This window comes from Cydia strobilella, chromosome 3 (genome assembly GCF_947568885.1).
Source record: "Cydia strobilella chromosome 3, ilCydStro3.1, whole genome shotgun sequence".
Taxonomy (NCBI): domain Eukaryota; kingdom Metazoa; phylum Arthropoda; class Insecta; order Lepidoptera; family Tortricidae; genus Cydia; species Cydia strobilella.
Window position 1 is genome coordinate 2,590,485 of NC_086043.1, and position 576,716 is coordinate 3,167,200.

The 576,716-nt window shown below is 38.3% G+C and overlaps 19 protein-coding genes and 1 long non-coding RNA gene across 29 annotated transcripts; 8 read left to right on the forward strand and 12 right to left on the reverse strand.

Moving 5' to 3' along the window:
- Positions 1–6,318: 6,318 nt before the first annotated feature.
- Positions 6,319–25,784, reverse strand: LOC134755604 (U2 snRNP-associated SURP motif-containing protein). Its single transcript, XM_063692090.1, has 20 exons — positions 25,647–25,784; positions 25,432–25,548; positions 25,137–25,230; positions 23,841–24,027; positions 22,702–22,870; positions 21,923–22,088; positions 21,214–21,377; positions 19,025–19,090; positions 18,121–18,164; positions 17,536–17,756; positions 16,596–16,707; positions 15,874–15,979; positions 13,653–13,789; positions 12,909–13,104; positions 11,288–11,510; positions 10,524–10,689; positions 9,852–10,047; positions 8,952–9,040; positions 8,750–8,821; positions 6,319–6,699 (listed from the first exon to the last, which is right to left on the reverse strand). The coding sequence occupies exons 1-20, from the start codon at positions 25,650–25,652 to the stop codon at positions 6,549–6,551; spliced, it is 2,682 nt and encodes an 893-aa protein (XP_063548160.1). The 5' UTR covers positions 25,653–25,784; the 3' UTR covers positions 6,319–6,548.
- A 1,313-nt stretch (positions 25,785–27,097) lies between these two features.
- Positions 27,098–325,496, reverse strand: LOC134755662 (beta-arrestin-1). Of its 3 annotated transcripts, none has more exons than XM_063692195.1 (13): positions 325,485–325,496; positions 107,244–107,294; positions 46,598–46,664; positions 46,133–46,231; positions 44,989–45,049; positions 43,440–43,582; positions 42,984–43,210; positions 41,278–41,410; positions 40,201–40,361; positions 37,651–37,794; positions 36,655–36,741; positions 35,470–35,592; positions 27,098–35,066 (listed from the first exon to the last, which is right to left on the reverse strand). In XM_063692195.1, exons 4-13 carry the CDS (start codon positions 46,202–46,204, stop codon positions 34,979–34,981), a joined length of 1,239 nt encoding a protein of 412 aa, XP_063548265.1. In that variant the 5' UTR covers positions 46,205–46,231; positions 46,598–46,664; positions 107,244–107,294; positions 325,485–325,496; the 3' UTR covers positions 27,098–34,978. The 3 variants fall into 3 exon arrangements, with proteins under 3 accessions (XP_063548265.1, XP_063548266.1, XP_063548264.1); XM_063692196.1 differs by lacking the exon at positions 325,485–325,496 and adding an exon at positions 156,400–156,717 and having other exon boundaries at positions 46,133–46,228; XM_063692194.1 differs by lacking the exon at positions 325,485–325,496 and adding an exon at positions 156,400–156,717.
- LOC134756191 (uncharacterized) lies at positions 63,513–64,844 on the reverse strand. The gene is made up of 2 exons (XM_063693018.1): positions 64,709–64,844; positions 63,513–64,423 (listed from the first exon to the last, which is right to left on the reverse strand). The coding sequence occupies exons 1-2, from the start codon at positions 64,842–64,844 to the stop codon at positions 63,513–63,515; spliced, it is 1,047 nt and encodes a 348-aa protein (XP_063549088.1).
- On the reverse strand, positions 137,971–138,706 carry LOC134756256 (uncharacterized). The gene is made up of 2 exons (XR_010129112.1): positions 138,366–138,706; positions 137,971–138,328 (listed from the first exon to the last, which is right to left on the reverse strand). It is a non-coding gene; the product is annotated as an uncharacterized LOC134756256 (long non-coding RNA).
- LOC134756257 (protein FAM8A1) lies at positions 157,965–160,779 on the forward strand. Its single transcript, XM_063693083.1, has 4 exons — positions 157,965–158,420; positions 159,222–159,360; positions 159,792–159,918; positions 160,335–160,779. Exons 1-4 carry the CDS (start codon positions 158,051–158,053, stop codon positions 160,656–160,658), a joined length of 960 nt encoding a protein of 319 aa, XP_063549153.1. The 5' UTR covers positions 157,965–158,050; the 3' UTR covers positions 160,659–160,779.
- On the forward strand, positions 165,751–186,543 carry LOC134755683 (ras-related protein Rab6). 2 transcript variants are annotated; one of them, XM_063692228.1, is made up of 7 exons: positions 165,751–165,959; positions 166,263–166,321; positions 168,077–168,236; positions 175,831–176,036; positions 177,050–177,116; positions 185,966–186,075; positions 186,364–186,543. In XM_063692228.1, exons 1-6 carry the CDS (start codon positions 165,890–165,892, stop codon positions 186,034–186,036), a joined length of 633 nt encoding a protein of 210 aa, XP_063548298.1. In that variant the 5' UTR covers positions 165,751–165,889; the 3' UTR covers positions 186,037–186,075; positions 186,364–186,543. The 2 variants fall into 2 exon arrangements, with proteins under 2 accessions (XP_063548298.1, XP_063548299.1); XM_063692229.1 differs by lacking the exons at positions 185,966–186,075; positions 186,364–186,543 and adding an exon at positions 180,865–184,661 and having other exon boundaries at positions 165,752–165,959.
- Positions 192,835–317,594, reverse strand: LOC134755657 (neurogenic protein big brain). Of its 2 annotated transcripts, none has more exons than XM_063692188.1 (6): positions 316,843–317,594; positions 309,484–309,610; positions 198,793–198,988; positions 195,908–196,260; positions 194,875–195,110; positions 192,835–194,381 (listed from the first exon to the last, which is right to left on the reverse strand). In XM_063692188.1, the coding sequence occupies exons 1-6, from the start codon at positions 317,171–317,173 to the stop codon at positions 194,263–194,265; spliced, it is 1,362 nt and encodes a 453-aa protein (XP_063548258.1). In that variant the 5' UTR covers positions 317,174–317,594; the 3' UTR covers positions 192,835–194,262. The 2 variants fall into 2 exon arrangements, with proteins under 2 accessions (XP_063548258.1, XP_063548259.1); XM_063692189.1 differs by having other exon boundaries at positions 195,932–196,260; positions 316,843–317,593.
- Positions 218,217–221,383, forward strand: LOC134756161 (transient receptor potential channel pyrexia-like). Its single transcript, XM_063692991.1, has one exon. It carries the CDS (start codon positions 218,435–218,437, stop codon positions 221,381–221,383), a length of 2,949 nt encoding a protein of 982 aa, XP_063549061.1. The 5' UTR covers positions 218,217–218,434.
- LOC134755605 (uncharacterized) lies at positions 244,671–247,096 on the forward strand. 3 transcript variants are annotated; one of them, XM_063692093.1, is made up of 3 exons: positions 244,671–246,466; positions 246,561–246,775; positions 246,893–247,096. In XM_063692093.1, the coding sequence occupies exon 1, from the start codon at positions 244,866–244,868 to the stop codon at positions 246,321–246,323; it is 1,458 nt and encodes a 485-aa protein (XP_063548163.1). In that variant the 5' UTR covers positions 244,671–244,865; the 3' UTR covers positions 246,324–246,466; positions 246,561–246,775; positions 246,893–247,096. The 3 variants fall into 3 exon arrangements, with proteins under 3 accessions (XP_063548163.1, XP_063548162.1, XP_063548164.1); XM_063692092.1 differs by having other exon boundaries at positions 244,671–246,775; positions 246,888–247,094; XM_063692094.1 differs by having other exon boundaries at positions 244,766–246,775; positions 246,893–247,095.
- Positions 321,428–335,670, forward strand: LOC134755642 (cullin-4A). The gene is made up of 14 exons (XM_063692167.1): positions 321,428–321,801; positions 321,872–322,014; positions 324,249–324,469; positions 325,178–325,366; positions 326,537–326,683; positions 327,187–327,373; positions 327,966–328,158; positions 328,790–328,940; positions 330,132–330,282; positions 331,219–331,440; positions 331,856–331,963; positions 332,818–332,988; positions 333,469–333,621; positions 334,128–335,670. The coding sequence occupies exons 1-14, from the start codon at positions 321,567–321,569 to the stop codon at positions 334,221–334,223; spliced, it is 2,367 nt and encodes a 788-aa protein (XP_063548237.1). The 5' UTR covers positions 321,428–321,566; the 3' UTR covers positions 334,224–335,670.
- A 6,157-nt stretch (positions 335,671–341,827) lies between these two features.
- Positions 341,828–367,317, reverse strand: LOC134755694 (histone deacetylase 6). The gene is made up of 20 exons (XM_063692241.1): positions 367,180–367,317; positions 366,920–367,063; positions 363,623–363,712; positions 362,265–362,395; positions 361,469–361,652; positions 360,578–360,780; positions 359,381–359,449; positions 357,878–358,070; positions 357,075–357,134; positions 356,969–357,028; positions 355,478–355,671; positions 354,157–354,407; positions 353,350–353,431; positions 352,913–353,059; positions 352,621–352,744; positions 351,360–351,584; positions 346,648–346,773; positions 345,609–345,738; positions 344,652–345,415; positions 341,828–342,806 (listed from the first exon to the last, which is right to left on the reverse strand). Exons 1-20 carry the CDS (start codon positions 367,180–367,182, stop codon positions 342,585–342,587), a joined length of 3,402 nt encoding a protein of 1,133 aa, XP_063548311.1. The 5' UTR covers positions 367,183–367,317; the 3' UTR covers positions 341,828–342,584.
- A 587-nt stretch (positions 367,318–367,904) lies between these two features.
- On the forward strand, positions 367,905–389,445 carry LOC134755606 (mitochondrial intermediate peptidase). Its single transcript, XM_063692095.1, has 15 exons — positions 367,905–368,077; positions 369,565–369,707; positions 371,459–371,617; positions 373,147–373,247; positions 373,512–373,653; positions 374,555–374,664; positions 375,040–375,228; positions 376,405–376,721; positions 377,482–377,645; positions 378,283–378,378; positions 379,843–379,968; positions 381,572–381,685; positions 382,892–383,014; positions 383,457–383,639; positions 388,166–389,445. Exons 2-15 carry the CDS (start codon positions 369,576–369,578, stop codon positions 388,286–388,288), a joined length of 2,079 nt encoding a protein of 692 aa, XP_063548165.1. The 5' UTR covers positions 367,905–368,077; positions 369,565–369,575; the 3' UTR covers positions 388,289–389,445.
- Positions 389,446–392,370: 2,925 nt separating this feature from the next.
- On the reverse strand, positions 392,371–395,580 carry LOC134756258 (uncharacterized). Its single transcript, XM_063693084.1, has 2 exons — positions 395,460–395,580; positions 392,371–393,333 (listed from the first exon to the last, which is right to left on the reverse strand). The coding sequence occupies exons 1-2, from the start codon at positions 395,468–395,470 to the stop codon at positions 392,457–392,459; spliced, it is 888 nt and encodes a 295-aa protein (XP_063549154.1). The 5' UTR covers positions 395,471–395,580; the 3' UTR covers positions 392,371–392,456.
- A 960-nt stretch (positions 395,581–396,540) lies between these two features.
- LOC134755607 (GPI mannosyltransferase 4) lies at positions 396,541–401,105 on the forward strand. Its single transcript, XM_063692096.1, has 3 exons — positions 396,541–396,796; positions 396,946–397,885; positions 399,746–401,105. The coding sequence occupies exons 1-3, from the start codon at positions 396,631–396,633 to the stop codon at positions 400,608–400,610; spliced, it is 1,971 nt and encodes a 656-aa protein (XP_063548166.1). The 5' UTR covers positions 396,541–396,630; the 3' UTR covers positions 400,611–401,105.
- Positions 401,106–404,821: 3,716 nt separating this feature from the next.
- LOC134755661 (methyltransferase-like protein 25B) lies at positions 404,822–409,738 on the forward strand. The gene is made up of 6 exons (XM_063692193.1): positions 404,822–404,977; positions 405,204–405,655; positions 406,111–406,525; positions 406,980–407,089; positions 407,974–408,149; positions 409,446–409,738. The coding sequence occupies exons 1-6, from the start codon at positions 404,882–404,884 to the stop codon at positions 409,523–409,525; spliced, it is 1,329 nt and encodes a 442-aa protein (XP_063548263.1). The 5' UTR covers positions 404,822–404,881; the 3' UTR covers positions 409,526–409,738.
- A 2,933-nt stretch (positions 409,739–412,671) lies between these two features.
- LOC134755658 (peptidyl-alpha-hydroxyglycine alpha-amidating lyase 1-like) lies at positions 412,672–425,264 on the reverse strand. Of its 2 annotated transcripts, none has more exons than XM_063692190.1 (9): positions 425,054–425,264; positions 423,893–423,986; positions 421,300–421,537; positions 420,509–420,637; positions 419,851–420,002; positions 418,696–418,896; positions 417,343–417,526; positions 416,278–416,366; positions 412,672–414,609 (listed from the first exon to the last, which is right to left on the reverse strand). In XM_063692190.1, the coding sequence occupies exons 1-9, from the start codon at positions 425,141–425,143 to the stop codon at positions 414,437–414,439; spliced, it is 1,350 nt and encodes a 449-aa protein (XP_063548260.1). In that variant the 5' UTR covers positions 425,144–425,264; the 3' UTR covers positions 412,672–414,436. The 2 variants fall into 2 exon arrangements, with proteins under 2 accessions (XP_063548260.1, XP_063548261.1); XM_063692191.1 differs by lacking the exon at positions 412,672–414,609 and adding an exon at positions 415,917–415,974 and having other exon boundaries at positions 425,054–425,263.
- Positions 425,265–426,572: 1,308 nt separating this feature from the next.
- Positions 426,573–441,652, reverse strand: LOC134755636 (uncharacterized). The gene is made up of 6 exons (XM_063692146.1): positions 441,465–441,652; positions 439,842–441,372; positions 437,706–437,772; positions 430,217–430,340; positions 429,384–429,521; positions 426,573–428,382 (listed from the first exon to the last, which is right to left on the reverse strand). The coding sequence occupies exons 1-6, from the start codon at positions 441,471–441,473 to the stop codon at positions 426,736–426,738; spliced, it is 3,516 nt and encodes a 1,171-aa protein (XP_063548216.1). The 5' UTR covers positions 441,474–441,652; the 3' UTR covers positions 426,573–426,735.
- Positions 441,653–445,094: 3,442 nt separating this feature from the next.
- Positions 445,095–449,624, reverse strand: LOC134755682 (uncharacterized). The gene is made up of 5 exons (XM_063692227.1): positions 449,471–449,624; positions 448,542–448,757; positions 446,789–446,925; positions 445,981–446,091; positions 445,095–445,232 (listed from the first exon to the last, which is right to left on the reverse strand). The coding sequence occupies exons 1-5, from the start codon at positions 449,618–449,620 to the stop codon at positions 445,175–445,177; spliced, it is 672 nt and encodes a 223-aa protein (XP_063548297.1). The 5' UTR covers positions 449,621–449,624; the 3' UTR covers positions 445,095–445,174.
- Positions 449,625–465,487: 15,863 nt separating this feature from the next.
- On the reverse strand, positions 465,488–488,465 carry LOC134755689 (chromatin accessibility complex 16kD protein). Of its 2 annotated transcripts, XM_063692237.1 has the most exons (3): positions 488,269–488,465; positions 487,887–488,182; positions 465,488–465,500 (listed from the first exon to the last, which is right to left on the reverse strand). In XM_063692237.1, the coding sequence occupies exons 1-2, from the start codon at positions 488,392–488,394 to the stop codon at positions 487,925–487,927; spliced, it is 384 nt and encodes a 127-aa protein (XP_063548307.1). In that variant the 5' UTR covers positions 488,395–488,465; the 3' UTR covers positions 465,488–465,500; positions 487,887–487,924. The 2 variants fall into 2 exon arrangements, with proteins under 2 accessions (XP_063548307.1, XP_063548306.1); XM_063692236.1 differs by lacking the exon at positions 465,488–465,500 and having other exon boundaries at positions 486,851–488,182.
- Positions 488,466–490,388: 1,923 nt separating this feature from the next.
- On the reverse strand, positions 490,389–494,444 carry LOC134755664 (arginine kinase). 2 transcript variants are annotated; one of them, XM_063692200.1, is made up of 3 exons: positions 494,290–494,444; positions 492,119–492,297; positions 490,389–491,484 (listed from the first exon to the last, which is right to left on the reverse strand). In XM_063692200.1, exons 2-3 carry the CDS (start codon positions 492,282–492,284, stop codon positions 490,583–490,585), a joined length of 1,068 nt encoding a protein of 355 aa, XP_063548270.1. In that variant the 5' UTR covers positions 492,285–492,297; positions 494,290–494,444; the 3' UTR covers positions 490,389–490,582. The 2 variants fall into 2 exon arrangements, with proteins under 2 accessions (XP_063548270.1, XP_063548269.1); XM_063692199.1 differs by lacking the exon at positions 494,290–494,444 and adding an exon at positions 492,721–492,987.
- Between the last annotated feature and the right edge of the window lie 82,272 nt (positions 494,445–576,716).

The following is a 576,716-nucleotide window of genomic DNA, read 5'->3' on the forward strand; positions in this document are numbered from 1 at the left end:
CCCAGGCGCCATCCAAGAGGGGGCGCCAAAATGGGCGGCAGCAGGGAAACTTTTGTCAGTCGTCAGGGGGCGCAAATTTGGTGACTGCCCCGGGCGCCATATCCTCTAGCTACGCCCCTGAATACAATACACAAAATAATTACCTACCAAGATTTTAAAGATTTATACTGTGAATACTAATTATAATAAGTTAATAACCTATCATTGTGGTAACTTTTTCACTTCATAGTAGTAAAAAAGGTTCGGAACTTGTAATTTTTTTTTTCTACAGCAATCTCGAAGTTACCAAGGAAAAGTAAAAGTTTATAGGCACATCACTTCATTTCTAATAATACGTTATCTCTGATTGAATAGAGGTCAAATTCTAAATTTGAATGTATTTAAAGTATCGGTTATCGATACTTTAAAATAATCATTAAGATGCCACCGCATCACTTTAATAAAATTATTCTTTATAAATCTTGTGATTACGGCCTATGGATACCTCGGAATATTTCTAGAATCGATCTCTAAATAATCTAAAAATGTGCCATTTTCATCCAAAAGGGTTGTCAATAAGGCGCTATTTCCATATAGCTTCAATTTGAAATCAACCTTATCGGCAAGCGACAATGTGGTACCTTTTGGTTGAAAACGTCACAAATGTGTTTAAAACTTGAAACTATCGTGTCATACTAATTTTGTACGATTCATGTCACGTGACTACAAGAGTGACTAAAAATATAAATAATTTATAAAAAAATATATATACCTAATCTGACTGTACTTGAAGCTATGCCAGTTTAGGCTCACTATAGACACTTCAATTAAGTACCCTGTGATTAACCGAGCAAATATTTTTGTACATTCCTGAGTTACGGGTAGGGAGACTAGGTAGCGTATCACGTAGCATTTGTAAGCGTAGCTGCCACTAGTAATCGGTTGTATGGGCTAGTTATATTGCGATAATACTAGTGTATTAGAAATATAACACTACACTCGCGTTTCGTACACATATTTAGTGAATAGAACGAACTAATTGCTGCAACCCAGTTGAAACGGAGAAGGTAAAAATAATGAAATTATATCGCATTAGTCCCGTTCTAATAACTGAATACATTAGAAATATGTCCAATTTATAACAGGACACAATAGACCTGTGACAATAATTTGCCCGGCAACAGTTTTGAATATCAAATAAGCTGTTATTCTTTGCAAATAAATACTTACTTACTGTCAGTTTTAAAATGTCATTCCGTTTCTTAGTACATAGTTTTATTGCGAGTTTCTTTTTAATTTCCGCATTCTTGAGTCATACCTAAGCCGCTAGCCAGACTTGCATAATATTTACATATGTATGTATAGTATACGGAACTCCGTTTTAAGGTAGGCGTCCACATAGCCGCATCGCACGCATCGGACGCAAAGGATTTTAGAATTATTTGTGTGGAAAGTCACACAAGTGCGTCCACTGATCCGCACCGTGGATGCGGCCCTGTGGCCTACCTTTATATGTATAACGAATAGTGGAAAGTAGGTAAATGTTTCTATGCACTAGTATTATGATTATTACTATAATGATGGTAAGGCATGCTACGGTAGCCCTTGCTATTCGGGCATACGGTAGCATGGTAGTACTACCTATGATAATTATAGTCCCTAAATTATTTACGTACTATGTCCAAATATTAACCTAGAAAAGACTAAGAAAGATATAATTTTATTAAAATTTTATTTAAGCTTATTGCGTTTGTGGTGATTTATTTTAAATCAATTTTAAAGTTTATTTTAAAAAGGAAATTATTATATTTTTGTGTGTTTGCTGTGTTGTGTGTATTTTCAGTATTATTAAGATTTAAATTAAGTTAATTTGAAACCCATTATGTCTTATTGTTATTAACTAAAACGGGACTTATCGCGTCCCGGTCGATTTTTCACAGGTTATGTTAAATTTCATTTAAGTCCCGTTTAGTTCATAATATTGTGTAAAAAATTATCTGTTTCGATTTGATCAGATTTGAGAGATCGGTACATTTCACATTTGTTAAGCGAAAAGCTTTAAATAGTTATTTACGATACAAGTGCGAAATTCGCAACGAGTGGTGAATTTTCAACAACGACCGAAGGGAGTGTTTTAAATCGACACGAGCTGCGAATTACCTATTCGCACGTGTATCGTACAACGTTTTACAGTACATATGGCCCTTTAAATTTCCGACGTAGTTACGTAATGTGCTTATTATAGCACCGGGTATCGTAATGGAGCACCGGATGTACTGTAAAAAATATTTAAGTAGGTATGTCGCGTTTTTATTAAAAATGGCTGTTTGCAAAAAATATAAGCTAATATATGTTTTAGTAGCGTGTATTGAAAAGTATTAAAGTATAATTTGCCTTAACGTCAACAGGGGTGAGAACTTCTGAAGATTATAAATATTATAGTATATCTACAGCTAGTACAGCTGCAATATGTATACGTATTTGGGTCGACTTGTGGGTCAAATTTCTAAGGAAAACAACTGACTGAAAGAAATAAATTCTTATTTCGTGGTCGATGAAACCCTTACAAAACACAAGGTTATCTTTTTTCGAAATTTGTCAGAATGCGAGCGCTACGGCGCTATGCTATTTCCAGTGTTGACCCATAGGTAATATAAACATGCTGAGGCTATGATTATCGCTAGGAGCTTAATTGATGATATATCTATTAGTGTTACATTTGAAATATATAACGTATTGAAATTAAATATATATATATCGCCTAGTAACTAGTCAAGTAGTGACAACGGGACCCCGTTTAAAATTAATGCTCCGTAAATACTTGTTAAGGCCCTTTACTAGAAGTATATTTAATTTCAGTGACTATATGGGGTCAGAAGTACTAGCACACTATGGATGGGGTTAGAAAATATACATCGATACGAAGTATAGTAACAAAATATTTAGATCACTACGGTTTCACTCACTAGTATTTTAAGTCGCTTTTGGCGACATATTTCGGACTCGTCGGGAGTCCTTCCTCAGGCACGAGTGTCCGCGGCGGCTGTACTCCGTGCACTGCCCGCGCCGCCCGCCTCGTCGCTCGTCGTCGTTAGTGATCCTAATATTTTGAAATATGTTTCACGATAGTTTAATTTCGAACTATAGTAACGTTGGTTTATAAAAGAATTTTACAGCATTGAACTATTCTTTCTAACTATAAAGAGTCAAAGATTTATTTGTTCAACATAGGTAAGTTACAATAAGTTATAGAATCGGCACAAGGCACCAGTATTTTGCGCCATGAGTTGATGTTATTTTAACAACAAACCATAGAAGCGGAGCGTGAGTCTCGCGACCTAAACGCGTAAACGCCATGAATTTGTTCGCGTGGTACAGGTGCGATTGCGACAATTTCATTGTTTATCGCTTCTATATAGTTTATATATCAATGTTTTACAGTATCGCTTCAAAATACTGTTTCATATCCTATTGAAGTATTATCCTGTAAAAATCCTGTTAATTATTTACATTTGACAACTCATGAAAGATATTGTAAAACGGAAAATGTGATCTTATTCCCATGATCACAAGGTAGAATTTATTTCAACCTACCTAAATAGAAAACAGCCTTTAGGAAGTGACGATTCTCACCAAAAAAAAAGTTTTCTTTAGCCTTGTTTCGATACCTAGTGTGCTAGTTCTTCAAGATACCTACAGTACCGGCCAATAATATATTATTATCACCTCCATGTTTTTACGGTATAACTTTTTTTTATTTGTGAGTGGCTTCCACCTCAGTCTAGTAGTATTCCTTTGTACGGGCGATGAGAAAAAATGGTCTCATATAATGGTTTTTTCATACAGGTTTTTTTTAATGTATTGTTGACTTAATTTTTTTGCTAGAGGATTTTTAGTAATATGCTGTGTATCCTATTGTAATTCACAGTATTTCATTGCAATATTCATCATATATTTGTATAAAATGACTAGTAAAATATGCCATCTACAAACTAACCTATATTGTTTACTCTATACAAGCTCATACAAAAACACTCAAAGTTATTGGCCGGTACTGTATTTGTGCGTAATTTTAGAAAATGATCATGGTTTGCTCAGTTTTCATGGATCTTTTATTTTACTTTAAGCTCTCTATCTCTACTTTGAACGAATTTTTACGTGTGAAATAATGTTTTGCTTCAAAAATATTTGACAGTGTAATCGAATTATATAAATCATTTAGAAATATTTTATTGATTTGTGATTAAATGATTTTTATAAATGTTTTCGAATTATGTTGGTTTTAGGTGAAATGAGTAAACTGCAATGAAATTAAATGTTTATTTAAATAAAAATTTACAATCATAAATTGTAATTTCATTTAACCTTTACAAATTACAATGTAAGCACAAGAGTGGTTACAATACCTTGACACATCGCACACAAATCCCGTTCACACACACATTCACATTTTTAAAATGAATGGCGTAAATTATAAACGCCTGTTAACCCTTTTCCAGGCCGCACCAATCTACAAGGTTTTACAAAAAAACAAACAATTAATCCAGCTTTGAAGATTCATTTGACTGCCCTGCTAAGTCAATTAGCGGTATATAAATTAAAATGGAATGCGAACATATAAAGCCTGACCAGTAATATATGATCACGCGCCATGTTGCGGAACTTCACTGGAACTAATTTTTCCATACTATACTGAACTGTCACCATATAAATAAGAATGACAGCGCCCTCCTGACAATGATTATATATTTATTATTATATATTACTGGTCGGGCTTTACCTTAAATTCTTTATCTCAAAAATCAATTTTATATTTCATTTGTTTATATGATTGGGGTTCTGAGGGCAGCAGCGGACAAGACACATTTCCCAAAAGTGCAATCTAATTTGAACCGTAAATTGGAAGGCTAATGTTGAATGTCTATTGGTGCGAATGTGGTCGATAAATCGTACTATGCCTGGAACGGGTTAAGTCTAACAAGCCCTTGCTAGTCGTTTGTCCTTAACGTAATTTCGACATTTGTTTTACACAAAATTTAACAAAGGTTTGCCAAGTTTTATATAATATTAACATTGCTGTTAGCACGAAGCAATGCAAAATACGCTACTGCGTAACACAATGAGGGCTAACGCGTATGAATTCGCCGCTAGGGGCGCTAGTGTAGATGGTGGTCTTTTCCATAGTTCGAAATGTCAAATGTCACTTGTCACTTCAATGATTGACAGCTGTTCTTTAGTCTTTTGGACCACCATCAACAGAGGCGCCAACTGGTGAGCAAAAAAACGATAGCCCTCATTCACGGCTTTGAATAAAAATGCAAAGATATTGGTGGCATTTGATATGTTAAAACATAAATCACTTCCGTACACGATTTGTTATTTTAATTCATCTCAATTCTATTTATAAACACATAGTGTATTCTTATAAAATGTTTATAAGGTAGTAAACTCACCATAACATAGCTCGGAGCCTATTATTATCAATAATACAACTAACAATGTACATACTTAATTGTATATCATCACTACTTTGGAAGACACATTTAGTACTGTCAACCAAAATAACAAATAGCACAGTCGCCATCGCCGGGGTCCCTTTGTTTGACATAATTATTGAAAGTCATAATGTAATAATTGTCATATTATCATTAGTCATAATTCTGAAACCGCTAACTTTTCAGAATTTTTCTCAGGTTATCCTATAGATAGGTTAGGTTAGGTTTGTTTTATGGCAATCCTGAAAAGTTACGCGTTTCTGAGGAAAACCAAATTATGACTAACGAAAATGTGGACAAACAATACATTATGACTTCGGTTACCGCGATAGTTACTCATGAAATAAAACTATGAAAACGAAACGAGTTAGAGTTCGAAACGTCGGGATGTATTATAAATTCAATATACGCGATATAATCCGTTTTCATAGTTTTAATACATTATGACTTAAAACTATATGGGAAACAATAGAGACCCGTGAGCACCTCGGCCGCTCAAATATATGTAATGGCGACTGTCAGTCGCCATCAGATATATCGGAGCGACTCAGGCGCTTACAATATCTGAACACGCCTCTATTTTCAGGGCGTTAGAGTGCGTGTTCAGATATTGTGAACACCTCGGCCGCCCCGATATATCTGATGGCAACTGTACAAGTAACTGTGTATGAGTAGTCGTATAGAGTTACCGCATCTTTGAGTAACAGTACGAGATGTTTTCAAAGTAGTCAAGATATTTACCCCGTGATCGTGGTAGCCAAGCGGGGCTAGCACATGATTGGCGCGAGAATATCTCGCCGCGACATAGACTACCCGTCCCCCTTTAATTAATACAGTTAGTGAAAGACGGGTAGTCTATCTCGCGGCGAGATACTGTCGCGCCAATCATGTACTCGGCCTAAAGGTCACAGTGGTTTGTCGACAACGCCAGTCGAAAAGTATGATAGATCGAACCAAAAGTCACGTGATTATTTCCATACATTTGTTACGACTGTCATTTTCTAAAAGTCAGTTGGCTAGGTCCCTTGATCTAGTTATTTCTGTAACCGTCCTTTTCTAATATGGTAATACCCTCTAGTATTTGTATTTAGAGTGTTTGGCGTGTTTCCTATGATGGTGCGAGGGAGGTGTGGTGGGCGAGCGGCGCCGCCGATGTTCGCGCTCTCGCTCGCGGCGCTCGCCCGAACGTTCGCGGTCTCGGGAACGGGACCGAGACTTGCGGTCACTGGAACAAATGTAAGTTGCTATAGAAGGGCTGCGAAATGTGTTTTAAACGAATGAGCTCGGTGCTGCCAGTTGGTCATGATTAATTAACCATTTGTTTTTAGATTGGATCGTACTGTATAAACAATTTGGGTTCAATAAGTGCAATATGTTTGGCAATGTTTCCCATAAGAATACAGGGGGTGCAAATGAGATAATTTATTTTTTCATCACACTCGCTCAGTAAATGTGGAATTGCACGCAGACTTAGCGGGAACTATAGAAAAAGCGTTTTCCCTAGGGAGTTATGAAGTTTCTAGTATTATAATTAAACAGTTTTTTGTCTATATACTTCATTTTTGTGTCGCAAGTGTGATGAAAATCATGAAAACCATTGTGTGTAACTCGGGGCGTAATAATATTGCAAGCCCAAGTCTATAAATCGCTCCGGCAAGCCGTCGCAATTTAACTAAAAGTACTCTCGTTTAAGTGGCAGTGGGCGGGGCACATTGCTCGCAGAACTGATGGCCGGTGGGGCCGGAAGGTTCTGGAGTGGCGTCCGCGTACCGGAAGACGAACTGCCGGGAGGCCTCCAACGAGGTGGAGCGACGACCTGGTGAAGGTCGCGGGAATTCGGTGGATGCGAGCGGCACAGGATCGGTCGGAGTGGCGAGCCTTGGGGGAGGCCTATGTCCAGCAGTGGACGTCTATCGGCTAACATGATGATGATGATGACTCTCGTTTGCAATATTTAACTTACGCCCCATGTTGCACAATGTACTATTATTTTATTCAAATAATCACACAATAAGATTTAACACATCGCCCCATCATATCAGTCGGAGATTCCGTTGCGTGATCGTCTTACGAATAATGGGAAGGTCCCTAATATGATAGTAATAAGAATGAAAAACAATATTTTTTTTATTTATTCAATGCAACCATGGTATTTTACAAAGGTGTTAAGAGGCCGTAGTCGATTTTGGAGCAAAAATGTAAAATTGATAGATTTAGTCGTTGAAATTATACACGTTTTGTTACGTAATATCTAAATAACAAGTATTGATTTATATTAGCACGTCTTCTCATCTTGCCTTTTAATAATGAGGTCGCGAGCGTGCGTCACCGGTAATGCATGAAGAGAAGGGGCAGTTTTTAAAAATTCATCAAAAAATCATGGTGGTAAATTATACAAATTGATGTATAAGAATAGTTTCAGCAAATGTTGTAGATTGTTTAAGTATCAAAATTATTGAAATTAAGTCGATTTTCAGAGAAATTGTCACTTGTTTTGAAGTAATTTCTGGAGAAAATTGATTTCGTCTAACTTTCATTTACACTACTTCAAAGTCATAATAATAAAAATGTAGTCTGATAAATGTCAAGTTCCTGATATGTGTAATACAAAATTACCATGTTTAGCAGTCCAAACTTTACGAAATTTACAAATAAGAGCGACAAAATCAGTGCTTTACGCGCGTTTACCTAAACGTCCATCAGAAAAGCAAATATTACTAATTTTGTGAGTCTGTTTTCAAAAAATTTATCTGATAAAAGGTAAGATAAGAAGACGTGCTAATAGAAACCAGTACTTGTTATTTCAATTAGGTAACAAAAGGTGTAAAATTTCACGGACTAAATCTATCAATTTTACATTTTTACCGGCCTCTTAAAAGTCTAATCAAGTACAAACATGGACCCTCCTAGTAGTTTACATTAGTTTATTATATTCGTAATACTGACCCATGACCTAGAAGACAACATATTTATTTTAAAGCGAGGTTTAGACTAGCAAGAACTTACATGCAATTTACGTTACATTGCCGACTACTAAGGTAAAGTGCATTCAAAAGTTTGATCAGATACCGGAATGTAACGAAAACTGCAGGCAAGTTCTTGCTAGTCTAAACCTCGCTTAACAATGAAACGAGTGACGTTGACCATTTCCTGAGAAAAATTAAATATGCCTATACTATGCCGGATTAGGCATAAGAATATTATTTTATGTAGAAAGAGGGATAAAATTGTTGCTGGTATAAAAATTATGGATGGGCTACAAATAAACAACATACCTGTGCCGCGATCTCTTCACAGGGGGTGACAGGGATGTATCGCGAGATTTCTTTGACTTTTTCGATGAAATCCTGTAAAACATCATATTGAGAATAAGAAGAAAAACACAATTTAGAATTAGTTAGATCGACTTCAACGACCAAATATGAGCTTAATGAAATAATTCCGGTTTTGTACCAAATTGTGAAAGAAATAACTTACGAGTATGTGTCGTCTTCGGGAGAAAGCCGCCGTCTCGGCGAGGGCAACTCTAATGTTTCTTCTACTGCCTCTTTCGCTTCTCGGGACGCCTAAAATTATAGGAAGTTGTAAAATATTTCAATTACAAGTAACGTACACAGAGCTAGAACCATGCTGTTCCCGAAACATTCTCTGTTTTGTACGAGGAACATATTCGTCGGTGATGGCAAGCTCGCACCCATTCTTCGTATTATGCAGACGCGCGCCTTATGTGCCATTACGGTATACTATTTTGGGGCTCGACAACAGTGGCGGAACTACGGACGGTGCGGTTATGTAAAGTGTTTAAGCTTAGGGTCGGAAGGTTTATAATATCATAATAAGAGCATTATTTATTAGTAAATCGGATTCCCTAATAGGAAAGATAAAAATTTATTCTAAGAACAGTAAACATCTCGAGTGGACGTGTTGTTTAATTAAATATTAAATGACGTGTTTCCAAAAACAGACTCTAATTACAGCTAACTAGAATTTTATCTGCATTCTAATCATATAAATGCATTCCAACGTTTCAACGTGTACCGTACCGCTATTAAAACTAACGGCTAAAGATAAATTAGAATAAGACCTAATTTATTTGAAAGCCTTTGTTTAGAAAACTAAGTCGAACCATATCAAGGTTGAGTGCGAGTTTATGAGTTGGTTTGGAGTTTGTTTTTAATTAGTTAATTTCTTACATGTACCTTCTTAATAAGCTTCCGGCGGTAGTGTTGTAGCTGCCGCTGCTGGGTCAGTCCGGTGCGGCAAGCACGGTGCCCGGCCTCGAGTTCATCCGCGGACTTTCACTTTGATATCTCGCAACACTGAGAGTTTCATTCCAAGTAGGTGTAGCTCCAGAGGTAGCTAGTCTATTATTATTACCTTCTTGATGAGCTTGCGGCGGTAGTGCTGCAGCTGCTGCTGCGGCGTGAGGCCGGGGCGGCGCGCGCGGTGCCCCGCCTCGAGCTCGTCGGCGTACTTCAGGACTTTCACTTCGATGTCTCGAAGTACTGAGCGCTTTAAGGACAGCTCTTCCGACATTGATGTATTGGCGGGGGTGCTTGTTATGGTAGCGGTACTGCAATCATAAGGAACGGACAAGATTTAATAATAGGAACTCAGCCTTCTTAGTATATTGCACGTCTGCGTGAGTGGCCAATTTCAGAGCTGCGCCAGCTAGATGTCGAATTCCCGTCTCTATTTGTGCGGCACATTCATATACCGCAGATCTGAGATTCACTCAAGCAGTAAGCATATGAATGCATGCAAGGGATTCGTGACCGATTCAAAATAATTTTACAAAAACAATAAACAAAAGTTAATAGAATAAAAGCTATAGTTATATCAGTCAAAAGTTGATGAGTCTGAAAGTGCATAGTCCCGTATCTCTGTTGCCTGCCGGTGGCGTGGAGGTGATCGAGAATGCAGGGGGGGAGGGGGGCTCTGGCTCGGCCAGGTGTCGGCGGGCTCACGCTCCCACGCGGAGGGGATGAAGCCTTCACTGGACGGGACTTCACTTCTAGCGGTACTACTGTAAGACAGTGTACTACTTACTTATCTGGTGGCGTGGGGGTGATGGAGGGTGCAGGCGGGGGCTGCGCCGGTTCGGGCCAAGTATCTGTGGGCTCCACGCTCTCCCACTTGGACGGGATGAAGCCCCCCACTGGACGGGACTTTTCCACCTCTAGGGGTATACCGTCGATGTCCTCGTCTTCTTCCACTGTACGACAATATGAAAGGAAAAGTTGTACTCGAGATGCATCAAACGCTACCCTAATGTTTGTCATGTAAACTATTTGATAACAGCAACGAATGGTGCCACATTAGAAAAATCAGTAGTTATACCGCTCGCGTCAAAAGATAAGCCTTATGATAGGACATTTCCTTCAAGCCTCTTTTGGTTGAGCTCAATTTAAAAAAAAAATGATTTTATCGTAATTTTATGGCGGAGGTGCAATATTCTTTCTTCTTCTTAGGTAGATAGCTAACTATAAACTTGTCGAAAAAATATTACCTACATCTTTAAAACAATTTAATAGTACCTACGTAGCTTGTAACTATCATAAAAATAATAACAGGAGGTGTAAGTACCTATATTGAGAATGTCTACTTACTTTTCCTCATCTGTCGAAAGAGGAAAAAATGATATTTTTTATTTCTTTTGTTGTTTCTGCATCCATCCACACTACAAGCCGTGTTATTTGTTCGTGACGAAGACATTTCTTTGGGATTGCGCGCGGTGACGTGCGTGCGGGAGCGCGCGTGGCAACAGACTAGCTGGTTTTGTACCGCCGGCGGGTGAGATAGGTGGTACGTACCCGGCACGCCGTCGATGTCGTTGCCCGTCTGGGGCGGCTGGCGGACGGCCCCGGCGGCCCCGGCGGCCCCCGCGGCGGCCCCGGCGGCGGCCCCGGCGGCGAGGCGGCGCAGCGCCGCGCCGTCCAGCGGGCCCGCGCCGCCGCCGTCCCACGACCCGCCCGACGCGGGGGACGACCCGCCCGACCCCGGGTCCGACACGCCGTCTATGTCCTCCACCTCCGTCTGTACAATAACATGTTTATACATATAGTTTGTCATAGGACTGTCTCATTTCAAACATAGACAGAGATAATCATACTATATTTGTCTTACACTAGTACTAGCACCCGAAAGAAAAGGACGAGTAGTTTTTTTTCTTCTTATTACTGACAATTTGGCAATATATATCATTCTATACGATAACATTATTAGAAACTGGTTACCCGTAAACGACACAGAGTAAAAATAATAGAGTAGTAGGATCAAAACGGCCTTTTATCACACAGGTTTCAAGAAGTACAAAGGTTGAACGTGTACCGTCAACCGGGGTGAATATTAGGAACAAAAGTTATGTAATATCATTTTCAACACACTTGCTCAAAACGACGTTTTTATTCCACCGATTTTTGGCTCATAATCCTAGATATTAAACACGCGTGCTCTTTCAGTGTATTATTCCACTCGTGCTTTTTAATTATATTATCCGACTGAGTTAAGAAGGTAAATTGCAAATAATATGCATGGAAAGGGAGCCTTCTTTAATTGGTCGGACTGGCGGGCACGGGCGCGCCCGACCGCCTGCGCAGTGCGCGGCCGGGGCGAGCGAGGGCCGGCCGGCAGTACGAGTATGACAGATGCAACACACAATACTAACTGTTTCAACTATTAACCCTTAAATGCATAATGATGTATATATGCATCGTATATTTGATGGTCCGTGGCTCAATATACAGCTATCCAAAATCACATTTATTACTTTTATACAGCATGACACATCTATTTCAATTTATTAAAAAGTTATACAAAAAATCATGCATTTAAGGGTTAAAATTTGATTAATATGAAAGTTTCTTTTTTTTTCTCGCAAGTGTGTTGAAAAACGTCGTATGAAACGCGTGTGCATTGGTCATTACACACATCGGCTTTCTTATTGCGCGCTCGCTTACAGCTCGTGCGCACAATATCGCCTCGTGTGTAATGACCAACTTAGCACACTTGTATCATAATGTACTATTACCTGACAATTTCTTAATAACTGCCCGCAGAAATTACATCATACAAAGTTTACTATTAATTAAATTAAGACCGGAGCGACATTCAATCTCAAAATCTGTTCTTGATTTTTAGTTCGAATGCCGCTAGAAATAGGTTGACAGGGTATATGGCCCAATCGGCCCAAGCTTATATGTATAAATAGTATGAATTTTATGAAATAATTTTTTAGCTCGAACCCTAATCTATTATGACGATTCCACATATTCGGCCAACGTAGGCCAATCTAAGGGACGCAGCTATGCGGTGGAATGAGATAGCAATATCACTTGCTCCCTCTAACGCATAAATGCGTCCCTTAAATTAGCCTACGTTGGCCGAATATGTGGATGGCCCATTAAACAAAGAAACACAGCTCAGTATCCGTACCTTGTCCGCGTCCGTCCGTCCGCGGAAGGCGTCGCTAGCGGCCAGTAGCAGGTCGGCGGGGTACACGGCCCAGTCGGCCCAGGCCTGCAGTATGCGGGTGACGCGCGCTCGGAACCCTTCCTGCTGCAGCCGCGAGCTCATGCGCGACCACGCCACGTGGCAGTCGCGCATTATGTCGAGGAGACGAGATTGGATACTGTGAAATAAAAACTTAGGATTGTAACTTATTTCTTACTAGCCCGCGACTTCGTCTAATTGGACTTAGTAACAGCAGCTAAAGTAAATATAGCTCCTGAATAAAGTCTCATGGCAATCATTCAATCTGTTGTTAACAATGTTTTCTGGCAATAAACATTTTAGTATTTTTTTTGGTTTAACAGATTAAGGTCTTTGGCGAAAAAATCATTTAAGAAGATGCAGACTATAATAACTATTTTTTTTATAATAACTTACGCGCTGCAGTCCGTGACGTAGCGGAGAAGCTCCAAGAATGTCACCTCCGGTGGTTCGGACACGTTTGTCGCAGGCCAGCTGACTACGTAGGAAACATATGCCTTAACCTAGCCCTTGACTGCCGACCCCAGGGCAGACCAAAAAAGCGATGGCTCGATGTCGTGAAAGCCGATATGAGCGTAAACGGGCTCACACGAAAGGACGCCCAGGATCGCGCACAGTGGAGGAAGGCTAGTAGGAAAGCGGACCCTGGCAAAGGCCGGGATAACGCTAGGTAGAAGAAGAACTTACGCGCTCCTAAACGCGCTGGCATTAGTCATCTTCGCTTGGGCGTTGTGCAGTATGTCGGACACCAGGTACAGCCTGGCCACTCGCTTGTGCGGCGCGGTGTGCTCGCCCGCCAGCGACTCGGCCAGGCACTGCGTCACCTGCAACACGTGCAAATAGGGATGTTGACATTTTTAGAACTGTTTTCATTTTATAGATAGACACGTAATTGTTGCAAAAAAATTTTTTTAATGCAGTTGCTCAAAAACCTCTTCATCATTATAAGTATTATAACACGTTTATTTTTTAATGTTGAAAAACCGTTCTTAATAAGTTGTCTGAATGGAACGGAACGCCTGTCAAAGAAGAGGCGTATTTTCTTACTGCAAGAATGTTTTAAGTTTCCAAAGGCAACATTCGATATTGTTTTTATAAATATACGATACACAAATAATCGTAAATAACGATATTTAGGTAATAATAGTACAATGTTTTAATATTTACAATTTTTTCTCTTATAGAACATGCATTTGAAAAAAAAAACTTTCATTGAAGTGGGTTCAATAATAATAACAAAATCTATTCTAGTCGAATAAAAGCTAGAAAAACATCTCTTAATACTTGTTGCTTTTCTTATTTTTTCGCAATTGTATTAAAAACGTCGTTCGATACACGTGCGGATATGTCATTCTTCACTCGTCCCGAGTCTTGCCACTCGCCTACGGCTCGTGGCAAGATATGTCGGTGCTCGTGGGGTAATGACATACTTTCCGCACTAGCATCGAAATGTACTATTTTTAATTTTTAATAAAAAATCGATTTTAATTAGTTTAGTATTTAAATTTCGCGCAAAAACGCTCCAAGCTGTCACGTGATCTAGATGACGTAACGATGTGATCTGATAAACAAACTGCTGTCAGTGCCAGAGGACCACCAGGTTTGACAACTTGTCTGTGCGTGTTTCTCACACCGTGACGTCACGCGCTCCGATTTGCGTTTGCAGTCACGTGATGCTGGGCATTATTTTAAATACTTTTAATTTATTTTTTTATTACGCATTTTTATTTTTATACTTACAAAATATGATTTTCAGCATTCTAATATTCCCTGCTATGGTAAAAACATAACATTTTATATATTCGCGATTCATGTCAACATTCCTATTTCTATCCCTCAAGGAAGTGTATTTTTAAGGTTCCATACCCAAAGGGTAAAAACGGGACCCTATTACTAAGACTCCGCTGTCCGTCTGTCACCAGGCTATATCTCATGAACCGTGATAGCTAGACAGTTGAAGTTTTCACAGATGATGTATTTCTGTTGCCGCTATAACAACAAATACTAAAAAGTACGGAACCCTCGGTGGGCGAGTCCGACTAGCACTTGGCCGGTTTTTTTATGATATAGGAGGCAAACGAGCAGACGAATTGCCTGATGGTAAGCAATTACCGTCACCCATGGACACCCGCAACACCAGAGGGGTTGTGTGTCGCCGGATGTTTGCAATACATTTCGAATCTAGGTATATTAAGAGAAAACGGGACGACCGCTTCTATATACAAACGTAGTCCCCAACTGTGAATATCGACATTATGGAAAATATTCTTACACAATTTGATGTACAATTAGTAGACTTTTTTTCGATTTTTTTATTACCTATTATAAAAACTTACCTAAGGAAAGGTGGACTATCACCGGGGCAAGACAAACACTTTGTATGGAATCCTCATACTGTCTGTCTTGCCCCGAGTAAAATGAATTATGTTCGTCTTACCCCCACCTTACCTTATAATATTAACGTGTTTGTAATACCTGCGATGTACATGTGAATTGCAATAAATATAGTTATTTGTGCAACAAGAGAGGAAAGTTGGTTTTTCTTGCGAGTGATGATTTTGAGTCCCAAGTAAGCGAAAGATTCTATAATGGAATCACAAGCGAAGCGAGTGATTCTAAGTTAGAATCTTGAGCGTAGCGAGGGACTCAAAAACACGAGATGTAAAATAACTTTGCTCTCGTGTGACACGTATAATTTTTCTCCCCAGTAGTGAGAACATATTAAAGGTTAAAATGTATTTCGAATTTGTAATAGACCTCGAAGTATGAAATGGCAGTTCACGGCCTTCACTAAATTAAAAAGTTACTTTGTTTCACTCCCTGGAGTGACGAAAGACGCACTTTCGTCACTCTCTGAAGTGACGAAAGTAGGCTTCTTCGAGCTGCTGTGAAAAATACAATACAATACCTCGCCGGCCGCCTCGGCGTGTTCGAGGCACCACGCCATCGCCTCGCCTATAGCCGTGCGGGTTGGGGTGAGCCCCCGTATTAGTTCTTCGAGCCGATCGCGTTGGCTGTATGGAAAAATCATTGTTATTTTTACAAAAAGAAATATACATACAGGTTTTTTTTTAACATGGCACTGAGAGCCACCAGATCACCTGTCGCTACGCCAAAATAATAAGATAATACTAGGAGACCTTCCCTAACTTTTTATTTCAAGATAAACAATTGTGATGACAATAGATTCCATTTATATACAGGATCAAAAGCTTCTTAGAGAGCAAGGCCAACCTACGTTAGGGCACTAGAAAAGTCACAAATAAAAGAAAATGTTAATAATATTGTCTTCGGTTACCGCGACAGTTACGCTATAAAGGGTTCGAAACGTCGGGATGTATTATAAATTCAATATACGCGTTATAATCCGTTTATATAGTTTTATTTCAAAAGAAAATGTTTTTAAAATAAATAAAAAACATGTTCCTTTTTCCGAACCAATCAATCCTATTATGCTTCAAAACCATAACTTATAATTTTATTGTATTTGATTCAAAGAATTTGTTTGCATACAACACAGTTATGAGTTTGTGTAGTAATTCTGTTTGACGCATTTCTTTTTGCCCTATGGCTGATAGAGAATTGATATTATTATGAGCAATACATTTTAAAATAAATAAACATTCTCACTTAATAGACAGCGTGCCTCTAATACTATCCTTCGACTCGTCCTCGTCCACCAACTCGTCTGGCATGCCCGCGGTATACAGGTTCATGACCGGGGGACGCCATACTGAACCACCTGCAAAAAATGTAACAAAGTTAAGAATGTGAATATGAAGTGAATGAGTATGAGTTTGGGGCGCTTGCTATAGAAACTATGGGTCGTCCGACACCAAAAAATATATTAAAAAGGTGTAGGAACGTCTGATAGGGGGGACCACAGAGTGGGCTCCTTCTTTGCTCAGAGATCAGAGATTGAGTCTGGCGGTGCAAAGAGGTAACGCTGCCAGCATTCTGGGGTCTGTGCCGGCAGCAGGGGATTTGAGGGAGGGTTTTTTTTATATTTAGTGGTATTTTAGTTTTAGTCCCTTAGGTTTTAAGGTTTAGTTTTAAGGTATTCATTTTTATCTTCCTTACTGTTTGTGTGTATTGTGTATTTTTGATCAATAAAGACAAAGTTAAGAGATGGAAGACTATGTACAAGGTTGTGGTTTCGGATCGAGATGTAAGATGTTATTTTTGGTTAATGGGAGAAGGTTGGGAGGGAGAGTGGGCGGATGGTATTGAGGGAGGGCGGGAGGGATAAACCTTCATATAGAGATAGAGGTGAGGAGGGTGATATGGACCGACGGAGGGTTAGAGGAAGGGTGATATGAAGGGAAAGAGGACGAGAAGTAGGGTGAAATTGAGGGAGGGTGATATTGAGATAAGGAGGGTTAGCAGAAGGGTGATATGGAGGGAGAAGGGTTAGAGAGAGGGTGATATGAAAGGAAGGAGAAGTGTTAAGGAGGGAAGGGTTAGGAAGAGATAAGGCTAAGGAGAGAGGAAGAGGGAAGGGGATGGAGAGGCGGGAGTGTGAGAGAAAAGGGGGAGCGGGAGAGGAAGATAGAGAGGGAGAGCGCTATACCTTTGAACATGCGGAAGTCGATGTTGGTCCACTGTTTAGGTGAATCGCCTTGTAACATAGAGTACAGTTTCCAGCGGTAGTAGACGTGCGCCGGCGACTGGTTCTCGAAGAGGAAGCGGAAGAACGGGTTGTTCATCTCCTTGTTCATGATGATGGCCTCGAACATGGGGCCCTCGCGGATCACAAACTCCACCATGCGGTGGATCAGCATTAGGATGTTTCTGTGGAACAATAATAATTAGTATGCTATAACTATTTTCACAACACCAGCTGGTAAAGGTTTACATGATACTTCAAAATACTGTTTAAAGTTGCATTTTATCCACAGGAGTGGCAAAGTAATTAGATGCAAATGGAATTGGTGGCATTGACAAGTGCTGATTTTAAATGATAAATATATTTAATTTAGGTTTAAAGAACTTTATTTCCCAAAGAAATTTACATTTCGCTTAATGAGAAAATTGCATACAATACAAGTGTATCTTGAATTACAAGAGCATCAAAAGAGCAGTTTACATTAAATGTAAGTACTCACTATTATATCTATAAAATAAAAATAAAAAACTAATTTACCACAAGCCTTACCTCTCAGTTGGAATCACTACTTTGACTATCGACTGTGAAAGTATCTGAAACAGAAATATTTCATGTATAAAGTAAAAGTAGTAAAAGTTTTAGTTATTACGTTAAAAGCTCCCATATCAATTCTCTGTGTGACCGCCTTACTGCCGCTTGCTTCGCGCTCTCAAGGTTGCGCCAAAGTCTGCACCCCGACAACGTCAAAAAGGCTTACTTTGACTATTTTCACTCTCTATTAACGTATGGTATAGACGTATGGGGTGACGCGAGAGAGTCTTCAAACTACAGAAGCGCGCAATTCGTGTAGTCGCCGGTGTCAAATGGGACCACCCTGTCAAAGAACTGTTCACTAGTAACAAAATACTAACACTACCCTGCCTTTATATCCTAGAGGTAGCTAAACAGGTAAGGTTTAATTACGAACAGTTCCAGTCTAACGCTGCGGAACCCAAATATAACTTAAGGCACCGCCACGAACTTCGTCCACCCCGCACACGGCTAGCTAAATCTAAAAAATGTCTGCACACAATCGGCCCTAAAATCTATAACCGAGTCTCAGAAGACATAAAAACTGCGGATAGCTACAATTCTTTCGTACTCAAACTTAAAAAAATACCAAGTCTCTGCTGCCTTTTACTCGTGAAATGAATTCTTCCGATAGAAATAGAATGTCACATGAGTCCTGCATATTTAAAACATAATAATATTATATATAATAAACATTTGGTTAACAATTGTGTAACAAATTTATAATTTAATGCATATGAATAATAATGTAATTTAGAATAGCATTGTAATATTATTAGTATGACGTGTAAAATTGTAATTTTATAAATGTATTGTATTGTATATAACGCCACATATAACGTTTCTCCGTGAGTAAAGACACCCTGTATTCCAAAACCCGTACCTCCTCGTAAGCCATCCTGTCCTCCGGGTCGCTCGGGTAGTACTCGCCCGGCCGGACTCGCGGTATCTGCAACAACACGAAAACCTTAATACAAGGCCATAGAGCCGATAGTATGTAAAACTAATAAGTAAGTAATACACTTCTTTTTAATCCATAGTCAGCAAAACCCAACCAACCAAACTAAACCAGTTGGTGGTTACCAAGGCAGTAATTTTTCGATTTTTAAATACTATCATAATCATCATAATCATAATCATTTTATTCATAAAACCAATTTACATGTCAAACACTTATAATTACAATACAGTTAAAATATAAATCGAGATAAAACTTAAAATGAATATCTAAACAATAAATATACAATTAGGTGTAACAAAAACAAAAAATTAAATAAAGTAAATCATGGTCGAAATTAGAAATAAATATCAAAAAACAAAAAAGAAAACAAAAGTCAATTCACATGTCACAAAAATTATATTAAATTTATTATAATTATAGAGGTTTTTTTTTCTTGACTACAATGCTAGGCACTGACCTTGTGTGCAACGAATTCCCTATAGGTGTAGAACGAGCGTTCGACGAGCCACTTTTTTAAGCGATGCTTAAAGCTGCACAAACTTGGCGCGTCAATAATGTTTTGTGGCAGATTATTATAGACAGTAGGTCCCATTACGTGAGTTAATTTATTAGATTTTTTTATTTTCCTACTAATTCCTACAAGTTTCTTGGCGTTACGGGTGTTGCAATTAGAACCCATCTCTCTCGTTTTATAGGAGTCTAAGTTTCCCCTCACGTATATAGCTACCTGCATAATTATTATTGCAGGCAGTGTAAGAATGCCAAGTTTTTTGAAAAGCTCTTTGGCGGGGGTATCGGCAGGCACCCGCGCAATGATCCTGACGGCACGTTTTTGCAGGCGAAATACTCTCTCCCATTGCGCACAGAGGCCCCATAGCTCTGCACCATACTGTATCAGTGAGTGTACAGTAGCGAAATAGCAGGTTCGGGCTACCTCTGGAGTCACTGTCTTCGCAACACGACCCAAAGCGAAGCATGCACTTCCTAATTTGCTACACAACCTGTCAACGTGCAGATCCCACTTTAAGCCCTGATCGATTTGGAATCCTAAGAAGGTTGTGGAGGTGGTTTGCTCGAGCATTTTTCCATCAATCTGGACACTCAGTGGTCTCATACTGCGACCCGACAAGTTGAAGTGTAAGAAGTGCGTCTTTTTTAGATTCAAGGCTAGCCCGTTACATGCGAACCACCTAGACAGCTGTGCTGCCGCGATGTTCAGACCCTGCTGTAAACCGTCAGGGGTAGGCGCTGTAACAATTGCGGCAACGTCATCAGCGTACATTAGAGTTTCGGCAGCTTGAATTGACTCCGGTAGGTCATTAAGAAGTAGGGAAAAGAGGATATTTGATACTGATGATCCCTGCGCAACACCCATGGTCGCTTCCAAGGGATCTGATCTTATCTTTCCGCCGTCGCCTACTACAATTTGGGATCTATTTCTGAGTAGGCTAGTAAATAGACAGCGTTGAGCCGTGAATGCCGTAGTGCTGCAGCTTTGCCGCTAGCACAGCATGGTCAGCAACGTCGAAGGCCTTGGAAAGGTCACAGCACAAGATTGCGACCTGCTGTTGACCTTCCCTGGCAGCCATGATACGCCGGACTAGTTCTCGAGTTAGAGACGTTGTCGAGTGCCCTGTACGGTACGCATACTGGCGTTCAGACAGCGCGTTCGTAGCGGCCAAGAAGTTGGAAAGGCGGCTGCTCAGGCCACTTTCGAGAACCTTCGATACCGCTGGGATGATAGAAATAGGCCGGTATCCATCCATATTTTCTCTCTTACCTTTGCCTTTGAAAATCGGAGCTACTTTGCTGGTCTTAAGCAAAGGGGGCATACTGCCCTCATCTAAGCAGCGGTTAAAGAGTTCCGCCATAGCAAACGCGAGCGGGATTGGGGCTAGTCTTAATAATTTCATGCTTATGCCGTACACATCCTTCGAGGCCTTTGGAGGTATTGTTGTTGTTATTAGACGATGAACCTCATCCGCAGTAAATGGCTGGAGAGAGGGTTCCTGTCGCTGCTGGTCTTTACTACTTTAAGTTTACTGGCGAAGCCTTCGATCCTCTAGCTAGACTGCCTCAGTTAAATGATTGTGCTATAGCCTACGACATGCCTTGTTGGCCCTATGTTTAGGCGGTTGCGCGTTGAAGGGCAAGCCGGAGGGCGGCGGCGGCTGGCACGGCGTCTGCAGCACGGGCGGGATGTATATGGGCACGGGTGGAATCACCACGGCTTTGCCCCAGCCGAGTTTCATCTCGTAACTCATAATCTCCTTGCCTGTAACAACACATATTATTTTAAGTTTTGTTAACCTCAAGGCGCGTAATCGGTTAAAGATATAGATAGAAAAATCTTATCTTATCTTATTGATAAGATAAGATTTATCCCTATAGGCCCTTGCGGATACACTTCGACCCATAGTAATCTATAAAGAACTTGTGTCGCAGTTTGACTCTTTATCGTTACAGTGGTGTTCCTAGGCTTCAAGAAACTCGATGTTGCCAGGCTGATAAGTAGTGCCGTTACCCCCACCAGCCCTTCGAATTCCCCCCTTACAATGGGGTTGGGCGGTCGAAGTATTTAGCAGATGGTGCCAGCATAGCTTGCCCTGTCAATCCCTAGGAGTGTGTCAGTTTTGTTTTTTTAATGGAATTTTATGCTCCGGTTGCCAGCCCTTTAAGCCAAATCTCATAGAAAAAGGGGCAAACTGTGGCGCCATCTATGGAAACCTTTGACAGTTGCCAACCCCATTCTCATCCATTCGCTGTCGAAAAAAAATGTTCTAGAGGGCCCGGTTTAATAGATTTGATTGCAAAGTATACCATTGATACAGCGCAGCGCACGTTCGCCATCCCGACGGCTCATGAAGGCCACGAAGCCGCAGTTGCGGCCGCGGGCCTTCTCCTCGTCCGAGCGAGGCCACATGATCTTGATGCTGGCTAGCGGCCCGTAGCGGCCGAAGATCTCCATTAGCTGTTGCTCTGTTATCTGCAAAATGTTAAAATGAGAATTTAACCTGTTTAAAAACCATAGCTGTATCACAACGTTTTACCTAAAACCGCAAATAAATCACTAAAGTTTTGGAGAAAAATTAAGTCATTTATTTGTCTCACTCTTAACTATATGCTGAAATAAATGAATTGATTCATTCATGTCTCCCTTCCGTAAGGAATAAATATGATATTAAATATATTAATAACGGGTCACTCACGTGTTTTAAGTCGAAAACGCTCGACATGTTTCACTCCGTACCGAGGAGCGTCATCAGGAGCTTGCGTCGACGGTGACGGACCGGCGCTCCTCGGTACGGAGTGAAACATGTCGAGCGTTTTCGACTTAAAACACGTGAGTGACCCGTTATTAATATATTTAATATGTCCATGTCTCATGGAAGTTTTGTTATTAAAATAAATATGATCTTTTATTTAGTTACAAAACGTAGACCGCAGTACGTTTTTGACAGAACGGAACTAACTACAGAGTACATAGTTTGAATGTGACGTCACAAAACTGGTTTTACAAATAAACCAACTTGGCTGATCGTTGTGACAGTTTAAAAAGTAAGGCTGATTTTTTAGTTAAATACCCCCAAGGACTTTACCTTAGGATTGAGGTTGCCCAGGTACAAATTGGTTGTATTTGGGTCTCCAGTATCGTAAGAGCCGACGTCAGGCAGGAGCTCTAGAGACGCTGGCTCGGCGCCCACTGGAGCGCCTCGTTCTCGGAGAACATTCTTATATTTGTGCCGTTCTGAGCGCTCTTCCTGTATCCTAAAATGAATAAAAAAATACTGAACAGTTGCAACATTGCAGATGACTCTATCAATGATTTCAGCAATTTGAATGTGTATCAGTTTTAAATCAATGCTTTGCTTGAAATTCTAGAACTCGCAGTCCTCATTTGAGTATGATTTAAGGTACATTAAGCATGAGAACTAAGTGGGTCTATTCATTTACTGTTTTTACATAGTCAAGGCATGACTTAAAACTATTTCCGTATGTCATCTAGTTATAAAGACAAAAATCCTCACCACAGTGTACCCATTTGGTTTGGTAGGACAAACTTTGAATATTACAATATTTTGCACCTTATGAAATTAGCTGCATCACCAAACTGCCCTGAATGCAATAGAATAGAAGATGTTCACCATGTGTTGATGGAATGTGTCCGCAACGAGGCGCCGACGAGTGACATGGCATTTATCAAAACTACCAACATAGGTAGCTGCAACATCTTCCTGACATCAGACGGGGCCAGGATGATGTGCAATCTTTACTTTAAAATAATATAGTGGTGTAGGCACTACTTTTTTTTTACATTATTAGGGTTCCGTACCCAAAGGGTAAAAACCCTATTACTAAGACTCCGCTGTCCGTCCGTCAGTCCGTCTTCCCGTCTGTCTGTCTGTCACCAGGCTGTATCTCATGAACCGTGATAGCAAGACGGTTGAAATTTTCACAGATGATGTATTTCTGTTGCCGCTATAACAACAAATACTAAAAACAGAATAATATAAATATATAAATCCATACAACAAATGTGATTTTTTTGCTGTTTTTTTTCTGTAATGGTACGGAACCCTTCGTGCGCGAGTCCGACTCGCACTTGGCCGATTTTTACTAAAGAACTGACATCCATCATTCTTAAAAAATATACAGATTAAAATAAAAATGAAAGTTTCAGCATTCTGCTATTAGAAACATACCATAACCTAAATTTAAAAGGTTAAAACATTCTTACATTCTCAATTCCTCTTTAAAGAGTTCAAGATTACTCTTCTTCTTATCTTTGCTCTGCTTGGCTCTGAGCCTGGTCTGCTCGGTGGAGCGCTGCGCCAGGCTGCGTACCACATCCTCAGCACTAGGGCGCTTGTCCTCAAACCTTGATGTTGGCTTGTAGAGCTTACCGCGCTCTGAGGTGTCTTCCTCTGTAAAGCACAATATTAGACATGGTTCTCATGCAAATGTTGAAACCAAAGATTTATTAATTGTGTAAGATGAGGAAAGTCTGAAATAATTTTGTGCTTCGAATTTGACAGCTAAACGAGATAGCACTGTATGGCACTATACCAGGCCTCCTTCACTCGCTCAAGGCCACGTGCTATATGCCTACCGCTCGGCGTATCGTCGACGATATAATCGACAGAGGGCCGCCGAACGCCCGCCTGAGCGCTCGCACCGCACGTTTCCCGCGCTTACGCTTCGAAATACCAAAACCACGTAATTATTGTGCAGTAGATGGGTGTAAAAGTCAAAAAACAAAAGAAAATTTGTCGTTTTTTTAGGGTTCCGTACCCAAAGGGTAAAAACGGGACCCTATTACTAAGACTCTGCTGTCTGTCTGTCACCAGGCTGTATCTCATGAACCGTGATAGCTAGACAGTTGAAATTTTCACAGATGATGTATTTCTGTTACCGCTATAACAACAAATACTAAAAAGTACGGAACCCTCGGTGGGCGAGTCCGACTCGCACTTGGCCGGTTTTTTCATTTCCGAGAGACGAAGAAAGATGAGTAGTATTTTAAATCTATCTTTATGAATTTTTCACTATTTATTTCTTTGAACATAAGTAGATAAATCGTAAATTAAGGAGTTTTTTGAGTCAGGTATTATAAGTGTTGTTTTTAAATATTTGATTGACTAATATAAAATATGGTTGATTCGCAACATTCGTTTTATTACAATAATAACATAAGTAACAGTACAACCCTAGCGCATTCTTACGATGACGCGTTGGCACGTGGCTCGCACGGCGAGCAAGGCAGTCTCGACTCTTTGTGCGCGTACTTATGGTACATTTCTTCTCGTCCTGAGCAGCAGGTATTATTATTAAGATTTTGTAGGCTATTATAGCGTAGGTATTTTCGCTTTTGTATCGGAATGATGTATCTGTTACGTAGTAACTATTTATTAATCTGTGACTATACTAGGGATGTTACGGAGCTCCGGTTCCGGTTCCGTCAAGTCGGAACTTCCAATTGGTATTACACATCCGCTTCCATTACTTTTGAGCCGGAAGTTCATGCAAAACTCACTTCTAGCACCAGCATCATAAGTTCCAGCTTTCACCCAAACCTTAGAGGTGGTGCTTGGTGCCTCTTGAAATGTCTCCACAAATTCTTTAAACACCTGCAAATACACAACATTTATTTAGTGACTAAGTACAGAAGAAAACATTAGAAGCAAATGTATCTTAGGTTCAGTGTAACAATGTGACTAGGAAGTTCAAATCTGTGCCAAAGACTCAATCCAAAATCTGTAGTAGGTATAGTTCGTGGTCTCTGCCGGGAAATAGACGTGATTATATGTATGAATGTATGTACAACTTACATGAGCTGCAGCTTCCTCTTCTTCCTTCTTTCGTAATTCTTCTAGCTCTTTCTTTGATAGATTCCGGGCTCCCATTGAGCCAGCGGAGAACGCTTGCAATTTCTGCTCCGGTATTTTCTAAAAATATTGGAGACAACGTAAAAACATTTGTATATCGCCGATTAGACGGCTACAGTCCAGGGTAATTTTATTATTAATAATGACTAAGAACTAACCTTCATGGTTCCATGAACCTGATTCAGACTATTTTATTAGAAATTATAACTAAAAAAAATATAATTTTAATTGAAAATGGGAAAAATATCACTGTTTTGTTTTATAAGTTTATAACCTCAATTTCAATTTCATTTGCAGAAATTAGCTGTCACTGCTGACACTTCTGACAATGTAGTCGACGCAACATACGTTCTTTTGCACGCAGATTTTTCATTGAATGGAAAAATCTACCAATAGAATAACATGAATTCCATACATACAAAGTTTAAAACTAAAATGAATTTTCATTTAACTACTTCATAATATTGAACTGTAAAAAATGCTTCGTCCTTTCTTACTACTGTAACCTATAGAACAATTATATTATTTACTATAGAACGAACGCATTTGATTAAAGTTTAAAGCGTAATGGAACGTCGGCTTCTCAAAATGGCGGGAACATTTAGAAAGAAAATTTTAACAAAATGAACAAAACTTGACAAATATAAACTAAGTAATGAGTGCAATAGTGATTACTGTTCCTATTTTATTTTAATGGTCGAAATGATTGTGGACTATTAGCGTTTCATCACCAAGTCATAAGGTAAGGGCAATCCACTTTCTATCACGATTGTATAAAATTCTATTTTTTATTGTTTATGGCGACTACCGGTTGTTGAACGTCTTCATTCAACAACCGGTAACAACAACAACAACCTCACTGTGATATTTTGAAGGCCGGCTTCCTACTAGTGTTGTGAACTTCAGAAGTTTTAAAAGGTTTGCGTTAGCCTCGACGCCTAGTTTTTATGAATTGATCAAGGCTCACACCACCGATCGCCCCTTTAGTGTGAACACGCTCTCATCTTAAAGCTTTGCATAGTGTTAATTTTAAACGCCTCCTACAGGGTTGGAAACGAGGCTTCCGGCAAATTTTACCTAGTTAGTTTCCGACTTTATGTGTGACGATTAGGTTTGCCACCAAATTGTAGGTATTATGCTCTGACCTCAAGGCTGCCTCTAAGTCATTTGACATTTATTTCAATATTATTTTACGATAATACAACAACAATCGTAAGTTACATTGGGCAAATCAGTTTTTAACCGGAATTTAAGAATACCTACAAGCAATTGCAGTAGTAAGCAATTGAACGAGTTTTGAATAGGTGCATATCAACTTAGTCACTGAGGCCTCATTCTCTCGAGCGCTTTTTCAGAATTTTCAGTTTGAATGACACAAATGAAAACATGTGTATGTATTCACACGATGGCGGTAGCGCTTTTTATCAAGCGTTGTTGGATTTTCAACTTTAAGCCTTGGTCTTTAAATCGAATTTAGCGTGCGGGCAGATTCAAGTGCTTTTTTAAAGCGCGTTGAAAAAGCGCTCGTGAGAATGAGGCCTCCGGATGCATGCGTGCTTGGGCAGAACCCTGGCAACTTTTAGCTAAAAGGACACATTCAGAAAAACAATGTTATTGGTTAAATATTTATTGAAAAAAGTATACATCAAAAAGTTTTCGATGTAAAATTATAAAATAATGTGTAGGAAGTGCATTTTACTATTCATGTTTTTGCAAAGGATTTCGTGTAACTTTAGAGCATGAAAAAATCCAATTGACTAAATTCGATTTCCATTGACTCCCAAAGAACGATTTCACATCACATTTTGAAGTAGAAATAATACTATGATTTCTGGTACTGAGTTCATTTTACAGCCAAGTGGTAGATATATTGAACTGCAAGGCGAGAAGAAAGAAAACTATTTGTTCAAAGTCTGAACTAAAGTACAAACATTAAGACGGACCCCACACTTAGTGTCTTTTAAGAGTCGGCGTCTAGTCAACGTTAATTGGCGTCACTGCGCAGACGCAAGTCGGGCAGCAGCCATAGTTGAGTAGACGCCGACGGGGAGTCTCTAACATGTTTTCAAAGCTTGACAAAAACAGAGAATGCGGCTTTGCTCTTTTACTATACATATGTAATATTTATATTGATCTATCTACAATGAGCTATTATTCTCTCGTGTTATATAATAATCAGTTAATACCAAGTTAAATAATGTTAGTCAACGAAAAGATTTAAAGCACCCATCTTTTGTTCCTGTCTTTATATTTTATCTCAACTTAAAGACGAGAAGATTTGCTACATTTTCTATTTAGTATGTTGAGATAGACACAAACAGTCACAACTAATGTCATATCTTTTATTATAATATAAACACCGAACTGGCTTGGTACTTGTACTTATTTCTGCCACATAGGCCTCAATAAAATTACCTGTTGGCTGTAAATCCTCTTTAAAATTAACCATTTAGGTATACAAAACCGTTTTAATACTTACATTAGAATACATAAATAATACAACTGTATAGCAACAGAAACATTAACCATTCAGAGTAAATAATGCATTGATATTCATAAAATAACGACATCACATCATCTTTGTCCTATAGGGTTACTAAGTACTTTTAATTTCAAGTTCTATACGCAAATGTTTGTGCCATTCTCAACCAAAAGGGTACTTATTGTCGGTTGCCAATAAGGCGCTATTTCCATATAGCTTCAATTTGAAATCAACCTTATTAGCCGGGTCCACACAGAGCGAACATACGCGCGAAGCAATTTCCTCGCGCACAAAACGGCCAGTGTAGACTTGCCCCGGCGGAGGCGGCGCGCGCGAGGCACGTCTAAAAATGTCGATGCAACACGCGCGCCTCGGCCGAGGCACGTCTACACTGGCCGTTTTGTGCGCGAGGAAATTGCCTCGCGCGTATGCTCGCTTTATGTGGACCCGGCTATTGACAACCGACAATGTGGTACCTTTTTGGTTGAAAACGTCACATTTGTTTGCTACAGAACCCTTTTATAACCACGAAGACAATGTTTTAGTAACCCATATTAAACATATTAATAACGGGTCACTCACGTATTTTGAGTGACCCGTTATTAATATGTTTAATATGTCTGTGTCTCACGGAAGTTTTGTTATTAAAACTTTAGTAACCCGTTGTAAAATTAGATCATATTACTTATAAAATTTTAGTGCAAGTATCAAGCTCCTTTGTGCGTGGTTTGACATTACGCCATACCATCGCTGTATCTTTCTCAATTTCAACCACATCTAGTATGTACAAACCGTCAAAGAATATTTTAACTTGTCAATCCATAAAATCCAAAAGATACAGCTTCGAAAATTGTGCATTATAAAGCTTAGTACACAAGTAAACATGCCACGTAAATTACACAACTATTTGTACAGAACAAATGTACACCAAACAGATACTTTATCATAAGACTGTGTGTACTGGCCTTTTGTCGCGCCTAAGAATACACTCACGGAATCAATATACATTTTTACAGTTACAGATTAGAAGGGCGCTTATCTTCAATTTTATACTTACAGTTGGCCAGTGATAATATTTAGCAGAAATGTGCTTTGTACAAATTTGACACTTGTTAAAAAATCAAAACTGAATGTTTCCTACACTTACGTTCATTATTTGGCCTGACGTTACGTCCGTGTCCGTGGTCAAAGGCAGCCTCAGATAATTTAGTTCAGTTAAAAAATTAACAAGCTTCTATTATTCGCAATTTAGAAATAGGCAAAAGAATCGATTGGCTGTCACGCGTACATTACGATACAAATGCGAAAAGAAGGAAATTTGCAACGAGTGCCGGTAAATTGAAACACGACCGAAGGGAATGTTTTAAATCAACACGAGTTGCGAATTACCTTTTCGCACGTGTATTGTAGAACGTTTTACAGTACATGTGGCCCTTTAAATTTTCGACATAGGCACGTATTGTGCTAATTACCGCACTAGGGCGTAAAAAAAGTTAAATATCAACTTTAAAATGGTGCTGGCCGTTAGATGTCTGTAAACGTTTCGTTTTGCGCAGCGTGTGGCCATCTAAGGTGCAATTGCAATACCTATAAAAGTGCTCAATATTTTCACAGGCTAAATGTAAGTACCTACAAATTTATAACATAAAACATACTTATAAAACGCCTATTACGAAAAAATATTTTGTGCTTTGTAATTTGAACACATCACGCACAAAACGATAAGGATATGTAAGATGTACGGAATCATAAACTGCGTTTACATTTCAACTAAAATGACGGTCCATGGATAATTTTCTACAAAATCATAAGTACTGATTTTGTATCCTCATGCCGCCCAATGTACATTACAATGTACATTCTGTTACAATGGAATATCAACTTTATAAAAGCTAAATAGATGCATTTCGTTTGTCTAATGAAATTTTCGAACAAACGAAATTCAACCCAATTCAAAATACAAGTAATACAAATAGATTCAAACATTCCTAGCTATAATTTTGTACAGTAGGCAGCATGAGGATATTTAAACCTACCAATTTTGTACTAAAATAACAGATCAGGCCCCTATTTCACCTCGTAAGCGCCGTATAATTCATGGCACTTACGCGTTTAGGTCGCGAGACTCATGCTCCGCTTCTATGGTATTTTGTCAAAACAACATCATGGCGCTAAATACTGGTTCTGTGTGCCAGTTCTATACGTAAAGTAATAGTTCAATGGGGCCAGTTGGATTAATAGAACTGTCATTTTCGTATCTGTGATATAAAAGTCAACAAATATAACGTCTAACGATAATAATTCAGCTAGAGAATAAATTCTGTCTCGAAGGCCACAGCATATCTCGACCGCCCTACCCCCGACTACAGAAAACACCGACTACCTTAGTGACTATAGCGACGGACGCGGCGACGCCGAGTACCGAATAATGGCATAGGATTTAAACAATATACAATATGTAGTGTAGGTAAATATAACCTTATACGTTTTGGTGGACAATCTCTTTTCTACTCTTTTTAGAGCGATTTCAGATTAGCGTATTTGTCTGCGCGTTTACGGTCGTTTTGGCGTTAAGAGTCTACACGCGCGTTACATTTCCCTACATTTTATCTATACGCGCGTACGCTCGTATAAAACGCTAGTCTGAAACCGCCCTTAGACGTACAATACTGCGTTAGCTAAAACTTACATATAAGCCACGCAAACGTTGTAAAATTAAAAAATTATACCTTATGAATATATAACAATATTTGCCTGTGCCATGTGTGAACATGTCAGTCTAGCAATTATAACAGGGTCTCAAAATAGAATCCAAGTTTCACAAGATAGCCGTGAAATCATACCAATAAACGGCCTTTACTACTAACAACATACTTAATGGTACAGTCGCCATCAGATATATCGGGGCGGGCGAGGTGCTCACAGATATCTGAACACGCACTCTAACGCCGTGACAATAGAGGCGTGTTCAGATATTTGTGAGCGCCTTGGCCGCTCCGATATATCTGATGGCGACTGTACACTAGTAGAACTTATTTCAATGCATTTGGGTTTACCAATGATCAATTTAAATTTATTTCAATGATTTAAGGGATATTACATATGGTCTTTGCGTAAGTTCATACATCAATATTTTCACTATTGTTTCTACATCTCACGGTGTTTTTTTTAAAGTCCGTTAATTTCAAAGGTGCATTCCCGAGTTTAAATTAAGTAACTTTCTCAAATAAACCGGTATTCTAACTAACTCCGTTTTGGGGATAATCAATGATTTATATTTTTAATGATAAGGCCCCTACGAGCGTGTACACTTGCCTTAGGGCCTGTTACCATATTGATTAGTGTTTAGTATGAGTTTATACATTTGCTACACGCAAGTAGTATCTCGGACGATTGATATTCGAAATGTCATTGATATGTTATAGTTTTCAATTGTTTCGTGGATTTAAATATAATGTCCGTGTCACAACAACCCTATTAATTACTTTTTAAGAAAAAAAAACCTAAATATATACACGGTAGCAAAAAAATAAGTGCATTCCCGTTGCCAGGGAGGTTTTGGGATTAAACTGAGCAACTTTTACTATAGGACTAACCACGAAATCTCGAAAAAATTTTGGCTGTTTCATACATTTAGGCTGGTCCATTTTCTATAGGAGGGTAATGTTTTTTTTTTCGCGATTTCGTGGTTGGTCCCATAGTAAAAGTTGCTTAGTATAATCCCAAAAGCTCCCTGGCAATGGGAATGCACTGATTTTTTAGCCACTCTGTATATATTATATATATTACCTATTCCATTCAGTTTCCTCAAATGTACTTTTTTTTTTTATAAACTAATCGGCGATTGGCCCTAGTCACACCTGATGGAAAGTGAAGACAGGGCCTAAGATGGAGCTCACCGGTTCAGTAACAGCCTATTCACTCTTGTTTTAAAGAGACCGAGGTCATATTACTTAGCCATAACCCGACGTTAACGGAGTTTAAAAAACTATACCACCATTGGTACTAATATATTGCTTTGTTCTGGAACCAATACCCAAAATAGACAAGTCCCGCGGCGCCGCCTGCGTCGTCAGCGCGATATAATCCCAGTATATTTCGTAGCATATAATCCAACCACAATAAGGAAATATATACTTACAGCGCTACTTCAGAAATTAAATTACATTATAGAGGTAAAAACTATTTTAATCTATTAAATGCATATTACCAACATATTGTACTATTTAAACATATCGATGACCGATCGTTTAAAAAAAAGAAACTTGTACTCGCATAATTTGGTCAATAAAAAAAACTATTAAAATAAAATTTCACATACAATATACATCGAATACAATATAAAATCTCCATTACATTAATTGAATTGTGAATAGTCAAATCCTCTCGAAACATTATACACTGTACATTGATAGAGAATATTCTTGGACAGTCGCTCATCGGTCGCTTACGTGTGTGAGCGAGACAGCGATATGTACGTATACCGAGTGTGGCCAGTAATACAAGCAAAAAAATGTTTGCCACTGACATAAACGCTATCGAGAACTTAACTTACTTTCTATGCATCTCGCTCGCACTAGCATATTAGTGCGAGCGAAAGTAAATTACGTAGATGTTAGCGCGTATATGTCAGTTTTGACACTGTCAATGACTCATGGTACGGGTACTGTAGGCCGTACTCGCACTTAAACTATCGTGAGACATATTTCTAAATATTTATCAGTACGGTTTTTACTCACTATTATTTTTAGTCGCTTTTGGCGACATGTTTCGGATTCTTTGGGAATCCATCCTCACTGAGGATGGATTCCCAACCTCAGGCACGAGTGTCCGCGGCGGTTGTACGTCGTGCACTGCCCGCGCCGCCCGCCTCCGTACTGATAAATATTTTGTAGGCCGTACTCCTCAAACTAACCAACATTTGTTCAGTGAATTTGAAAAATTACTTGTGCTTGATCGTACCTGGTTCAACAGATCTCAATTTCAGTGCAGCGAGGGAATGCTGCAGGCATCATGGGAACTTTTGAGCCTGGTACGATGCAGGGTGGAGGCGCATATTAGACGTTTAGTTTATTATTAGTTTTAATTCTTGTGTTTTGATTTTTAATACACTTTAAAGTTTATTCTAAGACGCAATGTATTGCGAATTTTGTTATGTTCAAGGCGTGACAAAGTAACGTCAATCACAATGATAATGGCGTACATTGAAGATATTTATTTTGTACGAAAAATTCATAACTTTTAAAAGTCATTGAACAAGTGTCTACGTTTAAGGAGTACAATATATGTTTTAAGGGTCCCCGGCATGCTCGGTTCTCCATAAAAACGTAGTTACGCTCTCATTTTAAAACGAGTAGCTAGTTTGCTCTGACACTTTGTACTTACAATAGGATAAGGTATATCTATATCTGCAATTATTTTATGTAGCTTCAGATACGATAGTTAAAAAAATACAGCGAATTTAAGTGTTTCATACAAAACTTGTTTTTGCTCTATTACGTTTGTTTTATAAACTGGAGCTATACAAACTAATTACAGCCTAGATAAACCTCATGTGCAAAGTTGCATTAAAATCCAACACGTAGTTTTAAAATGAAAACGAAACTTCGTTTGTATGGGAAGGTGAAATTCGGCCGAGCTTGCCGGGGACTTAATTATTTGCTCGTTCAAATTCAATACGCGATATAATCCGTTTTCATATGTAGTTTTATTTCATGAGTAACTATCGCGGTAACCGAAGACAATATTATTTGCTCGTGTAACAGGCCACACCCATATAGCGACGTCCCGCTCGCTCATCGACGCATCTAACGTAAAGACGCCTAACATTCGATTAGATCGGGCATTATGTAAGTTTTTACTACCAAATCAGTCAACAACATTGATAGTATTGATACATTTATAGATCAAACAAGAACGCACATAAATATTTAAACAATTTGAAATTCGTTCACTCACACTGCGCGTTTGGGTCGACAAAAATGCTTCCCGTCGTGAAAAAACATGAGTATGATCAAAGGTAAAGAAGACATAGTGCTCACTCCATACATCGGGTTTGTTATCAAAAATGCTATTATTTGCGTAGTCAACATCTAGCGTCAAGTAGCGGAACTATCAGTACTGCTATTCGACACTAGATGTCACATGTGTCGCGACCATAGACATAGTATATACAAGTAGTTATAGACGCGCCACCGAGCGACCGGCGGTAAGAGAAAGAATATTCATATAAAGTTTGGGCAGCATAGGATTTTTTTCTCTTTCACTCTTATAAATTTCGGTGTTTCGCCATCGCCTCCTACCTATGATGCCACCCGGTCGGTGATAAGGACAAAGCATGGCACTATTTCCTCTTTCCTCTTATAGGAATCGCAGTAAGACTATCTTTCTCTAGACGAAAAGTGTATTAATATTAAGCAGAAGGAGTTGAAAATAGAGTTCCGGTTAATACGGTTATTAGCTGAAAATCGTTGAGCATTAGACTTTCCGTTTGCCGCGACATCTATTGTCGAGTAGCAGTACTGAGTTCCGCTAGTTGACGCTAGATGTAGACTACGAAAATAGTATTTTTGGTAAGAAAACCGATGTAGGGAGTGAGCACTATATCTTCTTAATTCTCTTTGGTATGATGATAAGTAGAAATAACCAAAAATATAAGACTGACATGGAGTTTAACAACGATAGAATGAGAACAAATTGGAATAAATAAGACGGTGACCGCTCACCATCAGGCGAGTCCTATACATGTTTGCCACTGACGTATAAGAAAAAGTTATAAGTAATTTTAAACAATTAAATTTTTGCTACATCCCTAGTTAATCTTCGGTATTCTGCTAATGTCAAAATTTAAACACATTACACTCGAAAATAAAGTTCAGATTTTTATGGAAGTATACACCTGAAAATAGTCTTGAGTCTTCAAACGACGGGAAACATTGTCCATGTGTGCGTTGCCGCGTTTCTGATACACGGTGTGCTTGTAGGCGTGCGTGCGTGTGTGTGTGGCGCTCAGTTGTCGGCGTCGGCGCCCTTCAGCCGGAGACGCGCGAAATCCTCGAAAATTATATCGTCGTCCTGCTCTTGCCCGTTCTCGTCACTGAAACAGAATTATTATATTGTTAGAAACTTGATTTGTGAAAGCATCATTATTAAAACTGGCCACGTGAGAGTCGGACTCGCGCACCAAGGCAAAAAAATCACGTTTGTTGTATGGGAGCCCCACTTAAATATTTATTTTATTGTTTTTTTTTTTAGTATTTGTTATAGCGGCAATAGAAATATCGCGTTTGCTTTAATGCGTTGCGTTTATATATATAAATATATATATGTATATATATTATGTATGGGATTTTGGACAGCGCGCCAAGCGGGACATTTTGAAAACTCAAGATCCCATACAAAATTACACTTAACGCAAACGCGTACGTCACGACACTAATGAAATTGACACTAGGGATACTGTAGTTTAGTATTATTATACATTCTGTGATAATACTGACGGCTGCGGGTCCAGCTGTATGAGGTCGTGGTCGACGTTCGGGTCGGGCTCCGGCAGCGGCCGCGGCGGCTCCTCGTCGGGCTTCGGGTGCATCAGGATGAAGGGCAGCTCGGCGCTCAGGTCGCTGGAACAAAACTCACAACTTACACTAAAAATTAAAAAAAGCCGGCCAAGTGCGAGTCGGACTCGCGCACTAAGGGCACCATTACGCAAAAAACGGCAAAAAATCACGTTTGTTGTATAGGAGCTCCACTTAAATATTTATTTTATTCTGTCTAGTATTTGTTGTTATAGCGGCAACAGGAATACATCATCTGTGAAAATTTCAACTGTCTAGCTATCACGGTTGATGAAATACAGCCTGGTGATAGACGGACAGTCAGACAGATAGACAGACAGACAGACGAACGGACAGTGTAAGGTAAAAAGACGTGAGTATCGTGGAAGTGGAACACTCGGTTGGAACGAAGTTAAGAAAGGGTCGTGACGGAAAACTCTTACACGATTATTCGCCTAGCCCTCCATCCGCCAAGTCCGTACCGTCCGAAAAGGAACTTCGTTCCATGTTCCAAAAATCAATTGGTATTCTAATATAAAAATGCCATATAAGTGAAATGCAATGGGTACATTAAACATCATAAATCTTGACGATTAATCGTCAATTTTCCTTAAGTGCTGTATGCGCAATGTGCACAGTAGGTATATCTACTCCCGACTAAATAATACAATTTTCACTTCTCATGCTCGTAAAGTTCGACTTTAAGTCGTTATTATGTTCTAGAGTATAAAGTAAAATCCTTAGCAATAAAGTCATGCATCTGTCATACAAAGTGCCAGCCCTGCCGGGGCGCCCCCGCCCCCGAAACTACCGAGTACAAATTTCTTTAGTCTTGAATAAATACAGTAAAATAACCTACAATATTGGATATTTTTCTATATTTTACTCACAATCGAAGTGAAAATTAGAGTGTATAAATAATATGTGTCCATTTTTATCCTCGACTATATTGGTCCTCGCTGCGCTCGGACCAATAAATTACCTCGTATGAAAATGGATCGCTTTATGCCCTTGTTGTACAATCTACTATTTATACTTAGAAGTACATTTTTTGTAGTAATTCAAGCTTTTGACTTTTTGCATTTATTACTAACAGTAACAGTATGAAGTGTACAACTGTATCCTTACCCTCCTAGTGGTCCCAGACACAATTTCACTTTGACCTTGTATTGTACTATAATTCCCAAGTTCTCTCTTTGCGCCGGATCCGCGATTCTGTAAACAATTCACATCAAAAATTATACAATGTTATTCAGATACGGATACGGTTAAACATTTAAATACTTGAAAAACTTTTAAATAGGAAAGACACGCCACGTGCTTTGGAGACATTTACTGCATTGTGTATAAAAATATAAATCGCTGATATATACCTACAATTTTATTATGCTTAGTCAAGTAATCGCTGCAACTGCCGATTGAATCGACTGTCACACGAATTACAACAGTTTTTGACCACTACAAAGCACTTAGCTTAAACAAAGCTAACGGATCCGTAATTAGCAGAGTTCGGACAAATTATCGCAAAAATAAATATGGTATGGAACAGGATAAAAAAAATTGATACGAGTTTAATAAATCTTGTCCTAATTTGAGATATAAATGATTTTTGATGGTTTTGCGATGATTTGTCCGATCATTGGTAATTATTGCTAAATCTGCCCCGAAACTCAATAAACGTCAATTTCCTATGCAAATCTGACGTTTCTAGTGGTATTGTACACTTTCAAGCTCGCCAAGTCGGTGCAGTGCCACAAGATGCACGCTTGCATGCTCCGTACACTACATTAGATTTCACCAATGTATGGCGATCGGTGTCAGAACAGAACTAAGTATACACGGTGTACTGGACGCCCGGCGGTGTCCCCGTGCTCCAGCTGTCCGTCCAGCGCAAGCCTCCATTGGTCCTTGTTGTTTTAATGATATACTCACAGTGTGCCGGAGGCCAGGTTGGTGTCCCCGTGCTCCAGCTATCCGTCTAGCGCGAGCCCCCATTGGTCCTTGTTGTTCATTCATTCATATACTCACAGTGTGCTGGAGGCCAGGTTGGTGTCCCCGTGCTCCAGCTGTCCGTCCAACGCGAGCCCCCATTGGTCCTTGTTGTTCATTCATTCATATACTCACAGTGTGCTGGACGCCAGGTTGGTGTCCTCGTGCTTCAGCTGTCCGTCCAGCGCGAGCCCCCACTTGTCCTTGTTGTTGGCCAGTAGGGGTGTCAGGGTGAACACCTTGCTCAGCGTGAAGCCGGGGCCCACGGGGCAGCCCTCCCTGTCGACAACCATTTGCTGAATACATAAACGCCAATATACATTACAGACTGTCTTTTAAACGTTTAACCAGAGAGGTGAATGTGTAGGAAAAGATGCCTGTATACGGTTCGAAACTGGCCTACGAGTTAATGATTTAGGTATATGTCATTTTTTGGTAATCTTTAGGCGATGGTGCCACAGTGAAAGGTGTACAATAAGTACACATTCAATTCGCAATTATGGCTAAACGTTGCAAAAACACTGTTAAAAGCTAATAGGCAAACTCACTTAATTTACAAGCTGTTTTCAGATATATGCCTAGCTGAGTAGCCATTGGATATGTCCAGCAATTAGGATTATTTATTGATTATTTATTATTATTGACATTGCTTCTTAACACTTCGAATCTGGGTTCTGAACCTGACCAGATGGCCTATCGTGAGTTAAATATAGGTCTTGGCCTATTACTAATCATGTCAAGTTAATAGAATGATATCTAGTAGTAATATTTAGTAGAAGAAGATCCCTTTCCCATATTACCCAAATCCAAAAGCCCCTGAATGTTTAAATCCATGATATTAAATCCTTGAAAAACCATTTCCTAGTTAGAGGGTCGGTTTTTGTCTAGAAGTCTTCTAGAAATCTTTTTTCGCCCATGTCGTTTTGGACATGGGTACCTATATTTGGTATCAGTGCAGTCAGTATGATGTCCTCAACACAAATATATGAGATGACAAGCGCGAAAGTGGTGGGGGTAGTTGCTGTGACGTCATAAAGTCAGCAGTACAAAGTTTTTTATTTTTCTTTCTTTTAAACATACCAAATATACCGACATGAGCGAAAACTAACCTAAAGCCTGTTCAGCCACCCTACTAAGTATAAAATAATCCTATTATAAATATTTCAAACTGTGAAACTATGTGTATGTTACAAAAATGGTATAATTTAGGTAGTGATGTCTAAATTGTACTAGCAGTTTGCAAAAGATTAACTACGTGCCTAAGTCCCAGCTTCATTAAAACTAGTGCGAGTAAGCGACCAAATTCATTAAGTAATTAAATCTATGGGAAGGGGCACAACACTCCAAACCAAGGGAAATATTAAACTTCACGTATACTAGAACTAAACCCCATTATCTTTCATTCGGCCACGTTAACAAAACGGGTAGAAAAAAAAACTCACAAACTCATAAAATGACTAAATTCGAAGGTTAGTGAAATACACTAAGAAAAGAAGTACCAAAATTGTGATATATTGTATGTACAGCTTAGAACCTTGCACATGCAATGAAAAAAGCAAACAAACTTACAGAGACTCAATTTTTAAGTTCTTATCAGAGATTCCGATAAATGGGAATTTAAACTTTTTCTTCACCTTCGCTTTTGTTTGCCTGAATAAGAAATACAAAGTAAGAAAAGTGTTAACTGTTAAGAGTAAGCGTTGTCGGGTATACGTAGGAAGTAATATGTTTCTTTGACACAATCGAACAAAATTTAAAACGAATAAGATCTGTTATGTGTGGTCTTATACCACTGAACTTACTATATTTATTTATTTATTTAAAAGTTTATAATCCGGTTATAACGCCCATATTACAAATACCTTACAGACTAACATATATATGCATTTTATAAACTTAAAAACTAAACACTATTTAAGCGACAAAATGGCGTGGCTTCGTTGAATAGTTCGTTGTTAATAATGCAGTAAAATTGACATTAGACATAGCGATGCTCGTAACCAATCAAATCATTCCTAATTAGAAAGTATGCCTTGGTCACTGTGAACTTGACTTTCTAATTAGGACCGATTTGATTGGTTACGAGCGTGGCTAGGCCGGCGGACAATAATAATTGTATTGCATTTATAACGCGAACGAACTATTAAGCAGTTTCTTTTTGTGAAAATGATGATCTTTTATATACAAAAAAAAAATGAATTTGGCAAAATCAAACCCTAATTCATAAAAATGCGCAGCGACTATGAATGTGGGTTCATGGGTTGCTTTTACTTGTTTCTGTGGTAGTTAGTATAATTGTGTAACAACTAAACTTACCTACAAGTATCACTAACTTGGCAAATTCTATACCACCAGATCAAAGTATCACACAAAGCCTGATTCCTATCACCGAGCGGGAATTGTTCGCCATGTTATAGTGGCATACTGTATTACTCCCATCCTCTACCACATGTGGAGTGGATCGCGACACCATATCAAGATTAACTACCCTATCCTCCTAAGGCCCAAGGTCCTACCTATAGTAACTCTTCAGTTCCATGAAATTTAAACCCTATTCAATTGGAACAGTCGCTTTTACTATATTTCGTTTAATTTTCCAACAACGCAAAATCAACTCTATTTCGTACACAATAGGTTCAAATTTCAATTTTGGATTTTTCATCTGTATCGCAAGAATACACTTACTCGCTCTCCGCCTCGGCGACCGTGCACTTGTACTGCGCGGTAGAGAACAGGCAGATGTCCGCAAACTGCCGCACGGACACTTTGATCCTCTTCACGGACCGATTCGAGTTGTTCGCTATGTGCACGTTCACGGCTATGTTCTCGCCGTGGTGGTACAGCTCCTGAAATAAAAAAATCGTCACAATTAGGCTTAGAACGCACTGCGGTTTTGTTACAAAAATGTAACGTACGGCATGCTTTATAAGCGCACGCACTTAAAAAACTGAAACCGCAAGAAATTAGACTGAAACCGAAAGAAAAAACCGCAGTGCGTTCTAAGCCTTAGGTACCAACACGGCAGCATTCATGTTGGTGATATAGAAGATAAACTGATCTTCGCTGGTACTACCACGAAAGTCAGTAAGTTAGATGGGTAATAAATGTCTGCATAAACCTCGACCTGGTAGAAAGGGAAAACTTAAGAAATACTGGCAGAACCTTATGAGGGATGATTTTATTTATTTATTTAAGTTAAAGAGCGGACCCGGGCTCCGAAGCAGTAGTTGAGGACTCTTTTTTTTTTATTTTATTGTGTGTGTCCCACTGCTGGGCAAAGGCCTCCCCTCTTCCTTTCCAATCCTCCCTGTGCTGAGCAAGATCCCGCCAATCCCGCTGGAACGCATCCAAATCGTCCCGCCATCACTTTCTCGGTATGTATCTGCCCCGACTACACTGGGGATGCCAGCTAGTGACTATTTTGGCCCATCTGTTATCATGCATCCGGCAGACATGTCCAGCCCACAGGACTCACTCGAGATAAAAGCTAAGAGTGATAAAGGAATGGTTAAAAGATGACCGAGATAATATTACGTTTGTTTGCGTAACGTTCAATTTGAGTTTAACTTTTTACGCTATAACATTATTAAACATGTCATAATTATAGAACATACCTTAGTAGAGAAGATTTGACATAATAAGTACTTGTATAATAACCTGCTGTCTATTTTCAGTATCAATTATATCAATATAATAGTTACTGTCACGATTAAAAAGTAATAAATCATTAAAAATACAGGAATTAAATATATCAAATGATACCTTATCGAGTGACGCTTCTAAGTATAATTTGTTCGGACTCATCATGAATTCTTTAGAGACTTCGACCGACGGCTGCTCGCCCTGCTTGCTCGGCGCGTACATTATCTTCCTTATGGCTAGACGAACGGAATTCCTGGAAATATCATTCAGTTCATTAAATATTACGTTTAATGTTTCGGCTGATTAGTTTTACCTCGTTAGGTTAGACGTCTCGTTGGCAAGGCAACAGTCTTTTCTTCATCTTTTTTGATCTTTAAGAAGTGTCCGTTAGCTATGTGCATGCCAAATTTCGTGCTTTCTGCCGGATGGAATCATACCTCCATTCGAAATCGAGCTAAGGAGCCGCACTTTTAAGAGAAAAAATGGAGCAAGTTGCTTTTTGAAGTTAGAAAATTGTACTGATAATTCGTATGAAAAAGTAGGTGAGTAGTTACTCCTAACTATGAGTAAAATAACCAAATTTGAAGACAAAAGTAGTAGAAAGTACACGTTTTACTGAAAACTCCCAAATAACGAATTCTCTATCTGCACATATGAAGTAAATAGATAATTTATTCTTAGATAATTCGCTTTTCGGTGAAGGAAAACATCGTGAGGAAACCGGACTAATCCTGATAAGGCCTAGTTTACCCTCTGGGTTGAAAGGTCAGATGGCAGTCGCTTTCGTAACAATTCTTGGGATTAGTTGTCAAGTGGACCCCAGGCTCCCATGAGCCGTGGCAAAATGCCGGGACAACGCGAGCAAGATGATGATTCTTAGATAATTCGCAACATAAGGTCTAAGTCAACAGTTATATTTTGTACTGGTTAAGTAACTCTTCAAGCAAAACAATGAAATTTATAAACAATAACCAAGGTTACCCTTAAGCTACTACATAACATTACAAAAATATTACGGAATTTCTCATATGATCGTCGTGTTCCGTACGTCCCGCTCGTAAAATAACGTACAAGGTTGCGAGAGGTAAGATCCGGGGAAAGGCGCGCCTTAAGGCAAACGTTTGCATACAAATATTGTCTCGGTACGTAATTTAACCGACCCCGAGCTCTGTTGTGTATTTATTATATTTTGGATGTCTAATGTTAATCAATCATGCATAATATCGGGCATATGAGGAAAGGAAGTCAGGAGTCAACACAGGAAATGTAGCTGGCGTCACAGGAAATTTGTTTCGTATTATTACTATTATAAGATACGGTCGATACGGAAAATTGAGCACGTTACAAATAAATATATATATATATGATGAGATTTTAAACATATGACATCCCTGGATCACGAGAAAATGTTATCCTATGTTCATATATTATGAAGTTACCGTTATGCGGGCGATTCAGCATGTCTATTATTAGCCGAATTATTATCAAGAGAAATTCTCCAGACTCAAAAGGCTTTAGGTATTTTGTTACCTTTTGTGCGGCTTGTCATCCACCGAGTCGGCCACGAGCTCATACTCCAACCCCGCACGGTTTCCCAGTGTCCCCCGGAGCGGGTTGCAGCGTCATTGAGGCATGACAGTGAGGGGGCAGTTCGAAGTAGAAGGGATGCGCGAATGGCCCGAACTTGTGAACTAGTCTTTGTAGATTCTCCAGTCAAACGGCATCAGGCTCCAGACAGAGCAGACTAGAAGTGACGCGCGGATAAGCCGAGCTTGTTAACTAGTCTGTGTAGTTTCTCCAGTCAAAAGGCATCAGATATGTTTTACCTTTTATGCGGCTTGTCATCCTGCGAATCTGCCACGAACGCCTTCAGCTCATAGTCCACCCCGCATGGTTTCCCAGTGTCCCCTGGAGCGGGTTGCAGCGTCACTGAGGCCGGACAATGAGGGGGCAGTTCGAAGTAGAAGGGATGTGCGGCCGGGCCGAGTTTGCGAACCAGGCGCTCTTGCAGCCGCGTTAGCGGTCTTTTCAGGGTGGTCGTTGCTGGGTATATCTGGAAGCATAAAATGTAGTAGTAAGCTTGGAAAATAATGCAGCAATATTGCATCAAATGCTATGACGCCAATCTATAAACTGATGGTGGAATAATTTGTTTTTTTCTGAGACTGTTATCGGTAGTCTCATTATAATTGAAGTCGTTCTCAACTGGTCTAAGCAGTGGTCATTGATCAGCACGTTACCTGAAGTGAATGTATAGGTGATATAAGATAACCTGTTCTCACCTGTTCCGCTGCAAGGTACAGATCCTTCCTGAAGGTAAGGCCGAGGACGTCCAGGTCCTCCCGGCCGTACCTGAAAGCTGCCAGCACATGTCCGAACACCTTTCTGTCCTTAACATATTCTGGATCGATTAGCACCACGCCGTCTGCGAGGAAAACCGTGATATTTGTATAACAATACACTAATATTATATTTCTAGTAATTTTAATGTAATTACAGAGAAGAGAAAAAAACAATAACCAAGTTTAATCTTCAACATTACATGGTAATGATAAGATTTCCCCCTATCTACTATTATATTATTATTATATTACACTAGCAGCTGAAAGCTGATGCGTGTATATCACTGCACTTGTTTTTTTTTACTATTAGGTCTATTACTGTTCATTTTGTGTGTTTTTTTGACCCCGATTATAGAACACAATTGGCAAAGATTAATTTAGAGACAATTGCTGTATACATATATGATTCCTTCACACGGCTTAGAAGGATTAACTAAGTAGGTAGGAACCAAGCCCATGCATGCTTAGAAACTAAATTAACGTAATACTCAACTTGTACAATTTGTACACTTTGTACAGTTGAATTGTATGTATGTATGTATAAACTCTTTATTGTACAAAGACATAGAACACAAATATGGCACAAAAATAGGCAGTACAAAGGCGAACTTATCCCTTATCCTTTTATCCCTTGAATTAAATTTACCCTTTAGTCAGGATCTTTTTACACTTTACTTCACGATATTAGAAGTATGAATTGCAATAATTACATGTTAGGCATGGAATATTTGCATAAAGTTTTATATAGTTACTAAACATAAATTTCAAACCCCACCTGGCGCTGTAGATATAAGCTCTAAACCAACTTAAAGTACACAAAATTAGTCGGACTAGGAAATTAGAAGGTTCTACAGTTTCGGAACGGACTGGGTGAACATTATTTCAAAGTTACCTAAATCTATTTAATTTATGAAAGCGAGTAGCTCGCTTATAAACGTTTGGCGTAACCCAGATTTCGTCAAATGGAATTTCTATAGTGAACACAAACTGGCTTCATTTATACTAAAACGTTCCTATTCCTCAATTTGGGGCGGCCCGTTTCAATTCAAACACTCTAATCATAAGTTTCGGGCGTTAAAACTGGGGCAATTTACTAAAGCCATTGTAACTCGCACGAGGTTTCAATTACATTTACAGGTTAATTTAATGCTCGTATGCGTTAAAGTATGATACTTGTTTTAAGTAAGGACATTCTATTTAGTCAATTTTCCAATCGTTTTAAATTTTTTTTTCTATATTTTTATGCCTGTTTTAAGAAATGCTACGCTTTTACTCGTACTTATCACACTCTTTCGTCCGGACAGTCTTGGATGCTAATAGACGAAGGTTTTAATACACTGGCGCTGCAAATTATAAAACCCCTGCAAAATATCGTTTCGTAAGGTTTCAGCGATTTATAATAATATGCTCTATTTCCTAAATTGTGGATATAAACGTGAAAATCGAGGGTGGATAGGTATAAACGTGAAAATAGTAAAGCGGGACATACCAATCGGGTCTACATGTGAGATGTGGTCTACGAAGTCTCTCTTTCCTAAGTATACTGTTATCTGAAAAGGAAACAAAAACGTTGATTTATCTACAAGTATCATGCGGTTCTGGTTCAGCATATACGGAACACGGTCAGCGGAGAGGGTGGTTTATGTATAGGGGTGGGTTATTTTTAACAGAAATTTCATAAAAGAGTTTTTAAAAGAAAAATTCAAACGTATTTAACAAAGTTCTCTCGGCCTGATTCTAATTTAAAATTTAATAAACGTCAAAAACTGACAGATCCGATCCATATCGTATTATGAAATTTTTTAACGTTTATTAAAAATAGAATCAAGCCGTCTCTCTTAACGCTGTGATTATACCTAGGTATTAGTGCACTTATCTGTGTGGTCACTGATGCTTGCTCTCCTTATGTACCTAATATACATTTTTGGAATTATATTACCTAGTATCGCCCACCATACAAAATTTTTGCTATGGAAGATCGAATCTAGTTAATTGGGTTGAAGTTCACTTATTCGAAAATTTTACGAGACAAAATAAATGGTACTTTAAATGTTTTAAGAAATATTTAAATTCATTTGAAACCAAGTGTACATTGGGCGGCACGAGGACAGAACTAAAATCAGCAAAAAAAATGCGTATGGACAAGACAGTAATGGCTCCTCTACACCACAGAATAATATCATACAGAACAGCCACGCACCGCCCCGCCCCGACTCGAATTACCTCGCCCCGCGACACCAGATTCACGGCCGTTTGCCGGCCGCTCAGTACTATTTTTAAGCAACTTACTCACACTATGACGCATGCCGCGTGTACAGTCATGCCGTTTACACATAGAAGGGCAAGTGATTTTATATGTATGGCGTATCCGCCCTGTGTCTACACTATCGGCGATGAAAGACGATGATTGGCGGGCACGATAGTGTAGAGGGCATACTCGGCAGTCCCCGCCAGTCATCGTGTATCATTACATCGCCTGAGACCCGTGAGTTGTCGGTTATTTGGGCACGCATCAAAGGTAATCGCCGGGTGGTTGCGTTGTACAGGCGATCATGTGGATGCTTGCACGATGATCTTGCCGATGATACTATCAAAGATCATCGCCGATAGTGTACAGGAGACATAAGACTTACCTTGCCATTCGGGGAGCTCTTCTTGAAGACCCTCGTGGCCTGCCGCTGCTTGTTGCTTCCGGCGTCGTCCATGCTGCTGCCGCGCCCTCCGCAACACTGCTATCAAAATTACTAAACTTTATCAACATTCTACAGGGATATCCAGCAAAAATGTTATCATTTTATAGTCTACGTATTTAACGTTCTTTCTGATTTTTAAATCGCGTTTTCTACTTACTTTGTTATAGAAAAAGAAAAACCTTAGATCTTAGGTTACAACAGTGGTAGAAAATTTAGTGGGGAGTGGCTTCCATTCCCATTTCAAATATGGTAATTTTGAGTTTTGCTATTACTACATGTAATTAACGTCAACTGGGTTATCAAATTTAAAGAAACTGCCTTCCAACATCTTAATTGCATAGAACTAAAATTTCCGTCAAACTTAACTATTCTATTGCTATATTTTCAAATAAAGCAGATACTTACGTGGACCCTCGCGTGGCTCCAGGTTTCGCGCCACCGCTACAAACTAACTCTGCGCAGCCTCGCCGCCCTGCAACAATATTATAAATATTGTATAAAAGCTGAAAGTAAACGAAAGTTTCAAATATTGGCAGTGCATCGTGAGAAAAACCTGATTTAAAATGTGTGTGAATAAGTCAACATTAAGCTATTAAAACTATAAAAGAGTACCCTCCAACAATCTATCGCCCTTTTTACAATCATCAAAATTGGTCAAGCCATCTTGGAACACATTCATTTGCCTCTTTTTAAACTAATATAGCAAATGTGTTCCGAAAAAGGAAGCTTACGGGCAAAAAGGACTCAATTTTGAGCATCAAAAGTGTCGCAACATAGACAAGATACCTCTTTAAGCTACAAGCTATGGTTTTCAATTCCAAATGAAACAGTTTATTCTGCCAAAACACGAACATGTCCACGAAATCTTTTAACTCTGTTAAAAAAAAATCTTTCAATGGCAATAAAATTCGTATTTTAGATCGACGAAGTATCTGAAAAACAAGATAGATTATGTTTTTTGTTACGTATTTTCACAATTTCGCAGATTTCAGATAATCTTAAAGCTTCTGAGAGCTTGTGTAGAAGGAATAGCGACTTTACAGAAACTCACGTAAGAATCAAATTACATTCACGGATAAAAGTTTCTTTGATATTGTACCTTTTTATTATCAGGGCACGAATTAGGCGGGATAAAATCAGGTAATACGCTAAACCTACATAAATACAAGTTTTGCGAAACATTTAGTCTGTTACTGAATAAAACATGTTATTCAAAGCATTCATGCTTTATATTGTTACGAAAATGTCCTGCGGTCGCGGTAACGTTACATAAACATGTGGTTTTTATTTATAAGCTTCGAAGGCTGTGTGTATATTTACGGTATTTACGTAGACATAATTAAGGACATCGGGCTCACTAGTGCTTTTTGTGTACGGACTGCGGTCACTAACAATAAATGACCAAGCCACAGGGCTTGAGTCAAGCAGTCATGTCCAATTCAGTGGTTAAAACGCATCGGAAGTTTGCTTGTACAAAAAAGTTAGAACTCCTATAAGAAACTTGTACAATGGAGGTACAACGCTGGCATTTATTATGTCGTAAATCAGGTTACCCAGTACGACTAGCACAAACCATATTCTAATCACTTTTGATACTGACACTATCGTATCGATGTGACATCTTATAAGCATTGTTTGAATTGGGCCGTATATCTAAAACCTAACGATACAAGTAACGCAACCTCGTCGAGTTGATAGTCAAGAACTCAAGATGATTCCCAAAGAATAGACGTTGGCTTAGCAAAGTAAAATGCTTGTATCGAAAATATTTGACAGTAACATGTTGGTTGCTGCGACACTTCCGAGGACGCGAATATATTCCCAACATCCCGGATCACAGCTATGCCGGTATAATCCATCAAAAACTGATGTCCCGCTACGCCGAGCGTTACAAATTGCGTTAAGGCAATTCTCACCTACGCGTATCAAGTCCGTGCATAAACCAGTGTAAAGTGACTGTGAGTTCAGTAACAAAGGTGCGTAATGAAAGAGCAAATTAAGACTGGTTATAGCGAATAGAGCGATCAATGAAATGCAGAAACTACCACCTATAGACTACGCATTATAAAGCTCTTATGAATACGTAGACGGAGAGGTGACCATAAACAGGCGCCATTTTAATTGTAAAAGCAACGCGGAACTCGATTGTACCATAATACCTACACAACAAGCCAAGTTTTCCAGACCTCATTTTTGTTGATATTTGCAAGTCTCTCTCGTCTTAGCGTTAGTAGCATCTTGAGCTACTGCTTAGGAGCGCAGGATCAGCTTAAATTTACATGAGCACGGGTCGTAAACGTAGATACAACTGGCAATTTTATTATGCTTATACATCATATATACTAAATTAGTATGTTACTACTTTTTTGTGGCTTTGTTATTTAATTTAGTGTAAGTTGTATATTTTTAATTTTATTTGTATTATCGGCATCCGGCATCCGAGCTACATCATATGCTAGAAGACCTTAGCTACGCAAGCCTCGAGGTTGGACTGAAGATGAATATGTCAAAGACCAAAGTCATGACTAACAGCACAAAACGTAGGATTGAGGTAAACGGAGAACACATTGCATATGTCCATGAATACCTTTATTTGGGCCAAAAAGTCTCTTTCCAGGCGCGACAAGAAAAAGAGGTCGACAGACGGATCGAGAACGCCTGGAAGAGCTATTGGTCCATGAAACACCTCATGAAGGGAGACCTACCTCTATCACTCAAACGTAGGCTCATGGACATGTGCATACTTCCAGTCCTCACCTACGGTGCTCAGACTTGGTCTCTGACGGAAGCTCAGAAGTCCAAACTCGGGGTTTGTCAGAGAGGTATGAAGCGCAGCATATTAGGTGTGAAACTCGGGGATCGCATCCGGAATACCACGCTGCGCTCTAAAACCCAAATAATAGATGTAGCTCGGAAAGTGGACAAGTTAAAGTGGGACTGGGCTGGTCATGTCTGCCGCATGCCGAATGACTTGTGGGCCAAAATAACCACAGAGTGGGTGCCCCATGAGTCAAACCGGGGATCCGGCAGACCTCGTCGGCGATGGCGGGATAACTTGGACTCCTTTTTGAGCGACTGGCCAGATGTAGCTCAAAACCGGGAGGAGTGGAAGAAGAGGGGGGAGGCCTTTGCCCAGCAGTGGGACACAATAGGCTCGTAATAATAAATAATTTGTATTATTGTAGTTTTTGATATGTGTTTTTGACATTAAAACCCATCACAGACGGAGCGATAATATATCGGCAAATACCGATAGATACGGCATCTGCCGATATCTATTACGTGCTAATTGACAGAGCCCACACACGAAGCTGTAATATATATTTTGGTATCTGCCGATATCTTATCGCAAGGCATCTGCAGATACCTTAAGATGCCTTGCGATTTATCGGTCGGTATATTTCGTCTCTCTCACAATGTAGGTGCTAGATCTGTCTATATATATATTTTGAGCGATATATATTTTGGTATAGTTTCGTGTGTGGTGTTTAACGATACTCACAGATATCTGCCGATATCGGCCGATATATTATCGCTCCGTCTGTGACGAGCTTAAAGATATTAATTGACTGATTGATACGGGAACCACAGTAAAAAATAAAATAAAAATAAAATAAAATAAAATTCATTTATTTCGGACAATTCGGAATCCATATACAGTTTACATATCAAATATTAAAATTAAAATTAGAATTAAAATTAAAATACAATCAACTATAATCATGAGTATTGACCGGAAGTTACAACATTGGTAATAAAGCTATTGATTTGCGATAATGGAATGGAAAAGAGTACATAAATATCAGAATCTTTAATTTTGCAATAGAAAAAGGCATGATGGTATTGTAGAAAGATACAGCAGATCGATTATAAGGGTGTACGAAATAATTTCATCACGCATTTTTTGCCGGAAGGAATAAACGCGGCAGATTATTAAAGATGAATGGCGTTATTCATAAACGTCTGTCAAATCTATTATTGATAATCATTTATCCGTATGCCATTTTGACATTTGAGAACTAAATTAAGTAATCTTACTCGCAGGTAAGTGGTCTATGCTGGAATGACACCCAAGGATGCATAGCATATTATCCACGTGCCCGGGGTAATCATTTTATGCAGATACGAGTGAATGTCGCCAAATGGAAAAGCGAACAGTCAGTGAGGGCGGTTTCAAAAAACGATTCACTTTGTAAGCGGAGCGTGGTGGCGAGAAAATGAATGTCTACTCTATATTGGACTGTACCTAAAAGCCTAGAAATACTTCCGCACAAACAGTATAATTTTTATTTTACAGTCGGTTTTTCATACGAGTGGTATGATAGAGTTTTAACGATTTTTCCACCACGATGACACGCGATTAGTCTAAAGGGGCCCACTGACTATCAGTTCGCCGAAAGATATCGGCCTGTCAGTTAGAACAAAAATTTGACAGTTCCGAACAACTGACAGGCCGATATCGTCCGGCGGACCGATAATCAGTGGGCCCCTTAAGACTATGCAAACAAATGGGTTCCAGGATGGCTTGGCCAATTTAGACGATGGTTTTTTACAAGGCGATATACCCCCCACCCACCCAACCAATAGTGGACGTTACAGATTGACAAAGTTTAAGTGCGTGTTTAGTTAGTTTAGTGTACTTACTTTATATCGTACAAATATTTTTAGTGGCTACTGTGCAAAGAATACACATTACACACACAATAACTACCGTCAATTAACATTCCTATTTTTTTTATTGAAGAAAATTCAATGCTTATACCTGGTAATAATAAGATTTCGTGTATTAATTTAACCCTAAACGTTCAAAAAGTGTTAGGAGAGATGTAATATAAAAGGCGAAAACTTAAATTCGCCCTTTTACTTTAAATACGATTGTATTTGATTTTAAAGTACCTATCTACAGATTACCATAAAAAACCGGCCAAGTGAGAGTCGGACTCGCGCACGAAGGGTTCCGTACCATTACGGAAAAAACAGCAAAAATCACGTTTCTTGTATGGGAGCCCCATTTAAATGTTTTTATTATTCTGTTTTTAGTATTTGTTGTTATAGCGGCAACAGAAATACATCATCTGTGAAAATTTCAACTGTCTAGCTATCACGGTTCATGAGATACAACCTGGTGACAGACAGACGGACAGACGGACTGACAGACGGAGAGAGGAGTCTTAGTAATAGGGTCCCGTTTTTACCCTTTGGGTACGGAACCCTAAAAATGCACTGCTTAAAAATAATTACAAAATATAATGAAAAATCCACATAATGTGCTGGCTCTATTTTTCCGAACCACTCCTTAATATCGGGTTACGATTTCGCATTATCCGCCGGTATCACAAAGAGCTGGGTAATGGCATCTAGGTGACCTAAGGTAATTCTAGAAGTCGTAAACGATATTAACCTAGATAGCTTCGGTTTCTCGGTACGGTTAGCACACCAACTAACTACGAAATAAGATAGAGATTAACAAATATATTAAAGCGTTTCTAGTTATCCGTGAAGCTATCCGTATTTAGTTCACGGTCAAGACTTTGTTTATAAACAGTTTCATAAGCGGATTCGTTTTTTTTTTGCCAATTATGTTGTACCGAAATGAAATGAAATATTTATAAAAAGAGGATACCCGAAAGCATTATGAGCTGCTTATTATGTAAAACCTTTGGCGGTCATACTATTTAAATAGGTAACTATAGTTATTTTATAACATTAGTTCTGGTTTTGCGAATATAAACCTTAAGAGACACATGAAAATAGTTTCAGTCACATTGCTAGAATCGTTTTGTGTGAAAATTAGTTAGCACTCACAGTTCTAGTATATGCTCAACTTCTTCATCGCAATAAAATCTTCTGCACGTATTTTGAGTAGGTACAGTTAGCAATACTATTCGCTTAGCACCTTTGCATACAAACTTCTATGAAGGGGGGGTACCTTTTCTCTGCAGCTGACTGTACTACGGTTAGTGTTACTTCTGCTGCTAATTGTACTGAAAATACACTATCCTCCTACTGTTACAAATGTACAATATTTGGGCGAATATATGGTACAGAAATCCGAAACTAAAAACTAGTTGTTCAAAGGAACTGTTGTCATAGTCTAATGGTACCATCTACACCTACCGCATTGACGTTCATGATCAGAATTGACAACCGATATAAATATCTTTTACCTGAATCCGTCACAATTTTCATTAGCGTTTGCGAAGGAAAAAAGGGTAACTTAATTTACTGCCAACTTTGTCATTTTCCGAACAGTAATTTGAATTTTTCATCAGGATAAAATATTCTATAACTTTTATTTTGCCTGAATTACCTATCCGTGGTCTGACTGGATAAATGGAAAAGCAAATTAGGCAAACAGGTCAACCAACCTCGCTCCTGCATATTTAAATTCGTCACTTGAATTAAATACGAATAAAGGTAATAATTCTAAAAGCAAAGTATGGCGTTGTAATATTAATTTATTTGGATAATTTATAAGAGTTGTGAGTACCTATGAAACCCTGTTGTATTGCTAATAGTTTAAACTTTAAACTAACGTACCTTCTCCATTTAAATAAGATAATAATGAACATTCCCGGTATGACAGGGGCAACATGTACCAGTGCTAGTGATTACATTCACTGCCAGCGACCCGTTAGGCGGGTTCTCTGTTCGTAGGCGTTTTTCACTACATACGCGTTTTTCCATATTATCGGCTACGCTTGTAGCGCGTAGCTCGCGCTGGCACTGAATATGTCAATTGAATATCGAGTTAAGTGTTACCGATATCGATGCGAAGTGATTTCTAAATCATAATAACAAATGTGACTCATCCTTGAAATAAACAATATTAATTAAGAGTGTTATTTCCTTTATTATCTATTTGGCAACCTCTTCGATTTATAAAATAGGTCCATGCGCTGGCGCACACAGATATAGGTGTCTAACATATAACATCACTTTTTTTGTGTAAGGGGTTAAAAACGAAATATTGAATATTTAGTTAAGTACATAACGGTACGTTTTTTTTTATACCACATCGGTGGCAAACAAGCATACGGCCCGCCTGTTGCCGACCTTTTAAAAACCTGTACACTCTTTTTTTGAAGAACCCCCATAGATCCTCGGGAAAACCTCGGAAGGGAGTTAATTCCACAGCCGGAGCGTCCGCGGGAGGAAATTCCTCTTAAACCGCACAGTACGCGACCGTTTAGGTTCTAGGGTGTGAGGATGAACACCCTGCCGACGGCGAGCGGTTCGGTGATAGATAGATAGAAAGCGGCCGTTGGCATCATGTCAAACAATTCTTCAGAGCACAGCCCACATTGTACAAGCGGTAGAACACACAAAAAGGAGGTAAAGTCTCTCCTTAAGACTTAAAGGTTCAATACCGGTTCAATATCGACGATTCGTACTGCAGCGCGCCTTTGGACTGAGTAGAAACTGTTACTTGTCTTTATGTTTAAGTTTCACTTGTCCTCGCACATTTTAAACGTCAAACCAAATTTGTAGGATCATGAACGACAAACCCGGGTAGGACCATGAACTTCATCTTCGTAGGAAGGCCAGCAATATCTCAAAGTCTACTGTGACATAATTGGTGTGACAGGCGTGTGACAGCCATAAATTTCCGACAGCCAGAAATTTACGTAAACAGTATCTGTTTCGTTTTGATAACAGACAACGAATTAAATTAAAACATTAGTCTGGAGCTTGAAACCGCCTCGAGTCTGCACCAAAAGTAAATTCAATTACCTTATGTTTTGGATGAACTGCAGATTTATTATTGCGTCGTGTTTTATTATACGAATTACATAATATAATAACAGTGTAGTAATCAAAACTAACAATTGGGATTAGGGTCTCCCCGCACCTAACGACGCGGAATCGGCAAAAGCCGTATTGCGTAGACAAAGCTTTTTCCTATCGGTTATTGTCGATTCCGCGTCGATAGGTGTGAGGAGACCCTATTAATTTTATTGCGTCGTGTTGAGTGCTTAGGGATGTCCCAGGTCAGGCAGCGAATTCACAAAACATTAGTGATTTCTTAACTATTCCACAAATGTCCTAAATGCATTTTTTTTTGAAAAAGGAATTTTTTCTTTCAGGAAATTGAGAAAACTTCAACAGTTTGAGACGGATGGATGTGTGACAGGAACGACATTATAGTATTGACAGTGTGTTATTATGTTGTCTTGTCACAGGGTAAAAAATATCCTGTATTTATTTTCACATTTATCCTGTTATTTACTTACAGGCTAATTCATTATTAAAGATCCCCAATAAATCAAACAAATTTAACAATAAGGAAAAAACGCTGCTATTTTTTGGAAAAGCGGGATCATTGTTTACCTTGGCGTAAACTTTCTTTAGCGAGGAATAATGACGCGATAGATAAATCATCCGCTCAGATCCGTGTTTACTTTACAAACTCTCTCAATATTAAAGTTTTGTGGAATGAAAATGGTCCTGAAATCTGGCTATATGATTCATGTGACTTGCCGAGCGTGTACTAGTCGAAGGCGCCGGTAAAACAAGTTAACTGTGATATGGGCGTGATGGCTAATTAAGAACAAAGTTGTAGTAGTAGTAGTGGTAGTACTAGTAGTAGTAGTAGTAGTAGTAAACTCTTTATATTGTACAAAAAGACATTAAAAATAGCATACAACTAGTAAGAATGTACAAAGGTGAACTTAACCCTTTGAGGGTTCTCTTTCAGTTAACCTTTGAGTAGATGATAGTAGAGGGTGAAAAGAGGGTGACAAATGCAGCAAAATGTACAACAAGGTACCAGAAAGACAAAGGTACAATACATACAAAATTTATAGGATAAACATATTTTACACACAAAGGAATGGGGAAAATACACTAAAAATTAGAAAAAAGTAGAAAAAATATAAAGCAACTATACAATAGAAATATAGGCAATTTGATCAGTCAGATAACCAGAGCTTTTTTAACTTCTCCTTGAGCGCCGCAATTTTCAGAATAATTGACATAAAAGGTAAAAGCCCGCAAGATGACCATGTCATGCGTCGCAGTTTCGCGCGGCCTACTTATCTTTTGTTTCGCCCCCTCTTAATCAAACTTTTGAGCGAATTAAATAAAATGTTGTCTCTACAGTCCTGACGAGTGACGTCACATTTTAAACATAACTAGAAACTTTAGGTTTAGAAAACGTTACGAGTGGCCGACTAAGGACCCGGACTGGAGGGCTTAGTCACTTTTTCTTTAAAAATGACATCTATTTTAGTTTTAAAGCTATATAGAGTAGAGTATTAGGTAAAATAAAACAAACCAAAACATAATAAAAAAAATACTAGTTGACTCGCTTTAAAAAAAAAAGCGATCGGAATTACTTTAAATACGACACGAAGTTCCAAACACGAGACCAACCCTTCCACGGTCGGAATTATGACAGATCCCGCAAATAGTTGCCGTTTAGTTCTCACACGGCTTTTCCATTAGCAAAAAGGTTTTGAGCACGAATGATAACTTTGTAACTCAAATTAGTTTAGTGTAGTTTTATTTTTATTTAGATTTATTGTAATTTTAAGTTGTTTTTATTTATTGTTTTTTACCTTATATATTAATTATGAAATAAATGAAAGTATTTCCACTCTCAAATAAAACTAAATATTTTAATAAAATATAACTTCAGAGTACCTACAGATTATTTATTTAATCGATGGAGCGTAAACAAACCCTGCAAAGTGGAATCATAAAGTGTATTATGTGGACGAACTATTTCTGAAAAAATAAATGAGCCATTTACTTTTCCGAATTTTTTATAAGTTTTCGGTTATTTCTACTCAGAATTAGTACAGTCGGTGCCCTTACATTATCCACTTTTCTATAAAACTAGTATATGTTGACGTGTAGGTACTATTGATAAAGAAAATAAGACCCAATATTTGTGTCACATTTTGGTCTTTTTTCATATATTTACATTTTGTATGAACCATCACAAAACTGACTCATACATTTAGTATGGAAAACTTGATGATACCATTTCGTTATTTTTTAATTCCTGTATTTCTAAAGAAAATGTCGAAACAAAGTACTAGTACCTAAATTGTGGACTTTTTCATTAAAACCCCGGGTGGTGGTTTAGAGAGCCATTAAAACATTTTTGGTATAAAATTACAGACGATATTTCGGCGGAGCGTCTCTAGTCGCTAATGTATTTTCGTGGAAATCAATCAAAAGATTGTAATGGAGTCGTTACAGTATTAAGGTAAACGGAGAGTAATCAAAGTTTGATAGCCAATATTAAAGCACTTAAGGGCATCCATCATGGATCCATCTCGTGTTGGAGCCATAGACGTATAAATAAATAGACGCCGCATAGCTAACGCGAGTTACGAAAGTCGCAGGGTAATTCAGGGTTAGTAAAAAGATAAACCCCTTTATAGGCCAGGAAATGAATGCTCAAAAAAGTTATAGAGCGAAATGCTTGGAACACAATTATTGACTAACGTAACTTTGTTTGGACTAGTTAGGAGGTGAACATATCAAAAGTCCCCGCCCTAGATATGAAAACGATACCAAACATGGCCTAGTAGCTTCACTGATATAAACTTTCAATAGAGGATATCTCGAAAACTATTCAAGATATCGAAAAATTTGACTAAATTTAACTTGTAGCAAATTTAATTAGCTTTAGTTTTATGTAAGTAGTCATGTCGCTAAGACGCAGTTTCCAAGATATGTGAAAAACCGAAAAATGGGACCCTCTAACATAAATGTTCTCTTGGCACGGGAAGCTGGTGTTATTATAATTATAAACTTCTATCAAACTTAAAATGCCGTCGAAATTAGTTAGACCTTTTCGAGGAGACAAAATTTTACTATGCTATTTAATGTTTACGAATAAGGGGCCTATAATAAAGGGTCGATAGGGCTAGCCTAAAAATATTTGAGTATTCCAAACCAAATATGTCTGTGGTCGTGGCAATGACCCCGGTTGGCCCTTTTCAGCATTCGAAGAGTGTCTCCATCCATCACGGGGGGCAGGCGGCAGGCAGGTGTCGCGGGTGCGTGATGGAAGGGGGGTGGAGGGAGGGGGCGTTGTTTAGAATAAACAACGCTTCCATGTTAAGAAATGGCTAGGGCTACCTGGGCGATTTCATGAAAGCTTGCAACTTGTTACAAGCGGAGGCCTCTTTTTTAACTGTTTTTTTTTTTTTAAGAGATTTTAACTTGTGTTATTCATTACAAGCTTTCATGAAAGTGACCCCTATACCCGTACCACGAGTCACTGACAGTGTCACTGCATATTATACGCTAACATCTACGTAATTTACTTTCTATACATCTCGCTCGCACTGATATGTCAGTACGAGCGAGATGCATAGAAAGCAAGTTACGTTCACGCTAGCGTTAAATATGTCAGTGCCAAACTGGCGGTAGCCGCACTGAAATCAGGCTTAATAATTGTGCTCTGTTGATAATACTGGTAACCCTACACCGGGTTGCGTAATTACAATACCCGATACAAATACCAGGACAGCTTAAGTTTACGACAATACTCGTATTACCACAGTGGAACCTCGATAACACTCAAGGGAAACGCCAAAACTATTTTCATCTTATGAAGGTTTAGCTTAGAGAGCTTCTTGTTCGACTTTTAAACTATTTCGAATTAAATAAGTAAATGAATCAAAAAATGTATCACATAGGTACAAAATAACACAGAGATCATAAAGAACGTTTCAGTTATTTAGGTCTACAACACCTAGAGGTGTACACCAAGTCTATTCAATATTTTTAATTATTATATTAAGGCGGTTCCCTGAGCCAGAAGGCGAAAAATCTCCTTATATGATCATGTTTTTCTAAGAGGCGTTGATATTCGTAGACGTGGAAAAAATATATGTAGTTCTTGACAATATTATCTTTAATAACATAACACGAATTATGACACTTCGCTCGATACAATTAATTCCCAAAGTAACCTCTAACTCGGACTTTTAATAACTTTACTCGGTTATTTATTATGTGATACTATAAACAACAAAAAAAAAAACAAAAAACAATCTTAACTTAAATAGTAATTTCATAGCTTTCGAATTTCGATATTGTAAGGTAACGTTTTTAAAATAAATAAAAATCGACAAAATTCGATCAAAATTGACACTTGGCGCGCATGATCTTTCCCGCTCTTTCTTGCGAAATGTGACAGTGACAGCGGCAAACCGATGGAACGGCCTTAAATAGTTTAGGTTAAAGAGGAATGTTTTGATTTATGGAGCTATTAAAAATATTTCTAAATTCTAAGTAGCGATTCGTTGATTACTTCGGCTGAGTTCGGTTTAATGATGTTGTTGACGAGAATTTAGCCTTATCCGTTCCACTTTATAAGGAACGGAATCTCCAATACCGCGATATTAAATCTAATAATAAAGCTTTACCATAATGAAGCTTGCTTCTGATAATAAACTTCATTAATGAGCTCCAGTTCATTGTTTTGATTTAATTGAATTCGATACTACGGGTAATTAAACCGACCTGTGATATCCAGTAACATCATCTGAGTGAGTCGTTTGAGTGAATACTTAAATTAAATTAAATCTGTCTCTATAGCAGCCTTTACAGCGCGGGTTCGGATATCGGCCTCTTCTCCATTTCTCCACGCCCGTCAATTCTGTAACGAGGTTTCGATCTCTCGTTGACAGATGCTGTCCTTTCACCTCAATTCTCGTGGATCTTTTTATTTTGATCATCTAAGACAATAGAATTTTACTCCGAAGCATCATTATGGATATATCTATCCGCTAAAATCAGCCTCATTTCACGTTATGAATGTATTTGCGTATACTGATAGACTGTGCTTATACCGAACTGGCGCATCCGGTAGGATTGTTTTTAGCAATAGCAACAAGGCAAAAACATAGATATCTATAATATCTATCGCTCAATACGCCTAGCGGATTTAGTATCCTGTATCTCTACCGTTGATCGAAAATCATAACATCCCGAAAGCATACAGCCACAAGTGCGTATTCTATTACTGATAGCTATCAATCTCGAATTTAAATAAAATATCGCCATTCCCTTTTCCTTAATCATCAAGTTTCCATTCGGCGCGTTGAGCGAAAATCGCTTTATAGGACCTCGATAAACTTTGATTGCGAGATAAAAACGTGCCCCGCCATTGATTGATTTCGGCAATAAATAAACATGCCGGGCCTAACGAAATTCCTGAGTTTCGTGGGCCGCATACAAGAGTTATCATTTCCCGTTAACTTTTCTAATCACAAATTTCAACGTTGCCGAGTATTATTTTACGTCGAAACGTTTAGAAGTTTACGTCTGGGAGTGACAAGAGCGTCCGATATTAAAAGACTCGTACCTAGAGCGGGTGTTTTTTTTTTGTTTTAATGAGTGTGATACAGTGGAGACGTGATTTAGGTTAGAAAAGGCTTACGTATTTATGAAAGGACACGTATTGAGGCGAGGCTATTGAGGCTGGAGTGCGGCTGTAACGAGCACGTTGGAGATCACGTGTTTCTAAAGGAGTTGTTACACTTATTGATGTTAGCCGTCATGCAATGTTAGTGACGACTACAATCTCGATCTGCCGGGTTGAAATTTTGGTAAGCAATATCAGTTATCTAAGTACCCACAACATTAGGATAACCCAATACTGCTGCCACATAATAGGGAAGGAAGTGAGTTGAAGTCTCTTTGGTGATTCTGGTTAGGAAGTAATGTAAACAGTTCGTATTTACTTCATTGCCTCATTAGAGGCTAATTGTGTATAACTTTTGTCGGATATTTTTTTATTATTGTTGTTGTTATCCTTTTCTTTTATTTTTCTTTCATCTTCTTGTCCTGGATATGTGAACTTTATGGAATACTCGTAAATGGCTTTTAATTTAATTACTTTAGTATTAATGACATAAGATGTACAAACATAATATATGATCAAACGAACTTAACAAGTGAAGTTCGATCGATATTATATAAGTACGCTTTATTCGAAGATATAAACACAACATGTAGTACTTTTCAATGTACTGGCAACTTCGCACTTGTCAAATTTAGAAAAAAAATATTTTTTGATTTCCGTCTCCTGTCTGTGGGCACCCCACGCCGCCCAAGGGCGTGCCCTCATTATTTCAGAGAGAAAGTGCCCACAGTACAAAATTTTCTTAACGGGTTGAGATCAGGGTGGGTGGGACCTTATATCTTCGAATAAAGCGTACTTATATAATATCGATCGAACTTCACTTGTTAAGTTCGTTTGATCATATATTATATTACGTCGCTTTATTCTTCAGATATAAACACAACATGTAGATGTTTAGAGATGAAAATTTTGTAGGTAAATAAATTAAAATACAGAAAGAATGTTTAACAGTAATGGGCTTTTATTACCACCTTATTATCACAATCATCTTATTAGTATTCAGTCTTATTTTAATTATTAATCAACTTATTATTAGATACACAGCCTGTGTTCAGTCGTTACAATATAATATACCTAATTATACTTTGCAGCTAACTTAAATTATCCTGCGAAAGTCTGGGCATTAATATGGATCTAGCAAAATTGCCCTCGGCTTGCTTGATCGGCCTATTATAAAACTTTGCAAAAGTTTCAGACGAACTAGAGCAACCAGCAGCTTTCCTGATGGTATCTAGAGAAATACCAGAGGCACGCGCCGCAGACGTGGCAGCATGCCGCGTGCTATGCGCGCTGAATGTTGCCACGTCCACACCACTTTCGCCTAGGACTTGTTTAATCCATCTGCTTATGGATTGAGCAGAGGCTGGTTTGTGTGGTCTCTGATATGTTAATATTAATCTGTTATCAACTGATTGGGATCTTATATTATTTGTTACGAATATATAGTCTTGTACAATTGTAGCCGGACAGATAGCACTATTTTCTTTAAAATAGGGTAAAAAGAGCACTGGTTGTTCCCGTCCGGCCGCAGATGTTTTTATTATATCTGTAATACCAATTTCGATTCCGGAAGGACGTAACACGATATTTTTTAACTTGATGAGTGAAAGTGTTTGTACTCGATGTGCAGTACATAAAGCTAGAAGGACGACCAACTTTTTAGTAATTTGTTCAATAGATAGAGTTCTATTTGGTATCCACTTTCCGATAAAATCAAGAACTATTTGTGGATCCCATGTATTCGAATATTTTGGGAGAGCTGGTCTCAACTTATAAACACCCTTAAGTAGTCGCTTAATTTGAATATCCGAACCTAGATCGCTACCTAATAATAGTGACAGAGCTGAGCGGTGACTATTTAAAGAACCGTAGGCATCTCCATTATTAAACCGCTCTGTTAGAAAAAGCATTACATCTGAAGATGTACCTTTAAAAGGATCCAAACAATGACCCTGACAGAACTGCCACCATGATTTGTAGGTAGTGCCATACTGCAGTAGAGTATTATTGGAAAGTGAACTAATCATTAGCTCTAGCGCCGCATTTGGAGTTCCTCTTGATGTGAACGCCTTCCCGAGAGCCTCGCGGCACCCAGGGTAAACTGCGTTCGCGAGCGGCGTGGAGTCCTGGAAGAGGACGAATGGAAGATTGGAATAAAATATATAATAGTCGACCGCAGTATGCTTTTGAGTAGGGGAAACCACGGCTGGGAAGGCCAAATTGGGAAAACTAAGATGCCCTCTGCCTTATCACTTATAATTTTTTGAACACATTTCAATATGAGTGAACATGGTGGAAATGCATAAAAATCTAAGTCTTTCCAGTCCAATGTGAAAGCGTCAACTGTATAAGCGTCAGGATCCGGTTTCCAGGAGACATAAGTTTTACACTTTGCATTAGTGCGAGAAGCGAAGAGGTCTATTGTCGGTTCACCAAGAGTCTCTACTATCTTGTGATATTCTGTGTTACTTAATTGCCATTCTATATCAGGATTCTTTCTTCGAGATTCCTGATCAGCTTCTACGTTATCCTTTGTATTAATATACGAAGCAAAAAGCCATATACCTCGCTCCTCGCACCATTGCCAAATGTTTTTTGTTAGGTCATTCAAGTGTTGGAACTGAATACCGCCCATTCGATTCACATAACTTATTGCTGTGGTATTATCGACTCGTAACAATATATTACAATTCCGTTTATCACGCGCGAAACTTTTAAGCCCGAGAAAGACGGCAAGTAGTTCCAGATAATTTATATGGGAACCACGCTCGCTGTCTTTCCATCCACCGTTTATACGCATATTATTACAGTAAGCGCCCCAGCCAGTTCGAGACGCGTCTGTAAAAATTTCTAAGTGGAATCTAGGTATTGTGAGAGGGTTAAATGTCGATGAAATGTTATTAACCCACCATTGCAAGTCAGGTAGAATGTCAGTGGACAACTTTATTTTTGCGTCATATTTTTTATTTTCCACAAGAGCAATATATTTCTCTCGTTCTAAGGCCTTGGTGTATAACCAACCGTATCTAACGGCTGGACAGGCCGACGTAAGAATACCTGTTAAGTGAGCCAAATCTCTTATAGTACAATATTGCAAATGAGAGAACTTTTTAACTAATTGTAAAATATTGTTACGCTTGTCTGTGGGAAGAGAAATTGACATATCAGTTGAGTTGTACATAAAGCCTAGAAATTTACAGCTCTGCGCAGGTAATAGGCAACTCTTATCATAGTTGACTACGAAACCCAAACATTCTAGTAAGCTAAGTGTTGCGTTAATGTTGGCTAAACATTCGTCATAAGTATCTCCAATACATAATATATCATCTAAGTATATAACAGATGTATGGCCCAAGCTTCTTAAATGAGTTACCACTTCTTTCATAATTTTCGTAAATGTTCTAGGGGCCGAAGACAAGCCATAAGGGACTGCTGTAAACTCATAGGTTGTGTTATCAAAATTAAATCTGAGATACTTGCGATGAGATTTAGCTACAGGTACATGCAAATACGACTCCTTCAAATCTATGGTGGCCATATATCCATTATTGGGAATCAATTTTGATGCGGTTCGAAAATCCTCCATTTTAAAATGATCATTTGTGACGAATTTATTTAGTCGTTTAAGATTAAGTATAAATCTATGGCCACCATTAGATTTTTCTGTCAAAAAAATATTGGATATAAATTGATCAGGTCGGGGAGTGCATTTTGAAATGGCTCCTAATTCTATTAAGTTATCAATAGCTTTCATCATATCCCGTTGTTCTTTAACTGAGAAACAGTTGCGCGGAGGGTTAGTTTGGACAACTCTTCTAGCAAAAGATATTCGATAACCATTACGGATCCAATCTAATATTATGGGATTACTAGTAATGTCTAACCAGCAATTATAGTAATGTTGCAGTCTGCCGGCATGTACCTGAGTTACTGCCGCGTCTTTGCATGTTTGTTGTTTGTCGCCGGCGTCAGAGAGCGCCTTGTCGCCGGCTGAGCAGCTCGCGGCGTCCGGCGATACGAATGCGGAAGCGGTGTCGGCCCTCGGTAGCTCCAGGTGTGCCCCCCCCTGCTCGACGATGGGAAGCGAGGAGGGCCTGACCAGTTTCCCTGCTGACGCGGCCGGGGTGTAGAAGATGATGCATTAGATGCGGGCACCTTAGGGACGAAAGTCTTTTTAATTTGTAGCCCCTGTTTCTCAATAATCTTTGCTGCTTTGATTTTTTCTGATATTTTTATGCCAAAAAGTGTTTCGTCTCGGTCTTGGTCTTGTATGACGGAGAGAAACGCTTTGTCCAGTCCCGGAGTAATAAGCTTTGACCTCACTTGCGTTTCGACAAAATGTAGGTCTGTAAGTATTCGGCAGCTATCAGATAATATTTTTATAGTTTGTACTTTATCTTCACTTGTTAGTAAAACATCCATGGCTCGATTGATGGCAGTAATTCCTAAGCCCAGTTGATCTTGTTTGACTTGAATTTTCTTGTCGCGAGACCTTACTGTCTCAGCGATAGCGGCGGAAATTTCCGCATTCAAAGTAGGTGCTTTCAGTAGCTTACAGTTACCTGGGACTGTGTATTCCTTTAAAAGTTGCTCTTTTGCTTCTTTAGGCATGCCTTTTCTAAGAATAGGAAGCCATCGTTGAGCGAGTTTTTCGTGTATATCTGGGCCGTAAACAGGAGAGTCATCTGACGGGTCACCCAAGGCTTGTAGCAGCTCTGGATCGAGTTCAGGTACAGGCACAACAGCGTTTCCTATGTCGCCGTCGGCTTCTTCAGCCGGGAACGGGACGGGTGCCTCCCCTAACGCGGGTGCGTCATTGTGTTCCTCCACGTTTTGTTCTAAAACCAAACGATAAACGAGGTTAACTAGAGAATTAAGACACTTTGTTCATAGTCACGGCAAAAGCCGGCCTATGTTAAAAGTTTAAAACCCTCGTGCTGACCCGCAGTCGAGCCTCCAGGTTATTTTTCATAGCATCATGCTTATCCATCGTGATAACCCGCAGTTAACCTCCCGGAAAGCTTACAGATGCCGCAAGATTCGATTACAATCGAATCGAATAAGAGGAACATTATAGGAGACCAAACACATCACTTTTTATTTCACACGTTTTGTAGACTTACCTAAGTTGTCCTCGGAGTCAGACGAGGATGAATACACAATCACACGATGAAAACGTTGTTGTTGTATTTTCCTGATTTTTGCATTGTAATAATCAATTCTTTCTTCTGCACTTCTTTTCGACATGGTGAAGCACATGTTGAAACTTGTTGAAAGGGAGCGTGCGTCGTTGCCGCGCACAAGAAAAGAATGAGGGCACGCCCTTGGGCGGCGTGGGGTGCCCACAGACAGGAGACGGAAATCAAAAATTTTTTTTTTTCTAAATTTGACAAGTGCGAAGTTGCCAGTACATTGAAAAGTACTACATGTTGTGTTTATATCTGAAGAATAAAGCGACGTAATATAACATAAGTATAGAAATAAGTCATTGTAATGCCCTCGCAGGGTATAGCATGTACTATTCCTAAGATTATGTTTAACACCGTGTATTCTGATGCATGTACTGTACATGTATAAAATAATAAACAATAAACAATTTATTCATTTCATTTATATTACTTTTTTGTGAAAATAAAACGATTTCTGAACGCGTCTCCACATCGATATGTGTGTTAACTCCATACCTCACTTGGCACTTCTTCATTCTTCAATAGCAAAAGGTTACACGGGGTATTAACTAAGGCTTCTCAAGTGACAAAGGCCTTTTTTGGACCCTTGACCTTCGTTAACAGGAAATAAACGAGGTACTTAATTAGGGTAGGAAGAAGGCAATTGTGTTTAAATATGTAATATTCTCATTCCATGTGATTCGTCGTGGTAATTTTGTGATTTAGTAGGGGTAGGTATAATGTAGGTTCTAGTTTTATGGTCGTGTTAATGTCTATTAAATTAATTAACGGTAGTATACAAATGTGTCAAGTATCAGCTATAAAAAAATAAAATTACATATTTTTGTTAGTACACTAAAAAAACACATACACACTATATTAGTAGGGTACGGTAGGAAACAGTGGCTCAGCTCGAACTGTGGCTCAGTCGCTCCAATACCGCCTCTATCAAGTAGGAATTACGTTAAGTGAGCCACTGTACCCGGCTACTTTTTTCCGAGCCACTGTTTCCTACCCTTATATAAAAACACTTAAAATTTCAAACTAAGTTAATATTATAACGACTGGGAGCAGAGAGGATCAAGAGACAAGATTTGTTATTTGGCCCTGCCTAACACCACCTCTACCCAATAATTTGTGAGCTGGCAATTTAAGCGTTCAGACAAAGTCCTCAAGAGGCCGTTGCTACTGCTGCGCACGCGCTTCAGCAAAGACGCTATTTTTTTACGCCTAATGGCGTAAAAGTCATCCATTCGCGCCTCTGCAAACATGCCCGAGCTATGAGGTAAGTATGAACGCTTAAACAGCAATTTTATGTTAACATTTGATTTACACGTTTTTCCATGCTACATAAGCTAATGTCATCGAAACGAGTTATTTTCAACTTATAAGAGACGCGAGTTTTTTGTAGAGACGAGTCCTATTCAGCGACCTCCCATTTAAAAAAACTAAATGAATTGTCTTCATATAAAATTCATGGATTAGGTACACCACACACTAACGTTTATTTTCATTACTGGTACTAGTATTTAGATAAAACCTACAAAATTGGTGACGGAATTCTTCAAATGTAGACTTAAAACACTCGAGATCCTACCAACACGAGAATTACAGGGCTGGTTGCATGTAGTTTACTTTACGTCACTACAGCGTATTTTCAAACTAAACAGTCTAATACTATTCCATCGTACAACCGGTACGGCACCGCGTATACTTCTGAGAACGAACCTGAAATAACATTTCTATTCTACGGTTAAAAAACACACCTGGTTGAAGAAAATGAGAGTATTTTTTTTTTCACCTCAGCAGCTCGAACAAGCCTACTTTCGTCACTCCCTGGAGTGAGGAAAGTGCGACTTTCCTCACTCCAGGGAGTGAAACAATGTAGCTTTTTAATTTAGTGAAGGCCATGAACTTCATACTTTTATTACATTTTTTTATGGTATGGTACGGTACGGTACGGTCCGGTACGGTACGGTCCGGTCCGGTCCGGTCCGGTCCGGTATATGTACGATACGATAAGATAAGATACGATACGATACGAGACCGGACCGGACCGGACCGGACCGGACCGGTCTCGTATCGTATCGTATCTTATCGTATCGTACATATTATAATACTTTTTTTTTCTGTTTATTCTGTGTAATTCGAAATACATTTTAACCTTTAATATGTTCTCACTACTGAGGTGAAAAATTATGTGTGCAACACGAGAGCAAAGTTATTTTACATTTCGTGTTTTAGAGTCCCTCGCTACGCTCAAGATTCTACCTTAGAATCACTCGCTTCGCTCGTGATTCAATTATAGAATCTCTCGCTTTCTCGGGACTCAAAATAAACACTCGCAAGAAAAACCAACTTTCCTCTCTTGTTGCACAAATAACTATTGCACACTGAAATGAAGCAAAGGAGAAACTATTCAGCTGAAATTCATTTTGCCGCTTCAGGGCAGGCAGGTTACTAAATCTATTAACTTTTGTAAAAAAAATTTTACTAGCCTACTTTGGTGTCCCACTGCTGGGCAAAGGCCTCCCCTCGTTTTTTTCCATTCGACTCTGTCATCGGCATTTTCCCACCATTTGGGATAGAATGCGTCCAAGTCGCCCCGCCAACTTTTGTAATAGAATAGATTAGAAATTATTCAGGACATAAACAACAACTAGACTAACAAAAGTCATAAAAACATTTTATAACGTTCCACTCTGCTGGTTGTCAACCTTTTGGATACTTTGGTCTTTCGTGGAAACGTGGATAAAGAGCTTCAAAATAATCAAATCAGCCTAAACCAGTTAGTATACTTATCGCGTGAAAAATCATAAATTCGAATTAAGTCCCGATATTAGTCGATATACAAATACGACTAAAAGAATATTTTCTCCTCGCGGAAAATTGTGCACCTTAGGAGTAAGAATAGAATTCTTGTCTTGTTTTATGAATGGACATGGCACTTTTTCATTTTCTCTTTTATGCCGTACATTACATTGTTTATGGGTAAACTGTCAACAGGTGGCATATGAAATTTTTCAGAAAATAATAATACACTTGTGTATACATATAGACGCGTAAGTGATATCAATATTAAAGATGACATCATTAGTGTTTCATGAAGCAAGTTTGGTACGAAACTAATAAAAAGAGTTTACAGAAGTGACAGTTGTGCAAAAACTGCAAAGGTTAACGTTCTTTTATAAGCCTGATTGACAAAAACTGGCACAGAATCCCTATAAAATAAAATACTTATTGACAGTTCCGTATACGTTCTGCGAAGCTCTGATAATTCTAGCTGGTGTAGGTATATACACTTTTATAGTAGGTATGTTTAACTCGTTCATGTCCTTCCTGTAGACATCGCAAAGTTAAGGGAATCTAAAGCTATTTTTTTACTTATACCCTTACAGGCGTGATACATTTCTTCAGATTCGTGAATTTATTATTACATTGTTTACAGTTTACCTAGCTGTATTTTCATATGCATAGAAAATTGCACCTAGGTAACCTACAGTTAAAACGGTATAAATATAGTAAGACTGCTCAATAAAGCAACAACCAAGCTTAACAACCGATATTCCAATAACTGCTTCACGTAATAAAGTTCAACGCGGACGCGATATATCGCCTATAGGTATACCTAGGTATAACAGTTTATAGGCAGCACGTTTGCAGTGATATCGAGCCGTGGCACTTAGGCGGAGCACTTTATCTAGCTAGATCACGGCGCCTAAGTCATTAGGCAACTTCGCCATCGAGACTTCGAGAGACGTGCACTTGGGGCCGTGCTCCGAACGAGGTGTCCCATACTAAGCGTATTTCATATCAACTTGCAAGTTTAACCTTAAGGCCGTTTCATCGGTTTGCCGCTGTCTCTGTCACATTTCGCAAGAAAGAACGGGAAAGATCATGCGCGCCAAGTGTGAATTTTCATCGAATTTTGTCGATTTTTATTTACTTTAAAAACGTTACCTTACAATATCGAAATTCGAAAGCTACGAAATTACTATTTAAGTTAAGATTGTCTTTTCTTCTTTTTTTGTTTATAGTATCACATAATAAATAACCGAGTAAAGTTTGATTAAAAGTCCGAGTTAGAGGTTACTTTGGGAATTAATTGTATCGAGCGAAGTGTCATAATTCGTGTATCAGAAGCTATGTTATTAAAGATAATTTAGTCAAGAACTACATATATTTTTTCCACGTCTAAGAATATCAACACCTCTTAGAAAAACATGATCATATAAGGAGATTTTTCGCCTTCTGGCTCAAGGAACCGCCTTAATTATATACTCGAGCCTATAACGTAGTCAGTGATATCAGGCTCCAATTAGAGCGATAAAAATTGATGTTATAGTAAACGGGGGTTGCGATCCCCGCTCCGGATAGTGCCTGGTTTAACAGATTATCCCGTGGCATCGCTATTAGTGTCATGGAGACTTTTGAGCTGGCTTGGTTATTAATTAGTGATTAATATTGATAAAGCCTGTTGCGGATTTCATAATTGATCTTCATTGTGACTCAACCACATTTGCAGCTATCTGATGAAGAGCGAATCCTGCTTTGCGAAATAAACACCCTGTATAACGGCCTCCTTGCCTAGTTGGCAGTGACGCTGCCTACGGAGCAGGAGGTCCCGGGTTCAAATCCTGGTAAGGCCATTTACTTGTGTATTCATCGCAAATATTTGTTCCAGAGTTGTGGGTGTTTTATATGTATTTAAGCATTTATCTATATCTATCTATTTTATACATACTATATATTATCATGGTCTAGTACCCGCCCGTCACAGAAGGAGCGATAATATATCGGCAGATATCGTAAGATACGGCACCTTACGATATCTTTTACGTACTATTTAACAGGAGTCCACACACGAAGCTGTAATATATATATTTTGGTATCTTACGATATTTTATTGCAAGGCATCTGCTCGGTCATCATCATTCACTTGGAGTCGGCGAAGCATGTATTCTTCCATACCTCGCTGTCGCCCGTCATCTCATCATTCACTTGCGTTCGTTTCATATCATCTCTCACACAGTCCGTCCACCTTTTCCTCGGTTTTCCTCTCCTCGTACCTCCCTCCACACTCATTCGTAATACCTTTATCGTCACATGACTTCTTCTTCTTCTTTCTTGTTCTTAGGCATCTGCTTGGTATATTACGATATATTTTGGTACATATTTCATTTCTCTCACAATGTAGGTGCTAGACAGAAGGCGATATATATTTTGGTATCGTTGGCGTGTGTGGTGCTTAGCTATACTCTAAGATATCTGTCGGTGTCTTACGGTATCTGCCGATATATTATTACTCCGCCTGGGACGAACTTTATTGAGCTTACTGTGAGGCTAGGTAGATTTGTGTAAGATTGTTCCATAATATTTATTTATTTACCTCCGAAATATAATAGAAAATCTAAATATAAAAAGTTATGTGGCAACCGGAATACCGTTTCAACCCTGCACCGCTGTCCGGGGCGTAATAGACAGCGGGTCACGAGGTGCAAGACGTCTCCGACACGTGCAATGGGACGCCATTACTGGGACTATAATACCTACCCTACCTTTAGGTAAGTGGATTGGAATGGAACCGATCTAACTTAAATTGGAACACTGAACTATATTTGTAACATGAACCGCAGTTGAGACCATTAGCAATTTAAACGTGCCTAAATTTACGTACGTTATGTACACCAACGAAAGATGTCTTTTTTTTTTACAAAATATAAAGATAAATGAAGCCTTACTTCCTGACGTACTATTCATATATGAACTGTTGACTATTGAATTGTTTTTTATTTTCTTTCGTTCTTTTAATGGAAGGAATACATACAAAGTTTTAAATACAAAAACTTCGACTTGTTCTATTTGCTTTGACAATTTTTAGCAACGAAAACTAGTACCAGACAAAGATGATATCTTGATGATATGAAGTTTCATTTCATGTAATTTAAGCGTTTCAAAATGAGTGCGTAACTTCGATTAAGTGTATGGCGGCGGCTAAGTTCGCGTGGCCCTTAGGGAAGCCCTTAAAACTCATTGGTCGGAATGGTCATCCTTCGGTGGCAAGTGCATTAAGTGCACGCTTACAGTAAGGGTCTCCAGCAAGCTCGGTTCTCCATACAAACGTAGTTCCGCTCTCATTTTAAAACGAAGTTAAAAAAATACAGGGAATTTAAGTTTTTCATACAAAACTTGTTATTGCTCTATTTCGTTTGTTTTATAAACTGGAGCTATATGTTTAAACTAATTCCAACCTAGATATAATATACCTCATGTCATTGTATGTGCAAAGTTTCATTACAATCCAATACGCAGTTTTAAAATTAGAGCGGAACTACGTGTGTATGGGAAGGTGCAATTCGGCCGAGCTTGCCGGGGACACTTAACGTCCTAAGACCAGGTAAGGACATTCGGTCTAACTTTAATTGGAACTGTCCGTAACTAAATGTGTATATCAGGAGGGGAGGTGTATTTTGATTGTAATAGCAGGTTATTTTAATCTAAATTTGTTATGGACATGATCTGTCCGTTTCAAAAGAGACATTTCCTCATCCCGAAACGTCTACTATCGTCGCTACAGTTGATATCAGAAGTGGGACGCTGACAATTTAGCCTACTGAATTTCCCTGGCAGTCCGCATGGGACTGTTCAGCACACATTTTAACCTTTCAACCGTCATGCCTGCCTCGGCGTCCCTTGTGAAATGTAAATGAGCTCCACGTCACTTTGCATACTGACTACGGGGCTAGATTCCTGATCTAATGTCTTGGAAATGTGAAGGACCGCACAGTCCGCACATTATATCAACTCTACACCGTTCTAACACCAACTCAGCTCCCTTTTGGTTTAGAATAGTGGACGACGCGTAAACCACCCGTCGTACACTACAGTTACATAAATTCTGAAAATTGTATTGTAGGGAATACGACATAAGGCTTTAAGTTGATATAGTGTGCGAAGACCTTAACTCTGTCACATTAATGACAAGAGTAAAAAACACACATTATTCTCCGGTTTGGATATTTAAGCCCTGTTTTTGTTTTTTTTTCTAACTTGATCATTTAGGACAGTTCAGCATCAAGGAGGATTGAACTCGATGCCTTGGTTATTTTGTGCGCTTTAAAGGGTAAATTAAATTAAGGTTAAGGACAGATTATAAGCTACAATCTAAAAGTGAGACCATCTCGAGGCCCCTATTATGTGTAACATTTTAAAAGAATTGGAAATTAGACTTCCTTTGGATTTTTGTCAAGAGTAGAAAACAATGTTTGTCCATAGAAATATATTCATTAGATTCAGAGCATCTGGCACCTTTTTGGAATAACATATATTCTAAATATAAAAAGTGCAGACGTCGTAAACACACCTTGTAAAGTTTCACCCAAATCAATCTCTTTGATTACCGCTCAATCAGCTTTTTCCCGCTAAAAAAGGCCGAAGACAGAACCTTTCATGCCCCGTTGAGTCCGAAGATAAAATCTGAAGCGTAAGCCGCTTTGCTACTGAAACTACAGGCCAATTCGAACGTACACTAGCATCAGAATGATATTCGAATCATGTTATTTAGTTATAGTGCGTCTCGCCCGCGCCTGTACATGTACGGACAAGAACGAGCGAAATGCACGATATCTGAATGACATCTGTTAGATGTCATTCTGATATCAGCGTACGTTCAAATTAGCCTGCTAGTTCAGCTAGTTGATACAAATTGAAGGACTCAACAATTTCAGGATTTAGAGAGCAAGGCGGGTTAATGTTAAATAAGATAGATCAGGACTTATTACTATTCACTAAATCGGGAATTAATCGCGTATAAATAAGCTTGAAAATTACCTCCAAAGTGATCGTTTCTGTCTTCGAAATGTCATAAGTCCCTGCGTATATGGTATAATCTACTAAAATAACTCCCCAGCCAGACAGCGAAACCATCCGGTCTTATCCTCCTAAGGCCCGGCCATACAAAAGAAATGTCCAAAATTTGCCATTGAAATTTGAACCTAAAGTGTAGGAAAAAGAGTTGCATTTTGCGTTTGAAAATTGAACGAAACAAAGCAAAAGCGACTGTTCCAATTAAATATGATTTAAATTTCATCGAACTGAACAAGTACTATAGGTAGGAACTTGGGCCTTAGGAGGTTATTACAAGTCTTTTGTGTCGTGTTATGGCGATATTGTCGTAAAAACTTGTAATATTGTCCTGTGGCTATAAAAACACACATTGTTATAACTTGGGCTATATACGGTTATTAACTATGATAGTAAAAACTTGTGTTGGTATAATTCGGGAGAGTGTATGCCAAGATATTGAAAGATCTCACTTTAGATAAAAGAATTTCTCGCAGTTGTTTTTAGACAGTCATTATTTCATTTCATTGATTCAATATTGTTTTGTCATGTTATACATAGTAGGTGTTACGTTAAATAAAGTTCATGACACCTTGTAAGGGCACACAATAGTATTATTCTATTCTATTTTAACCTAATATATACAGTAACATACTAATCAGTTTACTTATTAGTAATTAAATTAAATTTTCGATCTGCTGTTTATAAACACGATCGTAACGAGCTCTAACTCAATGAGGTATCTCTACCTACTATAAAAAGCTATTACCACAACTCAAAAAATTTGAACTTAATAAACTTATAATTATAAATTTATAACTTTTTGCGATTGTTATGTTGTTATGCATTGCAAAAATTACATAATGTCTGAAATATAGGAAAAATTATAAACTCACTGCCTCGGGTGAGATTTCAACTCACGAGTCCGAGCGCGACGAGTATTGCTATAAGACGTTTCTGCTTTAAGTATATAAAATTAATAAAATATTAACTATTATATATTAGTACAGTGAGAAGGTACCTAATAGTGTCAAAATCACTAGCTGCGATGCGGAAATATAAGAGGATATTTATTTTCTGACCGACCGGCTTATCGCTCACGGAAGTAGGGTTCATAAGTTCGATTCCCGGTGACAAGTGCTCGAATTTGAAGCGTTAACCGTGATGGAACAATTATTTATATTATTATTATTACCTATTTTGGCTCTTAGTTCATATCTAAATTGTACTTTGTCGAAGTGACTACTATGGTTAATTGACATCTTTAAAATAATATGATTAGCATTTTATTTAATCTACCAATAACTTGATGTGTTTTCTAGTTTAAGATTTTTATCATACTGAAATAAATGTTTTTAATATTCATAAGCAAAGCACCATTGTAAATTTTATTTCATGTAATTTTTGAAAAACGACATATTTTCTTTATAATTTTGACACATAAGATACATCTACCACGTAAAATTATTCTAAGCTATGTATAACCATAAATAATAATAAGCATCAAGTATAAATCGCTATGAGACAAGATTGTCTCGCTAAAGGACATGTCCTACACGTACCCTTCTGCAGATTTTCTAAGTATAAATATGTGGACAACTCCCGAAAAGAAACGACCCACGGGGTGCCCGCAGGCGTCCCTCGAGTAAAAAGGATTCTTTATTTTCGGCAGTCCTGTGTCAATATGTAGTAGGTGGTGTAGCAGCCATCGGTATCGTGTGTATAAATGTGTATTTACTCTTAAATAATATTAAGCACTAAGCATACTTCTTTATAGGACAAGGTTGTTAGTAAAGGACACGTTATACACGTTCACCCATATCCCCCGTCTGGACGTTCCAAGTATAAATACTGTCCGCGCGCGAATTCCGTGCACGTCTGAGGAATGTTAGGAATGTTGGGCGTCATGACAGAGTAGTGTCATTTTGTACGTACGGGCGCGGCGCACACCTTCCACTTCCTCGACCTCCGAATGCACGGAATTGGCGCGCGGACAGTACGTGGCGAACTCCCGAAAAGAAACGACCCATGATATAAGCCCGCAGGCGTCCCTCGAGTAGAATATTCTTGATTTTCGCCACGCCTGTGTCTGTGTTGCCATCGGCTATAAGGTATCGTGTATAAACATTTATTTTTTGCTCCACTAATAAATAAATAATAATAAATAAATAAATTTTATAGGAAATTCTTACACAGATTGACTAAGTCCCACGGTAAGCCCAAGGAGGCTTGTGTTATGGGTACTCAGACAACGATATATATAATATATATAAATACATAGAAAACACCCATGACTCAGGAACAAATATCTGTGCTCATCACACAAATAAATGCACTTACCGGAATTCGAACCCAGGACCATCGGCTTCACAGGCAGGGTCACTACCCATTAGGCCATACCGGTCGTCACTAGCATAGTATGACTATGTCTTGTACGGTCAAGTTCACATGACCAGCATTGTTACAACCAATTTTAAGAACTTTCTTATGTGTGGTAGTAGGTAAAATTATGAGTTTAAATTTGGAACAGCTGTCGCAACTTAAGTGGATCTCTATTCTAGTATCCACAGATACTAAAACAGTTACCGATACGAAACGTCAAATCAGTATGTTTTTTTTTTTTAAATAAAAACCGCACATTTGATCTCGAGTGACATGAATAAGGACTTCATTCGTTTGTCTATTATAATTTTTTTTAAACATTCGTCTTGACGGAGGATCGAATTGCCGCCATTACTGTTGTCATTTGTTTGTTGGTTTTTTGCTGTTACGAAAGTAGAATTGTGAAAAGTTGTTTGTAATTTACATTTTAGTTGAAAATATGAGTACTTTGTTTCTGTATTTGTTCAAATTTATTTTTATTGCATTATTTTACTATCTACAGTCTATAGATATTTTACAGGTAGCACTAGTAGCAATGCAAGTCCTTTCCCTACGGCTTCTGAACCCATCTTAGAGTACTTATGATATGTATATAGATAGAATAGTGTATGCAACTGTACATAATTAGGCCTTAAAACACTAGTGTGATTCTATTATGAAACACGCTAACGCTCGTTTCATAAAACCACACTTGTGTTTTAAGGCCTCTCATTATTATGTATCAGTTACATAAACTACTAATATAATCGTATAAGTATTTAAAGTATTCCGGTCCTTTTTCCCTCACTCTATAATAGTTTCAACCCTACCCAGCTTACCTTATTTCATAAAAAGTTTATGAAAAACCAACACTCTTTCATGCACCAGTCTAATTAAAATCCCAAATTGCAGTAAGTAAAATTAAGTTGAAACAATAGTAACTCCACAACATACATGGTAGCTACGCTTTCAACAGTGATTGCATTTCAGGCTGTGTGCTCATTGCTTGCCGGCAAAACGAATCACCAGACGAACCAGCGTGTAGTTTAACAATCAATCTTGTGCTACGAGTAAACGGCCCAGTCATCATCCAGTTTTATGGATCTCGATCTTTGTATCGCTTGTCCGGAACATAATTAGTCACAAATTTTATGCTCTAAGAACCTAGATGAAATATCATTGGAGCTATAGAAACCTTGATACTCGCGAAAAACCGATTTCTGTGACTTTTGACCTAGAATAATTTCTCTCACACACGAGTCTTACTCTGACTTTTAAGGCAAACCTTTAGAACGCCGTAATGAAAGTTGGCATCCAGAGGGTTTTTTTTTTTTTCACGCAGCTCTATTTATTGTGATATCAATGGACATATTTCTTGGTAGAATTATTATTTTAATATTTGAAGCGAAGTTGGGCACGAACTTTGAAGTTAGAATTCACGGAAGATAGGTGCAACATTGGTACGGGGTTTGGTAATCGAAGAGCGCACTTGTACCGGTTCGGGTCCCCGTGCTCTGCGAGTGATTCTAATAATATTCCAGAGCAGGGCTTCAAATGTAATAATAACAGCGCTGAGTTTATAGGGTCGTCACAACAACTCCAATGTTATAACGACTGAATTCAACCCAACTAGGGAACAAAAAAATAAATTATTTTATGAAATATTTTTTGCTGTGTGTTTTTTAAGTAGTCACACTACTATATATAAACAATAAACGGAAATAGATAACATACGCTAAATAAAAAAGTGACCAAGGCCACCGGTAGCCGACCGCGAGAATCGAACCCGCGTCTTCAGCTTACGCTGACCTAGACCACCCGGCCACCGTATCTATTTCAGTTTATGACTTGAATTGAAATTTTATAATACCTAACAGATTCCAATAACCTAATACTTTTGACGAATTTTGTTAAAGAACTGAGATTCGGTCTAGCATTCAAAGAATAGACTTTGGGGCTCCGTATATACCCCCCCCCCAACCCCTCCTTACCAACCCATATTCATAAAGCTTTGCATTAAGGCGGTTCCCTGAGCCAGAAGGCGAAAAATCTCCTTATATGATCATGTTTTTCTAAGAGGTGTTGATATTCGTAGACGTGGAAAAAATATATGTAGTTCTTGACTATATTATCTTTAACAACATAGCTTCCGATACACGAATTATGACACTTCGCTCGATACAATTAATTCACAAAGTCACCTCTAACTCGGACTTTTAATCCTACTTTACTCGGTTATTTATTATGTGATACTATAAACAAAAAAAGAAGAAAAAACAATCTTAACATAAATAGTAATTTCATAGCTTTAGAATTTCGATATTGTAAGGTAACGTTTTTAAAATAAATAAAAACCGACAAAATTCGATCAAAATTGACACTTGGCGCGTATGTTCTTTCCCGTTCTTTCTTGCGAAATGTGACAAAGACAGCGGCAAACCGATGGAACAGCCTTAATTTTTATTTTTTCGTTTTCATACAAATACATAACTCAGAATGACAGATTAAGACTTTACAGACATTAGGTATCTGCTTGGTAAAAGTTAGTTTAAAATAAAAATTAATTATGTTTTACCAACTTACGTAAGGTAAAATCACCTGTTACGCGACATCCTTAGCGGCCCTTAATATTTACCCCAAGCTGCCGCGTCATAATCTATTCCAATATTACGTCTGACATTTATTGCTTTCTTTTAGGTCATATACCGTTTAAGTGTAATGTTTTATATTTGATTTTATCCAACTTCCGAAGGTAGGGGAAACATTTGGCAGGTGTACGAAATTTGATGGTTTTACGGAATATAAATATTGAATATTTTAATTTGATGTAGGTAAGTATTATGCCCATATAAGTATTATGAAAGAACATAAGGTAATACGGATACCTAATGTACGATTCCCACCGAACGGCTGGAATCGGGCCGCGACGGAGCGCATTTTGAATGTGCCTATCTATATTATGTATGGCAGAAGCGATGGAGTCCGCGCGGAGCCGTCCGCGTCCGCGTGAAGCCGACCGGATTGCGGCCACACAAATGTGAAATGCGCTCCGACTGCGCCCGTTCGGTGGGAATCGTACTTAGTGTGTGGCTGCGGGGTAAGTGTGGCCGGACTCCACATTGGTACCTGTTTACACATTGATTAGTGTTTATTGCGAGTTCATACATTTGCCACTAAACGCAAGTAGCAAATGTATGAACTCATACGATATACTGATACTCATGTACGCACGAGTAATACGTAACGTACTTAAGTGATTTGTTTACTATAAAAGTATCACTAATAATAAAGTTTCTGTAAAATCAGCCACAAACGTCTGGGATCAAAATTTTGCGTCTTGTGTTGAACCTAGACCAGACTTCGAAGGTTGTTTAGCGGCCGTATCGATTGCTGTGGTACTGGTACCTATTCGTGTTTAAACGTAGTTTGCCGTATTCGCTATATGTGCAGTAAGGTTTGAACACTAAAATAGGTTCGGTCATGTGCTTGCTATTGAGCGATATTGGCATAACAAATGTTTACATTCCATATGTTTTCGGACGTTTATGCTTCCCAATGGCCTCTCCAACATAATGTTAAGGCAGCCATGGTGACTTTCCTAGTAAAAACAAAAACCTGCAGTCTGCACTTGAAATGGTCAATCATTGGGTAGTTTACCCTATTTTACATGGCGATCACGTTTGTAACATGGTAATCTCGGCCATCGGTAGTCAAATTTTGATATGTTTCTACAAGTTGAGTTAACGTAACCGAATGTACAAATAGATCTCGCTAACCAGTCAGATTGGATTTTTTAATGGGGGTCAATTTTGTAATTTTTTTGATGCCAATCGGTTTAATTTACATCCAGGATCAAAAGCCTCTTACAGACCAACCTAGGATAGTGAGGACTAGAATAGTCACAAATGGGAGAATATGTTTTCTATACAGTTATAACTAACCTTGTCTATGGCACATATCTTGTCTATTTTATTGTATGGTTGTTTTAACAACTTCCTTATCGAAATGTAGCTATTTTCTAAGTAAATTAAGTTCCACGTCTCAGAGAATAGAGAAGTTAATATAATATAAGAGCTTTTAGGCCTTCCTGTATCGAGTCTACGGCGTGTAACTGATTAGATTACGGATGGAGCAATATACAGGCCTTTTACATGGAAATAACTGTACACTCGACGACGGCAGAAGCAAATAAGCATAGTCAAGGAATTTGATTTTTGTGCCACTTTGTATTACTACCTACTCGTACGGCTCGTACCTATACTGGTAGGTATTCGAAGGAAGATTCGGGTTTTGGTTTCGGCAGGTTTTAACATAAAAAAACCGGCCAAGTGCGAGTCGGACTCGCGCACCGAGGGTTCCGTACTTTTTAGTATTTGTTGTTATAGCGGCAACAGAAATACATCATCTGTGAAAATTTCAACTGTCTAGCTATCACGGTTCGTGAGATACACCACGGTGACAGACGGACAGCGGAGTCTTAGTAATAGGGTCCCGTTTTTACCCTTTGGGTACGGAACCCTAAAAACTATGTTTCGGCAGTTATTAGGTTCGTCTGTTTTCAGGCTCGGCATTTTTTTGGCCGAAATCGTACCTTCGGCCGCGGCGAAACTTTTATTATCAGTAGTGTAGTGTATCACTACATAGTATAAAAGAAAGTCGCTTCCTGCTGTCTGTCTTCCCTATATATGTGTAGATCTTTAAAACTACGCAACGGATTTTGATGCGGTTTTTTTAATAGTGATTCAAGAGGAAGGTTTACATGTATACATCAGTATTGCACGCTTGCGAAGCCAGGGCGGGTCGCTAGTTTTGAATATAAAAAAACTACAAATAACTAGAGATTAAAAGCACCGCTAACGGTACGTATTGTGGTAACATATATTTGCGGATAACGCTATCAAACTATCCGTAGTGACGTCAGGAAGCAGGACAATAGAAGATATGGATACTTTAGACTGAATTGGATCTCTAGCGTTTAAGTAATCTGAGCGTGCCAGTGACGTAAATATGACGTAAAAACATGTGACCTGCAGAGAACTGTTTGTATTAACTTTTAACCATAGAGTAACTTATACTAGAGCGGTACTGTCATAGTAAATTTTGTAACCACAGTAAATTCACTGCCATCTATCGACACACTTTAAAACTAAAAATGAAGATTTATAAAAATACGATAAAATGTATTTAAATATGGATAAATGATTTTTTTATTTGCGTTAATTATTTTTATAATTTTGACCCATGTTCTTTCACTGATATGCGTAAAAATTGTTAAATAACAAACGAAACCGTCAACGCCATCTATACGACAGTAGGCCAAAGCTAGTAGCGCCCTCTGATCGAGAGTCAAATTTTCTTGATTTTCGAGGCACGTTTTTTCCTTAGACTCTATCCATCTATTACGGAGTTATATCTATCTTTGCTTTTAACCTACCATGCCAAGCATTGTATGGCTTGAAGAAACAATAAGTCCATATTAAACAGCTGTTTAAATCTAATTCCTAATGGGAGATAAGTGAGGTGAGTTAGACAACTTAGACATGGTATAGGCAATGTTAAGGAAGTTTACGATTACGATAGTAGGAAAGGTTGTTAAATTGGAAACACATTCTGGGATTACAATCGCCCATAACCTACGGATTGTACAGACGAGTTCACTGCCGGCATTGTAGCAAACATTCGTTCTCCAATAGCTCTCTTTTACTCTATGCTCTATTTGATCCAATGCAAAGGTTCGTACAACCACTAGAATTTTCCGTGCCCGTTCCCGTTGTACGAAAGTGGAATTTTTAAACAAACCGGTTTTTATTTATAGATGTTTGTTTGGTGCGCAATCGGGTTTTCTCGCTTCTGAAGTTCTGAACGGATGGCGATATGAAAACTATTCGTACGAGTCAATACACGTTTGCAATACAACAATTTTTACGAGTTCCTTTTATAATAATAATATTAAAAGTTCTTTATTTAGATAACGAAGATCCACATTTTGTTAGTTACATATTTTATGTTTTACTTTTAACTAAGGTTAGTAAGTTTATAATGAAATGAAATTAAAATTCAAATTAAATTGAAAATTAAATTAGATTACATTATATTGCCCATTCATGAATCACCGCTGAACACCTCCACTTGAGACTGTGCAGCACCGATTTATGTACGGACAGTCCAGTCTGTTCGAGATCATTTTCAGGATACTGTTGGATCATTTTCAGGATTTATAAACTCTTGGGTCCCAAAGACGGAATAAAAAAAAAAAGGACAAGGTTCCAAAATCAAACTAGATAAAACAAATCTTCTAGGATCCAGGAGGATATTGATAAGAGGCCCTGCCGTGAAAAAAGGAAAACTGTAATTTCTTTATCTGCCGAGAGAGAGCTTTGAGAGAGGCAGATAACACAATTTCTCAGGTAAGCTATGTCAACCCAAGATTATCTACGCTAAAGTGTGTTATATATCCCAGACACTAAATGAAAAGTTAATACAATCTTCAGACTGAAAAATATATGTACAGCATAATACATCATACCGGTTTAACAAAGTACGAAAAATATAATGACTTGTAAATATAAGGACTTTTTATGGTTCCGTACCCAAAGGGTAAAAACGGGACCCTATTACTAAGACTCCGCTGTCCGTCTGTCCGTCTGTCTGTCACCAGGCTGTATCTCATGAACCGTGATAGCTAGACAGTTGAAATTTTCACAGATGATGTATTTCTGTTGCCGCTATAACAACAAATACTAAAAACAGAATAATATAAATATTTAAATGCGGCTCCCATACAACAAACGTGATTTTTTTGCTGTTTTTAGGGTTCTGTACCCAAAGGGTAAAAACGGGAACCCTATTACTAAGACTCCGCTGTCCGTCTGTCACCAGGCTGTATCTCATGAACGGTGATAGCTAGACAGTTGAAATTTTCACAGATGATGTATTTCTGTTGCCGCTATAACAACAAATACTAAAAAGTACGGAACCCTCGGTGTGCGAGTTCGACTCGCACTTGGCCGGTTTTTTCCGTAATGGTACGGAACCCTTCGTGCGCCCGTCCGACTCGCACTTGGCCGGTTTTATTTTATTTAAAAGTGACATCTACTAGAATCCCTAAAGTAAAAACATTGTAAAATAAATTTAAATTTAAAGAGGTCCATTCAAAGAGGTAGCTTTTATGGTACCTAATATCGCGGTAGCAGCACAAAATCTATTCAAGAAATGTCTAAAAACAAACAACACCGGAAAAGACAGTATAAAAGTATTTGGGACACAACAAAAGTTTAGTACAAACATTGGAATTTCTAAAATTCAAGAGCAAACCTTCGAAAGAAACCCAAAGAGTTAATGAATAAAAACTATCCATCGTACTCCAAGCCACGCAATCCGTAAACATTTGTCCTAATCTTAAGAACGTTGGACATGCGAAAGTGAGAAAAACTTTGGACCAAACGAAGAAATCAGGACCTCGTCTCGCGGTAATAAAAGCTAAATTAGCCATGTACGAGCTCACAGAAGTTGTCAAGGGACTGCGTTTGAGTAAATAGGGAACTATTGTGAGAGAAGTTTAACAAACAATTTGTTGGGTAAGGGAAATGAGTCTTTACTCGAGTTGTGTTTCTGATTACTTCTGAAGTTTCCTCGAATCAGCTGTCTTTTGTATGGATTCAGTATAATAAATAGAATTAGTTTTCATGGCTCTCTTTATGTACTTAATTTTCACAAAGATTTTTAAAACGAAATTTATGTATCATTTTATCAACTGATACATATTTAATTCAGTACAATCAAAAAACATTAACAACGTTTCATTTTCCTCAAATGCAATAAGGAAAAATATTTAATATGCTTCTAGTTCAGTTTATTCATACAACAAGTACCTATTATAGTAGACCGAGGCGAATCGAATCACAGGGCGAATCGGGTCAGACTAAAAAAAAATTGTTACTGGAAATATTGCGTATGACTGACGTCGCAAGCCAACAGAAGAGTTGTACAGCGCTATTATAGTACACTCGTAAGTAAGTAAGTAAGTAAGTATTTATTTGCAAAGAATAAGTAGGTACAATAGTGTAAGTAAATAAGTAAATATTCTTTATTGCACCAAAATTATACATTTTACATACATGTAAAACTACAAAGAAATATTTAAAGAAAAAATAGAACCAGGTAACAACAGGCGGTCTTATCGCTAAAAAGCGATCTCTTCCAGACAACCTTTGGGTAGCAGGAAATGTAGAACTCATACAAAAGTCAACAGGTAGTGCAAAGAGCTAAATATGGAGACTATTAAACACAAACACACATACTACAATTACTACTTAGTGCCTTAGGTGGTAAGTGACAATTGGTTGCTTATTCTGCTATTTGTACTATACAGGTTGTACTAGCATGCAAAAATCTTAAAACTATAAACTACTACAAATCTGGCTGTATATCTTGAGAAAGGAAATCTTTTACACTGTAATTGCGTATCAATGCAATATTACAAATATCAACGGATTTTTCATCATGATCCGTTTCACCCTGTGATCCGATTCGCCTCGGTCTACCCTACATATTATGAGTAACTGAATGGATTTAATTATACATATATAGTACATATATGTACTGATACGATAAGAATTGACGTTAGAACATATTTGTGGCTTTTGTAGTTTGTAAGGGTGAATGTCTAATGTTTTAAATAAGTTCTAATTAATACTGTATTTGATGAACTCTAATAAAAATAGGCAAAATTGCCAAAAGAAGTCGTCTGGTTTTCAAATTAGACGTATAACTTCTGCGTTAGATATAATTTAATAAAATAAGGAAGGCCTATTTTTTAGTATTGCCCGACACATGGTACGAGCGTGTTTATACAGAGGCCCATTTGCCCATTGCCAATATTATATGCGTTGTCAAGGAAAGATACGATTTCACCGTTTGCAGAATAAATAATTTTAGTCTAATAATAGACTACGAGGGTGGATCCTTTTTGCAAAAGATCAACATTCTGGTTATAGTAACTTGATACGAGTTTCAACAGTAACGTTCCCAACTCCCCATTATCACGTAAGGATTATACGATTACCCGAGTTCCTTAGCAGTGCAAATAGTTCTATTGTTTGTTTAACTTAGCTCACGAAAGGCGTGGGAAAGTGTGTAATGTAATATGTAATCAAAACATTGTGTTAATTAAGCTAGAAAAATAGTTTTAAGTTACGATACTAGTAAACTAGGGCACGAACAAGATGGTTTAGTACAGTAAAGTCGGTTGACGGCCTGTACTTGAACAGTGATTGGTTGAAATGCTTAGCAACAAGGTAACAGCCTACAACTTATCTGCGTTGCCCGAAGGTTGACTGGTAGAAAATGCCTTTATAGCTGTAAGTCCGCCTTTTGTACGATTGTGTTTTCTTTTGTGCAATAAAGATTTAATAAGTAAATACATAAACGACAAAGAGGAAGGAGAACTGTGCAGGCAACTACGTTGTTGCTACTTTGACTGCTACTGACACGAATTAATAAACTAGTGGATGTGAAATGACTCCTATTTAGTATGAAAACCAGTGTCGCTAAACTCACACATTCATAGCCACGTTAAAATACGTCACACACTTACAAAATTGCTCTGATTCGTAGCAACTTTCCATACCAAAAAGTTATTACCGGTGGACATTTCTCGAACGAATATCAACTGTAGGCTACATGAGTGACGGTTTAAATTATAATGTCAAAGCTATATGACATACGACTCTTTCATTATCTCATTCATCTCACAAAAGTTCGCTCAACGTTCACCTAATACAACTACTCAACACCAGATGGCGTTATTTTATATAATTTTAAAATCACTTACTTATTACAGGCGAAAAGGGCTAAAAAACCAGTATAAGTAAGGTCTAATTACGCATGGTTTGTTACGGATCTCACGGTCACGTTACACTGGTGTTTTCGAGACCTCTACACGCCTGCGAGTAGCTAACCGTTGGAACTTCTTTCCATTCGACGATATAGGGAGGGGACAGTGTAATCGGAGTGTTTTATCGATATTTGTGTGTTCAGTTAGGTATTGATATTTCATTACCGTATGTTTTAACACATTTAGATGATACTTTATTTATGATTATAATATAGGTAGTGATAATCGTGATTGTATGAAAAATAATATGTAGTACAGTACAACAAATATCTAACTAGAAATTTGTTTCTTATTAATTGACCAACTAGGTTGTTAATGTGAACATTAAATATATCTTTAAGTCAAACAGATAAAATCATAGTTCTTTAAAGGTTTATTAACTCGGTATTGCTGTTATTTTGTGATCACAAATCTGCAATTACTTACATAGGTAAGTATTCGTCTTTAACAATATATTTACTTGTAGCAGCATTTAAGGCCAATCTAGACGGGACAACCTGATTAAATTGTCAAATTAATTGTATGGTGTGAAAGCATACATGAAACTGGCTCATCGATCCCACTTGATTTGATTGTAAGATTGTGACCTATCAAATCAGGAAGGGGGGCGGCAAAATTCCAATATTTCACGCTAGTTTGCGTGGTACGGAACACTTTTTATTAATTAAGTGAGCCCGAATGTCACTAATAATTACTAAATTAGTAACTAAGTTTTAGGCGTGTGGACGCTAGATGAGATGTATGGCAATTTTATCCCCAGAAATCTTTCTCTAAGAAATGCCCCTAGCAAATGGTGCTATATTTTTGCGGAAACTAATTTTCTTGCCCAGTAGCATTGACCCATTTATTTTTAATATCGGCATCTTGTGGTAACCTACAATAATTAATAATAAAGAAATAGAAAATATAAAACGTTTATTCATGGCACATTGCATGCATTGTACGCATAAGTGCATTAAGTACCTAGTCTAATTATATTAACGATGAAAATATGATGGGTGTAAAAAACAAAAACGTATGTAAAGGAATACGAAGGTTTGAAAGGTTGCCATGAAATGACCCCGACTTAACTTAGTGCTTGATGACCAGAGCTGCCATATTTACTAAGACATTGATTATCCCAAATAATAATTAGAAACGTGTCTAAAATAATAATTTATTACCGAACTACCAAACATCAAACTTGAAATATCGTAACTTTAACTTTATCGATATAAATATCGACATTGCGCAGCATCTGAGTAGCGAAGTTATTTGACATTTAGGATAGCGAACATTCCAGATAAACGTAAAGAATAGTGACAAAGGATTGTGAACTCTAAGTTCTAACTGATAAAATATAGATTTACTTAACGAACATTCGTAAATAATGCAATAGAAACAGATTTTTCGTATTTATCGGATTATATTTAAATAAATAACCACCGGTGATAGGAAATACCTCCACGTGAAAGATTTTTTAAACCGCTGTGATTTCTGCAGCTTAATACTGCACAATACGGCATTTTAAATTTAATTATCAATTTTTGTTAGACGAGCGTACGTACGACGTGAATGTCATTCGAGCTCATGCTTACACAACAACTGAGCATAGTCTGTGCATAAAGTGAGTCGGTCGCTACTAACTGTCGGATAGACGGGAACGCCCACTTGCCATCTCCATCCTACTCCGTGGCTACTGATGTAGGGGGGGGGGGGGCGTTCGCTTCGCTCGCTTGGCTCGCACGCTATTTGGTCATAGCACGATTACAACCTAATTTTACAGGTATATGAGAGATTACTGTCTGTTGCGGCCTCAGATTATGCTACCGTATACGTATACCGGCATTTGATTAAAAAGAGGGGCATAATAAAGACATCTACCTACATATATCTACTGGCACTGGCTGAATAGATGGAACCGTTCCCATATCACGTGCGGATCATGCGCGCGGACCCGGACACTGCATAACGTCTGTTTGTTTAACTTGGCCCACGGGCGTGGGAACGTATAATGTAATCAACTCGATCAGCGCGTTAATCTGGTTACGTTGGAAAAACAAGATTGGGAAGGCGTTCGGATTATTTGGGTCATCGGTTATTTTTGCATAAACAATGGATGTTCGATTCGATTAAAAATGTTATGTTCACCTATTTAGCAGCATTTCATAATGTGGCTTGCCTAAAATTATTCTTTTATTAATAGCTTAGTTAAAACTGACAAGTGTCAGATAAAAAAACGGCTCCCTGACATTACAGTAGTGCCAATAGTGCCATCGATCGGCGACTCTGCTAATAAGCCGTTGATAATCGTTAGTCCTTATACGGTAACATTTAAAAACGGGTCTATCGCGAATTTATTTTGTTACCTTTATTTACCGACGTTTCGACACAGGTTTCACTGGTCGTGGTCGCGGCTAACTCAAATAGCGTCGGTAAATAAAGGTAACAAAATAAATTCGCGATAGACCCGTTTCTAAATGTGATTTAATATGTGTTTAAACCGCGAAAGTTTTAAATCTTATACGGTAAATTGATAGTTGAGTTCGTTAGAAAGAGACCTTTTGTTTGCTGCTTTATGAATAAGAGGGATACAGTCTATCAAACCATTTCCGTCATGTTAAGGGTAATTTTAGAGTAACGGCATTCTTTTGAAATGCTCATCATTATCAAAAATTTGATAAGGGAGAGTTGAACCAAATTGGAAGAAAGGGAGACCAAGCAAAGCGCACATGAATCAAAGTAAATTCAAAGTAAAAGCGGAGCGCCGACATAACTAGACATGGAAATCGCTCCATTGACAAGAATATATAATGAAAATTAAATATATGATGGTTCATCAAATCCTCCACATTTATAATTTGAACTGAGGCCTCATTTTATAGATGAGTGGGTTTGAGCCACGGCGGGGATCGGGGATGTTACATACCGTTAAATTCGCGTAGATGACAAGGACTTACAATATATATACCTCTTTATTGAATCATCGACTTACCTGCAAAAAAAGAAGATAATTAAATATTGTAAGCAATATACCGGGTGGGGCCTGTAACACAAGCAAATAATTTAAACAGATTTTACTCCTCAAACGGTGACACTTTTGTTCAATAACTTTTAAAATGTATAAAGTTGTTAGACTTCCTATTTTTCATACAAATTAAATATTATCTGTAATATACGCCATCATTATTGTAATTGACGTTGCTTGTCTTAGCAAACGGTCTGCATATGCATGTATTTATTTATCTTATCTTATCTTATGGTTTCGGGGGCCCTTGCGGATATACTTCAACCCATAGGGTTCTTGTGTGCAGTTATTTTATGTATTTATTTAATAGTTGTCTAATTATTAAGCACTTTTCACGTCGACGTGCGATAAATTGTAAGTATAAGTTATAAATTATAGTCAGTATTTCTATATAACATATAATTAGGTACGTACGTAACCATATTTCTATCCTATATGTAAAAACAAAAGTAGGTACACTTTCTCTTCACATTTTTATGCAGCAATATTATTCTATTTTTATTAAAATGCAAAAATAGGCATTAAAATTAATTACGATCTCAGGGAACGTAAAAACTAAGAAAACATCAAAGAAAAAATAAAATTAAAAGGGAATTTTAACCACCAACGAGAGTTGGATGGTTTGGTTGGGAGTTACCAACATTTGAAGCCGAAGCTCGTAAAATATAAATTCGACTAGGTCGCATGAGTTGTTATTCCCCTAGGTTGCTGAACGCATCGGTACAAGATAATTATTTTCCATTTGCAATATAAAAAAAATTGCCTTAGCTGCATGTTAGACTAACTAAAAAGAGAAAATCTATTTTACGCTCGACTTGTCTTGCCGGGTGGTTTTTTCTACGTCCTTTTTTTAACGAATGAATTTGTTTAAAATCACTTCAACAATCCCGAATTCATTCTCCGAACATTCGATTTACACGTACCTACGTAATATTTTCCCTGAGCTTTCATGTCTGATAGTCAGCCATTAGCCGCTCTAATGTTTTAGTAGTTTAAGTGTCACTCTCTCTCTCGTGTCTTAAGTCGAAGATTACTCGACAATCTCGACTTGTTCCCCTATAACGAGAAGCTTCAACGCGTTGGTGGACCGTCACTGACTTGTTATATATGTCACAGAAATATTCGTTTTTTTTTAAATAATTAGCGCAAATTTTCAAGCTTCCAAACTTCAAACTTCCTTTAACGAAATATTCCAGTTAAAACTAGTTTTCATCAAGGCCTTACAGAAAAGTAGTTTCAACTACTGAAAACGCGTTTTCACTGAGGTTATACGGAATAATTATTTACGATACAATTGCGGAAAAGAGGAAATTCGAAACGAGTGGCGATAAATTAAAACACGCCCGCAGGGAGTGTTTTAAATCGACACGAGTTGCGAATTACCTATTCGCACGTGTATCGTACAACGTTTTAAAGTACATATGGCCCTTTAAACTTTCAACATATGCACGAAAAGTGCTTTTTTACGCACTAGTGCGAGAAAGTAGCACCTTATGTACTGTAAAACTTATTTTTCACATCACCTATTCGAAAAGGGAACTTTTCTTCCCTGCTAGGAGGGATCAAAGTGGCACTTTTCTGTTCAAGGACATTTTGTTGCCAGTATGAAATATTGACACAAAGACATATGAAATTAGTATGCATATAATCGATTACAATTTCTTTATAATCGATTACGTGCATACAATTTTTCTAACTTAAATAATATTTTGTTGTAATTGTAAACAATAAATGTAATTAGCGTAAGTAGCATATTTAAATTAAGTAAATTCATTAATTAGCGTAATATTTACAAAGAAACGTAAAAAAACATTAGTTTAATAATTTAATTTTTATTTTGACATTTTAGGTCTCCTTAAACGCAGCCATACTTGTCTATGCAATTTAAAAAGTTTATATTTAAAAAGTTTTGCACAAATATTTCACAAAGCATAATTATGCGGTTCTGTATTGTGTATAAATTTGTAAATACTTAGTTTAAATCAATAACTTTATAATAATAAATATAAGTGATATCAGTCTTCATACAATATAAATTTCTAAGAATTTACCATGTGTAATTTTAAGTGCAATTGTATATTGTGAGATAAATAAATCATATCATATCATATCATAGTGTTCTTCCGAAGATTTGATTCAAAGGGGTAAGAGCTATTAATTTGTTACCAGAAAAATCTACAAAAATAATGTACTTGATTTTCATTGTATCATTTTAGTTGTTTGCTGCTGTCTTTGAAAAGATATTAGGTACATAATTATGAGCTGTAGTTACTTTTAATTTGTCAGTACAGTCACGTCTGAAAATATCGATACGGACAAAGTGCCAGAAGTATGTATCTACTTACCTATACACTTCTATGGGCCATGCCTGAAAATAAATGATTATTTAATTTAATTTAATTTATACTAAGGTCGTGTATACATATTTTTGGCACTTTGTCCGTATCGATTTTTGCTTAAAACAATAATGTTTTGAAACCTAATATATGTATGTAATTTCCTCATAGGTGATGTGAAAAGCAGTATGTGTCACATGGTAGCAAAATTATTTTCACCTTGGGCGTTAACACTTGAATCCCTCACTACGCTCAGGATTCTATGTTAGAATCCCTCGCTACGCTCAGGATTCTATTATAGAATCCTTCGCTTCGTTTAGGATTCAATTGTACGCCCTCGCCGTAAATATGTCATTTTGCTCCCTTGTGACACAATCTACTATTTAACTAGGGAAGATGTGTTTTCCTTAAAAATGTCTGTGTCAGTTGTGTCACACCCATTATTTAATAAAATTGCTAATCGTTACATCTCGGCTGTTTTTCTCCCTAGGAGTCCGCGTATATCCTCTAACTCTAACATCAAAACTTCTTGAACCTATCAGCTCGGCAGGCTATTAGAACACCACCCGTGTAGTCTGTAACAATGTGTCAGTCACAATGAGTCCCGCGTCACACCCAATTCCAAGTAAACTGACACGAGACAAATTATTGCGAGTATGGGTAATCGTGATCGCGCGATAACGACTTTACTACTACAAAATCAAGGCTATTTATCGTTTGAACGTGTCGACGGTAATCAAATTGCTGCTCGTGTGATAGGAGAATTTATTTTGGAGATGAATATCAAAGCTTTGGTAGTCGGTCAATAGGTTTTGATAGTTTATTTTTGTTGTCTAAAAAGAATGGGAGCGGAAGAATTTCTGGGATTTTTCGTGGAGCATGGAATGTATACAGTTGGATGTGTAGGTATGCATGAAACGCCGATAAGCTTGCTGATTGTAATATTAGTATCAACGTTTAAATTTTTTAATTATATCATATTTAGTCGCCAAATTTGTAACATATTTACACCGGGTTTTTGTTGAATTTCGGGAACTCATTTATTAGATACTCATTTAGGGCATGATATAATACTTTAATTTTTAATGGTTTTCCCGCATCACTCTGGGGCCGTAACAGAACTTAAATAACGATATTATATAGATAGGTATAATTTAACTCTCACTGCATCTCGCCCGCGAATAAACGAGTACAGTGTTGGGCGAGCCGCTGCTGCACGTTTACAATATATGCTTAGAGACAGAAACTTTTCCAGAGGTGTGGAAAACAACCCGTGTTGTTCCAGTTCCGAAAGGAGGGGGAAGTATAGGGGTTGAGGGATACAGGCCGGTCGCAGTCTTGTCTACCCCCGCTAAAGCATTTGAGTCCGCGTTGCATAGTATTATTTATAACCAATTGCGGAGTCAACTGTCCGACGCGCAGCACGGTTTTCGGCCGGGTTGTAGTACAACTAGCAACTTGCTCAGTTACGTGGCCCAAATTACACCGGAAGTGGACAGTGGGGGGCAGGTTGACGCCGCTTATTTTGATTTTCGTAAAGCGTTTGATGTCGTTGACAATGATATTCTGCTAAGCAAATTAGCTGGCGTCGGCTTTACCCCCCATTTACTATATTTTTTTGCAAGCTACATGAGCGACAGACGTCAGTATGTTGAGTACGCGGGATTCAGGTCTGAGTCTTATTTCGTGAGATCTGGCGTAAGTCAAGGAAGTAACCTTGGTCCGCTGGAATTTATAGTAATGGTCAATGACTTGCCTCAGGTTATCAAAAATTCGGCTTGCCTGCTTTTTGCTGACGATCTAAAGATATATTTACCCATTAAAAATACTTCGGATTGTGCTAAATTACAGTGTGACATAGATAGGGTGGTTTCATGGAGTAAAGCAAATAAGTTGTATTTTAATACGTCCAAGTGCGTGACTATTAGTTTCACTCGAGCGCGAGACCCCATTGCACATGACTACCAAGTTAACGCGGAGATTTTAAATAGAGTGACAGAAGTTAAAGACTTGGGAGTTAAATTCACAGCTGATCTAAGGTTTAGGGATCATATCGTCAATATCTGTAAAAAAGCCTATAGAATGCTGGGTTTTGTGCTTCGGCGGTCCCATGGCTTTACAAATATTGGCGCTATTATCGCCTTGTACAATGCACTAGTCCGTAGCAGCCTTGAATGCAACGCAGTGATCTGGGCACCCCATGAAACGAAATATAGCTTAATGGTGGAGCGTATCCAGAACAAGTTTGTACGTTTTTTGTACTGGCGGAAATATGGTGTATACCCTTTCTACCCCTTAATGTATCCAACTTTATATGTGCTTGGTATGGTGGGATACAACGAGCTGCGGGTGCGCAGGGAACTATGCCTGGTAACATATATTTTTAAGCTACTCAGGGGCAAATTGTACAACAGTCAGGTGTTGAGTTATGTGAGTGTCTATGTGCCCGACAGGTATGTGTGGCGCCGGCTTCGGCCGCGACTACTGGCCGAGCCGCGCGGGCGCACCAACTTGCTCGGTCTGGCGCCGTTGACGCGCGCTGTGCGGACCCTCAACATAACGGCGGAAAATATTGACATATTCTCATGTTCTCTGAATGAATTCACAAAATCAGCATTGTATATATTATGTTATAGACGTGATGCCATACTCTAGATATGTGTTATTAATAGTTACACTATTGTTTTAGGTTTACCTGTAAAAATAGTTGTAAGTGTGGAAAATAAATAAAATAAATAAAATAAATAAAAAATATATTGGAGCGAGCGATATTAATGCGAGTAATGTTAGATCAAGATGAGAGCTCGAAATTATAACAATGCCACCGGAAATGTTCGTTCGAATTTCAAAAAATAAGGTAAGTAGAAGTTGGGTTTTCTTTGCAATTGGCACAGATAAATTAAATCAGCTTGTAAGAAAACATGTGAATGTACATAAATCTCGATATACGCAAACTTGCGACTGTCACTCGCACGTCGAGAAACTTCCGTGACCCTAATTAACTCAAACACGAGACACACTTCTGTTAAATAATTAGAAACCTTTTAGACCAATTCGCAGATTTGAACTTTAATATTTAAATGAAATCCCTGACAGCGGGCCTGTCACGGAAGATTGATAAGTGTTTTTTGTTGCATTTCAAATTCCTAATGGTTTTATCCTGTTCCTGTGAGTGTTTCTGAACAATAAATTAACATAATACATTTGTTGTTATGTTCAGATAAGGCTAGGTACAGTCGCCATCAGATATATCGGAGCGGCCGTGGTGCTCAAAAATATCTGAACACGCACCTAGCGCCTTGACAATAGAGGCGTGTTCAGATATTTGTGAGCACCTTGGCCGCTCCGATATATCTGATGGCGACTGTACATCATTTACGTTGCTGACACCGGAAAAAGAGTTACAAAACCGTTTCAATAAAATTGCCTTTTTTTTTCGAAAGTAAAACAAAACATTTTAAAAATATGTGATCGTTTTAGCTTAATAATCTGCAATTCTGTCATTAATAACTGTGACATTTTAAGCAACTGGCACAGTTAGGGTATTAAATATCGACACGCAAAATGCAAAAAATATGCACACATCTTACTGTATGGGCAATATACATATTTTAATAACAAAACTTCCGTGAAACACAGACACATTAAATATATTAATAACGGGTCACTCACGTATTTTAAGTCGAAAAACGCTCGACATTTTTCAATCCGTACCGAGGAGTGTCATCAGGAGCTTGTGTTGACGGTGACGGACCGGCGCAGACTGCGGGCCGCAGCCCTCCGCGCCCGATGACTCTGCGTTTTTCGACTTAAAGTACGTGAGTGACCCGTTATTAATATATTTAATATACATATTTGAATGCTCTCTTATTATTATTGATTCATCCGTATCATCATTAGGTTTTTTGCTTACAAATTTTTACAATTATTTGCCATGGATATCCGATTCCTCCAATTTGCAAACTGCTGAATCCATACAAACCTAGCAATAACTTTGGGAAAATCGAGATGCTGAAATTCGTTTCACGAGTTTGTCGAGAAATATTAACCGATTTAGGTTACACGAGATACTCGTTATCATGGAATGTTACGTTTTGAGTTGATATTCGATCGTCAATACTAGGTAATAATAGAATTATTAGACAAACAGTTATCAGGTTTTCAATATTCAATCCTTATTTATTCACTTTCATACAGTACCATACAATTTCAATTCTATGTTATGCCGCTACCTCACTACGGTGCAGAACCGGCTTAATAGTTTTCATTTCTAATTGTGTCTAAAATATTTAAGTTTCTACACGTGCACGGGGCATATTAAATAAAATAAAAAATAAAAAATAAATAAATAAATATTATAGGGACATTCTTACACAAATTGGCTAAGTCCCACGGTAAGCTCAAGAAGGCTTGTGTTGTGGGTACTCAGACAACGATATATATAATACCTATACAAATACTTAAATACATAGAAAACATCCATGACGCAGGAACAAATATTTGTGTTCATCACACAAATAAATGCCCTTACCGGGATTCGAACCCAGGACCATCGGCTTCACAGGCAGGGTCACTACCCACTAGGCCAGACCGGTCGTCAAATATTCAAGCATAACTGTACCATTTTCAGTCTAAGTTACGCCGCTACGACGCTACGGCGCAGAACCGGCTTAATAGTTATCAATTCTAATTATCTTTAAAATATTTTAAGTTTGTAAATATGCACGGAGCATATTCAAGCATAACTATACCATTTCCATTCTAAGTTACGCCGCTACGACGCTACGCCGTAGAACCGTAGCGCGAGGCGTAGCACCGTTAATTATTATAATGGAACGCGGGCCAATTTATACTACCGGTTTATTGTTAGGGCAGTGGCACGGAGGCGTATTCTGATTGTAATTGCAGGTTATAAATTTGATCTGGATTTGTTATGGATATGATGGGTCATGTCGGTGGTCGGTGTTGGAATGGTTTGGCCACGTGGAAAGAATGAGTGAAACAAGGCTAACAAAGAGAGTGTATAAGGGGGAGATAGAAACGGGAGTTGGAAGGGGTAGACCTCGGCGGACTTTCTCGTATCAGATCGGGGAAATCCTGAAGAAAAGCCAGGTCAAGAGCACCCTAAACCGGCGCGCGTGTATGAGAAATGTTATGAAAGTGAAGGAAGCGAAAGAGGCATGTCATGATCGTAGCAAGTGGAAATCCGTGGTCTCTGCCTACCCCTCCGGGAAATAGGCATGATTATATGTATGTATGTATGATCGCGTCAGTGTCAAAAGTGACGTTTCACAGACAAATCATATTTAGTTCAAATCCCGTGCTAACTATTATGAATCAATCTTTTTAACTCCACGTGTACATCTCCACGTGTTGAGATGATCTTGTAACAGGAAAGCTAAATCATTGATCAGTCTTTATAGATTGTCAGTGTTTTTGTTAGCTTATGCTAACAAAAACTCGCCCGGGGGAACGGATGAAACGCCGCCGTCTCGGGATATTAGGTAATGTTGACAGTTAATTTGCTTTCCTTACACAATCATTATCAGAGGTCAGACAGGGTAAGCTATTTACTTTATAATTTGACATGCCTTACGTCAAATAAGGCTCACCCATTTCGACCTATGATGTGTAAAACCTCGCATAGACAAATTCCTGCACGATGTAGTTCTTAAAGGGTTATCTTGGGTATTATCACTACATAGTATAAAACAAAGTCGCTTTCCGCTGTCTGTCCGTATGCTAAGATCTTTAAAACTACGCAACGGATTTTGATGCGTTTTTTTTAAATAGGTTTATATATATAATTTGTAAAGGTTTTGTGTAAATTAGTTGAATTACCCGTGCGAAGCCGGGGCGGGTCGCTAGTCGCAAATAAAAAGGAATTGACAAAAATAGCAAGTAACTAGAAGATCGCCATATTCGCCATCCATGACTAACTTTTACCCCTTAAATCCTCAATTCCCAGGAAAAAAGTACCTTGAAAATTTTAATTTAGAATATAATTTTATCAAAGTTAAAATCTAAAGCTGGCTTGAAAGGTTTGACTGAGGTCGAATTTAAACTATCGTGAGACATATGTATTAACATGATATTTCGCGCGAGTATCTAAAAATACGTGAGTGAAACCGCTAAGTTAGTTAAGATTGACTGAGGTCTCAACTACACTTGAAAATTTAGTTGGAAATATTAATATAGTATAGTAAAATTTAGCATACGCATTGTGAACGGTATTATTGTTATGGATTCAATTGCATCTCATAATGGGATAAGCGTCCATGGAATTGTTCCCGTAGGTTATTGTTAGGGCGAGGTAACAGGGAGTGGATAATGAATAGGCGTTTTAGTATACCTCCATGTCGTAAATTGAAAAGCGTATCATGATTAAACTTTTATTGCTTATCGTGTTGTGCGTGACTCTCGATATTAAATACTTGTTATAGTGGCTGGTGACGGACGACGAAAGCGCAATCGTGGAAGGGCTGCAGACTGGCAATGCCTTTATTATGTGTATAAGCTATCATCATCTCCTAGCCGATTTCGGCCACAGCGACTGCGTTTTACCACTGAGAGAGTCGCTGGTGCGCTCTCAGGTGACTGACATAGACAATTTTTGCAGCGAATGTGCGACCACACTCGCTGCAGGTCAGCACCCCTCCGACATAATTGTAACGTATGGCCACAGGTGGTCTGGCCTTTAGCTCGTCGCGCTTAGCGTCGAGTTCTGTGCGCCGCCTAGCTTCAAACTGACGCACCTGCGTCTGCACAATATGCCTCCAACGTGGACGGTCACTGGCTAGGCTCTCCCATGTCGTTGGCTCTATATGAAAGCTATGATCAGTCCATAAACGCATTAGGGTAACTTTGGAAACGAAATAGACACTAGAAATGGTCTGCCTGACGTAAGAAAAAACCGGCCAAGTGCGAGTCGAACTCGCCCACCGAGGGTTTCGTACTTTTTAGTATTTGTTGTTATAGCGGCAACAGAAATACAACATCTGTGAAAATTTCAACTGTCTAGCTATCACGGTTCATGAGATACTCTGCTGACAGACAAGACGGACAGCGGAGAGACTAGGCTTGAGTAGCCTAGACTTGAAATTTTATGGAGTAAATACAATACAAAGATTCGCCAAACTGCGGCGCAGTTTATTGGCGATGAGCTTATATCTAAATCTACACATTCGATTTCACACGGAAACTGGCGTACATTGGCAACAAACACACAAAACGCCCTTGTATTACACAACCATTGTTTTCCCGTACACGTTGTTTCCGCCCGTAAACTTCAAAACAGATTGGGAGGAAAGCGCACCAACATTATCTAATATCCGGCGTCGGGGTCAGGGGCCGACACTGATTTGATCCGGGTCCCGGGAGATTGTTCGTCCATCGACTGGTCAAGGATTACTCGTTATGTCTAATACAGCTTCAAAACGTTGATGAATTTACACGAGGTTTATTGTAACCTGTCAGTATTTTTTTGTTACAGATGTTACCGTAAAAACCCGTTTAAAGTGAAAACGCGTTTCCCTAGTTAATATTAGTTTTCTGTATAGTCTTATGGTGAAAAGAAAACGAGTTTTCACTAGTTAACTAGTTTCCGCAAAGCAAGGCTCGGAACCGGTTTTTTCTTCATACAAAAAATACCGGTATTATTACGTTCTTTTTCGTTCTTTCGTTTATTATTTAATTTTTAATGAGACAATCTAATAAATACGAAGTTGTTACCTAAATACATGATTCAGTCCTACTTAAAAAGCAAAAAATAATTAAAAATATTGGGTTATTTAGGGTTTTACAAAAAAACCGGTTCCGAGCCTTGCCGCAAAGTGCCTTGGTGAAAACAAATTTGACTTAAAAATCCCAGTTAAAAATAGTTTTCAGCTGTACCCCTAGTGTAAATTTCATTCGATAGCGTGACGTGAGGTACGAGTTTGCGTTATTTTTGTATGGGATTTTGTACAGCGCGCCAATCGTGACGTTTTGGTAACTCTAAATCCCATACAAAATGAGACTGACCATGACGAGCGCGTCACGCTATCGAATGAAATTTACACTAGGGGTTCAGGGTCTACGAAACAAACTAGTTTTAACTAGTGAAAACGCGTTTTCACTAAGACGATACGGAAAACTGGTTTAAACTAGGACAAAACGCGTTTTCACTAAAAACGGGTTTTTAAGGTATCATAGATATTTCGTACCTTAGTAACCAATGAATATTAGTTCTATGAGGCTAGATGCAATCCGGTAACAATCAATCGGTTCCGTTGCATCCAATCGAGTAAACGAGTTCTGGACTGTAACGTATTCTGCGTTAAAGTTTCGCTTGCGCGATGTAGTAATAGCGACATCTCTCGGACAATTGAGTAATCAAAAGAAGTATCGTCATCTTGTACGGGATGTCTTTGTGACGCGAGGTGCGAGCGTTCACAAAACACGCTACTGATAGGCCAATTTGAGTTAGTTATTAGATCTGTTTCCAATATGATATTGATACTGATCTAATAACTAAAACTCGAATTGGCCTGTGAATCGCTACAAAAAGTCACCGTGTGCTACGAGTATGTCCCTAATTCACAATCAAAATAAGCGTTGGCACATTTTTCATTAACTGCGTAAATCAAGATGTTTAATCATATTACGGAACCCTCAATTATCAAAGCTAAACCAACACCAACGGCAATTTAGTAAGCAATGAAAAAGCTAATAAATAAGTTGGCAATTATTCTCATTAACCGAGTAAAAGTTGATAGGCGGACGGAGGCTTACCTATATTTTAATGGAAGAGCCATTTGAGTAATGGCTACGGCCCGCGACAATAGGTTGGGGAAAAATGGCCGCTGATATTACTAGTTACAAGCGCAATTCGACATTGCTTTTTTGACTGTTCGGGACATCATACTCATACTCATTTATTCATAATATTCTTAAAATATTACATGTCAAACATCAGATCAGATCGATGTATTTAAGTCCCATGACGATGTTTCCATGAACTTAGAAAACCTTTTTTAGCCGACTGCCAAAGGAGGAGGGTAATGTTTTTCGAATGTATGTAAGTATGTATGTATGTCTGTTTCTTTGTGGCCTCCTGTAGCCTAAACGGCTTGATGGATTTTGATATATGAGGTATCGTTAGATTCGTCTTGATCACGTGAGTGTCATAGGATACATTTTATCCCGAAAGTCCTACGGGATACAGAGATAATATTTTCTTTACTTTCACTTTGAATTTATTTATATGAGCCTAATGTCCCACTGGTGGGCAAAGGCCTCCGTCCTTCTTTTCCACGTATCCCGCTCTTGACTCGTCTCCCACCAGTTCCTATCAAAGGCGTCAAGGTCATCTCGCCAACGCCGTCGAGGTTCGAGTAAGTAAACCTTACCTGATAAAAAATACAATAAGGTGCATTGGGGTAATTTCGAAAGCGGGATAATTTTGAAGATGGTAAATATCTACTGCAATCTATCAATACGTCGTTATAATGACAGTGAGAATGAGAATGAGAAATTTATTGATAAAATTATTAAATAATCTTACACGTCACACAGCATACACATCATTATCACAATAATACATAATAGAGTAGATTATCACAATATTAAATTATTCAGTTATTTTACATTGTTTTAATTTATTTTTGAAATTACATCAGTTTATCACAAGAATACATTGTTTTAATTTATTTTTGAAATTACATCAGTTTGGGACATCAGCAGTTCTGAATATAAATTCGTTTATTGTGTAACAAGCTAAACACATTAGCATTTTTTTAAGTTTGCTTACAAATATTGCCTCACTAGCTGAGTCAATGACCTCTTTGGGAAGGGTGTTATAAATCCTTACACCCATGACACCGAGTGACTTCCGAGCCTTGGCCAGACGGCAGCGCGGGACCAGCAGGAGGTGCTCGCCGCGCGTGTTGCGGCCATGGTTCTGCCCGCGAGTTGTATATAACCCCAGATTATACAGCATTAGACAGTATATATATACAAAAATATGTCGTACACAAAAATAATGACTAAGATATAAAACACTAGTAAGTAGTAGTAGTAGTAGTAGCAGTAGTAGTGTAGTATTTATTTTTGTAAACATCTGTGTTGTGTACAATAAAGTGATTACTGCTACTACTACTAGTATAATGTGACTTATTGTGGATAAATTTAATATGGAATGTAATTACTTGACTAAAATAGTCACAACCTGAAATTCCCAGTCATTTAACACACATCAATTTTAATAAGTAATGCAATCAATCCAATTAAAATTGACAAGCCGCGAGGAAATGCAATTATCCGAGCTGACTGATGGCTTTAACACAGCTAATCCCATTTAATAACGGCTAAACTTTACGTTTCATAAACGGAGCATGCATGTGATCAACACACGAGGAAATAGTAGATTCACAAGGGAGCAAAATGACATATTTACGGCGACGGCGTACATTGAATCCTGATTCCTTCAGGTTTGAAAAATGATTTCCACCTTGGGCGTTAAGGGTCTCCGGCAAGCTCGGTTCTCCATACAAACGTCGTTCCGCTCTCATTTGCTTTTTTTTTTTGTACAATAAAGTGATTTACTGCGACTACTACTACTTGGTATTGTGGTATGACGTTAATTCCGTAAAAAAAAAATCGCCAAACAAACCGTTTCGGACGCAGAAAATCATGTCATCGATATAATATTTATTTGTACAATATGAGATTACGCACTGTGCTACAAATTAGACTAAATTTTTCCTTTCGATTTTGTGAAAAGCCCAATACATTAATCAGCCGAAATAGGGAATACGTGAGTTCCTAAACAACCTCGCTTACGCTCGACCCGTAATGTAGCGAAAATCTTGAAGGCGTACTCTGATTGTAATAACAGATTATGATTTTGATCTAGATTTGTTATGGATATGATCTGGCAGTGTCGAAAGTTTTTTTTTTTAAGAAAGGTCATTTATGACGCTGATAGATCATATTCATAACAAATCTAGATCCATAACCTGTTATTACAATCAGAATGCGCCTCCTGTTTGCTTTAATGAAAATTTTCCCCAAAACAGGATTGTTTTTAATACAAAAATTTACCTGTACGAGGAAAATTTATATAATTTTTGTTTCGACACAAATAAAGGACATTTTAACAAACGTAAAACTCCGATTCTTCTGACATACAATGATATTAACAATATTATACAGTGTGGAAAGAATGAATGGGCCCTGTAGGCCGAGCACATGATTGACGCGACAGTATCTCACCGCGAGATAGACTACCCATCTTTTACTAACTGTATGAATTAAAGGGGGACGGATAGTCTATGTCGCGGCGAGATACTCTCGCGCCAATCATGTGCTAGCCCGGCTGGAGGGAAAGTGACTTAAAACCTAACTAACCTCAAAAGGTAACTTATGGTTTTAAGGCACTTTCCCTTGAGGTTAGTTAGGTTTTCAGGTACTTTCTCTCCAGGACCCATCCATTTTTTCACACTGTATGTAGTACTGTCCACCAAAAAGCTTGCAATAATAAAAATGTTTTACCAAAAACTCATTTCACTTGACAACCCGCAAGGGACGGCGGCGGCGCGGCGGGGCGCGGTGGGCGCGCTAATATACTTATGACTTTGAATAAAAGTCACCGTCAGAAGTCGTTATGAATGTGGAAAAATATAGGTAAGTTCACATAAAGCTAAACGAAAGGTGACCTTATTAAATTCAAATACACAATAACACGATGACGCACGAAAATTGTTAGCTCATATTTGAATAGGGTCACTTTTCTTACTCAGACTTTATTAAGAAAATACGTTTAATCGAACGAAAAGCCGAAACATTATCTTTTATAAAATATCAGCTTCTTCAGACAATTTTATTATAATGCAAATATTCGAAGTATCTTTTATCTATTTTAAATAACATACAATGCCACATGAACGCAAATTAAATAGAGCGACAGGCGGATTGAATATGTTTATCTTGAAAAAATGTAATGTGACACTTTAATAGAAAATAAATATTTCAGCCATTACCATATATCCCGTAGGGGAATGTAGGCCAAGTTGGGTGAAGACGTGACGCGAATAAGGAATGTGTGACTATAAGTTTCGGTTCAATCGAGCGAAGTTTTGTTGTATCATGTTTATTTTCATACTTTGTTGATATTTCAGATTCTACTTTGGGGCTTTTATAGAAGGGGTAAATTAAGTTTTATAAAAGATAGATATCGGGTGGTTGCAATTAAAATTGATGTTTGAACGTTAAACTAACGAGGAATTGGTCTACCAAATAAAACACCCCGCAAACACACTAATAGCAGCTCGATTAAGATTAATTAGGTTACAAATTTATTACGGTTTCACATACAACCGGATACAACCTTGATTTTCTTTCACGCTGATTGATGCATTCAAAAGCAAGTGAAAGTCGTGCGTGGGATGCGCGCCAATCACCAACACGATCGTTATGGTCGTATCAAAACCAGTTCATAACCATAACAAATTATTAGATTAGAATCATGGTCTTTTACCAAATACATATACACCCCCGCAAACTGTGCTACACACTATCGGCAGGGTAGGCTTACCTCACCCAGGCTAGGCTGTTCAACCTGATCATGGACGAACTGATCGCTGGGCTCAGTAGCACTGGTATCGGATGCTCGATTGGCGGTACTATGGTCAACAATATCAGTTATGCTGATGATATGGTGCTGCTGTGCCCATCGATCAATACGCTTGTCAAGCTGCTGAAGATATGTGAGGAGTATGCCGGGACACATATGGACTAAGGTACAACACCAGCAAGAGTGAGCTTTTAGTTTTTAAAGCAGGAAGTAAGTCCCTAGACATGTTACCAGACGTCTTCCTATGCGGGACTCCACTCACGAAGACTACTCGGTTCAAGTACCTTGGTCACTGGGTCACCAATAACCTCAAGGACGACAATGGACATGGAAAGGGAGCGCAGAGCATTGACCGTTCGCTGTAATATGTTGGCCCGTAGGTTTGCACGGTGTCATTACACCACACAAAAGTGACAAAACTACATTATTTAAGTCGTTTTGTCAAACCTTTTACACGTGCAGCCTGTGGACTGACTATACTAAGAAAACATTTAATGCTCTGCGCGTACAGTATAACAACGGATTCAGGTTACTGTTGGGGCTACCACGCTTTTGTAGCGCATCAGGTATGTTCGCCGAGGCACGCGTGGACAGCTTTATATCAATAATACGCAAGAGAACCGCTTCCCTGATGCGCCGCGTGCAGGAGAGTACCAACAGTCTCCTGAATCTGGTGTCACAGTGCCCGACTAGTGCAGTCTGGCGGCACTGGAATTCCATTCATATGGAGCCAGAGGTACTGTATATAACATATTTTAAGTAGTCTGTAAGTTGCTAACGTAGAAAATAAGTTTTGTTTGTTACTAACATTTCTATGGACTAATTACTATGTCCGATACAAATAAATTGAATTGAATTGAATTATCAGATCGATACACGATCGATACATCGGTCAAAGCTTAACAACTGATTAGAAAACTTCATCAATTGACGATAATTTGACATTGATCGATACGTCGATCGACGACCGATGGGTGATGAGCTGATGAGGCTGATGGGAAAGACAAGGGTCCCGCAGATGTGATTTTGTTAATGGTATAGGTACGTAATACGTATGTTTCATTTAAGGCCCTCATCTATGTCTCTCGAAGACACTGTATCAGTAGTCGCAGCATTTTAAAGTTAAATAGGAGAAGTCTATATGAAATAACATATATTATAAAACCATCATCCCACCTATACGATTTCTAAGAAAATACCTCTGAAAGTCCCCTTCAAATTTTCCAGCAGTTTCTACGTGTTGAACGTGCAACACGTCCGAGGTTAGGTACATTTACGATACAAATTGCCTTTTCATTGGCTGGCTAGACGGAAGGTATAAAATATGTATTTATGTACCCCAGTGGTGCGATTCAAACATAATTCGCACAGATACATGCGCTGTCAGTCTTAGTTTGGTAAACCGATTAGAAGACGGATGCAGTTGCTGGGTGTTTGCTTGTTTACTAGTTTTACTACATATAACTATTTACTTAAGCACCGGGCATGTGTTGCGAAGGGATGAAAATCATGTGACGAGAAAGGTATTACGAATGAAGGTGGAGGGAAGTAAGAGGAAAGGAAAACCGAGGAAAAGGATGACGGATTGCGTAAGAGATGATATGAATTGAACAAAAATTAATGATGAGATTACGGGCGATAGGGAAGTATGGAAGAAAAAGACACGCTCCGCCAACCCCAAGTGATTGAATTAAGGAAGCGAATGATGATGACCTACCCCTTTGTGTACCTATCCGCTATTTCTAAGTGGAAGACAGGATTTGTGTTTACCAATAAAATATTTCCTTTCTATTTCAAAATCAAAATCCTGCCAACACTCAAAAAACAGCATCGTGTTCCGCTCACCTAATACAAACGCGTTAATCTCTGTTTACCGCACACCGGGAACAATACGTTACGCAAACTTGCCGATAAAATTAATCCCGAGAGTTACCAACTTTGTACGTTTTGCACGGGGCTTAGAGTTGAGAAAACGTGGGCTGTTGTTCGTAAGGCTCGTGAGTTTGTCACCTTGGTAAACACCAGTGTAAGTGTACCTTGGAGGTCCCCAGGGGGCCTAGCCATGATGAGAATCATTGATAGACACCGCCAATTGGAACTTAAACAATGTATTGAAATAGTCACGTGACGCGTGAGTCACGTTTTCGTACCATGTGTCATGCCGGGGCGTTTACAGGGGATATATTTTTTCTCTTCGTTTGGTATTTGTCGATGTACGATATTCTTGGCTAGGCGACCGGCGACCCCCACACCACCCCCTGCCCACGGCCACACCAGTTTGTATGGTCAGTCCAGAACTCCAGATCTGACGAAAAAATGCGTCGTTGGCACAACATTCGCGAATTGCTGGACGCCCGTTACGCAGCGTACTACGTAGGCGAACGAAGCGATGCGGCCCGGGGTGAATCAATTGTTTGATATCTATAGAAGCGTCCTACGTGGGCGATCTCGTTGCGAACGCGAGAGCCGTGAGCCCGCCGCGCCGCGCCGCTTCCATTCGCGTTCGCGAGTTGTTAGCTTACGTAAGACGCTGCGTTAGACATCGTAGTACACTTGTCGTATGAGAACCGTGAATTCGGGGCTGAGCAAACTGGAGAGTAGCCCTACGCTCGTGGAGCGTAAGCATACATTGCTCTATATGATGGTCTCTATGATGTTTTAGAGGTAGAGACGCGAGAGGTTAAAGGGGCCCACCCATTACCAGTCCGCCGGACGATCAGCCCGTCAGTTAGAACAAAAATTTGATATAGGAATTTAGCCTACTGTTTATGTTGCATTTAATACTCGGTGGTCAGCTTGTTCGTATTATAATTTAGCTCCTAGATTCTTAACACTTTCCCGTAAAGATTTATCCCAGATTAATCAAGGGAGGTTATACGCAGCAGTTCGTAAGCTTTGTGAATTATCTCATAAAGTTTGATTAAAGCTTATTTGAATCTCGTAATGGTTTTTAACATCGTAATGCAAATGTAATGTAAATGGTTTCTGACAGTCAAATCTTAATTATTTTTGACAGTATAATTTAAGATTATGATTGGTTGGGGATTATAATTGTCATTACAGGCTACACTAGACACGTTCCGTGTCGATGACGATATTGCCGATAGTAATAGATCACGGAACGTGTTAGCCTGTTAATGCCATGTATGTGTTTTTATTTTGGTAATGTAAACTTTAGATTAGATTTAGATTTATTTATTTCAGGATAAAAATTACACTATAAATTTGCATCAATGTCAAAATTATGCTTATTATGCTTTCATTCCTCATTTAAACATTCCATCGCTTGCGCATATTATCATTGGAATTAGGTGTCTGATATCTGACCACTAAAGATTAGGTAAATCTTAGGTCTACGAGTATGTCCATACTATAATTACTATATGTATATACCATATTACTATATACAATTATTATACAGGCTGGCTAAAAAATAAGTGCATTCCCGTTGTCAGGGAGGTTTTGGGATTATACTGAGCAACTTTTACTATGGGACCTACCACGATATCGCGAAAATAAAATTTACCCTCCCATAGAAGATGGACCAGCCAAAAATTTATGAAACAGCCAAATTTTATTTTCGCGATTTCGGGGTTGGTCCCATAGTAAAAGTTACTCAGTATAATCCCAAAACCTCCCTGGCAACGGGAATGCACTTATTTTTTAGCCACCGTGTATACATATTACTATAGGTATATTCATACTAATATTATAAAAAGTATAAAGTATGTCTGTCTGTCTGTCTGTCTGTTACCTCGTACCGCTTAAACCGCTGAACGGATTAAGTTGAAATTTGGCATAGAAATAGTTTGAGTCCCGGAAAAGGACATAGGATAGCTTTTGTCCCGGAAATCATCCCTTAAGAGGGTGAAAAGAGGGTATAAGTGAAATAATTGATGCATCGCCTGATACTCGTAATTCATGTAAGCATATGCTCAAATTGAATGATTACCATTACGCTTTATCTGGGCGTTATAGTTTTCTCTCAAATGAAGAAGTTTAGTCTCAAATAAATAATTAATTATTATTAACACAATAATTAATTATTTATTATTGTGTTAATAATGATGAAATTGATAATTCAATGAATACCTATATTAGGTAATCTGTATTTTTTGACATTTAGATTTTTATTCTAGAAAGTTTCTAGACTAGTATTTTTTATACAATTTTGGTGTTTGACGATCCTTTTGTGAATTCTTATTATTAAGTTTGACATATCTATAAAAATTCAATGTTTTTAAGAATAATAATAACTGCATCAATAAATTGCTCTGATATTTAGATTAAGGTAATATTTAAAACTTGACAATTTAAAAGTGCTTGTTGCTAGGCCTATTTGAATAAAGATTATATTGACTTTGACTTTTGAATGGAGAAATTGGGGAATCAGGTAAAAGCTAGTCTCCTTTTATGAGGATTCTTATTGTACTTACGTTTCTGTTGGCGGCTAGGCGGCTTGGACCAACTTGAACATCGGATTTTATCTGTGGAAATAGATAATAACAAATAAATTCATTTTTATTTTTAGATTCACTAATTAAACCTTACTAAAATAAAACGAATACAATGGCCAGTGTTGGCCGAACGTTAATTGCAATTAACTATTAACAAGTACAAATTGAACCGTAAACCATAACGGACGGTTACAGTTTACGGTTCAATTTGTACTGGTTAATGGTTAATTGCATTAACGTTTCGGCCAACACTGACAATGACAAACATGCCGGCTAATGCTTTGTCGGTCGGTACGTATTTGAATAAAAATAACTTAAAAAGGATTTTACTATATAGGTACAGTCGAAGGCAAAAATATCGATCCAGACAATGTCTCAAAAATATGTGAACACGACTTAATTGTCTAAGGTGTAAGAGCGTACGCATATTTTTGAAACTTTGGGAATGTATATATATTTATGCCCTTGACTGTACTTTGGGTAAGTGTACGTAATATTTCCTTCCATCATGCACGTATTTACTAAGTTTTTCCTGTAATTACCTTTTATGTGACTCCGTACCTATAACCTAACTTCGCGTACAGTCAAGGCAAAAATTTCGATACAGACAAATGGCTCAAAAATATGTGAACACGACTTTTTTGTCTAAGGTGAAAGAGCGTAGACATATTTTTGAAACTTTGGGAATGTATATATATTTATGCCCTTGACTGTACATAACGAAACATACGAGTAAGTATTTCGCTAAAATTGATACACGATAGGCACAAGAATTACATTTTGCTGTATTTTTTCTAATGTAATATAATAAATAATAAAAATACATCTAGGTAAATTTGCACCTGCATGAAATAAGATCTTTTCCGAGCAAGTGTGATTAAATAGAGTATTTCGATCCTAATAGGAGAAAAAAGTGTCCCAAAATATCCATACATGTTTCGTTCCTAATTTCATTCCGCTACCGTCATTCCAATCATATGAAAACTGCTAACGGAATGGATATTATAAAATATAAAAACCTTGGGATACGTTTTTTGCTCCTATTAGAATCGAAAGAGCTCGTGATTCTGAATAGAAATAACTAAATCTCTTGTATAATTACTCTTTGAAAGAACAGTGAATAGTCGTCGTTAGTGGAACTCCGATTCAATATATACCGTCAATCGGGGTGAATAGGGATGGCTGGGGTGAACAGGGACAAAACTTAAAAGGTGATTTACCTGACAATTTAAAGAAAAATATCCACACAAATTGTATCATACAAAACCTACGATTATTTTCAATCGAATAATGCAATATGTGTGTATTTTTTAATTGTCAGGTAAATTACATTTTAAGTTTTGTCCCTTTTCACCCCAGCCATCTCTATTTACCCCGGTTGACGGTATTTTACTGTATAAAAAATTTCAATAAAAAAAAGGTAAAGTGTACAACGTAAAATGAAATGGCTCTTATATATCTACTGAGCAATTTGGTAAATAGAAAATATCTAGGACAGTTCAAAATTTTTTTGTATTGCACTTTTCCAGTTAAAAGAGCAGCCATAGCGCACTAGGTCAGATGTTTTTGGCTGTGTGCCAAAGAAAAACTTACTTTATCCGGACGTAGAAGAGTACAAGTTTCTGCAGTCGGGCGTATCGTTAAATTAGCATTTTAAAAGTTTTATTATTCTAAACTGCTGTTACATAAAACTTCATTTCATTTCTCATGCTCTGAAAGAGGGTCATTGTTGTTCTAAAAAGTGTGCAGAAAGTGATGTTTCTGCACTAGAGCATTTTACTTTCCAAGTACGCTTTTTTTATACGATAAGCAATTGAAATTTAGTTTTAAATGGATTTGTTTTACAATTTCCCTTCTGATATTTAACTCCCCATTCCATAAATAACGATACTTTTACCTACATGGTTAATTGAAAGTAATAATAATAATAATAAAAGTTCTTTATTTAGATAACCAGGAAAGTACACTCAAGAAATGCTATTAAAAACTATACTGAGTCATGTTTTGAAATAATCACATGTATTTTACTTTCCTCGTATTCGAAATAAAAAGTAGTGTTTAACTCGGGTGAAAGGCATCATTTCAGCCTCGGACTATTGGCGCTCGAACGCAGTGAGAAACCGAGCAAACTACCTCGGCAGAAATGAGTGCGAGTGCCTTTCATCCAATTTGGTTTGGTTTGTTTGCTTAACAATCTACTATTTATTCGATCCCGATACAGGTATCCGAACAATTACCTAAAGTTTATAAAAAAACGCTATCATAAAAGTAAACACGTATCAGGATAAAAATCATTAAGAATTGTCAAGAGGAGAGAAATTAATAAATATTTAGGGTTGTCAAAATTCAGGACAGGTATAATTTTAGTATAAAATAGCTAATTATAGTCGAGGGATTTGACAAGCAAAATTTCAAACTCAAAAAATTCCTCATTTACTATGACATTCCAAAGCCATGACGTGATGACGCCCATTGGCGTAACAAAGACACTCATGATATATTCTATTAACCATGAGCTAATTTTAGATCATTTAAAGATCCAGTCCAATGACGTCTACAAATGCTAGATGCTTCTTCAATGAAGCGAACTGCATGTGACGCGCATGTTTGAATACAGAACGCCGCATGCGCATAATGCATTATTACAAAGCACGGAGCATAAGTATCATGTTAATAGTAATATAGAAAGCGACTTGACTTAGACGTAAATAAAGTACAGTAATCGAATTTAAACTGTTGTGAGACATACTAACATTAAATCATTTTACGGTTTAGACTCACTTGTACGCAATACACGGTCGTCGTGAACGCTGCTGGCACTATTAGTGCTTGAGAAAGGAGACCTAGGCTCTCCGAAACATGTCGCGCGAGTGACTAAAACAAGTGAGTCTAAACCGTAAAATGATTTAATTTAAAGTACAGTAAGTTGCAATTATATCTTACATACGTGTATAACGCGCAACGAATTGCGAAAACATATTGACACTATGGGTTTGATACTACTCGAACGATCGGTCTAAACAAATTAAAAATTGATATTATTTGTTCCGCAGAAACTAATTCTAAGATGCTATTTACATCATTTCATATTGAAAGTTTCCCTAACCCAACTGTGGTTACAATACAACCACAATTTCACAGCGTCGACTGGCTTCAAACAAGAATCCCTTGAAATGAATTATTGGGTCAGGGTATAAATCTCTTCATAATTATTTATAGCAGGTCTTAAATTGCACATTCCAGTTACGAACACAATTATGTATAACTTTTGGGCCATTATATTACACACATTAAATTTATATTAAATATATATACATTCCCAAAGTTTACGCCATATTTTTGAGCCATTTGTCTGGATCGATATTTTTGCCTCCGACTATACACTAAACCTTAACTTTTGGAAAATGTTATATCAATTATACCCGATTTTACGCACTCTTTCGATTCTAATTGGAGAAAAAAAACGTGTTCCAAAATGTCAAATCTACAAATTGTTTTTATGTTAACATTACTAACAAATCGTAACAATACATCTCACTCGAACTAATGCATAAGGACGAACGCGATACACTACGCTTCGAGTTAACATTGCCGAAAGCCACTAGTAACGAAACGGAACGTTTATATGACTCTATCGCACTAATATGGAATAGTGATAGAGACAATAGCGTTTCGTTACGTTTTCTGCAAACGAATATCATCTTGGCTAATAGGTCCCCTGATGCATTATGAATAAGTTGGCCTCGAAGCGATAAATCAGTGCCGAAGTATGTCGTATCACGGGGCTTTGTTTTATTCAAAGATTTGCGGTGTTGGTGTGCAGAGAATTTGAATATTGTTGACCTTTTTGGCCGCGATAAGTAACGCAATATTCGACAGTTTTCATATACCTGAAGACAACAGATGTAGCAGAGATATATACTATTTTGGTGTTCCATTATTCACGTTTGTGTTAATGTGTAACAAGGAGATAATACAGAAAGACATTGATGATAATTTTTTTTGTTTAAATTAAAGCTAGTATAGTACTGTTAGAGCGAAACCGACGGTTCGGTTTTGCTCTGGTTTCGGCCAAAACCGAACTTCAGCCGAAACATGGTATTTATACCGAAACGTAAACTTCGGTCAGACACTAATACACACATGTTTATGGTTTACATATAACGGTAATTTTAAACACAGTGCACGCAGCCTCTTCTGTTAACTGTAGAGTCAACGTTATCAGATTGTATAACGCTTCTCGTGTGTATATTTACACTACTTATCACCTGTAACGCGTAATATTTGCTACCGTGCTCATGTGAGCTGAAACAAATATTAGAATTAGAATAAGGCCGCTTCCCCAGTTGGCGGCGCGGTATCGGTGCGGTACGCAGTATTTCTTCCTGATTGGCGCAGAGTCGCGGGCGCGGGCGCGCCAATCAGGAAGAAATACTGCGTTACTGTACGTACCTCTGTACCGATACCGCGCCGCCAAGTGGTGAAGCTTGATTTAGTCGCTCGCCCTACCTAGGCCTAGGCTCTCCGAAACATGTCGCGCGAGTGACTAAAACAAACACAGTCTAAGCCGTGAAATTATTTAAGGACAGCGGAGTCTTCGATTGGAGTTTTCTATCAACGTTTGTCATCCTGGCTTGGCCCCCTGACCATAAAAAAAATATCGCATTAAAATATTTAGATCAGTAGGTACGGTTTCTCTCACTATTATTTTTAGTCGCTTTTGGCGACATGTTTCGGATTCGGCGGGAATCCTTCCTCAGGCACGAGTGTCCGCGGCGGCTGAAAGCACGCAACGAGCGACGAGGCGGGCGGCGCGGGCAGTACACAAAGTACAGCCGCCGCGGACACTTCGTGCCTGAGGAAGGATTCCTGACGAATCCGAAACGTCGCCAAAAGCGACTAAATATAATATTGAGTAAAACCGTACTGATCTAAATATTTTGAAATATGTCACACTATAGTTCAATTTCGAATATCGCATTACTTTAAAACCTGTTCAACCTGGCCAAAAACATTTTTCTTTCGAGCATACTGTATAATCGCTCTGTAACAAGCGGTCACTAAAGCAAGTTAAATAGGGTCCCCGGCCAAATTAGCCATAATTTGGCCCGTAGTAAAAGGCTTTAGGAAAGGTTATGAGCTCCATAAACTTCCTACGACCCTGCCTGATAAGAAAATACGGTCTGTAGCACCTACGCGCGCTTACTGTTATTGTAGCCTGCACCCACGCCTCAATGTTTTTATTAAAGATTAAAATTGTATAAAGAATTCTACATTTGTACTTTACTACAAAGGTTGGGTTCAAATGGAGAACAAACTTCGGAGTAAGACATTTCTTTCTTCTCATTCTGCAATATCATTATTAGAATCAGTTGGTTGCTTTTCGTAAGAAAAAGCATTGTGAATTTCTTTGCAGTTATATAAAGGTGTCCCTTTGCGAATAAATTCTAAGGAGTGTGTACGTATACAGTCTCCTATGCGTATAATTAAGGTGGGGGACTATCGCGAAGGCCTCTCTTTCCGAATTTTCCGATCAGATCGCATCCTCAGCTACTTTTTCAGGACCCATTCTAAATAATGTTCAGCTTGTAAGATTTTTATTACTGTATGTATAGGTATGTTAGTTTGTAAGGTATGTATCTATGGGCCTTAGTTGCCTGATAATAAATTATATTTAATTTAATTTATTCAGGACCCAAGGTACGCTTTCCGAATTGTCTCGTCCACTTTGCGAGGTCTTTCCTAGATATATTAAAGGATACAAAAGGCAGGATAGTTTTTTACCCTTTAAAATAGAATATAATATTTAATCAGAAGAACAAATTTCGGAACATTCGATCAAATTATCCTGCTCATTGCGCATCGTAGACACTACAGCCGTAATATTATCTGATATATACCAGTTGGTTGCTCTTTGGCAGAGAAAAGCACTGACACGAAACCTTCATATATTTGCGAAGTTATTCAAAAGCGTAAGTAAAGTATTCAATGTCTATAGTTGCCGTGGGAACTCTGGCAGCTAATAGAGTCTAAGTCTAGCACAACTTTCTATCTATTTTCCTCTCATTTTAGCCTTTATTCCGGTCGTATCCTCAGCTACCTATCAGAGCCCAAGGTCCGCTGACTTTGTCTCTTCCATTTCGCATTGACATCCTATTATTGACCTGTGGCCTTCGATGGGACGTATAAAGGGTAAGTATTGATGATCTGACCTTTACCAAATATAAGGTGGCTAACCCTAACCTTAACCCAAAAGCATATAACAATATTGTCCATGAATGGTGCATGAAATGAGTAAAATAAACTGTTTGTCGTCATACATGCTGGTATCGGAGAAGTGATATATTATAGCTGTACTGATACTGTTATCGTCAATATCGCCTATTATCCAATAGCGTCACTTGGTGTATTAGCATAGTTGTTGTAGGGGTACCGCTCATCAACATCAATATTTCCCCGACTATGTATTTATGAAAATGTGACTGCTGTCATAATACTTTGTAGAGCCCGTTAAAGCTAAACGCATAGACTTAGGACCAACAAAGTGTGACAGTGTCACTATCAATTTAAAGACTTTAAAGTTGTATGGTGGCATCGCTACCACACACTGTCGCTTGCCATGTCGGCTAGCTTAGATGGGCTCACTGTATGTCTCACATTGTCCAATTAATATCAGTATATATATATATATTTTATATTGCAGTTGCAGCTTGTGGATTTACATCTGGCAACCCTGAACAAATGGCGTGCGATTTGTCGTGACGTTAGCGATAAAACTAATAGAGCCACTTAACACCAATGTTGGCTTTTAATAATACCTACACAGAAGACGGGATAGTGTATATGGAGCAATCCATGTATTTGAGTCGTACACAGCAATTAGGTTAGTTTCAAGTTATAAAACCTATTTTTCTGATTGAAAACTCTTAGGTATCTTATTTTAAGATTTTCAGAAATTAATAACGTGTACAATACAATACAAATCCTCTTTATTGCACAACCTCAGAATAAATGTACATACGAGTAGAAACACAAAAAATACATGAAGACAGAGGTAAACAACAGGCGAGTACCCCTACACAGGTTTCTATTATCCCGAAACACTGAAAATAAATTTCAGGTCATTTCTGTAACTGTAACCCGTGCCGACTTTCATTTGATATTCCCATACATTGTATAATAAATTATCAAACATTATTTTTCATATTAACAGCAAAACTACGTCGATGCGAACAGAAATTCAATAAAAAAATACCAACTTATTGTCTGACAAAATTTCTGCATAATAGTATAGCACAGATGCACGTCGGTACGGGTTGTGGTTATAAGAATGATCTGATTTTTTACCCTAACTAAGAGGTAAAATTTTCCGTTCTATCAAATTATGTAATACAATCATTACTTACATTTATATGCAAATAACTATGACCCACAAGTGACAAGTTTTGATATAACATCTGTGTATGACCTACTTGTAAACCGGGTTCACGTACACACCCAAGTTTTCAGAAGATTTTAGGTACAGGAGTTCTTTTTTTTGTGACTAAGCAGTCAAAATGCTCAGAAAAAAAAGCGTTTTAGGCAAACGTCAAAAAATTGGCCTTTACGGAAGCGCCCATGAAATGTTACATATTTGTATAATTTTTATTACACTTCTTATTGTAAATTTTCATTTTTTTTTGTATACTTTGACGTTCATTTTGTGACTTATGTTATTTAGAATAAGAATAGAATAGAATAATTCATTAATTCATGGCAAACTACATTGCATACTTAAACGTATTAGTTACTAAAAAGTATATAGTTTACCACGAAATGGTCCCGCCTCAGCATAGTGCTAACCCTAAAGCCAGCGCTGGTCTTGCGGCGAGATATTTACTTGCTAAATATCATTTAATGCTCAATAAGAAAAACAAAACAATGAACCATATGCTAAAAACGCTCGCAAACTGTAAGACATCGTAGCATTGTACTAATCTGTAAATAATTGTTCACTGAAGAAACTCACCCGCCTTCTCTTATACAAAAGAAAGCTCATCCCATCTCAACTTTGCCGGACATCAAACAACTATGTTTCTTTACAGTTCGTTTCACATAACGAGCGTTGCGTTCACTTTGTTAAATAAACACAACAATATAAACGTAGATCTTACATTCGTATCCAAATGGTAGCGCAGAGCGGTGAATAGATTTTTATTAGCGATAGTACCTTGGCGAATCAACTTTTTGACTTACACAAATCTGTCCACAACTTTTAAACTTCGTCGTAAAATTTCACCTTAAAACATTGAAGGCCCCAACGCCCCCAACTGTCAACCTTAAAAAACAGAAACTATACTTTACTCCGGGGCAAAGACTGCTGCTATATAAATCGCAAGTCAGACCCCATATGGAGTACTGCTGTCACCTTTGGGCAGGAGCACCTGGATGCCAGCTTGGACCCTTCGACTCAGTCCAAAGGAGGCGCGCTGTACGAATCTTCGACGATCCCAAACTCACAAGCGGTATTGAACCTTTAAGTCTATAAGTCTAAGGAGAGACTTCGCCTCCTTATGCGTGTTCTAACGCTTGTACAATGGGTTGTGCTCTGAAGAATTGTTTGACATGATGCCAACGGCCGCTTTCTATCACCGCACCGCTCACCATCGGCAGGGTGTTCACCCTCACACCCTAGCACCTAAATAGTCGCGTACTGTGCGGTTTAAGTTGGAATTTCCTACCGCGTACGCTTCGGCTGCCGAGGTTTTCTCGAGGGGCTACAGTATGGGGTTCTTCAAAAAAGGAGTGTACAGGTTTTTAAAGGGTCGGCAACGCGCGTGTAATATCTCCGGTGTTGCAGGCGTCCATAGACTACGGTAACTGCTTACCATCAGGCGGGCCGTATGCTTGATTGCCATCGACGTGGTATAAAAAAAATGTATATTAGAAGCCCGATTTCTTGGTATCTCCTGACAAATTTTGAGTAAAGCAAGAGACGGTAAAAACTGTCGGTTGCAAAGTTGATTAGCTCACCTACCCACAGATACCTACGAACGTAGTGTCACCTACCTAACTGTAGTCCAATGTAATAGTATTTTAAAAGTCATCCTGTTTTTATTCCTTGCTATTTATCACGTGTGTCGCAATCCGCAAAGTCGGCGTGTTTAACCGATCAGTCTCCATTATTCAGAAATCGACAGACCGTGTTCGCTCTGATGAATGGCGCGGAAGCGGTGTTTCTTGTACACTTGACAGCCTTTCACAACAATATTACCAGTGTGAGAGCATTATTCAGTAAAATTCTTACAGTAAATTCAAACGTGCTTCACTCCGCATTTTCTTTAGTGCTGGTATACAAGTACATTCGACATCTTGTTGGTTGAGTCATCATCAGAGGGGCACATTTTGTGCAAATTTGAATAAGCGTTTAACCGTTATCGAGGCAGAGGCGATTCAGCAACAGGCGGGTCCACAGAGAACGAGCCGCCTTGCGAGGAAATTGCTTAAGTCTAGACGTGCCTCTCTGCAGCATTGCCACGGGCGAGGCACGTGTCCACCGACCGAGCTCGTTCTGTGTGGACCTGCCTAATCACATACGTTTTATTTCAATGAGTAAGAACGACATTCGATTGCCAGTTTTCAACTGTCAACCCTGATAAATAAATAAACAAATAAATAATTTCTTTATTCAAACACAGTCCACATTTGTTAGTCAGATTCTTATAAGCTAGGTTATTTAGACTAAAAATATTTTTTTTACATTTCATTTCTAATTTAAAAATAAATATAACAAGAGTTTATTAGTGCAAACATCTTTACAGAAGACTATCAGGCCAGGACTAACTGGACGCGTTCTGCGGTCAGCGGTAAGGTCAAACCCGCATTATGTATGAACAACATTGACAGCAACTTTTGAAGTTGAAGTTTGACCTGACCGCTGCCCGCAGAACGCATCCAGTGTGGCAAATCCTTTAGTATGCTGTTGGACTACCCTGGATTCTGCTTTTGATAAAGGTTAGTTACTTTTTAGGTGAGAAAACGCTAATTATCTTTTATTTTGACCGTAGTGTGTAACCAGTTTTCTGGTGTACATATTTCACCATTTCAGCGGCCGTGGCGGTGCGGTGTGATGTTAGTCATGTTAGGTATAGGTACTCAATAAGGAATCCTAGTGTATGTTTTACGTGATTCTACTATTAAGACTTCTATGAAGTGCGTCATTAGTTGCGAATAATTAGTATCCAATATGTGCTAATGAATATTATGAATGTATTATTATTGAAATGGATGTAAATCGTACTGGTGCAATCGATGCTAATTATCCATGTAATTTGCATGAATTATATGTACCATTTTCAACCAAAAGGATACTTATTATCGCTTGTCAGTATAAGGTGCTATTTCCATATAGATTCAATTAGAAATCTACCTTATCGACAAGCGACAATGTGGTACCTTTTGGTTGAAAACGTCACATATTTGACGACATAGATGTTAATTTATGCTTGTCTGTGTACTATTTACTGTTTCATAAATTTACAATATTTAGCTACATCAAGCAGTGTCGTATGATGGCTCAAATGATTGATCCTTACTAAATGCCTAGTTACTAGGCTACGCTCAAGATTCTAAATTAGATTCACTCGCTACGATCGCTATTATAGAATATTTCGCTTGCACGGGACTCAAAATAAGCACTCGGAGAAATATCAAACTTTGCTCTCTTGTTGTACAAATAACCTCAATTGAATGTTCCTATATCTAACATTCTTCTCATTGGATTAATTAAAACTTTTGTGATTATGGCGTAATCAGTATTTAACGAACTTTTACGTTTAAAGTTACTATAAAGTTTAGTACAGACCTGTACGGCTACCATCAGCTTGGCACGGACATAAACGCTGGCGTGAGCGTAACTTACTTTCTATGCATCTCGCTCGTGACATGTTATGATGTTAGTGCGAGCGAGATATATAGAAAGTAAATTACGTAGACGTTAGAGTACATGTCAGTTTTGACACAGTCAGTGACTCATGGTACGGGTACTGAAGTAATTACTGTGTTAAACTTATTTAATTAGTATTTCAATTTCGGGCAACCCAGTGTCCAATTTCATAAATATCTTATTTTGGTTAGGTACAATCGAAGGCAAAAATATCGATCCAGTTCGACTTAAAAAGGTGACAGATGTGTATTTTAGGCTTAGCACATAAAGTTTTATGCTGGAAGAGATCCCTTTTAGGAATAAGTTCGCCGTTGTACATATAGTATTTTTTACTTTGTCTCGTCTGTTTTGTGTAAACTTTTTTATGTGCAATAAAGTGACATACATACTACATACATATCTAATCTGTACCGTAACGTACAGTCGCCATCAGATATATCGGAGCGGCCGAGGCGCTCACAAATATCTGAACACGCCTCTATTGTCAAGGCGTTAGAGCGCGTGTTCAGATGTTGTGACCACCTTGGCCGCTCCCATATATCTAATGGCGACTGTACCACCATTGGCATATTCACATTAAGTGTATTTTTTATATATTTTTAAATATATTTTTTTACATAGGTAACCGTATATACCATCGATTCAAAGCATCCACGCACGTAATCAAAAGCTGTTAAACTGAAACTATTAATGTGTCACAAATACACGAAATAAATGATTTTAAAAGCACATTATCACTAGCTTTACCATTTAATTATTCATATCCAATTAGCACTTAATTGTCAACTATGAACGTTTCCCGGGGTCAGTGGGGCCCAGGGGACCCCTAGACCCTATACCCCAGAAAGAGCACACCCATAACGAAGTTAACAGGGAGCTATTAAATTTGTTAGTTGGGTAACTGGGTCAGTATAATTGTCATATATTTAACAATTTGAGGATCCACGAAGGAGTGGTAATACTTCTACGCTGACAGTTAGTTTAGATATGTAACAGAAATTGTAATATATATATAGCTATATTAGCCATCCATGCCTTAATCGGCAACGGCGACCCTAGCTAATTTCGCGCGTGCTCTAATATGGCTGGCAACGCCGAACTTACTTTTAAAAATTCTATGTAGATGTAGTAGAATTTTTATAGCATTTAAAACTTTCGCGTTTTGATTACACATTTAAACATACTTATATTTATAAATTCGCGATAGACCCCGGTATAAATATGAACATTAAAAAAAATATAATTGACAAATACTTTACCTACGTAGAAAAATGTTACGTAAAATGTCCATGCGAAGTTGTGTACACAACCAACCTTTGCTGCATTGCTAGAACTAGCGGTGGTTATTCCCTGATCCCTGTAAGACTGGTTTACCTAGTTTAGAGCTCAGGACACATTCCTAGGCTTTCTTACAATATAATACTCCTAAAAATTTAATTCTACTATGTAATAAGCTGCATTTTTTATACATAAATAAATCAATTTTCCAGTTTCATATAATTTAAGCATGACACACAAGAGAGCGTCACCACGATTGTATGGCGGCGGCTACGTTCGTGTGACTCTTACAACTGACGTTAATCAAAACAGATGGCACACCATAAACACAAACTCGCAGATAAATAAGCCTTTTGTCCGTCACCGTGCCCTATGCGGCATGCCGCTATAAGGCCACATTGCAGTTAGCATGCTGCACCAACCTTGACTTGACGCCGTCCACCTGGCGCCGGCGAGTCAGCTGCTATAGCTACAACTAGACTTTTATGAGCAAACCTCGTTATCAATATTGCAATTGAAAATGATGGTTGGTAAAAATATCAACCGTAGATAACCCTGAATTCACCCAAATAAAATATTAAAATAATAATTTATACATACTTGCGTAAAAATTGTTTTAAAGTAAATTGCTTTGTGTGCCTGTATTCTGTATAGTACAGGGCATAGATACATAAATGGGGCATTTTTTATGAAAAGGGACCTTATTGTCGATGGCGCTTACGCCGCACAGCGTCGCGCGGCATTGTATTTATATCGGAGCATCGTTTATAATGGCGTAAGCGCCATCGACAATAAGGTCCCTTTTTATAGAAAATACCACAAATGTTACGCAAATGTTTATGCTAACGGGCCAATTCGAACAATGATCTAGATATCAACTGGATAATCCACTAGATATAAAACAGAAACGATAACGAGATATTTAAGAAAGTCATGTCAAATTTCCGTGATACCGAATGTCACCTTGAATGATCTCTTTAAGATTTGCTTAAGATCTTACTTAGACATCCAATGGATATCTAATGGATATCCCAAAACGTCACAATAATTGTAGCGTGAAATGACAATTGGTTTCTCGAATCGAACCGCAAAGGATAACTAGTTGAGAACTAAACTATAACGTACCTATTAGATCTCGTATTGTTCTTGAATCTAGTAATATTACAAGTTGTTCGAATTGACCGGTAAGTTTCATGTAGGTAATTTAAGCATGTTGTTTTAAAATGAGACTTATTTCGTGTCAATACACCATGAATCTAGTATAACTGGATCGGTCATGAGGAGTGGGGGAAAATGACCGAACGGGATAGTCTTATGTATTTTTCAGTAGGAGTAGCAGAGAAAGCGCTGTTATTGTTTGTCCTTGTCATAGTTTCACTTTTCCACCGCTGCCACAACCTCGGTTGTGGCAAACAAATAAGTACGTGACATGTCATGTTTGTTCGTTGCTTGTTTAATTATCGTTGTTTTGTATGAAATTGTGCTTTCTCTTATGAAATATAGTGATGGTTAGCGTTTTGAATGCTTGAACTTTGATAAAATACTGGTGAATTGTTCTGTAATCGGCTGTAATAGCTGCTCTGAGCAAAAATATGAGATCATAACCTTTCACACGTAAGTACGGTATTTTACACCTTCCTCTTAACGCAATATGTGAGAATAACATCGTAAAATTACGTTACACTCAAAGCAACGTAGAATCAAACGATTTCAATAAAAATATCACAATTATTTACGCAAATTAACAAAACATTATTTGTAAAATTATCCGCCCAAATTACGTAGGTAGGTAAGAGTCTGAGGTCAGCCATTTTTAAACTTCTTCTTAATTTAGCTGCATAACAATCATGTTAGGGATACCAGATGAAAATATCATAATTTTATGGGTAATTTTGACCTCGAAGTTTTTTCGTACTTCTAATTCCAAAAAATAAATAAACAAAAAATTGTGAAGATTAAATGTGGTGTACATTAATTGGTGTGATTGCGATTTGTGATTTCTTTAAATTAAAACCCATAATACATTTTATTTTACGTTTTATTTACTAAACATGTTTAGTTTTGTACCACCTGCGCGAATTATAGGAGGTATTTCATTGTTTATACGCCTAAAAAGAACGGCCCATTGACATTTTATTTAACAATTTTTTAATACCGTCAAACAAGCTAACTTTGCCTCCAGGGTAATCGCCCCAACGTGATATCAAATATTGGGGTAATTTTTACCAATATGGTATCCCCACGTTTATGATGTCATCTATGTCTATCCCTTACGGGCGCACGCGTATAGCTGGTCTATGTAATGCTAGGTCTATGCAATACACAAACCCGCCAAAGAGCAAGTACTAATACATATAAAATAACTAATTCTGAGCGTAATTCAGTGTGCATACTAGTAGAAATACATCGTTTTGTTTGCATATTATAAATTATAGTTCAGCTTACTACAGAATGTTATTCCACTCGAACGAAATTGAGTAACGTATGGTTAAATTGCATTCAGTGCCAACCTGAATTCATATACAGAATTAACCTGCTCAGCTCCGCAGTGAAGTTAAGGTGCAGCGAGTTCAGTTTCTTCGCCGAACGCAGCTAGCTGAGCACGGCCCACGGTGGGCTGGATGGCTCGAAAATAGGACATTCGCACTTTTTCAGAAAATCATTTTTTTAAAAATGCTATCCAATAGAGAATTATATGAGGAACAATAAATGTGGTATACATTTTTGCGAAATAAGGCATATTGACAGCAGAAAAAAATAAAGTGTTTTTTTGTATGGGACCCAAAAATAGGTATCTTGTTTCTCAGAAACTATTAGAGGTCCCGTCTTCTACCTTTCAAGACTTTGTTTTTCTACTTTTATAGAGTAAGAAACGATAAGCAGATTTTCTATTCAGGTGCTGTTTTTTTTTTTTTAGTCCAGTAAAAGTTAACACATTTTCGATTTTTTCGTTTATGTCTTTTTTGGGTTTTTACATTATATTTCGATAGTTAAAAGTAAAAATGATAATAACACATAGTATATGTAACGTTTATTAAGTTATAAAAAAATCCTAAGTACATTTTTTACATTTTTCATACAACTAAAAAGAAATAATCTAATGTTTTACAATAGACACATGTCATTTAAAATAAACAATAAACAACAAAAAGTAATATGGTTATGGTATAATAATTACGATACATAAATAACATTTCTTAAAATATACCTAAATACAAAAATTACTACACTTAGTGAAAAAGTTATTCATTGGTATTTTCTAACATTTCAAAAAGATTATATTCATGGTCGTCGCTCGTATTATTTTCTATAATTAGTAATTCTAAAGCTTCGGGTGAGAGTTTTTTTAGCTTTCTTAGTTAGTCGTGGGCTTAGAAGAGTTATTTGTGGATCAGAAGATATAAGAAAGTTGTGCAAAATATCTTCATTCGTCATGGTTCTGCTACATTTTCTAGCATGGTGTTCTCTCACATTGCGAAAATCTTTGTTCCTCGCTTCTTATGCTTCTTCTGATAATTTTCCAATTGGTAACATGCCGAAATGCTTAATTATGTCAGCCCCATGTATTAAAAGCTTGTGTACGCTAGATGGCATATAATACCACGCGTATAACTCTTCACTTGTACACAAAACTGCAGTTTCACGACAATAGTCAGAAAATTTTGTTATATTTACATGTTCTCCAGAAGCAATCACTTGCAAAATTACATGAAATCGTTGAATCACATTGACATCGATTCCCGTAATACGGGCTGTGATTTCAGGGTTGGAGAAGAAGCGTCTGGCAGTGTTACCATCGTTTGTTGTTCCAGCTCCTTGCTTAACGACATCAATTAGTAATCCCAGTTCAGATTTAAATTCGTCTTGAATCCGTTTCTTCGCTTGTTCCTTCAAATGAAAATGAAAGAAAATGTAGCAGAACCATGACGAATGAAGATATTTTGCACAACTTTCTTATATCTTCTGATCCACAAATAACTCTTCTAAGGCCACGACTAACTAAGAAAGCTAAAAAACTCTCACCCGAAGCTTTAGAATTACTAATTATAGAAAATAATACGAGCGACGACCATGAATATAATCTTTTTGAAATGTTAGAAAATACCAATGAATAACTTTTTCACTAAGTGTAGTAATTTTTGTATTTAGGTATATGTATTTTTTTAAGAAATGTTATTTATGTATCGTAATTATTATACCATAACCATATTACTTTTTGTTGTTTATTGTTTATTTTAAATGACATGTGTCTATTGTAAAACATTAGATTATTTCTTTTTAGTTGTATGAAAAATGTAAAAAATGTACTTAGGATTTTTTTATAACTTAATAAACGTTACATATACTATGTGTTATTATCATTTTTACTTTTAACTATCGAAATATAATGTAAAAATCCAAAAAAGACATAAACGAAAAAATCGAAAATGTGTTAACTTTTACTGGACTAAAAAAAAAACAGCACCTGAATAGAAAATCTGCTTATCGTTTCTTACTCTATAAAAGTAGAAAAACAAAGTCTTGAAAGGTAGAAGACGGGACCTCTAATAGTTTCTGAGAAACAAGATACCTATTTTTGGGTCCCATACAAAAAAAAACAGACTTTATTTTTTTCTGCTGTCAATATGCCTTATTTCGCAAAAATGTATACCACATTTATTGTTCCTCATATAATTCTCTATTGGATAGCATTTTTCAAAAAATGATTTTCTGAAAAAAGTGCGAATGTCCTCTTTTCGAGCCATCCAGCCCACCGTGCGGCCGTGCATGCCTGGGATCGCGTTTATCAATGTTATTGAATTGTTATTTTTAAGAAAAATTGTGTAAAAACGTTATTACGCATTTTTAGAAGAATCTGTGTAAAAATGTAAAAAAAAAAATGGTGCGTTTGAGACTTGAGACCTATGTTCGTTATTATTTCTATCGAACTAAAGCTGATTAAACAGTTTTCTAATCAATGAAGGTACTAGAGAAAGGTTGCTGTTGCTATTCATATTTTTGGCAACCGAAACCGCTACGATTTTCTAAAAACAGCTGGCTGAATCCACTTAATCGCCAGCTCCCAGCCTCGGCAATATGTTTATATGGTTGACAGTAAACATTTGATAGCGCACATTAAAACACAAGCGTCTGCGGTTGAACAACAACCTACTTACGTTCCAGGTCATATACGCTGTAATCTTGGAAATAGTTGTGCAGAATTAAACTGAGCTCAGAGCACACCAGATTACGAGTAGGCGCCTATTCTATTACACGAACTTGACAATTGACACCTGACACTGACAATTTCCTGTAGATTTCTAGTACAGGAAAAATAGCATATTTTGGCGGCAAAATATGTACATCCATGAAACTTTGTTTTTATCTTTATTTTGGAACTAAAAATGAGGATCTGCCAAGTCTTATCAAAATCCTATGGTTTGTCCAAAGGTTGACTGGTAGAGAATGCCTTATAGCATTAAGTCCATCTTTTGTACGATTGTATTTTTTTCGTGCAGTAAATATTAAATAAATAAATAAAAGTTTTCACATTGGTTTTATTGATTAAAACCTACTTTCGACTTCAAATATTTGATTTTTTAATTTTAACAAAAATCCATTATGCCCCAAATCCAAAAAAAAAAAGATCAGCGACAAATAATTTAATTCACTCGAGTGGTGAGTGCAACCGTTGTTATCTAAATAATTTAACCCTTGCCTTAATCAATCAGTGTTCCTCACATAGGTTCTGGCAACAGAACATCCAAAGAAATTATAGGAGATCGTAAATTCGTAAACCATCTGCGAGCAAGCGCTGCAGTAAACGTTTACGAGCTGCCACGTAAAACCGTTTGATGTACGGTATTGTCTCCCGTATAAACATAACGTACATGTACTAGACTAGACGTCCATGAAACGTGATTTCCAGGTTTCCTGGTATTTTTCTACTTTGGCGACGAAAATGTCCGCGCTGGCTCTGGAGAGTTATCACAAACATCGAAATGTACTAGAAATGGGCCAGATATGGAGTTTGCTGTGCGAAAATTCGAGTCAGATCTTACAGAACCAAATATTTGGCCGAATTATTCGGTTCATCTGTATCATTCAAGAAACCGTTTGATATGCGGTATTGTCTCCCCTCTAAACGTAATGTTATACAAATACATGTACTAAGATGTCTATGAAACTCAATTACAAGGTCTTCACTTCCAGGTATTTTTCTACTTTTGCTTTCTAAAGACGTAAAATTTCCGTGGAGACTCCCGGGGAGCTGCCACAAACATCTTTATGCAGTATCTTACTTATCCAACTTTATGCATACAGCATAAACGTAGAAAGAATATTAAAAAAAATTGTATGCTATCTGAGTAGATGGACAGATTTTTATTTTGTTGTCAAATTGTTTTTGTGACGTCACGATCAAGTATCGTTTAGTAAAGGTCATTTCGTGCGTAAAGTCTTGTGGGTTTCACTGTAATTTTTAGCTTTTGTATTTCTTCAATGCCCAATTGTACCCCATATAGAAATATACAAAACGTGCCGATTGATACCATGAATAAATAATAAAAATCTCTAGCCCATTTCACGTGAAGTTGTAGAATACCTACAAACCAAAAGGTTATAAAGGAAGGAAGAAAGAAGAAGGATGTTATGACACGCCAAAACTTGGCAAGCCAAATGCAATTTTGATTTGTCAAAATAAAGATTCAAAATAGAATGGAGCCTTTTTTATGGACATTTCTGAAATAAATTTTCTTTCTCTCTGAAACGAAAATTAATGTCATCTTGACTCGAAACGATTTCGGCTTATCGTTTGATGGTTTTCCGCGTTTCCTTATCTTGTACTGACAGCAACGCACTATACATTATAGACCTTATCTCGTAGGAATACGGTTTATACGTTGTCAATTAACGATATACGATATGGACGATGGTAATACTTACTGACGCACAAAAAACAAATTTTCCATAAAACTTTCTAAGAATTCTGACGGGTCGAAAACGCGTTCGGAAACAAAAAACGTGTAAACTAATCATTGAACACGAGTTTAGGTACTTGGTATCGCAAAAATTGTGTGCTTAATTTTACGGTCATCTATGGCAAACAAATTTTGTAAGAATTGAAACCAAGTGATGTAGTTATTGAGATAACTATTAAATTAAAAAACCGGCCAAGTGCGAGTCGGACTCGCGCACGAAGGGTTCTGTACCATTACACAAAAAACGGCAAAAAGTTTTTAGTATTTGTTGTTATAGCGGCAACAGAAATACATCATCTGTGAAAAATTCAACTGTCTAGCTATCACGGTTCATGAGATACAGCCTGGTGACAGACGGACAGACAGACAGACAGCGGAGTCTTAGTAATAGGGTAAATCATTTAGAGAAACTAAGTACGACCATAGTATCGGTACAAGAAACTATGGTGTAAAAGTGTTCACCTTTACCTACAACGTAAGTATTGTTCAAGTAAAGTGTAAGAAATTAGTTCCAATGAAATTCCGCAAGATGGCGCATGATCATATTATATACTAACTCGAAATAACAAAGCATTGAAGCTCCCTAAGCTTAATGATATTTAGAAGCATATCACATTAAGAATGCCAGAGGCATACCGCATACCTAAATAAATTTTAATTCGTCAGCTAGGGACAACAAATTGACAGGGTGACGACTCCTAATTCGCAGCACGGGCAAGTTTCATTTAAAATTCATGAGGCAATTCTGACTCGATTCAATCACCGTAGGTAATCCGTTTTTCGCGTTTAACTACGGGCATTGTCTGTTGCGTACCGTGATAGAGCTGGTTGAATTCATTCTATTTTTGATTTATTAAATGCTCAATCAGTACCTACAGTGACAAATTCTTAAGTTTTTCTAACCGTTCATATGTGTGTGGTGGTCAAAAATGTGAATTCATACCGCGGTTGTCCTGTAATAGAGCAGGAAAAAATCGTTTTTGAAAAAATAATTGCTAAAAGATGACCAATAATTCGGTCAGGATCCTTATCGAGGCTCGGAAAAACGCCCGTCATTTTGAAAACATACAAGAGGTTAATACTCTAATCTAGCATGATTACCTGTCGCATCGCGTGTCATGCGAGATAACAAATTTCTTCATACATTTAATGTAAAAATACGGGTTGTCAACATGTCAACCTATCGTGATGCGCACAAGATACTGTGGTGACGTAATCGTGCTAAAGCCGCTGAAATATTTTCATAGTACAACACACAACAACACAACACAACACAACACAACACAACACATGTAGTGGTGTGTGGTGTGGTGTGGTGGTGTGGTGTGGTGTGGCATGTGTGGTGTGGTAGTGTAACATCAAGTGTAATGAAACTAATGAACCTCGTCCACTCAAGACCAATGAAAACGGTTTTGCTGAAATCGCACGATTTGCTTAAAAGGCGTCAAATCTACTCTCAGACCTAATCGAACGGACACTGACATCAGTGATATTTGAATTGTGTTATTGGAACGAAGTTCCTTATCGGACGGTTGGCGGATGGGGGCTAGGCGAAAAAAAGTTTAAGATTTTGCCGTCACAAGCCATACGATTGAGAAAGAAGGAGAATGAGAATGAGGATGAGGATAACGGACACGGACACCGAATGATACGGACACGAAGAACATTAACATAATATGTTATGACAAAATGAAATTAATGACATTACATAACATAACAGAACTGAATATAACTGAACATAAATGAACATGAACACGTCACCACCCTTTCTGAACTTCGTTCCAACCGGGTGTTCCACGCCACTCACCAATTTTTTTAGGTATCGCGCATTTCGCTCGTATTACTTGTCCGTATTCCGTCTCCCTCCGTGCATATATCATTCTGTCTAAAACAAATAAAATAAAAAATATATTGGCGCACGATAACTGAACATTGATTCAGTTATCATTCTGATGTCAGTGTACGTGTACGTAGACGTTATCGTGTATGTCAGTGTTGACACTGTCAGTGACTCGTGGTAAGGCTACTTGTCTGTGAATTTCGATTACTGTTATCGCGTAGCTCATGAAACAAGTTTTTTAATGCAGCTTTTTTAAGTTTTTTCCAATAATTCTATAAATAATTTTATTTTCCTCTTGTCCGTTCCCGACATTAATATCAGCTGTCACATTGATTAGAGAAGCCATATTTCACAGAGTCTTTGAGTGGATTACTTCTATGTTTACCTTTCAAGTAATTTTATTCCAAGAGATCGATTTATACAGGCTGTTTTTAAATGTATATAAGAAAAAAAAATTCGCGATTGAGAGGTTGGTCACATAATAAAAGTTGCGCATGAGCGTAAAAATTCTAACGATGTTAAATAAGCGAAAACTCGAAAAGATTGCAAAAAGTATAAGATAACAAAAAAAAACTTAAAGCACTCGAGTAAAGAACCCCAACAAAGGTAGAAACCCGTAAATAATACCGCGATTCACAATTCACGAGACTTGTTGGGACTTATAAGCGATTCTGTCTAGTCTTTGTGCGATATGAACATATGGATGAATAATAAAAAAGGCCGCTGTCCTGCCCCTTGTACCGTCGTCATCAGATATATCGGAGCGGCCGAGGTGCTAAAATATATCTTAACACGCACTCTAACGCCTTGACAATAGAGGCGTGTTCAGATATTTGCGAGCGCCTTGGCCTCTCGGATATATCTGATGGCGACTGTACGGTCAAACATATGCTGACAGATTTGCTCCTTACTACTTTATAATAAGGCGGAAAATGTACCTATACTTTTGACGTCGACGGTACGTACGCGGACAAAATGCTTTGTTCTAGTCTCTAGTCCTATTCTACTGTAACAACCTTAGATTTACCTACAATCATTATCTGTATTGGAAGTTAAAAATATACTGGTTTCAAATAGTTTTGTGAATTGTAAAAAGAACACTTACCTTAGTGAATAGAGCATACAAGACGACTAAGGGCTAAGGGTCAGCACACACATGGTGTATACATACATACTCCCTAACTTGTTGTGGTTATACATTGCCAGTGCCACTGACAGGTCTCGGTGTAAACAGCGTAGATGGACTCCTATTTGTATTTAGTGACCTCGCCGTCTTCGTAAATGCTTTATGAAGCTGCCTGCGGGTCTATAAATGCATATCTCCGCTGTCATAATAAAACTGAACAGTTTCATGAAAGTTCAAAGTTAAAGTCAACCACGCATCTAGTAGATGTTTCCAGAAATAGGTCAAATAGTTATTGAACAGGTTAAACCATGTCTCAGTCTCAAATCTCATGAATGTACAGTTTTATTTGGTTAATCACAGACATCACAGTACTTAATTTCTTATAAGTAATTTAGGTACCCTAATAAGAAAAGGGCTTTAAGATAAACTGACTTTTGGTATATGGCATGCTTGTAAATACGCGTATATTTTATCATATTCAATTCGAATTGCCGCGCAACAGTAACCACATGCTTCACACAATGTTATTACATTTTCTTATATCAAAGCAACGTCACAGTCTAAAGACTAACTAAAGATAGTAATCTACCACGGCATTTGAATTTACTCCACTACAAATCCAGTTCGTTCCTTAATCCAGGAAGATAAAATCTCGAGCATGCTGTAGTCAAGTGCTATTTTTTGCCTTTCATCCGTCTGCATGGGTGTTCCCAGATTTGTAAGTATTTTGGAGCCTGATCGGCGAGCGTCTAGCTGGAGTTCTTTATGGCGTCTAGGTAAACCCGTTCTTTTGAAGTCTCCTGCATCGGAAACTTAGGTCAGGCCAGCGAAATTGTTTTGGCTAATTTACGTGGTACAGTTTGTGGTTTGTGGTAGATTTTTACTGTGGCGTCGCTCTCAAAATTCTCGCAGCCGTTCGAGCTCGCTAACGCTCCTGACGGGCAAGCTGCTCCGCAAATTTGATTTGCAGACCCAAATGGACAGTAAAATAAGAGTGGTTTTGTGGTTAGTATTAAAATATTTTTTGTATTGCAAGGAAAAAGCGAATGGACAGCAGGTGATTGCAAAAAAGGGTTTGATATTAACGCATAGGTTGCTCTTAGAAGGTGTAATGTAGGTACAGAAGCTGCATAAAAAAAGCTCTATCGATTGGTACGCTACAGTACCAACCATTTAAATTAGCCGGCGAGCTGCCAAAACATTTTAAAACTCGACTGCTTGGTGGCAAGTTGGCCCGAAAGTGAACCGCATAGAATATAGATCATGCTCCTGCAATGCTCCTTCGAGACAAAGTAATTTTACTGAAACGTCCGAAATTTTTAAACCTTTTTTCCAGCGTCGGAAACTAAAGTCAGGCCAGCAAAATTGTGTTGACTAAAAACTGTACCACATAAATCTACCGTGGCGTCGCTCTTAAAATTCGCGCAGCCGTTGGAGCTCGCTAACGCTCCCGACGGGCAAGCTGCTCCGCAAATTTGATTTGCAGATCCAAATGGTCAGTAAAATAAGTGTGGTTTTGCGGTTAGTGTTAAAAGATATTTTTACTGTAATGGAAATGGGAAGTAGACACCAGGTCTGATGGTTATAAATGTGATGTTATGGGCAGGGACTCGTTGCTAATTTCTAACTCTTAGAAGTAGAATATACAAACACTTTAAAAACAAGCTCTTAATGGCACGATTAAGTACAACATTTTTAGTTCAGCTAGTATGCATTTCGGCTGCATATCTCTTTGCAGTAAGGAATGCGACTTGCAAGAGTTGCGAAGGCAAGCGATTTACTACGGAACGAGCCGGCCAGGACACGTGCTGCATACGCATTCGGTGTAGCCTAGAGCCTAGCCTTTAATGGGTAAAACGCCGAAAGAGAAAATCATGCACTAACACTAACTCTCAAATAATAAAATACACACGCTCTCACTTTGATTGTACCTCTCTAGGATCGCAACCTCTCATTGCATAATTGGGATTCAGGTCCGGACTCCTTGCTGGCCACTGCATAGCTGTGATCCCAACCTGATCAAGGTAGTTCCGAACAATCAACGCTGTGTGGGAGCGGGCGGTGAATGCGAATTCAGGACCGACAAATTTGGCGTATGGAACCACATGGTCCTCCAGGATCTCTGTGATGTACCGATGAGCAGTCATGGATCCCTGGCCTCGACCACCACCAGTGCGGGAATCACAAACGAGCTCGGTTTTGCCGGCGAGGGAAATGCCACCCCAGAACATGCAGGATCCTCCTCCGTATCCGACGGTTTCTTCAAGACAGGCCTGAGAATAACGTTCCCCTTGCCTCCTGTACACTCTTCTGCGCCTATCGTTGCTGAAAAGCCACCCTGGTCTCATCGGAGAAGAGAACAGCCTTCCATTGGTCGACCGTCCAATCCTTGTGTTCGCGAGCAAACTCACGTCTGATTCGCCGATGCTCTGCCGTCAATTTGGGACCCGTAGCCGCTCTATGGGGCATGATCTTCTCCCGCAACCTTCTCCTTACTGTCGAGACGCTCACCACCGTTCTCCGAACTGCTCGTAGCTGCAGCTGGACAGCATTGGAGAAACGGTCCCGTAAAGACGTCGACACAGTAAAGCGGTCATCTCTTTTGGAAGTGCAGCGTTGTCCTCCGGATCCAGGCTTCCTGGTGAAGTTTCCAGTCCTTCGGAATCGATGCACTGCTCGAAGAACTCGGAAACGGCTTATGTTGAGCTGCAACCGCAGACTGCGTCATTCCTGATTCCACCAGGGCTACTGCTTGAGCTGATACTGCTTCCGTGGTATCCATTTTCTTGGGGTGTTTTCTTTCTCCAGCTGTTCCGGTGTGACCTCTGTGAACTCTGGATGCCGAATGACCCATATCTCACTTTTACCCCCCCTTTTATACCTATCCGAGGTAACGCAACTAGCGACCCTTACAACGCGTATTCTAGGTGTTCTTTCAGAACGCCATAATTTCGTGATTATTATTATTTTTTCCAAAAATGCTTTATTCATGCTTTAAAGCTTATTAATTGTACTTTTAAATGATATTAATATTGATAGGGTATATACATATGATAAGAGCTTAGATTCGCTTGAAACAAAAATCGGTGGGTGTGCGATTTCCGAGTGTATATTTTGACCGAATTCCGTCGCAGCGAGGTTCCTATTTCTATGTATATTTTTGTGTGTAATAGTGTGTACGCACTTCGGGCATCTAAAGATGCCCAACGAACCTTAATAGGTTGATAGGCCTATCAACACTACAAAATCTGGTTTTGTACTCAGATTATGTAAGTTATGAACAGGCAACAAAGCCCGCATCCTTTTATCCTAGCGAACGAGTGCTAGGTCTTACTGTGTGTACTCTCTGGCGGACAGCGAAGTGTTTTAAGCCGCGATAATCCCCGCTTGACCGATATTTGGAAGGTCACGCTCTTTGGATCAAAACTAGACAAGCGGCTTAAGGCTATGTGATTGTTTACCCTTTCGTTTCAATCCAGTAGGCTTAGCATGACTACGCTGAGATAATATCTCGCTCGTGATAGACTACCCGTATCTCTAATTATTATTATCATTTTACTAGCGTATAAAAGAGTGTCCCACTGCTGGGCAAAGGGTGGAGGCCTTCTTTCCCGCTATTTGGTCCCTCCTGTCCAATGCACACTCCCGCCATTCTTCACAAGATGTATCTAGGTCGTCACGCCAATCTCCGTTTTGGTCTTTCTCTCCCCGAGATCTATCCTGTGGGATCCAGTCTGTGGCTAGATTGCTTCTAATTATGTATTACATCTTGGAAACGACATTGCGCGACCGGCTTCGGCTAAGGCGACAACGACAACCATAGGTTGGAGCGAGACACAGTGATCGTACCTTTCGTTCCCACTTATGGTTTTCGCTTTAGCCGAAGCTAGTCGCGCAATGTCGTGGCCAAGACGTTACAGTTGAAAAAGCCCGAGGCAACGTTATTGTTGATGTTTACCCTTTCGTTTTAAGTCGAATAAAGCATATTTAATACTCCATATTGAAATTGACTTTGAACCCCAGCGGGGGTTTTGTATGGGAAGGGACTTGCGAGATTGCTTAAGAGGCCGGTGTCGATTTTAGTCGCAAAAATGTAAAAATGATAGATTTAGTCGGTGAAATTGTACACCTTTTGTTACCTAATTGAAATAACAAATATTGGTTTTTATTAGCACATCTTCTTATCTTGCCTTTTATTAGATCAATTTTTTGAAAACAGACTTACTAAATTAGTAATGATTTTTTTTCTGATGGACGTTTATGTAACCGCGCGTAAAGCACTGATTTGTTGCTCTTATTTGTAAATTTCGTAAAGTTTGGACTGCTAAAAATGGTAAATTTGTATTACACATATTCTGTACTTGACCTTTATCAGATTATATTTTTGTTATATGACTTAGAGTTTCAGGAAATGAAAGTTAAACGAAATCAATTTTCTCTAGAAATTACTTCAAAACAAGTGACAATTTCTCTGAAAATCGACTTAATTTCAACGTAATTTTGATACTTAAACAATATACAACATTTGCTGAAACTATTCCTATACATCAATTTGTATAATTTACCACCATAATTTTTTGATGAATTTTTAAAAACTGCCCCTTCTCTTCATATATTACCGGTGACGCACGCTCGCGACTTCATTATTCAATGGCAAGATGAGAAAACGTGCTAATAGAAACCAATACTTGTTATTTAGATATTACGTAACAAAACGTGTATAATTTCAACGACTAAATCTATCAATTTTACATTTTTGCTCCAAAATCGACTACGGCCTCTTAACACGCCATTGTGTAGCTACCTAAGTTAAGAATTCCTGAAGGTCTGCGTACCGTTCTTAAGTTACATAGTGCCTTATAAGTTATAAGCTATAGGCGCCCCTTTACAAAACTATAGGCAAAACATTAGTCACCGGAAACCGATTGCAAGCTTGCTCACATTTGCTAAGTACGACAAAAGCCTCCATCCGAACCCTTGGGGCGTTCTCGATAAACGTATTAATTAACTTGGGACCAAATTCCCTATTCATCTCCGAAAAGTCCTAATTGCCTCGATATTTGTATGAAAGAAACGTCTTTTATCAAGAGGGTTAGATAAATTAATCAGCGAACTCGTCGAGTTATCGACGCGGCCTCATTCTCACAAACTGGAGAACTAATTACCCAAGAGACCTTTTGTTGAATTAACCTGAATATTGTAAGAACTGGCCGAGTGCGTGTCGAACAACGAAAAATGGTGCGTCCACTAATTATAAGCACACCGATTAACACACATACCTAATACGATAAGAAAAATGACGAAAATGTGCGCTTATTAAATAAATAAATATTATAGGACATTATTACACAAACTGATTAAGTCCCACAGTAAGCTCAATAAGGCTTGTGTTGTGGGTACTTAGACATCATCATCATATCAGCCAGAGGACGTCCACTGCTGGACATAGGCCTCTCCCAAAGAGTGCCACAGTGACCGGTCTTGCGCCACCCGCATCCAGCGGACTCCCGCGACCTTTACCAGGTCATCGGTCCACCTTGTGGGGGGTCTACCCACGCTGCGCCTTCCGGTACGTGTGGTTGCCACTCGAGAATCTTTCCGCCCCAATGGCCATCGGTTCTACGTGCAACTTTTTTATTTTTATTTTATGTAATAGGAAGCAAACAAGCAGACGAGCTGCCTGATGGGAAGCAGTCATCGCCGCCCATGGACATAAGCAACATCAGAGGAGCCACTTATGCGTTGCCCACCTTTGAGAACCCTAAATACCTGCTTCTTAGACAACGATATATTCAATTCAATTATTTATTTCAAATCATTAGATCCATATAGTGTTAGTAAGTAAGATTCAGCGGTTTATTAAAATTACGCTTAAGCGTAAAGAGGTAACAGATACATACAGACAGGCAGACACAGACACAGTTTCGCATTTATAATATTATAATTTCATAGGATTTTTAAACGTTATATTTTTTTTATGTAGATCTTTATTATAAAGAATGCCTAATAAAATACCTAACATCATTGTAAAAATGTCAAGTTCTTATATCTATGACAGTTTATAAGATAAATTTCGCTGACAGAAGGGTGACAGAGACTTACAATAATTAGTAATAGGACTTCGTTCGGTTACGGAACCCTATAGACCTTTAGTTGAGAAAATATTGCTTTTCTACGAATACAGCTTTCAAAGGTTTATTTTTGTACCTCCATATTCAACAGCTATTTTAAATTCTGTCCAACAGTCAACAGCCGTGGACATAAAAAAGCACTTTTATAAATCAACCATCTGATCTGTGCTTTGAGTTGGGCTATATACTCAATCTCTGTGACGTACCTGATAAAGCCACGCCTTAAGCCCGCTTACGTGCATAGAGATAGTAGAGGTTTATAGTTTTTCCTTTATTATATTTCTGAGAAAATTGAGTGATCCAGTTTTTAACTTGGCTTTAGGACGTCTGAGCTAAGGATGTACCCAAAATCATCACCATGTCAATCGAAAAGTCTACTGGACATTGACATCTGTCAAGGATTTCCACAACGATCGGTCGCCGCACGCATCTACCGAAAATCATCTTCCATAAAAACCAGCGCCATGGCTAATAATCTTAGTCATCGGTATATGCTGAGTGGCATCCATTTTGGTATTATGTATTAGAATAAGATCATTAGGAATATGTATTATATAAGTAAAGTTTTTATTTCACACCAATTTTTCTATTTCTAACAGTTCTTTACAATTTTGACCGATAAATCCATCTTTTCGGGAGCGTTTCCTTGCTTCGTCCTCCATTTCCATTATAAAATCTCTCGAAAATTTCATACTCCAGCCCTTAAAATTACAAAGGCTCAACCTAGTTCCATAAAACAATGAATGTTCATCTCTCTCGCTACTACAATAATTAACTGAAAAAGCAATATGTATGCATATGTATATGTACCTTGACAAAATGGCATGTTGAAAATGGCTCGGTTGCGAGTACTTGAGCAATTTTATGTACACAACACTTTTATGGGATATTTTTATGTTATTTCTACTCAGAATCACGAGCTCTTTCGATCCTTATAGAAAAATAAATCCCATAATTTTTTCTTTCCTTCCATTCCGTTTAGAAAAACAAAACGAAAAAAAAATCCGTTTAAAAATGGAATAGAAATAGAAAACTTGAGCCACTTTTTTCTCTTATCAGGAACGAAAGAGCTCATGATTCCGGTTAGATCAGAATAGCATATAATAATTGTCTGAAACAAAAAACGTGTAGGTACTGTGCAACTATAAGTAAAGTGACCCATTTACTTTCTAGACATTATTGTTCAAAGGTCAAGCCTTTATCTCTTGAACACGACTGACTAAACATTAAACACGTAACAATAGTAACATCAACGCTTGTTCCAGCCAGTTACCCGATAACACTCTAAATATAAAATAGATAAAGATAAAGATTCTTTATTTGCAAGAATACTTAATTCTAAAATACAGATGTTGTTTTTTTAAAATATGGTGTACAGTATTCAGTCGCATAACGACATGCAAATTTTCAAAAAAAAAAAAAATGTCTAATAGAATAATTAATAGATTAAAATTCCAATATTAAAATTCATAATAAGTAATTGATTGATTAATTAATAATAAGAACACTTAACTTAAATAAATACATTTGTCAACCATTAATTCTTAGGTACTACTGCAAATTACATTCCAAATATTCCTTAACGCTATAGAAACAGTGCTCTAACAGAAAACTATTTAGTTTTTTCTTGTATTCCATAGCGATTAGTTGTTTTATACTGTTGGGCAAATTGTTGTATAGAACTATGCACATATTGTACGCATTCCTCTTATATATATCCAAGTTGCACCGGGGTTGATAAAGTAGATTTTGGTATTGAGTTCTCTGGCTTGAGAAAAATTCAGATCTCATTTTAAACAAATCTGGACGGTTTTTTACAAGTAAACATGCTTTTTTAATATACATGCATGGCAGCGGTAATATTTTTAATTTCTGAAATAGTGGTCGGCAGCTATCAGTTACCCAGGCTCTCATTATTGCACGGACACATTTTTTTGCAATAGAAATGCTCTTTCGACATCTACCGAATTTCCCCACAGTAATAGCCCATAATTTAGCACTGACGATACCACGCCGTGATAGGCTGTGACAGCTGCCTCAAAGTTGACAGTATATCTTAATTTTCTTAATGCAAAGACGAACCTATCTAATCTACTACACACCGCATTTACATGTTCTTTCCAGTTTAGATGCTGGTCAATGAATAATCCTAAAAATTTAATATTTTCACATTTTGATATAGATAAATTATTGTAATTGATATTTAATTGAATTGGAATACTATTATATGAGTAGAATTGAATAAAAAATGTCTTTGCCATATTGATATTTAAATTTTTTTTTTTTTTTTTTTATAAAATATGTTTATATTAATAATTTTATTTATAAAGAAAATCTTAAAAAATAATAATATTTAGTTACATATAAAAAATCCGCAACGCAGGCTTCGTCAGGTGGCTACAAATGCAAATCAGCAACATGCTTCGTCCCAAAATAAATATTAATAAATATTTAAATTATTTTTACATGTCCAATTGTTAATGTCAACCAATGCATTATTTACGATAGTCTCGTATGTATCAACTTTCTCACCCCTTATTAATAAAGTTGTGTCATCTGCAAATAGTATACACTTATGCGAGATTGCCCGTGGTAGATCATTGATGTATACTAAAAACAATAGGGGACCTAAGTTGCTCCCTTGAGGAACACCTAGTTGTACCTCACGAAAATCTGAACGATATTTGGCTTTAACAAAACTCTTACCTACTTTTTCTATTTTTACTACTTCAGTACATTGTTTTCTTTGTGACAAGTAGCTTTTTATCCAATCAAGTGCAACTCCTCTAATCCCATAGCATTCAAGCTTTGCAAGGAGTTTGTCGTGTTCAACACAGTCAAACGCCTTACTTAAGTCTAAAAATATTGACAATATTGGTATTTTGCTGTTCAGGCTTTCAGATACATATTTAACTAAATCAAAGCAAGCCAATTCAGTTGAATGTCCTCTTCTAAAGCCATATTGTTCTGCCTGCAATAGACCGTTTTTTTCTAAAAATCCCGTTAACCTTTCACACATTGCTTTCTCAATTATTTTGGAAATAACTGGAACAATTGTTATGGGCCTATAGTTATTGGGATCCTTACGGTCTCCTTTTTTAAATAAGGGCTTCACCACGGACAGCTTCAACTGCTCGGGAAAAACCGCTTGATCAAACGAAAGGTTTATAATATGAGCTATAGGCTGACATATCCATGAGGCAATCAACTTAAGAATATATGTTGTAATATCATCATATCCAGAGCTCCTACTATTTTTAAGTGACATTATGATTTTAAAAACTTCTTTGGCATCAACAGGTCTTAAGAATATTGAAGAAGAGTAATTATCAATAGTATTTGTTACATTCCTTACATTATTGCTATTTACATTAGATTTCGATACGGTGATGTTAATAAAATAATCATTCATTAAATTACAAATATCTTTTGGGTTATTAAATGTCGCATTATTAAAATTCAAAGAATCAATCTCGTTATAACTATTTGCACTTGATAAATTAGCAGATATTATGTCCCATGTCGCCTTACATTTATTTTTATTGCTTGATATATAATTGATGTTATTGATTTTTTGTGATTTAATAATGCATTTTTTTAGTACATTGTTATAATTTTTGAATTGAGTCCTATTGTATGATTTGTTTGTTTTTAGTAATTTATATCTTAAGTACAATTTTCGCTTTATATAACAGGACTTACGTATTCCTTTTTTTTCTTTTGTTAACCATTTTGATTTCTTATATCGATTATTCATCTTGAACCAATAGACTGAAGAATGCTGCCGACCGAAAACAGATAAGCCGATGAATGGAAGTTATGGTGTGACGTCACTAATGTGTTCTGATAGTAGAGTGGATGAAGACGTCATTGGGTAGGTTACTTTACATTCCAGTTATTTGGTACAAGGTTATTGTTTAGCTGCGACTGAATTGTGACGTTTGGACGTAATATAATAACGCTTCAAGCTATCTTAAATAGTAACAGCACATGAAACCTTTCATTACAAACGTTTGCTCTTAATTTACTAATAGGACTTACAATATACAGCTATGGTGAAATCATCGGTAAACTTACCTGTAAAAAAGAAAACAATTAAATAAAACAACAACACTATAGAAACGAAAAACTTTAGCCTTCTGTCTGAAGGGGCCCACTGACTATCAGTCCGGACGATATCGGCCTGTCAGAACAAAAAATTTGACAGCTCCGAACAACTGACAGGCCGATATCGTCCGCCGGACTGATAATCAGTGGGCCCCTTTACACGATGTTACGTTTCATAGTAACCTTACGGTTTCCAATATTTCTAGTGTTTCGAACAAAGCATTGTTCACGGAGCACTTATCTTATCACTACGGTGTCGTAAATCGGTTAAATGCGTTATTTTATTTAGAATCACAAGCTTCAGTTCCTACTATGAGAAATTCGAAATTTTTCGAAAGGTTTCCCTATAGTTGTTTGGGTACATGTTGTGAACCGGAGAGTAGTGTCCGACCGAAATTTTGATTTCGGCAGCTTTCATGTATCCGCCAAGGTTCGGTTTTGCTCTAGTTTCGGGTGAAATCGAACTTTCAGTTTCGGCAAAAACTCCGGTTTCGGTCGGATACTACCGTAGTAAGTTCTGAGAAAACCCCACGTCATCTATGTTCTCGGATAGCAACCTTAGAAATTCTCGCGTAATTTATGCCCGCTCTCGAGCCTTGAGTCTTGACGTCGGAGTCGGAGTTGAACTCTGTATTGTGTGCCTTTGACCTGATCGACGTAACATGCATCAACGACGGTTGTAATGTAAACATTCAGTAAATCCAGTTATTTCGACAATGATTTATGTGTTTATGATGTGTTATGTAAACAAGTACCTATACTTTAAATAAAAAGGGAATCACCGAATATAAAATTTCTACAAAACTAAGCTTATGATTATAAAATAGTTATAGAATCATCGTAATTAAAGACTGTACACGATGAAACCCGGCCATGCATTGATCTGGTATATTATCTTTTTACCGAATGCACATATTCAAGCGGTTATTTATTTTAATTAGCTGTAATTATTGTAATTGCTAATATAAAATTACACAATATATGGGTTTTAATAACAAAACTTCCGTGAGACATGTCGAGCGTTTTCGACTTAAAACACGTGAGTGACCCGTTATTAATATATTTAATATATGGGTTTCTGTGAATATTCGCTAAATATATTCCATCATAATTATTATACGAGAGCGATGGTGGTCTAGCGGTAAGAGCGTGCGACTTGCAATCCGGAGGTCGCGGGTTCAAACCCGGCTCGTACCAATGAGTTTTTCTGAACTTATGTACGAAATATCATTTGATATTTACCAGTCGCTTTTCGGTGAAGGGAAACCGGACTAATCCCAACAAGGCCTAGTTTTCCCTCTGGGTTGGAAGGACAGATGGCAGTCGCTTTCGTAAAAACTAGTGCCTACGCCAATTCTTGGGATTAATTGCCAAGCGGACCCCAGGCTCCCATGAGCCGTGGCAAAATGTCGGGACAACGCGAGGAAGATGATGATATTCCATCATAATTACATAAAAAAATATTGTCCAGCGTTTTTGATAATCTTCACTCGCTTCGTACTACAATGCTCATTAGAATGGCATCTTACCAAAAACATACTTTTTGAAACTCTTTTCTATTTGAGGTAGCCAGGAAAACTTCTACTCCAAGCACTGAAAGTTGTTTTTATATGGGAGGCATTTTTTTGGCAAAAAGTCAAATTCACGAAAGTTAAAACACCTCAGAACTATCTCAATCTGAACACAATCAGAAAAATGTTAGGTATTGTTAAAAGAGAATGTAATACTCGTAAGGTATGTTGTTGTTGTCCTAGTGACAAGTGCGCCAATTGTCGACGTCACTGTTACTGACGTCACAGGCCTCCATGAGCTACGGTTACCGCTTACCATCCCCCAAAGTCGGCAGTTTTTATTAGGTGGCTCGGAGCCCAGTCAACTTTGGGAACCACTGTATTAAAGTATTAATTTGTTTAGATCAAAGGAATTCACGAAATCGCTTTCAATCAAAGAAAATCTTACTTCAAACTACGTATGAGTAAGCACCAGTTATCCCTTCATAACGAGGGTCCAAGCGATATAGCTGATGTTTTAATTTCACGCCGCCGCCCAGCTTTCGTTCGGAACTTTCTAGATAAACTTCAGAAAAAAAAAACTCTGTTAAATGAATCTTCCAGGGGCCAATTATAAACGTATTAGGTCGTGAGAAGACTTATACTCGAGGGAGATATTCAACGGGCTTATTAAGATTCCGAGAACATATTTGATTTGAGGATCCATAATGACTTGCTTATGATGCGTGGGACGTATATATATTTGATATCCGTACAATATTTGTCCAAAGTTACTTTGATGATATTTATTAATATAGCACGTCTTCGTTACGACGGTGAACCTCCATAAATGGGATAAAATATCATTTAACGAAGTATCATGTTCATATCGTGTAACAAATATCTTGAGCCCATTTACAGATGTTATCATTGTCAAATGATGAACTTGACTAATTTTGGAAAAAATTAAAGAAACCATGATAATCTTGTCCCTGCCTGAGTCAATCATTCTCATATGGCCCTGGACAGAAGTTGTTTTTCCATTCTTGTTGGTTCTTGGTCTGTACTCTCCAGTGAGTTTTTGAGGTTTTTCTGAACACAGTTCAACAAGTCCTCCATCGAGTTTCATAATTAGGCTTTCCTTTTCCTCCACGTCCCTTTTAACCAGTCCTCACTGAACAATATTAGGCTAAAACTACATCTATTAATAACAAATAACTCTTATCTAATAGTCGGAAATACAGTTTGATTGATTAGAAGTACAGTTGTATCATTCGCGACGGATACTATGATTATACGCCCCTAGTTGCCGACGGACGCAAATAAAGCGGAACAAATTGTCATGGTCTGACAACCCAATCTAGACTTTAGTCCGTGGGGATTGGCGCTAAATTAGCACGTCAGTTGGAGGAATGCCGCCCGTGGGAAAAGAGCAGGACGTGTATTGTGATTGGTTGCGGGAGCGACCGCGAGTCGAGGTTTCATAGGGATTAAAGCTACTTGGCCTCGAGGTCCGTTACAGGCATGCGTTGTAAAAGTTCATCCTTAAGCTGGTTCAGCTAAGCCTTTGGCAAAAGGCAAGGACACTTGGAACAAGGCTCTTGGTCCGATGACTAAAAGCCAGTGTAAGTCTGACTCTGATATCTATAAAACAATAGGAAAAGAGAGACCATTTAGACCGGCAGTAATCAGACATCAGATGACGCAGCAGACACTCCCTGGCGAGTTGAGATAAATTTCTGGCTTATTTTAAGATCCTTGCGTAATTAGTAAACAAGGCACTTTAAAGGGTCTAAGTTTTAAAAGAGGGAATGGAGCTGGTAGACATTCTTTCGTGAGAAGGTTTCGTGAACTTTACAGTCGTTATATTTGGCTACAATATTATGCTTAGCTAGGGTGTGGTTAAAAATTTGCCTGCGTGCGTTTGATCCGTTTCATAAGTAAGTTTATTATTAAAATATTTAAAAATTAAAATGTTAACTAGTAAATTTGAAAGTAAATTAGGTGTTTTCTGGAAGAAAACAGCCGGTACTATCAAACATGCGAGTTAAGTAGTAGGAATGTAATAAATAACTAATTAGAGAACGAAGTTAACACAAACATCTCTTTCGACAAAGTTGTGTTCTGTTAGAATAGATTAAATATTTATTCTCATAATATGAAATTACATTATAAATTATGCTAGACTAATCTACATGAATTTATATGTTTAGATATTTGACTTTTGCCTATTGGCTATAGAAACGTGTGCTGCTGACATAAAATTACGAGTCCTCAATTGTGCGTTTCTCCAGAAACTTCCTGACTCGCATAGCTAAATTGTTTAATGAACTGTCTGCCGCGTTATACCTTCAAACCTTCAAGAAAAGCGCGTACTCCCATCTTAAAGGCTGCAACGCACTTGCAGCCCCTCTGGCGTTGCAACTGTCCATAAACAAGGTAATTGCTTACCATTCGTCTGCTCGTTTACCTATATTATAAAAAAGAACAAATAACTGACAACAACCCAGAAATAAAATAAAAAGATCTATTCGTAGCATTTTGAGGTCAATGGCCATTAAACGCTCTAAAGTGCCATTAAGCAAGACAGATGTTGTGTTGTGGTACACCCATTCAGCCGCCTGACAAATTATATAACCATAAAACACTCAGTAATTCACGGTAATCTAGTGCTTATCACAAATGGCGCCATTTGTCGAGATCTAGTATCAAGATTCAAAAGATTCAAAGATTTATTTGTTCAACATAGGTAAGTTACAAGATGTTAAATACATATTTCAGTATCATTGGGTGCGCGAGCGCACGCGTTGATTTTTAGATGAGCCAGTGAAAGCTGATCCTCGAGATAAGCAACAACTACGAGTATTCGCAGCCGGTAATGCTCGTATTAAGGCAGAATTCCACCTGTGTGCGGCACAAGCATATTCAGTACAAAAATGCTTGTGCAGCACCGCAGTGCCGCACACTGGTGGAATCCTGCCTATAGTAAGGTCGCAGTCAGTGCTCGTATTAGTGAACATGGGTTTCCCATGGTGCGTGACGATCGTACAGTGGTCGCAGTTAGTTATACTCGTATTTTCAAACGCCTTTTAAAGTTCTGTGTTTTGGAAGGACTTTAATATGGGGTGCCGCAAGGGTACAGTTCTAGGACCAACTAACCTTAGCAAACATAGGTTTCCCGTAGTGCATGACTATACTAAATAAATAAATGACGCATGACCATCGTACAGTGGTCGCAATCATGATGCTTGTGCTGTGAAAGACTCTGATACTATGAGAAGACCTCGAGTCTTAAAACTAGTAAAAGCTCAGGTCAATTTTGCGAGACTGTCAGCGTACAAGAATTCAGTCTTGATTTAAGTCATGGATCCTTTTTAGTTTTATTGGAGCATAACTCAGAAGCACTTGTGTCTATAATAATGACTCATGACTACGCTAATCCGAGTGATACATAAGGTACTTTAATCGGCTTTTAAAAAGTTCTTAGAATTCCCAATTCCCAAGTAATTAAGGATTTCATAGTCGGTTCGTTTTGAAAACCCTTAATTCGCGCCTCCTTTTAAAAAACAAACGCATGATATAACGAGGTATTGTCTGTCGTAAGGGCTCCTAATAAAGTTGCTTTTCTTGGAATTTGGAAGTGGTTTCTTTCGTCAAGCATACTTTTACTTTGCGTACTGTGTCTTAGCGGGAAAAGTTAAATATTTCTAAGGCTTTTGGTGCTTTATAGAAGAAGCATTTATCTGCAAGAAATTATAAACTTGGGGAAATTTAAGGAAGGGACTTTCAAAAGGATTCTTCGAGAAAAGCAATACATTTTGCGAATAGCCTTAAAAGCGAAAGGGCCGTCTAGTCCATGGGACTTGATTTTGTAATGCGCACTAAGCAATCCGCCTGTGTTCGGTGTGCAATTGTTTTGGCCGCTTGGCGCTTGCAATGAATAATTTGTGTAGTCTGGGAGCCACGGTAAGTTCATTCACCTCGTTAACTACACAAATCAAGCTTTAAGCCCGAAAATAACATAGGCAAAAAGTCCGTCTAGGCCCAGAGTCGGAAGTTTATAAGTATAACGCTCGCTGAATAGGTAAATCAAGCTGAAGAAGTTAGAAAATGCAGTTCACTGTAAGAGCATTAAGTTTGAAAGTCGATAAGTTCATTGAGTATAAAATACAAGTTGTTTTCGTTAGCTCAAACTGCTGCCAAAGAATGGCCTGCACGTTAGACCTAACTATAGTTGGTCAAACCAAATTGTCAGTAAATAAGAACAAAAAAAACTATACGCATCTATTTCTTTTGGCTGCTAGTACTAGTGTAATACAAAGATGGTATGATTGTCTCTGTCTATGTTTGAAATAAGACAGTCTTTTGACAAACTATACATGTATTATATATTCTTAATATAAAACACAAAAACTGCAGTTCTTACTATATGTGTCAAAGAAGAGTTAACATCTACAAAAGCGCGAAATCCTCGCGGACACACTATTTTCTGTAACAAGACGGCATGTAGGTTTATTAACATACATTAATGCCGGTGCCGTACGGTGCGCGTACACGCACCAAGGGACCGCTCGTGCTTCGAATCCTGATTCACGACCTTAGGAACTAAAACAACACAAACTTTTCCGATACCTTGCTCATATACCACCTTCTTCTTCTAAGCTTCAGTCGAAATCTTTAGTAGAATACAGGTTTATGTTTCTTTGATGTGTCAGTCACTTGTAGCGTTTTGATTCTGTCGTTTCTGACCTACTATAATAAATACCTTACTATTGAATGTAAATAATATGTTTACCATTTAGCAGTACGTTGCCGAATTTAAGGGGTATATAAGATGTAGAGGTTACGTACGGTATGACTCTTCAGGTGTATTATTTCATTTATTTATTTGCCATTAAGTGGTTATAATGCCACTTATTGGTGAGACATTTTTAGGAACCATTGGCTAGATGTCGAATACGAAAATAATAAGCCTTTTGCTATCAAAACTGATGTATGGAGTGAGCACTCTATGCTTACTTATTTCTTTATGGCGCGACGAAGATATTTACCTCAAATCTGAGAAGGGGCTCAGCTGATATATCTTCTTAAAAACATGAAGATGCAGTAACTTCTTTTGTATGGATATTTTCCCATTATTTTTGAATTTTTTAAAATAATGTAATAAGTATTATGAAATTAAACTATAGCGGCTCATCCTCTTTATGATGTTTGGTTGGTAAAAGATGAGCTTTGATTGTTACATACCGTATGAGGTATGAGTCTACTACACAAACGCTCAGCTATCGCATAAAGTGGATAAACTGGCAAAAATCTTATAAAACTAGGAATTTTGAACTAGGCGATTGTTTACCACTATTTGCGTATTTTGGCAATGATTCTGCTGTAAATATCGACTTTTGCTACCGGATATGGGGAATTTTAGGTAGACATGACGGATTTCGCGATGAAGTTCTCCTAAAGCTGGTGTAAGTTGATCTCTTGCTCTTTACCAACTAGCCTTCATAGCATTGGTTGGCGTGATTTTTGTGCTACGGTATTTTCTTTATCCGAAACTACATGTGTTCCAGTAGGTAGATATAAGCATTCATCAGCTTCAATAACTCATACTTTCGGCTTCTATATGACCTGGATACCCCAGAAATTTGAGTATCTTCTTGAATACCGAACCTTTAGTGACGGTATGATTCACGCGAAAAAGCATTCTTGGAAACCCGACCCGTGCAACATAAACCTACAGAATAAAGACATTTTTAGAAAGCTTTTCGGGTTATTTACTCACGGGGATGGAGACCGAAACAGACTTGAGCCACTTGAGCCAGACACTCCATCTCAGAATCCTTGACCCGTTGAAGTATTCACAAAAATATTCGTTTCCGGCATGAAGAACAGTGCAATATACTCGTAACTTGCTAGTCAGTTCGTGCTAACCCGTTATACTTACATCTACATGCGTATTTTTTGCATGCATTTATTTTTCCCATCCTCCCGCCGCGAGAAGAAATACGCAAATAAACATAACAAGCCACCTCCAAAAGTACAAAACACGACACGTGTTTCGCCTCTCTACGAGACATCATCAGAACTCAGAAGACGCTAGAGATGGTGGCGGTTGGCGACACTGTTAATTTTCTGTACATTTCCGGGTCGATGAGTAAGGACACTAAGGACAGTACACAACGTCAATACATCTTTAATTGTTGGACGAGCAATGTTCGGCGAATTGTCATTATCAGGTGAAGTCACGGTACTGGAACAGGGGTCTGGTCTGGTGTCCCGGCATCGGAATCTCTAGTCTACAAATTTTTCCTCTTTCCGCAAATATGGCTTTATATTTTTACTAAGAAGTAAGAATTAATATCTGTTGAGATTCTCTTATTATTTCAGAAGCCGTGTCCCATTTTTGAAGCGATAATCTGCTGTTAAGAGGTCAGAAATACAATGGTTTTTAGACTTTTCAGCCTTTCGTTAAGGTTTAAATTCCCGCTGATCTTATCTTTACTTAATTCGAGTCGAGAGTTGACAAATAAAGCTGTTGCCGGGACACTCGGGACTTTATTTAGACACTTGTATCTCTCGAGTGGAAACGTATTATGTTTTGTGTTTTATTGAGCGTGGAGAGCACTTGCTGAGTGAGAACAGAGAGACGTCAACGGTTGCGTGGTCATCGAAAATTTCTGCGATTTATCCTTTTGTTCTGAATCCTCTACATACAGTTATATCATCACCACATAATTATAAACTAAGCTATCACCACATAATTGTAAGCGGTGGTGCTGGTGGTCAAGTGGATCTGACGTCCGACTTTTAATCCGGAGGTTGCGGGTTCAAATCCTGGCTCGTTCCAATGAGTTTTTCGGAACTTATGTACGGAATATCATTTGTTTGATATTTGCCACTAGCTTTTCGGTGAAAAAAAAAACACGAAGGTAAATTCAAGGGTGTATGTGAAGTCCCTATTAACCCACATTTGGCCAGCGTGGGGACTATAGCCTAAGCCTTTTTCGCGCATAAGAGGAGGCTTGTGCCCAACAGTGGGACTTATATAGGCTGAATTAATATTGTTATTTATAATTATATAATTATAAAGTGTCTGTTTGGTAAGGAGACGATATATATAATTCGTGGAAATTAATGTTCAATTTTCTCTCTTATACGATAATATACAGAAATTAATGTTAAATTAATTTAGCCGCACAATAAACAAATCATAAAGGGTAAGTAACAAGAAATCATAATCAAGACAAATTATGTTCCACACTTTTTTTGTTTCTCTAAAAAGTATAGACCAAATTACCGAGAAAAACAAGAAGAATGTCGTAAGCCATCGAAAGTCTAATTTGTTGATTGTTTCTCATTTTTATTTTGAAACTTCTAGGCAAAATTAAGCGAGTGACTTACATTACTATAAAACGCAAGAAATAAGGGATTGCTGTCGAAGTAATATAAAGACGGCCGAGCGTAACGAAAGGCTTAAAATGTTGTACGAATATACATTGTCGGCGTGTTTTATTAAGGCACCTACAACATGATGTATTGCAAATCGCAACCTATTATTACGAACATAAAGATTCTCCAATATGTACGAAAGTTTATAATTTCTAAGTTATTTCATTACCCGCGGGCCTAAGATGTTTGCGCTTTTATTATCTTTTATCGTGACCGTCAGTGTCACTTTTCAACATGTATTTCGTCAGTCATTTGCGGAAGTAAGTTTAAACCATCATTTTATTGATGTTACAGGCCAATGATGAGTGCGAGAGTGACGCGTGGCACGATAGACGACAAAACGAAATCATATCATTAATATCCTGGTAATAATCGTTCATTTTTGTCCTTTGTTTTTAACGCATCAATATTGCACATGGCGTGGAAGGTCAATGCCAAGCGTTCGTGCGAATTGAGCCGGTTTGTGCAGCTTTCCGTTCAAATATTCGTACTTGTTAGTTTTATTACTTACTTGGTTGGCGCGATGACCCAATGAGTCTTGGCCTCCAACACAAGAGCACGCCACTTTGCTCGGTCCAGGGCTATAACCGCGAAAATCGAAATTCGCAAATTGCGGGCATTTTTCTCTGTCACTCTAGTTACGTCTTTATTGGAGTAAAAGAAAAAGATCCCCGCAATTTGCGAATTTCGGTTTTCGCGGTAGCCCCACAGAGCGGTGCCACGCCAGCTTTCGCCGACGCGGAGCTCACGGAGGTCTGCCTCCACTCTGCCCAACGATATTGGATGACAAGTGGGATTACAAACAGGACGGCGTCCAGTTGGTCGACTCAAGTAAGCCCTTTTGGCTGCCCGATCTTGGCTCTTGGCTGCCTTTCGAGGTGGCCAAGCCAGCGGATGCGCTTTGGTCTAACCTATTTCGGCATTCTTTCGGATCCTCCAACTGCCATCGTCTCATTTGACGGGTCCCAGAATCTTCCTAAACACCTTACATTATAATGACTAAAAGGCTGTTCTCCTCCATGAGTGTTAGTGTTCAAACCTTACACCCTCGCCACTCGACTAAATTACTAACGTAGCCCGAACTAGGCTTAACGGCAACTCTCTTAACTGACTATTAGTTGAGCTTTTGTCGTTGCAATAATAGAAGGTTCACTAATAATTAATTAACAGGGTATGGTAGTATGATTGAAGATTGTTATGTCATACCATACGTAAACAGACCAATAAAATGTAGCCGCCCAGAGGCCTACAAACAGGTTTATTATTCCATTCTATTTCCAATCTTTATTTTGATAAATTAAAATTACATTTAATTTGGCATGCGGTCCATCTCGAAATTCTACAAAACCGTCACACAGGAATCCAACTCGCTCTTGACCGTTTCCGATTCTCCGTATCAAATCAATGACTAGCCTAGATACCGTAAACGTCTTGGTCATTATCGCGCGCCTTCAACGTGTGACTCAAGATTGTCTTGTGCAATCAAACACTGACCCTGGATGAACCGTATGGCTTTGTAATAAGGTGTACAATGTGTTAGTTAACAGTGTGCGCGACAAATGATTCAGGTTTATATACCGTCCGCGCGCCAATTCCGTGCATTCGGAGGTCGAGGAAGTGGGAGGGTGTGCGCCGCGCCCGTACGTACAAAGTAACACTACTCTGTCATGACGCCCAACATTCCTCAGCCGTGCACGGAATTCGAGCGCGGAGAGTAGACGTTAGCATTGATTGGATAACTCTTTCTGAGAATATATCCTACTAGTTAGAGGTAAAAGCATCTTGCTCAAAGGGACCCGAAGCTGGGTTTTAGCCAAAAACACAACACTTACCGATCTTTTGTAATGGCTAGTGTTACGGGGAGAAGTTTGTGGAAGACCTCCACTTAAAAAATAGAATCAATATTTGTCTTTTTTGCAATTAATATTTATTTTGGCTTCAATTTTGCAATTACACGAATACTGACGGCTTTCAGTTTTTATTTATATCTCGTTTTCTATTATTGCTAAGTAGACATATATCCTTTACCTGACTTTATGGCAGGCTGGCCATATATGACGTTTTCAACCAAAAGGTACCACATTGTCGCTTGTCGATAAGGTTGATTTCGAATTGAAGCTATATGGAAATAGCGCCTTACTGACAAGCGACAATAAGTACCTTTTTGGTTGAAAATGGCACATATATGTGACCAAACCAAAAGGTACCACATTGTCGCTTGTCGACAAGGTTGATTTCGAATTGAAGCTATATGGAAATAGCGCCTTATTAACAATGATAACCGACAATAAGTACCCTTTTGGTTGAAAATGGCACATATGATTACCATCGTTGACCTACCTATAAAAAGAGGATCATACCGCTTACAACTTTTTGAAATATTCAGACTTAACGACCCAAGTTCACGAAATGAACTGCTCACTGTACCAAATAAAGAATCCTAGAAACTCTACCTAAAGCAATAAAGTAGTTGGCAGTTAATCCTATTCTATTTGCGTCCCTGAATCTGCGATCTGTTACTTTTCCAGATAGATCGTAAAGAACGCTGTTACTCATTTGTGGATTTATTATCACGCTCTAAGGATTATTTTCGTTCTACGGATTATTTTATAGTACGGTGGTGGCAAATTGAAAAACCTTTACCTCTCAAACGCCTAGTCCCGTATACGTCCCAGTCAATTTGGACTGTGATTTACAATTTAAAGGTTATTAATTCAGTAGCAAATTTAAGTGTTATTTTCAGTAGCAGTACAACGGCGTTTGAGGGGTTAACGTCTAGGAGACCGAATAGACAGACCGAGGCCAACACAGGCCAAAAAGCAGATCGTGAAACGATATTCTAGATAATAAAAATTGCCGCCTAAGAAGTAAGAACCGACGATGCAACTACTTCCGGCATTATTGGGGTTAGAGACTCCGCGCTAAGCGACTGCGGCATCGAGAGCCTGACCATCCAGCACATTCATCCAGCGGTGCCCACTCCGCGCATACTCGGAAAGCCCAGATGATCTAATAGACTTGACTTGGATGTTGCCTTATGAATGAAAATATCGTTTTGTATTTTGCCTATTAGACTCTATTGCCATACGATTAAATAAATAACTAATATATGCCAAAGACACAGTGCAAATGGCAGTTTCAAAGGATCGGGCCTCCTCGACCAAGATTATAATCTTGACCAAGATATATCTCACACCACGGGCAGCCAGCACCGACTAAAATACTGTTAGATTTGGCTAGTATAGGTATACTAGCCAAATCTAACAACCGCCAATCTTTTAGTTGGTACTACCTTATCAAAACCATTCTGATTTAGTACCAGGGGTCCATTTCTCAAACGATATTAGACTAATATTATTAGTGTAGTGCCATAGTAACCCATACGACTTGACAGTTCGTGGACTAATAATATTAGTCTAATACCGTTCGAGAAATGGGCCCCTGGTCAGTTTTTGGGGCTGTCATTTTAGAACTGAAATACAAAAACCGGCCAAGTGCGAGTCGGACTCGAGCACCGAGGGTTCCGTACTTTATTGTATTTGTTGTTATAGCGGCAACAGAAATACATCATCTGTGAAAATTTCAACTGTCTAGCTATCACGGATCATGAGATACAGCCTGGTGACAGACTGACAGACGGACAGCGGAGTCTTAGTAATAGGGTCCCGTTTTTACCCTTTGGGTACGGAACCCTAAAAAACAAAGTTTAAAAGAATTAAGATAAGTGAAACTATCTTTGAGATAGCGTTCACATTTAATGAATAATGTGTAAATTTGAAAAGTTATAAATGAAACCGCAACAATACAATACCACATTGCTACATGTCCATCAAACTTTCCATGCATTTCTAACTAGGCATGGCATTCAGCGTAAGTAATCTAACTTTTGATTGTATTTGTGACATGTTCACTGTAAAGTTTCTATAATGAGTTCAAAGTCGATGTAGGATAAACAATATGTAAATAATGTAAACAAGTTGCATTGGGATAACTTCCGACACGAAATCATGGGGTTAGCAACTCTCAAAGGTATTTTACATTCAGATGGCGCAAGCATTAGTTTTACCTGTCTCTAGTTTTGAGATGAGATTAGGCTTAAGGCCGTTCCATCGGTTTGCCGCTATCTCTGTCACATTTCGCAAGAAAGAACGGGAAAGATCATGCGCGCCAAGTGTCAATTTTGATCGAATTTTGTCGATTTTTATTTATTTTAAAAACGTTACGCACAACGTATCATGTGCGAGAAAGCCGCCAGCTCTTCGGTCACCAGTTACGTCAACCAGACGCTTCGCGATTTCTGCAAACAACTTATGCGCGCTGGGACCCCATGGACCTAGAGTTTCAACTCCAAATGGAATGAAATGATACTCTCTACCGAGGCTCTTATATTTATTACGTTTTAAAATTTCAATTATTTTATTAGATATTTTAAGTCACCTAGGCTTTCAAATCCAATTGCCATTTCAATTAAATTGCATATAAGTACTCGAAAAATTGGGACGGGTGCCCCAGTGGCCTAGAGGTTATGGTGTTAGCCGCAAAAGCTGAAGAGACCACTTTGAATCTGGCCTTAGCCACTTGGAGGGCTTGGGAACTTCTCCTTAAGTATGACATCTATTTCAGTTTATTATAAAACTAGGTTCTTGAGGAAGAATATTTGTAGTAGGTACATTTCTCACCTTGTTAGACAGGAAAATTATAAGCAAATTGTTACATCTTCTATTCAATGTTAGCAAAATATAGTGATTTAATTGGTAACTTTTAACTCTGAATAACAACTAGGCATAAACAGGCTTGGTCATAAACATTAAAGAACTTATTAGTAGTAAATTTTTAGGAGTTGAGGTGATTTATAATGTTGAAATATCTATCATTAATGTCAACAATAGTACAATAAAGAAAATAAAGAAAGGTTTTTGTATTGTAGCTTCAGAAATGTTCCACAAAAACATCGATTATTATGTCTAAAGATTAGGTTTATGATGAAGTAAGTTGGGGATAGTATAAAAGAAAAATACCTTTTTAGACATTAAAGATATTGATTGATTGATTGATTTCTACCCACATAGTTATATTTTAAGGACACAATATAAAAGTGATATTACCTTAAGCAATGACAATCTCATAGTTCTCTCATAATTCAGTTAATTATAGGTTTATTTTTATTAAAATCTACCTATAATAATATACCTATACTATAATATAAGTTATAAATAAATCTTGTAATGGTGGCCCAATGTAACACAAAACGAGTTTTTTTTGTAACATATGTACATATACTATACTTTTTTTCAGAATTAGAAATTTTTAAGTTATTTCTACTCAGAATAATGAGCTCATTTGATCCTGATAGGGGAAAAAAGTGCCCCAAGATTAATATTATATTCTATTACCATTTTTCATAGACTGTATGGTAGTAACCAAATGGAAAGAATGAAAAATGAAAGGAAATTTTGTGGCACTTTTAATCTCCTATTGAGATCATAAGAGCTCGTAGTTCTAAGTAACAAAAATATAAGTTTCAAAATCTAAAATAAGTGTAATGTACAACTTTCAATAAAATGAACACAAATGCTCCATATCAATGCAATCTCTGATAATAACCATGTTTAAATACAAACATGGCTGTACTGATAATTATAGGAACATGTGAGAGCCAACTGATAAAGTGTCCCACATATTATAATACACATACCAGCACCGGCTCACACTTACAGTAAACAAATTTATAAATTTAATACACTACTATAAGCCTAATACATTACTAAGACTCCACTGTCCGTCTGTCTGTCACCAGGATGTACCTCATGAACCGTAATAGCTAGACAGTTGAAATTTCCACCGATGATGTATTTCTGTTGCCGCTTTATAGTTTTATTTTAACAAATACTAAAAAGTATGGAAAACTCGGTGGGCGAGTCCGACTTGGCTTGAGAAAAAGTAGTTAGGTGTATTTCGGCCATTTTGAAAATAACAAGTATCTACTAAAGTAGAAGTATTTTCTGCTGTTTAGAGATGCAATGGATAGTTGTTTAGCCGGATACTGATACCGGATGTTCAGCCCGACTATCGGCCGGCGGAATTATACCTACAATTCCGTTTTTCAGGTGCGCACTGTGCAGGTTTTGAGTGTTTTGACCTGTTTCGTAGTGAACGTTTGCACGGACTCATTTCTTTTCTAGGTTCGAAATTAGTGCGCGTGCAAGTGAGTGGAATGTTAAAATTGTTTTAAAATAATAAACAACTGTTTCTTAAATCCAATTTGATACTACTGGTTTAGTAGATATTCGTGATTTTTCAAAATTACCTTGGTTTTACGCTGTTTTAAAGTAACCCCAGCTCACCTAAATGTTTTAGTACAGTGAATTTTGGATATAACGACGATGAAGGGACCACCGAAATTTTGTTGTAATATCCGGAAGTCGTTATAGTCATATGTATAAATTTAAATCCAATACGTGAGTACCATTAGAACGAGTGTTCACGCTATACCCCTACCTAGTTATTATCTAGTATCTACCTATAAACAAAAGGTCACCACAGTTGCTAACCATCTGTCATCTGTAAAGCTCTACGTCCTTTCACGACCGACTCGACTCCTGTCACAATATCTGCATGGGATTTTTGAGAATTTGTTGCAAATGGTTCATTAAAAACCGTTGCTACACCCAAACACAATATCCACATGAATCTTGTACTAAAATATGCAGTCATGGGACTTGGATTTTATTATTATTATTATATTATATTGTATAATACACTAGCAGCTGAAAGCCGATGCGTGTATATCACTGCACTTGTTTTTTTTTTTAACTATTAGGTCTATTAGTGTTCATTTTGTTAGTTGTTTTAAGTGTTTGTCAAGTCTGTTTTTAAAGGTGTTCACTGAAGGAGCACATATCACTATACACATTACATCGCTACATTATTTTACATCGCTATAGCCGAATGGTTGCTACAACCAAGGTCGTAATCAATGAAATCCACTGTATTTTAAATATTTTGTTATTTTACAAATGGATATCCTGATGGGCTACAATATTAGTTATATTAAATATATTAATAACGGGTCACTCACGTGTTTTAAGTCGAAAACGCTCGACATGTTTCACTCCATACCGAGGAACGTCATCTCCTGATGTCGTTGAGTCGACGGTGACGGACCGGTGCAGACTGCGGGCCGCAGCCCTCCGCTATATATTTAATATGTCTGTGTCTCACGGAAGTTTTGTTATTAAAAGTAGTTATATTATTTGGTTTCACAATAAAAACTTATTCAGGCTTCTAAATAATTTTGTATTAAAAAAGGATGTTTTAATATCAATTACACTTTGAAGCCTAAATAAATTAGGTATTCCTTAACACCACATTTTGTGGTCAAATTTTATCTTGAAGTGGTTAAGGATAATTTTAATCATTATCCCCATTATCATAAGTGGTTAGTCTTGAAATGAGGTAATAGGTTCCTTAAATAAATAAATATGTTTAAAAACTTATATATGTTACCTTACATAACCTTGTTTATATAATAGCGTTATCAACGGCAAATACACCTACGTATTTTAATGCCTCACTGAACAAGTAATTACTAGCAATAAAATATTATATTATGGAATTCATATTTATTTTATAATTAGTATTTAATGTAGTTACTAATAGTACTGCTTCAATGCCAAATGCGACATAAACACCAGTACCATTAGATAGTAAAGCCAATTCACACGAGTGTTTACAAAAAACATAGTAAAATGAGATACAATGCAAATTCCGTTGGCAACGTATTCTATAGCGCCAATTTTCCTATTCAAAAGTTTAAATCTAAAGTACTTACTTTAAATAAAATACGCGTGCTTCCTTTATTTATTAAAAGTCCACCATTAAACGCAATGCATTGAACATTGAGCAAAAAACTCAGCAGTTCACCGAATGATCAAGTCACAGCTGTCTTACACGGTTAACAGGTTTAAGACAAAGCTACACAACACTAGTTTATAACCGACACACGCTCCAACAAAAGAAAATGGTAACAATTAATCACAAAGAAGGAGAATTCATTCCGACAGCACAAAATCACTCAAATTCCACCCAAGTCCACACTACACCTCACCACCATTACTGCGCATCCGGCAGTCGTGGTTTTTGTTAAAGTGACATTAGCAGTGTTGCCACAGAAAGAAAGGCGATTCCCGTAAGACTACAAATGTAATGAAAAGCAAGAATTTTAAATCCCATGGATTTCTCTTCATCTCGTATCCAGTTGAGAAGCGAAATATTCACGAAAATAGTTTGCCGGCTTACTTACATACACAACTTACATAATTCAACTGACTGACCATAGAACTGACGACAGGGACGCACAAATTGGTAGAAGTGAGATGTAGATTTATCTGCCATGTCTAACGTATAGAGTTAAACTTAGCTAAGTTGGCAGCGACTTTTATAGCCCAGACTGTGGAAGTGTTATTTAAACTTCATAATTTCATAGAAGTTTGACGTTTAAAGAAATATTTGTACAGTATACGCTATCAAAATCGCTGCCAACTTAGCTTGGTCTAACTCTAGCTGTAGGTAGCTGCGTCCCTGTGGTCAGTGTCGGGTGTCGGTCGTCAGTATCTGAATTTAGTAAGGTATGTGAAGCGCTTAGGAGCAACGAATTTAATCGATCTATTAACTATAAATTGCGATTTGTAGAGGTCATAAGTAGGAGGAAATTAGTTGTTTAATTATATCCATCGATCAATATAATGCCAAATGCATGAGGTGAGGTGAGGTTTGAGATGCCACTAAAACAACTGTTTAGCTACTTTCAAGATAATTATTACGCAGTAGGAGTTGCAAGATTATGTTTTATAAAAGGCTTGTAACCAGTAATCAATGTTTATGAGCGGATTGTATACGCTGCTCAAATCAGGATCCTTGTAACTGTTCTCCCCGTCAAACACAGGAGTTTTTGACGGGGAACAACTATAAGGATATAGTCCTTATCTTTAGTCAATACCAAATAAAAAAAAAATACATAAAACGAATCGTACAAACATAAATTACCAGAATTTGTGGAAATATGGGTAACTTGCCACACTAAAAAGTTATTTAAAAAAAATACTAAACTATGGAACTTTCATATACAGCCACTCATGTACATTGTACTTTCATGTACATTGGTAACTTTTAATGAGTATTAATCCTTACATAAAATAAGTAATAAAAATATGTCCAGAAGTTAAAATTTAAAATAGTTAATTTTAAAATTTGTAAACTATAGTTTGTCAAAGGACTGTCTCATAAAAATATATCCGAATTGGACATTCAATAAATTGTCATTACTAGTAAAATACTCTTAGCAATTGTCACTGTCACCAGTGTCACCATCATATTCTTGGACTGAGGTTCAGCTGCCATTTAAATCCATCAATAAACAAAACTGACGTGTACCTTCAAAACAATATTAAACTAAAATCATTGAAGTTCATGATCTTGTGAAAATGGCAGAGACTCAAAGACTGCCCGACGAACGCGTACCAGGGGACGCTAATCCGATGGGGAATGGAGATGCGCCACAGCCACCGCTCTCGGAGGGTGACACTACTGCTCCTCCACCGCTTTCTGAACGGGAGGCTTACTTCGTAGCCCTGCGAGTGTGGATTCAGCAAGCTCGAATGTATCAGAACCTGTCATCATGCTTTCCCTACTATATGATGGCTTTTCGAGGCCTTAATCCAGCTCAGACGAACGTGCCACTTCTGAATAATAATTATCAGTTTCAAGGGCAACAGTTCCCTTTTCAAATGCCTAATCTGCCGCGGAATGCTCCGCCCAACCAGCCGCAGCAGGAGACACTTACACCAGCTGAAGGTATCCAAAATTACAAATGTACCACAATATGTTTCTTAGACTTACACCTTTTTCTTACAATTACAATCTTGATTTTTGGTCACTTTTGCTGCAGCAATTGGTTATAATGCAATTAAACAGTCATACTGCATCGGGCCTAATTGACCTGTTGCTGCAGCAAAAATGTTACAATAATGTGTAAAACTTCAAAGATTTAATGTATATAACAAATAGTAAAACTTCAGTTTTGTTTAATTATAATTCAAGTTTTGATGTTGTGAAGATATTAAAATGTTCAAAATTTTGCATTATGCAACTAGTGAAGCATATTAATTTAACCTACATCTTCTTCTTCTTCTTGTCCCAACTTCATTTGGGGTCGGGCCTTCTTGTGCGTCTGCGCCAGGTCTTTCTGTCCTGGGTTGTCAATGATGAGATATCTTGGTTTCGCAAGTCTCTATTGATAGTGGACCACCAAGAGGCTGGTGGTCTAACCCCTGTTTTTGTTTGGTCCGGATGTTAAGCACTTTTAACTGAGTAACCTTCCTCCCGCCTCATCACGTGGCCATACCAACGGAGTCTACCCTCCTTAACTTTATCGGTTATTGGTGCCACCTTGAAGGAACCTCTCACGTGTTCGTTTCGAACGAACCTCTCACATGTTAATTTAACCTACATATGTGTAACAAATTAAATTATTTGTTATTTAAAGTTTCTTTACCAGTATAACAAACCTGCTTAACTTAACTTAAACTTAATATAAAAAGGACACAAGGCAATATACACATGATACATATAAAGAACATTTGAATATTGTTGCAGTGATTGCCCGACACGGAGGTTATGAGTATGTGATTCCCCCGCTGTATAAGAGGCTTGCGGCTGAGTTCATTGATTTCATGCTGCTTTTCATACTCAAACTAATTGTCACCTTTATAGCTGTAGATATGTTCGAATTGATGTAAGTATAATCTTATATAAAAGATTGTTTGTAATGTAAAAGTAATTAATTACCAAATTTCATTTTGGATAAACGTTTTTATTGCTTGAAGTGTTGGATCCTACTACATGTTCTATATCATAGATATAGTCAAACATAAAATTGCATTATCACCAAAGTTACATAGGAAATTAGGGATGGTAAATTTCAGCTCAATCAGACATTAGAAAATGGTGCAATTCTTGCTTTTAATTTCACTTGACCTAAATAAAGTAATAGCAACTTGACTAAATTGTAATTAAATAATGTTAAATTGTATACCACGAACGCTACGGATTTTAATAAAATGAAGTGTAATTAAATTGTTTCATGTGATGTGCAGTTTTATGAGTATGTTCTTAGACTTATAGTATTTTGGTGACTGTTAATTTGTTTTCATTGTATTTTTTCAGAGATTTGGATAAATTTGACATCATTAAGTTCACGGAACACTATGATGATTATAAATATGCAATGGAGTTAACATCGGAAATACTGTTTCTAGAAGTAATTTACAGGGTGCTGGTTTGCATATTTGAGGTGAGCGTTTACTGTAAATTTTGAGGTTTTTTTTTTCAAATTTCAAAATTCTTATTGTTTTTATTTATGCATAGTGGGTCTAACAACCCGTCTAAAAGAACATAGTATTTCAGACAATACTGCAATATGACAAATATTACATCATAATAATCCAATTTTGCTGTGTTGAAAATTGATTGGGATTGAGATGTCTGAGCCCAATCTGTATATTTTTTTTTACTTTTAGTGATTAGTTGATGTTTAGGGGAAATTAATTCTGAAGTACCGCAACCCAAACCGCACGGCGACTTTGTTCGCATTTAACCGCCAGGCGCCAACTTAGTTACTATAAGTTGGCGCCTGGTGGTTAAATGCGATCAAATGCGGTTCCAGCTGCAAGTGCGCACGTGATCTAACCAGTATTTTCAATCTTCCAGGCATTCTGTCTCTGCGGCAGCGTCGGCCGCACCGGCGGGGCCACGCCCGGCAAGGCCCTTCTCGGCCTCCGCGTCGTCACGGCCTCCGCCGTCATCCCAGTAGAGGGCCGGCTGCGGGAAACCGTCCTACTCTACCCGGGCCGGCCTCTCTCCTTTCTGCTCGCACTCGTGAGATCTCTTATGAAGAACTTTTTGATCTCTCTCCTTTTCCCGCTCTGCGTAGTTTTGTTTGTGTTTAAACATAATCGTACGGGTTACGATTTGCTGTGTGGAGTGATTGTGGTTGAGGAGAACATGTTTCCTAGGAGGCGGCATGCACCCTAATGTTTTTTTTTTTGTCGGGTTATTGGCAGTGAGTATTAAAACGATTAAGAGCCATCACACAAGGCAGACCCCCAAGAATGAAATTGGGTTGTGTGTAAATACTAAACAAAGTGTCCCGTTGTCCCATTTATATTACTCTGTAAAGGAATTAAAAAAGTTTAAAGTGTAACAATATAGCTTTCATCTATAGCTTGGCCAAAGATAGATATAACTCCGTAATAGATGGATACAGTCTAAGGAAAAAACGTGCCTCGAAAATCAAGAAAATTTGATTCTCGATCAGATGGCGCCACTAGCTTTGGCCTACTGTCGTATAGATGGCGTTGACGGTTTCGTTTGTTATTTCACAATTTTAACGCATATCAGTGAAAGAACATGGGTCAAAATCATATAAAAATAATTAATGCAAATAAAAAAAACATTTATCCATATTTAAATACATTTTAACGTATTTTTATAAATCTTCATTTTTAGTTTTAAAGTATGTCGATAGATGGCAGTGAATTTACAGTGGTTACAAAATTTACTATGACAGTACCGCTCTATCTTATTATATCCTCTTTGGCTTGGCTAATGTTTTGTTCGAAGAGCTTGTCGAAAAAATATTAAAATATTTTTACGAAGAAAAAAAGTACAGTCAGTGATAAAAGCTTGTACCAAAAATTAAATTTTAGCCAAAAACTTATTTGCTTGTGATTTGGTATTCGTTCCTCAGGGTGGTATTCCAAGTCCAATTTTTTTGTCGAATGTGAATTTGCATCTCACATTTTGCTTAGTGAGAGAGTGAGACGCAATGCACATTGGACCAAGATATTGGACGTGGAATACCAACCTTAGCTAGTTGATTTTAAATTAACTAAAAAGCTACACAGGCAGGCAGGTAAAAAGCTACATTTTTGTTTAGGAACGGTTTTAGCGTCAATGATATTATGTAACTATATCTAGATATAGATAGGTTATACCGCTCATAAGCAGGTCTTCTAAAAAGCAAAACGCCTAAGTAGCAAAATGCCTAAAACCAAAGAGGATATAAGAGGATGTCATAGTAAATTTTGTAACCACAGTAAATTCACTGTCATCTATCGACACACTTTAAAACTAAAAATGAAGATTTACAAAAATACGATAAAATGTATTAAAATATGGATAAATGATTTTTTTTATTTGCACTTAATTATTTTTATGATTTTGACCCATGTTCTTTCACTAAGATGCGTTCAAATTGTTAAATAACAAACGAAACCCTCAACGCCCTCTATACGAGAGTAGGCCAAAGGTAGTGGCGCCATCTGACCGAGAATCAAATTTTCGTGATTATCGAGGCACGTTTTTTCCTTAGACTGTATCTATCTATTACGGAGTTATATCTATCTTTGCTAAAACGAATGTTCAAGAACCTGCATAGGTACTTACCTAATGAGCAAAAAACGCTACTACCTAGGCATTATGCGTTTTAGGAATTTTGCTACTTAGGCGTTTTGCTTTTTAGAAGACCTGCTCATGAGCGGTTGGTCCCATAGTAAAAGTTGCTCAGTAATCGCAGTTCATATAATCCCAAAACCTCCCTGGCAACGGGAATGCACTTATTTTTTGCCACAGTGTATATTTTTTGGACGTTGGCTTGTGAACACATTTTGTAGTTGGTGAACTCGACCGTACTATTCGTTTGCCGGTAATTATAGATTGGTACAAATGTAGTGCATAATTATTTTCCATCGTAATTTCACGGAAACGTACGAACGTGTCTTGCTATTTCAGTCAGTCTCGGTACAAAAAGTACTGAGGTTGACTGAAGTAAAATGACAAATACGAAAGTTTCCGAGAAAACACGATGGAAAACAATTATGCACTACATCTGTATATATTAGGTACAATTATTATTAGTGGTCCAGGAATCAATGTTTTTTTTTTTAAACAGAATTAGCACTTTTTTTTTTGTTAGTCTTTAAATGCGTCTCTTTTATGCAATTAAGGTGCGTTTACTGGGTCGTATGCTGCCATTATCTGTCATTTTTTATGCTTTTTTTTTCTTGTTTCTCTGTATACCTGTATGGTGGTCGCGCTTTTATGGTCTGACATCGTGACCGTCACGTACTCGTATGACACGAAATCGATAAAGTCACAGCCATCATATTCCTACTGATTTGATTAGTATTGTATGGTTTGGTCAATTTATGGTTCAAAAGTAAGTATATAAGTTAGGTTAAACAAATATTTTGATTGCAAGTTTTGGAACTCAGTTATGAAAAAAATTAGGTATATTATAATTTATAAATACAAAACAACGTTACCGAATTAGGTTAAGATGTGGCAAGTCTACAGTTTTTCTTATTTTTGCGAAAAATGTTTTTTTTTTGTCTGAAATAAGGATTTTTTTGTGATAAAATTTTGTAAACTTCTAAATCTCCTAGGGCACGTTTATATTTGAAATGGCGTACAGACTCAGATAGATTTGTTCTCTAACAAATGACTCGCCGCGACCGTGAAAGCGCTTATTACTTTTACACAGTAGCCGGGCACTTTTTGTATGGAGGCCTGGAGGCCGACCGACTTTCAGACCGCTAAACTGTTAAATGTGAACGTGCCCTTATAATATTTTTTTACGCTATTAAACTTTTTGCCAAAATAATGTAAGTACCTACAAATTTAAAAATATAGTTTTAAAAGAGTTTATTTTGTGATTAATATTAATGGATTTAAAAAAAACTTTCGTCACCTATGTAATTTAATCTAATATTAACTTTAAACTTCTGCGAGATTCAAACATATTAAAATATATTTATAACGGGTAACTCTCGTAAATTAGGTCGAATTTTGCTTTAATTATATGATCCTAGTAATCCTCGTAACTGTGTGGCTACCACCAGTTTGGCACTGACATAAACTAGCGTGAACGTAATCTACTTTCTCGTACTAACATATATTAGTTCGAGCGAGATGTATAGAAAGTAAATTACGTAGACGTTGGCGTATACCTCCTAAAGGTTGTCTGGCAGAGATCGCTCTTTAGCGATAAGGCCGCCTGTTGTTTACCTCTGTCTTCAATCTTCATGTATTATTTGTTTCCATGTACATTTATTCTGAGGTTGTGCAATAAAGAGGTATTGTATACCTCTGTCAGTTTTGACACTGTCAGTGGCTTATGGTACGGGTACGTTACGAGCGAATTTAGACCTAAATTACGCGAATTGCCTTCAATAAATATGTATATTTTAATACGTAGGTATATACAATATTAGGATTACATTATTGAAAAATAATTAGCGTTGTAAGTTGATTTCTGTTATTAGTTTTGTTCCCTTGTTACTACTATAGCTATTAATAGAGACAAGTAAGTAACAGACTGTTAATATCCTTTTAACAGTGATCGACAGTCTTAATTCCTTGTTTGTCTCTGCTATCAATAAACAAATATTGTAATAGGTGCCATGCTTGTGCTTTGTGTGATCATAAATCAATATAAGGTCGCCAAGACAAAATTGTGACTTCATGACAAGCCGATTTCGCACGCATACATGCCAGTTATCGGGTTTGCGTTTGAGCCATTCATAGCTCAGCCTTCGAGTTGTTTATGTGTGTGTGTGTGGAGCGTAGGTATATTCGACAAAATCGGTATGTTATGGAATCACAGTTTTCTTTTAGCGACCGTAACTTTGCTTATTTTTAAACTATGAAAGTGTTTGTATATCATAATATATCATCCGTACCCTAAATCAATTGATACTTGATACACATACAGAAGAAAACCTAAATTTACAAATTACCTACCTATTTGCTTTAGATATGTTAGTACTTTATTTATTTATTTATTTTTGACAAATAAAACATAATTATTAAACGTTATTCTTCTATGCCAAAGGAATTCGGTGTTTAAAATTTACACAGTATAAATATAAATATATATTTTTACTTAGTGGTCAAGAGGTTAAAACTTTAAACCGCCAAATGAAGTACTGACCATAAAAATACTGTCTTCTGTAGAAAGTAAATGTAAATAAATTAAGTAAGGTTACCTATTTCAATGTGTCTTGTGATACCCGTTGGCTATAATAGTTTATACATATTTATTTTACAATGTTTAGTAAAATCGTTTAAATACATGCTCTCGTTTTATTGTTATCTATCGAAAATCTCGCTAACCGCGCTGCATAAAAGAAATAATGCCTTTTGTTTACAGATTAAGGTAAACCGAAAAAAAAAGTCACCTTAGAAATCTTTAACCATAACCGAATTTAATCCGGGCCGCTACAAGCGGCAGGGAGTGTCTTTTGCTAATGACAACATAGTCTACGAGATTCATATTAAGTAAGGACCTAAAAATCTAAGTTATTACGTTATTTAGAACTCGATGACGGCACTCTCGAATTTCATTTCCATAATTTCTGTCGACAGTGCACACCATTAACCATATTTATTTTACTACTTTCGCTTCATAAAAAAATAACGACTTCAATCGTCTTTAAGAAAGCTTGAACTCTTTTTATGCTCTCTAAAGGTCATATTTTAAACTAAAATTGAATAAAATATTGTTTGCTCATCCGTCCCGTGTAGGTACCAGTGGTACCACACAAGGGTCACAAAGAAGGGTAATCGCGATAGTGAGTCATCAGTGTTCATTCTTTGCTTCGTAACCATTATAATGATCAGGTTACATCACGGTATGTGGGCTAACTGTACCTTGAAATCTGACCCCAAAAATACTTCTTTCGTGCATGAGTGTACTCTATTATAATTTTCAAAAAGAATAGAAGAAAACTTGAATAATATATAAATACCTATATTATAAAAATTAACTTAATCGTATTGTAATAAAGTGCAAATTTGGTTGCCTCCTTTTCAAATTTCTAATTCGTCATTTAATTGACGTTAACCGCGTCTATGTGAATGCACTCGCAAAGTTCCGAAACGACCGTTCAGAAACTTAACTTACATTTCAATTATTATTAAATTATATACAAATAAGAGCCAAATTAAGGAAAAGGAATCATAATTAGAAGTTTTTTACGCTCAAATAAATAAGAACCGGTTTTAATTCGAAAAATACATTAAAAATCAATTTATACAATTTTTGCTGAGTTGGCTTGTGTGTCGCGCCGTCAGTCCGCCGGGTAACGTGGCGGCGCTGCGCTCGTGTGCGAGGAGTGGCTCGAGCTGTCACTGTTCATGTAGTTTTCTGTGATAAGAAATACTGTGAAATTAATAGTTTAGCGAACTAATTTACACAAATCACGATGTCCGCGTCGGGTGAATTCGGTAATCCTTTACGCAAGTTCAAGCTCGTGTTCCTGGGCGAACAGAGCGGTAAGTCGGGATCGAAATAATGGCTCGTACATTTTTAATAGTTAGTTTTTGAATTTACGACACGTAAGTGTAGACTTGATCGAATTGGTGACCTATATTTGGTTGGGGTTTTACGGGTGCTCGGTGTCGGTCGTGATGGTGATGAGTAGAGGGGTAGTGTAGGTACGTTTAGTACGGTACTAGGATGTAGGTTACGCTCCGAACGAATAGTGTACATTGTCGAGGGCTGGGCTGTTCTCACGCGACCGTTACCGACCGCCCGTGTCCCGGCCTCCGTGCTCATGAGATCTTGATGTGTTTCAGTGGGGAAGACGTCGCTCATCACTAGATTCATGTATGATAGCTTTGACAACACTTATCAGGTGAGTCACCCATTTGTTGTTATTAAAATGCTATTCTCATTAGAGTACTGTTAGCTTTGAATTGCTTTAGGATGTATGACCCCAATCTTTAATGTAATTGGCAGAATCAGTTAATGAAGCTTGTACTTGGCAAAAAATGATTGGATACAATAGAGTGGTTATAGGATGTAAAACACAATGCTATCTTGATTTTAATAGACTAGATAGATCCATTAAAATAACATTATGATACAATTGATACAATACTTAATGTGGTATGCTGGTATTATATTATATCAGACTTTATCATACTATAAGAACAAATTAAATTATTTTCGAAAATATTTTAATTTGTGTTTTTTACAAGTAGTCACACTACTATTTAAACTATAAACGAAATAAATATTATATACAAGGGAAAAAAATACCAAGGCCTCCAGTGCCCGGGGCTGGAATTGAACCAGCATCCTCCGTTTATGTGACACATGCCTGAACCACTCAGCCATCCGGGCTCGGTGGCATGGGTTGAAATTTCCAAGTATACAACAATTTCCGAAGGCTTATGGCGCCCCCTGGCCATCCCTGAGGTGGAACAGTATTTTATCATAACAATAATTAACTTATTCATAATATGATAATGTTTAACATCTTTTATACTTTGATTAGTTTATATTATCAATTTTTTAACATGCAGATACGTCTGCGAGCGATACTCCAAATTTTATATTAAAGGAAAAAATGGAATGGAATGGTTTTGGTTAAGAGCAATGCACGGATTGCGGAGGTTGCGGGTTCAAATCCTGCCGGAAGTGTAACTTTTTCCTTTAATATAAAATTTAGTTTATATTATGTTTGTTAATTAAGAATGATCAGACAAGATACACACAAATCCAACTAAAGAAAAAAAAATGTGTTGTCTACTTTACCTATGCATTTAATGCTAATTTATCTAAATTCACTCATCACTTTCATGTTACTTCAATGACATTACGAACTACTCAAAGACTTTGAGCCCATCTATTTGTTACTTGTTTGAGTTAGTAAATGGATCTAATTATTGTACTTTACAACTGAATCTATGTAAAATGTTTTTATGATACCAGTGTAGGCTGAGCATGAGTGTGCTAGAGCAGTATGTACCTGTGTGTTTCCAAAGAGGATATAATATTATAGAGCGGTACTGTCATAGTAAATTTTGTAACCACAGTAAATTCAACGAGGGAGAGGAGTGTTAGGGTCGGCAACGCGCGTGTAATATCTCCGGTGTTGCAGGCATCCATAGGCTACGGTAACTGCTTACCATCAGGCGGGCCGTATGCTTGTTTGCCACCGATGTGGTATAAAAAAAAAATTCACTGCCATCTATCGACACACTTTATAACTAAAAATAAAGATTTATAAAAATACGATAAAATGTATTTTAATATGGATAAATGATTTTTTTAATTTGCATTAATTATTTTTATTATTTTGACCCATGTTCTTTCACTGATATGTGTTAAAATTGTTAAATAACAAACGAAACCGTCAACGCCCTCTATATGAGAGTAGGCCAAAGGTAGTAGCGACATCTGATCGAGAATCAAATTTTCGTGATTTTAGTGGCACGTTTTTTCCTTAGACTGTATCCATCTATTACGGAGTTATATCTATCTTTGGTATTTCTAACTGTATTACAGACTATATCTTGTGTACAAGATACTGTTGTGGCACACTCATGCTAAGCCTACTGCTTCAACTTAAATAAAAAGTTTAATTTTAATTAATCTTGTGCAGGCAACAATCGGTATTGATTTCCTCTCGAAGACCATGTATTTAGAAGACCGCACGGTGCGACTACAACTGTGGGACACGGCGGGTCAGGAGCGTTTCCGCTCACTCATCCCTTCTTACATCCGGGACTCCACTGTTGCTGTGGTGGTCTATGATATAACAAGTGAGTATTTATTATTTCATAAAACGGGGCATTCCATGAGCTGTGCCGTACGTTCGCATTTTATATCGTATATTACCTATATGAACGTTGAAATATCAACGTTTCACAGTCAAGATTTGTTTACTGAGCATTTTTCACATCCGTTGTGACAAAAAATGTGCCATTTTCAACCAAAAGGGTACTTATTGTCGCTTGTCAGTAACGCGCTATTTCCATACAGCTTCAATTAGAAATCAACCTTATCATCAAGCGACAATGTGGTACCTTTTGGTTGAAAACGTCACAAATAAACTATACCTGCAAATCTACAGAAGAAAAGTTTGTAGGGGACTGCTCATGCATGTTGACTAATTATTTTTGGTTATAATTATTTTAAATAAAAAGTATTTATTGCATCAGTTCTCTTTTACAGATAAAAAATAAAATCTTTATTTCAGAAAATTAAAAATTTCATAAAACATTGTAGTAGGTATCATTGAAATTGATTGAAAGATTAATTTATAAAATTGATGTCATATGATAAAATTGATAAGTCATACTAATTTCTATAAACAAAAAATACATAATGATTAATGAAATCAAAGAATCATATGAACCATAAAATCCCACTAAAGCTATAAGTAGGAAACAATTCAAATTATTTTATTAAAATACTACCTTCTGACCGCGACTACGTCTGCGTAAAATGATGATGATGATCTTTGATAAAACTACCCTGATGTCCTTTCCCGGACCTCAAAAGTTCAAGCGGTTTAAGCGTGAAGAGGTAACAGACAGAGATTTAAATTTTGCTTTTATTTTTATAATATTAGTAGGGATTTTGATTTGTGTTATGTTATGTTAGTTTGTGTTAGAAATACCACTGTATTTTTTTTTACTAAATTAGATGTCATATACGATACGAACGAAAGAATGCAGAAAACGCTGTCTTTATCCCAGTCCTAAGCACTGGAGGCCTGGGTCTGGTCAAGCTCTAAAGCTTTTTATCAGCCATAATACATAAGGCCCTCACATGTATTTAATTTTGACTTGAATAAATTTTGTTCGTGACATTCGATTCACTTTTAATAAGAACCGGACAAGGGTCAAATGTTGTGGGATTTGTATGGTCGGTCAGTTGCAAACTTGACAAGGCCCTTATTAGATCTTTCGCTAAAATTTACTTCCTAAACAGTGGGTAGCACCCCCTTAGAGCCTAGCGAGATTGAAAGGGAGGGGAGAGAAAGTTTTAGGAATAAAAATACACGACCGATTTTTTTTACGAACATTCTTCTCCCTTGTGGTATCCTTATGGATGAGGGACGTGACGAGTGTGGTGGACACTCTTCACCAGTGCTCTCCAAGCCCCTCTATCTTAGGTAAAATAATATGTCGGAAAACAATATTTATCCCCAAAACATTCTAGCTGATATATCTAAGACTGCAAAACTATAGACGCGGTATTAAATAGTATCGATCACAATCGCAAAACAATATTTAAGCGCGCAGTTGTTTTAGGTATGCGATAAACGCAGCGTAGAACCAAAGAGGATATAATAAGATAGAGCGGTACTGTCATAGTAAATTTTGTAACCACAGTAAATTCACAGCCATCTATCGACACACTTTAAAACTAAAAATGAAGATTTATTAAAATACGATAAAATGTATTTAAATAGGGACAAATGATTTTTTTATTTGCATTAATTATTTTTATATGATTTTGACCCATGTTCTCTAACATACGAAACCGTCAACGCCCTCCATACGAGAGTAGGCCAAAGGTAGTAGCGCCATCAGATCGAGAATAAAATTTTCGTGATTTTCGAGGCACGTTTTTTCCTTAGACTACGGAAACGGAAACGTTTTTTCCATCTATTACGGAGTTATATCTATCTTTGGTAGAACGCATACGATCAAAAGGAATGTAGGAAAAATGACATTTTACGCTAAGTAGATAATCTAATAAAACTATATTGTTTTACGCGGAAAACGCATTGTAATTTTTCATACTTTTCGTTGACGCATCGCGCTATCGATTCCCTAAAACATTCCGATACAATTTATAGCATCTTCCTACCTTTAAAAGATGTCATCCGCCATAGTTTCCACGCGAATAAAAGACTTTGCGGTGATATAGGTCGGTCGGTGTGAATATTTGATGGACAGCAAGGAGCTCGGGGACTCTGGGGGACATAGAGCTCGAGAATTATGTAGGACGTCTGACTTGTTCAATGTTGGGAACTGTATTAGTTTTCTGGATGGACGGTAAAGGGTACCAAGCTTGCTACCACGACCTTATAGTACACACAGCACAGCACACAGATATTTGTTCCTGAGTCATGGGTGTTTTCTATGTATTTAAGTATTAATATATTATACCTATATATATATCGTTGTCTGAGTACCCATAACACAAGCCTCCTTGAGCTTACCGTGGGACTTAGTCAATTTGTGTAAGAATGTTCTATAAAATTTATTTATTTTATTTAAATTTATTTATAGTCAGTATTTTAGAGGCGTGTAAATATATTTTGTCCTCGAAACGTCGGAGGTAAAACTTAAATACGCGATTAAGTCCCGTTTAACAATTTAATAAATGTAGAAAGGTTAGATGGGGTAAGAGAAACATTGGTGCAAGAGAGACACTTAAGGAATTCTCATACGTTCTTAACCCGAGCAAAATAAACTATCTTGCCCACATGGTCTTACCAAAAAACCAAAAGTAGGTACACAGGCCACGTCTAGCGTTGTCATAAAAATGCTAATGCTACACCTACTGGGTAAAATTGTATTGATTCTCTTTGCATTGCATAACATCAACAACAATTTATGGCTTATGAAAAAAAAAAATGTTTTTGATGAGACCGAAGATGGAGTTGTTTCTTAAGTAGCCTGCCGGTTAAGTGACCTCGGTAAATACAAATTTCATTCCTACAGGGTTTCAGTACTAAAGAAAAAATTAACGTTAAAAAACCTTTACATAAAAAGCCAGTTTTGCAAGGAAAGTTTTGGAGTAAGTCGCTAAGCTTTGGAACCCACGACCTAAATGTTTACGCAACTTTTGTGTTTCTCTCAAGTGAAAGTTCGCGGAATAATGTTTTTTGCAATAAAAACAATGTTTGGGGAATATTGTAAAACTTATTTGTTTGCGGTTTTGCGTCATCGATAGTATTAAGAACAGTGGCTCATCGTAAAAAGCTAATGACAAAATTCCATTTAACGCTTGCTCAGCATTGCGCTGCGTCTCTTTTTCAATTTCCTCTCGCGGACGCTCCGGCTGTGGAATGAGCTCCCTGTCGAAGTTTTCTTGAGGGGATACAGTATGGGATTCAAAAAAGAAGTAATCTTTAAAAGGGTCGACAACAACCCTGGTGTTGCAGGCGCCTATAGACTAAGGTGATCGCTTACCATCAGGCTGGCCGTAGGCTTGTTTGCCCCCGAGGTGGTATTAAAAAATATCGAGGAAAGAGATTCAACTAGCGCTACTTGATAAAATACATACCACTAAGTGGATTGCACCTATACCTACTAACTTTACTGACTTCGAAAGGATTGTAAAGAGTCCATAGACACTCAAAGATTTACGTTTATTGCAGAGTTCCTGAGGATTTCTTTCTTCGGAACATTTTAACGACTCCACAATATTGCAGCAGTGACAATAGCATCTTTTGTAAAAAAAATCGCAATTTCATACATGCTCCAGCTGACAAAAATATGCACAAAATGATAAAACGGTATTACACATACAGGGTGTAATCGTTAAGTGTAGCCAGTAACAATACAATTTGTCACTAAGTACCACCACAAGTTCATAGCCGTAGTGAACCGTATTATTATCCGAATAAGGTTGACTTTTGTTTAATTGTTTTTCAGTAATTAGTGAGTTTTGCTTGTTACTTGACGATATAATGTTCTAGCATAAAGGCGCCCACTGACTATCAGTCCGCCGGACGATATCGGCCTGTCAATTGTTCGGAACTGTCAAATTTTTGTTTTAACTGACAGGCCAAAATCGTCCGGCGGACTGATAGTCAGTGGGCCCCTTAATGAAACGACTAGGAAGCGATTTCAGGTATTGCATGACTTCTGAAACTGTGCCGACGGCCTCCGCTGTCGAAGGTTGGGCAACGGACTGAATTCAGCTCAATCTGGCTAACATTATTATATACTGTTATAATATTGTTGCAAAATTAACCTGCTATTATACATTATCTACTCAGAATTACCCACAATTGATTTTAACATAACTGGCGCTTATTTTACTACTCTGAAAATTTACACCTGACACTAACAATTTTCTGCACATTCCCGCCTAGATAAATTAAACCAGACAATCATTAAGAAGTTTTTTTAAGTCACATTTAATTAGGACCCCGTAATTTTTTATTTATTTACCGAGAACAAAGTACAGTCAAGGGCATAAATATATATACATTCCCAACGTTTCAAAAATATGTGTTTTTTACTTTATTGTCTAAGGTATAAGAATACCTTAGACAATAAAGTCGTGTTCACATATTTTTGAGCCATTTGTCTTGATCGATATTATTGCCTTCGACTGTACTGCAAACATAACGAGACAACATGACATTACGAGATACGAGTAACTTTTGTGTTGCTTTACATTGCGGGCCGAATTATTTTGTATGTTAAATACTATATGGTATTTTTAACCAAAATTTATCTCAATATAAATATATATATCTTCTCTATGCTAACCACCGTTTAAAAGATTCGCCCGTATTGAACTTACTTACATAATGTATATTGACATGTTGGCCAGCAATGCACGGCAAATTGTCATTGTCAGTTTTGTTTTACTTGAGTCCAAAAGATGAGGACTTCAACGACCGACTTTTTGCCAACTCTTAAGTTTAGGCACTTATTTACTGCTGGAAATTTTTTGTACACGCAACTTTTGTTTGTGTTTTTATAGTAAGGCATAACATAAATTGTTGTGCGATTAAATAAAAAAAAGGCCTATTAATTCTCTACATAAAAAAATTAAAATATGTTTATAAAAGTAAAAAATAAGTTATATTTCTATTGTGTAGAGACCCCTCTACGGGTGAAGGCCTCCTCCAGATTAAGCCAGTTTTTCCTGTCCTTGGCCTTCTGTGACTAGTCTTGACCGGCTGTAGCCACGATTTCGTCGAGCCATTTTTCTTTAGGTTTCCCTTTGTTTCTTGTCCCCGAAGGGCCCCGCCATAGGGTGGTTATTTTTGCCCATCTGTCCCTATGCATACGTGCTGTATGGCCACACCATTTCCATTTTAATTTTTGCGCAAATGATAATGCGTCGATTACACCAGTTATTTGCCGTATGTCTTTGCCTTTCTTTTTTTGCGCGATTACTTGCGATTACTTGATTACTTTTAACCTTATAAAAATAACTAACATTATAGCTTCCTATTTTATACAAATAAACTTAATACATTAATACACTTTTATCTTACCTAAAACTAGCATTAACATCTGAAATCCACACTCCAGACGACCTATCCTGACCTCAGCCTAGGTAATCTAAACTAATTGGGACGTTTGAGTCCAATATTGGTTGTGTTCGGCAAATATTTGTCCACACCCGGCCTTCGGCGGGCCAATGTCTCAATAAACCTTACGGGTATTGATCAAATGAAGTGTTGTTGGTTTATGTGTGCAGTGTGCTTGCAATTACATATGAGCGGTCAAGGAGCTCGAAAATATGTTAACTCAAAGATTAATCATGCCTTCTATTGCTTTAAGGGACGGTACAGACAGACAGCACTTGAACTGCAACCTAGCCGCAAAATGGCAGTTCGAGTGTAGTTCTGATGCAGTTGAGTTGACATAATGAGGGGGCTAACCCAAAAATGTAGTTTTTAGGGTTCCGTACCCAAAGGGTAAAAACGGGACCCTATTACTAAGACTCCGCTGTCCGTCTGTTCGTCTGTCCATGTGTCCGTCTGTCTGTTTGTCACCAAGCTGTATCTCGTGAACCGTGATAGCTAGACAGTTGAAATTTTCACAGATGATGTATTTCTATTGCCGCTATAACAACAAATACTAAAAAGTACGGAACCCTCGGTGGGCGAGTCCGACTCGCACTTGGCCGGTTTTTATATTCGACTTGACACGGCTCGGCCAACGCCTTCGGATCCGATGCGACGGCGTCTTTTTCGCTCTTATTGCGCAGACATAAACATCAGCCTTTCTTCTATCGGCTTTTTCCGATTCCGTGTTGATATATGTGGGGAGACCCTAAACTTTACCTGTATGCCTGTAGCAATAACTTTATATAAAGTATGAACATTCGATCGGTTGTAACCTTTACTAAGTAGCGTGATCAACCTTTTCCAGGTCACTTTGACTATAGTAAACCCGACAAGATTTTCATTAAATTTTCATCGTAAGTTGTAAGTGTTAGGGCTAATTTAGATGGCGCGCGAATCCGCATGCAATTTTAGTTGCATTGCGTACTATTGAGGTTACAGTCTGGCAAAAAAAAGTAGAAATTAAAAAGTGGCAACAATGTAGTGTCGTCCCTTTCAAATCAATCTAAGAAAAAACGGGACGACACTACAGTGTTGCCACTTTTTAATTTCTATTTTTTTTTGCCAGACTGTACATCCAATTTAGCCTACCGATCAAAGCAATGAAACTCGCACTGTCTATATAAGCTCTTATGCTACAAAGAGAAAATAGCATTATTTATTTATTTAAGTTTCACCAACAATTGTTGACATCGATACATTAAAAAATTATAAGCTATGTATGTATGTGTGTATATGGTGTCACAAACACTAACAGGTAAACACCGCATGCAAAACAAATATAAGTAAAAAACTATATATATATTATTTGGGGTATTCTTTGTGTAACATTGGTTTTGAAAGACTATGGATCTGTACTTTAATAGGATATCTATTCTGTGTTATGAGGTCAGTAGCATAAAATTATCATAATTGTTACTGCGTATTACGCGAATATGTATTACGTTTGTTTACCACAGACCCGAACAAGTTCGTTAATACTTTTATATCGTTAAGATAAGCCGATAAACTGATTGCATGTAAGCCACATAACAGTTCTTACGATATACTTAAGCTAAGGTATTATTTTATTATTTAAATATATTATTTTACTGCAATTGATTAGTGAAATTTTATCTCGTTTTAAAAAAGTGGTTATACTTTCGTCGGCTTTTGTATCTCCTGAGGATCTCATTTCAATGTCGATTTTGCAGTAGGTATTACATAAATAAATATAGAAATATAAATTATTGTTTACTGCGTGTCAATCATTAATAGATACAGTTTTTTATTAGCTCAACATAAATACCTTGGGCGTTTATCGATTTTCTAGTAGGATTCCTTCAAAATCTTTCCTATTTTTTTACTTAAAAATTTTTAATCAACGTGCAGTGGACGCAACCTCCCCTTGAATTATTTTATGACCGATATCACACGAATAATAAAAACGACGAATAAATAATGTTTACTATAGTAGCAATAATTAAATAGTTACGGTAATCTAAAGTTATGTCAACAGTTACAAAGTAGGTATTATCTTTGAGTGTCCAATAGACTTAATTTTGAACACCAACTCACTAAATCCGTTTATATTTTCGCAGACGCAAACTCATTCCACCAAACCTCTAAATGGATCGACGACGTCCGCACCGAGCGCGGCTCTGACGTCATCATCATGTTGGTCGGCAACAAGACCGACTTATCGGACAAGAGACAGGTTTCTACCGAGGATGGGGATCGCAAGGCGAAGGAGCTTAATGTGATGTTTATAGAGACTTCTGCTAAGGCGGGATATAACGTGAAACAGGTGAGATATTAGATACTAGACAAAAATGTCAAAGGTCATCATGTTGGTCGACAAGACCGACTTGTCGGACAAGAGACAGGTATCTACCGAGGATGGGGATCGCAAGGCGAAGGAGCTTAATGTGATGTTTATAGAGATCAGCGCTAAGGTGGGATATAACGTGAAACAGGTGAGATATCAGATACAAGACAACACTGTTAAAGGTCATCATGTTGGTCGACAAGACCGACTTGTCGGACAAACGGCAGGTTTCTACCGAGGATGGAGATCGCAAGGCGAAGAAGCTTAATGTGATGTTTATAGAGACCAGCGCTAAGGCGGGATATAACGTGAAACAGGTGAGATATTAGATACTAGACAAAAATGTCAAAGGTCATCATGTTGGTCGACAAGACCGACTTGTTGGACAAACATCAGGTGTCTACCGAGGACGGGGGTCGCAAGTCGAAACACCTGAATATGATGTTCATAGAGCACCAACCACAAATTAGATTTATCAATTTTTTTTTAGAAAACGACTAAACGTAGGCAATGGGCATTTAAGTGCTCTGCATGTTTATTGGTAAATGTTATAATACAAAATTGGGTACATGTCGTCAGATAAAAACCAAAACTCACTAATTTCAAAAAAATATTAAACAAAAATCAACCTTGTTTTGATAATACCATACAGTTCAATATGGTTCTGAAGTTGTGATAGTAATAAGTGAGTTTTGGATGTCACCTGACGATATTTTAATTGACATAGGTATTATTGAGACATAAGAAAAGGCACCAGCAATAATAAACAAGTATTATTTATTAATATATTATAAACTATCCAACCAGATGCCAAATGGCTTTTTTATTTAACTGTATTGTGTTTTACCAGCGAGATTACTAGACTACTAGAGATTAAACGTCTGTCGAATAAAAAAATATTTTGATGATGTTTTTACAAAGAGGCATAATTTAACAGAGGTTTCCTTAGTTTTAATAATAAGCTGTTTAATTGCTTTATTGAATATTTCCAGTTATTCCGGCGAGTAGCGGCCGCTCTGCCCGGCATGGACTCCGCTGAGAGCAAGCCTCCTGAAGACAGTATCCTTTTGCAACATATAATGTTGTTGATTACACATACATTCATGAAACACCATTTTGGGACATTGGGATTAATTGCGGTGCCAGAGGGCACAGAGTTATGACAGTTTGTTCAAGTTATGGGAAAAAATTGTGATAGTTTGAGGGCGAACAAATAGATATCATAAAATTTTAACCTAGCTTCCTAGAACCTAAAGTATAAGGCAGTCAAATAGGTACATCTCGGTTTTGCCTACTCTGGTGTTGCAATCGTTTGCCTCATAATTATATAGTGAAAAAAAAAACACGTGGCTCGTTTTCCATTTATTAAAACCTAAAAGAATATACTATAAGCTATAAATTATCTTTGTAATGGGGATTTATAGAATGAGGATGAAGATAATTCTAAAGAGAGTACACAAATACAGCTTGACTTGAACAGTATATTATAACTGCACTCTGACACAATTGTGATTATTATATCTCATGAGATATTTTGACACCATCAATTCTCGCGATATTTATCGATGGCATTGAAAATTATCTGATATATATTTCTCTTTACTTTATAAGAATGTGATTATGACAGTTAAATTTCTTAAGAAACGATTAAAATCGTATTTGTTATTATTAAATTAAACTACTAGTAATAGGTTTCAATATTTTTCAGTTAAAGGTAAGTTTTTAGTAAAATATAAAGTAAAAAAAGTCGCTAGGATGTGACTAATTTAAGACTGGTTGTAGTTCTGGTTCTTACTAGTTGCCATCTGTCAAAATCACTGTCTTAATAGGCAAAGAGTTTTACCCTAAGATCCTAACAAAACCATATTATCCACGCTCGTTTCGCACAGAGTTTTACCACCATTATGTACGGTCTACGTATGTATACATATTAACGCGTGTCGGCTAGAACACATATTTATGTTTAACACGCTAGCCGGAGTTTGGAGTGACAAGCAAGAACAAATGTGACGTCATTTTATTTTACCATGAACGTTTTATGATGTGCAATTAGCCCCAGAAGTTTGAAATGGTCTTAGACAGTCGTACCCTCATATCAAATTTTGTATTTAAATTTTATTAGTCGCTTAAGATGACTGATTCACATATTCTACAAAATTAGAGTTGTCTATAGTAACACAGCAATGATTTTTGTTTGAATAAGTTAATAACTTCGTGTTGATAGTGTTTCTAAAACATCGAATGTTATTAAAAGTTTATGATTTAAAACAATCATTTAGAATCATTCATTTACAATATTCAATTAACTATTAAACCGGTTTATCAAACTTACGTACCCACTTTTAAATTGGTTAATTTGCCGGATAATGTTGACGCCTTTTCTGGGCTTTTCATTAGGATGACAGCTGTCAAACTGACAGCTGACGTTGATGACGTTCTGTAGCTAATTTCACACACCGCGAAGTGCCTGTGTTGGTGATGGTTACCGTCTAACACCGTTGTAAGTAACGTTACTAATACTAATCTATGTCGCTTGTATGTATCACTTGTACGTAACAATACTAGTGCACGGAAGAGAGTAGTGTTGGCGATATCTTGACTCAAACAGGTACGGTATTTGTTCTGGCGATATCCTACCATAGGGTAGACGCGGTGAGCGAGATAGTTTGTCAAAGGACTCTCTCATTACAAACATAGACAGAGATAATCATACTATCTTTGTCTTACTCTAGTACTAGCACCCAAAAGAAAAGGATGAGTATAGTTTTTTTGTTTGTTCTTATTTACTGATAATTTGGTTTGACCAACTATAATTGTAGATGAAACGCGATATACTTTTAACCCTTTAATATTTCTGCTAAAACATTTGCTTTAGAACCGGAATTTGTTTGGTGTATATGCGAGTTTTTTTACTTTAAGGTTAAGACAATTGTTTGTCGAGTTAAATATTATGTTAATTTGTCTATTTATCGAGTGGCAAGATATGAGGTTGTTAGTTTGGGGAGCGAAATAAACCAGTTATTTATTCGTCGTTTATAAGTGTAAATGTTAGTTTACATACAAAATATTTACAAAAAAATCGAGTTTGTCTTACTTAATTGTACATTGAAGATTTAATTTAAAAAAGCTTCGAGTCGTTTGCGTTTAATTTATCGTTGATTGCGTATTTGTATTTTTGAAGGAAATTGATTATGACGTGGATTAAATCTCGGTCACGGCGTCGCTCACCTATCTCTAAATATTGTTTACGTCTTGTCGCTTCTGTATGCTAGTATTATTTACTCTTATCATAACAGCTGAATCAATAACTTGGGTAGACAAAAGAACTGAAATATGTGGTATTTTCTATAAAAAGGGACCTTATTGTCGATGGCGCTTACGCCATTATAAACAATGCTCCGATATAAATACAATGCCGCGCGACGCTGTGCGGCGTCAGCGCCATCGACAATAAGGTCCCTTTTCATAGAAAATGCCCCATATGCACAAAGATCGCGGAACGATTGCTGATTCAATTGTTCTCGTTATAGAGTTATTTGTGTATTGCTATATGGGTAATGTTTTGATATAGATGAATAATAAAACTTACATATCCGGTAAAAGACGATGGAAATGCTAACACTTATTTACTGAAGATCGGCGGCGGATTGTGTTGGCGATTGTTTATACAAACCCAACATAAATTTGTCAAACAATTTCAACATGTGTTTGTAAAGCGTGCGGTTGTTTTATTTATGCGATAAACGCAATGCGTTTGCCTCGCACCCATTTTACATCAGACAATCTAATGACACTACATTATTTTACGCGGTAAACGCATTGTCATTTTCCTACATTCCGTTGACGCATGCGTTCAACGCTGTATATCAACGCTGCGTATCGCATAAAACAACCGCGCGTTTAACTTCAATCATGCGATTCTTTTGAGTTATTGGGTAAACTCTCTAAATTATACAAAGTAGTATCGGAACATTCGGAACATATTAGCAATACATAAAATTTTCTCCCTCAAACGCTTTTATGGCTTGAAATATTATCTATATTTTAAATGTTTGGTGTTCGTATTAACCCTAATGCTTTTTGAATATTTTTTTATAATCTAACGTATTTAGATGCTTAATAAGTTTAACACACATTTCATTTATCATTTTATCTATAATCTATGTATATCGTATGCGCTTTATCAAATTTAAATATAGTTAAGAGGAACGGTAGTATATTTTATGTATATAGGCGTTCCTCTCATTTGCTTCATACATTTTCTGTGTTATACTATCTAAAGGTATTTTGTTACTATTCTTTTTATAGTAGGTATACTTTTGTGTAGATTATCAGCCCTTATAAGTTAAAAAAGGTTCCGCATCTTTTCACTAATTTATTAAGGCCAATAAATATTCTAAATAACGTTATTTTCTACGTTTTCTTAGATTTTCTAACTTTTTGAGCTCTGGCTGGTCTGGTTTTTGGGATTTTTTATAAGACAAACCTCTAATAAGGCGAATGTTGCGTTCCGTTTTACGAATTTCGTCTTTTTTAAACCGTAGATATGGGTTTCATTGGAAACGCATTCTACCAGGGTATCAAAGAGTGTTTCTAAACAATGATACTGATTTCTGGTTTGATGATATTATCATACCTCATTTTAACAATTTAACAGTGTCAAACATTCAGGAGAGAGAAGTTTTTTGAACGCTCTTATAAAATACCTAAAGAAAAAATCACGTAAAACGTAACGCCAATTCGCCCTAACATTTTCTCTTCCTCGCTTATCCATACCATATTTTCCTTAATCTCTCGTGATGTACAGTGCAAGAGGTGATCCTGCGGCAGGCGCCCGGCGACCACAAGGAGCCCGACGGCGGCTGCGCCTGCTAGCCTCACAGCCTTACAGCCTCGCAGCCTCACAGTCTCACAGCCTTACAGCCTTGCAGCCTCACAGCCTTACAGACTCACAGCCTCACACTCACATGCAGTTCCGCACTGGCTGAATGGAATTCAAAAGAAGAAAAGCTTTGTAAGGTTAGATGTGTTGAAATAGCGACCGTAATGCGTTGGGTTAAAGTTTAAATTTGTTGAAGTTACATATTAAAATTGAAATTGGTATGACGCAACACCTTGAAGCGTTCTTTTTTCGAATGAAACGTTCCAGCCAGTCCAACGTTCACAAGTTTCGACCCCGGATCGAAACTGAATGTTCTAGAGGAGTTTAGTGCAGGTCTAAGGCTAAGGCTTGTGCTTTTGTGTGTCTCCACAGTGATACTAGGTTTTAATGTAACTTGAGTAGTTGCTGATAGCTGTCTACACCATTGTGAGCCTAATTATTTTGCTGTACATTGAATGCGACACAAAAGCACTCGAAAATTCACTTGAGGACATAATAAAAAGCGTGAATTCCTTATTATATATTTTAAATTACAATGCAACTAACAAATCTGGCTGAATGTTTTTTTTTTACGTTTCTATTGTGTTCTCAAGTGTACATAATGCAAGACCGGTGAGGGAGCCATACGTTTTGTATGAGATGAATGCTGAATGGGTGAGATGTTTTAATGTGGACTATAAGGTGATGTCTTAGCGCTACTGTATGGAATAATTTGGACATGACTTTAAGGTCTAAGGTCAGGGTCTACCGCGAACCACTTTGTTTTTTCGTACGTCTATTCACCTTTTTCGTTTGAATGTGCAAGAACGGTGAAGCGGTAGATAAAGAATTTTCGATTTTCGCGGTAGGCCTCTGATTTTACGCTAACTTGCTAGAGCTGTAATTGTGATCCGAAAAACCATAAGGAGAATAACGTATAAAAGGCCTTAAGCTAGATGGACTTAGGTCTATTTTGGCGCGGCTCGTTAATAGTTAATAACTATGGCGGATGCTCTGAAACTATCTTAGTTAGTTGATCTCATTCGAAATGGCGCTAAGATTTTGCATAGTTTTATAATAGGGAACAGATTTTAATTCAAAGGTGTACCGTATGATGGTTGCACTTATCGTCTCTCTCGTCAAGCTCACTATCGCACTTACAAGAGTGGTGGCCACGATGACAGACGATAAAAACTCGACCCTCCATACTCGACCATCTTAGGTCCATATTTGGCTTAATAACGGCAAAAGTCCAATTAGTTGTGTAATTGTGTTGACTCTTCATGTAACATGAGCGTGTTACTTCGATGTTAAGATAATGTTGTACAGCTATCATAATACTTAATGTATTTTTATTCGTATAACCATGTGACGAAATAAGTAAATTTTCTACTTATTACCGGATGAATCTGTTCCCTAAGACTGTTAGGGTACTTGGTTTTTAAGTGCAAGTATGCGGCAGTACGGCTCATTCGGGCTAATAGCAAGATCGTACTTTTAAAACGAAAACAATCAAGTGACACGTATAGTCTGACTAACGAATTTCTCAGTTAAGAAAAGGCAGCAAATTTAAAAAATGTAAGCACGAAGGTTCGAGATCTCATATATTTTTTAAATTTCGCGGCCTTTTCTGTCAAGTTCGTTTGCCAGACTGTAACATATTGGAATTCAAATATTTTAAGTAAGTAATTTTGACACAGATACATATTATTTTGAACGCGCCAGATATTGGTTGAAATATAATGAAGAAGGTATATAAAAGTTTCGAATTATATTTATCATGGCTATTATGAATTATCATGGCATTAATACAGTATGTTTCTGACCACGGGGCTTTAAATTCAGGGCTCGATTCTACTTGAACTTATTATCATATTAACTGGAACTTGTGTGTTTTCGTTTTAAGGGTACGATATGATGATAGGACGAAGCTCTGTGTTGTATATAGCACGCGCCGCGGGACCGGGACTATATCATTTACTTAATAAACAAATAAAGATAAAATAAGAGGAAAATGTACAAAAATACTTCTGGCATCTCGGTGCCGAGGTTCCACTTTCTAAAGAACTTTATATTAATACAGTGGTATGGTCAATTAAAACTTTTTTTGTAAAAAACTGTTTTATTACTGACAATTGGCAGCTAAATATCTCTACTCTCTTTTACGATATCAACTATAGCAAAGTGTGATAAAGAAAATTTATAAACGTTCCATTTTTAAGTCATAAGTATCATAACAGACACACGATCTTTTGGCGATTTTTGAGATTTAGCTCCGTTTGGTTCGGTTAAGACATAAATAATTTATTATATTAGTAAAGATTAGGTTCTGAGTCCCGCGGTCCTTGTAATTAGTATTATTTATTTAATTAGTGCTTAAGAATAAAATCTTATGATTCTAATAAATTATATCTAAAAATTTTTAATTAGTGAGATTATCACCGCTCTTGGGCTTTTCTTAATGTTTTATAACTTTTTTAATAATTGTAATACTGTTAAAAACTGTCATTCCAAGCTTGATGTCAATAGTAAAATTTAATGTTTACATATATTTGAGAGCAATACCTATTGTATGTTTAGTAGTAGTTTTGACATTGTTATAACAGATTTTTTGTAATATAATTTATGTGAGATATATTCTTTATTTTCGAATGTTCTTTTGGATAATTGAGTTAGGGGCTAAATTAAATTTGGTATGTTCCGCTGCGCGCGACTTCGGTCAGACACTACTTCAATTTCGGTATTTTCTTCTACATGCAAGTTGGCTGCAAATTGTTTATCAACAAACAACAAAAAAAAACAAGATATAAAAACATCTCCCATTCAATTCTACTTTTAAAAGATTTAAAATATTTTAAAATGTAAAAAAATATTTTTTTTTTAACAACGATATACAAAATTTTTAATGAAATGGATTGGTAGATTATCGATTAATAAACAGATTCCTCTAAATGAACTAAAATACCGCCAAATGTTTCACTTTGACAAATCAAAATTGCATTTGACTTGGTAAGTTATGACGTTAAATGGTCGTTAACGTAAAATCCTGGTCACGGCACCGCACTTACTTTCAATAACCTCCAAAAAATAGTTACAATTAATTATGTAATTGTAATTTTTTTCCACATCTGTACAAAATATAGCACAGTTAAACATTTTTGGAGCCGACTTTGCACAGTGAGAGTGAAAAAAATACTATCCAAATGTCATTATTATTAATCTGTGTATCTTCATGTTTATTACAATGTGACTTGTTTTATTTTATAGGTCTACAGTAATTTTCAACATTGCGTCGATTCATATTATTGTATTCTAGAAGTGGTACCGGTCACTTGGGTACTGTCTTTTTATGAAGGCACACAAGCACACCGGCTGCGTATGCGTAGACGTGCGTGTGCGCGTGGGCTTAAATGTTGGAGCCGTGCACGCACACATCACGCAAGTGGTGTGCCGTCTGTCACAAGGATCTGTATATTACAACCCGCGCATGCCTGCTACGCTTACGCATCCGGTGTGCACATGTCTTAGGTGTTTTACTTTTGTTTGCCGTGGCAAAAAGGTTTATGACAGATCAGTACCGATATCTGAGAACAGCAATAAACAACAAAATTAACAATAAATATAGGTAAAGAATATGAATTGTGTAAACTTCAATGACTGGTTTTTGTCGCGAATCTGGTTTATTGTAAATACCCATAATACACGCTGAATATACATATTTTAAATAAAACATTAAACCCAAATTTCTTTTACTTTCACTAAATTTGCAATAAACGTTTCTTATCCCGTAGTTTGTGATTGTCACATAGTTTTAAAGCATTTAATTTTTTTATCGTTCCGTATTAATTACCTTTGAAATCTTTATCTAATCTTTACGAATGAATAATTGGAACAAATAATTTTTGATGAATGTACAGTGGTTCACACATGCTTTTGTTCTTCACACTATCATAAATTATGATAGTGTGAAGAACAAAAGCGATTATGATTCATAATCGTATCAAACAAATGAAAACTGGCAATGTAACCTAAAAATCTGTACCTTCATTTCACGCTGATGAAAAATGAAGCTTTCTGAAACTGCTCGAAAATTAAATGATCATTATTATTGCGATAGCTACCAATGATGACAAACGAAGGAAAACTAGAGTGGAGGCCCAGGGAAGATCAGAGGGGTAGGAGTCGCCCACCAGAAAGATGGGTAAACGTCTTATGGCGACATGCGGACTACAACTGGTTCCAAGTGACGAGGGAGATAAATTCTTGGGAGGATTTGAAAATAAAATGCTGCATAAGAAAGATAAATATAGTACGGCATCACAATTTTCGTAAACGTTTATTTGGCTCGTACTCCCAAAAACCTAAAACCGTTAAAATATAGGGTGGGCCAGTGATAAATTCTCTTTTCGTATTGACGACATTGAGGTCTTTCGTTAAAATGCATTTATCATTGGCCCACCCTATAGATCAGAATCTATAAAACTGTGTCGTATTATGCATACGATAATTAGACCGCAGTTTGATTTCTGATTCTTGTAGTGGGGTTCCTAGGCTTCAAGAAACTTGATGTTGCCAGGCTGAAAAATGGTGCCGTTATCAGCTCCAAAAGGTGTGATTTTTTCGATGGCAAATGTATTAAAATTGTAAGAGGGAAATTTAAGGGGCTGGTGGGGATAACAGCATTACGGTACTACTTTTCAGCCTGTCATTATCAAGTTGAAGCCTAGGAACCCCACTACAAGGATCAGAATTCAAACCGCGGTCTAACAATTATGAAAACGAGGTATTTCTAGAGATCTTTGTCTAAAAAGTCAAATTTTCGTGTTGACGGTTGCGTTAAATCAACAAGTCCAGTTGCCATTGGAAATATCGGAGCGTTTTAATATGGGGACTGTCCTCTATTGTCAAGGCGTTAGAGTGCGTAGGTATTCAAATATTTTTGAGCACCATGGGTCCGATATGTATGTGATAGCAAGTATACCTAAGCCGGAATTTTGTTCTTTTAAAAAAGTACTTTGCCGATATGGTCTTCCTTAATTCGGCGCAGCTGTGGACCTGCAAACGCAGTCGCCGATGGGCTCGGAGCAGGAGGGCAGCGAGGGCGGCTGCGTCTGCTGAACTCTCTCCCGCACTGCACGCTTCTCACGGAGCATCCAAGTAAGCCCCTCTAAAATATATTAAATTCATTAAACGGTACAGCACGATGCGCATGTGATATTTAGCTGCGTCCTTAACGGACGTACGGCGAACCACCTTCCACTCGAACGAACAGGCTTCGGACCGTACCAAGGTTACGATCCGGTACTCTCGCTGTATTGAAAGGGCCATCCTGACATTAGCATTTGTCCTCTTGTCAACCGTAAAATGCAATAAATACGTTCTCTTCTACCGCGAAACCATCAGATTTTTTAAATTCCTGTTTGTAATTAATGTTTTTTTTTTCAGGATTTGTTAGGTTTAAGTGGTCTACGCTCGCCAAATAGAAGAATACCAGTAGAGTGAGAGGTAATGGAATAGGATGTTCGTCTTCGGAAAAGGCAGGGTTCGGATAAACGCAACACACTTGACTTTATACAAACCACTTCATCCTTGCGTTTGCAGCTTTCGCAGATGTATGTTTTACATTAGTTAAAATGTAGGTAGGTATGCTTACGTATTAATTATATTATATTTCCAGCATAATATTGTAAAAGTTATAGAGGCAAGGATGAAACCGTTATTGAACTGTTACCTTGTCAAAAACATCTGGGGCCCATTTATCGAACGATATTAGACTAATATCGTCCAAGAAATGGGCCCTTGACATAGGTATATACTTGAAAGCATTGAAAATGGCTCTTTTGTATGAATACTTCCACACAAAATAACCAATGTCCTATGCCCTCGGGTTTGGCTTAACTGGTAACAGTCAACTGAACTGGTATATACTTGACGAGTCCAATGGGGAGTGTTAACTATTTTTAATGATTTTATACCCTTTGTTATAAATTTATAATTAAACGAACCCACTTTTTTCCTTGGACTCTTCAATCGTCAGCGTGAAGCGTGAGTTGAAGTAAAATTGTTGACTCCTGAATGATATAGCTCTTTGACTTGCATTTTGTTCGCCATATCGATTTGCGATTTCTCGAATCCATACGGTGCACTTACTCACTGTGTTAAGTATAAAGAGGGTATTATTTAATGTATGAAAAAGTACGGAAAAGTTTCGTATATTTAAATTTACCCGAACTCTACTAAAGTAAGAATTTAATAAAGTTTCCGTTTTATTCGAAGAACATTTTTTGGAGAAGTTTCACGTGGAAAATTTCGTATTTCTGGAAGCTTCAGTTGATAAAAATACATAAGCACTGCATAATGTTCTGTCGTTTGACAAAATCACACCCCGACTGCCCCGCGCCGCAACCGCCTTTAGGTGTACTGAAGGCTTTAGCAATAATAGTGTAGGTAAGCGGAAAACGACAAGCTTTTATAATATTTTTATGCATAGTAAGGTCTGATTCTGATATCTGTTACATATAACAAATGTTGTTTTAATGGCCAAATTGCAGCATGGGTTTCTGGACTCATTTTTTATACAGTTTGTAAGAAATATAGGTAACCGATATTGTTAGAGGGTAAGCGTTTCCGACTTTGCTGATTTCTCAAATAAGCATATTTTATAATAGATAATTGTAAGAGTATATGGTACTAAAACATTCGGCAAAATTATTGTGACGCACAAACACATCCTCGTCAATGCACCCTGCATTAAGTTGTCGAAGTGACCTTTACGTGTTGGCTCCGGCCCTGTGCACGCTACATAAGAATCCGTTATAAACGTGCAAGATGTTGGCTTGTGTTGTACTTACAACATTATGATTGATAATAAATTTAAAGGCGTTAATAATAATAACGAATATGGCCGTTAAGCTACACATTGCAGTATAAATTTGGCACGTCTATAATAATAGACCGCGGGCCAGGAACAGATTTCCATGACCAATCGCCTCCCGGGCGAAAACTCGTATAGTGGTTAACGGCTATGTATGATGAACCCTCGTGAACGTCAGCTGCCGCTCTGTTGGTGGGTTGAGGAATGGCATCAAATAAAGTCTATAAAAAAATAATTTGTCAGATGATAGTTTAGTTGCTATTGTGAATAAACATAATCGTCAGCCGATTGTATCGCTGTGTTAACCGCTATACGAGTTTTCGCCCGGGAGGCGATGACTGACGAAATTTGCGCCTGGCTCGCGTTCCATAAGAGCACCTTTACTAACAGTTTCATGGATTTGCTATATATTAAGGCGATTTCTACTCTGACACCACATCTAGTGACAGCGAACCGCGGTGACAGATTCGACAGTGTAAGCAATGCAAGTGCATCACTGTTAATAAAATACGAATTTGTTTGTTTGATAAGAAAGGATTTGTTCGGACAATTCATAAGTTGTTCCGCGCGCCAGATTCCGGTCTCACTGTATGACAGCCTTGTACTTATAGTAAGAGGATGGAAAAAATATACGTACATGGAACATTGACGAAACTCACACTCATAACATTGTAAATTGTTGGAATGATGAAATATAATAATATAGCTATCATACTTATTTTTAGTATGTGTAGGCAGGTACCTATTACGATTATTACTGAATTATCTTATGACTACAGCTGCGATGATTATATTATAAGCTCAAAACCATTGATAATTTAATGTAAACATGTTGTTTTGTCATTCATTCTGTCGAATAATCTAATTAGTCTATCGAGCATGTAAGAATTGTAAGTAGCATAGGTTAATTTATATGGTCGCTAATAATGTGTCATTTGAGTGCTGCTCATACCTACATTCAGAGAAATTTTGTGACAGCCTACAGGTGTTTTTTCAACCCTTTGCCATATTATGCAAGGTGAATATATAACTTTTACTTTGGAACCAGAACGTTTTGATTAGATGTCGATGTTTTCTACGAAAGAGTCAATTTTTTTTCGCGATACCGGAGTTGGTCCCATATAATAGTGGATCCCACAAAATCGCCTCGTAAATTTTGGATGGGTTAAAAAATGTCCCGTATTCCTAGGACAACAATGGCGTGTTGCCACTTAGACTGTCATTATCTGTATGATGCTGATTGTTCTGTGAAGTAGGTACACACCGAAGTAATTTTGCATGGCAATTGCGACATTACAGGAAGGTAACTGATAAAGTTAAAAAGTTGATGGAAAGGTTAACATTGTAGCGACTAAACTAAGTAAATAAAGTACATCATCACACGACTGATTTTTGTTAATTGTTAAACTTTGCTATGCTTATATCCATGCAAGCGGACTCTCCTGAAAGTACATGTACACTCATGGTCAAATTTAGAGGAACGGAAAAAAAGCCTAATTACTAATTTTGAAATTAGTTTAGGTGCTGTAATTTAGTAATTAAATCTTTTTTTTGCGTTCTTCTAAATTGTCCATGAGTTTTGAGTATATATGTGGCAGTCTCCATTAAATAATGCCTTCGTACAGGGTCTAATCAGCGCTAGATTGTCATCATTTTCTTTTGGTGTATAGTAGATATGAAAAAGAAAATATTTTTACTGTGCTCACGGAAACATTCCAAAATTGCGAAACTCTCATCATGTAATTTCTTGAAAAACCCCATGGGCGAGTTTCTTCCTATCATAAACTGAAATAGATCTCAAAGGCGTTAAAGGAAAAGTGTCAAGCCCTCCAGTTGCTGGCTTCTCAATTTTTAATTTGTGTAATAATAGTGTGACTTTAAAAAACACAATCAATATATTTAATATAATGATTTGATTTGTTTTTAGTTTCTTCCTGTCATTTCTCTAAATATTTTCAGAAATTTTTGAGGTTTCAAACTTTTTGGAAACTATCTGACCTTGCACATTTTTTTATATATCAGTCTAGTTATACTCCAGTGACCCTTGGCCAAACTATACACTAGTGTTATAGTCCCTTGTACGAACGCGTTTTGCCTGTCTTGCGCAATTAACTGTGCACTGCAGCAGCACTCGTTTCATTTTCACTATTATACATTTGTATTAGTTACTGGTTTGCCGCGGGAAAGTTGGCAATCAGGCATTTCAAAAGTTTCAGAAATTTCTCAAAATTTCCTTGGGAAACTTCATTTTGAAAAGATCCTTTACCTCCACAACTCCGAGCGCTGTGAAGCGTAAAAAACCTTTCGTTTTTGACTGTTTAAATTTTTTATGAAAACGCGTGACTCCATGTTGCCCCGATGGGAGGTGACGGTTTAATTCATGTGAAATTTTCTTAACCCTTTGAACGCTACGCTAATCGTATGCGACGCGCCATCGTGAACCTTGTCGAAAGGCACGAAGAAAGGATATTGGGCTGTAGACGCGCGCGTCAAATGACATCTTTGGCGGTCAAAGGGGTTTTCGGGAACTTTCTCAACTTTTTTTGAAACTTGCACAGTGTATGGAGTGAAGCGTGAGCCGGGCCGGTGGCGCTGAGATTGAGCCGCGTATCGATTTAATGAGGTACTCAACGATATGCTTCAAAATAAATCATGTGTGCTGCTGTATCTGCTGTTTTATTGTACCTATGACATATCGTCACCTGTTTTCAAATCTTAATTTAGATTATTTTGCCAACGGTTCAGAAATTTTATAGCTACAAGGACAAAGTGGAATAATTCGTTGAAACTATTCATTTATAGCAAGCATTACTATGATTATAAATACATATATATGCTATAAATGGATATTTTTGAATGAATTATTCCACTTTGTCCAAAATATCCATTTATAGCAAGCATTACTATGATCAAAGATACATATATATGCTATAAATGGATATTTTGAATGAATTAATCCACTTTGTCCTTGTAGATATATAACTCCGTAATAGATAGATACAGTCTAAGGAAAAAACGTGCCTCGAAAATCAAGAAAATTTGATTCGCGATCAGATGGCGCCACTACCTTTAGCCTACTCTAGATGGCGTTGACGGTTTCGTTTGTTATTTAACAATTTTAACGCATATCAGTAAAAGAACATATAAAAATAATTAATGCAAATATTGCAAATAAAAAAAATCATTTATGCATATATAGATACCTTTTTTGATATTTTTAGTTTTAATCGTGTGTCGATAAGATGGCAGTGAATTTACTGTGGCTACAAAATTTACTATGACAGTACCGCTCTATCCTATTATATCCTCTTTGCTATACTATGATGATTAACCCTTAAATGCATAATGATGTATATATGCATCGTATATTTGATGGTCCGTGGCTCAATATGCAGCTATCCAAAATCACATTTATTACTTTTATACAGCATGACACATCTATTTCAATTTATTAAAAAGTTATACAAAAAATCATGCATTTAAGGGTTAATGAATAAAATAGACCAGTATGTTTTGAGTAAAATTTATTTACAATACCAAATACTTTAATCTTAGGTAGATAGCAATTTGGTTTACAATCTTAACGATGCCCAAGACTCCATTTCGTAGTTACAAGTTATTATTTGAAAGAACAAGGCCTATTATATAATCTGTGACATGGCATTAAATCTTGTGACACCTAAAGCGGTCACAAATTGACGTGAAATCACACACTAGGTACCAATCATTAATTTCATTAAAGTTTCCAATGCGTACAATGTGCAAACCAAACCAGCATACAAAAAGGGTTTAGGTACATTTAAAAATGTAAGTTCCCTTAAAAACAAATAAATTCGGATGGAGGTAGTGACTTATACTACGCAACAGTGCCATAATTTGGGATTTATTACTTAATTACGTTTATTTTTAGAATTAAACATCGTGATAGTCCGATAGTGTATTCGAATCGCTATAACTTTACAATTATGGTTTAAAAAGTCATTAAAAAAAGGTTTTTATGATAGATGCAATATAAAATCAATTACATTTTTTTATTTATTTCGAGTTAGTTGAGCAAAGCCTTTTGTGCATTCACAGAAAAAACTATTTATAAATAAAAAGGTTTTAACTTGGTTTAAAAGGTCGCCTGGAGCGCCTTACTATTGTTAGGTGTGTGGTGTGTATAGCTTACTTGATAATTTATAAATTATACTTTAATGTAAACTATTTATAAATAACCTTATATACAATTTAGGTAATTAATTCTCTTATCCTAGTAAGTCTTTAACTTCAAAAAATAGTTGGCACAGTAAAAGGTAGGTTTAAAAAGTGGAAGTTCCGTTATGGCACTAAAACGTCAACATATATGGCAATTCACTGTTCTACGCTAGAGATTTATTCAATTTATAACAGTATCAACAATTACATATACATTTCAGGATTACATTTGGTCCTCATAGCCAAATTTTAAACTCTTATAGCTAGTCTTGTCTACTTAAAGCTATATACTTACATGCCGTATAAAAACAATGTACGATAGGTGTATCTACCTTATGTCTTAGGTTTGCAGAGTTGCATTCCGCATATTATTTTAAACATGTCGGCCTGTATGACCAATTTTTGCTGACTGTACTTACATAGGCAACTCCTCTTAGAGGACCAACGGAGACGCCTTGTCTGTAATTTGCTGTACAAAAAAGTCTGCCAATTTTTGCGGAGGAGGGGAACGTCAAATGTCAGATAAACGTCGGTCCATACATTGTTTATGACCATTGGCCGCCTATTTTCGATAGACGGGAACGCCTGTTAATGGCGTCTCCGTTTTGTTATATCCTCTAAGCGACTCCTATTTAAATTATTTAGTCGGGTCAAATTCTTTTTGTTGTCTTGTTTCTGACCACTCTGGCACGCTTCTATTTTTGTCTTTTATCAAAGAAGTAAAAAAAGTTAAGTGCTATTGCATATCTTTCTAGCTGTAGATTAACTAAATTTCACCCCATACGAAAAGCTTCACTCCGTCACATTTTTTGGGGACAAAAAAAAAACAAGAACGAAAAGAATTTTGACCCAGTCCTTCGATCCGGATAAATGTGACATATATAATTTCCGCAAGAAAATATAATAAATCTTTATCGTTTATATACGAACGAATTAACCCGAAGTTTGGACATAATCGTCACATAACACAAAATGGCACAAATCGGCAGGGTATTCATCCTCACACCCTAGCACCAAAATGGTCGCGTACTGTGCGGTTTAAGAGGAATTTCCTCCCGCGGACGCTTCGGCTGTGGAATGAGCTCCCTGCCGAGGTTTTCCCGAGGGGCTACAGTTTGGGGTTCTTCAAAAAAGGAGTGTACAGGTTTTTAAAGGGTCGGCAACGCGCGTGTAATATCTCTGGTGTTGCAGGCGTCCATAGGCTACGGTAACTGCATACCCGGGCAGTATGCTTGATTGCCACCGACGTGGTATAAAAAAAATGAGAGGTCATTCAATTATAGTTTTATGCAAATGTTTGAAACAATATTAAATGGTCATGTTAAAAAGATAATAATAATACAGTCGTTATACGCTTAATAATACAGTTAGATGACATTTCTACGATACTAATTCGTTGTTATAATACAATAATAATAAGTATTAAATGCATCTTTTACACCTAGTGTTGATAATCAATCTTGTGGTAGGTAGCTAATGTCAATTATAATGTGTCTAATTTTGAAGACTCCAAACTTTTTGACTCGAAGACCTTCCTTATCGCGGACTCGATTGTATGGCCTTTCCCGCTTCGCTCGGAGAGAGCCCATAAGCTTTAGATCGAATGATATAGGTTTATTCACGGATTAAACTCTATTTCATATTTAACTACAAGCAGGTAGAGTTCCTCTAAGTTAATTCTGTACAGACGACTTTACCACTTTCACGTTACGTTTTCATAGGAATTTGACGGTTACCGTGGCACTACTCTGTCGCTTGCCAATGCGAAGTTGACAAGTAGATGCAGAGTTAGCTTTGGACTGACTCTAGCTACCTAGTATACGAGATACGAGCAATATGTTTTGCTTTACAATTTAAATTCTTTATTTATGCTAACTACTAACTACGATACTGAAACATTAGTGTATTGCCTCAGTGGCGAGCGTCCAGCGTAGCGGGGCGTTCGGCGGAGCGTGCAGCGTGCACTGAGGCCGCTAAAAATACGTTTGCATGTGTTCAAATGGAAGCTGCACGGCACAACCCGCTATATGCACACTTTTGGAATCTCGCTTGTCACACAGCGCTGTCTGTACCTAACTACTAAAACTTTGTGCCCCAATCGGCAGCACTTAAAGCCATAGCTTTAAAAATCACTGTTGCACTGTAACGTTTGTCACTCGGGCGTGACAGAGGCGTTAGTTAAGTCAGTGTCCCGATTAGACGTCCAGTCAGACGTAACGCCAACGTCATTAGACGTCGAAGAGCAGCGCAATGTTGTGCTGCGAGGCGCGTCGCTAGTAGTGGTCGGGGCGGTAGTTGGAGCGCGAGTACGTGGAGTAGGCCGAGTCCTCCGAGGACAGCGGCCCGCGCCGCCCGCTGTACAGGGAGTCGCGGCGCTCGGTGCCGGGGGCTCCTGGAAAACAAACTAACTAATAAGTACAATTCTAAGATAATGCAATTGAAAGTTTGTCAATTGTGAGTTTTTTACTTGAACTTAGGGTTATATCTTATAGTCTTCGTCCTGAGGGTTGTAAAGGCGGAGTCCGACTACAGTTTTTAGGGTTCCATACTCAAAGGGTAAAAACGAGACCCTCTATTACTAAGACTCCTCTGTCCGTCTGTCTGTCTGTCACCAGACTGTATCTCATGAATCGTGATAGCTAGACATTTTCACAGATGTATTTCTGTTGCCGCTATAGGTAACAACAAATACTAAACAAAGAATAAAATAAATATTTAAGTGGGGCTCCCATAGATAATTTTTTTGCGATTTTTGACGGAATGGTACGGAACCCTTCGTGCGCGAGACCGACTCGCACTTGGCCGGTCGCCTTTTTTTGTGGCTATAGAATATACCTAATAACTGCGGAGCGGAAACAAGTATAGAAAGAAAAAAGTTAACTTACCAGCAGGTCCCGGTCTGACTCCATTCGCGGTCCCGTACGCGGGCTCCCGCTGCGCGTTGTGCGCATTCTGGTTATGCGTGAGCGCGTGCTGCGCGTGCGGCACGTGCGCGTGCGCGTGCGCTAGCGTAGCGTGCGGCCGTAGTAGTAATGATTGCGCGGAGACCAGTGGCGCGACGGTCGCCGGCCCGTTGGTGGCGGTGGTGGCGCTGCTGCCTTTGCTGTAGACGGATTGCGACCTGGGAATAGCAAGGAAATTATAAAACTTAAAAACATTTGTCCACAAAATAAATTTTTTTCTTAAGCTGAGCTAATAATCGTGTGATAGAGAAGATGATGATTAATACTTAGTGATTGTAATACGTAGATATGAAATCATGATTGTGACTGGAGCAACTAATTTATCCTTGATGTTTCTTTGGTTAGGTTTTAGCTGTCCATATTTGTTCTTTAGCGACGACAGCGTATATACATCGTGGAATAAATGCGAAGTTGCTAAGAACGACATCTTCACACTATTCGACAGTTGCCAACTGTCCGGTAACCTATGTGTCCCATGCCCGTAGAGCAGTACCAGAATTATGCATAGAACGACAATAATTAATTAAATACCATCACGATTAGTGTCAGCCCGGGAAAACAAAAAACTTAGTATATTTACTTGCACATAATCAACAGATACAATTCCATACGCTTAAAAACATTAATACCCTCCCTTTTATGGCACTCCATGCTTCTTTTTCATAACAACCATTGATGCATTCAAAAGGATGGGAATTATCGCGAATATTCTATTATTACACACAATTATTTCATATTTATTTGAGCAATTCATTGTACAGCGATAAAGACGAGTGTGGCAGTATATTAAATAATCTATAACATCGTTAAGATTCCCTTTGAACACACCACCATTGATTTCTTATATTTCAACTGGGCTTCAATTCACCAACTAAAATCTTTAAAAATTCGACTTCAGTTGGTAACTAGTGCAAGTTGTATAAGAAACCAATCACACAAGCACAACAATAATTACATGTGAGCGTGCTGTCCGGCTGACCTGTGAAGCGTGTGCCTCGCTGGCGGCGGCGATCTGCAGTACAGACTCTTCGTGCCCGAATACAGCGGCTCCGCATTATCCGGCCTTGGAGCTGAGGCTGCACAATACGTAGGAGCGTGTCTGTAGTGCGTGAAAGCTGGCTTATCATCGTCGAGGTCTCGAGGGGATGAGGCCCGGGAGGAGGTGCGCGGGCGTCGCGAGCCCCACTCGTGCAGGAGCGCGCACGCCGCGCCGCCGCCGAGCCCGCCGACCCAGCTCACCCAGTGGCTCTCCCAGCGGGAGAGGACGAACGAAGGGCCTAGCGAGCGCGCTGGGTTTAGTGATGGCATCTGGAATAAAGAAAGATAGTACAGAAACCTGTATGAATAAAATAGTTGTGCTTTTATCGTCAGTCTTTTAAGTTTCGATTGTCGTTCTCTATAGTACATACTACACATACGACGATTGTAATCTTGACTATTAGGCTCCCTGAGCAGTCCTGTTCTGTGCTACTGGTATTTAAAATCACCTGCACGCCTTTTTATTCTCGACGAAGATGCGCTAAGATAATTTTTAACACCTCGCCGGCTTCATTACTTCTGCTGGCGAATGTGCGTTGGTGTTAAGTAATAAGTACCTAATTGACAGTCAGGTGTGAGTTATTAAATAAGTGAAATAGGGCCCCAAATGAACAATTTAATTGTAATATGCCGCAATCAAATATGTACATATGTACATAGTATGGTAGATACCATTGCGATTTTTTCACCACCTTTTATACTGCTTTTTGTACCTTGAAATTCTTTGTGAATGCTCTACCATAAATTAAATAGGTAAAAACATCCTTAGAATTTGCGAATTCTGGAATCAATAGATACTGGCTAGTTTAGATACGTTTTAGAAAAATATCTTATCTCACATTCGATTTCTTAAACATACATCCTTTTACAAAATCAGTGCAGAATAGACGACACGTCGATCGTTTTTTGTTGCATTGTCAGGAGACAGATGTCCAAAACCAGCTTATGTTAAAAAGACACCAAAAACATACGAGACCGATACGCACTTACTACCTTTTTACATGTAAGTTTTCTGTAAACCAACCAGCTGTCCGCGTCCTTATAGCACAAAAGCAGGTAGCGGGCGGAAGGAGTAGTCCTGTGTAAAACGACTTATGTCTGTTGGACTTGTATGGCGGTTAAGCCGTTTTGTCCGTGAATGTGCACAAAAGGAGCTATTCAGGCACATGTGGTGCGATTTATCTCGGCGAGCTGTCTGTCATTTTGTACAATTGCACGTGTATCGAGGAATGTGGAATATTGATGTATTTGTGCCGCGAAATTTTAATGTAAAGCCTGACCAGGAATATATATATAATATTATTGACAAGAGGGCGCTGTTATTTTCATGTATAGGGTGACAGTGACAGACAATATTAATTCCAGTGAAATTCCGCAACATGACACGTGATCAACCTATTCCTGGTCAGGCTTTAATATAATACTGTGCTCCCCTGTGGGTAATTAATTATTATGCTCTGATTCTGTACAAAGACTTATTTTTGGCATGCGCCTATCAATTTGCGTACCTAAGCTAGGTAAACTATAGGTAGGACTAAAGATATATCCTAATCTATTGATGTATTTTTGCTCCTTATTAATTGCTTCATACACTTACATATACTTATAATATGGTGTTGCAGGAGTCCATTGGTGTCCATGGTGTCATTTGAATAGAAGTATTTATATAATTATGAATAGTTTAAGAAATATTCATAATGTCCTTTATTTGGAGCAAAGTAACGGACAAGACACAAGTGCAGGACATTGATATGCACGTGTCAGCTATTTTAAGCTGCCTGTGCATTCGTATATAATAATAAAGTAGAAACATACATACAATACATACGTATACATATAGGGAATATAAATATTTTTATTTCTCAGATACTAAAACTTCTATTGCCCATTTTGTCTTACTAATCTGTCATCAAATTGGTACTAAAAGTCTGATTGGGCAGTAAATTGCACGATCGAACTGCCATTTTAGTATACGAGACATAAAAGCCTAACTTAGGGATTAGCATTAAAATGATTCTGGGAAGGTTGCGTGTCTGGTTTATACTGGTCTAAGTACGTTAAATGATCGATCAATACCCACTGAGATGGAATATATAGGTACTGATATAAAACACCTACAGGTCTAGTAGCTAATACCTTAAAGTCCTTAAACACTTGCTTTGTATCAGTAGTACCGCCACCGAACTGAACAATGTCGGTTTCAAGTGGGAAAACGTCAGCGTTTTATCGGAACGGGCACAAGTCTTTTACTCCCAGATCTTATTAACTAGATAGAGTATATACGACTCGAGGTAATGGTAGACTGGAGTGCTGTTCACCATCAGATTTTCGGTGTATTTAAGGTTTGGTCTCTAAACATCAAGACATACTTAGAGATAAAGGTAGAAGTAAGGCCACAGGGCGGACGCTATACATCAAAAATCACTTGCGTTTCTATCTGTGAACGGCACGTCTGTACACGCATCAAGCGTCATAGTGTGAGCAAGTTGCTTAAAAATAGTACCGAGCGGACGGCAAACGGTCAATCTGCTGTCGCGGGGCGAGGTAATTCGACTCGGGGCGGGGCGGTGCGTGGCCGTTCTGTATGATAATACTATTACTTATTCTGTAGTAAGGCACCGATATCAAGTAGTTAGAGTATAGTAGAGTTCAATTGGGCCCGCCTACTAACTGTCAGACTACCAGAATACTTACCTATCCCTTTCTAAACATCAATATATACTTCTTTCTTTCTAGTCTAGTATCATACTAGTCTTCTGGCGTACACATGTAAGCTATCAGGACTTTAAACATGAAACTTACAGAGACAAACGTCGCTGCGCAGTAAGCCGATCCAAGAAGTGCGGGCGCCGCGCCGCTCCATCGGCGCTCCATGGCGGCGAAGTAAGCCGCCGCCACCAACCCGGACAGTACCAGCTCAGCGCCGAGGCGCTCCCACGCGCTGCCGGCGCCGGGCAACGCGGCTGCCAAGCTGCCGCCGTATCCTGGCATGCTTAGGCTGCAAGAAAGAAAAGGAAGGTTAAAATAAAAGGGACTTCTAGCCGAAGGGTATATATTTGGCGGTTAGGTTATTAACAAATTCAAATTAATTTATTAAATATTTTGATTTGTGTTTTTTAAGTAGTCACACTACTATATATAAATTAAAAACTGTAATTGATGTCATATATTAAAGAAAAAGTGACGAAGCCCTCCAGTGGTGAAGGCCGGATTCGAACCGGCGCCTAAGATGGCATATAAAATAAATAGTCGAGAAATTGGGACGGGTACCGCCGTGGCGAGGTGGCCTAGGGGTTCATGGCGTTAGCCGCGATAGCTAAAGACGCCGGTTCGAATCCGGCCTTCACCACTGGAGGGCTTCGTCACTTTTTCTTTAATATATGACATCTATTACAGTTTTTAATTCGTTAAAGTTAGAATAAATCTATTTGAAGAACCTAATATAACAATCTTATGGACTCGATGCATCAGACCAATCGTTAAATAACTGCATGGGTCCGAAACTGTAATAAATTTATGCATTAGTTAGCTCCTAGAATAGACTATGAATTAAGCTGTTATTAAATCCTCACGACGCTGAAAAAGAACGTAAAGCTCCGCGGTGGAAACTTGCTATCCTAACTAACCTAGATTACCTAGACACCTTATATCTTTTCTTGGACGGCGATTATAATAAGATATAATAAAACTACCACGCTCTAGCTTTATAATAACACTCCAGACTCTTGGCCAGAAATATCTCTCCAAAGCCAAAGGAATTTATTGTTTGCACAGGTACACTACTTTGCACTTAGTAGCCTTTATTTTCATCGTTGATTGGTTTAGATTGGATTTTACTCTTTCTTCTGTCTATATAACATTTCAATTTTATTTTGGAGGCATTTAATAAATGCTTATTGGCGAGGCGTCGCCCTGATGTACTTCTTACTTAGAGTAAGTTATGTTACCTAACCTAATTTAGGTACATCAACTTGACTGATCAATCACACAGCAGAGAACTATGAAACTTCCCATAGAATAAAAAAATACGAACATTTTTACGGAGATAGACGGTTTGGTGCAACTCATCCATAATCTTTAATTCTCTAATTCCAAAGAACGTGCTTATACATATGGTACGTGTTAAAAGCGTAATAAATAGCAACTATTTAATTTATTAAAGCCACGAAAAGCCGGGCAAGCTCGAGGCAGGCGACTCATTGCTATGCGTAGCGCGCGAGCAGTAAGATTTACGAATTTTCTCTATTTTATTTACTGCCCTTTTTAGTTTACACCCAAGCTATTTACTGGAGCTCCGGCTAGAAATTTTGTTTCGGAAAAACAATGTCATACATTGTTAGGTACTTTCTATTTTTCCGTTTTAGCGACTGAAACTCTGCTGGTTTTCGGGTCCACGGTACATATTTACCTAATTAAAATAAACTGTTATTTCTAAAACGAAACAGCGAATGAAAATTTTCCGTTTATCTAGCCCTAAAGGGATAGCATACTTCCTTTTTTAAAGGGATAGTATACCTATTTAATTACTTTAATAAATGAATTTGCCCCTCCCAAACCAGGAGTTTTTGGATATGCATGTGCCCGGGACAGTCAAGTGGCAATCTGCATGCTAAGCTTTTGTTTTAATTTGCATAAGTTCCAACTTCCGCTGTTAATGGCATTGTAGATTGTAGCTTCGTTTGGTAAAACGAAACATTGAATAACCAAGCTAACTGTTAATGACTTCTGCATTTTACGTAGAACTACTTTAGTTCTTGCACATAATGTACATAATTTGCCAAGCTTAGGTATATGCAGTTTTTTTTTAATGAAGATTTAAGCCAATTTTTCACTCTAGTGTATAGGTATGCGATACGCAATCACCGTCCCCGACAAGTAGTAAATATTAAAACTGACTACTTAGTGTTTGTCGTCAAATTCTTATTTAAATAGAAGGACGGAAAAAAATATCTATAATCCAGCACACAAACAACGTGCCTACTTAATTACCATAATCATGTTCACTTTACGCGTTTTGTAATTAATATTAGTGGTGCCAAGTATATTGTTATGGTGATGTTTGTTTAGGACTGATTTGCGAATTGAAACCCTCATAAATACACCCAAGATATAAATTTACAAATGCAAATCGGGATACGAGATATATAGGTACTGTAACTGGCTTGTCGATGAAGCTCAATGTTGTGGAAGACGACAATTCACATCGGCACTGCACAATTTACACCTAAGACAGAACCAGCGAAGCGAGCAATTCTTCGCAAAAGGGATTTCATGTCTGCTAAATTCAATCTTAAGTTCTGTTGCGTAATGTCAAATTTTGAAGAACCAAAGAAAGGGGATGAAAGTAAGTGTTCATGTGTGTTGTGGTTTACTGAAGCACTTAGTGCAAAAAGCATGTAGTGAAAAGGTTAAGTGCTTTGTGCTAAATGGTCTTTTAACATGCATCCTAAAATTTATCACTACTTTTCTGTTGTAAGTCTTTTCTGTTTACTTAGCATTTTATCTGGTCATTTTATAAAAAAAATCGAATGATATTTAAACCCAGGGAAACAATTTTAAAACTTGCAGGGGTTAAATACTCTTTCAATGCTAGCAATAAACTATACTTTTTGTAATAATACAAAAAGTATAGTTTATTGCTAGCATTGAAAGAATAATCTTTATACCTAGGGAAAAAATGCAACACGAATTTCTGTAGACAATTAAGTATTTGAGTAGGTAATGAAATTATCGAATACCTATCATTTATTTTCAAAAATTCTGTTGAATCATATCTTTGCAAACACGTGAAAGCTAACGAAAAAGTTACACGGTGTGTACACATTATAAGAATGAATACATGTTATGAATGTAGGTATTGTATCATACACACATGACTGAAGCAAGGATGCGTGACATTGGCATGGTTGAGGTGTCAAGTGGGATCAACATCTGCCCGGATGTCATCGACATTGCCACATTTACGTCTCCACGATCTTAATTAGGCCCCACTAAGAAAGGATTATCACATGTTTTTATTTTTAACTCTATGAGTAACTTATAAATGTTTGAATGAGATTTCATTCATTTAGTAGTGATGTGACGTTTAATCCACCGCATGTGTTACTTCCCGTTAATTTTATGAAACACATTAGTAGACCGAATATAATAATAGTTATTTTCGCACTTGTATCGTACGACGTTTTATACACTCTTTTATCTATTTGTTATACAAGTTAGGATTTTAAACACAAATATACACAAGGTACGGTAATTTTCACAATATTCAAAAATAGCGAAGTATCAGAACTGAGATAATTAGAATAGCACGATTTTTTTTGCGTGTTTTGATGAATGATTATTTGAGTAAACTATGTATAACTACCCAAAAATCTCACGTTCAACTTTAAACAAAAAGAAAGATACTTAAGAGGCCTTATTCCCTGGAGCGTTCATCGATTTCACGAAATAACACTCAATAGATGGCGTTGAAGCGCGGTACGCGAGCGTCGGCAACTATTACGCGTTTTGAACGTAGAGAAGAATAATCTTGATCGTTGTCGATTTCAATAGCAAGTAACATTAATTTTATTGTTATAGCCACTCTTTTATTTTATTACACTTTTATATAGGTATAACACTTTTTTATAGGTATTTTAAATTAACTAATTAGTAGTAGTAGTAGTAAATCACTTTATTGTACAAAAAAAATTGTTAACATTAAATTCATATAAATTTAGGTACAAAGGCGAGCTTATCCCTAAGGGATATATTAGATATTATTCAGCAATTTTGCTACGGGCATTACCGTTGTACTGTACTTGACTATTTGTGTCATCAATTAACAGAACGTATTTATAATTTTAAACTAACACCGGACTTAATCGCGTAAAAATTTACGTTCCCGTGTTGGTTTAAATCAATATAGAACGTAGGTGTGTACAACACAGACATGAAACCATATGAATGTATTAATCACAACAAGATCACAACAGATAGATTCTAGTGCAGTGAAACGTCACAATTGACATAAATAAAGATGTAGTAAAGTGAGCCGCGTCGCGTAACAAAGGCAAACGAGGCAAAGTTGCTGGCAGGAGTGGCAGACTTGAACACAAAGACATTACAACTTCGATAGTTATTACGTGGCTTGTAATGCAAAAGGCAGATTCGCTGGGACTTGCGGCGTTTTGATAGGAATGGGCAATGAAATGGAAAAGACTGATAGCGTGGACTATATTGCACTAAAAACTAAGTTTATGCCACGGATAAAATGCAGAAAATTACTTTTCTATCTGTCCGCAGGGACTGCAACGCTGTATTTTGTGTTACAACGTGGGTTTACTATGGTAAAACCCGGTTACCGAGTAAGTGATGGAATGCAGTGAAGAATATTCTCAGAAAACTCTCTGAAACGCCACAAATTTTAAGCAGATCATCGATTCGCAGACAACGATTTGCCGAACATCGGTTCTCAGTGATTTATTTGTAGATGTAACTTTTGGTCGACTAACGTTACGCAGACTCTTACTAATATACTATACACATAGAGTTCAGTTCGCTTCTGTGTAAATTAGCAGAACTATTATTGGAAAATTATCATTTGGCAGAGTAATGCGACCTATTGTGTTTCGACCAATGGTTTCTCGGGTAATTGTGACAGTTTCAAAATGATCATTCTACGAATATTTAATATGCGTATCAATGCTCTGCTTATTGACTACTCTTGCAATCGAATGAGATTCTATCAATCGTTACTCGGCCAAACAAAGAACCCGTCGGCGAATCGTTGTCGGCTAAACAAAAATCGGCGTATTTTTTCTCGGAACATCAATAGGGCACCAATCAAATAATATGTAGGTACTGGATATTAAGACAAAAGGGGACGACGTGACCGCTTTTCCACGTATATTGTATAAGGGAGGGAGGGGTACTACGTTTGCATAGAGAAGCGGTGGTTCACTATCCTCTTAAATAGTAACCTATAAACATATGACACCTTCCCCTAAACGACAAATAAAATATTAATATCAAACACTAAAGCTCAACATTCGTAAATAGAGATCTAAATGTCTAAAGCAGAGTGGAGACAGCGCGCCGCGCCGTGACGTGAATATGCAGAACGGAAAATGTTCCGAAGCAATGGCTTCAAAGCGAATTCAGAGGATATTTTATGCCATATGTAGCTCCCCGATAAGTGGGTAAGCCTGTTGTGACAGTAGCTGTCTTAGTAAAAATTGATTTACTGTGGAATACGAGTAGTAAAAAAAGTTTAAAAGTGCTTGTTGCTAGGCCTATTTGAGTAAGGTGAGTAAGGTTGCCAGAGCTCAACGAGGGAGAGGAGTGTTACGGTCGGCAACGCGCGTGTAATATTTCCGGTGTTGCAGGCGTCCATAGGCTACGGTAACTGCTTACCATCAGGCGGGCCGTATGCTTGATTGCCACCGACGTGGTATAAAAAAAAAGGAATATTTTGACTTCGACTTTGATTGACTAAAAAACAAAAAGGCATTAACTATAGGTACCTATACCTAGTAATTTTGTATAAAAATATTATGAAATCGCACAGTGGCGTGAACATAAAGAGCAAAACATTACTTCAAAGCGAATGGAATGCAGATGATATAACTTTTCGGGTCCCTTTGTTTGACATAATTATTGAAATTCATAATGTAATGATTGTCATAATATCATTAGTCATAATTCTGAAACCGTTAACTTTTCAGGATTTTCCTCAGGTTATCCTATAGATAGGTTAGGTTAGGTTTGTTTTATGGCAATCATGAAAAGTTACGCGTTTCTGAGAAAAACCAAATTATGACTAACGAAAATGTGGACAAACAATACATTATGACTTATAACTTTGTGGGAAACAATAGACCCATTATTTTTATGTACTCTCCGATAAGTAGGTAAGCCTGGGTGCGTAGCCAACATGCCAATCGTTTACGCGCCATAGCGAACGAAACGCAACTGTCACTGTCGCACTATTTGGAAGAGTGATAGAGAGACACAAAGCGTTTCGTTATCGTAGCGCAAGGATTGCTTGCAATACGAGTGGCATTTAAATTTTAAAATTATGTTATTAATCTGATATTTATCCGCCAATAATCTCGCTCGTCCTTATACACGGTGGCTAAAAAAATTCCCCAAAACCTCCCCGGCAACGGGAATGCACTTATTTTTTAGCCAACCTGTATATTATACTCTAGACTTGTAGAGTAAAATCAAATCAGTATCAAATCAATAACCTGATTGCCTCTCAAGATCGTAACTTGCGTCACCATTCCTTTTGTATTAGTTCTCTATTGTCTCGTAAATTACACCACAGTCAAATTTTGGCGAGATACAAATAGGCATAATAGTTTGGAATACATTGCCTTTCATTTCATTAGCGTTGTAAATGGATAGGTATAAAGTATAGATACTATTGTATTATTGGAACCTGATTTAAATACATCGAATAATTTTAAGAACAAGCCTAACCTAAGCAACAAAGCAATAACCTAATTACGTATATCTCATTATGACATAAGTACTAGCGCATTTCGCTTATACTTGGGACGAATTTTGTGTTTTTAGTCAGATTTTGATACAATTTTGTGGATAGATAAGAGTCCCTTGTCCTAAAAAATACTTTCCCTCAGTTACGAAAACGTATATTTTCGTACTCAACGGAAAATTACTTTTTTCGGGACAAGGTTTGTTTTCGTATTATTTCTGCTCAGAGTGAATAAATGAAAGAGCTCCTTGATCTTCAAACCTGCCAAATTTTATCAAAATGTAACGTAAACAAAATAAACAACAAATTTAATAAAAATAGGCCCACTTATCTATTAGTGCGAGCAAAACATTTAAATGAGAGAAATTTGTAAAGTTTAAATGTCGCTCGATACTGTATAAATATTGCACATCTAAATAAAAGAAATTAATACAGAAAATACACCAACTCAAGTATAAGTAACAGACGGTCTTATCGCTAAAAAGCTACTATTCTTACTAACTTTACTACTTAATTATTGTTACTTTTCCTTTCCATTTTAGTTTTACAGTCCACTCGACTAGCGGTCTTCGCCGTCAGTTCCACAACTTGGAAAACAAAAGGGTTGTGTAAACTTTTATCGACTTGTTGCTATAATAGTATATTGTGATACAAGTGTGCTAGTGTGTGCTACGTTGGTTATTACACACGACGCGATATTGTGCAATAAGAAAGCCGATGTGTGTAATGACCAATGCCCACGTGTTTCATCCGACGTTTTTCAACAAACTTGCGAGGAAAAAACAAAACACATATTAATCAAATTTAAATTATTAAAACGGATAGTAAAAGTCCAAAATCAAAAGCGCCCACCAGCGTCCTTGTTGTAAAGTCTACTCGACCAATTTAAGAAGGCTTCCTCTCCCTACATATTATTACTATTATTAGTTACAATCTTAACTCGATCGGTTATCACACATTACCGCACAAGTGCGATAATATAATAAAGAAAGCACGCAAAGCGGTTCAATAAGTTCCATGTTACGAGCAAGTCGTGTGTTGAAAAACTCCTTACGTATTATTCTAAATACGACACTACAGATGTAAAGGTTGCGGAAAATTTCACAAAGGTTCGAAAAGTTCTCGGAAAACTCAGGAAAACTTCACAGGAAATTAAGCAGGTAGTTTCGGAAATTTACCAAAATGTAAATTTCGAAATTTTGTAAACATTGCGATGAGACAGGAGACGGTACCTTCCTTTTTTTTGACTTAGTTATACGTGTAACTAAAATGTGTAGGTACTTTTTAAACAGTGTTCTTATATAAAATCAAAACTTATTTTCTAACAAGTGTTTTTCTAGCAACAATAGGGGATATTACATGCAATGTTCTGCCACCAGAGTGCAGGACTAGCCTTTTTAGTAAACCATAGAGTAACGTATACATACTGTACTGTACCTTTCACAGGTTTTTGACAAGTTTTCAGAGATAATAAAATATGACATTGATGCATCAAGGCCGTTTGTTTACAGAGGACCTACCGGAAAACGCGAATCCGAAAATTCTATCTGCATCTTTATCGCTCGAATATGCTAGAGTGACAGAGATGTTAGATAAATAAATTTTCTTGTTTCACGATAGACCCTCAGATTGTGGTAGTGGCGCCCTGGCGCCCCCTACGCAGAGTTTCGCGTAATATTCCCTATTGTAGATACTCTCGAGTCTGATAATCTGATTAAATATGCAATATTTTAACTTAATATGCTTGTTAAAAGCATGTTCTATCACATATAGAACATGCTTTTAATAAGCATGAATGAATTATTATTTTTAATCTACATCCAAGCCTACTCGTACATAATATGCTCGTATGAAAGGACTGAAGTATTTTCAGTCGCCGTTTCTCTTTGAATATTTTAATTAAGAGGCTAAAGTGGAATTGCGATTTTTTCAGAGCATTAAAGGCACTGATGCTAATATGTCATTATCTCGACTTGTTATTTCGTGAACGAACCTCTGGCAATGATATGAATATGAAGTAATCATATTTGGGCTTTTCAGGAACACGTGTATCTTTTACTTCAATTTTTATTTCTACTCGGAATCAGGAGTAATCCTGATTTTACTCCACCTTACCTTATCCGAAACAAAAAGCGTTACGCCTCGTTTTTGGAACAACAGATTTGTTTATTTTACAAATTTCAACTTGTAGTGATTCTCCTTTTTAGTAAGAGAAACGCAAGATATCAATTTAATCGTAATTCATTGGCATTGGCCAGTGCGAATTGCTTTCGGGACAGCAAGAGCCAAGCTAATCTATTGCTACGCCTACGCGCTACGGTCGTAGCTATCGTAGCGGCCGTGACTCTACGCGCAATTTTCGTAGGCGATGAAGAAAATTCACGAAAACTGACGAAGTTTTCGTGTTTAGAACCAAAGTTTTACAGTCAGTTTTACTGATTCACTAGTTCTTTCTTTTTCTTTATGTATGTGCTCGTAAATCTGATAAAAATATCGTAATACTAAGTCAATAAAAAAATGGTTTTATAAATCTCTAAAAAAATCTGCTATAAATAACTTTCAAATTTTATCATAGTTCAGTGACATATTTGTTTCCGTATTACAAATATGAATTAGACTGCCAAATATGGGTAAATACTCCGGATTTGATCATGAATCATGATTTTATATATGAGTGAAAACTTCCATCACTTATAAATGCCAGCCGTAACTGCATTGATTTATGGAGCGTGAACAATATTAGGAGAACGAGTAAGTTCAATGCATGTTGTTAAAACTTCGAAAATTCAATTTCCAATTTATCACAGCACAGTTTAAACAAAGGAAACCGTTCAGTGAACCAGACACGAGCACCGGCTCAAAGCGAGAATGACCTATTTACACATAACACCTTCGTAGGAACAACTGTTCTATATTCAATGGAGTTTTTCAAGTAACAAATCGAATGGCAAATTAACTGCTACGCTTTTGAGTGGCGTGTTTTTAATGGAGCTAAGCAAAAAATACCCCTGAGGCCGACCCAAGCGTGTATATTTAGCTTGATTGCTTTCTTGAGCGGGATTCGAAATTTAAAAATTTGTTCTTGGGTTATATTGACTTGATATTACTTTCAGTGAAGCTCACACCCACATATAACTGGTCGATTCGCAAGAGCTGGGACGAATGGAATGAATGAGTGAATGAATATATGTGTTATAGGGAGCGTGCATAAACTGTAGGTGGCAGCACAAAAGCACAGAATAAGTAATAGTATTATCATACAGAACGGCCACGCACCGCCCCGCCCCAATGCGAATTACCTCGCTCTACCTCGCCCCGCGACAGCAGATTGACGACCGTTTGCCGACCGCTCAGAAGCAACTTACACAATGACGCATGACGAGTGTACAGACGTGCCGTTCACACACGTAAACGCAAATGATTTTTGATGTATGGTGTGTCCGCCCTGTGAGCTGTTTATTGGCGCGAAGCGTAAATGTCAAGTTTATGCTTCCAATGTAGCCCACAAGATGGCAGGATCACAAGAAAACGTACGTTAACTGTAGATGGCAACACTTGCTTTGGCATGAACTCATTCAGGCCATTAGATTTGTGCCATCTTTTGTCAATCAACCTGTAAGTGCGGGCGAGATCCAAAGCGCGTAATATATCAAATCTAGTTTAATTTCTTTAAGTTTGAATGTCGCTTCTTGAATTGTATGACGGCGAAAATAATGTGTACTTTTCGGTATTAAGCCTTAATTTTTTAAAATAACGTTTTAATTTCCTTATTGCGAAATTTCTGATGCGATACCAGATTTGAAAAGTAAATTAATTTTCGCAAATTATATAGTGACGAATGTAATTTGGATTCGTTTTTTTAATTCGAAATAAAAACTTGGCAAATTAATTAATTTAAATTAATGGATAGCTCTCAGAGGAGGATAACGTAAATTAATTAATTTGAAAGACTTTTTTGTAATTCTAAAATGTACTTCCTTTTTTTATGCTGACTGGTTATAATTTACATCACAGGTAAAAAAACATCTGAATCTTTTTAATAATGAAGTGCGTATAATTTTATAAAACACATTTTAATTGGTGGATTTAATATATCATTATAGCTAGTAAAATCAGTAATTTGCTAGCACAATTTATCATCACAATAACATTAAATATTATCTTTTAAGTACTTACCATTTCACCCATATCAAGTGCATAAAAAATGCAAAATAAGCACAAAAATCCGCGCCCAAAATTTGGTCCGCCGCCAACCACATTAATATTACCTCTTTAAATATAACCGCGAGTGTCCACAAAATGCAAATGTTGCACCTGCGTTAGATGAAAAACAAACTTTTGAGTCACGTTCGTCAAGCTAAAATAGAGTATATGTGAAGGGAGTAAGAACTTTGCAATGTTACAGATAAGTTTGCTGGGTAATCTTATTTGAAAACGTTTACACGTTAGATCTAACGCTCTCTAGCAGAACCAACATAATTTAGAAAGTAAATTACATGATAATAGACTTTATATCGATGTAATTAGGATTTGTTATATGCAACATTTGCAATTTTATATGCACGTGTGTCCAATGTTTTATTTATGCAAGCTTTTTAGGGATTATTCCTAATTTTGGGGTAAAATAGATCTAAGCGGAGATAAATGAGTTTTTTAGAATAAATCTGCTCCTGTTTTGTTCGGTTCCTCATGTGTAATGTAACGGTTCTTTAGATTCAAATAGTTTACTGATTAGAATTAGATAATTACGTACAGCTCTATCTACAAAAGCTGATGATGTTACATTTATATTTATCTGACAGTATATATAACTACATATGTCAACTACAATTGAGTCCGCTTTGTAGCTAATAGGTTGATTTCAAATGTGGTGACACCATGGTGACATATTCGAATGATAGGAATCAATTAATATAGCTTAGTATGCCTACGGAGGATGTATAATATTTTAGTGTGTTTAAAATATTTTAGTCTTATTTAGACAAATTAGAAAGGCAGGTAGAGTAACACGTTAAATGGCCTAAAAACAAATATCACACTTAGGTAAATCACATTAAACGTTCATTCTCGTTATATACATATTCGTATTATAACAATAATACTTAAATAGAAGTTGCAAAAAAGGCTAAAAGTAAAAAATTGTTACAGCAAGTAAATTTATTTCCCAATAACTTACTTTGGCGAGCCAACTTTCATACACAAGATTTATTATTTAAGATTTATTATTTCATTTCATTCACGAATAGATAATGCAATTTATATCCCCGTTAATATGCTATTCTAAGAACACACGAAAAAGCTCCCTCGTCTATATTCGATATTTAAACTCCGTTCAGATTATCTGCATAATTTATGCGCGGGGGTCAAGTGGGCACAAATGGAACACTGGGAATTTGGGGACATATTAGACCCCTAACACCATAACGGGACATATTCATGGGCTGTATGATGACATATGACGTTATGATATTGAAGTACTGACGCGTGTCATTGAATGGCCAGCAAATTGGTGCACACTCGCACCTTATGTCATGGTGACCGGCCAGTTTTTTGGTCATTGTCACATTTGTTGCGTTTGCTTTGTCACGGACATGACAATGACCGCATTAGGCGTTTTTTGGGCGATTGGTGATTGTTTTATTAATCTGTCCAATAATGCTCTTTTGGCTATTTTTTACGCTCTGCTTAGGTAGCTACTTACTTTATATTTATCGCAAAAAATATTTCTATGGCTAAGTTAAACCCCGCCTACTAAATCAATATATGTATTTAAGAAATATACTATAGGCTACGTTATTGAAATCGTATTAATGGTTTTCAAATACCTGCACTATATCAAATGTAATAAAAATAAATCGCGCAATATGGAAATTTATAACTTCAAATCTGTAACTTTACAGAATATATTGTTTATATTTGATTAATTTGAAACATTTTTATTTGGTGATATTTAATTAGGTATATAAACATAAATGTTATTCACATTCTATAAATAGACAAGATATGCGTCAATATTAAATACGTTTGTAAAAAAATTAAAAACTAAAGTTTTATTTTACAGACATCACCAATCAAAGCAGGAAGACATAATATTACAAGCAATTCTAACCATATGCAGCTTTCTAATAGTAATAGCATCAGTCATAAACGAGACATAAAAAACCCACATCCGTCCCCTCGGTAACGAGAGAACAATTACATTTAATTTACCGCTGCATTTTTAAAGTGGTTTGTTGTTCCCGCACCTCCCCGCGCCATTAACCATTCTTTACTTCTTTTTATTGCGCTCATCAATTATCTTATTACTATCGAATTAAAGTCCAATTTTGAACGATCTGGGTTATTCAATAGATAAAAACCCATATCTCTTTGTGACTCGTAATCCACCGCGACATTTGTTAAAATATATTCAAGAGGGTATCGCAAACCGAACTGTTTGAAAACCCTAAAATTCAATTGTCCCGAAGTGCCACTTGTAATCTGGCCATTTAAAAGTGATCAGGATTAAATAAATTGAGCTTTATGTGGTAGAAGATAAGGGTGGGGTTTAAGAGCTTGTCAAAGCGGCTAATGTATGGAGGAACAAGTGCGGGCGTTATAATTTATTTTTTATTTCACGTTTTTTATTTACAATTGAATAGCTAGTAATGACGATCCATCTTATGGTTGAATTTCGACTTTGTATTTGGATATGTATTTTACAGTATTTTGTTCGACTTATAGGCTTATTGTTTTGGTATGTACATCCCTAGTTAATGTGAGTCTTCTGAAAGTCCCATTTTCTTAACAAAAGAATATTAAAAGAATAAAGAAGTCAGTAAAAATGCTTCATGTCACGTAAAAAGTAAAGCGAGTCGTTGGATAAAATAATATTTCCACATAAAAATAATATTCCGACCATTTGCGCAAAAGCAACAATGGTCGGCGAAATATAGACATCAAATATTTCCAGACAATAATCCTTTTTTGGCCACAAAAAGGACAAAATGACAAAAACCGGCACAGCGGGCGTGCCCTTTGCCCTTTGAACCATAAAAAAACAACGTTGTTTTAATAGTTAACCCTTTTGACACAAATGTTGAGAAACTGCGAATCCTAATCAAAACGAACGTCGAATCACTGCATTTTAAGTCTTCTGCAAACCATGTAAAGTATATGTTTAGTAAAAGGTTAGGTTAGTTATTTGTTTGTTTAGGCGTGAATGCATTCAAGTGCTGGTGTCTGCTGGAGGGATCGCGAATGTCGTGAGCATTACTCGCATTGTAGCAATATTTTATCGCCATATGGTGTTATTTTCGTGTTATTTTGTGGGTTGCCATTGCCACTTGTTATAATGCGATATGTTTTTTGGATCATATGAAAATTTACTGCCTTTAGAAACATTTAATGTGTCTGGCAGTAGTAATGTGGTCTTTGTTTAATAGTTTTGGTACTCATATTAATTATTAGTTTATTTAAGTTTATTATATAGGTATTAAGTAAAAAATAGGTTCTCCAATATCCTTAACTTGTAGGAGAACGTATTTATGATAAACATTCTGCTTTAACTTTTCCATCTATATCATTCGTCATCCTCGCTAAAGTCTGCCAAACCCCAAACTTTGCCAAGTCAATTTTGGCGGAACACGGAGTGTGAGGACTCAATAAATCAATGCTCTGTCCCAAAATCGCATTAAGCAAGATCACACTAACTTCTTTAAATTATCTGCCAAATGGAAGTTTAGAAGTCGTTACAAACAATGGAGCTCTATAGCTTAAATACCACTGTCATTTTAAAACATCTAAAAAACCTAATAGCGACATATAATTGTACACTTTAAGCTATAGTCACAAGGTTTAATTTTCCATGGTAGATTCGAGACGTGTTGGTTATACATTTGAAGTAATTCAATGATGACTTGAGGTTCGGGAGCTTCGTCTCGCAGAAGCCGCAAGGCGATTAGCGGTGAAGTCTCAAATTGAATGTTTGTACTTCGTAAGTTCGTACTTCGCACACGGTGCGTGTGGCGTTTCGGTTTCACTTAGCAGTTTACCATAATGTATATCGGCCTACTTATGTATTTTGTACCTAACCTATTATTACAGAAATGCAAGTAGAAGCAGATGGTAAATATACCTATATTGTCATATATTATTACATTCTTGCTTAATTATGTGTATTGTATTACTATTTGCACTGTATCTTGTTGCGGTGACCGCTTACATACCTATTGGTATAGGTACAATTTTGCATGTTACGGTTTTTATAAATATTATGAGTATTTATGAGTCCTAGTTTAGGGCAAAATAATTAGGTAGGTATTCGTACGTACGTAGAGTATAGGGTTGAGTTCTTTACTAAAATTAGTGTACAGATTTTTTAAGCGACGCGCATTTGACGTCCCTACTTCTTATATAAGCATTAGCAATCATTATTATTTCAATATTACCTACTTGTAGCACGATCATAATTCGCGAAAATGAAATTAACATAAAAGTAGCCGAACTATTGACTAGAATCCACTAAGTTCGTGGTAACACGTCGTGTATATAAATATAAATAGGTACCCAACTTCAGTATTACAAAATGTTTATAATGTAATACCAACATGTTTGTTTGGGTTATAATAACATGCGAAGCAGCAAACAAATATATTTGCTCTGAGCATTACAGTACACACAACAGGGCCGTAAAATACAAACAGCCATCTTAGAAAACCGCACTGATGTAAGGAAAGTAGGCTAATGTGGGAGCAGGACAAAATATTGTATTTGTACTCTTTACTCCTATTTTATATTTGTAAAAGACCTAAAAATTGTACTTATTAACATATGTCACATTTAGCGTAGTGCTGGAGCCCTGGAGGACTAGCCAAGATGACAAATGCCAAAAGTCACGTGACAATTTCAATATATTATTTAAGTTTAGATTAGCTTTTCTATCAACGAATGTCATCTTAGGCACTTAGGAGCATCTAAAAAGGGGTTTGTTTGTAATTTTTCTACATATAAAATTACATTTGAATGTTCTCGTGTTCCTTATTGCGATTCCTATAAGAGGAAAGAGAAAATAGTGCCATGCTTTGTCTTTATCACAGACCGGGCATTTTTTCATGGTCGGGTTATGGCATCATGTGGACATCATAGCAAGGAGGCTATGGCGAAATACCGAAATTTATAAGAGTGAAAGAGAAAAGACATTGGACGTGCAAACCGGATAAATTGCGTAGTATACATTTTATATGAATATTCTTTCTCTTACCCCCGGTCGCTCGGTGGCGCGTCTATAACTACTTGTATATACTATGTCTATGATGCAATAGTATGCTAGATGTTCCACTTTCTATTACTAGTAATAGAGGCTAAACTATGTGCTCACGTGTTACGTGTTACTGTATTGTTTGTGTGCACAGTGAACAAAATGGAGAATAATAACAGTAGGTAGCTAGCCTGGGTTTAATTTCCTGAGCAGGCACTAATGTTCCCAATGCTGCGAGCGCGGGTCATTCAAGTCCTCAGTGAAATGTAGTCACTTTACACCGAAAATCGTTTGTATCTTCAAAATCCGTAACAACTATGGACAAGCGACGTCCAAAGCTTTTTTTATCTTAGAACTCAGGTTTCTCTTACTCAAAGTCTGCTCGGTATCCCTTCAGGTTCATTATTTTAGGATCGTCACATTTTAATATAAACTAAATTTTTTACTAGTTACGACTTGATCTGTGAGGAATGATGATTTTAATGATCAAAAATATCCTATTATACTGTCTACATACCAAATATCATTTAAATCGGTTCAGCGGTTTAAGCGTACAGAGTTGACAAATAGTTACACAGAAAGTTAGTTCACGTGTAGGTATTTTATGTTTAAAAAACGCAAACGTAAGGCGGACGAGGTGCTCACAACTGAATCCTGAGAAATGAGGATAACAGTTACGAATTACTATTTGGAAAGTACCTAGCTAAAAAACTACTTTCAAGGCAAAAAATTGCCCACTTACGCTGGAACACCCAAGCCTGACTCAAAGTAGGTAGGTAAGTCTTTGGAACGGCTGTCGGGCGGAGATGAGATGACGGACTGTCGACTTATCAGCCGTTTGTTCAACCCTGATAACGCCGGCCAATATTTACCGCGCAGACGTAAGGCGGACAAGGTGCACAAATACTGAATACTGAGAAATGAGGATAACATAACACGAATCACATTTTGGATAGTAGCTAAAAAATTACGTAGGTATGAGGCAAAAAAAAGATTAGCTGTATCTTATTTGCGGCAAAATTCTCCGAATGTAAATAAAAAGGGGAGATATCATGCTCTGTTACATATTTCAGAACTTTATAATGGCATGCTTTACTTTGGTTTTTTTTATATTTTAAACTAATTATATTTATTCATGTAATAACAATTAGAAATACATATAAAACTTAAAAAACTAAAACTAAAAATAAATAAAACTAATCTTAAAATAAATACCTAAAAACTAATCCCCTGCGGCACGCGGCATGGTGCCGTAGATGCTGGCAGCATTTCCTCGCTGTATCGCTGTATTCGTGTTTTCTTTGGTTTACATACTGTATAACATAACTAGCGTGGTTTAGAGAGTGGACGGTTGCTTCTGCGTACATCCTCTTAAAAGAAATAGTAAAAGTCCGTCTGCTTACATGATTATTATTTCGTGTCATAAACTATGAAATGACTACAAATTGTAGGTTCGTTGACCGAATACCTAAATAAATCTCGTTCGTTAATGTAGTTTAGATATATCAAGTTATCAACATTGCGGTAGGTATTTTCTACTTAGATATATCCGGAACAAACGATAGTCATTGCCATTGAACGAAGACAACCAATTTATTATTCATTACCCTATCAAGGAACAAATTAGTATTAATTCAGAGCGTTCAGGATATTTCAATTAGTCGTTGTTCCCATGCGGGCCGAACTCGGAGCGGCAATGAATTTGCCATTAACTTCAGTCACAGATTCAGCTGTCATGGTTACTTATGAATTTAATTTAGAATTTAGCTTGAGAGGGATTTAAAATCGGGATCGGTTCAGGGCGCAGTTTCTGAATAACCAATTTGTTATGGTTTTGATCTTGTTATGAACTTTGACACGTCTTACAGTCCATCTCAAGCGTACTAAAGAATTAAATCAACCTCCAGCTTAAGCTATCTTTATTGTAAAAATGCTTAGTGAGTCGTGACTGGTATTAGAAGTATATTTTATTGAAAAAGTTAGATTACTTGAAGGCAGGAAGTGGGTATGTAATATTATTTAAAACCAAATTTATTCGGCAAATAAAATAAATTGAAAACAATTTATGAATTTTAATTTAAAGTGCCTCAATTTTTGCCGATATTGCTATAAAAAACAAACATTTCTTCTGTTACATTACGCCAGGCAATCAAGTGGCTATACCGAAATGGTTTTAAATTAGGAATTAAGGTATACTTTAGTCTTGGCCTCTCTGTATATCATATAACGACGATGACGACAACATATTAAACTATAGGACAAAATATAATAATTAAATTCCACCAAAAAAATGTGTGTCTAATGATGACGGATGTCGTGTAAGCGGTGTAAGACGTGTCGTCGCTAATGCAGCCATTCGTTACGCAGCAGATCTCGCTGGAAGGGTTGATCCCATCACTTGAGGTCCCTAATCAATGACAGCGCTTGGCCTGTGAAAAACTCGCTGATTTATAGATTACAAGTAAAGACGATTAGAGTTCTACAAGGTTTGATACTTGGTCCACTGCTCTCTTTTATGTGTTTTGTCGTTTATAGGTCCATTAGGTCGTACGGTTACTGCGATTGAACGGGTGTAAACAGTTTTTCACAACACTTGCTCGTAAAAATTAATTAATGATCGTCTTTAATTGTAATTTTATTTATTATTTGATTTTTAATGTAATTGTTGTGTAATGTGATTTCAATTTATTTTATGTATTTTTAGGTTTATTTTTTTAATTTTTCTCTATGGGTTTTTGCCTGAAATAAACATACTGATTGATTGATTGTAAAGGTGTCATAACGCGTAGGCGATGCAGTCCGTAAATCCTAAATTCGACCTAGGGCTGTAATGTATTTTATCATCTCACTTGCTAGGCGATGCGGCCCGTAAATCCTAAATTTCGACCTCGGGCTGTAATGTACAAACGAAATTAGGCAGGAGTTTTATTTATTTCCCTTATTTTCCTTTAAGGGCGGCACAGGAATTACGAACTCGTGTTTATTAAGCCCTCGCCTCCGGCTTCGGGCTTCAATTCACAATGTATTACTGCAACATTATTGACTGTAAATCAATCAATCGCTGTCAAGTGGTATATAACTTAAGTGTAATTTATTTTATTTTATTGCGGCATTGAATATAAGTAAGTAAATCACTCGTATGCTATGCAAATATGATCTCAATACTTAACAATGTAAAAGATGTCGAAGCTGAAATTAAACTAACGGAAAACCATAGATCTTATGCAAAATATCAAGATTACTAGCAAATATTATAGCTACCTTTGTGAGACAGGGAAAAGATTGGTCGACCGATAGTCGGACTCGCTTCTTTCCACCTCATTAATCCTACAATGGTACCGATTGACGAGACTAAAAAAACCCTCTACACATTAGAGGTTTGGACAATCACACAAAATAGTTATTTTTGGGTGTATAAGTAAATAACAAACACGTGCACGTGCAAAGTTGGTGAAAGGCAAACCGCAATGTCAAAACTATAAGGAAAAGGTACGCCAGTCATAATTTGCTTACTTCTTAACTACTTTTTTATTCGCCAAATAGAGTAAGAACGATAACAACATTTATCAAATTCATGTTAAGTAAAACTCGCAATTCAACGTCTGACAAAGAAGTATAAAAATATTGTTATAAATTATCATGTCAAAGAAACATCAACATAAAGCCTTAAAATAAACAGAGATAACAGATAAGGCGGACGACGTCGTCTCAGTCGCACACGAGCCATGGACAATTTCGGTTACCGCGAGATGGCTTGGTCTACCCCCTCTACCATTTCCTCGAGCCGCATGTCCACGCGATCTCGTCTCACCAGCAGTACCAGGCAGCGAGATGAAGAATTCCCCCTCAACACATCCTACAGATATCTACGAAACCTCGACCTAGTTGAAGGTTCCCGACAGAAATCTAAAGATTACTTGTTTGTTGGGCCATCTCCGCCAGCTGAAGATGCGGTGCATATGTACCATCATTTTGTTGTTTTGCCCACGGACCCTGAAGCCAAGATCACCGCGGAAACAATTAGGCGGGCCTTGTGCGGACGTGCCTTTACCTTGGGTGCGGGAAGATTCTTCGATGACTTGGAATGTGGACTGGTTACCGTAGATAACATAGAGGAACATATTACATCTGCCCCGGAAGGCGTATTGAATTTAACATTGTTATGGGCGGCATTTCTGTCGCGTGACGAATTGCTGCCACCCATTTTAAGTGCTGGAGCAGACATACACTCGGCAGAACCACTGGGGCTCTCAGCTCTACACTTGGCTGCCTTCAGCGGCGCAGCGAGATCTACAGTGTTCTTAATTTCTCAAGGTGCCGATCCAGATTTTACCCCCAAATATTTCGCTCCCTTACACTGCGCTGCGTTTGGAAATGCCGTGGAAGTAGCTGAAGTTTTAATAGCAAGTGGTGCTTCCTTACATGCAGTCGTACAGAGAGCCGGCTGCGAAGATAACCTCGTTCATTGCGCAGTGAGGTGCGATGCAATAGAGTGCATGGAACTGTTTATAGATAAGGGTGTTGATCCAGGCTACGTGACTTCAGGTGGATTTAATGCATTACATTTGGCAGCCGACCTCGGCGCGCAACGATGTCTCACTTACCTGTTGAAAGCAACCAAGATTCCCGTAAACGGGCTGACAAAGCTGCGAGACAAAGAATGCACCGCACTACACCTGGCAGCCGCAAGAGGTTACCACGAATGCGTAGAAATACTTTTGGCAGAAGGTGCTAAGGCTTATACAAAGAATTTCAAAGGTTTTACTGCGTTACATCTCGCTGCCATGTGCGGAAGTTTGGAGTGTGTCGAATTGTTACTTAGAGATGGTAACGCTGATGCAAACGCAGAGGATTACGAAAAACGGACAGCTCTTCACGCTGCACTCAGTAACTCGGAGCGCGCGTGCGACATCATAGAGGTGCTGGCAGGTTGGGGGGCACAAGTCAATAAAAAAGATGAGTACGGCATATCTCCGCTACACAAAGCGGCAAATGACGGTTTAACACAATGCGTGGAGACTTTGATATATCTTGGCGCAGATGTAACTTCTAAATCGAAAAAGGGACAAACAGCATTAAGCGTAATCGCAAGAAAAACTCCAAAGTCTTTAGCCATTTTAAGACATAATTTGGATAGCGGAATATCACTCAGTATTCCAAAAGCAGCTAACGAAGAAGTTGAAGTAGAATTTGACTTCGGACGTTTGTTGAAGTTCTCATACCCTCGAGAGATTACTTACTTAAACAGTTTGATCGACGAAGGGCAGAAAGACATTTTACTGCACCCACTCTGCTCCGCGTTTTTGTTTATGAAGTGGGGAAAGATAAGAAAATTTTATTTGGCAAGACTTATCTTTTCCTTCCTATTTGTAACATTTTTATCAAGTTACGCTCTAACTGCCGTAGTCATAACCTGTAGAGGTAATTTTACAACGAAATATGGTGTAAAGAATGAACTTTGTCAAAAGCAGTCATTATTGGGTGATATTTTGGAGGAAAATCCGATAGAATTCGAAAGATGGGTGTTGATGGGGATAACTGTTTTCGAAATTTTTCGAAAGCTTACAGGAATAACTGGCTACTGCAGCATTTATCAGTACTTTACCACTTTTGAGAACATGATGGAATGGTTCGTCTTATTGTCAGTATTTTCACTGTATAATCCCCCTACAAACTACAGTTGGCAGAATCATGTTGGCGGTTACGCTGTTTTGGGAGCGTGGACGAACTTGATGTTGATGATGGGTCAGCTACCGAGTTTCGGCGATTACGTGGCCATGTATCAAAAGGTACTAAAGGAATTCCTGAAGCTGCTATTAGCGTATATTTGTTTACTCATGGGGTTCGCTATCTGCTTCTGTGTCGTGTTCCCTAATGAGGAGATGTTCGCTAATCCATTAATGGGTTTCATCAGTACATTGACTATGATGGTGGGAGAGTTAAATTTGAATATCCTTATCAACGAGCCCGACAAAGATGATCCTCCGTTAGTGTTCGAGCTATCGTCTCAAATTATTTTCATTCTGTTTCTTATGTTTGTGACTATAATTTTAATGAACTTGCTCGTCGGTATCGCAGTCCACGACATCCAGGGGTTAAGGAAGACGGCCGGTTTGTCCAAGCTTGTCCGACAGACGAAACTGATTCTCTTCGTCGAGATGGGTATGTTTAGTCGTTGGTTGCCGAAGTGGCTCCACAAGTACGTGTACAGAACAGCTCTAGTGTCTCCGGAGGCTGGCAAGGTCATAATGAGCGTCAAAGCGTTAAACCCTCGCGAGAAACGTCTGCCAACCGACATAATGATGGCCGCTTATGAGCTGGCGCAATTAAATAAGATGAAATGCGGAAAATCCGTCCAAGAGGTGTTATACAAAAACAAGTATTCTTCAAAGCTCAAGAAAGGTGATACATCAGATCAAAACGTCAGTATAGAAATTAAAGGTATGCATGAGAAGCTAGATCAGACTACGTTTAATCTTAAGAAGATAGACCAAGAGATGAGGCATCTGAATACTTTGCTGATCGAGCAACATTCGCTTTTGCAGACCTTGTTGAAGAGTCAGGACTCTCGGGTCGTATCGTGCTACACTGCGTCTACGGCGTACCCTGACTCTCCAGTGTTCTTTTCTTATGATGCTCAAAAAATACAACAAAATCCACAAGATTACGAATGAAAAATGTTCGTTTTTTTAACGTATTTATAAGTATATGATTATAAAGTATTTCCTACGATTATTGTTTGTTTTGCTTATTTTTTATCTTTCAACTAAGATTAAATTCATTTGGGTATTAAACTGTGTAATCAAGTGCCGCAGAGGTTCACGATCACGAGCAAGGTCCGTGTTTATGGCGCAATTAGCGTACCTTAAGTAGGTTTAGTTTTCACAAAATAATGTATGTATGTAAACACTTCGGGCTTCGCACGGGTAGTTTAACTAATTTACACAAAACCTTTACAAATTATACATATAAACCTTCCTCTTGAATCACTATTTAAAAAAACCGCGTCAAAATCCGTTGCGTAGTTTTAAAAATCTAAGCATATACATAGGGACAGACATGCGGACAGACAGCGAAAAGCGACATTGTTTTATACTAATGTAGTGATAAGACAGATTAAAATACAATGAAATCAAATATATAAAATGTAAAAAGGCAAACTTATCCCTATAAGGGATCTCTTCTAGTCAACATTTGAGCAAATGAGAGTAAATTAAATAAAACACGGTAGACACGAACACAATGTACAAAAAGTAAACTATGGTTCTATTATTACGCAAATAAATAATTAAAACCTGTGGCCTATTGCCCTTGTCCCATTCACTTGGAGTAGGCGCAGCATGTAAGTACTTTACTTCCATACCTCTCTGTCGTCCGTCATCTCGTCATTCACTTGCGTTCGTTTCATATCATCTCTCACACAGTCCATCCACCTTTTCCTCGATTTTTCTCTCCTCGTACCTCCCTCCACATTCATTAGTAATACCTTTCTCGTCACATGACTTTTATCCCTCCGCATCACATATATTATATACATATTTAATACATATGAATAAAGATACATTCATAAAATTATAAATATATACATTATCACAATTAAATAAAAATACTTAGTAAATTTTAAATACGAGTACCTACTACAGTTTTCAAGCAGCTTCACACTTAATATGCAAAAGCTGGGTTTCGATTAAGATGCCGGTGTCGATTTTAGTCGCAAAAATGTGAAATTGATAGATTTAGTCGGTGAAATTGTACACCTTTTGTTACCTAATTGAAATAACAAGTACTGGTTTCTATTAGCACGTCTTCTTATCTTGCCTTTTATCAGATCAATTTTTTGAAAACAGACTCACTAAATTAGTAATGTTTTTTTTTCTGATGGACGTTTAGGTAAATGCGCGTAAAACACTGATTTTGTCGCTCTTATTTGTAAATTTCGTAAAGTTTGGACTGCTAAAAATGGAAAATTTGTATTACACATATTCTGTTCTTGACCTTTATCAGATTATATTTTTGTTATATGACTTAAGAGTTCGAGGAAATGAAAGTTAAACGAATTCAATTTTCTCCAGAAATTACTTAAAAACAAGTGACAATTTCTCTGAAAATCGACTTAATTTCAACGTAAATTTGATACTTAATTAATCTACAACATTTGCTGAAACTATTCTTATACATCAAATTGTATAATTTACCACCATAATTTTTTGATGAATTTTTAAAAACTGCCCCTTCTCTTAATATATTACCGGTGACGCACGCTCCCGACCTCATTATTAAAAGGCAAGATGAGAAGACGTGCTGCGTGCGTGCGTGAAACCAATACTTGTTACTTAGATATTACGTAACAAAACGTGTATACCTATAGTTTCAACGACTAAATCTATCAATTTTACATTTTTGCTCCAAAATCGACTACGGCCTCTTTCTGTGCATGTCTGTGCGCCGCACAGTGTGTTAAAAGTCCCCTTATTTTGTCTCATTCAGTTTTTATTCAGTAGCTCACAAGAACTCTGGCTTGCCAAAACTTTCCAGTTTTTATGTTATCAGATGTATGCTATAAGAAATATAATTAATTGTCATAAAACTAAGCGGCCTTATTTGACATAATAATATAGATTTAATATAATTGATAATGTTTAGCCTTGAAACCAATTAGTTTCCTCTTGGGAAATTTAATCCCCCCAAAGATTAAAAGTAAACGTAGCGTTAGATTCGGGAGCCTCTCGTTCGTCTTTCGTTCATTGTGGTGCTTTGTTTATCATGTAAACAACATTTCGGGGCCAAGGATTTGCATTTCTTATACAACAATGGTTTAAGATGCCTTCATTAGGAAAGAAATTATGTATGCGATAACATAAATTCTTGAATATTAATGATTTTTTTTTGTGAAAAATATTATTTTCTAGGGTAAATAAAGATGCTAAGCTAAATAATACAACATCTCTGTACAAACACAATTATGTTCCGCATTTTCATCATTCATGCAGTCTCATAATATGTAAGTACCTGTGGCATTAATACAACAAAAAATTAACTCTCTTAAAAAAAATTGGTTTAATTGCGAAAACCTTTACACCTCGGAAATAAGCATTAAAGTTCCGTAAAATCGGCACTGTTTACAAACCCCCACGCGTTCACCTGTTCGATAATGTAAAACAGATGGCAAATCCGGCAGGCTTCAGCGTACAGCGTAATTTCCGGAAAAAATAATATATCAGGCACTCACGCATTATATGTACCCAAATAACTGAGCCGCGCTGCGTTTTTCCGGGATTAATCAGCCTCAGCTCAGCCTGAAATGTTTGTGTCTAGAAATACGAAGAGAAAAGAGATGCGAAAAGACGTTGACGTTTTAAGTTTTAACTAGTTTATTTATAAGCTAGTTTTAAATAAATAAAGTTGTGAATTTTCTTTATAATTATTTAATGATTGAAAATGTATTTTTCACATCACCAATTCGAAAAAGAGCGTTTTCTTCCCTGCTAGGAGGGATCAAAGTAACACTTTTCTGTTTCAGGACACTATTTTTACATTTTTTTGCGCATTATTTTTTTAGCTTAAATAATATTTTTAAATATTATAATTACCTCATTAACATACTTGAATCCCTCACAACGCTCAGGATTCTACTTTAGAATCCCTAGCTACTCTCGGGATTCTATTATAGAATCCTTCGCTTCGTTTAGGATTCAATTGTGTTCATTCAAATATAAAATATAAATAAATGTTGATTCAAATACGTCATTTTGCTCCCTTGTGACACAATCTACTATTTCCTTCCTTCAAACTGTTTCTTTCTGACGTGTAATGTTTTGTGTGCATTTCCGAAATAAATAAATATGAAAATGACGTATTACGGTAGGAACCTGGGTCCTGGGAACCGTGACCTTATTGCCTTGGACGTTGTGATAACTGAAGTCTGAATATGTGTCGCGTTTGAACAACAGCAGGGGACCATTATGATATTGATGAAGATGGATTGTAGGCTGGGTCGTTAGCGATTATTATGTGATTAAAGGCTATATTTTATGGGTAATTGACGTGCCTATGCATAATATGTGGGTAAATCATGTTGAGAACCCGGTAATGTTATAATGATTTTGGTAATTATCTATTTGGAGTGCCAATTGATACTTATATTTGAAGAGTTTGACGAAGTGATGTCGGTTAGCGCGCGTATAATAATATGTTGATATTACTTAAATCGAGTACTCTTTTTTTCTAAGAGTACTCGATACCTGTCTCCTGCCTAGCCTGACATATGCGTGCCAGACATGGATATACAATCAACAAGCGCAGAATAAAATACAACGCTGCCAACGCGCCATGGAAAGATCCATACTTAATATAAAATTAATTCATAAAAAGAGAGCAAAGACATACGGCAAATAACTGGTGTAATCGACGCATTATCATTTGCGCAAAAATTAAAATGGAAATAGTGTGACCATACAGCACGTATGCATAGGGACAGATGGGCAAAAATAACCACCCTATGGCGGGGCCCTTCGGGGACAAGAAAAACGGCTCGACGAAATCGTGGCTACAGCTGGTCAAGACTGGTCATAGAAGGCCAAGGACAGGAAAAACTGGCTGAATCTGGAGGAGGCCTTCACCCGTAGAGGGGTCTCTACGCAATAGAAATATAACTTTTTTTTACTTTTATAAACATATTTTTTTTTATGTATAGAATTAATAAAGGCTTTTTATTTTTATTTTATTTATTACTTAAATACGGGAAGTTTTTTGTTAATCGTTATCATCATCATTGCATGCAGAGGAAGTCACGGACAGTAGCTAGTATTTTTATGTTGGCAAGTCGCTTTGATTTCCTAAAGGGGACTAAAGGTAACTAAATAGACAACACGCATCAATTATTGAATTGATAGTTGACAATGACAATATTCGGGAGGCAGCCAGTGAGTTGTCACATTCTAAAATTGCTCTAACCTGTTGCATAAATTCAAAAAACTCCTCTTCTTTCTCTTTGCCATATTCCCATTATTTGGGGTCGGCTCTCCTCGTTCTCATGCGCCAGGACCGTCTGTCCTGAGTTGTCCTTGGGGTAAGTTGGGCTCGTTCCAATCCGCGGGTCACAGTAGACCACCACGTGGCTTTAGGTCTTCCTTGTCTGTTTGCTTCCCTCATCACGTGGCCATACCAGCGAAGCCTACTTTTCGTGACTTTATCTGTGATGGGTGCAAGTTTGTAACTACCTCTGATGTATTCATTTTTCACTTTATCGAGTCTTGTTACTCCAGCCGCCCACCTCAGCATCTTCATCTCTGCCACATGTAATTTTTGTTCGTGCGCCTTTTTGATTGCCCAGCATTCAGCACCGTACATCATTGCCGGTCTCACGGCTGTTTTGTAAACTTTGCCCTTGACTTTGATTGGCATTCTTGTATCGCAAAGAACACCAGAGAGGGCTCTCCATCTTTGCCAGCCAGCGTTGACTCTGTGAGTGACGTCGGATTCAATGGCACCATCGGCCGTCAGCATCGTTCCGAGATATTTGAATTGAGATACCTTTGGAAGTTGATCTCCTTCGATATAGATCCTGTTGGAGGTGGTGGTATCACTACTGAACTTGCATTCTAAATGCTCGGTCTTACTTCTGCTGATGCGAAGTCCATTTCTTTCCAGGGCCTGCCTCCATTGCTCTAGGGTCGTTTGCAGTTGTTGCGCACTTTTGTCAATGAGCACGCGTATAAAATACACCATGGCAAGGGAGTTTGGATATCTTTGGTGAGATAGTCAAAAAACTACTACAAAGAAATTCAAAAAACTACGAACAGTTTTTAATATAAAACTTATTAAATTAAGATTGTGATTAATGCCATAATTAACACAGCTATGTCGGAGATGTAGCCGGCGCGCGGCGGTAGAATTGAAAATTATGCTTCAAGTCCTTGAGTCAGTCTATAAAGCATATTATAACTTCGCCCTATCACAGTTAGCGTTTAGTTCCTGTTTTGGCTTGCCACCACATAAATTTATAGCTCTACGTATACAAATGCAAATGTATTTCGATAGGACTTATATCACTTCTATTCAAACTAGAAACAGCACTTTAGTTCTTGGTAAATTAGAACTGACGCAGTTACTACAAATGAGCAAAATTTTTCATTTGTATTGCATTATGCGGTCCCCAGACTTGCTGCAGTGAACATACAGAAATAAAATTATAAAAACATCTGTAAACTGAAGATAGTACAATTGAAGAACACAAAAGCACTGCAGAAGTTAAAATAAATCAAAGAGGTAAAAACGAGTGTGGCTCTAATTTAAAAAGGTTTTTAAGTGCATACATAATAAAAACCGGCCAAGTGCGAGTCGGACTCGCGCACGAAGGGTTCCGTACCATTACGCAAAAAACGGCAAAAAAAATCACGTTTGTTGTATGGGAGCCACCCTTAAATTTTATTCTATTTTTAGTATTTGTTGTTATAGCGGCAACAGAAATACATCATCTGTGAAAATTTCAACTGTCTAGCTATCACGGTTCATGAGATACAGCCTGGTGACAGACGGACAGACGGACAGCGGAGTCTTAGTAATAGGGTCCCGTTTTTACCCTTTGGGTACGGAACCCTAAAAATTGAGCTGGACCAAAACTGTGCACAGACTTTACAGCCACAAATTGTGGCACTCTCATACTTTCTCACTTTAAAGCTTGTCCAGAGGTAAGTTACAATTAGATAAACTCTAATTGTGATGTCATCTCTTGTTATGAAAACGGTACTTAAGTTTCAGATTCACTTAAATTGGCACAAATTAAGCGAAATTCAGTCATCCAAACAAAACAGCGCCAAACAAAAGCTAGGCCGTTTCAGGTCGAATTTGCCTCGAGTTAGCGAAGTTGTTAACTCCATGTGAGGTAGGTAATGCAGTTTGTGTGTTAGACGAGCCTGAATCAGTTACCTGTTCGGATCTGGTTAGGCTCTGCTGAAGTTCTGTTTGAAAGCCGAAAACTTGTAGAAACAATTGAACGTGAAAATATGTCCTCAACCCTCAACCATGTCTTATGTGAGCTGATTTAGAACTTTTATAAGTAGGTAACTTCTTTCTGAGGGTTCGCTGCGCTTGTAAATTCCGATATGTGCTCGATTTTTAAAAATCGAAACGTAACCCGGATAACTCTACTTAAGATTTTCAATTCTCAAGATTTAACAGATCATTGAGAGAAATTTACAAGTGCAACGACGATAGAATATGCGGCTTTCCATCAGAGAAGGGTCCTTATGCTTCATGTACTTACACAAGGACCCTTTTCTGATGGACCATCATCCTCTGATGGAGAGCCACATAATAATTAGTGCTTTTTTGTGCAGGATAATATTATGTACTAGTAATTGTACCTAAGTTCAAGAAAATGTCTCATACCTTCACCCTCTGTGTAGCGTTAACACAACTTTGTTTCGCGGTAAGCAATTAACTTACCTACCCACTTAACCCAATCCTACCCTCATTACGCTTGTATCAAAAATGACATCTTGACTTGATTAAACTGCCAAGGACTAAGCCTCTGGCATCTTGCCCCAAAACACTATTCTTACTCCAGTGAGGGGAAAAACAGTACAAAATAATTCGTTTGAAGCAAATTTTACACCTTAAGTGTTTAAACATAAGGTAAGTTTTCGTTTGGACGTTAAAATAACCTGTCCCGTTTAAACCTGACTTTTTATTTGCTAATGAGACTGAACGCTACGTTTTTTAATTCAATTCTTTTCAGATAGCCCCATTGTTACTGTCCCAGGCAAACTGAAGGAAATAATGAAGCTTTTGAAACTTTTAATATCGTTTTATCAAAGGTATTTGCAGTTTGGAACAGACAATATGAGGCACTTTAGAAAATACATTATGTGCTAGTACCGTTTTCATAACAAGAAATGCTCTTGTAGGTTAAAAGGCCTAGAGAGGTATATAATTTGCCGGCACTTTAAAATTTCGAACATTAATTCTGAAAACCTCGGCTTTGAGGGCCTTTTCTCAAGTTCATTTTATCAAGCAAGTCCAATATTGACACACGTTAAATTTGGGTCGCTACAATCAAATTACAATAACATGGTAGTTTAATGATGAAGTTCACTAGTTAATTCGGTGGAATTAATAAAAAAACAGTACGCATTTAACGTTTAAACAGTTCAAATAGTTATAGAATTTGCATTCCAATTTAATTCAGTCAAATTTTAATTATAAAATGTTAACAAAGTAAAATTACATAGGTACAAACTTGGCAAACCTCGGGTCCTAAATGTAATCTTGGAATAGGATGCACAAATTGTTATTTAATACAATACCTACAGTCGGCATATGTGTCTTCCGCTCTGCATAAACAAGTTAGTTACGTAGAGGGGTAAGTTCCGTGAACTTGCCAAGCCTGGAGTGCAATCTGGAGTGGTATTCTGAGGTTACAATTTGTTAAAGTTTTGATATTGTTATGATATGCGATGATACATCGTAGTTCATTTCACGCGCACTTATTAGCGCAAGCATAAACATATTACATATCAATATCAAAATCTTAACAGATTTGAATATCAGAATGCCGCCCAGAAGTGCAATCTGCACCCGAACCGAACACACGCAGACTCACGAGTTTATTATATTAAAGTCTGTCGGAAACTAATTAAATCTTACTGTTTAGTTTACTCATAGGTAAGCCAATATACCTACTTAGTTGTCTGAAGTTAGTCACCTAACGTATTCTATTTCATTGTCTCTACGGAGTAGTATCGTGGCATAAATAAGAGAAATTAACGGAATGTTTGAAAAACTATTTTTCAACGTAAAGTACCTTTCGTAGAAAATTAATAGTAGCTAATCATAGCTACTAGTTATTTATTTTCAATAAATTATACTTTTATTTCAGTCGTTCGTGAATTTCGTGATCTCGACCTGAACGCTACATATTATGGTCCTTTGAACCGGATTACCTACCGATAGAACACAATTAGAAAATCCATTCCCGTGTGTAAAAAGGGATATTCTAATTGTCGGTAGGTAAGTTGCCTATTGACATTTGAAGAGTCTTAGCCTTGAACCCGATGCAGCGTACCCTATAAGTGTGGTCCTCCTATATGTATAAGCGTGTAACAGAAATTATTTGTCTTCAAAAAAAAATTTTTATAGCGCACCGCTGTCGGCAGTCACTTGTATCGCGCACCACTGGCGATGTCATAACGGCTCATCCTTCAAGCCCGCCGGAAAAGTAGGTACTTTGCTGCGCTTTTCTTCTTCTTTTTCTTCTTTTCTTGCTGTTTTGGTCTTCAGCGGTGAGTTATGAGCACTTCACATAACTTACCGAGTGAAAACTTTAGTAGAAAATAGCCCGATGTTAAGCTTTCACAATTTGTCAATCCAGTCGCATAAAATTTTTCAGACACCTGATATGTTATGTGAAGTTTAAATATGTATGCTTACTGTATTTAAACTTCAAATAATAATCATTGAGATATTATTATTATAGAGAAGCCATACCGAACAATGAAATTGTCGCAATCGCAACCTGTACCACGCGAACGAACGAACGAAACGTCGTAAGCGCTCAAAATTAATGGCGCTTACGCGTTTAGGTCGCGAGAATCACGCTCCGGTTCTATGGTTTGTTGTCAAAACAACATCAACTCATGGCGAAAAATATTGGTTCTGTGTGCCTGATCTATACGACGTTAGTAACAATAGTTCAATGATAATAATTAAGTTTCTCCAACACTTGGCAATCATGAATTTGAAGTCTTGTCGGTGGAGTAATTACTATTTTTCTGTTCTTCTCTCTTGAGCACGTGATACGTCACTAGGTACGCTGACTTTCTCTTTAGCCGGTTCCATAACGCGCGTCTCGGTCTTCATCTGACTCTCATTTTAGGGTTCCGTACCCAATGTATCTCATGAACATAATCAAATATAAAATCAAAATACTAACCCAACACTACGACCTTAAAGATTTCCATAATATGCTAGAACGCAATAGTAACAACCGTCTGAGAGGTCATCAGTATAAGCTGGTGTCTCACAGGTCCTACAATAATCCTCATAGACACTTCTTTAGCAACAGAGTGGTCAACGCTTGGAACAAACTCCCAGAGGATGTAGTAGCGGCCCAAAGTGTCAATGAGTTTAAGAATAAATTAGATAAGCACAAAGCAAATTCTACTCAACACTGAGAACTCGGTTTATGACTCTGGATACAGGCATTATCAGTTGTTTAAACTGCCTGCCTGCATTACAAATAATAATAATAATAAATACTAAAAAGTACGGAACCCTCCGTGGGCGAGTCAGACTCGGACTTGTCCGGTTTTTTCTATCCTCCCTTCAAATATAGTTTTTTTGTAATTTTCGACGTATAGATCCCCAACATAATTATATATCCCTTTTTCCTCAACCCTATCTCGACATTTGGCAGTACAATATGGCTACAATTAATAAATATGTATGACAGCTGATAAAGTAACACATAAATAATAAAGCGCAAAAGGTAGAAAGTACCTATAGGAAGCGATTTTTTAGGTATTTAATCCTTTTCGTATAACAATGTATATGTTATATAAATATCTTCGTTTCCTCCAAATTCCTTTATTTACCCCGTATCGTTGTTATAGTGTGGCACTATTTCCGCCTGTCACTCGTGTCAACCCCTCGCGAGCACCTTTGTTACCATTTGTTACGTTTCGGTTCTCTCAAAAATAATATGTTAGTCTCTCTCTTTAACTGATTTACTAAATTATGTGTATTTTTTAGTGACCTATATATGTCTTACGTTAAAAGTTTCTGAAAATCCTTAATTCTTCACTTTCTTTAAAATAAACTTTAAATATATATATTTTTATTATTATTTATATATTTCTTATTTTCAACTATATTTATAGCTTATTGTTAAATTTGCGGTGGGTATCGTAGTTTCCTCCTATTATACAAAACGTATTCCAAAACATACACAGTTGTGTGTTGATGATGTTCAAAATTTATATACGTAGTGTTTTACAGTAACCTAATTAAAGCTCTTATAATGTTGAACTTGTCTTATAACTGTAAAAATAATTAAGTCGACATTATTCGCAAATCACTTTTTAATGAAGGTACCGTCTTTAGACAACCGAAAAGAGGATAAAATAACCTAATCATCCTCTAAAGCCGAGACCTACTAACGGATGTCTCCAATCTTCTAAAATTATACCCAGACGCTGTTATTTTTAATATATTTTTTGTTAACACCTTTCACAGCTCGACCTTTTTTCAATTAGGAAGTTTAAATTTAGAGTTTACGTAGGCGCCTATAAAATTCATTAGAGGTAATTTTTCCCCTTTAGACGGGACTTAATTGGTAGAAGAGTTTTTAGGCGAGACTTATTGACTTAATGAAAGCGCTTGACCTTCGGACGCTTCGGAGAAAGACTGATTTCCAGTTTTATTTTACATTTCAAATTGCAAATATTGAAATCAAGTTGCTAACTCAATTGATAGTAACGATACGACGTTAGTTATATAGTTTGAAAAAAGTAATTTACGCGGATTAAATAATAACTAAACTATATTTAGGGTCAGTTGCACAATTAACAGACTGATCAACGTCAAGCAGCAGAAAACTATGAATCTTCCCGTACAATAAAATTTAGCGAACGCTAAAACGGTGACAGACGGTTTGGTGCAACCCGACCTTAATATATCTTTTTAATTGTTATCACTGTTAGGCAAACATTGCAACGTTTATAGTGTTATTAAATTAAGTTAAGAATAAACTTACAGGTTACTTATAAGAATGTTGCTTAATTACTGCTGTGGTGCAGCGACCCGAAGATAGATGGATATGCATAGATTTATTATATTTCTATAATTTATAATTAGAGAAACAATTTACTTATTTAATTGGTTCCGAAAGTAGGTGAAGCAAAATCTAAAGTTCGCGCGTAATCTTTTTTATTAATGTGACTATACTATTCAAACCGAAAAAAAAACCTTGTCACAAAAATAAACAATAGTTTAAGTGACCGAAGAGTCACGGAGACGGTTGATAATGTATAATAGGGTATTTGCTTGACTAGTTAAATCAGTTTCTTTTTTCGAACTGTCAAAACGATTAGCCAATTGGAATTTATATGAAACCAGAAGTAAGTGACGTCACGGTCAAGTTGCCTACACTGTGTATACTGTAGGTATACTCTAGGCGCAAATTTCAAAATTTCTATGGGAGGACAACCCTTCGCGCCTACAATTTTTAAATTTGCCGCCTTTTTTTATTGACGGAAATGGCTTGCCAAACTACAGTTCTCTCCGATTTATTAAATAGAAATGCGTCACAAAATTGGTAGGTAACTGCTGTCTACGTTTTTCTTATTATTTCATTCTGGTGCTTTATTTCGTGCATGGTGTGAAATAATTTACAAACGTTCGTTCGCCGCTGGTAAAGTAAAAAAAGCGCAAAGAAAATTAAATCGTAAACTCCATGTAGTTTTTCTCTAGCGACGTAATAGATTTGTGTCTCGAAATAACACCTTTGAGAGGCAAAAATCCTCTAAGATCTCACGCTTTGTACATAACGAGCCCTTCAAGCTTGACGCAATTTAACGCACGGGCTCGTATCTACATAATTGTTTCTATTTTCACCTTTAATACCAAGAAACAAGATTCAAATTTGCACATACATTTAGTCCCGGACATATATGAGGGAGATTTGTTTACCTTTCTGCTAGAGATCCTTTCGAATTAAATATTAAAGTAAATGAGGAGTCGATTTATTTGCTATATGCAAAATAAGCCACCGGGAAATTAATTATTCAGAGAGTTAGAGGTAGAATATATTTATCTAAACTATTTACTTAATGTCAATTAAATTTTAACTGCGTTTGGTCGCAAAGCGCATTTCAGAATATTGAAAATTTTGGAAAGTAAATTTAGGAATTTAGGAACCATTTTCATGGCATTAAGAGGAATATATAATTTAATACCTAATATTAAAGGATCAATATGTTTGCCGAGTTCCAAAACTTTCCGCCAAATTGTTTAAATATGTGTAGGAGTAGATTCTGTGGGAATATAATATTTTTAATTATAAAATTGAGTAAGAAAATATAGTCGAAACTCATATTTTTCGGCATAAGTTACAAAAGTTTGGTTAGCGTGGTTCGGACACATCACTAAGTTGATTACTTCTTCAAAACCATTACTATTCGCTGCAATCACATGGGGGTTGGATATGTATACTTGTATAGGTACATTTTACATATAATCACTCTTATGATCTTATCATTAAAAGGCCCACTGACTATCAGTCCGCCGGACGATATCGGCCTGTCAGTTGTTCGAAACTGTCAAATTTTTGTTCTAACTGGCAGGCCGATATCGTCCGGCGGACTGATAGTCAGTGGGCCCCTTTTGCCTTCGTTATGCCTACAGACAGCGACAACATATAATCTGATTGCTCTATTATCCGCAGCACCCGTCTTTTACGCTCAGTCGGGATTTTAAGGTCTATTCATTCGGGACTTTATACAATACATAATTATAATATATCATCAATATTTTACTAAAAGTTAAAAACTGATAGTAGGTAGGATTTGTAGGATTTGTAATTAAATTAAATACGAGCCCCGATGCATATGTTTTCATCTAGTCAGACCATTTTTTGAGGTTCTCGCGTTTGTACAAAAATAATCGAATTTAAACTGTTGTGAGACATACTAACATTAAATCATTTTACGGTCGTCGTGAACGCTGCTCGCACTATTAGTGCTTGAGAAAGGAAACCTAGGGTCTCCGAAACATGTCGCGCGAGTGACTAAAACAAGTGAGTCTAAACCGTAAAATTATTTAATGTACAAAAATAATGTTTAAGTTTAAAAATCACTAACATTTAATGCTAGTGCTAATGTAGTTTAATTTTATATGGTAATATTCTCCAATAACTAAATCCAAACACAAGAAATACCGTTTGTACTGAAAGAAAAAAATAACGATTTTTCATTTTTTATTTGACGGGTAGGAATATAACAGATGTCAAAAGGGCTATTACTAGGGAAAGCAACACGGCTCTACCAATGTACTGACAATTTTGTTTCGAGCCCATGCATGCAGCAGTGCTAAATGGAGAGGACAATATGATTTGGAGAACGTTTTTGATAAGTACATTTTTTTTTAACAATAAGTCATGCAATTTTATTATACGATCCAAATAAACTAGATTAAACATCTACAACATCTGTCTTTTTTTAGTTTAGTTTTAATTTAGTTTAGTTTATAGTTAATTTTAGGGTAATTTATTATTATGTACGATGTCGATGTATTGTTGTGACTTGGTTTTAGTTTAGTTTACTTTTTAGTTAATTTTAATGTAAATTGAGATAAATTGTACTGTATAAGAAAACTTAATTTAAATAAACTTTTAGCATAATTATTAAATATAGTATTAATTTATAGAACATTAATATTGTTATTAACGTTATAATACCTACATAATATTTGTTGTTGCTATTTATGCTTTTTATGACTACTACTACATAAATTAAACAAACAAAACGTTAAAAAAACTTTACCTCAAAAAAAAGATTAAACATTACTATTACGGTTCCCATTTCTGGGTCATTTTATCTTCATGTGTAAAATTTATTAGAATAAACAAAACTGTTGTGTGGAACTAGACGAACTAATTTGCATCGGGGCTCGTACTAGGACACTCACTGCTGAAATGTTCCATGTATACACATGTATTTTTTTTTTTTACTAGCCTAATTTAGTGTCCCACTGCTGGGCAAAGGCCTCCCCTCGTTTCCTCCACTATATTATGAGAATATTATGAGAAATTTACCCCGCTTTACCCTACATAATATAATGTACAGTATAAGTAACGGTTGTCCCAAAAAGGACGCAAGATTTCAATTTGCCGCCATTTTTGTATTTTAGTGCTGGCAACCCTAAAAAAAAACTATTTGATAGCTGAATGTTTAGGGTTTGTAAAAATGGCGAGTTATACGAAAGATCAACTCGTTTATGAAGGTTTGGCGGGTACGGTTCGAAAATTCCTAGTCGTGTGATCTCTCGATTCGGTGATCAGAATTGGCCCCCTAGATCTTGCGATTTAACGCCTTTAGACTTCTTTTTAGTTATTTAAAGTCTAAAGTCTATGCCAATAAGCCCACAACCACTCATGCTTAAAAAGAGGAAATTCGACGCTGCATCGGAGAAATCTATGCAAAATGGTCATAGAAAATTTTGACAAAAGAGTGCGTATGTGCCAGCAAAGCCTAGGAGGACATTTGCCTGACGTATTATTCCACAAATAACCCTATTTTATGTATTTCAAGATATTATATACAAATGTATTATAACGTAAATAATATGTGTTTTTCATCAATTTCAAATCTTGCGTCCTTTTTGGGACACCCTTTATATAATAAAAATGACTAAGAGTCTTTATACATTCTACGAACGAAGATAAGTTGCCGCGTCTAACAAGTTTGATCGGTTAGCCGCAAGTATATTCTTTATACGTTTTACGAAATGAGCTTTACTTCAAACAATAAATTACGGCCTAAACAATATTAATAAAAACGTTATAATAGCCGGGGTTATCACCCGGAGCCGGCGAGGGTCCCTAGTATATACGAAACTGGAAACTCATATTTCGGTAATAAAATAAACCTTATATTGGAAGTAATAGAGTTCATATTTATGAGCAGTGAAGGATGAATTAGAGGACGTAAACTAGCTGTATAGGAAGGTAATCATAACAAAAAAAACCGTCCAAGTGCGAGTCGGACTCGCGCACGGAGGGTTCCGTGCCATTACGCAAAAAAAAACGGCAAAAAAATCACGTTTGTTGTATGGGAGCCCGACTTAAATATTTATTTTATTCTGTTTTTAGTATTTGCTGTCATAGCGGCAATAGAAATACATCATCTGTGAAAATTTCAATTGTCTAGCTATCACGGTTCATGAGATACAGCCTGGTGACAGACAGACGTGGCGACCACGTACCGGAAGACGCAATGTGGGAACTTGGGAAGGCTCCGGCCCAGACTAGATGGACCGAAGATCTGGTTAAAGTCGCGGGAAACCGTTCGTTGACGGCAGCGAATTACCGTTCGTTGTGGAGATCCTTGGGGGAGGCCTTTTTGTCCAGCAGTTGACGTCCGGACGGACGTCTTTTGGCTGAGATAATGAAATCCACAACAAAACAATACCTATACTTATAGGACGGGAAACATTCTTGGGACCAAATTACGTGATACGTAATTACTCAAGGTTTGTTGTACCATGTCTACGTACAGTCAGCATCAAAAGTAACGGATCAGACTAATACTCGATAAAGTATCTAACATTGCCTAATAACTCACAATTCACTCGCAAAAAATATGTAAACAACAAATTTTTAGCAAGAGCATGCAATATATACAATAAGAAATATTCACACATTGATTTGTTCCAGCATAGGTGTAATAAATTTGTTTCTGTCATCAAACAAAATAAAAACATAAAAAATGTCAAATTTCGTTAACTCGTAGCTAGTAATTGAGATATATAGGAGCCAGGAACACTGGGATAGCTAATTAAAAAGGTCAATGCACGTCTGTTCGTATTCAAAGATATATTCGAAGACAAGTTACAACTACCACCAAATTATGACATCGAATTATTTATAAAAATCTTAACCTACCCGCGAGTTGACTGACCGAGCGATCAGTTGTGATACGTGTCTATGTATGTACCTGCGGTACTATACATGTACATATATCACACCCTACCACTTAACTAAAACTACATAGTATACGGTCGTCGGCCATGTACTAATATGGCAAGTAAGGATCCTGTGAAAACTTCTCCTCCAGGCCAGATGAAATTAACCCTACTAAAACTAATAAATGCTACTAAAACTGACATGGAAAAGCCGTCCCCACTATAGATAGTCGTATCTACTCTATCTCTTACCTATTACCATAATAAACTGACAACAGAACTTTCTTAAATATAGTTATTTATAAAGTACACAATAAACAATTATAATACTGGTTATAATCTACTTTTTTTTATCCTAATAATTGTATTATTACAAATAACAAATAAGTACCTAATATAATATGGGATTACCATATCTTTCTACGGGCAATGGCACACGTTTAGGTATCGGGGCGGGTGGCACAGAGGCGAGCTCCGGTGGCGGGCACGGCTCCGAGTTCTCATGGTTATCGTCATCGTCCGCCGCTGGGCACGCCGTTATAGCTAAGCGTGAGTTATTGCGTAACTGATCTATATGCCTTTTAATAATTTGACCGTCTTCCCTTTGCACCAAATAATTACGCGAACCTAATTGTTCCGTGATCGTACCGCTAACCCATTTCTCCCCCTTGCTAAAATTTCTAGCCCAAACATTATCATCTACACTACACGACCTTGAGACGCCCCCCGCGTTTTCGCGCTGTCGGAGCTGCGCGGCGCGCGCACACTCGTGCGCCGTGGCGCCAGCATCGGCGCGCAGCAGGTCAAGTCGTGTGCGCAGACCTCTTCGCTGCAGCAACCTCGCCGGCGACTCGCCCGTGCTACTGTGAATAGAATTCCTATACGCCAGTAAATATGACTGGAGCGCAGCGTCCACGTCTTGCCTATCCCGTAACGCCTTATAAATTGTTTTTTTGACTAGCTTTACTGCACCTTCCGCTGCTCCGTTTGAAGATGGATGATACACCGGAGAGTAAGTTTGTTTTATGCCATTAAATTGCATGAACTGAGTCAGTTCTCCACTCGTGAACGGCGGGCCATTGTCCGATACCATCATCTTGGGTAGACCGAAACGCGCAAATATCTCCCTTAAAACTCTGATGACGTCATCTGCCGTCGTCCTCGTCATTTGTTTTACTTCGATCCATTTGGACGATGAATCTACGACAACTAAATAGGTCATGCCGTTTAAGGGTCCTAGGAAATCCATATGCAACCTACTCCAAACTTCTTCGAGATATGGCCAAGCTTGTGGTGTAGATTTGGCTGGAGCTGGTGCTTCCAAAGCGCATGTGGTGCATTCTCGACACGTTTTCTCGATTTCAGCATCGATGCCGGGCCACCAAACATAGCTCCGGGCAAGACTTTTCATCTTGACCACTCCAAAGTGGCCTATGTGCAGCTCACGCAGAACATCAAATCTTAATGACGTGGGTATCACCATTCTGTAGCCCCACATGATACATCCTGCTTCTGAGTACAGTTCGTGACGCCTTACCCAATACGGCTGCAGCTCAGGATCGTCGCACTTTGCCGGCCACCCTGACTGTAAGTACATAACCACTTTTCTCAGTAGACTATCTGTTTTTAAATTCGTTTTGACTTGATCACTAGTAATTGGTAAGAAATCCTGTACGAATTGTACATATGTTACCTCTGTCCTGTCCGCTGCTTGCTTCCCCACTGGTAACCTGGACAGTGCGTCAGCTCCATTTTTGTCCGTAGGCACGTATTCTATGTCATACTGGTAACCAGATAAAATTACCGCCCATCTTTGTAGTCTGCTCGCGGCCATCGATGGAATACCTCCCTTATCTCCGAAAATTGATACCAACGGCTTATGATCGGTCCTTAGCAAAAACCTTCGGCCGTACAGGTACTGATGGAATTTTTTTATACCAAACACAATTCCCAAGGCTTCTCTTTGAATCTGAGAATAATTTACCTCCGCCGCATTGAGCACTCTGGACGCGTACGCAACAGGCCTTTCCGTTCCATCTGGCATCTGGTGCGAAATCACAGCGCCCACGCCGCTCGAACTCGCATCCGTAGTTAGACATAAGGGAAGTTCAGGGTCATAGTGCGCCAACACCGAACTGGAAACCAAACAACGCTTGATGGCATTAAACGCTTCCGAACATTCCTTGGTCCAAATAAACGAAGCCCCCTTCCTTAATAATTTGTACAATGGTGTTAAAGTCATACTTATATTTTTAACAAATTTCCCATAGTACATAATCATTCCTATGAATGAGCGAAGCTCGGTTAAATTAGCCGGTATCGCCATGTCCTTTATGACTTTTATCTTTTCCGGACACGTGTGAACCCCTTGTTTACTAATACGAAACCCTAAATACGTCACCGACTCCGCGAAGAAAGAGCATTTTTCTTTCTTTACTTTCAACCCAAATTTCTCGAGGCGTCCTAGCACTTGATGTAATGTACGCAAATGATCCTCCCTGTCTACTCCCGTTATAATTACGTCATCAAGGAAAACACCTACTCGCGGTAAGTCTGCAAAAAGTTGTTCTAGTTTCCTTTGAAATATCCCCGGACTCGATGAAAGCCCATAGATCAGCCTATTATACATATACAAGCCTTTATGTGTGTTGATCACGGTATAAGGTTTGGATGCCTCGTCCAACTCGAATTGTGCATATGCTTGAGACAAATCAATTTTTGAAAACGTTTCCCCCCCGTGTAACTTGACCAGCAGGTCTTCAACCCTAGGCAAGGGAAAACGGTCAATTTCTAAGCATCTGTTCAGTGTTAATTTATAATCGCCACATATGCGAATACCTCCATCACGCTTCACTACCGGTACTATCGGCGTGGCCCAGTCTGACGTTTCGACCGGCGTGATAATGCCGTCCCGCTGCAGCTGGTCCAGCGCGCGCTCCACCGGCGCGCGCAGCGCGTACGCCAGCGGCCGCGCGCGCATGTACACCGGCGCGGCGCCCGAGCGCACGCGCAGCGCCACCGTGCCGCCCGTGTACCGCCCGAGCCCGTCCGCGAATACATCCTTATACCTAGAAATCAATGAATCCATAGTAAGTTCCAATTTGGTATCGATCTTATTACAACTAAACTGGTCCAGACCCATTGTCAATTCGTAAAGCCATTGTCTTCCTAACAATGGGTTTTTGCCCCCTTCTATAACAAATAAATCTAAAGTTATCTCTTTGTTTTTATATTTAACTATCGGTGTAATTTTACCGAATGGGCGAAAACCTCCTCCCGCGTAAAAGTTGAGTAATACATTAGATGTTAAAATAGGTAAATTTTTAAATAATTTTTGATAGCAATCTAGACTTATACATGAAATAGCACTACCGGTGTCAACTTCCATTTCCAAACATATACCGTTAACGTCCAACGTCATTATAAACGGCTTATAACGACTTAAACTGCCTACAGATAAAGCGTTAAATGGTACCTCGTTCAATAACTCCTCCTCATCATCTTCATTCGCGCCCAACGCATGTACTCTCGCTCCGGTTTGTAGTCGGGGACACACCTTCTTCAAATGTCCTTGTTGCATGCATACGCGACAAGAATACATGCGGAATTTGCAAGTTGCCGCGTCATGACTGCCGCCACAAACACGACACTGGCCCTGATCGCGACCGCGCTGCGCTTCTGCCGCTCCCGCTCCGGGCGCCGGTCTCGCCTGCGCGCGTCCGCCCCATGCCTGCGACGCCGCCTTGCTGCGCCCCGCTGCCTGGTTTGCCCCGTTAGCCCTCCAGGTCCCCGACGAGCCCTGCGTTCTGGCCCCGCTTGCCGATGCGTAAAGCACTTCCACGACCTCTTTACTAGTGCCGCGCGTCTTACTATCGACAGCCGCCGCGTCTTTCTCTGCTGCCTCCATGGCAACCGCTAGCTTCCAGGCCTTGGCGAATGACAACTCGTCTTCTACGAACAACCTCTGCCTAATAGTATCGTCCGCTATGCCGCACACGAATTGATCCCGCAGATTATTTTCCAGTTCCGTCTTAAAATCACAATATTTAGTCAACTTCTTTAAATCCGCGACATAAACTGCCAACGACTCGTCTTTTTTTTGTATTCGTTGACGAAATTTGTAACGTTCCGCCATTATGCTCCTTTTAGGTTGTAAATGATTAGTCATCAGCTCTTTTAGCGCTTCAAAGTTCTTTGTTGACGGTTTGTCCGGCGTACACAATGTCACTAGTAACTCGTAACTTGCACTGCCCATCACTGTAATTAACGTAGGGACTTTCAATGTCTCCGTTACGGAATTCACTATGAAATATTGTTCTAACCTATCCACATACAACGCCCAATCGTCCGTGTTAGGATCAAACGGTTGCAACTTTCCAATCGACATTATAACACTGTCTTTTCACTGCCGCACGCTTAATTGTCCGAATTCGTCGCCAAATGAGATATATAGGAGCCAGGAACACTGGGATAGCTAATTAAAAAGGTCAATGCACGTCTGTTCGTATTCAAAGATATATTCGAAGACAAGTTACAACTACCACCAAATTATGACATCGAATTATTTATAAAAATCTTAACCTACCCGCGAGTTGACTGACCGAGCGATCAGTTGTGATACGTGTCTATGTATGTACCTGCGGTACTATACATGTACATATATCACAGTAATAAAATTGTAAAAAAAAAAATATGTAATCTTGTGTTGTCTTGTTATGATTGTTATTGTAATTGTACCTATTTGATTTCAAATTCTAAATTGAAAATTGTGCTTGTTATTTTCCAAATTCTAAATTATGCTTGTTATATTTTTAATCGTGCTCGTGGAATATTACTGGATGTTATTGTTAAATTCAACTTACTACTTATTCAAAATACCTAATAATTGTACTTTTTTTTCGGAGCAAAGGAATTTTGTATTAACTATAAGTGGAAACTCTTTTGGCCTATGTTCTAACTATATCTTTTACCCTATTGTATTATTATGTGCTGTATGTTTCCCAAATAAATAAATTATAAATTATAAATAACTTAACCTAAAAGAACATTTCATAGAACAATTAGACTTTAACAGATACTTTTAAACGTGAACTGTAGAAATATATCTCTACTAGCTTTTGCTTCTGCGTCGAGTTAGTTAATTTGGGTAGCTTATTTTTTATCCAATCTGCTTTTTATCGATTCCCTATACAAATTTCCACCCCCTCCCCCCTTTATACCCCCTTAAAGGATGACTTCTGGAATAAAAACTACCCTATGTCCTTCCCCGGGACTCAAACTATCTATATACGAAATTTCAACTAAATCGGTTCAGCGGGTTAAGCATGAAGAGGTAACAGAAAGACAGACGCACAATATTAGTGTAGATTTGGAAGAGTTTTCCAGGTTAGCAGATACTTTTGGCGCTTTGTTTCGTCAATTGCTATTGTTGCTAACTGTAGACGTATTTTTTATTTTTTATTTTATTGCCTAACCAAAGTACCTACACGAATTGCCAGCTCCTGATTAGGGTTGGCTGAAGAAAGCAGATAGATTAACTCGCTGGAGTGGAAAATTGAACCTCTAATTCTATAATTAGAGTCGGGCTTTATCGAATCATTTGTTTGGTCTGTCTCACCATGAGAAAATCGGATATTTATACGATTGTGTGACTTACCGCTGCATGTGACTTCATCAGCATGGAATGATGATGAAGATTGATAAAAATTATCCAATGTCCGGTGTTGCAGGCGTCCATAGGCTACGGTAACTGCTTACCATCAGGCGGGCCGTATGCTTGATTGCCACCGACGTGGTATAAAATGTCCTACCTTAGGCATCAAATTATCTCTATATGTATAGACTAAATTCATCTAAGACCGCTTCCCCACTTGGCGGCGCGGTATCGGTGCAGTACGCAGTATTTATTCCTGATTGGCGCGGAGACGCGGGCGCGCCAATCAGGAAGAAAGGTCGCGGGCGCGCCAATCAGCGGTTTAAGGTAACAAACAGACAGACAGACTCGTATCTATAATATTAGTTATTTATTTACATGGTCAACAGCATCTCAATCTTATTGACAGATTTCCGAGACCGGTATCGGATCAGAATCAGGGCCAAATATATTAATCCGGTTCTGGGTTCAGATACTTCAGATGTGTTTGCTATCCAAAGGGGACGTTAACTCGAGGTCGATTCAGGTTGAACAATTTGTTACGGTTTTGATATGACCTTGAAGGTCGCACACGCTGTTTGGTGCATGAAAAATTGAAATTTGAATTTTGAAATTGAAATATTTATTGCAGACCGCGGTCGATAGTGTGTTAGTATAGGTACAATTAATATTTACATGTAACATAGTTATTTAAATTACGAAATGCATTGGAAGTCGTGCGTGAGATGCGCACACGTCACCAAGACGATCGTCAAGGTCGTATCGAATGCACAATACGTTTGTATGGAGAACCGAGAAGTCAGAAACGGCCTCACGGAATCCTGTGAGCGTATATAATCCATACTATGGGGGGAGGGGGAGTAGGTACGCCCAGGTATGCGACGCTGGGCTATTGGCCAACTCCTCAAGTCCATCATACACGTCCCAGTCGTCCCCCCCGGGCAATGCTAGTGGTCGTACGGGCGTCGCTATGTTTACCAACATACCCCGGACCACTAGTAGCAGAGTATGAGGGCCTCGCCTGGTGTGGGCCACGCCAAGAGATGTGGCATCCCCACCCGCCAGGTGTTCCTTTTTCCTGAAGCGGGATTTGCATTGCGGGATTGGTGGCGTGGGATTAGTGTAGTGGCGGTGGTTTTTGCCAACGGTTGCACGTGTGATTTTGATTCCTTCATAATGCATGCATTTCGTAATTAATGCATGCATTGCGAAGGGTGTTTGGGCTGCGCGTGGGATTGTTGGTGGAACTCCTGCCGCGGCATTGGTTTCGCGCCGCTGGTCTCGTAATGTAAATCCCGCTTTACCCTAGATTTCCTGTCTTAAGCCGGGTTCACATTTGTCTGACGTGTCGTGTTGTGTTGTGTCGTGGCGCGTATCGGTCTCGTGCATTTGGTGTGGTTGCGTTCGCATTTGTCTGATGCACGCTGCGTCGGACAGATGTGGGCGCGATCGCGTTTGGGTGTGTGGGGCCGGTGTGCGCCGCGGCGCGGCGCGGCGCGGCGCGGAGGACAGGTGTGAACCAGGCTTTAAATCCCATGCTCCAAAAAGTCATTTCCTGTCATCTCCTGTCAAAATTTCCCGTGTCACTTCTCCTTACACTTCCCCTAACCCCCCTTTAACCCCTTCCTGGAGGAGACAACCTCGACTCAAAAACCCTAATCCAAGGTGTAACTCATCGTGCCGATGGATGCATGGCTGAGAGGGCGCTCAGTCGCGAACGATAGGCCTCGGGTACCGGGCGAAACCCGTTGTATATAGCCTTGTCTACGCAAGCGGGGCTCTGCGTAGTACTGACCCTTATATCCCTAGCTACTCGTGGGAACTATATGGAGAGCAACAAAATAAAATCTTTTAAAAAAAAACAAACAAAACGAACGACCTCCTTAGATGAGACGGCAAATGCTGAAGCACTAAGGGGGGCGAAACTAACAGAGAGTGGGAAGGCCGAGAAGGAGCCATCGAAGCTGGAGAGGCCACTGAAAGCCGGGGTACCTATCGGAACCCCGGCCCAGGTGACTAAGCCAGAGACGATGGAACTTTCAACAGCTGGACCCTCGACGGAAAAAACGATGGCGGCGGAGAGTGGGACGACATCTGTTGAACCCTCAAAGCAGGTCATAGATCCCGGCTGGGAGATCAGGTGCAAACCAAGAGGGAAGCCTGCCCAGACCGAAGAAGACGCACCTATGCGGAAAAAACTTTCGCAGAGGAAGAGGCAGCGGCTCCAAAAGCGAAGAGAAGCAGAAAGCCGCCCCTCTGGAGACAAACAGGAGGTTGACGCCCCGGAAGGACGGGCCGAAGGAGCGACGACCCCTGCGGAACAAACCCAGGCTAAGAACAAACCAGAAGGGAAAGCCAAGAGGGCACGCCTGGACGAAACCATATCCCCAAGAGGCGACCACAAAAAACAGCGGACGGACGCCTCGGGCAACAAAGAACCACCCTCCTCCTATGCGGCGGCAGCAGCGACAGACCTGACGGTGGCGATCACCAACGATCGCACGGGCAGACTGACGCAGCAAGACGCAGCAGATGTGGAGAAGAAGATCGGGGATGCCATCTTCCAGGCAGCCATAGAAACCGATCTGGACACCGTAGCGGAGGCCCCAGCGTTCTCAGGTAGACCCAGTTTAGTGGATGGGTACCTGAAGCTGTGGTGCCAGGACGCGAACACCAAGGCGTGGCTGATGAAATGGTTGGAGTCGGCCACCCTTCAGAACGGAGACCGTCTCGTTGGGAAGAGGGAGGACGAGATGGTCCGGAACACAAGGTGCGGTATTCTGATCCCGTCCCTGGAAGACAACCTCACCAAGGTAGGAAGGGTCCTCAACTTCCAGAACCCGTGGGCCATGGTGAGGAAGTGGACACTACACCAGGCGATCCCCCTTAAGAAAAGGGCCTGTACCCTACTCCTGGTGGGAATACCTGAAGACGTTGTCCCTACAGTGATGGAAAAGGGAAGGAGACTGAACTACCTATGTGGGACAGTCTACATTCGTTTCCAACACAGCGGAGGACGCTTCAGAGATTCCCCACCAGAGAAGAACGCAACAGAGGCGAACACAGACGGAGGGGAGGACAAACCCGCAGAAAACGCAACATCATCACCAAAGAATACCCCCTCTGCCATGGACACCGATGTCGCAAACGAACACACCTCAGACATAGAGGAAGGCATTTTGCTGGACTCGGAGGATGAGGATGGACTACCGAAGGGGATCAGTCTCCTGGACCTAAAGGGAAGGGCGGAAGGGACACCCCCCGATGGCGCCTTCCCACTGTAAGGTCCTTCAGGTTAACCTCCAGCACAGCGAATCTGCAACGGCTCAACTTCGAAGATGGCTGGAGGTTAACCCAACATCCATAGCCCTGATTCAAGAGCCGTGGATCAGGAACACACGCATAAACGGCCTTTGTAACACCGGAGGTAATTTAGTTTATAATACACATTACAAACCAAGATCCTGTATATACATATCCCGTAACATAATGGCACAACCACTAACTCAATTCTGTTCCAGAGACGTGTGTGCCATAAAACTCCTCAGAACACAAAACTCAAGTCTACCGGAGATAGTCCTGGCGTCCACCTACATGGCGGCGGAGGACGAACCACCTCCAGTGGAGATGAACAACCTCATACGCTACTGCGAACGAGAAAGGCTCGAGCTGGTCATATCTGCAGACTGCAACGGCCATCACAACCTATGGGGAATGGAAACCAACAACAAAAGAGGTAACGATATTGTTGAATACCTTATGTCAACTAACCTAGATATATTAAACACAGGATCCAAACCAACCTTTGTCACTCGTAGATGCAATACTATAATTGACATTACTCTAAGCACAGGACTGGCAGCTCAACACATATCCAACTGGCACGTGTCGGATGAGCTATCCTGCTCCGACCACAGATGGATTCGGTACGACCTGACAGCCGACACACACACTACCACAACTAGAAGAAACCCGAGACGCACGGACATACCGGCGTACAAGGAACTTCTGGAAGGTAAACTAGACAATAACACACACACAGACAGACCTAGCAATACAAAGGAGTTGGAGGAACAGGTAAACTTACTTATTAATAACATTACCGATAGCTACGAAAACACATGTCCACTATCGACCTTATCAGCTAGAGGAAAAAGCAGTAACAACAACAGCTGGTGGGGACCGGAGTTGGACCGAATGAGAACAAAAATGAGAAGGTTACTTAACAGAGCAATGAACACAAGAGCTGAAGAGGACTGGGATAAGTACAAAACAGCTAAAACAGACTATAAGAAAAGGCTAAGATACAGAAAATCAGCCACATGGCGGAATTTCTGCGACAACATATCCAATGTAACACAGGCAAACAGAACAAGGAAAATCCTTGCAGACCAACCAAGGCAACTACTGGGCACCCTGAGGAGACAGGATAATAGCACCACCAGCAGCCCAGCGGAGACAGAAAGGCTACTGGTTGAGACCCACTTCCCAGGATGCAAGGTAGTAAATGAGCAAGACCCAGAACAACATACAATGAACTACAATCCAACTGAAAGAGAATGGAAGACAGCAGAACGCATAACAGAACATAGCAAAACGACCTGGGCGGTAAATAGTTTCGATAACTTTAAATCGCCGGGAACGGACGGAATCTACCCAGCCCTACTAAAGTGGGGAGGACATACATTAATAAAACATTTATCCAATCTACTGTGCAGCTGTATAGCCTTTAGATATATACCACAGAAATGGAGGGAAGTGAAAGTGATTTTCCTACCAAAACCAGGAAAAACCGATTATTCAGATCCTAAGTCTTTCAGACCAATCAGCCTTACGTCCTTCATGCTAAAAACACTAGAAAGACTATGTGACAGAGAGCTGAAGGACACGGCTCTAAAAAACATAGAAATTCATCCAAACCAACACGCCTACAGTCAAGGTAAATCAACTGACTCAGCTCTCCACGCTGTAGTAAGCAACATAGAGAATGCGTTGGCGAGGAAAAACTCCTGTCTAGGCACCTTCATCGACATAGAGGGAGCCTTTGACAAGACCAATTTCAGCAGCATTCAACAAGCATTACATAGACATGGAACCAACCCGCTCATAATCGAATGGATAATGAACATGCTAAGACAGAGAATAATAAGACTAACAGAAAATCAAAATCACCAGGCACTAGTCATGAGAGGATGCCCCCAGGGAGGAGTACTCTCACCATTGCTTTGGAACCTGGTTGTAAACGATTTGATAACAAAACTAAACAACAAACATTTTATGACCATAGGGTACGCAGATGACTTAGTAATACTAATCAGCGGCCTAGTAATAAACACACTGTGCGATCTCACACAGACAGCACTGAAGATAGTAGAGAAATGGTGCAAGGAGAATGACCTATCGGTAAACCCAAAAAAGACCGACACAATTCTCTTCACCCATAAACGAAAACTGGGTACATACGAAATGCCAACACTTTTTGGCACAAAACTGACACTTTCAAAGGATGTAAAGTACCTAGGCATAATCCTGGACGATAAACTGAACTGGAACAAACACCTGGACAACAAACTGAACAAAGCAACAGTAGCCTTTTGGCAATGCCGGAGGATGGTAGGCAAAAGATGGGGACTTGCCCCTCACATTATACTATGGCTGTACAAAATGGTAATAATGCCAATGATCAGCTACGGCGCGGTTGTATGGTGGCCCCGCACCCAGCTAACCACAGTAATAGACAAACTAAATAAAACACAAAGACTAGCATGTGTGGCTGCAACGGGCTGCATGAGAACTACTCCGACTGCAGCTCTAGAAATAATGCTAGGACTCCTGCCACTACACATGTACATACAGAAAGAAGCGGCTGCCACAGCTCTTCGTTTGAAGAATCTAAACCTATGGACATCTTTCAGCTCATCGCACAAGAAGATCTATGAAAATACGATCTCAAAAATGCCCATGCTGGAAGCGCCTATCGACAAAATACCAAAAACTATGATCTTCTGGAAAGATTACGCCATATCCTTAACAGAAGATCCGAAAGAAGGACTAAACCAAACAAACCTAAGAATATTCACAGATGGCTCAAAAACAAACGAAGGGACAGGATGTGGTGTCTTCTCAGAGGACCTGAACATTCACATCACAAAACCCCTTGGTGAACACAATACGGTATTCCAAGCTGAATGTGTAGGAATAATAGAAGCTTGCAATGCTATTACAAGACGACAAGTGAAACACGAAACCATACTAATACTGTCAGACAGTAAATCGGTACTACAAGCGCTATGCAGCGACAAACTTACCTCAGAGCTTATACTTGAATGCCATCGGAGCCTCACTGAAGTGAGCAAAGAAGGCAACAAAGTAAGAGTACAATGGATAAAGGGGCATAGTGGATCAAGAGGAAACGATGCAGCGGATGAACTGGCCAGGAAAGGTTCAGAAACACCGGCATATGGACCCGAGCCAATTATGCCTCTACCAATATCCTACATACACAACCAGCTAGAACAACATCACAGACAACTGCACAACAAGTACTGGAATGAAATGAAGACATGCAGGCAAACCAAAGAAATTCTACCGGAACTGAACCACAAACTTACCAAAATATTACTGAAAACACCAAGAAGCCAACTACGTAAAATAGTAGGATTAATAACAGGACATAACACACTAAACAAACACCTACATATTATGGGTAAAACGGACAGCCCCATGTGCAGAGCGTGCATGGCAGAAGAAGAAACAACAAAACATATTCTCCTAGACTGTAAACAGGTAGAAGTATATAGGAGCAAATACCTAGGAAATCCATGCACACTAAAGGAAGCTACTAGCAACCTGAAGACCTTGCTAGGCTTCGTGGAGGAGCTGGGGTGGTTAGAGTAGCGCTACCTCGTTTCACGCAAAATAGGCACATTGGATGTCGAGTTGCGGAAAATGCCCAGCAAAACTAACTAACTAACTAACTAACTAATCCATACTATAATAGTATAAATGCGAAAGTCTGTCTGTCTGTCTGTCTTTCTGTCTGTGTGTTCGCTCTTCACGCTTAAACCGCTGAACCGATTTAGATGAAATTCGGCATAGAGATAAGTTCAGTCCCTGAGAAGGGCATAGGATAGTTTTCATTCCGAAAATCATCCCTTAAGAAAGTAAATAGCGGGGTGGAATTGAGATAATTAACGAAGTGCCTGCTAATTTGTGTGCATAATATGCTCCAATTTAGATTGCTATGAGAATTTTACCAGATGCTATACTTATTAGCTGCTGTTACTAAGTCCGCGCAGACGAAGTCGCGGGCAAAAGCTAGTATATATTAATTCGTCGACAGTTTTATTTACTGTCGGCCCGTTATAATCAAATTATTTATGAGTGAATAACTTCAGTTAAAGTTAGTATAGTTCGACCGAATTAACCCCAATTTGCGGGCGTGCCGGACTGAAATATAAAATGTATGTTGTTTATTCAGTTCGGTGTGCCACTCGTGTTTTAACATACTCTGTATGTTTTAGTGGCCATTGGAGCGTTGTTCGGCCAACGGAACAGCTTGCGGTGTAGAGTTACTTAATTAAAAACTACAAACCGTTAAAATTAAAATAGGTACGCATAAAACATTAAATAAAATAAAACAACATCAACATTATATTACATATAACTAGGAAACTGACTATTACAAGACTATTTAAGTTATTTTTTCTGCCCCGTTTGTCACATCCTGAAAATATATTGAATGTTATACGCACAAAGACATCTGGGGAGATGTTTTGTGTTCCATAATACAATAATAATAGACAGTATGAAAGGCATATAACTTTCTCCGTGATCTATCTTACCCTCCACTGCTCTTCGTCACTCTGACAATAAAATACACCGCCTTACGGCCCGGCCACGACATTGCACGACCGGCGGCGGCGGCAACTATAGGTGGGAACGAAAGGTTCGACCGCTGTGTCTCGCTCCAACCTATGGTTGTCGCCGACGCTGCCGCCAGTCGCGCAACGTCTTGGCCGAGCCGCCGAGCCATGAGCTATAATGAGGCAATCAGCGATGAGCGAGTTATTTCTTTACGAACAAGTACGTTTCCTCTTGGAAAAATCCTCGATATATGTGACGTTTTCAACAAAAAGGTACCACATTGTCGCTTGTCGATAAGGTATATTTCTAACTGAACCTATATGGAAATATAGCTAGTGATCATCTTTATTAGGGAACTATTACGAGTGTTAATTTAGATTCCATCAACTGGTGCTGCTTCTGCGTGCATCCCATGACACGGGCAAGGGCAGCATTCGCTCGTTGTACCCCTTACAAAGGTGTCAAAAGGGCATTTACGTGTTGGCTTCGGCTACGCGCTTGCCTCCCAAATGACCGGAGCACCATCGTTCCATGATCGGTAAAGACTAAGATAATCTAAATTCACTAAATTTACGGTGACACAGGTAGTTACTAACAGCTAAGCAATTAGAAACGTCCATAATTATTACGTCAGTTCGCACCTCACAAGAGCCGCCTTTGAGGCACGAATTTACGAGTATAATGACAATTACGTATAAATTACGCTTTATTGCGTCCATAGGCTACGGTGACTGCTAACCATCAGGCGGGCCGTATGATTGTTTGCCACCGTCGTGGTATAAAAAAAAATTATAAACAGGTGGCTTTTTGGCAGGCTTCCAAGCGAGCACTTCCACACGGGGCCTGAAGTGAGTTTATACCATTATTATTTATATTTTTTTCGAGTTTATTTTGCTGGCTACGGTTGATAAGTTGATGGTGTTTTTTTAATTTCTAGTAGAATGCAACTGGGTTTGAGTTAAATTTTACTTTTTAAACACTCAACATCGTAGGCAGCAATAGAGTTAAGCAATTCGCTAATCGGTTGACATTTTGACTTAATATTTATTATTGTAAAGGGATAAAACATAAATAACCAAATTGAGGCTTGTGATTTATCAATACAATTATTGTACATTGAATTTTGTAAATACAAGCCACACTGTCGATGAGATTTAATCGAATTCGAGTTATTCAACACCACATAGCCTACAAATTAACATGAAAGAGCGAGCTTTTAAAACGGAATAAATCCATACTAATATTATAAATGCGAAAGTCTGTCTGTCTGTCTGTCTGTGTGTTCCCTCTTCACGCTTAAACCGCTGAATCGATTTAGATGAAATTTGGCATAGAGATAGGTTGAGTCCCTGAGAAGGACATAGGATAGTTTTTATCCCGAAAATCATCCCTTAAGAAAGTAAAAAGCGGGGTGGAATTGAGATAATTAATGAAGTGTCTGCTAATTTGTGTGCATAATATGCTCAAATTGAATAATTGCTATAAGACTTTCTCCAGGCGCTATTCTTACTTTAGCTGGGGTTACTATGTCCACGCAGACAAAGTCGCGGGCAAAAGCTAGTTTTATAATAAAACAAAAGATTAACAATGTATTTATTCACAGGGCTCACCTTTCAACCTTTTAAAATCCAATTTGATTTGACACAAAGTCAAATCATCAAGATCTAATAATTTTGGAATGCGACTGTCGCGCGGTAAGCGGTGATAATGTAACAAGCAGGTTCTGGTCGGGCCACCTGTGTAGTGGCAGATGATACTGCTGCACCTGGCCCGATCGCGGTCGAATACTGCACTGGGCTAAGAAATTACGAAATAAATAAAACGCTATCTATATAACACGGAATAAATATATCGCTATTTCAATAACCCACTTTGCTTTTGACTTTAATACCGATTATTTACTAATTAAACCACATAATATGTATTTGCAATTCACCGCACATTTTCCAACAACATAATATTACTTTTTTTTTATATTAGCCTATTTTGGTGTCCCACTGCTGGGCAAAGGCCTCCCCTCGTTTTCTCCACTCGACCCTGTCATCGCCATTTTCCCACCATTTGGGGTAGAATGCGTCCAAGTCGTCCCGCCATCTCATTTTTGGTCTGCCTGAACCCCGGCCAGCACCGTCTATGGTGCTCCGTGGGTCCCACTCAGTAACCATTTTGGCCCATTTCCGGGTGCATGCGACAGACATGTCCCGCCCAATATTACTTATTTTAAATTAACTGCGAACCCGGTGAAAATTTTAATCAGAATACAGTTTGACACAGGTATTTAAAACATAGCCTAGATATAGTTTATCACCCTTTAAAATCCTCATATTTCTCAATCGAAAATTTGTAAATGCAACTGTGTTACATACACAATAAAGTTCACTTTTTAAAAGGGCGTATAAGAAGATAGGTTAATGTATGGAGATATAGGTCACATTTTGCGTTCACCGGGGGATACTCGTAGCAAGTCATGTAATATAATGCTTGGTCCCAGACCCAGAGCTTTATTCAGGATGCATTTTGTACTTGACCGTAAGCAAATACCATTATAATAAATAAATAAATAAAAATGTTATTTATTTAGGACCACTAAATGTGGATTATAACTGGACCTCGAGGTTAGCCACAACTACTTGTAGTAAGGGGTCATATTTATAAGTAAGTAGGTAAGTATTATTGATAGGTCATCGAACGGGCGATAGGCGATCCATATATCTAACTTCTGATTACGCATATAAGTGAGTAGTTGATACTTAAGAGACAGTCCATCTAATATACTATCTATAACACACTTATTGGCCCAGTATTTTAAACACTCACTTAATATTTTAATCACTACCAACTTACACCCCAGGCCAAAAGTATGGAAACAACGTTGTTTTCTTTAATATCTCATGTTTCTATCTTTGTTGTATATATTTGTAAACTAAGACTTACATTAGGCAAACCCAAAAGATTAAAAATACACGCTTAATTTTAAAAAATCCTAAAATATTGACAAAAAGCTAAAAATAAAGGAGAAAGTTACATAATTATCCCTACCCTTTAATTCCATAACAAAATGTTGAATTGTCAACTATCACAGCCAGAGTAATTTACTTTTAAAATGTTCTATTATTATTTTTACCAAATTGTCAATGAGTAGTATAAAATCCATCGCTTAAAAGATCACACTTTTCTATTTTAATACAAGCTTGTTTCCATACTTTTGGCCTGGAGTGTAGTATTAAAGTAGTGCTTACTTTTTCATCGATTAACTCATTAACAAAGATTTCAAAGGAGGAGGTTCTCAATTCGGTTGTTTTTTTTTTTTAATGTTTGTTACTCCATAACTCCGTCATTTCTGGACCGAATTTGAAAATTCTTTTTTTTATTGTAAGTATATACATACAGATTGGTCCCGTTTTTGTCAAAAAGCAGTTCTGATGATGGGATCCATGAGGAATCGAGGGAACTCCTCAAATGTTAAAGGCATAATATAGTGATTTTAGTATTTTCATCAACAAATCAAGCACTTACATTTAAAAAAGTGACATTTGATGAAGTGGAACTGCTGATGATGATCAGAACGGAACTCTTCAATGACACATAGTTCATGTTTGGCGATTTGTCCTCTTCGTTATGTTTGTTAAGCAAGTTAGGTTTTTAAGACATATTTTTGTCAAGCTCGAGTACTGATGATGAGACCCACGAGGAATCGAGGGAACTCCTCAAATGTGAAAGGCATACAAATAGTGATTTTTGTATTTTCATCAACAAATCCAGCATTTACATTTTAAAAAGTGACATTTGATGAAGTGGAACTGCTGATGATGATCAGAATGGAACTTTTCAATGACACATAGTTCACGTTTGGCGATTTGTTCTCTTCCTTATGGACCCAAACCCAAACTTGGACCCGGACTCGGACCCGGACCCGGGTCTGAACATGGACCCCAACTCGGACCCGGACCCGGACCGAACTGACCCAAACCTGGACCCGGACAGCCGGACACGGACTCGGATCCGGACACGGACCCGGACTCGGATCCGGACCCAGACCCGGACCCGGAAATGCTACTAGAAAAATGGGTTAGGTTAGCTGTATTACAGTAATGTAAACAGTTAGTTAGGGTGGGTAGCTTTTGAACTGCGATTCTCACAGAAACGAAATGCTACCAGAAAAGTAGGTTAGGTTAGGTTAGAACTACGACCCTTACAAAAACGAAATGCTACTAGAAAAGTGGGTCGGTTTACCTCCTTTTCTACATAATTAGGCAAAAGATGCTGTCTTTTTCATTTCATTGTCTGGAATCTAAGAATGTTTTCAGCGGCATCCCCCATTGAAGTCGGTTTTTTTTTTCTTAAAAATTATAGTAGGGCTAATATCAGATAAACTATCGGCTTGGGCTGGTGGAGTGAAAACAAAAACACATAATATTATCTTGACTAATACCTTTACAGACGCCTTGTTGTGTTTCTGTTGTTGTTTACCCCATAGGGTAAACAAAATGCCATAAACGACGGTGTTTGGCGGCACTCTCCTGATTTCTTTTTACGTTCTCCATTATGTCTGTTATAGTTTTATATTTCGTAAATAAGTGGCATCTCTCGACGCTGGCTGAAGACAAATCTGTCAGGTTTACAGTGCGCTGTTACATACAACGCCACGGCTTAGAACAGCCGTTGAGGGATGTGTGGCCTTTGTACTCCTTTCACGTTTCGAGTGTAATAAATAATAGTGTTTATGAGGGTATTTAGAGGTCGCTACGTGCCAACGCTACCAACAGGGGCCTAAGCTATTTTACCAACGTGACTATTCACACATGACACTGACATGTGCCTACATTTCTGGGTTCGGAATAGAGTTGTGCCGTTCCCGGGAACGTTCCCCATTTTGTATGGGGAACTTCACAATTCTAGTTCAGCAGTAGTAGCAGCAGTAGTAGCGTCAGCGTTTACTTGTTGGAACGGCGATGTAAAAATGTATACCATCGGTAAATTATCAATGTCAAGCGACAAGCATGGCATTTTGATCACATCGCTATGGCATAACTACTTATATATTTATTTGTTACTTTACTGCACATAACAAAAACAAAACAGGCGGACTTGATGCCTCTAAGCATTCTCTTTCTCTACAAAACCAAAGGGCCAAACAACAATGCGTTAACGTGGGTGCAGTGAGAAAAAAAAATACGAATAAAGAGATATATACTTAGGTACCTACAATTGCACGCAATTACGTCTGTTACTCCGGGACGCCGGGTCCAGAGGGAAAACGAAGGCAAGGAAAACCATTAGAAAGATGGTCAGATGAAATTACTAAAATAGCAGGAAAACACTGGATTGAACGGATTGAAGAAGCAAAAACTAGAGATAAATGGAAGGAGTTGGAGGAGGCCTATACTCGAGAGAGGTCCTTAATATCTAAGACATAATTTATATACCAAATTGAAAAATTAAATTTTATTAAAATAATTGAATTATAAATTATATTAAAATCAACATAATGAAAAAATGTTAAAAATAATTATTTTGTAGACATACAGTAAATTATTTAAAATTTAAAATATAAAGTATAAGTTATGCAGGCACTATTAATTCGATATTTCTCTTATAATATTGTAACGATATTAAGGAATAAACGGCTTTTTTATTTTTATTTATTTATTTATTTACGTCTGTTACTGATTATTACGTAGCAACTCTGCGGAACCACCGCTGAGGGATGTACCTACTGTAAACTCTGAAGCTTATCTCCGTTTGTACACTTTGTACTCCTTTCAAGTAACAGCTCTAATAAATTATAGCATTTCCCAGAATGTTTGCCGTAGATCCGTACAGCTCAGACCTACTACAACTTTGATGTGTAAATGTGTACTAGCTTCTGACCTAAACTTTGTAAGCAACTAGTTATTCAATTGTACTTTCAGTATAAATTTCTAGTAACACTATTTAGAGCATTTATTAAAAAAAAGATCATAAGAGAATGATTCTAAGTACAAATAACGTAAATTTTACAGAAATGCCTTTTTTTAAGAAATACTCATTCGATTCCTTTTTTTTTTTTACACAAAGGGTACATGCTTACAAACAAAATTTATGCATCGCCAAACTGTAACCAGTTGTTGGCGATTGAAGCGCTCAATAACAAAATGGAATCATGTACCTGAACAAAATAATTTTGAATACAATCCAACAACCAACAATAACGTAGCGTCATCTCATCTATATTCAAAAGCACGCCGAATGAAATCTTAATCTTAAAACTTGAATGCATAAAACTTTGCTAGAAAGTCTATATAGAAACCAACTAGTGGAAAATAAAATTCTAGGATAACCATGTTGCCCCGGTGACCCACAGCCATTATCATGTCCATCTAGATCGGATCGTTATCCTTCCTTCGTTGGTTTGACATTTCACTTAACTTTAATGCGGGCATTTGAAAAATGCAAGCATGGAGACTATATAAAGGAGCCAAATCTTTATGTATGAAAAGTGTCCATCAAAAAACAGTAATTAGGCGGTGCCACCATACACCGAAATACTACCAAAAACATGCTACGTAATTTGGTCGGGTTATTTGTTGCCTTATATGGTTCATGTTATACTCATGTCCCAGAGCCTAACTAGCGCCACCGGAGAAATTAGGAACTATTATTTAAAGCTGAAAGCGGTCACTTTTGCAACAATTCTGCCATAAGAGATTGGCATCCTTTCTATACCATCCATAAATGCAAGGCTAGGAAAAGTCAAGATTGCAGTTGGAGTAATATTTAGAAACGTCAGTTCAATAAAAAAGGTTAAATTCGTATTCGAATCACGGTAAATAAGCGAACATAAAAAATACAGACAAATGAAACATCATTTTTAAACAAGCTGACATTTCCACGAAAGCATTTAACGAATGGAAACGAATGGATTCATTCAAAGAAATTTACCATTCGGTTAAGCTGCGTCGTTTCATGTGGAAATCATTCGAATACCTAGTGCAAATTAACGAAATCATTCGAATAGTGCAAATTAACGAAATCATTCGAATCTGATCATTATTTAACTATGGTAATTCCTGATCAATGTATCATAATTTTAATTATATAATACATTATAAATTATAATTCTACGTTGATATGATAATAATGTAGGCCAAAAATGATTTTATTCTTTTGTTCAACTCTACACATAATGTTTTGGATTACGAAGAGTTACGCTCTTGATGCTACTATTATTACATCTCATACATTTGACAATTATACATTTAATAGCTATCTCATCACCGACCACAATCGTACTGATCAATGTAACTTAGCAGAGAACTATGTAACTATTACGCGTATAATAAAGTTTAGCGAAAGTTTTAATGGCGACAGATGGTTTAGTGCAACCGACTCTTTAGGACGAGTATGTTAACTCAGTACGTTTGAAATTATTTAGTTTGAATTTATCTTCGTACTACACAAAACCTTAACAAATCATACACCTAAACCTTCCTCAAGAATCACTCTATTGATAGGTGAAAACCGCACGAAAATCCGTTCCGTAGTTTTTGAGTTTATCGCGAACATACATACAAACATACATACATACAAACAGACAGACGAGGCGGGTGTTTGTTTTATGTATAAGGTGAAGTGATACAATTTTTGAAAATGTTACTTATGAGTTAATATTTTGCCAAGACAACCCTATGTAAAGCATACCTATATAAAGACTCAATTTATACGAAAATCAATAGATATTCAGACAACATTTATGCCCTCGTAAACTTCTGATTTGAGTGAGTGCACAACCTATACAGGTCGCAATAAGCGTTGCCGTGTCCCCAGGGGACGAAGATACGAATATAAATACAAGAATAAATCCACAGAAATAATGTTACTCGTAACATACGACACGCTTTTGAAAATTTAAAGCCACCGCACAATGTCGCTGGATTAGATCCTTTGTACGCGTTTGAGAGGCAGATTTTATGTTTTTGTGCATCCGTGTTTGTTATACTATATCTTCTATTTTGACATACAGTCAGAATCAATAATTACATAGTAGGTAGCAGATAAAGCAACGTGTAAGTAGGTATGTTTCTAAAAGTTTTACGAAGACCACATATGGGTCTTCTTCACACTTTCACACTGTGTTTTTCTTATAGTGAGTGAGGCTAAAATTGTATTATAAAATTAAATAAAAATGTATGTAGGTCAAACTTATACTACTTTGTGCTTCAAAATGGCTAGCTATCTTTAATCATTTTATCATACGGGTCCAGATAAAATATTGAAAACGACCTAGATTTAAATTGTCACAAAAAGGTTAAATTTATTTGACGGATCTATTTCTTTTATAACTGGCTGGCTTTTGTAACTTGGTCTACTTAAATTTAAAAGCAATGATTAATGTAATCTTCTATAGTGATTAGAAAGAGTTTTCATTGATTGTAAATGCTTAAGCCAGCTTTTATTGAACGCCAGAGTTTAGACCTAAAATCTATATAAATAGGTACCTAGATTACTAGATCCAAGTCATTAAAATATAGAGTTCATGAGAATCTATTCCGTTTTGCCAGGATTAGGGTTTGCAATCTGAATCCGAAATGTATAAGATTATCCGGATCCGCGGATCTTCACATTCATTTCGGATCCGTCGTGCAAACACGGTATAGGAGTGCGTTAAGTTTAGACTTACAATCGCCATTTTCCGGTAAACTTACCTGCAAAAATAAAGAAAAGAATTAGACATGTTATCAATTTAAACAGTTATTACCTATGTTAACATTACAAAACATAAACAGGCACTTTATTCATTATTTAACCTTTAGCTACCTAATGATGCATTCTGCCAGGTTAACATAATAATTACAATCAACAATCAATCAACTATAATAATTTTAATCAATCATTACAGAACAACTTTTACCATAGGACCCTGAAATGGAGCATCCAATAATATACCTACACATTCACCTCGCATAGTAAGAGTTGAAAAAGCAATAGGTAGGGAGACTGCTATAGTTATTGGCCACTCTTAACAGCAAGACTTCTAATTGGCTTATTTCTTTCTGATTTCTTAAGAGTGGCCAATTACTATGGAGGGGCCAATAACTATACGAGTAGCAGTCACCCAATGTATATAGTTAATGTATAATAGTTTTTACTTAAAGCGCTACTAAATTATAACATATTTGTTCTCTTATGTAGAAATATAAATTGGCATTTGTAATAATTAATGAGGTCCTAACCTAGAGGTCACAGTAATAAGACCCGCGGGAACTTTACAAGCATGCCCTACGCACCCGAGACAATATGTTATAAAAGTTTATGACATTAAATCGCATCAGCCGGGAATTGAATCCAGGACTCCGCGGTGCGGAGCGGTTAATTGATAACCGTACTTGGTAACTTCGTAATTGGTATGCAATTTGTGACAAACCATTCTACAGCCTAGAGGAATGCTGTGAAAGTTACAGTATGCCCTGTCTACAGTCCAAGAGCGGTATTTAGAATTTTTAATTGGTTATAGTTTTGATGTTGTTATGAAACGACCTTCACACGACTAGCAGTGGAATGAGAGCGCACCAAGCAGCGCAAGCGATCTTAAAACCCTAACATAATTTAAATTCAGAATACCGATACCGCATTGGAATAAGCTGTCATCTTGCGTAATTTTCATGTTTCGGGGTTTTGGGCGCGGGAATGTTTTTTAGTAGCCAAAAAATAGGTAAAAACTGTAAAAACAGAAACTATATTTGCATTTCTTAGCACATTTGGAGCTTCACGAAATGATTTCCACGTCCAAAACCCCGGAATATGGTTGTTTTATTATATATTTCAGAATATCTTGGTAATTTCAGATATTTTTTCATGATGTTTCAAGGGTTAAATGTATGATACACACATGCAATAAAATAGTCAGTTTATATGGAAACCTCATACCATTTTTATTGCTCTAGTTTTTTTAAAGAGTTTTATCGTTTGTGTTTCATGTCAGTTTCTCCCAAAGAGGAATGAATGTCCAAACCTAGTTATACTCGCAGATTGCCGGTGTGTGTTAATGGGCTCGTTAGGACAAACTTAATTACTTCTCACGTGTGGCGTTCGTTACGGGCTACACGGTTCTGTGTTTACAATTGTGACAATTCGCGTAGATGTACTAGGTCATATAGTGAGAGAGTGATAGACTGTATATGAGTTAAGAGATTGCACTTGGTAATTTTTTTTGCATGTAATCTAAATATACATACTAGTATACAGTTTGCCCTGATCTGTGATCTCTAGATTTTCAAAAAGATTTAGTACTTCTGCCATGATCATACCCAGTTTTGAATGGAGCAATTGCGGTTTGATTTTTAAATGTTGAGCAGGCGAATAAAACTCACTTAAAAGGTTCATTATAAAACAGGTACTTCCCTCTAATTTTCGTTTCTTCACTAACCAAATTAAGTTTTTTTTTTTTTATTTAACCTTTCGTATGTGTGTGGTTTCAAATCTCGTGGGTTCAAACCTCGGTTGTGCTGAGCAGAAAAAATTGTTCTCGAAAAAAATGGAAAAAGATGATTAAAAATTCGGTCAGGATCCGTGCACAGACAAAAGAGGTTATATGTGTCATTTTCAAGCAAAAAGGTACCACATTGTCACTTGCCATAAGGACGCTCTAACAGGTTTCTCGTATAAAGATACGAGCAATTTCCGTCCTTATGGTAAGCGACAATGTGGTACCTTTTGCTTGAAAACGACACATATAACGTACTTAGTGTAAGCGTCCTGTCTTTATTGCTGTTTGTCGATAAACTTGTGGGCATTGTGTATGGGGCATTCCACGGCCCGGCCTGGCCTATCCTGTAAAAACGCAATTTATTTAGAGTATTTAATTTTTTTTTTCAGGGTTTTAAATCGTCAATTTTTTTTCTGAGCCTTTTCTTTCTAAAGGGGCCCACTGACTATCAGTCCGTCGGACGATATCGGCCGTCAGTTGTTCGGTACTGTAAAATTTTTGTTGTTACTGACAAGCCGATATCGTCCGGCGGACTGATAGTCAGTGGACCCCTTTAAGCGGCACCGACCCAAAACGCATTTATCTAACCATAACTATAACATGTATTCAGAGTACAGTCACCTGCAATAATATGTTACTCTCCGAAGGCCGCAAAAATATGTGACACGCTCTTATGGCTCTACAAATAAGATCGTGTCAGATATTTTATATTTTTTTATATTTTTTATATTTTTGCGGCCTTCGCTGTGTAACATATTATTGCAGGTGACTGTAGATTTGTATGATTTTTTAGAAAATCCACAGAGGAGTTGTTTTTCTCTACAGCTGGCAGTATTCAGGTACTTAATTTTCCTAACTAGAAAACTACAAATTGCCAACTTGCTCACAGTCCCACGAGCCAAAATTCCTGAAAACAGCGCTTGTTAAAAACTGGTTCAACAAAGTCCACTGGGAAACCAAACATATCTGTTGTGAAACTATATTTTGGTGCACCTTATAATAAAGTCCAATTTTGTATGAAGCGGTGTGCCTATACACACCGCCTATATACTAAATAAAGGATAGCTAGGTCACATAAAAGTATTATTCACGGCGGTAACAGCTTTTCGCTGGTCGCTACAGTTTCTATAGCTTATTTATATGTAACTTATATAAGCATTATATTACAAAATAGGTTACTTTACGGTTCCGTACCCAAAGGGTAAAAACCTAAAAACGGGACCCCATTACTAAGACTCCACTGTCCGTCTGTCTGTCTGTCACCAGGCTGTATCTCATGAACCGTGATAGCTAGACAGTTGAAATTTTCACAGATGATGTATTTCTGTTGCCGCTATAACAACAAATACTAAAAATTCAATTTGTATGGAACCCTCGGTGGGTGAGTCCGACTCGCACTTGTCCGGGTTTTTTAATTATCGTCATAATCTTTAAAGAAATTATTGCTAATTTTCATTCTAGCTATGATGATAGAATATATCTTGATGATAACTTACTTTCGACTGAGTTACCTAAGCGACAGGTGTGAACCGTGGTATTGCATGGAATGTAAGTGTTTGTATGAAACCCGTTTTATTCTCACGTGGAGTGGAGGTAAGGTAATAAATAATAACGGCCTCTGTAAGCCGGTGAAACGGAGCAGTTGATGTGGCACGCTTTATTAAATAAAATATTGTTTCTCATATGTATGCGCATATTTAAAGATTTTTACATTTGATTGTCCTAGGTCCAGGGGTTAATTTGCGAATGAATTCGACATTGCTTTATTAAGATCCTATGCCGTCGCTTATTTATGGCTATGATATCACTATCATCACTACGTCAGGTTTAACTTCCTATGATATAACAAAATTTAAATTCTTCACAAAAGCTGCTATTTAGGTTTCGGACGGTTATTAAGAGCAAGAGGACCCTGATACTCCATTCAATAGAGTACCTACCTCCTTATAATTATTAAGAACCACATATTTTTAGTGTGTAATAGTTAGCAAATAGATCTGTTAAAGTGAGCAAATATGTACCTATTTCACAGGGCGGACACGCTATACATCAAAAATCACTTGCGTTTCTATGTGTGAACGGCACGTCTGTACACGCGTCATGCGTCATAGTGGGAGTAAGTTGCTTACGGCAAACGGCCGTCAATCTGCTGTAGCGGGGCGAGGTAATTCGAGTCGGGGCGGGGCGGTGCGTGGCCGTTCTATATGATAATACTATTACTTATTTTTCAACACGCTTGCTCAAAACGACGTTTTTATTCCAACGATTTTTGGCTCATAATCCTAGATATTAAACACGCGTGCTCTTTCAGTGTATTATTCCACTCGTGCTTTTTCATAATATTATCCGACTGAGTTAAGAAAGTAACTGATTGCTAATAATATGCATGGAAAGGGAGCCTCCTTTAATTGGTCGGACTGGTGGGCACCGGCGCGCCCGACCGCCTGCGCGGCGCCCGCGGCCGGGGCGAGGGGCGGCCGGCAGTATGACAGATGCAACACACAATACTAACTGTTTTAACTATTAAAATTTGATTAATATGAGTATCTTTTTTTTTCTCGCAAGTGTGTTGAAAAACGTCGTATGAAACGCGTGTGCATTGGTCATTACACACATCGGCTTTCTTATTGCGCGCTCGCTTACAGCTCGCGCGCACAATATCGCCTCGTGTGTAATAACCAACTTAGCACACTTGTATCATAATGTACTAATGTGCCTATATTTGGCTACTAGCTGTCAGTATTTATTTAATGCTGACTATTTACACACGTAAATAAATTACAAATATTACTCGTACATTTTTAATGCTTAACTTTAAAACATAATTGACTATGTTCGCTCTCTTACCCAAGTTTTGTATGAAAACAATATCCGCTGGTTTTACAGTAACAGTAGAATGAATGTAAATTATCCTCAACCTCAATAGTCTGTTCCAAGCAACGTTCAGAAATGTTCTACATTTCACTATCATCTCCTTTATACATACATACATACATACATATAATCACGCCTATTTCCCGGAGGGGTAGGCAGAGACCACGGATTTCCACTTGCTACGATCCTGACATACCTCTTTCGCTTCCTTCACTTTCATAACATTCCTCATACACGCTCGCCGGTTTAGGGTGCTCTTGACCTGGCCTTTCTTCAGGATTTCCCCGATCTGATACGAGAAAGTCCGCCGAGGTCTGCCCCTTCCAACTCCCGTTTCTACCTCTCCCTTATACACTCTCTTTGTTAGCCTTCTCCTCCTTCTCCTTTATACCTCGAAGATATTCCAGTTGCTTCGTGATTTAAACTTGCAGATGATTAGGCTTAGCCAAGGATAATCGTACATCGACAAACGCCAAACAAAATTAAAAAAAATGTATCGAGATGATAGATGCCAAGAAAAGTCACGGGACTATTTCCAATCATGTTGTGCTGTATATAGGTACTTGTGTGTGTAACTGATATGATGATATGATATGATATTTATTGGTAAATATTTACATTTACACGTCATTTCTACAATTAAGCATTACAATAACAGTTAATAAATGAATTGTAGTTATATTGAATTTTTATAACTGAGAACCTGTAATTGGCTCTGTAATTCTATTGTAGCTTTAGAAATGTCTATAGCTGTTGGTTTTCCATGTATGAAATAAAAATGAAATGAAATGACATTTTTTTATTTTTATTATTCAAATTAGGTTCACAGCATTACAGTATTACTACCAAGGCACTGCGAACTACAAAACAAATAAAAATACAAAGATACAATACCCTACGAGAAAACATAAAAATTTAAGTATTTAAGATTTGGGCGACGACATAACAGCGTGGCTCCGTTGCGTCGTCTGACTTGGTGTAGAATTCGGCAAGTTGCCCCGGAACCGCCGAAACACCACACCCTTCGGCCAGAAGTCCGCGCTAGCGATGGTGTCCTGCAGCGGCCGCGGCACGCGCACCACAAATGAACTGAAGTGCACATAGTGACGCGACTGTAGCTGGTGCACCCTCAGCGTATAGCCAGTCTTCTGGCGGATGTACTCCACCACCTCGTCGGCTCCGGCGGAGTAATGCAGTCGAGACACGTAGAGCGCCTTACTCGGTGTTAACGATTAACGTATTCTATTAACGATTGTGATCATGGCTAGGCCCCTATATCTTTTTCAGGTGATTATATAGCTATCCATGCCGTAATCGGCAACGGCAACCCTATAGCTATTTACGAGCGTGTGCTCTGATATGGCTGGCAAACTTAATACTTTTAAAAACTATCGCAGGTGGGGCAGTAAAGCTGACCTGAATTATTGCAAGTATAATGATAGGACGGTTTCGGCCGGGACTTACGTATCTGACGTTTCGCATCAAGTTCAACATCATTAGCTTGTGCATCGCACTCTTAAGTCATGGTTGCCAGTAAAATGAGTTCCGATTATCCTAAACATACATAACAGTCTCGTTATATAAATGGTCCAAATGTTAGAGCTTTACTAAGAAAGGATATTTTGAAATTTAAGCCCTAAAAATTGAGAGCAATATGTCAAGTTTGAATAAGGGTCTTCGGAGGGTCTACCGCGAATATCGAAATGAAATTCATTTATCTGCCGCTCTATCGCTCGAATATGCGCGGCACATTTCGTGTTTTAGATTTTCGCGGCCCTCTGGCGTTTCAAAACTCGATTTGCCCCGGCTCGTGCATCCAATGAATGACAATGCACATCTTCATCCGCCATCAGCGCCAGAGCTGAGATAATGAGTTTCTACGGCTGTTTAAATACTCGTTACTCGGTTAAATAATCGTAATAATGTGTACCTATGATTGTTAGTTGTAACACTTATAGAGCTACCAAGATATATCATAATGTCATGCGACTAAAATAATATATGTAATGGCATTTGAATAAGATATGAAGCTAAAATTTATTGTAGGTGACACCTCCGACAAAAATATAGTCTTTATTATTCACCTGTAAACTACGCTTCAGTAAATAAGTCTCGGAGGTAAAGTTTAACAGACTGTAAACCTCGCTAATGCTAGTACATTCATAAACGTCCAAATGTACCTACATATTTAAGTAAAATATTATCTGTGAGAAATATGAATACCTATAAGTAGTCATCTCTATTTACCTAACTACTTTCTTATACAAACTTGATAATATATAAAAATCTGTTTAATTTAATTTCCACTGATTTCTATTAACTCTATTTGAATCTAATATAGAATCAAAGTTTCTGGTCAAAGTCAAATGGGCGGAATTTTTTTTTCCACTTTAGTTCCGAAACTTTCCTTTAAAAAAAAGTCATGTTTAGGTGAGCGGATCAGAATTTTTTAAATCCTGTTTCGGTCTTACAGGAAAAAAAGTCGCTCTTCGATCGAATACCAATCACAAATGAAAACAATTGACCTGAAACTCCGTTTGTATGGGAAGGTGAAATTCGGCCGAGCTTGCCGGGGAAGTATAATAATCATAAGAAACGAAAACTGATAAATGACGTTTATAAAATATAGAATAAAATGTTCTCTTCTGAGTTTGAATCCGACTGATTAAAAACTGGAGATATTTTACCTGCGGCCATTTATTTGACAAGGGGCTTCAAAATGCCCGTGTTACGCAAAAGATACATAATTCCTCATATAATTACATAGGAATAGGATGTACGCTGTGGGTTTAAATTTAATTGCCCGTGAGTAATTTGCTCGCATATGTAAATGTAAATTAAATAAGGGCCGAAGGTGTTAGGTAGACAGGTGTGTGAATTGAATTACTTATCATATTTAGAAGATTTTATGGAAATAGTACATCAAAATAAACAGTTTGAACATAATTAAATAGATTGTATACGGCAACGGTTACTTGGAGTCATTTTGGTAGTATGGTAAAACTTAGTTTTGTGTATATTTTCTATAATGACGTGGCCTGTGGTCGGTAAAAATGCTTTAAGACATTGTTTATAGTAAGTTGTTAAACAAACCATCTCACTAGGCTCGCCATAATTACACATTCACCAAGTTTACGACGGACGTATTAATTGCGTTCTTACAAGAGAAAAAACCGGACAAGTGCGAGTTGGAATCGCCCACCGAGGGTTCCGTACTTTTTAGTAATTTTTGTTATAGCGGCAACAGAAATATATCATCTGCGAAAGTTTCAACTGTCTAGCTATCACGGTTCATTAGATACAGCCTGGTGACAGACAGATGGACAGATGGAGTCTTAGTAATAGGGTCCCGTTTTTACAGTTTGGTACGAACCCTAAAAGCCACACGATAAAGGGCGACTGTTGTTTTATTACGGTACTAGCAGAGATTGCCGAGATTGGCAAGAAAAGATAAGTTATACGATAGATCACAAACTTGCAGAGGGCGTTGTTGGTACGAAAGAGCTACGAAATGTGAAATTATACCAATACCACCTGTCTGATTCTGCTTAGTTTGTTCTACATAGTTTCTGTTGACAATTTTTCCCTTCTAATTGTTGTGTTCATAGTTTCTTCTGTTTTATGGCAGTGAGATAGTACGAGTTTTTGGCATAGGCATATTATATTATTTCTTTATATAAATTTTGGTGTTAATGTTTCTTTACCATATCAAAGATAGATATAACTCCGTAATAGATGGATACAGTCTAAGGAAAAAACGTGCCTCGAAAATCAAGAAAATTTGATTCTCGTTCAGAGGGCGCTACTAGTTTTGGCCTACAGTCGTATAGATGGCGTTGACGGTTTCGTTTGTTATTTAACAATTTTAACGCATATCAGTGAAAGAACATGGGTCAAAATCATAAAAATAATTAATGCAAATAAAAAAAATCATTTGTCTATATTTAAATACATTCTATCGTATTTTTATAAATCTTTATTTTTAGTTTTAAAGTGTGTCGACAGATGGCAGTGAATTTACTGGGGTTACAAAATTTACTATGACAGTACCGCTCTAGTATAAGTTACTCTATGACCATATGTATAAAAATTAATAGAGATATCCAGCAATTTCGTAAGTTAGGCAACATCGCGTTCAGCAACATAATGCGACAAACTTTTCAGTTTTTCAGTCTCCTCTGAAATATGATAAAACGTTAAATAGCTCCGTTAAAAATATTATTACAAGAAAAAGTTCCAGAAAATTATTACCTAATCAACAAGTTTTAAATCTCGTAATGAAACCTAAAATGTTATGAAAATCGCTAAGTTTAGCTTTTCATTTTTAATCTTGTAGTCTGAAGCTTTCGGAGGCGAGTCGATTTTTTTTAATTACATTTTATTACGAGTACGTCTTAATTTAATTAAACAGCTTTTGTTGAGGCGTTTAGTAATTATAAATAATGGAAAAAGAAAAGCTACTCTTAAGCACTAAACTTACTTAATTAAATATTTTGAAGCAGTATCTGTCAGGTTTGTCAATAATCACTCAATGTACTTAGAAGGTACATATTTTTAAGCTTAAATAAATCTACATTACATTCGGATTCTGTTCCTCGTATATCGTTTTGCGAATTTTCATTTCGCGAAGGGCTCTTATAGAAAATATTAATTTCGCGCCTTTTTCTACTGACAAAGTGGGTTCGCCAGAGTATAATAACACTAAGTTATAGCTGAAATCAGAAATCAAACATCAGAAATATTTATTGTGTAAACTGTGTAGGTACAAGAAGGATAACTAGGTACATTTTTTGATGAGTATCAACAGTTTTACCCTTTTCAGGCATACAATTTATTTTATCTTAAACTAAGTTTTAATATTTAATCTTAAACTAAATTTTAATATACATCTAGGTTGCTAGGCTGGCTGACGATATTGTGAAATCAAAAGAAGACTTTGAATTTTATCGCTCGTTGTTTGCTGTAATGTCTCGTTCTGTCCAAGACATGCCGGGTGATTAATTCTTTCCAATGAAAGCCCGCTTTATGTCAGACCTGATGGAAGGCGAAATACAAATGCAAATGAGACCCCGAAAGCTTATCCCCTGTAAAACGATTAAGGAAATCCGAAGACTTGCGCTCAATCTGAGAACTTACGTTGACTTAGATATCGTTTTAATTTTGTGAAGCTATCACAGTTTCGCTATGAAAGCAAAGTTACCTGCGACACATTTTATATCCTAGAAGTCTAAACATTCGCTTGAGTTTTGGCCACTTTACTTTAGTTGCTGACTTCGTCTAGGAGTATTTTTATAGATCTACTAAAATAAGTACATATTCAGCTTTTTATGTTTACTTATCACGCCTAGCTGTGTACTAAAATATGTTTTTTTTTCATATCTAGTCGAAATATCAAGATTCAAAGAGCCCCCAAATCCCACAATAGGTACGGTCCATCCATGTCGGTCGTTGTCCTGTCCCGTGAGAAAGAGGAACGAATTCAAAACAAATACCTAACTCCCCCCATTAGCGAGTGCACGTGTGTGCATCTCATTTCATAGATTTTAATTAAAGGGGTCTCGCCTATTAATTGCTCATCAAATGAACCCAAGACAGAGAAATTAATATTGATTTTTCCCATTAAAACTTGTTACGTTTCCCGGCCTTCGCAAGGCTCGTAGAATTGACAAATTTCACTAAGTTTAAAGCGGCATAGAACGCGTTGGTTGTTAGTAATGGCAGTGTAAACTTTCGCAGTATTTTATAAAGAAACTTTTGTTTTAAAGCGTGTTCAGCTGGCGATGTTGAGGCGAACCACACACTTTAGCAAATTGGAAAAGAGTTAGAGAGGAACAAGACTAACGTTACATAATAATGTGTTTGCAACTGTTACAAGCATGTAACTTCGGCCATTTATACAAGATTGCTAAAAAAAAAGTGCAATTCCCGTTGCCAGGGAGGTTTTGGGATTATACCGAGCCACTTTTATTATGGGACCAACCACGAATCGCGAAAAAAAAAAGTACTCTACCATAGAAAATGGACCAGCCAAAATGTATGAAGTAGCCAAATTTTTATTCGCGATTTCGGAGTTGTTCCCATAGTAAAAGTTGCTCAGTATAATCCCAAAACCTCCCTGGCAACGGTAATGCACTTATGTTTTAGCCACCGTGTATATATGTTCCGTCCTATTATGTACTACCACACATGTCAACGAATTTTGGTTCAAGAACGTGTCAAATCAATGGAACTAGCGCTATATTGGGCGCCATGTAATTAATTCTACTTTGAAGCAATATGTCAATATTAAATCCCTGACACAATGTTAAAGTGACAAACACACGCTGTACCTACCAATTTATTTACTAATGGTTCTCATCCTCTCATTAGATATCATTAATAGCAAAGTTTGTTTATAGTTTCCAGCCCTAGCCGTATATGCACATTGCCTGCGCGAGCGCAAGTCAGTCTTAAACCAATCAATTAATCTTGAAAAATTTTTGAATAAAAATCAGTGAAAAATTGCTTGTCTAAATTTTTTACGGAAATTTCGGTTAATAACCGGTTATTAACCAGTTTTTGCATTTCTAGCCTGATGATAAGCCATTACCGTAGCCTACGGACGCCTTGCTACATGCGCGTTGCCAACGCTTTAAAAACCTGTACACTCCTTTTCTGAAGATCCTCATACTGTAGTCCCTCGAGAACACCTCGGCAGAGAGCTCATTTCAAAGCCGGAGGGTCCAGCGGAGTATAATGTTATGCGAATTAATTTAATAATAATGATCGAAAACAAGCGGGCCAGAAGGTTATAGACTACAGATTTTGCCAGTTCCAGTTGAAACCATTAAATATCTGTGCACTTTTAAGCATAGAGAAAAGCGCTCTTATACTCGCCCCAACTCGCCTACACTCAACAAACGATTACAATACCACCCCTGTTGTTTGCGTCTTGCCGTGGGAACCAACCAGCCCATCCACCCACATGCTGGAAGGTAAGCACGTTGTCCAAATAAGCAATTTACCTACAATATACTAACAGGCATATTCTGATTTTAATAACAGGTTATTAATTCGATCTGAATTAGTTACGGAAATGATCTGTCAGTGTCAAGTGACATTTCTTCAACCAGAAACGTCACTTTTGACACTGACATATCATATCCATAAGTAATCCAGATCTAATTCATAACCTGTTATTAAAATCAGAATACGCCTGGAAGTCGACGAGTACACTCCCGATGCAAATGGACTTGTAGAGCGCACAAACCGTACGCTTGTTAATTTTCACTTCTGTTCGACTTTACAAATTGAATTTCGCTTATTCAAATAGTCTGCAGCAAACTGAGCGAAGGAATTACCTAAGTAAATATATAAGATCATTCAGAGAAAGGCGGTGCAAATTGTACGGCGTTATTTTATTTTTTACACTGCATTTTTATGCTTAGTAAAGCAAAAAATGGTTTAAGGTAGTTGCAAATAACAGCGGAGTTGTTGCAACTTAAACAACAAACGTTTGTTTATTTGTTGCTAGTATAATAGTAGACTAGGTTTACTGCAGTTAAATATACGTTGGAATGTTTAATGAACACTGTTTTAGTTTATTATGGAGTATACCGTTTTTATTTATAACAAGAAAGCCAATATATATTTGCTTTATTCAACAGAATGAGCCGATAGTGACAGTGAAGCAGGGAAGACTCCAGGGCGCAGTAGCCACGCTGCATGATGGCTCCTCATATTACAGCTTCAAGGGTATCCCGTACGCCCAGCCTCCTGTGGGACCTTTACGATTTAGAAAGCCAATTAGAACTACATTATGTTGTCAAAATGATATCTAAATTGTGTAATTTTGTTATTATTCGCCAATGCGTCTCGGTCAACGTCATAAATGTACGAAGTACGAGCGAAATGCACGCGGGAACGATTATTAAATGACATCATTTAGTTATCAACACGTTGTTAAGTTCTAATTAATGGCCTCCAGTACCTAATCATTATGAATGTTTTCATATTATGAACTCGAAACAATTAGGATTATGTTATCAACACGCAAGAGCCTTCTATAAGCCAGAGTTATGGTTATTGACTACTTAATACCGACTGTCGGGTTATACTGCTAGCCCTCATGGATAAGTGTTTGTATTATTAATCAGCGGGTTAAGCAAGATTAGTAAGATTACTGTCGAATATATAGCTTATTAGGTACTGGTAATAGCTGCGGTACATATGGCTTCATTTACGATGCATATATTCTTATTAATTTTGGTACGGTGAATTATTTATGGTAATTTCCATATAGTGAATTTTAATTGGTCTTGAGTGTGACATGTAGTGTAGGCGCTTATAGACCCTCATGTCAAATTATTTTAAACGAAGTTGCCATCGTAACCTAAATAATTTTAGCCAAATAACCTAAGGACCACTTTTCTTGCGCTAATACCTACCTACATTACTCACTTAATGCGCGATTTGTACCAAACAGTCATCCCACTATGTTGGGAGCCTTATCATGCTTCATCAACTGGTATAGGTAAGTAAGTTTAAGTACCTACATCATCCATCTTTCGAACACATAGTGATGGAATTTCCCCTCACAAAATACATAGGTCATGTGAATGACGTCAATGCCTTACTGAAGACGCGGCTGCTTACCTGTGTAGGGCATAATTTCAAATTTGATGTTGTTGTATATTCTCTGTACTTATGTATCCAGTTACATAATAAAGCCATACAATAAATTAATAACTAAATAGTACATTAAATAGCTGCCGCTTGAGAAACTTTCAGTCCCAAGACAGCCACTTTAATTAGAAAATATATTTTATAAATACCTTAAAGAGAAACTAAGGCTTGACTTAACCATTTTCATTATCTTTGAAGTATAATCCGCGCTAGAATGCCTAGAATATCGTATGAGAAAAGTTTAGGGCCACCCCACACTACCGTCTCCCGAGCGTCAGCGTCTAGTTAACTGGCCGCTGCTCGACGCAACATCGGCGCAACTGCGCAGTTACGTCATTTTCCATAGCGGTAATTTACGCCGACGCTCAAAAGACGCTAGTGTGGCGTGGCACTTAAAGTTCCAGAAACTTCTGAAAGTAATAAAATATGCCAAAAGATTTTGCCCGCACGGAAAGTTTGACTGGTGAAATAATAATCTCTTTGTAATAACAAACTATTAGTTCAGCTATTAAGAATATCGTTAAATTATTCTTCTCATTACAGGTGTTTTCTAAACAAAATATTGTTAAAACAACAGACAAGTGATAAAAAAATATATTTTCTTTTAAAGTATACTTTAAAATATAATTTAAAAACCCAGATTTTCTTGAATCATAGCTACAACCTAGCAGAAGGTATGTTTAAAAAAAATATGCAGGATAATAAGAGCCCTGTTGGAGGGTTATTTGAGGTTTAAAAATCGCGCAAGATACACTTCTAGTCGTGTCAAATTAGTATCATTTCAATAACTCAAGTAAAGGTTTTTTAAGTTCTAAATGTCACTCATGATCGGTTTCCGAGCACAGCAAGACTAACTGGATTCAAGATTTCCGTGAGGCAATAAAACAATTTAAATTAAAAGTAAAAGGCACTAAATCGGCACTAAAAACAAAGAATGATCGTTTTCGACTCAGTCGGAATGATAATTTTCAACAGTGTTACTAAGTTAGTGAAAAGGTCGTTGCTGAGTTTTGTAGACCAATAAACCTCTCGATAGAACAGAAAAATCCTGGCGTAATGGTCAATAAAGAGCGAAGTGACGGCATTTATACTGAGAGCCAGGGTTGCCAGACACTTTTTTTTTGTGATGTGCTGAAAAAATCCGCGTTTTGAACTTGAGTCTCTCAAAATAGGTTAACACAACTACCCAATGACCAATTGACCCTGTCCTATCTTGAGAGTCCAAACCCTTAAAGAACAGTCATAATAAAATAAATTTCGACACATCAATCACGTAGAGGCGGGTCGGTAACATTACATAAGTACCCCACGACCTACGATGCAGGTAGGTATCTATTATAATAATATTGTCTTCGGTTACCGCGATAGTTACTTATGAAATAAAACTATGAAATCTGATTACTGAACGGTGTAAAGGGTTCGAAACGTCGGGATGTTTTATTAATTCAATATACGCGATATAATCCGTTTTCATAGTTTTATTTCAAGGTATCTATTACATTCCTTGCTGCTAATTTATTTAATGACTTTTTAAAGAGAATCAAGTAATCAACTGACTGACTTTTTATATAAGTAGTCTAGTTTTTACTTTACACTTGAAATTAAACTGTTGAAAATAACTGCTATGGAATCATAAACAATATTTTTTGTTGTTCTTTTTTACATAAAATTCTGCCATTCACGTTCGCTTTTCATCAAAGATAGATATAACTCCGTAATAGATGGATACAGTCTAAGGAAAAAACGTGCCTCGAAAATCAAGAAAATTTGATTCTCGTTCAGAGGGCGCTACTAGCTTTGGCCTAAAGTCGTATAGTCGTATAGCGTTGACGGTTTCGTCTGTTATTTAACAATTTTAACGCTTATCAGTGAAAGAACATGGGTCAAAATCATAAAAATAATTAATGCAAATAAAAAAATCATTTATCCATATTTAAATACATTTTATCGTATTTTTATAAATCTTCATTTTTAGTTTTAAAGTGTGTCGACAGATGGCAGTGAATTTACTGGGGTTACAAAATTTACTATGACAGTACCGCTCTAGTATAAGTTACTCTATGCTTTTCATAAAGGTTTGGAGTTTTCAAAAACTTGGTAACCCTATTAAAAAGTTACTTTTACGAGCCCCTTATAAGCACACGGCGGCCGCGGCCCCTGAATGTTTAATACGAACCGTCATTATCAGTCACTGAAATACACGTGTGTTCTGTTCTGCGACCCGCTCGCTAAATTATTCGGCACATGCCCGTCGACTCTCGTGTTTAAACGCAAATTACTTAAGAGCTAAGGTAATTGCGAAAGCAACTGAATGATGGCTCGAATCAAGTATTGGAACGTAATGATACCGATCCGATAGATTGTTGGAAGGGTTCCGTACCCAAACTAGCCCAAAGGGTAAAAACGGGACCCTATTACTAAGACTCCGCTGTCCGTCTGTCTGTCACCAGGCTGTATCTCATGAACCATGATTGATAGCTAGACAGTTGAAATTTTTACAGATATGATGTATTTCTGTTGCCGCTATAACAACAAATACTAAGAACAGAATAACAACAAACGTGATTTTTTTGCCGTTTTTTGCTCGATATTACGGAGTACGGAACCCTTCGTGCGCGAGACCGACTCGCACTTGGCCGGTTTTTTACCCCGCGAGCCGAAAAGTTCACCTGTAAGTTGTAACTAAAGATAATTATAAGACGTGGGACTTCGTTAAAACTTTTAGTACAAAAAGTTACTGAATTACTTACATACTCAAACTAATGACAAAGCTAACTTCCATAGTTTAATTGCGATTTCTTTCTTTTCTTCTTAGTTATGCGAGCCTGGTTCCTTGTTTTCTGATCATTGCTTTTGTCTACGAATACCGCGATAGAGGAGATATTTACTGTGAATTTGACTTTTTGGGTCTACCCAAAAAGTCAGAATCACAGTAAATATCTACTCTATCCGCCGCTTAATACCTATTAAGCGGTCTTTGTTGCCTTGACAATGGTTAAATCACTCTAATTTGCTTCGTACCCAATAAAGGTTACTATTAGGAGTTTAATAAATTTAAACTGGAGCTTGTTAAATATATTTCCACTATGTGTACTTAGCAATAAATTGCCTGAAGTTCAAAATATTATTTCAAACTATTGTCATTTTACTCTACCTATCTAATTGTGTTACCACTTTAGCCAGCAGATTTCTGCTAGCGTTCGTTTTAATCCAAATTCCATTGTAACCCGTTAACAGCTCGAACCACCCCGCTTAGTTTTTAGGAGTTTGTACAGCCCCTGGCGTGTCAAAGTTGTCGTAACTTGATAACGTTAACTGAATCCAAAAAGATTTAAGTCCATTTTATTATTTATGTGATTATAGGATGTAACTTTATAGGATTAAAAAGCATAATCGCGTGAATTAAGCAAACAAAATTGGGTCGGTCAGGTAAAGAACGATTAAAACGAAAACTCGTTGCGGACGTGATAATGATCAGAATAAATTGCCATGATTATGAAATTTGCGTACTCAAAGTTTAGATAAGTTTGAAGCTGGAACAAATGAAAATGTGGCAGGAAACTTTGTGTATCAAATAACCAACTGAAACGTTTATTTACTTAAGTTTTTTTTAAATATTTTACATCACTGGTCAAAGTCGTACGCATAAGAGCGAGCACCTTAAAATTCAAATATGTATGTATCCGCATGAGACATTATTTAAGTAACTCTTCAAAAAGGTATTTCCTAGCTGTTCCAGGAATTTAATATAAAAGTTTCGTTGAACACGTTAATGTGTTAGTCTAAACACGTGCTTATGTGTTTATTTTTTCAAAGCATATGCGATATGCGATACATGTGGGCCTTATGGGCCTAGTAAGTACTACACAGTATAGGTACTTGTTCACTACATAGGCCAATTATATCACCTAAAGCACTTTAAATCCCGCTCGTATATCTACCTAAATACAATAAAATAGAAGGATGTAATGAAGCGTAGCATAGGACCTGAAGAGTCAACATAAAAAACTTTATACATTTGCCGTAGGAAAATTACACCTTTTTCATGATGAAATCAGAAGTCAGACTGCAATCTAATAGTATAAATAAAAATAGTATTGTATAATAAGAATCAGAAGTCAAACTGCGGTCAAGTGCGGTCTAATAGTTAGTAATTTATGTATAAAACACTTTCTAAAGAGCCTGGTCTACAGACGAATCTTCGATAAATTCGATTATTGATGGAAAATAAGACCAAACCGAAATAAAGCTAATCACCAACAATTTATTCAGCAAGATCCCATATTTTAAAAAAACGTTGCGAAATTGTGGATAGAAACGTGTTAATTATACTTTCTATTGTTTCCCTAATTGGAAGGGAAAATTTTGCGCTAATTACATTAATTATACCATTTCGTACTGTCTTTAGAAGTACAGTCGGCGTGAAGAGTGTCCTACTACATTTCCCCGACAATAATCTTTTATAGTATCACGTATTAAAAAATACCTTAAAAGAATAAGTGCCTAGTTAAATTATCAGGAATTTCTGTGATGTATAAGCATATTGAAATTTTTCACATAGACTATGTGTAAAGAGATGAGGAAAATTATTTCATGTAAAGTTATGCTCTTTAGGTAACAAAACAAAAAAAAGTAATGACAGTGTCTGGAGCTTTCCATATATAAGCAGTTTTATTTTATGAACCGCATAAATAATAAAGATATAAAAGCAGACAAGAAACTTGAAACTAACTTAATTTTATGGAATAAATAGTACCTAAATAAATAATGTAAGAAACTTTTAACCTGAAGGTATAACTTCCCATATATAAATGACGGAATGATCTAGTTTTTATTTTTTAGATTGTATTTTATACGTTCTATTTCAGATTGTAGAAAGTATTCAAAATTACAGATCCTCAAATAAGTATTTGCCAAAAAATCCAAGCAGGAAAGAATGCTTGTTTTTTGTCAGTAAATGTTTCTATTTCTATTTTTTTATTATTAAACATTTCTTCAAAACATTTAAAATTGACAAACCAGGAAACATCCACAAATACATTCAAGAAACATGTCGGTAAGAATTTAAAATAGCTCCGAGAAAACGCTCCAACGTGCCACATATGAAATTACATTTGAAACCGATGGGACGAATAAGAGGCAACTAGTAAAGTTTCGCCAGCTTTTTGAAACATTTTACAGCTTTCCTTTTATGCGTCATTGGAATAATTCTTTGCAACTCTTTTCATATCCGTTTCTCTTTTAATGACGGTTTCAGAATTAGCTGAATATTTTATGTTCGTATTGACATATATATCAATAATCTAACACTGAAAAAAAAAACAAGATTTAAAATGCTTTTATTAAGGTACAAATTTGAAATTAGAATTTTACTGACAAAACTTGTTTGCCATCGCATTTTAGCACTAGAAAAGTAATAAAAAAAAATGCAAGACAGCAGTCACGTATCAAACACAACCCAGCGTCTTACAACTCTGTATCGCTCTTTGGGCAAGTTTTTTTAACGTGTCATTCTAGTCCTCTGGGTCGTCCTTTGAACCCGTATCCAGGTCAGGCGCGCTCGTTACCGCCATTCATTTCATTCAGGATTACGTTGGCAACACTGAATTAATTTTAAAATACATTGCGTTCAGTTGAAAGTTGCGTTATGTAGTTACATAGACGGGACGCGAGTTGGCAGTTCTGGGAACTTGAACACGAATTCGGTGGCAGTTTGCGAATGGTGAATGCACCCAAACTTTATGTGCTATAAAATGGGATATTCAATTTTGAGTCATTAGACTCGTTAGTAGCTTACCTACTGAAGCTAGGATATTTTTTAGGGTTCCGTACCCAAAGGGTAAAAACGGTACCCTATTACTAAGACTCCGCTGTCCGTCTGCCCGCCTGTCTGTCTGTCCGTCTGTCTGTCATCAGGCTGTATCTCACGAACCGTGATAGCTAGACAGCTGAAATTTTCACAGATGATGTATTTCTGTTGCCGCTACAACAACAAATACTAAAAAGTACGGAACCCTCGGTGGGCGAGTCCGACTCGCACTTGTCCGGTTTTTTTTTTGCTTTCGTAATACTAGTAGAGGACTGACAAAGAGATAGAACTATATTACCGCTAGAAAGTTAAGTAGGTACGTGTCGTATAATTCGAAATAACCAAAATAACATATTATCAACATAGAGTTTCGGTGAATAGCAATATTTCCATTAATATGAGAATTTCCATTCCATAAAGTGCATTTTCATGTCCAATGTTGCATGCACCGAAAAACGGATCTCGATTCAAACTAGAATTACTTAATCGCCTGGATTTCAAGAGTAGTTCATCCGTATTTTAGTTTTCTGGATTTAAATTTAATAAAAGAAGAGCGACAAATATTAAATTGGGATACATTGTGAGGAAGTGGACGACCGCTCTTCCATACAAATAATATTTTTTCTGCCCTACGGCTGGAAAGCGTCAATTCGCATCGCTGGGTCAACGGCTGATATAACAGAATTAATAGTAACTAGATATAAAAGGGCTCTTTTGTCTTGCGGAAATATAAGTGGCTGTGAATTGTTGGGAAGTAAATAATGATAAGTTATGGTTTGTATACATATACCTACGCTGTTTGCACTTTTTTCTGTAAACTCCCCACCGTTAATAATTGTAAGTTTATTTATTAATAGCTAGTCTAGTTTTATCAGTTTGTACATATCGTTATCGAATGTAATTATTGTAAGTTAAATATAGTTATTTGTTATACAAGGGTGCAAAGTTGTATTTTACCCGCGAGTGTGGAATTGAAACACGAGCACGCGAAAGGATTCTATAGTTGAACCACGAGCGAAGCGAGTGGTTCTAAAATAGAATCCTGAGCGTAGCAAGTGTTTCAACACACGAGAAGTAAAATACATTTGCACCCGTGTGTAACACAAAACTTTTCCTCTCACTATAGCGAGGAAAGTGCAACATCCACAGGCGTTAGATCATCTTCATCACTGGAATCACTTATTTTGTACGATATTATAACAGAAAACACTGGAAATTCTGATTTTTGCGTGAGTCGGTGAGAATTGTTTTTAAGTAAAAAATTTGTTGACAAATGACAATGTTGACATTTCTGTTCTGACCTGACGTATGAAATGTCAACGATGCGTTTTGAAATTGCATCGACTCAACTTGTGCGTTCAGAATTATATTTAACATCATTATAAAAAATCTAACGTTTCTTATGGAATTTTAAGGTTTATGACTTAAAATTATTAAATAAAGCTAAATTTGGTATTTTTTATTAGATTCTCAAACCATTTATTTAATGATAATTAATATCGAACGAACCATTTTTATGAGCGTTATACGTTTTGTTATCTGTCAAGCTACTTAAACACGCTCCATTCAAGGTCAAATTACTTTCCCCACTAGTGGATAAAATGCGTTTTTCCCCGCTTGTTTTAAAGGATAAAAGACGGCTTTCCGAGCTAGTGAGGGGAAAAATACATTCTTACATCATTGGAATTTATTAAAGGAATGAAATTAATACATGAGCCATTCTACGAAAACTTCTAAACACCGCTTTTTTATTTGGAGAAGATAATGTAGGTATCTAATATAATTTCTACTCAAAATCAAGAGTTTTTTTCGACCCCGTGGTAAGAGAATAAGAAAAGTGTTCCAAGAATTTTAATTAAAATTTAACGACTTACAGGTCAATTTCAACGTACACTGATATCAAAATGATATCATGTTGCCAATTAATCGTGCATCTCGCTCGCGTTAATACATGTACGGAACTACGGACACGTACAAGCGAAATGCACGATACCTAAATGACATTATTTAGATGTCATTCTGATATCAGTGTACGTTCGGATTGGCCTGTAAGTTATTCAACAACATCAATAATGTATTTACCTCGCTTTTCATCGCAGCCTCAACGTGCTCAACCTCAACGTTCACCGGCTATGTTCTCTACGCGACGTATTTAAATTTCAAACTAACAATCAATGCACAACTATCGCAAACTCATATCTCAACAAATGTCAACATTTTAAAATCAACCTTGTCTTATAATGATAGGGTATAAACCGCAATGTGATGCATACATGCAGTAGGTATTTATTAACAGATTGTTCCTCGATTGCTGCTATTATGATTTTGCTTGAAGGCTCTTTCAAGTGACGTCATATTTCATCTAATGAATAGCTATACTATAGTCACATTTAATTACGAAAATATTTATAAAAAAAAAGAAATATAACCATGAAAATAAGAGTAACTCTAAGGTCTTCAAATCATTAAAAAAAATATCCATACCATAACGCGGTTACCAAATTCAAAATTATTTATTTCATGTAATTTACACACATAGAAAAACAATACAATAAACATTTAGCATATCACACATAAACACATAAAAAAATACAGTGGTAGCCAAACTATTCCAATTTAATTTATTCAATTTTTAATTTTTATTTATTTTTATTTTTATTTAAATTTATTTCATTAAGTACTCGTAAAGGCTGCCACACGTCAAATTACGCTTTCTATTCTGAATATCAGTGTACAGTACAGTCGCCATCAGATATATCGGAGCAGCCAAAGCGGTCAAAAATATCTGAAGATGCCCTTAAACGCCATGATAATATAGGCTTTATAAGATATTTGTGGACACCTTGGCCGCTCCGATATATCTGATGGCGACTACACACTCCGGAAAAAAAGTTGAAGAATTTTTATAAATTAATCCAGTTACATCTCACGATTGCGTGTTTGTTTATTAAACTAAATGACCAGCTCGGCGGCAAACAAAGTTACTGAATACCGCAACATGCAACAGCCACACTATACCCACAAAGCTGTATATTTGTGTTAATTCTTATGGATATACAACCATTCGGCATTTAGGAAAGTAGGGGATCAAAGATTCAGGCCAGTTGCAAGCGGTCAGCGGATATACTCGCAGTGGACAACATTCAACAATTTGCTGGAGTTACGATAATAGTTAGGGCCCGTCTAACGCAGCGTACTACGTAAGCGAACAACACACGAACGCGAGGCGAAGCAATGCGGCGCGGGGACAATCAATACTTATCTATAGAAGTGTCCTACGTGGGCGATCTCGTTGCGAACGCGAACGCCGTGGGCCCGCCGCGCCGCGCCGCTTCGCTTCGCGTTCGCGAGTTGTTCGCTTACGTAAGACGCTGCGTTAGCTTAACCTAACACTGACTTGAACAGAACAAAGTGGGGGAGAGTCATTATACAATTTATAAACGTCATATTTTCGTAGTAGTAGCAGCGTAAGTAAAACAGCGCCTTTCAAAGCTCTCGGTGAAACTTGAGTGTCCTAGTAGACTATGCCCGGTCACAGAATAAGTAATAGTTCTACCGTACAGAAAGGACACTTCCTACAAGTCCGAAGTTCGACAGCGATTCAGGGTCGAATCATGCTGTCCCTTTCTAATGTATGGCACTATTTCTTTCGGCTATTTAGGGTTGTCAAAATTCAAGTCATTATCTTTTTTTTTATGATATAGGAGGCAAACGAGCAGACGGATCACCTGCTGGTAAGCGATTACCGCCGCCCATGGACACCTGCAACACCAGAGGGGTTGTAAGTGCGTTGCCAGCCTTTAAGATGGGAGTACGCTCTTTTCTTGAAGGTTTTACACGACCACATCTTATCTGTGGTCGTGTAAGCAAAGGGACGTTAAGTTGTGCCAACCCTAATAATAGCCGAGTTTGCCCGAAAGGAGGAGTGTCTCCCTACTGGCCCGGTGCCCTAACCCGGCCCGGCTGCTGAAATAGGTGCAACAAAAATTAAAATCTTTCTAAACTAAGTCTAAAATGCAACTGCTATAGTCTGTGGGAAAGAGAAGAGTCGTAGAATGTATTGGGCCCCATACATTCCACGATATAAAATGAGTATAATATCTCATCTTTTTGGATTAAGGCGACACCAAAGAGAGCCTACGGCAAAAGCACTTACGTCGTCGTCTGACACCATATACACACCAATATGATAAATGTCCCAGTCTCGGTTGTTCCTAATATATCACGGCCCTGACCCAAAGGGATTTAACCCGCTGCCTAAGTGGACGGATAAAAATATTCCCTAGAGTAAGCAAGACCCTTAAATGTACAGAATAGGAGCGGTAAAAATGTCAACGCGTCATGGCCTATTAGGACTAATAAGATCTTTATCAAATAAACCTCATCTTACTGATATTTGGATCTTTTAAATCGAGAGTGAATAGACATCTTTTAGATAAGCATGATCCATCCTAGACTGCATCGGCACTTACCATCAGGTGAGATTGCGGTCAAATGTTTGCACTTTTGTAATAAAAAAAATATGGACGTAGACTAAAGTATTCACTTTTCTATAGATACAGTACAGCTAATCGCACTTAAACTATCGTGAGCGCAGTGCACGACGTACATCCGCCGCGGACACTCGTGCCTGAGGATGGATTCCCAAAGAATCCGAAACATGTCGCCAAAAGCGACTAAAAATAATAGTGAGTAAAAACCGTACTGATAAATATTTTGAAACAGTACAGCTAGTATAGTGATGCGGGTACTTAAGTTAGGGCACTTACCTATTGTACTATAAAATGTTTTTCATATAAATAATAACTAATTTGTGTAAAATATAACACTACCCACCCACCTAAAAGCGACCTTATAACGCTCACTGTTTGCAAATTTCACATGGTTGCATCCATTCAGTCAGGATTCCATTTTGCATTGTGCACATTGTCTGAGTCACTAAGAGACTAATTAGACCACGCTAAATTTGGTGTCTTAATAATAGCGATCAATCGATAAACGGTTGTGACCCGAGCCCTGTCACCCACGGGGGCCACGGGGCATAGGTTAGTCTTTAAATATCGCCCAGTATAAATAATTAAGAGAATGTAAATTTAGTTTCAGTTGTATTTAGGTACGCAGACTGTACTTACCTACAGACTATATGTGCCATTTTCAACCAAAAAAGTACTTATTGTCGCTTGTCAGTAAGGCGCTATTTCTATATAGCTTCAATTAGAAATCAACCTTATCAACAAGCGACAATGTGGTACCTTTTGGTTGAAAACGTCACATATCTAGTCTTGTATAATATTTAATCTTGGAGTCGCCTTGTCTGTAAATTTTCTGTACAAAACAGTCTTGCCGATTTTTGCGGGGGAGGGGCACGTCAAATGTATGGCTATTTGTACGTAACATACAAATAGCCATGTCAGATAAACGTCAGTCCATACTATAAGTATGACCATTGGGCGAGGTTTTCGACAGAGGGGTAAGCTAAAGGCGACTCCGGTTGTTAAATTCTCTAAGTACAACGTAAATATATAATATGTACCTACTGATAGTACAGATACAATAATATTGGAAGCTTAGAAAAAAAATGTGCTCTACAGCTCTTCACACAAAACATTAGGTAGGTTAGGTACTTATTATTATGCTCTTCATTAAATACAAACCTGCGGGTTTTTGTGAAGTTTAAAGTGGTTGTTAAAGTTAATTATTTCAGTTATATATACAATTTATCATTATGTTTATTAAAGTTATATATACAATTTGTCATTATGTTTATTTCCATGTCAGATATAATCCGTCCAAGCTAACTCTGCAGCGTGTTTGATAGCACAGTGTGGAAGTGTTATTTTAAACATCATCGTTTAAAATAAATTTGACGTTTATGATAACACTTCCACACTGTGCTATCAAATACGATGCACAGTTAGCTTGGACGGACTATATTCAGGTCCAAAAGAGATACCTACCCTGTTTCAGTAATTTCCGATATATTGATACTTACAAACGTTTGTGCGTGGGATGAGGAATTGTGGGCTGACGTGGTTAACATTCCCACGAGCATTAACATCTAATACAATCATAATTATTGAAACTAAACCCGCCATATACCAGCTCTAATAAACCTTGGCTTGTACGTACCGCTATGTACTAGCTTATTTGTTAAAAGTTCCTAACGTAACCGTGAAGCTATGTCTCTTACGACGTTTTAAAAGAGCTTTAGCTTACCGCTAAGGGTAATCCCAGTACATTCCATGCACATAACAGTACGGCGAATATAGCAGGTATTGTCGAAATTAAAACCAACTTGTCTTGACCCTTGTCAAGTATCACGTGGCGTAGCGACCGTGGGTCAATGTAAACTGAATGGAATAGAACAAGCTAAAAATGTTCTAATACAGATTCATGTATTGTATGTGTGTGTAAAATTTCTAGGAGACTTCACCATATAAACCATATTGAAATAAATGGGTTAAATACTTTACAGAAAACTGACATTTTCCCTGTAGATAATATAAAAGTTTGGGTACATTTTCCTGAGGTTCTAATTATACAGATTTTAAGAGGTAGAAGGTTTGAATATGTCTACAAGGGTTCGGCAAGAAAATAAGGCTTTTCACTCCATAATATTGTCTTCGGTTACCGCGATAGTTACTCATGAAATAAAACGGACTGATGGGTTTTCATAAGTTTCATATTATGAAAACCCGTCACCCGTTGACCGCGAAGGCTGTGGGTTCGAAACGTCGAAATGTATTATAAATTCAATATACGCGATATAATCCGTTTTCAGTTTTTTTTTTCACTCCACATCATAATCATAATCATTTATTTCGTAAATGCACATAAAACATTACACGTCAGAAACATTTAAAGAAAGGAAAATACATAAGAAAGACGCATAACCTTAACTCGTATAAAAAATGATAAGATATTTTATATAAGGACTACCACACTGACTGTAATACATAAATCATATACTTAAAAGGTATATTAAGAGTTTGTTACAAATGTTAAAATCAATACTAATACACCGCCTACGTAAAAATTTATAAAATTCAATTTATTTTTATACCATAAAATTACAGCACAAAAGAACAACGCTAAAATAAGCAGGTAACACAGACTGTCCTGCGTGGGACGGAGGCAGGAGGCTATTCAAAGCAGAATTGGGTAGGTAAAGTTTTTTGAAGATAGACAAATTATATTTTTATCCGATAGTATTCGTCATAGCGATCACGGAAATGCAGCTCTTTTATTTTTATTTCGTATTATTTATTGAATATATATTTTTAAGTGACCGAGATGACGTTTGTGAAATTTAACAGCAGATCGCACTAATGCCTGTGCACGTGATTTAATTGATGAGATAGAAAAAAAAAGATGACAAATGTCAGTGTCAGTGTAGGCTATTGTTTGTTGCCATGTGTCTGGATACAGGTTTGCGAGTTCTGCCAAGCTCCGTTCAGGGCCTTTTGAAATATCAACAATTATATCCTGTAATCTATGAATTTGTTCTTCACACTATTGGCAGTCTGTAAATGATTGAAATAACCATAAAATTTATGTAAAATGTAATGACTTTTAGATTTAGATTGTATTGTGTATTAGTTAGATTTTAGGTATAAGCTGTATAATTACTTTTGTGTTTTATGTTTGAGCTGATGGCCAAGTTGCCAATGCTCGTAATAAATGAAAAAAAAAAAAAAAAAATAAATCAGTGTCAGTGTCACTTAGCCTTAGCTGTCATTGCCGAAAAAATAAAAATAACGGCCCAACCTTCCTGTTACCTTGCGTTTTGCGATTTACTGTTATCATTGAGATTTTTGACGACCTCAGCACGACCCAAGGACTTCTGATTCACCACGACATCTGCGAGTATTTGGACAAAGATTGAATCTACTTTCGACAACTTGGCACTGCTTATTGGACAACGTTTTCTTCCCTTACGACGACCCGACCCCTGCGCTGACCCTTGGACTGATAAATTAGTAAATTAAGATCACAGACACCATGGAACCAGAATCTGAAAACGCACGAATGGATCTACAATATTACAGGGATGAACTTCAGTGTTTTGTGCCGTCGTGTAAGAAGCGCAGACGAGACTACCACGTCGGCTTATTTAAGCATACCAAAGTCTTTACAAGCGATTTGGTGCCAAGCATTGGAGATATATTGCCCAAAACGCAACTTATATGTATGTGAGGACCATATCAATGTAAGTATTGTTTATAATAATCTACATATGTGGTATTTTCTATAAAAAGGGACCTTATTATCGATGGCGCTTACGCCATTATAAACGATGCTCCGATATAAATACAATGCTGCGCGACGCTGTGCGGCGTAAGCGCCATCGACAATAAGGTCCCTTTTCATAGAAAATGTCCCATATTAAGATTGTAGTCTTTAATGTAGGTCCTTTTTGGCTACAAAGTTGCCGTGTTCTTTCGTTAACATCATTATTCTTCATTTGTCAAATATTACATATTTTTTACACATTGCTACTGTAGGTATTACTGTCTAAAATCATAACCCTCTAGCTGCAGTTTAAGGAATGCTGTTTAAAAACTTAAAATCACTTTAAACAAGTTCTTTAAGGCTTGTGTAATTAATTTACTCACAACCACCTTGGATCATTTTGTGTTAGTGACAGTATTGAACTTAAGGCTAATAAGTAAACATTTTTAAATGTTATTGAACAAAAGTTTTATCGTCTTCGGTTACCGCGATAGTTACTCATGAAATAAAACTATGAAAACGGATTAACGGATAAAGCCAATCACTCAATCAAGTTTGATAAGCCTCTGGTTCTTGCCAAGGAGAAGCGTTACATACCCAGAATGCTGCGCGAGGCCATTGAGATTAAGAAATATCCAAACTTTAATAGGGAAGATGGCTTTTCTCTACCACCAGCTTGGGATCCTGTAGTCCACCTGATAAAGGAGCAAGCGAGACATAGACTGTAAGACCGTAGTGTTGGATGATGCTGGACATTCTGATGTTTTGAAAAGATGTGTCCCGCCGAGTTTGTTGCCGGTCCCATATTGGGATACCCTCCTACAATTTAGGAGGGAATTAAATCTTCTCGGGTCCGTGGTGTAGGGTTGGAGCCGGCATAGTTTATTTTTATCGCGTATATATATATATCTTTACTTGAAGAATAATTATAGTGTATAACTAGCCTTATGAACCGATTTTGCATGTACAACCAGCCTTAAAGTTTGTAGTCTATGATTGTTCATTATTTTAGTATGTGGGTATTTTTGCATTTTGTAATTTTTCCTCAGTCACCCGTTGACCACGAACGCTGTAAAGAGTTCGAAACGTCGGGATGTATTATAAATTCAATATACGCGATATAATCCGTTTTCATAGTTTTATTTCAAAAGTTTTATCGTTTCAGGAAACTGCTTGCAACTGTTTCTTCGAAAGAGACACCTTCCAAAGCCGAGGTAATACAAACCAAAGTGATCGCCAGCTTGCGGGTACACATGGAACATGTCATACGGCGGTTGAGGGAATCCGCATTCTTGGAACCTCACTCGACTGTAAACCATAATCATGTCAAGTATGTAGATGAAGCCGTTTTGATAGCATGTGCTCTAGTAAACTTGCAAAGCAGTATAATAAAAATCAAATAATTTTTGTCTCGTTTTATTATATAAATCCACAAATGAATATCCTTTTATCATAAACAAACACTTATCAAATAAATCATATAATAAGTATTAGGGGACATCCTACACGAAGATCGACCTAGCCCCAAACTAAGAAATGTTTGTAAGTACAGTCGCCGGCTAAAGTTCTCACAAATATCTGAGCACATCTTTATTGTCAAGGCGTGAGGGTATGTGTTCAGATATTTTTGAGCACATCGGCCGCTCCGATATATCTGATGGTGACTGTACTAAGGGTACTAGGAGACGATATACAACATACCCATATAGATAAGTACATACTCATATACATAGAAAACACCCATGAGTCAGGAACAATATCTCTCTTGATTATTCAAAAACTGATGAGAAAGTTGTATTTTATCCACATGTGGGGCAAAGTAATCAGATGCAAATTTTGAGTTGGTTCCTTAGGTTAGCTGGTGGAATTGACTTTTAAATGATGATTTTGAATGATCATTTGGATTTGGTCTTGTTTGATAGTTAATATTTTCTTCGGGTTGGTGTGGTGAAAATTTTTGTGTTTTACTCGGGGGCAAAATTTGTTTAATCCTCGTGCTTTGAAACCCTTGCAACGCTCAAAATTCCACTTTAAACAACAACTTTGCCCCCTTGTAAAACAAATAACGATTGCTCAACACACAAATACCAGGGGCCCATTTCTCGAACGGTAAGGTACATACCTGCGTCAAACAAGGGCCATTTTAATGCAAATCTAAATATTTTGTAGAAATGAAGAACAAGAATAAAACGTAGGTTATTATAGTACTTAATATTCACTTTATTGACCGTCTGAAAAAGTAATTCACTGTGACCCACTCTCCCCTAATTTGAGATTTAGGTATCACTACACTACAATGATTTGAAGTTTGAAAAAAAAAATACATTCTGAGATTCAGGCATTTAGGCACGAGGTATTCCGTTATAAGATCTAGGAATTTTGGTAAATGGGTAAAATTAAATAAACATTTATAGCGCCCGGCTTCGCACGGGTTACACAAAACCTTAATGTGGGCTGTACACACTCGTTCTCGGCCTGTCTCGGGGTGTCTCGATAACCGATTCTGTGTGCCTTTGGGCACTTATTATAAGACTTTATTTACCAGCTGATGCAGGGCAATCCTCACTATCACATGATGCATCATTGACATTATTATTATTTTCGTCTAAGTGAACGGTCACAATATAATTTTTTTTTTCTTAATTTGGTCTCCGGTACAACTTTAGCCCGAAGAATACATTCTGTGTTGCTTCTTTTTATTTCGACATAGCCTACATTATTTTCCACATATCCGTTCCTTGATGCCCTAAAACAATAAAAAATGAATGAAGTTAAGGTTTAAGGTGTATATGTAGACTAAAAATTGCAGGTAAAATATAAATAACAAAATGTTTAATGTATGTATTTCACTGGTACGTACAGGAGGGCCTTCGCTTCTCTAATTTCGGCGGCATTGTGATAATAATTTAAAATCATAACTAGGTCCATGTGGGGCAAGTTTGTACAATCTGCTCGCATAAACTCGCTCATCCTTCTTGCAAAACTCAGTCCAGGGTCTGCGCAAGGGTCGGGTCGTCGTGAAGGCAAGAAAACGTCCAATATGCAGTGCCAAGTTGTCGAAAGTAGATTTAATCTTTGTCCAAATACTCGCAGATGTCGTGGGGAATCAGAAGTCCGTGGCTCGTGCTGAGGTCGTCGAAAATCTCAATGATAACCATATGATAACACTAAATCGCATCAGAATATGCTTTAGTTATTATTCTGAGGTTATTTTTCGGCAATGACAGCTAAGTGACACTGACAGTTGACTTGACATCGTTTTTTTTTTCTATCTCATCAATTAAATCACGTGCACAGGCATTGCAGTGCCTGATCTGCTATTAAATTTCACAAACGTCATCTCGGTCACTTAAAAAAATATATTTAATAAATAATACGAAATAAAAATGAAAGAGCTGCATTTCCGTGATCGTTATGACGAATACTATCGGATAAAAATATAATTTGCCTATCTTCAAAAAACTTTACCTACCCAATTATCGTGGGAACCACCCTAAACCGTTTTAGTACATATTTGTGTAACCAACAAACGCGCTGTATGAAAAAAACTTTCGTAAACAAGACATTTTGTAGAAAAAAAATGTGTTAATAAACACAGACAAACTTAACACAGTTATCGGTAGTCTGTTCGGAAAGAGAAGAATCGTGGAATTTATAGGGCCCCATACATTCCAAGACTCTTTCTCTTTCCGCACAGACTCTATTGAAAAGTTTTTTCGGCATTTAGAAGTGTTAGCATAGCATACGCGCTAGCTACTGTTATGTTTAGGCACGCTCTGTGGTTTTTTTTCGTCATTATATATTACGCCTATTTTCAAGTCTGAATCAGCTTTCTTTGTTTCGGAAATAACTGCAGAACTAAGTATGAGGATTTTATCAAGCACTACGTGGTAGGTAGGTAATAAATAACGGAATAATGTCAGCGAAACCGATTATTATTTACTTTACAATTTTAGCGCGATACGAGTAGATGCCTAATTTGGAACCTCATGATTATTTATGTAGTGCGGAGTTTAATCCTAAAAACATAAAAAGACAAATATACCTACCTATTCACGCAGTGTTTTTGACTTTTTATCTAATTTATTACATAGAGTAACTTATACTAGAGCGGTACTGTCATAGTAAATTTTGTAACCCCAGTAAATTCACTGCCATCTGTCGACACACTTTAAAACTAAAAATGAAGATTTATAAAAATATGATAGAATGTATTTAAATATAGATAAATGATTTTTTTTATTTGCATTAATTATTTTTATGATTTTGACCCATGTTCTTTCACTGATATGCGTTAAAATTGTTAAATAACAAACGAAACCGTCACCGCCATCTATACGACTGTAGGCCAAAACTAGTAGCGCCCTCTGAACGAGAATCAAATTTTCTTGATTTTCGAGGCACGTTTTTTCCTTAGACTGTATCTATCTATTACGGAGTTATATCTATCTTTGTTTATTAGTACCTATTTAATCTAACATATCGATATTATCGATAACTATCAAAAAAAGGACAGGAAAATTACAACCCGAGCTCAGCCAAAGCGTGTAAAACCCACACACCGCCGTGTTTACACGTGTACTTACAAGTTGTACAACATACTAAATAAATTAAATACTTCATTGGGTTCATTTCATTCACGAATTTCCAATATTTATCCAGCTTGGTAATAAATTTAGAAATTGGGCTCATATACAATTCGTTCTCTGATAAATATTAGCCAGTTACAATAGGACTTCGCAAAGATTATTGTTCATTCTTAAATCTTAAGCTTTTAGACATAGACATAGAACATTTTTATTCAACATCACATGAAATGGCAGAGTTAACAGATAGCGTAATACTTACATAAAAAAAAGAACCACAATTTTTTCCCCTTTTTCACGTAACTCTTTGTGGTACTGTGGTTGCCAAGTAGGGAATGCCATTTGGCATTAAATACGCCATTTCCTGTTGAATTTTGTGTTACAACGTTTAGAATAAGAAATAAACTAATTTTATAAAACGCCTCTTATTTTCTTGTTTACAAAATTTGTAATAGTAATATGGCTGACTGTACTTTTATTATTTAATAATAATGTCTGTATAAATTGGTCTGCTTATACCATCAGAAAACCGGCCAAGTGCGAGTCTGACTCGTGCACGAAGGGTTCCATTACTTATTCTGTGCCATTACGCAAAAAACCGCAAAAAAATCACGTTTATTGTATGGGAGCCCCACTTGAATATTCATTTTATTCTGTTTTTAGTATTTGTTATTATAGCGGCAACAGAAATACATCACTGTGAAAATTTTAACTGTCTAGCTATCACGGTTCATGAGATAGCCTGGTGACAATCGGACAGACAGGCAAGGCAGCGGAGTCTTAGTAATAAGGGTCCCGTTATACCCTTTGGGTACGGAACCTTAAAAAAGACAAGTTACGAGCTCGTAAAGCTGAATCTTGTATTTTACGTAATTTTTGCCATAGTATTGTACCGTGGGAAACCTCCATTACATTTTACAAAACGAAAAAAATTCATCACGCAATACAACCTCATAGTTCTTTGTGCGATAAGTAAAAGAACAAATTATCCTTTTCATACTCAAACATATGACAGGGACAGGTAATTAAGTATAATATCGTGAGAATACCCCGGAATATAATCATCGTGATGTAATTATGTTTATTATGTTCTCCAAACGTAATATACTACATATGAAAGGCCTTCCATTACAACACATTGTTGTTCGCAGGCTTTCGTACTACCTACGTACTTTTTCTTCGCGATTATTGTGACAAATAAATAAAAGTTTTTCCGTTCCAAGCCTCGTTTTCAAAGAGCTATACGATAAGATTTCTCAAAGAAAAATCTCAAACAAAATTTAGGTAGGTATCTTATCAAAAGTGAAAGGAAATATCGAATTAATTAAGAGCTTTTAAAGCTTTCTATTTTATGACTAGGATTACATGTAGGTGGTACACGTGCCTATTTATTGGGCGGTAAAATGACAATCTCCGGGTTTATTTAAATTAAAACCTAGGCTTTCCCCTTATTCATACTTTGTTCAATTTTGTCCCTTTCTAACACAAATGTCGAAATGACAGATAAGGACAAAGGATTATCCAAAGACTGGTAGGCTTGACAAGCATTATGAATAGCACCATTTAGCTAGATCCAAATAAACACATTATTATTTTTACAGTACTTGCATCTGGTGCACCATTAGACCATTACGACACCCTGTGATATAATAAGCACATTACGTAACTACGTCGAAAATTTAAAGGGCCATATGTAGTAGGTACTGTAAACGTTGTGAATAACTATGTAATATATTTTGACGCAGGTCCTATAATAAGACAAGTAGGTACCTGTTGTGTCATAGTTTGCATTAACTTTATCAATAAATGTCAGTAATCAGGATATATGGGGCATTTTCTATGAACAGGGACCTTATTGTCGATGACGCTTACGCCGCACAGCGTCGCGCGGCGCGGCATTGTATTTATATCGGAGCATCGTTAATAAAGGCGTAAGCGCCATCGACAATAGGGTCCCTTTTTATAGAAAATACCACATATTAGCAGAATCGTTTCAACTAATTTCCTAATAAATAGATCCCGATACTCTTGATGAAAACGCTGTACAGTTTCATACAAAGTTACCTATATCACTTCGTATACCAGTAATTCTTATAGCCAACTAAGGACACCGATTTTATTTACTCTTACTACTATAAGCATGATCTACAGTATCGAATAGTTTTTACATTACTCGAGGTCACACTTGTATTTGGTTTGGTTCTCGTAAAACGACGCGTTGGGTCATCAATCGAAGTAAGCACAGTTATCCTTTTAAAAAGGTCATATGTCAACTGATATTTAAGGGCGCAAAAGTCTTTTAGAAGTTACTAGAGTTCAGGAAACACGATCCATCACCGTCGTATCTTTTCGAGTGATTTGAATGGAGCCACGAGATTGAAACAAACCCCAAGTTGGCGGCAATTTGTCTTCGGAGATTAAAACGACAACTAAACAGTAAATAATAGCTATTTATTAAATTCCGCTACCTAAAGGTGGTTTGGAAGTGATCGCTTTTTAGCGATAAAACCGCCTGTTGTTTCACCTCTTCTTTTCTGTATTCTTTGTAAAGTTTTCTGTAATAAAGAGTATTTGTGTTGTAACCTTGTAGGTACTAAAAGAGTCGTTATCCTTCTATAGGTAATCGATAGTTGCAGGTCCGTTAAGGTCCGAATCGATTTTTTATCATTTGACGTTGTTCTGTAACATGACAGCTGTCAGCGCCATTTTTAAAGTTAATTTAGTTCGTTAAATTTAAAATCGTTCGGCGTACTTAAACATTGTTATGAGAAGATTAGAGATAACTAAACATAAATAATGGGCAGAAATTACAAGATAATTGTTATACCTACCAAGATAAGGGTTTTATTGTTTTTGTAATATAGTTAATTGCCACACACCTGCACGGAGAGATGGATAATTTAATAGCTACTCCGCCACCCTAGTTTCTTACAACACTGCTGTTTGGCTCAAAATTCTCGTAACCAGGCCATAAAATCCATAAAAAAATACATTTCTGTTTTAGTACCTGTGGGTATCACACTGGCGCCACAAACGCCACATCCGGAATGAGTGTGTTAACTATGTAGAACCTTAAAGACACAAATTTACACACACTATTCAAATAAGTAGGTACGTATGTGCTGCTAGTCAAAATTTAATCAAGATTAGTCTAACTTATTTTTCAGTATTTGAAGGTGTTTTGAGTACGAACCTAGTACTTAGTACAAAACACTAGGAATATGACGACATTCGCAGATTGCACTGTATTTTTATTAACCTAAACCTGAACTAGTAATTATTTCTTAATCACTATTATAGCTAATAATTATTAACCCCCTTAAAAAATACCGTCATTTTAAGATACGAGTACTTAAGTAGATTACTTACCGCTTCCTCTCATCGTTGCATTCAACGGAACGTCCTAATGAATACTTTTAACACCACATTCTCGCTTTCCTTATTCCCAAGACTTAAAGTCCACTTTAACCAAGATAATCAACACTTTTGTTTTTTTTTATATGTCTACACGTGCTGCATGCACGTGCATGTCGCTTGCCATCTGCCAAAGTTCAGTGCACCACGTCTTTGAAAAAATATACTTTTTAATTTTCGACACACCATAGACAGCCGTAGAAGCTCGCTTTTATTTCTTCTATTATTTTAGGTTGAAACTTAATACGCTTCCATTCCATATTTGAATATTTCTTTTAGTGACTTCATAAGAAATATGAAATCAATTTTATAGTGTATTTAATTTAGTTAAAGGAAATGTTATTGTAATGTAATGTGAATTGCTTGATGAAATAAAATCTAAAACTAGAATTTAAAATACTAAACAGTATCCGAATGAACCGAATTTTAATAAATAACTCGTAAGTATATACAATATAGTATACAGTTTGGGCAGATAATTGCCAAAAATACTTTACAAAGTCGGCGGAGTGCAACCAATTCTCAGGTATAATTTTGTTTCCAATAGACCTTTCATATAATGCGTGAGGGTGGTATAGTCAGTCGCATTATATGGTATACTTTGTTGCTACACGGTTGCTACTTGTAAAAACGAAAGAACATAAAATCTTGGTACTTTTAATAGTTCTTACGGCGTTCTTGAATACGAAGTAGTAAAAACAGCCTTTTTCTGGCAATCGACATAAAAGGTCATCTACAATAGGCAGGTACTGAATAGTGTGAACAGTGAATGTAGTGTCAGACGTAAAGAAAGTGTAGCAATAAATTTTGCCTTTTTATTGAATCCTTTATACCTAGGTAATTTATACTTTTTTTCTATTATTATAAACTTTGTTTATTGTTTAAACATCAAACATATATTATTCAGCAAATAGGCCACAGGGGCACTTTTACATGTCAATTTTTACAAGCAATAAAATTAACCAAATATGGAATCATGCAATGAACAAATATTTGAACATCCTAAGAAAAAAATAATTATAATATAAAAAAGTAAATGTAAGTAATCATCATCATCTTCCTAGCGTTGTCCTGACATATTGCCACAGCTTATAATAGGGACCCTGTGATAATGACTTGACCACCCAATCCTAATAATTGGCACAGGCATTAGTTTGTACTGAATTGTATATGTATGTGTAATATTGCAAAATAAAACTCGTTAATTGCACAAAAACCGTTGAAACGTCAGTATTGACAATCACAAATTTAATGTCGCTATGGCAATAAACATGACAATCGCTTGACAAATGACCGCGCCGCCCCAATTTATCGAGCAATATTGTCGATAACACTTCGGGTGCTTTATCGACATCGAGCTCATCGACATTTTCTTTATTACCACGTCGGTGGCAAACAACCATACGGCCCGCCTGATAGAAAACTTTTTTAAGAATCCCATTCTGTAGCGGTTAGCCCAACGTACGGTACAGTCAAGGGCATAAATATATATACATTCCCAAAGTTAAAAAAATATGTGTACGCTCTTACACCTTAGACAATAAAGTCGTGCTCACATATTTATGAGCCATTTGACTGGATCGATATTTTTGCCTTTGACTGTACCAGGGATCGGATACGGAAACCGGTATTTTTTCGTTCATTGTTAATTATTTACTTTCTAATTGGGCAATCTTATAATACGAAGTCGTTACCTAAAAACACAACTGAGTCCTAGGAGTATAAAATAATTTGAAATATATGGTTATTTCGAAGTTTTTGCCAAAAACCGGTTCCGATCCCTGGTGGGTACACGACCTGCGGCCCGCAGGGCTTTTGTAGGTGGCCCGCCAGATCATCCTGCCTACATACAATTAGGTACATAATTATCCTTGTCGTCCGAACGTCACCTTTAAGCAAATTCACCTTACGGCCCAGGGCCATAAAAGAAGGTTAAATATGGGAGCTCATTCACAGACGCATTTTATTTATTTATTTTATTTTATTTATTAAGTACAGCGACATCGTATGTATTACATATTAACGCACATATTACGCATATTACGCATTAACTTAAAATGAAAAAACAGCTTCAAGAAAGAAGCAATTTTTATTCAATAAACGAAACTCAAAGGCGTTCAATTACTTGCTGATTATACATAGGTAAGTTGAGCGTTTCTTTTTTTTTTGCCTTTTTTTTATGTGACCTGTTTTGCAACTTTTGTGTTAAGTATTTCTACTCAGAATCACGAACTCTTTCGATACTAATGGAATAAAAAAATGTCCCAAAGTTTTTTCCTATTGTGTTACCATTTCCCCATATACTTTGTATGGTGGTAACAAAAAGGAAAGTTTGAAAAATTTATGGAAATTTTGGGACACTTTTTTTCTCCTATAAGGATGAAAAGGACTCGTGGTCCTGACTAGAAATAACACAAAAGCGGCAAAAAAGGTCTCATAAAAAAAGGCAAAAAAAAAGAAACACTCAGTTATGTGTTACATAATAACAATGTACAGTCTGGCAAAAAAGAGTAGAAATTAAAAAGTGGCAACACTGTAGTGTCCCTTTCAAATCAATCTAAGAAAAACGGAACGACACTACAGTGTTGCCACTTTTTAATTTCTACTCTTTTTTGTCAGACATTTATCTCATTAAATCTGAATGTGTAAGAAATCCGCACAGGCTATATGTTACATATACACCCGTGTTACGAAGTTAAAACAACGCATATGTTGCCCGCAGTCTAATTAATTATACGCCTCTATCACAATTCACGCCACACGACGGTTCAGGAACAGAGGCAGTATCTTAACTGTATATACATAGGTTACAAATGTTACAATAGCTGATGTCAAAAATGATTGCGTACATTATTATTATTATTATTGTAAAACCTTTTGACTTGTAACTTTTAAAGGTGTAACTCTTTGACATCTGTTTTTGGCATCGTGAAGCGCGACGTGAAGCTCAAGATGTATAGAAAGTATAAGTATTTTTTTAAACAACATCGGTGGCAAACCAGCATACGGCCCGCCTGATGGTACGCAGTCACCGTAGTCTATGGACGCCTGCAACTCCAGAGGTGTTATATGCGCGTTGCCGACCTTTTAAAAACCTGTACACTCCTTTTTTGAAGAACCCCATACCGTAGACGATCGGGAAAACCTCGGAAGGGAGTTCATTCCACAGCCGGAGCGGCAGCGGGAGGAAATTCCTAGACGTTATCGATGTCAGTTTTGACACTGTCAGTGACTCATGGTACGGGTACTGATTATTTGATTATTTAATCAATGGGGTTGGCCGGTCGAAATAATTAGCAGAGGGCGCCAGCATAGCTTGCCCTGTCAATCCCTAGAATTGTGTCAATTTTTTGTTTTTGGATGCCAGCCCTTTAGCCAAATCTCATAGAAAAAGGGACAAGCTATGATGGCGCCATCTCTGCAAACCTTTGACAGTTGCCAACCCCATTAATAATAACTTTTTTTAAATGTTTTTTTTAGCTAATTGTGACCAGGGAGGGAGGAATGTTTGAATAAAAGTTCGGTAAAGTTAGATACTGGCGGATAGATTTGTGACCATTCCGGCTATCGACAAGCTATTTAGTACGGACTAATCACCCCGCATGGGATCAATAGTAGCTTATTGTAAGATTGTTCTTATGATAACACGACTTCGACTTCGTTCGCGTGGATCTAATATTTTCCTTAACCTATTTAATCGGGATGAATTTATAAAAGCACTGAAATTCGTTTTTTTACTTTCCAATAGATATTTTGTGTTCCTACGAATTTCAAGTCCCTATCTACTCAAATCGTTCCCGTTACAAACTTTCAACCCCTTTAGGGGAATAATTTTAAAAAACGGTGAATTTACTTTTCTTGTCTTGTAATATAGTGCCTTACTACGAAATTTTAAGTCCCGCACTCAAAAAAATATTTGATCCCCATACAAAATGTCAACCCCTTTTTCACCCCCTTAGGAGATGAATTTTTAAAAACGCTGAAATTAATATTCTTGATTTAAACTTTCACGATTTTAACTCATTATTATTCACAATGACGGGACTTAATCGCGTCGGAGGTAAATTTTAAAACTTATTTTACGCGATTAAGTCCCTTCGTTGTAAATAATAATTAATATTCTTGTATTTTAATAAAATACCTTTTTACGAAGTTTTAAATCCCTAGCTTAAAATAAAACATAAACCCATTTAAACTTTCACCCCAGATTTTAACCCCCTTAGAGGTTGAATTTCACAAAATCGCTTCTTATCTCTTGTACACATTATAAATGTAATCTGGTGTGCTAATTTCGTCTTTCTATCTTTTGTAGTTTCGGCTCTGCGTTGATGAATCAGTCAGTCAGTCAGGACACACGCATATAGGTATTATATATAGATTGTCCTCTCTGCTGCCCTCCTAAACTAAAAGGCGGTATCTCAAAAACAAATTAAATTAAGGTACATATTTTTGCATTCAATTTTCATTTGAGATACCACTTTTTAGCTTAGCAGGACAGTGAGGGTACATTATAAGATAAGATAAGATAAGATAAGATAATAATTTATTTCATTTCAATCTTAGTTGGTAAATACATAGTGGTCGAGTCCTCCTATTAGGTATGAAGTACCTGTATCAGGAGACCGCGCTCTTCCAGAATTACATTTTTTTTTAAATCTATACTAAGAGAAGTAAATAAAGTTAACATTAACATTATAAATTTATAATGAATTAACTAGTTTGCCAAATTAACGACTACATTTACATTTATTAATTTTACATATTTACATAGCTAAAATTATTCTTACATATCTATTTTAATCATCGTGTGAGTGCATGCGCGCGCGCGCGCGTGTGTGTGTGTGTGTGTGTGTGTGTGTGTGTGTGTCGTTTTATTTTAAGCTTTTATTTACGAATTATATCTTCAGTAGCTTTATAGTCAAGAGCACTTAACCATTTAATTATTGCTTTTTTACATTCATAGTTATTTAGCGAGTGTATATTAAGTTCCTTATTTATCATGTTATATATGACTGCAGATTGAACCTCGTATTGCCTCCTTGCAAAGGCTGATTTACATCTGGTCTCAGGTACAACTCTGTGATTCCTTCTTTGGGTTAGTAAATTGAGATTAAGCGGTGTAGAGCTGTGGAGTTTTAAGGTCGCAGAGGTTATGTACAATTTACGCATACTAAGTGCCTTACAGTGTGCGTACAGTTCTGTAGTGGGGTATCTTCGAGGCTTGAAGTACATAGTTTTTAGTAAGTACCTCTGCCCTCTCTCTACTTCCAGGTATTTAGTTTTGTCTGCGGCTCCCCAAACTGGTATGCAGTACGACATCATAGATTGCGCTAGCGTTGTATATATTTGTTGTAAAAGAGTTGTATCGGCTACATGTCTTAAGATTTTAAATAACCATACTAGTTTTCTTATGCGGGCAGTTATGTATTCTATATGTTCTATGTGTATTATGCTTGGTGAAAAACGCTTCTATAACCACTTACGACTTTCCTTTCCTTAAATAAATACCGCAACTTCAAAATCTCGATTGTAATTTAAGAATTAGTTCCATATACACGGTGTTTCATGACCCACTGAAAACCTAAAAACAGTTACTTATCGATAGGAGAATCGATTGCGCTATATTTTAATGGGGGTAATTTTTTTACTATTTTTTATTATTTTTACATGCTCAGTCTACAAGTTTGTAATGCAACAATATCAATAACTAGCATTTGACACGTTATTTGTCAATGAGCAACACCATTAACTGGCTATTGGTAAACCTTATCTCGTTGCAGTAAGTAAGGTATGCAAATGGTCAGTTAACAGTGTTTACGATGGTAACTAGCAATTGTTTCATCATCTTCCTCGCGTTGTCCCGGCATTTTTGCCACGGCTAATGGGAGCCTGGGGTCCGCTTGGTAACTAGCAATTGCTTGATGTCACTAAAACGACGAAGTATCTTGTGTAGAATTACCAGTCGAATAGAATTGTTAAGAAAACTAAACAACGAATATTATTTTAAATATTTATCGGATTAAAGAATAAATATTCCGAGTTTAAAATTAAAAAAATCTGTTGGGGTGTCTCAGGTTGTCAGTGGCTCAAGTAACACCGTGTATATTTTAAACTTATCATAGTGAAAGCAATTCCAATATTTCAACCAAATCCTACAACTCAACGAGCGGTTTCGTCGAGATTGCTAAAACATTTATGCGTTCAAATCGATATCAAATTGAAATACCCACACAAACGAATGGTATGTTGAAACAGAGAAATTCCCGTCGTACAACAAACAGTTCCGATATTTTGCGCTTAAAAGAATAAACATGGCTTTCAGTTTTTCATATCTGGCCTCCATCCAAAACATATATCGTATTTTGATATGAATCAATTTCCTAAAATTTGTAGGTTACATGTAGTAAGGCGCCATTTATTTATTACGTATGGCAATTTAGGGGGGAGGGGGGTCGACCGTGGCTTATTTTTACTTACAGGGGGTGGGCGGGAATCTTGATAGTTCTTACGTAAGATCACAAAAATGCGCAAGTAAAGATTATACTTCGAAAAAGCGAGTGCATTCGTGCGAGTGCGCCAAGGAAAAACAATAAAATAAAGCCAAAGTTGATTATTGCCAAAAAAAAACTATTTTGTACTTTTGCAAATACAAAATAAATTTCCTAAAATTGTTTCTTTGAAAATCTAAATAAAAACAAAATCATTTTTCCTTCAGATTCTTACGTAATAAATATTAAACAGGGGGGGTGGGGGTCGGCTATCCTTATTTTTTCTTACATAGCGGAGGGAGGGGGTCAAAATCTGGCAAAAATCGTATCGTAATCTTTACGTAATAGATGAATGGCGCCTAATAGTATGTAGATATAAAATAGATAATAGATATGAGAATTAATTATCATATCAATCATACTTGCTGTTTTCAATTAACGGCTAAGAACGTTTTTAAAAGGTTCGATCCTATATCGGATGCCGAATACGACCTCAAAGAAGTAAAATGTAGAAAACTGCCTTTTCATTTTTATAGGGTTCCGTACCCAAAGGGTAAAAACGGGACCCTATTACTAAGACTCCGCTGTTCGTCCCTCTGTCCGTCTGTCACCAGGCTGTATCTCATGAACCGTGATAGCTAGACAGTTTAGATTTTAACAGATTATGTATTTCTGTTGCCGCTATAACAACAAATACTAAAAATAGAATAAAATACATATTTAAGTGGGGCTCCCATACAACAATGACTTTTTGCCGTTTTTGCGTAATGGTACGGAACCCTTCGTATGCGAGTCCGACTCTCACTTGGCTGGTTTTTATTAATTAATTTAATCAATGATTATCGGTCAAAAGAAAACATTAATGCAAAAATTAAAGGACTTCATGCCATGGCACTTTCTAGCTTTTAATTATCTTCCTCCAAGGATTCTCCGACATCCGATATTAAATCGGACAATGTGAAAACGCTCTTCAAGACGGTTACAGAAGAGAATTACTAAGCTAACCTTTGTGCTCAAACGGTGCATTCTGACGCTTAACCGGGTCCGGAATTAATCGGTTCAGCCCCGATTGGGTAAAGTAATCGCATCTCCAACTGTAGCTTCATTGCGTACTATCATGTTCCCGTGTCTATTGTACTATCGAATAACTTGATCCCTGACCTGACCCACGATGAAGGGTTCACATTTACTACGTATAGACATAGTATATAATATACAAGTAGTTATAGACGCGCCATCGCCACCGAGCGACCGGGGGGAGGAGAAAGAATAACCAAGATAATATAAAATTTGGGCAGCATAGGATTTTTTCTCTTTCACCCTTATAAATTTCGGTATTTCGCCATCGCCTCCTACCTATGATGCCAATGCCACCCGGTCGGTGATAAGGACAAAGCATGGCACTATTTTTTCTTCCCTCTTACAGGAATCGCAATAAGACTATATTTCTCTATCAAAGAGTGTCAGGCCCTTGTCTACGTCATTGCTGGCATTACATTGTTAAAAAAGTACATATAAATTATTATATGATACTTAGTGTTAAAACGTTCTAAAGTAAGTTTCGCTCATTTACTTGAAATGAGCGAAACTAAATGTATAAACAACAGTGATGAATACAAATAAGTAGAGTCGGATCAGCTAACTCAGCGTGGCGAGGGCGTTTGTAATAACAAAGTGTAGGAATGTCATCATTAATGTCAAATTTCTATGAAATTTGACTTTTTTGGGTCAGAATCCTTTTTTTGTCCCCAAAAAATGTGACGGAGTGGAGCTTTTTGTATGAGATGCAATTTAGTTTTAAATTTTTCTCATGTAAAATTTAATCTACAGCTTGAAAGACATGCGATAGGACTCGATTTATTTTATTTATTCGATAGAAGACGGAAAAACAAGCGTGACAGAGTGGTCAGAAACAAGACAACGAAAATATATTTATTCATTTATTCTATATTAAAATGTTACATTAAATCAAACAGAAAAGTGCCGTGAAACCCTATCCGGGTTTGTATCGACACTGCATTCGTGGATACATTTTACACTTAACCCTTGATTTAATTTTGACCCTTTTAATGACACCCACGCACTTTGGTCTATTCAAGTTGTTCAGTTAGCTCAAACGGAATTTACGTATGTAGATATCTAGTTAATTTAATCACAGCTAAAATATCTGTATCAATACGAGTACAATCGCCATAAAGTTAACGCCTGTTGAGCATGATTGTTACGATTTATCCGAGACATTTTTAATTCAATTCATAACTTCGGCTTAACAAATTTTAACTGTTGTAGCTGGGCCCAGTTCACTGAGATTTTCCTCGCTTTTCTGACACGAAAATTTTTGCTGCGGGCTCCGTGTCGTAAATATTCTGGTATTTCATAATTAAAGGTGAAAATTTAATACTTCTATATCTCAAACTGGAATTTCAATTTCTTCATTCCATTGTTTTTATATTTAGCCACAAAATAAAATACACGGATCACTTTATTTCATATCATGGTAAATTAAATGGTGTAAAGAAAAAATAATAAGATTTTCTTGAGGTTACATATTATGCTGTTCTAGAATCCAATTAGCATGTATGAATTTATCACTACACCTTACAAAACAAGATCCACCTGCGCGTAAAACTACTGAAAGGATTTTCATGCGGTTTTCACCTATCAATAGTGGAATGAAACCAATGACGATAGGTATACCTACCCTACGTAATAAATATAAAGGATATTTTGAATCTCATTTTTGTCCTCAATTGTAAAATTCTTAATCCAGGTATATAAACCTGAATCTCATTTTTGTCCTCAATTGTAAAAATATTATTCTTGTTAACTCGCATGACATAAAAATGTACATCTGGTCTCCCGCGATACAGGCCTAGCCTAGTGCGGGGACTCCTGGAACCTCCGAATGTCAATTCAGTTATGCACCAACTCTTTTCTGTAACGTGTGATATGTACTTACTATGTACTACAATTGTATTCGTTCTGTGCAATAAAAACATTTTTTTTTTTATCTTATTTATATATCTTATTTAGTAAGCTTCTTTCCATCCTCCTCTGTGTGGTCTGGATTTTATTTTCGGTCTTGCGATCGTAAGTCCAAGTTTGACAGCCATAGGTGAGACATGGCAAAATGTCTGTGTCCATAACAACTTTCTTCGATGATAACGGGATACTATTAGATGTTAATACTTCTTTATGGGACCAATATTTCTTCCACGTTATGGCTATTCTTCTGTCTACTTCTTCTATATTATATATTCCTAAATTAATGTAATTGATATCTACTGCTTTTATTAATTAATATTATTCCTAAATTAATGTAATTGATATATAGCATGTAAGGTTATAAATCGATATATCTCTTTCACTGCATTCAATCTGTATTCATATATATCTTATTGAATGTCTGGCCCGCATATATTCTAATTTATCGCTCGAATTTAACTTATTGACTATTCTTTAGCGCACGAAATTAATAAAGGGATCACATTAACCATCTTACAAAACCAATTATAACACATAAGCTGAAGCTCATTTTGAACTGAATCACGTAGATGCAAATGCATCCAGGGTTATAAGTTCGCCATCTTGAATACATTAAGGCCCTATTAAGTTTCAGTGAACCATGCCATAGTTAGCAGTTAGCACATAATATGGATTGAATTTCAACGTGGGAATGGTTTCAGAATAATTCACGACAACTCACGAGGCGGCTGACCCTTAATCCCGCTCCAGACTACGCGGCGCGAAGCCGCAAACGCGAGTGTGGAGTATCGGCGGCGACAGGATAACGCTCGATGAAAAATTCTAAGCGGTTAAAAGGTTGAGAGGGCCTGCTCTTACGCAACGCAAAATTGTAGTTTTTTTATTTAACTTTTACGCATTTTAATCAAGGGAAAATGCCATGAATAAAATCACACGGAAATTAGGATATTTACAAGGGCAGATTCCAACGAAAACATTAGAGTTGGCTTGATAAAAAAATCACAAAAACTATTTTTTATTTATTTTATGTTGTATTAGGTATCGTTACCCTGCATACCATAGCAGTACGTTTTACTATAAAATAGGTACCTAGTGATATTCATAGCCGCAGGATCTGACAAAGCGAGAGGTGCCAGAAGTGTAATTTCAGAGTAATCGGCCATATTTTCCGTCGAAACTTTCGCCTTTCGCAGCGCCAAATCTTTTGTCACCTTCTGATTTCACATATTAAAAATCCACGCAAAGCGCGGACAACAGCTGGTTTTATATGTATGTATCGCCCACACTATTAACTGACAGTTCATAAATCTTATTACAAAAGGCATTAGGTCCAGCGCTGGACAGTTAAGAGTATAACTGTTGCTGTTTGTATATACGTTCCGGATGTAAAAGATTCAGAAAGATTTTCAACTTCACTGAAACAGTTGTATAGCGTTATGTGGTTTCATAAATGTTTAATGTTTTCTTAGGAAGTTTTCGCTTGGACGAGTCGAGAACGAGTAGGTACACAGAATAATAAAACAATGGAAAAATAAATGTTGACTTGTCAATGGGGTCAAAGAGCAACTGTTTTTGAATGCAGAACTGGTTATTTTTTTTTCGATTAATTCAAGCAAAATTGTTTTAAAGTATACTACGTAGGTACGTACTCGTCCGTACAAAAAGAGAAAATGTATTACCACTTCTAAATATTTTCCATTCTCCATGATTTTTTAGTACGTTATTGACACGATGAACAACTAGGTTATAGGTTTTCCTTTTTTCAAAATTTGCAGTACAAAAAAAAACAATTTAAAAAAAAGCGAAACCTATTAACCTATAGTATATTATGCTGAAGCGATCGACATCAAAATCAAAGGGATTTGTTAAGATTTAGTTAGTGAAAACCGTTTTTTCCCGAAATTGAATTTTCATAGAAAAAGTACCGTTATTTCGTTATTTTTATTTATTTTATTTATTTAATAAAATATAGAGTATTCTTACAATAATCATAGCCCCGCAAAACTCAATAAAGAGTTTGACTGTGGGGTCATCAATTTTATAGTAGTGCAATTACTACAAAATATTGAGGTAGTGTATTTTTAACATAGATTTAAATTTAGACTTCTTATTTTCACATCTTATGGCTACGGGCAAAGTATTAAGCAAATATGGAATTCTTTTCCTAAGGGTTCTATCCCCGTAGTAGTTATTAATTCTAGGAACGCATAGTTTGCCTGAAGTCACAGCCTTTGTGATGTAAGTGTGATTAACTGGTGTTAATGCATCCTCTGAGCTAAGCTCCTGCCGGCCATGGTTATTGATCGCAAGTAGGTATTTATGTTTTAAACTGACAGGTAAGGATCGCAAAGCTATTCTTCCCTCATAAGTAGGGCGAATAAGATAAGCACCCAACAATTTGTCGAATTGATCTGTCGATCGCAAATAAATTAGTCCTTCATCAGGGTTGCTTTTCTACTATAATTAGAGACATTGTCTCTAAAACAGTAAGTTATGCCAAAAACTGCCGATAAATAGACAAGCCGCCGATTTGTGTTCCCATTACAAAAATGTAGCCTAAAAATGAAATTAGCAGCTGGCATCTGGCGCATCGTAGACTGTAATTACCAGCGTCGCTGGTTGCATTATGCAGTTGTTGGCGAATATAGCGCTGAGCACGAGCTGAATACGCTAAAATTGATCTAAATTAAATTCTATGACGAAAACAGCGTTTTATATCAGGGGTTTACACCCAGAAAGCAGTATTTAAATAATTGAGGCGTTAAGGTCAATATTAATAGCAGGAAATTCGAATGTCGAAGTTAATCCTTTACAATTTCCCTCTTGCATTTTATCGAGTTAAGTATATGTGTCGTTTTCAAGCAAATGGTACCACATTGTTGCTTGCCACAAGGGCGCTGTGACAGGTTATTCGTATAAGGATACAAGCAAATTTCGTCCTTATAGCAAGCGACAATGTGGTACCTTTTGCTTGAAAACGTCACATATAGATAATAATTAGCGTGTAGAAATAGGTGTTGAGTAGATTCAACACCTATTTCTACACGCTAATTACTTATCGTCACTTTTACCTAATGTTTCTAAAGACGTGTTGCCATAGTCTTTCACTAAAATTTTGTATGATTGATATGAAATTTCGGTTGGTATACTTGGTATGGTAACCAACTTGGTTTGAATTTTGTATTAATCATCTTCATCAACAAGTAGAAGTGAAGTGTACAAGGCGAAATATCTAGAATCTCCGAGCACAAAGCATTTCACAGGCTTCGTGATGGGGGATGGGGGTGTTGGAGTGTATAGAGTAGCGTTATTCAGGCAAAATAGAGACAATAGATGTCGATCTCGGATGGCGGAGAATGCCTAGGAAACTTAACCAACCAAATGTCAGAGAGGATTACATAAGCATATATAACTTAAGCTCATTTAAGAGCTTATTAAATGAGGTTAAGGTGGTTCGCTTTCCATACAAAAAACAATTGCGTTTTAAAGTCATAACACACTATTACTACATAAATATGTGCGCATCTATCTATCTATATATTATCCTGAACTCAGATTTTTCTTCCTTTCTTTGGTAGTTTTTGCTTTGTTTTTCCTTATCATATATATTTTTGATACATTTTTCTATTTTTGTTATAATATGTCTCTAAGTTCAGTGTGCCTCCTGGCAAAGGCCTCCTCTAACTCCTTCCATTGCTTTCTATCATTCGCTACTCTTCTCCAGTTTGGACCAGCTGTCAGTTTGAGTTCGTCTTCCCACCTCTTGTACTGTCAAGAACTCAAGACAGTACAAGAGGTGCGCATCTATCTACTTTCTAATATTCGTTTGCGCTAAATTGATAGTAAAACTTTGTTTTATACAGAAATCACGTAAAAAACGTTATTTTGGTGTTACATTAATACAAAATACGTTTTTTGCGTAATTTCTGAATAAAGCAGTTTTTCTATTAATTTAGCGCAAACGAATATTCAAAAGTTGATAGATGCGCATCACATATTTATGTAGTAATAGTGTGTAATGACTTAATAAAACGCAAATGTTTTTTGTATGGAAAGCGAACCACCTTAACCTCATTTAATAAGCTCTTAAATGAGCATAAGCGCTTGAAAGCAGTAAACTCAAGAAAACAGCTGCACTTGCCAGAGCTATTATTTCCAAAGCTAAATAAAAACCAGTATAGTATGATCTGATGCTACATATAGTTATTAAAGATATGGGGTCACACTTATACTAGGTTTCCTGAGATGCAGCGACCGAATGAACAGTAATTTTGTAGCGGAAACGAGTAAGCCGGCAATTGAAGTTGGTATTGTGTTGCAATCTAAGCTAGCGCTCTGAGATTGCTGTGCTAATGCTTAGTAAGTTAGTAACATTGATTATATAACTGTTTTGTTATTTCTACACGTGTTTATTGCGCTGAAATGTTATTTTGATGGTTATAGCGTTAGGCTAACATATCGTTAAATGCTAATTATCACTTTAACTGGATTTTTAACCTTTTGGACGGCAAGATTGCCAAGAACGCTTAGTTGTAGCGGGTAGGAATAGCAGATTCAGATTCAAATAATCGAAGGTTTCGAATAGATTGATCTGATATGAAGATAATCATCGATTATATAGGTATATGTAGTTCCTTTAGAAAAATATCGAATATTTAATACTCCCTATTTAAAACTTGGAGGATATAACCTAACGGAGTAGCCAATAACAGGCGTTCCCCTCTGTAGAAACTCTATGACCAACCAATGGTCATACACATTGTATGGACTGACGTTTATTTGACATGGCTATTTTTACGTTACGTATACATGACGTGCCCCTCCCCCGCAAAAATCGGCAGACTGTTTTGTACAGAAAATTACAGAGAAAGCGTCTCCATTAGGTTATATCCTTCAATATTTAAAAATTGGCAGACAATCGATTCGTTCTTTCGATACCCGGGTTGGGTATCGAAATGTGTGTGCTGTCATCGTTGTAAAAGGCTGTAACCTATAACTATATGCATCAGTACAGGCTGCCATATCTCTTCCCCTAGGGTCTCCTTAGGATCTAAAACTCACCCTAAACTCGCAGCAGCTCCGGCTATAGCTCCTCCGCACTGCGCGGCTACATACAGGATCGCGCGCAACGGCGACACGCGCCTACGCACGCAGAGCGCCGCCGATACCGCCGGGTTGATGTGTGCACCTGGAACACAAACGAATTTATATTCAAAATGTTCTGTTTAGGTGAAGAGTGGCTGAGGTATTCAACCTAAAGGCAATAATCAATTATCAATTTGAATGGTAATTAATTCAACGTAGTTTTCTACGTAGGTACACCCTCAGACCCTCCTCGAGCTCCCTGGTCATCATAATTTTAAGACGGGATTCCACCAGTGTGCGGCACAAGCATTTTTGTGCCGCACACTGTCCCGCCTTTACGCTTACTACTGTTGCAGCCTTTAGGGTCGGGGTGATGTAATAGAACACTAGGCTTTCCTTTGCCATATTAAGGGAAGACGAATATGTATTTGGGCAAATAAACGGCAATAATGTAGGTACCTATTGCCGGCTTGAGAAATGGTAAACCGCAGCAACCTAGCCGTAGGCGAAAATCACATCTGCGAGGCCCTTTTCAATGTGTTTTCCGAAGGTAATAAAAAGGTTGGCTATGCGAGGCCCCCCTTAGTGCGCGAGGCCGTGGGCGAAGGCCCCATTCGCCCACGCCTAGCTTCGCCGCTGGTTAACCGGTAAAAGGATATAAATTAATAACGTTATAGTAAAAAGATATAGACTTGTATTCCCAGTTAACCGTATATTTACTTCATTGCCATTACATTTATTAGTATAGAATTCCAGGAAAAACGCGAATAGAGAGTTCTATTCCGTCTCCGTTTATTTAAACTAAAGTCAGAGTAACACAATAACACAAAATGTATAAAATTGTTATTGTGTTACATTAAAATAAGGAGAAATACAGCGAATACAAAAGGCACTCACACTAATGGTACGGATATAAAGTGTACCTACCTACGCTCTCTTTGATACATTTTAACGTATATTACTCTGGGGTAATGTTCTGAGAAATTATAATAACGTAGGGAGAACATATAAGTAGTCAGCTACAGAGAATAGTTAATCTCTCCGTACTTATAGAGAACTTCCTACGTATAGTTTGTCAAAGGACTCTCTCATTTCAATTATTTCAAATATAGACAGAGAGAATCATACTATATATCTTTGTCTGACACTAGTACTAGCACCCAAAAGAAAAGGATGAGTATAGTTTTTTTTGTTCTTATTTACTGACAATTTGGTTTCACCAACTATATCTACTCGTACGTACTTAGGAGTTGGCAGGACTCTACACACATCTACATAGAGTACCTACTAATTGCAAAAGAACGAATGAGTGAATGTGATTTAATTAACTGCACGATATTTAGGTAAGCCAAATCCCTTAAGCGAAGGGGAGGGAAGCAGGAGAACCAAAGGCTATTCAATCCAGCTCGCGAAAAGGAAGAACGACCAGGTCAGGTATGGCCCTTTGGTCAAAATTTTGATACTGTAGACGAGTGACCAAGTTAGATTGACGTTGACATTTGGTAGTTAATTCAACAAAAACGGCATGCTAACTATACAAAAACACAAAAAAAGACCCAAACTTGCGTCAGACTAATGCTCGCGTATTTTGTGTCGTCGCTGTTTTTATAATGTACTCAGGTAAAGGTAACTATAATAGGACCGGCGGATCTGAATCACAAATGTACCGGCCATTACATTCATGATACATTTTGTCTAGTGTCTTGTGTTACTTGGCCTATAGATTCGCTACATTTATGTGTAATCGGAGATCTAACTTATTATAGATTCCCAGAGATGCGTTGAACTTGTTGCTCAAGTATCAAGATCTTACATTAATAGAAATAGCGTAGCGGATACGTCTTTTTGGATTTAATGTATTATCCTAATGGGGCAATGGGGGTGGCATGTGACAAGAATGTTACTGAAAGGAACAAGCATTTTATGCGTAAAAGTGAAAAAAAAAACGCTTTATTTTATTTACTAGCAAAATGTATGCACTACCTACTTATACCTCATCATCTTCCTCGCGTTGTCCCGGCATTTTGCCACGGAGCCTGGGGTCCGCTTGGCAACTAATCCCAAGAATTGGCGTAGGCACTAGTTTTTACGAAAGCGACTGCCATCTGACCGTCCAACCCAGAGGGGAAACTAGGCCTTGTCGGGATTAGTCCGGTTTCCTCACGATGTTTTCCTTCACCGAAAAGCGACTGGTAAATATCAAATGATATTTCGTACATAAGTTCCGAAAAACTCATTGGTACGAGCCGGGGTTTGAACCCACGACCTCCGGATTGCAAGTCGCACGCTCTTACCGCTAGGCCACCAGCGAAAAAGAAAAATATATGAACAGCAAAATACAAAATGAGGACAAGATCTGAAAATTAATCCAGATCGTGATTTTCGAACAGCAAAGCGAGATGCAGATAGATTTCTGTCGACGGTAAAACAGTCATCATAATGTTATTGTCAATCGAAAGCATAAAATTTTAGTACCTACACCTCAAGGAAAAATACTGTAGCTCTGTGGTTTAAACTCGAACACATCCAGTTTGATTTACGTTTGAATTTCCATGCGGCTGGGACATAAATTTTCCGTGATGTATAATGTATATGTTAATGTCAAGTCAGGGAAGAAATTTAAAACGTAACTGAATTTTAGGCAAAAAAATAAAACTGTTAGGTAGGGAACTGTTTAAATTGTTTAATTAATATTTAAATAAAATAATAATATAATAATAATTATTATTAATATTTATTAAAATACTGTAGTTCTGTGGTTTAAACTCAAGCACATCCAGTTTGATTTACGTTTGAATTTCCATGCGGCTGGGACATAAATTTTCCGTGATGTATAATGTATATGTTAATGTCAAGTCAGGGAAGAAATTTAAAACGTAACTGAATTTTAGGCAAAAAAATAAAACTGTTAGGTAGGGAACTGTTTAAATTGTTTAATTAATATTTATTGAAAATATTTAAATAAGAAGTTAAGGTAAGTAAATTAATCTTAAAGTCAACTAACTAAATAAGCTATTTACAATACAATACTGTTTATTTATTCTATTTGTTTATTGTTAAAACGTTTTGAATCAGTAATTAATCGGCCGTAAATTTGCTGCTTTTCTCTGAAACTTCATGACTAATTGATAAACTAACTGAAACGATTAAATTATTATTTTTTATAAAGAAACTATTTTATATAAGTAGTCTGGGTTTCACAGATGTTTTTAGTTTGTTTAGTACACCTATATCCTTAACAGTAAGTATGTATGTACAGTATGTATGGTGTAGGGCGTCAGAATTCCTTATTTTTTAGGGTTCCGTACCCAAAGGGTAAAAACGGGACCCTATTACTAAGCTCCGCTGTCTGTCTATCCGTCTGCCAGCAGGCTGTATCTCATGAACCGTGATAGCTAGACAGTTGAAATTTTCACAGATGATGTCTTTTTGTTGCCGCTTTAACAACAAATACTAAAAACAGAATAAAATAAATATTTAAGTGGGGCTCCCATACAACAAACGTGATTTTTTGCCGTTTTTTGCGTAATGGTATGGAACCCTTAGTGCGCGAGTCCGACTCGCAATTGGCCGGTTTTTTTTTTATAAGTACGGCAACGCAATCCGAGTAGGTACTTAGGTAAAATTATATTTCCAAAAGCCCCACTGCGAACATCAATTTAAAACTTGAACAATAATTTCCCTTTTGATGCGCAAAAGGAAGAAACCGTGACAAACAAACGCACAAAGAAAACAGCATTTTGAATCGCGGGCAGGTACAAACCACTTCCTGCCATTCAAAGCATTAAACAACCTTTCAAATTGATATAGAAAAAAAACTAAAACTATGCCTGAAAGGCCTTGATTAAAAAAGCATCAACAAAGGTTGAATAAAATAAAACAGGACCGCAAATCAGATGAAAGCGATTGAAACAGCGAATGAAATGTGGATACAACATAACTGTCACAGATAAGCCAAAATGAATGAATGGAACTTTAAATCGAGCCTTTAAATAGGGATGTCCAGTCCCATTAGTGAAAATTAGGGCGGGCCATTCTATAAATTCATCACGGAGTCGCAAGTGGAGAGGCGAGAATTAACCTATATTGTCGTCTCTTGTGATATGATATAATTTAAAATGTCATTGTCCACGGCGTTAAACTTAAAAGAGGGGAAGGGTGCACGTGTCGCGCCCAGAAATAATAACTGGCTATAAAGAGTTATTTTATAGCGAGGAACATGGAAAACAAACTTATGGGGATGGCAATGTGATAGTTTGTTGAGTTTCATTGTTAAACTCCCCATCAATAATGATATTCTATGCGGAAAATAAGCCTAGAATAGAATAGTCAAATTATGGTAAACCTGACCTTCGGATTTCATTGAATAGATGCCCTTATTTAATGCTTTCGCATTCCGCTTCTTTCTCTTTGCTAATTGGATCCGGATTTGCATAAATTCTTATTACTGTCGCGTCTAATAATGTATACCCTCGTTTTTAAATTTATGTCTTTGAAGGATTCTATACGTAAATTTTACGGACATAAAGGTACTTTGGGTGGATGAAATTGCTTCCTGGTGAGTTTAACACTTTCGCTGCTCAGGGTATTTTAGAAGTAAATGTATATGTATATATATTTGAGTTATCAAAACTTGAAAGAAGACTTAGGCTGAGGGAAATGGATACACTTCTCAAAGGACTTTTATCTTGTTAAAGAGTTTTAAGGATTAACTGACGAATATTTTCTCTTTTCCTTAGCTTTTAGTCCGTTTCTGATTACAAATTCAAATATGTATTACATCAAATTGAAGTTTTTTTCTAAAGATAGAAATTGTAAATATTACAAAAATATGTACTTATTTAGATCATAAGATCATAACACTGCGTTAAGTTATTCCACGAATACGGTCTTCAGTAGGAATAATAATGTAAGATATAGACAGTAAAACTCCAACAAATGCAGGACAAACTTATATTTATACTCAGATATAATAATAAACATTTAAAACAAACAATTAGGTATGTCCGCTCCACAATCTTCCGCTCCTCTCCCCTTGTTTTCCTCGCTCACCTTTTTTCTACTTTATTTTTTTAATTTTTAAGTTTCCCGCCAGTGGGCAACGACCCGCCAATTTTCGAACCTACAGCCAACGCTGATATTAAATTTGTTCTCAATTGTCAAGTCGTTTAGACATTATTAAATAAATGAGTGTTTTGTATTTTAAATAAATTACATATGAAACGTATATATGTAACTAAAGTGAACATACATGTGATAACAATTTTGGAACCTTACAATAATAAATGAAGACAATGACATTAAAAATTCGACGACATTTCCCCTTGTAACTTCGGATTCGGACGTTGTATTTACCACGGTATTTACAAAACTCGTACCTGTTTAATACCTATTAAACAAATGGAAGAAGTATTTGCTTAAATTTGCGACCGGAAGTCATCTTCCTTATTTCAGATTACACAAATACCATTTCGTTGTGAATGGAATTTTAATTTGCCAAACAAGCTCTTGGGTCTGTTATATTGCGGTTAAATTACAAAGTTTCGTCTCTTGTGGATATAATCTTAAAACTATAAGAAAGTTTACCCCACAGCTCACTTGGGATGAGTTTAAAAAAAACTTACGCGCGTGTATAATTACGGAAATCACTGATTTTATAACTTATATTAGTGATATAAGATTCAAAATTGTATGCATACGTTTCAAAGTGATAGTATACTTTCGCCAGGCGCGACCCTTGTAAAAAAGTGGGATAATTGTGAACATCTGCACGATACGAGCGGTAACGTAACTCATCCGAATATCGCTCGAGTGGGAATAAATTACATGATGGCGGCTTTAATTGGACTCTAGACAACCCTATTTCTACCTAGAAGAAACAACAGCCAAACGAATATGAAATTTATACAGAGTTGTTACATTTTTGCTCTGAAGTCACCCTATCACGATTCACGGCCGAATGCGTCGCACCTTGCATCAATAAAAAAAATGCAGGTATGTGCACGTGGTCAGGTTTTTTTGCCCGGCTCCTCGCAAGCTCAGTAAGGCAACGGCCAGTCATTTTAATAGGTAGCTTTACGCTTGACGTAGATCGCCAAGTAACAAGCTTTCCTTTGTCTTCCATTTACAAATTATTAGAACGTTTAATTAACAACCTTAAATTACCGTTACTGAAAAGTTATCTTTATTTATTACGAGATAAAGTTGACTTTGAGTCACTCGCAGAGGTTTATTATTTTTATAAATAGACGTTGATAAAGGTAAGCTGCAGGAGCAGGGAGTAAATTGCGTGGGATAGTTGCACGTATGACCTTTCATGAATAAAAGGTTGCGTTCGCAACAGTGTGCTTCGCGTGGGATGCGAATTGCCGTTTTGCACCACCGAAGACACGTGTAACCTTGTGAAGTTTACAGTGTAAACCTTAACTCAATAATTATAAGGTCTACAAATCTTTACTTATCTTATAGTGTCTTGTTTTCGTGCGTACTGATATAAAAGCGGGGTCCAGGTAGGCAGGTGTCAGCTGCTTAGATTTCGGGACTATGTTTATTACGTCCTACATATTGACTTGGAAATTTGTAAGAATACAATGTAATTCAGATTCCTGATGTTATAGAAAATAAATATTGCAGTTTTATACCTACAAAAGTTTTGGAAACATTAAAATTGGGGTGTTGAGACTCGGGGTCTCAAGAAGTAGGTATCAGCCAAATTTAATATCCCTTCCTTGCTAATATTTTTTTTAAATATATATTATAGGACATTCTTACACAGATTGACTAAGTCCCACGGTAAGCCTAAGGAGGCTTGTGTTATGGGTACTCAGACAACGATATATATAATATATAAATACTTAAATACATAGAAAACACCCATGACTCAGGAACAAATATATGTGCTCATCACACAAATAAATGCCCTTACCGGGATTCGAACCCAGGACCATCGGCTTCACAGGCAGGGTCACTACCCACTAGGCCAGACCGGTCGTCAAATAAATAATATTATATGCGAAATTATTTGTCTGTCTGTATACCTATGTGAACTTGGATTCGTGTTTTAGATGTAACTTTGTAATTGTAAACTGAGATAATTCATGAGAAACCTATTTTCCTAGGCTTGTTTTAGGTATTAATTTTTAACAAGCAGAAACGTCTGCGATCGATGCTATTAAGCTTATAATAAAGCTGGAGTATCGATCCAGAGGCCGTGAGTTCAAGTCTCACCCAAGGCAGTAATTTTTTCCACTTTTAAATTTGTTTTAGATATTCCCGTAGGGTACTCAAAATTACCCTGGTGAGAAGTTGTACGGCTAACTTAGGTATTAGTCTTACCAGATATATTGACAAAGCACAGCGTCAGCGTGGCAATGGCACATCCCGAGGCCAATGCCGTGGACAGCAGGATCGCCGAGGCCGAAGCACCGACTCCAGCGCCCATAGCTGCCCCGCACACTATGAACACATACAAGAACGAGGCCGCACACTCCGCCAGCACGGCCTTCCACAGCGATAGAGTCCTCACTTCCAATCGAGCCGGCACTCTACCAGCCAGTCCCTCGTTACCATCTTTCCTCAAACCTTCCAACTTCTCAAACAACGTTACTATATGCTGCTCTATACTCTCATCCGGCATATTTAACGATTGCTCACCCATTTTTCTCATTAATATATCCACTTTTAAAAATACTACTAAACTAATATAATATACCTAACATGGCACGCAAACAGGAATCCGATTAAAATAGTAATTAAAAACAAACACTGACGCTAAAAAAATAAAACTCAAAACTCTATTTTGTTTGTGCTTAAATTTCGCGCGAACGCGTGTAGGCGGGCAACGGACGCCCTCACGCCGCAGCGACCGGTTTCGGAGTGAATCTGAATGAACGAGTTGAATGGCGGGGGCTCCACTTGTTACACCCGGACCTGCTGGGGTGTAATCAAATCACCAACTCGTATCACAATAGCTAGTTAATTGGATAACCATTATTACAACATGCGTTTTAGGTTAGCAAAGTTTGCGGGTTGTTTTTCATTTGCATATGATGCCGATGTGAAATGTGAATGACCTTCCGGCGGTTTTTCGACTTTTGATTTTTGTTAGCTTTTATCAATAAAGTTCATACTTAGGGAAAGGTGGGGTAGTTTCAATAGCTAGCGCTCTAATGAAAGGACTAAAATCAATATAGGAATACCTAAACGTAAATGTCGGTACCATTAATGAAATGGGCCATTAAGTGTGTCATTTACGCCGCTGCAGCGCTCGCTGGCCGCCTGATTTCCCGAAGGATAATTGCATGAGGCGTCCCCGCATCGAACGAAACCGATATACCGTAAAACGGGGTGACCAGAAATCGCGGGGTGAAAAGAGAAAATTTCGGTACTTTCCTTTATATTGTAATATTTTAAAAAATACCTAGTAGATTGTTAACCAAGAGATGAAAGGCACTCATTACTGCCAGTGCCAAGGCATTCTCTTGCTTTATTTTGGCGCTCGAACGCAGTGAGAGCGCCAATAGTCCGAGGCTGAAATGATGCCATTCACCCGAGTTAAACACTCTACTTTTCATTCCGAATACGAGGAAAGTAAAATAAATGTGTTTTATTAAAACATGACTAAGTATACATTTTTATAGTATTTCTTGAGGGTACTTACAATTAACAATTTAGGCAAAAGTATCGTTATTAAATGGAATGGAATGGAGAGTCAAATTATATCAGAATGGAAATTGTATAACAAATTTAATCTATTTAAACTCAAATAATAAAATTCAACCTTTTAGAACAACAATGACCCTCTTTCAGAGCATAAGTAATGAAAAGGATTTTCTGCGCAACTTACGAAAATGTATCAGACAATCAGTACTAGTGGCTCCGTGAGCTAATTAGACTTCGGCAGTTCAAAACCGCCATGTAACAAAAAAAAAACCAAAAAAAAATTCATAGGTTTAGGTACGTAAAACTATCGAATCTGCTCAAAAACTTCACGAGAATCGGTTGAGAAATGCGACCTAGGGCCCGTTTATCAAAAGCTTGTAGCTTGTAATACAATTGGAAGTCCGTTTTTGAGAGCTTTTGTTAGAAAGGGACTTCCACTTGTATTACAAGCTACAAGCTTTTGATAAACGGGCCCCTGGGGTCAGTTTCTCAAAAGCTTGTAACTGGTAATACAAGCGGATGTCACTTTTTGACAGCTTTTGTTAGAAAGGGACTTTCACTTGTATTACAAGTTACAAGCTTTTGAGAAACGGGCCCCTGTAGACGAGAACAGCCTGAAAGCCGGACCTACGTACCTACCTACAAAAGCATTTTTGCCCAATCAGAAACGAAGACGAGACGCTTCGCTCGTGTTTCGGTGCTCCGAATATAATGTATTAGGAAAGTATACCTACGCTTAATGTCTAGGGTTTCGACTGTTTCGAGACTTTCCAATTTAAGACAAAGAAACATTTATTTGATTTATTTACGGCTGAAATTCAGCAAACAATAGCGGCTGAGGAAACTCCTACGTTAGATGCTTAAGTATGTTTAAATATGGTTTAAATAGAATTAATTGACAAAGTTTTAGGACAAAATGAATTCCTGAATTCCATTAGGCAACGAGTAATTGTTCGGTACCTTTATAGGTCCAACGTTTCATTTTGATAATTAAGTAGGTACCTCCTAAGTTATTTAGCAGCTGGTAGCTGCTGCGGTGAGGTAGGCCAAATTTAGCAACTTTATGTAATCAGTATAGGTAACCAAATAGACCAAAAGAGAGAGAGAGAGAGAGAGAAAATTTATTTAACATCACAAAACATGAAACATAAAATATGTAGGTTAATAGTTTACTAATGTACCTAACTAGATACATTACTTCTTAACTAAATTAATTGACATTGGCATTAAAGACAGCGTGATGTTAAAAAGGAGTCTGGACTCAGCATAATGTTGCAGTAAATTTACTGCAACGCTGGTTTTCAGTCGGATCCTATAAACAAAAAGAAACACTAAGTACCTATTACATAATAAAAGGAATAAAGACAAAAAAGTTTTAAGTGATAAAAGAAAAAAAAAAGAAACCTTAAGTATTAAGAACATTAAATGAGAAAAAGAAAGATAAAGAATAGGTATATGGAAGGTGTATGAAATGAAAGTGTGCATTGTGTTGTTGAGTGTGTAGTATTATTATAAGTACTTAAAAATCTAAAGGATTTTTTGTGTTTTTGTTGGTTAAGATATACGTAGGTAAGACTGATACTGAAGTGTAAAGTGTGAATGTGCGTATTTGTAAATAATATTATATTTAATGTCATTATTGTATGTATTATATGGCTGGGCTATAATCAAAGATAAGAGGGTATTGCTCTACCGCCAAGAGGTAGTTCATTTTGAATCTGAAGAAGGTGTCGCTTAAGCTGTGTTTTAAAACTTTTAAGAGAAATTGATTTGACAAATTGACATTGACTTTTAAAAGGGTACTTATTAAAGGCACTATTTCCATATATATAGCTTCAATTAGAAATCAACCTTATCAACAAGCGACAATGTGGTACCTTTTAGTTGAAAACGTCACAACTAATAGTACTGCCGCCTAAGGGGTGTAACAGCAACAACACCTACCTGGGCTACCGGGCATAGAACTTAGGAACCCGGTGCGGTGCTTTGGTGCTAAATTTTTGCTTACCAGATCCAGTTTTACTTGTGTGCTTGTGTGCGAAGATTTTATTCGTCTGGTGTGAAATGCGTGGAACAATTTAAAGCGATGATCGCGCTTTATGTGGCAAAAATGTGTACTTTCGTGGGGTCTGTATCACAGAATAACTAATAGTACTACCGTATGTATATCCAAAGTATATCTTTGGATCAATTACTATTATTTAATACGTCAATTGGCATTTATGATTTATGTCGTGACATTGAATGTGACTGTCGATTACCATTATCAATCAGTCATTACGTCATCATTTAAATTAGCGACCTTTTTGGATGCCTACCTACCTAGTTTGTTTCAAAAACCGGCCAAGTGCGAGTCGGACTCGCGCACGAAGGGTTCCGTACCATTACGCAAAAAACGGCAAAAAAAATCACGTTTGTTGTATGGGAGCCCCACTTAAATATTAATTTTATTCTGTCTTTAGTATTTGTTGCTATAGCAATAGCGGCAACAGAAATACATCATCAGATCTGTGAAAAATTTCAACTGTCTAGCTATCACGTTTCGTGAGATACAGCCTGGTGACAGACAGACGGACAGCGGAGTCTTAGTAATAGGGTCCCGTTTTTACCCTTTGGGTACGGATTTACGGAACCCTAAAAAGGCTAGACTAAAATATCAAGGTGAGTTTTTGACATTGGTTATTTTTACTTTATTCCGCGTCTATTGCGTTCATGAATCTAGTGTATAACTGGATTAGGTATGAATGGTGGGGGGGGGGGGGTAACTGTCAGAACGGGATAATCTTATGTATCTTTTAGTAGGAGTAGCAGAGAAAGCGTTATTATTGTTTGACCTTGTTACAGTCTCATTTTTTTTTATTCCCCTCCGTAAATTTGTATGGTTTATGGTGAGGTACAAATCTACTCGACCAATCATATTGTCGCATTGCGTATGTTCTGTCATTATATTCCATCCTCACGGGCGCACGCGTAGGCCACTTCTATAGGATCCTACCTTCTATGATTGCGTTCTGTAATTCCACTACTTAAAATACAAAAACTTGCATTATAATGATCAGTGTTTTCAAAAAGATGACATGTAAATGAATATCACCTTGTTTAATAAACAAAGAACAAGTCAAAGCATTTTCTAATTTAATTAATCAATTAATGTGTAGCATACAAATGTGTCATTAATTCCATGTAGCGTCAAACGGAACGTAAAAGAACGTAGGAATATCTTTTCTAGATATGTCGCGACCTCTTGCGATTACAATGAAAATTAACATCGTAATGGTGGTGTGATGTGTGATTGTAGTAAACGATTGACTGAATGCTTCTATTTTTATTTGTATTTTGTAGATAATTATTATTAAGCGTACTAAAATAGTGTTGAGGCTGCGGCCCTATCATGCTTTATGTCGCAATCAGCTAAAACACCAGTTTTGGCAGAAGAAGGTGGAAATAAGAGTAGAAAACGTACACATAACAGCGACCTGTGTTCTAAAACAGACGATATGAGTGCTAGTGAAAAGAAATCGAACTTTTCTTTGTTGACCACGAATTCCAATGGAGCCGTTAAGACAACGTTGCCATCTATGCAGTCCAAGCCCGGAGCGACGACAAAGAAGTTGATAATTAAGAATTTTAAAAGTGTGTTTACTCTCGTTGGTTCTTGATTTCTAACCTATGAGTTGTGGGTTACATTAGTGCGTTGTTGCAGGCAAGCCAAAGTTGCCGGAGAACTACCAGGAGACGACATGGAGCAAGCTGCGGGAGGCCGTTGTGGCCATCCAGACGTCGACGGCCATCGCCTACTCGCTGGAGGAGCTGTACCAGGCGGTGGAAAATATGTGCAGCCACAAGGTTAAGCACGTCACTTTATAAAAATACGCAAAAAAAGTCGCAATGTTGCGGAAGAAAGTCCGCCTAAGGGTCGTCCACCTGTCCAATTTCTTTGTCCAATGTCATTGCGTCTCACTCTCTCGTTAAGCAAAATGTGAGACGCAATCAACATTGGACAAAGATATTGGGCAGATGGACCACCCTAAGCTAACTTTGCCTTGATTTTGATGTGTCAATATTGCAACATATTTTTTACATTTGAAGTTTATGTTGGCACTTCCCCACTCTGTTACTGCAAAGTCTGTGCAGAATTAGCTAGTTTTTTTTTATTTAATAAGGTTTTTTAGTTATAAAATAATTGTGTGGTTAATCAGCAAAATAGCTGTTGATAAGGTTTATGTCTTAATAAATTGGTCTTTGGTTTTCTACCTTTAGCACCTTATTGAGTACTGACCAAAAGTACCCATTTGTGTGCACAGTGCTGTTGTATTTCTGGTTTAGCAGCTTGTTAAATGTAATTTTGGTCAAAGAAACATTTAACTTCATCAAAAGCAAATTTAATAAAGTACCAAAGTTACCGTAGGTCACAGGGCGGACACGCTATACATCAAAACTGATTTGTGTCGTGTTCTGTTTGTCAAAACAAAGTTTTGCACGGGACACTAAAAATCACGTGCGTTTCTATATGTGAACGGCACGTCTGTACACGCGGCATGCGTCATTGTTTGAGTAAGTTGCTTGGAAACAGTACTGAGCGGCTGGCAAACGGCCATCAATCTGCTGTTCTAATCAGGGCAGACGGTGCATGGCTGTTCTGTATGCTAATACAATTACTTATACTGTGCCTAAGTGCTACTTTGTACTTGCATTTTCCTGAGATAAATTACGTCTTAAGTTGTTTTGTACTTACAATAATTTATTACTCTGGTGTCAGAAAATTCAACCTCAACAGGCACAGGAGCACCTCAACGGGCACAGGAGCACCGCAACAGTATCTCGTCCAGGAGATAGACCCGTCCCTCTCTAATTAATATAGTTTGAATAGGATGAGTAATTTATCTCGCGCGTGAGTTACTGTCAGGACGCTCCTGTGCTAAGCCCACTGGCTAGGCTTGTGCCTGCTTGGTCACTCGGTCTAATGAACTAGTTCATTTTGTTCCTTTAGTTCAGTTCGGTCGTTGAGCGCTGGGTCAGCTGGGAATGAACAGGAATCGGTTTTATATTTAATTTTTTTAATACTTAGTTACTGAATACAAATTAGTTGTACGAAATTATATGACGATTAAACATTAACGACCTGGACACACTAAGAAGAAATTTATTTTTTATAAAAAATACTTGATTTTGCTATAAACTTTTTAGGCAAGGACTGTCATGTCATTCTTTTACCATTGTGAACCATTTCGTTCTATCTGTTTTCCGTTTCACTCAGTCAATCAACTCACCAATCTCACAGAACTAAAGGACCTAAAGACCGATTAAGTGTGCTAAAAGATTTAGTCCCTTTCGGTCCTTCACGGGAGTTCATTCTTAACAGCTCTTAGTTCATGACCGACACAAGCCTACCTCTCTTTAGCCCTTTTCTACCCTTTGGGGGTAGGCCTCCTTCATTTTGCGCCATTCGTCACGGTTCTGTGCGATTTGGAGCCGTTGCTTCCCCGTCCTCTTGATGTCGTCGTCCCAACGCATCTGGGGTCTACTTTGAGGATGCTATTCCCCCCATGGCCGCCACTCGAGTAGTCGTTTACTCCACGAATCGGTCTTTCGTGCTATATGACCAGCCCATTCCCACTTCAAACTGGCTACGCGTTTTATAACATCATTGACCTTGCTCTGTTGTCTCAGCCATTCATTTTTTTTACGGTCTCTCAATGTGATCCCCACCAGTTTTCTCTCTAATGCCCACTGCGCAACGCTAAATTTACATACCTTCTACCAACAAGCCTACCACTGGCATCTATTTTAAACCAAAGTCTTTGTTTCAGATGGCATCCCAACTATATGTAAACCTAACAAACCAAGTTTTTTTTTGTTGTTTTAATAAGGTTTTTCAGTTATAAAATAAGCCTAATGATAATTGTGTTGTTAATCATCAAAATAGCTGTTGATAAGGTTTATGTCCTAATAAATTAGTCTTTGGTTTTTTCCCTTTAGCACCTTATTGACTACTGACCAAAGCGCAACGCTCAATTTACGTACCTTCTACCAACAAGCCTACCACTGGCATCTATTTTAAACCAAAGTCTTTGTTTCAGATGGCATCCCAACTATATGTAAACCTAACAAACCTCGTAGAAGCTCATGTGAAAGCGAACATCGAACAGTTCCTCTCGGAGAGCATGGACCGGCAGGTGTTCCTCAAGCGCATGGACGACTGCTGGCGCGCGCACTGCCGACAGATGATCATGATCCGGAGCATATTCCTTTATCTAGATAGAACTTATGTTTTGCAGAATCCTAGTATACATTCAATTTGGTAAGGATTTCATGAAGTTTTTATTTTCAAAAAGTTTAATGGGCACTCTTCTTTGTTGGTCCCTCATTACTGAGGACCGTGACCACTTGGTTTTGCAGCTCACGTGATTTGTCTCCATCGATCTCGATCTCCCGTAGCCCTCACCGCTTGATGAAGTTTGCCTGAGGTGGCCTTCTTAACTTGGTCGGACCATCTAGTTGGTTAATGGGCACAATGGTGTCACTATTTTACAATTTTTGAAAAGGCTGTACTTTAGGTTGGCCAGACTAACATACGCCTTACGCAAAACAGACAGACGGCTAGTCGTAGAGTGAAGAAACCTGCCTGTAGCACAATGCGATAGTCTGTTAAACCAAAAAATGTATTATTAAATAATTCTGCGTTTGCATGCTTAATTTTCATGGCCAACGCCCCCGCATTGGTCAAGCATCTGTCAAACAACTTTTTACACCTAGTGTAGAGACCACTGTTAATTTTGCCAAAATATTTAGATCAGTATGGTTTCACTCACTATTACTTTTAGTCCCTTTTGGCGACATGTTTCTTATTCTTCGGGAATCCTTCCTCAGGTACGAGTGTAAAAACAATAGTGAGTGAAACCGTACTGATCTAAATATTTTGAAATATGTCTCTTGATAGTATAATTTCGGTTAATTTTGCCTTTTTTTACTTTGCTGTATAAATATCATGTCTATATTTTATTTCTAGGGACATGGGTCTAGACCTATTCCGTCACCACATCGCTATGAACACCCTGATACAAACTCGCACTGTCGACGGCCTGTTGTTGCTGATCGAGCGCGAGCGAGGTGGTGATGCAGTGGACATCTCGCTGCTCAAGAGTCTGCTGCGGATGCTATCAGACCTGCAGATATACCAGGACGCGTTTGAACACAAGTGAGTAGTAATTAACTGAAAATATTGTGATTACATTCAATTTATGTGGACAGTGACCAGTATCGTCAAAAATTTTAGAAATGTCACTCAAGAATTACAATAACATTTTATCACTTACTTCGAGTATATTCGATACTGCACTTGTTCAATACGGATTAATTACACCTGCCAGACTCGCGGTTTGCACCTGTCAGGGTATTGTCAGGGGTGCGAAACTCCTCGCTTCGGGAAAACTCGGCTCCGTTCGGCTCAGCATTGCTCCGAGCATAGAGTAACTTATACTAGAGCGGTACTGTCATAGTAAATTTTGTAACCCCAGTAAATTCACTGCCATCTGTCGACACACTTTAAAACTAAAAATGAAGATTTATCAAAATACGATACAATGTATTTAAATATGGATAAATTATTTTTTTTATTTGCATTAATTATTTTTATGATTTTGACCCATGTTCTTTCACTGATATGCGTTAAAATTGTTAAATAACAAACTAAACCGTCAACGCCATCTATACGACAGTAGGCCAAAGCTAGTAGCGCCCTCTGATCGAGAATCAAATTTTCTTGATTTTCGAGGCACGTTTTTTCCTTAGACTGTATCCATCTATTACGGAGTTATATCTATCTTTGCTCCGATCAATTATTAGGGTTGGCACAACTTGACATCCCTTTGCGTGCACGACCACAGATAAGATAATGACTTGAATTTTGACAACCCTAAATAGCCGAAAGGGATAGTGCCATATATTAGAATGGGATAGCATGATTCGACCCTGAACCGCTGTCAAACTTTCGGTTTTGTAGGAAGTTTCCTTTCTGTATGGTAGTACTATTATTTATTCTGTGGTATTGTATTGCAATGTAGTATTGGAATAACCAGATATGTATTTGAAATCCATACAGTTTTTAGACCAAGCTTATTAAAGACTAGTCTTTTGTAGAAGTCGAAGTCCTTATTAAGCTGTGATTTTATATTTTAAATACTGAATCGTTCTACGTTTGTCCCAAATTTCTACAAAAAATAATAGATAGATTGGATAAATGGGGCAATTGAGATATCATCATACAAAAACAACATGACTACTTTTTCCTCCGCTATCCCGTTATATCTTTAGATCCCGTCTAATTACCGTATTTTTCCTGGCTTTACACCCTCTTAATTTGTTTCAGGTTCCTCCAAGCCACAGAGCGTCTATACGCCGCAGAAGGCCAGCGTCTTGTGCGTGAGCTCGCCGTACCTTCGTACTTAGCGCACGTAGAGAAACGACTGCGAGAGGAGAACGAACGGCTGTTACACTATTTGGACCCCTCTACCAAGTGCGTATTATAGAATAAGTAGGCCTAGATGTAGATGTAGTGCAGGGACAACCAGCCGGAAACAGGCGGGTTGGCGTAGTATATAGTATAGTAGTTGTACGCTGAAAATCCGCAACATTAGAGAAGGCCAAAAGAAATCATGTCAGGGTATATACAAAAAAAAAACGGCCAAGTGCGAGTCGGACTCGCGCACGAAGGGTTCCGTACCATTACGGAAAAAAAACAGCAAAAAAATCACGTTTATTTTATGGGAGCCCCATTTAAATATTTATATTATTCTGTTTTTAGTATTTGTTGTTTGAGCGGCAACAGAAATACATCATCTGTTAAAATTTCAACTGTCTAGCTATCACGGTTCATGAGATACAGCCTGGTGACAGACAGAAAGACGGACAGCGGAGTCTTAGTAATAGGGTCCCGTTTTTACCCTTTGGGTACGGAACCCTAAAAATTAGCAAATACCCCATGCAAGAAACATGTTATATTGTTTTTTTTTTTTTCAGATGGCAACTAATACACACAATTGAACGTATGCTGCTCAGCGAACACTTAACCGCTATCCTCAGTAAAGGCCTGGAGGCTCTCATGGACGGTCCAAGACACTCCGACCTTACCACCCTGTATAATCTGTTCAGCCGAGTTAAGGACGGCTTGAGTGAGCTCTGTAGCCACTTTAATGCTTATATTAAGGTAGGTGACAATTTTTTTTGCCCTAATACACATGATTGACATGATAGAATATATGCTGCTCAGCGAACATCTAACCGCTATCCTCAATAAAGGCCTGGAGGCTCTCATGGATGGTCCAAGACACTCCGACCTTACCACCCTGTATAATCTGTTCAGCCGAGTTAAAGATAGCTTGAATGAGCTCTGTAGTCACTTCAATACTTATTAAGGTTGGTGACCATGTTTTGAATCGTTTATATAATATTGTCTTTGGTTAGCGCGATAGTTACTCATGAAATAAAACTATTAAAACGGAGTATATCGCGTATATTGAATTTATAATACATCCCGACGTTTCGAACCTTTTAGAGCGTTTAAATACCTTACTTCATAAATCTATTTTTAATTATATTCATAAAATTCACTACAATAGTTACAAATATATTATTCGTTAAATACAGACAATACAGACGCTCAATACATTTAGTTTTTTTTTTATAAATTGCTATTTTCCCTATTTCTCGGCCTCGTCGTCATCTCGGCTTCAGCTTAGAGGGACTAATTATTTCAAATTTAGGCTAATTACAAAACGTCACTATACTTTTTTTTTTAGAAAAAAGGTCGCACGATAGTGATCGAGCCGGAACGTGATAAAAGCATGGTGGGTGAGCTCCTCGACTTCAAGGAGCAGCTCGACCATGTGGTGGCCACATGCTTCCAGAGGAACGACAAGTTCCTGTACTCCCTGCGGGAGGCCTTCGAGTTCTTCATCAACCAGCGCCAGAACAAGCCCGCTGAACTTATTGGTACTTAAACAGTCTAATTCAGCAGTCTCCACTGGCAATCGACTGGTAGTAGACGGTTGGGGTGGCCTCGTACCACATGGAGGCGATCAGTTGAGAAGGAGGCTGGCTCAGCTGGACTCGGCTGGAAGGAGCTGGAAGTAGCTGCTCAGGAAATGGAAAATTCTTCTGCGAGCCCTATGTCCCTAATGAGGGATAACAGGATTACATCATCAGTCTAATTTTTAATTTTCTCCTACGCTGCTATCGGTCGAAAGCATCATACACATACACACACATCATACATCATACACACACAACTAAATTATCCACACAACTGTTCCGAATAGTGATTAGTTTCCCTCTGATAGCCTTTTAGACCGTTGTATGAGGGAATAGAGCTTAAGGCCTGATTGAACGAAATGAAAATGTCGGTTACCGAATGCAACTCCAGTAACATTGCCCTTTAGAAACATGTACACTCCTTAACCCATTCTGTAGTCCCTCGAGAAAACCTCGGCAGGGTTTCATTCCACAGCCGCAGCGGTCACAGAAGGATTCCTTTGAAACAGTGTGCAGGTTCCAGGGTAGAATGAACACTGCTAGTATTCTATTCCCTTCAAGCTCTAATTATAATACTATTTTCTTCTTCCAGCCAAGTTCGTGGACGTGAAACTGCGCGCGGGCAACAAAGAAGCAACGGAGGAGGAACTAGAGAGGCTGCTGGACAAGATCATGGTGCTGTTCCGGTTCATCCACGGCAAGGATGTGTTCGAGGCTTTTTACAAGAAGGACTTGGCCAAGAGGTTAGTACTACTAATGAAACTACACGCGGGCAACAAGGAAGCGACGGAGGAAGGACTTGGCTGCTGGACAAGATCATGGTGCTGTTCCGGTTCATCCCCGGCGAGAATGTATTCGAGACTTTCTACCAGAAGGACTTGGCCAAGAGGTTAGTACTACTACTGAAACTACACGCGGGCAACAAGGAAGCGACGGAGGAGGGACTAGAGAGGCTGCTGGACAAGGTCATGGTGCTGTTCTGGTTCATCCACGGCAAGGATGTGTTCGAGGCTTTTTACAAGAAGGACTTGGCCAAGAGGTTAGTACTACTAATGAAACTACACGCGGGCAACAAGGAAGCGACGGAGGAAGGACTTGGCTGCTGGACAAGATCATGGTGCTGTTCCGGTTCATCCCCGGCGAGAATGTATTCGAGACTTTCTACCAGAAGGACTTGGCCAAGAGGTTAGTACTACTACTGAAACTACACGCGGGCAACAAGGAAGCGACGGAGGAGGGACTAGAGAGGCTGCTGGACAAGGTCATGGTGCTGTTCTGGTTCATCCACGGCAAGGATGTGTTCTAGGCTTTCTACAAGAAGGACTTTGCCAAGAGGTTAGTACTACTACTGAAACTACACGCGGGAAACAAGGAAGCGACGGAGGAGGGACTAGAGAGGCTGCTGGACAAGATCATGTTGCTGTTCTGGTTCATCCATGGCAAGGATGTGTTCTAGGCTTTCTACAAGAAGCACTTGGCCAAGAGGTTGTATCATTGCCGTTAGATATTAAATATCCTATGTCCCTGGGACCGAAACTATCTCAATTAACAAGGACCTGTACATGGCACAATACATCGGCATATCAACATTCTGTCATCACGGTGCCAACCAAACTGAGATTCTGTCAACGGTGTGTTCTGTCAACAAATGGCAATGGACGAGAAACTACGGACAACAAGGATGCCACGGAGATTGAACATAATTTGCCACAGAATATATGGTGCCCATAGACATAGACAAACAATAACAGCGCTTTCTCTGCTACTCCTACTCAAAGATACATAAGACTATCCCATTTGGTCATTTCCCCCCACCCCTCATGCCCGATCCAGTTATACTAGATTCATGATGGTGCCGTACAGCGCCATCTAGATCAATCAGCTATCAGATCTGTATAATATTATCTTGCTCTAAAATGATGTAATTGTTACAGGTTGTTGGTTGGTAAATCAGCTTCAGTGGACGCGGAGAAGTCGATGCTGAGCAAACTGAAGCAAGAGTGTGGTGGCGGCTTTACCTGCAAGCTGGAGGGCATGTTCAAAGATATGGAGCTGTCAAAAGACATCAATATTACTTATAAACAGGTTAGTTTAATGAAGTTTTTTTAGTCAAGTCAACTAAAGTTGTAAAATAATCACTCGACTTCCAGGGATTTAAATTTACTATACGAAAACGACATTTAGGTTTTGAATTTACTATGGAATTTCGTTAGTTAGCGTTGTTTAGGGTGGTATTCCACCCAGAGACTGAAAAACGGAAAAGACCGGTAACTTAAAATAAAGGTATCCAATAAATAGGTATCCAACAGTAACGGTACCCGAATAAAACGGCAAAAGTCCGGTAATCTAAAATAAAGGTATCAATTGAAAAGGTATCCAACAGTAACGGTACCCGATTAAATAACATTTAATAGGTATCTTTTTAAACGGTACCGCTAAGGTTGACCGTTTCAGGTAGAGGTACCTGACCGAAAAATTAGCCGTTTTGTTTAATTTTGACCTCAGATTAATTGATAAAGGTCCTCTCGGATCCTCAGATATCAGTTTCTGAGGATATTTTAATTTTTAATAGAGCAAAAATGCAGAGAATCAAGATGCCAGGCTTTTTTTTTTCTGATTTTGACTTCAGATTCGTAATAAAGATCCTGTCGGATCCACACATATCGATTTTTATCTCGATCAGAGCAATAATGCAGTTCAAGATGCCGAGGCCGTGTTTTCTAATTTTGACCTCAGATTCATAATGAAGGTCCTCTCTCGGATGTTCAGATATCGATTTTCATCTTGACCAAAGACCGGTCAAAACCGTTTTTAAAAGTACCTTTTCAGTCTCTGATTTCATCTGTCCAATTTCTTTGTCCAATGTCATCGCGTCTCACTCTCTCATTAAGCAAAATGTGAGACGCAATACACATCGGACATAGAAATTGGACAGATACCACCCTAAGGGTAATAACGCAATAGCGTTTGCGGGTTTTTGTATCGTCTTCGAAGCCTACAATGATGGACGTTGTATTGTAGCACCTAGCGGGCACACCCGACACCAGCGGCCTGGAGCTGTCCGTGTACATCCTGACCATGGGCTTCTGGCCCACGTACGGCACGGCCGAGGCGCGCCTGCCGGCCGCGCTCACCCGCCAGCAGGACCACTTCACCAAGTTCTACCTCGGCAAGCACTCCGGCCGCAAGCTCACGTGGCAGCCCATGCTGGGGCATTGCGTGCTGCGAGCACATTTCGCACAGGTAGGGTTTTTGTTTAAAAGATCAGCCCTGGCCGCCGCTCTTTGAACGTCACCGGTAACTTGTGTTGCTTTGCAAATTTATTATGTAAAATCACTAAACGCCTCTTGCACCATCCCACTAACCCGGGGTTAAGCGGTTAAACCGTTAGCTCAGTGTCAAATTGTACTGGTGACCATGGTCACTTCAGGTTTAACCGGTTAACCCCGGGTTACTGAATGGTGCAAGTGACCCTAATAATATTAGGTTGTATTTTATTATGCAATTAAAATTCAAAAAATATATTACACCGACGTGGCATGTGATTACGACGATCGCCTTATTCAGAAGACATTATATTCCCTGGTTATTTTTACATTACATTTTTTTTTTTTTTTTTTTTATATAATCATATACCTACACATTTTGTTGTTTGCAGGGTAACAAAGAATTACAAGTATCACTGTTCCAAGCTCTAGTGCTGCTACTCTTCAACGAAGGCGACAACTTATCTTTCGAAGAAGTCAAAGCGGCTACAAATATTGAGGTTTTTTTTTTTTTTAATCTGGTTTTTATGGAGGCTTTGGACACTCTAGGTGAACATGTCAGCCTCATGGGTGCTATCATAGTTCCCTACTCAAGGGAGAGGTCAATAAAGTGGTAAACACTGATTGCTTTGTCTGATATAGGCTCTGCCAACCAACAATTGATCTGTCCATTGTGCATGGAGCCCAGACTACCAAAAATTATTTTTCTTAAGTCCGAATTCCGGACGCATTCCAACAACACGTGAGACAAGTATATTGAGGTATACCTGACACTTTTGTGCAAAAGAGTTTATTGCAATGTAACTTGTTCCCGAAAGAGTTTTCTAAACGTATTTAGACTACCGAATCCCCTATCCCTCCCAACCCCCTAAAATCCCTTGAATCCCTTTCAACCCTATCGTGCGCGGCGCGTTACCGTCAGCCTTCGGAATGTACTAAAACCATTCTTCTGTGCTGCTCCCTACAGCCCATGCACGTTCCCTATCAGTTCGCATTAACGCGTTAGGAGCATTCCATCGTTACGGAAGGGACATTCGGACCCATTTTTTTGACTTTCCGAGCCTGGTTCATTTTTGGCTTGCCTTTTTATAGTGTAATATTGGTATCATCTAAAAGCTGCTTGTTTACTTAACAAACTGTTTAATTTACTTTTACTATAATACGGAAGTCGACAAAGTAATTCGGAATTAAAGCAAATATTTCGTAAGCGATCCGCATGCAAAATACACCAATATTTTGTCCTACACGTAGACATGGCATAAATAAATAATTTTGTACAAAAAAAACTAGATGAAAAAGTTACCGCTTTCATGGAATGGTCCGTTAAATGCTGGCATTGTCGTCGGTGGCGCAGGAAGGCGAGCTCCGGCGCACGCTGCAGTCGCTGGCGTGCGGGAAGGCGCGCGTGCTCAGCAAGGCGCCGCGCGGCCGGGAGGTCAAGGACGACGACCACTTCGCCTTCAACAACGACTTCACCAACAAGCTGTTCCGCATCAAGATCAACCAGATACAGATGAAGGAGACTGTGAGTGGCATATTCATCCTCCTCCTAAAAATTATAGCCCGCTTTAGCCCCGGCTCGGGGAACCTGGATTCTGCTCGGCGACCCCCAGTATTGACACAGACTCTGACTTTAAAATGTGTAAAGACCGTATTATATAATACGAAAACAGAAGGACCTAAAATGGATCCCCGAGGCATACCTTGCCTTACATCGATTCCTCTACGTTTCCTTATAGATTACAATATTTGTTTTGTGTCTTGATAGCTTAAATGGAGAGTTAGAGCATTGTTTTCTGAAATAAAAAAAGCATTCGTAGCTCCTCAGGTTATAACATTGGTATTCCACGCCTATCGAAGGCTTTCGACAAGTCACCGATGACTACCATACCGCAAAGCCACAGTATCTTTCAATTCGTTTTAAAATATTCACATTCAGCGTCTCCTTCGTTTCTATGTCAGAAGAATGAGACCAATATAATAAGTGAACCTTTCCAACCCACAGAGCGAAGAGCAGAAGGCGACAGAGGAGCGCGTGTTCCAGGACCGGCAGTACCAGATCGACGCGGCCATCGTGCGCGTCATGAAGATGCGCAAGGCGCTCAGCCACAACCTGCTCATCTCCGAGCTCTACAACCAGCTCAAGTTCCCCGTCAAGGTACATCCTGATTTTAAAATTAAAAAAACCGGCCAAATGCGAGTCGGACTCGCGCATTGAGGGTCCCGTATGTTTTAGTATTTGTTGTTATAGCGGCAACAGAAATACATTATCTGTGAAAATTTCAACTGTCTAGCTATCACTGTTCATGAGATACAGCCTGGTGACAGACAGACGGACAGCGGAGTGACGGTCTGACCCGACATGACATTCTATAAATTTATTATTATAAGCTTACTTCAATAACAAACGAGGCCAGTTATCTTCATCTAGATAATTTATCTAAATAAAAAAGTTGTCAACGCACTATGTGTGATTTAATTTATCTTCGAATAATTTTATTTGAAATAATTATCTAGATAATGCCCAAGTCTGCCATCAACAATTACCTTTTCACATCACCTATTCGAAAAGGGGCTTTTTCTTCCCCGCTAGGAGGGATCAAACGCCCTCGCCGTAAATGTCATTTTGCTCCCTTGTGACACAATCTACTATTTCTTTTCCAGCCCGCGGACCTGAAGAAGCGCATCGAGTCGCTGATCGACCGCGACTACATGGAGCGAGACAAGGACAACCCCAACCAGTACAACTACGTCGCGTAACGCGCGACACCACGCTTATTTATTAGTATTTATTTACAAGCACGGTGGACGGGGAAATTATGTGAGGACGGCTACTGCGGTAATCGATATTCGAATGTCTCTATCGCACTAGCGACAGGGACAGATAAAGTAAGGCCAACGTAACGAAATAATGAATGTAATGCCCCGCCCCGACTCGAATTACCTCGCCCCGCGACAGAAATCTGGCGGACTTCTGACGTACTCTCAGTACTATTTTTAAGCAACTTACTCACACTATGACGCATGACGCGTGTACAGACGTGCCGTTCACACATAGAAACGCAAGTGATTTTTGATGTATAGCGTGTCCGCCCTGTGCCGTTAGTGTGGCCCCAGCATTAGACTTGACATTTAGAATAGCGCCGTTTATCTCGCTTCGTTGGCCCTACTTTATTAAATTTTCGAAATTAGATGTCCGCCGTAGCCACTCTGTACGCGACCGATAAAGCCACTGCATACAATTTACAACTTGTAATATTAGCCAAGCCATAGATAAATAATTGAGGATAAAGTGCTAACTGCATACATTTTCTTACCAAAACGCGGGTTAATTTCGTAGTGACATCTAGCGTTAAGTAGAGAATTTATCAGTTGACAATAAATATCGCGACGAACGAAGTATAATGTTCAACAATTTTGAGCTAATATTATAGCCGGATTAACCGGAACTCTATTTTCAACTTCTGCTTATAATATTAGTTGTAAATTGTTTTAGCAATGCATTTTTATTCAGTCGCGACACTCGTGACATCTGGTGTCAAGTAGCGGTACTGATAAATCTACTACTTGACGCTAGATGTCTACTACGAAATAATTCGCGTTTTGTTAAGAAATGTAATGGATGTACTTCTATCCTTACTTATTTCTCTCTGGCCAAGCTCTTTCTTATTCCTTTTATTAGAAAGAGAGTGCTAATATTACAAATTGTTGCGCTATATGCCCCATCTATTTTCTATGAGAAATTCAGATCTAATGTCTCGCCAATGGAAATTTGTCACATAGAATCGACAGATTTCCTTAATTATAGAGAATTAGATCAGTTATTTTAGGGCCATAGAAATCAGATCTGAATTTATTATAAAATAGATACCGTCAACCGGGGTAAATAGGGATGGCTGAAATTGTATCATACAAAACCTGCGATTATTTTCAATCGAATAATACAATGTGTGTGGGTATTTTTTTAAGAAATTGTTAGGTAAATCACATTTTAAGTTTTGTCCCTATTCACCCCAGCCATCCCTATTCACCCCGGTTGACGGTATCTAATAGATATCTGATAGATTATCTGAATTCAAATGTTTGTGATGGTTTTAATTCTGTACTTACATGTACGTTTCTGACCAAACAGGCCGGGCTGCACTTTACTGAATATGTACCTAATATTATATTTTCAATAAAGATGCATTATGTATTTAAAATGAAATGCTATTATAATTCATACTATCCATACTAATATTATAAATGCGAAAGTGTCTGTCTGTTACCTCTTCACGCTTAAACTGCTGAACCGATTTAGTTGAAATTTGGTATAGAGATAGTTTGAGTCCCGGGGAAGGACATAGGATAGTTTTGATCCTAGAAATCATACTTTAAGGGGGTGAAAAGGGGGGTGGAAGTTTTGTATGCGAAATCGATAAAAAGCAGATTGGATAAAAAGTAAGCTACCCAAATTATTAACCCTATGCAGACGAAAGCTAAAAGCTAGTTATAACTAACTATAGCCTACAAATTTTGTCTAAAATTAGTACTTCCATTATCCCGCGTCCATATTAAATTTTCATCGACAGATCAAGTTAGCATTTATAATATTATAGGTAGTAAGGATTGTGTTAAGCCGCATTCACATTTGTCTGTCGTGTTGTGTTGTGTTGTGACGGGTATCGGTTTCATACATTTAATATGGTTGTGTTCACATTTGTCTTATGCCTGATGCATATGAAACTGATACCCGTCACAACACAACACGAAAGACTAATGTGAATGCGGCTTAATACAGGCGTATTCTAATTTTAATAAAAGGTTATGAATTAGAATTAAAGGATTTAGATATCAATCTGACCTGTTAGTATCAAAAGTGACGTTTTTGGTTGAAGAAATATCACTTGATATTGACAGATCAAATCAAAACTAATCCATATCTAATTCATAACCTGTTAGTAAAATCAGAATACGCCTGATATCTTCCAATAGGGGGTATTACTGCAATGTTCTGCCACCAGAGTGCAGCACTAGCCCCTTTAGTAAACCATACATACTGTACCTTTAACAGGTTAGGTTTTTGACAAGTTTTCAGAGATAATAAAATATGACGTTGATGCATCAAGGCGGTTTGTTTACAGAGGACCTGCCGGGAAACGCGAATCCGAAATTTCGCTATCTGCCTCTTTATCGGTCGAATATGCAAGAGTGACAGAGATGTTAGATAACGAAATTTCGATTTGCTTGTATATCGCGAATACCTTCAGATTGTGGTAGTGGCGCCCCCTACGCAGTTTCGCGTAATATTCCCCTATTTCTTTGACTAGTAAAGTGTTCATCCGCCCGGCCCGGGCGGTTAGAATAGTATATTAGATATTTAGAAAAGTTTGAACCAACAACACCAATTGACCAGTAAATACACAGAATACCACAATCATAGTAAACTTTTTACTCGTACTGTCACCAGCAGAAGATGCTAAGCGGGGAGGTGTTCAAAATTACCTCGACACGCTCTTATTCTCTTAACGATAAAGTCGCGTCAAGATAATTTTGAACACCTCGCCCGCTTAGCAACTTCTGCTACTGGCTGTGTGTTATTGATCTATTATTGTCTTCCGTTACCGCGATAGTTATTCTCCTCAGATAACACAATAGGATAGATGACACATGTTGAATTTTATAACAAAATCTAGTAACATAGATAGCAAATGGGCAATTCATCACAATTATGTATGTAAATAAAATATGGAAATAATACAAAAATATAGGACTTGAGTTTCAAAATTTAAGTAATTTTTTTAACTTCCAAAAAGGAAAAAGTAATTCGATTCGATTACTTACATTTTATCCAAAAAAAGATTGTATGGCAACTATAAACATAAACGCAATATTTCACCGACAAAGTCGCAATTTTCTTGTATTTTCCATACATTCAAAATGGGCTCTCAGTGACCTTGACGTCACGTTCACTTATCGTTTTGTTAGGAGCGTTTCGCGAGTGAAGTACGACTGTCGACTTTGACTATAATTTCTGACTTTTGTATTGCTTTAATGCAATGGGAATGTTCTCGTGCTTCATACAAAACGGAGAACGTTCTCGAGAACGGCACAACTTTACTTGGGACATTTCATATCGAAATATGCGGTGATTCCCGGAGATTAAAAACGTAGAGAAAAACAGATCAATAATGAAATGGAATTATTTAAATGGATTATTATACGTATGTTTGTATATTGAAATTAATCAGTTGGGATGTAAATCCGTTTGTTTCAGTTTTAGTTTATATATTTTTATTGATATACAGGGTGGGCACAGGGATTCCGACAGACTTTAACCGTGGATTCCTGGCAGTGTTACGAAAGAAAAATGTTATATCAACATGGGTCCAAAATTGCCTAATTAATTTACTTAATTTCTGGAACAAAATAAATCAATTAACGATAGTACTAACTTGTGAACGTATCTTTAGTTTGAAAGAGTGAAAAAGACAACATGCGACACCAATATGACACTTTATAGTCTAGTTTATAGCAGGTGACAGGTAAGTTTACTATTTTTAACACTTCTGCTTTGCATGTGTGATTGTTTGTGTCTTGGTATGTATGATTACGTCACATAAGGGCGTGTTAGCCTTGAGTTTTTTTTAACTTCGAAATTACTTAAATAATTGAATATCTCGTAAATTAGGCTTTCTATGGCATTATTATATTACTTTTTTTTTATCCAAATAGGCACTAGAATTCATGGTTAAAGTGTGTCGGAATCCCTGTGCCCACCCTGTATATATATATATGTCATTATAACAGAGTCAAATGATTTGTTGGTTTACATTTTTTTACATATCACCGTGAAATTGTCCAATTTTGTCTTTAATAGACAGTTTTTTTTCCTTCAAAGAAAAAAGCACATTCTTGACAAGCGACACAATTTGTATTAGAAAATTGTCGCACAAGCAGTTTTATAAATCATTCTATAACAAGATATATCGTATATTACTATTGATGTTACAAGTCGTCGCATCAGTTTTTCGAAGTTACTCCGCCTTCATCATCTTTAGCAGTAGTAGATTGACAGACGAGCTTGAAAATTTCAGTGTCTTTCTTACACTATTAAACGCAAAATTAGACAATTACACGGTATGCGAAGCATTCAACTCTCTCGCACTCCACTGTGTCGAGAGAGACAAGTTATGTCGACGTTGAACCGTGCTTGAGGTTCTGAATCGAATCATTACTTGACCTTACTGGAGGCTAAGTTGGTTTGTGATTTCGGAGGAAGTAAGTTTTCCTCAGTCGTGATGTAAAATTAATAATAATTATACGGAGTACGATTTGCTTTTATTGTTTTATTTCATTACATTTGCAAAAACCGAAGATACTGATGAAATTCTTGTTCTTTTATACTTGATTTTCTACATCATGGCGAACTGTGTTTGTGGCTTGTAACAAATGTTCGCTTTTGCCCGAATTAACCCTTTACCAGGCTAAGGAATATATATTTCCCACTAGGCACATCAAACATGTGTTCTATTTTCGATGAGTAAGACTGACATTCGATTGAACTGTCAGCCTGGTGAAGGGTTAACTTTACGAATATGTACTTACGTTTGACAGAATATTGTACAATCGTGTGAAGAAAAAAAAACTACATATAACATGATATGATTTTATTACTGTGTTATACATTATATACCAATGATTTATGATGAGCAATCCGACGTTTTGGCACAAAAACTGCCATACAAATAAAACACTATGCTACGGGTAAATTCACTAGAAATTAAATATAAATTAAAACATTAATAAATAGTAACTAATCTAAGTTCAGTTTTCCAATTAAATAAGTGTTAATAAGTAGGTGAGATGGCGAACTTATAGATCTAATTTATCGTACTGTGTGTACTGGGATGAGATTGAACTATTCTATTATTTGATGCATTAGAATAAAAATATGCAGTCGCGATAATACTTCAGTTTTGATAGTCTATTTTTTTTATACCACGTCGGTGGCAATCAAGCATACGGCCCGCCTGATGGTAAGCAGTTACCGTAGCCTATGGACGCCTGCAACACCGGAGATATTACACGCGCGTTGCCGACCCTTTAAGAACCTGTACACTCCTTTTTTGAAGAACCCCATACTGTAGCCCCTCGGGAAAACCTCGGCAGGGAGCTCATTCCACAGCCGAAGCGTAGGCGGGAGGAACTACTAACTTCTTTTTTCGCATTTTTTTTATTTATTTTTGCTATGGCAACAAAGTTACAGGGAGAATCGAGATAAAAAGGTGGGCTAACGCGAACATCTTACAATAGTATTTTTCAAACAGCATGGGTACGGTGACAGAAGTCTGTTTGAAATATACTAAAATACACACTATACTTTGTAGATAATTTATAAATTAAAGAAATATTTGAGCGAGTTTACTTTGATGTTCGCCGTAGACGACAAGCTGTACTGAAATGTTAAGAGCCCATCAACGCTCACTAGCGCCACTGCTAAATAATTGTGATTATTTAAATTGAACGATAGATATTTAAAAAAAGGGGCATCTACGTACTGTATTTTGTATTTAAGTACCTTTTGAATACATGAAACTAGTTTTTATGTTGCTGGATTCGTCGATCTATGAACTCAAAACAAAAACGGCCGTTTTAATTTTGCACGCATAGATTGACGAATCTAGCAATGTAAAAACTATTATAATGTATTCAAATGTACCAAAATTCAAAATATAGTACGTAGCGGCCCCTTTTTTAAATATCTGTTGTATATTTTTGGCGTTTGGTTTAAAGGTGCGTTCAGAAACTTAAGCTTTTTTCTGTTGAATCTGTGAGCTGTCCAATGCTTTGTATACATTTGGCAACAATATGCATTTAAGGGTTAAATAATCACAATTATTTACCAGTGGCGCTAGTGAGCACGTTAATGGGCTCTTAACTAGAAATTAGTATTTAGTACCTAATCTGTATGTAAATAAAGTTATTCAGGGTTTAAAGTGATCGCTCCTACAATATTGCAACAATAACATTTGCACAATATGTAAAACTACATATAAAAATAGGTTCTATAATAAAGCTTTATATTTGTATTAACCTTTTAATGGTTAATAGCAATATTGTTGCCTAATATTATATACTTCATTACTATTATTCATTCATGATTTCTAAAAAGTACGATGATACACATTTCTGAAGAAATTAATAATAAAATTAATTCCTGTAAATTTTTGTTAACATCAAAATATAACATAGTAATTAATATTTATAACATATAAATACTAGTGCGTAAAAGAGCACTTTTCGTGCATATGTCGAAAGTTTAAAGGGCCATATGTACTGTAAAACGTTGTACGATACACGTGCGAATAGGTAATTCGCGAATTTCCTCTTATCCGCACTTGTATCGTAAATAACTATTTGATCAAGAGAAACGAATAACGCCTAGAGCGCGATTACTTCTCGATGCCTACTAGGGTGAAGTGGGAGAAAAATCTTGCTCTAAATAACTTCTATCTGAACTTGAAAAAGATCAGGGCTTAAGGCCCATTTACACGGTACGGTTTTTCCTTGGGATTTTGAGCATAATATTTTGTGTTACTGCTCTTAAACAGTATTTTCATATTCATATTTGGGATATAATTCTTATCCCAAATACTATCTAAATATTATAATATCTAAAGTTAGATTAGTCTATTTACTACCCAACCCAATAAAACTGTTTTTGACACAAAACCAGACAAATTAATAGTAGATTTTTCTAACTCTCATTCTAGTATATCACTACACCTAAGGCCAGGATTACACTTGTAAGTTTTACTTACGTAAGTAGGGACACAGCTATACTACAGAATGAGATATGAATATCGTTATCTCATTCTAGCAAATAGCTTTGTCCCTACTTACGTAAGTAAAACTTACAAGTGTATTCCTGGCCTTAGGCCTGAGATACACTTGTAAGTTTCACTCAGGGACCGGACAACCCTTTCCGCGATAAAACCCTTTCAATGGGCGACACTTAAACACGGCTAACACATTGAAAGACTTTCCCTTTTAAACTGCAAGCCCATTCATACCCTTACCTTTGACTAACCCTTATTGAAAAGCTAACCAAATATAAGGCTAGCCCTTAATAAGGGTTACCCTTATCTTTAAGCGCTTTTTATAAAGGTTTCCCTTTGCGTGAAAGAGACAGGATTAGTATATATCTACGGTAGTGTATGAAAAGGAAAGAAAATACGTGCCTAGTCAAAGAACGCCGCCGTCGCCGCCGACGATCGCTCAGATTCGAAGTAATGTGTGCTTTATGAACAAGGTAGACGACTTACATTAGCACGCTTATATGCTAAAAGGGAAGCCCTTTATAAGGCTAACCCTTATAAGCAATATGCAAGGTGTTGGTGAGCGTATGATAAGGGTTTTGTAAGGGTATTTGGGCTACCGATTACTCAAATGTGGTAGCTTTATATAAGGGTTTTTAAAACCAAAACAAAGGGTTTCGTCTGGCAAAGGGTATGGTGAGTTAAGCCTTATGCAATACCCTTATAAAACCCCGATAAGGGATAGCGGGCCGGTCCCTGGTTTCACTTACGTAAGTGGGGAAAAAGCTATTTGTTAGAATGAGATAACGATATTCATGTAATATAGCTGTGTCCCTACTTACGTAAGTAAAACTTACAAGTGTATCTTGGTCCTTATAAAACAAAATCCCCCGCCTCGTCTGTCTGTGTGTATGTATGTTCGCGATAAACTCGAAAACTACTGAAAGGATTTTCGTGCGGTTTTCACCTATCAATAGAGTGATTCTTGAGGAAGATTTAAGTGTATAATTTGTTAAGGTTATATAAAAACAGAGCTAATAATATCGGGTCTCTATTGTTTCCCATAAAGTTTTAAGTCATAGTGTATTGTTTGTCCGAATTTTCGTTAGTCATAATTTAGGGTTTCTCAGAAACGCGTAACTTTTCAAGATTGCCATAAAACTAACCTAACCTATAAATAGGATAACCTTACGAAAATCCTGAAAAATTAACGGTTTCAGAATTATGACTAATGATAATCTGACAACCATTACATTATGATTTTCAATAATTATGTCAAACAAAGGGACCCCAATAATATCTAATCTCTCAGATATGTCGTTCACTCCATATGTAACGTATCACTTCTGTAACAATAAGGCATGTGTTCGTTGAATTTGTGGAAGTGCGCGTTGTCCTTGGCGGGAAAGAGACGAGGATTGTCGACGTACGCGTCGCACTCGTAGCACCACACTGAGAGGTCGGAGAGGGACAGCACTAGCGGGTGCGAGGAAGATGCGTAATGCGACTCCATGTGAGCGTTGACGCTGCGGCCGCATGCTCGCTGAGGACAAATTAGTTCATTTATCAATATTTTGACTAGTCCATTGGTGGGCCCATTGGAATAAGATGTGCGAATTGTGAGTCAAGAGAGTGGATGATGGTACTGGTAAATCGTCATCTTCCAAACGTCACATTTCTGTGCTATCTACACCTATACAGGACATCTAAAACGACTACAATTGACAAGACGTAGTGAATCTTAAAATTTTAATTAAAGTGTTTATGATTTATTAATTTACAGAGACCACGTTATTTCATACAATTTAGTATTAATCTGCATGATGTATGTGTAACTACTAAACAAAACAGATTCTCTAAACAAAGTCAGACAATACAAAATAATTGATTAAAAGTAGAAAATAAATTAATACAAAATCAAATAAAACTTTAAAAAATCATCGACGTAAAAAAACCGCCGTAATAGTTAAGATAGATATTTAAAATGAACCGTGAATCATACAAAGTTAGGCAATAGGCATGCCATGCGTTGTTACTTGGGAATTTAGAAAAAAGTTATCAAGCACTTCATTTACCATAAACAGAACTCACACAAATGTATTTGAATTACATATTATAAAAACAGGTCATTCGCGTGTTTTAAGTCTTAACATAGAGTAACTTATACTAGAGCGGTACTGTCATAGTAAATTTTGTAACCCCAGTAAATTCACTTCCATCTGTCGACACACTTTAAAACTAAAAATTAAGATTTATAAAAATACGATAAAATGTATTTAAATATAGATAAATGATTTTTTTTAAATGTATTAATTATTTTTATGATTTTAACCCATGTTCTTCACTGATATGCGTTAAAATTGTTAAATAACAAACGAAACAGTCAACGCCATCTATATATACGACAGTGGGCCAAAACTAGTGGCGCCCTCTGAACGAGAATCAAATTTTCTTGATTTTCGAGGCACGTTTTTTCCTTAGACTGTAAACATCTATTACGGAGTTATATCTATCTTTGGTCTTAAGTATTTCTTTTATTTAGCACGAGTCTGCGTCTCTGCGTAGGTCAGCCAACGTGTATGGATACTATGGATCGTGATAATGCCTCTCATTATAGAGCAAAACATATCGAACAATGGGGTTGGCAAAACTGTCGAAGGTTTGCATAGATGGCATCATAGCTTGCCCCTTTTCTATGAGATTTAGCTTAAAGGGCTGGCATCCAGAGCATAAAATCGTGACTGACCTGCGTCAAATGTAATATATATCCACAAGAGTCATCTATTTATTTTGCCGTATTTGCTAATACGAATCTAAATATTGTTTTTCTATAGTAATGAGGGTTTTTGTTGCCGGTCCCATTTTGGGATACCCTCCTACAATTTAGGAGGGAATTAAATCTTCTCGGGTCTGTGGTGTAGGGTTGGAGCCGGCGTAGTTAGTTTTTTTTTATTTTATTATCGCGTATATATATATCTCTTTACTTGAAAATAATTGTAGTGTATAACTAGCCTTATGAACCGATTTTGCATGTACAACCAGCCTTAAAGTTTGTAGTCTATGATTGTTCATTATTTTAGTATGTGGGTATTTATGCACTTTGTAATCTTTCCTCAGTCACCCGTTGACCACGAACGCTTTAGGGTTCGAAACGTCGGGATGTATTATAAATTCAATATACGCGATATAATCCGTTTTCATAGTTTTATTTCATGAGTAACTATCGCGGTAACCGAAGACAATATTAAGTAATGAGGGTAATTTATAACGAATACGAGAGCAAATACGCTAGAGTGAATAGTGATGAATCATTTTGCTAGCTGCATTCTCAAAGCCAATCGCAATCTCCACTGAGGTAAGCATGCATTATAATCATAAGTATACTCACTATGTAACAATGCAGGCACACCCACACCTCGCTCCTCTCGTCACACTGACTGCACTTTAGTCCCTGTTCAAACTTCACATCGGACGGCAACTCACTCAAACCGTCTATATGAGGGCACCACGGGAGAGGTATCACTGCGAACATCTCACCGTCCACTATAGCTTGCATGTTCGCCGCTAAATAGTCCACTAACGTTTCCTTGGGCGGTTCACTATTAGATGAGCCCGCTTGAGGTTCCGGAATACTAGTCTCGGATGAAGTATTCTTCGAATGCTCCTGGTCCTCATCGTCGGTGCCACAGTGGATGCCATCTGAACACTTCACCGAGACATCTGGAGATTTTATAGAAGTATCCATCTTTATAGTTAGAGAAGCGAGCGCTTCAATAGTGTCATCCTGAGTTTTGCTAGAATCAAAACTCATTTCAGATCTGTCTTCCTCAGTTATAGTCAAACCGCGGCTAGGGAGAGGGTCCTCCAGAACGTTTTCAGCGGGTAAAGCTAGCTGGAACTTCAAGCTCTTCCAATATTTCTTGTGTGTGGCGATGACGTCGTTGATAGTGTCGACGGCGGACGGGTTGACGGGCGTGTTGTCGTAGTGGTGGGAGAGGGGGTCGCCGAGCAGCGCCTTGGTGCACTGCGTGCAGGCGTGGGAGATGCTGGTGATGTTGTAGCCGCCCTCGAGGCCGAGCACGACGCGCCCGCCCGCCAGCGCGCGCAGCAGCTGCGTCATGCGCCCGTAGCACTCGGGGGACACGGCGCAACCTGGAAACATTATCTACTATTATACTTGCTCTCATTGATGATACTAAACGGCCGAATATACTCTTGTCTTCACAAAGCTGAGCCACCCTGCCTGAACTCGTCTACTCATTTTTTATCCACCATCATTCCTTTTTCTTTTTATCTATAGACTATTTGCTTTTAAATCTGTATGATTTAAATAAGTATTAGTTACCTCCGAGCGGGTCGCCGACGCAGGCGTCGAAGCCGGCCGACACGAGCACGAGCGAGGGGTTGTACTCGTACGCTATCGGAAGGACGATTTGCGTGAACGCCGCCATATACTCTGCGTCGCCCATGCCGCGCTGTAACCCATAGAATTAATGTGGTAAGTTTAATTATGGCATACTCATAAATTCATAATAAACGAGAAAGGAATATAATACAATTGGTTTGAAAATTTTTTGATTCTCATATTGAGAAGTTACACATGGTGGTGATAATATAGTTATTTACGATACAAGTGCGAAAAAGAGGAAACTCGAAACGAGTGGCGATAAATTGAAACACGACCGAAGGGAGTGTTTTAAATCGACACGAGTTGCGAATTACCTATTCGCACGTGTATCGTACAACGTTTTACAGTACATATGGCAGTTTAAATTTTTGACATAGTTACGAAATGTGCTAATTTACGCACTAGTGCAGAAAAGTAGCACAATATGTACTGTAAAAGATATTTTTCACTTCTCATGCTCGTAAAGTACGAGTTCGTGCGTAGACGACATAAAGTTGCTTATTATGTTCTAGAGCAAAAAGTAAAATCATCTATTGCGACCCTTATTGACTTAGCAATAAAGTCCTGCATCTGCCATAAAAACTGCCGGCCCGCCCCCGACACTACCGACTACAATTTACTTTAGTCTTGAATAAATATGGTAAAATAACCTAAAATATTGGATATTTTTGTATACTTTACTCACACTAAGTGAAAAGCAGAGTGTATAACTCAGGCATAAATGTCCATTTTCATCCTGGACTATATTGGTTCGAGCGCAGCGAGAGAATTGCCTCGGATAAAAATAGATCGCTTTATGCCCTTCTACTATTGTTGTTGTGTGCGTGGCGTCTCAATGCGAAAATTTATAAAAAGTTGAGAAACATTTCAGAAAGCGCCAGATTAATATCGAAAAGAGAATTTTGAATAAAAATCTCTGAAAGTGCACATGGAAACATTACACATTTTTAAAAAGTTCGTCAGTATACCAGTTTACCTTGTTCCAAGGAATATTCACGTTGAAGCCCTCCCCTCGTCCCTCGCCTACCGCGGTGTGGTCCGCGTCCTTCGAGTGTGGAAAGAACGAACCGTGGTCGTACCGGTGGATGGACATGTATAGGATCTGTAAACAAAATAGTTTATTATCACAATCTTTTTATTAAAAAAGAAAATTTTATCACCCAAAACAGGCACACCATGAGATCCACAGCGCAGGCTTCGTCACATTACAATAAGCTCAACCGCCTCAGGTTTCGTCAAAACAGCTTAGTCAGCTTTTTATTTAGTTTGTCCTTTTCTGTCTGTATGTTTGTAATCAAATCTTGCAAGCTAAATAAGACCTTTTTGCATTATTCGACTGAACAGAAACTTCATGTATTTGTGTAAAGGTGCTTCTAAACGGGCCATATTTTCACTGCAATATATGCCGGTCACATATTGCAGCTAAAATATGGCCCGTGTGGTCTACAGGCTTCTTAAGTTAGGTTACAAGCAATGTTACGGTACCATCGAGCTGATCTCATGATGGAGACCGGAGGTGTTCATAAAAACTCTGTGATGAAACAACGCAACCTCATTGTGTTTAGGTTTATAAGAATTTTTTCGATGAGTATGTTAAATGTGGGGTATAACTATATTTATACCAATTGAGGCCCATGGCAATTTGGAGCGCCTTTCGAGTCAGGGGAAAATATACCTTAATCCCAAGGCGGAAGTAGCTTATTGTCACTATATGAATTATCCTCTGCGTCCCGTTTAACAAACAGATGTTTAACAAGCGACACTAATACCTTACTCCAAAATTTACTCTTAAGGTGTTCGGTGGAATGCAATTCTGTGCACCTTAGATGCTCGATTAACCCGATTCTATTAGGTGCTCTTTTGTTTGAATTGAAAAAGTGTTTTTTTGCTATTTGTACAGTCAAGGGCATAAATATATATACATTCCTAAAGTTTCAAAAATATGTGTAAGCTCTTACACCTTAGACAATAAAGTCGTGTTCACATATTTTCGGCCATTTGTCTGGATCGATATTTTTGCCTTCAACTGTACCTGTGGTCCCACGTACCTTGTTATCTCCATAAGTGATCCTCTGCGTCCCATTGCCATGATGGACATCCCAGTCTAGTATCATGACTCGTTTGAGTCTATGATTGTGGACGGCGTGGCTGGCGGCGGCGGCGACGTTGTTCAGCAGACAGAACCCGCTGGAGATGCCTAACTGTCTACCAAGCGAAACTTACCTTACTCCAAAAGTTACTCTAAGAACGCTCGGTCATCGCTGGAATGCAATTCTGTGCACCTTGGATGTTCGATTCTATTGTACTGTACTGTTTTGTTTGAAAAAGTGTTTTTTAGCTATTTGTACCTTGTTATCTCCATAAGTGATCCTCTGCGTCCCATTGCCATGATGCACATCCCAGTCTAGTATCATGACTCGTTTGAGTCCATGATTGTGGACGGCGTGGCTGGCGGCGGCGGCGACGTTGTTCAGCAGACAGAACCCGCTGGTCATGCCTAACTGTCTACCAAGCGAAACTTACCTTACTCCAAAAGTTACTCTAAGAACGCTCGGTCATCGCTGGAATGCAATTCTGTGCACCTTGGATGTTCGATTCTATTGTACTGTACTGTTTTGTTTGAAAAAGTGTTTTTTAGCTATTTGTACCTTGTTATCTCCATAAGTGATCCTCTGCGTCCCATTGCCATGATGCACATCCCAGTCTAGTATCATGACTCGTTTGAGTCCATGATTGTGGACGGCGTGGCTGGCGGCGGCGGCGACGTTGTTCAGCAGACAGAACCCGCTGGAGATGCCTAACTGTCTACCAATCGAAACTTACCTTACTCCAAATGTTACTCTAAGAACGCCCGGTCATCGCTGGAATGCAATTCTGTGCACCTTGGATGTTCGATTCTATTGTACTGTACTGTTTTGTTTGAAAAAGTGTTTTTTAGCTATTTGTACCTTGTTATCTCCATAAGTGATCCTCTGCGTCCCATTGCCATGATGCACATCCCAGTCTAGAATCATGACTCGTTGGAGTCCATGATTGTGGACGGCGTGGGTGGCGGCGGCGGCGACGTTGTTCAGCAGACAGAACCCGCTGGTGATGCCTAACTGTCTACCAATCGAAACTTACCTTACTCCAAATGTTACTCTAAGAACGCTCGGTCATCGCTGGAATGCAATTCTGTGCACCTTGGATGTTCGATTCTATTGTACTGTACTGTTTTGTTTGAAAAAGTGTTTTTTAGCTATTTGTACCTTGTTATCTCCATAAGTGATCCTCTGCGTCCCATTGCCATGATGCACATCCCAGTCTAGTATCATGACTCGTTTGAGTCCATGATTGTGGACGGCGTGGCTGGCGGCGGCGGCGACGTTGTTCAGCAGACAGAACCCGCTGGTGATGCCTAACTGTCTACCAATCGAAACTTACCTTACTCCAAATGTTACTCTAAGAACGCTCGGTCATCGCTGGAATGCAATTCTGTGCACCTTGGATGTTCGATTCTATTGTACTGTACTGTTTTGTTTGAAAAAGTGTTTTTTAGCTATTTGTACCTTGTTATCTCCATAAGTGATCCTCTGCGTCCCATTGCCATGATGCACATCCCAGTCTAGAATCATGACTCGTTTGAGTCCATGATTGTGGACGGCGTGGCTGGCGGCGGCGGCGACGTTGTTCAGCAGACAGAACCCGCTGGTGATGCCTAACTGTCTACCAATCGAAACTTACCTTACTCCAAATGTTACTCTAAGAACGCTCGGTCATCGCTGGAATGCAATTCTGTGCACCTTGGATGTTCGATTCTATTGTACTGTACTGTTTTGTTTGAAAAAGTGTTTTTTAGCTATTTGTACCTTGTTATCTCCATAAGTGATCCTGTGCGTCCCATTGCCATGATGCACATCCCAGTCTAGTATCATGACTCGTTTGAGTCCATGATTGTGGACGGCGTGGCTGGCGGCGGCGGCGACGTTGTTCAGCAGACAGAACCCGCTGGTGATGCCTAACTGTCTACCAAGCGAAACTTACCTTACTCCAAAAGTTACTCTAAGAACGCTCGGTCATCGCTGGAATGCAATTCTGTGCACCTTGGATGTTCGATTCTATTGTACTGTACTGTTTTGTTTGAAAAAGTGTTTTTTAGCTATTTGTACCTTGTTATCTCCATAAGTGATCCTCTGCGTCCCATTGCCATGATGCACATCCCAGTCTAGTATCATGACTCGTTTGAGTCCATGATTGTGGACGGCGTGGCTGGCGGCGGCGGCGACGTTGTTCAGCAGACAGAACCCGCTGGAGATGCCTAACTGTCTACCAATCGAAACTTACCTTACTCCAAATGTTACTCTAAGAACGCCCGGTCATCGCTGGAATGCAATTCTGTGCACCTTGGATGTTCGATTCTATTGTACTGTACTGTTTTGTTTGAAAAAGTGTTTTTTAGCTATTTGTACCTTGTTATCTCCATAAGTGATCCTCTGCGTCCCATTGCCATGATGCACATCCCAGTCTAGAATCATGACTCGTTGGAGTCCATGATTGTGGACGGCGTGGGTGGCGGCGGCGGCGACGTTGTTCAGCAGACAGAACCCGCTGGTGATGCCTAACTGTCTACCAATCGAAACTTACCTTACTCCAAATGTTACTCTAAGAACGCTCGGTCATCGCTGGAATGCAATTCTGTGCACCTTGGATGTTCGATTCTATTGTACTGTACTGTTTTGTTTGAAAAAGTGTTTTTTTGCTATTTGTAGGTACCTGTGGTCCCACGTACCTTGTTATCTCCATAAGTGATCCTCTGCGTCCCATTGCCATGATGCACATCCCAGTCTAGAATCATGACTCGTTTGAGTCCATGATTGTGGACGGCGTGGGTGGCGGCGGCGGCGACGTTGTTCAGCAGACAGAACCCGCTGGTGATGCCTAACTGTCTACCAATCGAAACTTACCTTACTCCAAATGTTACTCTAAGAACGCTCGGTCATCGCTGGAATGCAATTCTGTGCACCTTGGATGTTCGATTCTATTGTACTGTACTGTTTTGTTTGAAAAAGTGTTTTTTAGCTATTTGTACCTTGTTATCTCCACAAGTGATCCTCTGCGTCCCATTGCCATGATGCACATCCCAGTCTAGTATCATGACTCGTTTGAGTCCATGATTGTGGACGGCGTGGCTGGCGGCGGCGGCGACGTTGTTCAGCAGACAGAACCCGCTGGAGATGCCTAACTGTCTACCAATCGAAACTTACCTTACTCCAAATGTTACTCTAAGAACGCTCGGTCATCGCTGGAATGCAATTCTGTGCACCTTGGATGTTCGATTCTATTGTACTGTACTGTTTTGTTTGAAAAAGTGTTTTTTAGCTATTTGTACCTTGTTATCTCCACAAGTGATCCTCTGCGTCCCATTGCCATGATGCACATCCCAGTCTAGTATCATGACTCGTTTGAGTCCATGATTGTGGACGGCGTGGCTGGCGGCGGCGGCGACGTTGTTCAGCAGACAGAACCCGCTGGAGATGCCTAACTGTCTACCAATCGAAACTTACCTTACTCCAAATGTTACTCTAAGAACGCTCGGTCATCGCTGGAATGCAATTCTGTGCACCTTGGATGTTCGATTCTATTGTACTGTACTGTTTTGTTTGAAAAAGTGTTTTTTTGCTATTTGTAGGTACCTGTGGTCCCACGTACCTTGTTATCTCCATAAGTGATCCTCTGCGTCCCATTGCCATGATGGACATCCCAGTCTAGTATCATGACTCGTTTGAGTCCATGATTGTGGACGGCGTGGGTGGCGGCGGCGGCGACGTTGTTCAGCAGACAGAACCCGCTGGGGAGGTCGTCGTCGGCGTGGTGGCCGGGCGGCCGCACCACGCACACGCCGGCGCCGCCACTAGAGAGAACTGTGTCTACCATCTGTGGATTTAAGGTACAATTTTGAATGTACTCGTATATGTAAATAAAGGCAAAGCAAATCATTTTCATTTCTCATGCTCTGAAAGAGGTGGTTGTTGTTCTAAAAGGTGTGCAGAAAATGATACGTGTCTGCACTAGAGCATTTTACGTTCGAAGTACGATTTATTTTTATTTTTTTTCTTATTAGCCATTGAAATTTGAGTTTAAATGGATTTGTTATACAATTTCCATTCTGATATTTGACTCTCCATTCCATAAATAACGATACTTTTGCCTGAATTGTTAATTGAAAGTACCCTCAAGAAATACTATAAAAATGTATACTTAGTCATGTTTTTAAAGAAACACATTCATTTTACTTTCCTCGTATTCTAAATAAAAAGTAGAGTGTTTAACTCGAGTGAAAGGCATCATTTCAGCCCTTGGTTAACAATCTTCTGTTATTGTATAACTTTTGTAATATCTAGGTGAACTTCGTAATTCGATTTGAGGTTCAGCCAGCAGTTTTTGAAAAAATTGTAGTGCTTTTTTGGATCATAATACCGTTAAATTGCTTAAGGGCTTAAGGCCTTTCTTTAGTAAGTCGACGATTCGAAACCTGATTAAACAACTTTCGCTCAATAGAAAAAAAAAATACAAACATAGGTCGAAAACGCACCATTAAAAAAATATACATGTAGATTTAACTATTTTTGCACAAAAGCTAAGAACATGAATATTGCTTCTAAAATTGTGTAACTTTATGTTTGGTCAAACTCATTAATTACTTTTTCTGTTAAAAATAACAATTCAATAAAAATTATATCCGCGCAAATTATTAGCGCAAATGATGAATGCCAAGTTTAAGTTTTCGATTTAGGCCACAAGATGGCAGACCGTGTAAAACGGACAAAGAAACGCGCATGAACTAAAGGGGGCACCTGCTTTTTGGCTTGAAGTGACAATGCCAAGTTAACATTTTCAATTCAAGTCACACGGTGGTAGACCCTGCAACACACACGGTCCCTATATAAGTGAAAAGAGAATAAATAGACACCTGTAAAACACAACCAGTGGCGACAGCAGCGCTCTCTAACGAGTCGGGGTGGAAGTACACGGAGTCGAACTGCTCTTTCTGATTGTTCAAATCCCGCAGCTTCGTTGACGCCAACTCTTTTAACCTGTTATAGAAGAATTTTAACATTTTAAACATTTGCTTAATTTTTAGGGTTCCGTACCCAAAGGGTAAAAACGGGACCCTATTACTAAGACTCCCGAAGTCTCTATGCCTTGCGTATAGCTGCAGAGTAAAAAGGCGCTTAAGGAAAACAAAATAAAGTCTAAATTACCTGTTTAGATGTTTGACAGTATGCACAGCTAATATTTCTTCATCTGTAGCCGTTCTAGCATTAAGTTGGTGCACTCGCTCTAACAGACCGAAGTCTCTATGCCTTTCATGTATCCTTTGTATCCGCTCCGGACATTCCACGTGGCCACTGAAAAATAACACTTATATTAGAGTTTTGAATGATTCACGGTTAGTTTCACTAGACTTATATTGACCGGGGGATATAGACCGTGATTACCTTTCAGTCACCCGTGAACATGATGCATGTAACTGCGTCGAAATATCGGGAGCTCACAAATAATACAAAAGGTAATCACGGTCTATATCCCGGTCAATATAAGTCTAGTGAACACTTATATTATATGGGATACAGTCGACATTCGATTAGGTTCTCAAATGTTCGATGAAGTAATTAAATAATATATTGATTGTACTTACGGTTCGCATATATTTTTGTGTTTTAACATTGCTTGATCGAAAATGTAGTTAACTGCATGTTGAGGTATCGTTAGGTCGGTAACTGCAATGAAAACAAAAAAAAACCTTTAACATAATTTTCCAACACTCTTAAACTTTTTTATTAGTGCCTCCTGTTTTATTTGTATCTTTCTGAGACAAAAAAAAACCGGTCAAGTGCGAGTCGGACTTGCGCATGAAGGTTTGTTGTATGGGAGCCCCCCTTAAATATTTATTTTATTCTGTTTTTAGTATTTGTTGTTATAGCGGCAACATAAATACATCATCTGTGAAAATTACAACTGTCTAGCTATCACGGTTCATGAGATACACCCTGGTGACAGACGGACAAACAGACAGACAGCGGAGTCTTCGTACGGAACCCTAATAAAAACGTTTACGAAAATTTTTGAAACTTTCCGGCCTCGTTTCGTCTCCCTCCCACCTAATGGAGACTGTATACTTCTGTTTCACTCTAATTTAATCCTTACCTAGTCTCAAATGCTTCAGCCGCTCCATAATCCCTCTTCGTCTCATTATCTTGCACCAGATAGCAGTCCTTAGTAAGGAACTTCTCCGGCCTAGTTTCGTCTCCTTCCCACCTGACAGAGACTATATGCTTTTGTTTCGCTCTGTCGCACATGTTGGGTACGCCGTCGGTGTTGTACGTGTGTTGGTAGTTGTAACAACGCCAGTGTTGCTTGTGTGTGTATACGCAGTTTATCATCTTGTCACCCTCTCACCTAATAAAAAGGGTATATTTCTGTTTCACTCTAACTAAAACCTTACCTAGTCTTAGATGGTTCAGCCGCTCCATAATCTTCCTCTTTGTCTCATTATCCTGCACCGGATAACAGTCCCTAGTAAGGAACCTCTCCAGTCTCGTTTCGTCTCCCTCCCACCTGACGGAAACGGTATGCTTCTGTTTCGCTCTGTCGCACACATTGGGTACGCCGTCGGTGCTGTACGTGTGTTGGTAGTTGTAGCAACGCCAGTGTTGCTTGTGTGCGTATATGCAATTTAAGATGGTGTCGCGTATTCTGAAATAAGATTTTAGGTAATATACTAAAGATTTTAGGTAATATACTAGACTATCTCTATTGCATTGTCTGAACAGCTTCTACTTACTCATCACTCGGTTCCCCAGTATTTTCCAGCGCTGGTGGAGAATGTCCCAATAATGTCCGGAGGGTGAGCGCCGCTCCCTCTGCCAGCGAGGGGAGACAGTAACCCCCTCTAACACCACGCACACGGACGGACAGACAACATGTTGAGACCAGACTATCTATTGCATTGTCTGAACAGCTTCTACTTACTCATCACTCGGTTCCCCAGTCTTCTCCAGCGCTGGTGGAGAATGTCCCAACAATGTCCGGAGGGTGAGCGCCGCTCCCTCTGCCAGCGAGGGGATACAGTACCCCCCCCCCCTCCCTCCCCCTCTAACACCACGCACACACACGGACGGACAGACAATATGTTGAGACTAGACTGTCTCTATTGCATTGTCTGAACAGCTTCTACTTACTCATCACTCGGTTCCCCAGTATTTTCCAGCGCTGGTGGAGAATGTCCCAATAATGTCCGGAGGGTGAGCGCCGCTCCCTCTGCCAGCGAGGGGAGACAGTAACCCCCTCTAACACCACGCACACGGACGGACAGACAACATGTTGAGACCAGACTATCTATTGCATTGTCTGAACAGCTTCTACTTACTCATCACTCGGTTCCCCAGTCTTCTCCAGCGCTGGTGGAGAATGTCCCAACAATGTCCGGAGGGTGAGCGCCGCTCCCTCTGCCAGCGAGGGGATACAGTACCCCCCCCCCCTCCCTCCCCCTCTAACACCACGCACACACACGGACGGACAGACAATATGTTGAGACTAGACTGTCTCTATTGCATTGTCTGAACAGCTTCTACTTACTCATCACTCGGTTCCCCAGTCTTCTCCAGCGCTGGTGGAGAATGTCCCAACAATGTCCGGAGGGTGAGCGCCGCTCCCTCTGCCAGCGAGGGGAGACAGTACCCCCCTCTAACACCACGCACACGGACGGACAGACAACATGTTGAGACCAGACTATCTATTGCATTGTCTGAACAGCTTCTACTTACTCATCACTCGGTTCCCCAGTCTTCTCCAGCGCTGGTGGAGAATGTCCCAACAATGTCCGGAGGGTGAGCGCCGCTCCCTCTGCCAGCGAGGGGAGACAGTACCCGCCCTCTAACACCACACACACGGACGGACAGACAGACATCAACATGTTGAGGAGGTGCGCGTAGCATGCTGGAGTCACTTCCATTTCGCCCTGTTGGAAAAAGGACGCCATAAGATGCAAAAACTGAAGTCTATCTTTCGAATTGTAGCAATGTAAGTACACATAAGGTTTTTTATCATTTCATCTGTGGCTTGTCAAAGATGTGCTATTTAAATAGTGACCTTGAAGTTCAAATTTTGAATTTAAAATTGTCACAAAAACTGATGCCCGATTCGGGTCTCCCACAGACGAAGGGATACATATAAACAGCACACGGACATACTTGCGCATATACACGAAGTGTATTTTAGACATTTTAATTTTTACATTTTAAAAATGTTAAAATAATTAATCACAAATTCTCCTCTTTTCACAAAACTTCACAATTACTTTGTGAATTTGCAATAAAATATTAAGTATTGAGCATTAAATGATTTACCCTCTATAAATTTTAACTATAAAACTCCCGTGAGACTCAAACATATTAGATTATTTTAAACCGGGTCACTCACGTATTATTAAGTCGAATAGCTCGACATGTTTCGGTCCAATTTACATACACACACACACCGCGCCCTCGACCAGTGAAGACGTGTCGATGTCGTGTCTCTGTGAAGACGGTCCTCGTAAATTGGACCGAAACATGTCGAGCTATTCGACTCTATAAATTTGTAAATGAGAATAAACTTTTTTGTTTTTAACACGAAAAATACAGATTTTTATTATAGGTGTAGGTATTAACTTTTTAATGTCATTTCGTTGCTTTGGTTACGGTTAGTTGTCCAGGGGAAAATCCATTCAAGCCGAAGCTGTGATAAACAGACGGATAAACAGGCAGATGGAGATGGTTAAAAATATTCAATACGAATTTTGTGACACCTTTGTGTTTATCTAAAGATTTTTATGTTAAGCAACATCAAATCTGACTTTCCACGGGTAAACATACCTTATGGCGGCTGGCGCTTGCGCTATTAATTGTGTCGTCTTCAAGCAAAAGGTGCTTTGTCGTTTACCATAAGGACGCTCTGACAGGTTATTTGTATAAAGATACTAGCAAATTTCATCCTTATGGTAAGCGTCAATGTGGTACCTTTTATTGAAAACGTCACATTTAAACACTCCAATAATAATCGCGCCGCACGCGCGCGACGTAAGCGCCGATCACCATAAGGGCCACCACCACGGGAACATCATAAAAGATCTTAACGAATTAATGATTATTCAAAATAATGAAGGCAGTTAAAACTTGTTTCAATAGCGTAATGAAACTAATGAATGGATGACATAAGTCAATGCCCGATGAAGGGGACAGCAATAAAATCCAATTCCATTTGCCCACAAATCCAACCTTTTCATCGCCCAACGCGGCGTCGTACCCCGCCGACACGACTATCAGTTGTGGCGAGAACTGAAAGAGATAGACATATGAGATATTATAAGAGTGAAAGAGATACCTCGGGGCAGCCGACCGCAGCGTCGTAGCCGGCGGATATAATGATCAGCTCGGGTTGGTACTAAAGAAAAAAACAGAAAATTAATTTTGTACACGGAACATACTTTAATTATCATCGTTCGACCTTATTTGCAATATGTCTTACGAACGGTTAGTTAACTGTTAAAACTGTGATATTGAACAAAAGTGCAGATGTCAATTATTTTATTTTATGAAAATCAAGTCTCAATAGATCAGTTAGTACGGCGGTTTTTGGTCTAGAAGTCTTCTGGAAATCGATTTTCGCTCATGTCGTCGCAAACATCCGTCCGTGTTCCGAGCGAAAAGTAACCTAAAGCCTGTTCCGCCAAGCCACTAAGTTGGAAAAAAAGCACAAATTAATGAATGGTTTAAATTGATTAATGAACAGCCCTTAAAAAATATATTTAGCTAAAACTTGAGCTGGTTTAATACCAAAGTAATGATACCCACTACTGAGAGAGAGTATGATGCTATACCGTCATATCTGCCATTTTCAACCAAAAAGGTACTTATTGTCGGTTGTCAATAAGGCGCTATTTCCATATAGCTTCAATTCGAAATCAACCTTATCGACAAGCGACAATGTGGTTCCTTTTAGTTGAAAACGTCACATCCACATACTCAGCTTCCTTTTTGGAGAGAGCGACAAATCATAACTTATTCCAGACCGCGGTGTGAATCATAGTTGATCTAATTGTTTTTAATTTATTTTACTATCATAACGAACCAGCCTACTTAAGATAAGCAGACACCGCAGCCTATAGACGCTATATAGTAAAATACCTCAAGAGCCATGGGTAAGAGCAGCTGCGTCCATATAGCGATATAATCGGCATCGGCCATGCCGGTCTTGTTGAGGGGCACGTTGAACGTGTGCCCGGTCCCTCGGCCGCAGCCCGTGTAGTGGAAGTCGGACTGGCGGAGGTTGGGCCAGAAGGCGCCGTGCTCGTAGCGGTGGATTGAGAAGTATACCACCCTGAGAAATGATTAACGTGTATATGGATACCTGAATTATACTGTCCTTATACTGTCCTTAGCTAGATACAATTACGGCGGTGGCAGAATAACAGCGTCCGTTGCTGAAAACCTTTGGGGCTGCTGTGCCCCGAAGCCTTTTTGGCACAGACATCAGCTGAGCCACCTTCCCTTTCAATTAGTTTGTAAGCATTATCGTGTACTTTTATTATGTACCTATGTTACAACTTCTTGAATAAACGTCTTTTATTATTATTATTATTTGTATCTCCTTCGATATCACGGGCCTATAAATCCCGGTCTTTTGATAGGCTTGCGTGGGGATATAGATCCAACACGTAGAGGCCCCTTGGAGAGCTTTAATGTCATGTAGAACGCCTGCTGGAACCCGTTCACAGGCGCAACAATAGACACCCTTGAACCGGTCGCAGCAGGCATTGGGACTATTGCAGAAAAAGTGAACAGTATACCGGTCTATGGATTGAAGTTTGGGTGGACAATGAGACTGGGCTATTGTAAAGAACTCCGGACACCTGCCATAACAATGTTAAAACACGTTATCGAGGCAGGTGGTGACTTGCCGCTGACTAGATGGGCCCCTGAAACTGCCGTCGTGAAGACGACCAGGAGCAACACCGGTGTGAGCGACTCAGGGGTGTCGAGAGGTGTGCGCCGCTTTCTACCCAGTGGCTGTTACCAGCCACTGTGCCAACTCGCGTCTTATGCATCTTTCACTTCCACCCCTGGAGCATATAGCTCTAGCGACTCCTCTCTGGACAGCCAATGAAGGCAAGCCAGAGCTGAGAGTCCTGCGGGTCCCCTTGGGGTCCACTCCGACCGACGAAGACACGCCGGAGACGGAGACCCTGACCGACTCTCGGGAGCACTCGGGTCCGTGGGGTCGTTACTCCCCAACAGCTTATTATTATTATTATTAATTATTTTCTAGGACAACAGAGCACGCAAACACCAAAAACATTTTCATGTAAAATGTTGACAAGACGAGACCATACGGCGCGCACTGTCAAAAAGTTATCAGAATGTAGAGCCAAGCTTCTAACTCTTCTACACGCCCTTACTCTACAATTTGACACCGACTTGTTGTCAAAATGTTGTTTTGCACAGCGGTATGTTCTGTAACGTATTGAGTTTGAGATCAAAACGGGATGTTTAAAGGAAACAAAATTTTATGTCACATATTAATAAATTACACACGATGGGAAAAGTTCATGGAACAGACCAAAGTCAAAGCCAACCGTTTCAGTTGAAACTCAAACAATTATAATAATATGTTATCATAGTATTACTCACCTTGGTTCGTCGTAGAACATCTGCTGCGTGGCTTGCCCGTGATGCACATCCCAATCGACGATTAATATCCTAAAACAAAACGTGTATTTTTTTACATTGAGTTGTGGAAGATTCTCCTTAAGTCGCGCTAAAAATAGTACCTGTTAGCGCCTATTTGCGCTGTTTAAATAAGACAAGGTATCAACTTGAGATTACCATTTTAATGGGTTTTATTACAATGTACAATAACTATATGTATAGGTTCTATGTCTAGGACACGCGCGTTTATCGCGGTGGTTAGATTGCAAGAGAGCGATGCGATGCGCTCGCAGCGATGCCCGAAGATGCGTCGTATGTGTGAAACTCTGGCGCTAGCATCGCGCTTTCTGGTTGGACGCCGATCCCGCCGTCTATGTTGGCATCTTGGGGCTACAGGGCTGCGTTTCCACACATCATTGGTTGGTGAAGCTAGCGGTGTTGCCACAGCGCTAACAGTACCTAATGTGTACCCAGCTGAAAAAGTGCATAGCACTGTTCGATCTACCATGTCAATGATCTAACAGTGTATAACATGATAAACTAGAACTCACACTTTTATGACCCTCTACACTATCGGCGATTATAGACGACATAGAGTAACTTATACTAGAGCGGTACTGTCATAGTAAATTTTGTAACCCCAGTAAATTCACTGCCATCTGTCGACACACTTTAAAACTAAAAATGAAGATTTATAAAAATACGATATATATATAATATAGATAAATGTTTTTTTTTATTCGCATTAATTATTTTTATGATTTTGACCCATGTTCTTTCACTGATATGCGTTAAAATTGTTAAATAACAAACGAAACCGTCAACGCCATCTATACGACTGTAGGCCAAAACTAGTAGCGCCCTCTGAACGAGAATCAAATTTTCTTGATTTTCGAGGCACGTTTTTTCCTTAGACTGTATCCATCTATTACGGAGTTATATCTATCTTTGTAGACGATGACTGGCGGGCACGATAGTGTAGAGGGCATACTCGGTAGTCCCCGCCAGTCATAGTCTATCATCGTCTGAGACCTGTGAGTTGTCGGTTTTTTGGGCACGCATCAAAGGGAATAAGCGGGTGGTTGCGTTTGCGTTGTACAGGCGATCATGTGGATGCTTGCACGATGATCTTGCCGATGATAGATGATGATACTATCAACGATCATCGCCGATACTTACCTATTTAGGCCTCGTTTGTCGATCGCATGTTTAGCTGCTATCGCGACATTATTATAGAAGCAGTATCCGCATGGTTCAGCGCGCATGGCGTGGTGTCCGGGCGGCCGGACGAATGCGGCGCCATTTTGTATTTCCCCGGACACTATGCGGTCCACCATGTCGATGGTTGAGCCGGCAGATAGAAGCGCGAGCTCGTGGGTGCTCTGGAAAGAAAAATACACAAAAACTGGTAATTGAAATACTTTTTACAGGATTTTGAGTCCTTTGCAATGGCAGTTAAATGTATAAGCTATCGGCACCAGAGTTGAGGTCGCACACGCAATAACATGTTATATAATGACTGTGGGATTTTGAAATGAGTGTTCTTTTTTCGAACCAACCAAAAAGGTGTATTCCCATTTCTCCCCGCCGGGCACTAATGGGAATAGGTGAATTCGCATGAATCATTACGATCTGTCCCTGCTTTATTAGCTTAAATATGGTGCACATGTCATACACAAATAACATTCAGAATGGCGGTAATCGCGGGGTCTATTGTTTGGCTCGGGCCTTTTACAGCTTTTAGGAGATAAATGCTCCTAAAGGCGGAACGCGACCGCTCTCGACGGCATCCCAAACGAGACTCCCACTATGGGACCAACCACGAAATCGCGAAAAAAAAATTTATCCCATACAAAACAGACCAGCCAAAATGTATGAAACAGCCAAATTTTTTTCGCGATTACGGGGTTGGTTCTATAGTAAAACATGCTCAGAATAATCCCAAAACCTCCCTGGCAATAGGAATGCACTTATTTTTAAGCCACTCTGTATATCGGCATCGAACTGTACTTGACAATAAGCTTAAGTCTTAATAAAAAAATAATATATGGTATGAAGAGACATTCTTACCGGGTGTATATAAATGGCGTCGTATCTCGAAGAAACTTCCTCCAAATACTGCAAGTCCTGGTTTTGGTGAGTGGTCTCAAGTAACTCGAAGACTGACTGTGAGTGCATGGTATTCAGTTCTTCTTTCGTCGCCGCACGGGGATCGAACTGCTTGCACTGCTCTATCAGGCCCAGTTCTTGGCACCTGTGATTAGGGTATTTTGATTTCTAAGGTAGTAAGAAGGTAAGGGGGTAAGGTATATAAGAAGTGGATGGTAGTCGGAAACTTTTAACCTTTACGACGCCGTGTCAAACACAAAAGCTGTCACTCGGACGCCACGTCACCGAAATATCAACACTGAAATTGAACTTTATGCACATGCACGTAGGTCTATGTTGCTCTGTGGTCTGTGACTGATTAATCCGTCTTTGGCGTTGGACCTGCGGTGCCGATATATCCGTCATTGGCGTCCAAAAGGTTAACAATGTCAATTTTTTTTTAATTTTTTTTTTACTTTTGCTTTTTACCAAATGATTGTCAAAATTAAGTTTTCTATCAGCGAATTCAATATTACTGCAATGGAATAGAAGTAAAATTCCTATGAATATAGGTGTGTTAGGTGTGTAAAGTTTAAATATCTCCAATGCTGCAAAAAAATTTTTTCACCGGTCACACCATTGTTTACATTAATTCTGTAAGAATAAAATTCAGAGTATACTTAAGGACCATCCACCTTGTCTCTCTTTCTCTCGTATGGAATCTGGAAAAGCGCTACCATACCTCTACCATCCCATTCCCCTGCCCCATAAAACATACCTATTAATAACGCTAGTCAATCTCTCTGGGCACTCCGGATAGTTGTCATCCCAGAGGCAGCGGTGCTCCGCCATTCGGGGCTCTGTCACAAACCCAGTTGGTCCCTTCACTTTGGTCTTGGAATCCATTGCCTGTTGATTTGATGATTGATTAAAAAGGGGCTAGAGAAATATCAAATGGGATTAAAGCGACAACTGGAAGAAGTATTTAACAACATCCAATTATTAAAATCAACTGTTAATGGAATGTTGCCATTTCTCTGTTTTGAAATCTATGCTCTTTCATACTATAAATCGTATTAAAGAGCACATAAAATTAAGGAGGCACACGCACGCAACCCTTCAACTTAATTTTACTAGCTGAATACAAATTGAATTGTGATGACTGATGATCGTAATCAAAAAATCATGGACTCAATAGAGCGCCGGGCTCATACTCTTTGGCGATGACTCATCTGTCAAGTCAAGGATACAGAGCCTTGAGCATCGTCGTCGAGTCGCTTGCCTATCGGTGTTCCATCGGATACATTCCGGGGAGTGCGCACAAGAACTGCACGACCTGATCCAACCTTCCCCTCTCCATCATTGGACATCCAGGCGCGGGGAGTGAATGCACCCGCTCGTGGTCCACGTTCCATTTGTTCGCACGAAACGTTTTACCTCCTCCTTTTTGGTACGGACGGCTAAGGAATGGAAATACGCTCCCGCCATCTGTATTCCCTGATCAATATGACCTCGGTCTCTTTAAAGCAAGAGTGAATAGGCTGTTACTGACCCGGTGAGCTCCATCTTCATACATGCAAACGTATACCTCATTTTCCTCTCTGGATATTAACATTATAGAAAATATTTTGACTAAATTGGTTGTATATCAACCACAGCTATGCCCCTACGTGTGAATTGTTTTCGATTTTTTGATTATTATAAAAGTTAGGAGCATTTAAAAGTTTGTATGAAATCTGTTTTTTGCTCCTAATTTTTACAATAATCAAAAAATCAAAAAAAAGTCAAACGTTGGGGCATAGCTATGGTTAATATACATCAAATTATGCAAAAATATTTTCCATTATGTCAGTATCCAAAGAGGAAAATGAGGACTACGTTTGTATGGAGAAGCGGCCATCCCCTTTCCTCAACCTCCTAAGGCCCATGCAGCAATACAAATGAAAAAGCCCAAAATTTGCAACTGAAATTTGAACCTATAGTGCAGGGAATAGAGTTGATTTTTATTCAACGAAACAACAGAGGCCTTAGGAGGTTAATACATTGTGCTCAACCAATGGTATGAACTATGAACACGTGGCGCTTGCGTCCAGTTCGCAGCCTAATGAAAAAAATAAATTAAAATAATATACTTACAATTTGATAATGGTCCCGGAGCACGGTATCGACACAGTGTTTCTTCTTCTGCTGTGCTCTTCGCTTCACTGAGGCCACTGACGCCGAAGGCTAGAAGCATAAGTATAGAGAGTGAGACATCATTATTATGATAATATCCCACGCTATAATGTACTTACCATAATTATAAGGCAATTTTATTTTGGATGCTATGTGCTCAACTCTTCCAACATAATTTGTCTGCTATTATTGTTATGATTGTTGCTGTTATGAGTATTATTATTGTTGTTAATCTAAGTTTCGTGACGCATTGGTTATTACTATGTCATGTAAACATTTTTATCAATTATCAATAAAAAAATATTGGCCCAAGAAAACAATCACAAAAAAATAATTGAAGTTTAATAATTTCAATAATTTAGTTTTAGTTTTATGTAATTTAGTTTTAGTTTTTAGTTTTATGAAATATGTTGTGCTAATAAATGCTTTTTCTTTCTTTTCTTTCTTTCTTTCAAGTAAGACCTGATTTTCATAATTTTAACTTATATGGTTTTATTGTTTGTTTACTGTTTAGTCATTTATTCAATATTGCATTGTCATGTAAATAATGAGGTGTTACATTTTATATAGCCAGTTCATGTCACCCTGTAAGGGCACACAATAGTACAGTTTTTCTATTATATTAATTCTAATCTACATATTGTAATTAAGGTAACATTATAAAATTAACATATTAGCGTATCAGTGGTTTAGTAACCTATTAGTTAGTCTCATAAATTAATTTAGTAACTTCAACAACAGCAATTTTAGCCACTTTTCTACGACTTTGCCGCCAACACAAGGAAACACAAGACAGCGTATACTTGCACACAGCGTATACACACCCAAATCAACTTGTCAGTAGAAAAAGGCGCGAAATCAGGGGTGCGAAACTCCTAGCTTCGGGCAAACTCGGCTCTGTTTGGCTCAGCATTGCTCCGAGCAATTAATTTAGGGTTGGCACAACTTGACGTCCCTTTGCGTGCACGGTCGTGCACACAGTGGTCACAGATAAGATAATGATCTGAGTTTTGCCAACCCTAAATAGCCGAAAGGGATAGTGCCATATATTAAAAAGGGACATCATGATTCGACCCTGAACCGCTGTCCAACTTCGGTTTTGTAGGAAGTTTCCTTTCTGTACGGTAGTACTATTATTTATTGTGGCGAAATTAATATTTTCTGTGGTAAGTCAACTCTTTGCGCCTACTGTTAGCATGTGTTTGTGTTAACGACGTTGCACCACACACACGCATACCACGAGAAACCTGCTTTAAAGCTGTAACGGTGCGGTGCGGTAGTATGTTACGGCTATTATCAACGCTTGCTTAAGTAGCACCATATGTAGGTACTGTAGAATATACTAAGGATATACATAATTTGACCACTTTGATGCTGACTGTACACACGGTTATTAGTTTTGTTATTTACTTTGCATCCGCTGTAAAAGAAAATTGAATATAGGCGCTAATAGGATCTAATAATAGTAATAGTTGAGACATTTTATTTTAATAAAAAAGAAACATTGAAAGAGTAGTCGATAAAGCAGTCAAACACCGATAAATTATTAATATGTTGTAACTTGACATCACTAGTTTTGATCTCACATAGACAATTTACGCACACACTTGCATTTCATTTTTGGTCGCACTTTTAAAGCCTGACAGTTGTTCTTTGTCATCCTAGTTCTGTGATTAATAATAAAGTGATGATAGCAATATGTCAAGTTAACAGTCTTACATTTTAGAAAGGGCCATAAAATGCACTGACTCATCAATAAATGAATGAATGAAAATATTTTATACATTTGTTTTATAATTAATATTTTATCCAGAATTAGTCAAGCCATTTTCTATATTTTGTCAGGTTATAGTGTATGAAGAGCTAATAGCTCATCTTTTGTGCCAAAATAATCATATGATGGTCAGTGGACCATGAGTCTTGTGACAACCTCAGTTGAACCTCTACAGGCTAGACGTAAAAGGGTGAATCAACTTTTTCTTCTCACTCGTTGCCATGATTACGTTACCCTTGATCACTTAAATCTCAGGTTTCATGGTATTTAAATTAATGAAACATGATTTTTTGTAGTATACTTTGTAAGCCTTTCCATAATGGGCCATCTACTAAACATGTTAAATAGTAGACCGTGGTACAACAGTTCTTCTAACAAACTGTACTAATGTTGTCCCCTGCCTGATGGAACAGATTAACAACAAGAAATCGCGTGACGTTCATAGTTGACAAAACTAAAATGCAGGCAATATTTAGTAGATGATTTTGACAATCTTGACACATTGGCGTCAGCCGTACGACTTACTCAATAAAGGTTCCGGAACCTATATTTGATGGCTCACGATCGAGCGCCGGGTGCCATATCAACCTCCCTTTACTTACACCCATCATCTGCCTAGTGAAGTTGTAAAACTAAACAAATGTTCTATATTTACTGGTGCAGTGATAAATAACTTGTCTAATGTACCTTCCGATGACCATTTTAATTTAGATCCTAACACAAGGCCATACAGTTCATAGAAGTGACAAGAATTCAATTGTTTGACTAATGTTTTCAGGATTATGAAGGCAATTACAAGATATAATGCATTATATGATAACAGAATCTTCATTTTATTTTTATTTACCGAAAGATCACAATAAATCTTTATACCTGCATTCAGAAGAGCCACAAATGGATTGACACAGATAAAAAGGTGCTTAAAAGTCTATTATTGTAAATAATAAACATAACAGCACCAAGCCCGGTGTTATTATCACTATCTTTACTTAGACTATTATAAAAAAAGTATGTTTAGTTAATTAACAAACATACTATTAATATTTACTTTACAATACATTTAAGTGTTTAGTGCATTGTAAGTATAAATTAAAAAAAAACTAATCAATTAGCTTAAATTTAATTGCATTAAGGTTAACAGATAAGACCACTTACATGTCTTTATTGATGGACTGAGAGCAACACTGAATTGAAGTGAATTGATAAATAAAGAAACAAATTATGAAGACTGTTATCTCTAAAACGAAAATGTTGCCCGATTGTAATTGTTATTAAACGGAGAGAAATTAATGTTGTCACACTATTGAGATAACATTTACCACAATAGTAATAGTATTAAAATACTTCAAAGACACAACTACGAATTTCCTCTCTGTAGAACTAAACTCAAGCAGTCATTACAAACACGGTTGCTCTAAACAACAATTAAATAATTATGACTATAATAACATACGTCCGCGGGCAATTTATTTTAATGGACTTACTTTAGCTCCCGACGACATAGCTCGTGTTTGAATTTTCGCCTTGCGGGCACCATTTCTAGTGACTATATTTGACGCCGGTGGGGTGTTCTTCTTACTGTCTCCAGCGGAACGCCGTGCCTGAGGTTGCTGGGGCGGCGGGCTAGACTAAAATAAAGATTAAAACAATAACACAAGATCTACCCACGTTGCCTGCCTATGAATAATCGAGCGCGCCAACTATAAAAACGACAAGCACATTTTATAACAAGAAATAAGCTCACCATTTTAACTAAATTACTGATATCATTAGTCTTTGATTCGCTGAAAATTTAATAGTATATTATTACGGCCACAACCTACATATCAATTATTTTCAAAGAATGAATACACAAACGACCAATTTTCGCAATGACTTATGGCATTTGACATTTATTTTATTGACAATTATTTTTATGAAGTTGTCACTTTGACTACTAAGCGATTAAATAAAGATGTCCTCCGCATCCAATCCACAGTAGTCCGTAATGTGGGTAGTGGATAAGTCCGTAAAGCTACAGTTAATGTTCATATAAGTAAGAATGAGGGTTCGATATTAACCTGTTACTTTTTTAAATTATTATTACTTTTTAATTTTTTTGAAGAATATTATCCTACAAGCTAGAGTACTTTATCGAAGCCAATAGGCAATAGCTATCCTAAACTCTGTACTGTGATTCGGACCATGGTGCTTGATAGGGGTGGCTCCGAATTTTTGTGTTTTTTTTTTCTGATTAATAAGAGATTTCGAAATGATCTAATGTAATATTTCCGTATTTTGTTGAAAATATTTTAGTTTTTAATCAGTGTACTGTACAATAAATGTATTACTTGAAAAACGTAGCATGATTTTATAAATTTTACAGGAATACGTTGATCGCTAAACGTTAAAACCCGTAGTAGTAGTTTTCGAACGTGTTCATAATAGTTGGAGGAAAATTTACAAATTTTGCATTGCAATTGATTGCAATTTAGTCGGATTATAGGAAACAAATGTCAAAGAGCGAGATATTTTATAATTTATTCTTTTTTAAATAATACCTTAACGATTTCTTTATTTAAACGCTCCGGAACAGAAAATATATTACTTCATCTGTGTATCTTACATACTGAGAAGATTCTTCTATGCATTTGTACCATTTGGTAAGTTAACTCACGTCCTACGTAAATTCATTGAGTAGTTACTAAACCTCTCTTTTACCTTATAAAGACCGTGTAAACAAGATGTTTATGTGCTTGACCTCGATCTTGTGCAAATTATTCCATATGGTTGCTCTCATTAAACAAATAATGTAGTTACCTAAGAAGTTAACCTAAGATACTATGTAAACATCATCGTGAAGATTTTTTATGAATTTGTTCTTTGTCTTTTTAAACTGGTTACATATATGTTCAACTTTTGCGATACTCTATCCACTCTGTCCATGACTTCTTCAATCAGCTCAGCTACAGAGTAATAAATTTATAATCCACCTTGAATAGTAATTTCCTTCTTGAAGGTTGCATAGAAGTTTGTATAAAAGTAGGTTGGCAAAAGGGCCAGTACAGTAAAGGTGGCCAGGGGTGCGAAACCCATAGCTTCGGGCAAAGTCAGCTCCATTCGCCTCAGCATTGCTCCGAGCAATTATTAGGGTTGGCACATCTTGACGTCCCTTTGCATGCACAACCACAGATAAGATAATGACTTAGGGATCGTGCCATATATTAGAAAGGGACATCACGATTCGACCCTGAACCGCTGTCAAACTTCGGTTTTGTAGGAAGTTTCCTTTCTGTATGGTAGTACTATTATTTATTCTGTGAGGTGGTACAGTATAAAAGACATGTGCCATGTTGTATTACTTTCTCAAATGAAATAATTAAATTTAAAGCTAATCTGATAATGTTAGAGCTCAAAGCAGGCTTGAAATACAAGGATCGCCCTTGCTCCTATAGCAGAATATTTTTTTTTATTTATTTTTATTTATTGATAATGGGAAACAAACAGCGAAAGATATACACTTAAATACATACATAAGCCAAAACAGTTTCCACTACTGAAATTAGATAATTATGGTTGCTCAGACAAGACTTTTTTGTACAATTCAATTAAACTATCTCTAGATCTAGTGCTAAAGAACTAAACAATGCGACAACAGAATAGATTTAATTCAGCAATTATAATCATAGTTACAGTTAGTTTACAGCTTTGGTTTAAAGTATTGTTTATATAAAGCACCTAATATTACAATTGATGTTTGCTATTGTGCTATAAAAATCTGTTATTGTTTCAACACCAGCACTTTACACTCTTTACAGCTAAAACAAATGAAACTAATAAATATCACAAATTCAGTAAAATATATTGAGGGCATTTTCTTTTAACTAATATTTTGAAAATATGATTTACATATACATTTTAAGATACATCTAACTTTCTATTTAGTGAGGAGACTCCTTTCTTAAGAAGAGTTCTACAACCCTTAAAAATATATTATTTCAAATTTGAAGCTCCTGCCAATCCTACCACTATGTAACTCCTATCACTGTAATGCCAACATAACAGTTTTACATTTATATGCATGTACAAACATAAAACTTTCAAAAATCTGTAAAATAAGTCACAGTCAGTCAGTTGTTCTGATATCCAGATGCATTTCCAATGAAGACACTAAATCCAATGTGGGTGATGCGAGGCCCGCGGCGCTGCGTGTCCACGTGGTCGCCGCTGGCCACCGCCTTCAACACCAGACCCAACTCCAGACCTATCTTCGACTCCATGAGGGAGCGGACAGTGAGTACTCTTTCTTTATAGTCTATGAGTAAAGCAATTCCACTGAAGACACTGAATCCAATATGGGCGCTGCGGGGCCCGCGGCGCTGCGTGTCCACGTGGTCGCTGCTGGCCACCGCCTTCAACACCAGACCCAACTCCAGGCCTATCTTTGACGCCTTGAGGGAGCGGACAGTGAGTACGCTTTATTTCTCTCTCGGATAAGGACTGGTCTAGAACAATTTTACAGGAAACAAAGATCATTATTATTATTATTATTACTAAGTAATCCTCACCACCGAAACAATGCTAAAGATATATAAGACCTACATAAGACCAATTCTGGAATATGGCTTTCAGATATGGAATCCATACTTCAAAAAAGATATTGACATGATCGAGCGAGTGCAGCGTAGATTCACTAAAATTCCCGCACAACTAAAGTCACTTTCATACGAAGAAAGATTAGTCAAGCTGGGCCTGACAACACTGCAAAAAAGGCGTGAACGCGGCGACTTGATCGAAACGTTCAAAATAATTAACGGATATTACGACTGTCCAGAACTAAGCGATCTGTTCGCTCGAAACTCAAACACGCGCACAAGAGGACACAACCTTAAACTAATAACAACAAAGCACAAAACAAATATCGGCAAACACTTTATTGCAAACCGAGTAGTAAAGGCTTGGAACAAATTACCCTCAGAAGTTGTGAACTCTGCAAGTGTTAATCAATTTAAAAATAGACTAGACAAACTATGCTAACTGTGCTAAGTGAACTATGATTTAGACGTACCAGCATCAGCTGCCTGTCTAAAATGAAATAATAATAATAATAATCTTGATGAAAATACTCAAGACAAAACTTATTTGGAAAGTAGGGACTACTAGGGACTTTCCTAAACTTGTTTGAATGAACTACTTGTGGATTTTAGAAGTCCGCAGATTCTCAGGTCTTAAGTTGTTTTTAACATGCATTCCGACAAGTGGGCCAATCTTACCACAGGGTGATTGCCATAAGATTGGTAGCATAGTGTGACTGGAAATGATAAAGGGAATTTTTAGACAACTATTCAGAAGTAGTCATAAGTAGTTCTTTTTTTTTATACTACGTCGGTGGGAAACAAGCATACGGCCCGCCTGATGTTAAGCAGTCTCCGTAGCCTATGTACGCCTGCAACTCCAAAGGAGTTACATGCGCGTTGCCGACCCTAACACTCCTCTCCCTCGTTGAGCTCTGGCAACCTTACTCACCGGCAGGAACACAACACTATGAGTAGGGTCTACCTAGTGTTATTTGGCTGCGGTTTTCTGTAAGGTGGAGGTACTTCCCCAGTTGGGCTCTGCTCTAGATCTGGAATGACATCCGCTGTCCTGTGCCCTACCACACAAAGCGAAAGGTCATTCACAGTGCCCATACCTCTCTTTTGGACGTAGTTTAAGGACATACCCCGGGTTCCGGACGTAGTTTAAGGACATACCCGGATACTTAGGCACAGGGCGGACACGCTATACATTAAAAATCATTTTCGTTTCTATGTGTGAACGGCACGTCTGTACACGAGGCATGCGTCATAGTGTGAGTAAGTTGCTTAAAAATAGTACTGAGCGGCCGGCAAACGGCCGTCAATCTGCTGTCGCTGGGCGAGGTAATTCGAGTCGGGGCGGGGCGGTGCGTGGCCGTTCTGTATGATAACACTATTACTTATTCTGTGGCTTAGGTTAATAAATACCAACACACATCACAGGATTATTTGTTTGTTAATTTACAGGGCTTGTTCAACAAACCAGAGCTAACCACATTTGAGGGTTTCACGATGTTAAAGGAACAGGCGATCTCTGCTACCGATCGGCTGATCGAAGAAGCCACGTCGGGCCCTTCCCGCCCGATGGTCGAGGTTTTTGACGAGCTTTCAGACACACTATGCAAGGTAATTACGCAGCGTAGGCAAATAACACGCGAACGCGAAGCGGAGCGGGGTGAATCAGTCCTTTGATACCTATAGAAGTGTCCTACGTGGGCGATCTCGTTGCTAACGCGAACGCCTTGGGCCCGCCGCGCCGCTTCGCTTCGCGCTCGCGAGTGTTCGCCTACGTAAGACGCAGCGTTAGGGGCACATTAATATCTTCATACTGTTACTTTTAGAGTTAGACTAAGATAAGTTTGCAACGATTTTGATAGCACACGGTACGCAATGCAAGTGTTATTTATACGTCCCAATTTAAAAGAAGTTTGAGTTTTAAAATAACATTTGCACTGCGAGTGCTATCAAAATCGTTGCAGACTTATCGTTGGTCTAACTTCATTTAATTAAACTTGACCTGTGACTTGACTAAGGTTTTACAGTTTACTGTTTTAGGTATTTTTTGATTTTTAGGGTTCCGTACCCAAAGGGTAAAAACGGGACGCTATTACTAAGACTCCGCTGACCGTCTGGCCGTCTGTCCGAATGTCTGTCTGTCACCAGGCTGTATCTCATGAACCGTGATAGCTAGGCAGTTGAAATTTTCACAGATGATGTATTTCTGTTGCCGCTATAACAACAAATACTAAAAGGTACGGAACCCTCGGTGCGCGAGTCCGACTCGCACTTGGCCGGTTTTTTATTAAATGCGTAGGTCAGAGTTGTGATTAAATGTTTAAATACAGTCTGGCAAACCACAAAAAGGCGGCTAATTTATAATTTGCAGGCTCCCAATGTGATTTTAAGTTTTGCGCCTTTTTCTACTGACAGAAGGTTTGCCATACTATAAATTGATCAATCAAGTGAAATAAAGTGTAGACTCACAAAAATAAGTACTTTGGACAAGACAATGGGGTTGGCCGGTCGAAATATTTAGCAGATGGCGCCAGCAAAGCTTGCCCTGTCTGTCCCTAGAATTGTGTCAAATTCTTGTTTTTTTAAATGGAATTTCATACCCTGGATGCCGGCCCTTTAAGCTAAAATCTCATAGAATAAAACCGGCCAAGTGCGAGTCGGACTCGCGCACCGAGGGTTCCGTACTTTTTAGTATTTGTTGTTATAGCGGCAACAGAAATACATCATCTGTGAAAATTTCAACTGTCTAGCTATCACGGTTCATGAAATACAGCCTGGTGACAGACAGACGTACAGACTGACAGCGAACCCTAAAAAACTATACTCATCCTTTTTTTTTGGGTGCAAGTACTAGTGTAGGACAAAGATAGTATGATTATCTCTGTCTATGTTTGAAATGAGACAGTCCTTTGACAAACTATAATTGACGGAACTGGAGAGGGAGAGAGTGATTACATTGTAAAGACAATTGATGAATGATTGTATAGTTGGTCATACCAAATTGTCAGTAAATAAGAACAAAAAAAACTATACTCATCCTTTTAATTCCTTTGGGTGCTAGTAGGTACTGGTGTAAGACAAAGATAGTATGATTCTCTCTGTCTATGTTTGAAATGAGACAGTCCTTTGACAAATTATAGGTGGCAGACTTGGCAGAGTTCGTCCGCATCGCGCACCCGCAGTCTCATTTCGCCTCCGCGGCTGAAGACGCCTGCATTAGTGTTAGTGGGGTAGTTGAAAAGTAAGTAGCTATACCGAGTAAGCATGCGTGGAAGTGAGACGACGCGATCTGACCTCTCGCTTCCACTTATGGCGTCTTGTGCAATTGTCTTACTACCTGTGGCCCTGACCGAGGCTCTGCCTGTTTGGGATGCGTTCCGTGCCATTTCTGAGGGGACGTTTTTCAAAAAAAAGTACCAATGTCAATCCCCAAGCCTTTTTGCATGCTAAATTGAATGATAATCGGGTTAGAAGTTTAGCCGTGAAAACGTAAAATTATTTTCAGATTAAATATCCACAAAGGCCTCTACGAGGCGCTCCGCGACTCAGTAAAGCGCGGCACCTCCGGCGATCAACATCTAGCCGAGCTTTTCCTTTTCGACTTTGAGCAGAGTGGCATTCAACTAGAAAACAACAAGCGGAAAAAGGTTTGTAACGTTTTAATTGGGTTGGCCGGTCGAAATAATTAGCAGATGGCGCCGGCATAGCTTGCCCTGTCAGTTCCTAGAATTGTGTCAAATTTTTGTTTTTTTAATGCCCTGGATGCCAGCCCTTTAAGCCAAATCTCATATAAAAAGGGGCAAGCTATGATGGCGCCATCACTGCAAACCTTTGACAATTGCCAACCCCATTGTTACTTGCTAATCTTGCTATATTTGTCAGCAATACACTTCCCCTTGCTGCGCTCAAGGTGCCTCGCTAGATTAGAAAACCGGCCAAGTGCGAGTCGGACTCGCGCACGGAGGGTTCCGTACCATTACGAAAAATACGGCAAAAAAATAACGTTTGTTGTATGGGAGCCCCACTTAAATCTCTATTTTATTCTGTTTTTAGTATTTGTTGTTATAGCGGCAACTGAAATACATCATCTGTGAAAATTTCAACTGTCTAGCTATCATGGTTCATGAGATACAGCCTGGTGACAGACGGACAGACAGACAGACAGCGGAGTCCCGGGTCCCGTTTTTACCCTTTGGGCACGGAACCCTAAAAAATACTGGCAAGTCACCGCCTGCCTCCATAACTAGTGAAAACCCAGTCTCATTGTCCACCTAAACTTCAAACTATAGACCGTTAATACTGTTCACTTTTTCTACAATAGTCCCAATGCCTGCTGCGACCGGTTCATGGGTCTCTATTGTTGCGCCTGTGAACGGGTTCCAGCAGGCGTTCTACATGACATTAAAGCTCTCTAAGGGACATCTACGTGTTGGATCTTTATCCCCACGCAAGCCTATCAAAAGACCGAGATTTATAGGCCCGTGAAATCCAAAGATACAAATATTATTGGTTTTTCTACTTCAGGTTACAAAATTATGTTTCCTTCAGGTTGTAGGCCTAAACAACTTGATACTTCAAACTGGACAGCGGTTTATGGCCGGGGCTGCGCGCCCGAGGCGAGTACCGAGGGAGGTCGTTCCACAAAACGTTCGCCAGTTGTAAGTATCAGCTATCTTTTTACTCTATTGACCTATAACCAATATAGTGTAACCCGTTCGAATTAAAAAACCGCAAATCGATGTACAGGTTAGCCGTTTGGCACACGCATACTAGAGGTCAAAACAATTTTTTTGACCCGCAGTTCCTAAAAAAAATTCCCGGGGGGGGGATGGTAAAACATTTTTTTTTATTATTTTCAAAATTGCTTTCTTGGGGTTGGATATGAGGATATCACGTATCATTTGTGGTATATTGTACAAAAAAAAATCAGCCATATCGTATCTGGAGGAGCCCAAATATGGTATGTTTCGAAAAACGTTAAACGTTAGATTCGCGCCTGGCGACACTTATAATCGCTTACCATTATATTTCAGCTTCAGCACAGAAGGCGACGACATAATCGTGAGCGGAGTGTACGCGGAGTGCGGCGAGGCGGCCGCACGCGAGGCCGCGTACCGACTGTACCTCGCGCCGGACAGTCAGCAAGACGAACTGTTGACTACCACGTTAGATGCCAGGCACGAGTTGGCTGAACTGTGTGGCTTTGGGTGCTATGCGGACAGGTAGGAAAATTCTCAAAAAAAAAAGTTTAAAAAAACGCCTAGATCTAAGTGTCTTTAGACTTTTGAGAGGTTCGTAACACCTCTCAAGACTATATATTGATATTTCTTCATGATGTCTTCTGATGACACATACCCACACAAATATCATTCTAGTCTATCGGTCCGACAGCTGACGGGGGGCTCCGACATGGCTGAAATTATCGGGAGTGCCGCACTGATATCAGATATAGGAAGGCGCCTACCAGAAAAACAGCTTCAGGAGAGTGCCATATGGCATCAAGTCCGAGTTTTTTTGCGTTAAATAAATACAGAAAAACACATGTTCTACATTTTACTTCCATCCGAATCCGACATTTGATATCGGATCAAGCAACGTGCAAACGCTCTAAGACCTCACTTCGCTCATTTGATAAATCATTCTTGTTACAGAGCAAGGGCCTGACACTCTTTGATAGAGAAAGATAGTCATTATTATTCACAACGACGGGACTTAATCGCGTAAAATAAGTTTTAAATTTACCTCCGACGTTTCGAGGACGGCGTTGTCCCCGTGGTCTCGGAGAAGACTGGCTAAAGTTGACATCAACATCTCCTAGGCGCGCGAGTTTTTCGAACTACCCGCACTTGGTCTTGTTTATTAACTTGAACGTTTTGCGCACTAGGGATGTCACCGGGTCGATACACAACACTCACAATATTCTATTTTTCAACTTTCGATATTTGTTTTCGCTTAGGCCAGTATTACACTCGTAAGTTATACTTACGTAAGTAGGGACAAAGCTATTTGCTAGAATGAGATAACGATATTCATATCTCATTCTGTAGTATAGCTGTGTCCCTACTTACGTAAGTAAAAACTTACGAGTGTAATCCTGGCCTTACACTTACTAATGACTGGGTTGTTGTGAATAATAATGAGTAAAAATTGTGAAAGTTTAAATCAAAGATAAATCTTATTGCAATTCCTATAAGAGGAAAGAGAAAATAGTGCCATGCTTTGTCCTTATCACCGACCGGGTGGCATCATAGGTAGGAGGCGATGGCGAAATACCGAAATTTGTAAGAGTGAAAGATAAAAAATCCTATGCTGCCCAAATTTTATATATTCTTTCTCTTACCCCCGGTCGCTCGGTGGCGCGTCTATAACTACTTGTATATACTATGTCTATGTTACAGAGCAATAAAGGCCAGCACAATGGAAACCGCATCCAACGTCCGTCAGTTCCTAGACATACTCTCCGACAACCTCTACGACCGCGCCAGACTTGACTTCGACGCCATGCTCAAAATGAAAAAGAGAGAAACACCCTATCTAGACACAGTCTCATGCTGGGACACTCCGTATTTCACACACAAGGCTAAGACACAATTACTAAATGTGGCTAATTCAGATTTTAGCCCGTACTTTTCGTTAGGAGGATGTATGGAGGGACTCAATATGCTGTGTCAGGAGTTATATGGAATAAGTTTGCAGTCTGAAGAGATGCTGCCAGGTGAGATTATAGTTTTTTTTACTTAGTTTTTAGGGTTCCGTACCCAAAGGATAAAAACGGGACCCTATTACTAAGACTCCACTGTCCGTCCGTCCGTCTGTCTGTCACCAGGCTGTATCTCATGAACCGTGATAGCTAGACAGTTGGAATTTTCACAGATGATGTATTTCTGTTGCCGCTATAACAACAAATACTAAAAACAGAATAATCTAAATATTTAAATGGGGCTCCCATACAACAAACGTGATTTTTTTTGCAGTTTTTTTTTCGTAATGGTACGGAACCCTTCTTGCGCGAGTCCGACTCGCACTTGGCCGGTTTTTTCTCTTTACAATCCTTATTTTTGGGTCTAACAATCCTTATTATAGTAATCGTATAGCAGAATAGTATAAGGTAGGTATAGCAGTTTATGATTCTGATTCAAAAATGTATGGAGCATTTAAAATTGTTAGTATTTTTTTCTACTGAACATTAAAATGGGTAATAGTTGTTTTATATTATCTACACTAAAGAAATGTATCGGAAAAACAATAAGACCATCATATAATTTGCGTATTTTTCACTGTCTGTACCCCTAGTGTAAATTTCATTCGATAGCGCGTATGGGATTTTGAGTTTCCAAAACGTCCCGCTTGGCGCGCTGTACAAAATCCTATACAACAATAGACAACGCAAACGCGAATGCTCGTCACGCTATCGAATGAAATTTACACTAGGGGTTCGGATCTCATAGGGGTCGCTCAACTTTAAAATTTAACAGGCGAATCATGGGCCCCGGACGTATACAAGCTAGCCGTGGTGCACGAGAGCGAGGGTCTCCTGGGTCACATATACTGCGACCTGTACGAGCGGCGCGGCAAGCCTCACCAGGACTGCCATTTTACCATCCAAGGCGGGAAGCTACTGCCCGATGGCAGTTACCAGGTCCGTTGCATCGTACGTTCTCCTGGGTCACTCTTAAAAGTATTAAAGGCAAAGGGAATATATTTTCCACATGATTTTGAACTCCGATAGTGATATGGTTCAATTTGGCATAATTTCTGACACCATTATGTTTTATGAAGGGTTAAACGACTCCAAACACATGCTTTTTGTGCTAGTTATAAGTCATTTCAATAATAAAACGCACCTTTGTGATCTTACGTAAGAACTATGAAAACCCCCTCCCACCGCCTTGTAAGAAAAAATAAGACATGTTCGACCCTCCCCCCTAACTCGTCTTACGTAATAAATGAATGGCGCCTTTTTGGGAGTTAGATCCTTATAGCCCGGGTCTACATAAATTAGCCACAGGGCGGACCCGCTATACATCAAAAATCACTTTCATTTCTATGTGTGAACGGCACGTCTGTACACGCGTCATGCGTCATAGTGTGAATAAGTTGTTTAAAAACAGTACTGAGCGGCCGGCAAACGGCCGTCAATCTGGTGTCGCGGGGCGAGGTAATTCGAGTCGGGGCGGGGGGTGCGTGGCCGTTCTGTATGATAATACTATTACTTATTCTGTGAACTAGCCAGCCTTAAAACGTAGAGGTTAATGCGATGGTTGTTCGATGGACAGAACCCCATAGTGGTGGTGATGCTGTCGCTGAGCGGCGGCCACCGCTCCGGGCCCGCGCTGCTGTCGCCCGGCGCCGTCGACAACTTGTTCCACGAGGTAACACCAACTTAACCGACTATAACTAAACAGTAACTTCAAGCCACTTTTTAACTGTCACCGTCTAGTCTAGTTGATGTTAAGTTCTAATTTGTATATTTCAGTTTAATTTTATTGTAAATATGGAAATTAATTCCGGAATAAAACAATTTAATTTCATTTAAGAGGCCGTAGTCGATTTTGGAGCAAAAATGTAAAATTGATAGATTTAGTCGTTGAAATTATACACGTTTTGTTACGTAATATCTAAATAACAAGTATTGATTTCTATTAGCACGTCTTCTCATCTTGCCTTTTAATAATGAGGTCGCGAGCGTGCGTCACCGGTAATGCATGAAGAGAAGGGGCAGTTTTTAAAAATTCATCAAAAAATCATTATACAAATTGATGTATAAAAATAGTTTCAGCAAAAGATGTAGATTGTTTAAGTATCAAAATTACGTTGAAATTAAGTCGATTTTTAGAGAAATTGTCACTTGTTTTAAGTAATTTCTGGAGAAAATTGATTTCGTCTAACTTTCATTTACACTACTTCAAAGTCATAATAATAAAAATGTAGTCTGATAAACGTTAAGTACAGAATATGTGTAATACAAAATTACCATGTTTAGCAGTCCAAACTTTACGAAATTTACAAATAAGAGCGACAAAATCAGTGCTTTACGCGCGTTTACCTAAACGTCCATCAGAAAAGCAAACATTACTAATTTAGTGAGTCTGTTTTCAAAAAATTGATCTGATAAAAGGTAAGATAAGAAGACGTGCTAATAGAAACCAGTACTTGTTATTTCAATAAGGTAACAAAAGGTGTAAAATTTCACGGACTAAATCTATCAATTTTACATTTTTGCGACTAAAATCGACACCGGCCTCTTAAGCATTATCTTACAAAACAGAAAAACGGGCGAACTTAATGCCTTATGGATTTCTTTACCAATTTAACTCACGTATTTTAACACACACTCGCGATATTTTAGAGAACTTAGCATTAGCGTGGAACTGTTAGTGATTGAGAATGGAAACCGTGAAATTAGTTTAATGTTCACGACATTAAATTCATCTATGTATTGTTTTTAGAGTAAGTTTTTAGATTGAGAGCATAGTTTATTTATAGTTAGTTTTTATATTGACACTTGGGCCGTGACGTCGCTCTACTCGTCCGGTATTCGTGTTCACCGTTCCGTTTCGCGTGAACATTCTCCCCGCCCTTGAAAGCTCCTGAAGCTTTCAAGACTGCGTCATCTGGGGACGGGAGTAGACAGATGCGGTACACACTACTTTATTATGAACAATGATCGAGAGGACATCACACATAGCTACCTTTTAAATCTCCAAAAAGCATTTGAGTCCCTTCATGAAAAATTTGAGGGACCCTGCTCAAACCCCCCATTGAGTTCAAGCCCCTCCCAAACTAAAATCCTGGACCCGTTACTGTGGGAATAATCCATGTTCACGTCCCTGCAGGTCGGGCACGCCATGCACTCGATGCTGGCACGAGCACGCCACCAGCACGTGTCGGGCACGCGCTGCCCCACCGACCTGGCCGAGCTGCCCAGCGTGCTCATGGAGTACTTCGCGAGCAGCCCACAGGTACAGACACGTGTCCACTAGCACGAGCACGCCACCAGCACGTGTCGGGCACGCGCTGCCCCACCGACCTGGCCGAGCTGCCCAGCGTGCTCATGGAGTACTTCGTGAGCAGCCCACAGGTACAGACACGTGTCCACTAGCACGAGCACGCCACCAGCACGTGTCGGGCACGCGCTGCCCCACCGACCTGGCCGAGCTGCCCAGCGTGCTCATGGAGTACTTCGTGAGCAGCCCACAGGTACAGACACGTGTCCACTAGCACGAGCACGCCACCAGCACGTGTCGGGCACGCGCTGCCCCACCGACCTGGCCGAGCTGCCCAGCGTGCTCATGGAGTACTTCGTGAGCAGCCCACAGGTACAGACACGTGTCCACTAGCACGAGCACGCCACCAGCACGTGTCGGGCACGCGCTGCCCCACCGACCTGGCCGAGCTGCCCAGCGTGCTCATGGAGTACTTCGCGAGCAGCCCACAGGTACAGACACGTGTCCACTAGCACGAGCACGCCACCAGCACGTGTCGGGCACGCGCTGCCCCACCGACCTGGCCGAGCTGCCCAGCGTGCTCATGGAGTACTTCGTGAGCAGCCCACAGGTACAGACACGTGTCCACTAGCACGAGCACGCCACCAGCACGTGTCGGGCACGCGCTGCCCCACCGACCTGGCCGAGCTGCCCAGCGTGCTCATGGAGTACTTCGTGAGCAGCCCACAGGTACAGACACGTGTCCACTAGCACGAGCACGCCACCAGCACGTGTCGGGCACGCGCTGCCCCACCGACCTGGCCGAGCTGCCCAGCGTGCTCATGGAGTACTTCGTGAGCATCCCACAGGTACAGACACGTGTCCACTAGCACGAGCACGCCACCAGCACGTGTCGGGCACGCGCTGCCCCACCGACCTGGCCGAGCTGCCCAGCGTGCTCATGGAGTACTTCGTGAGCAGCCCACAGGTACAGACACGTGTCCACTAGCACGAGCACGCCACCAGCACGTGTCGGGCACGCGCTGCCCCACCGACCTGGCCGAGCTGCCCAGCGTGCTCATGGAGTACTTCGTGAGCATCCCACAGGTACAGACACGTGTCCACTAGCACGAGCACGCCACCAGCACGTGTCGGGCACGCGCTGCCCCACCGACCTGGCCGAGCTGCCCAGCGTGCTCATGGAGTACTTCGCGAGCAGCCCACAGGTACAGACACGTGTCCACTAGCACGAGCACGCCACCAGCACGTGTCGGGCACGCGCTGCCCCACCGACCTGGCCGAGCTGCCCAGCGCCAAAAAGGACTCGCGCACGAAGGGTTCCGTACCATTACGCAAAAAACGGCAAAAAATTCACGTTTGTTGTATGGGAGCCCCACTTAAATATTTATTTTATTCTGTTTTTAGTATTTGTTGTTATAGCGGCAACATAAATACATCATCTGTGAAAACTTCAACTGTCTAGCTGTCACGGTTCATGAGATACAGCCTGGTGGCAGACGGTCAGACAGACGGACAGCGGAGTCTTAGTAATAGGGTCCCGTTTTTACCCGTTGGGTACAGAACCCTTAAAAAGGAAGTGACTATAACCAGTTTGTTATTAATCGTAAATGTTGCGCAGGTGGTCCGTCGGTTCGCGCGGCACTTCCAGACGCGAGAGGCCATGCCGGAGCACATGCTGCAGCGGCTCTGCGCCTCCAAGCATCTGTTCGGCGCTCAGGAGATGCAGCTTCAGGTGATCTAACTTACCTAGCTAACAAAAAAGAAAAAAAAAGAAAAAAAAAAAGTGCCTACCTAAAAAAATAGTTAAATGTATAGGTCTTTCAACATCGACGAAGGTACTTTCAGCTAACGACACAAGCTATGTATACTAAGAATCATATTTATGATGATATAGGATATATGATAAGATATAGGATATAATATTGTTTTTCTTTATGTTATTCTCGAACTCCCCATCGGCACACAAACCTCCATAAGGTTTTGCCTACGATGGGTCTTGTAATGATCTAAAAAACTGTAATTTGCTTCCTTATTCAATAAATTAAAAAAAAAAAAAAAAACCTAACAAACTTTCCTTCAACAAAAGAGCGTACTCCCATCTTAAAGGCTGGCAACGCACTTACAACCCCTCTGGTGTTGCGGGTGTCTATGGGCGGCGGTAATCGCTTACCATCAGGTGATCCGTCTGCTCGTTTGCCTCCTATTTCATAAAAAAAAACAAAAAAAAAACTTTATCCTCATGACAATGAGCTTTACGACACAATCATTTTGGCCAAACTTACGCCGCTTTCCCTCTGACGTCCAGTTTTTTACGGTGTTGTGTGTGTACTATGCCTCACCGCCACATGTACGTAGCTGTAGTATATAAATAGCATGTACGCGTTATTTTTAACAGAATATATTCGTATTTAGACACCAACAGTTGTATCATTGACGCCACACCTTACATGGCGATCCTGCCAGTGCGGCCTTGCGCTGCATGTCATTGTTGCGTGGTTTCTGCAGGATCCAGTTTTCTGTAGTATGCGTGCAGTATCCCGCAAACAGAATGCTCGTGTGAATGTTACTATATTAGCACGTATACTACTAAAACGGAAATAACGCCACGTCACCGGAGTGTTAAAACTGAAATTGAACTTTATGCACATGCACGTAACTCTATGTTGCTCCGTGGTCTTTGACCGATTAATCCGTCTTTGGCGTCCTACAGTCAATATCCCTATGAAATTTAGGTTACGCGCACTAAAAATTAAATAAATTCACATTTGTGGTATTTTCTATAAAAAGGGATCTTATTGTCGATAGCGCTTACGCCATTATAAACGTTGCTCCGATATAAATACAATGCCGCGCGACGCTGTACAGGTCGCAATAAGGTCCCTTTTCACAGAAAATGCCCCATTTTAGAGCCATAACAATCGTGTATTGTTCTCAACAGGTGTTCTACTCCGCACTGGACCAGCGCTACCACGGCGCGGGCGCGTCGCACGGCGGCCGCACGACCGCCGTGCTGCAGGAAGTACAGAAACAGTATTACGGGCTGCCCTACGTGCAGGACACGGTACGTCCTTTGTTTTTTTTTTTTCTATTTTTTTTTTTTTTTAATTATAAACTGATCGGTGATTGGCCCTAGTCACACCTGATGGAAAGTGAAGACAGGGCCTAAGATGGAGCTCACCGGTTCAGTAACAGCCTATTCACTCTTGTTTTAAAGAGACCGAGGTCATATTGATCAGGGAATACAGATGGCGGGAGCGCATTCCATTCCTTAGCCGTCCGTACCAAAAAGGAGGTCCGTTTCAAATTTTGATAATAACAAATAAGTTATATTAAAGTGTCAGTTTTATCGGTCGAAAAGGCCCGCATGCGGGGTGCGGAAGATTTCCTTATCCACTTGTGAGAAGTGCGGGGAGTCACTACACATTCGATTACCTGTAAAATTCGAAGCGCGAAATTGTCTTACAATTTACGCATTTTACCAATCAATGAATCTTTGTTTCTAGGCATGGCAGCACCGCTTCAGTCACCTTATCGGCTACGGCGCTAAATACTACTCGTATCTAATATCCCGGGCTTTAGCGTGGAGCGTGTGGCAACGCAAGTTCTCAGCCGACCCGCTATCTCGCTCCGCCGGCGACGCGCTGCGACACGGCGTGCTGCGACACGGCGGCGCCCGGCCTCCGCAGGTATGTACGCCTACCTGCACCTACTAGCGTGGAGCGTGTGGCAACGCAAGTTCTCAGCCGACCCGCTATCTCGCTCCGCCGGCGACGCGCTGCGACACGGCGTGCTGCGCCACGGCGGCGCCCGGCCTCCGCAGGTATGTACGCCTACCTGCACCTACTAGCGTGGAGCGTGTGGCAACGCAAGTTCTCAGCCGACCCGCTATCTCGCTCCGCCGGCGACGCGCTGCGACACGGCGTGCTGCGCCACGGCGGCGCCCGGCCTCCGCAGGTATGTACGCCTACCTGCACCTACTAGCGTGGAGCGTGTGGCAACGCAAGTTCTCAGCCGACCCGCTATCTCGCTCCGCCGGCGACGCGCTGCGACACGGCGTGCTGCGCCACGGCGGCGCCCGGCCTCCGCAGGTATGTACGCCTACCTGCACCTACTAGCGTGGAGCGTGTGGCAACGCAAGTTCTCAGCCGACCCGCTATCTCGCTCCGCCGGCGACGCGCTGCGACACGGCGTGCTGCGCCACGGCGGCGCCCGGCCTCCGCAGGTATGTACGCCTACCTGCACCTACTAGCGTGGAGCGTGTGGCAACGCAAGTTCTCAGCCGACCCGCTATCTCGCTCCGCCGGCGACGCGCTGCGACACGGCGTGCTGCGCCACGGCGGCGCCCGGCCTCCGCAGGTATGTACGCCTACCTGCACCTACTAGCGTGGAGCGTGTGGCAACGCAAGTTCTCAGCCGACCCGCTATCTCGCTCCGCCGGCGACGCGCTGCGACACGGCGTGCTGCGCCACGGCGGCGCCCGGCCTCCGCAGGTATGTACGCCTACCTGCACCTACTAGCGTGGAGCGTGTGGCAACGCAAGTTCTCAGCCGACCCGCTATCTCGCTCCGCCGGCGACGCGCTGCGACACGGCGTGCTGCGCCACGGCGGCGCCCGGCCTCCGCAGGTATGTACGCCTACCTGCACCTACTAGCGTGGAGCGTGTGGCAACGCAAGTTCTCAGCCGACCCGCTATCTCGCTCCGCCGGCGACGCGCTGCGACACGGCGTGCTGCGCCACGGCGGCGCCCGGCCTCCGCAGGTATGTACGCCTACCTGCACCTACTAGCGTGGAGCGTGTGGCAACGCAAGTTCTCAGCCGACCCGCTATCTCGCTCCGCCGGCGACGCGCTGCGACACGGCGTGCTGCGCCACGGCGGCGCCCGGCCTCCGCAGGTATGTACGCCTACCTGCACCTACTAGCGTGGAGCGTGTGGCAACGCAAGTTCTCAGCCGACCCGCTATCTCGCTCCGCCGGCGACGCGCTGCGACACGGCGTGCTGCGCCACGGCGGCGCCCGGCCTCCGCAGGTATGTACGCCTACCTGCACCTACTAGCGTGGAGCGTGTGGCAACGCAAGTTCTCAGCCGACCCGCTATCTCGCTCCGCCGGCGACGCGCTGCGACACGGCGTGCTGCGCCACGGCGGCGCCCGGCCTCCGCAGGTATGTACTCCTACCTGCACCTACTAGCGTGGAGCGTGTGGCAACGCAAGTTCTCAGCCGACCTGCTATCTCGCTCCGCCGGCGACGCGCTGCGACACGGCGTGCTGCGCCACGGCGGCGCCCGGCCTCCGCAGGTATGTACGCCTACCTGCACCTACTAGCGTGGAGCGTGTGGCAACGCAAGTTCTCAGCCGACCCGCTATCTCGCTCCGCCGGCGACGCGCTGCGACACGGCGTGCTGCGCCACGGCGGCGCCCGGCCTCCGCAGGTATGTACGCCTACCTGCACCTACTAGCGTGGAGCGTGTGGCAACGCAAGTTCTCAGCCGACCCGCTATCTCGCTCCGCCGGCGACGCGCTGCGACACGGCGTGCTGCGCCACGGCGGCGGCCGGCCTCCGCAGGTATGTACGCCTACCTGCACCTACTAGCGTGGAGCGTGTGGCAACGCAAGTTCTCAGCCGACCCGCTATCTCGCTCCGCCGGCGACGCGCTGCGACACGGCGTGCTGCGCCACGGCGGCGCCCGGCCTCCGCAGGTATGTACGCCTACCTGCACCTACTAGCGTGGAGCGTGTGGCAACGCAAGTTCTCAGCCGACCCGCTATCTCGCTCCGCCGGCGACGCGCTGCGACACGGCGTGCTGCGCCACGGCGGCGCCCGGCCTCCGCAGGTATGTACGCCTACCTGCACCTACTAGCGTGGAGCGTGTGGCAACGCAAGTTCTCAGCCGACCCGCTATCTCGCTCCGCCGGCGACGCGCTGCGACACGGCGTGCTGCGCCACGGCGGCGCCCGGCCTCCGCAGGTATGTACGCCTACCTGCACCTACTAGCGTGGAGCGTGTGGCAACGCAAGTTCTCAGCCGACCCGCTATCTCGCTCCGCCGGCGACGCGCTGCGACACGGCGTGCTGCGCCACGGCGGCGCCCGGCCTCCGCAGGTATGTACGCCTACCTGCACCTACTAGCGTGGAGCGTGTGGCAACGCAAGTTCTCAGCCGACCCGCTATCTCGCTCCGCCGGCGACGCGCTGCGACACGGCGTGCTGCGCCACGGCGGCGCCCGGCCTCCGCAGGTATGTACGCCTACCTGCACCTACTAGCGTGGAGCGTGTGGCAACGCAAGTTCTCAGCCGACCCGCTATCTCGCTCCGCCGGCGACGCGCTGCGACACGGCGTGCTGCGCCACGGCGGCGCCCGGCCTCCGCAGGTATGTACGCCTACCTGCACCTACTAGCGTGGAGCGTGTGGCAACGCAAGTTCTCAGCCGACCCGCTATCTCGCTCCGCCGGCGACGCGCTGCGACACGGCGTGCTGCGCCACGGCGGCGCCCGGCCTCCGCAGGTATGTACGCCTACCTGCACCTACTAGCGTGGAGCGTGTGGCAACGCAAGTTCTCAGCCGACCCGCTATCTCGCTCCGCCGGCGACGCGCTGCGACACGGCGTGCTGCGCCACGGCGGCGCCCGGCCTCCGCAGGTATGTACGCCTACCTGCACCTACTAGCGTGGAGCGTGTGGCAACGCAAGTTCTCAGCCGACCCGCTATCTCGCTCCGCCGGCGACGCGCTGCGACACGGCGTGCTGCGCCACGGCGGCGCCCGGCCTCCGCAGGTATGTACGCCTACCTGCACCTACTAGCGTGGAGCGTGTGGCAACGCAAGTTCTCAGCCGACCCGCTATCTCGCTCCGCCGGCGACGCGCTGCGACACGGCGTGCTGCGCCACGGCGGCGCCCGGCCTCCGCAGGTATGTACGCCTACCTGCACCTACTAGCGTGGAGCGTGTGGTAACGCAAGTTCTCAGCCGACCCGCTATCTCGCTCCGCCGGCGACGCGCTGCGACACGGCGTGCTGCGCCACGGCGGCGCCCGGCCTCCGCAGGTATGTACGCCTACCTGCACCTACTAGCGTGGAGCGTGTGGCAACGCAAGTTCTCAGCCGACCCGCTATCTCGCTCCGCCGGCGACGCGCTGCGACACGGCGTGCTGCGCCACGGCGGCGCCCGGCCTCCGCAGGTATGTACGCCTACCTGCACCTACTAGCGTGGAGCGTGTGGCAACGCAAGTTCTCAGCCGACCCGCTATCTCGCTCCGCCGGCGACGCGCTGCGACACGGCGTGCTGCGCCACGGCGGCGCCCGGCCTCCGCAGGTATGTACGCCTACCTGCACCTACTAGCGTGGAGCGTGTGGCAACGCAAGTTCTCAGCCGACCCGCTATCTCGCTCCGCCGGCGACGCGCTGCGACACGGCGTGCTGCGCCACGGCGGCGCCCGGCCTCCGCAGGTATGTACGCCTACCTGCACCTACCTGTCAGTCACGCATCGCGGACGACCACTGCTGGACATAGGCCTCCCCCATAGACCGCCTCAGGGAACGATCTCTAGCACGCTACAGCCTCCCGGCGACCCGTACGAAATCCTCCGTCCATCTAGTTTGTGGTCGTCCGATCCTGCGCTTTCCTATCCGTGGCCGCCACTCTACGACTCTTCTGATATGTGGACAGAGGCGTCTAATACTACCTACTCGTATCTAATATCCTGGGTTTTAGCGTGAAGCGTGTGGCGACGCAAGTTGTTAACCGACCCGCTATCGCAGGGAGTGCTGCCACACGGCGGTGCCAGGCCGCAGGTGGATAATATACTAGCGTCGAATACTATACTCGTATCTAACGTGTACCGCGTTTCCGACTACCGTGGTGTGGCATATAAACAGGCCCACAAAACAAGACACTTTGTCACAAAGACGCTAGGCCGAGGTATGTGGACAGGAGTCCAAAATCTATATGAGTTTACAGTTAAACATATATTATGATGATTACTTGATTATAATTTTTTTTGTACAATTTTGATAGAGACTAGAATCATTTTAACTAAATGCCTTTGACCGCCAAAGATGTGAACAGGCGCACGCGGCTACGGCCCAATATCAACCTTCGTGCATTCCGACAAGGATCACGATGACACGCCGCGTACTATAAGCGACGCGTTCAAAGGGTTAATAATGAAAGGGTTGTCCGATTATACATTCATTTTAACTGACTTGATTACCTTGGTGCAGGAAATCCTCGGAGAATACCTCGGCACAGAGATGACACCGAACACGCTGGCTATGGCCCTCATCGAAGAACTGGACTACCACAAGGACCACCTGGACACTGTCTTCAAAATCGCCGAGAAGTGATTGAAGTGAATCTCTATCCGGTGACAATTAACTTTGTGGTTGTGGACAAGTATTAAACGTGTCCACTTATGTCATGTTATGTGTCTTCCACAGTGAAGCTCCCATTCAACTCATCCAATATCCATCCATCAAATAATGAGGGCTATCGTTTTTTTGCTCACCAGTTGGCGCCTCTGTTGATGGTGGTCCAAAAGACTAAAGAACAGCTGTCAGTCATTGAAGTGACATTTGACATTTCGAACTATGGAAAAGACCACCATCTACACTAGCGCCCCTAGCGGCGAATTCATACGCGTTAGCCCTCATTATCAAGATCTAAACGGGCTTTTGTAAATAGTAATCAAATCACAAATTAATGTCATAAAGCTGTCTTTTTTAAGCGTTTTATGGCCATGATTTCTGAACTCGCAAATTTACTACTTACTACCTACCGTTTAATAATGTATCGTTTTCCCCGCAATGTCATGGCGAATGAGTCTAAAATAATTTGATGGCGTTCTAAAAACACTTGATAAGGTTTCCTTGGGGTTTTTGATAACTATATCAAAAACCGAAAGGAAACCCTATTCATAACAAAGGGCTTACCCAAAATTAACTCTTCATTTGGTTACCCTTTCGTTCGGGTAAGTTAACAATATGTTCGGAATCGAAGTTTGACCTAGTGCAGTTGAAAATGAACCTTAGTGCATTACGCTAAAGTTAGTAATCTCCACGGATACATTGTATACGAACACCCAAGTAGATCAGCCAGATAATTATAATGGTCCAACATTAAGGACTCATTTCTTATATGATCCCACAAATTACGCCCAATTGTACGCCAAACTTCTAACATAATTCCTGTTCTAGTGCAGTAAAATGTCATCTAGCCCTCGGATACATTTTAGCGATTACGGTCGAGCTACTGACTGACAATATAAAAAGACGACGGCTTTAGAAAAAAACGCTAAGTACAAAGGCAAATACGTATGATAGGTAATCTATGGGTTATCCAGTAACATATCCCAATGAATGCGAGGCAAAAGAAGGGTTATGATAAAAAGGGTGCTGGTATTAAATGTTATTTATTTAAGTGTAACATTTACCTTGTCATTATCAATGTCTAGTATTGAATGTTACTACGAATAATTTATGTGCTTGTAAATACAATCCTAGTTGAAAAATGATTGTTTTATTTCAAAAGGATCGATTTCACTCCTCGCACTACATTTGATTTTTGGGTATCTATTTTATTTTGCATTAAGAATGAGCGGTAGGCCAAGATCGTCGCCATGTGACAGCCTAGTACAGGGGTCGGCAAACCGCGGCTCGCGAGCCGCATGCGGCTCTAAGCCACACAAAAAATTTACACTTGAAGTCTCAACTTTATTAGACCACCTAAAGCAACACTTGTGGCCCTTTGAGCTACATATTATTGCTGATATTTGCTGGGCTTGGCTCTTTTTCAAAAAAAGTTTGCCGACCCCTGGCCTAGTTCAAAATTGGGATCAAGCAGACCACTAAACGCCAACATTCCCAGCATCTGATGATGCCTCGTAGTGGCGAAACAAAGTGTCGAGTTTTGTACTTGTGGTGGTGATTTATTTTATATTGTTTATTTCGCGATGGGATGGTGGGAATATTTATTGCATACAAAAAATACGTAAGTATGTATAACGGGCTGGCATTGACTGACTAGCTGGTCATTATATTTTTAGGGTTCCGTACCCAAGGGGTAAAAACGGTACCCTATTACTAAGACTCCGCTGTCCGTCTGTCAGCTGCGTCTGTCATAACAACAAATACTAAAAAAGTACGGAACCCTCGGTGTGCGAGTCCGACTCGCACTTGGCCGGTTATTTATAAAGGTAATGTAATGACTTATTGAGACTAGATTAGTAAAGTTCGTTTATTATAAAAATGTTTCCAGTGCTACTCTAATAATAATAATCATTAATCAAGTATCTATAATATTCATACATAAACTTATGTGGAATTGTGGATGCATGAATGACGTCCGTGGCCAAACAAGCGCAAACTTTGTAACTTGGTCCCTAATTCTCAAACGAGTTCACATAAAAGTACAAATAAATTATATAGACTTAGTAATTAGGTAGATCTAAACAAAACTATAATTATTAATTAATAACATTATTAACATTTCTTATAATATCAGAGGTATTATTATAGCAACTCTCTATCCAAAATTAAGATAAACAAAAAGATAAAGATACTTATAGACTGCTGTAATTTTTTTTTGTTTTTTTTTTATTTGTGCCATTTTCGCAAAAGGTTACTTGTCCGTTGTCAATAGGGTAACACTGCCATAGATATACAATGGGAAATCACCTTTACAAACTATATATATATATATATATATGTGTTACCTTTTGCTTGAAAACGTCACATATCTATATTAATTATGTATAGTTAATGACTTAATTGTGTATGTTAATTATTATGGATAATGTTACTAAGAAAGACATGTTTGTCAAGAGTTGAATGAAAAAATTAATTAGTTATTTTCAGCTTTGGCCACTTTCTTGCTCATTTTCACATCATACAGGCCTTGTACAGTGTTGTCTGTAAATGAGAGGAGACGGCGGGAATAAACCAATAGCATTGATGTAATGCATCAGAGCGGAGAAGATATATGGATTACAACCAAAGATAGATATAACTCCGTAATAGATGGATACAGTCTAAGGAAAAAAACGTGTCTCGAAAATCACGAAAATTTGATTCTCGATCAGATGGCGCCACTACCTTTGGCCTACTCTCGTATAGAGGGCGCTGACGGTTTCGTTTGTTATTTAACAATTTTAACGCATATCAGTTAAAGAACATGGGTCGAAATCATATAAAAATAATTAATGCAAATAATAAAAAAAAACATTTATCCATATTTATACATTTTATTGTATTTTTATAAATCTTAATTTTTAGTTTTAAAGTGTGTCGATAGATGGCAGTGAATTTACTGTGGTATGACAGTACCGCTCTATCCTATTATATCCTCTTTGATTACAACCAATGGTTTTGGGCGATTCCCACACGTCTCTCGTCTCCACCTCAGCGAAAGGCACCTTAGCTCGCTTGTTTCTATCTTATGGCTCCTGTACACCATGGCCCAGTGTAGGCCAGTCCAAGGGACGCATTTATTCATTAGAGGGAGTAAATAATATTGCTATCTCATTCCACCGCATAGCTGCGTCCCTTAGACTGGCCTACGCTGGGCCATGGTGTACAGGAGCCATTAGGATGGTATTCCATCTGTCCAATATCTTGGTCCAATGTGTATTTGCGTCTCACCTTTTGCTTAATGAGAGAGTGAGACGCAATGCACATTGGAGAGGTGGTATACCATCCTTTACTTCAGCCTGAGAATGTTGCTATAGAAAAAATGGGCCGGTACAAACCTGTCCTGTTCATTTGGATAATATTAACTGCTATTATACTTTAAATTAATTTAATTGTTATAAGATCACAATCATAAATTTAGATAAAATGCACAAAACAAACAAATATTTAGATGTACATATTTATAGGGTTGGTCTCAGGTTGCTCTGAACGCATACATTTACATTTATAATAAAACGAAAAAGATTACACAAATACATCACATACTATCTTCATTATGAATAGAGAAAATTATGATTATTTTTGAATTTTGGATTTAGACTGAATCTTTAATTCTTTAATGGTCCAGATAATACAAAACCCTCAATTCAAGCCTCATCCTCATTGCCACCTTATAGTCTTACAAATTCAACTTAAGAAAAAATACAAAAAGGTGACGTTGGATGGTCATTCTTTTCCTTATAATTATCTTCTTGTGCATGTCTTGTGCCCTATCAAGGGTTAAATGGTGAGCACCATTTATAATGTGAAATATTACTTTTCTATTCTTCTTACACAGAGTCTGGCTAATGAAAGTTGAACCTGAAAAAACGAGGCAATTTCAAAAAATCTGTAGTAGGCGGCTCTTTGATTACAACGATTGCATAACTTTTTATAATTTTAATATTCTAGAAATCATAAAAATTATGCAATCCTTGTAATCAAAGAGCCGCCTGCTACAGACTTTTTGAAATTACCGCGTTTTTTCAGGCTCAACTTTCATTAGCCAGAGTCTAGAATGTAACCACAGACTACATATGTAACGAAACATTAAGAAACTTAGTCAAGACTATTCTATATCTTCAGATTTTTTATCTTTAACCTTGAATTGGTAGGCACCATCCAGAACATCATCTGGAATTCTGAACACAAGAGCTCTCATTAGTTGAGGCAGGTTGTTTTGACAGGCAAATTCAATAAGAGCATCAAAGTTCTCTGGCTTCAGTGATGTGATCAGTTGAGTGATGCAATCTGTCTCAAGTTTTTCCATCATGTAGCGAGTAGCAATGATCAGCAATGGCTCAAGTCCCTCATTGGGCAGTGTGCCTAAATACATGTATTGCTTTAAGTCCTGAAGCGTCTGCAAAGTGGTTCCGTCTAACTTCATACTATTTTCTTCTGTTTCCTTCCATGACTTCCTTAGCATTGCTTTAAATGTATAACTGTGGACAACCAGCACAGCTTTGTGCACCGCTACAGTTTGTACGGTATCTGTATCGGATGTTGTAAGTTGAAAGTCAGTAAACTCTGTATCTTCATAAAGTTGATTATTGACATATGAAGTCAATGATGATACAGCATGCGCAGTAATATTTAGAACTATAGTATATGTGTAACCATACTTGCCATTAAAAGTAAAATATGCGTTAGTTCGTATTGTTGGTTCTAATATAATTTCTACCCATTCGCCAGGACAAGATATCTCCTTAACATATTTATCGAAAGTTATTTTTATAGTAACTACTAAATTCTTCGCTTTTTCATTCTTCTTCATTCCTATACGAAGTTGAAGTTCATTTGAAGTATTTGGCCGAAATGTTCCAAGAATTGAAGCTAAACCATCAACATCAATAGCTTCAGTGGTCACTTCGCTATTGTCGTCTGACGACCTAATTACTGATAATATTAATTTCAAAGCTGGGCCACGCTGTTCTGTCCTTACATCCCTGTAAACAAATTAATTTGATAAATTAAAATAATTCCGTATTCCATTACTTTTATAAAATAAAAGAGACTACATTATCCTGTATATCATTATCCAGTTCATTGTTGGTTTAAGTGTTATCAGATTTATCATTGATTTTAGCCAAAGAGGATATAATAAGATAGAGCGGTACTGACATAGTAAATTTTGTAACCCCAGTAAATTCACTGCCATCTATAGACACACCTTAAAACTAAAAATGAAGATTTATAAAAATACGATAAAATGTAGTTAAATATGGATAATTGTTTTTTTTTTATTTGCATTAATTATTTTTATGATTTTGACCCATGTTCTTTCACTGATATGCGTTAAAATTGTTAAATAACAAACGAAACCGTCAACGCCATCTATACGACAGTAGGCCAAAGCTAGTAGCGCCCTCTGAACGAGAATCAAATTTTCTTGATTTTCGAGGCACGTTTTTTCCTTAGACTGTATCCATCTATTACGGAGTTATATCTATCTTTGTTTTAGGCTTTGGCGATTTTACCTCATTGTATGTACCTATACATATAATTTATATGTCTACATACAACAATAAGATTCTGCCCACGCCACAGGCCAAAATTTCCATTATAGACCGTCTATTGGGGGGGGGGGGGGGATATATCCGTGGTTAAAGTTTGTATGGAATGGAACCACTATGAAATAAAGGAGTAATGTCATATCATATCGTTTATTGCATACATGTGTTACAATAGGTCTTTTTTGTAGTTTAGGTTACAACATGCACCCGTCAGGGCATAGCAACACAGGTACTTACACACTACTTAATCCTATATTTAACATAGGTATACCTAATAGTGAAACATGCAAATTCATAGCAGACGTCAACTTTTATACCACACCACCATCCTCAAGGTCACCAAAATGTCATGGTCACCCAAAACCGAATCACATCACCCCACTATCCACATGATCTTGTCTGTCCTACCCCTGGAGAGCAATTGCGAAATCGAAGGGGAGGCCCGTCACGCGAGAATGGAAGGGCTGCTCTTCCGCAGCGCCAGAGCCACCCAGATCCAGAATCCTCCCTCACCCCCTACTGCCTAAGCCCCCGAAGCTATTACATTGCTCTTTTATTTCATAGTAATTCCATACAAATTAAACCATGGATATGTCCTTAACCATGGGGTTCTGCAGGGTGGGGGTTGTACAGGGGGTAGCCCCTAGCAGGGACCGGACAACCCTTTCCGCGATAAAACCCTTTCAATGGGCGACACTTAAACACAGCTAACACATTGAAAGACTTTCCCTTTTTAACTGCAAGCCAATTCATACCCCTACCTTTGACTAACCCTTACCGAAAAGCTAACCAAAAATAAGGCTAGCCCTTAATAAGGGTTACCCTTATCTTTAAGCGCTTTTTATAAAGGTTTCCCTTTGCGTGAAAGAGACAGGATTAGTATATATCTACGGTAGTGTACGAAAAGGAAAGAAAATACGTGCCTAGTCAAAGAACGCCGCCGTCGCCGCCGACGATCGCTCGGATTCGAAGTAATGTGTGCTTTATGAACAAGGTAGACGACTTAAATTAGCACGCTTATATGCTAAAAGGGAAGCCCTTTATAAGGCTAACCCTTATAAGCAATTTGCAAGGTGTTGGTGAGCGGATGATAAGGGTTTTGTAAGGGTATTTGGGCTACCGATTACTCAAATGCGGTAGCTTTATATAAGGGTTTTAAAAGCAAAACAAAGGGTTTCGTCTGGCAAAGGGTATGGTGAGTTAAGCCTTATGCAATACCCTTATATATAAAACCCCGATAAGGGATAGCGGGCCTACCCCATAACCCCACCTAAATTGCCTGCAATTTATAATGTAATCTGTATTATGAAATAAATGAATCTAAATCTAAATCAACAGTCCATAATTGAATTTTTTACCCGAAATATCATTCTATATTTACCTACCAAAGGTATTTCGGTCAAGGAAAACATCGTGAAGAGAACCAGGCTAGTCACAATAAGACCTTGGTTTCCAGTCTGGTTGGAAGGCCAGATGGTACCTAGTCGCTTTCGCATAACTAATTAATGACAGATACATAAATGTATTAGTTTAATTTAAAATTTAATTAAACTACTTACAATTGAACCATTTTTAGGGATTAGTATCCGCTCAGGTTACAGCAATACAATAACAATACCTACGTGATGTGTTATGATAAAATTAATAAAAGAACTTAAAGAACAAAACTATATACTATCGCGATTGCACTGCAGCTATACTATAAAAAACTTCAAATTAAATGTTTTAATCAAAACAAATCGTGTCATGTCGCCGCCGGGTAATCCCCATGTGTAAAGTGTGGTCTGTCTACGCAGGATAAAGGCTGCGTAAGACACCATCGCACCGCACCAAGGTCATTGTGAGACGCACACATAAGTAAGAGCGAGAAAGAGATATTGCTTTCTCGCTCTTACTTATGTGTGCGTCTCACAATGACCTTGGTGCGGTGCGATGGTGTGTTATGGCCATAAGGAATGTATTATAAATTCAATATACGCGATATAATCAGTTTTCAGAAGGGCCCTCCACACTCATCCGCGAATCACGGCGCGAAGCCGCGAACGCGAGTGTGGAGGGCCCTATAGTTTTATTTCATGAGTAACTATCGCGGTAACCGATGCCAATATTACATACTATACTTGGTCAAGCAAATCCTGTCAGTAGAAAAAAGCGGACAATTAAAAAATGTAGGCGCGAAGGCATATCGACCCATAGAAATTTTGAATTTCGCGCCTTTTATACTGACAAGATTTGCTTGACCAACTATGAAATGAATTTACGGTGGGGAATAAAAAAAAAGAATGTGACAAGGAGGAAAGGACTCCACACTCGTGCGCGAATCGCAGCGCGAAGCCGCGAATGGAGTAGTTCCTTAATCAGCGAAATCGACTCCACACTCGCGTTCGTCGCTTCGCGCCGCGTAGTCTGGACCGAGCTAAACAATAATAGATATAGTTGGTCAAACCAAACTAATTGGCAGTAAATAAGAACAAAAAAAACTATACTCGTCCTTTTCTTGATGAATGGATTCATGATGAATGGCTAATCCAAAGACAAGCGTCAAAAATGTCAAAATCAAACCAACTTTGGTGTGGCAACTTTACCAATCAATTGTCAAGTCAATACAAAATACAATATATTGTCAACATGGGGCTTGTTCGCGGTCGTAAATCTCGATTTTAAATCACAAAAAAAAAAAAAAACTATTGTGTTGTGATACTAAATAATTAAATTTTTTCAACGCTCAAAATGTTTCTCAATACTAAAATTTTAAAAGCTATTCCATTTAAAAATCCGGTAAGGTTGCCTCTCACGTACTGGATATTAGTATTTATTCGTTTCGCCCTTACGGTCGCTCCTCAATTAGGATATTTACACCCCGACGAGTTCTTCCAGAATGTTGAGGTCATGGCAGGTAAATAATCATTTTTTTTTGCAATATACATACACGTCCAATGTTATAGCGCATCCTTTCGATTTAAATAACGTTACTTTATCCCCCATTAGAGTTTTTATTATGTAAAGAAATGTTTACTAAATAGATACATTTGTTCATTGTTTCAGGAGATATATTCAACATCGACGTCGCAAAAACTTGGGAGTTCAACCCAAAATTTCCGATCAGAAACATTTTAGTACCAAAAATGATTTTAGCGCCACCACTGCATTTCATTCGCATACTCAATCCTTACAGTAAATATTATTTGGATATAAACTTACGAACACCTTACTATTTACTCATTATCCCACGTCTGTTTGTTTGTTTATTATCGTTTGTTAATGATTACAGTCTATATAGAATATGTGTTTTATATGGTCAAAATTTTAGAAATCGACTGGTTATATTTGCAAGTTCATATATTGTACTTGTTTATTGTTGTAGAAGCTTTTCAAACACTTTTGAAATGGCATTTTTTTCTATTCTACTTCTTTTGGTAGCTGAATGTATGTTGAAATCTGATAAAGTAATATATCATGATGAGTTTTTAAGAGAAAAATATGATAAGGCATCGACTCCAGTTGAGAAAGTTAAACTGTTTAAGCTGAAAATGCATTTACCGGAGCATTCCTTGAATCATGTGTTTATTCTAGCCACTCTGGTGGTTATAGGAATATTTAACCGTCCAACATTTGTAGGGTTTGCATTTCCGCCTATATTCTTCTGGCTGCATCGTGGCTTGGGGTCTAAAGTTGTTGGTTTCAAAGACTTTCATGTTCGTATATTCATGTTTATCCTTTGTGGGGTACCGTCGGCTTTCCTTCTCATACTGGTGGACTCTGGTTACTATGGTTACTTGACGATGGCTGATGTTGAGTTGATGAAGTGGTCATGGGATAACTGGGTGGTGACGCCGCTGAACTTCCTGCGGTACAACTTGGACATGAAGAACCTGACGCAACATGGGTTGCATCCTCGCTGGTTGCACCTGGCAGTCAACGTGCCACTGCTGTTTAGTGTGCTGGCGGGGATGGCTTTCGTCACACTGTCAACAAACACATACAGGTGAGATAGATGTACTCTTTTTTAGGGTTCCGTACCCAAAGGGTAAAAACGGGACCTACTAAGACTCCGCTGTCTGTTCGTCTGTCTGTCTGTCCGTCCGTCTGTCACCAGGCTGTATCTCATGAACCGTGATAGCTGGACAGTTGAAATTTTCACAGATGATGTAAGAATAAAATAAATATTTAAGTGGGGCTCCCATACAGCAAACGTGATTTTTTTGCCGTTTTTTGCGTAATGGTACGGAACCCTTTGTGCGCGAGTGCGACTCGCACTTGGCCGGTCTTTTTTTATACTTTATGCTTTAATTTCTTGATTACTTTTATTAAAATGCTGCGCTGTGCGGCTGTGTTATAGCACAGGATGTGGGAATAACAGGTAAATGCATTAGTATAATAAATATATTACCTGGCATTTTTAGAACATTGCGGCCAAGTTGGATTTAGTTAATGGCAAAAAGAAGAAATTAACAAATTTTCGTATTTCTTTATTCTAAAAATGTGCATTACTAAGTAACACACAAGTAAGTAAGTTACAGGTATAGGACCATCAAAAGCCAACATTCAATAACCAAGAATATTCACTACACTGGGAATATTTTACAACAATGGGATTAAATTGTTTCCACAGTTCGCACAATTATGACCAAACGTGTACTGGGTAATACAGAGTTACAGTACAATAGTACAATGGTTGATTGATAGAATGCCTGAGTCTGCTTGGTAAAAACCATGTATGTCGTAACAAAATAGGTGTATTCCCATTTGTCCCATTCGGGCACAGATTGGAACAGATGCATCATTCATTTCATATTATGCGTATCATTCCCATACGTCCCCGTCTCGTATGGTGGAGGTAACGTGGGGCTGAGGCAAATGAGAATACACCAGAAAATAACGCTTTCGACATTTAAATACTTAACAGATTTTTAACCTTTTTGACGCCGTGTCAAACACAAAAGCTATCGGTCGGACGCCACGTTCACGAAGTGTCAAAACTGAAATTGAACTTTATGCACATGCACGTAGGTCTATGTTGCTCTGTGGTCTGTGACGGATTAATTAGTCTTTGGCGTTGGACCTGCGGGGCCGATATATCCGTCATTGGCGTCCAAAAGGTTAAAGGTTTGGCAGCGCGCCTGTAATTCCTCAAGTCTACGGTGATCACTTTACCTTCAGATGGGCTGTTAGGGCTGTATGCTTTTGTTTGCTACCTACGTAGTATAAAAAAATAGAATATTATATTTTTTCCACATTTGTATGAACTAAGCTTAAGGCTTGCCTTGTGGTAAGCGAGAACAGTTACCAACTTTTGCATATACGTTAGATTAGACAGTTTAGATTCTCTAAATCCTAGACTAGATTATATGCAAATGAATTTTTCACGATTATCATAACACATCACACATAGTACCCATAGTGGCGGTCCGAGCAATGTTTTTATGTGATTTTCACCCCGACGTTACGACCGCCTGCCGCCCAAATGGTAAAATTTGGCGCTTTTTGTTATTTTCAACGCCCCTACCATGGCGCCCGGTGCCGTCGCCCCACCATAGGGTCTGACGCAGTGGTGGGCAAAGTACGACCCGCTGGCCAGACCCGGCAGAGGATTTTATTCAGCCCGCCGCCAGTCCTTTGAAAAAATGTGTATATGGCCAGCGATATAATAAAAATGCCATTTTGCTGTAAATCTGGCCCTCTGAAATTTCTTTAAGTTTTGGCCCCTTATGAAGAAAGTTTGCCCACCACTGGCTGACTTCTGATTACACAACTAAACTTCGAAATAAATACCGCCCATTAGTACCGTACCGTACACCGTACTTAAAAAGCATTGCTAACGTAACTATTAACATTATTCTTCCAGGTTCATCTGTGGGCACTACAGGAAACTGCCCAGGATACAAAGCATCACTGGCTTGATGTTGTTCTCCCTGGTGATCCCTGTGGCGCTGCTTTCCCTCTTCCCTCACCAGGAGGCTCGCTTCATCATCCCCGCACTAGTACCCCTCGTCTACCTCTACGGGAACAGGCTACATCCAAACGAATCCGACCTACCCAATCACAGGAAACTTAAAAAAATACTCCTTTATACTTGGTTCATACTAAATGCCAGCCTCACTCTTTTTTACGGCTTTTTACACCAAGGCAGTATCTATTCCTTCGCTAACACGCTACACAGAGAAATCAAAGGCACGTACGGTACACACACATACGTAATAAGCACGCATAGTTACAGCATACCCTCGTATTTGCTACAATTAGAGAGTACGACGAAAGTGTACAAAGATAGACACACTGGACACAAATATAGGCTCACTCCAACGACCTTTCTATACAAATATGGTTCTATGCCTATGGACGAACTCTTTACGAAAGTAGACGACGTTCTTACAAACGCCGAAATGCTTTTACATGAATATAAGAAGCAATACAGATTCTACGTGGCCACGCCTTGCTCTTTAGAGCTAGAAGTAGAAGAGGCAGCCAAGAAATATTATTACTTTAAGTTGGTGGACGACTTTAGGTATTATCCCCATTTTTGTACGGAAGCGGTCCCTAAGTTCCCAAGTCGCCACGACCAATTCTGCGTGGAAAGAAATCTCTTAAAGAATGAATCTCGAGCTGTAGATCTGAATATGTTCCAGAGAATCTCTTGTTATTTTAAAAAGTTTTGTCTTAAGATTTATAGAGTTAAAACAGTTGGTAAATATGATAAGATTGATAAGTAATGTTATTTATAAGTATATTCTTTTTTCTTTGTCAATAATTTGAGAGGTTATTATATTAGATAGGTAGGTCATATAAGATACATCACATAAACAAAAAAATACTGTAAAATTCTACTTGTTTAGACTACTTTTGTATGTTTAAATGGCATTATTATTGATTTAATATATATATAGTAATCTTCACCACACATTCAGTGTCGACCACACTTTTAACTAAGAATTTTTAAACCTTATTACAAAGATATAAGATCTATAGATGGTTAAAAAGAGTGTCGTGTAGGGGTACTGTTAGTACATATTGTACGCTTAATTAATGTCATTAACGGGTCTAATGCGATTAAATTTCATTATTTTACCTTTTTTCCGATGAAATTTAATCGCGTTAGACTCGTTAATGATATCAATTATGTGTACACAACGCGTGAGTTTAAAGTGTGTACGCTTACTTTATTCGTACTTATTGAAGATTCATTGTGTTCAAGGCCGTCTTAGGCCCCATACGCACGAGAGCTTAAAAAGCGTTGCGTGTGTGACGCACCCATAAGTAAGAGCGAGAACGAGATATCGCTTTCTCGCTCTTACTTATGGTTGCGTCACACACGCAACGCTTTTTAAGCTCTCGTGCGAATGGGGCCTTAAACTATGCTGGGGCCTATGTGCCCTAGCACATAAGAACTTGGGGTTCTTTTGGAAAGTAAAGAAAGCGAATTAAACTAACATTTTTCTACTATGATCTTCTAGTCTTCTAGAGTTCGAAATATCGGGAGCTCACAAATAATACAAAAGGTAATCACGGTCTATATCCCGGTCAATATAAGTCTATGATCTTCTATTTATTATGGGTAATCAAATATACTGTTACTGTCTGTCCTTCGGGGCCCTGGGCACGGGCCTCGTGTGCCTTATTGGTAAAGACGGTATAGATGTGTGTTGACAACTTGGGGACAAATGCACATCTCTCGAGGTCAACGGTCAACACAATTTGTCTCGGGAGCGATTTTACGAAAATGCGTTCATTCTTGGTTGTTATAATGGATACATCACACATGATTTTTTGTCAAATTCTTAGAAATAGTGTATGTTTGTATTGTAGTGACAATTATTTAACCAAAGCTTTAATTATTTTATTCCGAATACTCAATCTTATTCTCTTATTTTTAGAAATTAGTTTTTAGTCATAAAAACCATGATGTAATGAAGTTTTAAACTTGGACACATGGACAACTCTTGTATGGACAGTACACTGTATGTATGTCAGTATTATATTTTGAAATTTTCCTCAATTCTGTATAAAAAATTAAAAATGTATGGAATTTCACTGTGTGAGAGCAATGGACTGCTTTGCTATCAAATAAACGCTGTTTGCAAGTAATGACCTTAATTTATTTTAATTTAAGTAGTAAGGTCCATGTCTCCTTATGGCGCAATCACAATGCTGCGAACCGCATGAAAAAAATGCAATGTCGTTTGCCTGGCTACCTCATAAGTACCTGACGGCCATAAGGTCACGGTGCGGTGCGGTAGTGTGCTATGGCTATAAAGGCCGTTACACACCATCGCACCGCACCGCGACCTTGGAGCAGTTCTAGGAATAGGTAGTACTGGCGTGAACTTCCACACTATCGCACCGAACCGTCAAAACGGTGCGATCCTACCTTACAGACTTCCTCACACGTGCGCCAGTGTTGCCAAGTGTCCCATATTTCCATGTTTTTCATTTTTTGTTTATGGAAATATGGGACACTTGGCAACACTGGCGCACGTGTGCACGCACGCTTAAGATTCGGCGACCACCGAAGACCTGCGCAAACCGGCGAAGCGCAGCGCAGATCATCGAGGATTTCCTCCGCGCAGCGCACACCGACGAGGGAAAATCCTCCGCCATAGTCCATACCTCGAGTGCCCGCCGTGGTATCCTCTAACGTCATGAATCTAGTATAACTGGATCGGTCATGAGGGGTGGGGGAAAATGACCGAACGGGATAGTCTTATGTATCTTTCAGTAGGAGTAGCAGAGAAAGCGCTGTTATTGTTTGTCCTTGTCATAGTTTCACTTTTCCACCGCTGCCACAACCGAGGTTGTGGCAAACAAATAAGTACGTGACATGTCATGTTTGTTCGTTGCTTGTTTAATTATCGTTGTTTTGTATGAAATTGTGCTTTCTCTTATGAAATATAGTGATGGTTAGCGTTTTGAATGCTTGAACTTTGATAAAATACTGGTGAATTGTTCTGTAATCGGCTGTAATAGCCGCTCTGAGCAAAAATATGAGATCATAACCTTTCACACATAAGTACGGTATTTTACACCTTCCTCTTAACGCAATATGAGAGAATAACATCGTAAAATTACGTTACACTCAAAGCAATGTAGAATCAAACGATTTCAATAAAAATATCACAATTATTTACGAAAATTAACAAAACATTATTTGTAAAATTATCCGCCCAAATTACGTAGGTAGGTAGGAATCTGAGTTCAGCCATTTTTAAACTTCTTCTTAATTTAGCTGCATAACAATCATGTTAGGGATACCAGATGAAAATGTCATAATTTTATGGGTAATTTTGACCTCGAAGTTTTTTCGTACTTCTAATTCCAAAAAATAAATAAACAAATGTTGTGAAGATTAAATGTGGTGTACATTAATTGGTGTGATTGCGATTTGTGATTTCTTTAAATTAAAACCCATAATACATTTTATTTTACGTTTTATTTACCAAACATGTTTAGTTGTGTACCACCTGCGCGAATAATAAGAGGTATTCCATTGTTCATACGCCTAAAAAGAACGGCCCATTGACATTTTATTTAACAATTTTTTAATACCGTCAAACAAGCTAACTTTGCCTCCAGGGTAATCGCCCCAACGTGATATCAAATATTGGGGTAATTTCTACCAATATGGTATCCCCACGTTTATGACGTCATCTATGTCTATCCCTTACGGGCGCACGCGTATAGCTGGTCTATTCAATGCTAGGTCTATGTCTAACGTGCTCCTCGATTGCCGTTGCCGCGGAGTATAAATCCTCCGTGATGCTCTGAGGTTGGATTCGGAGCATTCAAATTAATACCTTAGTGTAATTGAAATAGGGAAGAATATACATTGATCAATTTAAAGTGATCTGCGCTGTACTCCGGCGGTTTGCGCAGGCCTACAGATGTAGTGCACAATTGTTTTCCATCGTATTTTCATAATCATTTATTTCTTGAATGCGGTACAATAAAGATGTAATAAAACAATTTCTGATCAGCACATCCTGCCTGAATAGGCAAAGAAATATCAAGTACCTATAACTATGACTAGATTCTTATAACCTATCATGCAGCATGCAAAAATAATAGAATTCCGACTTTATCTACATTATACTCAATTTAATAAATATGCGGCATATAGTCTAAAAAATCTTTCACAGAGTAAAAAGCATTTTGTACCAAAAAGTCCAACAAATATTTCCTAAATAGAGGCATATCGGATATATTATACTACTCTTTGCATATCGGATTCTCTTATTAAATTGGGTACCTTGTTATACAATTTGGGTGCCATGCCATAAACACTTTTTGCACGCAAGGCTGTTTTTGATTGCTGATATGAGATTTTGTGTCCCTGTCGCGCACTATTATAAGCAGGAAATTGATTAATATTTAATTTGACATACATAGCAATTTCTTAAATATATAAACATGGCACAGTTAAAATTGGAAATGTTCGTATTTGTCATGCTACTTCAGTCAACGTCAGTACTTTTTGTACCGAGACGAGACTGACTGAAACAGCAAGACACGTTCGTACGTTTCCGTGAGAATACGATGGAAAATAATTGTGCACTACATCAGCTTCACTGTCTTTCGGTAGTTTTTGTAGTGTATATATAATTGAAATTTCGTTATCTGCCTCTCTATCGCACGAATATGGAAGAGCGATAGAATTTATAAGTTGGTCAAGCAAATCTTGTCAGTAGGAAAGGGCGGCAAATTTAAAAAATGTAGGCCCGAAGGGTTATCGTCCCATGGAAAATTTGAATTTCGCGCCTTTTTCTACTTTTTGCTTGACCAACTATACGTCTATTTTTTTCTATGTATAAATAACAATAAGAAAACACGAGTATGTTTGAGTAGATTAAAAACTCCTTTGACCAGCTGTTTTTGACAGTCACATACATACACATCTCATTAAGTCATCACTTTTGTTTTGAAAGTTTCCAGGTGTCAGATTAATCCAGATGGAAATAAAAAGCTTTTTCATAGTTAAAACATAAGATATATGATGTGTTCGCAAAAAGATACAATTAAAGATGCAATCTTTAAATCTCTGAAAGTAATACGCATGTATGACTGGCTCCTGGATCTGTATGTATTGGTAAGTAAAACATACATATTTTAAACCTTTGTAACTTAATAATGTGTTAAGCGAGGTTTAGACTAGCAAGAACTTGCATGCAATTTAAGTTACATTGCCGATTACTAAAGTAAACTGTATTCAAAAGGTTGATCAGATACCGCAATGTAATGAAAATTGCATGCAAATTCTTGCTAGTCTAAACCTCGCTTAAAAGTATGTGAAAATTATTTTAAATTCTTTGCAGGACTTTTTTGTAGATGATCATTGGGCAAAATTGCCATTATCATGGCAAAAATGCTTCGGAAACGTGACTCCTCAAGACCTAGGGAACATTCTCTCTGGAAACCCAACTAGCCATGTTCTGCCTTTATCATTTCTATCTTTAGTGAAATCAGTGGAAGTTTTAAGCCTTCCTCGTAGGAGTAAATTTGAAAAAAGTAATAAAGTCAATGATGAAGTTTCTTGTGGTGGTCACCCTAAATTAAAGAATTTATTTTTAAAACATGTAAAATTAAAAAAGAGGCATGAGATCATTTCAATGGCTGAAGTTGTGAGTTCCGTAGCTTTAGAGAGTAAATGTAATGCTGTGATAGACTTTGGCTCAGGCTTGGGCCATTTGGTGCGGGTGCTGACATACAAAAATAATCTTTATGCAGCTGGGATAGAATGTCAATCACAACTGACGGAGGAAGCTAGGTCGGTATTGGTCTTGGTATGTATTAGAATTATGACACTATTTTTAATATCATTAGTTTCATCCTTTATAGTAGTTTACTGTGGGTAATATTTAAAAAGTTATTTCTTAATGATGTGATTATTTTACATACTGCTTGGAATAATTACTTACTTCATTAGCTTCATGTGATACTTGTTAATGTTAACCTATGGAGTATGTTTGGCTCCATCCCTATTTTTTTTATTGGCAAATTAATGAAATGAATCCTCATTAGACGGGTCCACACAGAGCAAGCATACGCGCGAGGTAATTTCCTCGCGCACAAAATAGCTAGTGTAGACGTGCCTCGGCCGAGGCATCAATGTCTACACCGACCGTTTTGTGCGCGAGGAAATTGCCTCGCGCGTATGCTCGCTCTGTATGGACCTGGCTATTTAATTTTTTTTTTAAATATGCTCATGTATTATTTTTGCAGGAAACTTGATCTACAATTAGAGTACACAGCCAGTAAACACTTATCAGAAAACAGCATAGCATCTCTTCACAGACCAATCCATTTAAACATGACTCTAACTTCCAATGAACAGCTGCATCAACTTAAACTCCCGGAGCCAATGAAAACCTATGGTTTGGTAGGACTTCACCCTTGCGGAGATTTAGGTCCATTGTTGATAAAGCATTTCATAAACTGCAAACAAGTTAAATACATCTGTGTTGTCGGCTGCTGTTTTATGAAACTATCTTGCGAGGGAAAAGAGAGTGGATACCCACTTAGTGAATATGTAAAAGGATTGGACAGTACATTGTCTTATGTTAGCAGAGAAATTGCGTGCCACGCCATTGAAGTATACTTGGAGAGACTGAGGAAGGACAATTATGATGATTTGAAGGTGAAAAAACTTTTTAACCTTTTGACCAGTTTTCCATTTTGTTAAATTTTGTGTTGTTTTTCTACGGAGTGCAATAAAGATATATCTATTCTTGTGTTGTATGAGTATTACTGATTTTGTTATCTAATCATGGATAATACTGTTTCTATTACTAAAAACGTTAAAATAAATATAGATTGCAATATTATTATAATGGTGTGAATATAAATAATTTAAAAACTTCTTTCTTATACGTTTTTAGCTTTATTAGAGAGAAATCATTACCTCATTTTATAAAGGTAACTTAAGTAGCCTCAGGAGATAAATTTGTGACGCTTTCAACCAAAAGGTACCACATTGTCGCTTGTCGATAAGGTTGATTTCTAATTCAAGCTATATGGAAATAGCGCCTTACTGACAAGTGACAATAAGTACCCTTTTGGTTGAAAATGGCACATTTATAAAAAAATTACAGGTTCATGCTTACCGAGCAGCTCTAGAGAGGATTCTAGTAGAGCATGACCCAAAGCTGAAGCACGCACCCATCAGGAACATCAAGCACTCCAACACCATGACGTTTCAGCAGTAAGTTTGACTTTTTGAACCAAGGGCCTGACTCTCTTTGATAGAGAAAGATAGTCTTATTGCGATTCTTATTAGAGGAAAGAGAAAATAGTGCCATGCTTTGTCCTTATCACCGACCGGGTGGCATCATAGGTAGGAGGCGATGGCGAAATACAGAAATTTATAACAGTGAAAGAGAAAAAATCCTATGCTGCCCAAATTTTATATGAATTCTTTCTCTTACCCCCGGTCGCTCGGTGGCGCGTCTATAACTATTTGTATATACTATGTCTATGTTTTGAACACTATCTGCAAAACCCAAGAACGTCATGCACATGTCAATATGTCTGGCATAAGCTAATAAATACAAACCGGACTGGAAACATTGAAGGTTACTTTGTCAACATACGCCATAGCAACTTGTAAGCGTTCTTGGCACCACGGGAACGACTTCTTACTTCTTTAGGATTCTTGTCATTCAAAGCGTTAACCATTATTTGTACTATACAGAGTACTGTAACTCTATATCTTAGTAACTTATGTTATGACTCATAAGGTACACGGGGTCCCTTTGTTTGACATAATTATTGAAAGTCATAATGTAATGTTTGTCATATTATCATTAGTCATAATTCTAAAACCGTTAACTTTTCAGGATTTTCCTCAGGTTATCCTATAAATAGGTTAGGTTAGGTTTGTTTTATGGCAATCCTGAAAAGTTACGCGTTTCTGAGAAAAAGCAAATTATGACTAACGAAAATGTGGACAAACAATACATTAAGACTTAAAACTGTATGGGAAACAATAAAGACCAGACATAGATATTAAAGATGTTATGGATGGAAGGTTGGCTTTAGCTCAAGATTGATTCATCATTCATCGACCAGTATTGTGTTTCATTAAAGGTACAGCACGTTAGCGCTCGAGCGCCTCAACATCCCCGTAGTCGATGTGGCTCGCGGTGAATCGGATCTGCTGCAATGGCGGCGCGTGGTGACGCTGTACACGCTTCGACTGGCTTTGGCACCTCTCGTCGAAACTGTGGTGTTGTTGGACCGCGTGCTGTACGTGCTTGAACAAGGTGAGTTGTCTAACATACCTTCTTAATTGTATGCTTACTTTGGCGATCTTCACATTGGATTACGCACGCCGTATCGTACCGTACCTACCTCAAAAAATTGCATGCTCGGGCATTAACAACACTTTGTCTAGTATACGCTGGTGCTGTATTTATGTCCGTTGATATTACACTTAACTGAACTGCAATAAATCAAGAACCGAGCCGAGGGTTTTACAATCTTTTCAAATGTGTAAGGTTTAGGTAAAATAAAATAGTTATTTCTCTCCAGTAACAAAAAAATTAAACAAGATATTCACCTTCAATACCTTTAATGCTAAAGGAAAAAAATAAAGACATCTATTATATTAAGTACATTTTTACATTTACACAATCAATATGTACAATACATAACATGAGTAACACGACAGAGACGACGAGGGTTTATTTAGGAAAGCCAAAATATAAAATGAAACGTCGTATAGGGTATGAAGAGTAGACTTCGTGCTTTTTTAGTGGTTGTCCTCGGATTAGTCTTAGTTATTTAATAGTTATTTAGCACTTTCCTTTAAGGTCTAGGTCTAAAGTAAAAAAAAAGAAATTTTACTGGAACGTACATTTTAAGTATAATAAATAGGCAATAGAAATAATTTACATTCCACCTTGCCTAATAAATGCTCTGTGTACTCAGTAGGCCGCATTAGTTGACAAAGACATCAATTGTTTTTTGGCATTAACAATTTGGCACTTCCCAACACAATTTAGGTACAAGTAGACTAGATTAATAACACATAAGATAAGTTACCTCTTATTAGTAGGCCGGAATATTGAAGCATTTGGAACTTGTTTGTTATCCTAGGAACTATCTACAATATGTAGGTTAAAATAACTAAGGAAGTAGGAAGTGTTATTTTTCCCCCGGGCCACTTGCGCCATCCAGTGTTAGCCACTAACTCGGGGTTAACCGGTTAAACCCGGAGTTACCACTACTATTTAACCCTGTGTTAACGGTTAACTGTGGGTTAGTGGCTAACCCTGGATTGTGCAAGTGGCCCTTATGTGCTAAAATAAAGACTTTATTTCTACATTCAGGTAAGGTAAACGTCCCAGAGCTCTACATTCCAATGTCCAATAGTTGACCTATCGTCACCTCCAATACCTCCATAGCTACTGACGTAAGTTTAATGATGACAATTCATGTAATAATGGGACAGTGACGAGAACTCGAGCGTCTACCTTAAGTACAAATTTTATTAAGGACATATACTAATGTGCTTGGTAAATCAAAATAAATACAATTAGTTTGTTGTTTTGTTTTAGGTTTATCCTGTGAGATTCACCCAGTATTCGATCCAAAGCTGTCACCTCGAAACCACATCATCGTAGGCAAGAGAGCGTGATGGGCAGAATTGGTAATTGTGTACCTTTTTAACCTTTTAACCAGGGCAGTATGTGTGTGTGACAACTTAAAAAGCGCTTCTATGCCAACATTACTCAAAATAAAAGTGAGCTATTCAAATAAATAAGTAAAAATTATAGCTGGTCAAAGGGTTAAAATGTGATAAGAATATTTATTACTATAAGTTATACTAAGTTTTATTTTGTTTTGAAGATCAAATCGAACGGAAGGAAATATATAATATGTATTTTGTGAATACTTGTGTCGTTTTATTTCTATTGCTTACGTCTGAAGGTATTTCATTTATTAAATCTAGTGTAAGTAATTGGTGTTAAAGTGAGGAAAACCTTTACATATAACTTTCTATAGGTATATATAATTGCTTTGATATGATTAGTGATTATTTTACAATCAGTATCTATACTATTCACATTCTCGATTCTATATACATGGTCAATACGATTACTATTTTATATCATTCAATTCATTCAAGTTTATGCTCATACCTAATTTAGAAATTTGGACTATGCGTCAAAATGGCCCCAAAACCAACAGAGAGTTAGGTCATTAGATAGGTATTTATATGTACTTTATTTTGTTCTATGGACACCAAGCGGAATTCCATTGCAGAACTGAGATATTTGTATTTTAGTCAAAATGTCGACACCCTTTATTACCTAGGCAATACAGTCTACCGCCGCGCGAGCGCGGCAAGGCATTCGCCGCGCTCGCCCGGCGGTGCGCGAACATCCAACCTGCAGCAATTAATTTACTTACTTGGACTCTATTGCCTAGGTAATAAGGGGACATTTTGGCTAAAATACAAATATCTCAGTTCTGCAATGGAATTTCGCTTGGTGCACATAGAACAAAGTGAAGTACATAGAAATATCTATCTAATAATAATAATAAACCATTTATTTCAGGCAAAGCCCATAAAAGTGTGAGTATTAGGTACATGTACAAAACCTAACTCTCAACTGTGTTGGTTTTGGGACCAGGCTCCATACAAAGTTGCCCATGGTCCTTAAAAAAATATTTCAATTTAAACATAAGGCAATTAATTATAATTCGTTTTTAGATCTTCTATTTTATCCACCAATATTAAAATTGAAATATCTAAAATTTCTACAATTGCAGTGTTACATGACTAATTTTTAACCTTTTGACCGGGTTTACACAAATTAGTTTTAGTCGCTATTGTTATTTTTAAGTTGATTTATTTTATATGTCTGCTTGTATTATAAACTCATTATACTTGTATAAAATAAATTTAAATAAGTAATTCAACTTTCTAATAATATGTTCGTATATAGAGTGGAATTTAGCGTAGACTATTGAAAAAGTACACAAAGTAATCGATGGATTATGGATTGTCATAAGCTGTAGCTTACAATGAGGTGATAGAACTTTTAAAACGAATATTTACTTAATTAATATAACAAACTTCTATAAACATTACTTAACTACGTATTTTTTGCGTTTATTCTTTAACCAACGTTATTTTTTTCAACCTAATTTTGTTACTTTACAATAAGTTTGTACGACAGGCAACTTCTAAATATATCAGACACAACAATATAAATATATATAGTCCGACAAGAAATTGTAGAAAATCATAGAGGGCGCCACTTCATACGTAACTGCCACATTTTTGACGTAAAATGCTTAAACAAGGCAACAATTTAGTATGGATTTTTTTCCATTTTATTTAATTTCTACAATTTTATGTCGCACTATACCTACCTACATAGAAAACTCTCACATCTGTTAGGCGAATTTTATGTATCATTGCATATAAATCATTAAATTCTTGGTACAACCGTTTAGTAGCAGAATAATTAACCACATTCGCTGTCAGAGTAATCCTTTAATTTAGTTAAAAGAGGTTAACCAGGGTAACTATACCTCTCGTGTGGAATGATGGTCCATGACAGGTTATTTTTATATGGACTTATGGAGTAGGTAACTGTCAGTCTTTTGTAGTCATTTTATGGAAGTTTAGAACAATCAGTACTGATTAACATTGAAAAACCTATTAAAAATACGGTTATAAAAAAATATTATTTTTAAAATAAGCCAACCATCATTCATCGCGAGAGGTGTAAGACTTGAATGTATGCTCATGGAAGTCTATAAAAAGGTAAGGTAAAGGTAATGCGAGAGCTTTCTCTAAACATTCATCCCTGATTCCCTATACATTATTTTCTGAACATTACCTTCATTCAAGCAATTCGCATCAATAATCCAAAGTCGAGTCGCAGTGATCACGCGTTAGCAGGGGGCTGGGGCAGCATCGGCGCTGGTTCCTCATCGGAGTCGTCAGAGTGGACGCGAGTGAAACGCCGTCGCTCGAGCAGCCGGCGTAGTTTAAACTCGCCGTGACCGTACTCCCACCGACGTCGCGTGACGCCTTTGCGACCTATTGAACCAGACTTTTGAAGTACCTAGGGAATTTATTTTAGGCTTTTAGCCTCGAATAGTCAGCTAATGAATAACCATTCCTTTAAAAGGAAAATAAAGCAAAGAACAACTTGCCACTTGTCTATGCTCGTGTTAGCTTCTTACGCTTATTTTAACGTTATGGTCTGACTCGTAGATATCTTTTGATAATCAGTTGCAAAATTAATTTAGTCTCGCACAAAGCTGAAGAGGTTTTTTCATGTCATTATGATAATGTCCTGTAGTTTTCGTACATAAAAAAATGGTTGATGAAGTATAATTTGCACGGGTCTCTCGAACAACTTACACAAAATGTTCGAATCGGTGCAAATTTTATTACGTCAACTATAATATAATATCGTCGACAGCTATCTTGCTACCCGAATTCCCAGACCCAAATTGTGCGGAAATCGGGAGCCACACTTGTGGCAATGGAAAACTTCTTTTAATGAAAATTTAAGCTTGGCCTAATCTCAATGAAGGAACTGATAATTTCATCAGTCATGGGTGGGCAGTCGTTTTGCAATTCATGTTTATGATAAAAGGTGATGTATGTATGCGGACCCCTTCCTTACGCATATAAAATGTATTTGGATAAGCACGAGAAATGGAGCTATTTGCTAGTGCTATGTAATTTAAAATTGTGCTAAAACTGTGGTCAAGACACATGCGAGGTGGCGGTGCGTAAAAATAAAAATACAAGAAGCTGCTTCCAATAAATATATTTCAATTAAATATTATTACATCGCATCACTAAGTACTAAAGCATAAGCATAACTAAAAGTAAACATTACGTACTTACTTTGAGTACTACAAAATAAATACTAAGTAGCATTACAAATAAATAAAGTCTGTAAGAAACACATTGTGCTAGGAATGGTAAACAAGCGTAACGTAATATTAAAAGTGTATATAAAGATTAAAAATAGTGTAGGTGTGTAAATTTTAAAAATAAATAATAATAACTTTTTGTCCACCGAATGTCAAAAAATACTTCGCAATTTTTATCGATCGTAATGTGTAAATGGTTAAATTTATCAACGGCGGTCAAAAGGTCAGATCACAAAGTTTAAAGGAGATTATCAGACCACAAATAAAAAAATCTAAAGTTTCTACTACCATAATGATCTAATTACTTATTTATGGATTTAAAGATTCTTTGTTATTAACATAAAATAAATTGGCTATGTAAGAATGTTCGTTTAGTCAACCAATTTATTTTAGTGATAACTTTTTCAAGTAACACGAGAACAAGACCAACACTGATTACAATTTATAATTCGATTTGTAAAAATGCGCAGAAATAATCTCACTTTGCTATTGGCATGCAAGACTAGCTAAGGACATAATGATCTCTTAGCGTGAAAAATGTTTTCGACACGCCGAGTAATGAGATGCCGTGTTCAATCTTGCATTCCAAAAGGATTAAACAACAAATCCCGAAAGCATGAAAAGTTTTAAAACATGCAAAATATTCGTATTCTCATTCAAATTAATTAATAATTACATATCCATTTTGCGATTTCGTTGTAAGTAGGTAACATATTTAGAGCTATATTTTTACAAGGTGTTTAACCTAAAATTAATTAATTTCAGGAATAACGTAATTCACGTATGATTACTGAAATTTAATTTCAAGTATTCATTAATGTATTAAATAAATTTGGATCAGATTTTTAAACTTAATTGCATAAAATATAAAAAAAACAACAACAAAGTAGGTACCTAAAATTGAGACAGAAATTAATTCTACTAGGTACGCGTAGACAAATTAAAACATATTTAAATCATCTAGCTTAACTATATAAAACGAAATACATTTAAGAACGCGTACAAAACGTTTGGTTTAGGATGTCTACTTTTCGAAAGTAAATTGGCTACTTACGTATTGAAATATGTACGTGTAGAAGACGATACTTATTGAAAAAGTAAACATTTATATTCTAATATATTATAACATTTTTGTAAAGTGGACGGGCAAGAGGACTAGGTAAGAAACTGGACACTTCCAAACGTAAAAACCCTATGACATGTGACCTGATAGTCATGTGTTATATACATCCTATGATATGACATATGATTATGAACTTGATGTTTTGTTGGTAAACTGGTAAAGGTTTTCCAATTTAACAAATTACAGACATAGTTGCGCTGTTGGCTTATGTATTCTATGCGTCAAATATTTTCTTTGTATCATCTCTAAAGCATATATTTACGGGTATCACGTCGTTGTACTTAATTTAAATTGGAGATTAGCGAACAGAATTTTATGATCGTAGCTTACACTGAGGTTGTATAAGACTCAAAAAATAATTACCGATTTTACCGAGTATTAAACGCCAATTTTATACAACGAAAAGGGAATGAAGGTGCATTTTAAATTACATGCACTATCAGGAATATAGAGGTAGCGGTAAAAAGGTTAAAATTCCAACTGTTCGGTGTTCGCTAAGCTCCTCATAACCGGGCATTAGGCGACAAGCGGCTCGGCCTGCTCGTCCTTACCTTTGTTCCTCGCCCGCAGCAAGGCCAACGCCGCTACGGCTAACAACGCCGCGCCCGCCGCCCCGGCCGCGCCGCCCACCGCGCCGCGCCAAGTGTCCCAAGTGTCCAGCGGCACCATCGCGGCTTGATCACCGAGCGCTACATCATACCAGCGGCCTTAGCACGAGTGCGTCGCGAGCGCGACAGCATCTCGCGCGCCAGATAAACTAGTAAACTACTCTACTACTAATAATTAATAGATACTACTAATTAAGATACTAATTAAGGCGGTTCCCTGAGCGAGAAGGCGAAAAATCTCCTTATATGATCCTGTTTTCCTAAGAGGCGTTGATATTCGTAGACGTGGAAAAAATATATGTAGTTCTTGACTATATTATCTCTAATATCATAGCTTCCGATACACGAATTATGACACTTCGCTCGATACAATTAATTCCCAAAGTAACCTCTAACTCGGCCTTTTAATCCAACTTTACTCGGTTATTTATTATGTGATACTATAAATAAAAAAAGAAGAAAAAACAATCTTAACTGAAATAATAATTTCATAGCTTTCGAATTTCGATATTGTAGGGTAACGTTTTTAAAATAAATAAAAATCGACAAAATTCGATCAAAATCGACACTTGGCGCGCATGATCTTTTCCGTTCTTTCTTGCGAAATGTGACAGAGACAGCGGCAAACCGACGGAACGGCCTTAATAGATACTACTACTAATTAATAGATAGAAAAGATGAATAGCCTATCCTGCGGGCGAGGTACTGTCGCAGCGCACGCGCACTTGTGTTATGGCCTATGGGTATAGTGGGTACCTACTGGATCACCGGTGTCTCGAACGCGAACATTTCTAAAGAAGTGTTTTACATTTTCTGGTTGTTTGGTAGTAGTCGGGGACCTACCAGATAACCAATATCATCAAAACAGAGAAACACTTCGTTACAAATTTGTACAAAGTCATTAGGGGCACAAAAACGCTCCGATATTGACCCACTTTATGCGTTGCACATTACAATACGCATGCAAAATAACGAGTGTGGAGTCGACTATTCGTGGAATCTTTTTGAAGCTACTCCAAATTCGAGTATCGTATCGCAATTTTGAGCTTGATTTGACTAAGTTTTGAGGGCAGTAGATAAAAAAGCATCATTAGTGTGATTAAAGCGTCTTTCATTTCATTTGGGACTTTATCATTTTTATGAGCGAAAGCATAGAAATACCTTTTATAGAGTTATTGATATACCATATGTATATCAATAACTCTATTAAAAGGTATTTCTATGCTGTATTTCCAGATAAATAATAAAATGTAAATGTATATTTACAGCCACGTTTACGACCACAATTATACATTTCAATCTTTTTTCAATAACGTAAAATAGTAAGCGTATTAATGCGGAAAAAAATATATAGAGATAGGATAGGATAAAACAATAGAAGGGTATAAGGATTTCAGAACGATGAAATTACCTTTTAACACCTAAAGGGGTGAGTTAAACAAAATTCTGAAAACGAAAAAATACGCTAAAGAAAATCTATACAAAATAAGTACTAAGAAATTATTTTAATAAACTACTAACTTAAAGTAATAAAATTAGACATTTTGTAGAATTACGTGAAAATTACGAAAGTAATATTTAAGTATTTTTCATATTTTATAGTAAAGGGGGTTGTATGTGCTTAAAAGGTTAAAATATAACTACGATTTAACCTTATTCTCACATACCATTTTATGATTACTTTTTTGCACATAGGTAATACATAATATAGAGGGCAAAAATACAAGCTAATGTTGTAATATTACTTACCGATAGTGGTTGTAGGTTTGACTGGCACGCTCATATTCTTCTCAATTTTCGTTTCGTTCCGCAAAACATCGTCTTCGAATTTATATACCCTAGAATTAAAAATGGTAAGTTTAATACTAACATTATAAATGCGAAAGTGTGACTGTCTGTCTGTATGTTACCTCTTTACGCTTAAACCGCTGAACCGATTTAGTTGAAATTTGGTATAGAAATAGTTCGAGAACCCGGGGAAGGACATAGGGTAGTTTTTATCTCAGAAATTATCCTTTAAGGGGGTGAAAAGGGGGGTGGAAGTTTGTATGGGGAATCGATAAAAAGCTTAAAGCAAATTACTAACTCCAAGCAGACGAAGTCGCGGGCAAAAGCTAGTTATAAATAAATCTAGATTACCTTATTTCCGATATTTATATAATCCGTTTTCATAGTTTTATTTCATGAGTAACTATCGCGGTAACCGAAGACAGCATTTATTTTGTTAAAACAATATTAAAACACTAATACTTGTACGTGTTTAAGTATTATAGTTGGTCAAGCAAATCTTGTCAGTAAATAGGAACAAAGAAAAATATACTCATCCTTTTCTTTTGGGTGCTAGTACTAGTGTAAGACAAAGATAGTTTGATTCTCTCTGTCTATGTTTGAAATGAGACAGTCCCTTGACAAACTATAATTGAAAGATTTATGTACCCCTGTCTTTGCATATTTAATGTACGTGTAATTGCAATACCCTTTTAGGGTAACATGTTGTAATGGAACTATTGTACTTAGAGTAAGACCTGTACACCAACATGAGAGCAATAAATATTCTATTCTAATCACTTCACTGTGTTTATACTGAGGTGAGCCTAAAGTAGATAATAAAAAATAATCATGGCAATTTTTAATTATCTACTACGTATCTATAATAGTCACCATTGAGCTCAGCGACATAGACCTTAGAGCCATCAGTGGTAGTAATTACTTCATGTGGGTTGCTGAACTCCGTTTCGGGAGCAAAAGTGCCGATGCCAATGACTAATGCCATAGTAACGATAAGGTAGTCACATAAGTAGTCAGAATAGTCACCTAAACGGATTGAGCTCAGCGACATAGACGTTAGAGCCATCAGCTGTAGTTACTACGTCGTGTGGGTTGCTGAACTCCGCCTCAGGAGCAAAAGTGCCAATAAGCCGAGCGGAAGTGAAGTCGATGATGTAGCCTCGGACGGGCACGTTGCCCGACGGCCCGTTGACTATGTAAAGGCGGCCACCTGCGGAAGTTTAACCTTTTAACCAGAGTTACACTAAAAGTACAGAAAGTTCAAGATAATTGTTACCTTCAAGTGGGATAACATAAAGGGTCCCACTATCAGTCGGCCTGTCAGTTAGAACAAAAATTTGACAGTTACGAACAACTGACAGGCCGATATCGTCCGGCGAACTGATAGTCAGTGGGCCCCTTTAGTTAGACAAATGAAATATTCCCGAATAGGGAATATTACGCGAAACTCTGCGTAGGGGGCGCCAGGGCGCCACTGCCACAATCTGAGGGTCTATCGTGAAACAAGAAAATTTCTTTATCTAACATCTTTGTCAATCTCTGATATTCGAGCGATAAAGAGGCAGATAGCGAATTTTCGGATTCGCGTTTCCCGGTAGGCCCTCTGTAAGCAAACCGCCTTGATGCATCAATGTCATATTTGTGCCATTCTCAATCAAAAGGGTACTTATTGTGGGTTGTCAATAAGGCGCTATTTCCTTATAGCTTTAATTTGAAATCAACCTTATCAACAAGTGACCTTTTGGTTGAAAATGTCACATTTTATCCTCTATTATATAAACATGGATGACAGCAGGATACTTTTTATAATATTTGAATCAGGATCAGGATTTACTAGTCTTGGGTTAATTATTCAATTAGCTAGATTTGTACATAGTCAAAAAAATAAAGTTACACCACTGTCCCTAGTGACCCCGCTAGACGCTATCATATATTATTTGCTAAGGGTGTTGTTAATACACATAGACATACAGGGCAGTTAAAGCTGATTTACCTTCCAAAGGAATTATGTTTTTATTATTGTTATGGGAAATAACGAGATTTTGACGACCGGGTTGGCCTAGTGGGTAGTGACCCTGCCTGTGAAGCCGATGGTCCTGGGTTTGAATCCCGGTAAGGGCATTTATTTGTGTGATGAGCACAGATATTTGTTCCTGAGTCATGGGTGTTTTCTATGTATTTAAGTATTTATATATTATATATATCGTTGTCTGAGTACCCATAACACAAGCCTCCTTAGGCTTACCGTGGGACTTAGTCAATCTGTGTAAGAATGTGCCATAATATTAATGCTATAATAATATTAATATTAACGAGGTTTCTCGGCCCTGTAAGCCAGGTATTATGGTGGGATAATATAAAAACAAAATTAAAATTTACCTCTAACTGGAGAATAGGCAACACTAAACAGCCTCGGTCCTATAAGCCAGTTTTTGAATCCAGCGACATAAGTCCCATTATCAGACCGGAAGCAGGCGACTCGACCATTTTCTCTGTCCGCCACGCATATTAAGCCTCTGTCTTCGGCCAGAGTTAGGGCGTGCGGCACGTTGAATGAGAATGGGGAGGCGAATCGGGAATCTGAGGAAGAAAATCAAATTTTCAATTTAGTAGTACAAAATTATAGTGGCTAAAAGTTTAAAATGTTTTTATAACAAAGATAAATAAAATGTATCGTTTATGGATTTCGTTATAAGGGTAATTATAACCTTTTAACCAAAATGCATATTAAATATGATTAACAATTTACACTTAATCATTAAACTTATAATTTAACCAAAAAATATGACCAAAAGGTACAACCCACAATCATTCAGAAGGTTAACTCATTGGCGCCCACTGTACACGATTAGGCACCGTTTCTAAACGTTTAAATTAGGCGCTAATGTGTTAATTATATCCCATCCTCGTCCCCAATGTTAAATTTGGGATTTGTGGCTAAAGAAAACGTCTGTTCGGTTTTCGGTCAGATTAGTTTCGACTGATCGTCGCAAGAACATGTTCATGTATCTATATTTGGTCAAGCAAATCTTGTCAGTAGAAAAAAGGCGCGAAATTACATTTTTCTATGGTACGATAACCCTTCGCGCCTACATTTTTTAAATTTGCCGCCAATTTCTACTGACAAGATTTGCTTGACCAACTATACCTACATAAATATATAACAGGTACCACCACACACACAGGTACAGGTACAGGTAGGGTGTCTTTTATTGTCTGCACGTGTTTATGAATATCATAAATAAATGCTTTTTATTTCTTATTTAAGAATTCAGCAGAGTCGTAGCTCCAAACGGGTACATTGGGGTACTCAAGGCTACCCCACTGCAGTAGTAACTCTCCATCAATACCAAACTTCAACTCCGTCGGGCCCATTCTTCATAATGCGCGTATTACAATATACAGCCACGAAGAACTCGCCAGACTCGAAGACAGCGACGGCGCTTGGCTTGCAGAAGTGGCGCTCATCGTTGCCTCAAGCCAGCCAGAGTACAGGTACAAACGGGTACAGTGACACTAATGTTGGTTACTCACGGCTACCCCACTGTAGTAGTAACTCTCCATCAGGGTCAAACTTCATAATGCGCGTATTGCAATAGCCGTCAGCCACGAAGAACTCGCCCGAGTCGAGGACGGCGACAGCGCTCGGCTTGCAGAAGTGGCGCTCGTCGTTGCCTGGCACGAACCTAGCGAAGTTGAATGATTAGTATAATATCTTTAGAATAGAATAGAATAGAATGAGACTTTATTCGTAAGCACAAACAAACAAGACATTACATAATACAAAAGAAAACATAAAATAAGATTAAAGTGCCACGAAATGGCCTCATCTCAGCATGTTGCTGGTGACTTCTTATAACTTCCAGCGCTGATCTTCCGATGAGACCATCAGGTGAGAAGAATCACGGAAGGTAACAGACAAGAAGAAAAGATACATAAAATAACATGCAATGAACAAATAGTTAAATACAACAAGCAAGAAGATACAACATAACGCTTAAATTAAAAATTATTTATATAAAGTAAGCATATTTAAATGTATCGTTTAAATTTTTTAAGCCACCTTACATTTACATTACCTGTTCTTCGACTTAAAATACGCGAGTGACCCGTTTTTAATATATGTACATTGGATTTTACGAGGATAAATGCCATATTTTAGGAAATAAATTAAAAGTAAGCGTGTACTTACTTTTCCCCTAGAACAAGGGCTGGCTGCTCCCTTTGCCGCGGTGTGAACTTGAAGACCTGATGCAGCGCCACATCAGTCACCCACACGTTACCCTGCTTATCCACCGTGATTCCATGGGGCATGTAGAAACTGCAACACGCGCAGAACTCATTAGCGCCCAACGTACCCGTTTGGGGTCAGCCTGACTTAGGTTACAGTGGGTGCGAATGGGTTAAAGTTACCTTAATACATTCTGTTGTTATAGGCTGAAAGTTGTTAAAACAGTTAGAAAACTGAATGTATGTAGTCATTCCGAAATACTAGACCGCAATCAACATAAATAAGCTAAAAATGGCCTCAAATTTGCAGTCTCACAAGTTAGCCATAAAACAACTTATATCTACGGTTTTTGTATTTTCAAATTAATGGTACAATATAATACAAACGAAACTATCGAAATATTCAAATGAATTTTAATGTTGTCGTAAGCAAATCTTAAAGATATTTCTGGCACCTTAGTAACAATTGTAACCTCCCACCAATACATTGTTATTGTTACGACTATAACTAAAATGGTCTTATCGGTCTATGCATAAACGTAATTAAAAGAAACAATTGAAATTAGTGTTCTCAAACGTGAATTGAGCATATCGTTAAACATAAATTAAATACATGAGAAATAAAAAGGTTCAGGCATCAAGCCATCAATACTCTGACCACGCTAACTTTGCGCAAACTTGGCAGTAAGAATGCATACATGGCATGAAAACTTAGCGCGGTCTCACTCTAGTCAAGTATCTTTAGCTACTTACAGATTCTTCCCCCACATATCCACCAGCTCTCCAGTATCATTAAAGACCAGCACAGTATTATGAGGAATGGGCGGCTCTCCTATCTTCTGATACACATTACGCATGGAGAATGTGGTTTCATCCCAGGTGTTGTCAGCTCGGTGGAAGACTAGGAGCTGACCGGTTGGATCCAGCGCTACTCCAGACACTTGCCCCAGTTTGATGTTGGGGTTCGGCCAGTTTGGGACATACTGGGGTGCTGTGAAATATAATTTGATTAGGAATAGAATTAAGTGAGAGATTTACCTTAATTTTCAGATAAAAATGTCTTGTATCTTGTATCAACTGTCTAACTCAGTGGTTCTCAAAGTTGACTGGGCTCCGACACACCTAACAACAACTGCCGTTTTTGGGGCCCTACTCTTGGACGTCTTAAAAAGGGGGCATAAAATATTATTGGTAACGCTCAGAGTTCCCAGTAGTTTCAGGGCCTACTTAATATTCGCTTGCGACCCACCCACTACTCATAAATTTGGGAAATGTCGATCTAACTGATTAAAAAATAATGCAGTCTTGACTTTTTAGTTTTCCACAATTATCACATTTAAAAAAAAAAATCCTTAAAACCAACACCAACAGAGCTACAAAGTTTTTAATAAAAGATGATCACACTGTTCTTATTAACTTTATACCTAGTCGGCTCATAAGTTCTGTCATATACATAGTATCAAATAAAATCAAAAGTTTAAGTTTATTCCGTATAATTTGTACAGCGTTTGAAAGCTTATAAACTAGAGAATCTAAATGTATAACATTTATTCAAAATGACCGCCATAATTATCTACACAGGCTTGAAGTCTTCGTGGCCAGTCGTCAATGGATTCACGCACCACTTTCATGTCGATATTGGCCACTGCCGTAGCAAGAGATTTTTTCAGCGAGTCTAGATTTGCATGAGGTTTTGAGCACACCTTTTCCTCTAAATACTGCCATATTTTATAGTATAAAGGATTAAGATCTGGGCTAGAGGAGGGCCAATCTTCATGCCGTATAAAGTCGATTTTATTGGAGGCGAGCCAGGCTTGTGTAGACTTTGCCTTATGGGCTGGAGCAGAGTCCTGCTGGAAAACCCAATGCTGGTTTAGAAACATCTTATGGGATAGTGGTTTCACAATATTAGTCAACACCGTGTCTTGGTACACTTTGGCACTAGTTTTTACTCCTTTCTCACAAAAATGCATACTAGTGACGCCCGCATAAGAAACTCCCAGCCAAACCATCACAGATGAAGGGTGATGACCTCTTTGAATACGGGGAATGCTATTAGACGCTTTTTTACTATTGCGAGCGTACACTCTATCATTTTGTTTATTACAGTTTTCTTCTATGTCAAAAATTTTCTCGTCCGAAAACAGTATACAACGGTGCTTATTTTTAGCGTACTTCTTCAATAAAGCTTTAGATCTTTTAAGCCTTAAAGCTTTAAGCCGACCATTGAGAAGATGGCCAGTTTTTCGTTTATAAGCACGAAGTCTCAGGTCTTGATTAAGCACTCTTTTCACCGTGTTTTTGCTCAAACCCATCTGGAGGGCCATAACTTTTTGTTTCCTAGCGGGATTTCTGGCAATGCGTGCCCTAATTGCTTGTACAACCGCTGGAGTCCTAGCTGTACGCGGACGACCGCTTCTTTTCTTGTCATTTAAACTAGAGACCTCACTGTATCTTTCTATGGTACGATACACAAATCTTAGAGATAATTTTAAATTTTCAAGTAGCTTAAAAATTTTAGTCGGCGAGTGACCACAACGATATAGTGCAATTATTGCGGTACGGCTATCTTTAAGCGTCCACTCCATGTTGAAGAAAACAGAAAATTGCAAAATTATACTACTCAAATATTTAATAAAGATTCGAAATTCAAATGCAGAACGGTTTTTGTTTTAGGAGTTCCAAATTTAAATTTTAAAGGCCAGTGACAGAACTTATGAGCCGACTAGGTATACAAATTTTATTGTATTTGTAAATTTTAGTCTGCCATGTTTAGTACTTTTCAGATAGTTACTCAGATTGTGTTATATGTAAACTTACGCCTTGTTTTATAAACTCATCCTTATTGTTATTTCACAACAATCGATCAGACTTATATAATATATATTCTCATTTCTTTTATTAGTTTTATTTTATTTTACCATTTGTAAGAATTTGATATGTTTTCAGAAAGAGCTACGTATTTTGTATAATTTGATGTACAGTCAGTTGCAGAGAACAGTTACCCCGCCTGCATAGAAGTTTGTATGCAAAGGTGCTAAGCGAACAGTAATTGCATGTATTCTATAGTAATTTAAATTGTATTTTTTCTTATTTACTCGTAATGCATGTTGATTATAAGATGTAATGTTTTGAAAAAATGTGTCCCACCGAGTTTCTTGCCTGTCCCATATTGGGATACCCTCCTCCAGTTGAGGGGGGATTTAAATCTTCTAGAAGCAGAGGCGTAAGGTTAGAGTCCGAGGTCCAAGTAGCTTTATTTGACATTCATAAGCGCATTGTAATATGCCTACTTTCAAGTAGGCATAGTTTAATTCATTAAACTATCTTTATATTAAATACTCACCATGTTCAAGTTTTCCTAACGCAGTTTTTATTTTGGCATACTGCGCTTGCTGGGCATTGTAGTAGTCTCCAGGGTAATAACCTTCATCAGAAAACTATAACAAGCAGTAATAAGAGGTATATAGGGTCAGCTTTGGGACTTAGCAACAGTGGCAATTAGCTCCATGCATGAATTTATTTTATTTTTGGATTTATAATTTATATCGTTGGAACACTGGAAATGATAAAAATACTTTTGTAAACCTTAACTTTATTTTATTAAAAAATATTTAAAATGCTGAAATTTTTTGAGCGGTTGAAACGCTCATAATTTTTGGCGCGAATTCGACAGAGCGTGATGACGTCACACGTTGGGCGGTCCAACTGACGTTTGCTACTTGACACTAATCTGTCGAACGCGTGACGTCATGTGGCGTTTCGAGCGTTTCGCTCACTAGCTTTTCGCGGGCAAATTTTTGTACTTTTTATTTATAATTTTAAGTAATTAAATGGTAATTTAAAAACGGAAATGCATTTGTAACATGATATAACGGTAACAAACATCCGAATAAAACATATTTCGTCCAAATATAAACTTCATGCATGAGGCTAATTGGCATAGCGTGAACTAATCTTGCCATGGGCGTAGTCGCATCTGCGAGGACCTTTTCTTTCAATGTGTATTCCCAAGATAATAAAAGTGGTTGGCTTCCGCAAGGTCCCTTTAAGTGTGAGGGCCCACTTCGCCCACGTCTAGCTACGCCACTGCTGGAAGCTGTTCTGATATCGGCCATAAAAAATCAGTAAGTACAGTTGAGTTCACATAAATCTTAGAGACATGTAAATATATTTTTGGAATGTTGGCCTGTAAACACGTTTGTGAAGTCAACTGTACCGGGGGTATACAGTAAGTTCTATGCAATTTGACTGAAGGTAGTGAAGTGAATATTTAGTTATAAAGAAGTTGCACAACTTCATTGTGTTGACTCGTTTTACAGTACATTTAAAATATATTATTAGCTTTCAAATTTCGATACAGGCATAATTTCTTACGTACGTGAAATAAAACGTGACTGTATCATAAAATACACGCTAAGAGGTGCAATAAAATATAAGATTTTAATTTAAAAGTGTTAATAAATGGAATAATTTGTATATAATACGTTTTAAATATAATTCTTACCTTTCGTCCTACAATGGAATTGATAATACAGAAGAACACGATAACAACTTGGACCGCATAGTTTGGTACAAATTTATTCTTAACTTGCATAATAACAATTTTGTGAAATTCCCCGTACGCTCCGCGTTTCCGTTTGTTTTGCTATTGATTCAGTTTTTAATCAACAAGTACTGTGTAGTGTGTGCTTATCAATTTATCACCTACCACAGATAGTGACGGCGACGGCACAGGCGACATGACGTCTTCTGTTTAGTGATGGGCGATGCAAATCGATTATAATCGGTTTTCCAAAATTAGGATGTAGACTTGATGTAGACGTCATTATTCTGAGATGTAGACCGTGTAAATTATACTCTAGTAAGCCAGGTTTGTCAGTAAAAAAAGGAAGCAAATTAGAAAAATGTAGTCGCGAAAGATCAATTTCTCATACAAATTTTGAATTACGCGCCTTTATCTACGGACAGCATTGGCTTAAGAGAGTGTAGTATTCACATAGATCTAGTATATGAGTATTCATGGTGCTGTAGGAGTTAGACCAAGAAAAGTCTGCAGAGATTTTGACAGCACACGCAGTGCCAGTGTTATTTATACGTCATAATTTCATAGGAGTTAGACGTTAAAAATAACACCTGCCATGCGTGTGCTGTCAAAATCTCTGCAGACTTTTCTTAGTTTAACTTCTACTTTACTTGCATAACTTACATCTTTGTTGAGGTGGGAATATGTATATGGGTTCCCTAAAACGTTTGTAGAGTTAGACCACGCTAAGTTGGCAGACTTTTTTTATTTATAGAGGGTTTTAAAAGATGGCATACTTGGCTGCGATGTTGATGGCCCAAACTGTGCAAGTTATATATATAAACGTCATAATTTCATAGAAGTATGACGACGTTTAAAATAACCCTTGCAGTCTGGGCTATCAAAATGGCTGCCAACTCAGCTTGGTCTAACTAACGATTTTGACCATCAATAGGACATAGGAGCTTATAAGTAGGTCAATCGATTAACCTTTTGAACGCCAGTGAATATATCGGCACCGCAGGTCCAACGCCAAAGACGGATTAATCGGTCAAAGACTACAGAGCAACATAGACCTCCGTGCATGTGCATAAAGTTCAATTTCAGTTTTGACACTTCGGTGACGTGGCGTCCGAGTGACAGCTTTTGTGTTTGACACGGCGTCGAAAAGGTTAAGCTAGTTAATCCATTTTCACGGACTTGCAGTAAGCGCCTACCATAGTTCTGAGCGTTTTTGGAAGCCGCAGCCATGTTTGTTAGAAAGAGATGCACCCAGCAAAGCAGGCAGCAAGCTTTTGTAAAGCAAGCATGTATATTTGCATCAAAATGTGATTTGGCGTGTCAAACGACGACGCCTTTTCCAGTTAACTTAGCAATATAATTTACGTCTGCATATATCCACTAATCATTTTATCAAAAATAAGTTAGGCTGGTATAAAGAAAACAAAAAGTTGTGCCATGTCAGGTAATGGCCATGTTTTAGGTACGAATAATTAAGACATTTTATGCTTTACACTAAGTTTGTTTATTAATTCACATACACGATAAAAGTGGCGTGACACATGGCCGGCGCATAACAAAAGCGGATCTGACGACGCACCCTCCTTCTCAAACCTTCCGCTTTCGTCCCACGCCGGACCTATGTGTAACAAATTCCTTACACTTTATTCATGAAAAGTGTTATTTCTTTTCTTTTTCTGTTTTCCCCCGCCGAGGAAAGCTTTTGCTTGCCGCTGTATCTTAAGAGCATTCTTTATATTTTCCGTTTGCAGTTTTTTTGTCTGGCCTTCAAATTCGCTCAAGCACTTTTGTACGCCAAGTATTTTGTAGGCGATGTCGAGTCGCATCGCGTTGCTGGCTTCGTTTCGGGGCTGGTTTTTTACCAGCCGCGAGTAGACGCATGACAGGTTTTTCGTCAGGTTTTTCGTACGTTCGGTGATAGCCTTATTTGGCTGTTGGGATCGCGGTGCTGCCAGGATAGGCATCGGATCGACTTCCGTCGGTTGATTATCCACTATCTCTTTATTTGTCAGAACAGGTTTCTGTTGTTGGTCAACCTTCTTCTTCTTTTTCTTTTTATTTTTGCCCGGTGAATTATTTTTGAGATTAAGAGGGCGTGTGGTGTAAAACTTTTTGACCAAATCCGCGTAGTCGTTGCGCGCCACTGATGTGAATATGATTTGATAATGTTGACTTATTTCCGAGCGCAAGGGACGGGGTACCCTTTGATTTCTGATGTTGATGAGTTTTTCTTGCAAAGAGTAGAGCGCATTCAAACGCTCGGCTCCTCCAGCTAGGCCAGCTTGCCCGAGGAGCACCATATTGAGTTTCTTATGCATGTCATTTAGTCTATCTCTGTTTTTAGTCAACTGCAAAGGACTTATGGCCTTCTGGTTTTTTATAGTCTGATGACGGTTTTGTAAATAGGTCAACTCTTTGAAAATCGCTTTCGGGTCACCAATGTTATTTTTGAGCATCTGGAAAGCGTTCTTAAGTTTGCGCAAAACGTCGTTTTTCTTCGGGGGTATAAGACTGATTTTTGCTTGTTGAACCTCTTTTTCAGCCTCGGGTTCCATGGGTGCAGACCTGCCGCTCCACGCCCTGAACTCTGAATGAAAAGCTTCTTGATCACCTACCGTGCCGACTACAGTTAAGAAAGAATTAGCACTGCTGTATTGAACATCCACGTTGAATCTGTCCATACACCGGTTGAGCCAATCTTGGCCATCCAGCGTGGATAATCTCCTCATTAGACCAAAAGTAATATAGATGCGAGCCGATGTTTTGACCTCGCTCGTATCGGATACCTCATTGTCCTGAATCACCTGTCCGTTGCTATCCGTATTCGTCCCAATAGGGATAAAATCAGGCGCCCTCTCCGCCTCAGCATTCTTGGCTTCCTTCGGTTCGCTAGCGGGCGCACTTGGAGAGTTTTTCCTCATCTGATTTTCACTTTCGGAATTTTTCCTCATCCTCACCTCGCTTTCAGATTTTTTCTTCAAACGATTTTGTTCATTTTCAAAAACCGTCCTTGAGAGATTGAGATCGCTGTCTGAAAAATTTCTCCTCTTATTGGCATGCGTCTCATGCATGGTGGGTGACTTGGAGAGGCGCTTGTGGGTCTTGGGTGTGTCAGTGGGGGGGTAGAGGCGGAAGTAGCGCGCGACGCGGGGGGAGGGGATGGGGAGAGAGCAGAGGGGGAGGAAGGTGCGGCAGTTGTGAGCGAGATGGCCGCGGCGGGTGCAGCCGCTGCATTGTAGCTGGTAGAGCGGCTTTTCTCCACATTGCTCCAACGGCATGTTTTCGTCGATCTGTAACAAGAAATTTTTTATTGAAAGGGGCTGGTAGATATTGATATTTATTATAGAAGAGGGCAGAATGTAATAACTGCAATTTTTATAATATTATCGGCGAAGGCGACTTTAAAACCTAAATATTAAGAAATCAAAAGAAACATTAAAACTTGGATTAAAAAGTTTTGTCGACACAAACAAACATATAGAAAAGTTAACAGTTAGATCAAGAAAATCTGCAGCAATTATGACAGCACACGCAGTCCCAGTGTTATTTATAAGTCATAATTTTATAGAAATTTGACGTTTAAAATAACACCTGCACTGCGTGTGCTGTCAAAATCTCTGCAGACTTTTCTTGGTTTAACTCTAATTAAATGAACTTCCGCGACCTAACGGTTTATAAATAGGAGTTAACTTGTTTTATTTCAGAAAGTTAAATGCGGTTATCAGAGAATACCGGTTTTTTCACATCACTAGTAAAACCCATCACAGACGGAGCGATAATATATCGGCAGATACCGTAAGATATTTTGGTGTATCGCTAAGCACCACACACGCCTACAATACCAAAATATATATCGCTCTCTGTCTAGCATCTACATTGTGAGAGACGAAATATACCAAAATAATATCGTAATATACCGAGCTATAACATCTTAAAAAGGTATCTTAAGATGCCTACCAAAATATATATTACAGTTTCGTGTGTGGACTCAGTCAAATAGTAGTAGTCTGCGGCGTGCTTAAAAGTACACACTCAAATCTTAGTAGTCAGGCCTCGATTTATCATTTATTTATTAGTATTTTTGTTGTTTTTGTGTTTTGTACTACGCATTCTCTTCTACAGAAAAACTCAGTTTTTTTTCCTTCCACCCCTAAGCCGTAATACTAGAAAATTAGGTAGGCGTACACTTTAAATTTCGACAGATTTTGTCGATTAACTTTTTGTCGTTTGAACGGCACTTGTATCGTGTGCGGAGCGTAATCGTGAACAAGGTCATTGGACAGGGTCGTACCGTGGCGTGGTACCGGCGCCACGTGTCCGGGCAGTGGTCGGCGGGGTGTCCGCGCTGGCCGCACTCGGCGCACGTGAGGCCGCGCCACGGCGCGCAGTTGCGGCACGACGTCGAGTACATGAAGTTGGGGGAGCCGCACTGGAATACAAAACAAAGGGTTCCAATTTGTGGCGATTGCATGTCAAAGCTTGTAACAGACGGGCGTACCGGACTGCGAGCTTGGTCTGGTCCGAAGCCTGTCCGATCGAGTGGAAGGTGGTTTGTCGTACGTCCGTTAAGGAAGCGGCTGTAAGTGAGAGTGGGAAAGAGGTATGTTAACCGAACCAAGTTAGCGGTCCTTTTGGCCCGTCTGCTACAGCTTTTTTAGACGTGGGATATTAAAAAAATGGTTCTAATGACTTTTGAACACGGCGCATGTAACTATCATGTTGAGACGTGGCGGTCCATTCAAAACTCTGTCTAATAGCGCTTGTAGCTTGCGTTGAGTATGTTGAGACCCGGGGGGTGACCGAGCGCGTCAAACGTGTTCGTAGTTTTTCCCATGCTTGGAGCAGTCGCGGCCCGAAAGCATCTATCCACTGCAAGCCTTTAAATTTTTTAAGGCTACACATGTGGCACACGGGTGGCTTCAGGCGGCACGTGTCGTCTCGGAGGCCTACGCGGTTGCAGTAGTATGTTACAGTCAAGGGCATAAATATATATACATTCCCAAGTTTCAAAAATATGTGTACGCTCTTACACCTTAGACAATAAAGTTGTGTTCACATATTTCTGAACCATTTGTCTGGATCGATATTTTTGCCTTCGACTGTAGTTCGCAGTATAATACTCACGTTGACGCAGATCTTGCGAGGGCAGCGTGGTTCGTAATGGCCGGTGTGCCCGCACATGTGGCACACGGGCGGCTTCAGGCGGCACGTGTCGTCTCGGTGGCCTACGCGTTTGCAGTAGTTGCAGCTGGAAAAGTAAAACAACAGTTTGATAAAAAAAAAAAACATGCAGTGGACGTAAGTAGGCGTTTTCTAAAATAAATATTGAAAACCTGATTCTCACAGATCCTGTTTTTGGGTTGTTTTAACTTAGAATCATATTCAATCCTGATGATAAAAAAAGTCACAAAAATTTGTATGAAAATTGTACATTCCACTACGTCAAGTACATACAAATAAGAAAAAAATTCTCACTAAAACGTGACGTAATGGAATGGACATTTTGGGACATCTTTTTTTTATGGCAGGATGGAGAATGCTATCGATTTTCAGTAGAATGAGCCCAAAAATGTCCAGATTTGAAAGAATCAGGATTTCAATATTTATTTTAGAAAACGCCCACGTAAAGATGACCCACCAAAAACATTTTCATGTAAAATGTTGCCAAGACGAAACCATAAGGCTCGCACTGTCAAAAAGTTATCAGATCTCTTGTAGAGCCAAGCTTCTAACCGCTCCTCCATACAAACATAGTCCCCATTTTCCTCCCTAGATATTAACGTTATAAAAATGTCATTCCAGATCTAGAGCAGAGCCTAACTGGGGAAGTACCTCCACCTTACAGAAAACCGCAGCCAAATAACACTAGACCCTACTCATAGTGTTGTGTTCCTGCCGGTGAGTAAGGTTGCCAGAGCTCAACGAGGGAGAGGAGTGTTAGGGTCGGCAACGCGCATGTAACTCCTCTGGAGTTGCAGGCGTACATAGGCTACGGAGACTGCTTAACATCAGGCGGTCCGTATGTTTGTTTGCCACCGACGTAGTAAAAAAAAAACTTTTTAGGGATCCGTACCCAAAGGGTAAAAACGGGACCCTATTACTAAGACTCCGCTGTATGTCTGTCCGTCTGTCACCAGGCTGTATCTCATGAACCGTGATAGCTAGACAGTTGAAATTTTCACAGATCTGGGGGCACGGCCGTGCCCCCGCCAAGACGAGACAGAGGGCAAAAGGCAGTGCATATCTTTTCTCGGCACGTTTCGCTGTATTTTCGAACTCTCGTAGCTTCGTCTTGGACAATGCTAGAGAGCTGTAATTTTTTGTATACCATGTACTCAGTAGACTTATCAAAAACACCAAGTTTTATTAAGCTACCTATTATACTTAAAATTTTATAGTACCTTAATTTTCACTGTCCGAAACACATGAAATTCGCGTCATAGAAAATACAGACTACTTCCTGAAGTCTTAGAAGGCTGAAATTTGGCATGTAGGGATGGGTCTGTATGCAGACACATATGGTGACCAGAAATCTGTAACTTTCGCCCTGCAACCCCTTAAAATGGGGGTACCTAAAAATACCTCTAATCCTGAAAACATTGGTTCCTGAAGTCCTAGAATCGTGAAATTTTGTGTGGTAGCAGTGATCGGAATGCTAATTCCGATCCGAAAAACAACAGTAAAAAAAACCAAAAAGTTTTCGAAGTTTCGATTTGAACCAGGTTCACGTAACCCAGCCAAATAGCGCCCCTATATTGGCACTGTTTCTTGTCGTAAACTTTTCAAAACCTTACTTCAAACACAAGCGCTGGTGGCCTAGCGGTAAAAGCGTGCGACTTTCAATCCGGAGGTCGCGGGTTCTAACCCCGGCCCGGCTTAATGTTAACAGAAGGCTGGTTGAAAAAAGTGATCGTATTTACATACATGTAGAAGCTTATATAGCTAAGTGCAGTGCCACACTATGACACTACGGATTGGTTATGAACTATTATATATAATGACATAGCTAAACTAAGCTCATAGAGTACTTCTGCAAGTACACAAGAATTTCGGTAGATGTCGCCTTAATTAGTTTTTATTATTATATCATAGAAATGAGAGACTTAATCTATCTAGATTAGGTAAGTATTAGGTATTTGCTTTGATATTTGTATGGACTAATACCTACTTATTGTACCTTGTTAAGATAGGTTTTAACAGTCGCTTTTCCGGAAAGGAAAACATCGCGAGGAAACGGGACTAATCCTAATAATGGCAGTCGCTTTCGTAAAAAATTGTACCTTGATATTAGTTGCCAAGCGGACCCCAGGCTCCCATGAGCCGTGGCGTGGCTAAAAATGCCGGGATAACGCGAGGAAGATGATGAATTTTAAGCACAAGGGAGGTTCTGTTATGAGCTGTACAACCTCGCGAACAAAGCCTAAATAAGTGTAGCTTATTAGAAAAAAAAAACAAAACTGTATTGATACAAAAATTATTTTACCGAACTTGATTAGCAGTTAAATTGTCTGAATGCGAAGGCCGATGGCGAGCACTTCGCAAGTAGGTGTTTGTGGAAGTCGCAAGAACCATGCATGCATACACTTGTAGGTACTAAAGTTTTGTGTTTGAACACTACAGAAGCGCGTCTCTCTTGGTCACTTCTGACTTTAATATCTTCGCGGAGCTCGACCTTCGGCCAAACCGTTCGCCATGAAGATACTTGGAGACGTTGCGGGTAGCGTGTACCTGTCATACGCTCCGGGCATACGGCCTTCAGTAGCCAAAATGGCAAAAACGGAATCCTTATAGTTTTGTTTAGTCCGTCTGTCCGTCCGGTCTTCCGTCTGTCTATCCATATGTGACAGCCATTTTGGAACATTATGTGTATTTTGTGAGCAGACTATGATAAGTTGTTTTATAAACTACATTACATACTCGACTGATGACGTTCATGTGACTCGTATTCTCACGTAACAAAATATTGTTAATTAAATTAAATTTTCCGTATTGTGTTGCACAATTTATTTGTGCAGTATTCAGCGAAAGGTGAATATATGTAGTCATATCATAATAGGAAGTTTGCAGGCACATACGACTTTTTGTTTTCGGATGTCACAGTACCATCAAACAGTTCCCAACGATTTAGAAACTCGCATGCGTGTAGAGATCTCGAAACACCAGAGTAACGCGACCGTAAGATCCGTAACAATGTATGCATATTCGGAGAGCTCATTTATATACCGGTTTCTTTACCTCTTGACTCGCGTGTGATAAGTGAGCTATTTTAATATTTTTTAAATAAATTCTGCTCACAAAATTTCCCAAAAATAAGTTGAGTAATACGTACGACTTACACAGAAGATCAGCCGGAGACTAGAAAATATTTTTGCCCAACTGTAACGAATACCTACGCTTAGCTCGCACTTCGCACTCGCTAAATTCAAATTTTAATTTAAAAAATACATATCTGGGGATCAAACTCGAATCGTCACACTACAAAGCCGCGTTTTTCCAACAGCACTGCGATAGCACGTACGTACCCACACAAAATTCACAAAAATCGGTTGAGTGAGCTGAATCGGAGACCTTAACTAACGCTTAGGTCATTAAAAACAATTCCGATTATGATAATAATGCTTTAAAATTTCTAGAAACTTACAATTTATAATACATAAAATTCCTGACTTATAATTTATATAGGCTCTACATAGATGGCGCTAGCAATACGTAACTTTTATAAAATTTTGATAAAATCTAATGTTAAAATATTTTAGAATTATGCCTGCTTATATATGATCCTGTATTATCGTAGATTCTATAAACGAATAAGTCATTTCTAGCTGGTATATCAACTCTTACAAAAATTAATGAAATCCCACCAAAAACATTTCATGTAAAGTGTTGCCAAGACTAGGCGCATAAAGCTTTTACACTCAAAAGCTATCAGATCCCGTAGTAGGTACCAAGACTTTTACTCTGTAAGTCCTAACTTTATTAGCTCTAACTGTATAAAGCCAACATCTTGGTCAAACGTACAGTACGGCTTGGCCGTTTCGTTGCTGTCAAATGAACAAATTGGACAATCCCTAATGACACTCAGAATTTGAAAGACTTGTGTAACTACTTTGTACAACAAGTCAACCGAGTGAGTGTTTATGTGACTGCAACGAAACGGCCAAGCCGTACTGTACGTTTGACCAATATGTTGGCTTTATACAGTTAGAGCTAATAAAGTTAGGACTTACAGAGTAAAAGTCTTGGTACCTACTACGGGATCTGATAGCTTTTGAGTGTAAAAGCTTTATGCGCCTAGTCTTGGCAACACTTTACATGAAATGTTTTTGGTGGGATGATGTATTTATGTTGCCGCTATAACAACAAATAATAAAAACAGAACAAAATATATATTTAAGGTGGTTCGATTTTCATACAAAATTCAATCTGCTTTAATTAAGGCACTACACACTATTACTACACAAATATTTGCTCATTTATCTACTTTCGAATATTCGTTTGCGCTAAATTAATAGAAAAACTTTGTTTCATACAGAAATCATACATAAATCAACGTAATTTTTTCATCAATTTTACGTATGTGTGTGTCACAAATGTCGTGTACAAATACGTTGCGTGCGGCGTTGCCACTCTATGACGTTGGCGACGTTGCCTGGCCGACCTGGCAGGATTTGCAGTGCCGTCATGTTTAGTGCATTTTTATTTGACAGTGTTGACACTGACACATAGGGTCATGTTTATTGTGACATCAATTTGTTTGTATAAACTGAAAATGATAGCAACGTCTAAATCAAGTTACAAAAATCATCGGTGTTCTGGTCCGCGAAAATCCAGAAAAATTCAGACTCAATTGAAGCGGAATTCATGATGGTGAAGTTTCGTAAGGTAGGTACAGTTTCATTCCTTCATTGTACATTGTAATTTTCTCGTGCCGATCTTTTTAGAAAATAATTCTCACTTCTTCCGTAATATAAGCAGTGAACAATACCTATATAATGTAATTATTACTGTTTTGGTTGCCGAATAGTCAATGTGTCACTAACTCTAGGTTTTTTTAGGTATTGTGCAAAATGAAGAGGCATTCTTGGAAATAAAATGTTTTCCTTCATTAGCCAGAAAAAATCAGGACATCCTCACTGCAATAAAGGAAAATAAAACATTTCCTGGGGATGAAAATTATGGAATTTTGTCTATGAATGAAAAACACAATTATTACTAGGTAAGTAAATGATAACTTTATTAGAATCCATATTGTTGCATCATCTTTCTTCCTATAACATTAGAGATTTTGTGCTATCATGATATTATTTTTCTTTCAGGTACAGGGACAACTACGGATAACAAATATGAAAAAATGTTATTTGATTTGTTGTGTGAATCCATCTACACCAACAAGACATCCACTGCTGGACATAGGCCTCCCCAGGGATCTCCACAACGACTGGTCTTGCAAGACCGGCCAAAATATCGAGAAATAAATAATATAAATAAACATGATAAATATCCCGTTTTCTATAATAGTTATAATTAGAAGGCCATGCAATGTTGTTACTCACTGTACCTACTTGAATCCAAAAAAAAATATATAAAAAAAGTTTTAATTTTATTTTACAATTACTACTTTATTATTAGTACATTACGATACAAGTGCGAAAAGTAGGAAATTGGCAACGAGTGGCGATAAATTGAAACACGACCGAAGGAAGTGTTTTAATCGACACGAGTTGCGAATTACCTTTTCGCACGTGTATTGTACAACGTTTTACAGTACATAATTATGGCCCTTTACATTTTCGACATATGCACGTATTGTACTAATTACCGCACTAGGGCGGTAACGTATATGTAGCACCATATGTACTAAAAAGTATTTTACAGTACATATGGTGTAACTTTCTCGCCCTAGTGCGTAAAGAGCACTTTTCATGCATATGTCGAAAGTTTAAAGGGCCATATGTACTGTAAAACGTACGATACACGTGCGAATAGGTAATTCGCAACTCGTGTCGATTTAAAACACTCTCTGCGGTCGTGTTTTAATCTGTCGCCACTCGTTTCGATTTTTCTCTTTTCCGCACTTGTATCGTAAATAACTATTTCAAACTGCAAGGGTACGATGATAGATCTCAATTCAATATAATTTTGCAACATTTGGCATTAATAGGTTATAAATTGTATGGAGATGAAATCTATCATCGTACCCTTCTAGTTTGAAAAATACTATAGAGGCTGGGCAGTAAGGGATTGCTTTACTTGTAGAACTATATTTAGCGCTTTAAAAAAAACTGATACCTGACACTTACAAACCTGGACTTCCTTGGGCTAGTGCTACTAAGAATCGTCAGTATTCTCCATCCTTTCTGAGTTGGAAGAACCCAAAAAGGTGAGATTTGTGAAAGTCAGGTTTTCAATATATGTGGCGGTTTCAACCAAACGGGTACCTACTTATTGTTGTCATATTTCCATAAAGCTTCAAAATAAAATCAACCTAATCGACAACCGACAATGTGGTACCTTTTAGTTCAAAACGTCACATATTTTTATAAAACGTTTTAAACTAATTTATTAATAATACTGAATATCTGGGAGAAAAAGAAAACATAAGTAAAAACTCAAAAATGCTCGTTTTCCCAGAGATAAGACCTAGCTAGATCGAACCCCTTACAGCAAATTTCATCGAAATCGTTAGAGCCGTTTCCGATATCACTGAAATATATTTCGGTTATATCGGAATCGGACAAGAATTCGAAGAATAAAAGGTATAAGATAACACAAAAAGGACAAAAAAAAGTACCCCTGACGTACCAGTCTCGAACCCGAATCCTCTTGCACGTATTTCCACGAACATACCGCAACGCCATTGCAGCATAGTTACACTGCATTAAATTGTCTACTACAAGCATCACGGAAACACTTTTTGCATGTGTGAGTAATAGTAGGAAATAGCATGACAGAAACACTCTGTCGACTTTAAAAGTGTTTTTTGCACTAATGAAGTATTCAATGTTTATTATAATAGTTCAATATTTATGTAAAGAGTGCGCTAAACATACTTTTAAGTATACAGATACCAACACTATTCCACAAAAAAATAAAACCTAAAAATTTGCGAAAGTGACGCCATCTAGCGGGGTTTAAGCTTTGGGTAACCTAGTCGAACCACCTTAAGTGCGGCTCCCAGCTCCCATACAACAAAAATGATTTTTTTTGCCGTTTTTTGCGTAATGGTACGGAACCCTTTGTGCGCGAGTCCGACTTGCACTTGGTCGGTTTTTTAATTTAGCAAACGAAAATGACTCGGTCATATTTGCGCAATAAAGTTGTTTAGCAGAGCGTGAAGTTTTTGTAATAATTATTGTAATAAACACAAAAGAAAGACGAATATAATACCGAATGGAAATATATTTCGTTTTGCTTGCAAGCATAACACAAGAGATTAGGAGAGAACATCTAAGGAAGTAAAATAAAAAATAGTATCACCAAACTTATTCGTATACTCTGGCAAGCCAGCTTGGCCATTAGAAAAGTAGACGCGAAAGATTGATAGATCTCCCATCAAAAAAATTAATATATACCTTTTTTTTTCGGATTATAATATACGTGAATGAATACGTACGTGACCCTCCTTTTTGGCGGATTTGGCATTCTGTCCTTTGGGTCGATCACCCACAAGCTCTTATCTCCTGAAATAGAAAGGACTCTTATTTTTAAGTTTGATAAGTATTTAGTAAACAATTAAGGCTATATAAAATATGAACAATGATTCAGAAAGCTGTAAATTTAGTGTAATGCTCTTTTAGGAAACGTTATAATTTGTTTCGAAATATTTTCGGATTGTTATGGGTGATGACGGAATACTTTTGAAATACATGATATATTTTTTTTTATGAAATAGGAGGCAAACGAGCAGACGGATCACCTGATGGTAAGCGATTACCGTCGCCCATGGACACCCGCAACACCAGAGGGGTTGTAAGTGCGTTGCCGGCCTTTAAGATGGGAATACGCTCTTTTCTTGAAGGTTTGAAGGTCAGTTCATTCATTCATTCGTTCATAGTTTTTATGTAAAAAAATTATTAGTACTTTTTGCACTCAGACTTGTTAATACTCGTATTGGTACAAACTAGGATCATTTTAAATTAGTAAGGGATGTACGATCCATTGTTGGACAAACAAATATTTCCATGAACAAGTTTGGGAACAAATAAAATTATTTTATTAAAGATTTTGATTTTGGTGCAAGCGCGCACTGCTTGCCCTTAGAGCTGGTCAAAGACGCCTAGTCTTACTAAGATGGCATATAGTCGAGAAATTCGGACGGGCACCGCCGTGGCGGGGTGGCCTAGGGGTTCATGGCGTTAGCCGCGATATCTAAAGACGCCGGTTCGAATCCGGCCTTCACCACTGGAGGGCTTCGTCACTTTTTCTTTAATATATGACATCTATTACAGTTTTTAAATATTTCCATGTTACATAATAATCCTACAACCATTATTGCTTATCCTTATCACTACAATTAGGTAATGAGAAGCTAACAGTATTTGCCATTAGTTAATGGGCACATTAGGCATCACTTGTTAGCCGGGAACGCATCACAGAGCGAGCATATACGCGCGAGGCAAATTCCACGCGCACAAAACGGCCAGTGTATACGTGCCTCGGCCGAGGCGGCGCGCGCGAGGCACGTCTAAAAATGTCGATACAGCACGCGCACCTCGGTCAAGGCACGTCTACACTGGCCGTTTTGTACGCGAGGAAATTTCCTCGCGCGAATGCTCGCTCTGTGTGGTCCCGGCTGTTAAGGGGCTACCTGAGGTTTTCATCGATTTTTGACAAGTTTTGAATCATATCTCCTACTTTTGCACTACATATAGAATTATATTATAAGACAAGCGGCTATCGGTTCTTCAATCTTTTATCTCCATTTTTGTCTACCGGATTGTGAAAAAAATGAATACTTATTTATTTATGATTGTTTTAAACATCGTCTAAAAAAACACTTTTTTCGTATCTCGATTGCTGTGAAAGATCTTACTTATACGAAATCTACATATTTGGGTTCGTCTTAGACGTCTCTAAAAATTTGTCTAAGGTTTTAATATTAAACTAATTAACACAAAAGTTATGGCCAGAAAACCAGTTTTTTGGCCTAAAATTGTTCAACTTTGATGCCAAATATTTCGAAAACAATGAATTTTGAAGTAAATATGGGATACTATATTGCTAAAATCCGTTACTGTTAATATGATAAGCTAAAAAAACATTAGAAAACTAAGGGATTCAAATCGAAGGTCATTGGGGCATGGGATCCCCTTAACGATAAGTTGTTAGACTAAGATTAAGATTAAGACTAAATTTAAGACTTAAAAATCTTCGAAAATTGCGTTACGTAATATTTGAATGACCCCTATCTTATGTTATTTTGTTATCTGTTGTTATTTAAATTTCTAAAAAAGGTGGGTGGCTAAACTAACAAAAAAACGGTCTCTTTTGTATTTTAAACACTATGCACCTAAATATGACTAAAAATTACCATATTAGCAATGTTATAAAAAGCATTTGCATGGCAACACGTAAAATAACAGAATCTGTAATTCTGAGTGTATAAAAACAGAGTATTATGACTGTAAATGCATTGATTCAATGTTTATATGAAATTTGATGGATTAATTAATAATGTAGAATAAAAAATAAATTGCACCATATTCACAAAGAGACTGCATAGATATATTAAATCAAAAAGAAAACTTACGTGACATGTTTTTCTGAATCTCCTGATGGTTGAAGTTCTCTCCGCCCCAGCTTTCATTGTAAAACTTGTCCATCTCGGCCCGCAGCGTGGTCAGTGAGTACCGTCGGCGCTTACATACTTTATCCTTCCCCTTCAGGTTGTCAAAGTCCAGGTCTTCATACAATATCTGTGGTACTTTCGTTGAACAAAACTCTCCGAGCTCTTCACGAGTGGTGTTCTCAAAACTGTCCCCATATTCATGTACGTTAGAATAGCCAGATATATTACCAATAACAATGTTTTCTCCAATTTGAGTACTATCAAGTGTAGTATAATCATTAGTCAGATCTACAACAATGGTCTTGTCTGTTGCATTTGTAGTGTTGTTTGATAGCTCTACAGATATATTGCTGTGGGAACTATCATTTTCATTTGCTTTCTTTTGTGGTGCTGGCTGTTTTCCCACTACCTTGATAATTTCAGACACACTTGAGTCTGATTCGTAGACATCAGCACTTGGAAAGCTTTTATCCGTAACAGCATAAACATCATGATTTTTATTTATGTCAATAGCTGACTGATTGCTGTCAGAATCGTACACATCTGGGTTTGGAATGATTTTCTCAGACACAGTATAAGACTTTGTCTTCGGTTTCTTGTTTTTCGCTTTACTCTTTGGTGTGGCAAAAATGTTATCTGTATTATTCAGATCCTGAATCGTCTGTTCAGGGTTGATGGGAGTGGATGTCAACCTCTCTTTAGATTTCTTCTTCTTCTTTTTCTTGGCGGGAGTTGAAACCCCAATAAGATCCGATCCATGCAGGCTGAAATCAAAGCTTTGGCTGTCCGGCTGTGCAGAGGATATGTTGAGAGCTAAGCAGTCACCACGGATGAAATCATCAGACATTGATGACTGAACTGACGGAACCGGACTCGCTGACACATCTCTTTTATTTTTATTTGGTGACTTGTTTTCTTTAGAACTGTTCTTGTCTTTTTCTTTGATGTTTTTATCATTTTGTATAATAAGCTCATCTTCATCAGAGCTCTCAATAGTGATGGTGGGTTTGGGTGGTAATGCAACTTCAACAACTTCATCTTCATCGCTTGATTCTAGCTCAAAAACCTTTGGTCTTTCATCGATTTCTAATATTTCAACTGTTTTTGTATAATTCTGAGGTACAGTGTTCTGTAATATGAACAGACCGGCGGGTGGTGAGTCGGGTGCGTCTTTCTCCTCTTTCGGCTTTGGGTCGGAGACGGCAGCGGCTGCATGACTTTTGTTGACGGGCACAGGTGTGTTTTTGTTTACAACTGCAGCTGTTTTGTTATTGGGCGTGTTTCTGTTTGTCGGAGCGTCTTTAGGCGTGTTTACTTTTTGGAAAGCGCTGTTGTGATTTGTACGCCAGTAGCGCCTCACGGTGCTTCGCGGCGCTTCGTCGACACGCGGACTTGCGTCATGGCTCTGTTGTGCGTTCTCATCCGCTTGCGTCCCGTCTACATGATGGATCATAGCATACAGCCGCTCCTCCAAATCATTTTCGTTAAGTTCCTGCAAAAACGTGATTGCAAAATTACCATGCAACACCAACGCTGAACCGTGTTGTTAAAGCACAATGAAAATATGGTAACCTACGAACTCACCTCTTCCATATTTCCGCAGCAAATTTGGGTCGAACAAAACTTTGCACGAAATGAACATAATCGAAAGCAGTGTTTGATGTTACTATTGAAGTGCTAAGAGCATTACAAGTAAATAAAAAGGATGTTTAATTATTTATTACGGACACGTCCTAATCGCACTCCATTTCGTGACAACTAAAATGACATTACAGATTTGGTGTTGCCATACAAAAAGCAAAATATCTTTCTCGTTTACGGATCTGTAGGTAAATTGTGTAGCTCGAACATCTCTAAACGCTAAATAAAATACACTATTCAAAAAATCCAAATATTCCAAATAAAATATTGTTAACAAACTAGAAGCAGTTTTATATCTTTATTTATTCAACATATTTTACGATAATATTAAAGGCAGTTGAGTAGATATAGTATAATTCAAAATTCAGAGCGTTTAAAAATATTTCTTAATATTTATTTAAGTATTTTTGGGAGCCCGGATGTTACTGAATTTGGCAACATTCTCTGTAACCGCCAAAAGAAAAAATAACATTTTCTTAAAATAACCTGAAATGCATATGCTTTTCACTTTTATTTATAATTAGTGATGCGCGACTTCGAATGATTTGCCCATTCGAATGATTAGCGATTACTAATCTCTGTATTCGAATTGGAAATTAGTAATGAACTAATTCTGATAATCGAATGATGACTACTAATTAGTAGTAACTAATCTCCTCTACTAGTTACCGAGCATTAACCAGCGTAAGTCTGACTCTCTCTACATACTTTTCAGGTATGAATGGTTAGTTCCAGTTACGCTGGTTATTGTTCGGAGCGATTTAAACATCATTGTGTCATCAACAGCAGAGAACATAAAGCAAGTCGGACTTGCTTTATGTTCTCTGCTATTCTTGGTAAAAATGGTCCGTACACATGTATGATTTGATTTTAGTAATCTAGATATTCTAGATTTCTAGAATTAATATATGTATTAATAAGTAAGAACTATGGACACAATCATCTGCATTTATTATGAACTGAAAACTACTTAAGTACAGTCGCCATCAGATATATCGGAGCGGCCGAGGTGCTCAAAAATATCTGAACACGCACTCTAACGCCTTGACAATAGAGGCGTGTTCAGATATTAGTGAGCACCTAGGCCGCTCCGATATATCTGATGGCGACTGTACTTAAGTAGTTTTCAGTTCATAATAATAGACGTAATATACGTGTAAAATTGAGTCATGAATATTTTTTTATTAAATACCTACTAAAATTAACCAGAGAGTAGCAAGTAAAACAAAATTTAAATAGCTTTTAATACACACTTACCATTTCAAAATCCACTTGCGACCAGCAAAACCGAAAGCACTGAGCAAAGTTTATGGCCGAATAATATTAATAATTTTTGAAATTGTGTACCTACCTATTTGTGCAAGCTAGCGACTCCAAGGTTGAAGGAATAATTTCCTCGAATTTACCCATAACCAAGGTCTTGCAATTTGTCAGAATGACATAAATTATCGTATTATTCGAGATATTTCTAAAATTATGATAATAGATTAAATAGATTTTGCGGATAGGTTCAACCTGCTCATCTCATCGTATTACAAAAAAAACCGGTCAAGTGAGAGTCGGACTCGCGCACCGAGGGTTCCGTACTTTTTAGTATTTGTTGTTATAGCGGCAACAGAAATACATCTGTGAAAATTTTAACTGTAGCTATGACGGTTCATGAGATACAGCCTGGTGACAGACAGACAGACGGACAGCGGAGTCTTAGTAATAGGGTCCCGTTTTTACCCTTTGGGTACGGAACCCTAAAAACCGGCCAAGTGCGAGTCGGTCGGACTCGCATACGCGGGTTGTTGGGTTACATAGGTTAATTTTACTTATAGCATTTAAATTTAAACGAGGTTTTTATGTGATATACTTCCATTTAACTACTTGTAATGAATGTAAGACCATTTTGTTTCTTGTCCAATTTCATAATTTTATGTTAACGGGAAGTGTCTTAATATGAGTAGATTCTTTCATTAACAGCCGAAAAAATATTTTTATTGACCAAAAGTACATAAAATACACGTACAAGGAATGAAGATAAAATTAATAACTTAAAACTAAACCTTAAAGGTACCAAACCATAATTACATTGCAATACCACTCTAAATGATACACTATTTATTAATTTACAATACAATACCTACAACACAATAAATTTACAATAAAAAAACTGAATCTAAACTAACCCATAAAAACTAGTCGAACAAACCCCCCGCATTAACTTTAACTCATAAGTTCTCATTTAGATACGATTTATTTATTGTTAGCTTGGTCTGGCAACATCAAACAGACTCAAAGAACGACCTCTAAATTAAATACTCAAAAATTATAATTGCTTTTTAAATTAAAATATTATAGCTATTGCACTAACCAGTGTAATCATAACTATCTCATCATAGTAAATTGTACGACGACTAAGTCTTATTTACAGTGGTCATTCATTAAATAAATTACTAGTTTAAGCTAAGCTCCCCTGTCATAGATAAGTATATGGTCAAGAGAGTTATGCTAATGCTGGTCATTCGTTCCTTAGCTCCGAATGCGGAAAAACGCCAACGAAGCACGAACGAATGACTATCGTAAGCGTGACTGTGTCGCCGTATAATTTACTAAGAAGGAAGAGTTTCGCTCATAGTGGCCGACCTTCGGGGCGACTCGCGATTCGTCGTGTCGACTTCGGCTTTTGGTTATTCGACTCGGCCGGGAGTTAGTATATACTAATATAGTGAATGACTACTAATTTTCAACTAACGTCAACTCGACTCGCGCGGGCGTCGACTAGATTAGTATATACTAATATTCGAATGATTTTCAAATTAGTTGAATGATTCGAATGATTATAATAATCGACTAATCGAATTAGTATCATTCAAAGTCGCGCATCGCTATTTATAATTTAATGCTCATATCGTTGTGACATGTTCTTACATAACATATTGAAACAAGTTTGGTACACTAATCTAAAAATATGGATAATGATTGATTTTGTCAATACAACTTAGTATAAGTAGATATAATATAATAGTGATAAGGTAAATAAAACAAAGCCATGTGTTTCGTAATTTTATTGAAAACATAAAAAAAATAGTACATAGTACCTATACCTACTTCACTAAAACGATTAAGTATTTAACAGTTTAACACAGAAACCTACCAAAGAGCCTACCAGTAAACTTACATTAATTTTATAATTCTGACATTGCGCTAGTTTTCGTCCACTTGACGTTTGAATATACATATATACACCTACATTGCTGCCACGGTTATTCTCTCTATAAGTAGGCGTTTTTTGCTACTAAGCGGCTGGTCTAAGCGGATAAACCACGTAAACGGTAACGGTCGTAGCGCGCACTAGCATTGAATGCGTCTAAATTATGGTAGCTCTGAAGCGTGATCACTTGCACTACTTGCACTCACATAATATTTGCACTGGGTTGACTGGGTGTCCATGTACAGTATGTTGCAGAGATAACTGACCCTCCTGTAAACTAATTTCTATGCCGCGGGGAAGGGTAAGTTATCTCTGCAGCTTACTGTACAGTCGCCATCAGATACATCGGAGCGGCCAAAACTCAGGTCACTAGGTGACTTTCTAGGACAGCTGGGCAAACCCTAAAATAAAAGCTAGTATCTTGAATTTGATTAAGATTGAGGTAAATGCAAATTTAAGCTAAGTTCTTGAGCCATCTGCCAAGGTACTCGCCGATTTTGTGAGCTGCATTTCTGTAACAAACCAGACCAAGATTATTAGTTTTTCTCATTTTTCAAACATCTACTCGTCGCTAGAGGGCGGTAGTAGTACGTATGTTGCGTTCGATTTTTCCAAATTTTTCGCATGAATGATTATTGTTCGTAGCAGTTTCACTAGATGGCGTTGACTGCGATTAATTTCTTGTGGTTTCAGTCTTGCAAGTGCTGGCGCTTATGAAGCATGCCGTACGTTTTTTTGCGGTTCTGAAACCGCAAGAAAATCACAGTGCGTTCTAAGCCTAAGGCGGTCTTCACATTAGTTACACATTGCTCCGGTCACTCTGTGGCTGTGGCCCCTCAGTGGCTAAAAAATAAGTACATTCCCGTTGCCAGGGAGGTTTTGGGATTATACTAAGCAACTTTGACTATGGGACGAACCCCGAAATCGAGAAAGCTGAAGTTGGTTCGAAATGGAGGAAAAAAGTCCAGCATGTGGATTGGGTCTACTTTTAGACTCACAGAAGCTTACAACCGGGATAAACGCAGTGACGGATTTGAAGTCTTTGCCGCTCAGGTTCTGCAGCCGCCCTTTACTCAGCACCCATCATAATTATTGACTACATTTTGAGTTATTGCATGTTATCATCAGCGATTATTTTGCCACAATTTGCCGCCCATAATATCTCGCCGCCCTAGGCCCAGGTTATTGGGCCTCGGCAAATCCGCCACTGGATAAATGATAAAATGAGAAAGATTGTTGCTAGTAACAAGTTGAAGCTACCTCACAGAGAAAGCGGATGAGTGTGTGGTACAAGGGACGAGCGCAGCGGCCACGCGCTCCGCTGCCAATGATGTTGGGTGTCGCCCCACCCACACCGGACTGCAGTCGTGCCTAAAAACGTAGACGGTAGACTTAATTTCATTTTTATATATTATGAGCACTAAATAAATTTTCCGATTCTCTAAAAAGGGACTAAAATGGTAAGCTTTAAGAAAGTGTAAACATCTAAGCCGAATACTCTATTGATTTAAGTTTAAATCGTTTTTTTGTCATAAATTACAAAAGTAACAGAAATAAATAAAGTAACGTCAACCATTTTAACTCTGAGCTCACTTGACGATGCTGTGAATCTGTGCTTTAAATTTTTACTACGGAATTCCAACATAGGCTCCAACTTATTCAGAAAACAAGAGACTGGATTTTTTTTTAGTCTAGTTTAACACCTATAGTTCTGAGCCTATGGTTTGACAAATAAGAGTAGATATTAAAAAGTGGCAATACTGTAGTGTCGTCCCTTTCAAATCAATGAATATTAGAAAACGGGACGACACTACAGTATTGCCACTTTTTAATTTCTACTCTTTTTTGTCAGACTATACCTAGTACTGGTAGTGGCCAGGACACTTACAAATGAAGCCAACTATCGGCATCATTTCTCTATCGGCTAGGGAATGCAAACCGAATTTTAATTGTATGGAAAAATCGGTTAATAACCGAATATTAAGTATTAAACGAATTTTCTTACAAATAAAAACCGGTTTTGCATTCCCTATTTTTGACCACCGCGACCGCTCCAATATATCTGTACCTATCAGCGACATGTTGCAGGCTGGCTCTCAGCACGGTGTCGAAGGCATCGCCGGCGCCGCTCACAGCACTTGCTCCTGCGCACGCCCATGCCACGCAGCCGCCGCGGTGCACACGCCGTGATAACGATTGTAATACCTGCAATCAATGGCAAATTATTCTGTTTAGACAGTCATGTTCGTATTTTTCTTTTTAAAATCAATGGTCGGTTAGTCGGTTGCGAAATCCAGTAGAAAACTAGTATGCGTTTTAAAGCTTATTGTTACGTCGCTCGTCAAATTAAGCCGTAAATGGGCAATTAGCGGATATAATTCGTGTAGTTTTGAAAATTGGTATAGTTATACTATACCTTATGGTGTCCAGATAAACATACTGTCCTTGAGGTTAGGGGGTGTCATGAGGGTGTAGAGTAAGTAATTATGCTATTCGTATAGATATTCGAGATATGAGCTAAAATATGAAAAAGGTACCTTCATCCCCCTCCCCCCCCCCCCCGACACCCCCCACCATCGAGGAGTTTTAATATGTTTATCTGCAATGGACATCACAAGATATAACTATACCAATTTTCAAAAGTACACGAATTAATTCCGCAGATTTTTAAAATTTTCTTGGCTTATGTTGTGTTGGGTTGTATTTAATTTTTGTATACCTAGACTTATGCACAGTTAGGTTTCGCGCTAGGGTTATCTCGAATTGAAAGTAATTTCACCAAAAATATTTGCGATATTGGTGGAAAGTGCATTGCCTAATCGTACTTAATTAATCAATAATTAATTAATATGCTACTGCGACGTCCTAGTTTTACCCATAACATAAACTTACATCTGATGTTATTATGATATTATGATGTAGGTCAAACTTCAAAAACGGATTCTGAGGGCCTACATCATAATATCATAATAACATCAGATGTAAGTTTATGTTATAAGTAAAACTAGGACGTCGCAGTAGCAGATTTTAATAATTAGATATATACCTACTAGTTCCGACATATCACTTAGCACTAAGTCCAGAGACAGCGAGTCATTTTCTAACAATGAGATGATTGAAGACATATAATTATGCACTGACTAATAATTATTAGGGCGGCATAGTAATGGTCAAGAAAATTGCATATAATAAGATAGGTTGAGGAAAATTACAAAGGAATAGCTGATGCGCAATATCGTGATATACCCATACCAACTTCCACATTTCGTTATCAGATTATTCGTGGATTATTCCGTTCATTTGGTAAACAAATTATTTTTGAGTATCAATTTACATGCTCTCCATGCGCTCCTTTGTGCTTTCCTACCCTTAAAACAAATGTCATATTTAAAATAAAATTGCTAGTAGAGTAAGACCAATACATATATGTATATTCATATATTATATTTCACTCACTTTCGTTCTAACATGATTTCAGGACGGGTTTTTTTTTACAAACCACAACAAACAGTATCTCGCTACCTTTACGTTTTAACAGATAGTCTAGCTACATGAATTGATTATTTAACACTTTCTAGGCTTAAAGGATGACTCACGCTAGACCGGGCTGGGCCCGGGCCGAGGCGTCCGACATGTCATTTTCTACGACGGCTGATCGGTGATCACGTGGTGCTTTCAATAGAAAACGAAGCGCCGGAAGCTCCGCCCGCCCGGCCCGGTGACTTCTTTCTCAGCCCTCAAGTAGTAAGTTGTACTACTAACTATTAGTTGTGTAAAATAAAAATTATAAATATGAGAAGAAAGACGCTAGTCATAGGTACCTTTAAATTATAATAAATATCTCTCGATACGAGATCCGCCAGGCCGTCCAAACTTTCAACATTGGCGTCTTGTCCTATCACCACTAGTGCGTCGACTTTTCTCGCCTCCGCCTCCGCTTCCGCTCCGCTCGTGTCACTTGGCACGCTCACAACGCATCCACGCGATTCTAGCCGCGTTTTTATTTCTTTTCCTAACGCGCTTGTTGTGTTTGATACCTGAAATAAATTAAGAGGCATTTTTAAAGAAATAATCTTGAAATAATTATCATTTCAGTTTACTCCCGGTTGCGTTTTAGCATAAAAGTTTTTGCATTTTACATCATAAGTGATCCATTAGAATCGTGATTGTTTCATACGTGGTGACTTGGTAAGGCAGATTTTGCGAACGTATTAGTTTTTTCGGAAGGAAACGGCCAAGCCACATATTTTGACTAAGGTTAGGGCTTTTAGAGTTATAAGCTTGGCTCTACAAGAGATCTGATAACTTTTTGACAGTGCGAGCTTTACGGTTTTGTCTGTGCAACATTTTACATGAAAATGTTTTTGGTGGGATTATACTTACTAGAACTGTGTGAACCGTGCGTTGCTCTCGCACCCTCTGCCTCGCTCTGTTATACTATACGCTAGCAGTGCTGACGCGACTAACACTAGCGAGTCACCTTCTAGCGTAGCGAGCAATCGTCATACTAGCTACGTTAGCTACACTAGGCTTTCCAACGAATAATCGTTGCGTAAGCCATTGGTCAGAGTTAGGAGGGAGAGAGACAGTATTTGTAATTTGTGAGATAAATGTCAGTTTTTGTGTATAAACCTCTAGTACCTGTTGACTGAGCTTCTATATTTGCCTTTAGAAAGTGTTCGATATAATGATGAGATATGTCGCGGTCTTGCGGTTAATAAATTATATTATATATTAAGGAATTACTTACTAGAACTGTGTGAACCGAGCGCCGCTCTCGCGCCCTCTGCCGGGCGCTATACGCTAGCAGTGCTGACGCGACTAGCACTAGCGAGCCACCTTCTAGCGTAGCGAGCAACCGCCATGCTAGCGACGTTCCGGTCTCCATCGATTCTGCCATGATTCTGGAATAGAGAGTACGGTCTAATAACAATCATTCAATTTGAGCATAATATGCACACAAATTATCAGGCAATTCATTAATTATCTCAATTCCACCATGATTCCACCCCGCTTTTCACCCTCTTAAGGGATGATTTTCGGGATAAAAACTATCTTATGTCCTTCCCCGGAACTATCTCTATGCTAAATTTCAACTAAATCGGTTCAGCGGTTTATGCGTGAAGAGGTAACACACAGACATACAGAGTTACAGACAGACATCAGACTTTCGCATTTATAATATTAGTATGGATTATAGATTATAGCAGTCAATAAAATATATTCAACACTTTCAACAGAATATATTAAATTTGAAAGTGTTGAATATATTCTATTGGCTGCTAAATATAATATTATGATATTTACGATCCACAAATTAAGTGAGCTGAACATAACCAACAGAACAATTTACTTTATCTAGACAATCTTACTATTGCTTCATATACAATAAACGTAGCCAAACTTGAGCTCGCCGAGATTTCTGGAACCATTGTAACTTGAATTCTTTACGAATATGATGGATGGTAGAAAAATACTTCCTCTTGATTACATTAAAAGTTATTATATAAAACGGTACCGTAAAATGGGGTGAGTAGGGTTCACGGGGAGAGTTGGGTTATGAATGGGGAGAGAAGGTTTGAAAGGGGGGTGAGATGGGATTTTAAGGCTACTGCTACAATCATAGTACAGTGTATTCCAATTTAAAATGGAGCTATAGTAATACTCATAATTTAAAAAAAAAACGATCCAACAATCTTCCAAAATCATCTTTGTATGAAAACCCATCTCACCCCAATTACGAGGGACTATTATATATATTATGAAATGGAACTACCCAAAATAAAATAAAACTAAAATACAAACGTCCGGAACACTTATTATATACACCATTCAGTTTGCATATGTAGGTTTGAATGTCAGTTTTGCTCCTACTCACCCCATTTTACGGTACCCGATCAGTAATGTAGGACTATTCTAACAGTGTTGCTTTTCTAGAGATACTTGTTTAGACCGAAACAAACCACATGCATGCATACAACTAAACACGCATAAACGCCATAACAATCATTCGAAAACTCATTCAATTGTTACATTTATTTATATCAAAAGTTGCCTTCGACATGCCTGTCTTCGGTAGACGGTAACCTATTTGGAATAGCACCAGTGACTAAAAACTTTCAGACTATATCAAGACTGTTTAATATTAAATATTATCTATTCGGCGGTAACACTAACTACTAGCTGTAATCAGGTGTTCGATTTTAAATGCCATTTAAGTCAGTTGGAATTATAATATTTATAATAAATACTATGATAGTAGTTTATTGGACTGCTACATAATGAAAGGCATTACAATACAAGAGGTTTATGAAACAAGCTAAAAGCGAGTTTCATAATAATATCACGCGAGTGCCTAATTATATACCTACAGTTACATCCACTGCTATATCTACACACATATTATAAGCTCTCTGTAATGTGTTATGGACTGCAAGTGCGCAAGTTACGACCACCACTGCGGAATTTGATCATCACACTGTTTGCAACTATAAATTATAATTATTATAACGCAATAGTAACATTGGTTCTAACAAAACAGTTTATTATCTTTATGCTGGTCGTAATTTGCGGTTTTTGAAAGCATCATAGAGGACTTATTATAAAAGATTTAATAATAAACATCTTTCGTAAATGCTGCTCATTGGCGTGGCTCACTCCGCGATTTCGTCGCGTCGCTACAAGTACATGCGGCCCACATCAATTTTGGTGTCTAGCCATAGTAGTTGCCGCGCACCGCTACGGAACGGACGCCTGTTCGCGCTTGCGCCACCTAGCGGTCATATCTGTCGTAATAGACGCGTTTTGTTAGAGATTGAATCTTCTGTACCTAGTACTATTATTTATTCTATGGTAGCGGGAAGATGCGGCAGGGATTATTTACTATAAGTACTTAATCTAAATAATTTCTCGGAGCACTATACGCGTCATATCTACATAAGATGGAAAATTCAGAGCGAGGCCTCCCCTCTTGCCTCCTCTTTACCTCTTGAAGTAGAGTCGAACAATAAAATTACCCTGAATATGTTAATATAAAGTTATAGAGTGAATTGCACATGTTATAGTCTATTGTTGAGAGCATTTCATGCAATCCTTTAAGCCAGAAATACCACTTATGGATATTGCTTTCCGTAACAACTTGGGCAATGTTTAAGATAGTCCTTTCTAATGGATGTGTAATATTTAATACAATTATAATTAATGTACCATACACTTGCCATAATGCCATATGATATATGTCTTAAGTATCATTAGTTACCTACATATTATACCTAATGCAATTTTTTACTATTGTGTAATGACTTTTGTTATATTATTTCTATTCTAACTGATTCTAACCTAGCCCAACCCTTTATAGGATCCTTTTTTTCCAGTCTTAGAATTTATTATATCATGTCACTGCCTCAAAATTTCACATACATTTTTCGTTCCTTCCATTCCGTGTCCGTCATACAAACTATGAAAATGGTAACGGACTCGAAATAAAAATCTTAGCTTAGAACACTTTCTCCTATCAAGATCGAAATAGCTCATTGAGAAGATAATATAAAAATGTCAAAATATGAAAAAAGTGTAAATGTATAGTTAGTATGCCAGTAGGTATATAAAATAGTTAGTATGCCATTCTGACTCTCTCTAAAAATCAGTCCCGCCGAAACGAAATGCTAAATGTGAGTCTAAAGCCCGTTGATGTCTTTTGTTTTATTATGTTCTCGTTATTCCCGAAAGACGTCAAACGCTCACGAGCCGCAGTTCACCAACCATTAGTTCAAGAAGATAGGTAAAGATGATAAAATTCCCCATTTCCTCAGTTTATTTCTTTCACCAGCGTAATTGTCAGCAATGCGATTAAAATACACGAAAGCTGGCTGTCGTAAGCAGACCTTGGGACGTTGCGGAATAAAAAAGTGTCGCAATCATGAATCTAGTATAACTGGATCGGTCATGAGGAGTGGGGGAAAATGACCGAACGGGATAGTCTTATGTATCTTTCAGTAGGAGTAGCAGAGAAAGCGCTGTTATTTGTTTTATTTATAATGGAAACTGCAGACTTGTTATATTAGGTAGTTTATTTCAGGAAGCCATCTTCAGAATGCTTACAAGATTCTCAATACAAATCTAATCATAGACACATATAAAACTAAAACCATAGACAATACGGCCAGTATGAATCATGCCCCTTTTTAATAAAAATAAAACGCCTCATATTGACGTTGACGTAACAGGTGACATCTGACATGACTGGTCATACTGTAACAGAAATTTTACAAGTTATTTTTAATCGAAACAACCCTTATAATTAATACATCTGTGAATAAATGTTAACACAAGTTATGTTAAATATGAGATCAGTGGAAAAGTACTAAGTGTAAATCATACCATTGTTATTGGACAGCAAATCAGTGTTATATGATGTACAAACTATTATTATTGTAATTCCTATTAAAGTTATAAATATTATATCATTAAAGTTATAAATCTAACCGATTTGGTTTTATTATTTGCCTTCCTGTTCTAGTAGTATAGTTACCAGTAGGCACTCTACGTAAAACAGTGTTAGTTATAGGAATATTAGGAGTTGAACTATCGGCACAATTTGGTGTTGAAGATAGAAACGACTGTTGATTATTTGAACTATTGGCTAGATTGGGTGTTGAACATAGTAAAGAGTGTTGATTTTCGTTAGGATCAAAAGCATAAGACTCATGGTTATCATTATTCTCAATCTCTTCATTATTAGTGTCACTTATACACTCACTGCCAGAGTCAAAAGGATAAGAATAATAGTTATGATTATTCTCAACATCTTTAGTATTAGTGTCACTTATACACTCACTGTTCTGGGGACAATAAATATGTTGCTGATTGCGTCTATATAAAACATTATCACTATCTTTTATGATATATGAACGAGGATAATTAGCCTTAGATACTATTCTACCTTTATGCCAGTTCTTGTCAGTAGGTTTCTTTTTGAAATAGACAAAATCATTAGGATTCAAAGGGACAGACATCCTAGCATGTTGATTATAGTGAAATCTAGTTTTATCTAAATTTACCTTCTTATATTCCAAATGTTCCTTAAAGTTTACAACTTTGGGCTTTAAAATAATGGCTTTAACTGGTAATTTAGTTCTTAGTTGTCGTGACATAAGTAATTGAGCAGGAGAACTAAGATTTCCTCTCGGGGAATTCCTATATTGTAACAGACCAATATAAGGATCCGTTCCTGACTCCTCACATTTTCTGAATATATTTTTGACAATCCTAACACTAACCTCAGCGAGACCATTAGATCTTGACAAGTATGGACTTGAAGTAATATGTTCAAATTCCCAATTGATTGAAAAAGCTTTGAAAGCTTGAGAATTGAATGGTGGACCATTATCAGAAAGAAGTTGTAATGGAACACCATGACGAGCAAAAATAGACTTTAAGTTAGCAATAACAGCATTACTATCACTGCTTTTCTGTAAATGAGCAACTTCAATGTAATTGGAATAAAAATCCACAACAAGTAAGTATTTTTTGGACTTATAGTCAAACAAATCTGTAGCTACCTTTTCCCAAGGATATATAGGTTGTTCATGCGACATCATTGGATCTTTGGGCTTATTATTCATGAACATCAGGCAATATTCACATTGTTTTATTTTGGACTCTATATCACTATTGATGTTGGGCCAGTAGACTGTACCTCTAGCCTGACCTTTGGTTTTCTCAATACCTAAATGACCTTCATGTAAAATAGAGAGCATTTCAGATCTCAAAGGCATAGGAATGACAACACTTTGACCTTTAAAAACTAAGTTATTAATGACATGAATTTCATCTCTTATGTTCCAATATGGAGAAACAATAGGATCAATTTCCTTTTTAGAATTAGGCCATCCATTCTTGAAATAAAGTTTCAGTTTTTGTAAAGATTCATCTTTATTAGTGTGTTCAAGAATTCTATTTAACTTGTCTTTTGTAATAGCTAAATGCGAAGTTAATAAATTGACATGAATTTCTACATCTTTTTCTAAATCATTGAAATTGAATTCACAATTAGACTCATTTTGTATAGGAGCACGAGATAAGGTATCAGAAATATACATCTGTGATCCTTTAGTATAAGATACTACTAAATGATATGCTTGTAAGGCAATCATCATGCGTTGTAGTCTAGCAGGAACCTCGGCTAATGGTTTTTTGAATAAGGTCACCAGCGGTTGGTGATCAGTTTCGACATGAACAATGTTACCATATAAATATTGGTGGAATTTCTTAGCACCAAATAGGATAGCAAAAAGCTCTTTTTCTATTTGTGCATAGTTTTCTTGAGACTTGGTAAGGGATTTAGACGCATAAGCTATTGGATTTTTTCCATGAAAAATCACAGCACCGACAGCAGACTTTGAAGCGTCAACTGACATCCTTATCGGCTTCTTTAAATCAAAATGGGTAAGGACTGGTGCTTTACAAATTAATGACTTTAGCTTAACAAATTGTTTTTCATGAGATTCTGACCATTGCCAAAGATTTTCTTTCTTTATCAAATCTCTAAGAATGCTAGTTTCCTCAGCCAAATTCTGAATGTATTGACCTAAATAATTCACCATTCCTAGGAATCTTTGCAGTTCCTTGACATTTGTTGGACTAGGCATTTCAGTAATTGCTCTTATTTTTGACTTATCAGGAGAAATGCCATCTTTGTTAAACATATGACCTACATAATACACTTCAGACATATTAAATTGACATTTTGACCTATTAAACTTGATGTTAACTTCCTGTGCTCTTTTGAAAAGATTGGCTAATCGTTCGTCATGTTCAGCTTGCGTTTTGCCAAACACTAATAAATCATCTATAAATATCTGAACACCAGGTAAGTCACCAAATAATTGAACCATAGTTCTGTGAAAGATTTCTGAACTTGAATTAATTCCGAAAGGCAAACGAAGGAATTTATACCTGCCAAATGGGGTATTAAATGTACATAGATCGCTACTTTCCTCGTCTAAAGGTATTGTCCAGAATCCTGAGCTCGCATCTAATTTGCTGAAAACTGTTGCTCCAGCTATATTTGATCGAAGATCGTTAAATGTAGGAAACGTATAGTGAGGCCTTTTTATAGCTTCATTCAAGCTTCGTGGATCTAAACAGACTCGAAGGGTACCATTTGCTTTTTCGACTAGGACAATAGAGTTGACCCAATCAGTAGGCTTTTCAATTTTTTCAATGACATTTAATTTTTCCATTTTATTTAATTCTTCTTTTAGACGCGTTTGTAAAGCAAAAGGTATTCTTCTAGTGGCACTAATCTTAGGTTTAATACTGGGATCCACATCTAAATGAGCTTTTACGGGTAGACAACCTAGACCTTCAAATAAGTTGGCATATTTGTCAACGATATTGGGTACTGACCTTAATTTTGAAGATTTTAGACATGACTTTTTAGGATTTTGACTGACCTTTTGTTCTTCAATGTTTAATACCCTTTTAACTATCCCAAATTCATCAATGGTTTGTTGTCCAATAATAGTTCGACTTACAATATCTGCTACCACAAAATAGACCGTTGCTGTTTCATTGTTGGAAAATGTGCATTTTAAGTAGCATCCTCCAACAATGGGTATTTTGTTACCTGTGTAAGAATAAAGTTTATGATTAGCACTGACAATAGGTACATTTTTATCCGTGTTTTCTAATACAAATCTGGATATAACATTAATTTCCGCACCTGTATCTATCTTACATGGCAAAGTTTTATTATTCACTTTTAGGTTCATTGTCCATTTACTTTTATAGGAAGGATTATCAATGCTTGCTATGATATATATATCATTATCCCTGCGGATGCTTACCATGTCGACATTCTTGTTGAAGTAGCAGCACTTTTCGTAGTGGTTCTTTCGCTTGCAAATTCTGCAAGTGACTCCTTTAGCTGGACACCTAAACCGATGTATTTGCCCACAACGTGTGCATGTGCCCGTACGCGTGTTGCTAGAATTCCTATCTTGACAATGGTAGTTGGTGCTGGGACTTTTGTCTTGACGGTGGTAGTTGTTGTTGCGTGACATTCCTTGAGATTGTGACCTGCTTCTCCCTGTTGTGCTTGATCGACGATGCTGACGGTACGAATTCGAAACTGCATCGACAGTTTGATTATCATTGTTGCTTTGTATTTTAGCAGACCTTTCATGAGATAATTTCATGCTTTTCGCAATTTTGAGGCATTTATCAATAGTTAAGTTGTCTTCTTGTAAAAGTCGTTGCTTAACTTTTTTATCGGATATTCCGATGACAAATTTATCTTTTATTAGACTTTCTTTTAATGTGCTAAATTCGCAGGAGTTGCTTAGGTTGGTTATCGCCGTAACATACTCTTCAAATTCCTCATCGGAATTTTGTTGTCGCGAAAAGAAATTATACCTTTCAACGGATAAGTTTTTTAATGGGTTAAATTTAGCATCAAATTTATCAATTACTTCTTTGAGAGTGGCAGTCTTTCTATCTACTGAGAAAGAATTAAATATTGTCAAACCTTGATCTCCTAGTAAATTAAGGAATATGGCCACCTTTCTCGTCTCTGGGAAGTCGTCTAACTTGTTGGCTTCAGTATAAATTTCAAATTTTTGCTTCCAGATCTTCCATCTTTCTGGAACTTGACTGTCAATTTTTAGCGGTTTTATGGACCCAATAATGGAAACTTCTTTTTCGTGGCGTTCTTCGTCTTCAGACTTATCACCATCTTCTGACACCATGTTTTATTTATAATGGAAACTGCAGACTTGTTATATTAGGTAGTTTATTTCAGGAAGCCATCTTCAGAATGCTTACAAGATTCTCAATACAAATCTAATCATAGACACATATAAAACTAAAACCATAGACAATACGGCCAGTATGAATCATTATTGTTTGTCCTTGTCATAGTTTCACTTTTCCACCGCTGCCACAACCGAGGTTGTGGCAAACAAATAAGTACGTGACATGTCATGTTTGTTCGTTGCTTGTTTAATTATCGTTGTTTTGTATGAAATTGTGCTTTCTCTTATGAAATATAGTGATGGTTAGCGTTTTGAATGCTTGAACTTTGATAAAATACTGGTGAATTGTTCTGTAATCGGCTGTAATAGCCGCTCTGAGCAAAAATATGAGATCATAATCTTTCACACGTAAGTACGGTATTTTACACCTTCCTCTTAGCGCAATATGTGAGAATAACATCGTAAAATTACGTTACACTCAAAGCAATGTAGAATCAAACGATTTCAATAAAAATATCACAATTATTTACGCAAATTAACAAAACATTATTTATAAAATTATCCACCCAAATTACGTAGGTAGGTAGGAGTCTGAGGTCAGTCATTTTTGAACTTCTTCTTAATTTAGCTGCATAACAATCATGTTAGGGATACCAGATGAAAATATCATAATTTTATGGGTAATTTTGACCTCGAAGTTTTTTCGTACTTCTAATTCCAAAAAATAAATAAACAAATGTTGTGAAGGTTAAATGTGGTGTACATTAATTGGTGTGATTGCGATTTGTGATTTCTTTAAATTAAAACCCATAATACATTTTATTTTACGTTTTATTTACTAAACATGTTTAGTTTTGTACCACCTGCGCGAATTATAGGAGGTATTTCATTGTTTATACGCCTAAAAAGGACGGCCCATTGACATTTTATTTAACAATTTTTTAATACCGTCAAACAAGCTAACTTTGCCTCCATGGTAATCGCCCCAACGTGATATCAAATATTGGGGTAATTTTTACCAATATGGTATCCCCACGTTTATGACGTCATCTATGTCTATCCCTTACGGGCGCACGCGTATAGCTGGTCTATGTAATGCTAGGTCTATGCATGTGTCATGTCAGTTATGTCAATGTCCCAAAAATCAAGAACTAAACGCTTTATGTCATAGACCTAGCATTACATAGATGCGGTCTACCGCGTGCGCCCGTAAGGGATAGACATAGATGACGTCATAAACGTGGGGATACCATATTGGTAAAAATTACCCCAATATTTGATATCACGTTGGGGCGATTACCATGGAGGCAAAGTTTGACGGTTATCCGCCCAAATTACGTAGGTTGTTTGTGGTAATATGTCAGCTACTCAGACGAGTCTGAGGTCAGCCGTTTTTAATCTTCTTCTTAATTCAGCTGCATAACAATCATGTTAGGGATACCAGATGAAAATATCATAATTTTATGGGTAATTTTGACCTCGAAGTTTTTTCGTATTTCTAATTCCAAAAAATAAAATAAACAAATGTTGTGAAGATTAAATGTGGTGTACATTAATTGGTGTGAATAATGTGATTGTGATTTGTGATTTCATAAAATTAAAACTCATAATACATTTTATTTTACGTTTTATTTACTAAACATGTTTAGTTTTGTACCACCTACGCGAATTATAGGAGGTATTTCATTGTTCATACGCCTAAAAAGAACGGCCCATTGACATTTTATTCAACAATTTTAATACCGTCAAACTTTGCCTCCAGGGTAATCGCCCCAACGTGATATCAAATATTGGGGTAATTTTTACCAATATGGTATCCCCACGTTTATGACGTCATCTATGTCTATCCCTTACGGGCGCACGCGGTAGGCCGCATCTATGTAATGCTAGGTCTATGGTCGCAATTGACTTATGGTCGGCTATTACCCGGATTGGTAATGATTTGTTTATGCTTGTGGTGGGAATGTGTGCGTCATGTAAACATGAATATATCTTATACCTTTAAACGAGAAATTCTTGTATACATATATATGTTTATATATTTCGGAGATCTCGGAAACGGCTCTTACGATTTCGATGAAATTTACTATAGGGGTTTTGGAGGCGAAAAATCGATCTAGCTATTAGGTTTTATCTCTGGGAAAACGTGCATTTTTGAGTTTTTATATGTTTTCCGAGCAAAGCTCAGTCTCCCAGGTACTTACGTTTATAGCGGCACCTGGCGACTCTAAATTCTTTGTAGAGTTTTTTAGGACCTTATCCCTGGGTACTTATACTAGTGGCTCTATGAGCTAGGACCTTATCCCTGGGTACTTATACTAGTGGCTCTATGAGCTAGAATCTTATCCCTGGGTACTTATACTAGTGGCTCTATGAGCTAGGATCTTATCCCTGGGTACTTATACTAGTGGCTCTATGAGCTAGGATCTTATCCCTGGGTACTTATACTAGTGGCTCTATGAGCTAGGACCTTATCCCTGGGTACTTATACTAGTGGCTCTATGAGCTAGGATCTTATCTCTGGGTACTTATACTAGTGGCTCTATGAGCTAGGATCTTATCCCTGGGTACTTATACTAGTGGCTCTATGAGCTAGAATCTTATCCCTGGGTACTTATACTAGTGGCTCTATGAGCTAGGATCTTATCCCTGGGTACTTATACTAGTGGCTCTATGAGCTAGGATCTTATCCCTGGGTACTTATACTAGTGGCTCTATGAGCTAGGACCTTATCCCTGGGTACTTATACTAGTGGCTCTATGAGCTAGGATCTTATCCCTGGGTACTTATACATGAATATATCTTATACCTTTAAACGAGAAATTCTTGTATACATATATATGTTTATATATTTCGGAGATCTCGGAAACGGCTCTTACGATTTCGATGAAATTTACTATAGGGGTTTTGGAGGCGAAAAATCGATCTAGCTATTAGGTTTTATCTCTGGGAAAACGTGCATTTTTGAGTTTTTATATGTTTTCCGAGCAAAGCTCAGTCTCCCAGGTACTTACGTTTATAGCGGCACCTGGCGACTCTAAATTCTTTGTAGAGTTTTTTAGGACCTTATCCCTGGGTACTTATACTAGTGGCTCTATGAGCTAGGACCTTATCCCTGGGTACTTATACTAGTGGCTCTATGAGCTAGAATCTTATCCCTGGGTACTTATACTAGTGGCTCTATGAGCTAGGATCTTATCCCTGGGTACTTATACTAGTGGCTCTATGAGCTAGGATCTTATCCCTGGGTACTTATACTAGTGGCTCTATGAGCTAGGACCTTATCCCTGGGTACTTATACTAGTGGCTCTATGAGCTAGGATCTTATCTCTGGGTACTTATACTAGTGGCTCTATGAGCTAGGATCTTATCCCTGGGTACTTATACTAGTGGCTCTATGAGCTAGAATCTTATCCCTGGGTACTTATACTAGTGGCTCTATGAGCTAGGATCTTATCCCTGGGTACTTATACTAGTGGCTCTATGAGCTAGGATCTTATCCCTGGGTACTTATACTAGTGGCTCTATGAGCTAGGACCTTATCCCTGGGTACTTATACTAGTGGCTCTATGAGCTAGGATCTTATCCCTGGGTACTTATACTAGTGGCTCTATGAGCTAGGATCTTATCTCTGGGTACTTATACTAGTGGCTCTATGAGCTAGGATCTTATCCCTGGGTACTTATACTAGTGGCTCTATGAGCTAGAATCTTATCCCTGGGTACTTATACTAGTGGCTCTATGAGCTAGGATCTTATCCCTGGGTACTTATACTAGTGGCTCTATGAGCTAGGATCTTATCCCTGGGTACTTATACTAGTGGCTCTATGAGCTAGGACCTTATCCCTGGGTACTTATACTAGTGGCTCTATGAGCTAGGATCTTATCCCTGGGTACTTATACTAGTGGCTCTATGAGCTAGGATCTTATCCCTGGGTACTTATACTAGTGGCTTCATGAGCTAGGATCTTATCCCTGGGTACTTATACTAGTGGCTCTGTGCTGTAGACCTCGCGAGCATAACTAAAACCTAAATTAATGTATGGCTCTGCCATTTCGAATAATTTATATCAAACGAATAGACAAAAAAAAATCTATTTAATCATCGAAACTGCGCACAAAGTTTCACGAGAATCGGTTGAGAATTACGACCTGTAAAGAAGAACATCCGGACATACGAAAGCATTTTTGCCCAAGCTGAAATGGAGACCTTCGCTAACGCTCGGTCAATTATAAATGCGATAGTAACATTAGTAACTCTGTCTGTTGGTCTGTTACTCTTACTCAGCGTCTTACTTAAGCGAACAACTAGCGATTTCGTTGCGAACGCGAACGCCGTGGGCCCGCCGCGCCGCCACGCGCCGCTTCGCTTCGCGTTCGCGAGTTGTTCGCTTACGTAAGACGCTGCGTTAGACCGCTGAACCGATTTTGATAAAGTTTGTCATGAAGATAGTTTGAGGCCCGAGGAAGGACGTAGAATAGTTTTTATCAGTCATCATCATCATTCTACGCAGAAGAAGACGCAGGGAGTTAAGTATATGACGTAACTTTTATTTCTTAGTGTGTTGATTTTCCTTACCTACTGCCTTCTATATCTAAAAAGTAATAATAATAACTTAGACCTACTTGGTTTTAATGCAGGTAGTTAAATGCCAAGTTCAACTCGTAAAATTGCATACTATAAAATCCAATAAAGCAATAAAAAGTTTATTAGTTATAATTATTATTACATACGTGTATATTTTGGATTATATAATGTATTTAAGTGTCTGTTAACGTCACCATCGACCTTATGGCATTGACCTTCTCTCATTGTATTATTGGAGAGGGACAGTTCGGTGACTACATTAATTAATTAGATATACTTATAGAAGGAATAGGCTAGTACATATAAGTATTACAGTATGTACTAGTTACTTCTATATTTATTTGCTAATTAAGTGATTTTTGTAACATGAACAACAAGATGATAATCCGCAAACCTTTGTAACGCAAAGCGAAAAACTCGCGAACGCGAAGCGGCGGCGCGGCGCGGCGGGCCCACGGCGTTCGCGTTCGCAACGAGATCGCCCACGTAGGACACCTATAGATCAAAGGATTGATTCACCCCGCGCCGCATCGCTTCGCTTCGCGTTCGCGTGTTGTTCGCCTACGTATTACGCTGCGTAATCCGTCAATAGCCGGTTTTTTGCCCATCCAGATTAGCGAGGTCCAACTGTACTAGATCTAATTGAGTATGTATGTATTGTATACCACGTTATAGCAAATAACCATACTAATGGAAGGAATGCGTTGGCAATCAATCATTGGCCACAGGTAAAAAGCGTAGACATTGTTGTTATTGTTGGCGATTTCCCATTATTTGTCAGACAAGCCCTTGCTCTGTTCTCAACTTCTCAGGCCTAATGTATGCATAATTTACTCATTCACCTGTCGTTATAATCTGCAAACCCATAGGGGTCGATTTTATGAGCGATGTTAGATTTTGATAAGTAACTAAAGGATTTCCGTTGAGTAGGAATATTTTAGTTTTTTATTTATCTATTCAATAGCCATATAATGTATGTGTACATGTTAATGTTAGACAATACAGTGAGAATCAACAAGAGAGAGGTCAAAATGTCAGAAACAAGAAAAAATCAACGTCGAAGAAGGTACTTTACGTTGACTCGTTGACTAACGATGTTAGTGTACGTGTATTGGAGGCATTTTCTATGAAAAGGGACCTTATTGTCGATGGCGCTTACGCCGCACAGCGTCGCGCGGCATTGTATTTATATCGGAGCATCGTTAAAAATGGCGTAAGTGCCATCGACAATAAGGTCCCTTTTTATACAAAATACCACATTGTATGCTTCCAAATTTTTTTTTTATTATTTTCTGGAAAATGCTTTATTGAATAATGACATTTAAGACAGCTGCTCGGCCTGTTCGATTAGCGGCGATAGAGAAGTAATATTTAATAGGTATCTAACTAAAGAAAATTAAAGAGAGACACTAGCGAGATTTTTTCACGGGTAATTGCATTTTAGGAAAAGCTCTATCTTTAATTATTAGTACCTACACCTGTCGAAAAAAATCTATGACAGACGGACAAATACCAATTTAAGGATGACTCACGTTAGACCGGGCCGTGTCCGGGCCGGAGCTTCCGGCGCCTTTTTTTCTATGACATGACAGGTGATCACGTAATGCTTTCCATAGAAAACGAAGCGCCGGAAGCTCCGGCCCGGACACGGCCCGGTCTAACGTGAGTCATCCTTTAACACCAAGAATGTTCCGTTTTGGCAATTTTCTCACGGGACACTAAAAGGTTCAAAGGTTTAAACCTGATTGATGATTATAATACATGAGAGTTTACCTATTCGGATATTTTGAAAACTTCCTTGTGACATTTACAAAATATCTGAGAAATTTTTGTTTTTGGTAACTTTCCGCATAGTGCACATCTAATCTGTACTTACAGTAGGTAATATTACAAATAGGACAATATAGTTATTTGTTATACAAGGGTGCAAAATTGTATTTTACCCGCGAGTGTGGAATTGAAACATGAGCAAGCGAAAGGATTCTATAGTTGAACCACGAGCGAAGCCAGTGGTTCTAAAATAGAATCCTGAGCGTAGCGAGTGTTTCAACACACGAGAAGTAAAATACATTTGCACCCGTGTGTAACACAAAACTTTTCCCCTCACTATAGCGAGGAAAGTGCAACATCCACAGGCGTTAGATCATCTTCATCACTGGAATCACTAATTTTTTTACGATATTATAACAGAAAACACTAGAAATTCTGATTTTTACGTGAGTCGGTGAGAAGAACAGTAAAAATTTTGTTGACAATGTTGACATTTCTGTTCTGACGTATGAAATGTCAACGATGCGTTTTGAAATTGCATCGACTCAACTTGTGCGTTCAGAATTATATTTAACATCATTATAAAAAATCTAACGTTTCTTATGGAATTTTAAGGTTTATGACTTAAAATTATTAAATAAAGCTAAATTTGGTATTTTTTATTAGATTCTCAAACCATTTATTTAATGATAATTAATATCGAACGAACCACTATTATGAGCGTTTTACGTTTTGTTATCTGTCAAGCTACTTAAACACGCTCCATCCAAGGTCAAATTACTTTCCCCACTAGTGGATAAAATGCGTTTTTCCCCGCTTGTTTTAAAGGATAATAGACGGCTTTCCGAGCTAGTGAGGGGAAAAATTATTAGCGAGACTCAAATTCGCAGTAAGGTCACTGATGCAAGATGTTTGTGGTCAGTATAGTGGGTCAGTAGGTCAGATTCAGATTCGTGTCGGTTAACCTCGTTGACATGTATAGTCAAGTGTCTTGAGTGCGACTAACACAATAATTGCCTAATAAAAAAATCGCGAGTTTCCGATAACATACTGTGAACCCCGTGACTTATTTGGGAAAGGGATAGAACCCGCGATTTAAAATGTTCCAAGCAAACAATACAACAAACCAAGCAAAAATACATTTTTGATATCGGAAATCGAAAAACTATTGCCAACAGGAGAGAAAACGTGTGTTCGTCCGAACTGTACAGTTTTCTGTCCTGTGGGCATGTAGGTAACGATTTTATCATACTTATCCAAACAAAAGGAGTACCATTTCATGTGGATAAGGGTTAAATAAGAAAATTAACTTTTATAGCCTTTAACTTTTGAACATGTCTACAAGAAAGACGCGAACACAGTATGCAAAAAAAAAAAACTTGATGACATAGGGCTTATTTTAGCAACTGGTTTTCTCCAAATCTCATCCGACATCCGATATAAGATAAGATAAGATACATTTATTGATAAAATTGTACAAAATTTTACTTTATTTTAATATCGGATCGAACAAGCGAAAGTGCTCTAAGGGTAAAACTTTACGAAAAATTTTTACGAATGAGTTTGATTGAATAATTTATATATAGGTATCTCCAGTTTAGGATTAATCTTTTTGCTGACTGTAGGTTTCCTGTGCGGACATTAAATTTCCATTCTAGGCTCGTAAACTGAAAACACTATTAAAACTATTTTTTGTAATGGCAGTACAGCAGATTAATAAAACTTCGAGATACGGAGGCCTAAATAAAGACTAAAGATACTCCAGTGGGGTTTGCGAAAAATTATCGTCCAGGAAATGTCAGGGTTTTTTCGGTAATATATCCGGAATTCCGGACCGTTGTCAGCTGTGGTAACCCTAGCTGGGCCGGACCGTTTCAATGTCTCAAGACTCTCAAGGTGCTCCTAAAGTAAAAGCTCGCTCTAAAAGGCAACCACGGCGAAGGCTAAGGCAGGTTACCTCATGAGTTCAACGTTTAAATTATCTTTATCTTATCTTAGAACATTTCCTGTCATAGGTGGATTTTTTGAGTAGGTAAGTAGTACATTGCGCATTTCGCAGAAATAGGTGAGTACCTGTGTACAGTCCGCATCAAAAGTAACAGATAAGAATACGCGTCAAAGTCAAAAGTACCTACCATTCTCTAATAAGTTTTGTTTATTATCATAATTTATTTAGCAATTTCCTAGTTTGATAATGTATTATTTGTAAATTGTTCAGTACCTAGTATTAAAATTGTTGCAGTGTGTATCATGTATCATGTACCTACTTCATAATGTTTTGTACTATCCTCTGTAATGAACATGATCGCAATAAAATATATGAAATAATAATAATAGCAGGGGTGCGAAACTCCTCCTTTACGGTATTCTCGGCTCTCTTCGGCTCAGCATTACTCCCGAGTAATTATTAGGGTTAGCACAACTTGACGTCCCTTTGCGTGCGCTACTACAGATAAGGTAATAACTTGAATTTTGACAACCCTAAATAGCCGACAGGGATAGTGCCATACGTTAGAAAGGGGCAGCATGATTCGACCCTGAATCGGGTTCCTACAAACTTCGGGTTTGTAGGAAGTGTCCTTTCTGTAGGTACGGTAGCACTATTACTTATTCTGTGGTAAAAGCTCAACATAAAGATATATGTCTCTGTAATTCTAGAACAATTAGATTGAGACAAATACTCTTTTAGTGCGTTGTTTCATCCGGAATTGATTCTGACTATACAACATCGTTGACTAGAAATGTTTTTGGTGTAATTTAATGTTGTACTCAGTAAAACAGTCTACAAACAAAATTATAGTTTTTGAATTGGCTATAGCGTGATTTTAAAAATTCGCGGTTCTGGGACACCGATTCACCGTTTTAACTATCGCAATTATTGTACTATAAAATATAGCTTGACAGCTTTATAATCATAGTCATAATAACAATAAAATAGTAATTGCAGTAACATCATGCGATAGGTCAAAACAACACCTGCTATTAAAAAACTATCAAAGAATGATACTTATAGACATCATTTTAAAATATGTATCTAGAATCAAATCAAATTGGCACCTTCGTGCAATTGCATGAACTTGATACCCGAAGAATAGGTACTTCGAAATATAGTTTAATAATAATCGACGAATCCAGCAACATAGTTTGTCAAAGGACTGTCTCATTTCAAACATAGGCAGAGAGAATCATACTATCTTTGTCTTACACAATACTAATAGCACCCAAAAGAAAAGGATAAGCATAATTTTTTTTGTTTGTTAAAAAAGGGGGCCGCTACGTCCTGTATTTTGTATTTATGTACCTTTTGAATACATTAAACTAGTTTTTATAGTTAGTCAAACCAACTTGGCAGTCAGTAAGGACCAGGAAAGTTATACTCATCCCTTTCTTTTGAGTGCTAGTACTAGTGTAAGACTAAGATAGTATGATTCTCTCTGTCTATGTTTGAAATGAGACAGTCCTTTGACAAACTATGTGTTGCTGGATTCGTCGATTATTATTTAGCAGTGGCGCTAGTGAGCACGTTGATAAGCTCTTAACATCATACTCATCAGTATCAGCTTCATGCAGCCAATCCTCAGGTAAACGGTAGACCTAATAAGTATATCACGAGCTGTAAGTATATACGTTTATGTTACGTAGGTCTTACACGCGACCTATACCTAATAATTGCCACATAAACAATGAAGGTCTGAGTCACGCATGCAATCTGCCGGCCTTCGCGGATGGATACACGAACATATTAGTGATTTTATAAGATAATTTTTAAGAAAAAAAAACCGACTTCAATGGGGGATGCCGCTGAAAGTTCACTTATTGTTGATGGTGCACTCTTAGATTCCAGACAATGAAATAAAAAAGACAGCATCTTTTGCCTAATAATGTAGAAAAGGAGGTTAAACCACCCACTTTTCTAGTAGCATTTCGTTTCTGTAAGGGTCGCAGTTCTAACCTAACCTAACCTACTTTTCTGATAGCATTTCGTTTCTCTAAGGGTCACAGCTCTAACCTAATAACCTACTTTTCTGATAGCAGTTCTGTTCTGTGAGAATCGCAGTTCAAGACCCAACCACCCATCTAACCCACTTTTCTAGTAGCATTTCCGGGTCCGGATCAGAGTCCGGGTCCGTGTCCGGCTGTCCGGGTCCAAGTTTGGGTCAGAGTTCGGTCCGGGTCCGGATCCGAGTTGGGGTCCATGTTCAGAGCCGGGTCCGAGTCCGGGTCCAAGTTTAGGTCTGGGTCCATAAGGAAGAGAACAAATCGCCAAACGTGAACTATGTGTCATTGAAGAGTTCCATTCTGATCATTATCAGCAGTTTCCATTTCATCAAATGTCGCTTTTTTAAATGTAAATGCTGGATTTGTTGATAAAAAAACAAAAATCACTAAAGGTATGCCTTTCACATTTGAGGAGTTCCCTCGGTTCCTCGTGGGTCTCATCATCAGAACTCGAGCTTGACAAAAATATGTCTTAAAAACTTAAGTTGCTTAACAAACATAAAGAAGAGGACAAATCGCCAAACGTAAACTATGCGTCATTAAAGAGTTCCATTCTGATCATCAGCAGTTCCACTTCATCAAATGTCACTTTTTAAAATGGAAGTGCTGGATTTGTTTATAAAAATACAAAAATCACTATATGTATGCCTTTCACATTTGAGGAGTTCCCTCGATTCCTCATGGATCCCATCACCAGAACTCAAACTTGACAAAAATGTTTCTTGAAACCTAACTTGCTTAACAAACATAACGAAGAGGACAAATCGCCAAACGTGAACTATGCGTCATTGAAGAGTTCCGTTCTGATCATCATCAGCAGTTCCACTTCATCAAATGTCACTTTTTAAAATGGAAGTGCTGGATTTGTTTATAAAAATACAAAAATCACTATATGTATGCCTTTCACATTTGAGGAGTTCCCTCGATTCCTGATGGATCCCATCATCAGAACTCGAGCTTGACAAAAATGTTTCTTGAAAACCTAACTTGCTTAACAAACATAACGAAGAGGACAAATCGCCAAACGTGAACTATGCGTCATTGAATAGTTCCGTTCTGATCATCATCAGCAGTTCCACTTCATCAAATGTCACTTTTTTAAATGTAAGTGCTTGATTTGTTGATGAAAATACTAAAATCACTATATGTATGCCTTTAACATTTGAGGAGTTCCCTCGATTCCTCATGGATCCCATCATCAGAACTGCTTTTTGACAAAAACGGGACCAATCTGTACTTACAATCAAAAAAAGAATTTTCAAAATCGGTCCAGAAATGACGGAGTTATGGAGTAACAAACATTAAAAAAAAAAAAAAAACCGAATTGAGAACCACCTCCTTTGAAGTCTTGAAGTCGGTTAAAAATTTACATAATTGTGTCCTTTTCAAGCAAAAGGTACCACATTGTCGCTTGCCATAAGGACGCTCTGACAGGTTTTTCGTATAAAGTTACAAGCAATTTTTGTCCTTATGTTAAGCGACAATGTGGTACCATTTGATTGAAAACGTCACAATTTTCTAAGTGACCAAGCGATTTCTTATCTGGTGACTAACAGAGGCAGCTCGTGACTATATCTTATACACTCAAATAAAAATATAAAATAAATAATGAACTATCATCTGGTGGCTGCCGTTCCTTCACCCACCAACGGAGCGGCACCTGACTTTCACGAGACTTCATTCACATCGCCCTTAAGCACTTTACCAGTTATCGCCTGGGATGTATGACCGAGGAAATTTCGTCATCGTAATTTATTAAAATTTGCTTGTACCTAGGTATAAAAAGCTTGATAGTTTTCTATGGGATGAGTGGGATGACAGCCGGGCGACATCCAAGACATCTTTAACGTAGATCAGTTCGTTAATTTAATTGTGAGTAGTGAATAAACACTAGCGAAATCAGTACCTACTACGTTGTCTATAGTCTATACCAACCTTGAATTCTTGAACTTTAAATGTTAAATGAAGACGTCACCAAACTCGACCTGCAAATGGTCCCAGGTAGCAAAGACGTCAATGACGTCATATTGACGTAATAATGACGTCATAATCAGGTCGCTGACGTCATAATGACGTATAAATGCTACCTGGGGTACAACCTACACTAAGGACCTATCTAGGGACAAAATCGGCCTTTTATACCGCAGTATTTAAGGTGCGGGTGTTTAAAAGTAAAATTTATTCGTTTATCACTTATACACTAAAATCATTCGTTACCGCAATCATTGGAATGATAATCAATGCCGAATAAAGACGTTAACCTTACCTCCCAGTTACTTTTCAAGGCCCATCAGATACCCGCACAAGCCCAAATAGGCGTATCGTACGACTCTCAATATATATATATGACAGCACCAGTCATGGACATGTTAAGCACAGTAGTACCCAGTAATGGACAGCAAAGTTGTAATGACTTATCGCCCACCATGCTTATCTTTACTAGTTATTTTATCCACCAGTTACCTGAACACAGTGTTATTACTTTAAAAATATTGTGTCTGTTTCTTAAAAATTGAGTTTACGGGAAAATATGTCCATAATTGGTTCTTGTCCTTGTCCATTACTGGTGCTACCACCTTACATAGTTTCAATATTGGGGTTTTTTTTATCTCGTACTTTGTAAATTAATAAAATCGTATTTTAACTTATAATAGATTATGTCCGGACCGATCTTTACGCTCTTTTTTATTGCAGTTATGTACGAATATCTTATTAGGTAGAGTTATACCGAGGTAAGTCTGCAACGAGTTTGATAGCACACGCAGTGCAAGTGTTATTTATACGTCATAATTTCATAAAAGTTTGACGTTTAAAATAACACTTGCACTGCGTGTGCTATCAGAATCGTTGCAGACAATGAGGGCTATCGTTTTTTTGCTCACCAGTTGGCGCCTCTGTTGATGGTGGTCCAAAAGACTAAAGAACAGCTATCAGTCATTGAAGTGACAAGTGACATTTGACATTTCGAACTATGGAAAAGACCACCATCTACACTAGCGCCCCTAGCGGCGAATTCATACGCGTTAGCCCTCATTATCTCGGTCTGACTCTATGTGCGTATGCGTACGCACTGAAAACAAGATTTCCCTATGAAAGTCTGGAATATTTATTATTACACATTACATTATAACACGTCCATTTGAAAATCGCTTTTTTCTGCACGAACCGTACCTAAGCTATAGTTTGTCACAATTTGTTAAAGTCTACAGTATATTCGAAATCGAACATCAAGTCAAATTATATAGTCAGTCATATGACGTCTTTTTGTCTTAAACTTGCAGACGACCTCCGTAATCTAATTTCGACCCACTTAGCCGTATGCATTAGGCATTAACGTATTTGATGTTTGAATAGACCTAAAGGGCACTTGGAGGTATTTAGGTTCAATACCTACCTACTTATTAACTTGTTAGTTTTAGGCTTTGCCCAAAAATGTTGAAGACTTGTTTGGTGATAAGGAGTGGCGTTCCTAAATTGGTTTCTGGCGTAGATCAAGTTTAAAATAAACCAAACTACCTCTACCTACATTCGTTCGGCGGCCTTCGGGGTTTTTAAAAGATCTAATTAAGTACTTTAAGTAGGTTTAAAGCAAGAGTGAATAGGCTGTTATTGAATTAGTAAGCTACATCTTAGGCTCTAGGATAGAGGGCTGCCATACGTCAGGATTTTCCAGTCCAGTCAGGGTTCGAAATTATCCAGATAATTATAGTCTTTGATAATTACCGCGATAATTATCCGACAAATATCGGATAATTATCCCAGGTATGGATGGTGCTATATTTATTTTCATTGAATTCTTTAGTAAGTTTTAAAATCTCGTCTTAGAATCTTCGTAAATTTTAGGTTATTATCAAATCGATAATTATCAGGCATAAAAATCACGATAATTATCAAGATAACTCATTGATAGTTATCCTTTCGAACCCTGAGTCCAGTCCAAATGTCTGGAGTTTTAAGTTTTTAATTTTATTAGCGAATGGTAGGTCTGTGGGTGATGTCTGGAATTTTGACAGGTTATTATTCCATATGTCAATCCTAACCATTTTGTACCTAAACAGGAGGGTCCCTAGGCTCATTCGCTGTTCATCAGCCAAAAAAAGGGTAATATAAAGCAGGGGATTTAAATGTATGAGGTTCCGTGCAGTCGCTTTTAGTTTCCGTAGACGGGACGTACTTAATTGTAAAAATATAAAAGCACCCATTAGGTTACCATTTCCCATATACGCTAATGGACAGCAACGTTAAATGTTAAGATCAAATCACACCAAGCCTTGGCCTTGGTCATCTTCCATCTAAAATCCCACGTCCATTCTACGAGTACAGCGAATGTTGCCTAAATTATCACGTAAGAGATTAAACACTAGATTTTACCGATATGCGCAACGATTGCACTACACTACACAATCAGAGTGGAACTTCAGTTGCAAGTTGCAAGCAATAGGGAATATTACGCGAAACTCTGCGCAGGGGGCGCCACTACCACAATCTGAGGGTATATCGCAAAACAAGAAATTAATCGAAATTTCGTTATCTAACATCTCTGTCACTCTTGCATATTCGAGCGATGAGGCAGATTTCGGATTCGCGTTTCCCGGTAGGTTCTCTGTAAACAAACCGCCTTGGTACATCAATTTCATATTTTATTATCTCTGAAAACTTGTCAAAAAACTGTTAAAGGCACAGTATGTATAAGGTACTCTATGGTTTACTAAACGGGCTAGTGCTGCACTCTGGTGGCAGAACATTGCAGTAATGCGCCCTATAGGGTATTTGACTACTAGTCAAATCAGTTTCTTTTTTTGAACTGTCAAAACGATTTTGCTACTATCGAATTTATATGAAACACTAGCATGTGACGTCACAATCAAATGACCTACTCTTTATAGTTTTATACGGGTTTTAAAATAAAAATTGTGTCTAAAAGTAACAGCTGTCTACGTTTCTCTATTAATCTTTTGGTGCTTTATCATGCATGGTGTAAAATAATTTATAAATACAGTCGAATACCCTATTCGCGAGGTACCAGAGAGTACTGACATTTATAAAAAACATTAAAAATATAAAATTATAAACTATAAATTTAAATTAAATAATTAAAATTATCTGATTAAGTATCTTAAGTATTCCATGCCTTGATATTAGTTGATATGTTAATAATATAAAATAAGTAAGTACCTATATTTGATTTATTTTCAATATGTCGTATATTTTGTATTACGTAGAATACGTAGGTCCCACGGCCCCATACTACTAACCACGTAGAAAATAATTAGTATTCAAGAGATTGGTCCTTGTCATGATTAATGTTGTCTGCAGACAGCTAATTACTTGGCCATTATGGTCATATTTGCGATGAGGATGGGTACCTACCTATCTATTCTGTCATTTAGTAGTCATTAGTTACACTCATTACGATAATCGGAACCTAGGAAACGGTGTCACAGAATAGGCAATTAGTTTAGACTTTAGAAGGTAGGTAGGTGTAAAGAGGATATAATAGGATAGAGCGGTACTGTCATAGTAAATTTTGTAACCACAGTACATTCACTGCCATCTAGCGACACACTTTAAAACTAAAAATGAAGATTTATAAAAATACGATAAAATTTATTTAAATATGGATATTTTTTTTTATTTGCATTAATTATATTTATGATTTTTATTTTCACCCATGTTCTTTCACTGATATGCGTTAAAATTGTTAAATAACAAAGGAAACCGTCAACGCCCTCTATACGAGAGTAGGCCAAAACTAGTGGCGCCATCTGATCGAGAATCAAAATTTAGGGATTTTCGAGGCACGTTTTTTCCTTAGACTGTATCCATCTATTACGGAGTTATATCTATCTTTGGTAGGTGTTAGGTTAATTAATATTTTTTTCAGAAAGTTTCTTTTTTGTGTGCAAGCGCGTGTGCATTGGTCATTACACACATCGGCTTTCTTATATACAATATCTCCTCGTGTGTCATAAGCAACTTAGCACACTTGTTTCACAATGTACTTACTATTAAAGAATATGAATTAATTATGATTTTCTCTTTTTCATACATTCATTCATTACCTATATTTTAAAATTAAATGGCTTTAGTCCAGTGGGACTATTTCGCCAGTGTTATCAGGAGCTTTAAATACGACTAAAATTGTTAGTACAAGACAGTGTCCGGTGATTTTATTAGTTCTTGTAAAGCGATAGGTAATAGCTGGACTTTACAAGAAGCACGTGGACTACCGCCGGCAGCAGTCGTTGACTCCAAAGTCCAAAATGGTGGTTAAACGCGTTTTAAGATTAATTCTCCATCAAGCTATCTATATTACACTTTAAATAATATTAATGAGCAAAAAACAAAGGAATTAATCACGAATTCGTGACTATCAAGATGGCGCTTGAGCCGGAATTTCGACTTTCAATCCGGAGGCCGCGGGTTCAAACCCCAGCTCGTACCAATGAGTTTTTCGGAACTTACGAAATATTATTTGATATTTACCAGTCGCTTTTCGGTGAAGGAAAACATCGTGAGGAAACCGGACTAATCCTAACAAGGCCTAGTTCAAGGCCTCTGGGTTGGAAGGTCAGTCGCTTTCGTAAAAATTAGTGCCTACGTCAATTCTCTGGATTAGTTGTCAAGCGGACCCCAGGCTCCCATGAGCCGTGGCAAAATGCCGGGATAACGCGAGGAAGATCATGCAGGTCACGCTTTAACCATAACATACAATACTTAAATTGCGTCTTAGAATAAACTTAGAAGTGTAATAAAAATCAAAACACAAGTTATTTTTATAAGTCGTTGAACAAATGTTGGTCAGTTTGAGGAGAACAGCCTACAGTTTAATGTATTGCTCCTGTTACAGGCAACACCCGGTATATACCTAAACAGAGATAGAGTTAGACCAAGATAAGTCTGCAACAATTTTGATAGCACACGCCGTGCAAGTGTTATTTTAAACGTGAAATTATTACACTTGCACTGTGTGTGCTATTGTTGTAGACTTATCTTGGACCATGACCATGCTAACTCTACATGCCATTTCCAATGATAAAGTGTGTGAATGTCAAATTTCTATGACAGTATGACGTTTATTGACATTCCCTCACTTTGTTCGCTTCATGTCGGTGCTAAAGTTATCTCTACTCTCTCTAGACCCGATCGAGTATCTTTTGTTTTTGGTGATAACTTTACCTTTATCACTTTTTCAAAGACAAATAGGTAATTAATAAAAATTTGAATATTTATGAGTTGGTATACATGACACTAACATCTTTAACTGTACAACAATACATGTGTTAAAGATCAACAAGCTTAGGTAAGAATATTACATACAGTAGGTAGTAAATACAAATACATGCAGGTGATGCAGGTACTAAGTAATTTGGCACGTTATTTATAATTTCGTTATATTTTGAGCTATTTTGTCACAGAAAAAAAATATTATAATAACAAAGTGAAAGAGCGATATCTTGCGATTATGCGGTATGGTCAAAACAGTCCAAAAATAATTAAGTTAAGTATACAGATAAGACGAGTAAGACGACTTTTACTAGAAAATATCATGATCATGACTTTATATATAAAGTGTGTTGTGCGTGTTGATTCGTATATCTATTTACGCACCTTTCGTATTAACGAGTCCAATCCAATAATCCAATCCAATTCACACACAAATCAAAATAATTTGGACAATCTTGCTGTAGATGGTCATTTTTGTAATCGAAAACAATTAAAAAAAAAACACAATACCAACCAATCATAACAAAGCAAAACTTTTTAAATTTAGCGCGACGCCAAATTCGAATTTCGAATATGTTTTCCCGCACAGTGCGTTCGGATACGCGGTCGCTGAACGAATGCACGCGGCATCGGCAGTTTGTTTGGCGCACGCACCGTTTACGTAAAAACCTTGATTTTTATTTCGGACTTCCAGTACAAGATCCATATGGGAAATTATGCCCCGTGCTCACATCTATTCCAGTAGCTGGAATCAAAAGTAGACCATCATTCTAGTCACTGGACTGGAATGATTATATTCCAGTGCCGGTTAACATTATTCCAGTAGCTTTGCAGCGCTGGATTCGATCACTGGACTGGTGGTGGGCATCTACTTTTGCAAAAACCATTTCACATTAAATAACAAAACATTATTTACTCCAATAACTTAGGTACGCTATAATTTAACGCTCCTATTAGGTACATTCCATTCCTTTTGCTTTAAAGGTTTGCTTTATTACGCTGATTACGCAGGTATACTAAATATCAGTAATAAATACCGTAAGTCAGCTTGTTACGTCCTACTATTACAATCTTTACGTAACCGTTAGGAAAGCCCTACCGACTACCGTATTCCTATACCTAGTTACCTACTTAAACAGTTTGAAATTTTGTTTATCAGTCCTTACCATAATTTGGGCAATAAACTGTTGATAGGTAATCAGGGCTCAAAAATAACTGTTTTATTAAAAGGTAAGGCTTTGTGAATTACAGAGCTGACCAAATGATCGCCTGTCCTTTCTTCACAAAGTTCTCGACACTTTACCACAGACCGACCAGTATAAAGCTTTCTACAAATGCAGCACCTTAATTTATTTATAAAACTAAACAACATGCACAATTAATAAAAATAAACTCAAGACTTAACATAAAAATACCTGATTACAGTATTTAAAAATAAAAAAATGGGTGAGCTTGAAACCCGACGGCTTTGTGTTTGTGCCCAGTTGAGTAGTTGTACAGACTAAAGGATGACTCACGTTAGACCGGGCCGGAGCTTCCGGAGCTTCGTTTTCTATGGAAAGCATCACGTGATCACCTGTCATGTCATAGAAAAGTAAGCGCCGAAAGCTCCGGCCCGGTATTTTACAGATGGTGCCAGCATAGGTTTCCCTGTCAATCCCTGGAGTTGTGTTTTTTTTTCGAATTTACGGCCTAGAGGCCCTTTAAGCCAAATTTCACAGGGCAAAACTAGAGAAGCCTATGCTAGCGCCATCCATGCAAACCTTTGACAGTTGCCAACCCCATTCATTTATCACAAGATGCGATTGAGACACGGCTATAAGGGGTTGTAACATGAATACTTTTTCACAATACTTTTTCTTGTCTGCTAAGATGGACAGGTAAAGGTAAGGTGCGTTGGGATAAGAATGAAAGGTTTTTTTCATGAGGGGTAAGACAAAAAATCGTCCGTATGCCGAAGCATTACGGGCGACTTTTCATCTTACCCCGCATGAAAAACCCGTTCAATCTTACCCCAACGCACCTTATAGGTACCTATGTGTTTTCATGTTCCTCTTAATAGTAAGATAGCTGAAACTCCGGCGAAAATATAGATGTAATAGAATAACCCCATTAAGAACCTACATTGCTCTCATTCTAACAGAAAGCTGTGTCCGTCACTCAAGATAAGTTACTCAATATACTTAAGTCTGTTCTAAAATTACTTAAGCAACGTTGTTACTCAAATCAAGTCCGAGTTATCAAAGAGAATATAATAGAATAGAGCGGTACTGTCGTAGTAAATTTTGTAACCCCAGTAAATTCACTGCCATCTATCGACACACTTTAAAACTAAAAATGAAGATTTATAAAAATACGATAAAATGTATTTAAATATGGATAAATGATTTTTTTTATTTACATTATTTTTTTTATATGATTTTGACCCATGTTCTTTCACTGATATGCGTTAAAATTGTTAAATAACAAACGAAACCGTCAACGCCCTCTATACGAGAGTAGGCCAAAGGTAGTGGCGCCATCTGATTGAGAATCAAATTTTCGTGATTTTATTACTATTACGGCGTTATATCTATCTCTGGAGTTATACTAGACATAACTTCTCAGTGAAGATTAGTGTTCGTGAACGATAACTAGATCTAGGTTTTCACTTGTTGCAAACTGGTCTAAGCTTAGTCAACGAACTATTAGGCCATCTGTGTAGCAATGAAGCCAATGAAGAACTAACTATTGCTATTAGGTAATAGCAGGTGCTATTACTACGGTGTAGCTGAGTATGTTGGGTTATTAAAAGTTTTCGAGGAAGCATATATGGGTTATATACATAAAAATAAAATAAAAAACCCCCAATACATTCTATTAGGATACTTTGGTGATACTTTGTTTCGAAATCTCCAGTGAAGTCCATTTTCGAAACTATTTATAGGTAGAGAAGAATTGTCCAAGTTATTCCCGCGACCTGTCTTATAATGTCGTCGTCCAACATTATCTTTGGTCTAGTTCTCTTGCTGTTCTCCCTTCCAAGGGATGGAAACAGGAAGAGAATTTATTTATATTTATAACGATAATATAGTTTAAATCTTCTCAAATGATTTTAACGCCTTAAGGGGCCCACTGACTATCAGTCCGCCGGACGATATCGGCCTGCCAGTTGTTCGGAACTGTCAAATTTTTGTTCTAACTGACAGGCCTATATCGTCCGGCGGACTGATAGTCAGTGGGCCCCTTAAGACTCTAATCTGTTAAACAAAAGCCATTGTTTCTTTTATGCGTGCGGTCGCCCGTTGTGACTGAGCGCGTGGCCATTAGTCTCAGCGCGTGGACGTAAAAATCATTTGAGAAGATTCAAACTATACCTACTTACCTAGTCAGTATTGGTACGAAGGGTAAAACAATGGCGGACACCGTCGGTTACCCAGACGGAAACAATGAGTAGCGTTTTGTTGCACGTTGCGATGTTGCGATTGAGAATTGCAATACTTCCGAGCTAGACTACCTCCTATAACCATAATATACGTACTTACACTTTGGTTGTGGTAAAAAAGTTTAATGATTGCGTCAACAATAGAAGATTATACAATGCAAGAAGGGCATAGAGACCATAGAGTAACCGAATAATCCAAAGCAATTTATCGGTCTGAGCGCAACCTCCTCATATATTAAAAGTTTACTTAAATCCTTGTTTGCACACACGGCGAGACGGGTTAAGGATGACTCACGTTAGACCGGGCCGGAGCTTCCGGCGCCTCGTCTTCTATGGAAAGCGTCACGTGATCACCTGTCATGTCATAGAAAAGTAAGTGCCGGAAGCTCCGGCCCGGTCTAACGTGAGTCATCCTTTATTCCCACTAGTTACCAGTAGTAACTACTGGGAATTTTTTTCCCACCTTTTACCACTGGGAAAAAAACCACCCACCACCAAAAGTTGGTGGTAACAACTGGGATTTTTTTCCCAATAGTTACCACCAAAATTTTGTTATAATTTGTCAAAGGACTGTCTCATTTCAAACATAGACAGAGATAATCATACTATCTTTGTCTTACACTAGTACTAGCACTTATTTACTGACAACTTTGTTTGACTATAGATTTCAATACTAATAAAAATAGTAGAGTATAAATATAGAATATATAGAGTGCTTTAATAAATACTTATAAATCGATTAGTATTTCAGTAAACTGCCTTAAAAATATTAAAACAGTTTAACCGGTACAAGTGCAAAAACTAAAAAGTAGTGGTAAAAAGTTGGTGGTAACTACTGGGATTTTTTTTCCCAATAGTTACCACCAAAATTTTGTTATAGTTTGTCAAAGGACTGTCTCATTTCAAACATAGACAGAGATAATTATACTATCTTTGTCTTACACTAGTACTAGCACTTATTTACTGACAACTTTGTTTGACTATAGATTTCAATACTAATAAAAATAGTAGAGTATAAATATAGACTATATAGAGTGCTTTAATAAATACTTATAAATCGATTAGTATTTCAGTAAACTGCCTTAAAAATATTAAAACAGTTTAACCGGTACAAGTGCAAAAACTAAAAAGTAGTGGTAAAAGGCGGGGCAAAAAATTCGCAGTAGTTACCTTACCTACCACTGGTAACAACTCCGTGGTAACTCGTGGGAAATTCCCACTGGGAATAACCCGGCAAGACCCACCTGTAATTTTTATTGCGACTACCTACAACGAAAGAATAATTTCGCGGCCCCGATCATTATACTACATCCTACATATTAAAGCACACAAAAATAAGACAAAAACACTTTTTTAACTGTCGAAATGTATTCTGCATGTAGGCCTTAAAGGCTCTTTCACAAGTCAATACAAAAATTAAATTGTCATGATGCTATGAGTATGCTTAACATTTTCTTTAACTAACCCCTTACCGCATACAATGCCATATATGGCGGATATGATATTCAACTCTATTGATAGCCATTAAAGTTTAAATTTAAACAAATATTTTTTATTACATGCAGTAAGGGGCTTAATATGATTGAAGTTAAAGCACTTGAGTGTAAATATTAAGTGTCAACATGAATATCCGAACAAATAGTAATATTCTTGCAAATTGGTTATTGAAACAGCCGTATTTGGGCCAAGAACGACGTTCAGCTAATTACAAACAGTTTTGAACATTGTGCACGATTTGATATAAATAATACCTAAATAATTAAAGACACCTGTATGTATGTTTACAGCTTGACCATTTGAATACTTATCCTTTCCTGCAAGTTGTGAAATTTAAGATAGTTAATATTAACATCGTATATACAATATTAACAGGTTATATAGGTCCTATATTATAATGGGCTTTGTCTGAATCGTCGGGTGCGTAACCTGGGGATATGCTCACGTAACATAACGACCTTCACCTCCATATTGCAAGGGCGCGCGTGGTAAACCGCACGGCGGCATACACTGTTTCGTTTGTTATTTATAATTTTAACGCATACCAGTGAAAGAACATGGGTCAAAAACATATAAAAATAATTAATGCAAATAAAAAAATCATTTATCCATATTTAAATACATTTTATCGTATTTTTATAAATATTTATTTTTAGTTTTAAAGTGTGTCGACAGATGGCAGTGAATTTACTGGGGTTACAAAATTTACTATGATAGTACCGCTCTAGTATAAGTTACTCTATGGGCATACTTATACTCATTAATTTACTAACCTTAACAAATCTCGCTAAAAGCACTTAGTACAGTCAGCAACAGACTTCCAGACCGAAAAGTTTTAACAGTCCGACAAGAAATTGTAGAAATTAAAAAGTGGCAATACTGTAGTGTCGTCCCGTTTTCTTAGATTGATTTGAACATTAAGTATTGCCACTTTTTAATTTCTACAATTTCTTGTCGGACTATACTTATACCGATATACTTTTGTAAAAATGCAAGGAAAAATTACGGGTAGCTGGCTATTCGAAAATTTAAATACAAAGAAAGCCTATGTCCAATTGTAGTCACAGTAAATTTACTGCAATCTATCGACATACGATTAAAACTAAAAATATCGAGAAATGTATACAAAAATAAATACAAAAATTTTATTTCGTTACCAGGCATAGATGAAATATAGGATAAAACAATTGGTTTCACTTACAAATATGACAATTTGGTTAGCAGTAGCCCTCACACTAGGTCAAGCCTGTGTCGTGAGGACTAGGAAATTCAGTAGATTTATCAATAAGATGATGCGAAAAAATACAGATAAAACACGAGTTGCAAATATAAATCTAAATTAAACTACTTTTAAAAATTAATAAACAATACAATCTATATCTTATTATTTTAAACTTATGATATGTATAGACTGTGCGAGCGTATGCCTGTGTGTGTGTGTGTGTGTGTGTGTGTGTGTGTGTGTGTGTGTGTGTGTGTGTGCGCGTGTGCGTGTGCGTGTGTGTGTGTGTGTGTGTGTGTGTGTGTGTGTGAAAGAGAGATGTGGTGTTTACTGCAAAGGTTTCAATACATCTTCTGTTGCCTGGTACGAGAGAGAGGTTAACCATCTACGAACAGTGGCCTGAAATTCTTTGACTGTCATATCTTGCACATTGAAGAGTTTTGATATGTGGTTATAAGTAAACGGATGAAGGAATTGTGGGAAGCGTCTTGCATATGGCGTTCTCGTCTTATTTTGAGGGACGCGGAAGATCCTTTTACTACGGAACGATGCGAATCCGGGAGAATTTATTGTGTTGCGATGCATTATCGTGGCTACCTTGAGGATAAATAATTGGCGGACTGAGAGAGTGTTAGTTTCGGACAGCAGTTGTCTTGTTGGGAATTGGAATGGCTTCTTGTACATTACTTTTAGTACTGATCTTTGTGCCCTTTCTACGTCAAGCATCGTTGTAATACCTGCCCCACCCCAGACCGATATACAGTATCCTAGGATAGACTGACAGAGAGTCACATATACTAGTGTTAGGACCCGCTGATCAGCAGAGTTTCGGAGCAGGCGCATTACATACGTGAGCTTCCTTACACGATTAGAGAGAGTTGCTATATGGTGTTTGAAGGAGAAATGCTGATCAATATCCACGCCCAAGTAACGCACGCACTCCACGCGGCCAATCGAGTTTACAGGGTCCGTCGACAGCGAATTAGCGGAACCGTTAACATAGAGTGACGTCGGATGATTTGGTTCAGATGCCTTGGTTTTATGGAAGCAGATGTATTTTGTTTTATCGATATTCAGGGAGAGTAGATTGTTGTCTAGCCAGTCTTTCAGGGTATTCATTCCTGCTTCTGCTTCTTGTAGGGCGTCTTGCCATGTAGAGCCATAGTATAATGCCGCTGTATCGTCTGCGTAACATATGAGCTCACCTGTAAGAGCACTGACTGAGAAAATGTCGTTCATGTAGATGATGAATAACGTAGGGCCCAGGACGCTACCCTGGGGAACCCCGAAAAGAGTTGGTAATTCATCACTCAAATCATTCCCGATCTTAACACGCTGATACCTGCCCGTGAGATAACTCTGGAACCATTGGAGTGGACGTCCCCGGATGCCGTAGTGCTCCAACTTTCTCAGAAGTATCGTCACGGACACAGTATCGAACGCTTTGGCGAGGTCGAGGAATACACCTACACACTTTAAGCCATTATCTAAAGCTGTGGTCACTTTCCTAGTTAGGTGATCAACTGCATTCTCCGTTGATTTGCGGCATCTGAAGCCATATTGAGAGTCCGAGAGCAGGGCGTATCGCTCTAGGAAACTGACCAGGCGACGATTAACAATTTTCTCCAATATTTTAGAAAATATTGGCAGAAGCGAGATAGGCCTATAGTTCTCGGGGGCGTTTTTTGGTCCATTTTTGTGAATAGGAATGACTGTAGCCCTCTTCCAAGCGGCTGGGAATATTCCGGTCTTAAGGCTTAAGTTATAAATAGAAGTAATAAATTGATAAATGTTTTTTTTATTTGTATATATTACTTTTATATGATTTTGACCCATTGTTCTTTCACTGATATAAGTGTTAAAATTGTTAAATAACTAACGAAACCGTCAACGCCATCTAAACGAGAATAAGCCAAAGGTTGGTATTGGTGGTAGCGCCATCTATGCGAGAATCAAATTTTCTTGATTTCCGAGGCAAATCCTTAGACTTTATTCATCTTATACGGAGTTCAATAGGTCTAACTCCTAAAACCTAAAAATTAAGTATTCATACACCGTTTTTATAGGGTTCCGTACCCAAAGGGTAAAAACGGGACCCTATTACTAAGACTTCGCTGTCTGTCTGTCCGTCTGTCACCAGGCTGTATCTCATGAATTGTGGTAGCTAGACAGTTGAAATTTTCACCGATAATGTATTTCTGTTGCCGCTATAACAACAAGTAGGTACTAAAAACAGAATAAAATAAATAATTAAGGGGGCTCCCATACAACAAACGTGATTTTTGCGTAATGGTACGGAACCCTTCGTGCGCGAGTCCGACTCGCACTTGGCCGGTTTTTTTTTACTTTTTTATTAAAATGTCATTACACTATTGCCATAGAGTAACTTACTAGAGCGGTACTGTCATAGTCATAGACCTAGCATTACATAGACCAGCTATACGCGTGCGCCCGTAAGGGATAGAAATAGATGACGTCATAAACGTGGGGATACCATATTGGTAAAAATTATCCCAATATTTGATATCACGTTGGGGCGATTACCCTGGAGGCAAAGTTAGCTTGTTTGACAGTATTAAAAAATTGTTAAGTAAAATGTCAATGGGCCGTTCTTTTTAGGCGTATAAACAATGAAATACCTCCTATAATTCGCGCAGGTGGTACAAAACTAAACATGTTTAGTAAATAAAACGTAAAATAAAATGTATTATGGGTTTTAATTTAAAGAAATCACAAATCGCAATCACACCAATTAATGTACACCACATTTAATCTTCACAACATTTGTTTATTTATTTTTTGGAATTAGAAGTACGAAAAAACTTCGAGGTCAAAATTACCCATAAAATTATGATATTTTCATCTGGTATCCCTAACATGATTGTTATGCAGCTAAATTAAGAAGAAGTTTAAAAATGGCTGACCTCAGACTCCTACCTACCTACGTAATTTGGGCGGATAATTTTACAAATAATGTTTTGTTAATTTGCGTAAATAATTGTGATATTTTTATTGAAATCGTTTGATTCTACATTGCTTTGAGTGTAACGTAATTTTACGATGTTATTCTCACATATTGCGTTAAGAGGAAGGTCTAAAATACCGTACTTACGTGTGAAAGGTATGATCTCATATTTTTGCTCAGAGCGGCTATTACAGCCGATTACAGAACAATTCACCAGTATTTTGTCAAAGTTCAAGCATTCAAAACGCTAACCATCACTATATTTCATAAGAGAAAGCACAATTTCATACAAAACAACGATAATTAAACAAGCAACGAACAAACATGACATGTCACGTACTTATTTGTTTGCCACAACCTCGGTTGTGGCAGCGGTGGAAAAGTGAAACTATGACAAGGACAAACAATAACAGCGCTTTCTCTGCTACTCCTACTGAAAGATACATAAGACTATCCCGTTCGGTCATTTTCCCCCACTCCTCATGACCGATCCAGTTATACTACATTCATGGTCATAGTAAATTTTGTAACCCCAGTAAATTCACTGCCATCTGTCGATACACTTTAAAACTAAAAATGAAGATTTATAAAAATACGATAAAATGTATTTAAATATGGATAAATGTTTTTTTTTTATTTGCACTAATTATTTTTATGATTTTGACCCATGTTTTTTCACTGATATGCGTTAAAATTGTTAAATAACAAACGAAACCGTCAATGCCATCTATACGACAGTCGGCCAAAGCTAGCAGCGCCCTCTGAACGAGAATCAAATTTTCTTGATTTTCGAGGCACGTTTTTTCCTTAGACTGTATCCATCTATTACAGAGTTATATCTATCTTTGACTATTGTAACGCCATCTATTGTGACGTGTGGCACTAGCACTCATATTAGATGAAACTTGTTTTACAATCACATAGTTCCATCCTTATCACATAGATGGCGCATAGGCACAACGTTTCGTTCCTGTAGACCGAACACATGATTGACGCGACAGTATCTCGCCGCGAGATAGACTACCCGTCTTTTACTAACTGTAGGGGGGCGGGTAGTCTATGTCGCGGCGAGATACTCTCGCGCCAATCATGTGCTAGCCCGGCTGTTACCAAAGATAGATATAACTCCGTAATAGATGGATACAGTCTAAGGAAAAAACGTGCCTCGAAAATCAAGAAAATTTGATTCTCGTTCAGAGGGCTCTACTAGCTTTGGCCTACTGTTGTATAGATGGCGTTGACGGTTTCGTTTGTTATTTAACAATTTTAACGCATATCAGTGAAAGAACATGGGTCAAAATCATGTTAAAAAAAAATGTAAATAAAAAAAATCATTTATCCATATTTAAATACATTTTATCGTATTTTTATAAATATTATTTTTAGTTTTAAAGTGTGTCGACAGATGGCAGTGAATTTACTGGGGCACTGGGGTTACAAAATTTACTATGACAGTACCGCTCTAGTATAAGTTACTCTATGATACAGTCTAAGCAAAGTCTAAGGAAAAAACGTGCCTCGAAAATGACGAAAATTTGATTCTCGATTAGATGTCGCTACTACCTTTGGCCTACTCTCGTATAGAGGGCGTTGACGGTTTCGATTGTTATTTAACAATTTTAACGCATATCAGTGAAAGAACATGGGTCAAAATAATAAAAATAGTTAATGCAAATAAAAAAAATAATTTATCCATATTGAAATACCTTTTAACGTATTTTTTTAAATCTTCATTTTTAGTTTTAAAGTATGTCGATAGATGGCAGTGAATTTACAGTGGTTACAAAATTTACTATGACAGTACCGCTCTATCTTATTATATCCTCATTGCCTTTAGTTTGGGTTGGTTAGGGTTATAGTAAAAATAAAATTTATTAGAACGTTAGAAGAAACATAATGGGACTTCAAATACTTCTGGGGTTAGAGCTGAAATTTGGCTGAAATTAATGGTAACTATAACACTTTAAACTCGCGTTTTGTATACATAATCAAACATAATTAATGTCATTAACGGGGTTAAAAGGTAAAATAATGAAATTTAATCGCGTTAGACCCGTTAATGTCATTAATTTTAATTGGTGCTGTGGTGTAACAGATGGCGTCAGCTGTTTGTTATTTATGTCAAAATTGGTCGCGTTCACGTTTTAGTCTGTATCGTGATATGTTTTCTTTTTTTTTTAATTACTGCGATCTGTCATTTATTTCTTTGTAATCTGTTTGCTTTATTGCCATATTGTTTTAGTTTTTTATCGCCCTCTTATCTTTTTAGTTTTTATCCTATATACATAAAATGTAACTGTCATCTGTTATTTATTTCTTTCTAATTTGTTTTACTGCCATTGTTTATTATTCATTTATTCTTTTTTATGTTGTTTACTTTCCGTGCTTCACTCGTGGCCCCGACGGAAGACCAGCGTTGGCCTATCCAGGCTAACACCATGCTGAGTCGGGACCATTTCGTGGCTAATATCGGTCGTGTGATGTAATGTAATGTTAAATATGCGTTGTAATGTTATGTGTAAGTTTGCTTTTGGTTCTTCTTGTGTTATAATGTGCCACGAACAAACTATTTCTATTTCTAATTAATGGTAACTAGTTATTTATATAATATTGCAATTGATTATAAAATCAACAAATATTAAAATACTGTAATAAGAATTACAAGAAAAACCATTTAGGGTTTCATTAAAAGAAATTTCATTTAATTTTTTAGTGAAACAGCTTACAGTTTCCTCTGCATTGTATTGTCACCAAGACTCGACAGTCCTTACAATTCTTACAAAACACTCGAAACAGACAGAACAGTATAGTTAACCTGCCTTTCCTGAGGCGGAGATGAGAGGAGACATACAGAAATCAATCAATAATCCAGTGGTGGGGAAGAGATCAGATGTGGATTATGACCAAAATGGTTGATTTCCACATGTCACCTCTCATCTATGCCTCAGTGAAAAGGCAGCCTTAAGATTTTGGCAGTCTATTATTCTGAACCACTTTGATGAGTGAAGGCTGTGACGCTATAGAGAGTTTTTGTTATGTAGAGGGAAATTAAAATTAAATAAAGCAACTATAGGCAACACATGTCAACATTATAGGGAGTGAATCGTTATATCGAGTGATTATATGGAGTTTACACTGTATGTTACGTTGAAATGAAATATCAATTTTTAATGTGCCACTACTAATAATAATACTTCTTTCACTCATTACCATTTAAATTGGAAATATAACAATTATGAGCTATCAGCTCACAGGTTCTAAAGTAGTTATCAAACTGCTTTAGAAGCATTGTGCTATACATTTAAGTTTGCTGATTACCTACCTACCTAAAAGTATGAATTTCATTATGACATATCATGCATGCAACGGTTTTCAAATCAACTAAGTAACCATAAATCATACACAATAGTGAAACAATGCAATTAACCCTGTGTATTTCCATTCGTCCCTGCTGGGCACAAATGGGACTATTCCCATTCATTCCATCCAGCTGTCCCCACGTCAGGATTGGCGGTGGTCATGTGGGGTGGGGACAAATGGGAATATTCCATTATATAAGAATTGTAAAAATGAGGTGCAGTTATTTCTACTTTTAGTTGCACAACATTGTCTTTGTTCATAGTTGATAATGCAAGTATAAAATTGTATAAGATTATAATGTGTCAATAAATGCCTGGGCTTAGTCATGGTTGTCATTTCAGAAAAATATTTAAGTCCACAGTTTAACGAATTAACGTCTAGATCGCTTCTTTCTTTGTCAGTCTTGGTTATCACTTGAAGTCTCGCTTTCGTCGCTAGACTCGTCGCTTGAGTCGTCGTCCGACCGGTCGCCGCGCGCCGCTTTCTTCGCCATCAGCTCCTTGAACTCCCGCACGGTTATCTTCCTCGGCATTATCTCCCTGAGAAACTCTAGCGTATCGTCCTCTTGAACGACATCAGCGATATGTTTGTATTCCAAAAATTTGTTGCCGCTGTTTTTATATGCTCGCTTCGCTAAGTCCGTCACGAACAGTTCCTGAAGATAGCAAGTGAAAATCAGAGGACAATTAAATGTTTAAAATTAGGTTAACTATGACGACCGGCAAAATAAAGCGAACTTACTGTTACTTTTGTCACTAAATACAGCGATTCCGGGCCAACTGCTTCGACATCTGGAGAGCTTTTCATAATGGTTTTTACTCTAGATAGAGGCAAGTGTAAATCTTTTTCAGGTTTTGGCGTAGACATTGTATTATTTGATTGAATGCGAAATATAACGCACAATAGATAGAGCAATCAGCAATCGACGCCGCGCGTATTCAATCGCTGTCAGTGTCAGCTGTCAGTGTCAAGTGTCATTTGCTCAACGGGTGGTTCTGAAGCGATAATTGTTTCTAACTACTTTATAAGATAAATTATTTGAGTCATAAGATACAGTAAGAGATTTTATTTTCTGTATCACCTTAGCCATAAAAATAAAATTGCATTATGAGTCGTAATTGTACAAAATATAGGGATTGCTCTGATTATTACCAAACCCGCTTTATTTTAATGACATTTGGAACAATCACTATTAAAGTATTACAGACGGCCGTACCGGACCGCGACCTTGGTGCGGTCCGGCGCAACTTCGATCGCGTGTAAGGGTTTCGCCATTCGTCCGTTAAGGACGCGCCTATAAGTGAAAGCGAACAAGAGATATTCAGCCGTCTGTAAACAGTAAACACTATTATACAAGAGGAAGAAGTACTGACAAACAAGTCGATAAAAGAGTTCTCTGTTACATTTTCTTTAAAGCTTTATTTCGCGCGGTAAGAAGGAATGAGAATGACATGCTGAGCGAGTTACACACACGCAAAGACCTTTTATTATATAGCAAGACCGTGTACTTATGCGACAAAACGGGCCGAGTGAGAGGTTACTGAAACGGAGTTTGTCCCTTTCACATGAAAAAATTACCAACTATGTAGGTATACATATAACTGTACTAAACTATATATATATATATATACTGGCAAAAGAACACACTGCGTTCGACTATCCTCTCGCTGGGACCGTTTGTTGTATATTGCTTTGCTTGAGCAAAGGTTGACCTTAATACTAGCATTACTAGCTATATACCGTTCAATTATGGTTAGTCAAGAATCTTTAGTACACGGTCTTGCTATAATATATAATAAAAGGTGTGGTTGCACGAGGGAGACCTCAAACCCACTCCAGACTACGCGGCGCGAGTGTGGAGTCGATTTCGCTGATTACAAACTACACTCGCGTTCGAGGCTTCGCGCACGAGTGTGGAGGGCCCTTCGGAGAGGGCCTACCGAAAATATCGAAAAACGTTATCTGCCTCTCTGTTGCTCGAATAAGCAAAACCGATAGAGGCAGAGGGTCTACCACGAAAATAGAAATTGCGAGGATTTTTCTCTTTTACTCCAATAAATGCGTAATTAGTGACAGAGAAAGATGCCCGCAATTGGCGAACTTCGATTTTCGCGGTTATAGCCCAGATTCGATGTCGGCGGTAAGTTGGTGACGAAGGAAAAATGGGGGAAATAATTCGTGTATAAGCGTATTTTGGCATAGTTGTAGGCAATCGGGTAGGGGGATGTTAAGGTCCCTTTTTATAGTTTTGCGTAAATAATTCGTAAACAGTAGCCCTTAGCAAAAAAGTCTCATACGTAAATGATCTGTATAAAATTTCCTACAAAATAGATATACAGGTGTCCCAAATATAGCACGTCAAACTGACACTGGAGGTAGGACCTCGGTAAAAGCTGCACGGTTTTCGAATAATTACAACCGATTTAGGTTTTTATTACCTAATTTTGCTGTTTTATCACTGACGGTTGAGTGACGGTGCCGGTATTCACTTGGAAAGCCCTCAAAAGTTTATTTGAGAGTGAACATTCACGAGGTATACAGGCTGTTTTTTCATTTAATTTCTACCACCTCCAGTGTTAGTCGTGATATTTTAGGGACATCCTACTTTGTAGGAATAAATTATTTACGTAAAAGACAATTTTTTGCTATGGGCTACCGTTTATGAGTTATTTACGCAAAACTAATTTATTTAGTAGGGCTAGGGACAGCACGATATGTTATCATTATCAGCGATAAAATTTATTACAAAGATTTTTTTGTAAACTCGTCTAATAAGTATCCAAATGAATTACTAGCATGGTAACGGGTCACGCTATCCCTGCTACTAGATGAGTAGATGGGGTAAAATAAATACACAAGGCTTTGCCTTAAACGCTAGCTGTCTTTATTTTCCATTTCCTTATAGAAAATACTTTTGCAAATAGTGTACGGGTCCGGGAGCGCGCCCAGGCGCCCGCGCGGGGCTCCGCTGACTAGTCTCGTGTTGCCGCGACCCCATCCTTCAATGAAAACGATAAAATAATACAAAAAATACTGATAGCGAGATCGGAACTTCTTACAGGCTCTTCTCAATGTTGATGAGCTCGGCGATGCCGTCGTACATCTCCTTGACGGCTTCGTACTCGGTCAGGCCCATGCGGCGCTTGTTCGAGATGTCGTACACGCCACCCTCGGCCTCGGTGTGCTCGCCGCGGGTGCCGCGCACCTGCAAGTGGTACTTGGACGCGACCTCCTCCAGCTTAGCCTTGTCGGCTGCCAGCTTGGGCAGCTTGATGTGCACGGAGGCCCTCACGGTCGTACCCAAGTTGGTGGGGCAGAAGGTCAGGAAACCGAGACGGTCATTGTGCGAGAATGGAACCCTCTTCTCAATGTCGTTGACGGCATTCACCAGCCTCTTGTAGACCTGCTTCAGGTCACCACCCATCTGCATGGAAATGAGGCGGAGATGGTCCTCCTCGTTGCACCAGACCAGGAAGGTCTTGTTCTCATTGTGGTAGATGCCACGGCCGGTGGGCCAGAAGCGGCACGCGTTGGCGGCCTGGAGGAAACGGTCACCCTCCTTGAAGAGGAAGTGGTCATCGATAAGCTGCTGCTGGGTCTCCTTGGACATGCCGGTCAGGGGGTAGAAGGTACCCTTGAGCTCACCCTCGAGGCCAGAGAGGGTGGCGGAGACTTTCTCTTCCATCTCTTTGTACTGGGCCTCAGTTAAGCAGGGGTTGAAGGGGTAGCCCTCCATGGAGCGGCCGCAACGGACACGGGTGGACACAACAAACTCGCCAGCGGGGTCCAGGTTGCCGAGGGTCTCGACATCACCCCAGTTCTTAGCAGGGTGCTTGTCGGTTTTCTTGAAGCCATTGTGGTAGTCCTCGATGATGGGGTCAAACAGATCAGCAAAGACTGTGTATGCCTCAGCATCGGGGGCATAGATTCCAACACCAGAGTCCAAGTTCTCCACACCTGTAAGAAAAAAATGTTAATAAATTACATTACATTAACTTTTCTTTGATAAAGTAATGATTTAGTTCACTTAGCACAATATCACTGTTTTAGATAGGTAAAGGTAAGGGTAAATTGGCTTTTTTCTTGTAAAAATATTTTATTCTAGCTATAAATATTATATTTCATTTACGGGAATTTATGACAGTTAAAGATAAATAATTAAATTGTAAATGATTAATAAAATCAACTAATTATGATAACCGATTTGAACCTAATAAGATTTAAAACGCCAGTGCAAATAAGCTAACTACAGTAACTACCTATATCTTGTAACCGTGGGCTATTGCCAAGTGATACGTGAAAGTCAAGAGCCAAGCCAATCTTATCAGTTAAGTCTGTAGATATTTGGATTATGAGAGACCTTAGAAAATCACCACTGATATAAGCTATTACAGTAAATATTTTCCAAAAAACTAGAAAGATAAAGCAATATGATGAATTCTACACCAGAGCAGGTGACGCCGCAACGGAAAACTGCGTCACGAAAATGATTTTTTAGTAGATTTTTATTATTGTATATAATTATTTTAGTTTGTAAGGTATATATCGACGGGCCTTAGTTGCCTGAAAATAATTTGGTAAAGTGGCTTACCAGACTGAATGACATCCAATAGCGTGGAGCCGAAAGAGGTCTTCTTGTTCTTTAGAGTTTCGAAGACCTCCTTGGTAAGGTACTTCTTCAGCAGCGACTTGGAGTCAGAGGCCTGGAGTTTGCTGAAGCCAGCCTCCAACTTCTCGATGGTTGCGGTGTCCACCATTGCTGCGGCTTTTCTGTAAAAACGCGATAACATTAAACGCATTGTTCAAGAAACAAACTACTAACTACGGCTAAAAATAAACACAGGATTCTAACGCTTTTAAAGCCGCGCATGTCGCTCGTGTGCACATTTTATAAAAGTCAGCTTAAATCTATTTAAAACGATTAAAATCGCACGACGCTTTCACTTTTCGCTCCAACGACTTTGACAAAGAAAAAGCAGACGCTTAGATTTTTTTTTATTTCAAAAAATAGTGATGTGCTTGTCATGTTTAACATAATCGAAAACTTTAAACTTTCAAAACTATTTTTTTTATTTAAAATTAAATCACCTTACTAAAAGGAAGGTAGATGCAATTAAAGACGTGCAAAGGTAAGTTACGGGTGAACTAGTCGGAAATGCAAGTGCATTTGGAAAAAAGGTTCAAGGTACAAACCGCCTGATGAGGTAATACGCAAGAACAGCGCCACCACAAACCACTATTGGAATCGTGACTTTAAATTTATAATTCATGTTTCAGAATCGTAATCAGCCACTTTATAAATGCAGGAATGGTCTAAGAACTACAGGAAGGGGAGTTGTCACGCGGACTGTCGGATTTTGTTTGTCGAACACACCCTAAGTCTACTCGATTTTGTTGGAATTACGTAATTTAGCCAGAGATCGCCTTGACCGGCACGCGCAAGTCGAACGGATGTGTCAGCTCACTGCGCACCGGCGGCGCTGCTTCGTCGTCGCGCGCAGCCGCACCTCCCACTCGCGGCCAGCCAACCCAACGAGCGTGTTATCGCGGTTTCTTGTTACCTACTAGCATTCATTCCTGAAGATAGTGAAGGTACACCAATAATTAAGCGACGATACATAACGGTATCAACTTATCGATGATTCTACGTAAGTCGTCGGATTACCGGCACTACCAATTGCCGCAAATGCATAGCGCAAGTTTACTGTTACATGCTAAAGAATGCAATGCACTCGACCCATATCAAATGTAAGCTAGGTATGCACGTCAGGTAAATGAAACACAAAAAAAAACAAAGTAATTAACCTACCCACAAATTTAGTACTAATTAGTACTTTTGCAAAAAATTAATTTATTGCGAAATATAATCAAAAGATGATAACATCTCATTTTCGATTATAATCAGTGGGAAAATTTTCTTTACAATTTATTCTACACAACACATTGTACCTTTATCGAACGGCTCAAATGTGTGGCAAGTCAATATAGAAACATAATTTACATTGTAATCCGGAAATGACAGCATCCAAAATTGGTTCAATGGCCGACACGAATGAATCATCAGAGCCCGCTCTCACGACCAATGTAACACTATTTTTTGGATGCGTCAAAGTTTTGAACTAGGGACTTGACAGCATTGTAGTACAACGACAAAAAAATTGCACCGGTGATCAGAGATGAACGCCGGCAGGAACATACGCACCCGTCGGCTTCATCCGCCGGTTTGTTTTCCTTGTTTTCTTTCGTTGCACAACCACCCATTTTCACTAATGCCAATTATAAAACTAGCCAATAAACCATCCACTAAGTCACTACAAACTACTGCTAATAAATAAAAGGAATGGAGAAATCTAAATGCAATGATGGAATGATGTTTTGTCCAAATGAATGTATCGGAACCGGGAGCCGGGAGTGGCGAGGGCGAGCCGAGGGGAGCCCGGATCGATGCGCGACGCACAGCACGCAGCCGGTCGCTTCCCGCCCTTTGGGAACCGCTTCAAAACTTTTTCGGAGGGAAATCGTCCGGGACTGCGAGACCCCACAATTGGTTTCGCGGGCGAAATTTAAATGTAACTCCGGAAAACTTGCCGCGCGCTTTGGTTTTATCAGGAAAATTGCACACTTGAACGTTATCTTTGCACATCTTGATGTAGATTAAGTTGTCACTGTATAAACTTGCATTAACCGTTTGTAAGATGTCGGTGGCGCTGAGAGCGGTTCGGTTACGGCGACAAATTGAAGTTAAAAGTGGCCACCGCTTACCTTGCAATTGTACAACCGTCAGAGTCGACTGCGAGGTGCAGAATGGTCGGTGCGGGAGCGCGCGGAGCGTTAAGCCCGCGACGTCCCGCGCCCGCACCGCAGCCCTTCCTCAATCAACCTTGGCCTTGCCGTGGTGCCCCGGCTTGGCTGCCCGCAGCCATGTAGCTAGCCGCTAATTCAACATCAGTTCTAGTCCAAATCGTCGTCTTGACCATCATAATCAATGGCCGAGAACAAAATAAATAATATCGAATCATTAATTCATTAGTTAGATAAGATAGGTACCTACACAATGTAAAAATAATTTTAGAGAACTATCATCAAGTGTTTATGTAAGTACTTATTTATTTCAACCTGTTACAAGCAGTAATACAAATAAACAGTGAGGCTTTGTATGGTTTCCGCAAAATCGAAATGTTACTGATTATACCATTGATGTTGATGGCACTGACAACAGCATTGCATCGTTTTTAAACTATGTTTTTAACCATAATCTACTTTAAGTACGAATAAGTTTTGTTTACTACGTTTTTAGTATTACAATCGATCGATTAAAAACTATCTTGATTGGAAGAACTATTATTCTCCTGATGGTTACATCAAAGTCGAGAGGGAAATTTTAAAATTAGAATGTTACCGGTTCTTTTTTTTTGGTCCTGGATCGGGTCCAACGTTCTATCGCGACGATGCCAATGTCAAGTTTGTTATTTTTCACTTTCATTGCATAACAAACTTCGATCGTTCCTTGGTTGTATACGCGTTTTATTTTAATTTAAATTATACTATTTTGCTGAGTATCGTGCAGACGTGCAGTCATAAATTTAATAAATGCATTATTTTTTCATAAAAGCTTAATATACTCTGGCACCCGACCTTGTCAGTGGAAAAATAAAAAATGTAGGCGCGAAGAGTTGACTTCCAACAGAAAATTTGAATTTCGCGCCTTTTTCTTTAAAACTGTTTTTACGGGATGGGGTGTTACTTTGGTAGGTACCGAGCCGACACACTACAAAGTGAAAGGGTAGATAAAGTGCGTATTAAAAATTCAGGCGTCTACTTTCAACAGTGTCTTGACAAGGCATGGTAGCCCATTAAATATGTATTACTTACTAAGGAAATTGTTCTACAGGTAGCTAACGAATGTGTACATATTATTATGTACCTACTTAAGTAAGTAGGTACAATAATTGTAATTGTAAGTAAAATATGAATTTATCAGCTTTGATTCTATTTTCAGTAAAAATAGGTACCTAACTTACCTACTTAAATACTTAAATTTTCACAATTAAAATGCCGATGTTACCTATACTTGTGCCCTAAACCTATGTCAGTATTTTTACCTACATCTGTGTCTATACTATCTAGGTAAATTAATTATAATATACCTAATTATTAACTACAACAATAGGTAGGTAGTTTCATAAGAACTTTGATATATACCCATACATACGTGCCTTTTAAGAAGCGCTGGTGGCCTAGCGGTAAGAGCGTGCGACTCAATCCGGAGGTCGCGGGTTCAAACCCCGGCTCGTACCAATGAGTTTTTCGGAACTTATGTACGAAATATCGAAATATCATTTGATATCAGTCGCTTTTCGGTGAAGGAAAACATCGTGAGGAAACCGGACTAATCCTAACAAGGCCTAGTTTCCCCCTCTGGGTGGGAAGGTCAGATGGCAGTCATTTTCGTAAAAACTAGTGCCTAGGTAAGTCAATTCTTAGGATTAGTTGTCAAGCGGACCCCATGCAGGCTCCCATGAGCCGTGGCAAAATGCCGGGATAACGTGAGGAAGAAGAAGATATATAGCATCATTAGTTCCTGAATAGAGTTTAATAGATACTCGCTAATCACTAATGCACCTCTGTACGTGATGCCTACTGCAAATCAAATGGCACCGTTTTCCATAACATTATATTATCACAGGCTTTGTCTGTCTTGTAAAATAAATGATTTTCCACCAAATAGCTAGGGTATCTAGTTTGTATTTAAGTCGCCGCCCGGGCCTTACTCAACGAGGCCTTGTAGGCGGCCTTGTTTCGTAGAAACAGCTGAGTAGCTAACCTGTTATATAAGAAGCCCCTAAACCGTTATTAGGGCGGTTTTCCTCAGCAATGATAACGTTTATTAGTCTGGAAAACCAATTTGACAGTAAGAAAAAGCGGCTGTATAATATAAATAAGAAATTAATTTAAACCCTAACCCTAAAAAATTGCGCATCCGCTGTTCTGACCTTTACCCTTTTTAGCATAGCTCATTTTAAGGTGAGTTTCACTGTATTTTTATAAACGTTATACCTATACTAGGTAATAGGTATAATGTATACGTTATGTAGTGAGTCACTTATAGATCACACATTTTATTTTTCTCAGTAAGGAATATATATGGGTGTAGCAAGCATGATAAAGGCAAGATAAGATATCCAATATTTCTGTCATATTCATATGATCTTAAAGTGACGAGATATTTACCTAATATCATTATTAGGTATTAGGTATTATTAGGTAATAAACTCATTGCTCATCAATTGTCAAAGGTTTACATAAATTGCACCAGCATAGGTTACCAGTCTCTAGTTTTGTTCTATGAGATTTGGCTTAAAAGGGATTTGGCCATAACCTTCCCCTTGACCGACCTACATTTCACAGCGAAGCCCTGCAACACCCTCCAGACGGAAATATAGCTATTTACAAAACAAATCACCCTTCGGCGTGGCGCACAACAAATAGTACCTAGTCACATAAGTACAATAGATTCATAGATTTATGATTTTAAAACTGTCGACTAAAAGTGTTAGACACTTACTCAATAAAAGGCAGTTACACTGGTAATCAATAATTAACATTTATTTTCTTTCTTCTCCGTCCTCTTTACCATTACCACACACTTCCCGACTCCGAACTAACTGCCCGATAACTACCCGCTTTCTGTATTCTTTTTTTATTTCAAACCCCCAAACTACCTTCAATAAAAATATTGTCAGTATTACCAATTGTAAAAATATTAAATAAATATAAAAATTGTAATAAAAGTTAGGTTGAAATTAATCGAACCTTACATTCGACCATCCTGACGTCGTGTATGGTCCCCATACACGCGCCTGGTGGAACCTTACATTCGGTCAGTTAGTTCAGCATAACAAAATCATCTTATTATCAGATATATTGACAGTATGATATACTAAATCTACTCTTGGGTTCCGTTCACAAAATTAATAATAATAATTTCTCCTCTTACATTTGAATTTGAGTTTAAATGTTTATGCTAGTATGAACTTACTTCAAACTAATCGTATATATTTAACTTTTACATTATTTATTAAACCTCGACCTAATCTGTTTTCAGGAAACTTGAACTAAAACCTCGAATCAAACTATTTTAAACGTTATCTTCGAACCAATCACTTCTCGAGGGACTTAAACTAAACCTCGAATCACTCAATTCTCGAGGGACTTAATCTTAACCTCGAACCAATCAATTCTCGAGGGACTTAAACTAAACCTCGAACCAATCACTTCTCGAGGGACTTAAACTAAACCTCGAACCAATCAATTCTCGAGGGACTTAATCTTAACCTCGAACCAATCAATTCTCGAGGGACTTAAACTTAACCTCGAACCAATCAATTCTCGAGGGACTTAAAGTAAACCTCGAACCAATCACTTCTCGAGGGACTTAAACTAAACCTCGAACCAATCAATTCTCGAGGGACTTAAACTAAACCTCGAACCAATCAATTCTCGCGGTATTACCATCAGGTATTCCTCGAACCAATCAATTCTCAAGGTTTACCTAATGGCCATATCAATTTTAGCAAACCAATCAATTCTCGCATTTTCATCGTCAAGGTGCAAACCATTCTGTTCTCGCCCTTGACCTGAAACAACAGAGAAACCTCTAAGTACATAGCTGTATACAATAGTTTAATAAGACATAACATAATACACAACTGCCACCTCGCGCTCTTCGGCACAACCTATTGTCTTTGATTATATATTAGTTATCTGTGATGTATTGGAGTCCCTTCTCATCAAGCCCATAGAATATCTCGAATCTTGTGTAACTCACTATCTCCTAGCTGCAGAGTAACCAGTCCTCATCTCTTATCACTGCTTTATATTGATTATTGTTCTCAGTTTCACTCACTCAGCTTTACTCATCAATGATAAATTTATTTGCGTCCACGTGGAACATTTTAGCTCCAGTTCGAACACCATAAACGTTCATTGAAAATCAACTACTGATTGTATATTAACCTTCCCTGGTCGCATTCCCTCCGCGTCAATTTTTATTTTTATTTTTTATTTTTTTCTTGTTCTTGACATTCTACAATACCTAGGTTGACCCTAGCTATTTATACATTGACATCTCTTTTTTTTGTGACATTTTTTTATTTATTAATTTTATATTCTATTATTTGATTTCTGTTCTAATCTTAAGTTGACGATCTTTTAGTGAAAGCCTTTGTTTTATCCCTTTTTGTAAAATACTGTGCCTTTTTCTTTAAGAAATAAATATATCTAATCTAATCTAATCAATTTCATAGGCTAAATAGTCTAAATACTCAAGATCTTATTTCGCTTCGAAAGGTAAGGTTAATAAATAATAAATCGCACAACGTATCGCGATACAACAAGGAAATTTTAGATTTAGGCTAGGCAGATTGTTCCCATGCAAAACAATATTATTAATTTTTGAATAAATCTATTAATTTCAATTAACCTGCTTCTGTCACCGTTTAGTCTAAACTTACCTGGTTAATATCTATCGGATTAGAACTCGACTTATCATTTGGTGAGAGCGCCTTACTGTTAATTTTCCTTTGAGTTTGGTGCTTAATAGTATGTTTCCAGTAATTTCGGGCTCAGAAACGGCCTCACATTAGCTATACCGTGTAAAGTACCGTATTTCTTTATTCTAACCTTAACGCCACGTTCGTTCTTGGAGTTTGGAGTCCTAGTCATGAGTAGGTAGTATTAGGACTATTAGGTACCTATCGCGACACCAATGTAGTAAAACAGTAACCTGGTCGAGTCCTTAACACGTTCACTGCGGTAGGGTGTCTAAAGACCTCTTACGAAGTATGGTTAATTACGAGAGAAGCTAATTGCCGCAGAGAAGGTGTTAATAACAAGAATATGCGGTTGTTCAGTGACGATTGACCAACCAATATAGGCCTCTTTTATAGGTGGTATGGTATTTTACAACATTACATTTAACGGTATTATCTACTCTGTCGAGAGACAAATTTAATTAAACGGATCCTAATGACTTCACCAAACCATACCCAAAACCATCAATACTTACAGCTGATTTTCCATCGTGAGTAACATTAAATAGCAGGAAAATAGATTCTTTCAATACTGTCACCTCACTGCCAAATTCTACAGTAAATGCATCCATTGGCAAGCCATTGACAGTTATATTCTTGAAATATTTTTCGTTTGGCTATTCATTTGAAATACACATAATAACTACTTCGCCGTATCAGAATTTGTAGGTTTTTCTTTTAAGAAACAATTTTCAACTAAGTGTCCTAGTTTGTTGCATCGACTACACTTAAATAAGCAAGGGTTTCGGGCATTGTAAATAGGGGTGCCCCTTTTCCTTACAGTTAAAGCAATATATGCCGCTAATGCTCGTGCTCGAAGGGCTTGATTTGATGGGAGGCTCATTTATTTTGTTGCTATCGACTGAACCAGGTACACCATTAACAGCTTTATTTTTAAATTGTGCATATTGAGGCATATATGATTCTTTATTGCTCATTAGAAACTGTAATAGAGCCTCCGGTTCAATACACCTAAGGGCCAAAGCACTAGCCTTAGTGGTCTTATCCGTAATGCCGTGAATGATGCACTCAACCGCCCGTTTTCCTTTTATTTCGCAGTTATTTAAAAGGGCATATTTTTCATAAAAATAGACTTCGATTGGCTCATTAAATCGACTACGTCGTCTAAGCATCTCCTCCAGGGACTGACCATAGTTCTGGTCGCAAGGAAATGCGGCAGTAAGTTTTTCCTGCCACTCTGGCCAAGTGAACAAAATAGAGCTCTGGCTCTCATACCAGGTCTTGGCCAGGCCCCGGAGTTTTTGCATCGCAAAATGAACAGTGGTTTTATCGTCCCAGCTGTAAACAGAGGCACATTCGTTAACTTTCCGTAGCCAAACGTCGATACGTTGGTTTTTTGCGGAAGGATCAAATTCCGGTAAAATATTTTTATAATCAAAACCTTTAATATTCATTTGTGTACTCTGGTTTACAGCCTGCGATGATTGACCACTCTTCAGTGACTTAAAAATGCTTAAAATATCTTTACTAGAAAATACTGGACTACGTGACCTTATCTCTCGACGCTCCGCGCTCGGGTGACGGTCCCGCTGTCGGTACGGCTCTGGTTGCCGAGCGTGTCGGTCGCGGCTGGGCTCGCTGATGCGACTCGGATGCTCGTTCCTTTCAGTGCTAGGACGTCGGCTTCGCCGCACGATCCTGTCTCTGCTAAATAGGCTGTCGACTCCGGCGCTCGGCCGGCTCAGGGCTGCGAGGCCGGCTGCGGCGTAAGCTTCTCTCAAAGCTGGAGCGACGGCTGGCACGTTCGCTGCGTCTCCTCCGGTCTTCATCGCGCTCTCGTAACAGGTCTCGTTCCAACCGACGTACGCGTTCGCGTTCGATGTCCAGTTCTCTTTCCCGATCTTGTAAGCGACAGCGGCCAGAACTCCGGCTGCGCCTGCTCACGCGACTTTGGCTGCGTCTGTTCGCGTGCGTCCGGCTTTGGGAGCGTCTGTCTCTCGTCTCCTTGTGCTCAAGCCGCAATGGAGTCAATAGCCTGCGATTGCCTCCATTTCGGTCATCGTCAGCCGCATCACTCATTTTCTGGAACTCGGAAACATAAAAGCATAAGCCACGTTTAAATTACCTGCCTGTTTTTTTTTTATATATACTTATATGGAACTAGCTATATCATCATTATTTATTCCAACAAAGAATACTGTAAAGCTTAAAAACTGCGAATGCTAGATAATAAAGAAAAGTAAATTGCGTACTCAGATTACGCTACGCACATCACAGGCAATAAACCGTAGTAGGTGATAATTATTACTATTATTATTAGCTATTTAAATATCCACTGGGTATGTATCCTCATCTAACACATGATTATTTTAGCAGTTAAGTAAATATTTACTACACAAGTAACATGACAAATCTGGTTATTGTTTACTTTAAGGATTACTCGTACTATGATTAATAAAGTCACTTGTAAAACTTATCCTATAGATATACCTAGTCACATCACTAGCGAAGAAAACAAAATAACGATTGTACGTAACCTGTTATGCAACCGTTTAACTACTTGATAAAAAAAAATATTAACTGTAATTCAAAACTTACATCAAACACAAAATGTGTCACGGTACTCGTACCAATGGCCGAATAAGCCTTAGGATTGGATAAGTGAACAAAATAAAATATTTATAATTATTTACAGTTGCAATGTTACAATACGTAGTTGTATTTAACCGACTTCATTTGAATTTCTAGGCTGTTAAATATCTCCTAAACCTTCAAATAAAACAACAACATTGTACGAATTCGTACTCGTAAGGCTTGTAGTTATATGTATGAGATATGATAATCGGAAATACAACTTTTTTTCTGTGCCTATGCGCACTCATAATGTTCTAAACTTTCACTTTTCCATTATTTGAGTATCAGGTGTATACTTGCGTTTGTTAGCGCTGATTCTTCCGCTTCTGACTTGTTAGACACTTACTCAATAAAAGGCAGTTACACTGGTAATCAATAATTAACATTTATTTTCTTTCTTCTCCGTCCTCTTTACCATTACCACACACTTCCCGACTCCGAACTAACTGCCCGATAACTACCCGCTTTCTGTATTCTTTTTTTATTTCAAACCCCCAAACTACCTTCAATAAAAATATTGTCAGTATTACCAATTGTAAAAATATTAAATAAATATAAAAATTGTAATAAAAGTTAGGTTGAAATTAATCGAACCTTACAAAAGTATAAATCAGGCAAGCTTCAAGTAGGACGTGGGTGCGAACCCCGGCTGGAACTTACGTACGAAATATTTGATATTTACCAGAACTTAGTAAACTAGCAAATATCGTGATTAAACTAAACTAATCCCAATAAGGGCTACTTCCCCCTCTGGATTGGAAGGTCCACAGATTTAGGTATTTTTATTTCTGTGGGAAGGTCAGATGCCAGTAGTTTTTGTATCTTAATTTTATATTAAAGGAAAAAATGGAAAAAGTTACACTTCCGGCAGGATTTGAACCCGCAACCTCCGCAATCCGTGCGTTTCTCTTAACCAATTGAGCTACGGAAGCCTACCAGAACCTTGCAAATCTTGCCGGAAGTGTAACTTTTTCCATTTTTTCCTTTAATATAAAATTTGGAGTATCGCTCGCAGACGTATCTGCATGTTAAAAAAAATTGATTTTTGTATCTTTTTTGGATAAAGTTTCCAAAGCGGAATCCCCGCGGCTCGCTTAGGATGCAACAGGATAAGCGTAAAATAACTATATTATAGGAGTCAGTTAGTATTACACCATGTCAGTAAACAGTGCTAAATTTCAGAAACTGAATATACTTAATGCAAAATATCTTGTTATTAGTGTCGTAGTACCTGGATAAAGTTACAGCCCATTAAGTAGTGCGGTAAGCCGTATTTATAGAGGGCTTTTACTAAGCACCGAAACGGCTTAGTAACCTATCTGTATTGCTGTGGAGTGTTCAGTGAAAAGGTAACAGTATAGATTACATTAGTAACGTACTTATACGGCTTATAACACTTCACACTTATTGATACTTCACAGGGGATGTTAGCATCCTATATACCTATGTAAACATTTTAATAACAAAATATATTAAATATATTTAGAACGGGTCACTCACGTATTAAACTAGAACGTTTTTTGACTTAAAATACGTGAGTGACCCGTTCTTAATATATTTATTATGTAAACATGTGTATGTACAATCTGTAGGCTTTGGAGTCTTATCGGCAAGCAATAAATTGTACTAAAATGTACCTACACATAAGAATTTATGATGATTCTTACTGTAGCTAAGCTCGGAGTCATGTGCACTATGGCTGACTAAACAATCATGTTACAGTAATACTTCTAATAATTGAAAACTCCCCAGACTACATTTCCAGCAACGCCCTCTGTCAGCCTCAACTCAAAAGCACTGATATCTGTATATAATTTCCTGTAATTTTTAGGGTTCCGTACCCAAAGGGTAAAAACGGGACCCTATTACTAAGACGTCGCTGTCCGTCTGTCCGTCTGTCTGTCACCAGGCTGTGTAGGCACTAAGTTTTTACGAACGTGACTGTCATCAGATGACATTCCAATAACTAGGCCTTATTGTTTCCTAACGATGTTTCTATTCCCCGGATAGCGACAATACATATTAAGTTTCGAAATACTCATTATTAAAATTATCTACCCTTGTCGTTAGTCTACCAGCGCCCTTTTTTTAGGTTCCGTACCCAAAGGGTAAAAACGGGAATTTATTACTAAGACTCCGCTGTCCGTCTGTTCGTCTGTCTGTCACCAGGCTGTATCTCATGAACCGTGATAGCATGACAGTTGAAATTTTCACAGATGATGTATTTATGTTGTCGCTATAACAACAAATACTAAAAACAGAGTAAAATAAATATTTAAGTGGGGCTCCCATACAACAAACGTGATTTTTTGAACCCTTCGTGCGCGAGTCCGACTTGCACTTGGCCGGTTTTTACCTATCACAACGTTTATATACCAGTACTAGTATTACCCTGAGGGCCTGTTTCACAATGTCCAAGTAAAGTCCTGAATAAGCTACTTGCCACTTATCTGACTAATATAGTCATCGATCGTTGGCGTTTCACAATCTCCAAATAAGCTTTATTTGCTGGATAAAGTGCTTTTTTTGTAGGAAATTTTATCTGGCAGTTAATTTATTTGTTAATTAGCTATGCAATACTTTACTTGGACATTGTGAAACAGGCCCTGAATCTTACTTGTTATTGGGCGTTTTTAAATAACTTGGTATTTATGTAGATATAACTAATAATAATAACTACGTCTTTTGAATCAGCAAGATTCGATCAGTTTATTGCCCGTGCGTGCCTGCCACGCACACTTTAACCAACTACCCTTGAATGGAAACTATTTCCAGTCGAAACAAGGCCCTTTCCATACTTTCCTATGCCATATTTTGATGTAAACCTTCACCTTTTGTATAATAAAGCATTAAATTTGGTGCTCAACACGCAGTTTTATATTTACTTTGACGTAGTTCTATCACACAATGTTGTTTATAAAATAAAGTTAGGTAAGTAAGTACTTAATGGTGAATTAAGGACGTTTCCTCAAGTCAGACAAAAAGTTAGTGTTCAAACTTAATTAACATTGTATGCATCATTAACCTATGAAACACTAGAAGTGAATAACGTCGGTATTCGTATGGAATTTTTGAAGGAAGGAAAACTTAACACAACCGTGTGACCGAGGCATACTTATAACAAAGATAGATATAACTCCGTAATAGATGGATACAGTCTAAGGAAAAAACGTGCCTCGAAAATAACGAAAATTTGATTCTCGATCAGAGGGCACCACTAGTTTTGGCCTACTCTCGTATAGAGGGCGTTGACTGTTTCGTTTGTTATTTATAATTTTAACGCATATCAGTGAAAGAACATGGGTCAAAATCATATAAAAATAATTAATGCAAATAAAAAAAACATTTATCCATATTTAAATACATTTTAACGTATTTTTATAAATCTTCATTTTTAGTTTTAAAGTATGTCGATAGATGGCAGTGAATTTACAGTGGATACAAAATTTACTATGACAGTACCGCTCTATCTTATTATATCCTCTTTGCTTATAATGACACTAGCTAGAATATATAACCACGCAGCTCAACGTTTGTAAATAATTGTAGATATAGGTTATTTTTCTGTAATTAAGTATAGCATCATAGCGTAATTCATAATTCGTTTATTGTCTGTAGAACATGGGTATATACAATGATGGAACATAATGATATGGAATCACCATGGTCTTGCCATTAGGTTATGTATGGTTATGTAAGGTCTTGCTTGTACCTTTTAACTGTAAATACAGTTGAATTAGGTGAAACTGTAAATATAGTTTTTATAACTAGTGTTAGTAGAGCTAGTTAAAAAAATGTTTTAAGGGTAATGAGTAATAGGGCTGGGTAATGAGTAATTGTCCGGCCGACTCTAATATCTATGCTATAAAAAAAAGGATACACTTCGGCCGCTCTCCATACAAACGAAGTCCCCATTTTCCTCTCTGAATATTGACATTATGGAAAAAATGAACATATTTTGATGTATATTAATCATAGGTATGTTTTACTTTTTCGATTTTTTTATTTGTGTAAAAATTAGGAGCGAAAAACAGATTTCATACAAATTTTTAAATGCTCCTAACTCTTATAATAATCAAAGATTCAATTAAACATAGGACATAGCTGTTGTTGAGTGTCAAAATATTTTTAATAATGTTAATGTTGTCTACCATAGTTTAAGTGCTTAATTTGTATGTCATGTCCTTTTATATTGGTGAGCAATAAAGAAGATTTGTATTGTATTGTATATCCAGAGAGGAAAATGAGGACTACGTTTATATGAAAAGGCGATTTCGTGCGGCCGCGGTGTATCCTCTTAATACTGTTAATAGCTAATTCTCATATGAATAAAATAAATAATAAATAGGGCGGAGTACTTTCTTAAAGTATCAAAAGCAGCAAAAATATTTTTTATACGTTAACAGACTAATTTTTGGCAATCGCAAATGACATGGACATGATGCAATAAAGTCATTCAATCTGAAAATAAAAAGAATGGTTCGTTATCAACCCACGTCATAATAGGAAATTCCCTGTACAGTAGGTAATCCTTTAATCTTAATATCATATTATCAAACACATCCTAATCGATCTTTGTCCGAACTTTCTAAAGTTATTTTGTGGAAGTATAGGTATATCTGCTCGCTATCAATGGGATATATGGCGCAAAACATTATAATTAAACTTTACACAACTTCACACAACTATTAACATCAAATCTATTTATAGACCTGTACCAATAACTTCTGAGGTTATAAGAATATTAATGTTGCTTATTTTTTATATATAGTTTCCAGACCATATACTAAACCTAAAAATAATATTTTGTGTCATCCTAGGTATTTGCTTAGGTAGAAATTTAGGTATTTCTTTTTTCAATCAGCATTCTGTAAAAAAAATATTCGAGACGAAATTCTTTGTTTCCCTGTAAAGGCAAAGTGGCTTCCGACGTACACACGCATTTTGTGTCATTTTCATCCACGGGTATAATGGCATTTAATAAATACCTAATATTGATCCTAAAACGCCTAAAAAAATATTAGAGTCGGTAAGTGAAGTGTTGTACTTTACAGAACATTGTTATATGTTATTCAAACAAATCTGTGTCAAATTCATCCACTGCTTTTATTTAAAAAAAAAAAATTTCTAATTAACACCCTGTATCTGCCACAAAAAAAATTTCATATTATTAAGTTTACGTCTACAATATTATAATACCACATTGAGACATCATTCATAATTTGGGTCATTTTGATCCACGGTTTTTTTACTATCTGGCAAAATAAAACTCAATTGAGCAAGAAGGGCGTGCGCGGGGAAGGGTACCTACGCGGGTGGGGTGCTTATTATACTTGCCGCAATATCAGCTGGCGACTGAGATCTTAATACTATCTCCTTTACCCTTGTTAAGACCAACCAAGAGATGGCATTATGAGCTGTCTCGCCACTTAGTTTTGCGATACAGTGTATTTATTTCATTCGGAGGCATAATTACATTGTCTTATCAATCTTACCGTAGTAGGTATATAAATATAATTAAAAATAAACTGTAGGCTGCACTCCTCATACTGACCAACATTTGTGACGTTCCTAATCAAAAGGTACCACTTTCTCTGACAGGTTATTTGTATAAAGATATAATCAAATTTCGTCTTTATGGTAAACGACAAAGTGGTACCTACCTTTTGATTGAGAATGTCACAACAGCGACTTAAAAATTACTTTTGTTTCGATTTTTAGTAGACTTTTTAAGTTTATTTTAAGACGCAATTTATTGTGATTTTTGTTATGTTTAAGCGTGGCAAGCAACATTAATTACATTGATGATGATGTTCATTAAATACAATATTTTTTCATACTATACTGAACTGTCACCCTATACATAAGAATGAACAGCGCCCTCTTGACAATGATCATATATTACTGGTCAGGCTTTAATATGTGTCATAATTTAGTAGTCCCCTTTGTGGATTCTAAGTTTCCGAGTTACAGCAGTTTAGTGAAAGCGTTTTTTTTTAAATATAAATTAAGGGTTGAATAAAGAGGAAAGAAAATTTGATTATTTTTGCGCTACGACGCACGGTTTAGGAGATACAGCCCTATAAAGTTTTTTTTATTGTTTTTTTCTTTTTTTCTTTTTTACATTGTGTTTTTTGTATATTACTTTGGGGTTTCATAAAGGGGAACGAAAATTTAATTATTTTTGCGCTACGACGCATGGTTTAGGAGATCAAGCCCTATAAAAAAAAAACTTTTTTTTGCGTTTTTTTTTTTATAAATTAATGGTTACATAAAGGGGACCGAAAAGTTGATTATTTTTGCGCTACGACGCACGGTTTAGGAGATACAGCCCTATATAGATTTTTTTCTTTTTCTTTTTTACGTTTCTAAATCTTAATTAAGGGCTTCTTAAGGGGAACGAAAATTTGATTATTTTTCGCTACCATGCACGGTTTAGGAGATACATCCCTAAAGTTTTTTTTGTTGTTTTTTTTTTTTTTGTCATTGCGTTTTTTGTTATTACTTTGGGGTTTCATAAAAGGAAACGAAAATCTTATTATTTTTGCGCTACGACGCACGGTTTAGGAGATACAGCCCTAAAATGATTTTTTACTCTTTTTCTTTTTTGCGTTTTTAAATCTTAATTAGGGGCTTCTTAAAGGGGAACGGATATTGATTATTTTTGCGCTACGATGCACGGTTTAGGAGATACAGCCCTATAAAGTTTTTTTGTTATTATTTTTTTCTTGTGTTTTTGTATATTATTTTGGGGCTTCATAAAGGGGAACGAAAATTTTATTATTTTTGCGCTACGACGCATGGTTTAGGAGATACAGCCCTATAAAGTTTTTTTTTTTAATTTTGCGTTTTTTTTTATATAAATTATGGATTGCATAAAGGGGAACGAAAATTTTATTGTTTTTGCGGTACCACGCACGGTTTAGGAGATACAGCTCTATAAAGTTTTTTTTCCTGTTTTTTTTTTTGTTTTTTTTAAAGTATTAATTACGGGTTTCTTAAAGGGGTTTTTTAAATTATTTTTGCGATACGACGCATGGTTTAAGAGATACAGCCCTATAATGATTTTTTTATTGTTTTTTTTCTTTTTTTCTTTTTTACATTGTGTTTTTTGTATATTACTTTGGGGTTTCATAAAGGGGAACGAAAATTTTATTATTTTTGCGGTACCACGCACGGTTTAGGAGATACAGCTCTATAAAGTTTTTTTTCCTGGTTTTTTTTTAGTTTTTTTTTTAAGTATTAATTACGGGTTTCTTAAAGGGGTTTTTTAAATTATTTTTGCGCTACGACGCATGGTTTAAGAGATACAGCCCTATAATATTTTTTTTTTATTTTGCGTTTTTTTTTTAATATAAATTATGGGTTGCATAAAGGGGAAAGAAAATTTTATTATTTTTGCGCTACGACGCATGGTTTAGGAGATACAGCCCTATAAAGATTTTTTTTTAAATATAAATTATGGGTTGCATAAAGGGGAACGAAAATTTTATTGTTTTTGCGGTACCACGCACGGTTTAGGAGATACAGCTCTATAAAGTTTTTTTCCTGTTTTTTTTTTTGTTTTTTTTTTAAGTATTAATTACGGGTTTCTTAAAGGGGTTTTTTTAAATTATTTTTGCGCTACGGCGCATGGTTTAAGAGATACAGCCCTATAATGTTTTTTTTTTTAATTTTGCGTTTTTTTTAAATATAAATTATGGGTTGCATAAAGGGGAACGAAAATTTTATTATTTTTGCGCTACGACGCACGGTTTAGGAGATACAGCCCTAAAATGATTTTTTTTCCACTTTTTATTTTTTGCGTTTTTCAATCTTAATTAGGGGTTTCTTAAAGGGATTTTTTAAATTATTTTTGCGCTACGATGCACGGTGTAGGAGATACAGCCCTATAAAGTTTTTTGTTATTTTTTTCTTTTTTTTTCATTGTGTTTTTAGTATATTACTTTGGGGCTTCATAAAGGGGAACGAAATTTTTATTATTTTTGCGCCACCACGCACGGTTTAGGAGATATTATATCTATATATATAGCTATAATAGCTCTATAAAGTTTTTTTCCTGGTTTTTTTAAAAGTTTTAATTAAGGGTTTCTTAAGGGGAACGAAAATTTGATTATTTTTGTGCTACGATGCACGGTTTAGGAGATGCAGCCCTATAAAGATTTTTTCCTCTTTTTTTTCTTTTTTGCGTTTTTAAATCTTAATTAGGGGCTTCTTAAAGGGGAGCGAAAATTTGATTATTTTTGCGCTACGATGCACGATATAGGAGATACAGCTAATACAGCCCTATAAAGATTTTGTTTCTTTTTTTTTTTCATTGTATTTTTCATGTATTACTTTTGGGTTACATAAAGGGGAACGAAAATTTTATTATTTTTGCGCTACGACGCATGGTTTAGGAGATACAGTCCTATATATTTTTTTACAATGCATGTGCTCGAAAAGTGCGTTTCCTACGGAGCCATATCGTGCGGAAAGTACTGCTTTTCCGCACTAGTGCTTTTTGTTTTCAATTTTTTTTTACAGTACATATGGTGCTACTTTCTCGCACTAGTGCGGAAAAGAGCACTTACCGTGCATATGTCGAAAGTTTAAAGGGCCATATGTACTGTAAAACGTACGATACACGTGCGAATAGGTAATTCGCAACTCGTGTCGATTTAAAACACTCCTTTTAATAATTAAACTTATTTGCCATGACATGTTTTTTTATTTACTCGCACAATGCATAGTAAAACATTGTATGATACACGTGCGTAAAGATGATTTCCGCACTTGTTGCATAAATAGCAATTTTTTTATCAAAGAATGAAAGAAAGTCACGGTATTAATAACCAAATTTTACTTTAGTGGTACCAAAGATAGATATAACTCCGTAATAGATGGATACAGTCTAAGGAAAAAACGTGCCGCGAAAATCACGAAAATTTGATTCTCGATCAGATGGCGCCACAAGTTTTGGCCTACACTCGTATAGAGGGCGTTGACTGTTTCGTTTGTTATTTATAATTTTAACGCATACCAGTGAAAGAACATGGGTCAAAATCATATAAAAATAATTATTGCAAATAAAAAAATCATTTATCCATATTTAAATACATTTTATCGTATTTTTTATAAATATTTATTTTTAGTTTTAAAGTGTCGACAGATGGCAGTGAATTTACTGGGGTTACAAAATTTACTATGACAGTACCGCTCTATTATAAGTTACTCTATGGTGGTACCTTTTCCCTATCACTGTCACAAATGTATGTGGCGTTCACGTAAACGCGATATTTTTAAGATTTCCCTGCGCAATGTTGCCAGCTCGCTCGCAAATCAAACATGTACTTACAGTTCTTTTGCATAATGGTGACATTGTACAATATCTATGAGTTTTAAATAGGTAAAAGATAATTCGACGCATTCTTTGCTTGCTTGTTGCTTGTTGTTGTGTTGTTTGCGTAACTTCTTTGAATAAGTTGCGTTAATTTGGCGCACAGGCGAAGTAAACATGCGTTGCGTACGGCAAGGTCACGCCGCGGCCCCACCCTGCACGGCCTCCGTTGCCCATTCAGACCGCCCGCTAGCTTCGTTTGAACGCAAATAATATTTTTGTAATATTTGTTTATGCAGTGGATGCAAGTGACACAAATTCATACATCTTATTTATCCCGCATTTCAAATTAATAAGATGTAAACTCTAATATCTTTAATATTCTTTTGTAACGGTGACAGCCTGTTATAACAAAATCATCAAATATCTTATGAAGCTATGCCTTAATAAGACACAAAATCATGTAATGGACCTATTTAAACGATTAAATTCGACCTAAGTAATTTTTTTTAACTCTAATTTTTTTTTGTGTCATTTAGAATATTATGACATAGTATCAGATTGCAGTGGACGTATTTGACACAAACTATGTTTTCACACTAAAAACACTATCCTAAATGCAACACAGTTACATGTTTTCTCTCGAATATTTTTTTCTCCAAGATAATTCAAAATAAAAAATAATTACCACAAAATAACAAATTACTAGAAAAGCAAATTATATATATGACACAAAACAAAATGTAAGATTTACATCTTAACAAAGTATTCATAAGCGAAAACAGAATTGACTTTAATATTTTTATAACCTAGGGGTCAAAATATAGCCAGCGGTACAGGTCTATTAACCCCCGTTCAGAAATTTCAAGTAGGTAAGGTAATCTAGCACAACGCACGTAACCTATACCTACCTACATTTTTTCTATTATTTTAACACACCACATGCTCGAGAATAAGTGCCTCGTCAGTTTGTCTCGATTAGTTAGGTACGCAGTTCGATCGTCATCATGCCAGCTGGCAACTGTCAAAGCTTGACTGCCTGGCAACCCGGTTTGGGATAATTAGCAGCTCCAGTGTTTAACTGTTTAGCGTCACTCATTCACAACTCAAACGACTTTTATTTGCTTGCGAGGGGAACAATAAAAAAAATGCCGTAGGAAGGCTACGCAAAAATACGAAAACCCTTTTTAGAGCATTTGTTTATTACAAAATATTTAATTTACATGGGTCTGGGTCTGATTTGATTAACTCTACATTCATTAATTCTGTTCAACACAAAAATATCTTAGCAAACGTTGTGCTTTGTTGGCGAAGAGTTTTCTAAATGATTGTGACTCAAAATGTTCGCATGTCATGCCGAATATTCGGTATTCGGCCAAAAGCACTATTCGGGCATCTCTAGTTGTGTGTGGGTCAGTTAGTTACATATGAAAAACAGTCATATTATGTCATATTGAAATCGGAAATCTCACTATGATGAATGATTTTGAAAGAGATAAAATCAACCGGTCATGTCACGGAATTTACATAAGTTATCTTATCAGTGAAAATTCGCGAAGCTTTAGCCTTGCTCTAAATCATGGGCGGCCGGCCAATGTCAATGTCAGGACAGCCTTGGAAATTATTTACGAACATTTGTTTATTCAGCTGATTACGTAGATTTATAGCAGGAAGATAGTTTACCAGTTTTACGATATTCGACGTGTATTCATAATATTTATTATTTATGGGATTTTTTGAAACATGAACCTAAGTAGCGTGCAAACACTTGACATGTTTTTGCAAGGTACTATTTCACTCCAAAATGTCGATCATTCTGTCACTCCACGTTGAGATAAGTGCGCAAATTTACTGCGATAAAATATCACATAGGTAGGACGATTCAGTTTCAAAGTTTGTTATTTTAGTACAGTAGATATTATTATTATACTTTCAATCTCATCATAGTCATTTGCCACGTCTCCTATACCACAGACTACATACCCATAAAAGTGGGTGCATTATTGCATGCTTTTGATACTATTGACTATAATTTATTATGGGATAAAGTGTCAAAAGCAGGTGTACCGAGTAAAATAACTAATCTGTTGAGATACTGGTACGGTAACCAGATGAACAGCGTTAGATGGGGAAATGCCAATTCGGACCCGTACAAGTTGCAATGCGGAGTTAGGCAGGGGGGGCTGACATCGCCATTGCTGTTTAATCTTTATATGAACGACCTGATAGAGGAGCTCAGCAGCGCTGCCGTCGGATGTCACGTCGCGGGCGTATGTGCCAACAACTTTAGCTACGCGGACGATATGGTGCTGCTGAGCAGTGTTGGCCGTAATTGTTAATTTTAATTAACCATTGATCAATTTTATTAACCATTAGTTCCGCCATTAACCAATTGCATTAAAGTTAATTCGGATTAAATTTTTGAGACGTTAATGGCCATTGAAGTTAATTCGGATTAACTTTAATTCGGATTAACTTCAATGGCCATTAAAGTTTCAAAAAATTAATTAGAATTACTCTCAATTGCATTAACGTCTAATAAAATTACATTCGTGATATTTTAAAATGAGACAGCAAAATGACCCTGACTGAACCCTGGCAGTAGTAGCAGTACCTACCTACTACCTAGTAGAATTCTGGTTTGGTGCAACACAGACATACGCGGTTTTGGTCATTTAAATCGTCTTGATGAGCACTTCGGAGAGCCGTACCCATGATAGAGCTGATGCTGAACCCTGGCAGTACCTAATGGATCTAAGGTTTGGTGCAACATAGGCACACGCTGTTTTAGTCATCCGACTCGTCTTGATGAGCACTTCGGAGAGCCATACCCATGATAGAGCTGATGCTGAACCCTGGCAGTACCTAATGGATCTAAGGTTTGGTGCAACATAGGCACACGCTGTTTTAGTCATCCGACTCGTCTTGATGAGCACTTAGGAGAGCAGTACCCATGATAGAGCTGATGCTGAACCCTGGCAGTACCTAGTGGATCTAAGGTTTGGTGCAACATAGGCACACGCTGTTTTAGTCACCCCACTCGTCTTGATGAGCACTTAGGAGAGCAGTACCCATAATGGAGCTGATGCTGAACCCTGGCAGTACCTAGCGGAACTAAGGTTTGGTGCAACATAGGCACACGCTGTTTTAGTCATCCGACTCGTCTTGATGAGCACTTAGGAGAGCAGTACCCATGATAGAGCTGATGCTGAACCCTGGCACTACCTAGTGGATCTAAGGTTTGGTGCAACATAGGCACACGCTGTTTTAGTCACCCGACTCGTCTTGATGAGCACTTAGGAGAGCGGTACCCATGATAGAGCTGATGCTGAACCCTGGCAGTACCTAGTGGATCTAAGGTTTGGTGCAACATAGGCACACGCTGTTTTAGTCACCCGACTCGTCTTGATGAGCACTTAGGAGAGCAGTACCCATAATGGAGCTGATGCTGAACCCTGGCAGTACCTAGTGGATCTAAGGTTTGGTGCAACATAGGCACACGCTGTTTTAGTCACCCGACTCGTCTTGATGAGCATTTAGGAGAGCAGTACCCATGATAGAGCTGATGCTGAACCCTGGCAGTACCTAGTGGATCTAAGGTATGGTGCAACATAGGCACACGCTGTTTTAGTCACCCGACTCGTCTTGATGAGCATTTAGGAGAGCGGTACCCATGATAGAGCTGATGCTGAACCCTGGCAGTACCTAGTGGATCTAAGGTTTGGTGCAACATAGGCACACGCTGTTTTAGTCACCCGACTCGTCTTGATGAGCACTTAGGAGAGCAGTACCCATGATAGAGCTGATGCTGAACCCTGGCCCTACCTAGTGGATCTAAGGTTTGGTGCAACATAGCCACACGCTGTTTTAGTCACCCGACTCGTCTTGATGAGCACTTAGGAGAGCGGTACCCATAATGGAGCTGATGCTGAACCCTGGCAGTACCTAGCGGAACTAAGGATTGGTGCAACATAGGCACACGCTGTTTTAGTCATCCGACTCGTCTTGATGAGCACTTAGGAGAGCAGTACCCATGATAGAGCTGATGCTGAACCCTGGCACTACCTAGTGGATCTAAGGTTTGGTGCAACATAGGCACACGCTGTTTTAGTCACCCGACTCGTCTTGATGAGCACTTAGGAGAGCAGTACCCATAATGGAGCTGATGCTGAACCCTGGCAGTACCTAGCGGAACTAAGGTTTGGTGCAACATAGGCACACGCTGTTTTAGTCATCCGACTCGTCTTGATGAGCACTTAGGAGAGCGGTACCCATGATAGAGCTGATGCTGAACCCTGGCAATACCCAGTGGATCTAAGGTTTGGTGCAATATAGGCACGCGCTGTTTTGGGCATCCGACTCGTCTTGATGAGCACTTAGGAGAGCAGTACCCATGGTAGAGCTGATGCTGAACCCTGGCAGTACCTAGTGGATCTAAGGTTTGGTGCAACATTGGCACGCACTGTTTAGGTCGTCCGACACGTCTTGATGAGCACTTAGGAGAGCAGTACCCATGATAGAGCTGATGCTGAACCCTGGCAGTACCTAGTGGGTCTAAGGTTTGGTGCAACATAGGCACCCGCTGTTTTAGTCACCAGACTCGTCTTGATGAGCACTTAGGAGAGCGGTACCCACGATAGAGCTGATGCTGAACCCTGGCAGTACCTAGTGGATCTAAGGTTTGGTGCAACATAGGCACGCGCTGTTTTGGTCATCTGACTCGTCTTGATGAGCACTTAGGAGAGCAGTACCCATGATAGAGCTGATGCTGAACCCTGGCCGTACATAGTGGAACTAAGGTTTGGTACAACATAGGCACACGCTGTTATGGTCATCTCACTCGTTCTAATGAGCACTTGGGAGCGCAATATTTGAATATTATCTTGAGATACATAACTCATAAGATAGATAACATATACTTATGGCAGTAAGCAGTAGGTCTAGGTACTTACTAGGACTCAGGTATGGTCCAATCTATTCACGCGCTGTTTTGGTTCATCCTTTTTAATTAAGTTGATGGGAATACTAACAAAAGTGCTGCCGAATCAATGTTTTGTAAATTTTTGTATTATTCAACACTTTCAGCGCCAAGCGCCCCATTTCAATAACAAAATGAACCCGACTATCGGGTTCTTGGCACTGAAAGTGTTAACTGATCATGATTACCAATGTCATGGTCATGCAATATTATGTAAGATATGAAAGAATATGTTTGTATTTATGAACTGAATCGGAATCCTTACAGGGATAAATTAAAATAACATATTTATTTATCATTATTTATTTATTTAAGAAAATATATTACAAATTATATACCACTAATTATTTTATCAATTATAAAAATTAAGTCTTATTTTATACATAATGATACAGATGTAGTGCATAATTGTTTACCATCGTATTTTCGCGGAAACGCACGAACGTGTCTTGCTATTTCAGTCAGTCTCAGTACAAAAATACTGAGGTTGACAGAAGAAGCATGACAAATACGAACGTGAGTATCTCAAGTATACGAATATGAGTATCTCAAGATAATATTCAAATATTGCGCTCCCAAGTGCTCATTAGAACGAGTGAGGTGACCATAACAGCGTGTGCCTATGTTGTACCAAACCTTAGTTCCACTATGTACTGCCAGGGTTCAGCATCAGCTCTATCATGGGTACTGCTCTCCCAAGTGCTCATTAGAACGAGTGAGATAACAGCGTGTGCCTATGTTGTACCAAACCTTAGTTCCACTATGTACTGCCAGGGTTCAGCATCAGCTCTATCATGGGTACTGCTCTCCTAAGTGCTCATCAAGACGAGTCGGATGACCTAAACAGCGCGTGCCTATGTTGCACCAAACCTTAGATCCACTAGGTACTGCCAGGGTTCAGCATGAGCTCTATCATGGGTACTGCTCTCCTAAGTGCTCATCACGACGAGTCGGGTGACTAAAACAGCGTGTGCCTATGTTGCACGTTGCACCAAAACCTTAGATCCACTAGGTACTGCCAGGGTTCAGCATCGGCTCTATCATGGGTACTGCTCTCCTAAGTGCTCATCAAGACGAGTCGGGTGACTAAAACAGCGTGTGCCTATGTTGCACCAAACCTTAGATCCACTAGGTACTGCCAGGGTTCAGCATCAGCTCTATCATGGGTACCGCTCTCCTAAGTGCTCATCAAGACGAGTCGGGTGACTAAAACAGCGTGTGCCTATGTTGCACCAAACCTTAGATCCACTAGGTAGTGCCAGGGTTCAGCATCAGCTCTATCATGGGTACTGCTCTCCTAAGTGCTCATCAAGACGAGTCGGATGACTAAAACAGCGTGTGCCTATGTTGCACCAAACCTTAGTTCCGCTAGGTACTGCCAGGGTTCAGCATCAGCTCCATTATGGGTACTGCTCTCCTAAGTGCTCATCAAGACGAGTCGGGTGACTAAAACAGCGTGTGCCTATGTTGCACCAAACCTTAGATCCACTAGGTACTGCCAGGGTTCAGCATCAGCTCTATCATGGGTACTGCTCTCCTAAGTGCTCATCAAGACGAGTCGGGTGACTAAAACAGCGTGTGCCTATGTTGCACCAAACCTTAGATCCACTAGGTACTGCCAGGGTTCAGCATCAGCTCTATCATGGGTACTGCTCTCCTAAGTGCTCATCAAGACGAGTCGGGTGACTAAAACTGCGTGTGCCTATGTTGGACCAAACCTTAGATCCACTAGGTACTGCCAGGGTTCAGCATCAGCTCTATCATGGGTACTGCTCTCCTAAGTGCTCATCAAGACGAGTCGGGTGACTTAAACAGCGTGTGCCTATGTTGCACGTTGCACCAAACCTTAGATCCACTAGGTACTGCCAGGGTTCAGCATCGGCTCTATCATGGGTACTGCTCTCCTAAGTGCTCATCAAGACGAGTCGGGTGACTAAAACAGCGTGTGCCTATGTTGCACCAAACCTTAGATCCACTAGGTACTGCCAGGGTTCAGCATCAGCTCTATCATGGGTACCGCTCTCCTAAGTGCTCATCAAGACGAGTCGGGTGACTAAAACAGCGTGTGCCTATGTTGCACCAAACCTTAGATCCACTAGGTAGTGCCAGGGTTCAGCATCAGCTCTATCATGGGTACTGCTCTCCTAAGTGCTCATCAAGACGAGTCGGATGACTAAAACAGCGTGTGCCTATGTTGCACCAAACCTTAGTTCCGCTAGGTACTGCCAGGGTTCAGCATCAGCTCCATTATGGGTACTGCTCTCCTAAGTGCTCATCAAGACCAGTCGGGTGACTAAAACAGCGTGTGCCTATGTTGCACCAAACCTTAGATCCACTAGGTACTGCCAGGGTTCAGCATCAGCTCTATCATGGGTACTGCTCTTCTAAGTGCTCATCAAGACGAGTCGGGTGACTAAAACTGCGTGTGCCTATGTTGCACCAAACCTTAGATCCACTAGGTACTGCCAGGGTTCAGCATCAGCTCTATCATGGGTACCGCTCTCCTAAGTGCTCATCCAGACGAGTCGGGTGACTAAAACAGCGTGTGCCTATGTTGCACCAAACCTTAGATCCACTAGGTACTGCCAGGGTTCAGCATCAGCTCTATCATGGGTACCGCTCTCCTAAGTGCTCATCAAGACGAGTCGGGTGACTAAAACAGCGTGTGCCTATGTTGCACCAAACCTTAGATCCACTAGGTAGTGCCAGGGTTCAGCATCAGCTCTATCATGGGTACTGCTCTCCTAAGTGCTCATCAAGACGAGTCGGGTGACTAAAACAGCGTGTGCCTATGTTGCACCAAACCTTAGATCCACTAGGTACTGCCAGGGTTCAGCATCAGCTCTATCATGGGTACCGCTCTCCTAAGTGCTCATCAAGACGAGTCGGGTGACTAAAACAGCGTGTGCCTATGTTGCACCAAACCTTAGATCCACTAGGTACTGCCAGGGTTCAGCATCAGCTCTATCATGGGTACTGCTCTCCTAAGTGCTCATCAAGACGAGTCGGGTGACTAAAACAGCGTGTGCCTATGTTGCACCAAACCTTAGATCCACTAGGTACTGCCAGGGTTCAGCATCAGCTCCATTATGGGTACTGCTCTCCTAAGTGCTCATCAAGACGAGTCGGGTGACTAAATCAGCGTGTGCCTATGTTGCACCAAACCTTAGATCCACTAGGTACTGCCAGGGTTCAGCATCAGCTCTATCATGGGTACCGCTCTCCTAAGTGCTCATCAAGACGAGTCGGGTGACTAAAACAGCGTGTGCCTATGTTGCACCAAACCTTAGATCCACTAGGTAGTGCCAGGGTTCAGCATCAGCTCTATCATGGGTACTGCTCTCCTAAGTGCTCATCAAGACGAGTCGGATGACTAAAACAGCGTGTGCCTATGTTGCACCAAACCTTAGTTCCGCTAGGTACTGCCAGGGTTCAGCATCAGCTCCATTATGGGTACTGCTCTCCTAAGTGCTCATCAAGACGAGTGGGGTGACTAAAACAGCGTGTGCCTATATTGCACCAAACCTTAGATCCACTAGGTACCGCCAGGGTTCAGCATTAGCTCTATCATGGGTACTGCTCTCCTAAGTGCTCATCAAGACGAGTCGGATGACTAAAACAGCGTGTGCCTATGTTGCACCAAACCTTAGATCCATTAGGTACTGCCAGGGTTCAGCATCAGCTCTATCATGGGTATGGCTCTCCGAAGTGCTCATCAAGACGAGTCGGATGACTAAAACAGCGTGTGCCTATGTTGCACCAAACCTTAGATCCATTAGGTACTGCCAGGGTTCAGCATCAGCTCTATCATGGGTACGGCTCTCCGAAGTGCTCATCAAGACGATTTAAATGACCAAAACCGCGTATGTCTGTGTTGCACCAAACCAGAATTCTACTAGGTAGTAGGTAGGTACTGCTACTACTGCCAGGGTTCAGTCAGGGTCATTTTGCTGTCTCATTTTAAAATATCACGAATGTAATTTTATTAGACGTTAATGCAATTTGAGAGTAATTCTAATTAATTTTTTGAAACTTTAATGGCCATTGAAGTTAATCCGAATTAAAGTTAATCCGAATTAACTTCAATGGCCATTAACGTCTCAAAAATTTAATCCGAATTAACTTTAATCCGAATTAAATGGCTAATGGTTAATGGCCATTAACCTTTTTAATTGTTAATTTTTAATGGTTAATGGCATTAGCGTTCGGCCAACACTGCTGCTGAGCCCCTCTATCACGGGCCTAAGGATACTAGTGTCGATTTGTGAGCGTTATGCTGCAACACACGGACTAAAATATAATGTTAAAAAATCCGAATTAATTGTATTTAAATACGATAAGGGCCCAGATATCGTTCCTCCCGTTAGGCTAAACGGGACAGAATTAAAAACTGTAAATAGTTTTAAGTATCTAGGGCACGTTTTGACAGACAGACTAAAGGACGATGACGATCTCGAAAGACAGCGGCGGGCCATAGCGATGAGAAGCAACATGTTGGCGCGTCGGTTTGCTCACTGTTCCGACCAAGCTAAAATAACTTTGTTCAGGGCGTACTGTCAGGCGTTCTACACTAGTCAGCTGTGGTACCATTACACGAAACGATCGTTCAATAAGCTTCGAGTACAGTACAACAACGCGTTTCGTGCAATGTTACGGCTACCGTGGCGGTGTAGTGCATCTGGCATGTTCGCCGTGAACAGAGTAGACGACTTTTACGCTATAATGCGTAAAAGGCACTGGTCGTTTGTCGGGAGAGTGAGCGAATCGATGAACAGCATTATTAGCGTAGTGTACGCAACCTGCTACTGTATGAGCAAGGCCTCCGCTGCAAATATTTAATTAGTGTTAGATTAGGTAATAATTAGTTTAGTTTAGTTTAGAATAGTAAAATTTAATATAGATTAGAATGTATAAATTAGATTAATACAATAATTATTCTTTATGTAATGGGTTGATACCTAAATAAATAACATTTTTATTTTTATTATTTTTATTATTATTTATTATACTTATAGAGTGCGTAGTTCAAGTGTCTTAGGAAAAAATAATATTTAGGTACCTACAATGCCTACGCGTGAAACACTTAAAATAGTTGACTAGCGTTTAAGCGGCATAAGTATATATTATCTGCTAAGTACTCGTATTGCTATCCCAAACAAAATACCCAAATATTCTTCTTGCCCAAACTAACCTAACCAGATGTTGTTCATTAATTTAATCAACAGTACGGTACGGTAGTCATATATTTGTCCACGTGATAGCATGATAATATCAATACCTGTTTCTTTCAATGAGGGCTAACGCGTATGAATTCGCCGCTAGGGGCGCTAGTGTAGATGGTGGTCTTTTCCATAGTTCGAAATGTCACTAGTCACTTCAATGACTGATAGCTTTTCTTTAGTCTTTTGGACCACCATCAACAGAGGCGCCAACTGGTGAGCAAAAAAACGATAGCCCTCATTGCGTGGTGTTAAAAAGTGACACTTTATCACGTGGATAAAGCCATCGATACACGCCTGCAAGTGTATAATCGGTACTGATAGTCTTTTTGTTCCATATTAAGTTGTTAACGGCCTGTTAATAACTTAGGGTCGTTTGCACCAAACTGTTTGTCATCGTTAAAGAGTTCGCTAAATTTTATTGTATGGAAAGTGTCGTAGACTCATAGTAAACCGCCGCGGCGCGCCGGGTGACGTTGATCAGTCTGCCAAGTGCGGATGGTGCAACTGGCACTTAATCGAACAAAATTTATCAGCATCTTTACTCTTTACTTACCTCACATCGCCTACCCTCACCAGCAGACACGTCATTAAAAACAGCACAACAACTAGGTACAGTCGCAGCCACTTACGCACAAACACTTTGAGATAGGATATCATGGCAGAACATTCGCGAAACTCTCCGATATCGGAGCCATCGCAAACTGTCCGATAACTCGCAATCAGTCGATTGACTCGATAGTGATAAGAATTAGGCCGTATACGGCTTTTTCCCGAATCGGTTGTAGTTTGTATTTTAGAAATTTTGACTCAGTATTTTAGGAAACTTCTAGATGTTGCGTTTGAATGAAACATAATGTTATCAATTTCGCAGTGTAGGTAGATAAAGTCTGTATTAGATATTTCGTAATTAATTTAAAACGTCATTGGCAACTATTGCCCAAATATAAAAACACAATCTGGACAAACGAAAATATGAAGCGAGAGAGATATTTACACTACTGAATGATTTTTGGCCCGAGGGTGAACTGGTAGAGAATGCCTTCTGGCATTAAGTTCGCCTTTTGTACAATTTTACTGTGCAATAAAGTTAAAATAAATAAATGATTAGGGTAGGGTAAATGAAAAGGGTAGGAGCATAGTTTTAAGTAGGGTTTTAGGGTAGGTACATTATGATTCGCCTTACAGAATCCGATTCCCTTGATTTTGTATACCTTGGCTAGCATTAAAAAACATATTATGTGGGTAGTTTGCATAAACAACTAGTTAATCTAATTGTGCCCGCATATATAATACCATTGTTTCGCTAAGTACGTTATTTCTAGCTCCATAATTATTATTATTAATTCTTTATTTCAGATAATTATTTTATCCATAGAATTGTTAGTTTGGCTTATGACTACGTTAGTTACTTACTACTACTAAATGATTTAATTATTTACACACAGTTAAATCCAGAATTTCAGGAAGGTACATGTATAATCCACCCTGTCTGCTATGACCTTGAGTATACTGTTGTGACTGCCCCGAACCCGACACAACAGAGACGCTATTCGCTTACGCCTGACGGCATAGAAGTCGTCAGTTCGTTCCGCGGCGAACATCCCTGAAGCGCTGCAGTAACGAGGCAGTCCCAACAGCACCCTGAAGGCGTCGTTATATTGGATTCGAAGGGCGTTGTATGCCTTTTGAGTATAGTTGACCCATAGACTGCTCGTATAATATATTACATTATTTATTTCATGAAAATTCCGAACATTCGAAGGTATATTGGAAGCTGTGTGACAAAAACTACTCCAGTTAAATATCTTAAGATTTTTCTTTAGATCAAGGTCGACTAAAACGCAGAGTAAGCTAGGGCACACAATGGCAAAAAAATTTAAAGACTCATTTTTATCTTCCTCACATTGAAATTTCTTCCTTACCTCCTCGTGTTACAGTTTAATTTCAACCAGCATTGCAGCCAAACATAAGCTGTTTTAATTTTTTTTATCCTGAATGCATCTGCCGCTCCCGGCCGGATGTTACCCATGTACGATCCACGGCATAAATATGCAATTCTCAACTATATTTCAATACAGTAAGGTTGTATTAATAAGTAGACTTATTTTCGACGTCAATGGGCCCGCCTTTTGCAGGCTATTCATACGGACAGATTAGTTGCGATTTCCGCTTCTTGTCCGGAATAGACCGGGTTGTCGCGTCACAGTAATTTTCTGGTTACGCCTCATTTCCGTCATTTCCATCGATGTAATTTTCCGATGTAGGTATGCCCGGACCCGGACCCCGCAGGTATATTTGGACTCGGGTATGTCCTTAAACTACGCCCAAAAGAGAGGTATGGGCACTGTGAATGTCATCTCGCTTTGTGTGGTAGGGCACAGGCATAGCATAGCGGATGTCATTCCAGATCTACAACAGAGCCAGGCCTTACAGAAAACCGCAGCCAAATAACACTAGACCCTACTCAGTGTCGTGAGTAAGGTTGCCAGAGCTCAACGAGGGTGCGGAGTGTTAGGTTCGGCAACGCGCATGTAATTCCTCTGGAGTTGCAGGCGTCCATAGTCTACAGAGACTCCTTAACATCAGGCGTGTCGTATGCTTGTTTGCCACTGACGTAGTATAAAAAAGCCATTCCTACAGCTATCGCCGGGTAAATAGGTACCTAATAAAAATAAATAATAATGATAATTCAGCGTGTATTCAGCCTATTTAATTTAAGTCCCACTGCTGAGTACAGGCCTTCTCTCATGCGCGAGAGGGCTTGGGTTATAGACCCCACGCTGTTCCAATGCGGGTTGGGAGCTACACATACAACACACCTTTGAATTTTTTCCAGATGTATGCAGGTTTCCTCACGATGTTTTCCTTCAGTTCATAAGGTCCGAAAAACTCATTGGTACGCGCCAGGTTTTGAACCCGCTACCTCCGAACCAAATAGGTACCTGAAAAAAGAAACTCACATGAACTGGAATTAGTAAAACAGGTTTAATGTATAGACAATATAGAGATTAGGTACTCGGTGTAAACGTTACAAAATAATATTAATATCAACAATAAGTACTAATATTTCAAATTATTTTTATAGTCATCAATGTTACATTATCTAATTGGTCTCATAATTGTTTTGAGACATTTTAAATCTAAAATATAAAACATGTTTAATACTAACAACGGTAGCCCCAACTCCAGGGGCCCGGTCAAAGCGCTCATTCTACCACACCAAGGAAGAGTTGTTCGGGAGTGAATGGTTATTTGGGTTGGCGACGCCTCGCTCGCTGCGACGGGACGCCCCTTGCTTCTCACTTCAGGTGTCCACTGCTGACCTTTGCTTCCTCATCCCTCTACCCCAAAGATGCAAGTGTTATACCTCGACTTGTTATTTGGCGGGTCACGGTCCCATTTTCACGGCCCTAAAATCCCAACTTCCACGACCCTCGAATCCCAGTTTCTGCCTTTAAATCTTCCACGGACGCAGGTGTTATTTTGGGGGTGAATGGTTATTTGGCCGGCGGTGGCGGCGTGGGCTGCGCGGGAGATGCGCCCGGTGCGGGTGGCGCGCCCGGCGGCGGCGGCGGCGCGGCGGCCAACTGGATCATCTCCTGCGATGGAAGCCAACCTCTGTAACAATAGATACGTGCGGTAAGGTACTTAACTGGTAACACCATGCTTTTCCCCGACAAAGTAGACCTTCTTAAGGAATCATAAGAAGGTCTACTTCGGGGATGTGACGCGTATGGCAGCTAACATAATAACCTGCAGAAATCTGTATTATATACTTACATTACAGCAGAAATTAAAATTAAGTTATCAAACGTTATCATGCCAAATATCAGCTTCTTAGCTTAATCAGAACCTCTTGTGGAGATTATTCGCGACAAAACGTACTTGGTAGCTTGGTAGGTAGGTAGGTGGCGTTGGTGGCTATAGGTAAGTACTTCAACAGAACAGTTAACATATTGCACTGATCGAAGCTACTTTTATCCTGTAGGAAACTTAGGAGTAAGTAATAAGTTACAGATGTAGTGTATAATAATTTTTCATCGTATTTTTATCATTCGGAAACGTTCGTATTTGTCATGCTACTACAGTCAACCTCAGTACTTCTTGTACCGAGACGGACTGAAATATGTTTGTATATTATATACGTTTTCGTGAAAATACGATGGTAAATAATTATGCACTACATCTGTAGTAAGTACCTAGAGAGGCCATTGGAAAGTTTCCAAAATGGCGAAATTTTCACTTGGAGAAATTTCGGCAACTTCTCAAATTTTTGTAAAGGTATCGAAATTTTTCATTACCGAAATGAAGGTGTTTAGTTCGCTCCGAAATTTTCCTGAAATATCTGAGAGCTATTCCAACTTTTTGGTAACTTTTCGCAACTTGTACATTTTTAGGAGTAAGTCCTGGAGTAAGTGTATCAGGTACCTTGGCCCTATTCCTACGCTTTCCGGTAGGTAAGTGGTCTGAGCGCACGTTAAATAATTCGCCACCGCAGTCGGCACGCGTAGGCCCCAAACCGCATTCAGCAGTCGTGACTCACGAGGTCAACGACCGACAGACTCGCCGCAGACATGCCATGCGCATGCGGTGCGGTAATGCAGTTGCATTCACCAGTTGTGTAATGTCATTGTCAACGTATGTTGCGTTTGAAATAGAAAGGTAAGTCCAGTTTACAGTCTTGATCGCACTGTCTGTGTGTGGTATAAAACAGTCTGAAGTGTGCTACATGTGCTAGGTTCTCCGAAACATTTCGCGCGAGTGACTAAAACAAGTGAGTCTAAACCGTGAAATTATTTAATGTTAGTATGTCTCACAACAGTTTAAATTCGATTAGTCTGAAGATTACTTAATTGGTACATCAGGGGATTTAGGGAAATTTATGGGTTATCAAATTTAATAATGACAGATGGGAACCACACTCAGGCAGATGCAGATGTGCAAGAATAAAGTTGGAATAGTTATCGGAAATTTGAGAAAAAATCATAGGAAATTGAGGAAACTCCCAATTTTTTTGATGCCAACACAAATATTTGAGTATTTTTCGAAATTTCTCAATGTGAAAATTTCGCAATTTTGAAAAGTTTATTTTTTTAGAGGTAGAATTCATTGCGGAATGAAGTAGCAGTGTTCCTGCCCACCGTTTAAACTTGTCAAGGAATGTAATGTCATACCATACCATTATAATTAATTCTGACAATTATTTCACCAGTCACATTAAATGTACCTACTTATCAAATGTCCTTTCATCTCGGCTGCAGTATTCTCGCAGCCAGTGAAAGTGCCCGTCTAGTCCACTACATTTATCGCCGCGACAGCTTTTTGCAACCATTTCTAGCCATGCATTATGTTTCAGTAAAGCTTGGTCATTAGAAAATGTCGATCGAAAAACGGTTTTGATCTTATTTTATTCTACCTTGAAGATCGCTCGTCATGCTGATTGGAGCATGCGAAATTAAAAGGAAGTCTTGCGTGAGATGTGCACCAATCACAAAGACGATAATCATGATTGTAACAAAACCATAACAAATTGTTAATGTACAATCGACCTCTTGGTAGCAAAAACTTAAATAGTAGCACAGAATAAATAATATTGTTGGTCAAGCAGATCTTGTCAATAGAAAAAGGAGCGAAATTCAAATTTTTTTATGGGACGATAACCCTTTGCGTCTACTTTTTTAAATTTGCCGCCTTTTTCTACTGACAAGATTTGCTTGACCAACTATAGTAATTACTACCGTACCTACCGAAAAGAAACTTCCTATAAAACCGAAGTTTGACAGTGATTCAGGGACGAATCATGCTGACCCTTTCTTATGTATGGTACTATACTATCTCTTTCGGCTATTTAGCGTTGTAAAATTTCCGGTCATTATCTTATCTGTGGTGGCAGGGTGGCACACGCAAAGGGACGTTAAGTTGTGCCAGCCCTAATAATTGCTCGGAGCAATGCTGAGCCGAACGGAGGCGAGATTGGCGAGAATGCCCGAAAGGAGGAGTTTCGCAACCCTGATAGTCCAGTGTAATATAAAAAGACTTGGCTTAAAGGTCTCGTAACCGCCATTAAAAAAAGATACTTTCGACACTGGCTGGCTATTATCCGAAAGCGAATTGAATTCGAACAATCGGACATTGATATAACGGAATTTTAAATATAAATTGGCCTACTGACTTGAAATTAGAGGTTTTTAGTAAGTAGAGGCACGTTTTTGTCGCACCTTCTCTTTCAATTGATTTGAAAAGTGAAAGCAATTTCGTTATTTTTTTTTTAAATTCAAATACGATTATACGTACTCATAAAATCATAACCTGGTGCTAAAGAAAGTCGATATCGTAAGTAGTTCTCAAAACATATTTAGCGGTGTGCCAGACTGACGGAGAGACCATAAGAGTAACAACACATATTCGCATTCCAAATTACGAGAAATGTAAGTAGTAACTTTTTTTTAAAAGCTCAGAGAGAGAGAGACGGTGTAATGTTTTACGGCATTATTTATAAACTTCTGTTAAATCTAACCGTTGATAAACGTTTCTATGACGCTATGATAAGAGGTTGTTAAGTTTTATGAATAAAGGGGTTAAAAGGTAAAGTAAATACCTCATGAAAAACCAAGTTGCATGTTCTTTAAGTCTATATTTCGTACGCGCGCGTGGTCCGACGGCGTTCAGCCAGCAGCTCGCGCCAGGCTTGCGGGCATTCGCATTCGGATTTTGACTTAGGACTGACGCGCATCTCGGCCGGCAATGTGCCTCTACGACAGAAAGAACATCTAACTTGACTTGGTGATGAAAAAATGGGAAGGCTGCATAAGGCCGCATTGGAGTACGCGAAACGTCTTGCACGCGCTAGTTAGTCAGTACCTAATACTGCTAGTGTCCTATCTCGGTCCTTCTGCAGCTCGGTCTTTGACTTCGCTCCGGAGGAGTAATTCGGTCTTTGGCACCATGACTTCGTGGCTCAAAGCAAACAGCCGGAACTGTGGCAAGTTTCACTAGGTATTTGGATCGTTATCGAGCTCGTTTGTACAGTTACTAAAAATGTCTCTCTGCCTGACACTGTAGGGTTTGTAATAGACTGTTAGGTAGGGACACAACGAACTCATACATATGACATAAGTACTGCACGCGGTGGCGCCATAGTAAAGAAAACGTCAAATTTCCGCAGATCACTATTACACTTTTTTGAAACTCTTTTGTAATCGATTTCTTTAATTGCTTATTCTGCGTTTCCTTTATCTCAAAAGAGATGATGATATAATTCAAGATAGATCCTTTCCAAAGCTCCTCTATGGAGAGAATTAACCACATAGATTACCTATTGAAATATAAGAAAAGTCATTGTAGCAGCCGTGCAGGTCAGGATCTAGACGACTTAAATATAAAATAAAGCTTTGATGTGTAGTGAACTATTATAATCTTCCAAAGTACTGGTATACAAGGTTTCTTGTTAAAACGGTTAAGTGCAGAGGTGGTTATAGTATGGAGGCTGATGAAAGTGATCTGCAATATTTGATTAGTACAAAAAGGTGGTTTAAATTTAAGTGCCTCTAATTGGCCGCGATACAAAATATGTGGAGCGCTCCTATTGGTGCTTTAGAAAAAAAAAGCTTTCGAATACTAGCCGTTGCGTTTAGCTACTGCATTAGGAATATATTTAGACTTTATACAAATAAAAGGTTGCGTTTGCAACAGTCATATAGAAGTCTTACATCCATTAGTTAATAAAACAAAGCATGGCGCATTAAAAAAGCCATTTCCACTGCCAAACCGGACGTCAAAACACCTCGAGCTGTTAAAAAGTCTTATAAACTAGAAAATTCCATTGAGCTTATGAAAGAAAGTCCTATCTCCAATGGAAATACGAATGTAGATAGTCTTTTCAAACACGAAAGGATTAGCTAACAGTTATCTCACAAGCTTGCGAAAGCATTTGAGGGTTATTTTTAGGCGAATATTGAGTACATCATAGCAATAGTACCCTAGCTTTCACAGTATCTTATCTCGATCAGAAAAAATATTACAAAAGCAATCCTCAGCCTTTATTTTAAGGTCTAATTTTAAAAATGAAGAGTCGCAAGGAATGAGGTTGGAAGATTTTTTCGTGATGTTTACGTTCTGGAGCGGCACTCCTCTTGGTAGCGGTCCAGGTAGTTTGCGTCATTGAAGAGTGCCTCGATAATCGGAAATAGCCATTGTTTCCATCTTTTAAAGATGTTTACTTGAATTTTGCGACTGTTTTTTAAGACATTCCGTGGTCAAACCGACTTCAGTCATTGTCATCGTCAAGGGTATAACTTACAGAATACCTGCCACAGCTATAATGCTCATACCGTTAAGTGGGATAAATGGGAACTGGAGGGGTAATAGTAGACAAAGATCATATTCCCCAATTGTATCAACGTGGCTGCCAGCAGTGTACCCACTTTTTACAAGCTCTGAATCAGGATCTACCAGTCCTTAGGTTAAATTTTCGACTAGCTAGATTAGTTCATAGTCAAATTCCTTTCTTTCCCTTGTTATCCGACTTGACGGTACCTACTATGTTGCTTACTCTGTAGGTATGTAAAGTGTTCCTGAAGGTAAGTAATATTCTAACAGCTCCCAAGGATGTGCTGTGTTGGCGGTGAACACCTGCAGTTTTACTTTAAAAATACTTAATATTGAATTATTCATTTCTGTCTTGAGGTTGAAGTATTATAGTTTGCTTACAAGGCACGACCTCGTAATGTGGTAAATCCATTAGTGTCGCGTGTTGTGGTTACTGTGGTATTCTATTAATACACTAACGAGTAATGAAACCGGGCGAGTGTTTATACAAAGTGACTTTGTTTTCACTAGTCGTGACTTTCGTGAAGTACGTGAGTGTCATAATCTAAGAATTTAAGATTGGAACAGTAATAATTCAAAGAAATCAAACAGTGGTTAACCTTTTAGGCCCACTTGCACCATCCCACTAACCCAGGGTTAACCGGTTAAACCGTTAATTCAGTGTCAAATTGTACTGGCAACCATGGTAACGCCAGGCTTATAACCGATCAACCCCGGGTTAGTGGGCTGGCGCAAGTGGCCCTGTTTGTTTAATTAAAGCTTAGATATCAAATGTGGTGACTGTCGATAACTCAATATTGTGTCAAATGATGCGGCACAACAAACATGAAAGATGGTTATAGACAGAGAATATAATTTTGTTCGGAGGTCCTATTTGAGTTGTTCAAATTGACAGATGTGACATATTGTAACATGGATACAAATGTCCACTTTTCTCGTAAGCTTATTATGATCGGTTGATACGACTAGGCCCCTTCATTATATCCATATAATGTAAATTGAAAGCAACGGTACTCGTTATTAATAACTGTCACTGTAACTTTGTTGGAAAGTCACCATTGCTGCATTTGAATAAGGTTGAACCTAAAACCCAAATATAGTCAAGACAGATAAAGAATATCCGAACGGGCGTACGGCGTACGTGATCGGCACAATGTAAGCAATATTACAAGTACGGCAACAGATGATTCACTCATCGGTAAGTTCGGTAACTATTTTGCCGCTACCGAACACCACTGCAGTCCTATATAAAACGAATTAACAACAATTGCTTTTCATATACACTTTACGACTTTCTTCTTTTAGAGAACACGCCCTTGGGCGGTGACGATCTGTCTGGTTCTTTCAACTTTTACAGAAAGACGTAAAAGCACTAAATTATGGAGTACTTACGCCTGTTTTAGTTCCAAGTTTAAATTAGTTTTTCAAATCAGTAATGAAAACTAGTAGGTAATTGAGTTCGTCGTTGGAAATGAATGCATTTGCGATGGTAATGACATTTTAACTGAAATGTCTTCTGCATTATTGCATTTAGAACATGATAAAGCATTACTGTTCTTACAAACATCTCTGCTGCTTAGACTGATATACGCGGAGTCAGGCTTAACTTATGTTATTCAAGGAAGACACGCTCGTGCTACGAGTCAACAAAGGATTTTCAAAAATTTGTTGAGGTGTTCAGGAGCAGCAGCAGTTCCACTTTATCAAACGTCACTTTTTTATGTAAATACTCGATTTTTTGACAAAACTAAAAAAATCACTATGGGTCCCATTATCAGAAACAGTTTATGACAAAAATTGAACCAATCTACTTTCAATTAAAAATATTTTTCCAAATCAGTAGATAAGTGACGGACTACGGAGTTCTGAGTTGATTAAAAATAGTTAGATAGAAAGACTCCAGGATACTAGTACTAGTAGTCTGATCTGAGATTTTTCTGTTTTTCTACGATTAGGTAACTTTTTATTGTGTCAGCACGACGGGCTTTGGAAAATTTTTAAGATTTTGAAAAGGAAAAAGGATTATCCTTCCCAAAGTTCAAGGCTCCTTGTAAACATAATAAAAATTTAGGCACTATCGAAAAATGGAAAAATCTCATGTGTGACGTTCGTATCTTCGTATGGCGTCGGTTAAATGTGCGACGTAGACGTAGACGAGGTTCAGTCGGTCGGTAAGGTTGCCTCTGTCAGCTGGTCACATGAACATGTTTTTTTTTCTTTACAGTCATCGCCTCCCGTTTGATACTTTGTCAGATGATATATTAGATGCTATTGTTAATAAAACAAATCAGCCGGTTGTATCGCGGTGGAAAGCCCGTCAGCTGGTCACATGAGCATGTAAATCTTTTCAGTCATTGCCTCCCATTTCATACTTTGTCAGATGATAGTTTAGATGCTATTGTTAATAAAACAAATCGTCAGCTGGTTGTATCGCGGTGGTGGTACATGAACATGTAAAAAAAATTAGTATTGGTTGAAATCCAGCAGAGCAGAGAAGATATGTGGATTATTACAATCAATACTATTGGTTGATTGCCGCAAGTCCCCTCTCAGAAGGCGATGATGGGACATTTTGCTGCTAAGTAGCAGTTGGTAGGAAGAAGTACAAAATTTGTTATTTGTTCCTAATTTCGAGATTGGATATCGGGCTAAAGTACTTGTTTATGAGAATAGTTAGCCGTTTTTGTGATCAAAATTTGACATTGAACTTGTCTTCCCACAATGTCAGTGGCAAATTACAGTGGAGGTCGTTTCGCGTATAGTTCGTAGTTTTCAAACAGTCCCCTTTCGGCTTATCCTTTGTCTATTGTTAAATGAAACCGCACGTGCTACTTACTAGCATAAAAAAATGGTATGGCCGTTTTAACCGGTTATTCAATTACCACTCTATGGAGATTGCAATAAGGTTTAAAATGAACTAATGGGAAAACATATTCCTTAGCTGTGTGGTCTTTGCGGTTACTGAGTGCCGGCAAGTCGAACGCTAAAGAACCAGTCTAAAATGTGTCATCGATATGCGTAACAAAGGCGCGTTATCGGAGAGCGCACTTACACTGGTTTTTTTAGCGTTGGACTAGCCCGCGCTCGCCACGATGCACGAACCAGGTAAGAGACAGGGTCGGATTGCGATTAAAACATTTTGATGGATTCATGACAAGTATGTATTTACATATTTAAAACAAACAATAATAACAAAAAAAACTGTAATAGATGTCATATATTAAAGAAAAAGTGACGAAGCCCTCCAGTGGTGAAGGCCGGATTCGAACCGGCGTCTTTAGCTATCGCGGCTAACGCCATGAACCCCTAGGCCACCCCGCCACCGCGGCGGCGGCGGTTCATAACAGATGTAAGTGAATTATCACCTCCGGTAGGCCTTGACAGACATGCAGGCAAACATACAATGCTTTTCACAACCTCGTTTCTATTTTAAATATCGTATTGGAATGATAACTATATTTAAAAGTGATAAGGTTGAATTTAGAAATCCTCGGAATGTAGTCAAATCAAATGGCATGTGCTAACTGAGAGGCGAAAACACATGTAATGCATATCGTATTGGCTTCATTTTAAAATTAACCGAATTTCAATCATAAAGCTCTTCTTTTAAGTCTTATTTTAATTGTGACGGATGCTTCAAATGATTTTTGAAAAATATTCTATACGTCGCTTAAATGCATTTCCGATTTGCAGCTTTACAGGTAAGAAGATAAAGTTGAATTTCGTTTAAGGTTGCAAAGAAGATACGTTTACTTTTTTGGAAGCTTGGGAACGTGTCTGTATTTACACTATTTACTCTCATTTCAAGTGGAACCGCATTTGTTCAATACCTAATTACTTAAAGATAATGCGACCGTGCAGGAAAAAAAAACCCGGCCAAGTGCGAGTCGGACTCGCGCACCGAGGGTTCCGTACTTTTTAATATTTGTTGTTATAGCGGCAACAGAAATACATCATCTGTGAAAATTTCAACTGTCTAGCTATCATGGTATTAGGTTCATGAGATACAGCCTGGTGACAGACAGACAGACGGACAGACAGACAGACGGACGACGGACAACGGAGTCTTAGTAATAGGGTCCCGTTTTTACCCTTTGGGTACGGAACCCTAAAAATACATATTACACTTTATTATGTATGTATTTTCTTCTTAAGATTAAAGGTCGGTTGCATCAAACTGTTTGTCATCGTTAAAGAGTTCGCTAAATTTTATTGCAATTTGAATTTCGGAAATTTCAAATTTAATTGTTGAAATTCGGTGAAATTTAATTGTATTGAAAGTTTCATAGTAAACCGCCGCAGCGCGCCGGGTGACGTTAATCAGTCTGTCACGTGCGGATGGTGCAACTGGCACTAAGAGAAGAATGTGTTTGGTATAAATAGCTCGTCAAACACGTCTGAAGAACTGAAAAAACATTGTCAGTAAATATTGTCTGCGGTCCAATAGTCACAGCTGCGTTTAAATGGTTAAAAACGGTAGTGACGTACTGGCATGTATGTATACTACGAGTAAATACTACCTACTAGTATTAGAGACTTGTTCTTCATATGAAAATATATTTTTTTTATATACATCTGATAAGGGATAATAAAGCTAAATAAAACAAGATATATCATTTATTATATAATTTATATACAAAATAATTATAATTATAAAAATTTACAAACCATATAAAAATTGTAAACGTCTGTGTATCCAGTTAATAGGTATACTCTGTTCTTTTTTTACTACAAAGTACATGCGCGCGCCGTGTGGCGCGTATTCAACGTAGTCATACATTTTCTATGTAAGATACAAATTTAATAATTGTTTCATACTATTTCCTATAGAAAAACAGATAATAGTAAAGTGTCCATGAACTATTAGGGTGAGCATCCAGAGATGTGCAGATTTTTTTTCAAGAAAGTACATGGCCAAATATTATGTAAATATCATTTTCCGAATTTAAGTTGTGTGAATCATACTAAAAGTATGATAATTTTACGGTTTAATTTACACATTTTTTACCCACGGTGTGTCATCCACGCAAATGGGGTTGGCAACTGTCAAAGGTTTGCAGAGATGGCGCCATCATAGCTTGCCCCTTTTTCTATGAGATTTGGTTTAAAGGGCTGGCATCCAGGGCATTAAAAAAACAAAAATTTGACACAATTCTAGGGATTCACGGGGCAAGCTAAGCTGGCGCCATCTGCTAATTATTTCGACCGGCAAACCCTATTGGTTTCAACACTTTCAAGAATATTTCACTGGTCTCGTATTAAGGTGAGCCATGTGCCATGGTGAGCAATAGTGATATGTTTAATATGAACTTGCAGTTGTTTTCTATGGTACTAGCGAACATGGACGTATAATTTGAACCTATTCCCACTTATAAAAGTAGATTGAAATTTTGAAAGTAGGCAAGCTAAAATGGAGGCACACACTTTCTAAAACATGCGGCTCGTAATGACTAAAAATACGTAAAATAAAACCATAAAATTATAACTGTCAATATTATTCTTCAGCTACTTCAGTGTTGTCAGTCTCCAATTCAGGTTCAACAGGGTCCACGTCCATCAAATGTCCACCGTCACTATCAGCTACAGCCACCGAAGCAATCTTAGGGATACTCGCTTTGCTCAGCGTGCTCGACGACAAATACGCTTCCAACGATGCCTTGCCCCCCGACTCATACCATTCGCTAAAAAAAATACACATTATAAATTCACTAAATAGCCTAATAATCTGGCTTGTTTTATTATAAGCGAAAAAGCGAAAATAAACATGCGATTGGTAGCGAAGATTGACTTAATTCCGTTGCTAATAATATGTACGGTTTTATTGTACAGAAAAATAAGGAAAAGTAAAGCAAAAATAAACATACCGTTGTAATAGATGATGCGATTATATTGTTGATGTTTTCACCGCTGTTAATATCAATAATGTTTCACATCTGTAGTTTTGTACATTTGAGAAAAACATGAAAATAATTACAAGTTTGTAGTCGTTTGAAGATAAACAAAGGAGTACTCGAGATAGTTATTTTAGACGTTCTCATGAACGTATTTCGACCAATGTTTTTTTCACAGCTAGCTAATTTTGTAGCTTATAACGTATTAATCTTTATTATAAGATTTTTTAAGATTTTCAATTTCAATTATTATTTCTATGACATATTGCATTTTGAAAAACTCAGTGACATCAACAGTGACATTGCTACTTTGTCACAACATTTGGGATATGATGTATGTAAATGTAACGTATAGTCACAGGCTCACAGGGCGGAACGCTATACATCAAAAATCACTTGCGTTTCTCTGTGTGAACGGAACGGCACGTCTGTTCTGTACAAGTGTACACAGCACTCATAGCAAAGATAGATATAACTCCGTAATAGATGGATACAGTCTAAGGAAAAAACGTGCCTCAAAAATGACGAAAATTTGATTCTCGATTAGATGTCGCTACTACCTTTGGCCTACTCTCATATAGAGGGCGCCGACGATTTCGTTTGTTATTTAACAATTTTAACGCATATCAGTGAAAGAACATGGGTCAAAATAATAAAAATAATTAATGCAAATAAAAAAAAACATTTATCCATATTTAAATACATTTTATCGTATTTTTACAAATCTTCATTTTTAGTTTTAAAGTGTGTCGATAGATGGCAGTGAATTTACTGTGGTTACAAAATTTACTATGACAGTACCGCTCTATAATATTATATCCTCTTTGCTCATAGTGTAAGTAAGTTGCTTAAAAATAGTACTGAGCGGCCGGCAAACGGCCGTCAATCTGCTGTCGCGGGGCGAGGTAATTCGAGTCGGGGCGGGGAGGTGCGTGGCCGTTCTATATGATAATATCTATTACTTATTCTGTGGTATAGTATTTTTCAAGCTCGATGGGTAGGGTGACAGGTGTCATCTCCATATACAAATTTATAACCCAAAAACGTCAAACTGGGCTCTCAATTACAGTCAATAACTCTTTGGTAAAACACACTTGCTATAGTAGTAGTAGTAGTAGTAGTAAATCACTTTATTGTACAAAGCAAAAATTGTTAACATGAAATTCATATAAATTTTGGTACAAAGGCGAGCTTATCCCTATAAGGGATTTCTATAGGTATAGGTATTATAAAAACAGAATTGAGCCCCAGAGCTTAAATTTAATGCTGTATCTTGTATGAAAAGGGGCATCTTTGATGCCAAATGGCATTGACAGTTAATATTTATAGTATATTATATAATACAGTACAGTAATCCTGAGCCCGATTCAAATTTAATAACTTGTTACGGTTTTGATCTTGATACGAGTTTGGGAGATAGCTAACGCTGATTTGAGCATGCAAAATGAAGTAAAAGTCGTGAGTGAGATGGGCGTTTTCTAAAATAAATATTGAAAACCCGATTCTTACAAATCTGGACATTCTTGGGCTCATTCTAGGTACTCAGAATCAGAATCGACAGCATTCTCCATCCTGCCATTTTAAAAGATGTCCCAAAATGTCCATCCTCATGGAAGCCTATAATACCTAGGGTCAAGCGGCAAGTGTGTTGTGACGATCGCGGGGACATAGTGAGTCCAGTGTGCTTGACTTCGTTCGATACAGCCGCCCTACCAGACCTTCACTTGACGACTCCATCTGCGGACTGCCCCGCGCCCCCCGCCCCCGCCCCATCAGCGCGTGCGCAACGAGCGACGAGGCGGGCGGCGCGGGCAGTGCACGACCTACAACCGCCGCGGACACTCGTGCCTGAGGATGGATTCCCAAAGAATCCGAAACATGTCGCCAAAAGCGACTAAAAATAATAGTGAGTAAAAACCGTACTGATAAATACTTTGTTTTTGTGTTCAAATCATAATTAAATTGAGAATGACGTTAAAAAGAAATTCACTTCATAGACATTACAGAAAGTTATATGTCATTGGCGCTTGCCATTTGGTCTAGAATTTCTAAACCAAATGGCAAGCATGAAATACGACTGATACTTATTTTATAATAGGTATTCTAGACTAGAAGACCTATTATAAAATAAGTATCAGTCGTATTTCAGTCTCGTGATTGCCGGCATTCATGACGATGTAAAGTCCACCACACAGTTTTTTCAGATTTTTTAGTTATTAAGTATAAAAGTTAGGATCTTTTAAACATTTGTATGGAATTAGCTTTTTGCTTTTAACTCTTATAAAAAGTTGGAAAAAGTCAAACAAAGGGGCTTAGCTTTGGTTATTGATAATATACAATGAATTATCTAAAAATATTTTCCATAATGTCAATATTCAAGTATATGGAAATAAGCTTATATGACAACATGACAACAAAATAGGTTTACAGATTTTATTTGGCCTTGAGGCACATTTTGGAGGCCCTTTAGGGCAATGAGGGCGAATTAAGGTAATTGTGATTGAAACCAGCTTTACAATCGTTTTGATACACATATATAGTATATTGTATGTTTGTTTGTACTTTACATAATAGACAATGTCTGGGAGCGTCTCTTCGAGCATGGATGCAATGTAAACTGACATGTTCAATGTTTCCATAAAAGTTGATGAGTTTTGTTATGTTTTCACATGGAATGGGGTCATAAAATGTATCTTATTTAGCAGATGACAAATTTGGAAAATATGATGGTACAAGTTCAGACTTATTTTACATTAAAAATCCATCAAATAATGAAATAATAATGCTCTAAATAAATATGGCCCCAAAATAATTTGAGAAAAATACAAAAACAATTTGAAAGTTACACAATAGGTACGGGTACGACACGACACACACATAGACACACACGTATGCACGCATAATAAAAGGAGTATTACGAGTTAATATTATACCTAAGATTAAAACCTTATTTCCAGCGATTATTTGCAGCCGAGGATGCAACTACGATAAGAAATAAGATATAGCATTGCACATAAGATTTCCTCACAGGGCATCTCAAAAAAGCCGAGTTTTCAACTGTGAGCCGACCAAAAGTCAACGTGGTGAAGATGAAGACTGACAAGACCAAAAATTTATTGCAGGGAAGACCGTGATGGCACCTCTACACGATGGCCGAGCGTAGGCCAGTCCAAGGGACGCATTTATGCGTTAGAGGGAGCAAGTGATATTGCTATGTCATTCCACCGCATAGCTGCGTCCCTTGGGCTGGGCTACGCTGGGCCATCGTATAGAGGAGCCATCATAGGGCAAGAACTCTCGTATTATGTATACGTACATCGCCCAGACAGTCAGAACAGAAGAACTTCACTCCTTCTGCTCTACCGACCTTCTGTAAGTGAAGTAGGTGTCTAGGTGTACAAACACAACAATTAAAAGCAACGAAATAGCTTGTAGACGGTCTGACCCACATTGACCTTAGCCTACCTTTTTTTTTTGTTGACGGAGTGGTAAAATGCGTAAGCCATTCCGCCGGCCGGGAGCCATTGGGGGATATGTGGGACTCCCTCCTGCAGCCATCCTCTCCTATAGAGAGAAGGGGGGGAGGTATACCCACTAAAAGCCACTCCGGCGTCACCCGGCCGTCTTACCGTTTTGAAGCAGTCATGGGATGCCTGAGATTCTACCGTGACTCATTCCGGCGGCCCTGGCTTGTCTTAAGCCAGAGTACTCACACCGATGGGACCTTAGCCTACCTAGCCTAGCCTAGCTTACCTAATTTATTTTTAAATTAAAAATTTTAAGTGTAAAATGAGAAAACGATGATGGATGATGTCAACTTCCGTCGCATGACTCGGAGTGTCGGCTCGGCCTTATTGTGTAAGAGTCACGATCTTTCAGAAAAAACATCGTCTACGAATTGGAGTAGGTATAAATTGGAAAAATTTCGTTTTAAAGATTTACGACACTGAAGAAAACGCACCGGGATGACTGATGAAACGTGCAACGAAAAGTGTCGGGAACATTTCTATAAATTTAGACATTTCCAAAGATAGACATAACTCCGTAATAGATGGATACAGTCTAAGGAAAAAACGTGCCTCGAAAATCACGAAAATTTGATTCTCGATCAGATGGCGCCACTACCTTTGGCCTACTCTCGTATAGAGGGCGTTGACGGATTCGTTTAACGCATATCAGTGAAAGAACATGGGTCAAAATCATAAAAATAATTAATGCAAATAAAAAAAATCATTTATCCATATTTAAATACATTTTATTGTATTTTTATAAATCTTCATTTTTAGTTTATATTCTCTTTGACATTTACTGTAAATAATTGTACCATTGTTTTATTACCATTTTTCCAGACACTTGGAATGTCGCCAGGGATCGGAACCGGTTTCCAAAAACCATTTGATATCGTTCTTAAACCGTTATTAATTTCGTTCGTACGAATACCGGTTTATTACGGTAATGTTCTTTGTAAAAGAACAAAATAATTTCGGTTCAAGAAGAACGAAACCGCTATTAATTCCGTTCTTTGAAATATCGGTTTATTACAAGAACGTTACATGAAAGAACAAAATTATTTCGGTAACCGATATTCCAGAAGAACGGAATTATAACGTTCTCAAAACCATTATTATTCTGTTCTGAGCCGCGCGCCGCCGTTTTGCTTTGTAGACGCCGACAAAGAGATACCGCCTTGTGCTCTCTCTTTTCCACGCGAAGATAGTTCGTATTTTTGTTTCGTTCGGTTAGCTATTTGACCTTGCTTGCCACGTGGTCTAGGCCGGCACACGGCACCGAGGATTGTTTTGTTTTGAATTTTTGATTACTTGAGTTGCGACTTTCAAAGTGAAATTGAGTAAAGATGGGAAGGAAGAGGGCCAATAGAATATATTCTATGTTTCATTATGAAGAAGAAATAAAAAAATCTAAATGCCTTATGGAGGGTTGCAATATGTTTATAAAGGTATGTTTGTGATTTGTGGGACTGTTTATGTTTAGTAGGTATTTAAAAAGTACCACTTTACGACTTTTCGCTTCCGAGTTACATGCGTTTTTGATGAAGCGGTGGTTAAAATAATATCACAAGTATATAAAATTATAAATAGGTATACAATACCAACAAAATTTGCTTTCTTAGTATCTTTTTCCGTCCACAGTTTAGTAGTCAGGGTAACATTTCACGATATGTCAAAAATAATCAGGGGCCAGGCAAGGGAAAACAGCGCATAGCATCCGCGCATCGTATGAGACGAGCGAAGGGCCGCGAGGTTGGGGGAGGGAAGCGAGATTCGCGGCGGCTTCTCGTACTTAAGCCCGTCACAGAAGGAGCGATAATATATGGTAAAATATCTTATGGTAAAAGGCATCTTACGACATCTTTTACGTACTATTTGACAGTCCACACACGAAGCTATAATATGTATATGTCGGCGGCAGATCGTTAAACCGGGCATATCGAGATATTCCTAGGCATATCATGAAACGCCGCCATTTCGCGATCTGACTAGCGACTACCGGCCATATCGTTCAAACCTCAACGTTTGACGATTTGCCCGGCGACGTTTAGGCATATCAAATAAGTAGGGTGTGATATTCCCAGGCAGATCATGAAACGCCGGCATTGCATGATCTGCCTAGCGACCACCAGCCATATCGTGCAAACTTCAAGGTGTGATATTCCTAGGAAGATCGTCGCATCGAAATTGCCGTTAAGTTGTGCGAGTGTGGAATCATACGTCATCTCCGCGAAGACGCGCCGCGATTTACGCACATAGTCTGGAGGGGGTTTTACCAATACACAATTTTCACAAAAGATACGTAAAGCTGGTCAAGCAAATTTTGTCAGTAGAAAAAGGCGCGAAATTCAAATTTTCTATGGGACGATATCCCTTTGCGCCTACATTTTTTAAATTTGCCGCCTTTTTCTACTGACAAGATTTGCTTGACCAGCTATACCTACGATATTCCTTCGCGCCTACATTTTTTAAATTTGCTCTGCACTAATGAGTACGATCTGGCAACACTGGCGGACGCAGCGCCACATAGAATGCAGCGCCACCAGTGGTAAAAAATGCAATTATTTTACGATGCGCCCGGTATGAAGCTAGGAATTTCGACGAATACAATTGCTCCTATCGATCTGCCGCCTCTTTTGTAAGGCATATCGTGATATGCCTGGGTTAATCTTAGTCAGATCATGAAATGGCGGCGTTTCATGATATGCCTAGGAATATCACCCCTTCACGGCGATTTCGCAATTTGGTTTGCGGCAAAATGGCGGAAAAGCATCAGCTGATCGAGTTTAACTGTTAGTTTATCTACGGCATCATATGTGATTTAGCTGTTTTTCCATTTTGATTTGTTGTAAAACCGTGAAATATAGTCGCTTAATACAATATAATTCTAATTTATAATTGATATTTATCTTTCCACTTGAAACCCTTGAAGATTGCACGATATGGCTAGTTGTCGGTAGTCAGATCACGAAATGCCGGCGTTTCATGTTATTTTACGATGCGCCCGGTATGAAGCTAGGAATATCAACGAATGCAATTGGTATGATCGATCTGCCGCCTCTTTTATTAGGCAGATCGTGATATGCCTGGGTTATTCTTAGTCAGATCGTGAAAGGGCGGCGTTTCATGATATGCCTAGGAATATCTCGATATGCCCGATTTTACGATCTGCCGCCGACATATACATAGCGAGGCATCTTAAAAGTCCCCGGCAAGCTCGACCGAATTTCACGTTCCCATACAAACGGAGTTTCGTTCTCATTTTAAAACTACGTGTCGGATTGTAATGAAACTTTGCACATACAATGATATGAGGTATATCTAGGTCTATAAATACCACACACATACACACACACACACACACACACACACAAATACCAAAGACAAAATTCAGGGAAATTAGCTGAAATTACGGCATTATTATTGGAAGACCTTTTTTCAATTGGAAATATTGACATATGTACGTTATGGACCAAAGTTATTTTTCATCTAAAACAAAGGATTTACTTTAACTATGCCAGTCCCCTTTATTATATTATATTATTATTCCCAAACATACTCCAAAATGTATGCGTTAATGTCACGAAATGAAGACATGAAGTTGCACATTTATGGCTCTTTACATTACTTCTTGACCTAGGCCAAGAAGTAATGTAGGGAGTTAGTATGAAACGTACATTATTGTCCGCTGCTCTAACTTTTTAAATTTGCTCAATAAGATTAGACTGACAAAGTAAAATTACATACAGCCAACGACCACCCTCTCTGTAAGCATACCTGCGATATTAGAATTAAAAAAACAAAAAAAAAACAAATTCTATGGTACTATATTTATAAGCGGTTAAACATGCTAAAAAAACAAAAAAAAAACTTTACAGGGCTGTATCTCCCAAACCATGCGTCGTAGCGCAAAAATAATAAAATTTCCGTTCCCCTCTAGGTGACCCTTGATTTATATTTGAAAAAAAAAAGAAAAAAAAAAACATTTTTTTTTATAGGGCTGTATCTCCTAAACCATGCGTCGTAGCGCAAAAATAATAAAATTTTCGTTCCCCTTTATGTAACCCCTAAGTAATATACAAAAACCACAATGAAAATCAAAAAAGAAAAAAAAAAACAAAAAAAAACTTTATAAGTCTGTATCTCCTAAACCATGCGTCGTAGCGAAAAAATAATAAAATTTTCGTTCTCCTCTAGGTGACCCTTGATTTATATATGAAAAAAAAACCAAAAAAACAAAAAAAAAACTTTACAGGGCTGTATCTCCTAAACCATGCGTCGTAGCGAAAAAATAATAAAATTTTCGTTCCCCTCTAGGTGACCCTTGATTTATATAAAAAAAAACCCGAAAAAACAAAAAAAAAAAACAAAAAAAAATTCTTATAGGGCTGTATCCCCTAAACCATGCGTCGTAGCGCAAAAATAATAAAATTTTCGTTCCCCTTTATGAAATCCCTAAGTAATATACAAAAAACACAATGAAAATAAAGAAAAAAAAATAACAAAAAAAAACTTTATAGGGCTGTATCTCCTAACCCATGCGTCGTAGCGCAAAAATAATTAAATTTTCGTTCCTCTCTAGGTGACCCTTGATTTATATTTAAAAAAAAAAAACCCGAAAAAAACAAAAAAAAAAACCCGAAAAAAAATATTATAGGGTTAAGAAAAAAAGAAACAAAAACAAAAAAAAAACAAAAAAAAAAAAAAATTAAAAACAAATATTTTTCATCTGTATCTCCTAAACCGCAAAAATAATCAAATTTTTGTTCCTCCTCGATACTCCACGCACTGAATAACCTATCACGTTACGACATGAAACAATCATCATCATCATCATCATGTTTGTATTATTATTTCATTGCATGTTTGAGAAAAGTACTATACATACCTCGGCGTGAAAAGGGGTTGGCGGCCTCATAATTATCTATTCTATTCGGCCGTCAACCCCTTACTTCACGGCCTCTGTAGTAATGTACTATTCTCAAACATACTCCAAAATGTATGCGTTAATGTCACGAAATGAAGACATGAAGTTGCTCATTTATGGCTCCTTACATTACTTCTTGATCTAGGCCAAGAAGTAATGTAGGGAGTTAGTATGAAACGTACATTATTGTCCGCTGCTCTAACTTTTTAAATTTGCTCAATAAGATTAGACTGACAAATGAAATATTACCTACAGCCAACGACCACCCTCTCTGTAAGCATACCTACGACATTAAAATTAAAAAAAAAAAAAAACTGGTACTATATTTATAAGCGGTTAAACATGCTAAAAAAACAAAAAAAAACTTTACAGGGCTGTATCTCCTAAACCATGCGTCGTAGCGAAAAAATAATAAAATTTTCGTTCCCCTCTAGGTGACCCTTGATTTATATAAAAAAAAACCCGAAAAAACAAAAAAAAAAACAAAAAAATTTTTTTATAGGGCTGTATCCCCTAAACCATGCGTCGTAGCGCAAAAATAATAAAATTTTCGTTCCCCTTTATGGAACCCCTAAGTAATATACAAAAAACACAATGAAAATAAAAAAACAAAAAAAATAACAAAAAAAAACTTTATAGGGCTGTATCTCCTAAACCATGCATCGTAGCGAAGAAATAATAAAATTTTCGCTCCCGTCTAGCTGACCTTTGATTTATATTTGAAAAGAAAACCCGAAAAAACAAAAAAAAAAACATTTTTTTTTATAGGGCTGTATCTCCTAAACCATGCGTCGTAGCGCAAAAATGATAAAATTTTCGTTCCCCTATATGAAATCCCTAAGTAATATACAAAAAACAATGAAAAAAAAAAAACAAAAAAAATAACAATAAAAAACTTTATAGGGCTGTATCTCCTAAACCATGCGTCGTAGCGCAAAAATAATAAAATGTTCGTTCCTCCTCGATACTCCACGCACTAAATAACCTATCACGTTACGACATGAAACAATCATCATCATCATCATCATCATGTTTGTATTATTATTTCATTGCATGTTTGAGAAAAGCACTATACATACCTCGGCGTGATAAGGGGTTGGCGGCCTCATAACTATCTGGCCTCACTACGTTCGGCCGTCTATTCTATTCGGCCAGCAACCACTTACTTCACGGCCTCTGTAGTAACGTACTATTATTTAATGTACATTGGCAGTGTTTGCTTAGCCACTAGCACTTACTCCTTCGCCGTAATGTCACTCAAAACAATAAATAATGTCCGTAATAAGTATTAACAGATAGATATAACTCCGTAATAGACGAATACAGTCAAAGTTGTAAGTACTTAACTTTCCTGCTACCCAAAGGTTGTCTGGAAGAGATCGCTTTTTTTTTAGCGATAAGCCCGCCTGTTGTTACCTAGTCTTAAGCTTGTATTTCGCTTTCTGTGTATTTTTAACTTTATGGTGCACAATAAAGAATATTTACTTACTTACTTACAGTGTAAGGAAAAAACGTGCTCGAAAATCACGAAAATTTGATTCTCGATCCGATCGACCTTAGGCCTACTCTCGTATAGAGGGCGTTGACGGTTTCGTTTGTTATTTAACAATTTTAACGCATATCAGTGAAAGAACATGGGTCAAAATCATAAAAATAATTAATGCAAATAAAAAAAAATCATTATCCATATTTTAATACATTTTATCGTATTTTTATAAATCTTCATTTTTAGTTTTAAAGTGTGTCGATAGATGGCAGTGAATTTACTGTGGTTACAAAATTTACTACGACAGTACCGCTCTATCTTATTATATCCTCTTTGGTATTAAGTATCAAACTTAGTTAATATACGGTGATTGCAGTTTGCAATATAATTTTACATTTGCAATTTCGATGTCTATGGCGGGTACATTGTTTACACACCAACGGTATTAATCTTTCAAAGACATGAGCTGGAATGACTTGCCGAAGAAAAAAAATATCCTTAAAAATTTAGAAAAAAGATAATGCCCCACCGGGGTTTGAACCTTCGCCCATACGATCGCTAGTCCGACTTTGTAGTCTTTGTACCGCTGAGCCGTCAGTGCTATTGGTCAGACGCGCGAATTTATTCACTACTACTCAGCGGCGTCCACCGGGCGAATCACGCAATGCATACAAATATGAACTCCATTACTTACTAAATACGACATAACAGCGGAAAAAATACGTAGGTACTTTGGCGTTTAGGCTGCGGCTGGCGGAAAACCGTTATTATTTCGTTCCCGAGAACGAAATTCAATCGTTCGTTCCCAAAACCATTTCAAACTACCGTAACCGAAACCGAAAACGTTATTCGAAGAACGGATCATTTCGTATAAACCTTTCAGATAAACCGGTTTAATTCCGTTCTTTGAGAACGGAATCGGCGAGCAAACGTTTGTTCCCAGAACCATTTAAAATACCGGTTTCTGAAACCAAGAACACTATTATAACGGTTTGGGGTCAATGTACGAAAACGGTTTAAAAATAATACCGGTTTCCGATCCCTGAATGTCGCTGTAGCTAAGTCTAGCCGTAACTCAGTCTAGTATTGCGTGTTGCGTGTTTCCGTCAACCGGCGTGGGTCGGTAATTCGGTATGCGGGTTCATTTCCACCAATTCCACCGCACTACAATGCACTTAAGTGCCTCGAATATATATTCCAAAAAAATTACCTTGCTGTGTTTTTCAATAAGGTTTAAATTGCACTGAACTGTGATTTTCAGTTATAATGTTAAGGACGTAAGAAGTTGATTTGGATAATAAATTTTAGTTTTCTACTGTTTCGTTAACTCGTATCTGGTTTAAACAAGTAAGCGATAAAGTGCTTTATTATAATGAAAATCTACACAGGCGCCTATTATCAGGAAGGGGGAAAATCGTGCAGAATGGAGAGCCTAGGTGCAAAAAAATAACGACCTCATGTGGTAGCGACCCTCAGCTACGAGGGGCATGAGGAACTGAGGAAGAAGAAGAAGCTAATGAAAATAAAGTCCAGATTATTTTGATAGATGTTAATTTAGAGGATTATAGTTGTTTTGTTATATTATATACAAAACAGGTGGAGCCCACGCGATATGTAGACGACTTAATAGATAGGATGCATTTTAAAAGCTTATTTTATTAAATACACGCAAGAGCAATAGAAATGGGTCATATTTGTATGAGGATTTACATACAAACTGTCCCGTTATCATTTCTCCTCAGTGTATTTGTCGAAAGTTAATAAAACACAGTTTTTACTGTGATTTATTTACATTAACATGTCGTTAAAAAATTAAGAGATAACCAATTAATGTTATTTTTATCTTAACAAACTCCACTATCTGCAATATTAAGTACAATATAAATAAATTACCGAAACAGTAGCGATAAGTAATTATTTTGCTTAACACTCTAATATTTAAATATAATGTTTTAGTACCAAATTTCATCTAAATCTGTTCAGCGGTTAAACCGTGAAGAGGCAACAGACAGTATGAGTTACTTTAGCATAATTTATAATAATACCTACAATCTTTAACAGAATGAATATTGATAAATATGTTCGAATGTAGGTATAGGAACTATTGTAGCAGCTAAAAATTACGTAAGTACGTAAAGGCGGGATTCCACGTGTGTGTGGCACTGTATGGCACAAGGCACACTTGCATATTCAGTACAAAAATTCTTGTGCCGCACAGTGACGCACACTGGTGGAATACCGCCTTCATGTTATATTGAAGCATGCACTGGCACATTATCGGCAAACTTGATTTGTTTTGTAAACATGGCTGATAGATGGGCGTCTGCCAAGCATCACACTCATCTCGTTTGATTTAATAACGATAATAATTATCAGGCAGGAAAATAAAGATTCTACGGAAGGCTTGCATAAGAGCTTGCTGTATTGGGGTTCCCCTCATCTGGCAGAATATTATTTGTCAGAAATACACTTTGCTGAAAACTTTTAGTCGAATGATACTTTCGCATAAATACATACTTGCCATAATAGTCGTTTCGCATAATATTCATTTGGCAGAATTTTTTAAGTGGGTTAGGTTAGGGTTTTCTGCCAAATAATATTATGCAAAAAGAAATTCTGCAAGGTATTATTATGCGAAAAGCAGTATGCGAAAGGTAACTCTGCCAAACGACATTCCTGTCAAAACTTTCTGCAACACATGCGGCGCGGGGTGAATCAATCCTTTGATACCTATAGAAGTGTTCTACGTGGGCGATCTCGTTGCGAACGCGAATGCCGGGGGCCCGCAGCGCCGCGCCGCGCCGTTCGCGAGTTGTTCGCTTACGTTAGACGCAGCGTAAACGTACTCGTAGCACTCTACATATCATCGCTAAGATAATTAGGTACATACGATTTTGCCGTCATTGCCGATCGACTGACTATACGTCTACCACCAGTTTGACACTAACACACTGACATATTCGCTAGCGTGTGCGTAACTTACTTTCTATGTATCTCGCTCGTACTCGTATATTAGTGCGAGCGAGATGTATAGAAAGTAAGATACGCAGACGTTATTAGCGAATATGTCAGTTTTACAGTGCTAATAGACGCGATAGTGGTAAGGATACTGAGGTGCGGCGAATTCAACCTATCAAATGCCGTAGGATCGACGGACTGCAACCCGACTGCAATTTGTATGTGAACTGCACGCCGACGTTGCAGTTGGCGTACAGTCGGCTTGCAGTTCCCATACAAATTGCAGTCGGGATGCAGTTCGTCTGTATCGGCCCATTCAGCCCTAATGTAGCAAAAATCGCATGCGCTATGGATGATATAAATTTGTAAAGCAAAATTCTAAAATCTGGCATTAGTGCATCAATAAGAGGCAGATTATGAGCATATTGTAGGTATGCATGGTTACCTAAATATATTAATCTAATAACAATAACAAAAATATGAAGGCGAGGGTCTATAATTAAATCTGTTTGAACGTAGAAACCTACAATTATTTTAATTAATTTAACGATGTGCTAAGAGAAATAGCTGTTGCATCTGAATTATTTATTACCTACGGTAACATAGCACACAACCATGCTTGAGTTACGTACAAGTAAGGTTAATTTTACGCATTCTAAGCGCAGCCCTACGCGGACACGTTTGACGTTGTTTTTAGCGCTATCATATGTTGTTGAAGCTAGGGTTGCCAACTTGCCAGCGGGAGAAAGTGGTTCCAGTCCAGACGGGAACAATTTTGAGCCAATCTGATTAAATTATCTGGCCGCGTAGCCAACGTGCCAGTCGTTAACGCTTCGTAGCGATCGAAACGCAACTGTCACTGTCGCACTAATAAAGAAGAGTGATAGAGAGACACAAAGCGTTTCGTTGTCGTAGCGATAGCGATTGTCACCTTGGCTAGGCCGGCTGATCAAATCAGATGGTGCGGACTGCGGAGTAGTGCAGACGCAAATACCAATTTGGCTCGCCGATTTCGACCACCGATTATGACCGATATTACCGATAAAATGGAGGTACGGACGCAAGAATACCAATCTGAGACACTAGTATTCCCGTTTGGGGGCATTTTTTTTATTGAGAGCGCTCAAATATCACCATAAATCTAAAATTGGTCATTCAATTGGACGCCAGTTCTATTCTGATCAAATCGGTCGATTTGATCATCCCGTCTGGACTGGACTTCATGTTGAAGGCAGTCAAGTTGAGGACGTTTTTTTCCACTGGAAAAAATGTTCTGAAAACCTGTCGTCCTGCACATTGATTGCACATTATTTGATCTCAATGATACGAGTAGTAGGGGATCTCTCGTGTCCCCCTTGGTCTTCTTTGAAGAAGAGTACTAGATCAGTAAAAGTCATCAAGTACATACTACATGAGTTGTGTTTCTGATGGTGACTATATATACAGTTCCCATGCAGATCTAGGATAAGGCCGCACGCTAGTTTACATTACATAAGTAAAAAGTCTCTGTAGTTTAAAGAGCCACGAGGAGGAGAATTTTAAGAGCCATCAAGAGTCCTCAACAGAGCCACATACCTAGCTACGGGTTACCCCTGGACTAGGTTAAAAGTCGTGTAAGTCCAGAAACCCTTCAACGTTTTGAAACACTATCTGCAGCCCTAAAGGATGTGCCTATTCCCGTCTGCGCACGCGGCGCTCCTTAAAAGGCCTGCCCCGATATAGCGGATTGTCTCCGCCGAGTTTAACGCGTTGCTAGGCTGAAACCGAGCTAAAACGATACCCGTAAATTACTGCACTCGTGAGCTGAGAAAACAATGAACAACCTAAACGTATCTTTAATACAGAAATAGCTATAGTACTTTACCTATGTTCCTTAGTAGTACCCGTACCCCAAGTGATGCAGATAGGATGGGATGCAAAACACATAAGAAACTGTTTTATTCCAGATACCTAGTAAAATGACAGTTCCATAACTTACTACCCAAACATCTTGTATTGCGTAAAAACTAGCGTTTATTTATGACCTGACGTTTCGAACGTGACGTTACGTTCGTGGTCACAGGCAGACTCCTTTACAGGTGTTCTTTTACGCGATTAAGTTCCGTGTTAGTTTAAAATTATGAGTGAAAATCGTGTTAGTTTAAATACTTTAAAGTTTAAATGAATACATCTTGTATTGGTTCCAATTTTGTAAATAATTATTAATGACAGATCGGTCGGACAAATTGAGGCAATGTAACTGTCATTTTAAAATTTGGAACATGGAGACTATATAAAGGAGCCAAATCTCTATGTATGAAAAATGTCCATCAAAAAACAGTAATTAGGCGGCGCCACCAATACACCGAAATACTACCAAAAACAACCTACGTAATTTGGTCGGGTTATTTGTTGGTTCATGTTATACTCATGTCCCAGAGCCTAACTAGCGCCACCGGAGAGATTAGGAACTATTAAAGCTGAAAGCGGTCACTTTTGCAACAATTCTGCCATAAGAGATTGGCATCCTTTCTATACCATCCATAATTTGGAACTTGAAAACAGAGATTTAGACTTCAGAGTATGACCAAAGCGATAAGCATGTTTAGAATTCTACCTGCTTTTGAACTACTAACGCTGTAGAGTTCACTAATGCAGTTTTTGTATGTTGATATATCGCCGCGCCGCTATACTTACTCAACCTCGTATCTGCAACACTCATTTGATGACAAAAACACCCGTATTCCGAATGAAAGAAAAGCGACATTTTCATCAAATGATTGTTGCAGATATGAGGTCGAGGAAGTATAGCGACAATATGTTTGTGTCGTGTGTTCACTGTTCAACCGTAATATCGAAACTTTTCAGCCCATTACGGTGATTTGACTTTTTATGGCGCGGGTGTCATATACCTAAATAGGCTACAATTCAATCGAATTCGAAACAGGTTTTCGTTTTAACGTAATAAACAGTGCTGGTTAAAGTATTTCAAACATTTTGGTTGTCTATAAACGTACACACCACTTACCAAGTGCTCGTAAAATGTACATTACTGTAATTCTCGAATTTCATCGAACACGTATCGTGCTCTAAACAAATTCTCTCGATATATTGATCTGTGGGCACGTGATTGGTGGAATCCCCGTCGATATACAAATAAACGCATTTTCGATTTATTCAAGGTAACGTAAGCTACCGACGGTCGAGAGGCAATTGACGTCTGTTAGGTAATCTCTTACTTCGATAGGAATCTCAATGATGCAGTAATATTAGCAATGATAAACATGTATAGGATGGATCGTGCAATAGAAAAATAAAAGGTAGATTATGAAGCCAATTATAGATGTACTGCATAATTGTTTTCCATCGTATTTTCTCGGAAACAGTGCAGTAGGTAAGTTTTTCTTCTTCCTATTAAAATAATATTTATTTCATTATAAAACGATCATAAGACCTGTCGTCATGTATGGATCAGAGTGTTGGGCCCTAAAGGTGACGGATGAAAAGAGATTGCATGTAGCGGAGATGAGAATGTTAAGGTGGATGTGTGGCGTGACGAGAATGGATAGGATAAGGAATGAGTATATAAGAGGAAGCCTGAAAGTTGCACCCATAACAGAAAAAGTAAGGGCAAATCGCCTAGCATGGTACGGGCATGTGATGCGGAGGGATGAAAGTCATGTGACGAGAAAGGTATTAAGAATGAATGTAGAGGGAAGTACGAGGAGAGGAAAACCGAGGAAAAGGTGGATGGACTGTGTGAAAGATGATATGAAACTAACGCAAGTGAATGATGAGATGACGGGTGACAGAGATGTATGGAAGAAAAAGACATGCTGCGCCGACCCCAAGTGAATGGGACAAGGGCAAGCGAATGATGAAATAGGTATGAGAATAATATGCAAAAAAATCTTATGCCAACGAAATCCATTTTATGCCAAAAATGCCTTACATCATTTTGGAAGAGTGCTGTTACTTTTCAAACTGCTGGATCGTTTTCTATGAAACATAGCTAAAAACCACTGCAAGGAAACTTGTTTTCATGTTAAAAAATCGCATGATGCCACAGACAGATCTCTTCTTCCTGCCTTTATCCCACGTTATGTGGGGTCGGCACAACATGTTTTTTTCTTCCATTCTCCTCTATCTTTCGTCACCTCAGCACTCACTCCTTTCTTACATCGTTTTTTGGGTCTACCATTCGCTCTCCGTCCATCAACATTCATCCCTAACATTATCTTGCCTATATGGCAATCATCCCTCCTCATCACATGCCCATACCACGCTAACCTACTACTTCTCATCTTCTCCGTTACCGGTGCTACTTTTAAACTTCCCCTAATATACTCATTCTTAATCCGATCCTTTCTCGTCACCCCACACATCCATCTCAACATTCTCATTTCCGCTGCCTGCACTGTTCTTTCATCCAGACAGACAGATATTCGCGTCAAACATATAAACACCCCTCTTTTGGCGTCGATGGTTAAAGACAATCAATACAGAAATAAATTTCCTTAGCAGTATATATAGTAAAAATCGCGTTAGTTTCAATAATAAGAATTTCTTCTAATTGACTTGTTGGATGGAGATTAATAAGTTGGTTTGCGCAAAGAAATAGTGCCGTTAGTATTATTTATTGTGCGGCAGAACCAATTAAAGCAGTCTAGAAACTCGGCATCATTTATTTTAGCACACACGGACTAAACTTGTATCGACGGCTGGACAAATGGAACTAGCCACTAGGGGCGTTCCCATCGCTAAATATGAACTAGCCGATTAAGAGAAAAAGTACTGTAACGGCTGGGAGTCAAAACACCAGTGAATAGTATTTTGCATCGCAAACAAGTACCAAAAGAATTCGGGATTATTAATTTTAGCCCACACGAGCTAGACTTGTATCGGCACCTGGACAAATCGCTTTATGTTAGATAGCCAAAAAAGATCCAGGGGAGGGAAGTTGGCTAGACTCGCTTAGATAGAAAATGTGTATATGAAGGAGGCCTATTAAGTAATGGATGACGCATAACAACAGAGTTCTCAACACCACCATACAGGTTGGTGTGGAGAACTGATCATAGGTATCATTAAAGAAAATCAAGAAAGTATTGTACTCCTCTCATCAAGTCATCACCGTCCCCTACATGAGGATGTTAAGCCCCCAAAAATGAAGAAAACGTTCGAGCCGCCATTGGTACTCCGTGGGTACTCCTAAACTATGAGTAGTTGGATGACTACGCTAAAGATGATGTTACACTGGGGCCTGAGGAATTCGACACGAGCGCTTGCTCCAATCGGAATAGACTCAAACGGGAGGAACAGTTTCCTCGCCCGTTATTTATTGTTTCTAGACGGGTACAGCGGGGCTATTCGGACGTAAATAAACAGCAGTCTTAAAGGGGCCCACTGACTATCAGTCCGCCGGAGGATATTGGCCTGTCAGTTAGAACAAAAATTTGACAGTTCCAAACAACTGACGGGCCGATATCGTCCGGTGGACTGATAGTCAGCGGGCCCCTTTAGAATCGTCGGACGTAGAGGTTTGAATTTCTCTTTAAATGGATATTTACGAAATACTGAGTACCTTCGAGACAGACTTCAAATACTCCTCTTTTGGTTGCATTAAATCAAAAGGACACTTTTTTGTTAATTTAACTTAGGAAATGCCCAAAATGTTTAATTTGATAGTTATCTGAGCGAAAGACCTAGTTTTGTGTCAGTAAGTGTTTATGCAGAAGGATGTATCAATCTACTGTAACGGGCCAAGGTCGCCGCTTCCCGGTTATTGTCCAAATTGCGACGCTGAATCATCTCATCTAGGGCCACATTCCATCTTAATAAGCTGATGTTGATTTGATATCTAGCTAGCAATGCATCTTGCTCGTGCTCATTAATTGTCGAGTGAAGTTCAGAGTGGGGAAATTATATGTTAAAATCTGTCTGCGTGTCTGGCTGTCTTTTGATCTTTTTTTGTCTGAAAAAAAACGATGATCCTTTCAAGACTAGAATGTTAAGTTATGTATTCTTTTCTTTTCCTACAAATCCTTACTGATACTATAAATCCGAAAGTAACTATCTGTTAGCTCTTAGCAGCATCGCTTAAACCACTGAACCGATTTAGACGAAATTTTGTATGGAGATAGTTTGAGCCCCTGGGTAGGACATAGGCCAGTTGTATCAATCGTCATCATCATTCCACGCAGATATACTCGCGGGCAGAAGCTAGTACCTATATATTTTCTATTAAATAAAATAAAATGTTAAAAAGTTCTGGTACGTTATTTTATCAATAATTTGTACACGTATCAGGATATCTAGCTAGATCTGTAAACTCGACGATTTTCTCAAAATCCGCCACAGAATTGACCCATTGTGCGACAACGGATGTAACTGCAACTGCATAATACCCTTGTTACTGCATCCTGCTTTACCGATGCATCACAAAACGAAACTGCAGACATCACCCATCCCGTCCCTTTCTATCATTAAGAATAAACAACTGGCGGAAAAGAGAGGGTGAAGAGGAGTTGTGTTCTTTTTGGAAGAGTTAAGCACTGATTTGTGACAAAATGCGAACGTGGGTGGAGCTCGGAATTCAATCAAAGATCGTAACTGCGATACGCCTCAGCTGGTTTGAATGCTCGACTAGTTGCGTTGGCAAATTTGCAGTCGAGAACTTGAATTGGTACTGTAAATATTATGAGAAATCGCAAAATTAGTCGCAATACCACTTGAGTACATTACCCAGAACTGATGATAGACATGACAGAACAGGTAAATAAAATTCTTTAACAAGACCAAGTAGTCAATGCAAACTTACTCAAATTATACTTACCTACTACTGTAAGGTGTGGCGTCAATGATACAACTGACATGCTATTATATACTTACAGCTACGTACATGTGGGGGTGAGGCATAATACACACACTACACTACCCATATTACTTTTAGAAGGATATCATACTCGTATACATAATATTTGGTTGTTGGTCTTATCTTATTACTCTAATTGGTTCCTTTTGAATCGGAATTAACCGGAGAGGTATGCAACATCTTGACCGAAAGTACAAAGTGCTGAATAAATTTACAATAAGATGTACCTATGTAAGTAGGCAATTATGATTTTGCGAGCATTCGTTTCGGAGACTGAGTCAGATTAGACAGAGCAGCGAACAGCAGGGGGCCTAAAAAAAATGACATACGTAACATCGACAAACGCAAACGAAAAAAATGGTACGTTCACAAAATATGGGCTGACAGTTGCAACGAAAAGTCACGTGACTATTTCCATACATTATTTAAGTCAAGATTGGCTATTTCTATGAATACTGGACTAACAAGGAAATAATGAAAAATAAAGCAGTAAACTTTAAAATAAAGAAAAAATAAATTGAGGTAGCTATCCTTCTCAGTCTCACCTACGGCTGCCGAACTTGGGCTCTCAAAAAGGAGGAGGAATACAGATTAGCTATTTGCCAGGAAGATGGAACAGAGCATGCTGGGAATCAAGCTTTCTGACAGAGTGAGCAACAAAAGCTTAAGAAACAGAACCAAACTGAGTGATGTAGTAAAGAGGATAAGGTTACTCAAATGGAACTGGGCCGGACACATCTGTAGAATGGATAACACTAGGTGGACGAAAAAAGTGAATGGATACCTAGAGATGGGAAAAGATAAGATTAAAGTTTAAAATGGTAGTAGAAATAAAGGCTTTTTTATTTTATTTTATTAATTCTATGAACGACTGCCAATTGAAAATTAAAATAAGAAAATAAATATAGGAGTGATAGGTGATAGATACGTACAAACTGTAGTTTTCCATACCTACATTATTTAAGTTTGGACTGGCGTTTTACATTAAACGATTACCACTTGTCTAGGCCCCCAGATCATCACGATTGAATCCCAGTCCCATGGCGATTAGATTAGACTATTAGAGGATAATTCCATCCTACGCCGGAGACGGGTGGTTCGGGTGAACGACCCGCGCCCGCGCACGCAAATAGCAGGCGATCGCCCCACCCGCTGCACTCTTTATGGTCTTGCTTTCTATTAAATTTAATCTCTAGTCTAGTGGGTGGCAGATCTTTTTTTAAGGTGTGGATATGCAGTTATGCATTGTCCACCTGGGCCTGAGATAGGCCCTTTTTAAGAGGTGTATCTGGGACTCTTACTTCCCGATTCTTTCTATTGAGAGGGGGAGGAGCCAACCCATCACTAAACCCACAAAAGCGTTTCTCACAATGTGCCGTTTTTGCGTTATGCCTTATGGGATCGCGAACATTCTACCACAAAGTGGGTGGCAGATCAACCGTTGTCATATCATGTATAAGTTACGGATGTATATTAGAAAGGTCATTTCCTAGGTAAAACGTGCAGGCTTTGGAAAAGGCTACTGCTATCCCGATGAGTCCGATGACATGACCTAGCGAAAATCAGTGTATTGTAACAGGAAAACACAGCGTAGATAAGATAGAGATAGGTACAGAGATAGGTAGGTAGATAGGTCTCCTAAAATGGTCTGATCAGGGATCAGGGTGAAGGTTGCGAGTGTAAATCGTAAAAATCGAGATGGGACTAATTATTGTGCTGAGTTGTTTGGCTGTAGAATGCAGCAATGGTCATGAAGGATCAATGCAAGATGGGCACATATTTAATCTTACCTCAAATCTGTCTAATGTATGATAATTTGATAAGGATCCTATCCGAATTTTTAGTTACCTTTTGCATTTTTATAGAAAATTATTTTTTCTCTAGGTATGCATGAAGCAAAACCGAGGTTTGAACCCATGATTTTTGACTTAAGGTTTTTAGTTTTCGTTTTAAGTAGTTCTAACCTAAGGGTTATAAGGATAAGGCTAAAAAATAAAAATTGTGTCTGATGTATGTTTTTATGCAATGTATTTGTGAAGTAGATGGATCTTATTTTTATTTAACAGTACAATAACATGATGTTACGTGGCGTGAATTTTTCAATCTCTTGGTATATATCAACTTCCCAAGATATTAATAGGATCCTGCGTAGCTTCCTTATACGGCCAGACATCGTTTGCAGACATGTGGATAATCTAAATACAAACACACTTATACAACCAAAAGTAGGCATTATTACGAGGAACTAAGGTTCAAGAATAATCAGGTTAATTATATACAAACTCGTACAAAAATAACTAGCCCTTGGCCGCTGTTACAAGTGAATAGGGTAGATAAAAGGTCAATATTTTATTAGTGTAAGTTGGCGCTAGGAGTGAAGTGGTGGATACGTAACACGTGTAATGTGCATTGAGTTGGCATAGGTCGCCGTTTTATGTTGTAGATAATTCTGTCAATAGAGAAAGTTCTGGATGGAGAAGAGTGAACTTTGGGGCGGTTTATAGTCCTGTAATTTTTACCGCGTTTTTTGTTTCGCGTTTCTAGCAAATAGGTAATGTACGTTAGAAAAAGACCCTGATTTTCGTTTCGAAAAATTAGGAAAAAATAAATTAGTTTTTCACTGGTAGGTGGTGGTGGTTGTGGTAGGTAGGTGGTAGTTTTTGGTCTTAATTTCTTGAATACATGTTCTCTCTTTTGCAAATTTAATTGAGTAGCAGCAAGTCTTTCGCAGTGGATAGAACATGATTCAATGATTTACTATACTTTACTGTAGTTAAACTGGAAAATGTTGATACCCAAATCACGTCAGGAGAATAGACCCATCACGCGCAAATAATTCCGAGAGCTTGTTTTACCTAGTTATGTTACCTATTTAGTGGCTACAATATTGCCATAAAATACGTTCGATAACCATCATAAACGAATAGGTCATGAAATAGCTACTAATTTCAGTAAGTACGTAGGTAGGTCTATACCATCGTCTAGCTAGACTGTAAAATGCCATTTCTTAAACCTTATTACAAAGCCATTAGATCTACCGACGGTCAATAGTCGCTCTTAGCAATATGCAGAATAATACCATCTACACGAAGCGTCTAGCAACAGCCGTTGCTGGCGACTGGCCAGCCACCTTCTTATGACAAAACGTTACAACAGCATATAAAAACTTAGGCAGATAAGTCTTTTTACTTCTGGCAGTAAAATCGCTGTCCGTGACAGTAGCCAAGTCAAGTCTTTATCAATTTCCACTCGCCTAATGACACACTTTTTATATCGAAATTGCACGGAGAAAGCTGCTTTCTTACGCTATTTATTGTGTGTGCTAAGTTATTGCTTCGATAAAATGAGATATTTACTAAAGTGCATTCAGCTTTTATTGGATTAAAATAAATTGTAGTACGTGGCAGTTGTTTTGTAGAAACTCTGGCAATTATAAATATAGAGTCTGGCTTTTGAAAGATCGTCTACACTGGCGATATAAATCAGGGGTCCTGAGACCTTTTGACCCGAGGGTCTTCGGCTCTCCCGTATCCTTTTCGCGGGCCAAGATTAACGCGGTTATCACACTGGTGCAAATTCTCACGGAGTTCGTGAATCGTAGTATAAGGATCCTGAGTATAAATCAATACTCATGTACGTACTTTTTAAATTCGTCTAATATAGAACACCGATTTATTATAGTATTTATGATTTATGATGATTTATGATGATGATGATGAGTAGTATTTATGATGATCTATATTATACAGCGGATTGTGCAATCAAAACCTCAAGGAAAATTGCAAGGTAATTTCCATTTGATGAGCATATTGACGTGTTTAATTTTTATCGATTTTACAAGAATAGACACACAAGTTGTGTTGTTCCCAAGGACCTGGCGTAAGCATTTGAAAGTTCCGAGAAAATTACAATGTCACGCCATTATACCATTTCCTAGGTTAACAATGCATTCATTGGCCTTCGTTTGATCCACACTATCCACAGCGACCAAATCTTTGAAAATAGTTTAGGTATACCCAAAACACTTGGCACAATAATAGAGCGGGCAAAAAAAACACAAATAACATCACATTCTCTGCACTCTTATCGAGAATAGATTTCCGAATACGATCGAGCAACGAAATCAGATAAACAACTAATAAATACCTAGGTAAAATGAAACGATTCAGTTTAATCTTCTAATTCGAAAACTCAGTACAAAGTAGGTATCAACTTATCTAAATTTATTTTAGTGAGGCAGCTGGTGCTCTAACACCCGTCTGCGCTGAAGTCAGTTTGTATATTATATTTTTTAGTGTTCCGTGCAAAACTTTGTTTTGACAAACGGAACACTTATGGGATCACTTGCACTTTGGGTTGCATCCCCATATCCCTTAGCTCATACAATCTTAAAAATATAAGATTAGAGCTAAGAATATTGTAATTCTTTGTTCCTTATGAAAAATAAACAGTTTAAATTTAATTATTTTTTTTACTTAGGTCTTGCAAATCAGTTCGTAATAGAAGGGAAGTTTTTATTGCGTACACGACAGTAAATAGTGAGGCTAGTGGTTACATTAGTTTTATGATAGTTGCCAGATATCAAAGAACATGAAAATCTTAGAAAACTGTTTACTTTATCGTTTTTGCTACGAGTTTGATGGTGGCTTTAAGCTTCCACCACGCACTTAGCAAATCCAAGACATACGTTAATGCTATCAGCACCATGTACACCTACTCTTCTCAAATTGTCTAGACCTGCGGGCTTAGCACGGTAGCATTTTTATCACCAGTCACCATGCCTGTCAAGTGCGAAAGTGACAGGCATAGTGACAGGTGATAAAAATGCAACCATGCTGACACCGCAGATAGCATGAGTTGCGTTCTCGCGCGCGACTCCATACATCTAGCGCGACTTCAAGTATGGACTCGCGCGCGAGAACGCACCTCATGCTAGCCGGTCAGAATAAGTACATCAACCGCGGCGCCCACAAGCAACACATTTTGACTCGACCATGTCCTTGTCCGTAGAAGGTATACCTTCTAATTAGACCTCGTATATCACAACAACTTTGCGTAGCCGTAGGTCAAGCTTATATACTGGTCTGACTTTAGTAAACTTCGTGAATAACATCACAGCTGTCGGTTCCCACGCCGCCAAGGTCTAGGAGCGTCCTTTCCGAAAACCAAAAGACACTAACGACCAACACACTTCATAGAGACTTATTACGTTCTTCCATTGAACGGGAATACAAAAGCGTAGCAACTTTATACTCGTATAATTTGTATAGTAGCTTGTATGGCAGAGGCAATCAAAGTCGCTTTGTGCGTGATTGCGGCAAAGTTACAGTTTGATTAAGGCAACAATCGAAGGCAAAAAGTAGCTGAACATTTGGGGGTTGTAGTTACTGAGTACTCAAAAATAATGCCAGGGGGGTATCACTGCGCAGTTTAGGTATATTTGGCCGGTGCACCGCCCGGGAAGGTCAGGGACCGGCCCGCTATCCCTTATCGGGGTTTTATAAGGGTATTGCATAAGGCTTAACTCACCATACCCTTTGCCAGACGAAACCCTTTGTTTTGGTTTTAAAAACCCTTATATAAAGCTACCACATTTGAGTAATCGGTAGCCCAAATACCCTTACAAAACCCTTATCATCCGCCCACCAACACCTTGCATATTGCTTATAAGGGTTAGCCTTATAAAGGGCTTCCCTTTTAGCATATAAGCGTGCTAATTTAAGTCGTCTACCTCGTTCATAAAGCACACATTACTTCGAATCCGAGCGATCGTCGGCGGCGACGGCGGCGTTCTTTGACTAGGCACGTATTTTCTTTCCTTTTCATACACTAGCGTAGATATATACTAATTCTGTCTCTTTCACGCAAAGGGAAACCTTTATAAAAAGCGCTTAAAGATAAGGGTAACCCTTATTAAGGGCTAGCCTTATTTTTGGTTAGCTCTTCGGTAAGGGTTAGTCAAAAGTAAGGGTATGAATGGGCTTGCAGTTCAATAGGGAAAGTCTTTCAATGTGTTAGCCGTGTTTAAGTGTCGCCCATTGAAAGGGTTTTATCGCGGAAAGGGTTGTCCGGTCCCTGGGGAAGGTGTATGGCAGTGGGCTGCCGCTCGGCTCGCACGATAGTCGTGTCACGTGGCGCTCGCGCAAAATTGTGTTAGGCTTTCGTTATTCATTACGGATCATGCACCTTCTTCTATAGTCTCTGCGATAACCACGACACGTGCTGTTTGACCTTAATCAATTGATTCGGACCCGGCTGACCCCACTCCGCCCCTATCCGGTGGACGCCAAGCTACCAAGTCGATAACACTGTCTTTTGTGGGCGTAAACCAAACCAAAAATATATTACCAAGTTAATAAAACAAAACTCAAGTTTTACTGAGAGGAAGAAACCACTCACGTTGATGTTCAGAGCACGAGTCAAAATCAAGACTAGCCAAACATTTGCAAGTTCAAATTAAAATCAATTACTTTGTTATCTTTTGATCACCACGCGCCGCTTGACACCAATCAATTGACTCGGACCCGCCTGACCCCATGCTCCGGCGCTATCCGGTGGACGCCAAGAGGTCAGGGCGATAACAGCGTCTTTCGTGGGTGAAAATACATTCCATATAGACCAGTGACGATGGTTAATACCTAGGCTAAGACATAACAAACATTTTGAAAGTTCGAATTAAAATGAATGAATTCGTTATCTTCTGATAACAACGCGTCGTTTGACCCCAATCAATTGACTTCAACCCACCTGACCCCATACTCCGGCGCTATCCGGTAGTGGCCAAGAGGTCTGGGTGATAACACAGAAGTCCACTCAACCAGTGAAAGATACGAGTATGAATCGTCACATCGTTAGGCAGTTCCAAAGATCGCGTTATAGCGTAGCAGTGCTACGCGACTATTAGTGAATTAACAAAGTTTTAAACGAATTACCTGCTACAGAACACTTAATCAAGCTATACAATTACATTCGCAAATATCAAAACCGTAACAATTGACTCCGTCCTGACCTTATTATTCCGCTTTTAACCAGCTCTAGCCAACAAGAAGGTCTACAGATCAGTGGCCAGTCTAATTGGCGGAATTGGATCATATTAACACTGCGGTTTCGGGACTTATTGCTTCGTGATGTCGCAAATCTAATTTCGCTATCATTGTTAGTTGTGGGAAAAAACGCTGCTATATTTACTTAAAATTTCAACGTAAACAAGCTACTAAATTGTAGCTGTTATTTACGTTAAAATTTATGGACTAGGAATTAAATTTCTCACTAGTTTGAATTAAATAAATTTCTTCGGACTGGAGATCAAGTATTGAAATAGAAATTCCTACTAATATTATAAGTAATATAAATGTGACCTCTTCCTCTTCACGTTTAAGCGGCTGAACCATTTTAGACAAAATTTGGTATATCATCATTCTACGCAGTCGAAGTCACAGTGTAAATATTTGTTACCCATGGATATTTCAAACACCTATTATTATAGCTAAGAAATACTGGTTCTATAATAATCCATAAACCCATTGTTTATTTTCAGGTTATCCCGACTCAGGGGCCTCAGTTACTGGTCCATTATTTGTTTATTACAATTATCCCAATGTATTTAGCGCCATTTCAAATCTAGCATCTAGACCGCCTAGCTTTACGATTAGTACCACAAGTTCATTACCCACTACAGACCGGTGGCAGCTCTCCAAATCGAATTCCAAAGCCAATTGGCTAATGGTTACATTGTAATTGTTACTGTTCCTAATGTTCTTTTTCTGGCAACATTAATTTACCTGAAATAGCGACAGCGACTTACAGCAGTAACAGCCAGGTATAGGGACTGATTAGGATAATTAAAGCCTGACCAGGAATATATGATCACGCGCCATGTTGCGGAATTTCACTGGAACTATTTTTTTCATACTATACTGAACTGTCACCCTATACATGAGAATGTACAGCGCTCTCTTGACAATTGATCAGGCTATAATTAGACAGACAAACCAAAATAAGAGCCAAATGTCTAAGATCGCGGGCATTCTTAATAACCAATATGTAGTAAATAATATGCAGCTCTGGGACGGCTGGGTAGAGAGGCCTGTGCTCAGCCCCATAAAAATATGGGATGAGCGGAGCGGAGAAAAGGTGTGGATTACAACCAACTCTATTGGTTAATTCCCACACGTCTCCTCTCGTTTCCGTCTCAGTGGAAGGGCAGCCTAAAAACTGACAGACGCGCAACTTTTTCTATTTCATAATTCACTCTTTCAGATCTTATCACCTGGCAGGCCTTAGGTACCCTTCTTTAACTTAAGGACCTAAAAAAAATTAAGGACCTCCCTCAGTAGGTAAAAAAAGTTAATGAAACAAAATAGTTTCTAATATTAAGCATTCGACTTTTCAGAGAGCATCCCCGGAATATTTATCAATCTAACAAAAGAAATTCTATAATAACATTGATAACCTATTGGAACATAAGGCGAGCCTAGATCAAAGAAACAATCCGAGCTATAATTATGACCTGCAGCGTATGGCTTCGTTTGACTAGCCTGGCTTGACAACGATAAGGATTTAAATCCATTTAAATATTAGAAGAAATATCGACTCTATGCACTTGTCATAAGACTCAACTGACCATCATTCGAAGATACTATAAAGAACTTCTGTCTATTCAGCTGAAGAGTTTACGGTTTGTCTGTTATAGTCCTCGTAAATAAACGTTAGCATTTGCATTCAACGTTGTACGTAATGGACTGATCGCGTACATATATACGTTCATGTCGCGATTTATTATTATGTCTTCATTTATTTTTATCGCTTCTTCCCCGATAAGTATGATAATATGTAATTTTAATTATTCTGTGACGAAAGTAAAATTTCGGTGAAGATGAATGAAAGTTCATCAATGAGCGTCGAGACATTAGGTACCTGAAATTGTAGGTACCTACTTAGATACTTTGGCACCTATACTGATACATATATATTCTAATGACTTGTATAGTTCCAATTACGAAAGAAATTTTGATAAAATCACATCTGATACAGCATATCATTTTAAAGATTTATGAACACGTAGAAAATTTGTAAATCAACCCTCTAGGTGACGAATGAGGGACAAAATGTGAAAAATCCAGGGCATGACGTGGGAACTAAGTAGGATTATTTCATCATACATCTCTTCAATATACACGAGTCAGGCAAAAGCAAAAAAAAGCCTTGGAATAAAATGCAAATCAAGTGCTCCAGCGCGTCAAATTTTGCTGCGCGATTATGTAATGAGACGACATCCTGTCTGTCTATTTAGATTTATTGTTTGTACAGTCGCTATCAGATATATCGGAGCGGCCAGGGTGCTCACAAATATCTGGACAAAGCCTTTATTATCAAGAGATAAATTGCATGTTTAGATATATTTATAAGAAACTTCCCCGCTCCGATATGTATATCTATCTAAGTGCGACTGTGATAGTTATCTTTGATCGATAGTAGATGACAAGATGACATTACGACTTGATGGTGCAGAAAGGGTAAGATAACTCGAGTGAATAAATAATCTTATGTCACAAACATGTGTCAATTTCTGTGAGACTTCTGAGCCGGTCCGCCAACGCGAGCTATCGATGATGCTCCTCGGTACGGAGTGAAACATGTCGAGCGATTTTCGACTTAAAATACGTGAGTGACCCGTTTTAATATATTAAATATATGAAACATGTTTTAATATATTAAATGCATGTAGCTTAAACCCCATTTTTCTGTGTAAGGTTAATGCAGCATGCAGCTTTAAGTTTACAAATGTTTTTACCTGTACTAAAATCGAACCTTGTCTTTTTTTTACCCACGTTTTAATATATTTGGACCATGAAAATGCCGAACGGTCAGGAAATATAATTTCCATCCAACTATTCAGATTTGTGATGCCATTTGTCAGCAATTCTAAAAGGTCAGCGAATAACGATTTGTCCCCAAATGTCGAGCCCATGAAAGATCGATGTTAACAGCCACTAAGGCCACTGAGTATCGTTAAGGGACTAGCGTAACCGGGGTAGGTAATCAATTGCCCCAAGTGTTTATATAAGTCTATAAGAGTAGGTTTAATATAGGTTAAATACAGTAGCGGCAAATAATCTATCATATTTTTAGGGTTCCGTACCCAAAGGGTAAAAACGGGACCCTATTACTAAGACTACGCTGTCTGTCTGTCTGTCTGTCCGTCTGTCACCAGGCTGTATCTCATGAACCGTGATAGCTAGATAGTTGAAATATTCACAGATGATGTATTTCTGTTGCCGCTATAACAACAAAATATTAAAAACAGAATAAAATAAATATTTAAGTGGGACTCCCATACAACAAACGTGATGTTTTTGCCGTTTTTTTGCGTAATTATACGGAACCCTTCGTGCGCGAGTCCGACTCGCACTTGGCCGGTTTTTTCTGATACATTTGCATATATTTTTTAATAATTTCTCAAAAACGGCGCCAGCGATTTCGATGAAATAGCAGTATGATAGATTTTTTGCCGCTACTTTAGGTACCTCATGTATTACGTACAGCAAACACACTTTTCTATAATATATGGGCGTAAACGAGCAGACAATCCACGGTGACAACGCCGTCCTCGAAACGTCGGAGGTAAATTTAAAACTTATTTTACGCGATTAAGACCCGTCGTTGTGAATAATAATGAGAAGACAATCGCCTGATAGTAGCTATTATAGTCGCCCGTGGACACTTGCAACACCAGAGGCGTTACAAGTGCGTTACCGGAATTTAAGGTGGGAGTACGCTCTTTTATAGAAGGTTTAAGGGTTGTATCGTTCCGGAAATACCGTGGGCGGCAGTTCATTCTAAACCGAGCTGTGAGAGAAACAACGGGAAGTTTCTTGAGTGGTGACAGGCGACCAAGTAGATTTCCAATTTGACAATGTGTACTGTTTCATTTCAACTGTGGTTACTCATAGAGTACGTCTGAATGTCTGCCAAAATAAACCAGTTTGACAGTACTAGCTTCCCTCGAATACGGCTGAGATTTCAACGTAGCGACAATTAAGTAACTCTGGGTCATACACACGCTGGAAAATAAAAGTTGTCTTTTGCTCCCAAATAAATATTAAGGATACTGAGGGTTAATTTCTAGTTGTTACCTACTACTTATTACGACCAAAACCGCTCCATGCGTGGTTTTGGGCTGTATGAAACCGCGGGCAAATGTTTTATTAACATCCTTAACTTTCGGAAACAAAAAAGACAAATTAGAATCTAAATCTGCGTATGACCCATCTGTCCAATCTCAAAATAAGTTTTTGGCAAAAACATTTTTGGTACAAGCTTTTATCGCTGACTGTATTTTTTTAGGCAACTAATACTCATGACACAATTCTAAAAACTCCAAACACAATTAGGTTGCGTTGTTTTATCACAGAGTTCCTATGACTACCTACTGTCTTCATCATCAGATCAACTCGATGGTACCATCATATTGCATTGTCACCTGACTTACATGCGTATGCATGTTTTCAGCTTCATCGGAAACCGGGAAGATGGTTAAATTAGATACCTTAAATTCCATTACATAGTTACATACAGGTCGACCTAATAAAAGCGTGTTAAAAACACCTGCTGAGTTTACCAGTATTGATAATATAGTTATGCTGACCGAGAATATTGTCACAGAAATAGATAATTAATGAGGACCCTGGTTTGGCCAAGCGCCCTCTTGCCTCGTTTCCTACTATCAGAAAGCCAAGTCGTTAAAAGAAGCACCTCATTATAAAACTGACGGTATTTACGCTCAAGAACAATAAAAGTGACTCACGTTCTATGGAAATTTCTCTATATATTACCCGTTTTCACTGCTCTTCAGTAGTATGTTTACGAGTCGATTTTAGAATTACGAAAAGGAATATTGCTTTTATACGTAATTTGCGTGTTTTGACATAACAAGTTAGATTGACAAGCGGAAGAAAAAAACGTCGGAGAAAATATCTGGGATTCTACTTAGCATTAGATTTTTTGGGAAAAAATAAGTTATGTTCTATGAAAAGACAAGAAGCTAACAAGTTACTTGGAGCGTGCTTGGAGCAATAACAGATGTGTAATATTTTGCAAAACGCCTGAAGCTATTTAAATGTAAATGATACCTAAGCAAAAATTAATTATTAACTACAGTACTGGTAATAAGGAATTGAAATTAATGTCTTCAAGTTACGATCTACGAGAAAGAAGCGGAGCCAAAGTCCTGGCCCTTCCTCAGTTCACAAAGTTTGGAGACACCCTGTGATACAGGTATTAACAAGATAGGCAGTTCAACATCTGAAATCTGGAGGTCTATCGCGAACACCGTAAATCTAAATTTCGATACTTTGCCTCTCAATTACTCAAATATGTACGGCGCTAAAGAGGCAGATAACGAAGACTTTTCGATGACCGCTGTAGACCCTCTGGACCACGATTGTTGTACCAAGAGTAAAATTCACGAAGAATTGTTCTCCTTTACCGTTGATCAAAATCATAAAGCGGATTATAATCTGTTTACCGGACGGACGGCCTCGGGACTACGATTAACATAATTCATCCTGTCGTTCAGCGGATTAAACGATTCGTCACAGTAACCAAGTGTTTGTTGCAGTGGAAAATATTCCAACAAGTCCTGAACAGTTCTGATGAAACAAAATATAGTGTTTTTAGTACTCTTTTCACAAAATTTGTGCATATCGATGTGTGGACAGGCATAGATATTTTTCATGAATTATCGATAAAAATTATAGACACAACTTTCAGGCACTTTTTTGCGTATGTCATGCAAGACATTTGCATGACGTGATAAAGAATAAATAGATTTTACAGTTCATATGGTGCTACTTTCTCGCACTAGTGCGTAAAAGAGCACTTTTCGTGCATATGTGGAAAGTTTAAAGGGTCATATGTACTGTTAAACGTTGTACGATACACATGCGAATAGGTAATTCGCAGCTCGTGTCGATTTAAAACACTCCCTGCGATCGTGTTTTAATTTATCGCCACTCGTTTCGAATTTCCTCTTTTCCGCACTTGTATCGTAAATAACTATTTTCTGACATCGCGTATCGGTAAGAGATAAGCGCTATATTATGATGTCGTCCAAAAAGCTTGCTTCAGGGGCTAAGATAGTTGACAGATAAATGCAAATTTCAGACTTTTGAGGTAGGACTGCATGGATACTTTTGGACTAAAAACCTCACCAACTTCACCCTTATGAACGATATCAAGTGTCATTAGCTTGAAACTAAACTCAATTTCTATAAAAATTACATTTCAAAACAATTCTCGGAATTTAGAATCGGAGATTAAATCATCAATACGACAGAATCTACTAAGCAAATTAAATAAACACTTCGCCCTGATTACGAACATTGAATAGAACATCTAGTAACAAATTGAATGTATAACGATCTCAGCTGCGTTCATTCGAGGCCGGGGAGAGGATAAATATCGGTTAGTTCGAGATATCATCCAACACTGTAAATATTAGAGTTGCTCGTTTCCATTGCTTTTCTACGACACGTCATACTGATATTTATATGTATTATGACCGGGTGAAAAACGTCCGTCCGGGCGTCCCAGATACCGCTGGAGTGACAAAGCTCTCGGACTTCTCGGAGTACCCAACTGGACTGAAGTAGCGCCGAATAGGGCAGAGTGGCGTTTTTGTGTGTCAGAGGCCAAGATACTTTTTGGGTTACTGATCCATTAAGTATATTTGATACGACCATACTCTGAAATATAGCGCGGCCATAAATTGTCACTACATTCGGTAAACTGTCTTGTCCATCTTCCATCGATTCCTAGCCAAGTGCCAAGCCAAGCCCGTCACATAATATGATTATTCATAGTAGTAATAAGATTATGATTATGTGACGTAGAAAATATAAATACCTATCACTAAAACTAATGCCATGTTTAGTATATATATATATATATATATGCCATTATAGTATTATTATACGTTAGTTTCCACCGCCTAACACAAAGTACCGAAGAGAAATAAAAAGTATAGAGTCCGTGTAAGCTAACTTTTCACCGACTTAAATAAAACACAGTGAGTGATAGTCATAAAATTTTAAGTAAAAAACTTTACATTATTTTGTTTTGACTACTACCTACCTGAATTCATTCGAATGGGGTTGGCCGGTCGAAATAATTAGCAGATGGCGCCTGCATAGCTTGCCCTGTCAATCCCTAGAATTGTGTCAAATTTTTGTTTTTTTTTTATGCCCTGGATGCCAGCCGTTTAAGCCAAATCTCATAGAAAATGGGGCAAGCTATGATGGCACCATCTCTGCAAACCTTTGACAGTTGCCAACCCCATTGTAAGCACGTCCGGTATTTGAAGACCTCTTGAAGACTTCAAAGCTTCATCCCGTGACTTATGACAATGTAAACCCGCGACAATAAACAGCTAGCATAATTTGGCAGCAGTGCGCCCGCGTCACGTCTCAACTAGACAACAACACGCCAACTATTCCGCCGCATGCTGTGTAAACACGATAGAAATGTTATAACTCTTGCATTGCGAACATAATGTACATAAACTATATTGAAATAAATGTCATATAATAGTCCTCCTCATCGATTTAATAATAGATTGCGTTTATTATGGGCCCGAATATGTGGCTGGCCAAGCCGAACTTGGTCTTAAAGGTTTTACAATTACTTCTGCAGGTTTTACAATAGAGTTGGCCAGACGCGTTATACTTACGTATACGCGTAAGAAGGCTTCGGTCTGTCTTTACGTTGTTGGCGTTTGGCATCTAAACTCAAACGATTTGATGCGTTTAAAGATGGAAATGTCATATACCAATGACAAAAATCAAAATTTCGATATATTTGCATATCGAATTAGCGTCGTTTACGTGACAACTACTCCATATAACAACATATCATTCGACGCGAGAAGTTACGAGTATAGGAGCCCGAAATAGTTCCAAGGCACAAGAACAAGATAGGTTCACTCTACACTTTCGCGCTCGGTCGGTGTTCAGCGCAGCATACATTCTCGTGCTTAAACTTTATGAACTTAGATGGTTGGCAATCTTCAACTGTGCGTTCCTCCAGAAATTTCCTATCTCGCACAGCTAATGAGGTATTATCGCTCGCGGTATTTGGGTATGGGACCTTCAAACCTTTAAGAACAGAGCGTACGTAGGTACTCTTAATCTTAAAAACACATTTCCAAATCATCAGGCTTGCTTGCAGGATGTTGCAAGTGTCCATGGACGATGGTAATGGCTTATCATCAGGCGATTTTTCTGATCGTTTGCTTCGCTGCCCTATCATAAAAAAATAAACACTGCTAAAAACTTTAGTCACCTGACTGTCGAAAAAAACAAATATTTGTCCTAGACAAACGACGGTCTCCTGACATCGAGTTAAATTACGAATAAGTATTTTAAGATTAATAATCGCTAAATAATGATTCTAAAAATATTTGGAAAACTAAACAACATTAAGTTGACCTAAATAACCCTATCTTGTGAAGGTAAATTTTAACGCAGGTGATTCAGCAAATATCGTAATTCGGCATATATATATAGGTAAGTATTTACCTAATTTGGTTAAAGCATAATGGTTACGTAAGAACGAAGCTTCCCTTGCTCTAAAAGACCGGATCACAGACCTCAAACCAGAATAGATGGGAAGATGACATTAAAAATAGCTTGGAGAAAAATTGGAGAGGCGTATGGCATGTACAACAGTGGGCGCATACTCGCTGAAGAAGAAGAAAGAAGATCGTCGCAATCGTATCATGTTGAGGGCCTCTTACCACGCAGCTAGGGTTTGCAGATCTGGGTACGTAGCCAAGATGCCAATCAGATGCCAAACATATGAGTGCGACGGAGAGACGTTAGCGTATCGTTCGCTACGGAGCGAACGATTTTCATCTTGCCTGGGCATCCTGGAATTACATCTGGACCTTTTTCTACATACGAGTCTAGTTTTAGAAAACTACACAATATTTGCCACACATTTTAAACAGAACCTATTTTTGTAAGAATACCGCAGATGTCTTAAAATTAAATTAAAGGAAGCTCTTTTCATTAACAACAAATGTACTAAATATGTACTTACATTAAAACTAGTCACTTATGTGTTTTAACTTTTTAAGTTAAACATTTCCGTTGCAGCGTTCCGTTCCTGGTGATGGAGAGAAATATGTCGAGCAATCTTTCGACTTAAAATACGCGAGTTACTCGTTTTAATTAATACCTAAAACCTGTATCTCACAGAAGTTTTGTTATTAAAACATCAAATTTACTCCCAATGCTACCACTATTAAAACTTCTAAACTTGTAACCCAGTTCCAAACATCAGAAGCCCATTACGCAACGGCAGCGGGTCGAGTATCGACCGTGCCCGTGGTGTTGCATAACGGGGAGGCTACCAGCAGTGCCTGTTGGTGCCTACCTACGGCTAGACCTTAGTGCGCGGTACACGAGGCAAGGCTGAGGTTGACCTTGATTTTTAACCTACTTTATAAATCAGAAAAAATCTCAATTCAGTTTCAGTTCAGTGGTTTAAGTATAAAGAGATAATAGGCAGACGGACAGACAGACAGTTACTTTCATATTTATAATACTTATTAGTTATTAGTATGCATATTGTGTGTGTAAGAAAATAGACAGCATTGAGAGGATTTATTGCCATTAACCTAGCTTATGGCTACCTTATAAGGGTATTTTCATATTTTGGTCTGTACCCGTACCACGAGTCACTGACAGTATCAAAACTGACATATACGCTAACGTCTACGTAATTTACATTCTATACATCTCGCTCGCACTAATGTGCGAGTACGAGCGAGATGCATAGAAAGTAAGTTAAGTTCTCGATAGCGTTTATGTCAGTGCCAAACTGGTGGCAGCTATCAGGTGTTCGGATTCGTAACTTTCGTACGTCAGTCAGATCGTCGCGTCGGCGCCCGTCTGCCGGTTGAACAGATGCTTATATACATACATAAAAACAAATTTTCATAATACCAAGATACAAGATACAAATATATTACTCTACCTACAAGAGCCTAGAAACCGTTATGAAGCATTTTGAAATCTAACGGCCCTCCACTATAATAGTAGATTGTGTCACAAGGGAGCAAAATGACATATTTACAGCGAGAGCGTACATTGAATCCTGAACGAAGTGAAGGATTCTATAATTGAATCCTGAGCGTAGCGAGGGATTCTAAAATAGAATCTTGAGCGTAGTGAGGGATTCAAGTGATAACGCCCAAGGTGGAAATAATTTTTCCCCTCACTAGCTCGGAAAGTTGTCGTTTATCCTTCAATACAAGCGGGGAAAAACGCGTTTTATCCACTAGTGGGGAAAGTAGTTTGACCTTGGATGGAGCGTGTTTAAGTAGCTTGACAGATAACAAAACGTAAAACGCTCATGATAATGGTTCGTTCGATATTAATTATCATTAAATAAATGGTTTGAGAATCTAATAAAAAATACCAAATTTAGCTTTATTTAATGATTTTAAGTCATAAACCTTAAAATTCCATAAGAAACGTTTGTTTTTTTATAATGATGTTAAATATAATTCTGAACGCACAAGTTGAGTCGATGCAATTTCAAAACGCATCGTTGACATTTCATACATCAGAAATGTCAACATTGTCAACAATTTTTTTACTTAAAACCTTTTCTCACCGACTCGCGTAAAAATACACAACTTCCAGAGTTTTCTGTTATAATATCGTAAAGAAATGAGTGATTCAAGTGATGAAGATGATCTAACGCCAGTGGATGTTGCACTTTCCTCGCTATAGTGAGGTGAAAAGTTTTGTGTTACACACGGGCGCAAATGTATTTTACTTCTCGTGTGTTGAAACACTCGCTACGCTCAGGATTCTATTTTAGAACCACTCGCTTCGCTCGTGGTTCACCTATAGAATCCTTTCGCTTGCTCGTGTTTCAATTCTACACTCGCGGGTAAAATACAACTTTGCACCCTTGTATAACAAATAACTATTGCTACCATGTGACACATACTGTTTTTCACATCACCTATTAGGAAATTATTATGTTTCAAAATATTAATTCGATAAAAAAAATATGCAAAAAAGAAAAAAAATCGCATCCTAGAACAGAAAAGTGCTACTTTGATCCCTCTTAGCAGGGAAGAAAAGTGCCACTTTGATCCCTCCTAGCGGGGACGAATAAGCCCTTTTTCGAATAGGTGATGTAAATAGTTATTTGTGCAACAAGAGAGGAAAGTTGGTTTTTCTTGCGAGTGTTCATTTTGAGTCCCGAGAAAGCGAAAGATTCTATAATTGAATCACGAGCGAAGCGAGTGATTCTAAGGTAGAATCTTGAGCGTAGCGAGGGTCTCAAAAACACGAGATGTAAAATAACTTTGCTCTCGTGTTGCACATATAATTTTTCACCTCAGTAGTGAGAACATATTAAAGGTAAAAATGTATTTCGAATTACACAGAATAAACAGAAAAAAAAGTATTATAATATGTACGATACGATACGATACGATACGGGACGGGACCGGACCGTACCGTACCGTACCGTACCGTACCGTACCGTAACGTACCGTACCGTACGTAACTATGAAGTTCATGGCCTTCACTAAATTAAAAAGCTACATTGTTTCACTCCCTGGAGTGAGGAAAGTCGCACTTTCCTCACTCCAGGGAGTGACGAAAGTAGGCTTGTTCGAGCTGCTGAGGTGAAAAAGGCATTTCCTTTATTTAATGCCATTTAATTACTATCCCCATACCCACATGATATAGGCACATACGAGGTACTGTAATGCACATAAAAGCATTTCATTCATCCACAAGCAAACACAAACAAGCAGAATAAAACCGGCGTCGTAAAAACGTTGCCAAGAGGTCGAGTTGTAGTATAATATTACATTATACATTCTGGCCTGGAGTATAAGCGCAATTCACAGCGATGAAGAAGCCAAAACAAGCGAGTCTCTAGGGCAAAATGGTATAACTCGGTGAAAAAAATTTTTTTCCCCTCACTAGCTCGGAAAGCCGTCTATTATCCTTTAAAACAAGCGGGGAAAAACGCATTTTATCCACTAGTGGGGAAAGTAATTTGACCTTGGATGGAGCGTGTTTAAGTAGCTTGACAGATAACAAAACGTAAAACGCTCATAATAATGGTTCGTTCGATATTAATTATCATTAAATAAATGGTTTGAGAATCTAATAAAAAATACCAAATTTAGCTTTATTTAATAATTTTAAGTCATAAACCTTAAAATTCCATAAGAAACATTTGATTATTTATAATGATGTTAAATATAATTCTGAACGCACAAGTTGAGTCGATGCAATTTCAAAACGCATCGTTGACATTTCATACGTCAGAACAGAAATGTCAACATTGTCAACGAAATTTTTACTGTTCTTCTCACCGACTCACGAAAAAATCAGAATTTCTAGTGTTTTCTGTTATAATATCGTAAAAAAATTAGTGATTCCAGTGATGAAGATGATCTAACGCCTGTGGATGTTGCACTTTCCTCGCTATAGTGAGGGGAAAAGTTTTGTGTTACACACGGGTGCAAATGTATTTTACTTCTCGTGTGTTGAAACACTCGCTACGCTCATGTTTCAATTCCACACTCGCGGGTAAAATACAACTTTGCACCCTTGTATAACAAATAACTATATATCTCATGCTTTGTAAGTAGGTCGTTGTTGTTCTAAAAAGTGCGCAGGAAGTGATACGTTTCTGCTCTAGTGCAAAAAAGTGGTGAACTCTGCGTTCCCGTCCCACGAGCAACTGGGTGGAAACATAATGTCTTTATTTTCCAGCCTGGAACAATTGGTAATTGTTCTAATTTTACCAATCCCGCATTAAATATTTCTTTATCAAAAATGATGTAAGAAAATTGTTAATAGTTATTTGTTTTACAAGTGGGCAAAGTTGTTGTTCAACCTCTCGTGCTAATATTGATACCCGAGCAAGCGAATGATTGCAAAATTGAACCACGAGCGTAGCGAGTGGTTTGAAAAATGGAATCTTGAGCGTTGCGAGGGTTTCAAGGCACGAGGGTTAAACAAACTACTCCCGAGTACATACAAAAATTTTCACCACACTAATACGAGGAAAATACTAAATAAACTAACTGTAGTTTAATTACAATTACAAATCAAATTCAAATGAACTTTATTAAATATTTATTATTCAAAATCATCGCTTAAAAGTCAATTCTAGCATGAGCAAACAGCTCAAAATTTGCATCAAATTACTTTGCTTTACATGTGAAAAAAATAATAAAATAAACATTCTTATCAGTATTTGAAATAGGTACAAAGATAGCCTTTTCGACCCGGCGTGGTAAAAAACATTTATCGTGTTGAGCTATTAATTCTCTTCTCGTCAATTTATGATTATAGTATATGAATTAAAATGCGTTTAAGAGGAAATGCAATGCATTCTCTTCTTCTATATATTTACGTTAGTAAGAAGTTTAAGAAACATATGAGTATGTAGAAGAAGGGTGTGTATCAAAACAACGCATAAAAAAAATACCAAGCCGTATCGGAACGAAAGTATCAATTTCCTGACGTAGGTAGCATTTTCAGCAATCCTAAGTTACACCGGTCTCCCCCCTCCTCGCATCCAGGTCCCCCTGTTACGTAACTCGTGACCTAGATCCGAAGAGTGCCTACAGAGCGAGGGAGACTCATATAGGGCCGAGTATGGATTTTGCTGAATTTATTGCATAACGGACGCGAAGTCAGTCAGAGCATGCAAATTAGGAATAAGTGAAAGTTGAATAGGGTTGAATATTATATTCAATGATATTGATACATTGTTTGTCGAAAACAAATGAATGTCGACGGTTTGCGATTGATTAAAAGTCTACCTATGTACCTATAGAAAGGTTAACAGGTGGTTTATACAACATACAGGGTCATACTCTGGGGGGCGAATAGGTCATAATTTACCTCTTTTAATATGGGTTTCACCTCGAAATCGTAAAAAATTGTTTAGCTGTCCCAAAAAAACATAAAAATGTTTAAATGAAACAGCTATTTTTTTCACGTTTTCTGTGTTCGCTTCACAGTATATGTGACCTACATATTTGCCTCTCAGCAGCGGCTGTATGTGCATTGAAGTAAATTTGTTTTAAAGTGTGTGCTGAAAAAGAGAATCGAAGGAATTTTCATAATGTTCCGAAAAGTATAGGTATAGTTTCCGTAGTCTAGTCTATTCTTGTTGGTTTGCTTACAGCAAAGTTGACAGGTTAATAAGTATACAAACCAAGTGAAGGGTACACGGAAAGAACATGTCTAGTCACTTTTTTCGGAAAATGAGATTTTCATCTCAAAATAGAGCTCTTAATGAACTATTAGTTATATCTTTTGCTACCACTGTATAATATATGTAACACAACTTTTTTTAAGTTTAAAAAGACCTGGTCACGGAATTATCATACATTTTGACATGGTTCCAAATTTTTAAATCGCGATTACTTAAAATGTTGAAGGGTCTACAGTCTACATATCAAAGCTATGAAAGCTCT

Excerpts from the sequence above, each read along its gene's own strand:
- LOC134755658 (XM_063692190.1), bottom strand. The coding sequence starts at position 425,143 with ATGCAAGTTAAGAATAAATTTGTACCAAACTATGCGGTCCAAGTTGTT. Across the intron at positions 421,538-423,892 it reads GTTAGGAAAACTTGAACATG|CACCCCAGTATGTCCCAAAC; the intron begins GTGAGTATTTAA and ends TATATTTCACAG. Across the intron at positions 414,610-416,277 it reads CAAACCTACAACCACTATCG|CGCTCGGTGATCAAGCCGCG; the intron begins GTAAGTAATATT and ends GGTATGATGTAG.
- LOC134756191 (XM_063693018.1), bottom strand. The coding sequence starts at position 64,844 with ATGTGCTTCACCATGTCGAAAAGAAGTGCAGAAGAAAGAATTGATTAT. Across the intron at positions 64,424-64,708 it reads TGACTCCGAGGACAACTTAG|AACAAAACGTGGAGGAACAC; the intron begins GTAAGTCTACAA and ends GTTTGGTTTTAG.
- LOC134755662 (XM_063692195.1), bottom strand. The coding sequence starts at position 46,204 with ATGGACGACGCCGGAAGCAACAAGCAGCGGCAGGCCACGAGGGTCTTC. Across the intron at positions 43,583-44,988 it reads CTCACATGTAGACCCGATTG|ACGGCGTGGTGCTAATCGAT; the intron begins GTATGTCCCGCT and ends TTTTCCTCGCAG. Across the intron at positions 36,742-37,650 it reads AACCTGGCGTCCAGCACACT|AATCGCGGATCCGGCGCAAA; the intron begins GTGAGTATATGA and ends AATTGTTTACAG.
- LOC134755607 (XM_063692096.1), top strand. The coding sequence starts at position 396,631 with ATGTTTCTCAATACTAAAATTTTAAAAGCTATTCCATTTAAAAATCCG. Across the intron at positions 396,797-396,945 it reads GAATGTTGAGGTCATGGCAG|GAGATATATTCAACATCGAC; the intron begins GTAAATAATCAT and ends TCATTGTTTCAG. Across the intron at positions 397,886-399,745 it reads CTGTCAACAAACACATACAG|GTTCATCTGTGGGCACTACA; the intron begins GTGAGATAGATG and ends TTATTCTTCCAG.
- LOC134755664 (XM_063692199.1), bottom strand. The coding sequence starts at position 492,797 with ATGAATTATAAATTTAAAGTCACGATTCCAATAGTGGTTTGTGGTGGC. Across the intron at positions 492,298-492,720 it reads GCGTATTACCTCATCAGGCG|AAAAGCCGCAGCAATGGTGG; the intron begins GTTTGTACCTTG and ends GCGTTTTTACAG. Across the intron at positions 491,485-492,118 it reads ATTGGATGTCATTCAGTCTG|GTGTGGAGAACTTGGACTCT; the intron begins GTAAGCCACTTT and ends TTTTTCTTACAG.
- LOC134755604 (XM_063692090.1), bottom strand. Across the intron at positions 21,378-21,922 it reads TGCGCTGCGCTGTATCAATG|GCAAGGAGATTATGAGTTAC; the intron begins GTATACTTTGCA and ends GTGTTGTTACAG. Across the intron at positions 19,091-21,213 it reads CTAAACATAGGGCCAACAAG|ATACCGCGAGTCCGGCCGGG; the intron begins GCATGTCGTAGG and ends GTGTTGTTGCAG.
- LOC134755694 (XM_063692241.1), bottom strand. Across the intron at positions 358,071-359,380 it reads ATGTTCTACGACGAACCAAG|GGTGGTATACTTCTCAATCC; the intron begins GTGAGTAATACT and ends ATCATTTCTCAG. Across the intron at positions 357,135-357,877 it reads TCTTACCCATGGCTCTTGAG|TACCAACCCGAGCTGATCAT; the intron begins GTATTTTACTAT and ends TTTTTTCTTTAG.
- LOC134755657 (XM_063692188.1), bottom strand. The coding sequence starts at position 317,173 with ATGAGAAAAATGGGTGAGCAATCGTTAAATATGCCGGATGAGAGTATA. Across the intron at positions 195,111-195,907 it reads GCCGGACAGCACGCTCACAT|GTCGCAATCCGTCTACAGCA; the intron begins GTAATTATTGTT and ends TGCTATTCCCAG. Across the intron at positions 194,382-194,874 it reads AGTCAGACCGGGACCTGCTG|GAGCCCCCGGCACCGAGCGC; the intron begins GTAAGTTAACTT and ends TTTGTTTTCCAG.
- LOC134755689 (XM_063692237.1), bottom strand. The coding sequence starts at position 488,394 with ATGTCTACGCCAAAACCTGAAAAAGATTTACACTTGCCTCTATCTAGA. Across the intron at positions 488,183-488,268 it reads ATTTAGTGACAAAAGTAACA|GAACTGTTCGTGACGGACTT; the intron begins GTAAGTTCGCTT and ends TGCTATCTTCAG.
- LOC134755605 (XM_063692093.1), top strand. The coding sequence starts at position 244,866 with ATGGAGAGCAACAAAATAAAATCTTTTAAAAAAAAACAAACAAAACGA.
- LOC134755636 (XM_063692146.1), bottom strand. Across the intron at positions 437,773-439,841 it reads GATTCAGAAAAACATGTCAC|GAGATAAGAGCTTGTGGGTG; the intron begins GTAAGTTTTCTT and ends TTTCTATTTCAG. Across the intron at positions 430,341-437,705 it reads CCGCCAAAAAGGAGGGTCAC|CTGCAACTACTGCAAACGCG; the intron begins GTACGTATTCAT and ends TTACTTTTCCAG.
- LOC134755683 (XM_063692228.1), top strand. The coding sequence starts at position 165,890 with ATGTCCGCGTCGGGTGAATTCGGTAATCCTTTACGCAAGTTCAAGCTC. Across the intron at positions 165,960-166,262 it reads GTTCCTGGGCGAACAGAGCG|TGGGGAAGACGTCGCTCATC; the intron begins GTAAGTCGGGAT and ends GATGTGTTTCAG. Across the intron at positions 176,037-177,049 it reads CGGGATATAACGTGAAACAG|TTATTCCGGCGAGTAGCGGC; the intron begins GTGAGATATTAG and ends GAATATTTCCAG.
- LOC134755682 (XM_063692227.1), bottom strand. The coding sequence starts at position 449,620 with ATGGCAGAATCGATGGAGACCGGAACGTCGCTAGCATGGCGGTTGCTC. Across the intron at positions 448,758-449,470 it reads GCTCGGTTCACACAGTTCTA|GTATCAAACACAACAAGCGC; the intron begins GTAAGTAATTCC and ends AATTTATTTCAG. Across the intron at positions 445,233-445,980 it reads TCATCCGCTTTCTCTGTGAG|AAATGCAGCTCACAAAATCG; the intron begins GTAGCTTCAACT and ends GGTTTGTTACAG.
- LOC134756257 (XM_063693083.1), top strand. The coding sequence starts at position 158,051 with ATGGCAGAGACTCAAAGACTGCCCGACGAACGCGTACCAGGGGACGCT. Across the intron at positions 159,361-159,791 it reads GTAGATATGTTCGAATTGAT|AGATTTGGATAAATTTGACA; the intron begins GTAAGTATAATC and ends GTATTTTTTCAG. Across the intron at positions 159,919-160,334 it reads TGCTGGTTTGCATATTTGAG|GCATTCTGTCTCTGCGGCAG; the intron begins GTGAGCGTTTAC and ends TCAATCTTCCAG.
- LOC134755606 (XM_063692095.1), top strand. The coding sequence starts at position 369,576 with ATGAAGACACTAAATCCAATGTGGGTGATGCGAGGCCCGCGGCGCTGC. Across the intron at positions 373,248-373,511 it reads GTTAGTGGGGTAGTTGAAAA|ATTAAATATCCACAAAGGCC; the intron begins GTAAGTAGCTAT and ends AATTATTTTCAG. Across the intron at positions 374,665-375,039 it reads CCACAAAACGTTCGCCAGTT|CTTCAGCACAGAAGGCGACG; the intron begins GTAAGTATCAGC and ends ATTATATTTCAG.
- LOC134755661 (XM_063692193.1), top strand. The coding sequence starts at position 404,882 with ATGATGTGTTCGCAAAAAGATACAATTAAAGATGCAATCTTTAAATCT. Across the intron at positions 406,526-406,979 it reads ACAATTATGATGATTTGAAG|GTTCATGCTTACCGAGCAGC; the intron begins GTGAAAAAACTT and ends AAAAAATTACAG. Across the intron at positions 408,150-409,445 it reads GCTGTACGTGCTTGAACAAG|GTTTATCCTGTGAGATTCAC; the intron begins GTGAGTTGTCTA and ends GTTTTGTTTTAG.
- LOC134756161 (XM_063692991.1), top strand. The coding sequence starts at position 218,435 with ATGGACAATTTCGGTTACCGCGAGATGGCTTGGTCTACCCCCTCTACC.
- LOC134755642 (XM_063692167.1), top strand. The coding sequence starts at position 321,567 with ATGTCGCAATCAGCTAAAACACCAGTTTTGGCAGAAGAAGGTGGAAAT. Across the intron at positions 321,802-321,871 it reads GATAATTAAGAATTTTAAAA|GCAAGCCAAAGTTGCCGGAG; the intron begins GTGTGTTTACTC and ends GCGTTGTTGCAG. Across the intron at positions 328,941-330,131 it reads AAGAAGGACTTGGCCAAGAG|GTTGTTGGTTGGTAAATCAG; the intron begins GTTAGTACTACT and ends TAATTGTTACAG.